The following is a 575,421-nucleotide window of genomic DNA, read 5'->3' as shown; positions in this document are numbered from 1 at the left end:
ACATTTAAAAAAAAAATTTAATTACAAGTGCTATAAATATGGGTATACGTACAGTTTTAAGTTTTATGAGGACAGTGATCCTAAACACAAGGCCAGAATTGTACAGGAACATTTATTAAACAATTGTCCAAAAGTACTGCATCCTTCTCCTCGATCGCCTGATTTAAATCCAATTGAAAATTTATGGGATCGATTGGACCGCAAAATTCGTACAACACCTACAAAGACAACGACAAAGATAAAACAACGTTTGTTAGACGAATGGAAACGGTTTTCGCCCGATTATTTAAATAAAGTCATCTGTAACATGCCCAAGCGATTACATGAAGTAATAAAACAAAAGGGTCAACCGATAAAATATTAATATTATGATAACATGTTTGAAAAGATTTTCATTTTATATATAAAATTAATGTAATGCATTCGCTGTCCGAATATTTTTGCGACGTAGAATTTTGTCACAATCTTGTTTATCGCTTATTATACAAAAAAACCATGTGAAATAAATAAACAAAATTTATGTTTCTACTTTAAGAAGTGCTTTGTTATATGAGAAAACAATTGATTCAATGATACTATCTTAAACAATAAAAAGGAGCAATAATTCTTGTAACAATATCGTGTCCGAATATTAATGCGAGTCACTGTATGTATTCGTTGTCGCAGACAATCGAGAAATCAGTAACTGATCGGTTTGTGGATTAAATCGATCGAACAATACCAGCGTGAGAAAAATGTGGGGCGGTCGTTTCAACAAAAGCATCGATCTAGAATTTCGTGATCTGAATGCATCGATCGATATGGACAAGCGTTTGTACGCCGAGGATATACAGGTTCGTGCGAGATAAATCTTTATACCAAATTATTCGCGACAATCGTTCCAGGAAATATTTCATCGATTCGATCAAAATGTTGTAACATTTCGGTACGTAAAAGCTCAGGTATTTTCATCGCGGTGAAATCGCGTGTTTTGTTACATTATCGCGTTCGATAGACGCTCCCCGTGACGTCGAATTTGCTCGTCGATCGGCATCATTGTCACGATAATATGTGTCATCGATAATGTATTATTTACCCCTGCCGTATTAATTATCATTATCTGCAGGGAAGCGTTGCTTACGCGAGAGCGATACACAAAGGTAATCTTCTCACGGACGAAGAACTGCGAGCCATAATCGAAGGCCTGAAGAAGGTATTTAAGAACGTTCTCATCGATGAATGTACACGTCGAAATAATAGAAAACAATGGAATGCGTCTTAAAGAATAGGTGTCATGAAGTATATCGTGGATGAATGTTCGATTGTATTTAATTCAGAGAAAGGGTGGTTTTTTTTATTATTAAAATCCAATTATACGCTTGATAATTCTGGCGTTTGTAAAAAAAGAATGACAGATAACAGAAACGATGTGTCGCGCAGGTGAAAGCTGAATGGGAAAAAGGTGATTTCGTCGTACACGCTCAGGACGAGGACATCCACAGTGCAAATGAGCGTCGCCTTTCGGTATATTAGTAACAGAATCCAGATTTTATGTTTTCAGTATTCTTTTCCTCCTTTCTACAGGGTGTCCCGAAAATGTCTCGCAATCCGAAAATAGGAGGTTCCCGAGGTCATTTGAAGCAACTTTTTCCGTTGCGAAAATTTTCTCCGAGGCTTCGTTTACGAGTTATTAACGAAAAACGCTGACCAATAAGAGGCGAGCTCGGCTGACGCGCGGCGGCCCAGCCAACGAACGCACGGAGCCCAGCTCCGCTCATTGGCTCGGCCGTCTCGCGCCAAATGATCTCGCCTCTGATTGGTCACTGTTTTTCGTTAATAACTCGTAAACGAAGCCGCGGATTGCATTTTCGCTAAGGAAGATGTTGCTTCAAACGACCCCAGGAATCCCCTATTTTCGGATTGCGAGACATTTTTGGGACACCCTGTATAATGTCTCGCGTCGCCGAAATTTTTCCGTCATGTGGAAATCCAGTAAATTCTCCCTAATTCGCGCTCAGATTGTGCACAAAAATGGACAATTTGGGAAGGGAAGATACGATTATTTATAGTTTATGTATTCATATTATTTATAGTTTATTATTATTTATAGTTACCGATTGTCAATTATAAAAACGAGTCACAAGGCTCGAATAATCATCGTATCTCCTTTTCCCGAATTGTCCATGTTTGTGCACAATCTGAGCGTCAATTAGGAAGAATTTACTATACTTATCGAATGCCAATGATTTCTCGTACATTAACTGTTGAAACTGCTTGTCTCATAATACCACATTCATTTGCGAAACAATCTCTTTCCCGTTTGCCTCAACAACTGATTAAACAGCGTAAGACTAAGCCGTGAGAAATCAAACGATATCTCTCGAAATATCTTATTATATTATATCGCATATATATTATATATATAAATATCTTATATATAGGGTAAAAAAAAAATTTTTTTTAAAAATTATCTTATATATAGGGTAAAAAAAAATATTTCCTATCGCAGTTAATTAGTACTTAACCGACAGGAAATTGGAATTCTTTAAATTTAAATATAATAAAAAAAACAGGGTCACCGTTACACGAACGCGACTCACCCTGTATAGTATTTAATGAACGGTTCAGACCATTTTTTACCATCCGATGCAAGTTTTAACGACGCGGGTATTTATGATCAGACTGCGGATTATTTATGCAGAATAAAAATTGTCCGAGTAAATTGTTATTCACCTAGTCATTTTCGTGAAAAATGCATAAAATCCACAGTCTATTTATGATTCATTGCTACTTCATTACCATCAAGGAGCTGATCGGCAGCGTGGCCAAAAAGTTGCATACAGGAAGAAGCCGGAACGACCAAACGATAACTGACACCAAGTTGTGGCTTCGGAAATCCATAGACGATCTTTCCAACAAAATGACGGCATTCGTTGGGGTATGTTCTGTTAAGGATAAACGACAGTTAAGAACGGAAATGAGATGATTCATATTAAAGTCTTCGAATCATCGTGTAAATTACCAACTCAAATTACCAACTTCGTTCAGCTAAATGATAAAATTCGAATACAATCGGGGAAATTAATGCATTAAAACAAAAGTACGTAGCAGTAAGCAATAAAGATTTAGGCAAGTGTTTCACCAATAAGATCCTAGTCGATCGGGCCAAGGAAGAAATGGGAATCCTGATGCCAGGTTACACGCACATGCAACGCGCGCAGCCGGTTAGATGGAGTCAATGGTTGCTCAGGTAAATTTGCAAAGCTTTCTGGATTAATTTCTACTACCAAAATCACAGTAATTATTGGACTGCAGTTGATGAAATGCAAAATAACAAAAAACATTAAAAATATTATTATTTAAAATATACAATTTGAAAATATATTATCGCACTACTGCCAACTATAAACACGACTAAGAAAAGAAATTCGACCGATCCTTGAGACCCGGCCGCGTATGGCACGCACATGGGAAGGATAGAATTTCCCCGTCCGAAGATTCCTTCCCTCCCACGTTGCGGGTCCGCTAGAAATGTCTATGTAGGTCCAGCATCTCGTAACTAAAAAGGTATATATACAGGGTGTCCCAAAAATGTCTCGAATCCGAAAGTAGGGGATTCCTGAGGTCATTTGAAGCAACTTTTTCCTTAGCGAAAATGCAATCCGCGGCTTTGTTTACGAGTTATTAACGAAAAACAGTGACCAATCAGAGGCGGGAGCTCGGTTGGCGCGTGGTGACCGAGCCAACGAGCACTCGAAGGTCCAATTCCGCTCATTGGCTCGGCTTCCACTCGAAATTGAAACGAGGGAAACCGAGGGGTTCCCAAGGTTCCTCGGGTGATTCGAAGCAACTTTTTCCTTAGCGCAAATGCAATCCGCGGCTTCGTTCACGAGTTATCAACAAAAAACGCTTGACCAATGAGACGCGAGCTCGGCTGGCGTGAGGGCCAGTTCTGCTGGCGCAAGGCGGTCGAGCCAATGAGCGGAGACGAGCTCCGACCGCTCGCTGGCTCGGCCGCCGCGCGCCAGCTGATCTCGCCTCTCATTGGTCACTGCTTTTTCGTTAATAACTCGTGAACGAAGCCTTGGAGAAAATTTTTGCAAAGGAAAAAGTTGCTTCAAATGACCTCAGGAACCTCCCATTTCCGGATTGCGATACATTTTCGGGACATCCTGTACATATATAGAGAGAAAGAGATTCGCGGTCCAGCAATCACTGTTGCAATTATGGCGGCATCACAGACGACGCTACCGAATAACGAAAGAAACCACTTTCTGCGAACTTACAGCTACGCTTGGTACGCGAAAGCAGACGTGAAAAGATTGCAGGAAATCCGCGAACGATCGAACGTGTTGCCCCTGGGCAGCGGTGCGATAGCTGGCAACCCTTTCCAAATTGATCGACGTTCCCTGGCCAGGGAGCTAAACTTTCACGGGGTAACTGAAAACAGCATGAACGCGGTGGGGGACCGTGACTTTGTCGGTAAACCTAATCACAAAATTTTTACCGATCCATGTTTCGTCGCGTTTCTCGAGCACTTGGCTCTCAAGCTATTTTCCAAAACGATTCTTTCAAGCGGAATTCTTGTTCTGGTCGTCCTTGACCGCGGTCCATCTGAGTCGGCTCGCGGAGGATCTGATCATTTTCAGCAGCGAGGAGTTCGGTTTCGTGAAGCTGGCCGACGAACTGTCAACCGGAAGCAGTCTGATGCCGCAGAAACGCAATCCGGACTGCATGGAGCTGATCCGTGGCAAGTCCGGCACTCTGCTCGGAAAGGTTTGCACAGTGACGCGTTCTAAACAAATTCGAAACGCGTGTTTGTACGACGATAATGCCGGCGATATCTTGTCGAGACGATTCGATGGTTTAATATTTGACGTTCTAGTGCACGGGCTTCATGGCCACGCTGAAAGGAACCCCATCGACGTACAACAAGGATCTTCAAGAAGATAAAGAGGCTGTTTTCTCCGCATTCGACATTGTAAACAGCATGATCGTTGTCGCCAGCAAAGCGTTGGCCACTCTCGAGGTCAACGACCGAAAGTGCCGGCATGCTTTAGTGCCTAACATGCTGGCAACCGACTTGGCATATTATCTTGTACGGAAGGGAGTACGTGGCCTTGACAATGTTTCTTTTTCTTTCATAACTGTAACAATTTCTCTAATTATCTTCGATCCACCGATTTAAACTTGTTCTCTGTCGCAAACCTGTGAAATCGGCGGTGATTGAGCAAATAATTAGACTTAGTCATCATAAATGATCTCCGTTTTAATACGACGATTTGATTTCACAATTAAGCGAACAATTGTATCTCGAGCGATTATACGTTTGCAATGATTTGTTGTCACTTATCGGGTAGCTCGACTATGAGTCGTTAGGATGCCATGCGATCTTCGATTAGTTCTCAGAAACGGAGGTCATGATTAATGTGACTCGATCGCTTACAAAGAGTTATTCAAACATTTGAGAATCACAGTTTCGCTGCAATTGCAGGTTCCGTTCAGAGAAGCGCATCATTTGGCTGGAAACGTTGTGGTCCTTTCGGAGACTATTGGCGCACCGATATCTGGATTAACACTGGACCAATTACGATCCGTGAGGTAATTCGTCTTTTCTTCGCGTTATCGCGAGTTTATCGGTGAATTTCTGATCTTATTTTTACCATAGCAATATATTTGAAAACGACGTAATGGAGATATGGAATTTCGTGAACAGCGTCGAACAATATAAAGCGGAAGGTGGGACCAGCTTAGAAGCCGTAGAAAGACAAATTGGTATTCTCGAATCATGGTTGCGGCAGTCTAATTATGTTTAGAGTAAGTGTGGGTATTACCGCGGACGCCCCGAATACTGCGGTATTTTATAAAAGCAATAAAATCTAACATGTATAGTGTGTAATCGTCGAAAAATGAATCTCATAATTTTTTATATGTTTAACCCTTTGCGGACGAAGCCGCTCGACGGGTATTGCGTCGCTGTGGACGACAGGTATTGGATATAAACAAATTTTAACTTTTTCTCGGATTATTTTTGCTTGCCGAGCAAGCGTTTCCAGTAGATTTACGCGAGCTGAATGCGAATCTGTAAATTTGTCGAGGAAACCTTTTTTTCTTTTTCTTTTTTTTTTTTTAAAGACATCTTGTGCTTCAGCTATCCGTAGATTGAATGTTCGTCTTATTACGTGGAGCGAATCGTCTCTCTGACGTAAATTAGTTTCAGGAACAATTGAAAGATATTCGCAAAAATTAGCACAGTTTTTTAGGTGCCTTTTTCCATTTTAATCGCTAATTTGGAACAGCGTTTTTACGCGTTCGTAACGTAATATTAACCCTTTGCAGTCGAAGCTATTTGAATTCGAAATCCAAAATATGATTTCTGATCTACATAGTATTTCTATTTTATATAATTTATTACGATTCATGCATATGAAATTGAGCCTATTAACAAGTACAATGCAATTTTAACCCTTTGCGGACGAAGTCGCTCGACGGGTATTGTGTCGCTGTGGACGACAGGTATTGGATATAAAATAAAAATGTTATAAGATATAACTATATTATTATAAGATTATAAATATGTGGAAAACTTTGCTGGTTTCTCTGGTAGTGACACAGAAAGACTGACTTGTCAAACTGAAATTCATTCTGAACCTACGGTTAAATTAATAAATTTATATTAATAATTAACGCTATGCCGTCCGCAGATCTTAGATACGATTCTTTTGTTTGATGCCGGCATAATAGCTTGGAAATTTTAGATTTAAAAAAAAATTTCGAAGATGGCGGTAATATAAATTCCTAAAATTAAGATAAGTCGTCGAAGAATTTTCGTACTTAATTCTTAGTCAAATAAGCACAATGCTATAGTTAGTTTGCCGCCTTTTAACACCCAAGAAATATAGTTCAAATGTTATTTCAGTTTTTTAAAATGGCACCAAAGTGGTACCACCGGCATACAACAGATAGTTTTTACATGGCACCAGCGTGGTGCCAACGGACGGCATAGTGTTAATAAATTAATAATAAAAAAGAAAGGTAAAAAGACTTGGGCGGCTATCTGCCGACACTCGTCCGCAAAGGGTTAATATTGATAATTCATGGTATACAAGTAACAGGAATCTTAGTGTTAATTCATTTATTGACTTTCGATATCCGGAAGCTTATGATAACGTTGATATGCCTCACAATGGTACAGAAGATATCGAAAGCTGAATTTATGAATTACTGTGTTCGTTCCGCATAAAAGTATGAATTTGCCACGGAACATTCGCAGTTCTTGCACGTCATTCCCCGTTCGACTGTTTCTGCGTACCCCCACGAAAACATGTCGTTTCATACGATCCCCGAATCGTAGTACGTAAATAATTTCATTCGCGCAAATCCACAAGAACGAACGTTCGTTGATCCCACATATATGAAATGACAAGGAAGGTCGATCGGCTTTAACGTTGAGAGCAACGTTCTTTAACATGTGTTGACACGAACCGGCACCGCGCTGTCGCAAACTATGCTGATCGAGAAGATAGGTTATGCGGCGATCATATATTGGGGATACAAGCTGGCGCGCAATGTGATCTACAAGATTTATAGGAATTACACGGCGTCGACCGTCGATTTGTACACGATGGGCAAATGGGCGGTGATAACCGGATGCTCCCACGGTATCGGACGAGCGTACGCGGAAGCGTTGGCCAAGATAGGGATGAACGTGATCCTCGTCAGTCCCGACAACGAGGCTCTGAAAACGATCGCGGCCGGTATCGAGGAGATGTACAACGTGAAAACGAAAGTGATCAAACTGGATCTGTCGGAGGGCCTGGACACGTACAACGTGATCGAGAAAGAGATGTTCGGCTTGGAGATCGGCGTGCTGATCAACAACTTGGGCATGTCTTATCCGCATCCGGAATACTTTCTCGATCTTCCGCACAAAGAGAAGATCTACATGAGCATCGTTCACTGCAACGTCGTCGTCGTCACGAACATGTGCCGCATCCTGCTTCCGCAAATGGTCGTTAGAGGGAGGGGCGTGATAGTGAACGTATCATCCATGGTCGCTGTGCTGCCAAGCCCGCTTTTAACGGTCTTCGCAGCCACCAAGGCGTACATCGTTAAATTCAGCAGGGACCTACAAATCGAGTACGCGAAACACGGTATAATCGTGCAGTGTTTGCTACCCGGAACGGTGACGAATCATACATTGTATTCGCCGAAACCGGGATGGATGGTACCGACGCCGGAAAAATATGTGCAAAGTGCAATGAAGTCCATAGGGAAGGACACCGTGACCACCGGTTTTCTCCAACATTCGATTCTGATCGCGATGATCAAGCTGTTGTACCGGGTGTCGCCCACTTCCATTATCATTTGGATGATCAATATCATGGAGGGAAATCGGAATAATGTGCTGCGTCGTTACATTGGATAATTTTGTAAAAATATTTAAATATATAATTCGTAAGTTGAAGAAGAAGAATTTGCTAATGTATTGTAATATATATATTTTTTTTAATAAAATGCGAAAATCGCTTCGATCGTCGAATATATTTGGTCGTCGCAAAAGGGTACAGATTTTCCACCGGTATAGATATGTATTTAAATTCAAATTCAAATGTGTCGTCCCTTTCTGGAATCGTGGAATGGCACATGTTCTTACGCATGCGCATCGCAGGTGGTAATGACTAACAGTGCGACAGTATATGAACCTTAGACCATATACACCCGACAGAATAGATTTTCCTGAACGATTCTGTATCCTCGGTTTAGTTTTTTATGGCCTCGTTTTGCCATGATTAATGTTTTTCGGCGACCCTGCATTCTGCGCATGCGTGCGACGTTGGCGCTTTTTGCGGAGAAAAACTGAAGCTCCGTCCGATGTCCGTACAGCGCCAATTGGTGCAGTGGCGAAACACTCAAACTATTAGCCAAAATCGACTGTTGGTGATTCTGTAACGAAATCTGTACTGTCAGATACCGACCTGCTGAATCCGTAAAATCACGTGACTATTATAACCCCATGGACCTAAAGGACGGAGCCTAAAGTGTATTGTACATAGATGCGGAATATAAATATGCACGCAAAACGCTCTTTAGGTGTGAACAAACCATAACTGTTATTACATTGTCAAGTGTTTATATTTGGCATCTCTTGCATATGTGTTGGTTGCATTTACATATATTACGATACCTATGTATTTATTGCTAAAATAGTCGCGTAAGTTCCAAGCATTCAATTAACTTTATATTACGCTTATTTATGTTACGACGGTTTTTCTCCATACTGTCGAAAAGACAGGTTTGTTATTAAAGCATTTTTGAGATTAGATCGGTATAGTTATATGTATGTATGTATGTAAGCCAAAGGCTTATTAAGTTATTAAATTGATTTTTCTTTGCTATCATTATAGGTTTTTGTATTTAATAGAAATTTTTACGGCATATTGATAGCAATATATAATATCGAGTTTTTAAAGAGCAGAAAACGCTGTCACCTGACAGGAGCAAATATTGTCCGATTACTTTGCCGGGTAGACCGGCAATTTTGTTAGGGTTCAATTCCTAACAGTGACAATAGTATTCGAGTACAAGTTAAAAATCGTTTACATGCAATATAATCGCTAATACTACTAATTTAGCTACTATTTACACTACTATTTACATAAATGTAAATTATATAAAGGACAAAATTGGATCCCACAGACTGTAAACAGTGTTCAAGAAAATATCATGGAGAGCACCAGGTACTATGACAATCCTTTTGAGGACTATCCTAATCCAAAAGCTGAACAACTTGTGAATGCTGCAACAAAGGAGGTAGTTTACATATACCGATTACAAAATCAATGTTTTAAAATTTTATGATCAAAATATTTTGTGTCTGTCAGATCAATGAAGAATATAAAGAAATAATATATAAGGGTACAAAGAAATTACTGGATCGATTAGAAGAGAACCAGAAGCATTGGTTATCCCATGACGATTATTCCGTGTATACAGGATCAGCTGGGATTGCATATCTCTTTTACCATTGTGGCAAATGTTTGGATGAACCTGCTTACATTGATGTAATTATAAGTTTATGTATATTATATATTTCTTTTCATTCAAGTAATTAACTTTAATGCAACTTTTTATATAGAAAGCAGAAGAACTATTGAGAACATGTGTGAGCAAATTCAGAAGTAGGCGTGAAGTTACATTTCTAACTGGCATTACTGGTCCATTGGCTCTGTATGCAGTCGTTCTTCATTCGCAAGGGAATAAAGAAGAATTAAAAAATATAATAACTAAGTACGTATGTACATGGTACTCGTGTTCCATGCATAAATATGTAACAATTTTTATGTTTCCTTTTAGATTGAAGTCATTATCACCTCATGTTTTGAATGAAGATAATGATTTACCCGATGAACTGCTTTATGGACGAGTTGGATATTTATTTGCCCTTCTGTTCTTGAATAAACATATATCTCCTCCACCCATAGAGGATAAGCTTATCAAACAGGTATTAACTTCAAATTAAAATGACGATAACGTTGATTAAGCCATTACAGAATCAGTTAGAGTCATTAAAAATATTATATCAGGTCATTGCAATCACAATCAAATCAGGAAATATATATGCCTCATCGAGGAAATACAAAACACCCATAATGTATGCTTGGCATAATTCAGAATATCTCGGCGGTGCACATGGATTAGGTGGAATACTTTATCTGTTATTGCAAGTATGGAAATTTTATTGTTGTGCCTCCGATTTAAACGTACACTGGGTGTAGATCACTGCTCAGAATAAATGTGTTCTAGGCACGACCATACTTAACACAATCTCAGTTGGAAAACGATATAAACCCAGCATTACAATTTCTTCAAAACTTACGTTATCCTTCTGGAAATTTTCCATCATCCATTGGAAGCAATACAGACAAATTGGTACATTGGTGTCATGGTGCACCTGGAATGCCCATGTTATTCTGTTTAGCGTATGAGGTTGCCACTATTTTTACTGAAACAATGAATTAATGAAGTCTAAGTAACTATAAGTAACTAAGTAATTATACGTTTAAATAGATATATGAAGACAAGAAGTACCTGGACACCGCTCTACAATGCGGCGAAGTGATTTGGAAGAGAGGTCTACTTAAAAAGGGGTATGGAATATGTCACGGGGTTGCTGGAAATGCTTATGCATTCCTATGTCTTTTCCAACAAACAAAAGTTAGAATTTTACAGCAAATTATATTTTTATTAAATTTATACTTGAACTGTCTAAATATTAATGAACTTCTGCTTCTGTTTCAGGATATAAAACATTTGTACAGAGCTTGCAAGTTTGCAGAATGGTGCATCGATTATGGAACACATCAAACGAGATCTCCTGATAGACCATTTTCATTATTTGAAGGTACTGTGTTGTAATTTTCAGTTTAGTCGAATTATTTTCACTTAATGGTGCATATACTATTTCAGGTCTTGCCGGTACGATTTACTTCTTACTTGATATGCAAAATCCATCTTCGGCTAAATTTCCAGCTTACTCGGTGTAAAATGAAACTACCTTAACATTTATTATTTGTTCAACATAAATATGCGATCAATAGAATATTGAATTAGATCATTTACAGACTACTATGAAACTTATATTTCCAATTCATAAGCAAAATTGCATGTGAGAGCATGTAACTCAATGTATCCTTTATTAATGAATAAATCACTCTACAGATTCTATCATAGAATATTATTAACGTGTTAAGATCATAGTGCAACACTAATTCTTACGTCGCATTTGAAAGAGACAATAGTAAAAGTGAAACCTCGGTCACGCCGCACCAATAAATCCGAAGTCCACAGCTCTATATTGGTCAATGGGTCACTAATATTCATGACGGGTCGTACGATGGTATTTGTAAAAGCGTAAAGAGAAATGCTCCAAATACTACCATCATTCAAAACTTTCGTTGTTGTCGGAGCATTGACCTCATCATGACATCAGGCATTTTTTTAAATATTTAGAATAAGAATACGGCATCTCATATTCAACTTTTATTTAGTTTCCAAGTTCAAGATCAATGTTTCTGTTGCATTCGTTGAATTAATTTACCGCGACACGAAAAACCGTATCTTTTTTATCAAATTAAATTACTCTGTACTTAAATTTTTATTAATTTACTTTGTTTCTTGGTTGGATAATTTAATTTTGGAATATTTATTATTTTCTGAAGTGTAAATCATAAACGAATTGGCTACTTGTTAGTCACTCGTCGCTAACATTAATACTATAATAATTATATCTGATTGGAAAGACTGATAGTTCACATGGCGATTGAAAGTGTAAGTGGTCAACGAGCGATTCTTCCTGGAACTTTTAACTAGTTGGAAGGTGGATCCTCGCTGGCTGGGCAGGAGTGGTGAACATCTCGAGTATAAAAGCCGCTTCTGCCGGCGGCGCGCTTTAGTTTTGCTCCATAGCGACTGATTCTGAAACTACGCTCTCGACGTGAGTACCATTCCCCACCGTAGTAGGGTCTTGCTTTTCGCGATCATTTAATTGGTTTCCAAGAATTACTCCCAAAACTGCGCCAAGTGTCGTGCACCGACATCAATGTAATTCCTTAAGTGCCTAGAAAATCAAAAAACCGTATACGTTTTGTTTCAGTGATTAGACCGAGGATGTTTAAGCAATTCACAACACATTTGTCCACGGAAAGAACAATATGTGTTGCAATAGAAAAATCTACATTCAAAGATTCATAATCATTAAATATATCTAAATTCCCATGTAAAATAAAATATAATTTTCTGCATATATAGACATTTTTTTATAGAAGTTACTGCTCAACTTGGCTAATAATTCATTGATCACAATCATTATCTCACCTGTGATTTACCATAAAGAAAGTAGAGTATCAAATTTATGTTCAACTTTACTAAGAGTTTTCGAATTGATTGGGCTAATTGCCTTACAATTTCTTGCAAATTCACGAAGATTACAATCTACATATCTCATTGTCCTATTTTCTTTTATCATACATCATCGGTTCTTGTGTAACTTTGAAGCCTCATTTCTTTTTGTATCGTTTAATCGTTTCTGTTGAGAACAGAACCAGTGGGAAGCAACGATCTATGACCGATCTCTTGATCTTACAACGGTTTATTACTCTCGAGAGGCTGCGGTGAAAGTGAGAGTGTGTCTTAAGAACGAAATTAACATACTCCATTATCGGTATACTGCAGTAATTAACGGATTTATAGCTCGTGTAATTAAAGTCTAACAGTCAATATAAGATAGAGTTTAATAATGTTGAATGAAAGTTTAGTTTATCCGACGTTTAAGAATATTTTTATCGACGAATACCTATTATTCAAGCATAATTAGTTTTATTCTTATTCTTAATACACGCATGTTGCAAGGGTTGCATACAATCGTGCGCAGCTTTTCCCGCCCCCGAGTTCACCGAAAAATCAAAATAAATTTGCAATTTGCGATAAAAATTCACGATAGAAATTTATACTATGCTCCAGAGTTTCGCATAATATTTCTCCTTTTTTTTATTATTTTACTTTCGTTGTTGAAACGATATTCGAACACGGTAAGCATGGTTGTTGCATTAGAACGCTGCTTCGCCAAAAATGGTGTCTTGCATCGGACTCCAATCTTTCACCAATCAACAGTGCTACACTTATGTGTGCACCTAATTGCGTCAGATATACTCTTGTAAAAACCGGATCGAGCATCCCTCTCACATCACGACAAAATACAGGATAAATGTCGCTCTAGATTCGAACCTGTTTCTCGGCGTAGAAAAAACGCGGGAACGCTCTCAACCTACACGAGGAAACCTAGTCGTTGACGAAAATCAATGCTCTTACCTACAGCGATTTCAAAATCAACGTATTATGAAACTGTTCGCTTCTGTTTTACAGATGGCTGTTCGCTTAACGATGCTGGCGGTACTGCTTCTGGTTGGTGCATGCTTGGCGTACCCGCAAAAGGACGGTCAAATTTTCAGCAATGAGGCTATAAAACAGGCGCAAAATACTTATCTTATTCCAAAGGACGCGACGATACAGAAAGTACAAGAAGGCATCGAGTTGGCGGCGTACGAATCGATCCCCGGCGATCAGAAGATCAATCTTTTCGAAATCCTGGGTGACCATGTGCCACCGGAAGTGGTGAACAATCTTCAAGCTCAGATCGATCAGATAGGACGACCTTAGACCGGACTCTTCGATCCGAAACATCCTTGTAAAGAATTCTTTAGTCCTAAGTTTTGTACCGAATATTTATGACATGTGATAATGTGCTCCTTTTTTTAAACGATGTACTTAGACTTTTCACCTTTCGTGAATAAACGATTGAAAACGTGTATTTGTTCTTATCATTTAGATGCTAAACAGTACCTCGTTAATAAGAAAAAATCGGGAATCGATCCTCTGAATCTGGAGAAATATGTGAATGTTCGAATATCATTTGTTTATAAAGTCAAATTATTGTCAAATTGATTTATCGTAAAGAAAGATACATTATTCAATGTATTGTGAAACGTTGAATGAAATCGACTGCCAGAATTAAGTATGTGGCCAGCGATGTCGTGGAGAAAGCTGTAGAACCACAAACCAGCGGTACACTTTCACTTCTCCTACATTCACGTTGTTATCGAGATGGCTCTTCTTTCGTGCATGTTGAACAACACTGTATGATAATTCGAATGTAACATCAAATCATCAATTAACTGTATTTCGGATCAGGTTGGTTACCGAAGACGTTGAAAAAAATAAGACAAGAATAAGCCAAGGGTATGTGAAATGTTTCGCAAAACTTACACTTTCATCACACTTTCACCGCCACGGGTTCCCATCATGTTTGTTTCTTTCCTCTTCTCTCGAATTCAACAGGAAAGTCGTTACGTAACGTTTCACAGATGTATGAATTTTTAATTACATCTTATGTTACGGTTATTTAGAAACAGTATTTCGATTTTTCATTTTACATCATCACAAAAACATTTTTGCTTAGCAGGTGGTTGGAGCAGGTTTTTGTAATATTTATGATCTTAAAAATGTATTATATTCAGTTGTTAAACAAGGATTTTTATTATAATGTAGTTTCCTTCATATAAAAATAAAAAGATTTGTATTTGAAAGATCTTACCAATGAAACTGCACAAATACATCGAAGCCACTTGTTCGACGCCCGATGAATGACAATTATTCGTACATTAATGATAAATAACTTAAAAAGTATTTATTTCGTTTACCAAGGTACAAATCTCAGAACAATGCGAACGTAATTATCAAAGGGTTTTTTGATCCGGTTCAGCTTTCTTCGCTTAGCGACTTAATGTCTAAGTTCTGGATATCTTATGTACGAAGGTTATCACTAGTGCATTGTCTTGCATTGAGGCCGTGTTATGATTGTACCTATAACAGGTTACTCTTTGCCACAATAGTCATGAATAAACATATATGCCCATTTTCATTAGTGAACGTTATTACAACAGACGAAACAATTTTTCCTTTCAGTCACTATCTATACAATGAATATTGTTTGATTTTTTTTAATACAGTTTCACCAACGTAATTAGTTCATTATTATTAAACTGCCGATATTTTTGCAGGTTTATTTTCAATTTTAGAACAGAACCTTCTGCACAAATACTTGACGATTGGATTTTTGTATTTGTGATTCAAAGTACAAAGAATATCAAGATTTGATAAACATTTGCAGTCTAGTTATCGTATAATGGAATGAAATAATTCTGTGTTAGTATCTATATTATTAAAGTATACTTTCCTAAGTATACCTTCTGTGTTAAATAAAACAATTATGTATAAATTACAAAGACTGAAAGTACACATTAATACATAAATTTGTAAGAAACTAACAAAAAGTATGCCTGGCACGTATTAACAGTGCCGTAAAAAATAATAAATGTGTTGGAAATTCAAATTCGAATATCCCAAGTAATATCAATGAATCGTTCACCAACCATTTAATAAAGTCAATGCAAGAAAATGTACTGTTCTTCTAATTTAATCGACGTACCACGAGTGAGAAAGCTTTTAGGTAGAATCAACTTGGTGTTCTTTTTTTGCATGTGCTTTTTTTCAGCGAGTGAGGCAATCCTTTTCACTTCCTATAAGATAATCATATATATATAACAATGACATTAATAATGATAAACTTACAATGAATATGAAGTAATAATTATTATTATACGTACTTAGACCTCTTCGACCCCCTGTCGTTTCTTTCGGCACTGTCATCGCGAGATCGTTTCTTACTGCTAGATGAAGAATGGCTCGATTTGTGTTTGTCGTGTCTGTCGCTCTTCTTGGGACTGCGCAGAAAGAAAATCAGGCGTAACAAAATATTGTCTATAAGACAAACTTTTATATTAATCACCTGTATTTGGACGATTTGGAAGGAGACGCTTTCTTGTGCGATCCCCCACTCCGTGATCGATCCGATCTTTAATTTTAGAAGCATAGACTTAATACGTTTTAACAACAAGTCTTAGCGTTCCAAGTTAAAGCTATAAACACGTGCGAAATAAAAGCAATATCTTACCTGTGTTTGTCCGACGATGAGGATTTTTTGTCTTTACTGCTGGACGATGATTTACTTTTGTCTTTACTACTGGAAGAGCTCTTATGTTTCGAGTTGTGTCTGCAATAAATTAACAAAACATAAGTTTCATTCGTACAAGAGTATAATGCTTACAAAGGAGAATTAATAATTACCTGTCTTTTGATAGCGAAGGTGAATGTTTGCGGTTGGACTTCTTCTTTTTGCTAGAATTATAATCATCACGGAATTGGTCGTCTCCTCTTTCTTTATCTTCCTCGGCCGCTTCTCGTTCCAAGTCTGACCAATCTTTACCAGATTCTTCAGAACTGCCCAGTTCTTCTTCTACAAAACAAAAGAACTTTTGCAATGAAAAACATCGACCTTTCCTTTGCCTGTTGCAAAATAATTAAAACAAATGAAATACCTTCACTGTCTGAGTCTTCAGAAGCTTCAGAGTACTCAGAATCATCATCTGATTCCTCTTCACTGTCTAAATCAGTTGGCTAAAGGAACAGAATATATATATACAATGAATATTAATCGAATAAGATTTCTACAAATAATCGCAGACATAATATATTCCAAACCTCGTAAGCATCGTCCTCCTCTTCCTCTTCGTCCTCCACCTCATCATTTTCTGCGTCGCTCTCTGGGTCCAAAAAGGTCCAACCGCCATTATCAAAGAAGCCAACAGGGTCGTCCGTAATTGTTTTCATAATTTTGGTCCAATTCAGAGACTGTACACCCTCCGTGTATCTAATGTCGCAGGAGTTCAACCATTCCTTTACATGATCCAGCAAGTTCATAGGAATGGCATTCAGCATCGCAACTTTTCTATGATAGTCTTTGAAGACGAAGATCATATCGAAGTTTTTCAGATGGAATTGTACTCTCTCGAAATGGACCAGCTCAACGTCCTCTAATGTGATAACAAACGGAGGCCATTCTGTAAGGTTGACTAAGCAACCACTAGTAGGTTGCAAAAGAACAGTGCTCCTGAACGGTGCTCCAGGGAATCCTAGTTCCCGGAACGGCGTATCGAATTCAATTTCTTGTTTAGTCATGCTCTCAACCTTCTCGCAGAAACTTTTAAAAGCGGTTTTCAACTTGTGCCTGAGCTCTCGCTCGGATTGCTCAGCAGCCAGATCGTCGCGATCATGCATATGCTGATGCTTCCCTAAATCCGTCGTGATCTCGCCTACTTCTGTATAAAACTGCACATCCACGTGCTTTTTCTTTCCAAACATTATAGCATGCTTCAAGTGAAAGTGAAGCAATATAATCATTTCTCCATCACATGGTTGGAAGAAGGCGTTCTTAATATTATTGTAAAGAATATCGACTTTGTCCCCTCTGACCGAAGTATATCGGAATCCATTAACATGTGCCTCCAAACCTCCGGTCATCCTTTTCGAGACTATGTTTGGTCGAATGTATAAATCTTTCAGTTTAGGGTTGCCCTTGTTTTGCGACAATATCAATGTATCCTGCTTCACCAGATCTTCTTTCTCTCTTTCCTCTGCTTCTCTGTTCTTGAATTTCTTTTGGACTTCTTTAATCAATCTGAAGGCTGTGTTTAAATTGGACGACGGTGCCGAAATTTCACCAGGTTCTTTGGTGTTTGTACTTCGATATGTTCTGAAATAAAGGTAAAATCGTTAGTATGCAACGTTTACAAACAAATGAAAACATGATACTAACACTTCCTTGACGAATGTAGCATCTGGTTGTGGATAAGTTCCACCTTCGTTACGTCCCATTGTAGCACCAGGATGGAAAAAGTTGATTCTCAGATACGTATAATCTCCTTCGACGGATTGAGAAATATTTTTAATGGTGGATATGTGAAAGGGTACTGGGATACCAAAAATCGGTAGAATTACCGTTTCATATTTTTTATCTGAAAAATAATAATAATAGTAGAAATTAAGTGAACACGAAAATATGTGAATTACACACTGCTGATACCTACCAACATATAACTTCAATTCTTTGACTTCCGGTTCACGAGGCATGTGACTCAAACTTTTGTACGATACAGTCGATTTTCGTATTTTTTCCTGTTCTTTTCCACCAGATTGCTGAGCTAACCGAGCTTTCGCTACTTCGTTCAATTGTTGCGCCAGTTCCTTCTGATGTTGTTTTCTTTTCTCTTCCGAGCTATGCTCCGTTCTCAACTTGGATTCTATGACCGCAGTTCTCTTACCACGGCCAAGAGGCATCTCGGGCTTAGGTTCGTTCTCCTTCCCACTTCCTTCTTCTTCTTCTTCCTCTTCATCCTTCACGAATATACCAACATTTTTAACTTTTTTCTTTGACGGTGTCAAGTTCGTAGCTGGTTGACCTTCATTAACCATGACAGTGTCACCGATAAAAAGAGCATACATTTTTCCTTCTTTCTCATTGGCTTCCGAATTCGAGAGATTCGACAACCCGACGTTAACATTAAATACCATGCCTTTCTTCACTACCGCATGGGTCTTTGGACCAATAAGCAGGGAGCTTTCTCTAAATTCAATACCCATAGCAAATCCAAAGTTTTTGGTTAAATGGTCTAACATATTTGGTTTCTCGTCCTTTACATATTTCACACCAGCTTCGTATACTTCACTTATCTTTGTTCCGGATGTCAATTTCTTTAAAATCTCTTCTTCCAATTGTAAAAGAAAATTGTAATTATCCTAAGGGTAAATATATGTATACGTTAGTATCTTCTATGTACAGTTCGTAAATCACGGTCATACAAGATTTACCTCGATCGTTTTCGTGGGATTTACCAGCAGTGTTCTGACTATGTTAGAACAATAAGACTTGTACCGTGCTCCAAGTGAACAAACAATGACACCAAAATGCAAAGTGTTCTTATCACTAACAACGCTGAATTTTAGGGAATAGTTTCCACCGCTTTGTATTATCGCTGGATAACACATGTCTACTTGGGTAACATCGACGCCAGTTACATACTTCTTATTTGTTATAGCTGCGTCTACACCTTCTGCAAGCTTTGAGTGTTTAACTTTCTGAAATTAAAATTAATACAAATTATAAACTGTAACACCTCTGTTGCTGGACTTGTTCATAGTTTTAACAAACGTAAGATCATTTACTTTGTCAGAATCTATAATTTCCATAATCTGATCTTTAAGGTACTTTGTGAAAACATCTACAGACACCAGACATGCTTTCTTTATGGTGAGAATTTCAGCATCCTCTTTTGGACACATTACATATGCAGCTGCAGCACTTACATCAACCTAAATAATAAAGTATATAATATGAAATAAGTAGACTAATGCTTAATACCACTATTTTACACATAATTATATCATACCGTATCAAAAGACTCAGACTTCAATGCAGCTCTCCATGCATCCATAAAGGCACCTGGATAATTTTCTTTTGAAAACACGCCTAATGTTTTACCCTTCTTGCTTTGTTTTATAATTTCAATGAGTTTGGCAAAGTTGGCTTTATCTTCGTCATTCTTTTAAAAAAATCATATACACAGTTAAGAAATATATCGGACAATAAATTACAAGTTTACACTTGTCTGGAGAAGGTACATGTTGCATAGAATACGTACTCTGTCTCTCACAAGCAGTTTTACAGGAGGCACCCCAGTTTCTTCTGACTTTTGGTTCTCTAACTTTCTTAAAAATTCAATTTTCTTCTTACTAGCCAGAAAATTGACAGAATCTTCCGCCAAAATCATTATAGTATCGGTAAGTTCATAACTGAGTAGCCATGTCTGAAATGATCGATTATGTTTAATGAAACAAGAATAACATTAAAGCATTATTGAATACTTGAGTCGCACAACAGAGGAAGAAATTACCATTTTACATCTAACGAGTCTTTGTTAGTTATATAATTAATACCTAATTTATAATGCACAGCTGCAAGAGCTGTTTCGTATTGCACATATGACTATTACAGAAATATATATAAAGTTTTTGCACAAAATACTAAACTCAGGAAATTCTAATTTATGAAATTATAAAAATTAGGTTATACAATAATTTTAAACTAGAACAGAACAATGGAAACATAGAAACAGTAAAGAAATATTGAAGTATATCGAGGTATAAAAATAAATCAAGCTTACTTGCAACGCTGTTGATTTACTATAAACAATATCCTCGTCTGTACCCACGGCAGAGACGAGACAATCCATTTTACTAAAACTGTCATCTGTACCAACTTCTCCATCCTGTCGAATCAAAAAATATTACGATTATTGAGTTTATCGTGGAGCAATAACCGTTGAGAACAAGGAAACAGTGCAAACAATTGGTTACCTTCCACGCGGCGTAAAGACGCTTCATACGCCGAAAGAATGTGTCTTTGTCAACAGATACGTTTGCCATCGCTTCTTGTTTTCGACACGTTCGGTACAGCACAACACGCTTCCTTCCCCAAAATCAACTCGACATAAAACTATAATAAATAGTCCCAGCGTAAAAGATAATGAACTAAACATTCAGACGACACGATATCCTTAAATATTATCACATTTTCCTCTGTGTTCCATACAAAATGCGTAATACTATCAAAATTCACCGTTTGATGCGGAGATGGGGGGATTTATAACCAAACCACAACTGTAGTCCACAAACTACGGACCACGCGGCGGGAACGGATTTATGCAAGGCGTAGATAATTCACGAATTAAAATCAACTGGCAATGCCCCAAACAGTCGCCAGACGAACTAACGTCTCCCTTGAGGAGCGTTTACATTGCCACGAGCAAGCATAGAGCATACGCTTCACATAGAATAGAGGACCTTGCAGTCGAGTCGTGACATCGATAACGGTGTCTTAAAAACGATTATTCTATGGCTAACATCACACGCACGCGACGTGTAATCCAATGCATACATATATGCACGTATGCATAGGGACAGGGGGTTCCTATCGGGGCGTCAATTTTATTGCAAATAAGATTCTAATCTCTACGATATATGTATCATCAGGAAAAAAATGATATTTATTACGGAACTGTGATACGATTGCCGGCCCACCTGTATTAGTCTACCCGTAACGATCGTCGCAAATGTGTGAGAGAACTTCGATTGTAATTCATTCACATCGTCGCCTAGCTCGTGCCGATTTATTAGAGTGTTACCTTATATGTTGCTACGGTGCGAGTGAAAGAAGCGCAGTTCTATGCGATTAAACGTGTTTCATTGGGAACTGTAGCGAGGAGGTCGAACGGTCGACGTCGAACAATCTCAATGCATCCTGTTTTAAGGGGTACGACGATATCTCGACACCGTTGAAGCGTTAATATGCCGATATAAAAAAATAATGAGAAGGGCTTTAAAGAGGAAAAAATTCTCGTCGATACTGTGATACGTTCGAGCAGACAATACATTCTCCGATGCTCCGATAAACTCGACTCCGTGACAGTGCTAACGAATGTTGGCCGTTGGCTGCTGCTCTGTCAATTGTATAAGGACACCTGTGAAAACGGCACTGGAAGCACTGCAACGGATCATGAATGTAAGCGCAGATTTTACAATGCAATCCTAATGTGACCGCGAGACCGCTGCTGCTATGCATACGAATAACTAATAAGCCGGAAACACTTGCGTTCGAAGATCCGATGTCCGTTCGAGACAAATTTTTCTTTTATTCACCTTTGCCTTAGAATATCACGTTTATTGAATAATTTCGATTTCCGTCGTAACAGTTGGAAAAACTGCATTGGCAAATGCGTTTTCGCTGCTAAACGACCCCGCATATGATTTTTGCGGTCGAATCTGTTCAACAATATTTCAATGCGTTCACGGTGGAAATGTATAAAAAAATAAAAATAAACCTGAACGAATGAACATTTCAGGTTGATTTATGTAACTTTGTCTGTAAATAATTGTAGTTTAAGGTCTCTCTTAACTGAGACTAGCTCAAGGTACTCGAGAATATTGGCATTTAATGCATTCCTTTTGCTTCTTCTATGTAAACTATTTTCAGAATATCCCGTTCTACATTATTCTGGCACGCAGTAGACATGAACTTGCTTATGTAACTGACATTAGATTACTGACCCAATGAATTTGTTTTCAATGACATCGACTGAATGTAATTACACTTTTAATAGTGATGTAGAATTAATCAGTCTGTGTGCTTCCACCGGATATATTCATTCGTTTCAATCATTTCTTCAAAATTAATAACATGGATTTTAACATAACCTTCCATCTATCATAAGCAAAGCAGTGTCTTTCAAATACTATATTTTAAAAGATCCAGTTTTTGTGCTTATAACGAGTGATCAAAGTCTCTGCACAAATAAAATTACATACATTATCGCTCTTGAAATTAAATTCCTAGAAGACATTAAGTCATGAAAATGAATGTGTTTATTTATAAATATTTTATTCCTAATTACAAACATATTCTGAGTATTGATTTTAACTGTTGCATACGAAATTCTTGATTCAGGTGGTCAGCATAGCAGAGAGGTGGTGTCGGGAAGGTGGTTGACACGCCTTCATATCTTTGAGATGATCGAAAGCGTGTCACGCAGAGCGTTGAGTGGCTCCAGTGGGAGCTACCACGTTCGTGGTGCTGAATTAGCAAGGAATCGTAGATTGAAATCTCTGTCTGCCACTGTTGTTTTTCTCGATGATACACAACACACGTTTCAGCTAGATGTAAGTCCTTGAAATAGTTAATTAAGAAAAGAATAAAATAGTATCTAATGTCAAATATAATATATTTCTTTACGATCACTTTAGAAGAGGGCAAAAGGTCAAGCATTATTGGATTTGGTATTTCAACATTTAGAACTTGTTGAGAAAGACTATTTTGGTTTACAATATGCAGAAAATGGAGCGACAGCTTGTACATATTCTCCAGATGTAATGGTAAAACTCTCCCAGAAGTCAAATGATTTAATTAAAAATCATTCAGTAGGTGAATCGAATGATAATCAAATTCCATTGGCGTTTCAGAGGTGGTTAGATCCTACCAAACCAGTTAAAAAGCAGATAAGAAGTAAGGGTAAAGATCATATTTAAATACATGTTTGTATATAGTGCAAGAAAATAAAGTTAACAAAATGTTTAATCAAAATCGATTGTTTCAGGTGGGCAGTTTTATTTCAGGGTAAAATTTTATGTATCAGATCCTAGCAAATTGCAAGAGGAGTATACCAGGTATCAATTTTACTTGCAAATACGAAGAGACATTCTTCAAGGAAAACTTCAGTTACCACCAAGTACAGCATGTCTTATTGCCAGCTACACCGTTCAATGTGAGGATATTACTGCGTTTAGAATTACACAATTTTATAGTGAATTCATGTGCTTCGTTCGATGTAATTGTAGCTGAGTTAGGTGACTATCATCCTGAAGAACATGGTGCAGGATATCTGTCTAGGCTGCAGCTTATACCAGGTCAGACCGAGGAAATGGAGAAAAAGATAGCTGAATTACATAAACTTCATAAGTATGTCGAAACTGTATATCGAATATTATCAATATATAATTTGTTAAAATTATAAAACCTTTTTAGGGGTCAGTTACCGGCCGATGCAGAATTCAATTTTCTAGATCATGCAAAGAGGTTAGATATGTATGGAGTAGAATTACACAAAGCAAGAGTATGTACCTACATTGTACGACTTTAATGATATCGCATAAGTCTATTTTATTGAAATTATTTGCTTTCCTAGGATTCAACAAATAAAGAAATACAATTGGGCGTAACGTCTATAGGTTTAGTCGTATTTCAGAATGGAATCAAAATCAATGTGTTCTCATGGTCGAAAATAGTTAAAATATCATTTAAGCGAAAACAATTTTTCATTCAACTTAGGAGAGAACAGGTATCTATAGCATCGAATAGTGAAAATAAAAGACAAAGTGAATAGAGCTTGATTGTAAATTATACAAAATCATATTACAGTCAGAAAACTACGATACATTACTGGGATTCAACATGCAGACATATCGTAGTTCTAAAAATTTATGGAAAGCATGCGTGGAGCATCACACGTTCTTCAGGCTGCATAGTCCCAAAATGAGGCCGAGACGCTTTCCTCTTACCTTAAGCAGTAGGTTCACTTATTCAGGACGTACAGAATTCCAGACAGTCGAAGACGGAAAACACAGAGCGAGAGTAGAAAGAACATTTATACGGTAACATTAATACTTCTCCATTTCCGTTTCAGTGTTACAGTTTGAACGATTCTCATGTACTGACTTCAATAACAGATCTCCTAGTAAAAGATTGGTACACGGAGTCACATCGGCTCCGCTTATAGACGACAAAGGAAAATTATCTGTACTTCCTGGAAGACCTCCAAGACCATACGATAACAAAGTTCAATCTCTTGGTGCTCGCGAACCTCGCCAAGCATGGGGCGAGGGCAATCCTAGCGATGAGTTAGTTGAAAAATAATTTAACATCTTAGAATTTTCAATATTTTCAACGTGATCTGCATCGCTTTTTGTTTTGTTCCATAGCGAGGGTGGTTTCTTATCCCTTCGAGATGAAATATCAGGTTCACATACACAAGGCAACGCATTTTCTCCCGTATTAGGGTCTAGAGTCTTAAGTTATGCAGACGATGATACAACTGCTGAAAGAAATATTTATGATTTACCAGATTATAGTGAACCTACCAGTTCACCTGCCCCTCAGGTACTCCTGTTTCAATATTTTCTCAATTTATTCTCACTCTCAGTTTTAGAAATGAATGTACGCTGTATTATTTCTTTAGACCGTACAACGAAACTTTTACTTATAAATAGATTATATAATGGTCGATTATTATCACAGATTGTAGAAGATGGATTGGTGTCGATAACTCTAACACCAGATGAACAGGGTCGGTTTGGATTCAATGTGAAAGGTGGTTTGGACCTTGACATGCCTATTTTAGTGTCTAGGGTGGCTCCGAACACACCCGCTGATCGTTGCTATCCAAAGCTAAACGAAGGAGATCAGGTACATATTTTACTATTATATAGTTGTTATCATGCTTATCATAAGGTAATCATCATGAATATATTAATCAAATAGGTAGTCTACATCAATGGAATTGACGTGAGTGGATTATTGCACGAGCATGTAGTACATCTGATTCGTAAATCCCGCGATTCTGGTTCCGGTGAGCTGACATTAACTGTTAGGCCAAATGCTCTGTACAATGCACTAGCTGGTACCGATGAAACGTCTGAAGAGGAACCACCGTATAGGTATAGGAATTATTTGCAAACGTTATTAATTTTTCACATTTGAAATATTATTGCGGCACCTCGGTTACACTGTTCAACAAATTTAAACTTTTTTTCTGTCTTCTAATACCCACTAGGCGATTCTTGTAGAGCGTCACTGACATATTTAGGAACATTTTCTCTACTCTTTAGGCCAATGTGACCTTCCTAACGTTTTTAGTTTTCGCGCAAACCCGCATTTTTTTTTTATTGATATAGTGATGTAGCAATTCGGTTTTCGGATTCGTGTTTGGGAAGTGACACTCTGCAAGAATCACTCAGTAGGTATTAAAAGGCAAATGTGTGTTGTTACCTTAATATTTTAAGATATGTACCGGATGCGCCTCATGCGGCGATTGGATCAGATGCATTAGCACAGTCGATGTTGCTTCTCGCCGATGGTCTTGCGAGTGGTGCTCTAATCGCTCAGTACGAGCAGCTGTACCGAAAGAATCCCGAGCTTACTTCTCTGGAATCCAAGAAGCCTGAAAATCAAAATAAAAATCGTTATCGAGATATCTCGCCGTGTAAGTGAGAAGAAAAAAACAGGGAGAGATTGTATGTTTTAATTTAAGAAACAAGTTCCAGAAACTTATACTTTGTATGTTGTTTAGATGATGTTACTCGAGTAATACTTATGGGTTCCTCGAACGGTGATTACATTAACGCTAACTACGTGAACATGGAGATCCCTGGATCGGGAATTATCAATAGATACATTGCTACACAAGGACCATTATCAACTACCGTCGCTGATTTTTGGCAGATGGTTTTAGAGGCAGGCAGCACTCTTGTTGTCATGCTAACAACCCTTGTTGAGCGCGGTAGAGCAAAATGCCATCAGTATTGGCCCGCTCTTAACGAGACTCTCACGTTACGAAATCTCACGCTCACTTCTACGGTTGAAAACGTCGAAGAAACTTTCATATTTAGGGAATTTATACTCCGTGATATAAACGTAAGGATAATGCCGTTACTTATATAGGGTGTCCCAAAAATGTCTCGCAATCCGAAAGTAGGGGATTTCTGAGATCATTTGAAGTAACTTTTTCCTTAGCGAAAATGCAATCCGCGGCTTTGTTTACGAGTTATTAACGAAAAACAGTGACCAATCAGAGGCGAGATCATTCAGCGTGAGACGGCCGAGCCAATGAGTCGAACTGGGCTCCGTGCACTCGTTGGCTGGGCCGCCGCGCGCCAGCCGAGCTCGCCTCTTATTGGTCAGTGTTTTTCGTTAATAACTTGTAAACGAAGCCTCGGAGAAAATTTTTGCAAAGAAAAAGGTTGCTTCAAATGACCTCAGGAACCTCCCATTTCCGAATTGCGAGACATTTTCGGGACACCCTGTAGATAAACGATCATGGCATACGTGTTAATTATGCGTGTACGTTTCAGACTGGAGAAGAAAGAGATATTACACATATGCAATACTGTAGTTGGCCCGATCATGGAGTACCCAGTGATTGGAGACAGTTCACAACTTTTACCGAGAGAGTGAGGGCAGCTCGAACAGGAATAGTAGAACCTGCTGTAGTTCATTGTTCTGCCGGGATTGGTAGAACAGGTGTTTTAGTATTAATGGAAACGGCACTGTGTCTTATTGAAGCGAATCAACCGGTGTATCCGTTAGACATTGTGCGTTCTATGAGAGATCAAAGGGCGATGATGATACAAAATGCTGTGAGTTGACGTTTTCAAGTACACGTTGACAAGGTAAGATCGTCCTATTATAGTTAATAATACGAGTATTTACTTTTTTATAGAGTCAGTATAGATTCGTGTGCGAAGCAGTGCATAAGGCTTACAGCGAAGGAATAGCTAAACCACTTCCCGAGTTCAGCAGGTGAAAAGAAGAGGAGTAGAAACGCATTGTAATTTACCATGTTTCTTACATTTTCGTAAGAGAAAGGCATCACATCATTAGATGACAATTTTATACTCAGACAATAATATGCACATATATTATTGATTAGTAGAGAAGATATATTGATATTTATGGTAGGTGGTTTCTATCTTCTCGCGAATCAATTTTCATATAGAACATCATTTAATAGATACGAAGGAACATATAATTTTGGCATCCTTAGTTCGACGAAAGATCTTGAAGTTGATCAAAGTTCTCGTTTGGACGAACGTTTGTAAATAATGCGATCTTGACGAAGTAAGTTTACTAATTTATATTTAAGCTGGAAAACGTATTATTTAAAATGATTTTCTATTGTAGTTTAATAATTGAATATCATTACTAATTTCGGCTACCATGTGAGGAATGGGATGCGGAAATACGAAAAAGTTCGATTCTAGGAAGTTTATTGTGCTCTAATTGCGAAGATCAAATTCATTTCATCAAAAAGAATCATCGTTTCATTCGACTCCGTAGGGTACTATTTTTCAGATTGTTATCGGGAGATAATAATAGTGCAAATGCGACCACACTCATGAAATTAAGCATAACGCCTTAAGATCTATAAATGTTAATTGGAATGTTGAGAACAAATTGTTAGAATTACTGGAGGTGTCAATATAGAAATATTGCCTTGAAGACAACCGCGAGATGAGATGTTACAAAGTAATTAAGCGCAGAATTAAAAGAAATGGTAAAGTCTATAGTTAATCTATTTCAATAAGCTACAGAATGTAATTTTATAAAATGAAACCGTAAGACACGATTTTTGAATCTTTAAACGTTTTCATATAATTTCGAGATAAGCGTATTAGTCGTAAATACTGCTTGGCCATAAAATAATTGAAAGTATTGCCATCTTCGATCAAATTACCAATATTTCATTATATCTAATAGCTGAAAGTAGCACGTATGCTCGTGTAATGGATAACAAAAAATTTTTTTTAACTCGTAGCGACCCGTTTCTACTATTAACTTATGGCTAAGTATCATATTCTACTTATAACGAACGTAACAATTTCTAATATCGTATAAACAGTGTACAGTTTAGATTTTATTGAACAAAAAAAAAAGGAACGGACTAATCTAAATGGCAGATATACTATTGAAGTATTAAAGTTTACGCTCGTTTCGCGAGCAAAGTGCAAATATAATTGTAAAGAGAACTGTTTGAAACCGAAAATGGTAGTGTTCGAATTTTGGACGTAGTTCAAATTAGTTTGCGAGTAAGGTCGATAGTAAGAACGTAGAATGAAATCAAAAACAGTGATGTAAAATGTGCTACGAAGTAATCTATCTTGAGAAGATGCCTCTTCAAGAATCATTGACGTCCTTTAAACGTTCTATGAATGTTAAGAAAACGTACTATTTTTTTATAAGTGTATAATGTGTTCTACTTTCCGCCCATTTTTCGCAATGCCCAAATATCTTTGTGTCTTGCATACGTAAAACCTTTACGAAAATTGAACAGTCTGGTTAACTGAGTTTTTGGTACTTCAAATTTATCGCAAAAGTATCTTTCACGCACAAAACATATGAATCCGGAAAGACTTTGAATTAGAGATGAAGACTTTTCTTTTTATTAATTAAAAAAAAACCGTACATTCATATTGTTTGATGCAATACAATTCCTCTTCAAATCACAAATAATAATTATATGCACAAAGAAAAATAGAACAACGGAAATTAAATTGAAACAAAATTGTATTTACTTCTTTGTGTCTGTCATCAAATATTTATATAAACGTGGATATCATTTAACAAAGAATGCAACACATAAATTATTTGCGTGTAGGATATATAATATCGTATTACAAACACGTTGCCATTTTTGTATGTACATATACATGTATATTGTAATCCTTTGCGGTTCTTTAAAGTATTAATTATGTGTAAGTGTCCATTTTCATCGTCCTAACTTACTTTTAAAATATTGATAAATACCAGTGATTAGATTACCAGTGTCGCAAATACAAAATATACGCATCTCGTACAATTTTGTTCGAATCTTTAGAAATACGAATTGAAGAGATTGGAAATGTAGACATATTGGTGCAAAATGATTTTTTATTATGAATAAGACTGGACTGCAAAGGGGGGGAGGGGGGTCGTCATTTCGTTGTTAAATATTTTCGATGATAAATACATAAGGATTGGGTGAATCTGTTAGGCATATCATAACAGTAAGTAGTAAAAGCACAATGCCGTTTTGATATCTTTTGTGTCTTTAATAATGATATTTATCTAAATTATTGACAATAGTGCCTTCTACGTGCAACCAGACCACAGTTACAAGGCGAGAATTCACAGTCTCGACGACTGTTACATTTTAGCAGCTTCACTCGATGCAGTTATATTAACAATTTCATTTTAAATTAACATTGAGTTTCTGTATATTATTTGTATAATTGTTCATAATTTTTTTTTATAATTTATCTGTCAACAATTATGTAAATATATTTACGTTTCATTGTAATTCCTATTTCATAAACCATGATTTCATACAGGTCACGCAACTATTTATTTACAATTATTATTGTATTATTAACGATACAATAACATTATAAATAGCAGTAATTATAAGTGTAATCAATCGCTTACATTTCAAGCTGTAACCGGTAACTCACGAACGATTACATCAATAGATATAAACCGATGAAAATATCACAACCATACAAATGTTTTATCCGAGATACAGATATAAATTAAATTGTTTAAGTAGCACCTTAGATCTTACGTTCTAACGCATATATGATATTAAACACTGGACTCTGTTTGAACAAATACAAAGATAATGTAATACAGTGATGTAATCAAAAGAAATGATTCTGATCAATTCAGAATTAATGTTTAAGAACATTGTTTCTACACAATAGGTGCAAAATACAGCGAAGTACGTGAAATATATATATCAAGAAAAACGCGAGAAACATTCTTTTGTAAATCTCATAGAAAACATTAACAATACATTTATGAAAATAGATATTGTATTCACACTGCATTTTTAAAGAACATGTATTCCGCGTAGTATTCATTTGACATAATTCATTAAAGCAAAACATTCGAATTCACTCTCATTCTTCGTGTGTACATAAAAACAGTACAAAGAATATTGAATAGTTTATTGAAATATTGAGAAGCTATATTCAATGATATTCAGCTGCATACGTGCCAAACGATACCACACAAAATAAATGCTAATTATAAATAAAGTGCCACAAAAATATTCATAATACAGTCAGTAGTTGTCTAGTCTCAATACTAATTTGTACTTCAAAAATATAAAATAAAAACATTTTATAGTATTTCGTCATTTAATCACTTCACCATTAATGACATTATCTTGTATACTTTGGTATATTCAAGATATTGTAATAATAAATATAAATATTTAATAACATCCTTTTTTTAAATATATAATTGGTGTATAAATTGTGCTTTGCACAGCTCTATAATATACCATCAAAACTTCGTTAAATACAAAAACAATAATTTATGCTAGAATTCATTTCGGTTATTGTAACCGTTGAAGTTGCAGTTTGCAAGATGATTTACATGTTAAGAAAAATGGGCCTTCCTGGCCGGGACTGTACGTTGATGGAATAATATTATATGTTCCGGCTGGTACATTGTCCAATTCGAGATAGATGAACCCTGACCTACATTAAATCGAGTCATTAGTACACTTTCTATAAAAAGCTCTTATAGTGCATAATTTACATATACGTTACCTAAATGGACCAGAGTCTTTCATTTTAAACGCTCCAGGCGCTTCGGGATCATTTAATACTACCGACAGAACGTCAAATCCTATTTGATATTGTTTTGGACCCTTTAATATAATTAACAGATAGTTCTCATTAGTTGAACTTTCTAACAATAATTGGTAACGTGGATTATTTTGGTACGTCGGATGGTTGACGCATCCGCCAGCTGTAACGCTGTTCCATTGACCATCAGTAATCTAAAAAAAAAATTATTATTGACTATAAAGAAAAACTATACTGTATTTACATTTATATAAAAAATCATACCTCTTTCTCATATTTGTAAAAGGTAGACATCTTGCGTAACGTGAACGGACATGTGCCATACGCGCGTAAAGTGTAATATATTGTATTTGTTTTTTCATATTGCGAAACGACTAGAGTGTACCGTGTGTCGCTTTGAGTGTCTAGTTTTATTTTGCAAAGATAGTGTGGACTATTTATTTTTACACCTTTAACGTACGGTGGCGGATCATCTATGAAATAGATTGTTTACAATTAGTAGAGTTTGCGTCATTTACATAACAAATTACAATATTACCACGAGTTAGAACTCTATCACTTTCAGTAATTGATTTACGTGTAGTTCTTAAAGTTACCGCCAATAATCGTAGATGGCGTAACATGACTACGTATTATTTTAAGACTAATACTCCAAGATATGCAAATAAAGCTTTTATAAAATATTAAATCTATTTTTCAATATATTTAAAATTGTTACACTCACGTGGATAATATACTCTTCTTCCTTCATTTTTATAGACTAATACTGTTATGTATTCTTGATTTTCCCGAAAGTCTGCGATGTCTGTGATATGTCTTGTAAGAAGAATCCATATTGCACCTGTAACATTGCTTTGCACCTCTAATAAAAACTGCGGGTTATCGCCTATATTATACGCATCTTTCGCTGGACCAACACCCGCATTCCACATTCTATTAAACAAACGATTTTAATCAAATTCTGCACATGCAGAGCAATCTTCAATTAAAACATATGAGCCGTTTATTTTGAAAGTGGCATAAGTCACTTTGTTTTTAAGTCGATATATTTAAGGGTTTGCGTTTCAACACATTTAAAAATATGGATGCTAGCTTTCGAGAAGATTTACTTGTATTTGTTATCTCAGGATACTGATATTTTTCTCAGTATAAATAATTTCGTATAAACATTAAAAAATCACCACTTTTCATTACGGTAAAGTGACTTATGCCACTTTCAAAATAAACGGCTCATATAGTAATCGCAACTTACTGGTGCATGCAGTAAGTGTAATGGAATAGACCTGGATTCCAGTTCATATGAAACACGTCGAAAAAGCGACAGATACTATCGTAATCGATCCAGAATATACCATTATCAAATTGAGAGGCAGAATCTGGATCATAATTCAATGTTTCCTTCAATTCATTAGTCCAATGTACGGTATCGAGTTCAGAATAATTTCCCTTCCATCGTAAATGTGACCAAGGGTTTTTAAGTAGCAGTAATCTTTCATCCTACGAAATAAATACAAGTTTGAATAAAATATCAATTTTGTATAGATCCTTTGTTAGGAACTAACGACTTACATTTATTTTCCTGACATCAAGAACTGCATATGCATGAGAGGGTACAAGCCCAGTCCTGTCAGCATCTAAATCAGATAACTTTCCAGTGGCTACTGTCACTAGTACATCTCCTTTACGTAATCGTGTTAATAAAACGTTAAATAAGTTATCCTTATTAAAATCTGGTTCCTCCGGTCTTATGGCCCATCTTTCTGGTATCCAACTGGTCAGAGCATGTAAATCTATATTCTACAGGAAGGAACAGTTGGTATTAATCGTATTTTAATAAATGAATAGCGACGTGTAAGATGAAAAGTAACTTACGCTGTTGGAGCCAGGAAAATCATAACCACCCATTACTTTCATATAAGCCTTCTCGAGTAACGAGATCCACAGCTCACCATGATTGCTAGAGTAGGAACAAAGTAATTGGTTGTATCGGCTTACAGGCAATAAGTCATCTATTATAACTTTGCGTGGAACACCATTAATGTGAAGTTTCACCATGTACTTTCCTAACATAAAATACTCGCGATTTAATTCTTATTGAAATAAATTTCTGATGAGATAACAAATGACCAGAAATCCATACGATTTCAAAAACACAAGAAGTAGTTTGTAAGTTAGAGAAACTACTACTTACCGAACGGATTATAAATTGGTTCTTTATTTCTATTTTGTGGATAAATGATAGATGTAATTAGTCTGCGTCCGAATCTTCTTTCGTATTGAGCGCTAACGGCAAGAGACGCAACGAAAGAGCAATCAGAAACAACCTGAAATTTTAGATGAGATTGAAATCCGAAATGAGATTGATTATTGGTAAATAAATGACCAAAACTTTTTACGAACAGTTTGTTTTATGCTGTAATAATCAACATGATGAGTCATAAGCATAGTTGGCTCAGAAAACAATTCTTCTGGACGTGCCCATCTTGCAAAGTCTGGTTTCTGCTTTGGTGCTAGTTCTAGTAAACCGTCTTTATCAGTGAATGGAAGGGGAAAATGAAAGTTCTCTGTAAGATCGATACTCATAAAAGGAAGAAACTTATGATCATTAATATGAGAACTATGATGCAAAACCCATTTCTCCTCATCAGAGTAACTGCTACTACCACCGCTTACTTTCAAATGAACACTGCTGCCATGTTGCAAAGGGGGCCGAGGTTGTTTTCCTGAATAATATCAAATAATTTTTATAATAAAAATTATTAAACAGGAACTACTTCGATATTCAACATCAAGATATCCATTACCAGTGTTAAAGGAATTTGTAGAAGTTGCAGCATCTGGTGATGTTATGTTTACATCTAAGTCTAGACTTGTTTCCGGTACCGGAGGCAATTTTGACAGCGATTTAAGAATGTCATTGCTGTCAACTATTTTTACACCTTTCAAAGATTCTGCTCTATCCAAGGCCAGTCGAACAAGTGCTGTTAATTTTCCCTTCACTTCAGGATCAGTAGTTTTCTGTAACCATAATTAAAGACAATTTTTAATACCCCATGGAGGATAAATCTGTGTACATAATTGTTTCAAATATTTAATATTTAATTATCCGTATTATTACATACGAATTTTAGTCCAAGCTCAGCAGCATCTGTATACAACTTTATAGCTACATCTTTCGAGCCTGATTCATCTGCATCTTGAGCTTGATTTACAAGGAACATGCACCTTTGTATTTCTGATTGATGTACAGGTTGTGCACTATGATGTTTTCTGTCTTCTTCATTGACTGCAATGTTCCATTGTCTTATTATTCTATATATTTTCATAATACATAGATGACTTGAAAATAATGAACTTACTCAAAGTTTGTATTGCTATTACTCTGTCTCGATACTCTGTAACTTTCTGATCATATACAGGATCCTTTAACTCGGCAAGAGATTTAATAGCAATGTTATAGTAGTACATGGCTTGCTTATGTTGACTGTTACTGTCAAACTGCACAGCTTTTCGGGCTGCATTTTGTGCAGCTTCTAAAGTCATCTTCTAAACTTGTGTTATTATATTAGTAATTTTAAATACATAAATGCTTCACCTTTCCTGGAATACATATGTAGCCGATGTATTTCATACTCATCTAATTTCACTTAAATGTTGCCTAAAACTTCAATGACACATTCATTTAAAATTGCATTTCATACGTTTGTATTTACTTTTTATAAATATTTACGATATATTGAAAATAATACAATGTTACAATATATTATTATATTTGTAGTATACTTACGATTTTTTAACAGTTTGAGATAACTGATAATTGTCTTTAACTTGTCATAATAAACTGTATAGGTTAGGTATTATACAGTTACATTTCATTCATATAGCTAATGCTCATTCAATTAACTATAAATTTTTAATTCGATTCAATTAATGATCTCACTGTATCAATCACCATTAAACTTGAAATTAGAATGTTCTCCAATATTCCCGCCCTAGTAACATTCTAACTCAGGAAACCGGATCATTTTTGTTTAGTCAAACTCTAGCTATACGTACGATAGTGCCTTTTCATAGCAAGCGATTTCTACCTCTTCATCCTGAGCGCTTTTATCCCCACCATTTTAATGCACATCCAGCTCCGCGCAGTTGTTTTAGAAAGAGAACGGGAGATGACCGAGAGAGAGTTAGAACGAAACCAGCGGGCTCTATGTGTGAGTGTTCGCACAGATGACAACCGTGCTTGCGCCAGGCAAACGAATGCGCGAATAGAGTGAGATCGCAAACATGGTAAAGTAAAACAAGCTACATTGGTCGTCGGTGTGACTTGTTTCGCTTGTGTTATGCCGATGTCATGCTCTCTTGCTCACTCGCTATTTTCCCTCTTTGTCTAAAACTGTGAGGACAGCACTGCTTACCTGTGAAGCGTCAACCAATCAGAGAAAAGCAGTGTCTGTACCTACCCTCATATTTTTAGGCGCTTTGTCTCCGACATCGCTCATTATAGTTCAGTATGCCGAGGTGCTATTGTATGTTGAAAACTTTGATTAGCGTACTTTTAGAATTTTGGTTATTTTAAGGGAAAATTCTCATCGTTTAATTATAACGGTAAAAAATTTACTTATGTCTTAGATAAACAATATTAGTGTAAGATGTCTACACTTTCCGAATGTAACCTTAAATATTTCGTTTTTGACAGTTGCATAAATTAGCAACAAATAGTGTCTATTGATTCTTATTTATCGATAGTTAATTATTGTCATTAAAAATGAGTGATTCCGAAGACGAGAATTATGTGGCCTTTGGTGTTCCTCTCGATCCTATAGACGAAGGTATTGTGAAGTGTTTCAAAACGGGACAGTACATGTGTAAAAAGATTTTTTTTACTATAGCTTATTTTCATTTGGAACTTGTACAGAGAATTTACCAAGAAAGAAACCTGTGACAATCGAGGAACAGTATGCATACGATGCACATGGTAGACGCAGATTTCATGGAGCATTTACAGGCGGTTTCTCTGCTGGATATTTTAACACTGTTGGTACCAGAGATGGATGGAGACCGCAACAATTCAAGTCTTCCAGAGCCAGTAAAGCAGAAAGTGTTACTCAACGACCTGAAGATTTTATGGATGAGGAGGATACAAGCCAATTTGGAATTGCTCCAAAAGGTATTCGTGCTACTAGTGATTATGTCGATCATGGACAAAGAGGAATAAAACGGGAGAGAACTACTCGCGATAGTAGTGGTCCCATTCCTGGTACTCCTGTATTAAAGGAACTTTTAAAACCTGCAAAGTAAGTAACTATTTAATTTAGGAGAAAACATATAAGCGTTAGTTTGAATAAATATTTCATTTAATCTTCAGAGATACAGTTGGTATTATGTTACTGAAGCAAATGGGCTGGAGACCAGGCCAGGGTATAGGATCCAGGCTCACTAAGAAAGAGAAAGCTAAAATTAGGAAAATAAATAACAAAATAAGAGCATTGAAGCAACAGTATGGTAAAGCTGGTTCTGGAACTAGTTCAGATGAATCAGAGGATGATTATGGGGATGTTACATTTGCTCCTGATGATTATGAACCATTTAGGTAATTTAAGATTCAGTATAAGGCTGCTTTGATAGATAATAATATTACCAATAGTGATATGGATATATTTTTTACAGATGTAACCCAAAAGATAATTATTTTGGTATAGGATACAGTGGATTAGACAGAAGAACAATACTTTCGGGGCACATCGATTTATTTGATACTCCTGCATTTAGTGTTCAAGAAAAGAATAAAAAATTATCAATACATGGCCAAGCGTTTGGCGTCGGCGCTTTTGAAGCCGATGATGAAGATATTTATGAAAGAGAGGACATGTCTCGCTATGATTTTTCGCTAGGACCAGAACGGAAAACTAAGTCAAGGTGGTCAGATGATAGCAGTTCAAAGAACTCTAACAATTGTCTAGAAGGTTTTGTGCCAGCAAAAAACAGATTGGAGCAGAAGAAGATTTATCCACCCCCAGAGTTGCCTAAAGATTATGTACCGATGCACGTGGTTAGAAAAAGTCGATTTTACCCACCGATTGAGAACATTCCTCGCACAGTAGAAAACGGGAAGCGTACAGATCTTACAGCTGCTGATAGGGCTAGGATATTGGAAGATACGCATACTGTTAAGAAAGTATCAGATACGCATCCGAACGCAGTGCCGTCGGTTGCTGCTAACATTATTTCTAAAACGTTAAATTTACACGGGAGACAAGCAGAAGAAAGACAAAAGTTAGAGAGTCAACAAGCTAAGGCAGCCACCTCATGGATGGACAAACTTAATGCTCAGAGTTTCGTTAAAGGAGGTATCGTTGGGCTTAGCAAAGAAGGAAGTTTAAAAAAGCTAGAAGAATTTAAAGATTCATCTAAAAACGATGAAGATCAAAATACAAACAGGCTGGAAGGAGATAGTTCCATGGAGAAAAGCACAGTAAAACCGTCTTTCGCAGATCCGGATAAGCAGAAACGCTTTGAACAATATTTAAACCTTTTGAAGAAAGGTGAAAAAAATAAGCTGGATAGTATACAACCATTATCAATGACCGAGTGGGACAGAGAACACGAACGAGAAGAATTTGAACAAGCAGTTAGATTGTTCGAGCAACCAACCAATGAATATGCCTTGAACAAGTTTACCCATGCCGCTGAGTCTACATGTATAGATACCGTTTCTGAAAAATGCAGTCAAGAAAACGATATGAAGCAAGCCGTAAAAATGAAATTGTTTGGGAAACTGACTAGAGAGCGGATAGAATGGAAACCTACGAGTATAGTCTGCAAGAGGTTCAATATTCCAGAACCGAAAGTCGGATGTGCTCAGCCTGAGCTGAAGAATAAAGCAGCAAAGTTTTCGATTTTCGATTCGCTCGATTTCAGCAATTCTTCGAAATTCTTGAAAGCAACCAATACTGTTCCAAAGCCGTTAGAGAATACTGATTTTGGATTGAAAGACAGAAATGTAACCAGCGGTGCAATTCCAGAGATAAAATTGCATAATGATGTATCTACCAACGAGATTCAAGAAGTAGAACTTGTATCAGAGAAAGTAAGAAATTTCGAGGCTTCTTATGAAAAAATCTTTGGCAAAGAAGTTCAAGAAACATCCCCTGCGATTTCTGAAGTGAAACAAAATTTAGACACTCAAATAGACTTGAATACTGTCCCCAAAGACTTGGAGATAGCAGCCACGAGTCTGGATGATAATAATACATTAAACCAGGTACCAAAGAATAAATCTGAAGAAAAGAAAGATCTTTTCAAAGCAATTTTCTTAAGCAGCAGCGAAGAATCAGATTCAGAGCCGGAAGAGAGCATAGACAGTGAGGCTGTAAAGTCAGTTCTAATTGGTAAACCTGCAGCTGAAGTGAATACAAAAAGAAATACTTCTCCACCGAGAGGAATTTTCGCCAAGCTAGATTTGGATAATCTTCTCTCCGGTTCAAAGGACAGCGAGCAAGCAAATAAAAATGGGAAGAACGAAATAGATGAAAATACAGAGTCTCATTCTGAAATAGGAATTGTACCGAATCAAAGCAATGACAGTAGTACGAATATCGAGGAGCCAATAATATTGTCAGACATGTATGGACCAGCCCTTCCCTCGAAACTCGTCAAAGTCGAAGATTCTATATCCGAAGCAACCAGTTCTCAAACCTTGAAACCTGTGTTCAGAAGTGTTGTAACAAAACCTAAGACGGACACAAAGATTTACGGAGTGTGGGTCGAGAAAAGAAAAGCGAAGAAAGTCAAGAAAGAGAAGAAGAAGCACAAGCATAAAGAACATAAAAGTTCGAAGCATAAGCGGAAATCGAAGAAGGAAAGACGTAGCAGTTCGTGAACCAGAAAATGAAACTGTAATATAGAAATAAAACGAGCAAAGATATTGTAATAATAACAGGCGCATTGTTTCTTTATTGTATGATTTTTCCTTGTCTGCAGCACTGTGTTTACATTTAATTAACAGTTTGAAAATGCTCCTGCAATTACAAGTACAAGTTTGTAATTACAATCAGTAAAGGCACATCCGATATGTACAAAAATATATATATATACAATGTGTGTGTGTGTGTGTATGTATCTATATATATATTTTTGTATATGCTCTAATACGCGAAATTGAGCAATCTTTATTTTCTCTTTAATCGTAGCGTCATTTGTTGTCAGACATTTGTACAATAACGTTGTACAATTACTTGCTCGATGTCATAGAGTTCCTTGAAGGTGGTCTGCTGTGATTTGTGGAGTTCAGCTTCTTTTCGACACTAAAAATACATATTAGATAAATTTTTTTTCACTTTCCCATTATCATGAAGTATTCTGTATCCATGCACATATATTAATGAACGTAATAATCGAGTAAAAGTTACTATTACTACAACTGTACGACAAAACTCGAGGAATATGATTTCTTCAGATACTCCAGCATGATTTGTACAATTTGTCCAGTTGTTATAAATAATTGTTATATATATATAAACTTTTTTTTATTTATGTCACAACGACTTCTCTCCACTTGTTAGATGGAAGTTGGTACGCACCTGCTACTTCTAGAACCTCTTTTGAACATGTCCGTTAATTTTTTCTTTAGATTTTTCTTCTCAGTCTTCTCGTTGATACTGGTCTCGGAACCGGACGTCTACAGAACGGAAAATTAATTTAATATATCGTTGAGCCGATCGTATAATTAATTTTTCTTGTTTACCTGAAGATCTATGGAAACATTTGGATCGTCCACGCTGGCCGATTTAGTCAACTTACTCGTGAGTTTCTTCATTAAACCTTTGCTATGTTTCTTATCTCGTTCTAACATTTCACTTTTTGTAGAACCAGTTGAGAGGCGACTGATTACGAACAAATAAAAAAGATTAATTATGTAAATACATTGAAAACTATTCTCGTTCATCATTATTACCTATCCACACTGGAATCTCTCTGCAAGCTCATAGTTCCGCCTTCAATATCCGAACTTTCTAGCGACTGCAAACTGGATAAGTTGCTATCGGTGCCCCATATACGTTGCGACTGACACATTAAATAAATGAATTAGGAATTCATACTTTCGATAACTAAAAGTAACATCATACAGGGTGTCCCGAAAATGTCTCGCAATCCGGAAATGGGAGGTTTCTGAGGTCATTTGAAGCAACTTTTTCCTTTGCGAAAATTTTCTCCGAGGCTTCGTTTACGAGTTATGAACGAAAAACACTGACCAATAAGAGGCGAGCTCAGCTGGCGTGCGGCGGCCCAGCCAACGAGTGCACGGAGCCCAGTTTCGCTCATTGGTTCGGCCGTCTCGCGCCAAATGATCTCGCCTCTGATTGGTCATTGTTTTTCGTTTAATAACTCGTAAACGAAGCCGCGGATCGCATTTTTACTAAGGAAAATGTTGCTTCAATGACCTCAGGAATCCCCTACTTTCGGATTGCGAGACATTTTTGGGATACCCTGTATGTACCTCTTCGTTCCGAGCTGTCTGTTCTAAAGATAAACTTTTCCTTTGCAATCGCGGCTTGGAACGGTTCGTTGTCACGCCTTTTCCCGGATCACTCTCTACGGACGTTGATCTGCGAGGTAAAGCATTCATTTATACAGTATAAGTACATGTTGCTCAGAACTCAGAACACAGCAATTATTTACAGTGACAGGTACCTTTTACCAAGTTTTTTCATCCGCATCACGTTCGTTTCATCTGCAGTTTTCTTTGAATCCTTCAACTCTCTGGCCACGTCCATTAATTTTTTAATAGTGTATTCCAACTTATCTGTCCTTTCACCCAGTTGTGAATTCGATCCTTATAAAAATAAAATATGTTCATATAACACAGATTAAACGTACTTTCAAGTTTATTTCGTAAAGGTTTAGTGTCTGTACCTCTTAGATCGCTCTTTGAGTCCAACAGTGGCGACGATTCTCTTGATTTTGGTCCCTACGTGACATTAATTATCTGTTACACATATTTCATTACTATATTTATATATCTATTTAGTTGACGTACCTTTAATCGCCTAGGCGGAGTGGGTGTGTATGTACTCGAAGTTCCGTTTTCAGCTATGCCGTTCAATTCAGGGAACAGTTTTGTTAAATCATTGACTTGTTGCAATAATACATTGATATTTCGTAATTCAGTTTGCTCTTGTCTAGATTTTTTCGTAATTGCATCTCTGAGCTCTTCTCGCTCCTTCTCATGTCGTTCCTTCTCGCGTCTCATTTTTTCATTACTGGTCCTCAATTTCGCGTGAGCATCCCTCAGTTCAAGTAAATCACATTGTAACTGCAAAACGAAATTTCTTTTAATATTCGTGACCGCTCAAAGACGAGAAGTTATACAAATGTATTAACTTCTAATAATTTCTTCCTGCTTTCTTCTTTCTCTTCATCGTATACTTTCTTCAACTGATCTTGTCGTCTCTTATTCTCCAAACGTTCCTTGGAACGTTCCCTCTCAATCTATTACAACAGTTTAAATTTAATTAATCGCTCGGTAATTCTATGAATCAGTATAACGATTATGCATACCTCGAACAATGTTTGTCGTAAATCTCTTGCTAAAGTAGCTGTTTCCTGCAGAAGCCTTTGGTGCTCTTCCCTCTCTTTTTGCCACGCTAATTCCATACGAACTTTCAAACCTGGAATTTTCGTTCTGCCACTTGTGAGTACTCGTTCTTCTTCCAGCTACAGGTGTAAATATAATAAAACGACCTGATCGAGAGAGTTTGATAAAATCAATCGTCCACGGTACCTCGTTAATTCGTGACTGAAGTTCAGATACTTTAACGTGACTGGCTGACTTCTCAGATACCAATTCAGCCTTCAGCCTAGAAGTTTCTAATCTTGCTTCAGAAAGTTCATCCTCCAGGCTGTTGATCTGTCTTTCTAGAATCAATTTGTTGGTACCGGATATTTCTTCCTCCTACATTCGTAATATACATTTCTATTAAATTTATATAGCTTGCATACAGTTAGCATACATGTTTGTCAATATGTAATTAATTTCGTGGGGTCATTGAAATCGATTACAGGAAGAACCAACCTCGTCAGACTTTCCGGAGGATACGTTCGAGTGTCTACTCCTTGCAGATTTCAGATCTGCGATAGTTTTTTGGGCGCCTTCAAGCATATGTTTATAAGTATCGCGTTCGCGTTTGTACCGAGACAGTTGGTTTTGGATAGTTTGGATCTCATCATTGATGGCGGTGATCCTATGTTCGTACCGCATTTTGCATTGAGCAAGGTCCGCCTTCTTCGATTTCTCCATGTTCTCCAAGGCGATTTTCAACTTTCGTATTTCGGATTCAAGCGCCATGGTGTCCGGAGTTATAGCTTGATGGATCTTCGAAACGGCTTCGTAATCTTTTAGCTTGTCCGAAAGATCATCATTCTGCGAAATACAAATTAACAAAACAATGATCGAGAACTACAATTGTAAATTTCAATTATAACCATAAGGTCTTAGCTTACTGCTTTTCTTATGTCTTCTAATCGCGTGACTAACGTATTGTTCTCTTTCTTCAAATTGCTAATATTATTGTTCAGGTCTGTTATTAAAGCTTTGTTCGGCAATTCGCTTTCCTTCAGTCGGCTCTGAAAGATGAACGTAAACGAAAGAGATTTTACAAATCTTAAAATGTTTAATATGTTCATTCATATAAAACATTGCTGCGTTTACCTCGAAGGTAGCTCTCTCAGACTTCCATTCACTCTCTTTCAATTTCAAAGATTGCCGTAAGGTCTCCAATTCCTTGCGAATGCCGCTCAATTCTATGTTTTGCTCTCTCAGCTTGCTACAAGCGAACGATTATACGTGTACTGTTAGTTACAACAGGTTTAAAAAATGTTGCGACGACATTCTATAACTTACTTATTAAGAGCCTCGTTATCTCCTTCAGACTCTTTCTTCAAATTCTGAAGCACGTTGTGCTTTTCACTGAGACTGTTGTACTCCTGTTGACCCTTCTTCAGCTCGTTCTCCAGATCTGTAATATAAGACACTGTTGTCTCATCCAGAGTGTTCAATCGAAATGATTTCAAGGGGTACACAGAATGACGTGAAGTCGGTTTTTGTAGGTGGATGCGTAGAGAATAAACACGGAGTACGACAGTATTATTTCGTGGGACGTTCACCATTATCACAGTAAAGAGACTTACTCAAAATCTTCTCGTTATACGTCTGTCTCATCTCGTTTATTTTCTTTGTATTCATTCCAGTCTTCTCCAACGAACTGATCTTCTTCTTCAGCTCGGCCACTTCGGACTCCTTCGACTTTTTCTCTTGATCGAATTCACGTTGCACGTTCTCCTTTTCTTTCTTCAGTTGTGACATTTCGGCCGTCATGTCATTTATCTTCGTAGCGTTCGAGGACTTTGCGTTCTCGAGTTCTTTCTTCAGCCGTTTCACTTCAGCGTCCAGCTTGGTCTTCGTTTGTTCAACCTTCGTTAAAAGAAAACTCGATATGAATACGAAACTCTATTTTTTTTATCTTACTGTTGAACTACTGATATAGAGTTTTGTCGACCAGCAGTGGTACTTGCTAATAAGACACTCACGGAAGACATCGACTGCGTCATTTTCGACTCCCTTTCCGTGTACGCTGACAAATCATCCTGTAATTTTTTACATCTGTCACGTTCCTGCGTCAGTTCCTTCTTCAGTTCAGTTATCGATTTCTCTAATTTCACTCCATCCTTCTCCGAAGACTTGGCCGTTTCTACAAAAGACCAACGGAGCTTTATAAAATCTTTACGATCGTTCGCTTTTATGCTATAAAAGAATACCTAAATCCTTCTTCAATTGAACAACTTCATTGTACACTTTCAATTTCTCTGCAGAAAGTGACAGAAGCTTTGACTTTAGTTTCTCTTTCTCTTCAGATAAGGATGACTTTTCGTCGTCCCATGCTTTTCTTTCCACATCCCTCAATGATGCAGCTTCGTCCAATTTCTTCTTCACTGAAACGTTCCAATATAATGTAAGAATCCAACGTAAGAAACAAAGGCTGATTAGGTCACTCACTGTTCTGTAGTTCTGCATTTTTATCATCTCCTTTCAGAGATGGCTGCGGCTTTTTCTTTTCTTTTTCATGGGACAGCTCTTTCGTCACAGATTCGAGCTTCTCTTTCAGTAATTCGTGCTCCTTTAGAAGTTCATCATACTTGCTGTGATCCTTGAATTTTAGTTCCTGAATGTCTACTTCTTTGCCCTCGGAAATATTTGTAAAAACAGTCATCATGTCTCCTAAAATATAAATAATATTTTTCTCAATCCATGTTCGTGCATAAAGCATAAAGTATCTTTCATGTAGAAAATTAGCATGTTCTTTGAATTAATATTAAAAGAATTAAACATTAATACGGGCACGCTATAAAATACGCCCCCGTTAAAAATTGAAAGAAACAAGTTTCAATTCGTCGAGCAGCGCAATCCGCTGAACGAGTCGCGTATTAATTAAGAAATTAATTATGTTCAAACGATTCAAGTACTCGTTGTTAGCCAATGGCGAACCTATTTCTTTCTCCATTTCGTCCACCAGTTTCTTCAATTGTACTTTGGTCGTGAAATCGGTTGCCTTTTTCTGCGGCCGATTTTGGAAATCGTTTTTAATCTTCTGCAAGGTCTCGTCGACCTTTTTCACCTGAAATTCGTTCACGGTTAACGTCGGCAATTTTTCAATCACGTCAATCCGTTCATCTATTCAGAAGCCGTTCTACCTGTTCATACTTCGTCTCCAGGGTTGTTTTTTCGGTCTCCAACTCCTCGACCTTACGCTCCACTTTTCTCAGCTTGAACGATAAAATTCGACAATTTTTATTCGACTGTTCCAAACTTTTTCGCAGACGGACGTACTCGTCCGCTTGCTCATCCCTTAAGAATACGAAATATTGGTGTATTATGCATTTCATTTAGTCGTCATAATGGTACAGCGTTACAGAACCGGATATCCATAAAAACGATCAACTAAGTATGTATACGGATGTTTACGCGAACTCGGTTTTTTTATTGCCGAGTTCACGGAACCGAAATTTATTCGGAAATTTATTTCCTTCGTTAAACGTTTTATAACACGCTCGAAAATCCACCGGACTCTTCGTTATATCGTACACTCGAGATTGTGCTAAAATTTTGTCGGCAATTTTGAATGTAGCTTGCTCAAAAATGCATAACGTACAGGGTGTCCCAAAAATGTCTTGCAATCCGGAAATGGCGGGTTTCTCGGATCGTTTGAAGCAGTTTCTTCCTTTACAAAAATTTTCTCCGAGGCACCGTTAACGAGTTATTAATGAAAAACAGTGACCAATAAGAATCGAGTACGACTGACGCGAGGCGGCCCGGCCAACCAGCGCACGAAGCCCAGTTCTGCTTATTATTGACTCGGTCGCCTCGCGTCAGTTGAGCTCGCCTCTCATTGGTCACTGTGTTTCGTTAATAACTCGTTAACGGTGCCTCGGAGAAAATTTTTGTAAAGGAAGAAGTTGCTTCAAATGACCTGAGGAAGCCGCCACTTTCGGATTGCGAGACATTTTTGGGACACTCTATATAATGTAATACGACTATGAAGTTGAAAAAATATAGTCCAAAGTGTTCGAGAGTTAATTGTGCAATTAATTCTCGACAATTTCGCTAATATCGTCAGATCATTGCAGACTTGTTTTACACGAGAAAGAATTCTTGAAAATCTTCTTTCAAAGGGAGTTACATAGTTGTATCCGGTTCCGTGGGACGAAGCGTGATCGAAGAGACGCGACAGACATATAATTACCTCTTTGTTAATTTCTCACGTACACAATCAATTAAATGGAAGCCGAAACGCTCGGAACGGTGCTCCGTTCGTGACGGAAACACGTTGGAAGCGCGCGAACATGTTCAGAAACATCGAAAGGGTTCGACGACAGTATAACGTTCCACATACTGCTCTCCTTCTCTCTCTCTTTCTCTCTTTTTATTTTTTTCATATCGAAAGTAACGCTATCTCGTCGCGTCGGTCTTGCTCGAATCAGGACTCCGATGTTCTATTTTTCGTTTCTCCCGTTTTTGGAAGATCCTTCCATTTTCCTCGATTCCGACCGCGAAAAATTCGATCCGAACGAACCGGAAAAATTAGCTCGGTTCTGTCTAAAACAGCCGGGAAACTCGTTATCTCGAGGCAACGAAACACCGGCATTCGGTCCAGTTTTGACGAAATGCAGCGACCATAGCTGTGTTGGAACCGTCTCCCGTCCAAACTCGTCGTCCTGCAACAATTCAGATGGCTCATTTCGCTAAACGTATCTCTGCATTCGGTTTTCATTGGTTTCCGTTCGCGCTGGTGTCCCGCCTGAGACTACAATCGACTCAGGTTTCGGTTTCTTTTTTATTCTTCTTTCTCTCCGTCTCTCTCTCTCTCTCTCTCTCTCTCTCTCTCTCTCTATTTTCTCTTTTCGTTATCTTTTCGTCTCTTTTCGGTTCGTTGCCCGATTTCGGAAACTGCAGTAAGTGGAAATCCACTGTTTTCGAGCCCCTTCAAAGTGTTCGTGTGCGTTTGTTCCTGTGCCAGGTACAATGCTGATCAGCCAAACACGTTAATGTTATTCATTTCGAGTGTTTTCAATAGTTTTTCTTTGGTCATTGGATCTCTTCGTTATGCATGACATTTCAACCAAGAACGAACACTTGAATGTCTCGCTCTTAATGGCACGAGAAAGGTTACAAACATCGTGCGAATTAGAATGACAAGGAGGATGCTGCCTGAATCAGGGCATCGACATTTCTTTTGCTACCAATTTATAACGAAACGGCGGAAAAGAATTTATTTGTTTAGGAAATGCATTCGTAACGTACCCCATATACCGTTAAAAATAAAAGAGATATTTAAGTGTTCGGCGTCAGGTGAAACGTCCTGCATGCAGGTGTCCCAAAAATGTCTCGCAATCCGGAAATGGCGGATCATTTGAAGCAGTTTCTTCCTTTACAAAAATTTTCTTCGAGGCACCGTTAACGAGTTATTAACGAAAAATAGTGACCAATAAGAATCGAGTACGGCGACGCGAGGCGACCCAGCCAACCAGCGCACGAAGCCCAGTTCCGCTCATTGGCTCGGTTGTCACGCGCCAGCTGAGCTCGCCTCTCATTGGTCACTGTTTTTCGTTAATAACTCGTTAACGGTTCCTCGGAGAAAATTGTTGTAAAGGAAGAAGTTGCTTCAAATGATCTGAGGAACCCGCCACTTTCGAATTGCGAGACATTTTTTTTAGACACTCTGTAGATGCGTAACACACGTGATGTTGGGTCATCAAACAGTTTCGGTTCTAGCAAGCTGACTCGGCCAGATCGGTCCGGACCTTTCTCAAGCAAACTGGCAAGTCAGAGACCTAGCATCGGAGAAGAATCTAAACACAAGATAGATCACACGTATGAATATAAACATTTACAGTTCCGTGTTTGTTGGTACAGCACGTAGCTCCTCGATCTTTTCTGGCTCTCGGCCTTCTTTTAGAAATTTTTCGTGATCGATGCACTCTTTCGGTGAACCAACGCTTCTATTTTAAGTTTCGATGTTGTAGGAAGTTCGATTCAACATGACTAGAACATGGGAAATAACATTTTAACGTCTTCAAGATCTCCTCGGCACCTTTTTATGGAAAGCAGTGCCACCCACGTTGGAAGATCGTAGTGTAGCATAATAGGCACAATAAAGTTTGGATAACTGACGCAGACTTTGAAGCTCGTTGCAACAGAATAGAACAATTCACTGTTTCCAATAAGTTCCTGAGGTCATTTGAAGCAACTTTTTCCTTAGCGAAAATGCAATCCGCGGCTTTGTTTACGAGTTATTAACGAAAAACGGCGGCCAATGAGAGGCCGCCTCGCGCCAGCCGTGCTCGCCTCTTATTGGTCAGTGTTTCTTCGTTAATAACTCGTAAACAAAGTCGCGGATTGCATTTTCGCTAAGGAAAAAGTTACTTCAAATGGTCTCAATATAACCCATTTCCGGATTACGAGACGTTTATTGAGATTTCCTGTATGTACAGTTGCGGATACAATATTTACGACCGGATTAGCACTCGAACCCCTGTTACTCGTCAATTTTTTCAGGTGTAAGATTTCTTTGAACGGTTCTGACCACGGTCTCGAGTCCTAATCCGATCGTAAATCAAAGTCATTGTCCGAAAAACCGATTTTACGACCTCAAAATACTGTGCCCACGCGTTATTCATCTAGCTAGGTGGTAGAAATGATAAATGACAGTTCATCGAGGCACTAGCTATTCAAAGTAGCTATTCAAAGTCAATTAGTAACATTGGCTTAACAAAAAGTAACAGCTTTCTATCGATGGTTATTGATAGAATCATAATTTTCATTTGCGTGTGATTCATCTTGTATTTACATTTCCGTCTAACCTCTTATTGAGACTGTGGGGAGGATGGGAGGATCAAGGGCTTAATTACCCGGCGCTAATTACGCAGTGACGAGATCAGTTGCATCCGCAAACACATGTATGTTATTCAGCAAAGAAAGAAACTGTACGCAACAGGCGAGTCAAGGTTCGCCGCTATGGATATAAGTTATTTATTAACTGGTTAATGAATACGAATTCAGGCAAACCTGTTAGTGATACACGGTTGTTGTAACTTTTGCCGACGACAAGAATGTCTGACGCGAATGCAGAAGCATGAATATTTTTTTACCGATTAATCGAATCTTTCTCTGGACTCGTAATTACAGATTATAGTCGATTAGATTCGAGAAGAAACATTTGTTTAAATGCGAACAATTTGACAGTTTATACGTCGCTCTAATTTGTATCGATTTATAAAAATAGTGAGAGGAGGACTATTGTGTATACAATTTGTTTAATTCACGAAACGATACTATCGGACTGCGGATTTTGACGTAGATTGTAAACATTTATACAACAGTTCGAATAAATTGAAATCAAAGAGTAAGAAATATACTTTATTATTCGATTGTTTTGTATTTAAATGTATGTAAAAATCCACAGTCTAGATATTATAAACGGACAAAACGAAGCCAAAGTGTACATGCGGAAAAAGGAAATGAAACTTTTATATTTACAGTTATGTATGCACGAACGAGGAGAAAGAGAATTACCTGAAAGTGTCCTGCAGCTCGTAAATTTCTTCTTCCAGTTGCCGTATCTCTTTCTTCATGTCCTCGTTCTCGTCCATTAAAGACTCGCATAGATTTTCCGCCGCTTTTAGCTTCGAGCGAAGTTCATCTTTCTCCCTGTCCCTTTCGCCTCTAAATGCCTTCGTATTCGCTTCTTTCTCCAGCTCTCTGATCTTCGTCATCAGACTGGTCTTTTCTTGTATCAAACCTGAACATCATTAACAGATATTAACAATCATCGGCTCTTGCATTTGAACAACTTATTAATTTTACGATTTCTCCTTCGGGTTCTATTATTTTCAATTTCTGTGAACAGCAAAGGAAATTGGTATTTCTTCCGTAGCGTCGCGCTCCGACGGTATCCCCATAACTGTTCGTATTTATCCCCGCTATCGTCGCACAGGCAGTGCTCTCAAGGCTTTTGGGAAAAGAAAAGACGACGAGCAAGGGAGACAGAGCCAAAAGAGGGGGAGAGTGTGCGACTACTCGCGTAAATGCAACGCTATCTTTATTTGTCTGCGACCGTGACGCAGCACCAATGAGGACAGCTCATTGTCGGCCAATGAGGCCAAAAGGCGTAGCAGTTTCCGTGGTTTCCAAGATTCTGTCGTATCTCCCGCGTCGCGTGACGTTACAGAGGAAATACTGTACTCCCGTTTTCCCTTCAGCCCTGCCGCTCGTACCTTCGTTTTTCTTTTGCAACTTTTGTACTTCGTTCGGCGAAGATTTGCTCGATATTGTTTCCATGGTGGACAACCGTCTCATCAGTATCTCACTTTTCTCTTTCTCCGCTTTCTCGCATCGCGTTTGCAATTCGCTTACTTGGAACTTCAACCTCGCCAACTCGCTCTGTTCGCAATAAAATTCTGTGTTAGTCAAAATAGCCGATAATGTGATCCGTGAAACTAAAATAAACGATACGATTAAATATATTCGTCGGAAAGAACGAATCGAAGCGGAACGGTGTATCTTAACAGTGTTATCTGTTTTCTGTCATCACCTCTTCCGTCTGGCAATCATCGTTCTGTACAGGATTCTTCGGCGTCCGAGATTTCTTCACCTGGATACGAATAAATATATATTTTCATAATTCATCATTAACGTCTTCTAGACTTAAAAATCAGGGGCAGATCGTCGAAAGATACGTAATCTCTTTCGCGCTTTAATCAGCAATCTATTCTAGAAGATATAAGCCAAGAGACGAATTCGATAATCGATATCGGTCATACCTGAATTATAAATTCGACGTCGTTTGCAGAGGCGCTTTGGTTGCTGTTATCAATGACCTCTTTGATTTGCAATTTCGACGGTCTTCTGGCTGTAAACACGTTACACAAGTAGCACGTTAGAGGTAAATCGTGTAAAAAAATTACCGATGCAAATGCCGCGGGCGATTAGCAAACTATGCTGAGCGACATTTCTTACGTAAACTGCAAAAAGATGTTTACACGAACGCAATTATGTACCTTCCTTCCTTTCCTCTTCCTTATCGATCGCAGACAGATCCATGAGCGACGTCCATCCGGCTGCTGCAGCCGACGTTTCGTTGCTATTCTTGAAATCGGCTTTCGCCAAATTCGTCGCGGACGACCAAACTCTTTTGCCATTTTCCGCGGATCTAGGCATGCAAAATTGCAACGATGTAAACAAACCGCCGTTTACACGAGGCATATATTATACAGGGTGTTCCAAACATATCTCGCAATCCACTGTTTTTCGTTAATAACTCGTTAACGGTGCCTCGGAGAAAATTTTTGTAAAGGAAAAAGTTGCTTCAAATGACCTGAGGAATCCGTGACTTTCGGATTGCGAGACATTTTTGGGACACCCTGTATATTGTAATTTATAAAATCCAAAGAATATGCGTCTATTAAACTTTTTGCCGTGTTTCCGTGGTCCTCTTCAACTCACCGGCCCGACGATTGCTCGTACGAAAGACTCGGTGTGGAGGACGTGATGTCCCTCAGACTATCCCTTTTACCACCATGTTCCTTGTAATCCCTGGAAAAATGTCTGTTGATTATCCTTCGCATGCGTTACCAATTTTACCGGTGATTTATACCGATCGATATCGTTTATTTTTCTTTGGTAATTTAAACGAAGATCTTGTAATACCTGAAGCATCTCTTGCAGCGAGTCGGCCATCGCACTTGAGGATGAAAGCCAAGGGGGCAGAGGGGATCGCCTTTCTTCGAGGAATACATGTGGTGCATTCTGCGTGGGAACATTGAAATATCAATTGACGGAAATGATTCGTGTTGCCGCTTGCAGTTTACACAGAGACGACAAGTACTGTATGATAATAATTCATGATACATATGTAGTTAGAAGTCACAGAAGAAGGCTTATACTTCGTCGAAGAATGAAGTGCACAGGCGAGGATAGCTTGTAAATATGTATGTTATTTACGAAGAGCCCATCGATCATTAGACATTGAACATATGAATATCCGTGTGCATAGAAACGCTTTCACATTTACATATTCATTTCGGCATTTCCTGAAGTTAATGTTCGTACCCGGACATTTCAAGGTGGTAGAACATGCTTAGGAAGACAAATGGTGTTTTTAAAGAAGAAGAAACAGAACGTCGATGTAATTATTAGTTTGCCGTGACATTCGTTATTGTTCGATTATTTTTGGCTCTCCGCCGATGCCGGGTCTCCTCGATCGGTGAACTATAATTTGAACAGTTCGTATCAATACTGGAAAATATTGCACGAAGATAAGTGCAATATTGTAACGTCGGTCACGAATGACCCGGCGTCGGTGTTCTGCGTCGTTCTTGCAGGCTGCTCGAGGGTTAACCCTTTTCGGACGAAGCCGCTCGACGGGTATTGCGTCGCTGTGGACGACAGGTATTAGATATAAAATAAAAATGTTATAAGATATAATTACATTATTATAAGATTATAAATATGTAGAAAACTTTGCTGGTTTCTCTGGTAGTGACACAGAAAGACTGACTCGTCAAACTGAAATTCGTTTTGAACCTACGGTTAAATTAATAAATTTATATTAATAATTAACGCTATGCCGTCCGCAGATCTTAGATATGATTCTTTTGTTTGACGTCGGCATAATAGCTTGGAAATTTTAGATTTAAAAAAAAATTTCGAAGATGGCGGTAATATAAATTCCTAAAATTAAGATAAGTCGTCGAAGAATTTTCGTACTTAATTCTTAGTTAAATAAGCACAATGCTATAGTTGGTTTGCTGCCTTTTAACACCCAAGAAATATAATTCAAATGTTATTTCAGTTTTTTAAAATGGCACCAAAATGGTACCACCGGCATACAACAGATAGTTTCTGCATGGCATCAGCGTGGTGCCACCGGACGGCATAGTGTTAATAAATTAATAAAAAAAAAACGGTAAGAAGACTTGGGCGGCTATTTGCCGACACTCGTCCGCAAAGGGTTAATACGTGACGGAGCACGGAGGGAGCGAAAGGGGGGGGGGGCAGACATCACGGATCACGACGAGAATGCACGAAGAATGTTCCTGGAAAGCTGCGTACCACCGTATACGAGACGCGGGAGATTTGTATTGCTGCGAATCGAAAATCTGGGCGAAAGATTTCCGGCGCAGGGCATATCTCGTTGCGAGTGTCACACGCGGCGATCTAACAATCGAGCCCTTCCCGACTCTAAAAGCTAGAAAGCCGGCACGGGTGGACCTAGAAACGAAACCTTGAATTAATAGGAGAGACGCGTGTTTCGCAACGCGTCAGCCAACTTGGCTTTCTGCGGAACGCGAAATAGTCGACGACGCGCAAATGAATTCTCGAATCGCGCGCTCTTGATTTCAAGTACATAATTTTAAATACTAATATTTTGAGACCTCGGATTTTGAAATAGCCTGTAACAATCGCTGCGCTAATTTATCTACGCGAATTATCCTCGTCGACATCGAAAGCCAACGACTCCTATTTATAGTAAAAACGAACAATTAGTTTTTCTGTAAAAAGACGCTTATTTCCGTTAATTGTGTGTACACGCGACAGCGTTATCTGCCACCGACGTATCGAATTCGTTGTCGATAATACAACGTTCGGTGAACGCTGAACGGAACGAATAAATTTCACGTCGTACAGCTCAACACATTATCATATCATCGACATCGATTAAATCTGTCCGGACTTTACGACGTTCGAAAGCCAACCCCGAATTACGTATTCGCGTGTTGAAAAGAAAAAAGAAGAAAAGAAAAAAACGCGCGAATTTCAAGCAGATCCACGTCGCTTCTCCGCCGCTTATAACAGAATCAGATCGAATTAAATTAAATCGCGCGATAGAGTCCAATTGTCTCTCTAGACTCGTTCGACCCACGCGAGCCTCGTTGCAGTCTTCCAAAAATACAAGAGCGCAATACACATCGAGTCCCGAATTCCGTATCAAAACTAGCATCCTCCTCTGTGCGCACAAAACGATTTCGACTTTATCCTCGTGCCCGGGAACGACGGTGAGAACCGAATCCCGTTCGCGTCGATGTTGCTCGCTTCGACGAATTCCGGGGGGAGAGATCCGTCGAAATTCGTTGCGCGAGACAAAGCGCTTGAGTAACCGTGAAATCGATTGCCGGATCCCGGTCAGAATCTTACGCAATTAGGTATTGACTGGTATGTACTTACTTCGATCGATGTTAACCCAAATGCAGCAGCAAGCGGTCACGATTAAATTTATCCGGCACGTCGTTAAGAACGGTCGCGCACGGCGTATGGGATCGCACCTTCCATACCGGGCGAAGAGGACGGGCCCGGCAATCGCATATCAAACGAACGAACGTTAGGGAACGAACGATCGATCGATCGTGAACGGCACACGGCCGACTATCACGCGGCGATCTCACAAAAATTCCGGATACAGTTTCCACGATCGGTAAGACTCGGCTGGGCCCGAGGAACGTTTACATCTTTCGACGGTGTCTCCGCGCGCACCCCCGGGGTAATAGTTCTTCTTTTCGCCTATTTCCTTCTTTTCTCCCTTTCTTTTCGCCTCTCGTTACCCGCGACAGCCGCAACGTCGATAGACGTCACTAATAGCACTGACACGATGCTGCTATTACAGGGGTTAGGCCGTTACTCGAACTCAGGGCCCGTACGTGCGTGTGGTAATTTGGAGGCTGGCCAGGGTGTATATTTATCTCTAGCTATAAATATAGTACATACGCTTTTCCTGCGAGTGTACCGCGTTTGCACGTGTGCGTGCGCGGGCCTCAGGATATCCTAGAAAATCGGCGCGTCGGTAGACAGACCAGTGCCAGAAACTGGCGTCCGTTCGGATGAATTATCACCGAGTCCAGTTTCAGACGGTGCTTTACTGCGCACCGACTATGTACATACCGTTTTCTTTTTTTCTACGAATCATTCTGGGAATCGCTCGCACGTCATCTCTGATATATTGGATTTTGTCCTTCCGAAGGATGCTGCGACTCGGACCGCTTACGAGATTACAATCGAACATCGATACACGTCGATACAACGATATTTAGAGCTACACGCGTTTAACGAATTAAGTGCGGCGACTATGCGAAAGTCTGGCGCATTCTGACACAAAGTTATGGGATACATCGATGATCTTATGATATATAAGCTTGCTTCGTCTTATTGGGAATGAACTTTTTTCGATCGAAACTTTCGGACGAACTATACGAAATTTTTTAAATTCTTTTCGACTACCGTAGTTGCTAGCTTGTTCATGCTGTAGTCGTGATAAGAACTATTATCCAAGAAAAAGATTGTTGGAGATCACGGGATGGAGAGGAACAAGTGGAAAACAAAATGAGTGGGTTGAATTGGTATTGAGAAAAAAGAAGTACGGAGACGAAATTAAAATGAAGACGGAACAGTCGAAGTACAAGGGTTTATACAAAACGATACTGGCGAGACAGAGACCATAATGTTTAGTAAAAATGAAAAGAAAAATGAAATATCATATACAAAAAAACAACAAAAAGAGTACTACTACTACTACTACTAATAATATTAAGACAACAGAAAAGCAAGGATCATAATGAAATCGACTTTACTAAATTAAATTAACAACTTAAAGTGTATCGTTTTTCCATGTTATGCATAATTAATGAGTTCAAAATGTTTTATGCAGGAATGACCATTTTAATGACTTTAGACGTACGACACAATTGACTTTCATGATTACTTTCCGTATTAATCTTTATTTCAAGTACAGTTTAAAGTTTAAATTATCACATTAGCGATAAAAGAGCGATACCGAAGTGAGAAATTTCAATTCAGGCCGTAAACGTTATTTTTAGCTTAATGCTTCTTTTTTGTTTAAAAATTGTTTCGTTTAACTTGAACTTGTCAGGGGAATGTTTTGAATTGTAAACAACGTGCGGTTATTTTCGGACGATAACAATATGACGACAGCAGCAGTTATCGTTATGGACATTGGGATAAACAGGTGATAAAAATGTTACTTAGAAGTAAAAAGACATATTTGTTTAAAATATTAAACAACATTTATTTTTTTTCATAAAAATATTTCGGTAATAAGTATACAAACCTACACCTGCTTAACAAAAATTCTGTATAATATTGTAATTGCACCCTGTTTCTTCTACCTATCATTCAATAATTCAATAGTAATAACTTTAATCTTATATCGTTAAAAAACATCAAGAAAAAGTTAAAAAAACGTTTTGTTGCTTAATTCCTAAATGTATCTCTGAAATACAAATGATAAAAAATATAAAAAGTGATGTATATCCATAACATTTGAGGCCATAAGTGCAAAAGAGTACCAAAATCACTTTACATAATGCACTTTGTAATATTCTTCGAATATTATTTACTTATAATAAATTTTTAGCACTCGCGTCTTTATGACACTTACAGCCTCGTTTAATTATGAGTGGAGTATAACAATGTATTTATACTATGCACAATTCAACAAAAAATATAACGCTAATGGACTCACAATATTCAAATACACAAAACATAAATTTTGCTTAAATTATAAATACAATTTGACCAAGAATTTAGTACGAATTGATTTTGATTATAGATGTCCATTTACTATTGAACAATTGTCTTAGGCAATAGTAACGTTACTATTTAGAAAAATAGAATACAGTACGTCAACTATGTAATTGTATATAAAAAATTGTAGAACCTTCAACATTTTCTACTAAAGATATGTATATTATGCAACAGGAATGAGTGTAACGTAGTTTTATGCAAGCTTCCAACTTTGATATTTTATCGAGACTATATTTATGTCATTCTCGATGTCAGATCGTGGAACCTCTAGAAGAATTTCAACATTTCTTTACCTTACAATTTCGAACGGAGAAGTTCAATCTTTTTAGCGGCGCGTTTTTGTAAATCAATTAATTTCATTGCTAATCCCATATTGCCTTGGATCTTAACTTTTCCTTGGAAAAAGGCTTTTTGCGGGTTCAACTTTCCAGATATAAAATCGGTGATGTCGTTATCGTTAATCATAATCATAACATCTGGTTTAGTCTCCCCGTAATACTCAACCTTTCCTTTTCCGTTTTTGGCGTCCACAATCCAAATACCTTCTTCGCCGCCCGTTCCTTTTGTTACTTTAAACCCGTATATTCCACGAACTCGATCAATCAAACCATCTTCATCTTCTTGCATTGCGATTTCTAATATCTTGAATAACGAGTGTGCTTGGAAACCTTCTGGATTGGCCCGTCCGCTTACATTATTTTTCTTTACACCTTGTTGATTTCCAGGGAAACCTAATTTGTACAGAGCAACCACAACTGCTCCACCTAAGCCTATATTGTGCTGCAGCGCAAGCTTTGCATTTGGCACTTGTCTTTTACCAGCTAGACCTCGCAATTGCCAGCACAATTCAGTGCACTGTGCTAGCCCTGTGGCTCCCAAGGGATGTCCCTTCGAGATTAATCCACCGCTAGGATTTACTACATATTTTCCTCCATATGTGTTATCACCAGCATCAACCATTTTACCACCTTGGCCAGGTGCACAGAGGCCTAATGCTTCATAGGTGATAAGCTCATTGGTCGAGAAGCAATCATGCAATTCCACAACATTTACGTCAGTTGGTTTATAAGGACATTGAGTGAAAACCTTGTCAGCTGCATTCTTTGTCATATCATAGCTATAAAAAAATAAAGTTATTATTTGTATTTGTTCTTATAAGTCTCACACTTTAAATTTTGCAAAAATATTCGTATTTCTATACCCAATAAGTTTTATGGCACTCTTTTCCGTGAATGTAGATGATAAGTCAGTAGACATTTCCATAGCTACTATCTCTACTGCTTGAGATTCAAGCTTATTTTTATGGACAAAGTCCTCATTGGCAAGAACTACGGCTGCTGAGCCATCCGATGTTGGACAACACTGAAGCTTGGTCAGTGGTCCAAATACTTTTGGAGCATTCATTATTTGTTCCAAAGTATATTTATCTTGGAATTGAGAGTATGGATTATTCACAGAATGTAAATGATTTTTATAGGCAATCTTTGCAAAATGCTCGAATTTGGTGCCATACTTCTTCATGTGCTCAAGTCCTGCATTTCCAAACAGCTGTGCAGTAATTGGACTCTCGTTTATACCTGCAATTACATAACGGCAAAAACAAATGGAAGAAAATAAAAATGAATAGACCCATTCAAACTCGTAAATAAAAAAAAAGAAACAATTTTGTACCAGCAATGTCAGCCATGACTTCTACATGCTTATCCATAGGATTGGTACGATCTGTGAATTTTGACATTAAAGAGCCCCGTTCCATTTTTTCAAAGCCAAGAGCTAATGCACAATCGACGGAACCGCTGTCAATTAGCTGTTTAGCCATAAGTAAAGCTGTGGAACCAGTCGAACAATTGTTATTTACGTTATATATGGGACAGCCAGTAATTCCAACTTCATAGAGTGCCCTTTGACCACAGGTGGAGTCTCCATAAACGTAACCAACACACGCAGCTTTTATCGTGTTGTAGGAAATTCGTGCGTCTTGCAGTGCCTTTGTCACAGCCTCCTTTGCCATTTCTGGATAATCGACGTCATCTCTCCTACCTGGTTTTTCGAATTTTGTCATGCCGACACCAACAACGTAAACTTTCTTCGGTGACATCTTGAAAGAACTTGATCCGAAACAGAGAAAGTGAAATCAGTATGGAAAATAACACGCGAAGTTAATGCTTGCGCCAGTGTACTCTTAACTAAACTGATTATACGAGCCTCGTATTAATAAATATTGAAGATAAAAACTGACCTTTAATCCTATCCGCAGTATCTAATCACAAAAAAGGTGCAAATCAAATTGAGGAATGACACAGCTAATTCTCAACTAGTACTGCTACGCTCGGCTTACGGAGCGCGAATAATCACGGAGAACAGCGGAGAAATCACAATCGCAAATTCGGTAGGATAACATTGTTGCGTCGATTTAGTTCCTAATTCTCCCGTAGATGTCGCCATGCGCTTCACTTTGTAGCTTCGATGTACTGTAGATATTGCGTGTAGATATGGACCACGTCCTCAGTGCGCAGGCTCTATTACCAACTGCTAGACTCAACGCGGCAAACAGGACCATTTGAACTTTAAATAAATAATGTAAACCATTATCGAGTGAAGCTTATAAACGTGTAAACGTACAAACGTTATCGACGTAATGAGAACGGAAATTTTATCGAACTTTGAAGCAACTAGTTTAACCTACAAATACGATCGATTTGTAAACAATAACAAGCCCGAAAGAGTAACAAAAATTTTCTTTTAAAACACATAGATACGCGTGCCGATAAAATATCAGATATTTCTATAACCTTATTTACTATTATTTCTAATCGTTGCTTCAATCTTTGTTTAATCGACAACGAAACGTCAAATATTCAATAACTACGCCTGGGATATACGTTCACTTTTACACGCGAAATGGCTAGAATATGAAATTTTACTTGACGTACATTCTGTTTGTCGAAATATTTAACAACAGAGTTTGCAAAGGGGGTATGTGACATTACATGGGGAGCTATTTTTTTTCTGAATTTCGTGCTGTGCTATATATATATGTATGCACTAGAAAATCGCGCCGGCCATTGCGCGCTCGTGTTTTGGTTCTGAAAAGATGGCGGACTCTTGTTTTCAAGATCGGTCACACTGGATTACGATAGTTTTGAAATGTACTGGAAAAGTTGACATGTTCTACATGTGATATTGTCGAGTGCATAAGAGCATTGTTACGACGGATTTGCTTGCCGAATTGAGGAAGTTTCTTTGTGCGTTGTGAGTGACGCGGAAGCGGTGTCTTCAGCGTGCGGATCATACGAACAACGATTCGAGTGGTTTTCAAAGATTTCTGTTGTTTTCTGTGCGAAACACTGTTCGAGAAGCTAGAGAACAATATTATTGCCGACAACGAAAATGGTTTGACTTCGATGGATGTTTACGATGTTCGAGATCCCGATGACTAGTGCATCAGCAACAGTTACTTGGTTAGGTTGATTTGCCTAGATAGACGTTGTACCTATGATACCTGAACAACGCTATGCGTGTTCCTCTCGGTGGTTCACGTTAAAACGTGACATTGCAACGAGTTCATAAACAGTCTGTTAAATGTATTACTGTAACTTATAATGGCGAACAGTGACTTTGACGTGGAGCTCTTTGAGCGAAGGCTCCACACGCTGAAAGATTCTCAGGAGTCGATTCAGGGTCTCTCTTCCTGGTGCCTGGAAAGGCGACAACACCATAAAAAGATTGTTGCTACGTGGTTGCAAGTACTAAAGAAAGGTAAATTCTATAATGTTTCTTAACCAATGTTATTTGATAACAACATTTACGTGGAAATCAAATACTCCGAAACCACAATTTTGACAATTTTAATCCTTAGTCTAATAAATATCATAATTCTTAAATTATTTGTTTGTAGTAACTTACAATAAGTTTTAGTGTCTGTCAAAACAACGTGTTTACAGTTGATTATTTGTTTATGATTTCATTAATACATATTCTATTCCATCGTTATAATATGATGGATGATAATCAGATGTGTTTTAAATGACAGTGAAAGTTGAGCATCGTTTGACACTTTTTTATCTGGCAAACGATGTTATCCAATACTCGAAGAGAAAAAATTTTGAGTTTGTGGAGTCTTGGGGGACGACTCTGCAACGCGCGACAACTATGGTCAGAGATGAAAAAGTGAAGCATCGTATATTGAGGATATTTAAGATCTGGGATCAGCGACAAGTATACGATGAAGAGTTTCTGGCTGACTTGTCCGGATTAATTTCAGTAGCTCCAAAAAAGAAACTGGACCCACAACCAACAGCACCTCCAGAAGAATTTCAGGCTGCTTTACTTATTTCTACTATGAGATCTTGTTCTACATTGGAGCAAGCAACAGATGCAAGATTACGAGACTTAAGGGAAAGTAACATAGATGTAGAAAATGCAGAAGAGTTATGCGCTTCTTTGAAAGATAGAAGAAGAGTAGAGGATGCTGAGAAAGAAGTCGATTTGGCAGTGAGGAATGTTGAAAATTATGTTCGTGCATTAGAAGCAGAGATCAGGGAAAGGACACAAGTGCTCGAGTTATTAGAACAAGCCGATCAATTTTATGAAACTCAAAGAGGTGAAGTTAAAATAGTTACTAACGTAAGTACAAAACAATACAAATACTTTTAATTTTGTCAGTGTCGTTCAGTGTATCATCTTTTTTTTTTGTGTATAGGCATACAGGAATTTTGGAAGTCGTGTAAAAAATTTAAAGAAAAAGTTAGATGAACTTTTACCGACACTGGTATCTCCAATTCCCTCACCAGACATCAATGCCCCATCTCCAAGCCCGGACAGTGATATAGATTTACCAGGAGATGAGAACCAAACTCAAAACCAGTTGGGAATGATAGATGTGGCTCCACCATCTATGTATGGAACATACTCGCACGAGTATGATCCTGTGCCTGTACCAGCTCCCGAATTGGGGCAAGGCAATGACTCTGGTGATTTTACCAATAACTTTTCGTCCTTTATAGGAGGAAATATGGATTTTGGTAATATGGTAAGACCTCTGTCACAGATAATCTCATTACCAGATGACTGTCTGAGTTATTGTGTATGCTATTTTTTTTCTAGAGAAATATATTTAACGAAAGATCGTCGACGCCTACTGGAATATCACAGCAGTATACCGACTCTTTAGAGGTACATTTAATTAAGAATAAAATATATATTGCATTAAAGCATTGTTAAAACGTCGTATGCTCTTTTCAGGCTAAACCAATAGAAGTAATTAATATGAGGCCCTCCAAAAACGAAAGTACTAACGCGGACTTTAATATCTCTAGTTTCTTAAAGACTGTTCTTCCCTCTTCTGACGGAACACAAGATCCTGGTGGAATTCCAGGTCTTGGTCTAGATATTCCCGAGTCCCAAGTAGGTTCCCCTCAACGTACCAACTACAGACATTCACCTGTGTTAGGACAACATCCTGTAACTCCTGTGATCTCAAGAATGATGGGTAGTCAAAACACGTCCATGGGCGTGAATAATTGCCAAATGACCCACAGTACCCCACTGCCAGTCCGGAACTTGTCCGGCGAGTCGCATACACCCTCCCCGTACTCCAGTCAAAACAGTCAGAGTAACATCACAGTACCCTTCGACGGCCCTACTAACAATAACACAGTGAACCCGTTACCACCCCCTCCGTTACCTCCGCCGATATTTCTCGACGACGAGAATTGTTACAATAAGTTGCCTCCGAAATTTCCCACGTGGACACCACCGAACGAATCTATCAAAGAGGCGGCCAAATGGGAGGAAAAGGGTATGGGATTTTAGCAAGTAGAATACATAACGCCAGAGAAGTATGATGTTAAAATAACGAATGCTTTGTAACGCAGCGGGTTTCGCTATATCTTCAGGAAAGAATAGCATGAATCCTAGTTGGCCCGGTGAGTGCGACGAAAAAACGAAAGTCTGGATGGACGGTGAATCGGATAGATGGGATCCGAGCAACGAGACCACGTGGGTTAACCCGGTCAGAGGAAAAAACGAGATCCTATCGGAGACGCCGGAATCGCCGCCAATGTATGAGAAAGCAGGATTTACAGACCCGGTAGAGTACGATGACCCTCAACCGCAAGAATCTCTTCTGAGTACCACCGGGGACGTAGATCATAGGTGAAACATTTAGTAGTTTGAAAAGGCTCGATCGATCTCGAGGCATCGCGTGACACGTTTTATACATTACTAAAACGCGCTTCTCTAGGGTGATACCGATACCGATGACGGTGGAGAACCAGCTGCCGTATCGACTGATGAAAGCAGCGGACGTCGACCATCGTAATTTGATCAGTTTAACAGGCAGTCCGGCCAATCACAACGTGAACGACAGCTCGATGAGTACGATACCGAACAGTACCTTATGGTCGTCGGGCGACCAGGATTACCGGTAAGTGAACCGGTATATTTGCGAGCTTATCGTTAGAGCAGTGCGTTAATCAGTCATCCTCTTAAATTGAAATCTTCACAATGCAAATATCAGGCAACATATGCAACCCGGTGATATCGTGGAAAGTGTAGACATGGAGATGTCCGACGACGAGACCGACAGCAAGCCAAAGGGAAGGGTGTTGGTGGACGTGAGGTCGCAGGACAGAGACATGAGAGTCGGTAATCCGCCACCGTCCCAGCACATGGACATGGATATGCGTATGATCCCGCTTCCCTCCGGGCAAATGCCGGGTCCGCACGGGCCGATGATGCAGGACGTGCACATGCACTCGGGACCACCGCCGCCGCCGCCACCGCCGCCCCAATTTCATCCGAACCAAGCACCGTTCCACCAGGACCAAGGAGACTTCCGTCACAATCCTCCGTCGGACTTTCACCCGTCCCAGTCGAATTTCCATCAGAACAGACCGCCGCCGGGTTTCCTGCAGAACCAGCAGGATTTCGGCCAGCAAGAGTTCCACCAGATGCACCAATCCCAGTCAGACTTTCCCCAACAAGACTTCGAGTACCGGGAGAATCACGGCCTGAGACCGAATCCGGAGTTCCACGGCGAGTCGCAGATGCGCGGCAGGTACTCGCAGCCTGCCGACCATCCTCACAGGGACATGTCGTTCCACCGGAACGACAGAGGACGGGGAGGTCGAGGTTTCCCGCGGAACCGCCGGGACCGATACTCCGACGACCACAACAAACAGAGGAATCTGCTGAACAATCGTAAACCACGATCCCTGGACCAGCACCAAAGGTCGTCGCCGGAGATCCTGCCGAACAGTCGGCCTCTGTTGCTTCAGCCGCCGGACACGGTTGTGATCCTGGACGAAGAGGGCATGCCGATAGGTCTGCCGGACGACAAGGATGCCCTGGTGAGCGCGGAGCACGCGCCGGACCAGGACCAAGAGGACAATCCGCAGGACCGTAGATCCTCCCACGGCACCCCGAACTCCCGCGACCTCGACCAGCCGCCTTACCCAGGCGGCTCGAGTCTCGTGCACGAGCACGAGTCCGAGCCGGTGACCTCCGAGCCGGAGGACCAGCCGCCGCTGAACCAAGTGACGGTGGTGCCGGTGGCGGCGGACTCGAAGGACTCCCAGTTGAGCCAGTACGTGCCGATCTCCGAGTACGAGGAGCACGTGGAGTCCGAGCCGGTGATAACCGGCGAGAAAGCCTGCGACAACATCGACTCGCCTGAACTCGGTGGCCAGGAGATCAGCTTCAACGAGCACCAGCCGGCACACATGGACCAACAGATGGAGGACTTGGTGAACGCGTCTAACAACGATCTCAAGCGACCGTCGACGAACGGCGGCTTCGAAGACCAGCTCGAGGATAACATCAACAAGAAGCGGATGCTGACGAACGGGCCTCAGACACCGACTGGATCCGATTCCGGCCTGAACGGACCGATCCCTCAGGTGTCGGCGGAGTCTCATCCGGGTATATACGACTTCGACGGTCCATTAGGCTCTAACTTCCGGCCGCGTCTCGCCGGTCCCGTCCCGTTCCCCCCGTGGAGAGGCGGCCCGCCCCGTGGCCGAGGGTTCCGGGGCGGGCCCAGGGCCCCCTGGATGGACCGGGGGCCCCGCGGCCCCGCGATCGGCAGCTTCATGCCGAGGGGGATGAAACGCGGCGGTCAGTTCAGGGGCAACGGGTTTCGGGGCCGGGGACGGGGTAACAATTGGTAGAGACACCGCGCGTGTAGTCGTCGCACCCCTGTCCGAATAGCGAACAGTTTGTAAGCCCGCGTGTGTGAGAGAGACACTTGTTGTCGTTTTTTCTATTTCTGTAAATAAGTTGTTGCGAACTCGGCCCCGGACCGGTCTCGCGCCGTGTCGCTGGATCTTCGGAGGGAATCGCAGCAACCGGTCCCCCGGTAGAACGCGGCGAGATCTTCCGCGGGAGATCGTCGCCCGTCTTCACCGGAAGGTGCTCGCCGCGCTTCTGTGCGATTGATTCGCCTATATACATATATAAATAAACTATATTAGCTATATAAAAAAGAGGATGTATCCACACTGGAACACGGAGTGGAGCTCGAACTCACATATACACACACGTACTCCGTTTTAAGATCTTAAGATACGACCGCGTCGCCGCGGCGGCTTCCCCCATTGGATCGACCAGCGACGATCGATCCGGACGGATCCAAACGCGGTAGCCGCCGCGACGACGGTCGCGTTTACATTCTAGGATCCGTATGTATAAGTCGAATGAAAACAACCTCTCTGTTTCACGTGTAATCCGCGTTCACACGAGTACGATCGAATATTTATCGGCCGGTCGGCTGGACCCGCGGACGGATTCCGTCGCGCGAACACGAAATACGAATCCTCTGCGTCGCGCGAAACGTGTTAAAGGACGAGGAAGCAAGGACACGCGGGGATCGTCGTTGAAGGACCCACACGCGGCCCGCCTCGTTTCTTCGTTCTCTCTCTCTCTCTCTCTCTCTCTCTTTCTCTTTCTCTTTCTCTTTCTCTTTCTCTTTCTCTTTCTCTTTCTCTTTCTCTTTCTCTGTCGCCTCCGCACACGAACACGGATCTGCTGCCTGTTTACTACCCCTCCCCACCCCCACCACCCCGGAGAAAGATCGCGTCCCCGTCGCGTGGATTATAAGCAGGCGTGTCAATGAACCTTCTTCATGCTGTATTAATAAAAATGCAATGTTTATGTTCTGGTCCAGTTCGTACATTTCCCCTGTTTTTATTTTTTTTTTTTACTCTCTCTATCTCTCTGTATCTCTCTCTCTCGCTCTTGACCGGAATAGAGAAGAGCGGACCGTAGCATCGAACGCCGGACGCCCATTGGCGGCGGTTCGCCAGGACCGCGAAACACTGTGTTGTACTAATTTTGTATTTTTCTTTCTGGCTGTCCGCAGAAAAGCGAGCCAACGTGGCGGCGTGTTTGTACGCGGCTCTCCGCATCGCACGGCCTAAACGTTGTTTTCAGTTCCGTTTTCTCTTACATTCTGTTGCTTGTGCGCCGCTGATTCTCGCGTTCTCCTCGTGTCACGTAATGTCTCCCTAACTGACGCTCGGATTGCAGTAATGTCTCTCTAATTGATGCTCAGATTGTCCACTAAAATGGACAATTTGGAAAGGGGAGATACGATTGTTCGAGCCTTGCGGTTTATTTTTATAGTTATAAATTGTCCACAATTATGAAAGCGAGCCGCAAGACTCGGATAAAATTGTTCACAAAAACGGACAATCTTTGGAAGAGGTGATACGATTATCCGAGTCTCGCGGTTCATTTTTATAGTTAAGAACTGTCAAGGTTATGTGAAGATTATGTCAAGACTCGAACAATCGTATCTCCTCTCCCCAAATTGTCCATTTTCGTGCAGATTGTCCACAAAAATGGACAATTTTTGGAAGAGCAGATTCGATTATTCGATTCTTGCAATTTGTTTTTATAATTACGAATTTGCAACATCTATACAAAAAACGTGCTACAAGGCTTGACTAATCGTATCTCCCCTTCCCATATTGTCCACTTTCGTGCACAATCCGAGCGTCAATTAGGGAGACATTACTGTACAGCGATGTCTTTCGAATTTTTATACTTTAATTTTTATATCTCTCATTTTTATAGTTAGGAATTGTCAAGGTTATGACGCAAGGCTCGAACAATCGTATCTTCTCTCCCCGAATTGCCCAAAATCTCAGCCTCAATTAGGGAAACATTATTGTACAGCGATGACTCTCTAATTGACGCTCCTATTGTCCACAAAAATGGACAATTTTTGGAAGAGGAGATTTCATTATTCGAGCCTTGCAACTCGTTTTTATAGTTGTTAACAATTCCTCAACTATAAAAATGGACCGCGAGGATTGAACAATTGTATCTCCTCTTCTTAAATTTTCTGTTATCGTGGACAATCCGAGCGTCAATTAGAGAGACATTACTGTATGCACAAAAATGGACAATTTGGAAAGAGGAGATACGATTATTCGAGCCTTGCAGCTCGTTTTTATAGTTGCTGACAATTCCGCAACTATAAAAATGGATCGCGAGGCTCGAACAATCGTGTCTCCTCTTCCTAAATTTTCTATTATCGTGGACAATCTGAGCGTCAATTAGAGAGACATTAGAGGGAACCGCGCACCGTCCAGGACCAGTCGGGACCAGTCTCAGGTCCACGTGCGCTCTGTAAAAAGCCCGTCAATTCTTTCCTTGAGCCAGATACCAACATCGCTTCTCGTCGATGCACGACGGATTCGTCAACGCGACACGCCCCACGACGGCGTGTTTCTCTCGCCGTAAACTGTTTGTAAATCGACGAAGAAAGGAATCGCGCGCAGAAACAAATGTGCTCTCGATAAATAAAAAAGACGCGCTTCTCGATAAATAAACTGTCGCGGCGAGAGTCGGTGACACGCGTCCTACAGGCAGCCACGTTTACAGGGTCGTTTACAGGGCGCACGAAGGGGTGGATTTCTTTTATCGCCACGAACGTCCCAGAATATATTGCGTATTTTTCAGTCACCCTTTTCTCCACGGCCCCACGTTTATTATTTGTTCTTTACTTTTTTACGCGTCCAAGGAAGAGCGAGGCAACGTATCGAGAGATTATTACACGCGTTTCGAGGGTTCGAGCTCTTGCTTCTTTCGTTTCTTTTTTTTTATATTTTATTCGCCCGCGACTCGAAGGGGCGCGATCCTTGCGCGAATACGCAATACCTTCTGGAATATGTTTGATCGGTCGGACCAGCGGATTTTATGCGATTGCGAGCGCCGCGTGTGCGGAAACGGGATCAAAATGAAGAAGACTAGGGCTAAGATCTTCGGTCTTCGTTTTGCTCCCGGTTCGATGGAAACGGACGGAACATCCGGTAGCCGTGAAATTGATTTCACCTGGAAATGATTTTTGTAATTCTCGATCCACGGCGCCCTGGAAATGGAAGGAAAATTCTTTGCCTGCCAGAGAATTGTCGTGGCAGTTTTCTCGAAGCGTTCCGCTCGTTCCGTTGCCTTGAAACTCGACTTATCGACGACCGTGCGAACGACGAATCACTATTGTCACGCGCAATCAGATTGGCCGCGCGTAGACGACACGTGTTGTACATAATTTGTCAGCGGCGAGAAAAGTAGCGTAGCAAGCTCGATCCTTGGAAACCAAATGATTGTTTAATAAAACATTGCAATCTACCGAGGACCCCTGAAAACACATTCGATCGACCGATCCGACGGATCTCAGCGCGACGCGCGACGCGAACTTCGCGCGGAATCGCGCTATTATGGCGGGGATCGCCGGTTCAGCACCCGCGCAAATTGTAGTTGTCGACGTCCCGCACGAATGTTTATGATTTTATAATTTCTCGCGGTTCATTGGTGCAGATTATTCGACGTCGTAAGAGTGATCGCGAATTTTGCAGTGAATTCTCTCTGATCGATGCGCGGATCGCGGGCGAAACTGGACGATTTGGGAAGAGGAGACGCGATTGTTCGAGTCTCGAGGATTGATTTTATAATTTGTTGATGATCGGTACAGCGATTTCTCTCTAATTCGCGTGCAAAAGTGAACAATTTGGGGAGAGGAGACGCGATTGTTCGAGTCTGGCGACTCGTTTTTATAATTGCGCCGTTTATTTTGGAAGTGGCATAAGTCACCTTGTTTTTAAGTCGATATATTTAAGGGTTTGCGTTTTAACACGTTTAAAAATATGGATGCTAACTTTCGAGAAGATTTACTTGTATTTGTTATCTTAGGATACTGAGATATTTTTCTCAGTATAAATAATTTCGTATAAACATTAAAAAATCGCCACTTTTCATTACGGTAAAGTGACGTATCTCCTCTTCCGAAATTGTTCATTTCTGTGCGGAATCTGAGCGCGAATTAGGGAGAAATTACCGTAATTGTAAAAACGTAGTCGCGAGGCTCGAACAATCGTGTTTTCTCTTCTGAAATTATCCATTTTTTGTGCGCAATCTGCGCGCGAATTACGGAAAAATGACTGTATTTATGCTTTTATAATTTCTCGCGATCTGTCGATACGGATTCGAATGTCTCGACGCTCGGATCGCGCACAAAAGTGGACAATTTGGGAAGAGGAGACGCGATTGTTCGAGCCTCGAGGCTCGTTTTTACAGTTGACGATCGGTACAATGATTTCTCCCTAATTCTCGCGCAAAAACGGACAATTTGGGGAGGGGAGACACGATTGTTCGCGCCTCGCAGCTCGTTTTTACAGTTTGTTGACGATATGTACAGCGATTTCTCCCTAATTCGCGCGCAAAAATTGACAATTTGGGGAGACGAGACGCGATTTTTCGAGCCTGGCGACTCGTTTTTATAATTGTTGACCGTTGGTGATTACAAAACCGAGCTTCGAAGTCGGATAATCGTATCTCCTCTTCCGAAATTGTTCATTTCTGTGCGGAATCTAGGCGCGAATTAGGGAGAAATTAGTATAATTATAAAAACGTACTCGCGAGGCTCGAACAATTTGATCTTCTCTTCTGAAATTCTTCATTTCTGTTTACAATCCGCGTGACAATTTGCGAAAATTCTCCCGTATTCTGTTTACTTTCCGTTAACGCTTCGATCGCGGCGAGAAGAAACGCGGAGAGAAATTCTTTCTTTCATAATTCTCCGCGAGCACGCGTCGAAAAATGCTGGAGCAGCAAATTGTTCGATCGAGCAGCCTCGTTTTATCGCGTTCCAATACCGACGATATTCGCGGCAACCAAAGCGTTAACGATTTTCTTCGGATCGAAACAGAAACAGAAAGAGTCACGCAGAGATTTATTTTACGTTTTATATCGGGGATATTGATATTTTTACGTTTTACCGTTTTATGCCGTGAAATCCGCTTGTCGGCAACAAACGTCTCGTTCGTTTCGTTTCGTCCTGTTTCTTTTTCTCAAATTCGCCGATAATTTAGTCGATTTTCACCGGGTTCCTCTCGGCGCTTGCACGGTCTTTGAACGCTTTTTTCCCCCTAATTCGCGCTCGGATTGCCCGCTAAAAATGGACAATTTGGGAAGAGTAGACACGATTACTTTTTTTGATCACCGATCGTCAACAACTATAAAAACGAGAAGCGAGGCTCGAATAATCGTGTCTTCATTTCGTGCGCGAATTAGAGAGAAATTAGTGTACATTTTTATTGCAATGTATTTCGAGCAAATTGAATTTGTCTAGGATGTCTCGAATACGAAAAAGTTCTAATGACAAGGTTATTATATTGAATTTCTAATTGATTGTGTGTGACTACAATTTTTTAATTTAAATTTTTAAAATTGACTACAAATTTTTATTGTATGAAATGTCCACAAAGTTAGTGCAATTCAATTTAATTACACCGAAATTAGAAAGATAAAATTAAATAAAATATTTTTAATTAAATAATACCAATTAAATATATATGTATATAAATTTAATTCAATATATAAATTCTCACAAAGTCAAAGCAATTTAATATATCAATTTTCATTTAATATATAAATTCCCACAAAGTTAAAGCAATTTAATATACAATTTAATATATGTTTAATATATATTAAGTTGATATATTAAATTGCTTTGACTCTGTGAGAATTTATATATTAAATCGCTTTGACTTTGTAGGAATTTTAGTGGTCGATCGTCGGCGTCGAACGCGTGAAACCGCGGCGCAGAAAAATTGCTACTTTAAACCTCGAACGGCATCGAATATCCTTTCTCGCGTGCTCGCCGCTCGAATACCTGTAATCACGGCTGTAAAAACAGAGCCCGTCCAATCGGATCGATTGTGTAACAGTCGTTTTAATATGAAGCGGCGGCCGCGCCGTTTTCACGCGGAACAACACCTCGCGTAATCGGTTTTTTTTCGCCGCGCTCGCCCGGTCGTCGCAACTTCCTTTTTTATTCGGCGCAACGGAACGCCGCGTTAATTTATGTTATTCATTAAGTCGGCGGCATTTATCATGGTTTTCCTACGCGCCATCAACTTTGAAAGCTACCGGTGGACTCCCAATTAAGCCGATCACAGGCGATTTAATGGACAGTGACAAATGCAACTCAATTGTTGAACGAAATTGTCTAAAATAACACATTTTAAAGAGCAACGACTGTTTCAAAACTGAACTGAATGACTTGGATTTATTTTTAGATGATAGAGGGCCTAATCTATTAGATGATGACCGAAATGCTTCGCCTTTTAATTTTGCTATTACTTGGAATGACAAAAAAATAAAGATCACATTTTTAGAATTTTTTTTTTTAGAAAATCTCGAGCATATTATAATCGGCCATGAGAGAGAGAGAGGGAGTCCACGGCGTAGTACCGATCGGAACATCTCGAAATTCCGAGCCGACCTAATATATAAGGTATCCCAAAATTATTATTCGAACGAGAAACGAGGGATTCCTGAGATGATTTGGAGTAACTTTTTCCTTAGCGAAAATGCGATGCGCGGCTTCGTTTAAGAGTTATTAAGGAAAAACGTGGACCAATGCGCGATCGCGTACGGCAGACGCCTCGCCCGCGCGACCACTGCTGCTGCGCCAGACGGACGGCGCGATGCGACATTGGCCACTGGGGCGGAGCGCCGGCCGCGCTCGCTCTCCGATTGGTCCGCGTTTTCCCTCAATAACTCGTAAACGAAGCCGCGGATTGAATTTTCGCAAAGGAAAAAGTTACTGCAAATTACCTCGGGAACCCGTCATTTCTCGCTCGTACAATAATTTCGGGACCCCGTTCTTCGAGGCGTCGGCGTTCGTGGATCGTCCTGTACAAGGCCGGCCAATGCACACGGTGCCTGTGTCGCGCAGACGATCGAGATCGACGATGTCTCGGCGAATTCGTTGGCACGCGAGATCCGCGTGCATTCTTATCGATCTCGCCGGTGACGCGCTGCCTGCGTGATCCTAGCAACCGTTCGCGTGCGAAATCTCGACGGCGCGGAAGGACTTCTCGCGGAACGTCGCAGACACGGCAGCATTTGCGTTCGCGTGAACACGCGGAGAAACCCGAACCCCGACAAGTATTCGATCGAACGAGTGAACGCGACCGTTAGAAGAATTATTGGCACGTGTGTCGGAGGTGCAGGCCGTGATTACCTCGCCTTGAACGAACGCTTCTACGGAAAAACGGTAGCAAAATTTTTTAATACTTCGCCTCAGCGTTTTCGGCGAAATAATCCGCCTGTTCGAAATAATCTCAAGTGCGCGTGTGCGTGTATGTGTGTAAGTGTGTGTATGTGTGCGTATGTGCGTGCACACAGCCGCTCAAAAACGCTCGAACGACGAGCGTTTTCTTCGGTGTCGTAGAGAAACATTGGTTTCGGAGTTTTTATTTGTCGACGCGCGTCGACCGTCGCGCGATTTTCAGCATTTTATTTCCGAGCCAGAGGAGCGATCGTTTGTTAATAGTAAATTCTCATCGCTGTCCGTCGAACGCCTTGTTTCCGATTCTTTTTTGTTTTTTTCTTTTTTTTTAGCCGACGATTGTATTATACACCCTTTATCGTAGAGAATCTAGTCCCTTAGCGCTCGATAGAATTATCGTTGATAACGATATTCACCGGCTACATTCAACACTTATTCGACGGGCGCGCGTCCACGAGGTGCGGAACGATGATCGTGAAATGACAGGCGATATCTCTTGTACACGCGACCTTGATTTTGTTGAGATGCCTGTTTGTTCAGCTGACGATCTTGCTTCTCGTCGCGATGAGGTGAACGCGTGCGGACGCCGGTGGTTTGATCGTTGACGATGTTGACGCGCGCAGCTGGCTCGACGTCGTGAGACGACGGTCATTAAACGATAGACTGCGATATATATGCAGGGTTTCTCAACAATTTCTCGAAATATGGAAACGGTGGGTTCCTGAGGTGATTTGAAGCAACTTTTTCCTTTGCGAAAATGTTTTACCAGGCTTCGTTTACGAGTTATTCACGAAAAACGCAGGCCAATAGGCGGTCGCACGGCTGGCGCCCCGCCCCGGGGCAGTGGACGGCTGGCGCGATGCGGCGCCGGCCACGAGGGCGGAGCGCCGGCCGCGAGGGCAGAGCGTTGTCCGCGCTCGCTCTCTCATTGGCCGCCGTTTTTCGTTAATAACTCGCAAACGAAGCCTCGTAGAACATACCTCAGGAACCCGCCGTTTCCGGATTTCGGAACATTTTTGTGACATCCTGTATATACACATACATATGTATCTTTTATTTGAATTCAGTTCGCCCGCTGAACGACGAAGATTGTACACGACTATTGTAACCGCTTTCGAGCGGTGGTTTGTATATGTTAGAGAAATAGAATAGAAGAGTTGTCAATTCGCTGGAAGAAACTGATCGCGGTGATTAATAAAATATATTCTCGTCCGTTTCTTTAGATAGAGTATCATCGTCCGGTCGAATGTGTGAACGAGCCTCATTCGACGCTGAGGGCAAAAATCAGTTTCTCGAGTACGGCCCGGACACGATCGCCAGACTTCGAACGATCGTTATATCGCCCACGTTCTCTCTCTCTCTCTCTCTCTCTCTCTCTCTCTCTCTCTCTCTCTCATTCTGTACAATGCAAATAAAAAGCCGAAGATACTTCCTCTTGTCTCGACACGTTACTCAAACACAGATGACTCTTGCATTCTACTTCTTTTACTGTCGTGGCGACACACGCATGTTTTATGTTCACCGCCCGCGACCCGTTCTCGCCAGAAATGTTCGATCAGCGAGAACGAAGAAGCACAGAACATCCGATCGAATCCGATTGAATACTTTCCGGCGGAGCTTGCGTGCGTTTCTAGCATCCTCTATCGACGCGGATCATTTCGAATGGGAATCGCGTGCGCCGCTTTGGGAAGCCTTCTGTCCTGCTCATTTCGCTTTCGTTTCGTCCGGAAGATCTCGAACGATCTCGGGACGCGAATAGTTTCGTGTCCGCCTCGAGTCGAATCGATTCTCGCTCGCGGAATAGTGCGAATTCGTCGACCGCACGGGACGAGCCCCGACGGACACGTCCATTGATCTCGTTAATTTTCAAGCGCAAGGTTTCCCGGAAACGTTCGCGAGGGAAAAAGATCGACGGAGGAGTCGAGGTAATCGCGCGAAACGCGTGGCCGGTTCAGCGTCGGCGATAGAAGGAAATATTTTTGCGAGAACGAACCTGTAAAATAATCGTAGAGCTCTCCGATCTGGCCGGGAACATGGCGTGCTATTTGTCACCTGCGATCGCGATGAAATCGCTCGGAGCTCGAAAGATCCTCGCTCGATAAATCGCTCGAGTATTCAAGTGGAATAAGGGCGCCTTATTATGCGAGACTCGCGGCACGCGGTGGTCGATTCCTTCGGAAAATTGGAGATAAATCGTAGCGACTCGAGAACTTGCTTTGACGAACGGATCACAGAACGAAACGCACAGGGAGTCCCATAATTATATTAACATTTAGAAGTGAGCGATGCCTGAGGTGATTTGAAGCAACTTTTTCCTTTGCGGAAATGCGATCCGCGGCTTTGTTTACGAGTTATTAACGAAAAACGCTTGACCAATGAGAGATCGCGCGCGGCTGGCGTCCCGCCCAGCATTGGCCGCGAGGGCGGAGCACTGGCGGAGCGCCGGCCGCGCTCCCCTCCCCTCACCGCTGGTGCTTGACGGCGACGGTAGCCGCCGTTTTTCGGAAGAATTTAATACTCGCGTTCGGCGAAGCGATTTTACCGCGCGAATCGCGCAGTCCGGTGATCAACGTCGCGCGCACAATTCCGTCGGTGATTTCGCGGGCGAGAATCGACGGTCGTTCGTTTTCGCGCGAATCAGCGGATCATCCAGCGAGATTGCGACTCGATTACCGAGTGTAGCAGCTTCGACGATTATTTCCGACCGGACTGAGAATTTGCTTTCCGTTTCTTTTCTCAAGTTGAAGCCGCGAGAACGCCGGAACGACCGGACCACCGAGTCTATTTCGAATGGAACATATTAGGTTGTCGCGTTTCATTCGTACCGCGTGCAACTGTGGAATCAGAAACGAGCTTTCCTGTTAAATCGCGTTAAATTCAATCCCTGCACTGTGTACCGTCTCTATAAGATGCGATCCGTAGCGACAATAAAAATCGATTCGGAGTTGTACTCGACTAATAAAAGATGGCGGATTGCCGCCGGAGGCTATAGACACGATCGGCGGAACTTCCAATCTCCGGGATACTTTATTCGAACGTCTGACGAAGTACTGGAAAGTTCGGCGCGGCGATCGTATCGGTGAAACGAGCCAGTCCGCATACTTCGAGGAAACTCTGTCGTTCTGCATTTTCTATTTACTTTCTCGCGAGTCGCCCTGTCGTTTCGCTGTTCGGAGAATTGGAAATCGGATTGGAAAGTTGCTCGTCTTCGCGCGTCCTTTAAAAGCGACACACATGGTTGTTTTTTAATTTAAAAAATTAATATGCCGAAAATTGTGGTGCCTCCGGGAAACGAGGGATTCCTTAGGTGATTTCAAGTAACTTTTTCCTTTGCGAAAATGCGATTCGCGGCTTCGTTTATGAGTTATTAAAGGAAAACGTGGACCAATCGGAGGGCGAGGGCGGCCGGCGCTCCGCTCTCGCGGCCAATACCGCGTCGCGCCGGCCGTCTGACGCCGCGGCAGTGGACGCGAGGGCGGGGCGTCTGCCGTACGCGATCACGATTTGGTCAGTGTTTTACGTTAATAACTCGTAAACGAAGCCTCCTAGAAAATTTTTGTAAAGGAAAAAGTTACTTCAAATGATCTCAGGAATCAACCTGTATATCGATTATAACGATAACTCATTTGCATTTAATTCTCTGCATTATTTTCAATTTTTGTTCCGTGTTGCTCGATCAATCTCTTTTTCCTCTGACAAGGGACACGGTCGACCCGCATATTTCCGCATCTGTAACGAAAATAGCTTAGTAAGGGAGAACGCCTCGTCTCACAATTTGGACAAAAGCCTATCGACTTGTGGAATATAGGATTCACGTATTTACCAAAAAACGATCCTGGAAATAAATTCGACAGGTTCGAAACAAGATTTATTATAATTTGAGATATTAATAATACAAAGCATTGGTCAGCAGAACTTTAAAGCGACAATATCTCGAAAGTGAAAGCGTGCGACATATGGCTTTCTTCCTTACTACCACCAAGATTCGTCTAACACGTTCGCCGGTCTATGTTCGAGGACTATTTTCAGCCCTCCAGCACAAAAAGTGTCCTACATCTTTTTTAGCATCATGCTGAAGGTGCATTTAAGTCGACACCGTGTCAGCCAGTCAGAGTCGGGCACATTTTATTCGAATAACGAATACAATTTTATTCGAAGAATTTATTCGAAATATTATTCGAGTACAACTTTATTCGAAATATTATTCGAGTGCAATTTTATTTGAAATATTATTCGAGTGCAATTTTATTTGAAATATTATTCGAGTGCAATTTTATTCGTAGAATTTATTCAAAATATCATTCGAGTACAATTTTATTGGAAATATTATTCGAGTGTAATTTTATTCGAAATATTATTCGAGTGCAATTTTATTCGAAATATTATTCGAGTGTAATTTTATTGGAAATATTATTCGAGTGCAATTTTATTCGTAGAATTTATTCAAAATATTATTCGAAATATTATTCGAGTGCAATTTTATTCGAAATATTATTCGAGTACAATTTTATTCGAAGAATATACTCGAAATATTATCCTAATAAGATCGTATTCAAAAAATAAATTGAAAGCGTTGCCGAGTAAAATGTTGTTCGAGCAATGCCCAATTGTGCAGTCAGCGTCCCCTAACCGCAAGATTGGGCGTAATGCAAAAGCGTCTCCGACGATAGAGAGAGAGAGTGAGAGAGAGGGAGAGAGAGGGAGAGAGAGAGAGAGAGAGAGAGAGAGAGAGAGAGAGAGAGAGACGGATAGTGGTCACCGAATGCGCAACAACCTAATATTTTCTGTCCGCTCCCTTTTTGCCGTTGGTTCGTTGCCAAGGAGGATGAGGGATCGGTCGTTACGAGCCCTGTGTACCGGCAGCATAAGAAACCCGGGTCGGGAAAAGTGCAACGCGGACAGGAGAGCGTTAACGCGTGCGGTGCACGCTACACGGCCGCCCGGGTCGTTCGAGTTCCGTTCGAATGATTTTATCGCGGCTCGAGGGTAGATTATGGTCGTCGTTCAATGGAATATGTACACGCGTCGACGTTCATGGGGCCGGGGAGGATCGATCGTAATGATCCCGCGAAGTGCCTTCACACGAGGAAATGTATCTTATTCGTTGCGACCTCGACCTCCGGTGTCTCATTTACACGATCTCCCGAATAATTGATGCTCAGATTGTACACAAAAATAGACAATTTCGGAAAAGGAGATGCGATAGCCTTACGGTTCGTTTTTATACTCGTTGACAGTCGGTAATCACAGGGTGCCGTATAATTATGTTAACACGCGAAAAGGAATGATTCCCCAGGTTATTTCAAGTAACTTTTTCCTTTGCGAAAATGCGATCCGTGACTTCGTTTACGAGTTATTAGCGAAAAACGCGGACCAATCGGAGGTCAAGGGCGGCCGGCGCTCCGCCCCAGCGGCCAATGCTGCGTCGCACCGGCCGTCTGACGCGGCGCAGTGGTCGCGAGGGCGGGGCGTCGGCTGCACGCGATCGCGCATTGGTCTGTGTTTTTCATTGATAACTCGTAAACGAAGCCTCCTAGAAAATTTTTGTAAAGGAAAAAGTTACTTCGAATCACCTCAGGAATCACCTCGTATAAAAACGAGCCGCAAGACTCGAATAATTGTATCCCCTCTTCCCAAATTATCCTTTTTTATGCGCAATCCGAGCGTCAATTAGAGAGAACTTACTGTATTTCTTTTCTTGACGATTTTAACGAGCTGCAAACAATACAATAATGTTTCTAAATGCTCTAAATGCTTTTACCGTTTCGCGACGGATCTACTAACTTTTGTCATAAACGCGTAAAATTTTGCTCGCGCAGCAGCGTAATTCCGATTGTACGTATCCCCTCCGGAACAAAAGGCTCGAACTCGTTCCGAAGGTCGCGACAGCACAAAGATCTCGTTGACACCGGAAGTCGACGGACGTCCACGCGAGCTCAGCGATTTAGCGAATCAACCGCGTCCGATTGTTTCGTCGCGCCGCGTCGACGCGTTAATTTTTCCACGAAATGTTGCATTTTGTTCGAACGAGAACGACCTAATTTTATTCGTTGCTATCCATTTGCTCGCGTCGTTTCGACGAGGGGGGGGGGGGGGGGAGAAAAAAATGGAAAAGAGAATCAAAGAATCGACGAAGGTAGCCGCCGTACGAGAACGGAAGAACGTTTTCCACGTTCGGCGCGTTGCCGTTTTCTTTTCTTTTCTTTTGTCTTATTACCTTTTTTTTTCTTCTCTCCTCAACACACAGTATTCGAGAACTTCCGATGCGGTGCACGAAGGCAATCGATCTGAAGTTCTATTAATAAAGTCAGACTCGATTATCCCGGACGATAATCTCTCGCGCAAAGCAGGCCATATTATTTAGTTATTTAATAATAGATCGACCACGAGTTTTATATTCCCGCGCGAAACCGAACGCTGCATACTGTGTATGCTGATTATATATGTATATGCATCTGTGTATGTATCTGTATATGTATCTGTACGTGCATATATGCGTCTGTATACGAATATATGCGTCTGTACATGTATATACGCGTCTGTATATGAATATATGCATTTATATATGTGTATATGCATTTGTATATTAATATATGCATCTTATATATGTATAAATCTATGCATGTGTATATGAATATATGCATCTATACAAGGTATCCCAAAAATGTCTCGCAATCCGAAATTAGGGGATTCCTGGGGTCATTTGAAGCAACTTTTTCCTTAACGAAAATGCAATCCGTGGCTTCGTTTACGAGTTATTAACGAAAAACTGTGACCAATCAGAGACGAGATCATTTGGCGCGAGACGGCCGAGCCAATGAGCGGAACTGGACTCCGTGCACTCGTTGGCTGGGCCGTCGCGCACCATCCGAGCTCGCCTCTTATTGGTCAGCGTTTTTCGTTAATAACTCGTAAACGAAACCTCGGAGAAAATTTTCGCAAAGGAAAAAGTTGCTTCAAATGACCCCAGGAACCTCCGATTTCCGGATTGCGAGACATTTTCGGGACACCCTGTATATTTATATTTGCATATGTGTATGTATATATGCACCTGTGTACATATAAATGCATATGTGTACGTACACGTGCATACGTGTATATATGTATAAACATATATGCGTATGTATACCTATAGGCATATCTCTGTGTATATATAATATATGTACATATATATTTTGTACGTGATACAACGAACGCCGCGAACGATCGCCGTTTACCGCGGGATCATCGCCTCGATTCGTTGCGTTCCCGCGTTGGGAACGTATTTATAAGTGTGCGAGAATATATGAATATAATGTATATATTATATATTATATTTGTACACGCGTGTATATATGTATGTTTTGAAACGAGGATACTTAAAAAAAGAGATCGAGATTCGATGAAAATATATGATGAATATATGTATATACGTACCAATGCTTCTATTGTGATCGTTCAATCAAGAAGAAAAAAAATCGTTTTCGTCTTTTCATCCACAGGTGCTAAACTAGCTTTTAAGTTTCAAGTTTCAAGTTTTAAGTTTCAAGTTTCAAGTTGCACGTTTCAGGTTTCAAGTTTCAAGTTTCAAATTTGAAATTTCAAGTTTCAAGTTTCAAGTTTCAAGTTGCACGTTTCAGGTTTCAAGTTACAAGTTTCAGGTTTCAAGTTTCAAGTATTAAGTTTCAAATTTGAAATTTCAAGTTTCAGATTTCAAGTTTCAAGTTTCCAATTTCAAGTTTCAAATTTCAAGTTTCAAGTTTCAAATTCTAAATTCCAAATTTCGAATTTCAAACTTCAAATTTCAAATCTTTTCCAATGTAAACACTTTAATTAACTGTTACACAATTTTCCAGTTTTTTCATTCTCTGTATGGGACTGTAACGGTCCCGACGAAAGCCGCTGCTATTTTCATTAAGCAGTTAGTACACCTTGCATCTTTAATGGCTTCGATTGTTCGCAAGGTTTCTCGTAACAGATTCGAATCGCAAACGAGTTGCGAGAATTTACAAGCGAGTGAATACATAATCGGAAAAAAGAACGGAACGAACAGCATGCGAACAGATAGGGTTGATAACGACGTTCGTGATCCTTCGCACGAAGCATTTATTTTCCGCGTAATTTCCTCGCGTTCGGTTCCCGTTCGACTTTCCTTTTTCCTTTATTTTCGATTCTTCGGATTACCGTTGAAATTATCATCCTTACGGAATCAATGCGATTCGGTATTTTCCGTACGAATTGAGTGAAGCCGGAAAATTTTCCAGTAAATTCTCTGCGATTGTCCGTCAGCTTGTCGACAAAAATGGACAATTTGGAAAGAGAAGATACGATTATTGAAACCTCGCGGCTCGTTTTAATAGTTGTTGGCAATCGGCGACTATAAAAACAAGTCGTTTCTCCTCTTCCAAAATTATCCATTTTCGTGCACGATTTGAGCGTCAATTAGGGAGAAATTACTATAATCGTATCTCCTCTTCCCAAATTTCCCATTTTTGTTTACAAGCCGAGAGACAATTAGGGGGAAATTGCTATAGTCGTATCTCCTCTTCCCAAATTGCCCATTTTTGTTTACAAGCCGAGGAACAATTAGGTAGAAATTACTATAATCGCATCTCCTCTCCCCAAATTGGACATTTTTGTTTACAAGCTGAGGGACAATTAGGGAGAATTTACCGTACATTTCGCAGCTTTGGAAGTTCCTTATCATGTTCAATATCTAATTAAAAATCTAGTAGACGTAAAAGGAGTGCTTTCCGTCCTAATTAGTAAATGTCATCGCTCGTTGACGCCCCTTTGTAATTAACGCGATCGATCCGATCACTCCCGGATTCCGCGATCTTCCGCGAACTTTGTAAAAACGGCGACAACAGACTCGATCGTTGTAATCGTGCGATGGCGAATCGAACGGAGACGATATATGTACGTCTCGTTTCGTTATCGAACCAAAAATGGCACATCCTAGCGACGCCATCTTTGGGAGGAACACGCGAAAAGTTTCGAAAGCCGCGGCTCCGAGATTCCGGATTTCCCGACGCGTTTCGTCGCGCAGAGCACGCGGCGGCATTCCGCGTCGCACGGTGCGATTAAATGCAACGGATGTGCACGGGGTTCCGTTAATCAAGGCGCGCCACGGCGCCGTCGGATGTTGCGACAATCGGCTATTATTATGTCATAATTGGCCTACGTCCGCGTGGCCGGGTTCCAACGGTGTTGTCGTTCGCCAATATTTAGAAACGTCGCGCGGAGACCCTCGCCCGATCCCCGTCAAAGGTACACGACCGCGACGAAGGGCCGGGCTAACGATTTTTCACGGAGCTTTCCAGTCACGGCGCGGCTTTATAGTACGGAATCGTAAGTCGCAGAGTGCGCTGACTCACGGTTGGTCCTTGTCGGTAATTCAGGTCGGACTTTAGGATACGCCAGGATTTTTGACGTTTACGAAATATTTTCGAGGGAATGCGGTAATTTCTCCTAGAAATGCTCGGAGGTCGGAATTGAAACCGGCAGATCCGAGAATACTAAGCCGCGATTCTTCGGGCCTCGCGGCTCGTTTTTATAGAAACTCGGGGCGGTCGGTGAAAAAAGGCAGCAGCCAGCATGCCGGTGCACATTAACGCTTTAGCGGCCGCCGAAGCAACGGTTGTGCCATGGCGCAAACTGACGTTAACGGCCGCTGATGCGACACGCGTATCACGCGCAGTGTATTCGGGAAAAGTCGCTACGCGAGGAGTGGGGGCAGGCGACGCACGCGCGAGAGTCCCGCGCAGCAGCGCGGCGCGTCTACAGGGTGGCATCTATCGTATCGTATTGTACCCGCAGTTCCGTGTTGCGTCGCGTCGCCGTCGTAGTTCAGAATTACAATGCTCGCCCGGTAGACGCGCCGCGCCGCTGCGCGCAACCACCTCCGCACGCATCGCTCCCCACTCCTCGCGTAGCAATTTTTCCCGAATACACTGATCGCGCGCCGTTCGGCACCGGTACCGATGGCACAAACTACTAGTTATTTCCGATTCGACTGTGAACGAGTGCGAAATCGCAATTTACCTCGACGATATAATAATAAAGCTAAAATTTCAATATTTGCGAAGTTTACCGGACAATTGATCGCCGATTTGCAAACTATAATTTAATTACAATTTTGCTTATTTGTTAAATAGCAGTTCGATCCGGGATTAAACGCTGGCTACCCATGAAGGTTTTTCATAAAACCGTGCGGCCTGTAAAGCATTAATATGAATTCATAGTAATGCTGGAATAAAAACTGTGGCTTAACTTTTTTATTTCTAATTTTTTGAATCGATTCGAAGGCAATTCGGAGGCCACGTGCCACTATTCGACGGTCACGTATTGTTTTGTAGTGTTTTCCAGGAATTCGCGTCGCGACTCTTGTCATCAGCGTAGCAATAAATTGCATAGGCGTAGGACTAGCACAGGGAAATTCGTAGCGACCCGAAATTTTGCTTTTCCGGGAGTAATTAGTTTATTAGTATTAGTATTGTATTAGTTTTGTATTTGATTTAATTCTAGGATTATTTAAATTTGCAAGGCATTAGGAAATCTTGCAGATTGTAAATTTATATTTATACTTTTTATAACGAAAAAAATGCAACGATTCGCTTCAAATTTCATTCAGTTTTCTTAAGGAATAAAAACGATGGCTTATCTTTTTTATTTCTAATTGTTCGCCACGAAAATTCTATTTGATATAAAATATGATTTGTAAAATGTGATGATGTGTAAAATTTGCTATAAATTTGGTACAGCGAGAGGCCATTTTTCTCAGAGTTTATTCTGCTTTATGTGCAGATAACAGTAGAATGTTCCCAGTTATGGTCAGACGAGCGATACAAATTGTACATCGTTCAGACAGTAGTGAAACGCTTCCGTTCATGGTCGGACAATAGATACAAGTTCGATTACGATCAGGCGCCGGGAGAATAGGTCTGAGTAGTATCAGACAAGGGATAGAAGTCGTGCATCGGTCAGACAGCGGTAGAACTTCTCGGCTCTCGACCAGCCAGGCGGAACAGGTTCGTCCGTGGTCAGGCAGTAGAGACTCCCATTCCTGATCGGACAAGTGGTATAGGTCCGTGCGCGGCCGTACACCTGGCGAACAGTAGATTTAGTCACGCAATCGGGTCTAATAATAGCTGACGGTTAATCGTTTCTGAATCATAGTCAATTTATAGTTTGCAAACATTGTCGAGAAATATTGAAACATTAATATTGAAACAACTAAAATTTAAAAACGAAAGGGAAACCGTCAACGCAACTTTAAATGCAAGGAAATATTATAAAAATAAAGAATTACGATTTCGATTTATTATCGAAATCCGTTAAATGAACTGAACTTTGTACTGAAAATATATTATATTACTATATATTTTAATAATATCAAAAATAAAAGATCGGATATTTTCCTAAGAAGTACGATTTCAATTTATTATTGAAATCCGTAATGGTTACTGAAAATATATTATAATACTATTAATAATAATAATAAATAAGATATATAATAATATATTATATTATTATACATTAATAATATTAAAAATAAAGGATCGCATATTTTCTTAAGAAATACGATTTCAATTTATTATCAAAATCCGCGAAGGTTACTAAAAATATATTATTATATTGTTAATAATAATAATAAATAAGATATAATAATATATTATATTATTATATATTAATAATATTAAAAATAAGGGATCGGATATTTTCCTAAGAAGTACGATTTCAATTTATTATCGAAATCCGTAAAAGTTACTGAAAATATATTATGATATTATTAATAATAATAATAAATAAAATATAGCAATATATTATATTATTATATATTAATAATATTAAAAATAAAGAATCGCATATTTTCCCACTAAATACGATTTCAATTTATTATCGAAATCCGCAAAGGTTACTGAAAATATATTCTAAAATAATAATATAATATATTATTTATTTGTGTATCATAAATATTATATATACTATATATATTACTATAAATTTTATTATTTATATATTATAAAGTAATAATATATTACAATATTATTAATAATAATAACAAGTTAAATATAATAATATATTATTATATATTAATAATATTCTGCTCGATTTAGCTTTCCTCGAAAATAAAGGATCGCAAGACATTCCAATAATAATAATAATTATTATTATTATATATATAAATAAATAAATATATATAAAATAAAAATTTATAATAAAAACAATATTATATATAATTATTATATATTATATAATAATAATAATTATTATTATTATTATTATGCGAACAACCGGATTATATTTCGCGAATCGGCTCGCCGACGAACAACGACGCGCGTCGACGAAGGTGTACCGTTAAGTAATAATTGTATCGCTTTCTTTTTCTTGCAGGCGGCCAACAGGGAGATCGGAGACGACGTTGATCACTCGGCGCAGGTGTGTCCTTCCTTGACGCGCCCGAAGGACGAGCCGCCTTTGACGGCGGCCCAGGGGAAATCGGGACTGCTGTGCAGATGTGGCGGTGAACAGGTAAGCCCCGCAAATGTTTCCAGTGTAAACACAGGGGCACGCCCCAGGAAAAAAACAAATCGAGCCGCGGCGCGGGGCGGCGGTCTAGCGACCCGAAGCTCTCGCTCGTATCACGGGGGCGCAATAACAAGGTCCGTTTCTTTCGAATATCGCCGCGATAGCGGACGGGGCAAATATTGTTCCAACCGTTCGGGACGTATTTTCTCGCGCCGGGAATCACCGTGTGACAGATTCTGTCGCGAATTCACGGGCCTGTAAATTCGTGTACACACGCGACGCGCGATTCTTGAAACGCTTTTGCGTTCCGCGTCAATTATCACCACTCTCGTCGCGGCTCCGTTACCGGATCGTCTCCGAGAGCATTTTACTACCCGTATAAAGGGTTGCACTTCAACGCTCAATGGCGTCGTAAGCTTAATTTATTCGCTCGCGTGTTCGTATTCCTGCGATCTTTTTGCGCGACTTATTTGTTACATTTAGGATATTTATTTATTATATTTATTACATTGCTTTGCTACATTTGTTTATTATATATGTTTATTGCATTTCTTTACTACAGATACTTTATTATATTTATTTATTATATTTTTTAAATTACATTCCTTTACTACATTTCTTTATTATATTTCTTTATTACATTTCTTTATTTTATTTGTTTATTATATATCTATCTGAAATTTTCTTGTTCATCTATTAATTAATAATTACAGTGACAATTTTCACATAGGTGTTGCAATACACACAATTTTTCGTGTACCCAATACTTTCTGTGTTATTTAAAATATTTATATTGTTATTATTATTATATTATTATTATATATATAATAATATAATAATATATTATGTATATATAGCGGTTAAATACGATATATATAATATAATAAATAATAAATAATGTATATATTATTTATTTATTATAATATATCATAATATATATCATAATATATATATTATATATTATGATATATATTATTATATATTATTTTATTAGAGAGAATTGTAAAAAATTGCGCAATGATGGACAATGGAGGCAGTGTTATAGAAGAAATTACGTGGCAAGGGATTAAGTTTCGATCTTCGAAGGTGGAGGAACGGTGTCTCGCGAGTCTAAAGATGGTGGGGGGAGGTAGCGGGAGCTTTCGAAGTGCAGACATGGTTGATAAAGAAGCTTTTCAGACAGGAGGTTACGCGAAATATAAAAACCGCGGCTCTGTGTATTATTTTAGCCCGAGCCGCCCTCTTCAGCCGAGTGTTTGAAGTAGGGGATCCGAACGGAGTAAAGGAGAATAAGACGATCTTAAGCGCGCGGGTAGATATATCGTATATCGTCGGGGGCACCAAGGAAGCCCCCGGCCTAAGAAATTAATGGATCTTTTTATGGTCGATCGTTGAACCGGCGAATTAAAACGTCGTCTCTCTTTGTTGCCCGATCGAAAATTAGGACACCGTAGATAGCGCGAGAATTTTGCGTGCGAGCGTCGAGGTGCGGCTCGGACGTTCATTAAGTTAATGGTCTTTTTTTTCTTATTGTTATTAATTAACGCGAATCCTTTTCGGTAATCTGCCACGATCTGACACGACGCGTCGCGCGAAACAATTTTCTTTTTCGGAACGACGAGTGCCGTTTAACGGCTGCCGAATAATATTTGTTATTTGAAAATAAGAACAATTAATTTTGATTGTATAAATTTTATATTGTAAATTATATTGTATATATTTTAATTATATTGTATGATATATGTTTTATATTATAATTCATATCGTGAAAATTTAATTATATAAATTAGTAAATTGAAAGAAAATAAGAAAATATAAATGTTGGTGCATTAAATGCAACTTATTAATTGTTTGCACTCGAGTGGTGACTTCGAGGCGTCAAAAATTATTTTAGAAACGATAATACAATTATTTGATAATATAAATTATAATATATAAATTATAATATAATTAATTTGATATTATAAATTACAATGTATAAATTAGAATATAATTATTTTGATACTATAAATTATAATATCTAAATTATAATATAATTAATTTGATAATACTAAATTATAATATATAAATTGTAGTATAATTAATTTGATAATATAAATTATAATATAATTAATTTGGTAATATAAATTATAACATCTAAATTATAATATAATTAATTTGATAATATAAAAAAATATTACCAAATCTCCGTTACGTTTAAAAAACTGTGTAATTTTTGTGTAGTGAGTTACAAGACTGGATCCAATGTGCATAAAATGCACTATTTTGCATGCAAAATTGCAGGCAATTTTTATTTTGCAGAAAGAAGCGCGGTCTATTTATCATTGAAACGCCGACGCGGTCGCGGAATCGTGTAGCGTAATTTGTTTTTAGAAATCGTGGAGCGCAGATTTTCACCGAATTGTTATTCCCGGCGCAGAATTTTGTGTTTCACGGGGATAGGTACACCGTTCGTCGCGAGTCACCCATTCTCGACGAGAGGCTTTTATAATCAAGGGGCGCTTGTAAACACCTCGCGTGCCGGAAGTCCGCGGGAAAACCGTGTATATTTCAGCTCGGCGTGCGCCGCGTCGCGGCGTATCGGGGAGCTTATTCAGACCAAAAAGCGGCTGAAACGTGTCGTTGAACAGACAGCGTGTCTCGCGACCCGTCGGCGTGGGGAGAGCCGGAACGACGATTCCGCGGGACACGAACCTGCCGAGAATGCGAATTAAGCGTTCGCCGCGCGACGAGGAAACCGAATGAGCGAAAGCATAAGTGAATTACGGCCGCGTGGCCGCATGCCGTTGAGTCAAACTCGACCGCGGCTGTCGTCGTTATTCAAAATTCATCGGACGCAAAAGGTCGAACTCTTTCAACCCTTTCAACCCTTTCAACGCGCTAGATAAATTACCACGATTTTTAGGGGATTTATAGCAACAATATAATGTATATAATATGTATTATATATAATGTATAATAATAATAATAATAATAATAATAATATTATAATTAAATATTATTATAATTGTAACAATATATAATATATAATTATAATATAAAATTAATATAATAGGATATAGCAACATTATATATAACATACATTATGTATAATGTATAATAATAATATTATTATAATTAAATATTATTACAATATAATATGTTATAATATATGTAATATATTATATTATATTAATATATTTTATTATATATTATTATATTATAATATATATTATACATTATAATATAAAATTAATATAATACAATATAAAATCACCGAAAGGGTTGAAGCAAAAAAAAAAATACGGAAATAATATGGATATCAGAATAGAATCGATAATTCATTTATTTATTATATAATCGAATTCTCAGAAATTTAATTACCGGCTCGAGAATTTAATTAACCGTGTCAGAGTTAATAATAAACGAACATTCAACTTGTAACTCTTAATAACACCATCGCCGTCCCAGGTAAATCTAAATCCGTCTTGGACGAAATTAGAACTTGAATAATTCGCCGGTTAATTCGCTAAAATTGCCCGCACGCGCGCGTATTCCGATTGCAACGATCAAAGAAGCTCCTGAGGGGGATTAACTCGATACAAATTAGCGGGCCCGGTATATTACGAGCAAGTTCTCCGCCGCGCCGCGGCGAGTGAGTCTGTGCAAACGAATGAATTTCATGCGCTCGATCCGCCGCCGGGAAATTGACCTTAAGGTACACGGGGATTAGGTGGATATAGCGGCGAAGCTTTCGAGGAGCGGCCTCCCCTCTGCGATGCTTATCAGCGATTCTTTGACCGCTCCCCTCCCTCCCTCGCGGCTGCCGCCACCGCCGCTGTCGCCGTCTTCTCATGGGCCACCTGGCTCTGTCAACCGCCTCGACCCCCGAGGCGGGAAAATTTTGAAAGATATTGTAGCTACCCCGTTCCAAGGCCAACGTCGGCGCCGTTTCGCCGACCGTCGACGTCGTCGCTCGCGGATACGTGCATGTGCATAACGATAGCATCGATCCTTCCTCTTCTCTCTCTCTCTCTCTCTCTCTCTTTCTCTCTCTACCTCCGTTTATGCCTCTCGCTCTTCCTTTGGCATTCAACGATCCTGTGCGTGCTCGAATTACCATCGACTTGTTGATAGCAGACTATAGTTCGAAATACGATCAACCGATTAATCCATTTCGTTTTACGAATTCTACGCTCCTCGCGGATTATTTTTAATGTAAATCGGCTTCTAAACGCCTTCTTAAATAATTACAGATTGTGGATTTTTCTGCCAATTAATTGATATTATATGAGATATAATATATTATATATAATATATAAATATATATTATGTAATTTTTTATATAATATAATATTTAATATTTAATATAAAATATATAATATAATATTTAATATTTAATATAAAATATAATAATACAATATAAAATACAAAATATAAAATTTAATAATATTCTGCGTCTGGATGTCAATAATTTTTCAACGCTAAATTCACGGATCGACAAGAGCAGCTGTTCCACATCAGCTTGTAATAATAACAATAATTTATTCTGATCTCGAGCGCGAGCGATGCGCACATTGAATAAGTAACTCGCGAATGTATCTTCGAAATCCGAATAAACGTAAATTAAACAGTTTAGGTAATTTGTACATTCCGCGAATCAAGCGTTAATACAACGATATAATGATGTACCTTTTTATTTTTTTTAAGAATTTTCTGGTTTATATTTTAGCTACACGTTTTGTTTTACAAATTAACATCGAATCCCTAGTCAGTATACAACGAAAATGCGAACAAGCCTCTTATAACTATTTAAAACGACTTTTTATTATCCAATTCGCTGAAATAAAACCGTGAAGTATCGCAGTTGGCATTTCGTGCTTTTCATTTAATTCACTGTTTAATAAAACGTGTCCTCCGATAACAAAGATTAACTGCCGCATATATTCGGTCACAGAGAACGTTTATTTGTTAATGGAATTAATGAAATCGTGCATGTGTGCCGGTCCATTCGAACCACATTGGAACGCGAGCACCAGCAAGGACCGCCTAAATTAAAACCAGTATTTTCGGGTCGAACGGAGTTCCCTTGGAGGACCGGCGTCCCCGGTCGGCCGATTTCCAAGCGATTTTTCGTACGCGCGACAACCGCGATTCTCCTGGTTCCAGTCCCCCCCCCCCCTACCGTTACCGATCGCTATCGCGCCTCATATGCTTGTCACGCGACGGTATAATCGCCGGAGCGGGGCCAACGGCAACGAGTATGTAGTCCCCGTCCAGTGGTTTAATGCTAAACCCAGCGAGCCATAAAAGTGACTAATCGCGCTCCGCTTCGTAACAATTACAAGATCGAATTTATTTGTAATTCTCGCGAATTTTATTTGTGATTTTCTTCGCAACGCGCGCTGTTCGGATATCGAGAAATTCACTCGATCGTTTCCTGCGAAGCAGTCGCATGATCAGCCGCGGCAGTAGAATGGTCCTGACTCTGATCGGACAAGCCGTGCGACAGCTACATCGCTCTCCTAAAACGAAATGTTCTGTCTGAAAAATTTCTGTCTCGAGATATTACAGCTTTCACGGGTATATTTATTCGCGTAGGATAATAACAATGCGACTAATTTATATAGTCTCGCGACGATAACAAAATTTCAATTACAACGTCGTACGTACTTCTGTTACAAAATCTGCTTCGACAAAGAACCGAACTCGAACAGTTTCCCGTAAAAAATATCGCTATAACTCCAGCGGCCATAAAAGAAGAGGTTAGATACCAGTGAGTTTGTTAGTTCAAGCGTTGAAGCTGTTTCGAAAATCACCACAGAAACTCGAACTCGTCTTCTTAATTCGACTCGGTTGCGCCTCCGGAGTCGAGCAACGTTCGCGGCACGAGCCCTGAGAGCGCGTCTAACCTCAAACCGTTTTTATTTGGTAGCCCGTCGGCCGCCGGGAGCCGCGACAATGGCGTGCAGTTGAGTAATTAAACTAATGGAGGGACGGGTAACAGCGACGCGTGAACGGGCCCGGCAGCTATTATTCCAGCACGGCTATCATGCACGAGGGCGCAGAACGGGCCGTTTTCCTCGGACCCGTCGCTGGCAGCGCGTGTATCTCCATCTTTCGCAGAGAACCGCGCGCTGCTCTCGGGTCGATAGAGCCTCTCTCTTTCTCTCTCGCGCAGGCGCCGCGCGCACGCCGCTCTCACTCTTCTACTCCCTCTCGTCATCGCCTCCCACTCCTCCCGCCGTAGGATCCGACGGCTCGCGGCGGGGGTAGGAGTAGCCGAGCAAGATGGGGGCATCGCGTCGCGAACGTCGCGATCTCTGTCAGTGGCCTCTCGGACACGGAAGCGTCGAGCGCGTGACCGGCGATCGCTGGTCCCCTCCCCCTGAGCCCACCTTTTTTCTGTCAAAACCCCTCGGTTCGCCACGGTTTCACGCGGTCGGTGGAACTCGTTCACGGAGGCTCGTCTACATCGAGCGAGCCGCCGCCGCCGACGTCGCGTCGTCGATCCCGAGGTAAAGTGTCATCTCTTGTTGTTACCCCTTTCGATGCATGCGACACACGCTCGTAGCACGGTGAAGTTTTTGTGTGTGACAAGAGGGAACAGAGGAGAGAGCCTGTGACACGATTTGTTGGTTAGGATTGTTCGGACAGGGTTGACAGGTCGGAAACGAAATGTGCCTCTCGAACGGTGTGTCTCTCGATCAGAGAAGGGACATGCGATGATCGTGTTTGGTTAGTATCGAATAGCGAGCGACGGGAGACAACCGAATTCAGATGCAATAGGTTTCGAGTTTTTGTTTTCTTTTTTAAGAGCAGTGCGGATATCTGTCGTGTAGGCGCGACTTACGGCGCGCTCGTTACGGGCCGATGTTCCTTTAACGCGTTGAAAATGCGGAGCCAATTTTCCTCGAATTTCCCGTTCGAGCGAAATCGGTCCCCGGGGACCGACGGTGGACTTCTCGTCGGTCGGAAATCGGTCCGCGGAACTGGGAATATCGAGGTTATGAAACGAGCGCCGCTCGAATGGTTAGTTCACCGTCGGTCCCCGTGGACCGACGTCGTTAATAGAGTTGCGTCGACGATCTGGCGATCGGATCGGAAAGCAGCGTTCACGGTGAACCAGAAGAGAATATCGTTGGTTGGACTGTTCCGTGTACGCGCGCTGGACGGAACTCTATTTCGAACGTGCCTGCGACAACCGGAAATGGATTTAAGTCGCTCGGAACGACGCGGTCCATTTTCCAGGGACGTCGGTCGCGACGGCAGTCGGCCACGTTCCGTTCCATTGACACGCATCCGCGGCGTTCGGTTTTGAATGGGAAACGAACAGGAGAAGTTGCGCGGACCGCGTCCGAAAGAACTCGCCGGTGATATTCGAACGGGTAATTTGATTCGAAGTTGGGAGCACGGTAAACGGGTGGCGGTAGTCGGTGTTTTGCCAGCCCATTGACAGTCTGATTTGTGCACTTGACACGGTGTGCTCTCTCAGCGTCGTTATCGGCCGTCGTACGCATCCGTTTCGCAATCGTGTTTTCCCGTCGGAGGTGCGACTTCCGTCGCCGGAAACGTTTCTCTAGTGCCTCTTGTATCGAATAAACAGGCCCGAATAATAAGATTCGCCCGCGCGACGCGCTCGCCGGTCGCCTTCATGCCCGACCGAATTTTCTCGAGTCACTCGATCGATTCGGCTACTTTGTCAACCGTCGCATAAATTTGCATCTCCTGTTGATTATTCAATTTTTCTTTCACTGCCGCCGACACGTTGGATCCGTTCGACGGCAAAGTAACAAGCGTATATAGCTCCCGTCGTCGTGTCAGTCGGTTAATCGGTTGTAATTGTTTTAGTCGATTGTTGAGGTTAGAGGTCACTGTAATACGATCTATCATTGATTTAACCTAATTGCGACCCTTGGTTGACGAGCGAGTCGAGTCCCATTTCTCGATGTTGTAGGAATTGGAATTTCGAGCGATGTCGCGCAAGAAATTAAACGATTAAATCATTAAATAATAACCTCGATAAATCGTACGTAACACTAAAAATATTCTTAAATTCTTCTGACACGTTGAGTAAGTCCGAGAAATTAGACTTACGCTGGTATTTAAGATATTTTTACAATCACTTAATTTATTAAAATTGTTCGCTTAACATTGAACAAGGCATACGCAAGCTAATTAATAAAACAAGCGTTCCGGATGCTTACTATTTTTGTAAAAAATAATCGGTTTCTCGTAATTCTGGTACTTGTGTCATTTGTCAATTTAGGTGAACGAGTAATCATATTTAGGCGAACGAGGTTCGAGGTATTCTCAATGATTAACCCAAACAATTCATTGTTTGGGCAGGGAAAAATTTGCCAAGGTTACATTGTCAAAGTCATGCACGTTCTTCTTCTAGTACGATTTCGTTAATGTTAACGCGTCGAGCAATCAAGCATAATTTTCGAGAATTATAAAAACGGAACTGCAAGTGTAAAGTGCTAACGTGATGGAAACGCGTGTCGTTCGTACGATAGTCGACTGTAATTTACGAGGTCACTATTTTTATCCGGGGGAATTTAAATAATGAAGGGCGGCTCTGATCCCCTAATTAATGCCGCAATCTCTCTCTCTCTCTCTCTCTCTCTCTCTCTCTCTTTCTGATGAACTTGTGCGAATTCGTTGGCGAGTGTGGCAGCCTGTTGGCCGTGGCGAGCAGCACAACACCATTCAAAAGTGCAAAGGGAATTTAATACGGGAAACGGTTAGGTAACCGGAACGGTTTAATTAGTTCGGAGGGCTTCGGCAGCGAATTTGATCTGTGCTAGGATCGCGCGCGGACGAATGAATAACGATGCTCCCGTTACCAACAACCGTAGATACAGGTGAAATGACAATACGCGTTATATATTGTTATTCGACGGAGACTGGAAATAATCGATGGAATAAATATGAAATCGAACATCTCTTGTTGCGTTACAACTTCTCAACGCGACGCATGACAGTGTATACAGGGTGTCCCAATCCGGAAATGGGAGGTTCCTGAGGTCATTCGAAGCAACTTTTTCCTTTGCGAGAATTTTCTCTGAGGCTTCGTTTACGAGTTATTAACGAAAAACGCTGACCAATAACAGGCGAGCTCGGTTGCCGCGGCGGCCCAGCCAACGAGTGCACGGAGCCCGGTTCCGCTCATTGGCTCGGCCGTCTCGTGCCAAATGATCTTACCTCTGATTGGTCACTGTTTTTCGTTAATAACTCGTAAATGAAGCCGCGGATCGCATTTTCGCTAAGGAAAAAGTTGCTTCAAATCACCTCAGGAATCCCCTACTTTCGGATTGCGAGATATTTTTGCGACACCCTGTATACGTGTTGGACATTTTTCGTTCTGTTTCCCCTTTGCTTTTAATTCCATTTTGTTTCAGCGAAAATGTGAACCGGACCGTTCGACACCGCGCTCGTTTCATTAAACGTAACCGTCAATTTTACGTCGGTAGTTTTTTTTTCAACAATTTTCAATCGCTTCGCTCTGAATTGTAAAAACTCGTCGATTCAGTGTGTTATTCGAAATTTTACCACAGGAAAGCAAAAGTTTGACGGAAATTTTTTACACTTGATAACTTTCAACTAATTCGAAAAGCGAAGCCACGGTGACCTGTAAATTTTTTTTACGTCTCTCTCTCTCTCTCTCTCTCTCTCTCTCTCTCTCTCTCTTAATTTTCTGAACTTTCGTAACGCTTTTAATATTTTGTAAAATTTATCGAAAATCACACTGAATTTAAGATACCATAATTTTGAAAACCGAGAGCATTTCGTTTTGGACTAGCTTATAGGTTAAGTTACAGTAAATGCGATAGTATAATACGGTAAATAATTATAGTAAATCCGCGGTTTGATTCCGAGGACAAGATGGCGGTGGAACGAGGACTAAACGAACCGGAACACCGCGATTATTAATCGAATCGTTAGCTTTGATAATGAGACCTCATTTCTGCGAGCGCCGTTGCTCGATTATGCCGATGCTCTCGTGCGCCGATCTATTCGGTATCCGCGGTCCCACAAATGGTAATAATAATATCTCGCCCCTTTGCCTGATTAGGTTGTTTGCATAAGAGGGACGGCGCGCAGTGGGCTGGATCGAGAAATTCAGTGACATTCTGTTATAACTTTTGAACCATCAAAGATATTGCAATGAAACTTTCACCAAAAATATTTAAAAAATAGTTATTTTCAACTATAGACAATTAAATTTTGTTTGCATTTGTTGAACAATAATTTTTAATTAATTTTCATTGACATTTTTTGTGAAAAAAAATTATTCGAATATAATGTTACAAACTATTTGTAACATTACAATACTACGTACCTGGAATTACTAATTGTCCTCGTAACCAGTGTGGGTGTAATACCGACTGGAACACAGACAGATTATCTTCGATATCTTTAACCTCAAAGTAACGTAACGTTGATATCTTTGAAACATAATAATTTACAATCTGGTTCGTCTTGGTATGTAACTTTTACAGAATTACGTAGAGGAAAGTAACCTGAAAATATACCGTTTGTCCGAAACCGTGAGTCCTTGGGTGTCAAAAGATATTCCTTGTCGAATGTAAAGAATTTGTACACTTTTTGTATTTTATTAAACATTCTGTTTTTCATATATAGGATACGATAATCTTAATTCAAGCTACTGTTTCCTAACGAGGAATATTGCCTCCTAATGTTAAGAAAAGAAAGCGAAGGAAAAAATTAATTAGGTTCGTCGGGACATTGCGAGAAAAAGAAGCATATTTTTCGGCGTCGAATGTAGTGCTAAAAAATGTTCAACTTTAAATTGTCATGTCTATTACAATTTATGATCATTTTTATTAATATTCCCACTTTCGTGGGTAATGGACATTTAACAAGCAATAAAAATCGACTGGACGTCGATATGAGAAAATTAGGTTTTTGTCAAAAGTCACTAGAATCTTCGACCCGGCCCACTGTGCGGCGCGCGGTCGGTTAAACGAATTGCTGATCGGCGGTGGAGGAAAGCGACGGGCCAGGACGGGCCGGGCCGGGTCGGGACGGGAGAGAAGACGCGCGGCCGTTAAGGTAAATACGAGACGCGGGCGTGGAAGGAAAGAGCGGTTGTTTTCTTTGTGTTATCGTTACGCGTCGGTGGCGCCGGGATTCTTCGGTAAACACGGAGGGCGCTGCCACCGCGGCGTCCGTGTGGACCTTCGTAATTTCGCGTAACGCCATAATTGCACGCCGGATTAAGTCATAGTTCGCGTTCGAATCCGAGGATTAAGACGCATCAGACATCGCCGGCAATTTTACACGGTTCATAAAGCGCAATTTATTGCCATATGCGCGTAGAATCCGCAAGCTGTTCCCTATTGTTACATCCGAGGAACGCGTTGTTCATCGTTGCGACGGCGGATCTTTGCGCGCAATAGAAATTGTTCACGATAATTGCACTATTATTTCAAGGTTATATTTGTACGTACGGTTGTATACACAGTGTGCGTCAAATGAATCTGACGGGTTTTTTAAAAATATAAAATTAGAAATTTACGCGTCAAGATATTTCCTTTCGATATAATGCAAACATTTCATGCAATATTATAGTATACATATATTACAGTGAATTTAACGTCACAATTGTTGTCCAACAAGTGGTCGCTGATTGCTATTAAGCAGACGCGACATTAAATAAATTAAATTAAACGAAATACCTTTCAAGTACGAGTAGTTTCCTTTCAATTACTATTTTATTCACGCAGAGTAATTTCGCTTAAACGCTGTTCCAAGCGATTTCCGATATCCATCGGAATTGCGCCAAATAAATGATTAATTAATTAGCATTGTCTTCCACGAATAAAATGTCATATAATGTGCTTTCGATTGCTTGCGTTTAAAGAGAAATATCTGCACGCATAAATTTGTAAATTCATATAAAAAATCGTCAGGTTTTTTTGCATTAATTAGACGAAAATACAGTAAATTCTCCCTAATTGACGCTCAGATTAAACAAAAAAAAAATAGACAATTTGGGAAGAGGAGATACGATTAACTTAACGGTAACTTAATTTATAGTAAATATCTTTACCTCTTGATTTATTGTAAATATCTTTAACTTAATTTAATTAATATCTTTACCTTAATTTATAGTAAATATTTTTACCTTAATTTAATTAATATCTTTAACTTAATTTAATAAAAATCGTATCTCCTTCTCCCAAATTTTTTGCATACAATCCGAGCGTCAATTAGGGAGAATCTACTGTTACTTTCTCTCTTAACGATCGCAACAAGTTGAAATTAACGAACCTCGTCGATTTCCTTGCGGATTACGAGCGGTCCGTTATTTTATCCATCGCGTACCGTGTATAGTCGAATAAAATAGAATTGAAAAAAAGGAGAATATAGGATAGAATAAAATAACGAAAAACGTCGTTGGAGGAAAGCATGTCCAGCAGGCTTCGTTGTTAGGGGCACCGTAGATTCGGACGATGTGTTACGCAATTTCTGGTCTCTGAGACTTTCGAACCGGGGAGAGTGTCTGCACAAAGCGGTTCTCTAGCCGGCCAGAATGCTTTTCACGCAGACGTAGGATGTGTACACAGTGGCTGTCGCCAGAACGGGGTCAAAGACACGTCGTTGAACGGCAGTCGGGGGACAAAAGATTCCGGTGGCGTTTCAAACCCCCTTCCCCCTCCTCCCTCGTGCCAAATGAATAGCAGAGTTATCTCAATCTAACCGGAACCTTTATTGGCCATTTATTTATTTTGTTTCGGTCCGCAGGACCGTTTAAATGGCTGTAATATAATGGATGGGAGTTTCAACTTTGTTCAAGTGGGAAACGGGTAAAAGCTTCCGCTCGTGGTTCGACCCTCGGCGGCAACGGAGGAGACCCCCCTCTCCCCGTCTATCTTGATGTCGACGGTATCTTTGTCAGGCTGTTATTTATTTCGTTCCGTTTTGTAACGTTGTCTTAACGAGTCCCTCACGCGCTCGACGAATATAACCCAGGTTCCTTGTTATTCTATGAAAAAAAGGAGAAGGGTGAAAGTTACCGGCAGCTTTCCGACCCCTGCGTCGAAGTTATCTCGATTGTACCGAAACTTTTGCCGAGGGTTCGCTAAGTTCTTCTCGTTATGCAGAATTATCTGAACAACGTGCTCGGCGAAATATAAATTTAATCCGATGCCCAAGGAAAGGATTAAAAGATTGTGGCGATATTTCGACCGCCGCGGGGAAGCTTATCGCGATTTCTTTTTACACGTGTCTACTGGTTCATCGAAACGACTTCTTTTATCATTTTTTCCAATCACGGTTTTCGACGTTATAAAAATGTTTCTACGACAAATTTTTGGATCAGTAGATTAGTATCCCAAAATTATGACACCTCCGGGAAACGAAGGATTCCTGAGGTCATTTGGAGCAACTTTTTCCTCAGCGAAAACGCGATCCGCCGCTTCGTTTACAAGTTATTACCGAAAAACACTGACCAATGAGAGGTCGCGCACGACTGGCACCCGCCCCGAGGCAGCGGACGACCGGCGCGACACGGCGTCGGCCACGAGGGCGGGGCGCTTGCCACGAGAGCGGAGCGCCGGCCGCGAAGGCGGGACGCCGACCACGAAGGTGGGGCGCCGACCACGAGGGCGGAGTGCCGACCGCGAGGGCGGGACACTGACCACGAAGACACGGGGTCACGAGGGCGGAGCGCTGGCCGTGCGCGCTCTCCGATTGGTTCGTGTTTTTCGTTAATAACTCGTAAAGGAAGTCACGGATTAAATTTTTGCTGAGGAAAAAGTTGCTTCGAATGATCTCAAGAACCTCTCATTTCGCGGAAATGCCACAATTTTGTGACACCCAGTATATTGTCACACGATTCCACGCGGCACGATGTTAGCACGTTTCCGCCTCGAAGCTGCCTAATAGAAAACTAATCTTCTTTAACGTCACGAAGGCGATTCTTTCCCTACTCGCGTCTCTTACATCGACGGAACTTCACGGAGCGAAATTGCCCTAATTAAAACGTGGCCCGCGCTCGGTAGAAACGCCGCGAGAGCTTCAACGACGTCGCCGTCGTTTTCTCACTGGACAATTGCCCGGGGAGACATAGGGAGGAATTCGAGAAGCAGCTCGGTGCTTCTTTCGGGCTTTAACGACCCTTAAGAGAATTAGTTGAAATTGAGAAATATGCCGAAGTAAGAGGGAATGAGTGAAAGAGTGGAAGAAGGAGAGGGAAAGGGAGGGGGAGATATTCTAGATGTTCCAGATACGTCCCTCGTTCGAACGTCTTTCGATTATTCAAGCTTCGTTATTTATTCCTTTGTGTCGCGACGCTCGATTTCTTCTGAACAGTCGCTCTGTGGATGAGCGAGACGAGCTCGACTCTCTAGTTTCGAAGGGATTTGTTGGAGTCATGCGATTCCGACGATCGAATGATCACTGGTCCGTGAATTTTATGCATTTGTAGCGGAAATGAGTGGCCGAAATATAAAACTGCAAAGGATAAATTGCATAAGGCTTTAGCAATATTGTGACACTGAACATATGAAAATATGGAAATACGAATACATGAAAATGTAGAAATATTGAAATATGGAAATATGAAAATATGGAAATATGAAAATATGAAAATATGAAAATATGAAAATATGAAAATATAGAAATATGAAAATATGAAAATATGGAAATATGGAAATATGAAAATCTGAAAATATGAAAATATAGAAATATAGAAATATAGAAATATGGAAATATGGAAATATAGAAATATAGAAATATAGAAATATAGAAATATAGAAATATAGAAATATAAAAATATAGAAATATAGAAATATAGAAATATAGAAATATAGAAATATAGAAATATAGAAATATAGAAATATAGAAATATAGAAATATAGAAATATGAAAATACAGAAATATAGAAATATGAAAATACAGAAATGTGGAAATTTGAAAATACAGAAATATGGAAATATGAAAATACAGAAATATGGAAATATGAAAATAAGGAAATATGGAAGTATGAAAATATGGAAAAAATATCGGTCGAGACGGTTCTACCCCCTTAATCGAGCATCATCCGTGCATCTTGAATTTATTTATGGCCGCGCGTATTTGGCGCACGAGAGGTCGCCAAGGTCTGGGTTAGGTCTCGTCATCCGGAGAATGAGCTTTTAATGGCAATCATTCTTGGGGGAGAGAGAGAGGCGGAACAGGTCAATTCGTCGGAAAGGTCACTACTCATAGATCGAGTAGGTCCGCGGAAATTTACGCTTTTCCGAATCGAGTCTTTAAAACTGCAGTCACCCTGGAATTTTTGCGTCAACCATTACCATATAGTTCTGTCAATTATTACTGAATCGGCAGAAGTTCGGGCGAACAGTTTTACACAGTCGGAACGATAAAACTTCTCGAAACGATCGTTTATTAATGGACTGCAGACATTACGCGTTTATGGCAAAAATTAGCGAAATTTACATTGTAAGCGTTTAAGAGACGGACACTAAAATAATTTTCAACTTATAAATTGATATTTGCAATGAATATAGAAAGCCTTTATTTTGCACAAATATTCTCGGTACAACAATGGAGCATTTCCTTCGGGAAAATATATGAGAAACATTTCGAAACGAAGGAAAGAATATTATAAAATTGTACTGCGGCTTGTACGCATTTACAGTAAAATTTCACAGAACAGTTTATTAGTTTAGAATTTAAAACAGCAGAAAGATTGAAAGAATTTCAAGATGCCGTATTATTTGTAATCCGATAAAATCGTTGATGAAAGAAAAGTGTAGCCAGCCAAGTGGGATTGAGCAGATATAAAAATGTTCTACGTCGAGAATTCTAACGAAGATACCGGCGTAAAGAAGTATAGATAATACCGTTTATCGCGAAGCACTGTAATTAGTCGTCGATTTGCGATTATAAAAATTGTTGCGTTGCCGTTTTTATCTTCCGCCGTGAACCAACCCGAAGCTTTTTGTTCCAGAACGGTGTCGACGGAATAGTCCGGGATCTCGGCAGGAAAATATTTATTCCAGCTTCTTTCGAGCTGTTCCACGATTCATCGCGCGAGCATAGCTTATTATGAAAAAAGCATTTAGCACGCGGCTGCTATTTAAAAGCTGTATTAAAAGAGTTCCCTCCCCTCACCCCGAACCACGGACGTTTGATCAATGTTTACAATCGTGGAAAGACAAGAATCAAGCGGTGATTCGTTTTGTCTCGCGGAATTTTTTGCTTCCGATCAGCCGAACGAATGGAATCGCTTCGGGCGGAAACGCGCGTTTTTCTTTCTTCTTTCAAACTCAACGCCGTTATAAAAAATATAACTCCGATTTTAAATAGATATTTAACTGATTTTTGATGTATATATTTAACTATTAACTTAATTACTTATTTACTTACTTAATTACTGAATTATTTACTTCATTACATACTTAATTACTTAATTGTTTACTTAATTATTTAAATATTTACTTAATAACACACTTAATTACTTAATTATTTACTTAATGCCTTGGTTACTTACTTAATTACTCAGTTATTTACTGAATTACTTCGTTGCGTACTTAATTACTTAATTATTGGATCACTTACTCAATTAATTAATTATTTTCTTATTTATTTGATGACTCACTTATTTATTTTATTACTTATTTAATTACTCAATTATTTACTTAATTGTTTACTTAATTACTTACTTAATTAGTTAATTATTTACCTAACTACTTACTTAATCACTCAATTACTTAATTACTTACTTAATTACTTATTTCATTACTCAATTACTTTAATTATGATTTAACTATTAACTATTACAAATATATTCTACTAATATTTTACTATTTAACTACTATTAAACAGTTCTGCTCGAAAAAAATATGTGTTCGTTGTCTCGCGAAAAGAAAGCCCAAAAGGGACCTGAAAAAAATGCACTTCCAGATCAGATTACTCCCGGAATCTCGCGGAACTGTGTTCCCGTTAATTGGAACGTCCGGAGCGTGTTCGGCCGAGTGATACATTAATTCCGGGAAGTTTCTGTCGCGAGTATTGGTGGCGGCGCTATCGCGTGCGCGCGCTCGCGCACACACAACGAAAGAAAGTGAATCGGGTCGTTGCGTCTGATCGGCCTCTCCGCATTTAGAATTTCGATTTCATTAGCAGATTGAACGTTTCGATCGTTCCGGCCGGGCTCGACTCGTCCGCCCGTTGTGTTTAATTAGCTGCCGCGGTGGAACGGGCTCCTGCAGATTTCACGGATTTTTGACTTATCGTTGCGTTTTTAGTGTCGGCGTGTCTCGTCGAGCTGTTGCAAAAGCTTACCATTCGAATGTTTACACGCGACCGCTGTTCGTTGCGAAATAATTGTTATCGCGTTGGATTCGAATATTTATTTTTCCCGCGATCCGCGTGACGCAAAGTGCATCGAAAAATGCAATCGATGTCGCACATACTTAACTCGCCGATTTTTAAATCGACTTCTTCGACGATACTGATTCGAAAGATCGAATATTTTCGTTTTTACTCGTATTTTATACGAGATATTTATATAATACATAATACATAATGTATAATACATAATATATAATATATAATATATAGTATATAATATATAATATATAATATATATATCATATATTTTATGAAATATTTTTCTTCCACTCTATAAAAACACTCCGAGGTTGAGAACCTCGGAAGAATATCGGATACGCGTTATTGATGTTATTGTGACAAGAGATAAATGTGTGTCGACGCGTTCGCTGGCAACGTCGCAAACGCGCGTCGATCGAAATTTCGTATTTCAATTTAGAATTTTTATTGATTCCACTTCGACGGCATTGTTATCGGAAATATTACCTTGTTATTTAACCCTTTGACATACCATTTTCTTCGCGGTGACTGCGATCAGAAATTTTTCGTTTGTAATAATTTCTTAGGAGGGAAAGAAAATTGTTTAAATATTGATGACAAGGGATTAGAATTTTATTTCAATTTATATTATTATATTTATATATTATTTATATTTTATTTATATTATTTTTTATAATATTATATATTGTAATGTATACTATTTTTGATATTATTTATATTTTACTTATATTATTTTGTATATTATTTGTATTCTATTTGTATTATTTTATTATATATCTTTTATTTATATTTTTATATTATTTATATTATATTAATATTATTATAAATTATTTAATAATATTATTCGAAGTAGGGCATGGAATTAATACAAATAAAATGAAATAAAAGTAACTACGTAATCCAGCGACGTTGCTAGCGAGTACATTAATTGCAGTAACAAACGCAATGTCCGGTGGAAAATTTTGACATAAATTCGACGTAGAGAGAATTGAATGTTTATTCTTTTGCAACAACTTGATGTCCCTTTTACGTAGTTGTTCCCTCGGTGTTCACGATGTTTCTTACGAACAACGCTCCATAGATGGTTTTCTGCTACATGCACCCTAGTTCTAAACTACTGTTTCTCACGATCTGACATTACGCAACTCAAAACTCTGCTAGCGATGATAGACTGTACTGTCAACACACAGTAGAACCGGCAATAGTCTACGATTATACTCCGTCAAGCGTACCCGTAGTTCACGTAATCGATCGATGACATTGCAAGTCTCACAAATCCTCTTCCACTTGTGAACACTTCCTCGACTTTTCACCGACCCTATCAATCACCCGGAAGCTAAAAATACACACACACGTTGCACTTTAACCTCTCTACAGGGTGTCCAATAATGTATCCAATAATGTCCAATAATGTCTCGGAATCTAGAAATAGGGGGATTCCTGAAGTCATTTGAAGCAACTTTTTCCTTTGCGAAAATCCGATCCGCGGCTTCGTTTACGAGTTATTAACGAAAAGCCGCGGGCCAATCGGAGAGCGAGCGTGGCTGGCGCTCCGCCCTCGTGGCCGGCGCTCCGCCCTCGTGGCCGGCGCTCCGCCCTCGTGGCCGGCGCTCCGCCCTCGTGGCCGGCGCTCCGCCCTCATGGCCGACGCCGCGTCGCACCGGTCGTCCGCTGCCCCGGGGCGGGGCGCCAGTCGTGCGCAACCGCTCATTGGCCAGTGTTTTTCGTTAATAACTCGTAAACGAAGCCTCGTAGAATATTTTCGCAAAGGAAAAAGTTGCTTCAAATCACCTCAGGAACCCCCCATTTCCGGATTATGAGGCATCTTTGGGACACCCTGTATATTCGTCGCGCATTCACGGCCGAGTTATGGCGTACGTATATCCCATAGATCCTCGATCAACGCGAACCGTATCACACTTGATTACACAAAGAAATTTCGTTTACAGAGCGACGCATTCTCTCACCCTCCTAATTACACGAACAGAATTCGTTACAGAGTGATTCGCACCCTTACTCGATCGTTCGCAATTGAATCTGTCATGCTGTTCATTTCACTTTGCGTACAGTTTGCATAGAAACCTTGCTAGGTGTACTTTTGTTATTTCGCTTGTCACTGATTGTTGATCCTACGCCAAAAAAGTATCTGTTTGCTTGTGTAACTACCAGAGTTCGGCATTGTTCGAATTTTTTCGAATAAAAATTTCTCGAAAATAATTATGCGAATGCATTCTTCTTCAGTCGAATGTTTAATTCGAATCGCGATTATTCATTGTTTGTCGTAAATTATTCTATTTGTTCGATTAAATTATATTGTATTAAATTATATTAATCATATTAGTTATATTAAATTATATTAATTATATTATGTTATATCACAAATTATATTAATTATTCGAATGGGTCATATTGTATTAAATTATGTTGATACAAAATTATTCGAATTAATCATATTATATTAAATTATGTTGATAAAAAATTATTCGAATTAATCATATTGTATTAAATTATATTAACAAAGACATATTGTATTAAATTATATTAATAAAGACTTATTCGAATAATTTACGTTACATTAAATTATACTGATAAAAAAATTATTCGAATAAATTACATTACATTAAATTATGCTGATAAAAAATTATTCGAACAAATTACATTACATCAAATTATATCAACAAAGTAGTATCAAATAAATTATTCGACTAATTCCTTGTTCGATTAAATTTTTATTCGATTCAATATTTGTTTAGATGGCGTCGAATAAAATTGCTTATAAAATTCGTTAGTTAAAAATTGCTCCAAACTCTGGTAGTTACAACAAATATATCACTGCTGTTATCCTCTGTTCTCGTTCAGAAGTTTGTCTAACCAAATCTCTATATGTTTTCTCAACGTTTCCACGTTTTGTGTTTTGCATAGATGGCATCTGTTTCGCCGCAGCGGAAACGGACAGCTACAATTTGCAAATCGTTTGCTGATTTTCACACGATTCTCGTTTCTTGTCTAAAGAGAGAAGGTGCTTTCACACCGAACACTCGTAGCCTTATCATTTCAATTTTACGTATTTCCTTCGATCGAAAAATACGATCTTACGAACTCGAGGTCTCCAATGCCGTTCATTATTTGTTTATGCAAAATTTATTTCCGGATACCTCGAGTTCGCTCGACAAATTTGCACAATTGGTTGCCGTCTCGCCGAGCTTCTTTTCGTCCACTTTTGAATCACTCTGTATACATACGACGTCCTGTAATCGGTGGCTCGAACCGACGCATAGAACATGTTCGAAGCTCGTGTTTTCGAAGCATTGAATTTCTAAAGAGATTTCTTCTTCACTTGTTGAATCTGAGAGCAGCGGGAAGATCGACGGGATACGAACGGTATAAAATCGAGTTTACAATTTAAGAAGTCGAGCAAATCTTTCTCGGAGAACTACACTGTCTTCGCATTGCCGATGCGATCAGCAGACTGCGGATTTTATGCACTTGTGATAAAAATAAGTTGTTGAAAGATTAAATTGTGGAGATAGGAAAAGAATTTAATAATATTTTTATGCTGTTTTTAACTTATCGAAATTATTTCAAGGAACATTTTATTTATATTTAATTTCTGGCTTAGTTATTGCTTATGGAAATTATCCGAAGGAACAATTTATTTATAATATTAATTCATTTACTTATTACAATTTACTTATTACATGTCGAAATTATTCGAAGGAACATTTTATTTACATTTAATTTCTGTCTTATTATTTATGGAAATTATCCGACAGAACAATTTATTTATATTTAATTTCTGTCTTACTTGTTATTTATAGAAATTATTCAGAGGAACATTTTATTTATAATTAATTTCTGTCTTAGTTATTGCTTATGGCAATTATCCGACGGAACAATTTATTTATATTTAATTTCTGACTATTCTTCGATCGTTCTAGCAAATTTTTATTTTGCCTAAAGATCCGCAGTCCAATGATCGCTATACGGTCACTATACGACAGCTTAACCCTCGAATAGCCGACGGCCGGGTCACTTTTGACCCACGGACTAAAATTCAAACTCGTTCGTTTACAAAACGGAGTGCACAAAAAAGAAAAGATGTAAAATTGTCCGAACGTATTTTTTAGTTCCGGGTCATCGTTGACCCGGCGTCAGGCAGCGCGAGGAATCGGTCGCAGGACGATCGTCGCGTGCGCGCAAAAAAAGATGTAAAGTTGTCCGTACGTGTTTTTTTAGTTCCGGGTCATCGTTGACCCGGCCTTAGGTAGCGCGAGTAATCGGTCGCAGGACGATCGTCGCGCGCAAAAAAAAAGAACGAGCAATCGATGAATGATCACGCGTTAAAATATAAAAAAAGCCGGCAAAGTGGAAAAAACCAATGCGAAGAACGAGCATAAAATTCATTGTCTCATCTATATGTGTGTGTATCATGGCAGCTCTGTCCTCGCGGTCTCGTCGTCCCGTTGCTCGGCCGGACAATCGCGAAACCCGGCCGTACGATCCAGCCGGCTGCGGTGTGAGAGAACGGCGGTCGATCGAGGATCCGAGGGAGGGGAGGATCGGACGCCGCAGGATCCCCGCGGACGTCCACGCGTGTACCTCGGACGGCACGCGCAACCCGATGGGAATCACGAGCATGCGGCATCCGCCGATCGGTGCTCCTTAGGGTTCATTAATCCCTCCCCCGACACCCCCTAATCATCACGACGAAATCATGCTGCCGGCATGCGGCAGACTGGCGCACTTCAAGAAGAGATTAAAGGCCCGCGAGCTGCAGCATCGAAAAACGATCTGCATCGTGCAAGGCGGATAAGATGAGCAAGAGCGTCGAGCTACTCGCTGGGTCGGAGGACAGTGAACAGATAGCAGCCGGTGAGTCTCCGTGCAAATTAACGCTGGGCCTGCCGACTCGTTGAGGCGACCGATGATTTTTTCGCTGGTTCTTTCTTTTTTGGGAACGCGTGCTCGCGAAATTTGTTGAATCGTTTCCAATGAAAGTCTTTGTGACTTCAACGAACTGGAAATAAAATAGTCTTTGTGGTTTTGACAATTTGCGAATAAAAGAGTCTTTTTGATTTCGAAAATTTGGAAATGAAGTCTTTGTGGTTTTAACAGTTTGCAAATAAAAGAGTCTTTATTATTTCAATAACTTGCAAATTAAAGAGTCTTTATTATTTCAACAACTTGCAAATTAAAGAGTCTTTATAATTTCAACAATTTGCAAATAAAAAGTCTTTATAATTTCTACAACTTGAAAATTAAAAAGTCTTTATAATTTCAACAACTTAAAAAAGAGTTTTTATAATTTAGACAATGGTCAAATAAAAGAGTTTTTATCATTTAGACAATGGTCAAATAAAAGAGTCTTTGTAATTTCAACACAATTCCCCATTAAAAGAGTCTCTGTAATTTCGACAAAAATCAAATGAAAGAGATTTCGTAATTTCCACAATTTCCCAATAAAAGAGTCTCTGTAATTTCGACAATGGCCAAATAAAAGAGTCTTCGTAATTTCGACAAGTTTCAAATAAAAGTTGTGAAACCGGCCAATTTGACCGTCTTGGTAGGCGCAGCGTTAATGGACTGCGGATTTTATGCATTTATCACGAATACGACGAGTAGACAAAACACACTACACTGACACCGATGCAACAATTTTTAAGAACTCGATTATAAAGTCTGTCGATTTTTGAGTTATTACTCATAAATATTAGCGACATTTGAATTTTTAATACTTAGAGTGCCGTACATTTTTTGACATTTGACAAGTAGAAATATATTGCGGTGCACGAAAATGAAGAGATACTCGATTGAACAATGCTTATTTATTATTAAAAATTATTCAAGTTAGGGAACGACGTTATTCGACGACGTTCGGTCTGAAGAAAACATATATTTATATGTTTATTTATTTATATGTTTAATTGCTTATTCGTTTATTTACTTGTTTACTTATTTACTCATTTACTTATTTATTTATTTATTTATTCATCTACTCATTTACTCATTTACTCATTTACTTATCGACTCTTATTTACTCATTTGTTCATTTACTCATTTACTCATTTACTTATTTACTCTTATCGACTTATTTACTTATTTACTCATTTACTCATTTACTCTCTTATCGACTTATTTACTTATTTACTCATTTACTCATTTACTCATTTACTCATTTACTTATCGACTTATTTACTTATTTACTCATTTATTTATTTACTCATTTACTCATTTACTTATCGATTTATTTATTCATTTACTCATTTACTCATTTACTTATTTACTTATCGACTCTCTTATTTACTTATTTACTCATTTACTCATTTACTTATTTACTCATTTACTTATTTACTCATTTACTCATTTACTTATCGACTCTTATTTACTTATTTACTTATTTACTTATTTACTCTCATTTACTTATTTATTTATTTACTCATTTACTCATTTGCTCATTTGCTCATTTACTTATTTACTTATTTTGCCGACGTTTTTCATAAATTGATCGCAACGCGTCGTTTCTCATGATTCCCATACGTATCCCATCGTTCGTATTGCTCGAGGAGCTAGTCATCGGCTAATGGACCACGTGTCCTCTCGTGTAAACTCGCTTTATCGAGCAGAAAACACGGTTAACTATGCTCTTACTTATTCTTCCATTTCCCTTTTCTCCACTCCTTTTCTTTTCATTGTTACGTCTCCTTCCACTTCCAACATCCGCATCCCCCACCAGCATACCATTTCCTATTATTATTATTATTATGAATTAGTGCACAGTTTTTTTGCAAAGTTTTAATTTCCCATGGGAGAGTTTGAGCGCGAAGATTTAAGTGGCACAGCGGAAGTTCCGAAAGTTATGGAACTTCGAAGCTTCTGAAGAAAAGTTCCGAAGTTAAACATTCAGAGGAACGGATAGCTTCGGAAGTCTTGGAAGGAAGCTTCGGGAGCCCAAACAATTTTGGAAATCTTTGATATTTGGGGTTATGGGACCTGCGAAAATCTTACGAATTCGAAAAAATTTGAAAAATCTTTGAAGGTTTTCAGATTGTTGAGAACTTTGCAAGCTGCTTATCTGTTTCCATGTTTGTGCAAATTTGGAAATTTTTGAAGCTTCTCATGTATTTCCATGTCTATGGAGATTTTGAAAGGTTTGGGAACGTTGTGGTTATGGAAATTCTGAAAATATTTAAAGCTTTGTCGATATGGAAATTCTGATATTTAATATTGAATATTTAAAGCTTTTCAGATATGTTAATTCTGAAAATATTTAAATCTTTGTAGATATGGAAATTCTGAAGATATTGAAAGCTTTGTAGATATGGAAATTCTGAAAATATTTAAAGTTTCGTAGATGAGGAAATTCTGAAAATATTTAAAGCTTTGTAGATATGGAAATTCTGATATTTAATATTGAATATTTAAAGCTTTTCAGATATGTTAATTCTGAAAATATTTAAATCTTTGTAGATATGGAAATTCTGAAAATATTGAAAGCTTTGTAGATATGGAAATTCTGAAAATATTGAAAACTTTGTAGATATGGAAATTCTGAAAATATTTAAAGCTTCGTAGATGTGGAAATTCTGGTATTTCATATTTAATATATAAAGCTTTGTCGATATGGAAATTCTGATATTTAATATTTAAAGTTTTTCAGATATGTTAATTCTGAAAATATTTAAAGCTTTGTAGATATGGAAATTCTGAAAATATTGAAAACTTTGTAGATATGGAAATTCTGAAAATATTTAAAGCTTCGTCGATATGGAAATTCTGATATTTAATATCGAATATTTAAAACTTATTGAATATTTAAAGCTTTGTAGATATAGAAATTCTGAAAATATTGAAAACTTTGTAGATATGGAAATTCTGAAAATATTTAAAGCTTCGTCGATATGGAAATTCTGATATTTAATATCGAATATTTAAAACTTATTGAATATTTAAAGCTTCGTAGACATGGAAATTCTGAAAACATTCAACGCTTCATAAATACGAAAATCCACAAAGTATTTAGCGACTCATAGACCCCGAAAATACTTACAAAAGCTCCAAAAATTCCAAAAACCCGAAGCATTCTAAATTCTCGCAAATATCGCAAGCTCCAAGGAGCCCCGTAAAATTCCCAAAATCCTCGAGAATTTCGCGCATACGCAATGAATCCCGAATATTAAAAAGATTTTCATAAATTCGCGGAAACTTCCGAGATTCTCGTTGATCCGAAACTTCAGAGAACCTAAGCTATTACGAAACTTCCGACACTCTTTACAAGCCTGGAAGTTCCGAAAGTCTCGAAAGCGTCGAGACGACGTCGACGGACGTCGTTACGATACGATGCCGCTCTCTAAACGGCAAGCCGAATCGATCATCCGCGTCGTGATCGTCGAATAAACGGCTCGGGGCGAACTCCCAAGGCGTTCGCAGAAGACCGGCGAACAACAATCGATCGAATTAATTTCCCCGCGGACCCCAAAACCGCAAGGTTCAACCTCCGAATATTAGCCATGGAATTCGGTCGGCGCGGCTGATAACGATTATTAATTCATCTTGCTATCCGCTCTGTCCGCGCGGTCGAAGGGCGCTCGTTCGCGACCATCATCCCTCAATGCCGTGCCACGTGTTCCGTAAAGTGTCAGATAATATTCAGAAGCCGACGACGCGGTCAATGAAGCTTAACGAGCCTGTATTGACTGTGATTGGTGTTAAATCTGGCTTCGCGCGACGATTACGTAAACGTCGAAACGGGTTTACTATCGTGCGCACGTTGTCTCGAATCCGGGGAGCGCATGTTCCCGAATTGCTGAATTAACGTAGCCGCGTAATCGCGGCCCACGTTTCTTCCGTAACAATCTCGATTCGTCGCGTCGACATGTCTCGTGATTGGACGATTTATTCGCTTCGCGGCTCAGCGACGGGGAATAATCGATTTTTAAAAAAATAGTAATAATAATAGTGATACAGTAATTTCTCTCTAATTGACGCTCTGATTGTAAATAAAAATGGACCACAAGGGACCTGTAAAAATAATAATAATAATATAATAAAATATATAATAAATTAATAATAAAATAATAATGAAATAAAATAACAATAATAGCATAACAATAAAAATAAAATAATTATAAAAATGAAATAGTAACAATAATAATGTAATAATAAAAATAAAATAATAACAATAATAAAATAATAATAATAAAGATAAGATAGTAATAATAATAAAATAATGATAATAATAAAGATAAGATAATAATAATAATGAAATAATAATAATAATAATAAATGGCAGCTAGATGACACCACTTAACCTATTGCCGAAAAATAATCTAAATATCAATTAGAAAACGAATAGCTGGGGCGTCGAAAACACCCCACGCGACCGTTCCGTTAAAATCGCATGCCTCGAACAGTTAATCCCGATCTTTCGATTCGATCGTCGGAACGGTTTTAATCTCGATCCTCGCCGACCGCGCTCGTCTCTCCGCTCCGATCTTCAAACTCAGCATGAATTCAACCTGATTGAGCGTGTTCCGTCTCCCTCCAATTTACACGTGCCGTGTGTCGGCGGCTACGGATCCGTCGCAGTTACCGCGGCCACGGAAAATGTTCCCGTCTCATTACGGGGAATCGTCGGAACGAGCAATTCAATCGCGATCGAATTGAAAGCGGCGCGGCGCGGACACTGGCGTCGGATCGTACGTAATTCGTGTTCGTAGCACCGTCGCCGAGATTAACCCCATTGCCGCGACATTTTTATCGCGGATACCCGATGAATTTAACGATCTCTTCAGTTGGAACAATTTCTTGGACCGAAAAGAAATTTTGCGTTTGCCGCGCGTCCGTGTAAATAATGTGTCGCGATAGGCAGTTTTAATTGTATGCGACGTACACGTCTCTCCAATCGACGGTCAAATTGTGCGCTAAAATGGACAATTTGAGAAGAGCAGGATGCTCTTCTTATTCGAGCCTTGCGGCGCGTTTTTATACGAGGCGATTCCCGAGGTCATTTGAAGCAACTTTTTCGTTAGCGAAAATGTTCTACGAGGCTTCGTTTACGAGTTATTAACGAAAAACGCGGACCAATCGGAGGGCGAGTGCGGTCGGCACTCGGCCCTGCGGCTAATGCCGCGTCCCGCCGGCCGTCTGGCGCGGCGGCAGTGGTCGCGAGGGCGAGGCGTCGGCCGCACTCGCTCCCTCATTGGTCACTGTGTTTCGTTAATAACTCGTAAACGAAGCCTCGTAGAACATTTTCGACAAGGAAAAAGTTGCTTCAAATGACCTCGGGAATCGCCTCGTATAAAAACAAGCCGCAAGACTCGAATAATCGTATCTCCTCTTCCCAGATTGTCCATTTTTGTGCACAATCAGACCGGGAATTAGGGTGAAATTACTGCATTTAATTGACCGCAGCGATGAATTCTTGAACGACCTTGATAAATAAATGAAATCAAAAAGAACAAGGCAGTATTTCCGTCAACTGTTTTCGATACTTTTTCCAACATTTTCACCCGGGTCTCGCGGCAACAATAATCGCAGATGTCGTCGGCCGTTGCGACGCCCTTAACTCGAAGGGAAAAAGCTGTTGTTACGGCAGAGACGAAGGGCGACCATCGAACTAGAATCCCGGCTATATATTTCCGTGTCCCCATGGAGAAATATGGAGGTTGTTTAGTTTGTTCCAGCCGTAAAACCCGTTGGGAACGAGCGAACTTTTATTACGGCGACGCTGTGGAAGAAGGGATGGGGGGGGGGGCACTGGCTTCGGTCCAATCGTTTTTTTCTTTTTTCGAAAATATCACGTCGAACCCGGCGTTCCATTCTTACGTCATTTCTGCAGTCGAATGAGATATTCGTCGTGCGTCCTCCTCTTCCGCGTCTAATCGTTTGTTCAATAGATCCGTGCGTTTTTCTGCAAAATCAATGTTTCTTGAATGGACCGTCGAAAACAGAAATTCGATAAAAAAATGGATTGCTTCGTTTAATAACTTTTCTAATTAATGAACCGCTTTAATCAACCCGTTAAAGATTCGTTAATAATAAAAAGAAAGAGAATTTATTTATTACCTTTCGCTTGTTATTATTTACTACTTGTTATTATTTACTTTTGTTAGTATTTTATGCGAATTTATATCAATTAATTGTTCGAAATTCTTTTTGTCATGATAAAATTAATAAACAATTAATTGTCATATTCTCTATGGCGTATGGAAGGATACAAATATTTATAGTCTGTTTATTATTATTAATATAATATAATAATAATATAATAATATAATAATATAATATGATATAATGTAATACAATACAATATAGTATAATATAATAATAATGATATGAATATAATACAATGTAATAATAATGATATAAATATAATATAATAATAATGATATAAATACAATATAATATAAAAATAATAATATAAATATAATATAATATAACATAAATATAAATAATACAATATAATTGATTATTATAACCGATTTTTCCCCAAAAAACCCGAACAAAAGTGAAATTCTTCGGAACAGCGGGATCGACTTCGCGTCGCGTAAATCATTTTCGCAAGGCGGCCAGGTTCAACGGATAACATCATCCGATTACGGGATTGCTATTCCATCGCAGACCGACGACACTTATCGCACAGCCTATGGGAATTCGATTAAAGCAATATCCTCTAATGGTGGAATCGCATGACGCGTTCGTTTCCCTGGCGGATCGATGCATTAAGTACGTTTCCGGGGAATCCGGCCGAGATCTAATAACGTTCGACGCACCAGGGTAGCTTCCGCCCTTTTTGGACGCCCCCCCCCCCCTGCCCGGATCATCTCGATCAGCCCTCGTCAGCTGGCTGCGAACTTCGCGTATGTGTTCAGCTTTCTCGTCAGGCGACGTTACCATCTCTCCTGTTCCCGTTCCGTCGAACGATCCGCAAGAATTGTTGAACACAACTTTTTCAATCATGCGCGAGCTCGTCGACGCGGACGTGACAGCAACTTTCGCGACTCGATGCGAGAATTATTCTCCATTCTACAGAGTGTCCCAAAAATGTCTCGCAATCCGAAAGTGGTGAGTTCCTCGAGTTATTAACGAAAAGCAGTGACCAATGAGAGGCGAGCTCAGCTGGCGCGAGGTGACCGAGCCAATGAGCGGAACTGTGCTTCGCGCGCTGGTTGGCTGGGTCACCTCGCGTCAGCCGTACTCGATTTTTATTGGTCACTGTTTTTCGTTGATAACTCGTTAACGGTGCCTCGGAGAAAATTTTTGTAAAGGAAAAAGTTGCTTCAAACGATCCGAGGAACCCGCCTTTTCTGGATTGCGAGACATTTTTGGGACACCCTGTATATGGTCCTCGTTGTGAATAATTTGTACAATTTTTTAATCGAAAACAATTTTTGTTATTAAAAACAATATTTGAATTAAAAACAATCTTTGTAGTTGTAATTTTATGTAATTTCTGGGTAATTGAATGTAATTGAATTGTAATTGAATTACAATTGAATTGTAACAGATGCGTTGCTCGCGAAAAATATTACAATGACACTATTTCATAAAATTTCATAAAGTTTATAAAATCTAATAATTTTCTTAATAATATTTTTTAATAACTCTTTTAATAATCTTATAAAATTATATAATAACTGGACCGCGGATTTAATGCATATATGGAAGAAAAACGGATACGAGAAGTACAAAAAAGGGCGTGTAATAAAAAAGAGACTAAGAACGTCGTGTCGCGTCGACCCCAGCTTTGCAAAATTATTTAAGGGAGCACGAAATTAGCGCTTGACTCCTGCGCCCCACGATCGATGTGGACGACTTTTATTTCGCGCAAAGATCCGCAGACTAGCGATAACCATGCAAAATATGTAAAACAACTGCTTTCAGTATTCCGTGAATTTCCAGCGTTAACGCATCTCTCGACGATTTTATTTGCATATCGCACCGCCGCGGCGACCCCGGCGTACACGTTGCTTTCGTAAAAAATTATAGCGCCGGCCGGAGGGGTCGCAAGGGGTTGCAAGGTCGAACGAAGTACGATCAGGTCGAAGTTCCCAGTGAAACTTGCTCGAAGATTACACGGATCCGCTTCCTCGTTCGTAAGACGGATAAAGTCGTCGGAGTTGTCGAGGCTTTTCGCGGAGTTATGGTAAATTAGGGGGAACACGGGAATTAGGTGCAACCGATACTCCCGTTAAAAGGATATCGATGTACGGCGGGGGTGGACGCGGGAGTTAGGGGAGCTTCGTAGGGAAAATAGGAAGCGAACGAGATGGAACGCGGAGAGCATCTACAAGGGAAACGCCTTTACACGTCGTTTTTGAAGGATTGCAGAAGGATGAGGTGGCATACATGGCACCGTTGTCGCGTTATGGAAATCTAAATGGCCTCCGGCGCGCATACAGGGTGTCCCAAAACAGTTATTTCATTTTTATTCCCTATTACGGTATTCCGGGAAACGGGAGATTCCTGAGGTCATTTGAAGCAACTTTTTCCTTTGCAAAAATCTTCTACGAGGCCTCGTTTATGAGTTATTAACGAAAAACGCTAGCCAATGGGAGATCGCGAATGGCTGACGCCCCGCCCCGGGGCTACCGCCGCTGCATCGGACGGCCGGCGCAACGACCGCACTCGTTCTCCGATTGGTCCGTGTTTTTCGTTAATAACTCGTAAACGAAGCCTCGTAGAAGATTTTCGCAAAGGAAAAAGTTGCTTCAAATCATCTCAGGAATCTCCCGTTTCACGGAAATACTATAATTTTGGGACACCCTGTACACGCACCGCTATGGTCTCCGATGCGGCGTGGATAGGGGAGAATGGACGGTCGGCGCTCGATAACGCTTACAAAAGAACGCTGCTCAAGTTTTCTCGATTCACCGTCGGATTCCTCTGACAGCGACGAGGACGCGCGTTGCTCGAAGATTCGTGTTCGTAAGGATCTTTTCGGATTCCGCGTTTCGCTGTGACATTGGCAAATTTTCAAGGTCCCGGGTTTAACGAGCTTGGACTTGATTCAATTCTTTCGGCCAATCCTTGACGAGGCATCCTGTGAATGCAATAATATTTCTTGCTGATCAGATTCTTCCAATTTTAATATCTGGCGAGATATAAGATTACATATAAAGTGAAGAAATGTGAAATAAAAGAAAAATAATTCTGAAACTATGAAGAAAATTATTTAAAATTTTGTCGGGTTTGTTAGGTTAAGGATGGGAAATCCTTGTATGGTTCTATTCCTGGCAATAAGTATTATTATATAATACTTATATTATATATATATATACTTATATATATATTATACTTATAAACCTATATATAAATATATAAGTATTAATATAATATATAATATATTATATATAATTATATGTTATAAATTATTATTATCAATTATATTTTATATGTTATTAATATATATTATTATATATTATATGTCCTGTTTTCTTTTTTTTCCTTTTTTAAATTAATTGTAGGGAAAATGGTTTCTGGTATCGTGTCATCGTTGTGGAATTCGGTGAGGTTATTTAGGCTTAATTTGTTCGCGTCATGCTTCGGGAATTTTTCGAAATTTTCGGTGACAGTGATCGACAAGTCATCAATATGCGATCTTTCCTGGCCGTGACGTGATTAATGTTGTTGAGTCCGTTACTTAGTTATTCATCCATCATTCTGTGTGATAAATGTTGTTTACACTGGGCCTGCTAAGAAATGATTGACCATCCTGTTTATCAATCGCTGGTGCTGTTGACTTTCAGATAGATATCTTCGTGCCTTTCTCTTCTCTCGCTCTCTCTCTCTCTCTCTCTCTCTCTCTTGCTCTCTGTCCCTCTCTCTCTCTTTCTTTCCTTCTTTCTCAATCTCTTTTTCTCTTCTCTCTCTTTCTCTCACTCTTTTCCGCTTTTCTCTCTTTCTCTCTCTCTTTCTCTCTCTCTCTCTCTCTCTCTCTCTCTCTCTTATTATTCCACTAAAAATATCTCAATACTAAAAATATTTTATGTTAGTTTTAACATTAATAAATCAAAAAAAATTTATAGTGGTACCTTCAGTGCTATAAAAGTTCGTATACAGGGTGTCCCAAAAATGTCTCGCAATCCGGAAATGGCGGGTTCCTCGGATCATTAGAAGCAACTTCTTCCTTTACAAAAATTTTCTCCGAGGCACCGTTAACGAGTTATCAACGAAAAACAGTGACCACTAAGAATCGAGTACTGCTGATGCGAGGCGGCCCAACCGACCGGCGCACGAAGCCCAGTTCCGCTCATTGGCTCGGTCGCCTCGCGCCAGCCGAGCTCGCCTCTCATTGGTCACTATTTTTCGTTAATAACTCGTTAACGGTGCCTCGGAGAAAATTTTTGTAAAGGAAAAAGTTGCTTCCAATAACCCGAGGAACCCGCCACTTTCGGATAGCGAGACATTTTTCGGACATCCTGTATATTGTCCTTACTTGCATAAAAATGTGTATTATTGTCTTCAGTAGTACAAAAGTTCACATTATCGTCTCAACAATTAATTCATATTATAATACGAATATAAAATTTTATATTATTTTCACTCGTACAAAAGTTTTCTATCATTGTTATACAATTATTAGTTATTATATTATTTTATTATTATTATTATTATTATTTCCAGTCGTAAAATGATTTGCACCGCCATTATGTTATTTATTTCCGTCTTAATTACCATCGGGCCGCCGAAGTACGCGGCATTCTCAGATCGTTTCAAACAGCGTTAAACGAAAGTCCGGACTTCCATCGGAGCATTATTACTTGATCGCTTGAACATTTCCGAACTGATGCGCGCGCGAAGGGACCGCAGTTCCGCGGAAGTATTTTTAAAATTATGCACGCAAGAAGTGTCTCGGTTATCGGCTGAACGAACACGGAACAGCGGAGCGTGGGTGTAACGCGATTATTAAAATGAAGTAAAAATCACGCGGAGCGGCTGGAAGAACGGTGAAACGACAAGGTGACGGGGCGACGGATGGCGCGAGGGGCGGGGCAGGAGGAGGAGGAAAAAAAGAAGAAAAGAAGCGCGCAGCCTCTATCGCTCTAATCATTCCGCAGGACGTCGTAAATGTGCCGGCTCGATGCCGGAAGTAAGACCTACATCCACGTAGCAATTTCCTAAATACATAGGGGAACGCTGTTCCGAGCCGTGTCATGCGCGCGCGTGTGCATGCCGAAGCTTTGTTAAAACGTCCTACTTCCATGAAAAGTTTCCTTTATTTTTCTCCTAGCTCGCCCTCACGGCGTAGCATAACCAGGATCGTTGCAATGATTTCGTTGGCCAGGTTATGAAAGAATAGGGTCGGTCCATCGGCGGTTTTTATTTCGATTGATATCCGATCGCTTCGGCTTTCTTCTCTGTTGTGTGGAATAATAAGAATTATATTTATATTGTATAAGTAACAATTATATATATATATATATATATATATATAACAGTTATATAACATAATATATTTAATATAATTTATAACAGTTATAATAGTATACAATATATTTAATATACTTTATAATCGTTATAACAATATTTAATATATTTAATATAATTTATAACAGTTATAATAATATATAATATATTTAATATAATTTATAACCTTTATAGTAATATTTAATATATTTAATATAATTAATAACAGTTATAATAACATATAATATATTTAATATAATTTATAACAGTTATAATAGTATATAATATATTTAATATACTTTATAATCGTTATAATTATACTTAACATATTTAATATAACGGTTAATTATAACGATTATAGCAATATTTATTATAATTAATATATATATGACAGTTATAATAATATATATTATATATAATATAATTTATAACAGTTATAATAATATATAATATATTTAATACATTTGATACAATTAATAACAGTTATATTTATATTATATGTATATATTAATAGTTATATTTATTTTATACAGGGTGTCCTAAAAGTATATCATCTCTGGGAAATGAGGGGTTCCTGAGATCATTTGAAGCAACTTTTTCCTTTACAAAAATTGTCTCCGAGGCATCGTTAACGAGTTATTAACGAAAAACCGTGTGACCAATGAGAGGCGAGCTCGGCTGTCGCGCGGCGGCCGAGCGGTCAAAGCCCAGTTCCGCTCATTGGCTCGGGCGCCACGTGCCAGCTAATCTCGCCTTCCAATTGGATGAGGGTTTTTCGTTAATAACTCGCGCGTAAACGATGCCTCGTAGAAAATTTTTGCAAAGGAAAAAGTTACTCCAAATCACCTCAGGAACCCGTCCTTTCCCGGAAGTAACATAATTTTGAGACTCTCTGTTTATATTAATAATAATTATATATATAATAATATAATAATATAATATAATATAATAATATAATATATATAATAATATAATAATAATATATATAATTATTTATATATATATATATATATATATATATATTTATATATATATAATTATTATTAATATAAACAGAGAGTCTCAAAATTATGTTACTTCCGGGAAAGGACGGGTTCCTGAGGTGATTTGGAGTAACTTATTATATATGTTTAAAATAAAATATATATTATAATATATATATTACATTGTGTGTAAAATAAAATATGTATAATATTATATATATATTATATATATAATATAAAATAAATATTAGAAAACTTGCTAGGCAATTATTACGGAAAAATTTAAATCAAAATTTAGATCAGGATTTAACTCGGAATTAAAATCGCCGAACTCACGGAACGAACTAATATTCGCGTCGAAACCGTTTCCCCGGCGAACCATCGGAACGACATAAATCTTGAATATAATTCGTTCGCCATAGAAGCGGATTAAACGCCGGAACGGGATTTACAATTGTTGGGTACGCAGGGAAGAAAAGCTCTGCCGGCGCTAAGAATAAATCTGTCCGAGGGACACTGATTGCTTCTGTTCTAAAACTTGATCGAAGTGGCTTGATCACCAGGCCGGTAATTACGTCCCTTCGACGAAGAGATTGTAATGGCCTCATTGGAGGGATTATAGGCTGAAGCAGCTTTCCCGCGTTCGTAGAAATCGATCACCTCCCTAACGTTATTATACATATACCGTACACGCTCGCACACACAAAACACATACACACGTATATACATACATGTTTACATACATGTAACGCGTACAGGGACAGCCGTCGTTCCCGGTCAATTTCCTCGTTGTAAGGTTAAAGACCTTAAAACGACCCAGAAGAACGTCTTGGTCGCTCTTTCGCCAGGCCTCGATAAAGTTAATGCCACTTTTTACGTGTGCCACCGCGGAATTTATCGGATGCAATAATTTTCCGAAAAAATCCCTCCGATATCGCAGATTCCAATCAATAAGCATTGAAGAAAAAAAACTTCCTTTCATGATGGATTAGAGAGGACGAACGTTGATTTTTAATCGGATCATACTATGGCCGACAGATAGCTTTCGCGAGCATTATTGGTAAATATGATAGGCTTCTAGAAAATTGTTTGGTATCACGAGTACTTTAGAACTTCTACAATAGTTCGCACATTTCATACATTTAGAAATCACGTGATAAACAAATTAGTATGTTATTAGTTTTATAATTTGTTTACTTTTCTCCTTAGCTTCTTGGGCAATGTTAATATAAATTAACGTATACAAAAGAGTTCCTGAAATTACGAGTATCGGCGCGACTGGAACTAAAATTATAAAATTTGCTATTACAAATTATATTATATTAAACTATATGTCGGTATTAAATATTATATATAAATATAATATAATATATATAATATTACGTGGCCTCCGAATTAATTGCCTTCGAATCGTGTCACGTGGCCTCTGAATTAATTGCCTTCGAATCGTGTCACGTGGCCTCTGAATTAATTGCCTTCGAATCGTGTCACGTGGCCCCCGAATTAATTGCCTTCGAATCGTGCCACGTGGCCTCCGAATTGCCTTCGAATAGTGTCACGTTGCCTCGGAATTTCCTTCGAATAGTGTCACGTGGCCCCTGAATCGCCCTCGAATCGTGACAAAAAATTAGAAATAAAAAAGGTTAAGCCATCGTTTTCATTATTCACGGACTTTTCGATAATAAATTTTTCTACCGAACAATTATAGAAACAATCAAGCTCATTAATATAGAAATAACGAGGTTTCCGGCTGAAACAATGACAACGTTATCACATAAAATTATTTCGACAACGATACGGACTCGTCTGCCAATCGTATTATTCGCTTTAATCGGAAGCGAAAAAAAAGTTCATGGCAAGTGAACGGGATTAATCGTTTCCAATCGAGTTTTTGCGACGCTTCTTTCACGGTTGCAAGAAGAGATTGATGGTTCCGGCAGGATCTCGGTCGTCCCGCAGGTGTCGAAGCGCGTTCATCGAGTTGCCAAACTTCGGTTTCGAGATTTACTTGAGCTAACGAGTTCGAGGAGAAGCTCGCCGCCGTTGACGTTGCCCCCAAGGATCGTCAATTTATAGGACGCGATCAATTTATGCTCCTGTTTATCGAACTTTCGGCGGCCAGGCTCTCCTCTCCCGGTTCATCGATCCACGCGTCGCTCTTCTCGACGAGCTCGCGGACCAAAGGATTTCGGTTTCCTGGTCGCTGAGTGCATCGACGTCGTGTTTGCTCGAACAGCGTCGTAATTAGACTGCGAAACCGTGTGCGCGAATTAATAAAACGCGACCGGCTCGACGACGTTGGACAACGTTTCCTTTTTATCTTTCTCAGCCGGTGAGGAGGATATATATATATTCGAAGGCAATTCGGGGCCACGTGACGCAATTCGAAGACAATTAATTCGGAGGCCACGCGACACTATTTGGAGGCAATTCAGGGACCACGTGACGCGATTCGAAGGCAATTAATTCGGAGGTCATGTGACATGATTCGAAGACAATTAATTCGGAGGCTATGTGACACGATTCGAGGACAATTCGGAGGCCACATGACACGATTCGGAGGCAATTCAGTGGTCATTTGACACGATTCGAAGACAATTTGGAGATCACGTGACTCGATTCGAAGACAATTTAGAGACCACGTGACACTATTCGAAGGCAATTCCGAGGCCATGTGAGACAATTTATAGGTAATTCTGAGGTTACGTGACACTATTCGAAAGCAATTAATTCGGTGGCTACGTGATACGATTCAAAGACAATTCGAAGGCCACGTGACACGATTCAAAGGCAATTCGAAGGCCACGTGACACGATTCAAAGGCAATTCGAAGGCCACGTGACAAGATTCAAAGGTAATTCGGAGGCCACGTGACACGATTTGAAGGCAATTCGGAGACAAGACCCAAGCATTTCATTTTGTATCGTCTTCCTATTGAATTCGCGTCGCGATCCTTATCATCGACGTGACAATAAATTACATAGGCGTGGGACTATCAGGGACAAAGACAGAGAAATCTACAGCAACCTGAAATTTGGCATTTCCGGGAGAAATTACTGTATTTCGCAAAATTTAGCCATCAAAAGAGAAATCAAATGTAAAACATTTCAAATATCAAACTTACTAAATCAAATTTACTAAATTCTCCCAAATGGTCCCACAGCTTCTAAACAAAAATAGACAATTTTTTAAAGAGGTAACACGATTATTTGAGCCTGGCACCACCTCGCTTTTTTAATTGTTCGCAATCATCGACCATAAAAGCGACCAGCGTGGCTCGAATAATCGTACCTCCGCTTCCCAAATTGTCCATTTTCGTTTCCAGTTTCGTTTCCAATCAATCAGAAAGAATTCGCTTGTATCGTGCAAAGGCGGACCAAAGAATTAGAGTCGCATAAAGGAGCCTCTCCTGTTAGACCCGCATTTGCCAAGCCTTATCTGTCGATACTCTATTTGTACTTTCACGACTACGGCTTCTTTGCGGAGGTCCTTTATCACCGAGATCCCGTCGATAGGACCCTTCTTTATCTTCGCGACTGCACTCTGCTTGGAGTCCTTTATCTCCCGAGATCCCGTCGATAGGACTTTTCTGGAACAAGGTCACGGTTTCGCGATTCATGCGGTCCGTGGTGGCGTCCGTTTAGCAGACTCCTTCGGTTCGCCGCGCTGATTTATCGCGTCCTCCGAGTCGAGGCACTTCGCCGCTTCTCGCCCCCTTTTAGATAGTAGATGCTCTCTAATTGGCGCTCAGATTGTACACAAAAATGGTCTGTCTATTTGGGAAGAGCAGATACGTTGTTGACAATCGGTAATTATAATAAAAAGGAGCCGCAAGAATAATCGGACGATCGTATCGCTTCGTCGCAAATTGTCCATTTTTATGCGCAATCTGAGTGCGAATTAGGGAAACTAAGCTACTAAAATGGTTGACGACGTGATCAGAGTGAACCGTGATCGGTCCACGCTTTTTCAATACAATTGAAAGCATGACGGGATTCTTTTTTATTTGAAATATATTACCGTCGGAACGATTTACCCCCGGAACTTCTAGTTCCGGTCTCCCCTATGGTAGAAATGTTTGCACGATCGTTTCGTTTTGCTTTTCCATCCTTACAAATCTTCCCCTTTGTTTTATTTCTTTCTCTTCCCTATATTATCTTAGCACTATCTTGATCTCTTTTACTGTATTTTCATCGCTGTCTCGCTCTTACTCTCTCTCTCTCTCTCTCTCTCTCTCTCTCTCTCTCTCTTACTCTCTCTATTTCTCTTTCTTTCTCTTTTTCTCTCTCTCTCTCTCTCTCTTACTCTCTCTATTTCTCTTTCTTTCTCTTTTTCTCTCTCTCTCTCTCTCTCTTACTCTCTCTTTCTCTCTCTTTCTCTCTCTCCCTCTCTCTCTCTCTCTTTTCTCTTTCTATTCTCCCTTCTCTCTCTTACTGTATTTTTTGTCGCGATGTCTCTCTCTCTCTCTCTCTCTCTAACTCTTTCTCTCTCTTGTTCTCTCTTTCCCTTACTCTCCCTCTTTTTCTCTCTCTTACTCTCTCTTTCTCTTTCTTCCTCTATCTTACTGTATTTTCTTCGCTATCTTTCCCTCTCTCTTTCTCTCTCTTACTCTATTTTTGCCTCGCTGTCTCCCGCTCTCTCTCTTTCTCTCTTTTTCTCCCTGTCTTTTTTACGCTATTTTGCTCGTTGTCTCCCTCTTACTCTTTCGCTCTCTCTCTTTCTCTCTCTTACTCTATTTTTTCTCGATTTCTGTCTCTCTTTCTCTTTTTCTCTATTTTTTCTCAATGTTTGTCTCTCTCTCTCTCTTACTCTATTTTTTCTTGCTGTCTCTCTTACTCTATCGATACTCCCGTCGATAGGACTTTTCTGGAACAAGGTCACGGTTTCGCGATTCATGCGGTTCGTGGTGGCATCCGTTTAGCAGACTCCTTCGGCTCGCGGCGCTGATTTATCGCGTCCTCCGCATCGCGGCACTCGCTTCTCTCCCCCTTTTCACGCCCAGCTTCCCAGCTTAGCCGAACCCTCGCCTTAAGGGCGAAGCTCGTCAATTATCGCTCGTCCTGGCCAGGACGCGGTCCCTCGATTCGACGTCAATGGAACGAGATTGTACGTACACTACGCGAACGGAGGATCGTTCTGTTCTCGATCTTCTGCTGGAATTGTCTTTGACCGTAGGTGGAATCGAAGGCAACAAGTTCGTTGATTTTATTGGCATAACGGTGGATGGCTACGTTGAAGTCGAAGAAGTATAGTGAAGGGGAAATTAGAATTTAACATTGAAATTGTCAAGTACGTTGGACTTTGAACTTGTAGTAGCAGAGAGATAAATTGCAAAGTTATTAATTTAACATTGAAATTATGAAGTATGTTGAACTTTGAGAGTACAGAGTAGAGAGAGAGAGAGAGAGAGAGAGAGAGAGAGAGAGAGAGAGAGAGTGAGTAGAGAGAGTAGAGAGACAAATTGCAAAGTTATTAATTTAACATTGAAATTATAAAGTATGTTGAACTTTGAACTTGTAGTAGTAGAGAGACAAATTGCAAAGTACAGTAAATTGTTAATTTACAGTAATAATTAGTAATTTAAACAAAAAGTGGATTATTCGAGCCTTGCAACTCGTTTTTATAGTTGTTGACAATCGGTGACTGTAAAAATGAGCGCGGCGAGGTTCGAATAATCGTATTTGCTTTTCCCAAATCGCCCATTTGCGTTTCAAAGCTGTGTGCGCGAATTAGAGAGAATTTACTGTATGTTGAATTTTGGATTTATAGTAGAGAGACGAATTGCAGGGTATGTTGAACTTCGTATTTACAGCAGGGATTTCCAAGGTACGTTGTGCTTGAAGTTGAAACTGGGTCTGTTTTAATTGGGATTGGGATCGAAACAAACGTATGCCCACGTCAAAGTTGAAATTGAGATTGGAATTGAAATAGAAACGGACGTCCACGTTAAAGGTCACATTTAAATTGAAATTGAAACAGAAAAGTATGTCCACGTTAAAGGTCACATTTAAATTGAAATTGAAACAGAAAAGTATGTCCACGTTAAAGGTCACATTTAAATTGAAATTGAAACAGAAAAGTATGTCCACGTTAAAGGTCACATTTAGATTGAAATTGAAACAGATAAGTATGTCCACGTTAAAGGTCACATTTAAATTGAAATTGAAACAGAAAAGTATGTTCCACGTTAAAGGTCACATTTAAATCGAAATTGAAACAGAAAAGTATGTCCACATTAAAGGTCACATTTAAATTGAAATTGAAACAGAAAAATATATCCACGTCAAAGGTCAAATTGCGATTCGAATTGGAATAGAAACAGATGTCTGCGTCAAAGTTTCAATCGAAATTGGAATTGAAACAGAAACGGACGTCCGCGTCAAAGTTCAAACTGAAATTGAAATTGGCACAGAAAAGTGTGTTAATGTCGTCAAGGTTCAAATTCAGATTAAAATCGAAACAGAAACGGATGTCCGCGTCAAAGTTCTCATTGAGATTGAAATTGGAACAGAAAAGTGTGTCAGTGTCGTCAAAGTTCAAATTCATATTGGAATTGCAACAGAAAAGTTCGTCGAAGTCGAACTTTAAGTTAGGATTGAAATGGCGAAGTTACTGGAATTCGAATGAAAGATGTAACTGACATTTAAATAGCTATGTACTGAAATGTATCTATTGAAATTAAAATTAAAGCTACGCTCGCGTTACATTGAAAAGTGGGACGAGATTAAAGTTGAAATTCCAAATCGGTATCTCGCGAAAAGTTTGTCGAAATTAATATTAAAGTTTCAATTGGCATCTCGCGAAAAGCTCGTCGAAATAAATATTAAAATTACAATTGGTATCTCGTGAAAAGATCGTCGAAATTAACATTAAAATTACAATTGGTATTTCGTGAAAAGCTCGTCGAAATTAATATTAAAATCACGATTGTTCTTTCGCGAAAAGCTCGCCGAAATTAATATTAGAATAACAATTGGTATCTCGTAAAAAGATCGTCGAAATTAATATTAAAATTACAATTATTATCTTGTGAAAAGTTCGTCGAAATTAATATTAAAATTACAATTGTTATCTCGTGGAAGGTTTCTTGAAATTAAATTTAGAATAACAATTGGCACCTCTTAAAAAGATCGTCGAAATTAATATTAAAATTACAATTGGTATTTCGTGAAAAGCTCGTCGAAATTAATATTAAAATCACGATTGTTCTTTCGCGAAAAGCTCGTCGAAATTAATATTAGAATAACAATTGGTATCTCGTAAAAAGATCGTCGAAATTAATATTAAAATTACAATTGGTATTTGATAAAAAGATCGTCGAAATTAATATTAAAATTACAATTATTATCTGGTGAAAAAATCGTCGAAAATAATATCAAATTTACAATTTATATTTCGTGAAAAGCTCGTCGAAACTAATATTAAAATTATAATTATTATCTCGCAAAAAGTTCGTCATAATTAATATTAAAATAACAATCGAGAAGACTAGAATTATAATTAATGTTGCAACTGGTATTTTCCTCATTGCAAAAAAGAACGAGTATTATCGTTTACCAACACCTGTGCTGTTTACTAATAAACTTCATCCTCAAGGTCAATTATTAAAATAACATTATCATTTATTTCACTAACATCGTTCCAACATTTCGCAACGCACAGATTACATTTTAAGTCGCAACTCTGACATCGATTACCCTTGAAACCGCGATTGATCCCTGGAAAATTAAAGTCCGCCGAAATTAATCTTAAACCTACAATCAGCACCACAAAAAGCCGTGCCGAAATTAAAATACAAAAATTCCGATAAATGCCTGTGGAAAAATGCGGCGAAATTGAAGCGCAACCTAGAATTACGAGATCGGAAAACCTGGCGAAACGAGAGCGCAAGATTATTCGCGACAGAAATTGGTAGGCGTGTCGATGTCGACCATGAAATTATAATTAAACGAGCGGACGGTTGTCGAAACAAAAATTCCAGAGAACAGCCGGGTGGAGGAGAGATCCAGACTGAACCTGAACGGGAGCCGTCAGCTCTCGAAAAGCGCCACGGAGCTCCGGAACAACGACAACGGTTCGCCGTCACGACGCGGTGAACAGGCCGACTCCGGGGGCGCCCATCAGCACCGTCATCATCGTCACGCCACCTCGGTGGCGCAGCGAACGCACACCTTCTTCGCCACTTTGAAGAGCCGGTGGGCCCGCAGCCGCAGCAAAGAGAGGAAGAAATCGAAGGATGCCGGCAGCTCGCACCAGGACGCCGCCTACAAGGGCGTCGAGTCCGATTACGCCGCGGATTACTCCTCCGAGCACAGCAAGAGCTCCTCGGCCACGCAGAGCCCTGCCAGGCACTGTCTCAATCATCCAGGTAGGTCATATTTCGCCTTATCTGCTCGCGGGACTTTTTTCGAAGCTCGTAGAACGAGTTTGTCGACCGCTGTGCCCGTTAAAGCGACGCACAGTAGTCGATTTCCATATCAAAAGTGGAATGAAATATATGACAACTAAAATTGTATAGGATGTTCCAGAGTTATAGTATTTTAGGGAAGTGAGAGATTCCTGCGATCATTTGAAGCAACTTTTTCCTTTGCGAAAATCTTCTACGACGCTTCGTTTACGAGTTATTAATGTAAAACGCTGGCCAATGAGAGGCGAGAGCTCGGCTGACGCCCCGCCCTTGCGTCACACGGCCGGCGCGACGCGGCGGCGGCCGCGAGGACGGAGCGCCGCGAGGGACGGAACACCGCGAGGGCGGAGCGCCGCGAGGATGGAGCACCGCGAGGACGAAGCGTCGCGAGGACGGAGCGCCGCGATTTTTCGTTGATAACTCGCAAACGAAGCCTCGCAGAATATTTTGGCAAAGGAAAAAGTTGCTTCAAATGACCTCAGGAACACTTCATTTCTTGGAGAAACCATAATTTTGGTACACCGTGTATATATTTGAGCTCTATATTTTGTTATTTTATATTACTGGTAACATATATTTCGGTTTTTATTGGGATAGAACAATGAAAAGAAAATGCAGGCGTGCTCGCCTAACGACTGCCACTTTCTCCGCTTCTGATAGCCTTTTAATTTTCCTCCTCGGGAAATTAAACTCGAATTAGCGCGATCGATCGCGGCGCGTCGGGAATCGATCAAACGTTGGAAGAAAGTGTTCCAAACTCGGCTCAGGTCGACGGGGGAACGGCGCGAAGTTTCACGGACGGCAACTTTGAAATTTGTCGGGGTCAGGTGTTTTCCCTGTAGGACGGACCGCTCCGATGCGATATTTTTACGCGGTGGCTGCGCCGCGTTCCTGCAAAGTTACGCGAAACTCTCCGCTCCAACGCGAATGCACGCGAAGAGAAGTTCGCGGCGAGTTCCGCGCCGTTTTGCGGTTTCAATCTGTTCGAACGCGCTTCCCGGCCGACCGTCGGACTACGGATTCGTCGGATTTGTGAATCGCGTCGAGAAAGCGAAGGCGGACGACATGCGATTGTATTTAAAACGCGCACGGAATTTCGGGCCGGTGTTCGGTTACTGAACGCCGGATTTTTATGCGGAAGAAAAATCGTCGAAATTGATCGCGAGACGCGTAAGACGGATTTGAGATTATTTATCTTCGCGGTAAAAATGTATTTAATCGACGTTGATCGATCGAATGAAAAAAATTTTCATTACAAATAATTCCGATCAAAATTTATTACTGTTTAAGCGCTTAGTCTGTAATGTAAAAAATTATGCTAAACATTCGTTTGAATTTAACTGTATAGTAAAAATTTAACGATAAAGAATAGTTCGTTAAAAAATAGATGTATTAAAAAAATGTAATTAATGATAGCTCTATCTGAAATTAATTAAATTCATATTCTATCAATTTATTTCAACTTATACCAATTTATTTATAAATAAGGAATATCATAAATAAATAACGAAATTTATTATAAATTTGTTATAAATAATTTGTTATATAAAATTTTATTATATTTGTTATTATATTTACTAATTAATTAAATTAATGTTCTATAAATTTATATCAATTTATGCCAATATATACCGATTGATATCAATTTATTTATAAATAATGAATATTATAAATAAATAACGAAGTTTTTATTATAAATAATTGATTATATAAAATTTTATTATATTTATTATTATATTAACTAATTAATTAAATTACTATTCTACAAATTTATATCAATTTATTTATAAATAATGAATATTATAAATAAATAATGAAATTTAATTATAAATTTATTATATAAAAGTTTGTTCTATTCATTATTATAATATTTATTATTATATATTATATAATAATATATTACAAAATTTATTATAAATAAATAATGAATGTTACAAATAAATAACGAAGATCCATGGACGATTTTCGTTTTTTTCACGAAACGAATCCAAGTTCTACGATGATCCGTCCGCAGCGGAATTTTTGTTCGATAAAAAACGATGTTATTTGATACGGCGCGCCGACCTTCTCTATCTTGTCGAGGACGCTTCCGCCGTTACGGGGATAAAGGAGAAGAAGAGCAGTTTCACAGATCATTGGGATTTTCTGTTGTCAGAGTCGCCGTTGGTGCGCGGGAGGCAGAATGTCGTGACGAAGCCGGAGGATAGCCCTGGAAAAAGCAGCGAGGCTCACTCGAAAGGGTCCTTGAGCTTCCAGACGCAGAACGAGGAGGCTCCTGGATCGATCGGCCAGGATGAGAACGTGTTCCTTCAGGAGGAAGCCACGCGGAGGAGGGAATTGGCGTTGAGGCAGCACGCGTTTTTCCAGCTTCGTTTGCACATCAGACGGGGAGCGAACCTCGTTGCTATGGATAGATGCGGTGAGCGAATATTTTCGTCGCTTTTTTTCTCTCTCTCCCTCTCTCTCTCAATCCTTTGCTTTCCGATGAATTTACACCGTTATCGGCTTTTCTCTTCTTCTCATTCTCCCTCTCGCTCTCTCTCTTTTACTCTATTTTGCTCGCTGTCTCGCTTTTACTCTCTCTCTCTCTTTCTCTCTTTTACTCTCTCTCTCTTATTGTCTTATTCTCTTTTACTCTCTCTCTCTCTTTCTCTCTTTTACTCTCTTTCTCTTCTCTCACTTCTCTCTTTTACTGTATTTCTTCTCGCAGTCTCTCTCTCTTTCTAACTCTTTCTCTCTCTGACTCTCTCTCTCTCTCTCTCTCTCTCTCTTTCTAATTCTTTCTCTCTCTTGCTCTCTCTTTCCCTTACTCTCTCTCACACTCTCCTTCCCTTACTCTCTCTTTCTTTCTCTTACTCTATTTTTCTCGCTGTCTCTCTCTCTCTCTCTCTCTCTCTCTCTTTCTTTCTCTCTTTTACTCTATTTTGTTTGCTGTCTCGCTTTTACTCTCTCTTTCTCTCTTTTACTCTCTCTCTCTCTCTCTCTCTCTCTCTTCCTCTCTCTTACTGTATTTTTTCGCTGTCTCTCCCTCTCTCTCTTTCCCTCTCTTACTCTATTTTTCTCGCTGTCTCTCTCCCTCTCTCTCTCTTTGTCTGTCTCACCCCCGTTTCTTTTTCGTTCCTCTCGCCTTCGGAATTTGCGGAATCGTTTGAAACGGAATGCTCGTTTCGCTTCATGAAGTATATAGTAGATTCTCCCTAATTGGCACTCAGATTGTACACAGAAATGGCCTGTCTATTTGGGAAGAGCAGATACGTTGTTGACAATCGGTAATTATAATAAAAAGGAGCCGCAAGAATAATCGGACGATCGTTTCGCTTCGTCGCAAATTGTCCATTTTTATGCGCAATCGGAGTGCGAATTAGGGAAACTAAGCTACTAAAATGGTTGACGACGTGATCAGAGTGAACCGTGATCGGTCCACGCTTTTTCAATACAATTGAAAGCATGACGGGATTCTTTTTTATTTGAAATATATTACCGTCGGAACGATTTACCCCCGGAACTTCTAGTTCCGGTCTCCCCTATGGTAGAAATGTTTGCTCGATCGTTTCGTTTTGCTTTTCCACCCTTACAAATCTTTCCCTATGTTTTATGTCTTTCCCTTCCCCTTATGTTATCTTAGCACTATCTTGATCTCTTTTACTGTACTTTGATCGCTCTCTCTCTCTCTCTCTCTCTCTCTTTTTCTCTCCTTTTTTCCTCTCTATTTTATGCTATTTTGCTGGTTATCTCGCTCTTACTCTTTCACTCTCGTTCTTTCTCTCTCTGACTCTATTTTTTCTCGATGTCTGTCTCTCCCCCCCCCCTCTCTCTCTCTCTCTCTCTCCCTATTTCTCTCTCTTTAACTCCATTTTTTCTTGCTGTCTATCTCTCTCTTATTCTATTTTTGTATCGCTGTCTCGTTCTTATTCTCTCTCTCTCTCTTTTTCTCTCTATCACTCTACTTTGCTCGTTGTCTTGCTCTTACTCTCTCCCTCTCCCCCCTCTCTCTCTCCACAGCTCTCTCTCTCTCTCAGTTTCTCGCGCTCTATCTTTCGGCTCCACAAGATTTCAAGAAATCCAAGCAATAAGCTCAGATCGCACGCAGCTGAAAAAACACTCGGCAGGCATCCGCCCCATTCGTTCATTATTTTACGGCACATCGCAGTGCCGAGATGAACCTATCATTACATAATACATACATACATACATACATACGTACATACATACATACATACATACATACATACTTCGACCGCCGAACGAACGAGAGAGGATCAGTCGGATGAAGCATCGTACCGCGAATCAAATAGAGAGAACGTCCCTCGAGAACGTTTTAATTTCGCTCGAGGCCTGCGAGAGCCTCCTCGGATCACACAGCGACTGCTACTCTCGCGCTTAAATAATCTCCGTTCGAATTACAGTGATGTCTCTCTAACTGACGCTCCGATTGTTCACAAAAATGAACAATTTTTTGAAAGTGGAGATACGATTATTCGAGCCTTACGCTTCGTTTTTATAGTTACGAATTGTTAACAATTATAAAAAAATGAGCTACAATGCTCGAATAATCGTATCTCCTATTCCAAGAATTGTCCATTTTTGTGGACAATTTGATGGCATAACCTTGAATAATATAACTTTGAATGACATAATCTTGACAATTCGTAACTGTAAAAACGAACCGCAAGGCTCGAATAATCGTATCTCATCTTCCAAAATTATCTACAAAAATGGACAATTCTTGGAAGAGGAGATACGATTATTCGAGCCTTGCGGTTCGTTTTCACAGTTACGAATTGTCAAGGTTATGTCAAGGCTCGAACAATCGTATTTCCTCTTCCCAAATTGTTCACATTTGTGCACAATTCGAACGTCAATTAGGGAGACATTACTGTACAGTGATGTCTCTCGAATTGACGCTTAGATTGTCCACAAACATTGACAATTTTTTGGAAGAGGAGATTCGATTATTCAAGCCTTGCGCTTAGTTTTTATAGTTAGTATTTGTCAACAATTATAGAAAAATGAGCTACAATGCTCGAATAATCGTATCTCCTATTCCAAGAATTGTCCATTTTTATGGACAATTTGATGACATAACCTTGAATGACATAACTTTCAATGACATAACCTTGACAATTCGTAACTATAAAAACGAACTGCAAGACTCGAACAATCGTATCACCTCTACCCAAATTGTCCACTTTTGTGTACAATCCGAACGTCAATTAGGGAGACATTACTGTACAGTGATGTCTCTCGAATTGACGCTCAGATTGTCCACAAACATTGACAATTTTTTGGAAGAGGAGTATCGATTATTCAAAGCCTTGGGATTTGTTTTTATAGTCAGGAATTGTTAAGGTTATGATACAAGGCTTGAACAATCTAATCTTCTATCCCCAAATTGTCCATCTTCGTGCAGAATCTGAGCGCCAGTTAGGGAGACATTACTGTACGCGGAACAACGTACAGTCGTCGCGCGACAAGAAGGTCCCTTTGCGCTAATATTCCCCCCACCCCCACATTTATTTAGCTGCCCAACTGCCGCGGCACTCGATCGCTATTGGCCGAGAACGGCGGCGAAGATCGTCGTCGGTCAATTCATATTATTCGGGAAGCGCGAAGAGATTCGATTGTTTCATAATTTTTACACTAATGTCTCTCTAATTGACGCCCAGATTGCGCACAAAAATGGACAATTTGGGGAGAGGAGATACGATTGTTCGAGCCTTGACATAACCTTGGCAATTTGTAACTGTAAAAACGAATCGCAAGGCTCGAACAATCGTATCTCGTCTTCTAAAAATTGTCCATTTTTGTGGACAATCTGAGCGTCAATTAGAGAGACATCACTGTACAGTAATATCTCCCTAACTGACGCTAAGACTGTGCACAAAAATGGATAATATGGGAGGAGTAGGTATGATTGTTCGAGCCCTGCATCATAACGTTGACATAACCTTGACAATTCGTAACTATAAAAGCGATAGACATACAAATTAAAGTATAAAAATTCGAGAGACATCAAAGTTATCTCCTCTGCTTAAATTGTCCATTTTTCTGCGCAATCTTAGCGTCAGTTAGGGAGATATTACTCTACAGTGATGGAAGAGGAGATACGATTGTTCCCGCCTTGACGTCTCTCGAATTTTTACGAATTGTCAAGGTTATGTCAAGGTTATGATGCAAGGCTCGAACAATCGTATCTCCCCCCCCCCCCAAGTTGTCCATTTTTGTCCAAAATCTCAGTCTCAATTAGGGAGACATTTTTGTACAGTGATGTCTCTCTAATTGTCACTCAGATTGTCCACAAAAATGGACAATTTTTGGAAGGGGAGATACGTTTATTTGAGTCTTGTAGCTCGCTTTTATAGTTACGAATTGTCAAGGTTATGTTAAGGCTCGAACAATCGTATCTCCTCTTCCCAAAATTGTCCATTTTCGTGCCCAATCTGAGCGTCAGTTAGGGAGACATTACTGTACAGTGATGTCTCTCTAATTGTCGCTCAGATTGTCCACAAAAATGGACAACTTTTGGAAGAGATGATACGATTATTCGAGTCTTGCGGTTCAGTTTTACAGTTACGAATTGACAAGGTTATGTCAAGGCTCTCTCCAAATTGTCCATTGTTGTGGACAATTTGAGCGTCAATTAGGGAGACATAACTGTACAGTGATGTCTCTCGAATTTTTATAGTTGAATTTTTATGTCTCTCGTTTTTATAGTTACGAATTGCCAAGGTTATGTCAACGTTATGATGCACGGCTCGAACAATCGTATCTCCTCTTCCCAACACTGTCCATTTTAGTGGACAATCTTTGCGTCAGTTAGGGAGACATTACTCTATGCGCGCTATCCCGGAACTGTTCTTCGGATTCACGCGAACCTTTCTGTTCCAGGCGCCAGCGATCCGTACGTGAAAGTGAAATGCTCCGGTCGATTGCTGCACAAGTCCCGGACCGTTCACCGCGACCTCAATCCAGTTTGGGACGAGAGCGTGACCTTGCCTATCGAAGACCCTTTCCAAGCTCTGACAATCAAGGTAAAATCCCGGCAATCGCATGCGCTCGTGTCGCGTGCCGCCGACGCCGCCGCCGCCGACAGAAGCCGGACGGACGCTCGTTCGGCGTTTCGTAATCATTTATTTAACAAGCCTCGGTTCTCTCCGCGTCGCTCCGCCCCTCGAGATTCCAGCCGGTCTCCGAGAGAGCAGCCCCCTTTTTCGAGCCCTCGGCGCTCGCGTTAATGAATCATTAGCCCCGGAGTGTCTTAACGCATAAACGGCCGACTAATATACATATTTCCTGCAGCATCGTTCTACAACGAGGCCGGCAATTTTCTCGGCACGGAGACAACGATCAATTCTTTAGAGGCTCTCGTCGCTCGAGCGACGCAATTAGAGAAACGCGGTTGCGCTTTGACCGGTCTTCCTCCCGTGCTCGACGAGCATACTCGTCGCGGAAGAGCAAAGCGGCATTTTCTGTCGCGACGAGTATACTCGTCGCGCGTGAAAAGCGCCGGCCATCGGCTATTTAAATCGTAATTTTTAACGGGAAGAAAAACGTGTTCGCAATTTTCAAGGTGTTTTCGAATGAACGATAAATTATAAACGTCGCGTGAAACGGTGTTTTTGAAAATTAATACATGATGTGTTAAACGTTCTTTTAATTAATATGATGTAATACGTTGACGCGCGCGCGCGCGTTTTAATATTCTTTGGATCATTTGAAAATAATTCTCTGACATTTTATGATGATTCTTTGAATCTTTTAATTTTTTTATATCCAGCGTTTAAAGTCACAGCAAATAGTGTTTTCGAAAATTGATACATTAACGTTCGAAAATTCTTTTAAGTAAAATAAAATAATACGTCGACGTTTTAATATTCTTTGGATTATTTGAAAATAATACTCTTACATTTTATAATTCTTTTAATCTTTTAATTGTTTTATATCCAGCGTTTGAAGTCGCGTCAACCGTTGTTTCGAAAATAATACATTGACGTTTTATAATTTTTTGAATCTTTTGAAAATAATACATTTCGTCATTTCGGCAGGTCTTCGACTATGACTGGGGTCTTCAGGACGACTTCATGGGCGCCGCGCAGCTAGAGCTGACGCAGCTAGAGCTCGGCCAGCCGCAGGACATCGTGCTGGAGCTGAAAGACCCGGCCAGGCCGAAACAGCATCTCGGCGACATCTACTTAACAGCGACACTCTGGCCGAGAAATCAGCAGGAGAAGGAGCAAGTAAGTTACCAACCCTTGCCTGATAACTTTGTCACTCCGCAGAACTCTATGGAAACGCAAGAATTCGAAGAAAATTATAAACGTGAACGGTATCGTCGATTTTATACGATTCGCTCGTATTCTCGATTCGATGAAGTCATTGGCGTAGGAATAGAGACGCCTTTTTTTATCATTGCTTCGATAAAATTTCTTCGATGCCTATTTCTGTTTTAAAGAGCAGGAACAGTAATTTCTCCCAGAGATGTTCGGAGGTCGGAATTGAAATAGACAGATCCGAGAATACTAAGACGCGATACTTCGGACATCGCGGCTCGTTTTTATAGAAACTCCGGGCGGTCGGCGAAAAAAGACAGCGGCCAGCATGCCGGTGCACGTTAACGCTTTAGCGGACGCCGACGCAACGGTTGTGCCATGGCGCAAACTGACGTTAACGGCCGCTGGTGCGACACGCGTATCACGCGCAGTGTATTCGGGAAAAGTCGCTACGCGAGGAGTGGGGGCAGGCGACGCACGCGCGAGAGTCCCGCGCAGCAGCGCGACGCATCTACAGGGTGGCACCTATCGTATCGTATTGTACCCGCAACTCCGCGTCGCGTCGCGTCGCCGTCGTAGTTCAGAATTACAATGCTCGCCCGGTAGACGCGCCGTACCGCTGCGCGGGACTCCCTCCGCACGCGTCGCCGCCCCACTCCTCGCGTAACAATTTTTCCCGAATACACTGATCGCGCGCCGCTCGGCACCGGTATCGGTGGCACAAACTACTAGTTATTTCCGATTCGACTGTGAACGACTGCGAAATCGCAATTTACCTCGACGATGTAATAATAAACCTAAAATTTCAATATTTGCGAAGTTTACTGGACAATTGATCGCCGATTTGCAAACTATAATTTAATAATAATTTTGTTTATTTGTAAAATAATAGTTCGATCCGGGATTAAATTAATTTAGTAGTAATTAATATAGTAACATAGTAATGCTAAAGTAAAAACGATGGCCTAACTGGTCTTGCAAGAATTCGCGTCGCGACCCTTAGCATTGGCGTAGCAATAAACTGCATAGGCGTAGGACTAGCACAGGGAAATTCGTAGCAAGCCGAAATTTTGCATTTCCGGGAGAAATTAGTTTATTAGTATTAGCATTGTATTTGATTTAATTCTAGAATTATTTAGATTGTAAATTAATATTTATACCTTTTATGACGAAAGAAATTCAACGATTCGCTTCAAATTTCATTCAGATTTTTTACATTTCCGGGAGAAATTGCTGTATTTTTACTAATCCACGAGCCGTGCACTTTGCAAGCCCGTGACCTACGAACCTTTCCGCCTTCCGATCCGTCGAATCGCGGCCCACCGTGACCCGTGACCTTCGAAATTCAGGCTGAAACTATTGATATTTAACCATGTACTCGCTGAGACGAAACTATGACCCGGTGTGCTCCTGAGACCCGTGGAATCTCTCGATATTTTTCCCATTAAGGTCACTTTCGACGCGTTACCGTGCCCAGAAGCTTGGACGTAAAACTATGAGCAAAGAAATAGAGGGCCGCGGCGCCGCGCCGTCGACGTTGCAGAGACAACGTATTGTTCCATGCTCGTGGATGTGGGCAACCTCGACGCACATTTGCATATCGCCGAGGCGGCGCGGCGATAGGGGCGCGCGCGCGCGCGCGGGGCTGGTTGAGCAACCGTTATCTCTGTGTGTAGTTGGCATAAGCGGCGAGTAGCATTTTAATGAAGGATTTTCAGGCCGCGGGTGACACGTGAGCACGTCGTCGTCCGTTAAGGGGTCTATATTAGGCTACGCTTTCGCCGAATGCATTGCGGAACGCGAGCAACCCCATAAATACACCCCATAATAACCCCATAAATGAACGTTCTAACGAGCGCTGAAGCATGACGTCCACGAACGGATTTCGGAAAGTGATGGGATAATATTATAATATGGGCATTATAATATTATAATTATATATAATAATATATAATAATAATATAAAAATAATATAAAAAATATATACAATAATATATTATATATTATATATATTATTGTATATATTTTTATATTATTATAATATTATTTTATATTATATATATTATACATTATATTTTTATATTATTATTATATTATTTTATATTATATATATTATACATTATATTTATATTATTATTATATATATCATATGTATAATATACAATTATAATTTAACGACACATTTTTTATTATTATATATGCGTTATTATTATATAATAACGCAATAAAATTAATTTAATTCTCAAACGTTAAAGTTTTTTTTGATAAAAATCGAACCAAGTATACTTAAGCTAATTTATCATTTTATTTATATCTTTCTATTCCAACGTATTTCTCGATGTTCCTTTCCCCGACACTTTCCTGCTTCCTATAAAACAAAAAGTACGTTAAAATGTATGTTGAAAACGGAATAATAATAAATAAAATAATAAACGATCTTAAATACTTTTTATCGTACATTTATTTTTCGTATTTTTGTCAGGCAGTTAAAAATACTTGAAAAACATTGATAAACGTTCGAAAATATTTTACAAAGCTTAATAATCGCGAGAGATACGTTTAATACGTCCTCGGATGATTGTCGAAATTCGGTCTCTCGCATAGTTATTCGGAGTCCGACAATCCTGTTTCTGGCTTATCGGGGGGGGGGGGGGGGATGAAAGATGAAACCTTCGGGGATGAAGCTTGTCGACCCCGAAAACTTCCGTACCGGTTTGATTACCCGTTACATCGGCCTCGTCCGGCTTCCCCGGACTATATTCTGTTTCCCAGATTGAAGACAAAGATGAAAGGAAGGAAGTTCGATACACTTCTCGCCTCTCGAAAGCTTTCGAGCGCCGTGCCGTCCGCCATCTTAGCCGACGGGAGTACCAAACTCGCTTCTGGAATTCGTGTACTCTTTACGCTTGCTCCTTAAATAAGTAAAACTATCGTCTGAAAAGCCCGGAAAAATATCAGACTTTTTTCAATTTAAACTGCGCGATAATTTATCATTATTTATTTAACTGAAACATGTGTCCGAAAATCACAGAAGATCATTAAACTTTCGAATTAGATTATACAATAATGTATTATTATTATTTATTATTATTTATTTATCAGAGTCACAGAAAATCATTGACCCTCGAATTTTCGAACTGAACTGCACAATAATTTATTATTATTTATTTATCGAGATCACTGTAAATCATCGATCCTCGAACTTTCGAAATAAACAACGCAATGCTTTATTATTATTATTTATTCGATTAAAGTACGCGTCTCAAGTTGAATCTATTCTCTGAAACTACTTAAAAAAATCACCGTAATTTCATAATTTAGTAATTTAATGGCATCGCGGTTATAAAATTAGAATTTATCCTAGCCTTATAGCCAATAAAGATTAAATTCGGAAAATTTAAAAAAGAACATTATTATAAAAAGAATATTATATTTAAGAATTTATAGTATAAGAATATTATAAAGAATACTATAAAAAAGAAATTGAAATAATTTCTGCGGTACTTTAAGAACTCCGGTCTTATACGAGTTGAATTTTAACCAATCAATAATTAATCAAATTTAAATATAAAAAAAATGAATACATCCTATTCGATAAATACGAGAATTAATTATGCTATACATTATGCTAACAAACTAAAGGCAGAGTTATTGACTACGCCACAGCAACTGGCTCTCCACTACCCTAAATCGACGGTTAGAAATTGGCGAGGTAAACCAGCCGGATAAGATCTCCGGCCGGTTGTTTGATCACGGATCAAAGACCGGGCACACGACGGATGGTCGCACAGATTCTATCTCGAGCACGATAAGCCGCATAATCCGAATACCGCAATTTCTCCCGGAAATTCCAAATTCCGGGTTGCTGCGAATTTCCCTGCGCTAGTCCTACGCCTATGCAATTTATTGCCACGTCGATGCTAAGGGTCGCGACGTGAAATTCCGGAGTTCGAATAATACTATCGTCTCTTCCCAAATTGTCCTTTCTTTTGTTTAAAAGTTGAAGAAAAATTAGGGAGAATTTACTGTACTATGTACGTGCCCGTCGAATAGTGTCACGTGGCCTCCGAATTGCCTCCGAAATATAACTTTACAGTCTGCAAGACTTCTTAATGCCTTGCAAATCTAAATAATTCTAGGATTAAATCAAATACAAAACTAATACTAATAAACTAATTTCTCCCAGAAATGCATTATTGTATCGTCGAGGTAAATTGCGATTTCGCACTCGTTCGCAGTCGAATCGGAAATAACTAGTAGTTTGTGCCACCGATACCGGTGCCGAACGGCGCGCGATCAGTGTAGTCAGGAAAAATTGCTACGTGAGGAGTGGGGCGGCGACGCGTGCGCAGGGAGTCCCGCGCAGCGGCGCGGCGCGTCTACCGGGCGAGCATTGTAATTCTGAACTACGACGGCGACGCGACGCGACGCGGAGCTGCGAGTACAATACGATACGATATAGGTGCCACCCTGTAGACGCGACGCACCGCTACGCGGGACTCTCGCGCGTGCGTCGCCTGCCCCCACTCCTCGCGTAGCGACTTTTCCCGAATACACTGCGCGTGATACGCGTGTTGCACCAGCGGCCGTTAACGTCAGTTTGCGCCATGGCACAACCGTTGCGTCGGCGTCCGCTAAAGCGTTAACGTGCACCGGCATGCTGACCGCTGTCTTTTTTCGCCGACCGCCCCGAGTTTCTATAAAAACGAGCCGCGAGGCCCGAAGAATCGCGGCTTAGTATTCTCGGATCTGCCGGTCTCGATTCCGACCCACCGAACATCTCTGGGAGAAATTACCGTGTTTCGTTCACAGGCGGCTCCTCGAAAATTAGCCCGGCATAGAGTAAATTTGGGGTCGAGTGGCCGACTGGGATCTTCTCAACCTGCACTCGAGGATGATGCGATGGCGCAAATAGCCTGCAGGGCAAACATTAAATACCGTTCGCCGATCCGTCGCCGATGCCGCGGCCGCGGCCGCTTCCGCGTAATGAAATATCGAAAAACGATAAATCCTGTTCTCCATATGCCTCGAGTGTCAACAATTGACACATATTCGAGGCTACAGAACCGGCCGTGTGCACAAGACCGATCGGATTGATCTCGGACCGAGATCAATCAAGAAATTCGTACGTAACCCCATCGCCCTCGAATCGAGAATTCTACCGTCGCGTCGCGTTGTTTTCTCTGTTTCGTTCAATATTATCATTATACTCGAGGCGCATCCACCGTCCACTTTCGCCTTCTTAACCCCTCGCCATGCCATTTCCTTCGTAATTAAAAAATCAAGCGAAAGCTTTTTGGGAAGAGGAGATACTTTATTGTTTATTCGAGTCTTGCGTCTCGTTTTTATAATTGTTGACAATCGGTAACTATGAAAACGAGCCGCGAGGTTCGAACAATCGCATCTTCTCTTCCCAAATTATCCATTTTTGTGCGCAGTCTGAGCGCGAAATTACTGCGATACACTAATTATTCCCGGAATTGCCAAATTTCGGGTCGCTATGAATTTCCCTGTGCGAGGCAAATCGTCCATTTTTGTTTGCAAGCTGAAGGAAAATTGGTGAGAATTTATTGTGTTCGCGTCTTAATCGAAACAAAATGGTCGTTGCTTCGGTTACGAAGCTACGGGGATGTAAAGAATGATAACGATATCCAATGCGAAAAACATCGGCGTTCGTTTCGATTCGCCGACGGCGAATTTGATATCGGCCCGATACTGTTTCAACGATCCATGTCTACACGACCTTTCGCCTGCCGATTATTCCAATCACTGCAGCCGATAACAAATTCGATATGCGAACGCCGCTCGGCTGTCGGCGTGCAGTGAACCTTCTGATCGAGAAATTCGAAAACTGAGGGACGCGTTGGAGAAACTGAATCACCGAAGACGCGAAAACGTCGATAAAATTTGTATCATAATTTTATCGAAGTAAATCTAAAATAAATAATAAAATTTGGTGATATATATAAACGTAGAACATATGAAATTTGTGTCATGATTTGATTTCATTAAAATGTACAAATAATAAATAAAATGTTGTCGTATGTAGAACTCATAAAATTTGTATTATAATTTTGTTAAATTAAATCAAGAATGTATAATAATACTTTCTTCCATATATAAATTTATAACTCATAAAATTTGTATTACAATTTTATTGAATTAGATCAAAAATTTATAATAATATGTTTCCATATATAAATCGTAAAATTTATATTATAATATCGTTTAATTAAAGCTAAAATATATAACAAAATATTGTCATATGTAGAGCTTATAAAATTTGTATTATAATTTTATTGAATTAAATCTGAAATTTATAACAATACTTTCTTCCATATATAAATGTAGAGCTCGTAAAGTGTGTATTATAATTTTATTTAATTAAATCTAACATTTATAATAATACTTTTCCATATATAAATTTAGAGCTCATCAAATTTGTATTACAATTTTATTGAATTAAATCTAAAATATATAATAAAATATTGTCATATGTAGAGTTCCTAAAATTTGTATTACAATTTTATTGAATTAAATCTAAAATATATAATAAAATTTTGTCATATATAAATTTAGAACTCATAAACTTCGTATTACAATTTGATTTAATTAAATCCAAAATGTATAATAATATATTTCCATATATATAAATTTGGAGCTCATAAAATTTATATTACAATTTTATTGAATTAAATCTAAAATATATAACAATACTTTTCCATATATAAATTTACAGCTCAAAAAAATCGTATTACAATTCTATTTAATGAACTCTAAAATTTTTAATAAAATTTCTTCCAATGTAAACGTATAACAAAAAAAACGTATAACAGAATGAACGCCTAAATTGAACAAAAGAAAAAGAAAACAGTAAAACGTTGTTTATACATAGTCAGCAATTTAAGAAGTGTGCGTCAGTCCATTCCCGTCAGCCCGAAGTCAGTTTCGGGCGTGTAGAACCGGTTAAATGTGCACGGAGTATATTTCTGACGGATAGACGAACGAGGAAACTAGGTTAGGAGCCAGGAGCAAACTCGTCGCCGTTACGATATTGACTTTGTTGTATCATTGTCGGGAAGATGCTTTGGAAGTTCGAAGGCCGGTAACTTTTCTCATTGTTACGGTGTCCCCCGCGGCTGATGTTTGATAACTCTTAACGAAATTCGTAAAGATACCCGTTAAATATTTTTCGCCGAGGTTCCCCGCGCCTCCGAGAAATACATAAATATAATAAAAGTATAATAAAATGCTCGGCATCGGCGCCTCGGGGTGAAACTTCTCCGAACTTCCATTTCAGTTTTCAGTCGCGGGTCGCACGAAAAAAAGAGAAAAAAAAAGACGAAAAAAAAGCATTATTACGATTCGTACCGAAAAGATCCGCAAGCATGCTCTAACATCGTTCGCGACTTTATATCGTGATCTACGAGCTTGTTGCGAAGAACTGATCTCGAATAGATCACTTTGCGTGAAGAATTAATTAAAATCAATTTTATGGGAAAACTTCGCTCAAACGAATTTTTGCGTGGAAGCTTAATTAAAAGCAATTTCGTGCGGAAGTTTAATTAAAATCAATTTAGTATAAAAGTTTAATTAAAATCAGTTTTTTCTTTGTATGAAAAGTTTAGTTCGAATAAATTTTGTATAAACATTTAATTAAAATTTGTTCTGTGTAAAAAGTTTACTTGGAACCAGTTTTGTATAAATGTTTAATTAAAATCAGGTTTGTGTAAAAAGTTTACTTGAAATCAGTTTTGTATAAAAATTTAAGTAAAATTAGTTCTGTATAAAAGTTTAATTCAAATAAATTTGTTGTACAAAAGTTTAACTAAAATCAGTTCTGTATAAAACTTTAATTCAAATCAATTTTTTGTATAAAAGTTTAATTCAAATCAATTCTCTATGTTTAATTTTTAATTTATATTTAATTTCAAACAAGTTCTACGCAGTAGTTCAAAGATTTGCATAGAATTAAATTTGCATAAAAATCTATAAGACTGAATTTGTATAAAAATGTATAAAATGAAATTTGTATAAAAATCAAGGAAACTGAAACCATTCAAACATCTTAATTTGTAGTAATAAATCTTGATTTGTACAAAATATAACTTAATTCGTACAATTAAATCTCTCAACGACTAAGGGGCGTAATAAATCTCTATTATTATTATTATCTCTATTGTTATAATAAATTTAATTGTATTTTAATTATTATATTTAATATTTCTTATTATACTATTTAATATTCATTTAATATTCATCGTATATTCCTTTTTTATTCAATATTTAATATTTATTATTATAATATTTAATATTCATCATTTATTCCTTTCTTATTCAATATTTAATATTTATATTTAATTATTATATTACATTTTATTTTATCATTACGCCAGTTTTCGTGGCCGCAATAGCAAAAGCCAGTCGCGAAACGATCACAAAATTGACTTCGCATCTTCTTGTAGACGCACATGCAACACGCCGCAATGTAAACGTACCTCTAATCCGCGCTGATACTTCGTCATCGCCCTCTATGTAGCTTGCAAACACAATGAATGAACCTCGCCGTTGATCGTGGAGGTGCCGCTCGCCAGAGGTTTCCCGGTATGTCACGTTAATGTCATGATCAATATTAGATGAAATGTGTTGGAACTGGCACTCCCCATTGTCGCCGGAAGCATCGCCGGCCTCGCGCGGATAAGATTTTATTTTCGTTCCTCTGCTTGCAGCACGAGCAACGATACGGGGTTCAAGAATAATGCAATGTATACAGGGTGTCCCGTAGTTACGTGAACGCGCGGAAGGAGGTGATTCCCGAGGTCATTTGGAGCAACTTTTTCCTTTACAAAAATTTTCTCCGAGGCTTCGTTCACGAGTTATCGACGAAAGACGCTTGACCAATGAGAGGCGAGCTCGACTGGCGCGAGACGGCCGAGCCAACGAGCGCGCCAAGCCCAGTTCCGTCGATTGGCCCGGCCGCCTAGCGTCAGCCGAGCTCGCCTCTCATTGGTCGCCGTTTTTCGCTAATAACTCGTAAATGAAGCCTCGAAGAAAATTTTTGTAAAGGAGAAAGTTGCTTCAAATGACCTTAGGAATCATTCCTTTCCGGGTGTTGACATAGTTATGTAACACAAAAATAGACCGAAATATATTGTAATATTATAGTATAATAATATTAAATAATATTATAATATATTGTTATATATATCAAGATTATGTCATTGCGTTTTTTTTCTAATAGATGGCGATGCAGCTTTTGCAACCTAACGCAATGACTTATGGGTCAACCGAATACAATGGTTCAACGAGAACATTAATATTGAACGATATGAATTCACCGAGCAAAGAATTCCGACTTAAATGTTACATCGTTGTCCACGCGTAAAAGTAGAAGATAAAAATCGGTGTAAGTGGTTTCTTATCAAACTGCCGGTTAAATGTCTTTATCCTTCAACGGCAACGTGCTATTTTCGCAGCATGAAAAAGTTAACGAAGCACAGTAATTATTTCACAAGTCCGAATAGGTTTCCAGGTCGTTGCAACAATTTTCAGAGCTGGGAAAAAATAGTAAATAGAACGTAACAAAACTATTTTGCAAGAAGAACGTTGTTAGCTGTGTTCGCGTGAACACCGTGTATAAAAGACATACTGTCTAATCAGGGAATTTAATATTACAAGAACAGAAAAGACAGAATTTATTATTAAAATTATTTCAACAATTATTGCAATTACATTTGCAATATAACTATAAGAATTACTTTTGAAAAAGAATTATTGCAATCTTGTTACACCTCGTGTATCTTGCCGAAGCTATTTACGTTAAAAGAAAATATTCGTTTAGGAGATGCGTTAATGTTATTAAGAAATCGTGTTGTATAATAGAATAGAATATAACACAAATATTAATAATACAGTATCATAAATTCAGTGTGATAACTATTTACATTGTACGACACTTTCTGCATCGTTAAGACTTGTAATAATAATAATATTATAATAATAACGTACAACAATAGCAACATTAACATTAAGATATTTCTTAAACTAACGATTTTCGAGATAAACAGGTTCATACGTTTAAAAACGATAGTTTCTTACCTTTTTTTTTTGGCACTCCAAGTAACAGCAAAATGTAAAAAAGCATTGTAGTCAACCTTCAGTAGACTAGTCCCGCTATAACCTAAAAAAAGTTCAACTCACTCGGTCCACTTTTAAAAAAGTTATCGTGTTTTAAACGGTGTACGCCCAATTTCGTAACCGCGTGTTTCCCAAAACGATAGTTTCTTATCCTTTTTTTGTCATCCCAAATAACAGTAAAATGTAAAAAAAAGCATTGTAGTCATCTTTCAGTAGATTAGTCCCGCTATAACCTAAAAAAAGTTCAACTCACTCGGTCCACTTTTAAAAAAGTTATCACGTTCTCAATTTCGTAACCGCGTGTTTCCCCAAGCCAGTCGACGAGGCGCTGCAAGTTCGAAAAGAACACAGAAACGATGTCCGTCACGCGAAAATGTCAGATTATCCAAATCCGGACCACTGTATGCGGAGGTTATGCGGGCAGCAATAACAAACCCGTGAACGTGAGCCGCGATATCCCAATGTTTACCTCTCGCAGTGAACGGAGAGGAGGGGACCAAGGCTCGCGAGCATGATGGTCCCACCGTGTCTCGTTCCGTGTATCCACATCGTTAACCAGTCACCGGCGATCGCCGAGCAGGAACGGTCTGTTCGCTCTTGTCGGTTCGCCTCGGTTCGCCTCGGTCCTCTACGCTGTTTTTGTCCGTGACGCGCGTCAATTGCCGCGGAAACGTTCTCGTCGCGCGTTCCGCCGCGTGATCCACCGAAAGCGGGGGCCTGTACGCGGTGCTCGCGCCGCTTCGCCATTGCAGACCGGTACAAAAAAGTGAACAGTGCGGCCAAATATCGGTATACAGTGACGTAGAATTTATCGTGGGATTTTAGAGATTTTCGGTGCGCGTTCCGTTGCGCATGTTCCGTTGCTCCACGGGAAAAGTGTTCGCGTTGCTTCAGTGAACAGTGGCGTAGAATCTATCACGGAGTTTTATATGTATATATTATTTTAATAATATTTCTTATCTTTTTACGGATCATTCTCGCTGCTACTCGCTGAAGAGAAAGTGTCCGTTTCGTCTGAACTTCGGTGAACAGTGGCGTAGAATCTATCACGAAGTTTTATGTATATATATTATTTTAATAACATTTCTTATCTTTCTGCGGACCATTCTCGCTGCTACTCGCTGAAGAAAAAGTGTTCGTTTCGTCTGAACTTCGGCGAACAGTGGCGTAGAATCTATCACGGAGTTTTATGTATATATATATTATTTTAGTAATATTTCTTATCTTTTTACGGATCATTCTCGCTGCTACTCGCTGAAGAAAAAGTATTCGTTTCATCTGAACTTCAGTGATATCTAATACATTATTTAATATTAATTATATAAAAGTAATAATATTAGTATAAAATATTAAAAATCAGTATATAGCGTAGAATTAGTCATATATAGAATTTTAGAGAATATTTTTGTAGCAGTTTCGTTTTCCTGTTCCGTGGAAGAAGATACGCGTCAGCTGAACTTCGGCGAATAGTGGCGTCTCGTATTTATGTATCTCTGAATTTCGGGGAACCTTTTTTTTCGGACGGTCCGTCGAAGTCGAGCGAGCGTGCGCGGATATTTTATGACCTTGTCCTTCGATTCGGTTGATTTTTAGCGCGGTTTCCGACCGTGCGATATTGATTTGGATCTACTGGTGGCACCGTTTGCGAATATTACGTAGAACGTTGGCGTGCGTAACGGAGGAATTTCTATTGAGTTCGCGACCCGTAAATTGATTCAATTAACTCGGCTTTGGTTGTGTCCAACGCGAAATTACCGCCACCGGAAATATGCTAGGTACAATATTAATTATGGTCGTTCGCGCGACAACGGTTAATTTCGGACATTATGGGACGGTTAATGGAACATATGGGATTTCTTTCGCAGTTACGGCGGCAGTAATTTCGACGATAACGGCGATTCGGTTGAATCGCGTTTGTGAATCGGAGATCGGCTAATTCAGACGATACGGAGACGCGTGATATCGTTTCATTGTTGCTTATAAATTATCGTGTTTGAACACAGTGGATCCCGATAGCTCGGATAAGTTCGTGTTTGATGACTCATGCCATTCTATTAGCATTCAGACTAGAACTGTCAGGTCCTATAGCGTTTTCTTGTCACTCGTCGACGCGAACGGACTTGTTGGACAATTTCAGCCTAATCTACCCTGTATTTAAAGTAGACACTTCTGGCTTTCATTTAAGTTAAATTGCATAGAAATAACTCTACGGAAACGTGTCTTAAAATTCATCCGAACTTCTTCTTTTAGGTCTTGTCAATTCCATGATGTCAGGGGTCGATTCATTTTAATTTCTCGAAATGATCTCGTCATTCCGTTGCAATTTAATCTACTCTGTATTAAAGTAGACACTTCCAGCTGTTATTTAAGCTAAATTGCATAGAAATAACTCTACGAGAACGTATTTTTAAATCTATCTGATCTTTTCCTTCAAATCTTGTAAACTCCATGATGTCATAGAGCGATTCATTTTAATTTCTCGAGATGATCTCGTCATTCCGTTGAAATCTAATCTAATCTGTCTTAAAGTAGACACTTCCAGCTGTCATTCAAGCTAAATTGCATAGAAATAACTCTACGGGAACGTATTTTAAAATTCATTCGAACTTCTCCTTTCAAATCTTATATAAATCCCACGATGTCAGGGATCGATTCATTTTAATTTCCCATAATGATCTCGTCATTCCATTGCAATATAATCTACTCTGTCTTAAAGTAGACACTTCTGGATTTAATTTAAGCTAAATTACACCAAAATTTCTCTACGGAAACGTATCTTAAAATCCATCTGAACTTCTGCTTTTAAGTCTTATATATCTCACGATGTCAGGGGTCGATTCATTTTAATTTCTCAAAGTGATCGCGTCATTCCGCTGCAATCGGATCCACCCTGTATTAAAGTAGACACTTCCAGCTTTCGTTTAAGCTAAGTCGCATGGAAATAGCCCCTCGAGAACGTATCTCAAAATTCATGCGAGTTATCACTTTGAATTCGTGTAATTTTTCTTGTCTTTACCCAGGTGTCAGAGATCCGCGAACAGACTTATTACACAACCTGATGCATTGTTTTATAACAACAACAAGGTTGGATTTATTCGAGCTTTGTACGATTTATTATATAATAATATAATTATTATATTATAGTATATTATTATATAATAATATAATTATTATATTATAGTATATTATTATATAATAATATAATTATTATATTATAGTATATTATTATATAATAATATAATTATTATATTATAGTATATTATTATATAATAATATAATTATTATATTATAGTATATTATTATATAATAATATAATTATTATATTATATTATTATATAATATTATGCTTCGATGAAAAAGTTTGTAAACACATTTCTCGCAAAAAGATTTTTATGACCTCAGTGAATGTGAAAAAAAAACTCGGAAACCAGTCATATCGACTGGTTTGACAGTTCTAAATAAAAAAAAATAGCAATCGTTTTGCAATTACCGCGTTGCAATTTTATTTCCATATAAAATTAAGGTGACCGATTAAACCTGTCTCGCCGACAAGCGGCGAGCATGTAATTTATTCAGATCTCGGTAAGCCCAGCAATTATAGAGCAAAAAATCTGGAGCGAGTTACGCGATAGATGCGGATATGATACGTTCGGTCGTGGCCGCAAGGCGATGTTCAAAATTCATGGTTGGTCGAACAAGCGAGCAAAACGTATCGAGAAATACCTCGTGATATTTCTAAACGCGAAACTGTTGATCTCGTCGAATTGCTCGGCGGTTCCGTTCCCGGAACAAGAGCCGCGTTGTCGACGAACGTTATTCTTCGACCGATAACGGCAATCATCGTGCCGTAATAAAGTACAATTCGCGTGGCTCTATACGCTCACGTAACTCCAATTGTCTCGAGTGAACACACTCGTCAACTATGTCAACGATTGCCGTACACCGACCGCTTGAACGAGCCAATTTGCGATAAACGACCGCGGTGGGTTCAGTTAAAAGACAAGTAAATACTAACATTACGCGGAGGCGGCACCAGATCGGAGAGAAGAATAACGTACGCGCGATGCTGAATATTCAGCCGAATATTCAGGAAATAATAATGCCAGTTTGATTCCCACGGCTTATCCATGACGAGCCGAATCGCATAAAATCCGATTTCCCTCGTTGAATTTTTTCTTGAATCGAGCTTGACGCATTGTACGCGGAGTATTTCTGATAATTTCACTGGAACACAGTTTTACGAAGTTATTCCAATTATTAATATCCGAAAAACGCTTGCAATAGGGAATTGAAGGATTCCTTGGGTCATTTGAAGCAAATTTTCCCTTTACAAAAATTTTCTCCGACGCATCGTTTACGAGTTATCAACGAAAAACCGTGTGGCCAAGGAGAGGCGAGCTCGGCTGGCGCGCGACAGCCCGGCCAACGAGCGCACGGAGCTCGGTTCCGCTCATTGGCTCGACCGTCACGCGCCAACTGATCTCGCGTTTCATTGGTCACCGTTTTTCGTTGATAACTCGTAAACGAAGCCGCGGATTGCATTTTCGCTAAGGAAGAAGTTGCTTCAAATAACCCCAGGAACCTCCCATTTCCGGATTACGAGACATTTTTGGGACACCCTGTATGTATAAAGAGATGGACCACTCGCAATCAGTCAATAAAATTCATTGTTATGCGCGTCTCCAACTTCGGTACAAAATGGATCCTGCCACACGAGAATTAATCTGCCCGATCTTGCCCGATTCTTATTTTGAACACGATCCAACCTTTCATTTTGATATTTCATCAGACCACGGCACACTTTCTCATTTCGTCAGAGGCATCGCCTCCTTTCAAATATCCCACGACATTTCGTAATTTCCACGAATGTCATCATCGTAACGCGTTCACGACATTTACGAATTTTTCGTGAAACAGATCTAACCAGCCCAACGCACTTTCGCAAAGGAAAAAGTTGCTTCAAATCACCCCAGGAATCATCCTCTCCCAGATTGCGAGACATTTTCGGGACACCCTGTATACCTATCACATAGCATGCAGTGAAATGAAGTAGATAAAATAAAACAGGAAATTAAAATAGCATAGAATAGAATACAGTAAATTAAACTCGGGGGAAATGCAATAAATTAAACGTAAATAAAACAGGATAAATTAAACTCGGATAAAATACGATAAATTGATCTCGAATAAAATACAATAAGTTAAACATAAATAAGATACAATAAATAATAAATTGCGGGTAAATAATAAATTAAACGCAAATAAAGTACTATAAATTAAACTCGAATGAAATACAAAAAGCTTAAACTCTAACAAAAAATACAATAAATTGAACTCGAATGAAATGAAAAATTGCTGTCACGATTGCAAGGCAGGGAAAACCAAATTTTTAAGAAGTTAAAAATTATTTGTAAATGCTCCTGAAATTTTTTTAACCATTCTGCTGTTTTAGGTATCGCTTCTTAATTTTTTTCCATGAATGCATAAAGTCCAACCATAATTCATAAAGTGCAGATACGCACACACGCTTGCGGACAAACGTCGCGAAACTTTTCATATTCGTTAACATTTGAGTAATAAATAACCGCGTTATCAAATTAAAAGAACATATTATAATGAAGCGCATACATGAATATTACAGTGGAGCATTGTTTACGTCGCAATACCGTGTTATCTGGTGCGTACGACGAATAAAGAAAACGATAGAGATAAAAAAGTAAAGAGAAAAATTAATGGAAAAGAGACAAACAAAAATACAGAAATAAAATAAGACTAAAAAACTAGAAAAATTATAAAAACGAGAAAATAATTATCTTCGTAGACAGAGTAGAAATTTTGATCTGTCAAAATAATATGTTAAGAAGCTTGACTTCACCCGGTGAATACAGGGTGTCCCAAAAATGTCTCGCAATCCGAAAGTGGCGGGTTCCTCGGATCATTCGAAGCAACTTTTTCCTTCACAAAAATTTTCTCCGAGGCACCGTTAACGAGTTATTAACGAAAAACAATGACCAACGAGAGGCGAGCTCGGCTGGCGCGAGGCGACCGAGCCAATGAGCAGAACTGGGCTTCGCGCGCCGGTTGGCTGGGTCGCCTCGCGTCAGCCGTACTCGAGTCTTATTGGTCACTGTTTTTCGTTGATAACTCGTTAACGGTGCCTCGGAGAAAATTTTTGTAAAGGAAGAAGTTGCTTCAAATGATCCGAGGAACCCGCAATTTCCGGATTGCGAGACATTTTTGGGACATCCTGTATATGCGTCCGTGTCGCGCGTTTCTTATCTGGTGTCGGCAAGCGTGCACTTCGAGTCCGTTGTTAATAAACGAACACGGAATTTTTCGCGTGTCCGTTAATGCTAGAAGTGTCCACGTACCTAAGAAAAATATCGCCGGCGCGTCGCATAAAGCCGCGTTCGGAACGTTGATAAGCGTATTTTTAGTTTCTCGACTCGCGACGGGAGCGTTTCGTTTCGGCCGCGTATCGGCATCGAAACGGGGGAAAAAAACACTGAAGGACAAGGAAAACAGGAAAACCGAGCGAAGTCCGGCAACGTGCGCGGCGCGACGCGACGCCTCGATGACTCACGGCCGGCCGCCAAGTGGCCGCTTAATTTGTGCATAACCGCGAACCACGTGTCCATCGACGCGCTCTAGGTAATTTCTTTCATGGCCTGGACCAGTGCCAAGATCACGGTTAATCCCGTGATTTTAACGCGTCCGCGAATTAACTGCGGGAACTGAAAACCGATGTGATACCAAAGAGAACGTTCTTCGGAAGCTTAGATTGCGAGATCGCGTGCAATAGTGGCTCTCATAGACTCGAGAATAATTCTTTCGGTGCTAAACTGTCGTACAGACGAGTGGAAATAATTTCTTGACGATTTTTCCTTCTGCAATCGCGCTATTTGTGCAGACTTTTCCGTAGGAAATCAATCACTAATGAGTTAATTTACATGAGTTAATTTTTTTTCTTCGGTCTCATTCTTCTATATTTTCTTCCTAGGTTTAACATATTCAGTGGCCACAATCGACCACTAAAATTCCTACAAAATCAAAGCAATTTAATTAGTCAAATCGTAACTAGAAAGTTAAAATTTATCATAGTGGATGATATTAGAACTCCTTCGCATCCGAAACATTCTAGTCAAATTCAGTTTGTTCGAATATATTACAATGAAAATGAATTTTCAGTTGGACAAAAATTAGTGTCACCCATATTTGACCGACGTGGCGCTGAACGTGTTAATAGGTTTTGTAATTTCGGTAGGAAATTAGAAACACGTTAGTTTCTATTATTTAATAATTCTAGGGATAGTGCAGTGTCCAAAATGACTGTAAATTGCGAAGAAAGTGGTTCGAATGAAATTCTAGAGAGTGAATGAAGCGGTCAGAATTTTTGTTGCTCCAGCAGCGTTTTATTTCGACTTAAAGATAGTCGAAATGTTAACACTTAGCCAACCGAATAGGGAGATCTCCCCGTTTTAACCCTTTTAGTGCCGGGCGAAAAAGAGGTGCTTATGCGAAGATAACCGGCCGAATTTTACGATTTCACTAGGATTTGGAAAAAGGCTCATAAAAACCAAATGAAAAGCAATATTTTACATAATTCAAACAGCAGTGTATTAAGGACAAAATAGAGAATAAAACAGTGATGCTAATTTTTCTCTCGTAATGAAATTAGACTATTTATAACGTATTTATTTATTTATTTATAACCCTACAAGGTGCGGGCTGATATATCATGATTAATGAAAAATTAAAATCGATTGCTTAATTTTATTAAGATCTGCATGAGGTACGAAATGCTAAAGAGAGAAGTAATTGATGCCATATAAGTTTGCTTAGTAATTTTTGTTCGATAGAATGAAATATTTTAATTTTATGAAAATTTTTGAGGTCTCTAGCGCGGTCGTGGAAGTGTCAAAATAAATAATAGTCGTCTGAGAAGATTAATTGACGTAATATGTGGAGAGAGAATAATCAAGAGGCCGTCGTAATTAATTTATTTGTTATTTCGTACTTTTTGAACTTTTTGAACACGTGAGCTAACATTATTGGTAAAATGCGGTCGCTCACGCATGAAACAAACGTGCAGAAATTTGACATAACTAAATCATATACATATATGTATATGTATAATGTACATGTATAGATATAAATCATTCTGAAGTGTTGCGGCAGCAACTATTGCCACAGCCAACACAGTAAATTCTGTAAACGATATTGATTGACTCGTTGATAGGTCAAATATTGCGCTACATCGGACTCGATTGTTGTTTCATTTGTCTTCTGATTCGCACCATGGCCGGCAAACGCGCTAAATTGGATTGGTTATCTCTCCCAAGGATCTTTTGGAGATGTGATTCGATAATCGTCTTCCTAACAAGATAATGTGTTTTGAAACAAGATTCCAATAATAGATTTTTTTAATGAGATATTTTTGGAAGAAGATTTCAATACTAAATTTTTGTAATGAGATATTTTTGCAACAAGATTTCAATAATAATTTTTGTAATGAGATATTTTTGAAATATGATTTTTATTCGAAGAATTTATTCGATATTGTTATTCGAATAAAATTTTATTCGACGAATTTATCCGATATTATTATTCGAATAAAATTTTACTCGAGGATCTACTCGATATTATTATTCGAATAAAATTTTATTCGAGGATATTTATTCGATATTATTATTTCGAATACAATTTTATTCGAGGATTTATTCGATATTAATATTCGACTAAAATTTTATACGAGGATTTTATTCGATATTATTATTCGAATAAAATTTTATTCGAGGATTTTATTCAATATATTATTCGAACACAACTTCATTCAAGGATTTTACTCAACATATTATTCGAATACAATTTTATTCGGGGATTTTATTCAATATATTATTAGAATACAATTTTATTCGAGGATTTCATTCAATATATTATTCGAATACAATTTTATTCGAGGATTTTATTGAATATATTACTTGAATAAAATTTTATTCGAGAATTTTATTTGATATTATTATTCGAACACAACTTCATTCGAGGATTTTACTCAACATATTATTCGAATAAAATTTCATTCGAGCAAATTATTCAATATAACCCAAACAAAATTTTATTCACAAATTTTATTCGAAACACTATTCAACTAAAATTCAATATTCTATCATATTGCTAAAAATCCGTCTGCAACGAACACGACATTAAATATCTCACCCAAATCAAAAGCATTCCGAGCATCTCCGATCTTTCCGCAGCATCAGACAAATATCCCGAAGACGTTCAAAGAAAAATTCAAGGATCCACGAAACAGGACTCCATTGTCTCTCGACAAGAACGAAAGCCGCCAAAGAGACACAGTCCCATTGTCTCGGTCTAGACAAAACCACGCAGTCATGGAGCCGCGCGTCATCCTAATCGAGCCAGCGTCTGGTCTCTCCAGGAAGAAGCCACTTATTACTTGCGCAACATAGCGATCAGGTGGGGACCAGGTGTCGGCGTAGTGTATCTACGATGAGAACAACGTCACAGTGCCTTGATTTCGACTTTGGTATTGTATCGTAACGATGAACGAGCCCCGAGAACACCGCGATCGACCAGCGCCGGAAGGAGCCGACGTCGAATCCGCGAACGGCGCTTCAAAAATGGACGATGCAGGAACAAAAGGACCATCTGAGCTCGGATCCAGCGATCCATCGATCGAGCCGAAGGCTCTCCCGGACCAGCAAGACGTCCCGAAGCCGCCGATCCGGCTGTTCCAAAAGCGCAAGGTCGGCGAGATGGTAGCCGCCGAGGTTTCCGTCGACCTTGAGAGTGAATCCTACCGATCCTGTCGCTCGTACAAGGTGGTCACGGTCGAGGAGAGTACGGAGAATCGTCGGAAGAAGTTCTGGGAGTCCCGGGGCGAGCTGTTCAAGCAAAAAGCCGACGAGAGCGCGCCGATGAAGCAATCGGAAGAGGCGAACGCCGAGGCGGACGCCATTTTCCGCAAGGCGATCAGCGACCTGCGCTTCGATCTAGACGATCCGCAGCCTTCTAACAAGGATCTGGGCTGCTTGGAAGCGATCGGCGCGGAGGGCGTCGCCTCCGAGGAGACGAGATCGAAGGAGATAGCGATAGATGAGCGCGATTCGGTCGACGGCGGAGCGGCCGCTCGAGATAGCGCGAGGAACGCGACGGTGGAGGGTGTTACGCGGCGTCGGGAGGAAAGGAGTGGGGGAGAGAAGAATCGCGAAAGCTCGGCGGCCGATTGCGAGAGCGCTTTGGGCTGTTCGCCGAGGGACGGGGAGGGGAAGACTCGGAGCGAGAGGGCGGGGGTCGATCGTTCGAAGGGCTTAGACTTTTCCTCGAGGCGCTGGAGCTCCTTGGAGGATCTGCCGACGAAGGACCCCGAGAGGGCCGCCAGCCCGAAACCGGGGACGCCGGAGAGGCAGAAGCTGAAGGAAAAGATCGGGACGCTGAGGTCCTCTCTGGAGCGGAAGATGGGCTCCGTGGAGAGGATGCTGGAGGACCACGTGGAGAGGATCCTCGAGGAGAACGTGGAGAAGCACCCGTGGCTGCTGCCGATCGAGTCCTGGATCGCCGAGCATTGCAAGCATTCGGACAACAATGCTCCGAGGCTCCCCGATCGGCGCAACGGCGCCGAGAAGCCCGACAGATCGAGGATCGAGCCGAGCTACGAGGTGAAGTACACGGCCCAAGGGAGCGAGGAGCCGAGGATCGACAGCAGGATCGAGAATCTGAGGAAGGGGAGAACGACCAGCTCGATAAAGTCGGGATTCGATGCTGTGCACCTGATCTCGAAGCTGAAGAGGTCCGAGAACTCGTCGCCGGCCGCTACGCAGAAGGAGGAGAACGCGGCGGCGAAGGAGAACGGCGCCATCGAGGCCAAGGACGTCAGGCATCAGGATCTGTTCGACAAGTTCAAGGACAACGTCAAGGAGAAAATGGAGGACATTCACAGGGTAGAGTTTCGGCGTGAACGATTCTGGGAATGATGGATAATATGGCGACGAAATTTACGGGGTGAAACCCGAAAGGCGATCGCGATAAGGGAACAAGGGGAGGGGGCGAGGTTGTTTGGAGTAACGTATATTAAACTCGGTGTAGGAAGCTACTTCGAATCTGTTCGCAACAGTTTTATTCTCGTTGAAACGTGAAGATAGATTGAGAATGTATTTTACTTTAGCGATTCAGTTTTTTCTTTTTTTTAATTAGCTAATAGAAGTATATTATTCGTAGAATGGTGTCAAGGTTATGTTAAGCTTATTTCCAGATCAACGGATTACCATACTTGATACTTTACTCGAGCTTGTTTGTTTTGTTATAAGTGAAATATTTACTATAATTTCTCCCAAAAATGTTCGGAGATTGGAATTGAAACCGGCAGATCCGAGAATACTAAGCCGCGATTCTTCGGGCCTCGCGGCTCGTTTTTATAGAAACTCGGGGCGGTCGGCGAAAAAAGGCAGCCACCAGCATGCAGGTGCACATTAACGCTTTAGCGGCCGCCGACGCAACGGTTGCGCCGTGGCGCAAACTGACGTTAAAGACCGCTGGTGCGACACGCGTATCACGCGCAGTGTATTCGGGAAAAGTCGCTACGCGAGGAGTGGGGGCAGGCGACGCACGCACGAGAGTCCGGCGCAGCGGCGCGACGAGTCTACTGGGTGGCACCTATTGTATCGTATTGTACCCGCAGCTCCGCGTCGTGTCGCCGTCGTAGTTCAGAATTACAATGTTCGCCCGGTAGACGCGCCGCGCCGCTGCGCGGGATCCCCTCCACACGCGTCGCCGCCCCACTCCTCGCGTAGCAATTTTTCCTGAATACACTGATCGCACGTTGTTCGGCACCGGTATCGGTGGCACAAACTACTAGTTATTTCCGATTCGACTGTGAACGAGTGCGAAATCGCAATTTACCTTGACGATATAATAATAAACTTAAAATTTCAATATTTGCGAAGTTTACCTGGCAATTGATCTCCGATTCGCAAACTGTAATTTAATTATAATTTTGCTTATTTATAAAATAGCAGTTCGATCCGGGATAAAACGCTGGCTCCCCATGAAGGTTTTTCATAAAACCACGCGGCCTATAAAGGGTTAATATAAATACATAGTAATGCTGGAATAAAAACGATGGTTTAACTTTTTTATTTCTAATTTCTTGCCACGATTCGAAGTCAATTCGTAGGCCATATGTCACTATTAGTAGAGTAAATTCTCCCTAATTTTCCTTTAGCTTTTAAACAAAAATGAACAATTTGGGAAGAGGAGATAGTATTATCAGAGCTTCGCGGCTCATTTTTATAGTTGCCGATCGTCAACAATGTTCGTCACCTTGCACAAGGTGCAAAGCTCGAATAATCATATCTCCTCTTCTCAAATTTTTGGGAACCATTTTAGAACCATTTTTGTTCACAAGCTGAAGGAAAATTAGAGAGAATTTACTATACTATAGAATTACTATATAGTCAATTTACTATAATATACTATTGTATTTCCGCGTTTTTTTTTTTACCTAATTCACACGCAAACAGTCCATTTCGTATTGTCTTGCTATTGAATATGCGTTGCGACCCTCAGCATCGACAATAAATAACACAGGCGTAGGACCAGCACATGGAAATTCACAGCAATCCGAAATTTGGCATTTCCGGGAGAAATTACTGTATATGTATTTAACGAAAAATTCGCAGCTGGAAGATAACATTCCGAGACCCGAAGAAAACGCGATTTCTCAAGGCTTTAAACGCACAATAATTCGACGAGAATCAATTTCGTGATTCGTGCACAGTGACGCGTGCTCGCGAGGTTATGTAATTATTTAGCCTCCTCGAACGGATTCCATTGCCGCGTAGACGTTCCGAGTTCCCGATTTAACCGAGCTTTCGTTTTTTCTGTTAACAGTACTTCCAGAGAACAAATCGATTGGCGGACGTGAATAGACGGCTGAAGTCGCAAATATGGAGCTCCGTGGTGACGATTGTACTCGTGGAAGCGAAGAATCTGTTGCCGATGGATATAGACGGTCTGTCGGACCCGTACGTCAAGTTTCGGTACGGAATTATTCACACCGGCATCGACCCGTGTCTCTCCGCCGCTTATTTTCGCCGTCGACAGTTTTTCATCAAGTTCAATCGCATTTCTTACTAATTTCCCTGTCCGCGTGCAACACCGCGCGGCAGCACCGTTCCACCACGCCGTGTACAGTTGACACGGCAAAGAGAACTCTAGCCGTGTCAGCCGCGAGGACATACGATCCAATAAACACTTTGACGTGTTGTGAATGCGCGGCGTTCAATCATTTATGCGTGTCCGTAATGTCCCGACCGACAATAGGTTATCTGAAAGCCTCTGACGCACAGGTTGCCTCCTCGAAGATTGATCCATCGTTTGACAGGAATTTGATCGAACAACCGGCGAAATGTTAGTGGAAAATATACGCGAAAACGTAAATTATTTTTATTCGGAAGTACAATTTTGTTGGGGACGTTTTAGAATGACTTTTTCGTGTAGAAATATTTTTTCTTTTCGCATGTTTGTACTATCAGCGAAACGGTTGGTACGTTCAGGTCTCTGAGAGACGATCCACCTCTTGACATCTATGAAACAATTGAGAGACTTGTCCGAGTATCCGATCTATGATCTTTCATTGTTCTATACTGTAATTTCTTTTTTATATGTCATTTGCTTATTCGACCTACATTCATCTTTTGTTACAAAATTGAGACAAGAAATAGAATATTAGTTGAATAAGAAGTTGTCGTTTCTAAGTTGAATAAAATATTAATGTAACATTTGCAGAAGCTCGTACAATTCTTTCTGTTGCTACAAAGTATTGTTATCTTTTCTAATAAAATTCAGACAAAAATAGAACATTAGTGGAACAGAGTTGTAATTTCTAAGTTGAATAGAATATTAATGTAACATTTGCAGAAGCTCGTACAATTCTTTCTGTTGCTACCAAGTATTGCTATCTTTTGCTACAAAACTCAGACAAAAAATAAAACATTAGTTAAACAGAATTGTAATTTCTAGGTTGAATAGAATATTAATGTAACATTTGCAGAAGCTCGTACAATTCTTTCTGTTGCTACCAAGTATTGCTATCTTTTGCTACAAAACTCAGACAAAAAATAAAACATTAGTTAAACAGAATTGTAATTTCTAGGTTGAATAGAATATTAATGTAACATTTGCAGAAGCTCGTACAATTCTTTCTGTTGCTACCAAGTATTGCTATCTTTTGTTACAAAACTCAGACAAAAAATAAAACATTAGTTAAACAGAATTGTAATTTCTAGGTTGAATAGAATATTAATGTAACATTTGCAGAAGCTCGTACAATTCTTTCTGTTGCTACCAAGTATTGCTATCTTTTGTTACAAAACTCAGACAAAAAATAGAACATTAGTTAAACAGAGTTGTAATTTCTAAGTTGAATAGAATATTAATGTATCATTTGCAGAAGCTCATACAATTCTTTTTGTTGCTACCAAGTATTGCTATCTTTTGTTACAAAACTCAGACAAAAAATAGGACATTAGTTGAACAGAGTTATAATTTCTAAGTTAAATAGAATATTAAGTATTGCTATCTTTTGTTATAAAACTCAGACAAAAAATAGAACATTAGTTAAACAGAGTTGTAATTTCTAAGTTGAATAGAATATTAATGTATCATTTGTAGAAAAAATAGAACATTAGTTGATTTTAAAATTGAAAAACTTGAACACTATTTCTAAATCGAATAGAACCTCAACTATAATTTGTAAAAGCCTCGTACAGTTCGTAACTACGCAATACTGAAGCACTTCGATCCAAGCCTAAACGATTATTTCAGTAAAATGATCGATCACCTTTGATTAAATGTAGCACGACCTGTTCGTTAACAACGCGTAATCCTCTTTCGACAGTTTGGGAACCGAGAAGTACAAGTCGAAGGTAATTCACAAGACCTTGAATCCGGTTTGGCTGGAGCAATTCGATCTTCATCTGTACGAGGACCCGTACCTGGGCCAAGAATTGGAGGTGACTGTCTGGGATCGGGACAAGAGCCACCAGGACGACATCATGGGGCGAACGGTGATCGATTTGACGACGCTCGAGCGTGAGACCACTCATCGTTTATGGCGCGACCTCGAGGACGGCTCCGGAAATGTTTTTCTTTTGTTGACGATCAGTGGAACCACCGCTAGCGAGACTATCAGCGACCTGGCCGCGCACGAGGACACTCCTCGCGAACGAGAGCAATTGTACCAAAGATATTCGGTATTGAATACCCTGCAGAGGGTACGGGACGTTGGTCATCTGACTGTGAAGGTGCTTATCTCTTTCGTCGTGTGCTCTGTTTGCTGGTTTATTTTTGATAGAAGCATTCGTTTGCTTGAATTAAAAATAACTCATTATCAGGCTGCAGATCAAATAAACATTTATACTCGTTATCTCTCTTATCAAACAGAAATTAGATAATAACGTATTTCTTCTCTCAGTGATGTTTGCACAGTGAAAGTAATGCTGCAGTATTTTTAAATTATCCTAAATTCGCTGTTCTACGCTCCGTTTATACATTTTTGCTACAAATGTCAGTCTATTCGTCTATTCGTTGTGTGTGTGTGTGTGTGTGTGTGTGTGTGTGTGTGTGTGTGTGTGTGTGTGTGTGTGTGTGTGTGTGTGTGTGTGTGTGTAAATGCAGAGAGATATTTGATTGTTAATTTTAACGAGATCGTGTTTAATACGTTGTTGTTGTTTTCTGAATTGATAAATCTAATCAGTCTGTTTCGAATAAATACATAGATTGAATTTTATGACACTCGCTAGGGTCAAAGAAAATAAATGGTCAATCTTATTCGAGCAACGATATTTTAAAGAACTATTTAGAATGATTTCTGTACTCGGCACTGGTTGATATAAAAATTGTTTTTACAAGGGTCGACTGTATTTTTATTGTTGCAGGTGTTCAGAGCTCAGGGTCTCGCGGCGGCCGATTTAGGGGGAAAGAGCGATCCCTTCTGCGTCCTCGAATTGGTGAACGCCAGACTGCAGACTCAAACCGAGTACAAAACTCTCGCGCCAAACTGGCAGAAGATCTTCACCTTGTAAGCGACCGTGTTTAGTCCTTTTAACAGGCCCAGAAACTTTCAGCAAATTCCTCGTTTCTGTCACTATCTGCATTTGTCTAAAAATGTCCTAGAAGAAGAATGTCCTAGTAGAATAAAAATGTAGTCTTCGCTAATTTTTCAAGAGTATATTAATTCTTTAAATACTAGTTCTAGCTGACGGTTGTCTAAGAAAGTTCGATCATGGCTCACCTTGTATAAAGTAGAAGAAAACATTTAGCTAGCTTCACCATATCACACGTTTGCACGCATTTACACGCAGATGTTTACACGATTGCTTGAAAGTACCGACGCGTTTTCAGCAACGTGAAGGACATTAATTCGGTGCTCGAGGTGACGGTGTACGACGAGGACAGGGACCACAAAGTAGAGTTTCTCGGGAGGGTCGCCATACCATTGCTGAGGATTAGAAACGGCGAGAAGAGGTGGTACGCGTTGAAGGACAAGAAGCTTAGGGGCCGAGCGAAGGGAAACGCGCCGCAGATCCTGTTGGAGATGAACGTCGTCTGGAACGTGTTCAGGGCCTGCGCGAGAACCTTGAATCCCAAGGAGAAGAAGTACATGGAGCCGGAGATCAAGTTCAAGAGACAGGTCTTCTTGCGGAATGTACTCAGGCTGAAGGCTATCATCATTATCTTCATCGACATTGGGAAATACGTTCAGTACGTAATTACCTTCTTCTCTGAAAATTCGTGCAGAATTTTTGCTGTAGCCATGCCAAGGTGCTTCGTCATTTATTACACTATGCAGAATGTTTACGCGTACAATAATGTCTCCCTTACTGACGCTCAGATTGTCCACTAAAATGGACAATTTGCGAAGAAGCGAAGTCGCTTAATATTTATTCTAGAAATGTTCTTACATATGTACACAAAAGTATAGACATTGTAGTGTGCACATTTCAATGTCACAGATCCTCTTGGAAGCACTTTTTATTTTTTGAGGTTAATGTATTCCCTTTCTAATTTGAATCTACACTTTTTAACACGAATTGAATGAATTAATTTGAATAACATTTAATTGAACATCATTTTCATGTTGTTCAAATTCATTCGTTCAATTCATGTTAAAAAGTGTAGTTCCAAATTAGAAAGGGAATACATTAACTTGAAAAAATAAGAAGTGCTTCCAAGAGGATCTGTGACATTTAAATGTGCAATACCACAATGTCTATATTTTTGCGTACATATGTAAGAACATTTCTAGAATATATATTAAGGGACTTCGCTTACAATTCCATTTTTTTTTGCAAGGTAAAAACGATTCACGAACATGTACGTGTAAAAATTGAACATCATTTGCGATGGTAGAGAAGTACAGTAATGTCTCCCTTACTGACGCTCAGATTGCCCACTAAAATGGATACTTTGGGAATAGAAGATACGATTATTCGAGCCTTGCGACTCGTTTTTATAATTGTAGACGATTTATAACTATAAAAATAAACCGCAAGGCTCGAATAAGCGTATCTCCTCTTCCCAAATTGTCCATTTTTGTGGTCAATCTGGGCGTCAATTAGAGAGACATTACTGTACAGTGAAACAAAGTATGCCCAACCGATTCTATGCCACCACTGTGCATCGACAGCGTGTATCAATAATAAATTGTGCACTTTGACGGGTCGTGAAGAGCGATGCTTATTTTGTATTCGATGAATGCGTTCAGGAGCTGCTGGGAGTGGGAAAGTAAAATGAGAAGCATCATCGCGTTGGTCATCTTCATTTTCGGCTGTTACTACTTCGAGCCTTACATGATACCGGGTGCGGCGTTACTTATACTTCTGAAGTATTATTTGGTGAGTAGAGTAGACGATATCTCACAGCATATCTCTGAATTAATCTTTACGCACATCGTTTCTATATTACTTCCAAACACTATATCATAATTTTGCTGACTTTACGCAGGGTGTTTCACTGATTCGTTTCGAAGCCATTTTATTGACCTCAATGTTCTTGCAATTTTACTCGTACAGAAGACCGTTTTGTCGTGCGTGAGTACAAAAAAAAATTTAGAAAAAAGTATAGCGTATTAGTCGCCTCCCAGTTGCCGATAACTCTGGAAACAGTTCCTCGCCGTCGTTCTCAGAAACTTTCCTTACCCTCTCGGTAAATAATGGCCATTGTTCTTGCGTACAGCGGAAGAGCATCCCGTCCAATTAAACTTGCAAGAAAGTTGAGCTCAAAGGACTCTCGAAGGTTTTTTTAGAAAATGGCTGACGTCAGAGTTAATGAAACACTGTACTCCTCTCTCTTGTCTTAACGATTCAGTGACTTTCACGTCCCCGTTGCCGGTATTTGCTCGACCCTGTACCGAATTCTCTCTCTCTCTCTCTCTCACTCTCTCTCTCCAGTAATACATACCTGCCGTGTTTAATTAATCAATTAATTAATAAACTAGAACACACGATTACGTACACGTAGTGGCCAGCTCCCAGAAAGGAAACTTTTGTGCATTTGTTGACCAGGTAGAAACATCAGTTTGTTATAGAACCAGTCGCTATTAATTAGCCGATAGAGAAAATTAGTCTTTCCTGTCGGAGAAACGAAGTTCGTGTAGCAGAGTCGTCCTGTAAATAGCATGAATCTGTTCTATCAAGTTCGAACACCAAAATACATTCTACCACACTGAATTGCTTGATGCTCAATAACGCTTAATTACCACCGTCGAGAAGTTTGCGAACACCGTCGTCACACTCTCTTTTGTAAGTTTTTCGAACAAGCTCGTGTCTATCGCTTTTCGAATTTACTGTACATACATCGTATGATCGAGTGTGCTCAAACTTTTAATAGCGTGCGAGGGCACCTAATCATTCATGTAAAGGACACCTAATCGTTCGCATCATTCCAGATGAAATATACGTAGCCAGTAAAATTACAGTATAAATTCAGTAGAATTTCGTTCTTCATTAATTTCTTCAATTTACAATTAAATCTGATGTTTGAAAAATATTCGTTTCTAGTTTACAAATACATAAAATAATTTGGAGAAAATAAGATGCATGAAATAACTTACAGAAAATAATTTGTATAAAATAAAAAGCTGAAAATTTGAAATGTCGTCAAGATTGACGTCGTTCCGTTATGTTCCGTTCACACTTCCAAGGAAGAACTTTGGTCTTCTGGGTCTTCTTCGAAGGCGCAGACAATCCTCGAGATTAATCGTTCTTTCTTCGTTCTCCCGCGTGAATGTCAACTTTGACCTCGGCAGACATTTCAATACAAAACAGCGCAGAAATGATTAGGTGTTCCCCGGTTGCAATGGTCTCGTCCTTTGTAAACGAAATGCTCGACGACCTTTACCTGCATCATCGCATGTCCACCTTTTCTCCGCTACTCTGCCAGCTTTGCGGAGATGGGAGTGGGCTGAATCAATGGATTTCCGGACAGGTTGCAGTGATCACCGGCACGCCCTTAACTCATCACTCCAGCTCCCATTTACACGACGAGGGTGATGAAGGCCCGACCACCCCTGGGGACGACGACGACGACGACGACGACAAGGACAAAGTGAGTCCGCTAGTTCCATTCGAGTCGGAGAGTTTAATCGATTCGATGCGAATCGATAGTTTCAACGTGATTGCCATTGGATTAACGCCTGAAAATTTGTTCATATAATCAGAATAATTGTACCGGTGAAATTCAAGCGAGAAAATTAGATTTTAGGAGCGATTCGAGGGATTATTTAAACACTGTAAATATTCCAAATCAATTGTCAATTGTAATATCTTCACGCTTTTGTATTCTAGTTATACATTTTTATTGTAAATGCATCAAATCAGGCTGCTTGAAAAGATGTTAATTAGTTTCTTGTGAGAGTAATGTATTACAAGCGAAGAAACAGTGAAAGTAAAATGCTACAAAATTTCATTTGATATTTATATATATAATATAATATATATAATATACAATATAATATAATATATATATATATATAATATAAATAATAATACCTAGCCAATTGCTGGCAGTTAATTCACTTTAAAAATAAGATAAAAATAAACTTTAAAGATAAATTTTAACAGTTGATAAAAAATTGTTCAAATGTATTCAAAAATATTGAAGACTGCTAGAAAAAAAAAAGAATGTGTGTCTTCATAAGCGTGTGGGTGTTTCAGGAAGAGAAGAAAAGTCTGAAGGAGCGACTGCAGGCGATCCAGGAGGTGACCCAAACGGTTCAGAACTCGATCGGTTACATAGCGAGCCTGTGCGAGAGGGTGAAGAATCTCTTCAATTTCACAGTCCCCTATCTGAGTTACTTGGCGATAATGCTGGTGATCGTCGGCGCCGCTGTTCTTTATTTCATCCCAGTCAGATACCTTATCTTGGCGTGGGGCATCAATAAATTCTTCAGAAAGGTCATCCGGCCTCACTCGGTCCCGAACAACGAGGTTCTCGATCTGATATCCCGAGTGCCCGACGACGAGGAGTTACTCAATTACAGGTAGCCAATCGTCCTGCAAATTTTAATCCGATGCCCCTGGGACTCGTACACTCTGTATCTCTCTTTCTCTCTCTCTCTATCTATTTCTCTTTGTCCCACGAAACGTTCTTTTAACCCTCGCGAGGCGATGGCCTGGTCAATTTTGACCCAGGGTATTTAAATCGTTCACTTTAATTACGTAATTGTCGATGATTAAATCATGTTAAATTGGGATAAATACATTGGGAACAATAGAGGGACTAAATGGATGCTGCAAGTAATGTCTTGAAACATACGTTTGGAAAAATTGCCGAGCAAAGCTTGAAATTGTTAGGTTATGGTACACCATCGGAGGGTCGATTGTTCGCGATGCCTCAAGTAATTAAAATGAACAATGGAACAATAGTTACTGTTCTTTTAACCCTCACGAGGCGATGGCTTGGTCAATTTTGACCCGGGGTATTTAAATCGTTCACTTTAATTACATAATTGTCGACGATTAAATCATGTTAAATTGGAATATATACATTGGGAACAATAGAGAGGCTAAATGGAGTCTGCAAGAAATGTCTTGAAACATTTGTTTGGAAAAATTGCCAAACAAAGCTCGAAATTGTTAGGTTATGATACGCCATCGGAGGGTCGATTGTTCGCGATGCCTCCAGTAATTAAAATGAACAATGGAACAATAGTTACTGTTTTGTACGACGCCAGAGTGTTCTGTCCCAAGTGTACTGAATCCCGAAATTTTATTTTATCCAGCGATTTCGAGGTCACTAAAACGAAATTTTGAGAAGACCGTTTCCAAACGTCCGCTAGAATCCGGGTAAGGCTGAACCACGAGAGAACTGTCACACGACTCTTTCCGATTATGTACTTTCAAAAAATACAAGTATTCACGGTTCCTGGATGTCTTCTTACCGTCGACACACGACGAACACGTTTTAATCGTTTAGACACACACACACACACACACATTTACACTATGCAGGGTGTCCCAAAAATGTCTCGCAATCCAGAAATAGCGGATTCCTCAAATCATTTGAAGCAACTTCTTCCTTTACAAAAATGTTCTCCGAGGCACCGTTAACGAGTTATTAACGAAAAACAGTGACCAATAAGAATCGAGTACGGCTGACGCGAGGCGGTCCAGCCAACCAGCGCACGAAGCCCAGTTCCGCTCATTGGCTCGGTCGCCTCGCACCAGCTGAGCTCACCTCTCATTGGTCACTGTTTTTCGTTGATAACCCGTTAACGGTGCCTCGGAGAACATTATGGTAAAGGAAGAAGTTGCTTCAAATGACCCGAGGAACCCGCCACTTTCGGATTGCGAGACATTTTTGGGACATCCTGTATACAGCACATCGTCACCAATTTAATTACTTTACAACATTGTTTTCTTCCGTTGGGAACGAGAATCTGTTTTACCGTGTATGAATGTTTTTCTTTCTCTTTTCTATCGATATGTCAACACTGTTTATTCTAGCATTTAAGAACACGTCTTTGTCTCTGGTAAATCTGTTGGCAAGTCAAAGCATGGACTTAGTGCGATCATCCGGTGATTCAACGTAATTCACAGAGTTGTTCTTACAAGAGGCACTAATCTGAACTTCCACTGCATACTACTTTCTAAGTGTCTAACGAAATCTGGATGTTCATACCAAACAATTCATTGTTCCAACGAAACCGACACTATCTGCTTATCCTATGTTCTTTGATGTTAACCATTCACTCAGCGTGGAGGATAAATGTAACGTTATTCAGTTCATTCACAAGAGCTGTGAGACAGCTTAAATTATAAACACAACGTGTAATAAGTAGACTGCGGATTCTTTTTGCAAAGTAAAAATTGTTTGCATTAGTTGCAAGAAATGGAAATCAAATAGTAAGTTCTTCAATCTTACTTGAATTACTTTAACAGATTAAAAATAAGACACATTGACATTTTATGATTCTCTTGATCTTTCTTCTGTCTTAAATTGAACCAATTTTGTTATAGATGCATGAAATCCGCAGTCTAATAAGATTCCTCAGACTCCGCAAGCCAGCCAGGCACTTGTTTATCCAGGCTTCTACTTGTAGCAAGTTTCAGAGAAGCTCTCCGACTCGAATCCCAGAGACTGCAGTGTTCCTGGCCTGGTTCTGTAAGCGTAAGAAGTCCACTGCTTAGGATTATGAGTCTGAACAGTTCCTGGGTTGAGTATCTGAGTCTTAAGAGTCTCCGCTTGGATCTGCGAAGCTGAAGAATCTCTAGCTTGGATCTCCAGGCCTCAAGAGAAGATTTTGCTTGGAACTACGGAGTCTGAATAGCCTTTGGTTTGAGTCTGAGTAGCCTTTGGTTTGACATAACCTTGACATAACCTTTGGTTTGAGTCTGAGTAGCCTTTGGTTTGAGTCATTGTATTCGAGGACCCCCTCGCTTCTTCCAAAAGTTACATCTGTCCTGCAACTGGTGTTTTCGTGAATCTCGATGTAAATCAACGAAGTTACTCTACCGGGGACGAGAGCTCAAGGTGCGTTTGCTTTGCAGGGAGTTGAAACCTTCACCGACAGCGGACTGCGAGAAAGCCGGCACCTCGGGCAGCCTGGGTACCTCGAGCATGTCGCGGCGAGAGCAAAGGAAGAGACACAAGGCCGCGTAGCAGCATGCCCCGCGGCCAGAAGTCGCGGGTCTACGATCGCCGAGCATCCTGAGGACGGTCCTGCTACGCCGGAAGATGCGCAGCCGGAAGGAATCGACCGAGAATCCGGATGTGATCGACATAGACTGAGAAACACTACGTTTTCACTAGTAGAATCCTAGGCTAGGGAGGATGTCTGAGACCATAGTTACCACTCTCGTCGATCGAGCACGTACGCCGCGCGTGGTATGCCCTCGAGACGAGACCGGTTCTTGGTTCTTTTCGCGAGAACGTTGCAACGAGTTCGCTATCTGCCTCTTATGTTACATACTTAACGTAATCTAGTAACGACCTCCGTGTTCTCTTCCGCGCAAAAAGGTCTCCTTTTAATAAATATTTTTAGATCCATTTTAATAGATTGGACAATGTTCTCAAATTATTCACAGTCACATTTTTGGTCACTTATCGTCAGTTCTGTCATAAATCCATAAAATCCGCAGTCTAATTAATATATCACTATTTCTTAGTATAAAGAATGTTCGTTTCTCTTCGCTGGTCGATATTTAGTATATAAATGTAACAGGAAGTCAATAGAAGATTGTTCATTTACATTTTTTAACCCTTTACACTCGAAACTACTTTAATTCCAAAATGAAGGTATTTGTTTCAACCTACAGTATTTCCACTTGATACGATTGTTTTTTATTTGATATATATGAAATTGAACGCGTATGCTTACAGAAAACTTCTCTATTGTTTAACAATTTATCGGATACAGACAAATTTATTAATGTGAAAATTATTGTAAAATAGTGTAGCAATTTTTGGGCGTCGCCTCTGAGTCGCCACTCGAGTGCAAAGGGTTAATATTTTATATGCCGAGCGAAAACGTTGAATTGAATATATTGTAACTGTGAAGACTGTTTTTTCCGAGGTAGACGATGGTAGCAAACTCGTTAATATCGTTGCGCCTGTGGTCGAGAAATCGCCGAACGACGTTTAAGTAAAGAAATTTCGTTCGCGTTCAACTGCAAATCATTGAAAGTAACTTCGTCGACGGTGTCGCCGAGGCATACCGCGCGCATCGTTGCTAGGTTTTCCGTTCAATAGCTCGGAGAATGTACATCGAGACTTAAAGACAGTATTTTTCGTCTAGATAGTTTCTTCCTGTGGTAACAATCGTCGAACGTAGTTGCGTGGAATAGCGTGGACGATGAGTCTCGCGTGTAATAGACGGTCAAGAGGGAAGTCGAACATTATTATCGCGAGTCGCGCGCAGATTTTTATACAGGGTGTCTCGAAAATATCTCGCAATCCGGAAATGGAGGGTTTCTGAGATCGTTTGAAGCAACTTTCTCCCTAGCGAAAATGCGAACCGCGGCTTTGTTTACGAGTTATCAACGAAAAAGCAGTGACCAATGAGAGGCAAGATCTGCTGGCGCGAGACGGCCGAGCCAATGAGCGAAGCTGAGCTTCGCGCGCTCGCTGGCTCATCAGCAGAGCTCGCTTCTTATTGGTTGACGTCTTTCATTAATAACTCGTAAACGAAGCCGCGGTTTGCATTTTCGCTAAGGAAAAAGTTGCTTCAAATAACCTGAAGAATCCACCATTTTCGGATTGCGAGACATTTTTAAGACACCCTGTATTCCAAGTGTTCGTTAAAGCATCGTGTTTTATAATATATTTTTAACGCGACCGGATTATTTTCTCGAGTCGTTCTTCCGCAAACTAGCAATGTCACGAAAATAGAAGATCTTGTTGTCGGGAATTCTATGAAACCTCGCCGGTTCCCGTGAAACCGGCTTAAAGGAAAACATACACGCCCCCGCGCTCCGAGATAGACAAATAAACGAGTAAAACGCTTTGTTTGTGCAAGGAACATGTGTTTGACATTCCTCTTGACCAGCCAGCAATAGAAGTGGTCTTTGCAATTATCGATATCTTGCTGACAGAGTTGTTCAGAGAAAAAAGAAGATAACACACATTTGTCGGTGTATCATCAGAAAATACTGAGAAAACGTTGAACGATGGGTATTTAAATATTTTTATATGGATTTACTTTAGCAATTAGAAGAACTCAATGTTCGGTCTTCCAAGCTGACCTCGTTCTTCTAATCTGTCATTTTTCTCAACGTTATCGAAGTCGTTGGAATCATGACGGTCGTTTACGAGTTCAAACCCGATTGTTTATTCGATTAAAAAATTGACGCTCCACTGTTCATCGCTCGCAATTATTCATTCCCTGTCGGAAATCGAGCGTTTACATTTTTACAATTATATTAAACGAGAGAAAACAAAACATACAATTAATAGCAACGGTCTGCTGTTACCGCGAATCGAATTGTACAGTGCACGAGGGGTGAAAGTGCAAATAAACCCTTTGCGGACGAAACCGCACGACGGGTATTGCGTCGCTGTGGACGACAGGTATTGGATATAAAATAAAAATGTTATAAGATACAATTATATTATTATAAGATTATAAATATGTGGAAAACTTTGCTGGTCTCACTGGTAGTGACACAGAAAGACTGATTCGTCAAACTGAAATTCGTTCTGAACCTACGGTTAAATTAATAAATTCATATTAATAATTAACGCTATGCCGTCCGCAGATCTTAGATACGATTCTTTTGTTTGACGCTGGCATAATAGCTTGGAAATTTTAGATTTTAAACAAAATTTCGAAGATGGCGGTAATATAAATTCCTAAAATTAAGATAAGTCATCCAAGAATTTTCGTGCTTAATTCTTAGTTAAATAACCACAATGCTATAGTTCGTTTGCTGCCTTTTAATACCCAAGAAATATAGTGGTACCACCGGCATACAACAGATAGTTTTTGCATGGCACCAGCGTGGTGCCACCGGACGGTATAGTGTTAATAAATTAATTTAAAAAAAACGGTAAAAAGACTTGGGCGGCTATTTGCCGACACTCGTCCGCAAAGGGTTAAAACTAACGATTTAGTTATTCTGTTAATAGACCGACGATGTACGGTTCCCGCTGACGTCAGAAAGCTGTCGATAACTGTACAGTCAAGCCCATCGCTAGTCGAAGGATAGACAAAAAAGCTCTTGAAAGTAATCCCGCGTAAGCGGGAGGGGACCGCGTTTCGAGCATATCAGACTGCAAAAATAAAAAGTGAGAGGAAAACGGTAATTGAGCGAGTAACGTGCGTTTCTTTTTCTGTTTCGATAGCAAGCGCGACGCGGGGTTACAGCGTTTTCACAGAAACTGCTAGAAAACGCTGTATCCGCAAGAAACGCGAGCATGATTCCCGGCCAGGGTTATCCTCGCCGATTCGTTTCGTCCATCGGTGTCGTAGATACACGTAGCTGCTGTGAGCAAGTCGTTACCGAGAGAAAGCGAGCGAGCGAGCGAGCGAGAGAAAGAGAGAGAGAGAGAGAGAGAGAGAGAGAGAGAGTGAGAAAGAGAGCCACAAAGGGGAGAGAGAATTAACAAAATAATGTATAAAGGACAGCGTTGTTTTGTGGCAGCGTCGCGGATTCGATTAGCCCGCTGCCATCCTTTTGGGAGCGACGAACGAACGTCCGTTCGCTTAGCTGTTAAGCCCCGCGGAAGTTGCCTCGATAACGTTGACTGCCAGATGAATTACTATCTTTTTCGTTTCTATCCCGAAACTCGGGCATGCTCGTTTCATTCCGTGTCGGTACCTGCGAGCGATATCAATTAAGCTTGAGAAATTCGATGTATGCATCTCGAGATTCGTCGATGATGATAGGGTACAGGTATAGTTTTCTAAAATGTTTAGCATGAAAGTGTCTTTTTACTCGATCCGGGCGACGTTTGCTTGAACGATTAACGAAAACCCGGTCGTAGAAACCATTCGTACTGTACAAAATTTCACTGTTAGCCCGGATACGGAAAAGAACGTCTGCAGTTTCATTTCGTGAGATCTGTTCTATTCGGTTCGTTCGTGTTAGAAATATCGTAGGAAACGCTCCAACGTATCCGGGTTCGGAAGATGTAACCAAAATATATATATAGATATATATAAACGTTTCGACCATCCAAGCCGTTCCGATTCTGTCGTCCCGGGATGGACGACAATGGCAGTCAATCCATTAAACGCATGTTCTTTTGAACAATCTAAACAAAAAAAAAAGAAAATCGTTTCTATCACTGTTTCGACGCTAATTACTGTACAGTATTTTCCCTCGTTACTTGTTGCCCCCTGTAATCACCTTCTCCGATTACAGGGAATAAATAAATCGAAGATTATCGATCGCGTAGCCGAGAGAGAGAGAGAGAGAGAGAGAGAGAGAGAGAGAGAGAAATGCCGTTGATCCCTCGATATATGAGACTCGCAGAATTCAACCGCGACTAGCGTATAACGAGGGAATTACTTCTGAACGCGTGTTCGATCGCGCGATCTTCCGATCTAGAGGAAAACGAAGACACAAGGAGTTTTAGATCGCAGCGCAGAAAATTCTTCGTCGTTCCTGAAACGAAATATGTAGTCTTACCTTACTTCGGGCTTCGTCCCGTCGTTATTCTCTTTAATAGCGTTTAATATTATCGAATTATTCGTTCCAACGCACACTTTCGTGGCGTCAGACGATCTCCTCGAGCATGAATCGGTGTCGGGCGTCCTGTTCTCGCGAGGAGAGTGAGTTGTGTCGTTAGCGTACCACAGTAAATTCTTCCTAATTTAACCCTCTCAGTTAGTACACAAAAATGGACGATTTGGGAAGAGGAGATATAATCACGATTAGTCGAGTCTTGCGACACGTTTTCATAGTTACCGATGGTCAACAACTATACAAGCGAGCCGCAAGCCTCTTCCCAAATTGTTCATTTTTGTCTCCAAGCTGAGGATCAATTAAGAACAATTTGCTGTATATTGGATCACTGATTACAGTTTCAACGAATTGAAAGCTATAATTTGGAAGCAACGAATTGTTTCGCGCATTGTCAAAGATTTTTCAAAGCTTAGAAACTCTTGTACTTAATTCCATTGTAATCTGTACAATTGAGGAACTACGTTAAATCCTCTGCAATTGTCCCCTCGGCTTGCAAACAAATATGGACAATTGGAGAGGATTTTCTGTATCTCAGAATATTGACTCGAATCGAGTATAGGTCGTCTCGTGGTGACGACGTAGTACCTTCTGTCCATAAACTGTTACTGCATAGCGACTATAGTTGATAATGGACCTCAACGTACAGACTATCGAAAGTAGGCCGTGCAGCTACGACTATTATCGATAATGGGGCACAGTTAATTGTCTGGTGCCTCGTTCCGATATTCAGATAGCGATCGCGATCGTTTTCATTCGCAGACTATATTAAACAGAGGCCCTATCGCGACGATCGTTGATAACAGAACACTGTAGACTGGCTCTGTTGATAATGACAGTGGCTATATTCAGAATATGAATCGAGTCGGTGCTGTTTCGTAGGTTGTTCAAACTATTTAGGTTGAGTAATAAGTCCGTTTGCGTTTTCTTATTATACAATTTCAGGCTAATCTACCATGTCTTGAAGCAGACACTGTCGTTTACGCTAAATTGCATAGAAATAACTCTACGGGAACGTATCTTAAAATTCATCCGAACTTCTCCTTTTAAGTCTTGTAAATTCCACGATGCCAGGGGTCGATTCATTTTAATTTCGCAAAATGATCACGTTATTCCATTGCAATATAATCTAACCTGTATTAAAATAGATACTTTCAGCTTTCGTTTAAGCTAAGTCGCGTAGAAATAACCCCACGAGAACGTATTTTAAAATCCATCCGAACTTCTCCTTTCAAATCTTATAAACCCCATGATGTCCGAGGTTGAATCAATTTAATTTCTCAAAACGATCTCGTTATTCCATTGCAATATGATCTACCCTGTATTAAAATAGACACCTTCAGCTTTCGTTTAAGCTAAGTCGCATAGAAATAGACCCACGAGAACGCATCTCAAAGTTCATCTGAACTGTCGCTTTGAGTTCGTGTAATTTTCCTTGCCTTTTCCTATGCAACGTTCAACGAGAACTGGCGTAAAATGTAAACAGAACTGTCACGTGATGCGTGCTGTGTGATCACGTGATCCGTGCCCGAATATTGTGATTCGGTCCTGGCCCGATCGCGCGTCGCTCGCGTGCACCTAGCTGTTTACATTTTGTGCCAGTTCTCGTTGAAGTATAGGTGTCAGAGGTCCGCGAACGGACTTAATACAACATAACCTAATATAATACAATATTTAACGTTTCTCCTTTCTTCGGTTCGCGTTTCTTAAACGGAAAATTTCGGATATCTTGCCGGAGGAAGTTGCAGACGAGTTGAAGCTGTAATCAATGACACCAATGTAGCCAATGTCTGTTATAATAACATATACATATGTAGATCTGCTGGATCCACAGAAGTATTTTCAGAGCAACAAAGGAACATATCAGATTCCCCGATCAATACCGAGACCCGATCGATGAAAGTATCGTGGCGTCTGCAAAGGCGATTCCGAGTCAGCTTCGCAGAAATGACTGTACAGTCCGCTCCACGAATCCAGGATAACGAAATTCTGCGACGCTGAATATGTGGTCGGAATCGTGCCGCGAGACGTGCTCGCTCGTCGACGAACGACACAACAGTCGTCGAAAACGAACGGAAGAGACCTAACCGGGTGAAATTATCGTCGGCAAAAGGTAAAAGTTTCTCCGGCCGGTGGCATTACTATTTTTATAAGAATAACAGTCGTCGTTGTTCCCAGGACGCGACGGTGTTCTGGCTCGGTCGCCGATTGAATAACGCGCCGGGCCGACTCCGTAACTTTCCTCGTCCCGAACATTACACGCTGCCGCCATTTTCTCTCTCTCGCTTCCGAGGTTTTTCCTCCTACGCGATTGTGCAATTCGTCGTTCTCATGGAAACAACGGCCGCTGCTTCCGCGTGGATTTCATTGTCGTTTCCGGTTCGTTACGGTCGCCGCGGAAACGACGTTCCTCTTCGGTTTGCTGAAAAATTGGTGGTATGCCGCGGAGGAATCCCTTCTTTCTTTCTTTTCGCGAATCGCGAAATTTAATTTTAATTAACCGGTTCTACTTTTTTTTTCTCATTCGTTCGTTCCACTTCGTTTCGTCTTGGCCTCGAAATGTTCGCGACAGAATTTACGAATATATTTTTAGCTTTCATTGAAGTCGTAGTTCAACCAGCAAATTTTTTTTCAATCTCAGCGACTGAATATTTTGTGTATAAAAATTTGTTGCTTCGTTGATGACTGCTTTTTTGTTCCATCGTTTGTTATTTTCGTGCAAATAATATGCTCGTCATTACTGAAAAATAATTTTCGTAAGAACAAGATATATTAACGACTGTAAACAAAGTATTTTATTAAGGACAAGATACATTAAGGACTGCAAGAAAAATGGATAAAAAGAATTGTCTACGTTCAAGCGCCATTTTTCAATGCCATAACGCGTAAATTAATTTTTTTGTTCGGAGGATCGGAATCGCTTCGACGACGTTGGAGATGACTGGGAAATGACGCGAAGCATGGAGTGGGGGAACGAAATCGAAAAGCAAAATGGCGGCAGTCGGAGGAAGCGCGGGTTCCAACGAGCAAGTTTTGGGGGAGTCTCGCGGTTTGCGTTCGGTTTTTAATCGATCGCGCGACCCGTTACATGGAATATTACGAGAAATACTGGCACGCATGCTCGAGGAGGGAGGTAACGCGCGGAATTAATTAATCCTAACCGCGATTTTACGGTTCGTGCCGGCCGATGAGAAAGCTGAACACGAGGAGAGGAGAGAGAGAGAGAGAGAGAGAGAGAGAGAGAGACATCGTCGATCCATTTATCCGTTTTTTCGAGAACACGAAAACTTCGCCTTTTTTTCTACAGGCTCTCGCTGTCGATCTTGCCGTTACTGCACACATATATGGCAGAATCGCGCGTTATGCCATCGAGGACGCGGAGGAAACCGTACAATTTTACAGGCTGTTCCATTTTCGTTCGCGAGAAAATTCATCGCTAAAATACATCGACTTCGAGGAAATTAATTCCTCGATCTAAACAAAAAAAAAACAGAAAAGAATACAAGGCTCGTTCAAAGAGCCCTTTCGCTTGTTTTAAACGGTCTATATCTTTTTGTACAAAATCGTGCGAAGATACGTGCACACGTATGCACGTGTTCGTGAATGTAAAATGGAGCATCCGGCGCAGATCGTTCTAAAAATCGCAATAACCCAGATACATGCTCCCTTTCCCCACGAAGGTACGCGTCTTCAATTTTTTACTCTCACTTGTCTACATATTTATCGATTTCTCTTCGAAGTAACTCGATCCCTCGGGTCCTCGGATAATCCAATATGGCGGCTGGAAGACGCTGGCTGTCGCGCCGGCATATCCCCCCCCCCCCCCCCGCACCGTCGTCCGCCAGACTTTTAACAGCGGCGCACAAACACCGCTCGAAGCAATATTCGAACCCTTCGAAGTGTCGAACGGCGAATCTAATTAATCATCGTTTGCCAAGCCGCTTTTCGACCCGCGTACATCGCTCCGGTCGCACGCGAACCCACCGTTTTTCCCCGTGTTTCCCCATCGATTTATTATTTACAGGCAGAGAGCGCAGTTGAAAGCCGGGCTTCTCGCGTTGGGAATGCAGCAGAGCGCGATTTATTTCTCGATAGACCGTAAAACTTCGTTCGTTCATCGATTTTCAATGATTCCGGCGCGTTAAACGCTCGCAAATATCCGCGATCCGATCGATCGTCGGTTATACAGGGTATCCCGAAAATGTCTCGCGATTCGGAAATGGAAGGTTCCTGCGGTCATTTGAAGCAACTTTTTCCTTTGCGAAAATTTTCTCCGAGGCTTCATTTACGAGTTATTAACGAAAAATGCTGACCAATAAGAGGCGAGCTCAGCTGGCGCGCGGTGGCACAGCCAACGAGCACACGGAGCCCAGTTCCGCTCATTGGCTCGGCCATCTCGTGTCAAATGATCTCGCCTCTGATTGGTCACTGTTTTTCGTTAATAACTCGTAAACGAAGCCGCGTATCGCATTTTCGCTAAGGAAAAAGTTGCTTCAAATCACCTCGGGAATCCCCTACTTTCGGATTGCGAGACATTTTTGGGACACCCTGTACATATTCCCCGTAACTTTGTTACATACTTACCTGATACCCTATTTACGTGTACGTCGTTGGATAACGGAGCCGGTCGTCCGTGAAGTCTTTCGACGAATCGTAAAACCCGACACCAGGCGGCCGAGCGAGCAAGCGAGCGCGCGCGCACGCCGGAATCGTAAGAGCTTACATAAAAGTGGTCGCGTTGTAATTTCGCCGATAGTCGTCGGCGGACAGTGGACACCGGAAGTCGTCCGCGCTTCGAGGGTCGAATACGGTCGAAGCTAGAGCTCGAATCACGGTCGCGTGAAGAAAGAGGGGGGGGGGGCGATTCTTTCTGTCATCTTATAGTCAACGATCTTCCTCGGTGAAAAACTTGTGATACTTCGAATCAGTTTCTTCTCGTTTTAGGCATCGGTCGCGCGGTTCGAGGCGGCCGATCGCGACCACAGGCGTCGAGGATCGATTCGATTCGATTCGATTCGATTCGCATGCCGTTCTCGGTCACTCGTGGCGCTATCGTCGATTACCGATCCCCGGTCGCGGTCATTCGTCGCGGGAAATCTCGCGATCGCACGACCGATTAGTCGATTAGTTTTCTACGATCATTCCTGGGTGCATTCCTATCGTCGGGTATATCGTGTGGGTACACCGTTCCGTTGGCTCTTCGCTAATTCTTGGTTGACAGGGTTGGGCAAAGTTTGATTTTCAGTAACAATCGACGAAAATTGCAGATCGAGTTAATATCTCATTTGCAAACAACCGTCGAATTTTTTATTCAATTGACAAATTCGTTTTCAGTTTCATTTAAACGAGACCACAAATAATTTGTGTTTATTATTTCTTGTAATAAAAATGTTATTTTTTTATATGGATTCTGTTGTGTATGATACAATAAATATTTTGTACATTGGTATTGCAAATAAAATGTTATTTTTTGGTTCGAATCCAGGTGAAAAGCTGATAACAAATAAATCTTTATCTTTGTTTTCGTTGATTGTGTAATAAATATTAATTTTCATTTGTTGTTATAGAAGAACTTGCGTCTCTCTTCGTGAACTCAATGTTACAACAAATAATAAATCATAAGCAATTAAATGATAATTGATAAGTAACAATTGCAATTGTATTTATAAATAGGAAATAAATTTTATTATTTTAAATAATTTCATTTGGATCTATACGAATATACTAAGTAATTCATTATTGTCTTTTATTCAAGGTTCCAAATAACAAAGAATCTATCATTTAAACAATCACTTAAACGAACATTTGCTTATACAACGTCCAACTCTGTATAATCAGTAAATAACAATTGTAACTGCATTTGTGTAAATAAGAAATATATTTTATTATTTCAAATTATTTCATTTCCATCTGTACAAACACTAAGTAATTCTTTTTGTCTTTTATCTAAATGAAAAATTATTTTAAATCAAGGTTCTCCAAATGACAAAGAGTCTTCTACTCGAGCAATCATTTCAATAAACACTTGCTTAAACAAATGCCCAACCCTGTTGGTGGATACAGTCTTACGCCTATGCTCCATATTTGTACCGAATAATTTTCCTTGACCGACTGTAAAACCCCGTTCGGATTTCGCACGGTGATCGAAAGAGTTTCGAGCGTTTTATCCGACGGCGTCGCGGTCGAGCATTCCGTCGCGCGGCACGACGAGAGCCTCTCGTTTTTCATTATCCTCGTTTGGCCGATCGCAGAGCAGTTGCGTGGTGTGGACGTACCCGTGTACGGCTCGTCCTTTCGCGCATTTCGCCGAGTGTAGCCGTGGAGGGAGAGGGGGGAGGCGGCCGGGTGTCGGTTGCGGGAGTTTATGAAACAGATCAGGACTTTCACGGTCCGAGTGGGGATTAGAACGACTAGATGCTTATTGGCGTGAAGTTCGACCTTGCGAGGAATAGTCGCGGCGTTCGTTGACGTTGTACACCCCTCTCTAAAAGCATTAGGACACTCGCGGTAAATTCAATGAACGTGAAAAGCCGATAGGAGATTGCTGTAATTGTTGAAACTAATTTCAAAGTGAACTACGTTAGACTGTAACAAGTGCGTCCATATAATTTACGTTGTGATAAAAATAACCTCAATTCCATGAGAAAAAATTAAACGTTCCTTTCGTCGATACATCCACCGCGTTTTTTAAAAATTATAAATTAATTTCGGCATTTGTTTTATTAGTAAACTGATTATACAAGTGACAAACGCTGCAACTCGATATGTATTTTCGGCAATACGATGTCGCATCGAAGACTCGCAGACGTTAACCTAACCTAAACGAAATATTACAATTTGTATTAAACAAGCAGGTAACCTAATACTTTTGGCGGGGCGGCGTACACGTCTTCCGACGGTACAATAAACGCGTACAATCATTCGTAAATTTTAGTATACGACCGTCGGCCAAGATCAGCGGCCATCGTCACGACTATTATCGATAATTAAACGTCGCGCGGAGCATCGATAATACGGCGCCGAACGGCGAGCATAATCGGCGACGGGTGTCAATATAGATCGAACCATTACCAAAATTAGGTCGTACCAATGACCATAATTGACTATTGGCCACCGGCGAGCGCGTCGCGTCGATAACAGGTTACCGGGCAGCGACTAGAAACGTTGTCCAACCGCAATTCGCAGTCTATAATGCCGGTATCATTTTCAATCGGCGCCCGTACCACAAGAATGTCACCGATCTCTCCCCGACAATAACAGATCGTCGTAATAGTCCCGGCTGAAATCGGTTACAACGTCACCGAAAAACGTGACTATTCCGCGATCGGATGGCGAAGCGTGCGGTTTGCCTACTTTTACAGGCACGTCAGATTGAAAATATCAAATTTAGCTTTCGGATCGCTAATTGGAATTTCTTCCATTCGGTTTAGTCGTTCCCGTCGTTTCTGCTAATAATTCCGAGCCGCGCGCTCGTGAGAAAGACATGACAACAAATCGCGAACTGATCGCCAGGCTTTTCCCAACGGATTCCCGTCGGGAGAACCGCCATTGGCGTCGCGCGTGCCACGCATACTATACAGGCTGTCCCAAAATTATGTTACTTCTGGGAAATGGGTTCATGAGGTCATTCGAAGCAACTTTTTCCTTAGCGAAAATGCGATCCGTGGCTTTGTTTATGAGTTATTAATGAAAGACGCTTGACCAATGAGAGGAGCGAGCTCTCCTGGCGCGACGCGGTCGAGCTAATGAGCCGCACAGGGCTCCGACCGCTCGTTGGCTGGGCCGTGTCGCGACGGCCGCGCTCGCACTCTCATTGGTCCGCGTTTTTCGTCGATAACTCGTAAACGATGCCGCGGATCGCATTTTCGCTAAGGAAAAAGTTGTTTCAAATCACCTCAGCAACCCTTCATTTGCCGGAAATACCATAATTTTGGGATAACCTAATATATGTGCTCTCCGCGAGTCGTGTCAGTATTACAGCAGAGAGCGGAGAGGATCCGAGCAACCGGCGAACGTCCCGCGCGACCGTTACGGACGTTTTCCCACGTCGTTTTTCTACTCTTCCAAGTTTTGTACTTCCGACCGTGTCAACGTTGTCACATTGCACCCACGTGCAGCCATGAAATTTCGAACGAGATTGCTTTCCTTTTGGTCACGAACTCAGTGTTTGAGGGGAAATGAGTTACGCGAGGAATGGGGGCCGGGCGACGCATGCGCCGGGCGTCCCGCACAGTGGCGTCGCGCACGGTGGTCCGGAGGAATTTTGAGGAATTCAGTGGCACTTGTTATAACTTTTGAACCGTTATAAATATCTCGATGAAATTTTCACTAAAAATCTTTTCACGGCGCGTCTATCGTCGCCAACTCTTATTAACTTCTTATTAACTTCTAGCAGCCGAATCAGTCTCTAATCATTCGAAGCTAGAAATTTTAAAGACGCATGCGCCGGGCGTCCCGCACAGTGGCGTTGCGCACGGTGGCCCGGATTGAGGAATTCAGTGGCACTTGCTATATAACATTTGAACCGTTATAAATATCGCGATGAAATTTTCACTAAAAATCTTTTCACGGCGCGTCTATCGTCGCCAACTCTAATTAACTTCTTATTAACTTCTTATTAACTTCTAGCAGCCGAATCAGTCTCTAATCATTCGAAGCTAGAAATTTTAAAGACGCATGCGCCGGGCGTCCCGCACAGTGGCGTTGCGCACGGTGGCCCGGATTGAGGAATTCAGTGGCACTTGCTATATAACATTTGAACCGTTATAAATATCGCGATGAAATTTTCACTAAAAATCTTTTCACGGCGCGTCTATCGTCGCCAACTCTAATTAACTTCTTATTAACTTCTTATTAACTTCTAGCAGTCTAATCAGTCTCTAATCATTCGAAGCTAAAAATTTTAAAGACGCATGCGCCGCCTGTCCCCACTCCTTGCGTAACTTATTTAACTGAGAACACCGACCCCAATGTCTTCTGCTGATCGCACGGACTATAACCGTCGTCTTTTATTTTCGGATACGCACGCGCAGCTTCGGGCGCGACAGCGGCAACGCTGGACACGTGCACACCCACGCGAGTCTCCTACGTTTATTAATCTCGTAGGCGCGCACTTTCGAGCCTGCATGCTCCAGTTTTCTTCGTGTTATATGAATCTTCTTCATTCAGCTACTTTTAGTCGTTAAGAGGAAAGCGAGAGCGGGAAACGACGAAGGGGGACGAATTCGTAAATTCCTCCCTAATTGACGCTCGGCTTGGAAACGAAAATGGACAATTTGGGAGAAGGAGGTGCTCGTTTTTATAGTCGTTGACAATCGGTAACTATAAAAACGTGCTTGAATAAAAATAATTAAGAAAAATATCCTCTTACCAAATTGTTCATTTTTGTTTATAAGCTGAATTATAAGCTGTTAATTAGGAAGAATTTACTGCAGTTCTATGGATGAATTTGACTTTTTATGGGATCAGGGCGCGGATGTTTGTTCACCGGGATTTCGCGTCGGTACTCTGGACGAGTATTCTTCGGTACGCGTGACGCGCATTTTTATAGTTAACGCTGGAACTACCGAGCTTTAATTTGAGCTTGAATTTGATTAATGTCGAATTAGTGACGAGAACTGTACGTTTTATTCGAGAAGTTGCGAATGTATGTGTAATTTAATTTCACATTAATATTAATATTACATTATAACGTACACAATATGACATTGATATTAATTTAATTTAAATTTAATGAAATTTAATTTAATTTCACAAACAAAATCATGTACATAACGAAACCGTGTACATAATTATGTACATAAGTATTTTTTTTAGTAGCATTTTTTCTTTTGAAAATCCTTGTCTGTATATTGTTTTATAACAGCGATAAGATTGGATTTATTTAACGAAGAAGTACGTGTAAAAATTTCTGACAAAAACATTCTTCTAGTATCAGAAATTGTAAACGAAAAAAAGAAAAATCAGAAACCAAGTCATTTCGACATTTTGGTTTGGTAGTTGTAGTGTTAAACGCGAGAGACAATACACGGAACTCGAGGACGCAAGCGGCGGCTTGTTACACAAACTTGTTTGTTAATTCTAGGAAATCGAAAACGATGGAAATTGGTACAGTAGTAGAACCTCGATTATCTGGACCAAAACTGATTTCCGCCGAAGGAATGAGACGTTGCAAGAAAGGCGGTATAGAGAACGAAGCAAATAAGTTTGTTAAATGGAATATCATTAATAATTTAGACTGCGAATGTTTATGCGAAATAAAAATTGTCGCGAACATAAATCCGCAAGGTATTAGGTCGTCCCGTAGGTTCGTGCCGCGAATATGTGTTTATATCTTTTGTGACATATTTAACGCTAAACCTACCGAGCATCTATTTATTATTTATATTCATAATAATTACAAGACTGAATTTATTTAAACATCTTACCATTTCTATTATAATCTGTGCTTGGATTATGAAATTTATTCGATCGTTTCTTGCAAAAGTGGCTCTACACGGTGTCGCGGAATTATGTTACTTCCGGGAAATGTGTTCGCGAGGTCATTTGAAGCAACTTTTTCCTTAGCGAAAATGCAATCCGAGGCTTTGTTTGCGAGTTATTAACGAAAGACACTTGACCAATGAGCGGCGCGAGATCAGCTGGCGCGAAGCGGCCGAGCCAACGAGCGGTCGAAGCCCGGTTCCGCTGATAGGTTCGGCCGCCTAGCGTCAGGCGCGCTTGCCTCTCATTGGTCGAGCGTCTTTCGTTAATAACTCGTTAAATGACCTCGGGAACCCGGAAGTAACATAATTTCAGGACTCCCTGTATAATAACGAAAACGTTTAAACAAAAAATATAGAACCGGTCATTTCGACCGTCACGATAGGTTCAGCGTTAATTGATTTCGCGAAGGAAATTTCACCATAAAACAAAATATTAAATGTCCACAGATATTTAATTAAAAAAAGAAATAGGCGAATGACGCGAACTTACGAGACGACGTAATACAACAGAAATTTGTAACGGAGCGTCTGAAGAGGCCTGTATCTCGCGCTTCGAAGTTCGAAGGAAGAAAGAATTTTCTCTCCGCCGGAAGATTGATCTTCGCGATCGAAGAATAGTGATCCAGAGAGCCGAGGCGGGATCGCGTAGGCAACGCTCCGCGCACGTCTGTTTGCTTCCTGACGATCGTTTACGGGAAACGAACGTTTTAACCCTTTGCGGACGAAGCCGCTCAACGGGTTTTGCGTCGCTATAGACGACAAGTATTGGATATAAAATAAAAATGTTATAAGATATAATTATATTATTATAAGATTATAAATATGTGGAAAACTTTGCTGGTTTCTCTGATAGTGACACAGAAAGACCGACTCGTCAAACTGAAATTTGTTCCGAACCTACGGTTAAATTAATAAATTTATATTAACAATTAACACTATGCCGTCCGCAGATCTTAGATACGATTCTTTTGTTTGACGCTGGCATAATAGCTTGGAAATTTTAGATTTAAAAAAAAATTTCGAAGACAGCGGTAATATAAATTCCTAAAATTAAGATAAGTCATCCAAGAATTTTCGTATTTAATTCTTAGTTAAATAAGCACAATGCTATAGTTAGTTTGCCGCCTTTTAACACCCAAGAAATATAGTTCAAATGTTATTTCAGTTTTTTAAAATGGCACCAAAGTGGTACCACCGGCATACAACAGATAGTTTTTGCATGGCACCAGCGTGGTGCCACCGGACGGCGTAGTGTTAATAAATTATTAAAAAAAAAGAAACGGTAAAAAGACTTGGGCGGCTATTTGCCGACACTCGTCCGCAAAGGGTTAAACATTAAAATTTAGATAGAAACGAAGAAGAAAGAAGAAGAAGAAGAAGAAGAAGAAAAACGCGATCGCGATCCGATCGGCGGATCTCCGAAGTCGGCTGCGGTTCTCGAACGAGAAACGAGGGGATCGCGTGCCGCAGCGAAAGAAAGTCCGCGCGCGCGCGCCAAGTTCGTCGAGCAATCTCGATCCTCCGCGAGTTCGAAGGAGCAAAAAAAAAGAAAAGAAAAGAAAAGAAAGAGAGAAGAGAAGAGGGAGTGTAGATGGAGGGAAGACGAGTAAAACAGACGCGAAGCCGAATGATTACGATTATTAATGTTGTTTAGATCGAGTCCCGAGACTTGGTCGGCGTTCTCGGTGTTCCCGACAAAAATTGTACTTACGACAATGGGTGATAAGAATCGTTATTATATTCATAATATGAAAAAAGAGGAGGGGATGAAATTAAAAATAAACAAAGCTTTTAATATCCAGCACGCGCCACACGCCGTCGATTACACACCACATCCGTCCCTAACCTAACCGGAAATCCTTGACTCGATCCTTTTTTTGCCGGCGGTTTGCGGTAGCTGTTTCGTTCTTCGATTTCCGATCGCTCGTATCGGCGTTTATAAAGCGATCACACTTTTCCCGACAATTCACTTCACGTAACGTCTTTCGATTTCTTTCGATTTCTTTCCTTGCGCATTTCTTTTTTGCAGGATGCCGGAAGTCCACGGATATCCTCCGGTCGATAGAAATTAACGCTAGGTTCACGGAGCGGATCGAAGCGATGCAACGACACGTTCGCGAGTTATTTATTCGACGCCGTTGCAGTTTATTTATTATTGTAATAAAACTGTTTGGTCGAACCGAGCAATTATAGCACAGTGTTTACTCGCGAATTCAGCGAATCAGTAATATAATATGAAGTAACTAAGGTTATTAAATTAAGCGGTTAAATTAAGTTGCTCTGCGGCTCGGACATAACCTCAACAATAACGAATGCGGTGGTCGGTTCGACGCAACGGTGCTTCACGCAATGGCTACAAATAAATCGTTCGAATTTCTGCGTGCCATTGCGTGGTCCCTTCGACCGTTCGACCGCGGCACTGCCGAGGTCATAACAAAAACTAAACAAGTATATTTATTAAAATATCAAATTTTACTCAAACATTAACGGTACGTAAAGTTTAACGTTTCTGCGGCTCGGACATAACCACAACAATAACGAATGCGGTGGTCGGTTCAACGCAGCGGTCCTTCACGCACTGACTACAAATAAATCGTTCGAACTTCTGAGTGCCATTGCGTGGTCCCTTCGACCGTTCGACCGCGGCACTGCCGAGGTCATAACAAAAACTAAAAAAATATATTTATTAAAATATCAAATTTTACTCACAAATGTTAACGGTACGTAAAGTTGTTTAACGTTACTGCGGCTCGGACATAACCTCAACAATAACGAACGATTATACACGCGTTAATCGTGCCAATAATTAATAAGAAATAACACTCGTTCGATATCCGTGTAAATGTCTTATTGTTACTTTTATGAACCAACAGAAAACGTGTAGCTGCTTTTATTAGCGCTTCGTAAATCTAGCGTTAAGCAATGAAATGAAATCTTCAAAATCACGTTGAACCAATTTCATATTTGAACTCTCGCAACTTTCTTGCATATTTCAAAATCAGCGATGCTTGCTTAGCTCTACGTTCCTGAATTTCGATGACGAGGAAAGCAGACGCGTGTATAGGTAAGTACTCTACTTTCAGTTCAATTTTAACCTGTTTCTCTTACAGATTAACCCTTCGTCGCACCATTTATACGTAATTGCAGTGTTCTCGCTTAAACGTCACACCCTGTGTATAAATTGTTATTTTCAGATCGTGCGATTATTGTAGTTGTGCGACGGTTATACGAAGTTTTCCTTTTTTTATCTATTTTTCTGTGGCAATGGTGTAAATGAATAAAATTATTATTATTATATATTATTATACTATTCTTACATTATTATTATATTATTATTACCATTATTATTATTATTATAAAATTAAATCTACTTATATATAAGTAGATTTAATTATATTATTCATACTTATATATTATTATACTATTATTACATTATTATTATATTATTATTATATTATTATCATTATGAAATCAAATCTACTTATATATAAGTAGATTTAATTATATTATTCATACTTATATATTATTATACTATTATTACATTATTATTATATTATTATTACCATTATTATTATTATTATGAAATTAAATCTACTTAGACCTTTCGCCACGAAATCATATCATCTTGAATTGTTTCCAACGAGAAAGACTATAATTTCAACAATTTTGAAATAGAAAATAATAAAAGAAATTCAAAAAAATAAACTACAAAACTCACCCTTAATTCTTAAGAAATTAAAATTGCCAAAGCACCGTTCAGTAGCGAAAACTCCTGAAAGCTGCTAACAGGGCACACAGTAATTGACTCCGCTACGTCGAGACACGCGTTTCGAGGATCGGATCCATTCGATTTTTCGCGGCGATAAGGACAGCTCGATGCCTATAAATTATTTGGAACGCGGCGGACTTCGTTTCACATCCTCTCCGCGACCCCGATACCTAAAACCTGGCTCGACTTTCATGGATCGCCGTAAAAAAAGGAGGCCCGGCGAGAGAACAGCTACGGCGGGAACACGCCGCGCCGCGCCGCGCCGCCGCATACCGCGGACGGTGAAAGTGAAACCACGAGGCTCGGTTCAGGACCCACGGGATGCTGACTCACATCTATTTGCTTCTTTTCTGTTTCTTCGTCGCATGGCGCGCCGCCCCGCGCCGCCCCGCGCCGACGGTGTCCGCCACAGCGATTTTTCTGGCATACGGTATGACGCACGTACGGTCATGCAATATCCTTTGTTGCGATCGTCTTACTGGCTGACAGGATCCGACCTAATTCATCGGTAGGTCGCGGTAGAAACAAAGGACGAGGAAGTGGTTCGCCGTGGTTATTTAGACGCGCACCGATTTCCCTCGAAAGTTCGCCGAAATTCTCGCGCTCGTGCAGCGTGACCCGTTCACATCGATACAGCCGAATATCTTCGAAACCGTCGATGACACTGAAAAATGTTCCGAACGAAATTCGAACGGTTTTAGCAGGTGCGTAATCTGGTATTAATAGAATTTTTCTAAGCGAACGCGTCGACGACCTACGCAGCTCGATTTTATCTTTTTTAACGGAACCATACGTTTTTCGACGCGCCAATCGATTCGGCTAGTAATTACTCGACGCGCTGTATTTTTATTTCGCAGGAAAATCCACGCGGTCTAGTTGTTATTAGTACTGTTAATTTTTGCAAGATTTTCTGGAAAACTGCTACGAAATTTCGTGAAACAGAAGATGGCAGAGAGACGGATCAAAATATTTACAGTTTCCAGTCGACCGAGCGAAGCGGACGCGTCAAAGTCGCTGGAGCAGAGAAAATATCGAACGAACTCTCGACACCAGGGCTCGCTTCCGGTGTCGGAGGATTCCTCCTCGTTCACCTGCGTGTCCTAGACCTTGCGCGACGGTGAAAGTCGAGGTCGAGATCGATTCTCTCGGATTTGGGTCCCATCGAGAAAACATTGAACCGGAGGCCTTCGAGAAAAAATGTACCGAATTTCTGGATTTAATTAATCGCGTCCGGAGCAATCGTTGCTCCCTTGAATTTCAATTTGAATTTAACCCTTTGCATTCGAGTGGTGACTCTGAGGCACCACTAAAATTGTCATATCACGTTCTAAGATCGTTTTTATATCATCGAAGCTTACATTTTAAACATTATTAAAAGTGTAACCGTTGTATGAATCGCTAGACTCAATTTCGTATGCATCAAATGTACTTTGTCCTTCAGAATGGAAATACTGTAAGTCGGAGAAATTATTTTCGATTTACAGTTAAAATGGCTTCGAGTGCAAAGGCTTAACATCGAAAACGAAGCGAAGAATATAACCTCGAAACGAAATATAACCTCGCAATCTCGTTAACCTTGATTTTCCTCTTGTTTTCAACCGTAGAATCTGCCCAATCGAATTTCTACCAGGAATTATGAAACATCCTGTACAGTGTAAGCGATAGTACGCAAATTATAAACGTGCCGTAACTTCGTTGTGTGCAACGGGTATCGCAACGATATAATATCTGCACCGGTCTTCCGATACTTTCGACGATTAATTTTAGAAAATTTCACCGTAATTTGTAAAAGCCTCGAACAATGTAACCGATCGTCTTTTTCTTTTTTTTTACCGTTTCGTGTCCGATCCGTGCACTTATTGTCCATTAAAATTCGCGATCAAATCGTCGACATCCTGAATAAAGCGTACGTAATAACGGTTCGCACGATAATTAACGATTTCAGGCCAGAGCAATTATTTCGCAACAAACTGTAAAATTATGGCGAACTATTAGACACGCTCGCCGACAAAACTACTTCTTAACGCGGGATAAAAATTCGTAGCGTGTCAATGGAAATGTTAATTTCACATTTTTTACGGTATCTTGATTTTTAAGTTTTACTTCGTTTTATTTCTGTTATGTTCTTTTATTTTTACGAGCTTTTAACATTCTTCCTAGTTACCGTGTGCACTGAATAAGATAATATTGCGATGTAAACAATGTGTTATATGCTTTACTATAGTATGCACTCTTAATTTAATATTTGCACTGAATAAGATAATATTGCGATGTAAACAATGTGTTATATGCTTTACTATAGTATGCACTCTTAATTTAATATTTGCACTGAATAAGATAATATTGCGATGTAAACAATGTGTTATATGCTTTACTATAGTATGCACTCTTAATTTAATATTTATTAATTTGGTACATTTAGTATATTTAATATTTTTAGAATGTTTAGTGTATTTAATATATTTAATATCTTTAGTATTTTCAATATATTTAATGTCTTTAGTATATTTAGTATATTTTGCATCGTTAGTATATTTAGTATATCTTGAATATTTTGTACATTTATTTAGTAAATCTGGAATATTTTGTATATTTATCTAGTATACCTTGAATATTTTGTATATTTATTTAGTATATCTGGAATATTTTGTACATTTATTTAGTATATCTTGAATATTTTATATATTTATTTAGTATATCTTGAATATTTTCTATATTTATTTAGTATATCTTGAATATTTTGTACATTTATTTAGCATATTTATCTAGCATATTTATTCAATATATTTATTGAAATATCAAATCTTACTTAAATCTTAACGGCACATAAAGTTGTTCGACGTTTATCAATAAGTGTGCCCGTCGAATGATAAATAAGAAAGTGAAATTCGAAGGCTGGTTTCTACTAGATGTCGATAAATTAGTCAATGAATCTGTCATTTTCACCAAGTACCCGAATGCATCTTCCAACTCCGCGTAATTTATCAAGAGACCTAATTAAGTCACCAGGCTCGCTCTCGCAGCAGGAAACATTCCGGCAAGTCGCGCGCGTCGGGGACACGAGGACCTGGACAAGTGATTTTTTTTTTCTTAAATTTCCGGACGCAGCATGCGTGCCGCGTTGAACCGGCTACCAGAAATTTTCATACAGCCACGCCACGATGGAAAGTAAGAACCGGCCGCGCGGCGTCGGGCTCTCGCAGCCGGTCGGTCCAGTTTTCACGATTCTACATCGTTGGATCCGGATCCAGCGAACATGTGCTCGGCTAATCGGGCCCCGTTCCTTTCTACGATGTCATCCGACCTCGTAATCACGATTTTCTAAATTGTTTCGCTCCTCCCACTGCGACGCGCGGTCGGATTTCTTTTCCTTATAATCGCCGCCGGCTTGTTGCGCGTCCGCGACCGATAACTCGGCTTTGACGCTCAGTTTACGCAGCGATAATATAATTATAAACTAATTATATCGGCTTAGAAAATTGGCAACGATTTATTCGAATTTTGAACCGGTGTATCTTTACGATCTGAATAATTAAAGGATTAAAGAATTGGTGACCCGTCATTTTGAATAATTGAAAAATAAAAAAATTAGTGACGTATCATTTTGAACAATTAAAAAATTAAAAAATTAGTGACCCGTTATCTTGAATAATTAAAAGGTTAAAGAACCAGTGACCCATTATTTGGAGCAATTAAAAAGTTAAAAAATCAGAACCTCGACATTTTGAGTAATTAAAAAATAAAAAAATTAGTGCCGCGTCATTTTGAATAATTAAGAAATTAAAAGATTGGTGACCCGTCATCTTGAATGATTAAAAAGTTAAAGAATCAGTGACCCATTATTTGGAACAATTACAAAATTAAAAAATCTGAAACCCGTCATTTTGAGTAATTAAAAAATAAGAAAATTAGTGACGCATCATTTCGACTAATTAAAAAATTAAAAAATTGGTAATTTGTCATCTTGAATGATTAAAAAGTTAAATAATCAGTGACCCATTATTTGGAACAATTAAAAAGTTAAAAAATCAGGGTTCCATCATTTTAAGTAATTAAAAAATACAAAAATTAGTGCCGCGTCATCTTGTACAATTAAAAAATTAAAAAAATTGGTAACCCGTAATCTTGAATGATTAAAAGGTTAAAGAACCAGTGACCCATTATTTGGAGCAATTAAAAAGTTAAAAAATCATAAACCCGTCATTTTGAGTAATTAAAAAATAAAAAAATTAATAACTCGTCTTTTTGACTAATTAAAAAATTAAAAAATTGGTAATTCGTCATCTTGAATGATTAAAAAGTTAAAGAATCAGTGACCCATTATTTGGAACAATTAAAAAATCAAAGACCCGTCATTTTGAGTAAATAAAATATCAAAAAGCTTGTAACCCGTCATTATGAATAATTAAACAATTAAAAACGGGTCCTGTAAACTTAGTGACAATGGTCGCGAATATGATCTTACGGGGATTGCGTGCAATAATGTTAGAGAAGACACTAGCAACTCTATTATGCGAAACACTTGAAAGATTCTCTCGTCAAAAATAATTCCAAAGAAGCCCTACTACTTTTTGTTAATGATTTCTCAGTTATTCAACAGGCGAGCCAACATTCCGTGAGATAACCGACTGCGGAAAATGTCGCTTTTCCGAAAGGTCAGAGGGTAACCGGATCGTTCTGGTATGATTACATTCGTTATTGAATAGCCTATTATATAATTAATGAAACTGCCAATTCCAGTCAATGTTGCCGGAATTATGAGATTATGCTGTAACGAAACTGCTATTACCGCGGGTCAAACGCGATGGGGGAAAATCTTGATTAAACGCGCTTTCTCGTTATCGTCGCTTAAAATCGTCTCGAACGTAAATCAAAAGGTACAAAAAAAATTGAGAAGATATTTTTCTGTTTCCCTTTTTACATCCTTTTCACCCCCCTCCGCCCCCTCCTTGCGAAATAACAACGCGTCAGACTCGCGACGAGAAGATTTCATGCACGACCAATCGCACAAATATGAATTTCATTATTTTACAGATTTCTTCTAAATCGAAAATAAAACTCGATTTCCCCCGTGATTAAAATCTAGGAATAAACGCGGACGAAGAGATACAAGAGACAATAATTGCATCGTTCTATCAGGGAAATTATTAAGAATGAAGCGGAGTGCCAATCAACGTGGACGTGAAAGAAATCATAGTGTAAGGGGTTAGGCCGGAACTTTCTACTTGGTTTCTACTTCTTGCAACCAGCGTGGACAACATTTATTTCGCAGAAAAATCCACGGTCTATGAATTTATCTCCAATTGCATTTTTCTGTAATATTGTAAATACAAATGGGAAAATATTCGATGAATTTAGTTCGCAGAAAATTTATATCTTATTCAGATAATTCATATTTATAGAAATTATGTTATTTAAGTAAATAAATATGTTTCACGTTGTTCATATATCGTTGATTTAAAAAAAACACATTGTTATATAATACAGAAATATTCGATGAATTTATTTTGCAGAAAATTTATAATTTATTCAGTTAATTCATATTAATAAATATTATGTTATTTAAATAAATATATATGTTTCAGTAAATGCATTGCTACGGATCAATTACCAATAGCAAAAAACAAGATATTTTATACGAAACACATTGTTATACAATAAAAAATGGGACGAACTTTTCGTAACTTCGGCGCGCGCGTGTGTCGCGTCCGCTTGAAATTCGCGACGCGCGCTCCCGGGTTTTTCCATCTGCTTCGGAAAACCGATGCTCGGCCCCCAAGGAAAATTGAAAGAGCTCCTCGAATTAATATTCCATTACGCCGGGGGTCCTATCGCGTTGTTTACAGACGAGAACTTCCTCCGCGAGCGTAGATTTCGCCCGAGATCGCCAAGTAGAACGAGGGATCACCGGCGCGCTCCCGCGTCGCGCTTGATATATGGGTTCCATTACACGTTTTTCGATCAGCTTCTTCTTCCTCTTGCCGCGCACGTCACAGACCGCGATTTTCCCGAAGATTTTCCCGTCCGTCCGTCCGTTCGTCCGACGCGACATGGCAGCGCGCTGCGCGGCGCGGCTCACCGGTAACACAGTCGTCTTGTACAATTAAAAAATTAAAAAATTAGTGACCCGTCATCTTGAATGATTAAAATGTTAAATAATCAGTGACCCATTATTTGGAACAATTACAAAATTAAAATATCAGAAACCCGTCGTTTTGAATAATAAAAAAATAAAGAAATTAGTAACTCGTCTTTTTGACTAATTAAAAAATTAAAAAATTGGTAATTCATCATCTTCAATAATTAAAAAGTTAAAAAATCAGGGACCCATTGTTTGGAACAATTAAAAAGTTAAAAAATCAGAGATCCATCATTTTGAGTAATTAAAAAATTAAAAAATTAGTGAAGCATCATTTCGACTAATTAAAAAATTAAAAGATTGGTAATTTGTCATCTTGAATAATTAGAAAGTTAAATAATCAATGACCCATTATTTGGTACAATTAGAAAATTAAAAAATCTGAAACCCGTCATTTTGAGTAATTAAAAAATAAGAAAATTAGTAACTCGTCTTTTTGACTAATTAAAAAATCAAAAAATTGGTAATTCGTCATCTTGAATACTTAAAAAGTTAAAGAATCGGTAGTCCATTATTTGGAACAATTAAAAAGTTAAAAAATCAGGAACCCGTTATTTTGAGTAATTGAAAAATAAAAAAAATTAGTGCCGCGTCTTTTTGACTAATTAAAAAATTAAAAAATTGGTAATTCGTCATCTTGAATGATTAAAAAGTTACAGAATCAGTGACCCATTATTTGGAAAAATTAAAAAATCAAAGACCCGTCGTTTTGACGGGTGATTTTTGCGCTGCGCGGCGCGCCGGCAACAGGAAGTGTATCGATTTTGCAATAACCGGACGCGCAAGCCAGTCCATGACCGATCGGAGCTCGTGCCCGACCTCGAAGAACAGAGCTTTCGAAATTGTTTGAAATTTTCCGCAACGAGTTTATTGCCGGGCATTCCTCAACTTCCACCGTTTCCCGGTTTCGCCGATAAAATACGATTCGTTTTTTCCGATCCTTCATGGCGGACGAACGATGGGTGTCGCAACTCTTTTTTCTTTTTTTTTGTTGAACAATTAGACCGTGGAGCTTCGCGCGACGTTTTTATTTTCATGAAAATTATATCCGTCGATCGAGTATCATAGTGTAATAGTAAATCAGATTTTCGAAAATTTCGACTGGGCGTTGGAAAATATAATTTACATGCACGTGAAAAAATATCGAGAAGACGAGTGAACATAAATTATGCGGTTATCGTGAGTTAACTGAATTCTAAATTATTTTGACAATAAATATTAACGATTAGACCGCGGAATTTTACTCGACATTTTTATTTTACTTAAAAATCCTCTTCGTCGATCGAGTATCATAGTGTCATAGTAAGTCAGATTTTCGATCATTTTGACCTGTATGTCCTTCAAAAATGTTGCAAAGACCAGTGAAATAAATTATGAAATTACTACAAATGAATTTTATGTCTATACATGTATAATCTCAACAATACATTTGGTAATACGATACGATAAATTGATAAACGATACACGTGTTAGTAAACAATAAAAAGGAAGTTTTTCTTTCAAGCTTTCACATTTAAGTTTGTGTTTTTTTTTTCATTTTTATCGCTACCGTATTATTGCTCACCGTAACAAATGGTTTATCCCGTCGATAAATGAAGTTATTATTTTGTTTTGTATTATTATATTACTTGTACATTATTATTATTATTTGTACATTTTTAGTATTTATATATTAAGTATTTGTATATTATTATTATTCGTATATTATTAATATTTGTATATCAGTATTTGTATATATTATTATTATTCGTATATTATTAATATTTGTATATTATTAGTATTTGTATATTAGTATTTGTATATTAGTATTTGTATATTATTAGTATTTGTATATTATTATTATTTGTATATTACTAGTACTTGTATATTATTAGTATTTGTATATTAATATTTGTATATTATTAGTATTTGTATGTTATTATTATTTGTATATTATTAGTATTTGTATATTACTAGTATTTGTATATTAATATTTGTATATTAATATTTGTATATTATTATTATTTGTATATTGTTGGTATTTGTATATATTATTAGTATTTCTATATTATTATTATTATTTGTGTACTATAATATTATGTTATTCTATTTCGCGCCGCACTGATTTTAACCCGCTCAATGGCAAGAAACGAAAGCCACGCTGCTTCCAGAAACGATGGACGCCGAAAGATTCGCACCCGTCGTCCCCTAAACGGTCGAAGGACGCTGATTAACAGGAACATCAACGGCCGCGCCGCGAGAATTACAGAACTCCCTCGAGCAATTACGTTTGTAGTCCCTGTGATTACGCTCGTCGTCGAGCACACGCCAGCCACTCCTCGGCGGTGCTCTGATTGCTCTGTCGCGGGACGCGAGGCACCGACAAATCCGGATCCCGGCGCGATACTTTCTTCAAATGAAGCGCGCGCGGCCCGCGCTTCAAAACACGCCGGCATAATTAACGGTGTAATCGGCCTCATTAATTACGTAATTGCACGACGACGACGACGTTGACATACCGGACACCCTCTCGTAACGCGTTTGCTCGCGACGCATAGTAAGCGGTGAAATGTATCATCGGAGCAGCGAATCATTTTTACCAGCGAATTGAAAATATTTAACAATTTTCTGGCGAATTTTTGTACGTTTTTATCGGATTCGATTTGCTCCCTTTTTTGGTCTTTCTTTCCTTTTTTGTTGTTGTTGAAAGTAATGACGGTGATAAATAGACCGTGAATTTGATGGATTTATGTGGAAATTTATTATGTTAAATATTAAAAAATTAAGACGTTTATAAAAATGTTTTTATGTCGTTCTTAATTGATTAAAATTGGTACATCAAGGAATATATTATCTTTCGTTTTCTGTTGAATCGAGAAACTTTTATTTTTGTATAAAGATTCAACTGTAAATTAACTTAACTGTAACTTATCTTAATTGTAAATTAACTTAACTGTAAATTGTCTTAACTGTAACTTATCTTAATTGTAAACTAACTTAACTGTAAATTGTCTTAACTGTAACTTATCTTAATTGTAAATTAACTTAACTGTAAATTGTCTTAACTGTAACTTATCTTAATTGTAAATTAACTTAACTGTAAATTGTCTTAACTGTAACTTATCTCAATTGTAAATTAAGTTAACTGTAATTTAACATAACTACAAATTATCTTAACTGTAAATCATCTTAACTATAAATTACCCTAACTGTAAGTAAACGTAACTGTAAACTATCAGAACTGTAAATAATTTTAATTACACATTTCGTCAATAAACAATATGTACGTTAGTAAACAATAATACTCCTTGCTTCTCACAGTGAGAAAAATGTGGACCACCATATTTATACTATAAATAAACGATTTCTCGCGAAAACAATTGTCGGCACGTGTCCGCCCACGAAAATTCGCCGGCGTCTAAAGCCCCCGTAAATTCTACAGAGTCGAAGGTTGATTTGCTCCGACGAGATCGACTTTCACCCCCGACACGGTGCATGCGTAATTTAAAAAGCCGCGCCTGCGCCCGCCCCGAACGTTGCTCTCTTCGTTTACATTTTTTAAACGGCCCGAATCGAGCCCCTGAAATTATTCATAACGCAACGCCGCGTTCAATTGGAACTTGGATTTGAACAAAAAAATTGCCGAACCTCGCGACAATTCCCACGACTCGAATCACTGGCTCGACGTGAAAGTCAGTACAGTAATTTCCCCCAGAAATATTCGGAGATCGGAATCGAAACCGGCAGATCCGAGAATACTAAGCCGTGATTCTTCGGGCCTCGCGGCTCGTTTTTACAGAAAACTCGGGGCGATCGGCGAAAAAAAGGCAGCGGCCAGCATGCCGGTGCACATTAACGCTTTAGCGGCCGCCGACGCAACGGTTGTGCCATGGCGCAAACTGACGTTAACGGCCGCTGGTGCGACACGCGTATCACGCGCAGTGTATTCGGGAAAAGTCGCTACGCGAGGAGTGGGGGCAGGCGACGCACGCGCGAGAGTCCCGCGCAGCGGCGCGGCGCGTCTACAGGGTGGCACCTATCGTATCGTATTATACCCGCAGCTCCGCGTCGCGTCGCGTCGCCGTCGTAGTTCAGAATTACAATGCTCGCCCGGTAGACGCGCTGCGCCGCTGCGCGGGACCCCCTCCACACGTGTCGCCGCCCCACTCCTCGCGTAGCAATTTTTCTCGAATACACAGATTGCGCGCCGTTCGGCACCGATATCGATAGCACAAACTACTAGTTATTTCCGATTCGACTGTGAACGAGTGCGAAATCGCAATTTACCTCGACGATATAATAATAAACCTAAAATTTCAATATTTACTCGGTGGTATAAACTACTAGTTATTTTCGACGTGACACGATTCAGAGGCAATTCGGAAGCCACGTGACACGATTCGGAGGCAATTCTGAGGCCACGTGACATTATTCGACGGCCACGTATCGTTTTGTATTGTCTTCCTATTGAATTCGCGTGGCGACCCTCAGCATCGACGTGACAATAAATTACATAGTCATAAGACAAGCACAGGGAAATTCACAGCAACCCGAAATTTGGCATTTCCCGGGAGAAATTACCGTACATACGTATACCATCTCCGGTCGTAGATAAGTCGAACAGGATGCGCGCGAATAAATACGTCCACGGCGAAAACAGAACTCGCCGATAGAAGTCGAGTCTTCTGACGTGCGAAAATTCGACGCGAAACGCGATGCAAATTCGCCGCCGGGGAATTTCAAGGTACTTCATCTGACTTTTAAAACGAGGTATTGTACCTTGAGGCGGGATTATGCAAGCGAGAAAGGGTATACATTATCGGTAATAGCCGGTCGCGCGGTTGCCGTCTGCAAACAATCGGACTGGAAAGTGTGTTGCGCGTTGTCTGATAGCGCGACGCTTAAGAACTGTATTATACCCGCATACATACAGGGTGTCCCAAAAATGTCTCGCAATCCGAAAGTAGGGGATTCCTGAGGTCATTTGAAGCAACTTTTTCCTTAGCGAAAATGCAATCCGCGGCTTCGTTTACGAGTTATTAACGAAAAACAGTGACCAATCAGAGGCGAGATCATTTGACGCGAGACGGCCGAGCCAATGAGCGGAACTGGGCTTCGCGCGCTCGTTGGCTGGGCCGCCGTGCGCCAACCGAGCTCGTCTCTTATTGGTCAGCGTTTTTCGTTAATAACTCGTAAACGAAGCCTTGGAGAAAATTTTCGCGAAGGAAAAAGTTGCTTCAAATGACCTCGGGAACCTCTCATTTCCGGATTGCGAGACATTTTCGGGACACCCTGTATGTTTTCATACGTTTATGTGTACTTCACTGTTGCACTGTCTGCACTGTTGCGCCAGCTGCAATTTTTGCGCCACACGTTTCTCTGCAGTCCGATACGAAATTCCATTGAAACGCGAATCCGTAGATCGCGTTGGTGACACGAAGAGTAGGCGAGGGGGGGGGGGGGGGGGGGGGAGACCAGCGAGTGATCGATGTTACAGGTGTCGCGAACGATTGCGACAAAGATCGTGGGCGTCGAGATTCCGCGGCGTCGCGCTGGGACAGGTGAACACGGCCAGGAGAAAGAATAGGGGGGCGAAGGGGGACGGCAGGCGTGCGAGGAAAGGCCAACGTGCCGTGGATGAGCAATGAACTTGACCGGATGTGGGTCAGGGTAAATCTTCCTCGGGCTCTACCAGCCTCCTTCGCGACACGACGCACAGTGGCACGGATCCACGGAAACATGAGCTGATGTCAAGCTTTCAACCTTTTTGGAAATGTACGAAACTTTATACATATGTATATAGGTTATTATAACTAAGATTTTGCGCATTGCGAGTTGTAACGAATACTCGGTGTGTACTACGTAAATCAGAGAACCTTATGCAGCGGCTCTGTCAAGACGTAGGTTTCGGTGGAAAAAGGAGGGGAGAGTGTTTCGGCCGGGACACGCTAGATGACTCATCGGTGAGGCTGTTCCAGCGGAGCATTGCTTAGACGTTGGGACGTCGGGAGGACGAAGTTTGTATATAAACAAATTGTGGCGGATCGGTTACTTGGGGAAAAGGAGAATTCATCTGCCGGCGGGTCTGAAGGTAACCGCCCACGCTTTATAAAAATTGGAACTTTTGGAAGTGTATGAAACTTTAGATACAGGTTCTTATATCCATGAACTAACATTTTGCTTGTTGCGAGTTGCCAAAAGTCGCCTCGAATTGTGTTTCAAGCGATTTGATAACGCGGTGAAACGTCTGTTCCAGAACGACTATATAGTAAGTTGTACTTTATCTAATTAAATTTTCGTTTAGGTTTCATCCGATTACATGCACTTTCCGCACGATTAAAAAGCATACTTTTAGCTACAAATCCCAGGAGCGACAAAGGGATAAACATAATTTAACTGCTCGAAATTGTGTTCTCTTTAAACCCTTATTTCTTCGATCTCGTTCTTGCTTCGATTAGAGCTACGAGGCGGAATTCGCGCCGCGTCACGACGAATCTTGCAGAAACGTGCTCGATAGACCCTGCGGAAGGTGTCCGAAGAAGAATTTTTTGCATCGGTTCGCATCCGCGGAAGCGTTCGACCTGCGTCGAGCCGAATATGTACCTTCGCGTCGGATCGCTCCCCGCATCGATTTATTTGGCCCGATATTTCGCGAGGGCTTAAAGTTATCAAAAATATGTTCCTACAAAAGTTGTTTGGTATAGAGTGGAACGTTAGACGATATAAACAATATTCTCACAGATGTAGCGGTGGGGGAAATATCGAAGTCGAATTGATATTTTTAAATGGGCCCCTGTATTTTTTTATCCACGATGTAACAGCGTTTGTCGAGATGAATACAATGACCTACGACACGATATTATTCCCTGCGGTAAAATGACATAAATGAAATGCATGCGTTTTAGTCTATTCTAAAAATTCATTATAACTGTAACCTGAATATCTATTTTTATATAGATGCTATATAGAATATGCGGAAAATAAGGGTAAAAATTTGAATTATTAATTAATTAGACAGATTTTAATAATCGATACTATAATCGGATTCTACAATTAAAAAAACATTAAAACTGTTTTACTTGTAATAAAAGGTATAAACATAACAATATAATATTCATTTAGTTCGTGTTCTCGGGAATTCGTCCCACTGTGGACCATGACGCTACTTTTTGACCGTCCGTTGTGTTGAGGTTATGTCCGAGCCTCAAAGCATGATAATGAAAGATGTTAGCAGAACAATTTTTTTTACAAATATTAATTCAGCAAATTAATTCAGAAAATTCTGACCCTTCGTGCAAAATAGAGACAATAATTTAATCATAGTTTTTATTTTAAAAAATTGAAATAAAACAGATTTTCTCGCGATATCGAATCTCCAATATTTTCGTCAAGTCAATTCTTTTCCTTTTTCAAGAAGTAGACATTTTAAACTACTTAAACGTACAGTAGTCCATTGAACTAATTAAACTGCTATAATATATTTAGACTACTTTCTAGACAATTTTTAACCAGACCGACGGACAAAATGATGAGACACTCGTTATTCGATCGAGGCAAACTCCGATTCCTTAACTCCGTGCACGTGGGCAGCGAAGTAGATAATTTCATTGAACTTGATTTCGTTCGGATGACATCGAACTCGAGAAAACCAGATTGCCTCGGCCGCTTCGTATCGCAGCGGAGCTGCTAATCGGACATTTGTAACTCGAGTGAAATCTTCGGCTACATCCGAACACGAACTAGCCGGGATTTCTTTAATCAGCTAGTTCGGAACGATGAGTAGACACGGCGCGAGGAAACGGAGATTTTACATCTCGCGAGAAACCTGCACGATTTTAAAAAATTCTACGAAAATCGTTGCGTAAAACTTGTTCATAAATTTCGCACATTTTTTGAACAATTCTGGAAGAACTCGCCGCGAACGAATCGCACCACCCGGTGCGATCGACGAAACGCGTGGAAAATTGATCGACGTGGCTGAGTGGTTAAGTAAGCGCGAGGTGCAGAAATTGCGAGCGCGAGAAACCTAGAATGAACGAAGAACATGCGGGGCAAGTGGCAGGTGTCTCGAGCGTAATAATTGGTGAATAATAATAATTATTATTATACATGATATATATTATGTAATATTATATTATATTGTATTGTAATTGTATAGTAATTGTATTGTAATTATACTGTAATTTTATTGTAATTGTATTGTATTGTAATTGCATTGTATTGTAATTTTATTGTAATTGTATTGTAATTATATTGTAATTGTATTGTAATTGTATTGTAATTGTATTGTAATTGTATTGTAATTGTATTGTAATTGTATTGTAATTGTATTGTAATTGTATTGTAATTGTATTGTATTGTAATTGTATTGTAATTGTATTGTAATTGTATTGTAATTGTAATTGTACTTGTAATTGTATTATATTGTAATTGTACTTGTAATTGTATTATATCGTAATTGTACTTGTAATTGTATTATATTGTAATTGTAATTCTAATTGTAATTGTAATTGTAATTGTATTATAGTGTAATTCTAATTCTAATTGTAATTGTATTATAGTGTAATTATAATTGTAATTGTAATTGTATTATATTGTAATTGTAATTATAATTGTATTATATTGTAATTATATTATGTTGTAATTGTAATGATAATTGTATTATATTGTAATTATAATTGTAGTTGTAATTGTAATTTTAATTGTAATTGCAATTGTAATCGTAATCGTAATTGTAATTGTAATTGTATTATATACAATTATATTATACAATTACACTGTCCGACACGATTTTTGGGTTTCTATAGCCACTATGAAATTCTTGTAGAGCTTCACTCCCTGAACAAGAATCCGAAAACCGAATTGCTCCATCACCCTCAGTTTTTTAAATAAACGAACTTTTCTAAGAACCCAAAATTTTCGACAAAAATGAGGTATTGCATGAAAAGTACAAACGTTAGAAAGTTCTAATTGGTGTTAAAAGATAGAGGAGAGTTTCCCGAATATAGTGGCATGCAATTTATTAATTGTTTCTGGTCCTAAATAGCAACAAATTGATGTCAAAGTTTAAAAAAGTGTCGACGTGAGCAGTTTCTGCGCAATATTTTTGTATTTTTACGAAAAGTTTTTTGTTCAGCACGAAAACTCTACGCAGGATCGGATTCTGTAGACATTTCTGAAGAAGAAACGGCCCGATAGAAGTGTCGAAACGATGTACATTTCGAGTAGGTCGAGAAAATGTTCGTCGGCAACATGTACATGACGTTTTGCCGCCATGTGCTTCGCTGCTCGCTTCTCTCTGTCCGACAGGGCCGAAGCTATGGGTAATCAACACCGATGGAGGGATCCAATGGGGCACCCACTTAGCGTGTGGGGCGTGCCATTTTTTTTTAGTACTTCAATGTGCTGTCTTCTTTTACATATTTTTATGGATAATAATCGCCAAACTGTGAATCATAAATTAAAAATGGAGAAATAATAAAAGAAAAATAATGATCAAAAAATATTCATTTTATTCTGAATTTGTTCGAATTACAAGTATATCATGTATACATTTATCATTAAAATTATAACGATAATTTATATTTAAATTATAAAAATAAAAAAATATGTAAATAAAAAAAAATAATAAATAATCATTTTCAAAACGTCAAACTTCTTGAAACATATCGTTAAATATATATTTAAATATTTATTTACTTATATGGCGTAGAAGTCAAAATTATGCTAGTGTTAGAATACTTTCGTTACCAACTCCAAATACTCTGGTGTGATTTTTTGTGTGAAATATATCACAGTTTGGTGATTATTATTCACAGAAATATGTAAAAAAATACAAAACGCTGAAATACTAAAAAAAATTCAAATATTATTTACGAAAAGTGGGTGCCCCATTGGATCCCTCCATCGGTGTTGATTACGCATAGCTTCGACCCTGCCGGACAGAGAGAAGCGAGCAGCGAAGGACATGGCGGCAAAACATCGTGCACATGTTGCCGACGAACATTTTCTCCATCCACTCGAAATGTACATCGTTCCGACACTTTTACCGGGCCGTTCCTTCTTCAACAATGTCTACAGAATCCGATCCTGGGTAGAGTTTTCGTGCTGAACAAAGAACTTTTCGTAAAAATACAAAAATATTGCGGAAAAACTGCGCACTTCGACACTTTTTTAAACTTTGACATCAATTTGTTGCTATTTAGGACCAAAAACAATTAATAAATCGCATGCCACTATATTCGGGAAACTCTCCTCTATCTTTTAACACCAATTAGAACCTTCTAACGTTTATACTTTTCATGCAATACCTCATTTTTGTCGACAATTTTGGGTTTGTACAAAAGATCGTTTATTTAAAAAACTGAGGGTGATGGAGCAATTCGGTTTTCGGATTCTTGTTCAGGAAGTGAAGCTCTACAAGAATTTCATAGTGGCTATAGAAACCCAGAAAAAAAGTTTGATTTTGTCGGACAGTGTTATATACATTATGTTATATATAATAATTATTGACAATAATGATCCAAAATGACAGCTTAATGAATTCGCTGCTTCGCCGAGGCCCGCGGCGTCTCGGCATCAATTAATTTTGAACGTAGATCGGGCGAACTATTGATCCACTTTCAGCAGATTTTTCCATCGGCTGTGTAACGCACGAAAGTAGTAAGTTTCGAAATACGAACTTTCTTCCACTTTTTCAAGCGTCTTATACAATTATCGCGGAGCGTGCGCGCGGCACGCACGCGTCTATCGCGTGCAGTAACGGGCCGACACGTGATAGAAAGTAAGACAGAATTTTCACGGGAATCCTGGAAAAGTAGAGTCGCATACGCTTACCGGGTCGAATCGCGCCGCGCCGTTTCGAGCGACGCGAAATCAATCGGCGCGGGCTCGCGTGTCGCACGGCATCATCGATCGCAGAAAACACTTCCGATGTATCTATTTCTCCTTCCTTTTTTCTTTTCTTGCAACGACCGCCTGCATCGTTGACAAACGAGCATCAACCTTTTCGCTGCGCGTTTAACTTTTACGAACGCCAGCGGTGTTAAAATATTCCATCGAAAAGACGGTTTTATTTTATAAAATTAACAATTTTTAGGTTATATTTTTATAATCATGTTATATATGATTTTATATAATTGTTAATTTTAATAATTAACAAGTTTGCCCCGAAAGATCGCGTTAGGTTTTATTTTATAAAATTAACAATTTTTAGGTTATATTTTTATAATTATGTTATATATAATTTTATATAATTGTTAATTTTAATAATTAACAAGTTTGCCCCGAAAGATCGCATTAAGGCGATTCGAAGGTAGCGATTCGAGCTAGCTCGACCCGATTGTTTTTTTATTATTATTATTTTTTTTAATAGAATCGACCGTTTCTTCGAACAGCTAGGATTTATAACCTTTCTATTTCAGTATCGTTCGGAATGTATGCTCGTTTTCAACCTTTCTAATGCCTGCGACCTCCGCTGACCTTGAACGAGCGTTTGATACATGACGGTAATATATTTCCCTTTTACTTCGGCGTGATCAAATCCGCGGTTTAACCACTTGCTGTGCGGCATCGAGCCGAGTCCGCGAATTCAACTCTAATCGATCAAATGTTTTCTATGTTCGATCGTTATTTTCGAGGGAGAGAGAGAGAGAGAGAGAGAGAGAGAGAGAGAGCGCAAGAAAGAGAGAGCACGAGAGAGAGAGAGAGAGAGAGAGCGCGCGAGAGAGAGAGCGCAAGAGAGAGAGAGTGAGAGAGAGCGCGAGAGAGCGCGAGAGAGATAGCGTGAGAGAGAGCGCGAGAGAGAGAGCGCAAGAGAGACAGCGAGAGAGAGAGCGAGAGAGAGAGAGCAAGAGAGAGAGCGAGAGAGAGAGCGAGAGAGAAAGCGAGAGAGAGATAGCGTGAGAGAGAGAGAGCGAGAATGAGCGCGAGAGAGAGAGCGAAAGAGCGTGAGAGAGAGAGAGCGCGAGAGAACGTGAGAGAGAGAGAGAGAGAGAGCGCAAGAGAGACAGCGAGAGTGAGCGGGAGAGAGAGCGAGAGAGAGAGAGCGCGAGAGAGAGATAGCGTGAGAGAGAGCGCGAGAGAGAGAGCGCGAGAGAGTAAGCGAGAGAGAGAGAGTGCGAGAGAGAGATAGCGCGAGAGAGAGAAGCGAGAGAGAAAGAGCGCGAGAGAGAGCGAGATGGAGAGAGAGAGAGAGATAGCGCGAGAGAAAGAGCGAGAGAGAGAGAAAGAGCGAGAGAGAGAGATAACGCAAGAGAGAGCGAGATGAGGAGAGAGAGAGAGAGAGAGAGAGAGAGATAACGCAAGAGAGAGCGAGATGAGGAGAGAGAGAGAGAGAGAGAGAGAGAGAGAGAGAGAGAAACGTGTGCTGGCGAGAAAAGCGAGCGCCGTCCCGTGGGAACTACCGGCGAGGCAGGAAGGCGGAACACCGTGTGCTACGATAAAGGTCAGCCCGCGTAACAATGCGAAACTTCAGCATCCGCGTGGAATCGATCCCCGACCGTTGCGCCCTTTTTCAGGAGCTGCCTCTGGTCGCACGGCCATTTAGCTAACGCCCGTCACCTTGCCACCGACTCACAAAAGAATTCCGAATTAACACTCGCCAGCCACTAGACGCACTCTAGTTGCATTCGGAATTGCAATCCGAACTCCGGATTCTAGAGCGTAGCTTCCCTCAACCATTTTGGCTCGCAGCCTCGACTCTCGCAGTTTTTTGTTCGACGCACCCTCTGGGAGTACCACGCTCCATTGTCAAAGTTTCTAAGTGTGCGGGTGACGTTTGAATTTTGAAAAGTCGGATTTAAGAACAGATTTTACGTTTCCAAATACGTAGGTAGTAGAATCAGATAGCTTTCATTTTAGATTGTATAAAGGTGTTTGTTGATATTTTTTTTGTGTGTCAGTGGGTGAAAATAGATTTTTAAAGAGGGTAGAACGTGCCGTGAGCAAATGGCGTTCCAAGAAGTACGGTCTTTTATATTATTTGTGCTCAAAATTAATTTACCAGTAACGAAAATGGCTCAGAAGTGCGCTCGTTTATGCTCTCGGTGCTCAAAAGTACGAACTTTCATTACCTCAGGTGCGACATTGGCTTGGAACACTCTCTTTTACCCTCTCAGTGCTCAAAAGTACGAAATTTCAATTCTTCGGAGTCAAAAATGGCTCAAAAGTACGCATTTCCTGCTTTCGGTGCTCAAAAGTGTGAAATTTAATTCTTTTTCACGTACGAAATTGGTTCAAAAGTACGAAATTTCAATTATTCGGGGTCAAAATGGCTCAAAAGTACGTGTTTTCTCATTTCAGTGCTCAAAAGTGTGAAATTTAATTCTTTTTCACATACGAAATTGGCTCAAAAGTACGAAATTTCAATTCTCCGGCGTCAAAAATGACTCAAAAGTACACGTTTTCTAATTTCGGTGCTCAAAAGTACGAAATTTCATTTCTTCAGGTATAAAATTGGCTTGATACATTCTCTTTTACCCTCTCAGAGCTCAAAAGTACGAAATTTTAATTTTTCGGAGTCGAAAATGGCTCAAAAGTACGTGTTTTTTAGTTTCAGTGCTCAAAAGTATGAAATTTAATTCTTTTTCACGTACGAAATTGGCTCAAAAGTACGAAATTTCAATTCTTCGGGGTCAAAAATGGCTCATAAGTACGCGTTTTCTAGATTCAGTGCTCAAAATTGTGAAATTTCATTTTTTCACAAACATCAAATTGGCTCAAAAGTACTTTGAGCAGCGAGAACAGAAAAAAGCGTACTTTTGAGCCACATTGGCAAAGAGAATAACTGCACAATAAGGAGGTATTTCTACAAGAGGATAACCAACAAAAGAAAGTAGGAACAAAGAAACTAAGATAAATATGAAAAGTAAGTACAGTGAGAGTCCCAAGAAGGCGTGGCTTGGTCGCTCTCGACATCAAAACTCAGACAAGATAGTGCTCGAAAGAGCAACGTGTTCCGCGGTCGCTTCGTTGGAAATGTTTGCGCAGTGCCGTCGAACGTCAAAGGTGACGGTACTACGCGGCTGGCCGGCCTAACCACGGGAACGGGCACTCAGGACATTGGAAACCCAGTGATACGATTATTAATGTAATTACACAGAAACAGCACGAGGAACGGGCTGGCCTGCGCGCAGGAATGCATTCCGGTACGCGGCGTCGGTCCCCGTCGCGTCGCGTCCCGTCGCTTTCACCCGTGCCGATTCTTAGCAGCGCGCGGACGATGTTGTCACTCGGATAAAAAAACCATTGTCCTCGCGATCAATTAGCCTCGTGACGGCAATCTCCCGTTTCTGGGACTCGATGGATCTTCGGGGAGCCTCCAGCCGTCGAACACCGAGGATTTACCGGATGAGATAAGTCTCTCGAACGTCGACGCGTTCTTTATGATCTGCGCTCTGTCTCGAAGATTTTTAACGGATCCCAGTTTCTTCTCCTGGTACATCATCCGAGTTTTGTTTAAACACGCCTTATATAGTGTGTCCCAAAAATGTCTCGTAATCCGGAAATGGCGGGTTCCTCGAATCATTTGAAGCAACTTTTTCCTTTGCGAAAATTTTCTCCGAGGCTTCGTTCACGAGTTATTAACGAAAAAACAGTGACCAATGAGACAAGAGATCAGCTGGCGCGCGGCGGCCGAACCAGCGAGCGGTCCGAGCTCGGCTCCGCTCATTGGCTTGGCCGTCTCGCGCCAGCGGAACTGGCCCACACGCCAGCCGAGCTCGCGTCTCATTGGTCAAGTGTTTTTCGTTGATAACTCGTGAACGAAGCCGCGGATTGCATTTGCGCTCAGGAAAAAGTTGCTTCGAATCACCCGAGGAACGTTAGGAACCCCTCGGTTTCCTTCGTTTCAATTTCGAGTGGAAGCTGAGCCAATGAACGGAATTGGGCCTTCGAGTGCTCGTGGGCTCGGTCGCCACGCGCCAACCGAGCTCCCGCCTTTGATTGGTCATTGTTTTTCGTTAATAACTCATTAACGGTGCCTCGGAGAAAATTTTTGTAAAGGAAAAAGTTGCTTCGAATCACCTCAGGAATCACCCCTTTCAAGCTATTAACATAATCATGGAACCCTGTATATTTGGTTTCCATACAAAGAGCGAGAAAACAATATTATAACTAAAATTATATTATACTAAAAATATAAAATATAACAACTAAAAATTTCCCGCTTTTTCTCCGGCAAACGTATGACCGATTTACTCGATTGTCACGCTCTCGATTATTTCCACGCTTCCATATCGTAGAGGTTATGTTCCATACAGATCGGTTGTTTTCAACAAGAAAAACGCAGGATGCGTCGAGGTTCCCGGTGCTCCGTCCATTACCGATCGGCAAGAACATGGAAAGCCGCGTATGATTTACGAGCGACGATTACAAAGGCATCGTAGAACGCCATCGCGTCGGCGAAGTTACGCGTTTCGTAGAAAGTTAATTACGAGCATTTCGTTTTGTCGTTTCGATGCGATTCATTCGCGAACGATAAAAGGAACCGTGAATTTCTCCGCGCTTTCACCTTCGATCGGCCGGGGACGGTTCGCATTGTTGCCGAACAACAGCGACGAACGAAAATTCCCGATCGATCGAAGAAGTTCAACCGATTAGAACGGATCGGTGCTCTCGGCGTCCTTGTGGAACTGGACCAGGCGGCACGCAGTGATCTGGATCGAGAAATTCCGTGACATTCTGTTATAACTTTTGAACCATCAAAGATATTGCAATGAAATTTTCAACAAAAATATTTTAAAAAATAGTTATTTTCAATTATAGATAATTAAATTTTGTTTACATTTGTTGAACAATAATTTTTAATTAATTTTCATTGACATTTTTTGTGAAAAAAAAATTGTTCGAATATAATGTTACAAACTATTTGTAACATTACAATACTAACGTACCTGGAATTACTAGTTGGTCCTCGTAACCAGTGTGAGTGTAATACCGACTGGAACACATAAAGATTATCTTCAATATCTATAACCTCAAAGTAACGTAACGTTGATATCTTTGAAACGTAATAATTCACAATTTGGTTCGTCTTGGTATATAACTTTTACAGAATTACGTAGATGAAAGTATCCTGAAAATATACCGTTCGTCCGAAACTGTGAGTCCTTGGGTGTCAAAAGATATTCCTTGTCGAATGTAAAGAATTTTTACCCATTTGGATTTTATCAAACATTATATTTTTCATATATAGGATACGATAATCTTAATTCAAGCTACTGTTTCCTAACGAGAAATATTGCCTCCTAATGTTAAGAAAAGAAAGCAAAGGAAAAAATTAATTAGGTTCGTCGGGACATTGCGAGGAAAAGAAGCATATTTTTTGGCGTCGAATGTAGTGCTCGAAAATGTTCAACTTTAAATTGTCGTATCTATTACAATTTATAATCATTTTTATTAATATTCCCACTTTCGAGGGTGATGGACATTTAACAAGCAATAAAAATTGACTGGACATCGATATGAGAAAATTAGGGTTTTGTCAAAAAGTCACTTAAATCTTCGATCCGGCCCACTGTGCAGCAGTTCGTTCGTCCATTTTCTTCTCTCTCTTTCTCTCGTTTACACACGTTGATCTGCTGTAACGACTGTCGTCGCTGCTGCCTCTACCGACAGCAAATGAATCCCCTCCCCCCCTTTTCCTGCCGCGCGGCGCGCTCGCCGCCGATCCACGATACGGCGAACGGCGAGTCCTAATTTCCCGTAAATCGTTAAACTTCTGATCAAGGAAGAGCCACATTTGCGGCACTCGGCTTTAATCATGCTTGCGGATCGCTTCGCCGTGCACGCACGCTCACCCAGAAACTTTTTGTCCATTCGTCGCGGCAAAAGTGGGTAGCCTGATCTGTGCAACGGATGAACGTCATCAGGTAAACGAACATTTTCTGTGTTATTGTAGTTTCATTCGTGTTTGTTAATACAGCAGATTGATATAATCCTGGTTCTGGAATTAAAACTCTTCGGAATCGTCTATTTATTTACTTATTTATTTATTTATTGACTTTTTGGCAGATAAGATCAGTTATAACGTTATAGGTTATATAGAGAACTGGGCTTCGCGCGCTCGTCTCGCGAATATCGCACCGGCTGAAACAATCGTATACAGTCAGTCGCAAAAACATCGCGGCACTTTTTCGAAGGGAAATACATTTTTTAAACGGTCGGATCAAAAAACTGGAATTTTTTTCACAGGATACCAGGACCAGTTTGGCGGACAATGGCTAAAAAATAGTTTTATAAAATTGATTCGGATAAAAGAAGTTAAAAAATAAAAGATTCTTTCGATTTCTTTATCTAAATTTTTATAATGAAAATTTCAGAAATGCGTTTCGTAGATATATATACACAGGGTGTCCCAAAAATGTCTCGCAATCCAGAAATGGGAGATTTCTGAGGTCATTCGAAGCAACTTTTTCCTTTGCAAAAATTTTCTGCGAGGCACCGTTCATGAGTTATTCACGAAAAACGCTGACCAATGAGAGATCGCTGATGCCCCGCCCTCGCGACCACTGCCGCCGCGTCAGCTGGCCGGCGCGACGCGGCATTGGCCGCAAAAGCGAGGCGCTGGCCGCAGTCGCTCTCCGATTGGTCAGCGTTTTTCTCTGATAACTCGTAAACAAAGCCGCGGATTGCATTTTCGCTAAGGAAAAAGTTACTTGAAATTGCCTCAGGAACCCCCATATATACACCCCGTATACAACAACAGATCGATAGGTATTATTTATAACCTAAATTCGTCGAACAAATTTTTCGTTTTCAAACGACCAACGTCCCATGTTGCGACATTTTATATATCGATCTGTTGTTTACCGTTTCGCAATGTTTACCGTCGGCGACCTTTAAAATTCTGCTCTCGCAAAATTAGGAGAGTCGCTTGTATCGCGCTTTTCTTTCGTCCTACCGTAGAAATATCGCGATACGTAGTGTGTCCCGTTATGTACACCTTGTAGTAACCGATGATTCACGGCACCGTGTACAGTACGTGTCTCTCGCGTTAGCATAAACATTCATGTAATCAGCCTTTGTTATTAATGAATGAGAACGAGACGAACTTTGCCGTCGTCCGCGTTGTGCAACGTTGTTTCACCGTAGCCTCTACCGAAGGAGACACGCGTAAATATGTACACACTGCCGGTGAGCTGTTCGGGTCCGTTCGATCGTGTAGTACGATCGATATCGACCAAGGACACGAAAAAACAATGCACAGATGTCGAAATACTTATATACAGGCTGTCCCGAAAATGTCTCGCGATCTGGAAATAGGAGGTTCCTGAGGTGATTTGAAGTAACTTTTTCCTTAGCGAGAGTGTAATCCGCGGCTTCGTTTACGAGTTATTAACGAAAAACGGCGACCAATCAGAGGCGACTTCGGCCGGCGCGAGGCGGCCGAGCCAATGAACGGAGCTAGGCTTCGCGCGCTCGTTAGCCGAGTCAGCCGCGCGTCAGCCGAGCTCGCTTCTGATTGGTCACCGTTTTTCGCTGATAACTCGTAAACGAAGCCGCGGATCGCATTTTCGCTAAGGAAAAAGTTGCTTCGAATCACCTCGGGAATCCCGCCGTTTCCTTGAAATACTTATTATCGAAATCTTATTGTCGGTTTTGTAAATATTATATGTTTCTCAAGAAGCGACTTTTGAAAAAATTCGCTGATTTCCTCCTGGTCAGAAGCGCGTAAAGCTCGATCCGTGACCCGCGCGAAACGCTCTCCCGTCCATTTTCCACTGAAACCTACGTCTTGACAGTGCCGCCAAATAAGGTTTTCCGAATTACGTAGTACACGCTGAGAATTGATTTCGCGCATCCACTCTTTTTCTCTCTGACTTTCCGTCGCCGATTCGGTCTGCGAACGAGAGAGAGAGAGAGAGCGAAAGAGAGAGAGAGCGAGAGGGAGATAGCGCGAGAGAGATAGCGCGAGAGATAGCGCGAGAGAGAGATAGCGCGAGAGAGAAAGAGAGCGAAAGAGAGAGCGAGAGAGAAAACGAGAGAGCGAGAGAGGAGAGAGAGAGCGAGAGAGGGAGCGCGAGAGAAAGCGAGAGAGCGAGAGAGAGCGAGATGAAGAGAGATAGCGCGAAAGAGATAGCGCAAGAGAAAGAGAGAGCGCGAGAGAGAGATAGCGCGCGCGAGAGAGAGAGATAGCGCGAGAGAAAGAGCGCGAGAGAGAACGAGAGAGCGAGAGAGAGAGAGCGAGAGAGAGATAGCACGAGAGAGAGAAAGAGAGCGCACGAGAGAGAGAGAGAGAGAGAGAAAGAGAGAGCGGAAGATCGCGGTACGCTCGCGAAGGGAACGCCGGAGCTTAAGTAACTATGACTGATTGCATTCATTTGTAGAAGACAAACAAACACCGGCAGCGGGCGCCGTTCGGATCACTGTTAAGCATTGAGTCATCAAATCGCTAACGATCTCCAGTCGTCGAGCCGTGCAAACACAGCGGCGAACGAGCGAAATATAAACAAGAGGAGGATAACTTGTAAATTAACGAGAACTATACGCGCGTCTTCTCGTGTCGGCCATTGAAAAAAAAACGCGTTCGCAAATATTTAACTTGCCATCGGGAAACGATAAAAATCGCGCGGAACAGTTTGTCCGGCGTGTTGAAGAGGGACGAGAGAAGTGAACGGAGGACGCGAGTCGAGGAATCGAATTCAAGCGAGAATTTTTCGGATTTCTCCCGCGAACACTGCGGAAGAGTCCTTTCAATTAAAACGGGCGCGCACGTCCGGCGCAGCGATCCAAATGAACGGCGATATCGATCACGGACTTTTCTCAATGGGAATGGTCATTACGGATTTACAAGGAAACCGTCGAAGCAGCCCAGCGCAGCGTTGCGCGAACCTTTAACGATCTACGTGAGTTCTAATACATTAATTCGGAGTGTGTACGTATACAGGCTGTCCCAAAAATGTCTCGCAATCCGAAAGTGGAGGGTTCCTCGGGTCATCCGAAGCAACTTTTTCCTTTACAAAAATTTTCTCCGAGGCACCGTTAACGAGTTATTAACGAAAAACAGTGACCAATGAGAGGCGAGCTCGGCTGGCGCGAGGCGATCGAGCCAATGAGCGAAACTGGGCTTCGCGCGCCAGTTGGCTGGGCCGCCTCGCGTCAGCCGTACTCGATTCTTATTGGTCACTGCTTTTTCGTTAATAACTCGTTAACGGTGCCTCGGAGAACATTTTTGTAAAGGAAGAAGCTGCTTCAAATGATCCGAGGAACCCGCCATTTCCGGATTGCGAGACATTTTTGGGACACCCTGTACATAGTTTTCGCCCGATAATCGCGCGCGGTCGATAGGCGCGCAGGAGACGGAAATCTCGGACATTGGCTCGAGTTCGCGGCGAAGAGAAGTCGGCTGAATGCAAACGAGCCAGGTAGACGATAGACAGATCTCGGGTATCTAGGCCTGCCGGACCGGTGGTATCTTTCCCTTTCACTGGCGCAACGCAGAAAAATCCGCCGTCGGTTGCACGTGTGCGCGGCACACAGAGCGAACGGCCGTGTACGTGCGCCCCCTCCCCCCATCCCTCCACCGATGTATCGAGCGCATTTCCGCGCGTTGATACGGCCACGTGTGGCCCCCGACGGCGCGTCGCCGTGAAAAAATATATCATCCCGTGGCCCGTAAAAAGCGAACATGGTTTATCAGGCGGGAAGGACGCGAGCTTACCGCCGCGCAGTTTCTTGGCGCGAGCAGCATCCTTCGGGGAGAGATATATGCCAAGTTTTCCGGCCATTAGGTCCGCCAATAAGAAATTTTATGCCTCCCCCCCCCCCTACCTAGTACTCGCCATTCCCTCGACTTTTATAATCAATTTAGAGTCTCTTAGTGCCTCGTTCTTATCGGAGATAATGTTGCGAGCCGGCTGCGGATCTATGCGCGAAATAAAAATTGCATAACTTAATTTTAAGAGCGAGAAATTAGATGAAAAAACGTATCGCTACTTTTAATCCTTTTTGCGACTCGACCGGTGACTACGACTCGCCGCTAAAAATTGTTACGTGATATTTCGGAATAATTTTAACGTTAGCAAATTTGTTTGTCAAATTGTCAATTTCATATATATGTGTGTGTATATACAGGGTGTCTCAAAAATGTCTCCCAGTACGGAAATGTGGGGTAGCTGAGCTAATTACAAGTAAAACTTTTTCCTTAGCGAAAATACAATCCGCCGCTCCGTTTAATAGTTATCAACGAAAAACACTGACCAATCGGAGAGCGACTGCGGCCGGCGCCTCGCCCTTGTGGCCAATGCCGCGTCGCGCCGGCCAGCTGACGCAGCAGCAGTGGTCGCGAGGGCGGGGCGTCGCGATCTCTCATTGGTCAGCGTTTATCGTGAATAACTCATGAACGGTTCCTCGCAGAAAATTTTTGCAAAGGAAAAAGTTGCTTCGAATGACCTCAGGAATCCCCCATTTCTGGATCGCGAGACATTTTTGGGACACCCTGTGTATATACATATATACGAAACGCATTTCTGAAATTTTCATTACAAAAATTTAGATAAAGAAATCGAAAGGATCTTTTATTTTTTAACTTCTTTTATCCGAATCAATTTTATAAAACTATCTTTTAGCCATTGTCCGCCAGACTAGTGCTCGTATCTTCTAAAAAAAATTTCAGTTTTTTGATCCGAACGTTTGAAAAATGTTACTCCCTTCGAAAAGGTGCTGCGATGTTTTTGCGACCGACTGTATACGATTGTTACAGCCGGTGCATATTCGCGGGACGAACGGGAACAGAAATTGGTGCACCGTAATCTGTGCTCGAAGCGGCTGTACATCGTTTTCTTTCGTTTGCTTGGAACGATGATAGGTGCTTTCTACGTGCGACGGGCGAAGAAAGTTTATAACAGACGCTTAGTTTGTCGGATCAGATACGATTTATCGAAAGACAGTGCGGCGAGTGATCGGAACGGAAAACAGCGTTTTCGCGGCGGCGTATCTCGGCCCCGATTATATCACATCGATCGACCGGGATCGACGGATCCAACCAGCGAGAAAGGAAAGTGGCTCGTTTCGTTCGTTCGTTCGTTCGTCCGTCCGTCCATTTCGCGGTTGTTGTTTTACGTGCCGCAACAGAGCCGCGAGCGATGCAAACGATACGAAAATTATATCGACGCCGCGTGTCGATCCTTTACGGCCAACGAAAATAAAACCGACCGGCACACGTCGGCTGGCTTTCTTGCGATCCGTCCGACGATCAGCCGTGAAATGGAGATTGATAACGTTACGTGGGAAGTTGCTTCCAAGATAACGTTACTTTGGAAGTACGCGCTCCATTGTCTCGTAGTTTTTTACCGTCGCACAGTGGTATAAAAGCTCGATATCATGGTCGAAATAAGAAACAATGACGGATTTATTTGAAAATTTGTATGCAAAGGTTTTCGTGGTCGCTGATCATGAATCTGAATTTCGAATTTTCGAAAAACAAAATGGCGGATCCAATATGGCAGATGGGTTGTTGAAGAATTGATTTGATTTTCACGAAAATTGGTGTACATGTATTCAAAATTCAAAATTCAAAAAACAAAATGGCGAATCAAGTATGGCGGATGGGTTGTTGAAGAAATAATTCGATTTTAACAAAAATTGTTGTACATATATTTTCGGGAATCCTGATTACGAATCTCAATTTAAAAATTCCAAAAACAAAATGGCGGGTCAAATATGGCGGATGGGTTGTTGAAGAAATGATTTGATTTTAACAAAAATTGTTGAACATATATTTTCGGGAATCCTGATTACGAATCTCAATTTAAAAATTCCAAAAACAAAATGGCGGATCAAATATGGCGGATGGGTTGTTGAAGAAATGATTTGATTTTAACAAAAATTATTGAACATATATTTTCGGGAATCCTGATTACGAATCTCAATTTAAAAATTCCAAAAACAAAATGGCGGATCCAGTATGACAGATGGGTTGTTGAAAAAATGATACGCGGAGCAGTATTTTATTGGCATACAGCAGGTGAAATAGAACTTGATTATAGAACGCTTCTATTATTCATCAATTTATCGAATACAGACAAATTACATAACGTGAAAATTCTTTTAAAAATAGTGCAGCAATTTTTAGCGTCGCCTCAGAATCCCCACTCGAGTGGAAAGGGTTGATAAATATTTGTCAGAAGAATTTGTTTAGAAGGGCTAAATAAAAATATACTTCGTCTTCCTCGGCAATTAAATAAAACAGATTGTTGCTACATTAAGAACAACAGAAAGGCCAACAAGTCTGCAAAAGAATCTCTCTCCAAAAAAATCTGAAAAATTGAAAAAATCGCCGAACGCGAATCCCGGAATTATCCTAAACATCGTTGATGGAACAGTTGCGAGACCGGACCGCCGGTCCGAGGGTTGAAAACGAGGAGGACTTGACGCCTGACCGGGCGCCGATCGTTCAAAGGAGCCGACGGTCGTCGTTCATTCAATTAGGGCCGCGGCGCGGCGCGGCGCAACGTGTGTTATAGATTACAAAACGGCGAAAACAATGGGGAGAACGGCAGTTTATCTTTCCCAGCGTCGTTGTTCAGCGGCCGGGGGTATTTTCAGTGTGCTTAATAGCCGGTCGACTCAAGTACGTGGGAGCAGAGGAGCCCTGGAGCCGTGTAATCATCAGCATGCCGTGTATCCGGGCATTGAATTTGAGGATTGCCTCCGCCGCCGCCCCGCTCGTTGGATCCTCTTCATTGTACATCTCGCGACCGCTTATCTTTCGCAAGACGAGCCGCCGAGCCGCGCTGCGCCGCGCCGAGCAGCACCGAGGAGCGTCGAGCCTCGCCGAGCAGCGCCGAGCAGCGCCGAGGAGCGACGAGCCGAACAGCGCCGGATCGGGACCGTGCAATTCCAATCGCCGAAGAGGGAAATGCGCATCCGATGAAAGGATCGAACGTGTGCCAATCGGTTCTCGTTCGAAAACGAGGAGAATCCGCGAACGTAGAGCTCCGTGTTGCGTCACCGAAACAGATTCCCGGCGAGCCGAGCGACCCACCGCAAAAAAATTCATTCAACTTCGAGCGGATAGCATCGCAGGGCCACTGTATGTATGTATGTATGCGACGTACGCGCGTACGTCGTTATTGGACTGCGGATTTTATGCGTTCATGAATGAACCGAAACATGAACCGCGGTGGCGCAATCAAAGGGTTTCGATAGTTCGAGCTTTTTCGAACGGGACTTGTTTATGGTCTGAATGAAAACGGTTTTTCGTTGACCAACGGACGGACAATCGTCGCAGAATTACAAGTTCTTTCAACGGCGATAACTGGAGTAAGGGTTTGATGCGTTTGCGGGGAAAATTGTTCAGTTTTCAGATGGAAAACTGAAAAAAAAACTTAAAATGACGTTCGAAGAATTTTCGGATAGCGATTGTGAAACCTAAAAGCGACTAACAAGGGTCACCCCCCCCCCACCTTTTATATTTCGTAAGAAATATAAGATAGAATATATTTAAGCTTTGATAAGCTTTATATTTAAGCTTTAATAAGCTTTATATTTAAACTTTAATAAGCTTTATATTTAAACTTTAATAAGCTTTACATTTAAGCTTTAATAAGCTTCATATTTAAGCTTTAATAAGTTTTATATTTAAGCTTTAATAAGTTTTATATTTAAGCTTTAATACGCTTTATATTTAAGTTTTAATAAGATTTATATTTAAGCTTTAATAAGCTTTATACATAAGCTTTAATAAACTTTATATTTAAGCTTTAATAAGCTTTATATTTAAGCTTTAATAAGCTTTATATTTAAGACTTAATAAGCTTTATATTTAAGCTTTAATAAGTTTTATATTTAAGCTTTAATAAGCTTTATATTTAAGCTTTAGTAAGTTTTATATTTAAGCTTTAATAAGTTTTATATTTAAGTTTTAATAAGATTTATATTTAAGCTTTAATAAGCTTTATACATAAGCTTTAATAAACGTTATATTTAAGCTTTAATAAGCTTTATATTTAAGCTTTAATAAGCTTTATATTTAAGACTTAATAAGCTTTATATTTAAGCTTTAATAAGTTTTATATTTAAGCTTTAATAAGCTTTATATTTAAGCTTTAGTAAGTTTTATATTTAAGCTTTAATAAGTTTTATATTTAAGCTTTAATAAGTTTTATATTTAAGCTTTAATACGCTTTATATTTAAGTTTTAATAAGATTTATATTTAAGCTTTAATAAGCTTTATATTTAAGCTTTAATAAGCTTTATATTTAAGACTTAATAAGCTTTATATTTAAGCTTTAATAAGTTTTATATTTAAGCTTTAATAAGCTTTATATTTAAGCTTTAGTAAGTTTTATATTTAAGCTTTAATAATATAAAATATATAATACAAGAAAATAAATCTTCATCTAAGCGTGACATAACCCTGACATAACCCAGCCAACCTGATCTAAACCTGCGCTACACTTTAGATAAGGTTATAAAATAAAACGGTTCAATATATTCTGAGATTGTTAATCCCACATATTTGTTAAATAGCATATTTTGATACTATAAAAATATTTTTTGCGAAATTATTATATTATCTGTCTTAGTTCTGATCTAATCCTGACCTAACTCTGACCTAACTTTGACATAATCGTGACACAACACCGCCGACCTGATCTAATTCTGGTCAACTTTTTAGATAAGGTTCATAAAAAACCTATTTTTTCAAAATTATTATATCATCTGACCTAACTCTGATCTAACCTGCCAACCTGATTTAATCATGCTCAGCTCATTAGATAAGATTTTAATAATCGGCTCAAACTATCCTGGGATTCTTATTTCGACATATGCGTCAAACAGCACATTTTGATATTGTAGAAACCTTTTTCGCAAAATTATTATATTATCTGACCTAGCTCTGACCTAACTTCGACCTAACCCTGACCTAACCAGCTAACTTGATCTAATCATGCTCAACTCTTTAGATTAGACTTCAAAAATCGGCTTAAACTATCCTGGGATTCTTATTCCGACAAATGCATCAAACAGCACATTTTGATACTATAAAAGCTTTTTGTGCGCAAGATTGCAGTCTTCGGAGTTATTTAACAAAATATGTAACCACACCCGGTCAACAGCTTCGTATGCGAACATTCACTTATGGGAACATAGGATTTGATTATTCAATAAAAAAATTACAAGAATTCTCGTTGCGAAATCGCGTAATTTTCCTTCTTATGCGAATCGATGTATCTTTGTATTATCATTGACAAATAATCAAGACATTTCGGTAAAAAATTGATTGGCTCACAAGTTATGATCTTTTTTATCCCGGGATGCTCTTTAAAGCGCCGCAAAGTGGCGGTGTATCCTCGCGTCACGTCGTTTTCCGACCGACTTCAATAAAGGTGTCGCGGAATAGTTTTTCCTTGCCGTCGAAGTCGGGGAATCGCAGTGCGCAAAAGCCGCGAGAGTCCACGAAGTTACTGACCCCACGTTTCCTATCAGAAGTTGCATAAGACCATGATCGCGCGCGCCGCGAGACCGCCTCTCACTTCGCCCGTTCGAACCGCGCGCGGCCCGTGTGCCTCCTTCGTGCTCTGAATATCATTGAAATTCGTTCGCGGATCCCGGCGACGTCCGAACAATCCAGCCGTGACACCGAATGCTATTTTTCGTTGCCGCGATCCGATATCGCGGCCTACGCGAAATTCATCTATCGACGCTGGATCACCGGGTATATGAATGTTAAAACGCGACGGTGTTCCGAACAGCTGTCGCGTTGCAGGAATTTTAGGAATTCTCGTTTGCCGTGTTTGGAACGGTATGAGCGAGACAAATTGATCTGTTAATTCTAGACCACCCGGTATATGGATATTGAGTGCGATAATGTTCGAGGGTAGCTGTCGCGTTGCAGAAATTTTAGAAATTTTCCTTTGTCGTGGTTGGAGCAGTATGAGCGAGATAAATTGATCTATTAATTCTTGACCACCCGGTATATAGAGTGCGATAGTGTTCGAGAACAGCTGTCGTGTTGCAGGAATTTTAGGAATTCTCGTTTGCCGTGTTTGGAATGATGTGAGCAAGACAAATTGATCTCTTAATTCTAGGCCACCCGGTATATGAATATAGAGTGCGATAGTGTTCGAGAACAGCTGTCTTGTTGCAGGAATTTTAGAAATTTTCCTTTGCTATATTTAAAACGATATGAGCGAGATAAATTGATGTCTTAATTCTAGACCACCCGGTATATGAATATAGAGTACGATAGTGTTCGAGAACAGCTGTCTTGTTGCAGGAATTTTAGAAATTTTCCTTTGCTATATTTGGAACGATATGAGCGAGATAAATTGATCTCTTAATTTTAGGCCCTCCGGTATATGAATATTGAGTACGATAGCGTTCTAGAACAGCTGTCGTGTTGCACGAGCTGCAGGAATTTTCTTTGCCACGATTCGGCATTCCGACTAGGCTAAATTGTTATATGAATTTACCGATCGTTTGTGTCGCAAAGAAAAATATACAAATTAATAATTAAACTGCAAATTTCAAGTATTAATGACGAAAATTGTGCTGGTGCAATTTGAAGAGATGAAAAGATTACAATAATTGGAGAATATCGATATGCAGTAAATTCTCTCCAATTGACGCTCAGATTACAGTAAGTACTCCATAATTGACGCCCAAATTACAGTAAATACTCCCTAATTGATACACAGATTGTGCACAAAAATGGACAATTTGGGAATAGCAGATACGATTATTCAAGCCTCGCCGCTCGTTTTTATAGTTACCGATCGCCAAGGTTATTTATTTAATTTTAAAATTTATTATTTATTTATTATATTATAAAATATAAACCTCCTCTCCCCAAACTGTCCATTTGTCTGTACAATTAGAGCGTCGATTAGGGAGAATTCACTGCATTATTTTCGTTCTAATAAAATTATTTAACAAAATAAAAATGTCTCTGTACAATTAGAGCATCAATTAGGGAGAATTAACTGCATTATTTTCGTTCCAATAAAATTATTTAACAAAATAAAAATGTCCCCAATTGACTCCGCGAACGTTTTGCAACCGCGACACACACACACACACACACACACACACACACACACACACACACACATTACGCCAGAAAAGAAAACAGAATACAGAATCGCGATTTACACAGTTACAAAATCGACAGTCGCCGCGGTAATTCTAATTCGATGAACGACTTCTACAGATGACATAACGCACGCAAGACCGAGCTTTTAAACGCGCCGTGAATTGGGTCGCGTTTGAAACCGGAATCTCCGAGAAAAACGCAAAGACGGCGAGAAGAAAAGCAAGTCGCCGCGGCGCGGCGCGGCGCGTTCGCTGGAAAATCTCTAAAAATAATTGAAGCGAGTTTCCCTCGCGCGTCGCCCTCGTAACACGGCAAGAGCGATCCGATGTACATAGTTCGACGCTAGAACCGGGCTAATTAAGCGCGAGCGTCGTTGCGATCGCGAGAAAAGTGACGCGTCGCCGCCACGCGGAAATAGACTCGCGATCGGCTGTCGTCGTTTCGACAAGTCACGTCCGTCGAAACGAGAGTCGCGCGGCCAATTAATCGATACGTCCGATCGGCAAAAAATCGACGCGGCACGACCGCGCCGCGGCGTTTCAGGAAGCGAGCTGCCGCGCTGCGTCGCGATCCGATCGTGTTATCGCTTCTTTTCGCGCCGCGTAGCCAACTTTCGGAGCGGAATTGTTCCGGAGCACCGTGTCGCCGCCGCCTGCTTTATTGGCCCCCGCGAGGAGAATCCCTCGGCTTTCATGGATCGGTAAAAAAGTTCCGAAACTTTGCGGCTCCGACGACACGGATGCGACCGCCTCGCCGAGGCGTTTCGCGATATTTACTACCGCGAGCGGCACGAAATGTTCCCGGAACCCCGTTCCGGCCCGGGAAAACCGTTCCACGAATTTATTAGGTGTTGCACTTTTTAACCCTCGGACTACGGTTATTGCGAATATCGACCGAACATATTTAAATCGTCGTGTAATTTGTTTATTGTTCGGCGATTAAGTGAAACGAATTGCTGTTGCACTGGCAACAACAGAAAGGCAGTTATGTTTAATAGTAATTAAATGGCTGCAGATGGTTATAAATGTTGTTGATTATGTAAATAATAAATATTCAATGGAATAAGAATTTGTTCGGGGAGAAGTTCGTCGAAATAAAATTTTATTTATATTTAGGATTTGCAAATAATATAAGATTTTATTCGAGTAAGAATTCAGAAAAAAGTGCAGATAATCATTCGAGAAATAATTGAGATTCGAATAGAAATAATAGAATATTCTCGAATTATTCGAATAAAAAATTATTCGAAGGACGACTTAGTCAAATTATTCGAATAAGCAATTATTCAAGTAAAGAATTATTCGAATGATTCGAATAAGCAATTATTCAAGTAAAGAATTATTCGAATAATTCGAATGAACAATTATTCAAGTAAAGAATTATTCGAATGATTCGAATAAGCAATTATTCAAGTAAAGTATTATTCGAACGATTCGAATAAGCAATTATTCAAGTAAAGAATTATTCGAATAATTCGAATGAACAATTATTCAAGTAAAGAATTATTCGAACGATTCGAATAAGCAATTATTCAAGTAAAGAATTATTCGAACGATTCGAATAAAAAATTAATTAAATAAAAAATTATTCGAACAGAGGATCGAATCAAGAATCATTCGAATACAATTGATAGAATAATCGATGACGAATGAATCCTTATTCGAATGAAATATGCTGTTAATCCGAGCTCTGCTAAACACTACAGCAAATCGTGGGAGTCGTGGAAATATTCCGTCTGCGCACGTTCACAAGTAAAACGTTCACTTTTGCGCTGGCAGAAAAAAAAATGTACACGCGCGCGCGCGGGCGCGCGGTCGCTCGCGGTACAGCCGATGTATTTCGCGTGGCCGACCGCTAATAAGAGAAACTTAAAAGTGATTGTTCCACTGACGTTTAACCGTTTGAACATCCGTGAAGCTTTTACATCGTAAAGAAAAAACGAGTATCAACGAGCGAAATTCGCCGGGCTAAATATTCCGCGCAGGAAATATTCAACGATTAATCGGGGTTTATTGGACTCGAAACGTAGAAACGTTCCTCGAGCTTCTAGAGCAGAAAAGAAAACAATTAAGAACGCATGCCGTTCACGCGCGCCCCGCTAATGGATACCGTGATACGATCGCGATTAAACAGCCGCTCGTTACACGCGATTCGGACTACAAATCACCCCTAAAGTCCGTCGTGTGTGAACACTCCTTGATCCTTCCGTGGTACATTATGTACCGCTTTTAAACTTCCGTGCTGGGATTTGTTTCGTCTAATCGGCACCACCTCGGTAACGGTGCCTGGAGATATTGTAGAAAAAGATTCTCTAGAGGAAATATTAATAATTAATATGACTTACAACAAAATTGCAAAGCGGACGAACAGGCAGTGGAGTCTGTGAAGAACTGACCGGGCTAGAAAAAAGTTAAAAATTGTCGCATTAAAAGATTGTGAAGTTTACGAATAAATTGTTGGAAATGCGGAGAAAAATTGTCAAGGCTCTAAATAAATTGCAGCATCTGCGCAAAAATTACAGGACCTATACAAAAATTGCAGGACCCATAAAAAAAATTGTAGGACCTACAAAGAAATTGCAGGATCCATAAAAAAAATTGTAGGACCCATACAAATATTGTAAGATCCACAAAAAAATTGCAGGATCTACACAAAAAATTGCAGGGCCTATAAAAAAATTGCAGGACCTATAAAAAAAATTGCAGTACCCATACAAAAATTGCAAGACCCATACAAAAAGTGCGGGACCCATACAAATATTGTAAGATCCATAGAAATATTGTAAGATCCACAAAAAAATTGCAGGACCCATAAAAAAATTTCTGGGGACCATGAACAAAGTGTGAGGCTCAGAAGAAAAGATTATAGAAAAAATAATGATGCTGCTGAAAACATTGTAGAGCATTCTACAAAAATTGTAAAATCCACCAGTGACTTCATTATTCGATTCTCACAACAGTATCGATCGTTTCATTCTATCTCCGTTCAACAGTATCTCAATATCATTGCTTTTGCTTCTAGCTTCGTTTCGCGTGCTCGCTATTATAACATTCTCTCTGATAAGGCTTGTCCACTAAGTTGACACAATACAAACATTATTATTATCATTGTCATTATTAAAAGAAATTGCAAGAATCTTCCGGAAAAATGTGACATCGACAAAAAGATAGTGTATGTACCTCGACAGTTCTCTCGAGACTTCCGAAGTTCTCTTGGCCACGAGTTCCGTAAACACTGTAGAAAGTGTTTGGTCAGCCTGCTTTCTTCGCACGAAAACCGAACACTTTTTTATTCGTAGCGACGTGAACCGCGCGACGAAGTGATAACGTCTCAGCGCGCGATTTTCTATTTAATTAACATAATTCGTCGACGCGACGACGACGACACTTTCACCGTGTCGCACACCCACGAGTCGCGTTTCCTTTCCAGGGCCGAGGAGGAATAATCGGCGCGTCGGACGCTGAGACGCGTCTTCCGGAATCGGCGGACGATCTCGCGAACGGTGAATCGTCCTGGCGCGTCACGGCAATGGGACACTGACGACCATCTCTGTTTCGATCGATGCGTCGCGACGGTGTCGGAGGTCGGAATTGAAACCGGCAAATCCGAGAATACTAAGCCGCGATTCTTCGCCGACGCAACGGTTGTGCCATGGCACAAACTGACGTCAACGGCCGCTGGTGCGACACGCGTATCACGCGCAGTGTATTCGGGAAAAGTCGCTACGCGAGGAGAGGGGGCAGGCGACGCTCGCGCGAGAGTCCCGCGCAGCGGCGCGGCGCGTCTACAGGGTGGCACCTATCGTATCGTATTGTACCCGCAACTCCGCATCGCGTCGCGTCGCCGTCGTAGTTCAGAATTACAATGCTCGCCCGGTAGACGCGCCGCGCCATCGCGCGGGACCCCCTCCGCACGCGTCGTCGCCCCACTCCTCGCGTAGCAATTTTTCTCGAATACACTAATCGCGCGCCGTTCGGCACCCGTATCGGTGACACAAACTACTAGTTATTTCCAATTCCACTGTGAACGAGTGCGAAATCGCACAATTTACCTCGACGATATCATAATAAACCTAAAATTTCAATATTTGCGAAGTTTAGTATCGGTGGTATAAACTACTAGTTATTTTCGACGTAACACGATTAAGAGGCAATTCGGAGGCCACGTGACACGATTCGGAGGCAATTCGAAGGCCACGTGATACTATTCGACGGCCACGTATCGTTTTGTATTGTCTTCCTATTGAATTCGCGTCGCGACTCCTAGCATCGACGTGGCAATAAATTACATAGGCGTAGGACTAGCACGGGGAAATTTACAGCAATTCGAGATTTGGCATTTCTGGGAGAAATTACTGTAACTGAAATCACTGTAGCAGTCAAAGATGATCGTCATGACAACCGAAGCAGCAATGATTTCTGCTCGCCGCCAAGGACGAATAATAATCGAGTTCGCTGGTCTAATTGAAAACTATTGGACCGACGTCACCGGACACTTTGCATTCCTTCCTTTCAAGCGAACCTGTTCTTGGTAAGGACAATCGCGCAGTTCGTTTACCGGAGTTTCGTAACGCAGGATCGCCGTACGTTTTTATAGCGTCTTAACACTTCGCGTTCTGCCGGCAGTTTCCTAATACAGTAAATTCTCCCTAATCGACGCTCGGATTGTGCGCAATAATTGACAATTACGGAAGAGGTGATACGATTATTCGAGCCTCGCGACTCGTTTTTATTGTTGCCGATTGACAAATCAATGGACAACCAAATTTTTTTGTTTACAAGCTGAGGAACAATTGGAGAGAATTTACTGCAATTAGACCGCGGGTTTGATATATTTATGGCAAGCATAAATAGGTATAATTTAAAGCAGTAGATCGTGTGAAAGAAACAACGAACGTTGACGCATTTATTTTAGAAAATATTTAGATGATTAAAGAACAGAAATTATGGTTGGCTTCTATGAACTATAATCGATGCAGATTATAATTGTTTATCGTTCTATAATCGTTTATTTTGCATAAAGATCCGCCGTCTGCTAATAATCTATTCGAAATCTGCGACGCGAAGAGTTCTTTAAAAAATTCTTTAAAAATTACAATAACTTCGTGCATAATCGAGCAAATTATTTAACTTAATAATCCGAGAAGTTTTTGTGCAACAACGGTTATCGGTTCTAGCGATTCCACAACAAGCTTGCCGATTTGAACGAGAGACGAAAGAAAGGCATGAATTTCAGGCATGATTTAATTATGAATCGAACGCGCTATAGGCGCACGAGTTTCCGTGGTTTTTAATATAATCGCCCCGGTAATGTATCAGCTAATAGAGCGATTGCCTTTAACCTCGCGTTAATCTCGCGAATTTTTCTCTCATTAGCAGCCCGCCGAAGAGACTTTGGATCAACTAGGAAGCTATTACAGCGAAACGAAAGTCCTGTTTTCACAGACAATTAAGTTCATCTATTAAGAAGCATGTTAACAATTCCGAGTTGGCGGACACATTGCTCGGATGACGGATGAAACACGATAAAGAATTTGAATGAAGAATTTTTCGAATTATTCGAATAAAGGATTATTTGAAGTATCTACGTAAAAAATTATTTGAATTATTCGAATTAAGAATTATTTGAATTATTCGAATTATTCAAATTATTCGAACTAAGAATTATTTCAATTATTCGAATTAAGAATTATTTCAATTATTCGAGTTATTTGAATTATTCAAATTAAAAATTATTTCAATTATTTAAATTTCTGACGAATAATGAATTATTCGACTAAAAGGAATTCGCTCGAATAACGATCTTAATCAAATTCGAAGCGATCCGACTAAATGTCCGACTACGATTAAACCAAAACCAATTACGAAAATCGGAAGGTACTTCCGCAACTTGTCGGGCGGTTATCAGCTAGAACCGCGAGGCGGAGAGGCTGCTCTCACCGGTAATCGTCCGTCAAGATTTTCTCTGACAACTGGACGGAAAAACACGTCGCGGCTTCGCGCGAAGGAAATACAGTGGCCCGCAAAAGTGTTCGTACGCGCCTTTTCAATCTGGATCAAATCGCTTGAATTTTTGCTTGCTTTTTGGACGATGGACGGACTTTAGACAATCAATGAAATGCTTTTTTTCTTTAATTTTACTATTACATACCAGGAATGACAACGACAACAAAATAAAGAACTCTCGTTCTTTAATTTTTTCATCTGAGCCTAAAATTGAAAAAATGCCTTTCGTAGATCTCGATGACTAAATTATGTACTATAAAATTATTGTTTTATTACATTTATTTTTAATGATAGTATATAATGTAATAATTAATAATATTACATTGTATAATATATATAATGATGTATATAATATATACAATAATAATCATACAATTATACAATGATATAATTTATTATACAATAATATATACATATTAATTATTATAATATAATAATTATATTAATATATAATGTAATGTATATTATTTTTATACATATACTATATTGTATATAAAACTAGTACTATATGTATAAAGATACATATAAGTTACCAGAGGATCTACGAAAAGTATATTTAAAATTTTCATTATAAGCTCCGCTAAAAAAACTGAAAACAACAAGAGATTTCTTACTTTCCCTCGTCACTCTGCAAGTCACAGAAAAATTACAAGAAAAACAATTCTATTCATTCTCCAATAAACCAGTCGCTCTATCATTTAAAAAAACATATCCAAGTCACTCATTCCAGCCTTGAAACAATAATTGCGCTTTAAACGGTGCGCGTACGCTTTTGTGGGCCACTGTATGCGGTGGATATCGGCGTACGGAAAAAGACACCTGGGATTGTCCGAGGGTACAGCACGGTCGGCCAGGTGGGGGCCAATCGAAGGAGAGGCTTTCTCCTGGATCACGGTTCGCCGGTGCTCCTTCACGCTGCAGCCTCGTCATTTTGGAGGGGAGATCTATATAGGCTGTCCATTCCGGGTGAGCCCCTTCAAACTGTTCGCGAACCTAAGCCCGCGTGCGCGCATTACGAGAGGCTCGAGGATCTATCGGGATCTGAATTTGCTCCGGACGAACCCCCGTGCTCCTTATTCGTCGAACGGAGAGCGCGAGAGAGAACTATAGAGAGAAAGAGAGAGAGAGAGAGAGAGAGGCCGCGAGGGAGAGAGCGCGCGAGAGAGAAAGGGGGTGGTTTCTACCGGGCGAGAACGTCCCTTCTACAGTCGCGCTCAAAAGTCGAGCGCCGAACGTCATGGCTAGTTCGTGGTGCGATGTGATAGAGTGCAATCCAGGACATTAACGAACAGACACGCGAAGATTGAATCCGATCGATCGCGGATCGAGCAACCGCCGGAGGATCCGTTTGTACCGCGAAGAGGAACTCGGGCCGCCACTCTGCACCATGGTGAGTGCACCCCCCTTAGGACTCTTTTTTGGTCCCGGTGTGCCTGCAGAGTTTCTTTTTAATTCACGCGACCGCTTTTTTAATCCTTGAAACGTGAGTTTTTATTCTTGATGGATGCTGCTTTTGCATTTTTCAGGGGGATGATGCTTTTTCATTCTTGAGGGGTGATGATTTTTGATCAGGGGATGATGGTTTTTGAGCGTCTTTGGTCGAAGGGGATGGTTATTTTGAAATCAATTTTTCAGTGACGAAAATAGATTGTATTTTTGTGGTGGATACAGGCAGCATTTTTTTATTGTCTTCAGTTTGGATGATTTATTTTCGAATTAATTTTGAGATGGGAAATAGAAATTGGAAATAGAAGAAATTGAATGTAATGTGTCTGATATTAATAGATGATTGATAAAGTTTTACCAAAGTATTTTAAATGGATATACTCGATTGGGTTTTTAAGGAAATATTCATTTTACTTAACTCGAGTTTGAAAGAATAAAATATCCTTGACGAGATTCAAGGTTAAAATAATAAAATATTCTTAACACGATTTAATTTGAAATATCTTGAAAATATCTTTAAAAATCTTGACTCAACTCAAGTTCAAAATAGTGAAATATTCTTGACTCGACTTAAGTTCAAGATAATAAAGTGTACTCTTGACTTAATTTAAGTTCGAAATAATAAAATTTTCTTGATTTAACTTAAGTTCAAAATAATAAAGTGTATTCTTGACTCAACTTAAGTTCGAAATAATAAAATATTCTTGACTCAATTTGAGTTCAAAATAATAAAGCGTATTCTTGACTCAACTTATGTACAAGATTATAAAATATCCTTGACTCAATTTGAGTTCAAAAAAATAAAGTGTATTCTTGACTCAACTCACAAGTTCAAAATAATAAAGTATATTCTTGACTCAACTTAAGTTCAAGATAATAAAGTGTATTTCTGACCCAACTTAAGTTCGAAATAATAAAATATTCTTGACTCAATTTGAGTTCAAAATAATAAAGCGTATTCTTGACTCAACTTATGTACAAGATTATAAAATATCCTTGACTCAATTTGAGTTCAAAAAAATAAAGTGTATTCTTGACTCAACTCACAAGTTCAAAATAATAAAGTATATTCTTGACTCAACTTAAGTTCAAGATAATAAAGTGTATTTCTGACCCAACTTAAGTTCGAAATAATAAAATATTCTTGACTCAATTTGAGTTCAAAATAATAAAGCGTATTCTTGACTCAACTTATGTACAAGATTATAAAATATCCTTGACTCAATTTGAGTTCAAAAAAATAAAGTGTATTCTTGACTCAACTCACAAGTTCAAAATAATAAAGTATATTCTTGACTCAACTTAAGTTCAAGATAATAAAGTGTATTTCTGACCCAACTTAAGTTCGAAATAATAAAATATTCTTGACTCAATTTGAGTTCAAAATAATAAAGCGTATTCTTGACTTAACTTAGGTCCGAAATAATAAAATATTCTTGTCTCAACTTAAGTTCAAGATAATAAAGTATATTCTTGACTCAACTTAAATTCTAAATAATAAAATATTCTTGACTCACAACTTATTTTCTTGACTTAATAATAAAATATTCTTGACTCACAACTTATTTTCTTGACTTAATAATAAAATATTCTTGACTCAACCTATCTTCTTGACTTAATAATAAAATATTCTTGACTTAACCTATCTTCTTGACTTAATAATGAAATATTTGCGACCCAACTTCAGCCACAAAATAATCACATATTCTTGTCCGAGCTAAATAGTCGACTATATTTAATTCAGTGTAAGAAAAGCTTTTTGTATACCAATGAGAACGTGCCAATTAAAAGACAACGTTGTCTGGACGTTTAAGAATTTCCCGGATATCGCCGTTCGATTCTAACCGCACACTTTCTATTACTTTATTAGTAGATCGTACAGTCGGATTGCGCCTACGCGCGCACGGAATAAAGGAACCATTTGGTTGAAAGCAGCATTTCTTTTTTCTTTATTGCCAGTCCGCCCATGCTAATGATATGGGGACTGTCATTCCACATTATTCATTAGAGAAATGTAAAGTAAACGACTTTAAGAATCCATCCGCTACTTTAACAGATTGTAGAAACGCCTTTGGAAACAATCGTTCGTTAAATTGGGTCAGAATTGACGTTTAACCGTGAGATGGTAGATTCATTTGTTAACTGGAATGAAGTTCATAGTATAAAATTGATAGTATAAAATTTATTGACTTATGAAGTTCATGGACAGAACGTTTAATTAAAAATTTTATATGTGTAGAATAATTATTGCTTGTTTAATATTTTCTTTGTAATATATGCAATATAATATTAAGAGAATATATTAATAATTAATATCTATATTACATATTAAAAATATATATATATATAATATATTAAGGCAATATTAATAATTAATAATATACATATATATACAAATATATATTACAAAGAACATATTAGACAAACAATAATTGTCCTCGAGTCTTCGAGTTTTCATTAAAGATAAAATAAAGCGCAGCATTGTACAGTTCAATATTTCAATGAAAGTGACAATAATAAATATTTATGCAAAGTAAATTGTTATTAGATAATCCGCAGTCTAATCATAACAGATGCTACTCTCTTAGTCTCCACCTGTTTAACATAGATCATCAAGTTTCTTAATCAGACCAGATAATAGGATCACAAGTGCATAGATATCAAATCAACGACAATCAATGCATTCGATGATTCTTCGAAGAAATAAATACTTTCTTAAAGTCAACTCATTTAAAAAAGAAAAAAATATCATAACGCAGTGTTCGAAGGAAAACTGTAAAAGAATGTAATACATATATCACATTGTAAAAATAATACTTAACGATATTTTATACAATTTAGAATGATAAAAAGAAAAATTAGTAAATTCAATCAACACATTAACCCTTTGCACTCGAATGGTGACTCTGAGGCGCCACTAAAAAAAAAAAAAAAAAAATTGTTACATCACGTTCCAAGATAATTTTTATACTATCAAAGTTTAGATATAAAAAAATTGTTAAAAATCTAACTGTTGTACGAGTCACAAGATTAAATTTCATACGTATAAAACGCACTTTGTCATGTAAAATGGAAATACCATAAGTCAACAAAATTCATTTAGATTTACAGTTAAAATGGCTTTGAATGCAAACGGTTAATATGACAAATTGATTCGTAAACAATACGTATAAAGGAATTCGGCAAATTAATCATGATCCGGCTGGTTTGTCAAGAACGCGTCTTTTAGTGCGACGGCCGGAATGCATCGTGTGCACCGGCCAAGCAAAAAGTTCGAACTGCTTTTCAAGTTAGCGCAGGAAAGAAGTGCAGTCGTGATCGGGTAATGGGAAAATCGAAGCCGGCGCAGCGCCGCGCCGCGCCGGCGGCAGTAAGAAAATGGGGGTCAGTGTGTGAACAGCCTCGCTCCTTATGTCGCAATTCGAGAGGTCGCCGACCGTCTTCCTCTTTCGATCGCGTTGCCCCGTTTCTCTCTCTCTCTCTCTTTCCTTCTTTCCCCCATTTCTTTCCCCCTCCCTACGCCGCCTAGATCAAAGATTGAATTCCATCCGAATTTCTGCTTCGCCTCGCGCTGTACACGTTTTCCCCCACCATCCGGGGGAGACAACGGTGCCTCAAGAGAACCTTCTCGTTCTCTGCTCCAGTTTCTTTGTTTCTCCTTTTCTTTTCTTTTTTTTAAATATTGAAACGTGACGCGAGATCGATTAACCCTTTCCACTCGAACGGCGAGTCCAAGGCGTCATTAAAAATTGTTATGTCAAGGTTATATTGCCTACGCGTTTAAAAATGCAGTCATTGATGCAAAAAGATACGCAACAAAACATCGAAATTACATTTAAGTTCGTTATTTTTGTACAATATAATATACGCTTAATGTACGCACAATTTTCTGATGACGAAATAAGAGTATTTTTACATTTAGTATTAAACATAGATAAAAACAGTTCATTTAACTAAATTTTCTTTTAAAGAATTACCCGTTGAAATGTCCAAATATTTGGTTGAAATATCCAAATTCCGTGTCCAATTATTCTCCGGCTAATCATTATTGCCAAGTAAAGCGTGCATTCGATCTCGCGAATAACAGTACGTTGTTCATTATAATTATTATTTCGCTGAATCCACGCAGAGAAACATTTTAAAAGCTAGGATTAAGCTGCGACAAGATCGTCGATCGGCTTCGTTCGCAGAATTCGCCGCGATCAAACTTTCTTTCTCGTTACGATTTCCAGCCGATGTGAATCGAAAGTAGAAAAATCTCGCGTTATCGCGTTTCCATCGCGCGATCGCCGCGACAGGGTCTGTCCGTCGTGTGCGTGTACTGCACACATACGTATAAAGCACGCAAAGTGGAAGATTCCGGCGGGACTTTCGCGATGATCGATGACAGCCTCGTAGTTCTAGGCAACCTTCGGCCGGTGTCGTTCGCACAGGGAGCCGATTGTCAGACGGGACACAATCCGAACGATCGAGGAGCTTCCTTTCTCACGTGGCACTCGGGAGCTGGACCCGATTCCCGTGTCCTCCTCGGGAGTCGACGCGACGCGAGGCGAAGCGAGGCGACACGACGCGACGCGACACGACGCGAGGCGAGACGAGGCGAGACGAGGCGAGACGAGGCGAGACGAGGCGAGGCGAGGCGACACGACGCGACACGTCACGACATGACGCGAGGGGACGCGATGCGATGCGATGCGATGCAACGGGACGCGAAGGGACGGGACGCGTAGGGACGGGACGCGATGCGACGGGACACGAGGGGACGCGATACGACGCTACGCGATACGACGCTACGCGATACGACGCTACGCGACTCGACGCTACGTATCGTATCGTCCGTTCCACTTATCGCGTTCCAGCCGCCGGACTTTCTTCTCGCGGCCCTCATCCGAGCGGTAACTTTCGCCTTCGAATATTTCGACCGCCACCGATCCGACGGCCGGCTCGCTAGCCTTGTCCGACTCGGATAACACCGTTCGTTTCCGGTGGAAGTCTCTCCGGGTCCGTTGGAAAACTCGCAGCGATTTCAATCATCGAAACCCGGTCGCACGGGAAACGCGGTTTATCGCTGGTCCGTGGATTTTATCCGCTTTTTTTAAGGGAGAGAGGGGGGAGGGCAAGCCGGTGGAAACGTGTCCAGCGATTTTCGAACGTCGCGACGTTCTGCCGAATTTCAATTCACCAGAATCACCGAGCCAAAATACGATTTAATTCTCGTTTCCTGCGGTTCGATGCGGCTCGTTCGAATTTAGAATCACTTTGTCGATTTTCGTATGATTGTTTAATAATAATTTCATTGTTTGTTTGCTCGTGAGCACGGATCGGATATCCTTTGTCGCGGAAGAAGAAGTGAAAAGAGGTTTCACATGGTCGTCGTACGAGTATAATAAAGGCATATGTAAGAATATAATGTATGCACGATGTACAGGGTGTCTCGAAATTATGGTATTTCTAGCATAACATTGTGTTAAGAAAGAGTGTTAGGGCCGTACGAATGTATCGTACGGTGCGCAGATTGAAGGTTGCTCCTCCAAATGCTGCGCCTCCAACGTCAACTTAATGGCGGTGAAGTTGATTTGTAAAAAAGGTTTAAACTAGGTTGAAAACGCAAGGCAACACAGTTTATTTGAAGAAGGTCCAGAGGTTTACAGTTGTGCGTGAGAGTGATTGACCATCTCTCGTGAGAGTTACCGACAAGACTGACTGTCTCGACAAATTTTGGGTTGCAGGTTGACTTACTCGGGGTGGAGTCAATTTTGTGCGGCCAATTTTTGGAGCCTGATTGGCTTCACCCCCAACCTGTCCCCACTTCCGAAGACATTGCTCTAGGGCCTTGAAAAAAGGGCAAGTCGACGGAAGGCAGTTGGAGACCACCTTGGGTCTCCGGCTAAAGTACAGCAATAAAACTATTTCCCTTTTTTTTACTTTACCGGTTCTAACCGGTAAAGCAAACGGTAAAAAAATGTCGTTACAGCGGGTCGTCGTTGTAAATCCGAAATATTTGAACCTTGTCCCGTAGGGTTCGGTTTATTTTATTGGTCTGTCAGGCACCTTTTCTCGGGGTCGTAGTTTAGACCCCGTAGGCCCTCAAGTGACCTGACAGATTATTCGGTGTTGATCCGTCCAGGACGGAACAAAGAGAGTGAGAAAAAGCACAGCGTACATAATAAATACAGGGTGTCCCAAAAATGTCTCGCAATCTGAAAGTGGCGGCTTCCTCAGATCATTCGAAGCAACTTTTTCCTTTATAAAAATTTTCTCCGAGGCACCGTTAACGAGTTATTAACGAAAAACGGTGACCAATGAGAGGCGAGCTCAGCTGGCGCGAGGCGGCCGAGCCAATGAGCGGAACTGGGCTTCGTGCGCTGGTTGGCTTGGCCGCCTCGCATCAGCCGTACTCGATTCTTATTGATCACTGTTTTTCGTTAACAACTCGTTAACGGCGCCTCGGAGAAATTTTTTGTAAATATAAATAATTGCTTCAAATGATCTGAGGAACCCGCCATTTCCGGATTGCAAGATATTTTTGGGACACCCTGTATATGTATACATACATAGTAGATAGATAAGTGTACAGCAGATTTTTTTTCTCGTTCTTCCCTCGCGTTTTTTTTGTTTAAATTTTGTTTTTTCTATTTTAAGTTTCTGTATTTTATCCGTTCTTGACTGCCACATTATTATTAATATTTTTCACTGTAACAAAGGGTTTATTCCGTCTATAAATAAAATTATTATTATTATTATTATTATTATTATTATTGTTATTATATAGTACAAGTGTATGGTACAATAAAATACAATAGATGAGAGTTCTTATCACAGACATACAAAGGAAAAAAAAATGAAAGAGAAGGAATACAAAAGAAAAATTCGTAGGAAAAGATATCCACAGAAGAATAGAACTGAATAGAAAACCTTATCGCAACGCAAGAGCATCATCGATTTTCAGAGAAAATTTATGCGTATTAATTTATGGAATTCTCTTATATTTTCTTTTCTTCAATTTAACTCTGCTATTTCTTTACGCGATTCGATAATTAATGGGTAACCTTCTATATTCGACGAATAAATAAATAATTAAATTAATTAATTAATTAATTAATTGTGACTATTCATAATTGCTAATGGATTACTTGCCGCGCATATTTAACGAACGGATGAATAAATAAAAAGACGATAGGCCAAAGCAGCCGTTCCGAGGCGATTTCGATTGAGCAACCAATTGAAATTGGCAGTTCTCGGGCGGAACCGAAGAGGGTCCGAGGAGGCGAAACGGGCGAGCTGGCGCGGCGGCACGGGCCAACGGATGATAGATCGGATCTATCGTTTTCTAGCCGCGCATACAGTCGACTTAATAGACAATGAAGATTTGCGGCCGCGATAAGTCGCCGAACCGCAGGAATTCTCCCTTTTTTTCCAACCGTTTCCTCGCGGCGCTACGCCGCGGCTCCTTGTTAAATGTTCGCCGACGAATTCCGCCGTAAATTGCACCGCCGCGTCGCGCCGCACCGCACCGCGCGGACCGTGTACGCGATTCGCGTAACCGCGCGCCGGATTCTTCGGATGATATCCTCTATCGCCGCCGATAGAAAGTGCTCGACGGACTACGAACGCATAAATACCGGTTGACGCAATATCGCCACGCAGGGCGGATATTCTTGCCGTTCATTCAGGCTACCTAAATTGTCCAACGACGCCACCGGCTTTTCTGATTTCTTGTACGGAGAGAAAACTGTCTACGCCTATGTGGTTCGCGAGCTTCCTTCCATTAAATTCATTTCGATTCGTGACTACGAAACGACCGACTGATCGTTTTGCTCGAATGAATTATTTTGATTTTTATTATAATTATAATAATAATAATTATTATTATTATATAGTAATTATATAATAATTATATAATAATTATAATTATCATTATCGTTCCATTAAATTCATTTCGATCGTGACTACGAAACGACTGACTGGTCATTTTGCTCGAATGAATTTTATTATAATAATAATAATTATTATTATTACTGTCAGTTTTCTTGTTAGTTTTACTATTATTCATTGACGAACGGGCTGGAAGCCCTTTCTATACACAATGCGGATCCGACGCATTTATCGCAAAGATGATCGAATACAGAACAATGGTACCATTTAACTAATTTCACCAACACCATTGTATTATTTTCAACTCTACAAAATAATTAAAGAATGGATACGTACGTCTATACAGTTTCTGAATCTCTCCAGTCGACGCAGGTAGTTTTTATTTCGCATAAAAGTCCTAGTGACGAAATCGCAAAAGCAGATGACATTTGAGGGTTATATCTAGGTTATTCGAAGTTGTTGACAATCGGTGTCCATAAAGACGAGCCGCGAGACTTCGGATAATCGTGTCTGCTCTTCCCAAACTGTTCATTCTTGTGCGCAATCTGAGCGCGAATTAGGGAGAAATTTATTAACGAGTGCGGAAACAGGGCGAGTACCAGCGTTGTCGCGAGTGAACTGAACTCTTGGACGAAAAGATGGTGTCCGGAAGGGACTGAGAATGGAGGGGGTAAAATTCGGAGCTCCGAGCCGCGTGGTAGATGGCGCAATGCAGTCCACGTGTTGTGCTTCAACAAAATTACCGTGATGCGACTGGACGGGACATCGGCGTCAAGGAAATCCTTTCCATCCGCGTTGCAACGGCCGGCTTGTATTTCCTGCTCTCTTTTCGGCGTTTCCGGGCGAAACACGACTTTTAATTACCGCGATCTTCATCGCCCGAATCATCAAACCGAGAAGAAATCTCCGTCCTCCGAGGATACGTCGCACGGGGCGCACACTTCTCGCAATTAGCCGGGAATAAAGAGAGCTCTCTTCCTGCTCGTTTCCTCCCTCCCCCGCTTCCCCCCTTCCGCGGTGTCCACGCGAAAGGGAATATTAATAAGGCGACCAGCTCGAAAAGTTCCGAGCGTCCAGGAAATTCCGTTTCGCCGTCGGGTCCGAAGGAAACATCCTTGGAATACCAACCCTTCTTTCACAAGGGAAGCGTCCCTTGTCGGATTTTTTTGTCCGTCGATGTGAATATCCATTTAATAAAGTCCCAAGCCGTCGAGATGTTTTGTTAATCTTTGGGAATATACAGGGTGTCCCGAAAGTGTCTCGCAATCCGAAAGTGGCGGGTTCCTCCTTCAAAGTAACTTTTTCCTTTACAAACATTTTCTCCGAGGCACCGTTAACGAGTTATTAACGAAAAACAGTGACCAATGAGAGGCGAGCTCGGCTGGCGCGAGAAGACCGAGCCAATGAGCGGAACTGGGCTTCGTGCGCTGGTTGGCTGGGACGCCTCGTGTCAGCCGAACTCGATTCTTATTGGTCACTGCTTTTTCGTTAATAACTCGTTAACGGTGCCTCGGAGAACATTTTTGCAAAGGAAGAAGTTGTTTCAAATTATCCGAGGAACCCGTCATTTCCGGATTGCGAGATATTTTTGGGACACCCTGTATCAGCGTATTCATTACCGCACGCAATTTCTAACCGTTCCTTTAGCACAAATATTTCGTTTAAGATGACGCACGTGCAAACTGTGCGGTAAAGATTTTTCTATTTTTCCAGCAATGGCCGGTAAAATGGCGCGCGTCGACAGAGTGAGTCGACAGCCCCTGAAATTTCGCCGGTGTCGGAACTTTGTCTCGCTCCGCAGCCCTCGGATACGGCCCGGCATCGTTAGCGAAGCTTTCTGCTTACGGAAGCGGCTGTTTCTCCCTATTCTTCGATCGCCTTTCTTTTCTCGCACTCCTCCTTTTCATTCTCTCCTCGTCTCCCCCCTCCCCTCCCACCTCTCTCACTCGACTCGGTTCGTTCAGATGTAAACAGAGGTGTGCCTTTCGGCGGTATTCGAATACTGAGCGCGGCTCGAGCCGCGTCGTGTGAAAGGTTCCTCAGAGAGCAGCTCGGAGAGGAACTCGGAGAGGCTACACTTCGGCCGAGAATGGCCAAAGGCGATCACGGCGAAACCCGACGCCTTTGCTTTGCTGTCGAATCTCCCACGCTTCTTCTCCGCGGCTTCTTCGTCCCTACTTCGCAGGTCACCTTGTATCGGGCCGTGTCCGAGGGTGCACAGTGGCGAATTTACCCGAAAATTTGCCGTTTTAAAATATGAGCTTATTTAACACTGATTCGTAATATCTTTTCGACTATATATATCCCGATTTCTTATGTTAATGTGTAATAAATAATGTTAATTGGCAGCTTAATTTTGTGAATGAATGAATTAATAATAATATAATATATGTAAATTGATTGTACTACCAATGTATAATAATATAATGTATAATTATTCGACAGGATTTGACACAATTAATTCGACAAAATCAATTCAACACAATTAATTCGACAGAATCAATTCAACACAATTAATTCGACAAAATCAATTCAAACACAATTAATTCGACAGAATCAATTCAACACAATTAATTCGACAGAATCAATTCAACACAATTAATTCGACAAAATCAATTCAAACACAATTCGTCAGAATTCGACGCAATTAAACGCGCGTCGACCCAGTTCGACATAAGCGAGAAAATAATTGAAGAAAAGCGAGTGGATCACCGAAAGGAGCGTGCAGCGACGTGCGAAGCGGTGCTCGCGGAGCGAACGTGCAAGTGTCGCGGGTAAAAATGCATTTAATGAAGAGGATGATCAGGACAATTTCTCGTAACGAGGCACCTCGTCGCCGGCGCCGGCAGAATTAGCAGGGAACTTGCTCCGGTAATTAGAGTTCCAGAGAAAGTCGATTCCGCGCTGAAAATCCCGTGTTCGAACTGTTGCTGCGTTTCTTTCGCTGGCCGTTCCTCGTTACCGTCGCGTCGTGTCGCTGCGCTGCGTCGTAAACTCGTCCGAGTGTGCATAATTCCAATGAAATAATAATAATAATAATAATAATGACAATAATAATTGTAGTTATCCGGAATAATATAATGGAATAATCTCATTGTTACAATGAGAGGGGAAGGGAGAGGGAAAGAAAGAGCGAGCGAGCGCGCGCGAGAGAGAGAGCAAGAGAGAGAGAGAGAGAGAGAGTGAGGACGAAATACAGAAACTTGGAACGAAAAAGAAAGGAACAAAACGCAAACATAGGCATAAAAACTTGCGAGAAAAAGAAAAAAAAAGTTCACGCGAGCAGAGATTGGAAAAAGAGTTACAAAATAAATCGAGTATCGGCTCGAGACGAAAAATAAACGATTTCGGCCATCGAAAAATCCACAATGAGTTTTATGCGATTCTGGTAAAAAGGGAGAGACGTTTTCTAAGACGCCCTAAATCGCGGTCTTCGAGCTCGGCCTCGACGATCGCGTTTTGTTCCTACGTTTTCTAGGTCGTCGGAGTCGCCCGGAGACCCGAAAAAAAGGAAAACCGTTCGAAAGCCTTTGGAAAGTGGTCGCATCGAGTCGGTCGCCGCGATCAAATATCCTTTCGTCGTCCGAAAGGAGAAGCGTTTTCCCTCGATTCTGCTCGAGGATTTTTTCGATGATCGTTGTTCAGCTGCGGTTGCGCAATTTTACGCAAGCTTCCGAAACCTCGAGCAATTCAATTGTCTCGACGACGACGACGATGACGGTGGCCGCGCGCGCGGCGAGTTTCTAATACAATCGTGTGATGCTTCGCACATCGGGGCCGTGGAGGGGAGCGATGGCGCTGCGTTTCCGGAAAGGCGGACGCACGTACAAGGTGTCTTAAAAATGTCTCGCAATCCGGAAATGGAGGGTTCCTGAGATCGTTTGAAGCAACTTTCTCCTTAGCGAAAATGCAAACCGCGGCTTCGTTTACGAGTTATCGACGAAAATCAGTGACCAATGAGAGGCGAGATCCACTGGCGCGAAACGGCCGAGCCAATGAGCGGAGCTGGGCATCGCGCGCTCGTTGGCTCGACCGCCTCGCGTCAACAGAGCTCGCTTCTTATCGGTTGGCGTTTTTCATTAATAACTCGTAAACGAAACCGCGGTTTGCATTTTCGATAAGGAAAAAGTTACTTCGAATAACCTAAAGAATCCACCATTTCCGGATTGCGAGACATTTTGGAGACAGCCTGTACTTTCTGTTGCGCCGATCGACGGGAATTAGTATGTTGTACCTGGGCAAACGTTTCCGTGTGAAAAGAAAAAGCGAGAACGTTCGCGAATTTATTCAATTCGCACTGTCTATCGTGCGAGATGTTCAAAGTCGAACGGACTTTTACTATTTCAACCGTACTGCGTTTCCTTTTAATCGTGTTTAATTTGACTGTCGAATTCCGTCGAATAATTATACATTATATTATTATACATTGGTAATACAATTGATATACAGGGTGTCCCAAAAATGCCTCGCAATCCGGAAATGGTGGGTTCCTCGGATCATGTGAAGCAACTTCTTCCTTCACAAAAATTTTCTCCGAGGCACCGTTAACGAGTTATTAACGAAAAACCAGTGATCAATAAGAATCGAGTACGGCTGACGCGAGGCGGCCCAGCCAACCGGTGCGCGAAGCCCAGTTCCGCTCATTGGCTCGGTCGCTTCACGCCAGCCGAGCTCGCCTCTCATTGGTCACTGTTTTTCGTTAATAACTCGTTAACGGTGCCTCGGAGAACATTTTTGTAAAGGAAAAAGTTGCTTCAAATGACCTGAGGTACCCGCCACTCTCGGATCGCGAGACATTTCTGGGACACCCTGTAGTGTTCGGCGACTCCGCAACGTTAAGGGTTGATTATCCTCCGCCGGGGTTTGACCGAACGGCGCGCCGTTCGAACGGGACCAAACTGCGATAACCTGGTCGCAGTATATTGCATAAGTCTTATCGGCGTTTCCCATTACGTGCGAAGCAGTGTGCGGCAAAAGTGTTTATCTCTTAACAGGTTCTGCCGGGTCGGCCGCGGCTCCGTAGCCGGGAAATATTTTCGAATAAAATAACTGTGTGTGACACTCACTCATAAACCGAGCGAGCCTTTCTAAATACATACTGGAACAGTTGTGTCGAACGAAGTGTTACAGTTCCCGGAAAAAAGATTCGTCGGAGCTCCATTCGGTTACGGGTAACTTACCCCTGTTGTGACGCGTGGCTGTAATTTGCTCGCTTCAACCCTCCGGTGCCACTTTGCTGTTTAGAGTCGCGTAATTGGCTCCGTCAAAGTAGATTTCCAGCCGACTCGGAAGCCACAAACATCTGTGCAGGCTTTAATATTTAGATACAATTCTGTTTTGGGGGATGACAAAAGTCTTCGAGAGTGGGGTAAAATATAATACAATATTTATATATAATAATATTTATATTTATATAATATTTATATAATATTACAATATTTATATTTACATAATATTTATATAACATTACAATATTTATTACATATCTGATTGCAGATTTTGCAATTCTGCTGTAATCTAAATTCCTGTAAAAAGCTGTTATAATGAAAATTTAGAATAAAATTTAATTACAATTTAAATTTTATATAAAACTTTATTGTGACCGACCGCACCCCCATTTACAATAAAATCCATTAATTTAAATTTAAATTTTAAATAAAATTAATTTGATTTAAATTGCTTAATATAAATTTCAAATTACAATGAAATCTTACTATAAATTTGAATTCATACAGGAATTTAGATTATGGTAGAATTATAAAATATATAATCCGATGTATAATAAATATCGTATCTATTATTTAAATTTCATTTATATTTTATTCCGTTCGAAGACATATCAGTCTTTCGTCGCCCCTACGATTAAAAATGAAAGTTCATTCGACGAATACCGAATCGCGTGAGAAGACAACAATATTTATAGCCTGTTCGCTATTTGAAAAATCTATTTTTCCCGAAACCCGATCACGCGCTGGGTAGAAATCTACGCCGCGATACTGCTCGACGGTTAAAAATTCTCGGAACGGCACGGGAGTTTCAATTGTTCTACCATGTTGTGTATTTTTCTAGCCGAAGACACCGCGGCGATATCGAGAAACGTTTTGGGATCGCGTGTTTATCGGCATGTATCTACGGATCTCGATACAACTTCGATTCTATCGAATCGGTCACGGATCCGTGGAACGTTAAGATTGGACCAGCTCGCGGAGATCGAACGAATTGGACGGGCTGAAGGAAAATGGCGACAACCGCCCACGGCTTCGGCCAGTTTATGGCGAATAGCGCCGTGATAGCACACACACGGTCGGTCGGTCAGCCGATCCCGGAGTCTCCTCCCCTCCCCTCGGTCGCACAGACACGAAACTACACGACGCGACGCGACGCGGCACGACACGTGACGCACACGAATCGCAGCGTCGTGCCGTAACAAGATCGAGGAAACGACACGCGAAAATGCCACACTGGCCAGCCTTCGGTGTTTCACGCTCTACTTGCATGTCTCTCGCCGAGAGAAACCGATCTCGGAGTCTCTCTCCCGTGGACTTTCGTTTCCCGTTCGGGACGGGGGTGGTTTCCGAATGAAAGTCGATGTTGATTGCCTTTCGATTAACACGTCCGTCCGATACCGTCGATCAATTTCCTCGGGCTCGAAATTTGCGAGAGAATTACGTACCTCGTGACAGTCTCAGAAATGTTGCGCGAAAGATACCGGCATTGTGCGGTTGCTATTTCAGGGAGAGGGGAAATAGGATATCATTTTATCGACACTGTTGACCGTCGAATTAGTATCGCAGAGTTTTATTAATGCGTGACTGTACTACAACGTTTTATTGACACCGTCGAAAGTCAAATTAGTATCACAAAGTGTTATTAATACTTTGACTGTGAAATTAGTACTACAAAGTTTTATTGACACCGTCAACTGTCAAATTAGTATCACAAAGTCTTATTAACACATTGACTATGGAATTAGAAGTCAGAAAGGTCATGTAAAATTAAAATAATCTGTACTCAATGATACCAAACCAGCAGAGTTAAAGTTTATCATGGCAGTTATTCTCTGGAACATTTCATAATATTCCAATCACAGTAAATTCTCACGAATTGTCCCGGAGCTTGTAAACAACTATAAAATCGAGGCTCGAATGATCGTATCTCCTCTCCCCAAATTATCCATTTACGTTTGCAAACTGAAGGACAATCGGAGAGAATTTACCGTATTCGCATAATCGTTCGAATAATTTTCAAATCCAAGCAAATACGGTCTATCGAATTTACGATGCAACGTGAAACAGTCGCCGCTACAATCGGTGCTCCGTGAGCCTAGTGTTAACCCTTTGCGGACGAGTGTCGGCAAATAGCCGCCCAAGTCTTTTTACCGTTTTTTTTTTATTAATTTATTAATATTATGCCGTCCGGTGGCACCACGCTGATGCCATGTAAAAACCATCTGTTGTATGTCGGTGGTACCACTTTGGTGGCATTTTAGAAAACTGAAATAACATTTGAACTATATTTCTTGGATGTTAAAAGACAGCAAACTAACTATAGCATTGTGCTTATTTAACTAAGAATTAAGCACGAAAATTCTTGGACGACTTATCTTGATTTTAGGAATTTATATTACCGCCATCTTCGAAATTTTTTTAAAAATCTAAAATTTCCAAGCTATCATGCCGGCGTCAAACAAAAGAATCGTATCTAAGATCTACGGACGGCATAGTGTTAATTATTAATATAAATTCATTAATTTAACCGTAAGTTCAGAACGAATTTCAGTTTGACGAGTCAGTCTTTCTGTGTCACTACCAGAGAAACCAGCAAAGTTTTCCACATATTTATAATCTTATAATAATATAATTATATCTTATAACATTTTCATTTTATATCCAATACCTGTCGTCCACAGCGACGCAATACCCGTCTCGAGGGGCTTCGTCCGCAAAGGGTTAATAACGGGCCACGCGGCACGTAAATACAAGAGCGACTCGGTGTCCGGCGTGTCCACGAAGGAACGCTGGGCGTGCGAATGTTTACGAACGAGGAGGCAACGAGTCCGGGAAAATCGGCGCGGCGCGGCTGCGCAGTCGGCCACGTCTCCCGGAGAAAGTCTCAACGTGCCGTCGTCTCGCGTGCGATCGGGAGAGGATCGAGCGTGAATCGAGTGCGGATCGTTTGACCGCGCGGGAACACACGCCCGATCTGTCCGGGAAAGGTGTATCGCGCCGCGGAATTGTAACGCGCTGCTTTCTTCGGGCCAGTGAAAGGGAGAGTTATTTTTTTCACGGGTCGTCTCGACTCGATTCGTCGCGAGGGCTTCGGGATTTCTCGGTCCCTTTCGGTTCGAAAGCGTTCCACGAAGCCCGCGCGAAGAAGTAGGCGGCTCCAGCGCGGGTTATGTAGATCGTGAAGCTCATTGGAAACTCGTTAGAAATTAATACCTGACGCTCGGTATAGAGGATCGACGCTCGCCGGGCCGCGCGTGTTTCTCGCAGAGCGGTTCTTTTCCCTATCTCGAAACCGCGACCGGTCGACCCCATTCGCCGATCGCCGATCGCGGCCGTTCTCAGCAGCCTATTGTCAGCTAGACGGCACCCTATCGCGTCGTTTCTGATCAACCGACTCCCGTTCCCACGGATTATTTCTTTGATTCGATTAACTCCCGATCATTCGCGGCCTCAGACTCCGCCTCTCGACGCGCCCGTCCAAATTGTAAGAGTTCGAATCTCGTTGCTAGAACCTGCGTTCTAGTTATTGTTTATTTTTATTTATTCGTTTATTGATTGTATTTATTTATTTATTCGTTTATTAATTGTGTTTATTTATTCGTTCGTTTATTATAATTGTATTTATTTATTTATTTATTCTTTTATTTTTGCTTATTTATTTTAGTTATTTGATTTATTTTATTCGTTACATTTATTTAATTATTTATTCACGTGTACGTGTAGAAAAAGCCTTTGTTACAGAAGAAGAAGAAATAAAAAGAAATAGAAAGATAGAAATGAAATATCTTTCCTATTTATTTCTTTTTCTTTGAGAAACACCATTTTTTAGCCATGTGCATGAATAAATAATTAAATAAATAAATGAATGAAATAAGTAGTAATTGGAACGCAGGGGTTGCAGTAATGAGACTTTTAATTTAAATATGTATTATATATAATATTGTATTATATTATATTTTAAAATAATATATATTGTATAATAAATATATAATAAATATTATATAATATATTATTATAATATAATATATATTATATTATATATAATATTATATATTATGTCATATATGTATAAATATTATATATTATATCATATATAAATATAAGACAAAGTAAAAAACACTGTGGCGAACATAATAACTATTAAAATAATAATTCTAGATCGGCGATAAAATAAAAAAATAATCCGGATAACACAATGAAAGCACTGTCAACCGAATAAAAATTGAAACACGAATGAGAACGAATAATTTGAACTGTGAGGTCGAAGAGATGCAGAGCAGGCAGCGTCGAGCATAATCGAAGATTCGCTGGGACAGAAGAGGGACCCCGTGCGGGACAATGATCGCGGTCCCGCCGCGTGGACCGTGGATGAAAAAGATGGAGGGCAATCGGAAAAGGAGGTCGAGGCACCTTTCTCTCCTTGAGAGAAGAAGCCGCTTCTGCGAGAAGGCGCGGTCGGCCGACACACGACTGTTTGCCTAGAATAGAGCATAGTTCACGCCGGTAGCTCTGGCTGCTACCGGTTGTTCTCGGTACTGGCGAAAACGAGGATCTGTTCGAACCGGGGCGACTCGCGCAACGCGAACCGGACGATCGGCTCGAGTATGGTTGGCTCGCTGCTCCCAACTAGTTTGAAACCGAGACTTTCGAAATGGGAGCTGCGAGAGAGAGAGAGAGAGAGAGAGAGAGAGGGGGGGAGAGACGCGGAGAAACTGTCGTTTTTAACACTTTGGGGACATTCGATGACAGGATAGAAGCGTCTTTATGGCATTTATTTATGGCTGCCAGGAAGACTTACAATCTACTTTGTTGCTCTTTGCGACTTTCTTTATTGATTTTAAGTCTGTTGAAATTTAGTGAAGAATTGTTTGTCTCTCTTTAATCTTGTTTATAAAAGAGATTTCTAATCTACTTTGTTGCTCTTTGTTGCTCTCTTTGTTAATATTAAATCTGTTGCAATTTAATCAATATTTCTTTATTGGTCTCCTTTTAATCTTTTTTATATAAAAAATATCTAATTTATATTGTTGCTCTTTATCTTTTTGTCGGAATTTAATGTAAATTTCTTTATTAGTCTCTCTTTAATCTCTTTTATCGAAAATATTACTTTATTAATCTTAAATTTGTCGAGATTCAATGAAAAATCATCTGCACCTCTTCAATCTTGTTTATCGAAGAGATTTCCAATCTACTCTGTTGCTCTTCGCCGTCCTCTTTATCGTCGCCCATATTTGTCAGAATTTAATGGAAACTAGTTTGAAACCGAGACTCTCGAAATGGGATTTGTGTGGACAGTCTTCGCGGTGTTTATGGTAGCCGTGAGACGAGTGTTTGCCGCGAGTTCGAAAAAGAGCACTGTCATTCGGGAAATGGCACTTGTCGCGAGGAGAAAAGGATCGATGTTCGCAACGCTCTCGGGATAGCTTGAAAAATGATTGAAAAATTAGGTCGACGGAGACGAGTGAATTCGATACTGTTGCGGCTGTTTGCAAAAGTAATGTTTGCGTTTACTATTTAAACATGTACTAAGTAAATATGTACTATATAAACATGCGCTATTTAAACATGTCCGATTTCTCTTCAAATGAATAGCAGTTTGATGCGCATACTTAAAACACAACGTTATGAATAAAAATGTTCGATTTCTCTTCGAACGAATACCTAGTTCAACGCGTATTTATTTAAAAGTAGGGTAGTGGAGACGCCTTTAATTTGTTTCCAGACGTAATTAACGTTATGGCTAATGAACAAGGCCTGCTAGATTTTTTAATTCTTTGATTTTGTTCAATTTTTAATAACAAAAGACATTAACCCTTTGCACTTGTACAAAGAGAAAAAATCTTATATCTTTTATTTATTTAATTATATATATAATTATAATTATATAATACTAATAATTAATATTTGATAATTTAATAATACTAAAATCTTATACCTTCTATTTATTTAATTATATGTATATATACTATATATATTATTATAATTATATAATACTAATAATTAATATTTGATAATATATCAATTTGATATGACCAATAATTTAATAATACTAATTTGGTAATACTAAAATCTTATACCTTTTATTTATTTATTTTATATATTTAAAAGAAAAGGAAACATTGTAACAAAGTTCCCTAGAATCAAATACTAATATAATACTACAATAATAAAATGTAGGATTTCGGCTATGTATATGGCGACATACAAGCACAACGATAAAACGTATAACGTCATCTATACGGCGATATACGAGTGGAAAGGGTTAATACGTCTCATTCGGCAAATGTAAGGTTAACTAGGATAAATACAAGATACGATTAAGATAACTATAAAATTAAACGAACATCGAGAGCTCTCGCAGTTTCGTCGGAAAGAAACTCGGCGGGCAATCCGGAACGCACGACGCTCGAAGAAAAAGCGATGCGATTTGCGTAACCGATTTTACGATTCGTACTCGTCTGGAGATCGAAATTTCGTGTCGTGTAACCGACACGGTGGTCCGATGGAGACTCCACCGCCGCGCAACGTCATGGCGCGTGACGTAATCGGTGCGTTGCGGGGGTCCCCAAGTGTATCGAACGTGAACCGCATGGGAACGCAGGGAGCGCCGTTGCTCGACGACGAATCGACGCCGAGCGATCGTCGCAGATCGCGCGGATCCCGAGCACGTGCCGACCGGCGCGAATCAATCGAGGATCATTGTGATTTCACAGTCGTTGGTCCGGTTTCTAAAACGATGCGGCGCGGCGCAGCGCAACGCGGCTGCCCGGGAACGACGAAGAAAGCAGAAAAATCGTGGCCCGTGTCCGGCACGCGATTTTCATTGCGGAAGATCGCGTGACGCCGCGATCCGACGCGCCTCGTAATCGGAATGATGTCAGTGGTACGGCGTTGGCTCGGCTCGGACTTGGGACTTCGGGCCGCGATGAGGAAAGCCGGTGGTTCCGACGGCTGCAATTGAATCCGGGGGAATCGGTGCGTTTAGATCGTTTAGATCGTTTGATCGACGCAAGGATCCTCGGCCGTAATTACGACGACATCGGCTGAAACGTTCCCGGCCCATGTACAGGGTGTCTCGAAAGTCACCCGCAAAAGTATAAGTCGATTATATTGCAATTCGATCACGTTGCAGCTTGATTATATTGTAATTCAGCTATATTGCAACTCAATTACATTGTCAATTCAGTTACATTACAACTCGATTACATTGTAACTCAATTACATTGCAACCCAATTACATTGTAACTCAATTATGTTGTAACTCAATTACATTATAATTCAGTTACTTTGTAACACAATTACATTAAAACTTGCATTGTAATTCAGTTACATTAAAATTCAATTACATTCTAATTCAGTTACACATTATAACTTAATTACATAGCAACTCGATTACATCGTAACTCAATTACATTGCTACTCGATTACATCGTAACTGAATTACATTGTAACTCAATTACACTGCAACTCGATTACATCGTAACTCAATTACATTGTAACTCAATTACATTGCAACTCGATTACATTGTGACTCAATTACATTGCAACTCGATTACATTGTAACTCAATTACATTGCAACTCGATTACATTGTAACTCAATTACATTGCAACTCGATTACACTGCAACTCATTTACATAATTGAAATCTTTCAGTTAATACAGTTAATAATTATTTTAATCGCTTAATGTAATTAATAATAATAATAAATACTATGTAATTGAAATATAATAACAGCCGTTGAAAGTTATTTAGAGCGATAGTTCTTTCGCGGCGCTGCACCATCAGAAGTAGAATTGTAGTTAATTACTGTGAAACGAAGAGAGTCACGGCTCTCAGCGATTGGATTATGTACTCTCTGGTCCGACTATTATTTTCGATGGGATTGCCACTGTTCCGCCAAGTGGTTTTCATTTGCTTTCTTCGGCAATTATACCGCAATTCCGCAAATGATTACACGATACCGATCCCGTAGAACTCGATTGCTTCTCCCATTACACGAACAGGATCGTAAAGCGGCAATCGCGAAGAAAAGACGATCGAAGGTTCTTATCCTATGGCGAAACATACTTTTCTTCGGAATTGTGCTAATTCAATTATATTGCAATATTGTAGCTCAATTATATTGGTACTTAATTATACTGCAACTCAATTACATTACGACTCAATTACATTGAAAATAAATTGCATTGCCACTCAATTACATTGCAACTCAATAACATTGCAATTTATTTATATAATCGAAATCTTTCAGTTAATTCAGTTAGTAATTATTTTAATCACTAATGTAATTGAAACACTGTGTAATTGAACTTTTTTATTATTATTTAATTGTTTCTTGCTTATTGTTCAATCGGCACAATCCGTCGAATGAATAATAATTACATTGCAATTCATAGTTAACGTAACTCAATTCCACCGTAATCCGTAATTGAATGTAATTCAATTCCATCGCAATCCGTAATTTAATGTAATTGAATTACATTTTAATCCGTAATGGAATGTAATTCAATTACATTGTAAACCGTAATGGAATGTAATTCAATTACATTGTAATCCGTAATTGAATGTAATTCAATTCCATCGTAATCTGTAATGGAATGTAATTCAATTCCATCGTAATCTGTAATGGAATATAATTCAATTACATTGTAATCCGTAATGGAATGTAATTCAGTTACATCATAATCCGTAATTGAATGTAATTCAATTCCATCGTAATCTGTAATGAAATGTAATTCAATTACATTGTAATCCGTAATTGAATGTAATGGAATTTCTTAGTATTATGTAATTGTACTCCTAGTGAATTACGAATTATTTTGTAATTTAATTGAACGACAATCAGAATTTCGAATTGCAATCTAATTAAATTAAATCTAAAAAAATCTAATTAAATTTGATTGACCAATTACAATGTAATTGAATTATAATTCGTCAATAATTCAATCGCGATTCCACACAACTCTGCTCTCTCCTGCCGAATATTATCAGAAAATTTCTCTTCGTCGAACAATCACCGGCCCGCCTTCGATCGACTAACGCGCGATTAAAAGAAAAACAAAGACAATCGAATAACTTGGGCAACGAAGCGGCACACTGGGATATTTGCATCTTTCACGGTAGAGCGACGCCGCGATCGCTTTTGATCTGGATCCTTCGGCAGGTAAACCGCGATTACGGTGGACGCGCCGATTGCGTAGAATGAACATTATTTCTACGCATTCGGGGTGCCGTTCTGCCAATTGAACTTCAATTGCGGCTTAACCTAGAAAAACCGGGCCGCGAATAACCGCGAAAAAATGTTCGAACGAATCTCGTTGATCCTCCGCGAATTAAATCGTGTTAATCAATCTTTTGTTTTCGTTTTTTTTTTTGCGTGGATAATCGAGAACACCGAAAAACCGTTGTCGTTTCATTTCGCTAAATATTTCGGACGATCGAACGCGTATAGTTAAATCAATGCTTTATTATTTATTATATGCTTTGTTATTTATTATTTACAGTTTATTGCGCTTTATTCGACGGGCGCATCGCGAACAATTTTTTCCGACATTTTTTCTGCGCGAGAAATTATGGTGGTCCACGGTGTTTTCTTCGCTTGTTCCCTTCGCCATGAAAATAATAAAAAATAAATAATAATAAAAATATCATTCTTAATGCAATAATAACAAAATAAAAACTGTCTGCTTCGATTATAAGAATGTGGAACTACTCAGAAATATATTTATTTATTACAGATGCGTTTCTTAAAATTATTAATTAACTTTATATTGTTATATTAATTAAAATAATGTCGCAATGTTTTTAAACTTCTGAAACGATTTTTTCGGTTTTGTATTCAATCTCCAAATTCATAGAATCCGTAGTCTAATTGCAATCGTCGACATTGCTATTTTTCAAGCACTATTTGCTCCGCGGAGACGTTATCGAAAATTTCTCTCGAAGACGAGAAAATTTAATCGTTCGACCGAACGATACGGTAATTGATTTTTCGCTCGTTTCTATTCTGAATCGTTAGCGAGAATGCCAACGTTAAAACCTTGCTCGCGGACAAGTACCACTAAATCCAATTGTTCCATTAATTTTATGGATCGAATGAATTGTCCGCTGATTGGAGGATACTGTAGCTGGAAATTAGCTCGAATTACACGCGATTTTCGTTGACTCGGCACGAGGGGGAACGATTTTCGAGTCGAGCGATCCCAAACACGCCCGGCATTTATTAGAAATCATTCGCACGTCGCCGCGAATTGCAGCTCGTTAGCTGCGGTTGCACTCCAGATACGCCGCGGCACTTGCACCGAAACGCAACACTTGTAACGACGATGCGGACTCTTTCGTCGTCGACGGATCGCCTGCGAAACCGTTCCCGCGTTTACCGGCGCCGTTCGTTTCTACTTCGACGGTGCACCGTTTAATTGTTTTTATCGAAACACGTCGCTTCCATTTAAAAAGCGGAAAAAGACAGTTCTAAAAAATATCTCCATAATCCATAATTATTCGCTAGTAGTCACTTAAATACAGGGTGTCCCAAAAACGTCTCGCAATAAGCATATTCCTCCGATCATTTGAAGCAGCTTCTTCCTTTACAAAAATTTTCTCCGAGGCATCGTTAACGAGTTATTAACGAAAAACAGTGACCAATGAGAATCGAGTACGGCTGACGCGAGGCGGCTCAGCCAACCAGCGTACGAAGCCCAGTTCCGCTCATTGGCTCAGTCGCCTCGCGCTAGCCGAGCTCGCCTCTCATTGGTCACTGTTTTTCGTTAATAACTCGTTAACGGTGCCTCGGAGAAAATTTTTGTAAAGGTAAAAGTTGCTTCAAATGACTCGAGGAACCTGCCACTTTCGGATTGCGAGACATTTTTGGGACACCCTGTATATGGCTTATTATTCACTACGATCTTTTTTACCGTTTGTTCATTTTGAACACGGCAACATAGCTTCGAAGTAGCCCATCGCCAAATCGTCCTAAATTTATATCATCATTTGTAATTATTTTGTTGTTCGAAAATAAAAATTTTTTACAGAATTTAACGTACCTAGTATGTACTGAAATTATGTCACACTTTTTCATCTCTCGCATTTTTTGAGTTATGTTCAATTGAATATGTTGAATTTTTATAAATTTTTAAATATATAATTTTAGTTGTCATATGTTTTTTCCCGCCTTTTGTACGGAAACCGACAACCATGCGTCGCCTCTAAACGAGCAGTTTTCAGATGCATTTGCTCGACCGTTGCATCTCCGATAAATTATGCTTCTCATTTTTCATCGGTTAATAGCGAGACAATGAAAGCGACAGCTAATGTTTCTTGTATAAACTCTCGCAATTGTGGATGAAAACGAATCTTTCAGCCGTGAAACGATCTAGTCGATTAAAATGCATTTATACGCGGAATTCATGTAGTAGTTCATTGAATTTGTATTAGCTTGGTTCATTAAAGATTCTGCCATTTATACAATACATCCGATTTACACAATAGACGTTGATTGAAACAGAAGTTAATATTGAAAGAGAGAAAGAGAGAGAGAGTGAGAGAGAGAGAGAATCTACTATTTATGTACCGCGTACAGAATTATTTAGAACGTGAGACTATTGATAAGAGAGATTATTGATAATGTAAATAAAAAGAAAGAGATTTTATCAAAGAGTTTTGTAATTTATTTTGTTGCTCTTTGTTACTCTCTTTATTAATATTAAATTCGTTGGAATTTAATGGATATTTTTTTATTAGTCTCTCTCGAATCTTCATCATCTAAAAGATTTCTAATTTATATTGTTGCTCTCTTTACTAACCTTACATCTGTTGGAATTTAATGAAAAATTCTTTGCCAGTCCCTCTTTAATTCTTTTCATCGGAAAAGTTTCTAATTTATTTTGTTGCTACTTGTTACTCTCTCTATTAATATTAAATTTGTTCGAATTCAATGAATATTTTTGTTATTACTCTCTCTTTAATCTTTAACATCTAAAGATTTCTAATTCATATTGTTGATCCCTTTATCGATCTTACATTTGTTGGAATTTTCCATCGATGAGATTTCTAACCTACTTTGTTGCTCTCCGCCGCTCTCTTTATCGATCTTAAAATTTGTAGGCATTCAATGAGAACTCCTTTATTAACCTTCAAATACTTACGCTTATCTGGCCAGGTCCAACGATGCAGATGTGCTGCGACGAGGAAGTCCTAATCCTGCAACCATAAGGGATCGCTGTTATTGCGAATATCAACGAACGAGCGTTCGCGTTCGAAGTTTCTAGTTGTTGTCTGGCCGTTCGTAATACGCGTGTCCCGCGTTAGCACCGAATCGGATTTCTAACTGGACCGACAGCGAGGCAAAACAGTGAATGTAGTCGTCCTTCTGGCGAACACGAAAACGCAGTGCGTCACGCGCATTTAACGTTTCCAATACCGTTCCCTCGGCGCCGCGTGAACTCGGCCGACACAGGACAATTACCTTTCTTTCCCCTCGACTACATCGAAGCTTTAAGAACTCGAGAACACTCTGGACCAGGGTTACCAGAAAAAAGTCCGTGTTTCCTCGAGCTGGAGGAGTGGGGGAAGGTGGCAGCGCGGCGCACCGCGGCGGGAGCACGCATATGCGGCTGCACTCCCGCCGTACTGCCTCCCCCCACTCCTCCCAGTCGAGGAAACAAGGGACTTTTTCTGACAACGCTGCTCCCTTGACTCATACGCGATTGCGCTATCGTTAATTAATTTTCACCTTGACGGAAGTTCCTTTTTCTGTGACCACGATAGAACCGTGAATTCAACCGTGCGAGTCGAAAGCGATTAAATCGCGATCGAGTGACGATGGTAACGAAAATAGTTAACGGCAGATTTACGGGGCGATAAAAGCTGCCGTTTTCTATTAGTTCGTAACGGTAACAATGTAACGTTTATTCCGATTTTGAACGAGTGTTGCTTATAATATTTGCGATTGCGATATTTGTTGCGAGTAATAAATATAATTAATAAATACGCGAACGAATAAACGTGTGTATTTACGATAACATGAACGTCGGAAATTAACGAATTGGTCACTCGGTATTTTCACGGGTTCCGTGAACCTAGTGTTAAATCTCGTGATGGCGAGTGCTCGATCAATTTCAAAAATTTAATTCCGAAAATTCCCAGCAATAAACGGAAACGAATGAAATCTGAGTAATTCGATTAAACGATTTGATTAAGCAATTTGCACGGGTAATTCGATTAAGTGATTTTATTGTGTAATTCGATTAAGTAATTGGATTAAATAATTCGATCAAGTAATCTGATTAAGTAATTTAATTAAATAATTTTATTAACGAAACTGAAAGTGTAAAGTACAAATTTATCGCATTTCAACCCATATTGCGATAAAAATGTAATAGTAAAAAATAATAAAAAAAAGTAGCAAAAAATTAGTGCCAAAATTGATGCGCGCGAATTAAAATTAACGTAACCTTGCTTTCATTGAAGAGTTCGGTTAATAGTTACAATAATTAAGACTACGAATTTGATGTATTTACAGTAAATAATAAACGAAATGCAAGTCAGCGAAGTTATGATTTGAAAGTACCGTTTCGCGTACACGATACGAAGACTTCCGTTTTCTCTGGTCAACGAGGAAAAAGCGATTATGTTGCACAAATATCCGCAGCCTATTAAAATAATCATTGATCGATCTATAATGACTCCACTGAGTCGCTTAATCAGTTACCTGTGTTTGATGAGTATACTCGTCATCGCTCAATTCTCGCGACACACACAGTGTGTCCCAAAAATGTCTCGCAATCTGAAAATATTGGATTCCTGAGATCATTTGAAGTGACTTCTTCCTTGGCGAAAATCCAAACGGCGGCTTTGTTTACGAGATATTAACGGAAAACGCTCGACCAATGAGAGGCGAGCTCGGCTGGCGCGAGTCCCAGTTGCGCTGTTTGGCTCGGCTGACGCGAGGCGGCCGAGCCAATCAGCGGAGTCGGGCTTCGACCGCTCATTGGCTCGGCCGTCTCGCGCGAGCCGAGCTCGTCGCTTCGTGGTCAGTGTTTCTTGTTGATAACTCGTAAACAAAGCCGTGGATTACGTTTTCGCTAAGGAAAAAAGCGGCGCCGCAGCTGACTGGTTAAGAGAAGTATTGCAGTTTCGCGACGACGAACGGGCAATTAGAATTTCAGTGGTCTAAACGAGCGAAGATTAATATACACGCGTGCGAGCTTGGCTGCAGCCGGGAAAGGAAATTGGATATCGTGAGTCTAATTATTGGCTGCTTCTCCAGCAACAACGAACGACGCCATCTACGTAGCCCGAAATTAACGGGAGCCTCGCGTAAATCACACGAAGAGGCTCGGCAATTACGAGTTAAACGATGCCTCGGCGAGCCGAGCCACGCGGCCCCGCGCGCGATTTTCTTTTATTAAAGAACAGCATCGATGTTTACCGCCTGGGACAAATGGGATGAAAGTTGTTACAAGTGAAAATAGTTTATTAATGGTTTTGTCGGGCATGAAGCGCCTTCGGCCGCGAAACATTAATCTCGAATTACCGGCACAGCCGGTGGCTCGGTTCTTCTCGTTTCAATTAGAAAATTCCTGCCGATCCGCGCACCGGAAAATTATGAAAGCTGCTGGTGCCACGGACAGTCTCCGGATCCGCGTCCACCGACACGTTTCTTTCCCTTCCTCTTTCTTCTTCTTCGACGACGACGATCGTCGTCGCTTCGCGCCGGTTTTGCTCGGCCAGAAAACAGTTGGGCCTCGCTTAAATAGCCCGTGCTAACTGAATCGTGGCTAACCGCTTGCCGCGAGTATCTCGGTTTCTTGTGTTGCCTAGTGATCGGCCGGCACCTGGTCCACGGCCCCGTCTCTTTCCGCCTCCTTTCTCGTAAAACCGAACGTCCCGTCGTCGCCCCAAATTCAACGTTCGATCCTCTCATCGATGAATACGCTGCTCGAACGAATTACAGTGAATTTTCTGTAATTGATTGTACACAAAAATGGACAATTTGGGAAGAGGAGGTACGATTGTTTTTATAGTTACCGATTGTCAGTATGGTCATATTATATTGACAATATACATGACATATATATTATTATATTGACAATATATATGACATATATATTATTATATGTATTGACAATATATATGACATATATAATATTATATTGACAATATATATGACATATATAATATTATATTGACAATATATATGACATATATATTATAATATTGACAATATATATGGCATATATATTATTATATTGACAATATAATGATTTTATATATTATACAATCTAAGCGTCAATTAGTTTACTGTGCATCGTAGGAAAATTTTGGAAGAAAAGTAAGCCAACTTCGACCGACGACAACTCCGCGAAAAATCATCGCATCGCGACGATCTCTCTTTCAAATTAAAGCTTGGAACCTCTACTTTGAGGTAAAGTTTCTCGATTTCAAGTTCGACGCACTCTCGCCACACCGTGACTCTTTAAATGCGCGACCATGTTCGAAAACGATATAGCAATTTTCGTATCGAAAATTGCGAAGTTTGACGAAATGCACGGACTGCCTACAATTTTTCTCCGGGATGCCGTTCGCGTCGGAACGAACCTCGATCCTTCCCCTTCAATCTGAGAGAAAAGAAACCGGGCTGCGATTTTTTTTCGCGAAGTTACAGCACTTCGAATTAACCCTCCGTCCGAGGTCCTTCGGTCCGCATGTTTCGCACCGATCATAACGTACTGAAATTAATTCGTCTGAAATCGATCGCGTTAATTCGGACCATCGTTTGTCCGAATCGGCCGTTCCGCCCAAGAAATATCAATGGAACAAACGCCGATGCAAATCCGCGCACTTTCCTGGCCCGATTTATGGGAGCGGAAACGAAATATCGCGATGAATGATTTCTGGCTAAATAGGGGAAGAAAAGTGGAATACGCCGTAAACACGTAATTAAAAGTTTCTGTTTTATCGTGTTTCGCTCGGAGGCGTCCGGAGGAGGAGGATGAGGTTGTACGAAAAATTGTTAATTGGCCGCGATAATGATAAGGAGAAGGATCTCGGAAGTGGAACGGGCCGGAGGAGCGATTCTCGCGGAGATTTTTCGTTTCGCTTATTTTTATTAAAATCACGGAAATAATAATCACGGCGAGATTCTCGACGACAGGCAACACGATCGGAATGATATCTCGGATTAATCGGTTTCGTTGAAATGTATCTTCCTCCCGGAATATTCATAGAGCGCAATTACTAGACTGTGAAACTTCCTACGTAAATTCTAATTTTCACGAATTCATGTATAGAAATTTGAAGGAGAAGATTTCTTTCACCGGTCGGAGAATTCGTTGCTGCGAACGCAGAAGTTATTATAATTGCATCACGTATTCGCCGTAAATGCATAAAATCTGCAATTAATATGTCTGAATAAATAAATAAATAATCGGTATAAAAATACCGAATAAATAATAAATTGGTATATAAATTCGAATAAACGATAAAGTAATAAATTGGTGTAAAAGTAAATATTGGAATAAATAGTGAATTGGTGCAAAAATAAATATTAGAATAAATAATAAATTGGTGTAAAAATAAATATTGAAATAAACAATACATTATCGTAAAAACAAATAAATAATAAATTTGTATAAAAATTCGAATAAATAAGAAACTGGTGTAAAAATAAATATTAGAATAAATAATATATTGATGTAAAAATAAACATTGGAATAAATAATAAACTGGTATAAAAATAAATACTAGAATAAATAATAAATTGGTATAAAAATTCGAATAAATAATAAATTGCTATAAATATCGGAATAAGTAACAAATTTGTATAAAAATGGTAATAAATAATAAATTGCTATTCAACTCCCCCGTGCGTTGCAATTTATATAAAAAAAAATATGCATTTCCCACAAAGATCCGCGACCTAGTTCTCACTTTAATCGTCTAACAATATTCCCCGGTTCTTTCCAGATCGTGCGGAAGTGTTTGTCTCCGACGACACCGATCTACTGTTTGATCCTGTGGGTCGTGCTCGGCACGGTCCAAGCCGAACGATGGTCGCGACAGGTCTCGAACAGCGAATGGATCCCGTTGCCGGATCCAAGGACGACCCAGACTCAGGTAGAGCATAGCAATCCAGATTCGGGGCTGGTGGCGAGCGGCACATCGCAATTGCCGCAAGTCCCGCAATTATCCTTGCCACCGGCGCTCCAGCAACAGTACCAGGACCAGCTTCTGCAGCTACAAAAGACACAGGAGAATATACAGAAGCTGCTGCTACTGCAACAGCAGCTGAGAGCTCAGCAGCAACTTCTTCAGGTATTTTATCGCAGCGATCGACGCGGCAAGAGCAACTTGGATTGGTTAAAAAAAATTTCGCTTTGGCGAAATTCTAGTTTACAGAAATTTATAATAATAATTATATAATAATATAATAAATTAAATAATAATTATATAATATAATATAATATAATATATTATATAATGTAAATATTTTCGTAATGTACGGAATTATCACCGATCAGACGATTACGACGATTGATAATTAATATCGTTGAAACGATTGATTAAGACGAGTATTTATTGTGTAGTTACATATACCAAAATTATTTTATATTCCAAAATTACGTTACTTCCGGGAAATTAGGGATTCCCGAGGTCATTTGAAGCAACTTTTTCCTTTACAAAATTTTTCTCCGAGGCATCGTTAACGAGTTATCAACGAAAAACAGTGTGACCAATGAAAGCCAAGCTCGACTGGCGCGAGGCGGTCCAGTCAATCAGCGCACAGAGCTCAGCTCCACCGATTGGCTCGGCGGGCTCGCGCCGGCCGAGCTCGCCTCTCATTGGTCACTGTTTTTCGCTAATAACTCGTAAACGAAGCCTCGGATCGCATTCGCGGAAAGAAAAAAGTTGCTTGAAATGACCTCGGGAAACCCCTCATTTCTCGGAAGTATCATAATTCTGAGACATCTCGTATATACATTTTTCCTTTTTCTAAATAATACATTTCTAATCCGGAGACCCAGCAATTGGTACGGGCACAGAAATTAGGACATCTAGCGTGTCAAATTCAATTCTATTCGATAGCACTATCATCGCAATTGTCCGGTGAAACCCTAATCCTTCGTTAAGCGTTGCAAACGTTACAGAGAAGTTTTTGTTCCAGCAGTCCCAAACGTTCTTGCCGAGCGGATTCGGGAACGCGGAGGAGGAGAAACGGTTGCAGCAAAGTGGATTAGGGCATCAGCAAACGGACTTAGCCCCGGAGGATCTCGTGCCTCCGTTACCGGCTACGGAAGCGTTGCCCCCGGTATTTCCGGCACAGAGCTTCCTTCCGGCTCAGCGAACCCGGGCTCATCCGCCGGCGAAACATGACAACACGAACGTTCCGCAAGAATTCACGGACTTGCCCGGTCAGAGTTTCAAGCTGCAACAGGGCCACAATATCGGGGACGCCGATGAGGTTCGCGAGAGCCAGCGGCCCGGCGGCAAACACTTGAAGGAGCAGGCAGCTCTGATGGGACAGGCGCCGACCGGCCAGGACGAGGAGGAAGAGGTTCGTTCGCGATGAACAATTCGCATAGATTATAATCTATTAATTCTATAATTTATTCTATTCTATAATTTATTATAAGTCGACGATAATAATAACCCTTGCACTGTTCGTTATAATCTATTAATTCTATAATTTATTCTATTCTATAATTTATTAAAAGTCCACGATAATAATAATATGCACTGCGATTTACAGTAATTTCTCTTACAGAAATGTTCGGAGGTCGGAATTGAAACCGGCAGATCCGAAAATACCAAGTCCCAATTCTTCGGGCCCCGCGGCTCGTTTTTATAGAAGTTCCTTTATGCATGTTCAACGAGGTAGTCGCATTCTATTGAACGTCCTCATTATCAAGTCTGTAAAGAATTGAAGTTAACGCGCCTATTGAACTATATATCTACCATATTTACCCCTTTATCGGAGAAAATATTATGAAAATAAACTCTCTAGATTCCAAAGAAAAGTATCACGCAATTCGAAATTCTACACTAATACAAATACATCGGCGATCGGAGCTCGAAGCAACAACGTCTCCGAGGAGACAAACATAACCTAAAGAGCATGTTTCACAATAGTCCCTGCTGTTCCAGGTGCAGCTGATCTACGTGCCGGCGGAGACGTTGACGCAGCGTGGTCAGAAGCGCGGTCGCGGCCGGAAGTACCCAATGCGTCAGCAGCAGTCGCACCACCAGCACCACCACCACCACCAACAGCAACAACAGCAACAGCACCGTGAAAATCCTGGCGTCGAGTCGAGCAACCAGGACGCGCTGACGCGTCAGATCCTGCAGCAGATCCAGCAGGAACGAGAGGAGAAGACGCAGTTCCTGAACGAGGAGAGGATGAAGGAGATCGCGCGGCTGAACGAGGAGCAGAGGGCGTTGGAGCGGAAGGCCCGACTGCAGCAGGAGGCGGTGCAGCGGGAGCAGGAGCTGCAGCGGCAGCGGGACGCGGAGAAGAAGAAGAAGGAGCTGGAGAAACTGGAGGAGATGGCGAAGCAGCGGGAGCTGGAACGGATCCGGGAGGCGAGAGAGAAGCAGCGGCTGGAAGAGCTGGAGCGGCGGCGGCTGGCGGAGATGAGAGCGAAGGAGGAGAAGCGGAGGGCCGAGGAGGCCGCCCGGCAGCGGGAGACGGAGAGGCTGGCCGCGTTGGAGAGGCAGAAGGAGCTGGAGATCCAGGAGGCGCTGAAGCAGCAACGGATCCTGGAGAAGCAGCGCGAGGAGGAGGCGGTCAGGGCCGCGAGCCAGGCGCTGGCCGAGCACGCTCAGGCGCTGCCGCTGACCAGGGACCACCAGGACTTCCAGCGGCAGCAGCACCCGGACTCGGGCAAGCCGGTCAGGAGCAAGGTCCGAGGCAGGCACCGTCAGCGGAACCAGTTCCAGGAGCAGCCAAGCTACAGCAGAGAGGCCACGACCACGCCGTCCCCTAATCAGCCGCCGCTCTCCGTCTACATGGGCAGCAGCCGCGCGAAGCCCAACAACGCCAGAGTGTCCGACGTGCTGAAGCTGCTGAAGGACGCGAAGACGATTGCGGTGCTGGACACGGTCGGCCCCGACACCCCCCAGGTGTTCGTCGGACCTACCAACCTGGACCCTCCGAGCGGCTACGCGAAGTTCGATCTTCCCTATCTGTCGACGATCGACCACAACAGGGTCGAGAGGAAAGTGGACAAGTTGCCGTTCTTCGTGGCTCCTCTGAGCTTCGATCCGCCGCCTGGATACTCCAAGATCCCGTTCCCGGCGCCCCACATTGGCTCCGTGGTCGTCAACACCTTGGACAACACGGACCCGAAAGACGGCGACGATCAGAACCCAAGTCCCACACCGCTGATCGAGCCGAACTCATACAGCGACGGGCTGGACGCCGGCCTCGACTCCACCACGCCCCTCTACGAACCGCAGACCACCGCCGGCTACTCCCAGGAACCGTCCAGCACCCCCAAATACGAGCAGAGCTACTCGACCACCCCGCAGCCCGGCTACTCCGGCTCCAGGTTCAGGTTCAGGCAGTACTACGGCGACAACAAGCCGGCCTCCGTGATCAGCACCGGCTACTACGAGGATCAGAGACCCGCCACCAGGAAGCACAAGTACTATGACGACGGTGCGAGGTCCACCGAGAGGCCTAGAGGCGAGACCTCCGGCGGTCAAATCGAGCAGGTTTCCTACGCGACCACGCCTAGTTTCAAGGACGTTCCGGTCGGTCCCCAGGATCCTTCCACCAAGGAGCAGGACCTGGCCGCGCAGCTGGCCCTGATCAACCAGGAGCTGGCCCAGCAGAGGGAAGCCCAGAGGTACAATGCCGCGGGACAGTATGGCCCGGACAACTCGCCGACCGGTTTGAGCAACGCCTTCGAGGGCGACGTCTCCGCCGGAGAGGTCAACGAGGTCAGGGGACCCGTGGGGCCCACTCAGTATAGCCTGCCGGCTGAGCTACCGGCGATCTCACCGCACCTACCCGGACTGGTCAACTCGTTGCTGGATAAGAACGAAGGCAGGCTACAGGCCAGCACCACTACTACTACCCCGAGCACCACCACTGCGACCAGCACCACTGAACGCACCCCTACCACCACGTACAGGCCGCGGGGGAGACCGCGGTGAGTGGTACTGTAGCTTCCGGGTACAACGGTGGGGTGGTTGCTGTTGCAATCTGTGGTTGCTTTGCTGTTTTTTGGTTTTTGGATGATGTGATTGGAGCGCCCGGATTTACTTTATTTGATTTGACACGATTTTTGTTTCCTTTTACGCGATTTTTGTTTAATTTTACACGATTTTTATTTACTTTTAACCCGATTTTTATTTACTTTTACACTGATTTTCTTTATTTTTAATACGATTTTTATTTACTTTTACACTGATTTTATTTAATTTTACACGATTTTTACTTATTTTTAACAGGATTTTTATTTATTTTTAACACGATTTTTATTTGTTTTTATACAATTTTTTATTTACTTTGACACGATTTTTATTTACTTTTGCACAATTTTTATTTACCTTTACGCGATTTTTATTTACTTTTACACAATTTTCATTTGCTTCCACAAAATATCTTTATTCACTTTTACTCGATTCATATTTATTTTTACACGATTGTTTATTCACTTATGTACGACTTTCTAACATCGACCATTAATTTCGAAACATTCTAAAACCATTTTCACATTATCAATAACAAAAATCACGACTTGTAAAACATTCACCGCCGATCCCCGATTATTTATATTATTTTGTAATTTCTTCATTTTTCAAATCGAAGCCAGCATTCCTGTTTTCGCCCGATGAATAATTTCTCGAGAAACACCCTCCGCCGCTGTTACCTCGAGTTTCGAGAGTCGTCGAACTTTCCGCTTTACGTTCCCGCGAGAATCCCGTCGCAGAATCGATCGCTTTCGAGGAGCGGGGGCGGGCAGGCGGGAGTTTGAAGAAACGACGTTATTCGGAAGAAAATGTTTCGCTTGCTTTAGGAGCCGAGTTTCCACGGTGAAACCGAGGACGACGACCCAAGCGCCGACCACGAGGATAAACGTCGACAGGAATCGGAGACCGTACAACAGGTCCAGGTCTAGATTCAGCACGACCACCGAAGCGTACCAAGAATCGTACGAGCCGACCAAATCAAGGATTCCGGAAACAACCGTGAGATATAGCACCGAGCACAGGCGGCCGACCAGCAGGACACAGAAGTTTAGGACTCGTGACAAAGCCAGCCAGCAGTCCGAGGTATTATAATTTTCCCCGACGACTTTTCACCTTTCCGCCTACGACTTTTCACCGTTTTCACTAGCGACTCGGTCCGCGACTTTTCAAACAACGGATACTGACAAGTTTTAATTAGATTTCCAATAGAAATTCTAGATTGTAATTAATTTTATATTAGGGTGAAATTGATTCTAACAGATTTTCATATGAAATTTATATTTTGTATTTTATAATATATAAAATTAAGGAGGCGATGTTAATTGTAATGAATTTTTATTATAAATTTCAATTATAACAGATTTCTAATGGAAATCTAGATTGTAATTAATTTTAAATTAGGGTGAAATTGATTCTAGTAGATTTTCATATAAAACTTATATTTTATATTTTATAATATATAAAATTAAGGAGGTGATGTTAATTGTAATGAATTTTTATTATAAATTTCAATTGTAACAGATTTCTAATGGAGATCTAGATTGTAATTAATTTTAAATTGGGGTGATATTGATTATAATAGATTTTTATGTGAAATTTATTTGTTATAAATTTTTCTTGTAGATTCCAATGATAATATAATAGATTTTTAACAGAGGTTTAAATTAATTGGTCTTGGAAAAGGGGGTGCTGTCAATTGAAATGAATTTTCATTATAAATTTCAATTATAACAGATTTCTAATAGAAATCTAGATTGTAATTAATTTTAAATACGGAGGCACAATTAATTTTAAACGTGGATATAATCGATAACAATAAATGTTCGTATAAAATTTATTTCTAATAATTTAGTATTATAAATTCAAGCGATAATATAACAGTTTTTTGAATAGAAATTTAAATCTATTAAAGGAGGAGTCTTCTCTTAAATGGGGTTGATGTCAATTAGAATGAATTTTTATTCTAAATTTGAACTGATCAATAGATCTTTAATAAAAATTTAAGTTCTGCTAGACTTTTAACATGAGTAAAAATTATAATATATTATTTACAACTCTTTTTCATCGGGGCCGGGAGAGGGTGGTTAAGAAAAACATGATGCCTCTACCATGGCAAAGACCATTTCAACCTACTAAAATTAATCTTTTGGCGTCGCTTTAACCCGCAGACCCACGTGCAGAGTCCTCAAACGCAGCAGACCTACGAAGAACCCAGTGACGCAGGCTCCCCGCCGACGGGATCCGGTTTCCTGCAGTCACCGGTTCCGGAAACGGTTGCTCACCAATTGGACGCAACATCCAGCCTGGGCGACTTCACCCCGGAGAATTATCCGCCGAGCACCGTCGGCACTACCGAGAACTATCCGACGGTGAACCATGGATCCTCGTCCTCGCTGCTCTCCGAGGACTACGCGAGGACTCAGAACTATCCGCAAACGGTCCCCGATCAGTCCCAGTATCGCGGCGGTTACGAGGAGGTCGTCGAGCCGACCGGTCTCGAGAAAACGCCGGTGAACGGGTTCAATTATCAGGCTCAGAACGGGGAGGTGCTGGATCAGGCGATCCTTCAGAGACCGAAGGACTACCAGCTGGACGGAAAAGCGGAGAACAGCGACTTCGAGCTAGCCACCACGCCGGACCCGCGGTTCAAGACCACGGAGGAGCAACGTTACTCCCCGATTTACGACGCGAACGTGCCGCAGACCCAGCCGGAGTACAGTCTGACCGGGCAGGACAACCTTCATCGATTGGAGAGCGAGAAGATCCAGACCAGCGTACTCGGCGACGACCAGAACCAAGAACCTATCTTCGTCCCGCTGCCCGAGAACAAGCAGGAGGACTATGTGCTGCCTGTTTCCTCGACAGAGCTCCCTCTGACCGAGGTGCGCTATCTTCCGTCGTATTCTTTCGAAAATTATTCATAAAAGTAAAATTGTTTACAAATTATTTGTTTTGAATTGTTAAAATTGTTTGCCATAATTTGCGAGATGGGCGGATAGGATGGCTGACACGATTTCTGTGCCAGTCGCAATTTCGATGCCCCGATTTCTGTGCCCCGCGATTCCTGAGGTTATTTGAAGCAATTTTTTCCTTTACAAAAATTTTCTACGAGGCACCGTTTACGAGTTATTAAAGAAAAACCGTGTGGCCAATGAGAGGCATGGTTGCCTGGCGCCAGGTCGAAGCCCAGCTCGCTTCCCATTGGTCAAGCGTGTTTCGTTAATAACTCGCGAACGATACCTCGGAGAAAATTTTCGTAAAGGAAAAAGTTGCTTCAAATAATCTCAGGAATTACGCGACACAGAAATCGGGACACAGAAATTGCGACTAATTTTTTTCAAATAAAGAATCGCTCCTTACCGAGTATTAACATAATTATGGGGCACCCTGTGTAATTAGATGAGATATTAAGATACCTATCATATTAAACGTTTTTACAGTTTCGTATTTGATTTATTTATTTATTTATTCAATTCATTCATTCTTGTCATAAATGCACAAAATACCGATGAACAGACCGCGGATCTTTCTGTGAAATAAAAATTCTTTGCAACAACTGCAAGATACACGATTTATTTATAGTTAACAATAATAATAATAAATTATTAATTGCAATTTATTATTAATAGTATTATTGATTATTAGTTATTATTATTTATTATATAATTAATTATATTATATTATATAATTTAATAATAAATAATAATAACTAATAATACTATTAATAATAAATTATAATCAATAATACTATTAAGAATAAATTGCAATTAATAATTTATTATTTATTATATAATTAATTAATTATATTATATAATTTAATAATAAATAATAATACCATTAATAATAAATTATAATCAATAATACTGTTATTAATAAATTATAATCAATAATACTATTAATAATAAATTATAATCAATAATACTATTAATAATAAATTGCAATTAATAACACTGTTAATAATAAGTTATAATTAATAATATTTTTTTAAAATAGATTATAATAAATAATTTTTTTCTCAATAATTTGAACGAGTTCGTTGTAGATTACAACAGAGACCACTACGACAAGCACGACGCCGGTGGTGATCCGTCAACGGGTCCGTGGACGAGTCGGCAGCCGTTCGAATCAGGAGCCGTCGGTTCAGACGCGTAACAGAGGCACGCAGGACGAATACGTGCGTTTCAACGTCGTCAATCAAGACTCCGGTCGAACGTCCCCGGGTCGACAGCGGGCCAGATCCAGAACACGTAATCAGAGCCACGGATCTCAGGTGCAGACCGACGGGAACGAGTACATCAAGATCCACGCGGTGCAGCAGCAAAGGCAAGTCGCCACGGCGACCACCACGCCGCCGACAACCACCACCGTCGAGAGCCAGCCGGAGGAGGACATCGACTACGGATTTATAAGGCCGCCGAATTTCCGGCCGGTGCATCCGGTTGATAACAGGTTCCAAGCACCTGTTACCTACCGGCCGCAGATCTCGGAGGTCAGTTCGCCGGAGTTACCGAAACAAGCGTTAACACCCCCGGCCGTTGTTCGAGCGTGACTTGCCCCTCGGTGCGACGCCAATGCGCCGATTCAGTGGTCGGCGCAGCGGAAGCACGTAAATCGGCTAGCGCAAACTTATCGGCAGAAGTTTAGAAAATTTGTATACTGCTTTAAAAAATCGTAGCCGAATTCAATTTTTTTTAAATTAAAGGGGTAGAATCGAATTTTATTTCAGTGCAAACGGCGTCCCGGAAAAAAATTTAACAAAGTCCGTGCGATTTGTTAAACTTTGTAATTTTCAGTGTGACAAACACTGCAATTTTTAATACGATAAACGTGGCTTTGTATTTAAAGGGTTACAGTGGCGACGGTGCGTCGAACTTAAAATCGAGAAAGAGTGTCTTTAAGTAAAAGTTTCGAGCATTAATTTAAAAGAAAGGTCATCATTCTACGATGATTATTCGCGAAGTTATCGTCGGTCAAAGTTGGACTACTTTTCGTCCAAAATTTGTCTACGATAAATAATCGTTTCTTTGTTTCTTTGATTATTTTGCTGCGTTGAAACTGATGCAATAGTATTAGCAAAGTATTTTTACTGTTTTGTATTCGATCTACTAATTTTTGTCGGAAATATCGTAAAATCCGCGGTCTATCTTTCAACGATAACGTTGAAAAAATATTATAACGTGCTGGAATCGATTATAGCATAGACTTTTGCACGAAAAGTAGGTCAAGTGTGACCGACGATAACTCCGCGAAAAATCATCGTAGGATGATGATTTTTCTTTTAAATTAAACCTTGAAACCTCTACTTTAAGACACTGTTTCCCGATTTTAAGATTGACACGCCCTCGTCACTGTAACCATTTAAATGTGAGGCCATATTTATGGTATGGAAAATTGCCATGCTTGTCACATTGAAAATTGCGAAGTTCGACGAAACGCGCGGACCTCGTAAAATTTTCTTCCTGGACGCCGTTTATACTGAAATAAAATTCGATTCTTCCCCTTTAATTTAAAAAAAAGCGAACCCGGCTATGATTTTTTTTCGTAAAGTTACAGCACTTTGAAGCGACCCATTTCCACAGCATTTTATATACATGAAATATGCAGAATATGCATCTTCTGTACAGCACTATTGCAAAGAATATGACTATGCAAAGACATGCAAACTATGCAACAAAAAAGAAATATAATCTTTCGTCTCCCTTATAAATAATCGTTTATCTCCTCCAATGACGAAACACGTTTTGGTCAGTTTTATTTGTTTTTGGTTCATTTCTCGAAAACGTGAAATAATAGTTACAAAATATTCAATAAAACACAGTTTTGCCCTTTCATGGGCACGATATGAATGTTCAAAAAGTTGGAATATTCGCTTACCATAATTTTATCATCTAATAATATGCTGTTATTCGCATTCCTGTTACTTTTAATTTTTCACCCCCCAAAATTAGGAGTGGTAGGACCTATATACAGGATGTCCCAAAAATGTCTCGCAATCCGGAAATGGGATATTCCTGAGATGATTTGAAGCATCTTTTTCCTTAGCGAAAATGCGATCCGCGGCTTCGTTTATGAGTTATTAACGAAAAATGTTGACCAATCGGAGAGCGAGAATGCGGTTGACACTCCGCCCTTGCGGCCAATACCGCGTCGTGCCGGCCGTCCGACGCAGCGACAGTGGTCGCGAGCGTGGGGCGTCAGCCGCACTCGCCCTCTCATTGGTCACTGCATTTTCATTAATAACTCGTAAACGAAGCCTCCGAGAAAATTTTCGTAAAGGAAAAAGTTGCTTCAAATGACTTTAGGAATCTCCCATACTCGGAATATTTGAGCCTGGCGTTCATATGCGCACTAAAAGTTCCCAAAGTAAGTAATAAAAAAGTAACTTAGTTCGCAGTGCCTATGAAAGGGTTAAAAAAACAGGAAAATATCGTAGCATCGTGTTTGAGATCGTCTGTTCGATAAAATTGCCAGGTGCCGCAGCAGTCCCTGCTGGCGAACGACGAGACCGCGGTGGAATCGAGCCCGCCGCAGGCGCAATTGCTGAAAACCCGTCAGAAATACCAGTCGGCGCCGAATCGTCGGCTGCCGGGCAGGCCGACGACTTTGCCGCCGCCGACGACGACGACGACGACGACGCCGATCCACGAGGTCGCCACCACCACGGAAAGGATACCTGTTGCGACGGTGTTGCCGGAGGAATCCGTGTACGCGGCGAAGCCGAAAACGCGGCCCGACGACACGAGACAGACGAGGGTCAGAGGTCGGGCACGCCGGCCCGGAAAGAAACGAGTGTCGACAACCAGTACGACCGAGTCGCTCCTGGAGTCCCACAACGAGCTGCCGCTGGACGAGAATTATCCACGCGTGAGGACCCAGTCGACTACCACCGAGCACCAAGCCACCCTCTACGAGGACAATTACGACGGCGCCCCGCAGTTCCCGCAGAATCGCGAGCCCGGCCAACAGTTCTACGAGACGTCGAGCGAGAACGTGAGAATTATTTGAAATTTAATTTATTATTTTATTAATTTTATTATTGACTTTATTGTTAATTTGATTATTAATTTTATTACTAATTTTATTATTAATTTTATTACTAATTTTATTACTAAATTTATTATTAATTTTATTAATTCTATTGTTAATCGTATTATTAATTTTAATTTAATTATTATTTGAAATTTAAAAGTAATCGCGAATTTTTAACGATTTATTATATAGAAGCAATAATATAATAATAATTTGAAATTTCAAACGTATTCGCGAATTTTTGACGATTTATTAAATAGGAACAATAATATAATTATTATTTGAAATTTAAAACGTAGTCGCGAATTTTTAACAATTTATTAAATTGAAATAATAATATAAAAATTATTTGAAATTTAGAACTTATTCGTGAATTTTTAACGATTTGTTAAATATAAATTATAATATAAAAATTATTTGAAACTTAGAACCCCATTCGCAAATTTTTAACGTTTTATTAAATATAATAGAACACGATGGCATAAAAATTACGGTAGTCTCAACGAATTAAAATGATACAAGGAATAAATGAAACGTCTATCCGGCACTAATTTCTAGCGATTATTAACGCGAGAGATTTTTAATTCGCATAAAGATCCGCAGTCTACTTACCAGCCTTAGTCCGATTGCGCCAGCAATTCAATTTGATTTAATAGCCGAAGATCGAACGGTTCAAGCGAATGGTTTAAATACACCGGGTCAATAATAGAAACTGGAACACTGAAAAACCGCATAGATTAGAAAAGAGTGTTTGGATCTCGGAGAAGGAGCTGGTTAGAAATTCGAGAGCGAACGGCGTGGCGGCACCGCCGACCTGGTTTCTGTTTTGTTTTATCGATTTCGGCATGCGAACTTCGTTACGTGGTCGCGGGGCGTGAATAATGCCGGAGATAATGAGTTTCGCGTAAGCCGCGATATGGGAACGTAAAGAGATCTCGGTAACCATGCTTTGCTTCTTTTCTCGTTGATCTACAAATGGAATCGACAATCTCGCGTCGCGCAACGGATTACGTAGCTATTTGCCACTAATTCGCTGATATGTTAATATAATGAGGATATTTCTAAATATTAAAAAACAGGTATTGTTGTTATTATTATTATTATTTGCGTTATGTGTATAAGTATTAAAAATACATGTAAAAGAATCTGAGAACGATCGAAAACAACTTAAGGATCATGGAAAACTATGCGAAACTATTAAAAAGTATTAAAAAGTATTAAAAGTATTAGAAAGTATTAAGAAGAATTAAAAAGTATTAAAGAGTATTAAGAAGTATTAAGAGGTATTAGAAAGTATAAAAAAGTATTAGAAAGTATTAATAAGTATTAAAAAGTATTAAATAGTATTTAAAAAGTATAAGAGGGTATTAAATAGTATTTAAAAAAATATTAAAGAGTATTAAAAAGTATCAAGTGGTATTAGGAAGTATTAAATAATATTGAAAAGTATTAGAAAGTTTTAGAAAGTGTTAAAGACTATTAAAAAGTATTACAAGCTATTAAAAAGTATTAAGAAGTATCAACAAGTATTACAAGCTATTAAAAAGTATTAAGAAGTATCAAAAAGTATTAAACAGTATATAAAAAAGTATTAAGAAGTATCAAAAAGTATTAAACAGTACTTAAAAATGTATAAAAAAGTATATTAAGCGTCCCTCCACCGCGAGCACAACCGTGCAAATCTTCGTACGTCCACGGTCGTCTTAAACTACAGGATCGTTACGTTCGTTTCAGTACCCGTCGGAGTTCATCCTGAACTTCGGCAATTACCAGGAGCAGCGGTCTCAGAGGGACGAGTACGATCAAACGCAGCTGGCCAGCAGCTCGCCGGAAAAGTACGGGGTGCAAAGCGAGCAGAGCGAGCCGGCTAGCAAGGATGGATCGGACGATTCGAGCCCGACGACGGTCGACATTTACGGAGCGGAGAGCCAGTGGTCCACGAAATTGACGAGGACCTCCTTCCAGCCTAGCTTCGCGGTGAACCAGGTGAACCAGGGAGCAGGGGGGAGGCCGAGGGAGCAGTGGCGGCTGCGCGGCGGCGGCGGCGCCTCGAAGGAAGCGAACGCTCCCGAGATAATTACCGCCGGGCCGGAACTCTCCTCCGTGACGTTGCTCGTTTCCTCGGACGACAAAAGGAGCCCAGAAGACGGCATCGGGATCGACGAGGAGGAGTCGATGCTGATCGGCACCACGGTGTTCGGCAGGAAGACCGGCGCGCCGGATCACACCGAGAAGATGAACGACAGTCAGGCCGTCACCGGCTCGCCGATCTCGCCGAGCAGAAAGAGGATCGTCGGCGAGCCGGATTCTTGGCTGATGGACAGGCTCGAGCATTCTGCGGACCAACGGGCCGCCATCGATATCGAGAAGACCCGGAAGAAGAGCTCCGACGCGCCCGCCATTAAGAAGGTGAGACCGTCCGATCGATCGTAGGATTGAAACTGGCATTCCTGAGGCGATTTGAAGCAACTTTTTCCTTTACAAACATTTTCTCCGAGGCTTCGTTTACGAGTTATTAACGAAAAAGCAGTGACCAGTGAGAGAGCGAGTGCGGCCGACGCTCCGCCCTCGCGACCTCGGCCGGCTGGCGCGACGCGGTACTGGCCGCAAGGGCGGAGCGCCGGCCGCACTCGCTCACCGATTGGTCACTGCTTTTTCGTTGATAACTCGTAAACGATGCGTCGGGGAACATTTTTGTAAAAGAGAAAGTTGCTTTAAATGATCCCAGGAATCACCCCCTTCCGGGTGTTAACGTAATTATGGAATACTTATGTATCTCTCTCTATATATACATAGAGTGTTCCATAATTATTATTATATATCAGTATTATTAGTGTATCAGTATTATAATATATTAATATATTATTACAACAAAGCTGTAAAATTATAAACGAGTCAAATCATCCCAGTCGGTAAATCCAGCGTTACAAAGCCACGATAAAATAAACTGTCTCGCCATCTCGCTCTCGCCTTTAACCGTTCCACCGTTTGTTCCAGGGTACCCGAAGGAGGCGTGTCCGGGTGCGAGTGCGTCCAGCAATGGAGGACTTCGTGACCGCAGAATCGCAGCACTATAATTCGGCGTTAAACGGCTTGATCCGCGAGCAGTACAAGTACAACCCTATGCGGGAGACGAGGCTGCCGACGCCGCAGCCGATCTTGTCGGAGAAGTCCGCGTTGCAGGACTTCCTGAAGGAGATCCTGAAGACCGAGGAGCCGACGATCAAGCCGCCGACAACGACGACGACGACGACGACGAGCACCGAGGTGCCGGAGCCCGCCTGGACGATGTCCCCGGCGGCGACGACGATCGCCGTCGCGCCAGCCGATTCCGAAGGCAGCACCGAGAGCCAAATGACGACGATGCCGCCGACGACCGTGCAGCCGGAGGACGCGACGACCGTGGGCCCGCTCGGCAAGGGACCCGCGCAATCGGTGCGGGCGAAGGGAGCGGCCGAGTCGAAGGCTTACGATGGTGACATGGACGATGACCGAAAGAAGAAGGCGGTTCCTTGGGACGGGAATTGGAGCGAGCGGGCAGCCTTGGACCTGAACTTCCTGGCAGATAAATACAAGTCGAAGGAGAACGACGTGAAGCTGGCCGACGACTGGGAGACGAGCCGCAGCGACGAGCAGCCCGACAGGACCCGTTTGGACGACGCCGGGTCGGTCGAGGAGGCCGAACGGTCGAAGCAGCTGGAGGAATACGGCCACCCGAAGAACCATAGAGCCAAGTGGAGCGAGGTGAGGCTGCCGGCGGCGTTCGAACCGTCGCAGACCTGGAATCAGGACCCTAAAACGAGCGCCGGGACCGGCGCGGCTATCCCGGGCCTGGTGAGCAAGAAAGAGGGCGACGCCAGCGTGAAGACTCTCTCGGATTACGTGAAGGCTATCTTCGACACCATGAAGAGCGTCGAGGAGGAAACTGCGGCTCCCAGCACGGAGAGGCCCGAGGAGATAGCGACGACCTTGCAGACGCCGCCGGAAGCGGACGGCGAGTCCCCGACGACCACCGTCGACCCCGAGGTCGCGACCACCGTGCAGACCGTCCTCGACGCGGAGGACGCGAAGACCGAGGCCGGCCAGGAGGTCATGGAGACCACGACGTACGCGGACGCGACGACCTTGGAGCGAGGCGCCGCGAGCCAGGAGACCACGCCCTCGCCGACCGAGCCGCAGACGACGGACCCGCCCACGACTACGACCACCATCACGACCACCGCGAACGCGACCGACTCGATCCTCGGCAAGATCCTGCGGACCTCCACGACCACCAGGGTCTCGCACATGACGGAGATCTGTTACAGGGGCCGGTGCGTGATGACCAGGCCCAGCCAGGACGACCGGCTCAGATGAGCCGACCGGGCGCCGAGCTACCGCGGGATCGTCGTTCTCGCTCTTCCAGGTCCGGAGACAGGCCTGTTCAACCTCGGGTCTCGCGCAGCCAGCTACCAGAAGCGACGGAATTGATGCAGGCGCGGGCGGACGCCGCACGCGGCACCGGGAGCGCCGGAGGCCGGCCTACGGAGCAAAGTGGGCGGGGGCTTGGACGCTAAACTAACATCGGTTTAGTCTCGTAGTCGCGACAGCTCGAAGTTCCGTCGCTTTCTTGAGTCGTTAACCGGACCGCGGATATTTGTGCAAGATTAAAATTGTTGATCATCGTTATTAGAAACGCAAGTCGGGTGAACAAGTATTTTCTGTTTTAATCGTTTTAGTGAGCTGTACATAATGTCAAAAATATTCCCGAGTTCTTCTCGTGTTTTTACAGTTTCGTTCCTGATGTAATTATTTTTGTCAAAAGTACATAAAATCCGCATTCTTGCTCCTTTTTAGGTACCTATCGGTAACATAGGATATTAGAGTCGGTTATTGTGCGGTGAGCAATTGTTACACGTCTTTGCCATGTTTTTTGGTAGAATAAACTTCATATTTGTCCAATAAGATACATCAAATTTGTTCAAACAAGCTAAAACAGTGAAATAATTTAATATGTCGTATTTGATCGATATTAAGTTAATTACGCCTGAAAATAAGCTAAAGACGTAGCAATTGATAACGGATTTTCAAGGAGCCAATCACATTTCAACACAGGATTATAGAATTCCTGTAAAAGTGGCGAGCGTTCATCGTCTTGACAAAATAAAAGCGACGAACTTCGAGCCTGTTTAAAACGAACGTTTTAGTCGGTACCTTTAAACAACTATTATACAACAGTTTCAAATAATTAATTTCGTTTCAAGCCCTTGCTCCGATCGCTTCGTAGACAATCTTACTGTTGCTCGAAGCAACAGCGACAGCGGATCAGGCAGCGGCTCCTTTGCGGCACTGATTGGTAGGCGTCGCCTAGTGGGTGTAGCCGCGTGGGCGTATCTGAGTGGGCGTAGCCGAGTGGCATAGCCACGTGGGCGCGGCCGAGTGGGCGTGGTCGCGTTGCCCTCGCTGGAGTCGGCGCTCCAAACGGGGATCTATGCCCGCGCCTGCATAAATTGATGCGTTGCAAAGTACACGATCAGTTCGGTAGCACGCAAGGCCTTTCGGCCGCGGCATTAACTTTATCTTCGGGGCGTGTCCCGAGTAAGAAGCAAGCTGGGAGAACGTCCAAGGCGGGCCGCCACCTAAATCTGCAACGCGCTGTCTGCCACTTTTGGTTAAGGCTCCGAATTCTGTACATACGACAGTGAACGCAGCGAGAGAGCCCACGGTTGAACATACTTGTTCGAAAGGGAACGGACCTGTCCAACGGGCCACGTTCGTCGCGGTCCTTCTCTCTTATTTATTCAAGCGGAAACGAACGTTCCCCTCTCGTTCAGCCCTGGAACTGCCGAAGAATCGAGGCGACCGGTCTGCAACATCCCGGCCGCGGGCACCGCGGACGCGCGTCCATTTTTAATTTATTCGATGGTTCCATCGCTTCCCGCTCCGGATGCGGCTTGGTGAATCGACATCAACGCCAGAACCGCCGAGCTTTCGACTAGCCTAATTCTTATGGTTTTATAACAATGATAAGATTGGATCTACTTAACCCTTTGCCCTACAACCATGTCTGAGAGACGAAGAAATCGGGACAGAAATGATTACCACGTTTGAGAGGCGTGGTAAAAAATCGGGCTAGAAATGATTATCACGTCTGAGAAACGTGGTCAAAAATCGAGCTAGAAATGATTGTCACGTTTGAGAGACGTGGTCAAAAATCGGACTAGAAATGATTGTCACGTTTGAGAGGCGTGGTAAAAAATCGGGCTAGAAATGATTATCACGTCTGAGAGACGGGCCAGAAATGAGCGCCGTGGTGCGTCAGTCGGGCCAAATATAAACATAACTAGTTAGGCTCGTATTAGACGTGTTTTGTGTATTTTTATTTTTAATTTTCTTATTAGTAGCCGAAGGAGGTGGTGCAGGAACCAGCTTGAGACGAAATAATGGAATTGTAAGAATGCAAAATATACAAAAATATTTAAGTATACAAAAATACTGTCAGATTTAAAAGAGTGGAATAAGACAGAAGATCAGAGGGACCAGTCCGCGGTAGTTCTGGCGTTGATCAGCGGTTTAAAATACGGGAGCTCGTTGCACGCAGTTAGGGTACACGCCAGGGAATTTCGCGAGGCTGAGCAGTGAACCTGTACATTTCGATCGACGGAGAGTGGAGTCCCATCGAGTTCGCCGAACGTGAAAACGTTGAGCATAGTCTAGAAACGTGTTGCCCTGGGGGCCAGTCAAGGTAGGACTGGCACGACGAGAAAAGTGAACGAAGAAGAAGAAGAAGACGAAGAAGAAGAAATCGAAGAAATCGATCGCTTTGTTTGTCAAGCAACCGAGGCGTCGAAGGCGACGGTTTTTGGCAGCCGGTTGGTTCGAAGCGTGATCGGGAAAACTGAGGCAACAACGTCCGACTATAACAGCCTTATACGACGTACAGAGTGTCCCAAAAGTCACTCGAAATTGAAACGAGGGAAACCGAGGGGTTCCTAAGGTTCCTCGGGTGATTTGAAGTTACCTTTTCCTTAGCGCAAATGCAATCCGCAGCTTCGTTTACGAGTTATCGACGAAAGACGCTCGACCAATGAGAGGCGAGCTCGGTTGGCGCGCCGCGGCCGAGCCAATGAGCAGAGCGGAACTGCGACCGCACGCTGGCTCGGCCGCCTCGCGCCAACCGAGCTCGTCTCTCATTGGTCGAGCGTCTTTCGTCGATAACTCGTAAACGAAGCCTCGGAGAAAGCTTTTGTAAAGGAAAAAGCTGCTTCAAACAATTTGAGGAATCCATCGTTTCCCTTCGTTTCGATTTCTGAGTGATTTTTTGGACGCTCCGCACATGGTCCAAGATAACAGCGTTGCAACTTCGCCTGTCCGACGAACGTTGCGTCGTTTGGCACGATTACGGGCCAAGTCTTATTTAACTGAATTACATGCCGGCCGTAGCCGGGTCGGCGTACGTGTAAGTTAAGCGTTTAAGGTTATTTTAATAAAAATTTTAAGAGAAAAAAACACTGCCAGTCCAGCCTCGATCTCGCGCCCGATCCGACGCCCGACTCCTTTGGCTCCCTCGCCGATGACCCACTTTACCCACGCTCTGTATTCACCAATAATCCGACAGGTAATTCTACATCGACAAACAAGTCGCGAACGCCAGATAATGGTTTTCTCTCCCGGGCCTCGTTTCCGATCCGATCGATCCTCTTATATCAATATTCTATGCCGCCGCCACTGCCGACGCCGCTGGACTGCCTCTGCTCGTCCCAGTAATCGTAATAATCTGCTAATTCGATTGGAACACTTCAACCGTAACAACGGCCGCGCCTCGGCATCCTAACTAGACTAAATGGAACTTAAAAGCGTGGAAAGATTCAGGGATGAGTTTAGAATATCGACGTGTGATTTATCGTTTTATTTTGAAATCGCTGATGGGAGAACGGTGTTCCGCGCGGCGACCGCCAGATGCAAAACAGTAAATTTCTACCTTATCGACGCTCGGATTGGCCAGGAAAAATTGACAATTTGGGAACAGGGGACACGATTGACACCGTTCAGCGCCTTATCAGTCGACCACCGAAATTTCCTCGCGGTCAAATTTACAGCCGTTTAACGCTAGATTTACGGTCACTAATTTTTTAATTTACGATTACATTAATGTCTCTCTAATTGGCGCTCAGATTGTCCACAAAAATGGACAATTCGGGAAGAAGAGATACGATTATTCGAGCTTTGCGGTTCGTTTTCACAGTTACGAATTGTCAAGAACTATACAAAACGAGCTGCAAGACTCAAATAATCGTATCTCCTCTTCCCGAATTGTCCATTTTTGGGCGCAATCTGAGCGTCAATTAGGGAGACATTACTGTATTCGTATCGTGAAGATGCATTTACGAGTTATTTATTCGATTTATATGTTAACATAAATTTCAGAATAGATGTCTTATTGTTACTTTTATAAACTAATATGAAACAGCTGTTCTTCGTGCTCCATAAATCTAGTGTTAATTAATGAAGCCGAGAGAAACTAAACTTTAGAAACTGAAAATTTATCACGATGGATGATATTAGAACTCTTTCGCATCCGAAAGATCCTAATCAAATTCAGTTTGTTTGAATATATTACAATGAAAATGAATGTTCAAAATTAGTGAAAAATTAGTGTCGTCCATATGTGACCGACGCGGCGCTCAAACCGCTGAAAATTAATTTTTACCCGTTTACAGTAGAGACGTAAGAGCACCTAAAAAAATAACGTCAGTTGAAAAAATTCGTCTTTATCGCCAATATTATTTATTGATCTTTATAAAGAAAAAATTGATATTTTCGCCATTTATTCTGCAACTGTCTCAAACGAATGCGGTGCTTTTATAGCACGAAAATGTCTAGAAATTTGAAAAAAAATGGACCACATAGCCCCGAGTTTCCTCTTTACAATGGATTTTTCGAAAATAAGGATACTTTGAAATTGACCGAATTAAAATTATTTAAAGCGCACGCTGCACCGGCCTGCGGCGCGTTGCTGCCTTCCGGCGCAGCAAATTCTCCCCAATTGACGCTCAGAATATGCAAAAATGGACAATTTAGGAACATTATCCGTTTCTATAGTTACCATAGCTTCTATATTTACCGATTATCGACAACCATAAAAATCTCCACTCCTCAAACTATCGATTTTCGTGCGCAATCTGAGCGCGAATTCAGCAAAAATCACCGTACTCGGAACAACAGTTGCCACTTCGACGTAAATTTTCGAGGTTAAAAAATGCTAGCGCCACGTTCCCTCTATTTTTCCCTTATTCTACAAGGTTTCAGCTTCGACGTGAAAAAATCCGCGTCGCTCCACTCCGTTTCCGTCGAAAGTTCTCGGACTTTTCGTTCGACCCCGCTACGCGGCGTTCCTTTTCGCAGCCGCGGGGTTGTAAAAAAAATTTTTTAAAAAGCGCCGAGTGTTTCCAAATGTTTCAAAGAGACGGTCGAACATCGTGCGTGTATCAGACGAGGAGACGAGTCCGACAGAATCCGGCAGAATTCGCCGGATTTCGCCAACATCCCCTAATTCTCTCTGTAAATTTCAATCAGCGTGGAATCGCCGGAAGATTAGCCGGAAGATTTTTGATCGACGATGACAGTGCTCCGATGCTGTTAATGCCCCGACGTACCGGGATCTCGCGGCGATTCCTTCGAATTAAGGTCAAATTGTCTGAGAACATCCGCCGAGAGCCGAGATTCCGGAGCCATTCGAGCGTCGCCCGAGAAAAGAATGGCGGCGAGCCGGTCGTTCAAGCTGAAGGGATTAAATGACTCGGCGGGAAACAGCGCCAAGAGTAACGTTTCCCTTATTGTACCCTTGATGTTCTTTGTGGACGCGATTCCGGGAGGGGGGAGGGGGAGAGGGAGCGCACCCTCTCCGGATCCCTTTCAAGAGGAAAAATGGACGAGTCGGCCCTTTCGCGTTCAATCGAGCCGACAAAACTTCGCCGTTCAAGTTCGATGGAGTTCACAGACCCAGTTGCCTTCGCCGCTAATTAACCCCCCATTGTTTTTGTCGAGCGTTTCGCGGATACTCTGCCCTCGCTACGGGTTAACTTTGGTTACGCAATCCGACGATCTCGGTTGCGCTGCTCGGAAACGCTCGATTCGGACGACGGATTAAGACTAATGAATCAAATTTTATACGGAGCTATCGAATAAATGTTGATGAAAATTTATGTAAAAATAATAAACATTTATACAACGCTGTTGAATAAATATTTAAATTAATAGAAATATTTATTTAGATAAACGTTTATAGGACATTATCGAATAAATGTTCAGTCGAATAAAAACTTATGTAGATAATAATTTATCCGATATTATTGAATAAATAATGTAATCGATATTCGATATAATGTTTATTATAATATTTATTATATTCGATATAATAATATCGAATAAAAATTGATGTAGATAAACATTTATACGAGCGAATAAATGTTAATAAAAATTTATCTAAAAATAATGAACATTTATCCGACGCTGTTGAATAAATATTCAAATGAATAGAAATTTATTTAGATAAACATTTATTCGACCCTATCGAATAAATATTCAGTCGAATACAAATTCATATAGATAAATATTTATTCGACACTATCGAATAAAAATTTATATAGATAAATATTTATTCGACACTATCGAATAAAAATTTATATAGATAAATATTTATTCGACACTATCGAATAAAAATTTATATAGATAATAATTTATCCGATATTATTGAATAAATATTCTATCGAATAAAAATTTATGCAGATAAACATTTATACGAATAAAAATTTATATAGATAAACATTGATACAACACTAGCAAATAAATATTCAGACGAATACAAATTTATATAGATAATAATTTATTCGACTCCATCGAATAAATATTCAGTCGAATAAAAATTTATATACACAACAATTTATTCGACTCTATTGAATAAATATTCAGTCGAATAAAAATTGATCTGGATAACAATTTATCCGACGCTATCGCATAAATATTCAGTCGAATAAAAATTGATCCAGATAACAATTTTTCCGACACTATCGAATAAACATTCAATTGAATAAATATCCAATCCAATAAAAATTTTTCCAGATAACAATTTATCCAACACTATTGAATAAACATTGAATCGACTAAATATCCAATCGAATAAAAATTTACCTACATAACAATTTATCCGACACTATTAAATAAAAATTCAATCGAATAAAAACTTATCCGGATAAACATTTAACCAACAAATAAAATAAAAGAAGAAGAATTTACGAAGGGTTTGCTTCGAACGTGTAAATATCGTCTGTAGTTCGGGGAAACGCGAGCCACTAATCGCAAGGCTCGTTGGACTCGTGTTATCAAAGCGGTCCGGAAGTGCCGACGCGATCATTTTTCGGATAGCAATAGTTTTCCGGGCTGTTATGGCGGACAATGCGGAGAGTTCAGGGTGCAGGGAGCAGCGCGTCGGTCATCCCCCATCGATATCTGTGTCGCGAGACCGATGCCGCCCCGTCTTCGCTCCTGATGGCCACTTCGATACCGGAAATAGGGAATAATCTGCGCGGCGGTGTCTCAGTCTCCGAATAAAGTGGCAGCGCGCGAATTTAGAACGCGCCCTTGACCCCGCGTCGAACCAAGAGTCAATTTCCCTCGTCAGGGACGGCCGCGACGCTTTCAACGACCGTCCAATATTTAAGGATCCGACGAGGAAGTCGAACGCGAGAGATCCGCTTACGATCGCGGCTCAGGACGTCAGCTGTCTTAAATGAGTTACATTGAAATCACCGGTACATCTATTCGTCGGTCGCGATTTTTCTTAGAACAGCATTCGGGGGGCACGGAATTAACCCCCGAGCGCGGATTAACAGGAATCTAAGGCACAGAGTTCGATATATTTTGCTCGGATAACGGATAGAATTTTATTCGGAGAATTTACTCGAAATATTGTGCTAATAAAATTTTATTCGAATAATTTTTACGAAATGTTGTATAAATCAAATTTGATTCGAATAATTTATCCGAAATATTGTATAAATAAAATTTGATTCGAATAATTTATCCGAAATATTGTACAAATAAAATTTGATTCGTACAATTTACTCAGTATATTGTATAAATAAAATTTGATTCGAAATATTATACAAATCAAAATTTATTAGAAGAATTTATTCTATATACATATTATTCGTCGTATTATCCGGATAACATGGTATTCGAACAATTTATTTTTCAATTAAATATAGAATTTAAATCCTATTTCACTTAAAACGTCTTTATAATTTTAACAATAATTGTACAATTTAGCGTGAATAAAACCATAAAGTCTTTTACCTTTTCGGTTCAAAAACCACAATAATCTCGTCCACGATCCATAAAATCATTCGAACTGATACTAACGCAACACATAACCTCTCAAAATTATTATTTGACCAAAAATTACCAGACTTCTTTCAACAAAACCGCGGCGTTTCTTCCGGCTAAAACGTCACGATCGCGCAAGAAAATGTCACGGAACTGCCTCCATCTAACGCGGACCGATCTGCAATATTAGAAGAAAATTAGTGACCGATTGCTACGACAAAGCAACGATTGCTATGACGAAGCAACGATTGCTATGACGACGGTACACGCGCGAGCAGTATTTCGCGGTGATTTTTCACGAGATCTAGAGAATCATGGGAACGAGAATGCAAAACGCGAGCTCACGGGGCAGCGGCGGGTAAGGCAGTCCTGTTAACGGAGGCGTTAACCTAATTTCACGGCGGCACGTGTGCGTGGTAAACGGCGCGACACGGCGTGGAAAAGCACGAAGGCGAGAAGATCGAAGGGAGAAGGTGTCGCGTATCGCGGCGTAGTCGAGCGAAAAATGGCGTTCGCGAGCGATCGATCGCCAGTCGCGGCCGTAGTTCGCCACAGATGGCGGGACCACGCGGAAATGTTACGCTGTTTCGCCGAAAAGAAGCGACGCCGCGTTCGTGGAGGCAATGACATCGGAGCCGGCGGCGACTTTTGCGCGGGCTGAAACGGCGTTTCGTGCCGGAAAACGCGAAACTTTCGCTCCGGCAGAAACTTTCGGCGACCGTCTACGTCTGCGTTGTCCTCTACTCGTTCCACTTGTTCTCGAGGGATTCGCCGAGTTCGATCGCGGGACGCAAGATTTTTTGGCCGTCGCTCGAAATCGACGGATGCGATCGATGATCCGCGAAAGTACAGTAAGTTCTCTCCGATTGCCTCTCGATTTGTAAACAGAAATGGTGAATTTTGGGAGAGGAGATGCGATTATTATATGTTTTATACGTATATTATTGTACGTATATTATTGCACGTGTATTATTATACGTATATTATTATGTATTTTATACGTATATTATTATGTTTTTTATACGTATTTTATGCATATAGTATTCTACGTTTTTATACTTATTTTTTTAAATCAAAGAGGAAGAATCGGGCTTTGTTCTGTCGCAAACGGCGTCCCAGAGAAAATATCGACGCGCATTTCGAAAGTTGCTATGACATTTTCGAACATAACCTCGCATTTAGAGGGGTACAGTGGCGAGAGTGCGTCGAACTTAAAATCGAAAAAATTTGAAAGAGAGATTTCATTACGATTCGATGATTTTTCGCGGAGTTGTCGTCGGTCGAAGTTGATCAAACATTTTCCTACGATGTACTGTAACCTCTCCCTAATTGGCGCTCGGATAGCGCACAAAAATGGACAATTTGGGTAGAGGAGATAACCTATAACCTATAACTATAATATAAAGCTAATAATAACTATAATATTATAAAATAAAATATAATATAAAACTATAATAGAAACGAATAATCGCATCCGCTCTTTCCAAATTTTCCATATTTCTTTGCAAGCCGAGGGACAATTGGAGAGAATTTATTGTACAGAAATTTTTGTTTGACGCGAAGCGAGATGTTTCGCTGTTTCCAAGATAATTAACGGATGAAACTTGTTCGCGAAATTCTAATTCGAAAGTTTGCGAGGCTGCTTGGAATATTTAGCTGTGCCAACCGCGGGAACAAATAGTTACAACAATTTCATATAATTATAAGTTGAGTTGTTTATGTATATTGTTATATGTTCAGTTCGTTCAGTAGCACTAGAATAATAACGTCCATAATTAAGTTTTAATTGTATTATTATTATTATCATGATTATTATTATTATTATTATTATTATTATTATTATTATTATTATTATTATTATTATTATTATTATAACGACGCTGCAGTTGCGACCAAATGAAATAGTACATTAATATTCACACTGTAATTACATTATACTCCCGTTAGTCAATTAAGGGACGCCTAGATCGAAACGCCTACTCCGACCGCGACAATATTAATAACAAATTAACGCCTGAATAAATCCGGTAACCGCCACGTCCCCGTTCGCGTCTCGTTCTAATTTCGAGTCGAACACTTTCGACGGTCGAAAATTCGGACAAACGTTTCATTTGCATACGTGGAATCCGCGTGTAAATAACAAATACGAAATCATGCGTGTACGTAGACGCTGAACGGGACAATATTTACGAGCAATATTTACTATCAGCAAATTTTACCATTTCGTACGGCATTAACAATAGAACCCGTGGATTATCTCGTCATTCGTGTTCGTTCATTTAGTATTAAAACGCGAGTCGATTGTTTCTTCTACCGTTCGCGATAAATACAGGGTGTCCCAGAAATGTCTCGCAAACCGAAACTGGAGAGTTCCCAAGGTCATTTGAAGTAACTTCTTCCTTGGCGAAAATGTTCTACGACGCTTCGTTTATGAGTTATTAACGAAAAACAGTAGCCAATCGGAGAGCGAGTGCGCTCGACGCCCTGCCCTCGTGGCCACTGCCGCCGCGTCAGACGGCCGGCGTGACGCGGTGTTGGCCGCAAGGGCAGAGCGCCGGCCGCACTCGCGCTCCGATTGGTCGCGGTTTTTCGTTAATAACTCGTAAACGACGCGTCGGAGAAAATTTTTGTAAAGGAGAAAGTTACTTCAAATGACCTCAGGAACCCTCCATTTCCGGATTACGAAACAATTTTGGGACATCAAGTATAATAATCCTGACAGAAACGGTGTACAACAATTTCCAAAACAAAAAGATAACCAACGATTTCACCGATCGCCGTGAGGAGACGCCTACAATTGTGCAATAAATTACAATTAATACAATCGAATATACAACAATGTACACTTAAACAAATGCAATCGTACAATAAACAATTGCGCGGGGAAGTAAAATTCCTGGACGAAGAAAAATCATGTAGCAAACGTTTTTTCCCTCGAATGGCCTCGATCCGGCCACGGTTAAAAATAAAAAATGCCGTCTGCGATCCGCCTCCGAAGATCGTGACGGCAAACGTAACTTCTATCTCCCGCCTGGATCTCGCATATCAATTATACGAAACACGTTTCGCGAACGAATGATCAACAAGACGATTGGTCGTCGCTTAGAACCGCCTAAAAATTGATTGCGCGTCGGTGTGCGTCGCGCCGGTGGCGCCGCCGCCGCCGCCGCCGCCGCCGCGTTCGTCGTCGTCTTCGACGAACGCGAGTGCACCGCTCCGGCGTGGTGGTGGTGGGGGGAGAACGGGAGACGGAGCGCGCGACGGTTCGCGTCGGTGCGAGCGAGACGAGGCTGGCCGGCATGGTGGGAGTAGCCGGAGGTTGCATAGAGGGAGCGAGTTCAGTTCAGGCGCAAGGGTCCTCGGTAAAGGACGCGACGGTCCTGCTAATCGGGACACCATGCCAGGCGGCGAGGGGTCCCCGATCAATCTCCTCGGCCACCGTGCATCGACCACTTCCGGCGAGTGCGCGAACAGTGACGAGGATGAGAGGACGACGGGCACCGCACCGAGCACGATGACGACCGTCCTCGCGGACGACGGACTCAGACGGAGGAAGGTCATCCACGCGGCCAAAGAAACCCTCGACAAGGGTGAGTCTCTGCAGCCCCTACTCCCTCTCTCTCCCTCTTTTTCTCTCGCGTTCGCTCTCTTTCCCCGTCGCAATTCCGTCAGCGTCCACTGTCGGCGGAGCGAACGCTGCCTCCGCCAGCAGAGACGACGTCCCGAGGTCCACCGCGGTGGTCGATCCTGTTCCAAGCTGACCCCATAGGCGCGGACACCCTCCGGAAAGACAAGCCGTCTTCGCGGGCCACAGGCATTAAGACCGTTGGGTCCCAAGAATCTCTCGGGGTCCTAAGGATCTTTCATGTCCCGAGAATCTCTCGGCTTCTGAGAGTCTCTCAGGTCCTAAGGATCACCCCCCAGGTCCTTGTGAACCTCTCAGGTCCTAAAAAGCTCCCTGAGAACCTCTCGCGTCCTAAGGATCCGCGAAAGAACCCGTCATGTCCTAAGGACCCTTCGGGTCCTAAGGTCCTCTCATCAGAAGTAATGTGACATCTCCCAGCGATCGGTGTCGCCAAAATGGGACAGTGCGAGTGCAGGAAGGGTTTCGCGAACGGTGGTCGATCGGAATTGGTTGGCCGCAGGTCGTCTGTAGATAGCAAGACGAGGGAAACGGTGTCAGCGGGTCCGACGAGCACACGGCCCTGCGACGGCCAGGTTTCGCGATAAGCTGCTCTCGCCTTCGCGGAAAGGGTTGTCCCTTATCGAGCCACTCGAAAGCAGTCTTTGAGACTCTCTCTCTCTCTCTCTCTCTCTCTCTCTCTCCCTCTCTCTCTCTCTCTCTCTCTCTCTCTTTCTCTTTGTGTTCTCTGTGCTCTCTGTGCTCGTTTCGACGACGATTCTTCTTCGATGGTGCTGTTTAGTTTCGCAGATATTTTAGTCGGTTTCGCTACCCCGAACGACGCTACCCCGCGGCGCGGCGCGTCGCGGCGGGGTTGCTCTGTTATTATGTAAGCTAGGTAAGACAGCGTACTATAGCCAGCGACCCTCTTGTGCAATCTCGGCCGTCGTCGGTGATAAACATTGAATCGGGCCATCGCCTGCGAGCACCGTCGGCTCGCAGGGGATGATCGCGCGCTGTCAATCCACCCCCTCTTCTTGCCGGAATTTTTGGTGGACCTCGCGTTAACGGGATTGTTTGGCCTGATCCGAAAATGCTTTTTTGAAAAAATGTAAGCGTTCAGAAATTATATGCGAAGCCGAAACGACATATACCGGATGTCCAGAAAGATTTGGGCCGAACTATGGGTTGCCAACGAGGTCAAATAGATGAAAAACGTTCAAATAAACTTATATATTCGAGAAATACTTTATTGAAAAGGTATAAGCGTTCAAAAATAAATTATATAAGCATTGGTATATAAAAATAAAATAGAATTAGAAAATCAACTTTTTGGGAATGTACTCAAAATGCATTTACTATTATTTCCAATACAAATGGAATATTTCGAAGAGTTTGATAATCGTTCATTTTTGCGAACACTTCCTACAACTAATCAGCAGATTTTTATGCAAAATAAAGACAGTCCGTACTAATTAGGAGATACCGGTGCTACAAAGATCCTATTTCATCCAGAAAGGACCAATCTTATATTATGGGCTACCAGATGAAAAAATGTTCAAATCCTAAAATGCTTTTTTGAGAAGATGTAAGCGTTCGTGATAAACATTGAATCGGGCCATCGCTTGCGAGCACCGTCGGCTCGCAGGGGATGATCGCGCGCTGCCAATCCTCCCCTTCTTCTTGCCGGAATTTTTGGTGGACCTCGGCGTTAACGGGATTGTTTGGTCCGTCGACGAGCATCGTCTGGTTTGTGGAACCGTCGCTTCGCGACGGCGGTGTGATTTGTTTTAGGGGAGGAATGTTCCGGTGGATGTGGATCGTGTTGCAACGATGTTTGTTGCGCGGACCCTGTACAGCGGGCTGCATAATTATAGGCTAACTTTTGCATTGTTGTTCTATTGTTAGAGGTACTTTTTTTGCTCGTGTCGTAAACGTTCCGACGTTGTTCCTGCATGTAAAAGAAATGTGTAACGATGGAATATGCGGAAATTGGATTTAGGAATATTATATTCTAATTTGTGTGATCAGATTGTTGACAGAAGGTTAAGTTCTAGTAGATTTTTAATAGAAATTGAAATTCATTTATATTATAAAACGATGTCAATTGCGAATAAACTTTTATTCCAAATTTAAATTTATGTAGCTTTCTATGAGAAATTTCGACGTTGGTATATTGCTAAGAAAAAGTTTAATTTCAGTAGATTTCTGACGCGGAAACCTAAATAGAAATTTTAAATTATAATAGACGTTTAATGAAAAGATTGAATTAATTGATTTTATAACCTTGGCATGTAATGGATTTTTAGTAAAAGGTTAAGTTCTAGCAGATTTTTAATAAAAATCGAAATTCATTTGTTTTAAATAGGAACAATGCCAATTGTGAATGAACTTTTATTCCAAATTTAAATTTATGTAACTTTCTAAGAGAAATTTCAACGTTAATATATTTCTAATAAAAACTTTAATTCTAGTAAATTTCTGACAGAAACCAAAATAGAAATTTTAAATTATAATAGACGTTTAATAAAAAGATTAAATTAATTGATTTTATATAAGGATGACAGAAATACTAACAAATTTCTAAAATAGAATTTATCTATAACGAAATTCTACTATATATTTGAATTATAACGGATCTCTTTTTATAGAAAAGGATTAAATATATTTATAAACTTTGAACCACGACATCGTTATAAAAACTTTGATTTCCTCGGGATCTCTAAAATTGTTTTTAAGACGTTAAACTTGGTTTAAACGGAGATTCTATAATATTTATATAAAAACCGAAGAATTGATCAGCGACGAGCAGTTCTAGTCCAAGCTCGAGTCGACTTTCGGTTTCCGGGGGACAAAGAAATCGCCGACGGTGCCGGAGAAAACGTCCTGAACCGGGGTTCCAGCCTAAAGCAATAAGACCGTAAGGCTGCCGCGGTTACGAAAGCTCGCGTAACGGGTTCGCTAGGTTCGGATCATCGCCGATGATTTTCGGGGGTTACGGCCGCCTATTTTCGGCCGGGGATCGATCCCGCTCGCCGAAAATCGTCCGCGCGACCGACCTATCCTTCGCGGCCTCATCCAGTTTTGTTCGCAGCTTATCTCCGTTTCACCTGCACGCGCCGTCTTTTCGCCACGAAGCCGAAACGATATACACATACCGGGTGTCCAGAAAGGACCAATCTTATACCGTGGGCTACCGGATGAAAAAATGTTCAAATCCTAAAATGCTTTTTTAAAAAGATGTAAGCTTTCAGGAATGACATGCGAAGCCGAAACGATTATACATATACCGGGTGTCCAGAAAAGACCAATCTTATACTGTGGGCTACCAGATGAAAAATGTTCAAATCCGAAAATGCTTTATTGAAAAGATGTAAGCGTTCAGAAATTATATGCGAAGCCGAAGCGATATACATGTACCGGATGTCCAGAAAGATTTGGACCAAACTATGGGTTGCCAACGAGGTCAATTAGATGAAAAGGTAGTTTATTGAAAAGATAGTTTATTGAAAAGGTATAAGTGTTCAAAAATAAATTATATAAGCGTCAGTATATAAGAATAAAATAGAATTAGAAAATCAACTTTTTGGGAATGTACTCAAAATGCATTTACTATTATTTCCAATACAAATAGAATATTTCGAAGAGTTTGATAATCGCTATTTTTCGCGAACACTTCCTACAACTAATCAGCCGATTTTTATGCAAAATAAAAACAGTCTGCACTAAGTAGGAGATACCGGTGCTACAAAGATCCTATTTCGTTCTATAATTATTTGAGTAACTTGAGACTATTCCAACAGTATTTTTCAATTCTTTAGATGTTGTCGTTGCTTTGTATTCGATGAATTAATTTCTGTTAGAAATTAAGGATATTAAGATATATTATAATTAAGGATATCCTTCGGCAGGATGTTTATAAATCATACATCATCATTTTTAAATCATAAAATATCTGAAAAACTTTGCTAAAAAAAAACTGTACTTGGCTGAAAACGTATCTTTTCTCTGAATAGTTTTAGCAATAGTTTTAACAACTTGCCCTTTTTTTATGATGATCCTATTTTGTATTTCCTGTCATAATCTTGCTCATAAAATCCGCAGCCAAATTATTATCATTATTTTGTTTACCGAGTCATTTTTCTCGCAATGCATGCAGAACGTTTTTATCCGTCTTCGCGAACGTCCACGACTTCTTCCGACATAACGGTGCCATTTTTTGGCAACCGAGGCGAGGGTTGACAAAGAGTTGACAAACATCTCTATTAAACAAGAAATAAACCAACTCCATGTCCGGTATCGATGGAACTTTGAAAATTATGGGGACCTCGGCCAGACTAATAACTCAGATAAACGGTACTAGACTCCCGGCGGAGCAAAGAAGTGTTTGGCCCGCGTCCATAGGGGCGCCATTTTACGAACTGCTCGAGAGTTTCTCGAGGATGCGGCGGCCGCTCGAGTATTTTCCGAACGCGGCGGCCGATCGCGACGTTCACGAAATAAGGATTCGAGGAATGTTTGCCTTGGAATGGCTAAGTGGCCGCTACGAGGGCGTGTGTTTGGATTTCGGCGCTGGAGTGGAGTGGAGGGGAGGGGGGAAGGGCGAGCATGCTCGAGGGCGGACCGCCTGCCAGCGGTGACTCCGGCACGGAGAGATGGCTCGGGAGAAAGGTGACGGGTCTAGTGCGAGAGTCGAGAGACGGTAACGACCCGGCCGCCGTCGCGTTTCGAGCACGTATGTAGATTTTAGAGGCATTCCAGCCGCTGCGCCCGGTTAAACAAATGCGACAATTACGATGCCGAAGAATTTAATTAAATGTCCCGGGCACCGGCAAACACTCCGGATTTTTCAATTAAGGATCTTCTGTTTGCCGGCCGACGCGAAATCGTGCTCGCGCTACGAACAAACCAAGATTCGATCATTTGTAAACAATTTAAGAATTACTTAGTAACAATTTCGTAATTACTTGTCAATAATCTAAAATCGTAACTGTTTTCTTTGTTGTACTCGAGCGACGTCCCTTTCTTTTGCAGCAAAGGATTTCTTTTTATTTGTATGAACGGATAAATAGTTAATAATAATTTATTTATTTATTCGCTTTCGAAGAATAATAACACTGAGTTTATTTAGATATATTTGAAATGCTATTTTTCCACGTGTAGCTACTATTTCAAGAGAAAAAGAGTATTTGCTAAATTCTGTATCACGTGAGAAGATAAAAATGTTTATATTACTTAGATAAATATTTGATATAAATATTTATATTATTTGGATAAATATTTGATATAAATATCTGTATTACTTCGATAAATATTTGACATAAATATCTATATTATTTAGGTAAATATTTGATACAAATATCTATATTATTTAGATAAATATTTGATATAAATATTTATATTATTTAGATAAATATTTGATATAAATATCTGTATTATTTAGATAAATATTTGATATAAATATTTATATTATTTAGATAAATATTTGATATAAATATTTATATTATTTAGATAAATATTTGATATAAATATCTATGTTATTTCGATAAATATTTAATATAAATATATATATTATTTAGATAAATATTTGATATAAATATCTATATTATTTCGATAAATATTTAATACAAGTATTTATATTATTCTGATAAACATTTAATGTAACTATTTATATTATTTAGATAAACGTTTAATATAAATACTTATATAAACTTGTACTACCAACTACTAACTATTTATACAAATATTTACATCATCGTGCATTTACCATCTCAAAAATCGATTTTTCCCCCACCCCAGCCGATGACCCCGAAACGTCAGATAAGCGTTAAAAAAAACATTGAACACCGAATAGCGAGTTCGCGCGACCAACGAAAATGACCAATGAAATTATTGTAACTTTCCCTGGCCTCGATCGGGTTTGGAAAGTTTTCTATCGGGAAATCGAGAGATTTTCGGCGTCGAGGTCCCGCAGGGGGGTGGCACGGTACGTCGCGTCGCGGAGCTGCGGCGCCCGGGGGGCGGGAGGGGTCGGGGTGAAAATCGCGTGCCACGCTGGGAAACGCGTTGTCGCTCACGGGTATCGCGTTTCAGGGTAAATTGTTCTGTTATCGGGACAGCGGCGCCGAGGATCGGCCGTTTATCATTTCTAACGGGCTGTTAGTCCTGCGGATTGAAGGGTTTCCGGTTCGAGCACGGCGCCCTGTGCGTTCTGGTGACATACAGTAATATCTCTCTAATTGTCCACGAGAGTGGACAATTTGGGAAGAGGAGATACGATTATTCGAGCCTTGCGGTTTATTTTTATAGTTATAAATTTTCCACAATTATAAAAACGATCATCAAGGCTCGAATAATCGTACCTCCTCTTCCCAAATTGTCCGATTTAGTGGACAATCGGAGCATCAACAAGGGAGACATTACTGTACGCGGAACAACGTATAGTCCTCGCGCGACAAGAAGGCGCCTTTGCGCTTATATTCCCCCCACCCCCACATTTATTTAGCTGCCCCAGTGCCGCGGCACTCGATCGCTATTGGCCGAGAACAGCGACGAAGATCGTCGTCGGTGAATTCATATTATTCGGGAAGCGCGAAGAGATTGGATTATTTTATAATTTTTACAGTAATGTCTCTTTAAAATGACGCCTAGATTGACCACAAAAATGGACAATTTTTGGAAGAGAAGATACGATTATTGAAGCCTTGCGGTTCGCTTTTATAGTTACGAATTGTCAACAACTATAAAAGAACGAGCTTCAAGGCTCGAATAATCGTATCTCCTCTTCCAAAAATTGTTCATTTTTCTGCAGAATCTGAGCGTCAATTAGAGAGACATTACTGTAATCGGTACCGACTTGACCTTTTGCCGCGCGGCGACCCACGGGTCCAGGGACCAATAACCGGCTCGCACTAATTTCGATCAGGGGATCGGAACCAGGATCGAAATACCTGACACGGAAACTGCTACGGGATGGACCCGCGCGCGATCGATTATCGGGCTTTTCCGGCGAGAATACACGCGAATCGGCACGGAGAAAGTTCCCCGCTGCTTCCGTTGATTTTGCTAATTGAACTGCTCGGAACGCCGACGAACGCTGAAGATGAAACGAGGATTTCGCGAGGGTTCTGCTATTTTATCCGGAGAGGATCCGTTTGCACGATGGTTCGTGTTAGCAAGTCGTGGATTCTCGAACAGGCAGTTTTATACTGACACCGGGCATTATTCGGTAGCCTAAACGTGACCAACTTGTGTTAAGACTTCGTAACGATGGCAATATTTAGACTTTTATTTGAAGGTTTATTTAGAGTTTTATTTTGAGTTTTATTTTGAGTTTTATTTAGAGTTCTATTCAGAGAGAGAGAGAGAGAGAGAGAGAGAGAGAGAGAGAGAGAGAGAGAGACTTTATATTTAGACATTTATTTAGATTTATATTTATTTAGATATTTATATTTAGACTTATATTTAAACTTATATTTAAATTTATATTTAGACATTTATTTAGACTTATATTTGGACTTATATTTAGACTTAGACTTAGACTTATATTTAGTCTTATATTTAAACTTCTATTTAGACATTTATTTAGATTTTTATTTAGATGTTTATTTATCCTTATATTTAGACTTTTATTTATATTTTTTATTTATTTAGATACTTTATTCATTTAGACTTATATTTAGACTTTTATTTAGACTTATATTTAGACTTTTATTTAGACTTTTATTTAGACTTTTATGTAGAAATTTATTTAGACTTTTATTTCAAGTTCGAGTCAGACTGTATCGATTTAGACTGCAGAATTTTTATTAGAACGTATCCTTGGATCGTTTCTTCAATCGTTTGCTATGAGCAAGCACTTAAAATGTCAACAACATTTAACTCTTTCGGTATCGACCAAAAGAGTCGTGCATACCCGAGCAAAACACACCAAATCGGTTCGACAGAGTTTGGTTATGTCAAGGTTAAGGTTATTTTAAAAGACATATATAATAAAATAATAAATATGCATATAATAAAAGTATAAATAAAACTGTAAAAAGAAGTTGTAAAATCTGATAATTTACAAAATAAAAAATAAAACTGCTATTTATTAAAAACAGTAGAAAGAACTAAGCGCGAGACACGTCCAAGAAAAAAAAAAGTGCAATCCTTCGACCTTGAAGGAACCAGTCGAGGTTGATTTAACGTCACCTTGCTTGCATTGTCTCCGACTGAATCGTGGGCGTAGAATCATCGATCTAGCATAGTGTGTAGTGACGTTTTATTCTTTCTTACACGGTGTACGGAAAAATGTGAAGAAACATGCCGAAGCAGCCCTCGGCTTTTAATTTGATTGTTGACAAAAGAGAGAGAAAGAGAGAGCCGGCTTTAAATACAGCACACAGAGAAAACAAAGGGATAGACGTAAAAATAGAGATGTAATTGGACAAAGTTAACGAAGAGAGGAAGAAAAGGAGAGAACGGAGGAATGCGGGAGAAAACGACGGGGCCGGGGGGGATGATGAAGTGCAAGGTTGAATTTTCTAGTAGAAACTGCACGGCGGCAACGAAATTGCCTGGGGCGGCGAGACCGCCGCGGGCGGTTGATGAATACGGTGGGATCCAGGGGGTGGCAGATGGACGGAGTCATTAGAAAAGTGCCTAGGGCTCGCCAGCGTCGTAACGCGCCCTCCTCGCCCTCCGGATACTTTTTCGATAGAAGCGGATCTTGCGAGCTCTATTTCATAGCGGGCCGGATCAAGCCCGAACCGAACACGTTGACCCGTTTCGATGCTCGACCGTCTTGCACGCGGGGCTCGAGGAAAATCAATTTTCCAAACGACAGATGGACTATAAATATTCTTGCCTTCTTATGTGACACGGAATTAATCAATTTTTTGTTTAAAATAGTAGTTACACATGGAAATGGCATTTCAAATATACAGGGTTCCGTAATTACGTTAATAGCTTGAAAGGGGCGATTCCTGAGGTGATTCGAAGCAACTTTTTCCTTTACAAAAATTTTCTCCGAGGCTTCGTTTACGAGTTATTAACGAAAAAGCAGTGGCCAATGAGCGGCGAGCTCGACTGGCGCGAGGCGGCCGAGCCAACAAGCACGCGTAGCCCAGTTCCGCTACTTGGCGCGATCGCCGCGCGCCAACCGAGCTGGCCGCTCATTGGTCACTATCTTTCGCTAATAACTCGTAAATGGAGCCTCGGAGAACATTTTCGCTAAGGAAAAAGTTGCTTCAAATGATCTCAGGAACCCCCATTTCCGGATTGCAAGACACTTCTGCGACACTCTGTATTTAACTACGAAATACCCATATATATACTACTATTTGAAAAAAAAGTTAATTTGTAAAATTATATGAGAAGATAAATATATTTACAGTCTTCACTATTTCAAAAATTTACTATTATTTATTAAAATTAACTATTAGATTAACTATATTAAATTAACTTTATTAGATCAACTTTATTAAATTAACTATATTAAATTAACTTTATTAGATCAACTTTATTAAATTAACTATATTAAATTAACTTTATTAGATATATAAATTAATATTATTATTATAGCAATAAATTATTAATAGCAATTATTATATAATATAATAATATATATTGCAAAATAATAATATTATATTATAGCATAAATATATATTATAATTTTTATAACATAATTTTTTTAACTATTTGCTATTTCAAAAATTTAACCTTCCCGGAACCCTGCTTACACGTATATCGCGGGGGTGGCATTACGATTATGATAATATCGAGTCTGACGCGGCAGACGGTGCTCCGTCGAGCGAAAGGAAGATTCCGACGCTCGAGGATTACAAGAGAAATAGGATTCGAAGGATTTATCCTGGCGGTTGCGAAATCCGACGTTTCCTTTCTCCGGTATGGTCGCGCGAATCGTCGAACTGTTCGATAGAGAGTCTGATATGTTTCGCTTGGGTTAAGCAATCTTGTCGTCGATCGAACGAAACCGACATTCTACACGTTAAGCTACACGTTCGACGTACGAAGTTTGAATTAATCCGATCTAGTCATCGTTGATAAAATAATGTGGAAAATAGATAAAATACTGTGCAGTCCGATAAGAATCTTTTCGATGAAAAATCCGTCATCCTGTCGCTCGTTAAAGGGTGAATTTCGTAGCAATTACGAAAGCGCGACAATGTACAAAACGTACAATGTGATGTACAAAACAACGTGAAGCACGACGAAGTACATTTTCTTCGACACAGAAGAACGGCACGGAGAAAATTGTGGAAAAAGAAGACGACGAAGCAAAACGAGAGCAACTCGAACAATTCGAGGAATGAGGTCTGAGGACGAACGACGTCTGTAGAGGGAACAAAACGGACAGAGAAGCGACCGAATAGCTTGTAAATTTCACCGTGAAAATTCATTATGACGCTCGATAGACTAGGGAGGCTGCGAGAAAAAGGCTGTAAACAAAGGGAAACTGATTTTAGTACAGCGACCCCTTGCAGAAAGTAGCGAACCGTGTCAGTCGCTGGCTATCGGCTGCGAAAAGGTTGCGTCCAGCTAGGCGACAATATCCGCCGATCAAAAAAAAAAAAAAAATACTTCACCAAATCATTTCAAATATTGCATTTGTGTGTGCAGCGTCCGATCGAAGAAACAACGAATTCCATAGTGATCGAAATTATAGCAAACTCCTTGCACTCGCTACGAAATAGTATTTAAAAATAAATATGAATGTTATTCCCTTCTTTTTTTTTATTGTAGCATATATTATAATAATTTTAATAGCGTGGTGTTAAATTTGTCGCACGAATTATTGCGTTTTATTTAAGTTTAAGTTGTTGTATTTTATTCTATTCTGTTTTATTTTACTGTACTTTATTTTATTTTATTCTATTTTATTTTACTTTATTTTATTTTACTTTATTTTACTTTACTTTATTTTATTTTATTTTAATTCATTTTATTTACTTTATTTTACTTTACTTTATTTCACTTTACTTTATTTCACTTTACTTTATTTTACTTTATTTTATTTTATTTTAATTCATTTTATTTACTTGTTTTATTTCATCTATTTTATTTTACCGTACGGCGATACATTACAAAAAGATGGATCATTTGCAGTCCGTAAGGAAACCAACGCAGTTCATTATTATAACAATAATTTTATACTATAACAATATGAATATAATTGAACTGCAATGATAACAATACAATTATACCGTAATAATAACGATATAACTATACTATAATAACAAGAACATAATTATACTGTAATAATAACAATACAATTATACTGCAATAATAACATCATAATTATACCGTAATAATATAGCAACACAATCATTCTATAATAATAACAACGTAACTTTTTGTACACTATAATTATAATACAATAATTTTATACTCTGAACGTATATTCGAGGGAGACGTAGCAATTTTCCGCAGCCATTGCAGGGAGCTGATACGGGCGAGCGGTTGGCGCGACCTTGAATTTGAATTGGCTACAACGGGTTGATGCGAAATTGCCGGGTCACGGAATTGCCAGACCTCAATCGACGTTTATCCGTCGAAGGTATGAGAGTCCGGGGTTGAGACCCGGAGAGTTTCTCGGCGAGGCTGCTCCGAATACTTCGCAGTGACGTAAGAGGCCTCCACCACATCCCCGTGACCGCTACCAAAACGAGGCGTTGCTAAGCTAACGGTTCTCAGGACTCGGAAACGGACCGTGCGCGCCGTCGATACGCCGAACGAAAGCTGGAAACGGCCTCCGAGCGTCGCCGCGCCGCGAGCGCTTTCCCGTCTTCCTATCGTTAATTAATTATCAGCAGGCCGAGCCGAGCCCGGTCGTAAACAAACCCCGTCGATTTTATCACCACGATTAATGATTGCGCACCGTGCGTTCGAACCGTTCCGTTTTTGTTTTCCATGTCCAACGGGTGATCCTTTGTAAACCGAGATCAAAATATTTACAGCTTGCGTACTGTTTCGAGGTTATTTCTAACCTCGCACCGATGCGATCGCTCCGCGATCTAAATAAAAGGTTCTTCTCACTGAGATACAGAATCTAGTAAATTTACTTTTTGCAAACAGCTTAGAAAAACGCCGGAATTACTTTCGCGACGTCCCTATAGACAATAGTATGAAATTAACTCTTCGACCATTTTCGCAAATGTACTATCATCGTAAATGTTTATAACAATTCTCAGCTTCGTTCGACAATTTTTCAATCTTCCTTAGATTTTTAATAATATTTCCAGCAGACTTGTTAGCCGCTTTGTTATTCCCAATTTAACGGCGATCTTTTCGATTTAATCGTCGAAGATCGAGCAATTAAATGAATAATTTTAATACCCGGTCACCGGATCGATCTTGGCAAGATAAAAAAGAAATAGAAATAGAAAGAAAGATCAAAATGTGTAAGGTTAAATTTGTAACCTCGCACCGTTGCGATCGCTTCGCGATCTAAATAAAAGGAAAACAGATTTCAGAAGTAGTAAACAGACTGCAAATATTTTGTTCTTCTCACTGAGATACAGAATCTGGTAAATTTACTTTTTGCAAATAGCTTAGAAAAACACCGGAATTACTTTCGCGACTTTCCAATAGACAATAGTATAGAATTAACCCTCCGACCATTTTCGCAAATGTACTATCATCGTAAATGTTTATAACAGTTCTCAGCTTCGTTCGACAATTTTTCAATCTTTCTTAGATTTTTAATAATATTTCTAGCAGACTTGTTAGCCGCTTTGCTGTTCCCGATTTAACCGGCGATCTATTCGATTGAATCGCCGAAGATCGAGTAATGAAACGAACGATTTAAATGTAAACCCGGGTCAACATTGACCCGGCCACCGAATTGATCTTGGCAAGATAAAAAAGAAATAGAAAGAAAGATCAAAATGTGTAAGGTTAAATTTCTAACCTCGCACCGTTGCGATTGCTCCGCGATCTAAATAAAAGGGAAACAGATTTCTGAAGTAGTAAACAAATGTATTATTATCGTAAATGTTTATAACAATTCTCAGCTTCGTTCGACAATCTTTCAATCTTTCTTAGATTTCTAATAATATTTCTAGCAGACTTATTAGCCGTTTTGCTGTCCCCAATTTAACCGGCGATCCATTTGATTGAATCGCCGAAGATCGAATAATGAAAGGAACGATTTAAATGTAAATCCGGGTCAACATTGACCCGGCCACCGGATCGATTTTGGCAAAAAAGAAAAAGACATAGAAATACAAAGAAAGATAAAAATATGTAAGAAATAATTCAACCGTTTATGCTTGTCGCTGTGAATTAGGCGTTGATTCGGTGAAACGATCATCGGCGAAGCGACGGTCGGAGAAAGATCCGACGAGCAGCGTCGCTGAGTAAACAAACATTGCCGTGGAAAGCGATGCCGCGTCGGCGAAATCGTCTCGTCGCTGAAATGATTATCGATGAGATAATTGTCGGCGGAGCGACAGGAATAAACGGATACGCACCCGGTCGATTAATCTGCGAACGGAAAGGTCACCGGTTATAACACGGGCGCAAAGGTTCACGCGTAGCAGGCAGGGAACGAGTAGAAGCGTGTCGCCTCGCCGTGCCCTATAATTCCGGCACTCGAGTTCGCCCAATCAACTCGACGGCGAGCTGTGCGCACAGCGCGTCACCTTGCCGCCGATGTCCCTAAAGCTATAATTATGCGGAAACTTGAAACGAAGAAAGTTCGGATTGTCGAAGCTGCGGCCGCGCGCGGACCGTTATCTGTCGCGCAACAGAAGCAGTAGCAGTGTCGGGAACAGACTGGCTGCCGCACCGTTGTTGGTACACTCCGCGGCAAAACTGTAAGACGCGCCTGAATTTCTAGTGCTTCTTAAAATCAGGGAAGCGCGGAAACTTTTCCTGTATGAATGCACGTATGTATCGACGCGTCAAATATCGACCAGCGTTCGCGCTGTTTTATAAAGGGTGTCGATATTTTTAAGTGTTTTCAAACTTTGCGCTGTTTAAATTTTGCATACTAGTGATAATAGTGATTCCTTAGGTCATTCGAAGCAACTTTTTCCTTTACAAAAATCTTCTCCGAGGCATCGTTTACGAGTAATTGACGAAAGACGCTCGACCAATGAGAAGCGAGCTCGGCTGGCGCGAGGCGGCCGAGCCAGCTAGCGGTCGGAGCTTAGCTCCGCTCATTGGTCACTGGTTTTTCGTTAATAACTCGGAAACGAAGCCGCGGATTGCATTTTCGCAGTTGCTTCAAATGACTTCGGGAATCACCCCTATGTAAGTATTAACATAATTATGGAACACCCTGTATTATTTGACGTTCGACAAGTAGAAACATTGAGGTGAACAAAAATGGAGAGATATTCGATTCAACAACGCCTGTTTATTATTAAGAATTGTTAGAAATTTCGTGAAAGTTAATGCACAAGTTAAAAAGAATCGAACTAAAAATGATTACAACGTCTCTCAGACGTGGTAATCATTTCTGGTTAAATTTTTTGACCACGTCTCTCAGACGTCATAATCATTTCTAGTTCGATTCTTTGACCACATCCCTCGGACGTGATAATCACTTCTAGTTCGATTTTTTGACCACGTCTCTCAGACGTGATAATTATTCCTAGCTCGATTTTTTAACCACGTCTCTTAGACGTGATAATTATTCCTAGCTCGATTTTTTAACCACGTCTCTCAGACGTGATAATCATTCCTAACTCCATTTTTTGACCACGTCTCTCAGACGTGATAATCATTTCTAGTTCGATTCTTTGACCACATCCCTCGGACGTGATAATCACTTCTAGTTCGATTTTTTGACCACGTCTCTCAGACGTGATAATTATTCCTAGCTCGACTTTTAAACCACGTCTCTTAGACGTGATAATTATTCCTAGCTCGATTTTTTAACCACGTCTCTCAGACGTGATAATCATTCCTAACTCCATTTTTTGACCACGTCTCTCAGACGTGATAATCATTTCTAGTTCGATCCTTTGACCACATCCCTCGGACGTGATAATCATTTCTAGTTCGATTTTTTGACCACGCCCCTCGGACGTGATAATAATTTCTAGTTCGATTTTTTAACAACGCCCCTCGGACGTAATGATCATTCCTAACTCGATGTTTTGACCACGTCTCTCAGACATTATAATCACTTTTAGTTCGATTTTTTGACCACGTCTCTCAGACGTGATATCATTTCTGACCCGATTATCTGACCACGTCTCTCAAACGTGGTTGTAGGGCAAAGGGTTAAATTGCGCGAAATTTGAAGGTAAAACTTGAAAAATGGGCACGCTTTAATTACACACAGCGTAGGTTTTGCTAGCTCGGGGGGTTGCTCCGTCTTTTCACCGTCAACGAGCAAGTCTCGCGCTTATTAAAATCCGGCCACGTTTCACTGAACACCGGCGCAGAGCGCTGCGACATGTTGCGTGACGTTGCGTGCGCGCGCGACCAAAGGGAATTAACCGAGGATTTAAACCTTTGAGTTGTCAGACCACCGGGAGGGAGCCCCCGAGAGTTCACACTCCGCGGAAGTTAGCGTTTTAGCGACCGCGGGCTCTGGCGGCCAGCCACGTTCGCGGTCTACTTTGAGTAGTTCTTAAATCTGCACCCCGTTCCGTTCTTATCTCCTCGACCGCCTGTTGTTGTCTTTTAAGTTTGTTTCTCTAATTAGCCTTGCCCATTCTCCGTTCCAGTGTCCCGCCCTTACACGGGAACGCTTCCAAGTGTAACTAGCCGATTTTAATGAGATTTTCCGTACGATGTTGTTGGTCGAAAAATTTGTTTCTCTCGTATCTTTTTATTACCGTTCCTCTGTTATAACTCTTTTATGTGTTTCGATATCTGTTATATCTTCTCGCCCTAAAAATCGAGGGATAAAAACCATATTTTTTAACACTTAGCCAACCGAATGGGGTTGATCTCCCCGTTTTAAATTCAGTCGATCGATGACCGATTGGGGAGATCTTCCGCGTCTAATTAAAACTGACCGTGCAATTTTATTCAGATTTGCAAGAGATACGAATGTTGAAGGAGTAATTGATGCTATATAAGCTTGCTTCGTAATTTTTGTTTAATCGAATGAAATACTCTAATTTTGGGAAATTTTTAAGGTTTCTGGTGCGGTCGTGGAAGCGTTAAGAGAACTAATTTTCTTCGAGAACCAAAGAAAATACGCATCTTTCATCGGCAAATTTAATCGCAACTCCGGCACATTTTTGGAGCGGAGCGCCTCAGATAATGGTAGTCTTATTATTTCGAGCGAAAAAGATTACACGTCTTTGCGAATGCATTCGATATTTTATTTATTTTATAAATATACATTTTCCTATTGTAAATAAAAGATAAATTTTAAATTCTGTAATTCACCATGGTGCGATATCTTTGGTAACAATCTCCCATGTGCATTCTGGGTTTACTTGGACAAGTGTCACAGTATTCACTTTGCCAAATAGAGTTATCAGATATTTCTTTTAAGTTTAGAACATTTTCTGCGTAATCGTTGGTTTCCTTTATAATTTCATTTACCGATTCGTCCGTGAAAAATAATTTAAAATATTGTATCGGCTGTTCAATGTTAGTAAGAACTTGTGGTCAAACGACCTGTGGCAATACGCTAAAAGGTATTCTATCTGGAATATGTAATTCTTCCGTAACATCGCGCCATTCGTCTAAGTCTTGTAACGAATCTTCGCTTTCACTTTCAATAATTCTCATTCTTCGTCTCTTTGGTAGTATAATTTCGCTGCTACTACTCGAAGCGTCAGAATCATGACCAACATTGTCTTCCACAATGTCTTTTAACTCTTCAAAATCAAATTCGTCTTCGGTATCGCTCGGCTCTAAAAAAAAGCACGTTTTAACTACAGATAACAATTGCTAACGCCGACGATAACGTATGCTAAAAACATTCGGCTCCGCAGCGGAGCCTTCGGAGTTACGGAACAAATGACAAATGTCTCCGTAACAGAGCCTTCGGAGCGCTAAGGGTTAAACAATATTTAAAAAAATAATGTTCTTTCTTCTTTTCAATTATTATTAATTGTTTATCCGTTTCTATGCAAAATCGTGCAATCTACCGGCCAAAATAGGGAACGCGTGTCTCCGAAATTCTTCAGTTTATGCAGCGCGACAGTTACCCTCGTTAAGGGTTGCGGTCACCCCTCCGTCATCATTTGACGAAAGCGGTCGTCGCGAGTTCATCCAACGGTCGCCGATGACGCGAACGAATCTCCCGGAGCCGCCGCCTCCGCCGGAAAACTATTAATATCATTAAGCCGTTTTCACAAGGGTAATTGAATTTATGGATTAAAGCGAGAATCCCCGCCGCCGAGAGTTTGCTATGAGACTGTTTCTCGGGCTGATTAAATTCTGACAAACACTTAATCTGGCTCAGACAAAGGGAAAGAGAGCCCGAGCGAATTTCGTTGCATCCTAACGAACTTTCACTCGAAGTGTTACGAAGTTTCGCAGGTAATCAGTCGGATTTGAAACGCGGAGGGGGGGGGCAGAAATCACAGAGAGCTTTGTAACTCGGCGCGTTCGCCGAACGCGACGGTTCCCTTTGAAATCGAGCGCAAAAATATTTCGCAATACGCGAATTGCTTCGACGAAGGGAAATTTCTATTTATTATCGCCCCAGAAAATTTTGATCTTGGACAGAGATCTGCCAAAACTTAGTCATGGTCGAAGAAGCTTTTAATTATATGTTTTAAATTATAGCTATTAAATTGTAGCTCTTAAATTATAGTTATTAAATTGTAGCTATTAAATTGTAGCTTCTATATTGTAGCTATAAAATTGTAGCTATTAAATTAAAGCTTTTAAATTATAGCTTTTAAATCGTAGCTATTAAATTATTGCTATTAAATTATAGCTTTTAAATTGTAGCTATTAAATTATAGGTATTAAATTATAGCTTTTTAATTATAGCTATTAAATCATACCTTCTAAATTATAACTTTTCCTCTTTTAAGTTAGCTAAAATCTAGCTAAAACATAGCTACAACTTTTCTGTCAAAACGTAGAAATTGAAATCCGCTACAATGTCAACCGTTAACCCTTAATAAAAAATTAGAAATTCTTTAAATTTAGTTCTATTCTGCTAGATTTTAAAGTATTGTTCGCAAGGCTTGAATAATCTCCTCTTCCCAAAATTGTCGATTTTTCTGCGCAATCTGAACGCGAATTGGGGAGAAATTGCTGTATCGCGGCTGCCACTTGCGGCTGCCAATGAGATCGTCGAAGCATCGAAGAGTCGAAGAGCGTGAAATGGGAGGAGCCACAGCGAAATGTCCGGGTGACAGAATTTTCGTAGAGCCGTCGGACCGCGTCGCGCCGCCGTCGGCAGCAGAAAAGCCGCGAGGTCGATTTTCAAGGCGCAGGTCGGCCACCCAGATTGCTTATAGGTCATATTTGCAATCGTTATCTGCGAGTGGAAACCTTTCTCGCGGGCCTCGCGTGTGCACCCTTCCGCGACAACATTGGCGACTTGAGATCGATATATCCGTTCCGCCGATAGAAAACGGCGTTTCCTTCGCTCACCCCCTAGGCGAACCAGATTTCGCGCGAATACCGGACGCGCGCGCTGTAATTACGAGAGTGGTTGCTACGTATGTGGTGGCTACGACAAGAAAACACACGTCGAAGCGCGGTGCCGTGTACGCAGATTTTAATGGAACCCTGGTGGCTAAGTAGTTCTCCTGCAGAAATACAGGGTGTCCCAAAAATGTCTCGTAATCCGAAAATGGCGGGTTCCTCGGATCGTTTGAAGCAACTTTTTCCTTTACAAAAATTTTCTCCGAGACACCGTTAACGAGTTATTAACGAAAAACAGTGAACAATAAGAATCGAGTACGGCTGACGCGAGGCGGCCCGGACAACCAGCGCGCGAAGCCCAGTTCCGCTCATTGGCTCGGTCGCCTCGCGCCGGCCGAGCTCGCCTCTCATTGGTCACTGTTTCTCGTTAATAACTCGTTAACGAAGCCTCAGAGAAAATTTTTGTAAAGGAAGAAGTTGCTTCGAATGACCCGAGCAACTCGCCACTTTCGGATTGCGAGACATTTTTGGGACACCCTGTATATTTTTCGCGCGCGGTATTTCCTTTCTCGTTGTCGCGCAACGCAACGCAAAAAGAAAGGAAGGAAAACAGTGCGCTTTGAAATTAACGTGCTTTTTATTTGCTCAGCGGCAGCCACGATATTGTATATTAAACCCTTGCCGTAATATTTTCCTCGCAGTGACAGTGACGAGCACTTTTTCGATCGTGACAGTTTCGTAGAAGAAAAAGAAAATTTATATTCATTTTATTTGCCATGATTTAGTTACTTAAATGCTTAATTAATGACGACAGGGGTTAAAATTGACGTAGCAATAAATTCCATGGGCGTAGGACTAGCACAGAAAATTCGGCAGTAACTAGTAGGAAATTCATAGTAACCCGAAATTTGGCATTTTCGGGAGAAATTACTGTAGCTCGCAGTAACACATTCGTTGCTCCTGTGTATACTTAGCAATGTTTACCTTCCACTTCGCCCGCGATCCTATTTTATCTCTCTCGTTAGCTTCCTTCGGTTGCTTCATCTTCTCTCGGAACATTGTTGTCTCTATCTCGCTGCCTTTTTATTGTACCCTCTATTCCCGGTTTATTACTCGCGCGGCCTCTCATTCCGCGCGGCCATTATCTCTCCGCCCCGTAACGCGCGTTAAAGACTGTACTATTATCGTCATAGCTTCCTCGGATCTTGCCGGTTTCGAGAACCGAAAGGTCAAGTCTGTTGTTAGCAGCGCGTGTGCCCGTCGCCGTTCCGCTGTTTCCATTGCGTCGAGTGCGAGCTTTGTTTACACGCGTCGCGAAGTGGGCTGGGACGCCTTGGACAATGCGACGCGTGCCGAGAGCGAGCGAGTGAGTGAGAGAGAGAGAGAGAGAGAGAGAGAGAGAGAGAGAGAGAAAGAGAGAAAGGGAGTGAGAGAGCGAGCAAGCGAGAGAGAGAGAGAGAGAGAGAAAGAAAGAAACAGAATAGAAACCACAAATCTTGGTTCGCCGTGGCACCTTATCAGCCCCGAACACATTTTTCAGCCCCTCGGCGCGACGAGATTCTCCCGGTAATTCAATTTGTAACTCGAGGCGGACAAATTGTCGTCGTAATTGACGGCTGGCCGCGAAGGAGCCCGAAATTAGGCTCGTGGATTATCCGGTGATGATTGAAGCTGCTCCTCTAAACAACGCTAACGAAATCAATTTGCGAATCCATCGTACAGAAATAAACGAATCTTGTTTTGTTTATACGTTGTATAATATTTACAATTGTTGCACATAAATAACATAAATAAATAGCATACATAAATTGTATATCAATAAATAGCATACATAAATAGTATATCAATAAATAGCATAAACAAATAGCATACATAAATTGTATATCAATAAATATAGCATACATAAATGGCATAAATAAATAGCATCAATAAATAGTATAAATAAAAAGAATAAATAAATAGCACCAATAAATAGAATAAATAAATAAATTTGGGTAATCCGAATTAGCCTAACATTTCGGATCACCGAGGAACGGTGGGGTACCTATCACTGTATCGTTAATTACAGGGAATTCGATGTTCTTTCTCGCGTAAGTTATGAAAACAAGAACCCTGTGGCGAGGATCATCGGGGAACAGCGACAACGTCGGTACATATAAAGTCGATTGATTACCGGACAAAGGAAGTTCATTAGAGGGACACTCGTACACTCGGGGCTCTTTTTTTCTTAGCTTCAAGCCGAGCAATTTGAAACGTCCTTCACGGTAATGACGCGCTGCTCTATCTCTCTTTCTTTCTCTCTCTCCGTCTGCTCCTCTCCCCCTCTCTAACCTCCCCTCTTTCTTTCCCTCCCTCTTTCTTTGTTCTCTCTTTCTTTCTCTTCCTTTTTCTCTCTTTCCCCCTATCTCTTTCTCGCTCTCTCGCGCTTTCTTTCTCTCGCTCTCTCTTTCTCACTCTCTCTCGCGCTCTCTCTCTCTCTCTCTCTCGCTCTCTCTCTCTCACTCTCTCTCTCTCGCGCGCTCTCTCTCTCTCTCTCTCTCTCTCTCTCTCTCTCTCACTCCTCCCTTTTATGAACCTACGTACGTACGTGCCACGTATATAACGATCCGTGCAAAGACACGGGTCGCCAAGGAATTAAACTAAGAATTATCGTTGTTCGAGGACCGCTCGAGTACCTCCTAATGATCCCCGGGTCACGTGGCTCGGCCCAAAGTCGTTAAAACGACGGGAGAATCCGACGATGCCTCGCCTTTGATCTTCGACGACGACGACGACGACGACGACTACGACGACGACCCCCTATTATATTTTATTTCGAATTCATTTCACTGTATCGCGACCAGAGAATGCCAGCTTCTTTTTCGTTACACAGCCCGTTGCAACCCTGGCAGAGATGCGAAACGATTATCATTATTATTATTATTATCATCGTTGTTATTATTACAAAGACTTGTAATATTCTGTGGTGTTTAGAATTGTGCGAGATTTTATGGAAAATGGAAATGTTGCAAGACGCTTGTCAGAAGCAGAATTTGAACGAAAATAAATTGTCTCTTGTTTTCGTTTCGATGGACAGAACATTGCGTGACTACAGGGTGTCCCGAAAATGTCTCGTAATCCGGAAATGGAAGGTTCCTGAGGTCATTTGAAGCAACTTCTTCCTTTGCGAAAATTTTCTCCGAGGCTTCGTTCACGAGTTATTAACGAAAAACACTGACCAATAAGAGGCGAGCTCGGCTGGCCCAGCCAGAGCGCACGGTGCCCAGTTCCGCTCATTGGCTCGGCCTTCTCGCGCCAAATGATCTTGCCTCTGATTGGTCACCGTTTTTCGTCAAATAACTCGTAAACGAAGCCGCGGATTGCATTTTCGCTAAGGAAAAAGTTGCTTCGAATGACCTCAGGAATGCCCTACTTTCGGATTGCGAGACATTTTTGGGACACCCTGTATATTGATAAATTCTTCTTGCGTCCTCGCAATTTTATGTTACGGCTGCACGCGTTTATGGCAGTTACATAAAATTCGCAGTCTCGTAATGTTCTTCCGTCGCATTCTTCTTCCGCCACTTTGCCCAGCGAACGGTTCAACGGCAATGCAACTGGCATCTCTGATATTTTTTTCAAGATAAAAAGGAAATGGAATTCGCTTTGAAGAAAATGCAATTGGCCAGAGCAAAGACGAGGGCAGGAATAATTGTATTAATTTTAATATAAATTCCGGAAATGCTTTCGCGGTGCAACAAATAGAAATGAATCGTAAATATTTCTGCGAAATTGAGTTTCTCGAGAGCGAGAACCGTTTTAGATGAAAGCTTATAATTTAGGGAAAATATTAATTGTTTTAGATAATAATTATTCTTCGAGACAGTAACGAATTTTGTTATCTTTTTGTCCTTTAAGGCGAAAAGTTTGTGCAAAATGGACAGAAGTTTTGTCCACAATCCAGCGAATTAGATCAATGCAAAGTACCTAATACTTCTTCTCGAATTATCGTTTCGATTGTCGAGCTCTTTTGCTATAATTCGACAAATGTTTTATTCAAGCAATTCAACAAAGTAACGTAGAAAAAATAAGTCGATAAAAGATGACAAACAGACAGATTATATTCTGTCATTTTTATCGAAATTAATTATTTATTATTATTGAAACAAATTCTTACGCGAAATTCGAATTCTTAAGCGAATAAAATCTTATTCGAACAACGTCTCGTTTCGTATCGAGACAACAATGAGAATCGTTCAACTAACGAATGCGAAACTTTCTTTTTGCAGCATCCCGGCTACTCAGACGAAAGATACCATGTACGGGCCACCTGATGACCCCCCGCCGCCTTTGGATACAAAAGGTTCCAACTCAGGTGCGTAGAAACAATCGTGCGTCAGCACAATTCACCTACGACAAGCCTACTAATAAATTGATTAACGCTGAGAACGTGGTATAGTCCCCGCGCGGCAAGAAGTCACCTTTGTGTTTACGTTCCCCCACTTACTGGCTGCTAGAGTAGATAATGGCGTCGCAAGAACCCGGCAAAGTGAACTGAAGGAGAAACAATGAGTCACCGTCTGATACGTTTCGAAAGCGTGTTTCGAGACGGTCAGGTCGCGACTAATCGAAGAGACAGGTCGCAGACAGTTCCGGCGGCGACTTCTCGACAATAGCTTTCTTTGTATGGTCGCGCGTGACCGTTCGCTGTCAAGCCGGTCGATTAATTTTTAACGTGTCCGACCGACCGCGCGAGCCGTCTCCGCGAGAATTGCCGGTTCGCGCGGGAAGGCCTGCGCGGCGAGGCGGGGCGAGGCGAAGCGACGCGACGCGAGGCGAGGCGACGCGAGGCGATGCGTGCCGACGCGGGGAGACGCGGGGCGAGCCGATGCGAGCCGAAGCGATGCGTGGCGACGTGAGGCGAGGCGACGCGAGGCGACGCGGCGCCGCGAAACGCTGATTTCTCGTCCATTGTCCGGCATGAATTACTCGTGACGAGCCAAAGCTTCGAAAATATCCACCGTGGAAATTCATCTCGCCCCCCCCTTTTCTCGCCCCTCCCTCCCCCAGCCGTCCCCAGTCGTTCTATGCATTTGAATAGTTCGTCCGTCGCGGAATTTCTAGGCAACCCGTAATCGATACGACGCTGACCGAACGGACCGAACCGGACCGGTCCGGCCGACCCATTGTTAAGCGGAACGCCGCGCAATCGAATTCTCGTTATTTGTTCTTCTGGCCGCGTCCCTGATAATAATCGGAACTAAGTGGTTTGTTTACCAAAAGCGCCGATCAAATCGCTCGTCCCTCCGGCATCCCAGAACGGATTTCACGCGGCACGGATAGAACTCCGTTTCTCGGAACTTCGATTATCCGAGCGACATTTTCGGCGATGCCAGATCTATTGAACTCCAAAATTGTGCTAATTCGATTGCATTGTAACTCAGTTACGGAATTTAATTACATTGTATCTCAGTTACGTGATTTAATCGCATTGTATTTCTGTTATGACATTTAATTGCATTGTATTTCAGTTACGTGATTTAATCGCATTGTATTTCAATTACGTGATTGAATTACATTGGAATTGAAAAGCATTGTAATTGTATTTCATTGTAATTGAATTGCATTATAATTGAATTGCATTGTAATTTAATTGAATTGTAATTAATTTGAATTGTAATTGATTTGAATTGTAATGGAATTGCATTGTATTGTAAATGAATTGTATCGTATTGTAATAGAAATGCATTCTAATTGAATTGCATTGTAATTGAATTGCATTCTAATTGAACTGGATTCTAATTGAATTGCATTCTAAGTGAACTGCATTCTAATTGAAGTGCATTCTAATTGAACTGCATTCTAATTGAATTGCATTCTAATTGAATTGCATTCTAATTGAACTGCATTCTAATTGAATTGCATTCTAATTGAATTGCATTCTAACTAAATTGCATTCTAACTGAATTGCATTCTAACTGAATTGCATTCTAATTGAATTGCATTGTAAAAAAGATTAGGATCAACGATAAATGTCCTTCATCGACTCGTCTTCTCAAATTTACTCATTGTAAACAGAAAGCAACAATGCTGTTAAACCTTGACATAATCTTGTTAAACCTTGCTATTAAACTATTGTGTCAGCGGCCGCTAAAATGATTAATGTACACCGGCATGCTGGCCGCTGCCTTTTCTCGCCGTCCGCCCCGATTTTCCATGAAGACGAGCCCGGCGAGGCTCGAAGAATCGCGACTCGGTATTCTCGGATCTGCCGGTTTCATTTCCGTGCTCCGAGAATTTCTGGGAGAAATTACTGTGTATGAACGCGGCGTCAACACGAACGCCGTTAAACAAGCACCGATATACAATAAAAGCAGCTCGCAATCACGTTTCCCCATTATCACCGTGCGCGCTGATTCGACGCGGCCCGATGCTCGGCAGGACTAATTAAGGATAGATCGATGCTTCGGATTAATTAATTGGCTGATGTATTATTCCGGTGTTCCGGGGCGTGTTCTGTGGGTCGACATCATCATCGTACCACCCGAACGGGTTAGCATTAATCATGCATTCGCCTCGCTAATACAATCGTGTCGGTCGTATCGTACAATCAGAGTTCAACGACGTTCGTGGTTCGTCGCTTTTCCATCATCTTTTCGAAGGCGCGCTTTTCGCTCGTAACTCGTTTCGTTGGACGAAGCGAAACGTTTCGAATTTTCGCTGAAAATTCTTCGGCCGTTTTCTTAACCCCATGCACCGGTACTATTTTCTTCGTAGTTGCAACGATTAGGACAGTTTTGCAGATTGTAATCGAAGATTACATTGCTATTAGGATTAATTACGATTAATTGCTAAGAGGATAAAAGACAATTCATATTTATTCTGTGTCTAATATTTAGTTGAATGTTTAAACGTCGGTGACAAGAAATATGAGAATTTTATTTGGAATAAAAAATTATTATTATTATTTATTATTATTATTATTATTATTATTATTATTATTATTATTATTACAAGATTTCTATTAATAAAAGTATAAACTTGATTCCGTTAATAATAATAATTATAATTATTATTATTTATTATTATTATTATAATTAATATAATTATTATAATTCATGTATACGCGATGAAGATTTCTATTAATAAAAGTATAAACGCTATTCCGTTTTTTTTAATAACAGTGGGAAGGAGATTTATTATAGAAATTACTTGTGTAACGCTATTGAATCATGTGAATGCATATCAAATGTAATTTATTTAATAGACTAGAGACTGAATAGTTAAAAAATCAAGTTCCAGGTCTGTTAAAAAAAGATTGTGTTATTGTTACTATTGTTCAGTACACTAAAGATATAATTTTAGTTATACACAATTTTTTAGTTGTGCATAATTTTAGTTGTGCATAATTTTAGTTGTGCATAATTTCAGTTATATATGATTTCAATTGTGTATAATTTTAATTATGTATAAACTTAGTTACGTTTAATTGTGTATACTTCAAGTTACGTTTAATTACGTACACTTCAAGCTACGCTTAATTATATCTACTTCAAATTACGTTTAATTACAGTTCTGTTTAATTTTTAATTACGCATGCTGTCGCTGATAAGCGATTCGATTCCTAAGTAAATATCGTAGAATCTTGAGGGCAAACAGCGTTTTAACACCTGAAAACTGCGAGCCCCCTCCCCTCGCCGGCGCGCAATTAATTTAGACCGTATCGCTCGTCGAGAGGCTCGCAGCAATAAATCGCCGATCGCGTCGCGGGCAACGGGTCCCTTAACCGCCGTTTATTTTCTAATATTGTTACGTCGTACAGCGGCGACAAGCGTTGCGAACAGGCCGCGCTTGGACTCTTAGTCTTTCCCGAGTTGTTGCTCTCGACATTAAATGCAAAAGTGAAACGGGGTGCTGCTGCAACAGGTGCCTATGCACACCGTGTCATTCGACACGTCTCTCTGCAACCTACGAATGTATGTATTTCCTTTTCTCTCTCTCTCGCGCGCGCTCTCGCTCTCTCTCTCGCGCTCTTTCTTTCTCGCTCGCTCTCTTGCGCTCTCTCTCTCTCTGTCACGCTCTCTCTCTTGAGCACTCTCTCTCGCGCGCTCTCTCTCTCGCTCTCACTCCCTATCGCTTTCTCTCGCTCTCTCTCTTCCTATCGCTCTCACTCCCTATCGCTCTTTCTCTCTCTCTCTCTCTCTCTCTCTCTCTTTCTCTCTCTCTCTCTCTCTCTCTCTCTCTTTCTCTCTCTCCTCTTTTATCAACGCTCGCATCGCCGTCGACCATTGACGGTTGCTTTAGTTCCGCTCCGTTGCTGCGAGAGGAATATAATTTCATTATGAGCTGACCTTTTCGATTATTGCTGACCTGTTATGTATACCTGAGAGTATTACGAGCCAAGACAATTTCCATGCCAACCACACGCGCCGCGGATTACCTCCCCTGTTGGGAAACATTTTGTTGTCGTTTCTTTCTTTTTTTTCTTTAAATTTCTCGAGACTTTTTTCCCGGTCGAGTTCTACTCGTCGGCGATCGTCCGTTCGTTCGTGCGAGTGATTCAGAAAAACGGAAAACGGAAATTGTCATTTTCCGCGGTTAAACTAATTTTTTCGTTACAAAGGCATCGATTTTCGATTGAGAACCTCGGGGAAAATATTGGACCTCGTTCTCGCTTCGGTTATACACGTGAAATTTAATATAATGTTGTACCGTGAGTGTAGTATGATATTAATAATAATTGAACAGTTTACAAAGTTAATGTAAGCTGTAAAATAATTATATTTTACATTAATTTCACATTTAATTTCACATTAAAGTTTTATGGTTTAATCATTTAAAAGTTAATGGAGTTAAATAGATTAAATAAGTTAGTAGATTTTAATACAGTTGCCGATAAAAAAAACGTGGAACAGGTTTGGCATAATTCCAGCGCGAACCTAATGACATTGCTGCTACGTCACCGGCTCCACAAGATTAAACGTGCAGGCGTTGTTCACAGGACGTCCCAATAATATCCCGCAACCCGGAAAGGCGGGTTCCCGAGGTCATTTGAAGCAACTTTTTCCTTTACAAAAATGCAATCCGTGGCTTCGTTTACGAGTTATTAACGAAAAAACAGTGACCAATCGGAGAGCGAGCGCGGCCGGTGCTCCGCCCTTGCGGCCAATGGCGCGTCGCGCCGGACGTCTGACGCAGCGGCGGTGATCGCGAGGGCGGAGCGCCGGCCGCACTCGCACTCTCATTGGTCCGCGTTTTTCGCTAATAACTCGCAAACGAAGCCGCGGATTGCATTTTCGCTAAGGAAAAAGTTGCTTCAAATGGCCTCAGGAACCCCACAGTTTTGGGACAGCCTGTACAATCCAGATCGGTGAACGGTCGGCAGGACGATCGTCGAAGCGAATTTCGGCGGCGCTATTAGGTCAGGCACGCCGTCAGGATATCGTTGCACATGGATTGGCAATACCGAGGCAGGCTGCCGCCGTTTGGAATAGGGCCAGGCCAAACGACGTCGCCTCGTTGCGCCAGAATTCGCCGGTTCCGGCGTTCGATCTACGGTCTCTCTGAGAAATAACTTCGCTTTGTCAACCGACGTCTCTCTACAATAGCGCCCCGATCAACAATTTGCTTTTCCGCGCGGACATCCTGGACAAGAATGTCGAACAATAAACGATACTGTAAACGAAACTGCTTCAACCATTAGCGCTCCGAAGGCTCCGCTACGGAGACATTTGTCATTTGTTCCGTAACTCCGAAGGCTCCGCTGCGGAGCCAAATGTTTTTAGCATACGTTATCGTCGGCTAATTACGATTCATCGTACCATTACGATTCAACCATTTCTTGACCTTTTCTATGGTTAGCAACACGGAGAAACATAAATATTACGACGAGAATTTAGAGCCGAGCGATACCGAAGACATATTTGATTTTGAAGAGTTGAAAGACTGTGGGAGACAATGTTGGTTATGATTCTGACGCTTCGAGTAGTAGCAGCGAAATTATACTAACAAAGAGACGAAGAATGAGAATTATTGAAAGCGAAAGCGAAGATTCGTTACAAGACTTAAACGAATGGCGTGATGTTACGGAAGAATTACATATTCCAGATAGAATACCTTTTAGCGTATTGCCACAGGTCGTTTGACCACAAGTTCTTACTAACATTGAACAGCCGATACAATATTTTAAATTATTTTTCACGGACGAATCGGTAAATGAAATTATAAAGGAAACCAACGATTACGCAGAAAATGTTCTAAACTTAAAAGAAATATCTGATAACTCTATTTGGCAAAGTGAATACTGTGACACTTGTCCAAGTAAACCCAGAATGCACATGAGAGATTGTTACCAAAGATATCGCACCATGGTGAATTACAGAATTTAAAATTTATCTTTTATTTACAATAGGAAAATGTATATTTATAAAATAAATAAAAACAAATTAATTATTAGTTTCATTTGTATCGTAACAGTTTTCCCTAATTCTTTTTCTAGAAAATGCAAGGGTTGCTTCAAAGCGCTGTAACTCTGCGAGAAAAAATCGCAGCCTCGTTTCCTTTTTTTTAAATTAAAGGGGAAGGATGAAACTTTATGCTGCTGCAAGCGATATCCCCGAAAAAAATTGTACCAAGTCCGTGCATTTCGTCAAACTTCGCAATTTTCAATGTGGCAAGCACTGCAATTTTCGATAAACATAGCCTCACATTTAAATAGTCACGATGGCGAGGGCGCGTCGAGCTTAAAATCGAAGAACAGTATCTTAAAGCAGAGGTTTCGAGCTTCAATTTAGAAAAAAGTGATCATCCTACGATGATTTTTCGCGGAGTTATCGTCGATAGAAGTTGGGCCAATTTCTATCCAAGATTTGACCATGGAATAATTGTTTCGAGCAGTGTATAAACAATAATAATAATAATAATTTTATTTATCGGCACGATAACTTAGAACTAGAAACAAATAGCTTTTATATGTTGTTATTGTTATAAATTGTATCACTGTATACGTTGGTGCATTAGTATATTAATATAAACTTTATTATATTAATATATTATTTTAACATAAGTGTGTAAAAAATCGAGAGAAAACAGATACATACATAATCTCATATAACCTTATGTACCTCTACTAAAATTATTCGATAATCATTTGGACAGATGCGAACGCGTCGAACGCTGATATCATTGTTTGTTACAGGAATGCGACGTCATAGTGATGTTCCCGAGTGGAGCGAGCGACGAGACTTTGATGTGGCTTCTAGGCCGACTTCGGGCTGGGACCCCGGGCCTAGTTGTTCACGTTCGACACCACGCCTCGTCGGATAGTTACGGATTTTACTTAACAGCCCCTTTTAGCGTGTAAGTATACCGTGCGCTGTTTCCGCCGCGCCCACGCCCCTACTGTCTCACGTGATTCTTCGATAAGAATGCCGGTAACCGAGACAACAGTCGCATAATAGACGGCAACAAGAATAGAAATGAGATGAGGATCGACCTCGACATTGATTTTACACTGGTTTCGCACCGATTTTGCACCGAGATCGAAAGAACGCCGTTTTCGAAGGTCATCCCTTATGAGGTTTTTATCGAATATAACATTTTTCGAAATTTTTATTACTGCTCTTTGTTCTCCTCGGAGTATTAGTTAACTTTTATTCCAAACATTTTTTCGCGTCAGATTAGCGCAAATGCCTCAAAAATCGATGCGACCATAAGGGTGAACACCCCCTACACCGCTAAGCTATTTTCCCCACGAAGAGAAATTACGTACCGACGATTTTTATATCAAATATAGAAATAAAAAGGATATATTTTCCAAGAAATCCATCGATATACGTTCATCGCTCAATAAATAAAATAAAATATCTTATAATCTAATTCTAAATAAATAAATATTCTAAAAAAATAATTCCAAATAAAAGATAATTAGCAAATTAAAGATAATTAGCAAATTAAAGATAATTATCTAAAAAGATAATTCTAAATAAATAAATATTCTACGATTTATAATCTATTCTTCCATTCTTCTTAAGCGTGAAATAAGTCAGAATTTTTGAAGAGGTTGCTCTGTCGGTGTAAAAACGTAACCCGACTCGAGCGCAGCTGGAAATTAGGCTTGTCGCGTGAAGTTGACGTGTTCGACAGATTGTTGAAAGCCGCCGAGGAGGTGCATTTGCCAAAGACACTGCGCCAGGAGTTCGGCGGAGGTCTGAAAGAGTTCGTGGGCTCCGAGGCGAGTTGCTTCGAGGGTAGCGACGACGAAGCTCAATTCTTCACTACTCAGGAAAGGCAGTCCCTGGTCCTGCACCTGCTGCACACGCTCAGAGCAGGATCGCAGGACCTCCACAGTCTGCCCGGTCTTAAGATGGTAGAAGGACAAGCAATTATTCCAAAGTGCATTTCTTCTGGGATCATTTCTCAGGTAACGTGGTTGCGACGGCGCACAGTGGTCTATTTCTGTTCAAAAAGCGCGAAAATGTCGGTTTTTTAAACTATCCCTATTAATGCATTATTTATTCACTGGTAGTCAATTGAACTCGAGTAAGAATTTATTGCAACAAGAATTCACTCTAATAAGAATTTATTCGAATAAGAGTTCACTCGCGCGAATAAGAGTTCACTCGAATAAGAATTTATTCAAATAGAGAGTTCACTCGCGCGCGAATAAGAATTTATTCAAATAGAGAGTTCACTCGAATAAGAATTTATTCAAATAGAGAGTTCACTCGAATAAGAATTTATTCGGATATGAATTTACTCGCGCGCGAATAAGAATTTATTTAAATAGAGAGTTCACTCGAATAAGAATTTATTCGGATAAGAATTTATTCAAATAGGGAGTTCACTCGAATAAGAATTTATTCAAATAAGGAATTCACTCGAATAAGAATTTATTGGAATAAATATTCGCTCCAATAAGTATTAATTTATTCGAATAAGGATTTACTCGAATAAGAATTTATTCAAATAGAGAATTCACTCGAATAAAAATTCATTCGAATAAAAATTCATTCGAATAAGAATTCATTCGAATAAAAATTCGCTCGGATAAGAATTTCTTAATACGCGCGTGAATAAAAAGAGAACAAAGTAGCTGCTGCACCTTGGAATTGATGCAATCGTTGATAATTAAAATACCGACGTTCTGTTCGACCGTAACAGGTCTTCCCTCTTCACGAATTGCCTGCGTTGGAGAAGCTGCAGCGGACATGGGTCCGCGCGTTTCTCAGTCCTCAGCCCTTGGACGACATTTGTAAATACTTCGGAGTAAAGATTACTATGTATTTCGCGTGGCTCGGACATTACACCACCGCTTTAATCGTTCCGGCTGCTGTGGGTGCCATATATTGGGTAAATAAAATTGTAAATAGAATATATATATATACAGGGTGTCCCAAAAATGTCTCGCAATCCGGAAATGGCGGGTTCCTCGGATTATTTGAAGCAACTTCTTCCTTTACAAAAATTTTCTCCGAAGCACCGATAACGAATTATTAACGAAAAACAGTGACCAATAAGATCGAGTACGGCTGACGCGAGGCGGTCCAGCCAACCAGCGCACGAAGCCCAGTTCCGCTCATTGGCTCGGTCGCCTCGCGCCAGCCGAGCTCGCCTCTCATTGGTCACTGTTTTTCGTTAATAACTCGTTAACGGTGCCTCGGAGGAAATTTTTGTAAAGGAAAAAGTTGCTTCAAATGACCTGAGGAACCCGCCACTTTCAGATTGCGAGACATTTTTGGGACACCCAGTATATTATTATAAAATATATAATACATAAAAAAAAGAAAAAGTTCCCAAGCGACACCCAATTTTTGCAACGAACGTGGACCAATTTTTGTTTCGTATAAAAAATCCGCAGTCCGCTAATAGACTAATCGAATCGGATCGACCGTCGGTCGTCGACCGAACTTCTGGAAACTTGTCGAACTCTGATACTGGAACTCTGTCGACGCAGGTCGGCATCATCGGTAGGAATCAAGCGGTGGAGGACGTAGCGTACGTTCTGTTCTCCGTCTTCAACGTGATCTGGGCCACCGTTTATCTGGAAACCTGGAAAAGAAGAGGCGCCGAACTGGCCTACAGGTGGGGCACCTTGGATCAAAGAGACGACCTACTTGTCGAGCCTAGGCCTTTATTCACGGTGAGCTTTTTCCAATCGATCATAGAGAGTCACGACGGGTTCCCTTCCGATTCGCTTTTCCCTGCCACTTAAGATTTCTCTCTGCTTGTTCTTCTTCTTCTTCTCCTTCTTCTTCTTCTTCTGGTTTTTCTTTCTTTTTTTCTCGGTACAGGGCACCTTGGAGATCTCGTCTGTGACGGGAAGACTGGAGCCGACTTATCCTAGATGGAAAAGGAACATGTTCCGGTACTTCGTCAGCGTTCCCGTCATCGCCGCGTGCCTCTTCTTCGTTTTCATCGTGATGATCCTGAGCTTCCAGATACAGGTAAACGAATCGCTACCGCTAATTATATTAATAATAATGTAATAATATAACAATATAACAATATAACAGCATAACAGTATAACAGTATAACAGTACAACTATATAACAGTATAACAATATAACAGTATAACAATATAACAATGCAACAATATAACAGTATAACAATATAACAGTATAACAGTATAACAATATAACATTAAAACGTTTCAAAAACTGTTTAATTAAATTACATTAAAATTTAATCGAATTAAATTTTAACCAAAATCAGATTCAACCAAATCTGTATAAAAATCCACTGAACTGCAAAATCGTATCGAATCGTTATCGAATCGCGGAACAGAATCGTCGAAGAGAAATGTTTGCACTGATTTCTGTATCTGGCAACGTGCCTGGTACATCGGGGCGCGCGAAGTTTTCAGGCTAAAGCCCTGCGGCGCGGCGCCGCGAAAAACCGGTAGGAAGTTCGGCAACGTGTCGGTAACGTAAAAACACGTTTTTGCGTTTTGTGTCCGCGGGTACCAGGCGACGCCGAACAAAAGTCTCGCGGAAAAAAGGTGTCGCGCATTCTGGCAAACAGAGTCTGGTTGAACACGGTCCAAAGATGGCCCCGCATCGATTTATCATTACCGTCCTCGAAACGATGCATCGAGCTTTTTTCGCTTTCGGCGAAACTTGCACCGATGCGGTTCCACGGTACGAGATATTAAAAGATTTTCCTATATTTATGTCAGGTTTTATGGCAAATCTTAAGATCAGTTTTTTAAAATAATTATTGCTTCCTCAGCATTCAGTCAATTAAGATTATGTAACTATTAAGATGTATAACTATTATTATATAACTGTTATATAACTATTAAAATATGTAACTATCATATAACTGTTAAAATATATAATTGTTATATAAATGTTAAATATGTATAACTGTTACATAACTGTTAACTATATAACTGTTATATAACTGTTAAAATATATAATTGTTATGTAACTGTTAAATATGTATAACTGTTACATAACTATTAAATATGTAACTATATTAGCTTATACAACTATTATTAACTATATTAGATTAGACGCAAAGATGCGTTCTTGTTATTATAACATATTTAAATCATATTTTATATTTTCGTCACGAGTTCTTAAACAAAGCATTTATGGACTTTTTAATACATTACATTTTAGTCTTATTTTTACTCGGAACTAAAACTCGAAACTTTTTACTCGAAAAATGCGAAACTAAATGAATTAATAACTATTAACTAATTAACTATTTAACTAATTAATTCGAAGCACTCGGTGTGTAAAAGTGCGCAACGAAAAATTTGGTTACCCCGATTAGCCTGTAAGAACGAATCACCTGGTCTATTTATTGCAGCCAATTAAAAGTTCGACTGTACGCGAACGTCGTGTTAAAGGAAGAAAGACGAGAAAAGAATAGGACAAATTGCGTCGATCGATAGAGCCGAACGAACAGCCGCGAGAACGAAGCGACGCGAGAGCATCCTGGACGGAGGAGCCGAGAGCTGCGCGTCCGTAGAGCGAGCCGACGCGGCTAATTAACATTGTCGGCATACTTTCAGGATTGGTGGGACGCTCGTCTGGAGGCGGGAGGATACGGGTTCTGGCTGAGCTACGTGCCAAAAGTTCTGCTCGCCGTGGTAATAGCGTTAATGGACGAGGCTTACTTTAAGGTCGCCGTTTGGCTGAACGACATGGGTACGTACGAGAATCCGTAGGAAAAAGAAAACGAACGAACGGAACGTAAACCGTAATCGCCGGTCTCTCCCATAGTCTTGATCACTCCCGCGACACCGATTCGACCCCCGCGCGAACCGCGAATAAGATCGACATACATTCTTTCTCCCTCGCATCGACTTCGTTCTACAATCACCGAGACACTATGCACGTATAGTTTTCCAAGAGCCTAGCATATATACGTACAGGTTGTACCAAAAGTCACTCGTAATCGGGAAACGAGGGATTCCCGAGGTCGTTCGAAGCAACTTTTTCCTCAGCGCAAAGGCAAACCGCGGCTTCGTTTACGAGTTATTATCGTTATTCCGAATTTCTGTGCTGCAGATTAAATACTAAAGGATGTCCCATAATTATGTTAACAGACTGATTCCTAAGGTCATTTGAAGTAACTTTCTCCTTTACGAAAATTTTCTCCGAGGCGTCGTTTACGAGTTATTAACGAAAACACAGTGACCAATGAGAGACGAGCTCAGCTGACGCTCCGCCTTCGCCTAGCGCTGCCGCTGCGCCAGACGGACGGCGCAACGCGGACGGCGCGACGCGACATTGGGCGCAGCGCCGGCCGCACTCGCTCTCCGATTGGTCACTGTTAAGAACCCCTCCTTTCGCGATTTCGAGTGACTTTTGAGACATCTTGTATAATTTATATATTTATATATATATATATATAATATTATATACAAATATACTTTTTCCGATTCTCTTTCACAGCTTAGCTTCTTCTAGACAGACCGAACTATACACGTACCCGATCAATCGATACAACCGATCGAACGGTTCCTGCCGATCATACACACCAATGTTCTTCTCTGCTCCACTTTACGAACCCTTTCAAGCTAGACTTCCTCTTCGACACCTCGCTTTATCGAGCATCTTCGTTCATAGAAATTATCGGGTCCGGTCGGAAGTCCGTACGGTTCTTATCACGGTTTGAATTTCCCGCGCGATAACTGCTCCGTGCGAGCAATCAATTTTTTCTTTGAACGAGCATCGTTCGACACGTTTTGCTGTACAATTAAATTTGTGATAAAGTGATGCTTTTTTCGGAAACTACGGGGCGCGGAAAGTTAACGAGAAACATGTTTTTTTGTACGATTAAATTCGCGATAAAGTGATCAATTTTTTCGAAATATATAATATACAGGCTGTCCCAAAAATATCTCGCAATCCGAAAGTGGCGGGTCCCTCGGGTTATTCGAAGCAACTTTTTCTTTTACAAAAATTTCCTCCGAGACACTGTTAACGAGTTATTAACGAAAAATAGTGACCAATGAGAGGCGAGCTCGGCTGGCGCGAGGCGACCGAGCCAATGAGCGGAACTGAGCTTCGCGCGCTGGTTGGCCGGGCCGCCTCGTGTCAGCCGTACTCGATTCTTATTGGTCACTGTTTTTCGTTAATAACTCGTTAACGGTGCCTCGGAGAACATTTTTATAAAGGCAGAAGTTGCTTCAAATGATCCGAGGATCGCGCCATTTCCGGATTGCGACACATTTTTGGGACACCCTGTATTACAGGAGTATAAATTATAATATATTTCCGATCCGATTTGTCCAACGGTCTTCAAAGAGAAATCGTCGCTTTATTAGACGCGCGAAACGGATAATTACGCGGCAATTACGCAATTATTACGCGGGAAGCTTCGATGGAAATTAAAACCGCGCGCAAACTCGACCGACCCGTTATTCCCCGTGAGAACGTTCAACGACTACCATAGTCACGTTGCGCCGAAAGCGGCGAACTTCGCATCGCGAAGCGAACGATACGGCGAGGTATGAAGGAATCGCGTTAAGGAATTGTTTGACTGTATCTCGTTCTGTTGATTTTGTATTTAGACGCACTAGGATGCACGGAAACTTTGCGATGTGGAGTACGCTGTTTTATGAATCCCATTGCGGAGTTTAAGCAAGCATCCAGGTAGTTAATTCGTAACAGTTAACTTGCTACGTACGTACTTATATTATCCGGTCTTGAAAGGGTTTGCACATTCCGGACGGCATGATCCAATTAGCTCGTCGTGCCAGGCTCGGTGTGATCAACGGTCTTGAATCTTGTGCTGTAAGCGTCGAAATAATTGCCGACTGTAACGTGACGCGAAACGAATAGACGTCCCCGACGGTCAGTGGACGGTAAATGTTCCCGATAGATGCGTTGCCGTTCCGAATGTGTTCCAAACGGGCTGGGGAAAAGTTGAAAATGATTCCGTATGAAACAGTAAAAAAAATATTTGCATCAGTAGATACTATTTGGAAGTACTGTTTCATTTAATGGAAATATTGTTTCGTTGAATGTTCAAATTATTGGAAAATATTGTTTCGTTGAATGTTCAAATTATTGAAAAATATTGCTCCGTTGAATGTTCAAATTATTGGAAAATATTGCTCCGTTAAATGTTCAAATTATTGGAAAATATTATTTCATTAAATGTACTACACTGTGAACTGTTGATAATTCGGTGAAATATTATTTTCTTCTATATTTTAATGTAATATTATTTTCATTGTATTTCAATGAAACGTTAATCGCTTATATTTCAACGAAATATTACTTTCTTCTATTTCAACGAAATACGTCTTTCCTAATAGTATTTCTACGATCCACCATTAAAATACACATTTGAAGTATTATTTAAGCAAAAAAAAGTTTATTCGCCAAATTCTTTATCGCATGAGAAGTCCATCTGTCATTTTGAGAATCGATTTTTCCCCAAGCCTGCCTCCAAGTAAATAATACACCAACGAAACGAGAGTCATTCTAGAAACCATTTTATGTGTCTATTCTTATATCGAACTACTCTTTCTACTGTTTCTTCTTCTCTTCTATTCTCTCCCTTCTCTTCACAACGGTTTCAGTTTCTCTTACATTGTCCTTCTTTTCTTTTTTTTTTTAAATCTCCGTTGCCGTTATTACATACCGGAGAGTGGTCATGTTACAGTAGATAGTATTTGTGATTTTTGTGTGTTGGACGCAGAAAACTATCGGCTAGACACCGAGTACGAGAATCATCTGATCTACAAAGTGGCACTGGTAATAAGATGAACACTCCATTTACCACGAATATAGTTTGTCTGTATGTTCGTCGTGCGTGGCCGGCCGTGTGGCGCGAGTGTCCGCTGTGTCGTTATGTTTTGAGAAATTTGAGAATCTCTCGTGTCCTTCTCTAATCGACATTTGTTCCGCGTCCTTTCTCTCTCTCTCGTCGACTCGTGTCCTGTTCCGACGAAACGTTCGGTTCTTCTCTTTTTTTTTGTCGAGGTCTATTTACACCGCATGCGTTTGTCGAACGTTTCTAACGTTGTGAATTATTCGCGTAATTCTTTATTCGAATAACCGTTATTGGTATGATTATTTATTCGAATAATTATTGCTCTTATAATTATTTATTCGAATAACTATTATTAGTATAATTCTTTATTCGAATAACCATTATTCGTATAATTATTTATTCGAATAATTATTATTCGTATAATTCTTTATTCGAGTAATTATTGCTCGTTTAATTATTTAGTCGAATAACGATCATTCATATAATTATTTAGTCGAATAACGATCATTCATATAATTATTTATTCGAATAAATTATTCGTATAATTATTTATTCGAATAAGTTACTTGCATAATTACTTATTCGAATAAGTCATTCGACTAGAGACCGTAAAATTATTCGAAAATAATAATGCGAACAAGCGTGGACTGTTTCGGTTTTTCCGTAATTATATCGGAATATATTTACAGTTCAATTACAAAATAAATCGACGACCAATGAAAAAGACACTTTACATTCTACCGTTTCGAGTCGAATAAAATCATTTTGTAAAATCGTATAAAATCGTATTTAAATAAATTCTGATTCGAATGAGATCTTTCTCGGCTAAATTTCGATCCGGGCACATTTTTATTCGGCCGAATATTTATTCGATAGAGCGTCAAGGTTAAAATGTTGTTCGTCGTTCTTCACCACTTATCGGCGATCGGTATAGAAACACGTTGCAGAATTCTGGTATTTAGAGGTGGACCTACCATCGGCGTTACTTGAAATTAGAGCCTCCGTAACCGCGCGTCACATGTCGTTTCGACGATCGTCAAAGTGAAACGAAAGCGAACCGCTCGCTCTGGCTGTCTCTGTCGCCGCATGGAAAAATCTCAACTTTGTTTTTTTTTCTCCGTCCCGTCCCGTCACGGCGGGGAGGGGATCGTAGACCTTTTTTTCTGCTTGCGCCTCTCCTGTCGATCTCGATGTGTCGTAGAACGTTCGTTACATATATTTATTACATATTTATTGGGTCGGGGAATAAGTTTGTAGCGTTTTTATCAAGCAATTCGAAGGCGATTTTCTTTATTGTTTTCGTTAAGCTCGCGAGGCACCCAGGCTCCCAATTTTTCACCAAATCCCATTGTACGAAGATGATTGAGAATCGTTTTATGATCGCAGTTCATTTTTTCGGCCAATCCACGACTTGTTCGGTGACCGTCCTCCTTCAAAGGTGTTTCGAGACGCACCTTGTCGAATTCAGAAGGGCTTCCGCCGCGGGGCGTTTCGTCGACGTCAAAATCGCCATCTTCGGACTTCGCAAACCATTTGCGTGCTGTAGACTCGCCTACGACACCTTCTCCGTATACGTTGCAAATGTCCCGGGCTGCTTCGGCAGCTTTTTGGCCTCGATGAAACGCGAAGAAGAGAAAGTATCGAAAATGTTGCTTTTTTATTTCCTGGATATTCCATTTCTAAGCCTCGAAAGTAAAAAAAAATTAAATTACTCAAAAAGACGATTAGCACAGTTTTGTAGAGCAGAAAGAGCTCTGTCGAATGAATATTATACATTTTGTCAAACAGCAACAAAATCTCGTTGTGAAATAAAAGAAAATATAAAAACGCTACGAACTTATTCCCCAACCTAATATTTTTACCCGTGTTTATTGTTCCCGCTTTGCACATTTGCCGAGCAGCGCCGCGGCCTCCCGCGGCGGCCGTTACTAGCGTGTATGTGTGTTGAACCGACCGCGACGAATAGAGGTTATACAGAAGAGAACTATGTATTTCAGTTTCAGTTTGTAAACTCCTTCCTATCGCTATTTTACATCGCCTTCTACCTACAAGATCAAGAGAGACTAAAGGAGGTAAGGGTCCCCTTTAATTTCCCCTTTCTTCTCCCGTTCTATCATCGTACTTGAAACCGTTCTTCTCCCGGGGTCGATGCAGTAGCAACGATTCTTCGCGTTGCAAACCGAAAGTAGGGGATTCCTGAGGTGATTTGAAGCAACTTTTTCCTTAGCGAAAATGCAATCCGCGGCTTCGTTTACGAGTTATTAACGAAAAATAGTGGCCAATCAGAGGCGAGATCATTTGGCGCGGAACTGGGCTCCTTATGCTCGTTGGTTGGGCCGCCGCGCGCCAGCCGAGCTCCCCTCTTATTGGTCAGTGTTTTTCGTTATTAACTCGTAAACGAAGCCTCGCAGAAAATTTTCGCAAAGGAGAAAGTTGCTTTAAATGACCTCGGGAACCTTCCATTTCCCGATTGCGAGACATTTTCGGGAAACCCTGTATACGGCGCCCGTGCCCACAGGTTGTCGAGTGAATGCCGCATATATGCGGCGCTCGGCGCGAAAGGGTTAAGGGTTAATCGGAAATTGTTACCGGCATTTCGGAACGCTTGATACATATTTCGGAATTGTCCGTGGTATCGCGTCGAATTAATTCGAAATCGCATCGACCCCCGGCGAACGACCAGTAGACACTCGTTTGTCGGTATTAGATTTTATCTCGCTAACCAATAGATCGATTGTATGTCAATTTTTGTACATTTGAGAACTATACTCGTATGTCTGTCTCTATTTCTTTTCGTAGCTAGTTCTAGTAGTGTTCTACGATATGAAAAACCGACGTATATACAGTTCTCCCCACATTCATAAACAACTGCCGCGGTGATATAGCGACCAGCGTAATCAAGATGAATACGAAAGAAAAAAAAGCAAAGAAAAAAAGAAAGAAAGAAATACACGAAGTTTTTGCCGTACAACTACACCTAAATAAACTGTTCACCTACGCGCGATCTAGGTTAGGCGATACAGGAATCGAACTAGCACGTACGTTCGCGATGCTTCCGACGAATTAATCGTTCGAGTGCCACGAATTGCAACGAATCGCCTGTTAATAACAAAAAAAGAAAGAAACGTTTCAGGAAATATCAGGCTGTTTTATTAGAAAGATGTAGGACCGTTGATGGCACTCGATCGATTAATTAGTAATTAACCAATTAACTGTGGCGATCTCTTTGCAAAGCTCCCACCAGTGCGTGTCGCGATAATCAAACGATCAAGCGATGAATCCAACTCAAATTATTTATAATTTTCATTTGTTTGTTTCATTTCGCCTTGACCTCTAAACATTTTGAACATATTAAAATTTACGAATATAATTCAATTTTCGCTAGAATTACAATTTAAATATCAAATTGTAACAAAAATTTTACGAATGACGGATATAATCGTCACGACACCAAATTCTGCCACATCTCCCATGACGAATATAGTCGTCAAATACACTTAACTGGTTAAGGAAATCGCGAGAAACAGCTGAAAAGGGGACGAGCGGAAGTGTGTGTCCGAGGCGTTTCGAGGCCGCATTTATCGTTGACACGGTTGCCTATCGTTTCAGCAACTGGCAGCTCTGTTGATAGCCCGCCAGGTGATCGGTAACCTGAAGGAATCGGCGGTCCCGTATCTGATCGAGCAGCTGCGACTGGCCCGTCTGAGCTTCGAGCTTTTCGGCGCGCTGAGCCCGAGTGAGGCGAGGCCGCCGCCCGGCGAGGAGAACGACGAGAACGGGAAAGAGCCGGACGACAAGAGCGAACGGTCCGACAGCGGGAAGAGCACGCAACCGAGAAACGTCAGCCAGGCTGAGCTGGAAAGTTCCCTCTACAGAGTAGGGCATCCCACTAATTCTCTACTTAGTGACGTTACGTTCAAGGTTTGGTCTAGATTTAGCTAATTTCTTTGATTTCTGACGCACGTTGCGATCCACGCGCGCAGAACGTTGCAGTGTTCGCGAGTTTTTCGGTGAAACGATGCTCTCCTACCATTTCTCGTGCCACTGTGCTGTCCGGTTGACAGGAGGACGAACGGACACCGTGTCGCTATCCGCTGTCGACTGCAACGTCCGTGTTCGTAAACGTGGAAACATACTAATGTCACGCCACGTGAAATCGCGTATTTTGGTTGCTTCGAATCCGTTAGAAACGCACCGATGTCACGCGGTAGTGTCGGACAACTGGACCGTGACGTCACCGCTCGGGTTGCGCGACGCGGGTAAGGAGCGGTAAGTGGGGGAAGGCCGACCACCAGCGCCGACCGCTAGCGCCGACCAATGACACTAGTACGTTTCTACTGTAATAGTTGCAAGTCGGAACACCCGGTCTCATAATATCGCATCAGTCTGTGACAAACTTTCGACGCCTCCGGCCCACCGTCGGCGAACAAACCCAAGCTATCGTTTACATTGACTTTCGGTAATTATTGTTTGTCTCGAACAAATGAGACTCGCACCACAGTCGTGCAAGAGACAACTGTAATTCGAACGACCGCTCATCTTCCGTCAACCCGACAGAGATTTCTGAGCCCCGTAAACGTTGATAAAATGAGCACAAATTCGACAGTCGAACTCTAACCCTCGCAAGGCGGTCGATCTTGACTCGGAGTATTTAATTTGCTTAATTGCTTCGGCAATTGAATCGAATAAATTGCCGTCGGAAAGAATGGAACGAATCTGCGAGAAATATCTTCGAAAATATATTTTGAAAAATTGCTGAATATAATTGAGGATTGTTCTGAACATGCCGCCCGAGGGTTAATATCCGTCGAATGTCTCCCCGAGATTGCAAACGCTGTGATGTTCGAACATCGTCACTCTGTTAATCGTCACCCGTTAACCATACGTCTCTAACGATCCCTGGCTTGCCGAGTTTCGTATTTTTTTCGTTATCGTTCCGTTCGGTTTGAAAACCTTGCAAAGACTCCCCCTTGCGAGCAACCCGTTTCCCAATGTTATTACGCACGCGCGCGCGCGCGCGTCGAGAGGAACGACGGGCGACGCAGAGCTAAACAAACACCCAGGAATGTTCTCCCGTGCTGTCTGATCGGTTCTTTTTGCAGAGTTTTAATCATTTCTTTTCCCGTTTTCTCCACCGATTCCGTCGACGACCCGCAGGTATTCACCAAGAAGGTAATATCACCGCTCATTTCACTAATTAACCCTTTCAATTTACCGTGTCGTTGATCGAACGAAGCACGTCTTGTCGACGACGTTAATGATCAGCACACGGTGGATCCCCGATACCGAAGCCTATTAGGTTGGGTAATAAGTTCATAGCGTTTTTATACTTTCTTTTATTTTACAACGATTTTGTTGCTGTTTGACAGTGTATAATATTCATTCGACAGAGCTCTTTCTGCTCTACAAAACTGTGCTAATCGTCTTTTTGAGTAATTTAATTTTTTTTTACTTTCGAGGCTTAGAAATGGAATATCCAGGAAATAAAAAAGCAACATTTTCGATACTTTCTCTTCTTCGCGTTTCATCGAGGCCAAAAAGCTGCCGAAGCAACGTATACGTATACGGAGAAGGTGTCGTAGGCGAGTCTACAGCACGCAAATGGTTTGCGAAGTCCGAAGATGGCGATTTTGACGTCGACGAAACGCCCCGCAGCGGAAGAACTTCTGAATTCGACGAAGAGCATCTCGAAGCACTTTTGAAGGAGGACGGTCACCGAACAAGTCGTGAATTGGCCGAAAAAATGAACTGCGATCATAAAACGATTCTCAATCATCTTCGTTCAATGGGATTTGCCGAAAAATTGGAAGCCTGGGTGCCTCGCGAACTTAACGAAAACAACAAAGAAAATCGCCTTCAAATTGCTTGATAAAAACGCTACGAACTTATTTCCCAACCCAATAGTACCCAGGGTAGAGGTACCTATTACTGTGGTGCACAGTAAATTCTCTCTAGAAGGCCCGGAGCTCGGTATTGAAAACGGTAATCGCCGGACGCCCGGACACGATTCTTCTCGCGACTCGTTTTTATAATCGCCGATCGTCAACAACAATGTAAATCGAGCCGTGTATCTCCTCTTCCTAAAATTTCCATTTTTGTGTACAGGCTGAGGGACAATTGCAGAGAATTTACTGTACCTTGCTTGCACTTTTTCCATCGGTTCCCTTGATTTCTTATGGAAAAACGATTCTTCGAAAATTGAGCGAACTCCGGGGATGCAATCTGAGATAAGAAAAATATCTGAATTCATTCATTCCGCATTTCTGCAACCTTCTTTTTCTTCTTTAAGTCTTCTTCCTTTTTTCTTTTTTAGAGTCTGTATTTTCTTCACGCTCTTCGTTGCGTTCTTATCTTAGGTATTACATCAGGCTGGATGAAGCCTGCCTCATAGGTTATGTTCAGTAGATGGCACTACCGCAGCATTACATCCTCACTGAATTTTATGGCGCAGTAATAATCTCATTCGCCTAATTTCACACTCACATCATTGTTTCGTTAACAATGCCAGTAAAGTTGCTTTTCACATTTTTTTTCTATAATTAAGCAAGCATGTAAACAATAGAAAAAACCTTTTTCCTGATCAGTTTAGAGCAGTATACAGGATGTACAATTATTCAAACGCAATTATTCACAGTTCTTCGGTAGCCAGAATAGGAACAAAATTGTTGTTTCAAACATTAATGTACGACAAATATGAGAATGATTGAACAATAGATCTGTTTCCTCGGCTAGAATGTATTCTTATTGAATTGTAGAAATTTTTTAAGGGAAGAGATTAATTGCTACGCATTTTAATCTTAATAGAAAAAAAACTCCGCAGTAATAGGTGCACCTTTACCCTACTTGTTCTTGAGCTTGTTTCTCGAGAAGTCTCCCCTTTTGAAGTATGGTCTGCGGTAGTGAATCCTCCGGGTTGCACGAGTTCTCGATGCACTTCTGGTTGATCAGGCAAATTAGTTGTCGCATAAAACTCGTGGTAACTTGATCCTGCTCTTCTAGCTCGCGCTTCAAGCTCCTGTACCAAAACAAACGATGCTAACTTGACGCTAGAACTATCAAAACAAGCCAAATCGACTGGTCTACGATATTCGTCTCCCACAAATAGGTTATTGACAAAATTTGGCCATCCTTTATCTATATTATTATTAATGGCTCGCTGAAATTATTAAACAAAGGATGAAATTTCGTAAATCCAATTTTTAAATTACTGTAAACTAATGTAGGTATACATTGGATCAGATTTAGGACTCGGTGGTTCTAGAGTTGAAACGCTTATTGTTGAAAACAAGTGCTGAACGAAACAATTATTTAAATAAATAATTATTTAACCATGCTTCGAGTATTGATCTGCTAGTCGAGACAAATTCAGTGAAAAATGGGGTAATGTAGTTGCGCAACAAACTTGCTATTGATATCGCTATGCTTTTGCGATGAACCAGATTGAACAGAGAAGAAGAATTCAAAAGAAGAAGCAAAAAAATCTTCTCAGTTCTTTGAACCACGAAGGCCTCTTCTATATAGGGTGTCCCAAAAATGTCTCGCAATCCGAAAGTGAGAGGTTCCTTGGGTCATTTGAAAGAACTTTTTCCTTAGCGAAAATGCAATCCGATGCATCGTTTACGAGTTATTAACGAAAAACGGTGACCAATCAGAGGCGAGATCATTTGGCGCGAGACGGCCGAGCCAATGAGCGGAACTGGACTCCGCACGCTCGTTGGCTGGGTCGCCGCACGTCAGCCGAGCTCGCCTCTTATTGGTCAGAGTTTTTCGTTAATAACTCATAAACGAAGCCTCGGAGGAAATTTTCGCAAAGGAAAAAGTTGCTTCAAATGACCTCGGGAACCGTCCATTTCCGGATTGCGAGACATTTTCGGGACACTCTGTAGATATACAGCTTCAATGATTTGCGTATCCCGATCGAACCTGATCAAATCCGTAGGATTCATTACCGCAGGATCGTCGTTCACGTTCACAATTCACATTCGTTTCCCCTACAGTAAATACCTATGACTGAAAGGGTTGGACACAAGATTCACAGCTTTTCACGCTGACTCCATGTTCAACGCTGGCTTCTTTTGTTTAGTTCGAACGAGCATAGTGACCCTTGCACCACCTACGCTAGATACACTGACTATACACACGTGATAGAGGATGTTTCGCTGAGCTAACCTCGATATTCCCATTGTCCCGATCTCGTTGCCGTTTTATCGTCGGATCATCGCGATTTTTAATCCTGAAACCGCACGCGTGGAGCGTTCGCGATACAGCCCAGCCATTTGTTCAATAATCGACGATGTTACTTTATCTTTTTTTTTTACCGAAATGTTAATTAACGCTATGCCGCCCGCAGATCTTAGATATGATTCTTTCGTTTGACGCCGGCATAATAGCTTGGTAATATAAATTCCTAAATTAAGATAAGTCAACCAAGAATTTTCGTACTTAATTCTTAGTTAAATAAGCACAATGCTATAGTTAGTTTGCTGCCTTTTAACACCCAAGAAATATAGTTCAAATGTTATTTCAGTTTTTTAAAATGGCACCAAAGTGGTGCCACCGGCATACAACAGATAGTTTTTGCATGGCACCCAGCGTGGTGCCACCGGACGGCATAGTGTTAATTAATTAAGTTTCAATTAAGAGTCACAGCATCGCAATTTTTTTACGCGGTATTGTTTTTACAGGTCCCTCGATTACTACTCGATTTGAGTGGGCCGTCGAGGGCCCCACGCGCCGCTTTATGTAACTTTAATTGATGCGCTCAGACCAAGGTTAAGTACGTTTGTACGACGTAGTGCGACACGCGTCCGTCTCTCGTTCTCGACGACGATAAAACGGCTGCGAGCTCGGCAACTGTGTTCGACTCGATGAATAACAACAACAACTAACCGTGCTGTTTCGTTTCAAGGATCGATTTCGAACGATGCCCCGGACTCGTGATCGTTCACACGCGATCGTTTCCGTTTTATCTTTTGCAGTACGATGGAGCGTTCTCGGAGCATTTGGAGATGCTGTCGCAACTCGGCTACGTATGCCTGTTCTCCTCGGCGTTCCCGCTGGCAGCCATGGCGGCCCTGCTCGGAAATCTGCTCGAGCTTCGCGGGGACGCTTTCAAGCTCTGCTTCGTTCTGCAGCGGCCGTTCGGTCGGAGGGTCTCCAACATCGGGACTTGGCAGGTGAGCGACTCGAGAACGCATGCGCGACAGCCATGATTTTGTATCTCGCGTAGAAGCGTCTAATTAATATTGCGAATACAATAAATTCTCCGCAATTGTCCTGCAACTTGGAAACAAAAATGGACAATTTGAGTCACACGATTATTCGAGCTTTGCGCCTCGTTTTTACAGCGTTTTCCTTAGCGAGAATGCTTACGAGTTATTAACGAAAAACACTAACCAATGAGAGGTGAGCTCGCCTAGCGCTAGGCGGGCGGCCGAGCGGTCGAAGCAGTGACCACTCGGAGAGCAAGCGCGGCCGGCGCTCTGCCCAATGCCGCGTCGCGCCGTTCGTTTGACGCAGCGGCAGTGGTCGCGGGGGCGGAGCGTCAGCCGTGCCCGCTTCTCATTGGCCACTGTTTTTCTTGAATAACTCGTAAACGAAGCCGCGGATCGCATTTTTGCTATGGAGAAAGTTGCTTCGAATGACCTCAGGAATCCCGTCGTTTCCTTGAAATACCATAATTCTGGGGAAACGTGTATGCTTGTTATCAAAACCTTACTGTCGGTTTTGCAAATATTAAATGTCTTTCAAGAAGCAAATTTTGAAACAATTCGCTGATTTCCCCTCTGGCAGACGCGCGTAAAGCTCGATGCGTGACCCGCGTGAAAAAATGTGTTAATAATCGATCCATCTTGAATCGTTGAATTGTTCAGAACGCGATGGAGGCGATGGGACTGGTCGCGATACTGGTGAATTGCGCGTTGATCGGACTGAGCGGGCAAGTGCAGCGAATGTTCCCAGAGATGTCGGCCACCCAGACGATCCTGCTGATCGTCGCCCTGGAACATATCATGCTGGCGATACGGTTCATCATAATCTGCGCGATACCCGACATACCGCACTGGGTGGCCACCGAAATGGCCAAGGTAGAATTCTTGAGAAGGGAGGCGGTCAGACGACTGTCCTCTACACCGTCGCCGGAACAACAGCCCGCAACAGTAATAGGTAAGCAGATTACAACACGATACGTTGCCCGCGTTCTAATTAATTGCGATGTTTCTCTATTCTCTGACACCGTCCCCCTTATCGATTTGCCCGCCCGAGAACAGGAGAGAACAATCTCGATGAACCACAAAAACTATATCCAGTACCTACCCGATCGATATTGAACTGAGCACACACTTCACCTCCCTCTAGACGTTAACACCGATCTATCACATATTTGGAAGCATAGCGTAAATATTGCACATCCCAAATCTGACCTGTCAACTCTCAGAATCTCTTGTAATCGTTCGACGAAAACTACCACGAAATATATAGGGTATACTCAAAAATGTCTCGCAATCCGGAAGTGAGAGGTTCCCGAGGTCATTTGAAGCAGCTTTTTCCTTTATAAAAATTTTCGCCGAGGCATCGTTAACGAGTTATTAACGAAAAAGCAGTGACCAATGAGAGAGCGAGTGCAGCCGACGCCCCGCCCTCGCGACCTCGGGCGGCCGGCGCGACGCGGTATTGGCCGGAAGGGCGGATCGCCGGTCGCACTCGCTCACCGATTGGTTACTTTTTTTCGTTAATAACTCGTAAACGACGCCTCGGAGGAAATTTTTCTAAAGGAAAAAGTTGCTTCAAGTGACCTCAGGAATCTCCTATTTCTGGATTGCGAGACATTTTTAGGATAACGTGAATAAATAGCCACGCGCGACCGACACGTGATCAGGCCAGGGCCGAATCACAATTTTGGGGCCCTTCTGTACGAGGTGACTTTGCATGCAAGGGCCCTCGACGAGGATCCCCTAAAATTCGTCCCTGAGCATTGTCGTCTGACAGACGCTCGGCTGCAACTGCAACACCTATCACGTGATCGTTCTGTTTATATTTCGTGTCAGTCCTCGTTGAAGGTGGTACAGTTCCTGCGACACCGTCTTCTTATTACATCTATGTATAACATGTACGATCTTCGACCCTTCATTTTCGTAGATATCCTAAAATACTTTGAAATTCTACCGAATGCAACCTATCCTGTTCACAAACGTGTTGAATAGCTTAGGCCAGGCATGGGCAAGAAGCGAATTTCGCTAAACATTCACCTAAAAAACAACATAGTCTAGCACAGGAAGCAACATAATTGATCTTACTTTATCGATGTAAATATTGAAGTTGTAAATGCAAGTGAAACAATTTTGTTCTTTATTTTTTATTTGTTTTTTTTTATATGTAGAATCAATCTCTTCTCGGTTGTAACACTGATACTGGGACACCCTATATACTATAATATTTATTCTAAAACTGTACAAGAAATCTTAATGATTATATTTCCTTTTCCTTTTTTTCATAAAATCTTAATGATTTTTATACTATAGAAATAGTGTTTTAGTAAATTAAAAATGTCAACTATTTCAAATTGCAACCATTTATACCTTTTAATAGCTTATCTCAGAACTAATTCCATTCTATTAATATAATATCTAATGTTGTATTAAAATTTTGTTGTTTACAATTCTTTGTCATGCACTGCTAAAAAGAATTTCAACATAGAAAACTTTTGCATAAAAGTTGGTCCACTTTGACCGATGATAACTCCATGAAAAATCATTATTGGACGATGATTTTTTTTTTAAATTAAAGCTTGAAATTTCTACTTCAAGATCACGTTTCGCGGTTTCAAGTTAAGTAAAGCACGAGCGGCAACCTCCTCGTGATACACATCGGGTAACGCAAATGCTGCGGCGATACATGACAAGAATGCAAGGGTTACTTTAAAGTGCTGCAACTTCGCGAAAAAAAATCACAGCGACGTTCCGTTTCTTTTAAATTAAAGGGAAAGGATCGAACTTTATTCCACTGTAAACGTCATCTCTGTAAAAAATTTGACGAAGTTCGTGCATTTCATCGAATTTGGCAATATTCGATACGACAAACACGGCTTCACATTTAAATATTTACAGTGGTAAGAGTGCGTTAAACCTAAAATCCAAGAACATAATGTGAAAGTAGAGGTTTCAAGCTTCAATTTAAAAAAAATTCATCATCCTACGATGATTTTTCGCGGAATTGCCGACAGTCAAAGTTGACCAATTTCGATTCAAAATTCGTCTGTTATAATTTATTTTTTAGCAGAGTACCATTCTGATTATCGCTGAAATAAACGAAAGTCGCGATATTAGTATTATAGTATATACAGAGTGCCCCAAGAGTGTCTCACATCCGGAAATGGAATACGTGAGGATTCCTGAGGTCATTCGAAGCAACTTTCTCCTTTACAAAAATTTTCTCCGAAGCATCGTTAACGAGTTATTGACGAAAGACGTTCGGCCAATGAGAGGCGAGCACGGCTGGCGCGAGGCGGCCGAGCTAATCAGCGGCGGCTAGACTGCCACGCGCTAGCAGATCTCGCGCCTCTCATTGGTCATTGTTTTTCGTCAATAACTCGTAAACGATGCATCGGATTGCATTTTCACTAAGGAAAAAGTTCTTTCAAATGACCCGAGGAACCTCTCACTTTCGGATTGCGCGACATCTTTGGGACACCCTGTATACATATATAGTGTTATGTGTTCGATCGGCGCGCATGCCTGGGCTAAGCGTTTCTACTGCTCCCCGTCGAGCGGCCAAGATTTCTTTCTGACTACCCTCTGCTTCCAGAGCCCCCGATCAAATTCTTTTCCAAAGCCAACGGCCGCGCCGAGCTCTAGATCGCCTTCTAGAGAGAGAGCGAGAGAGCGAGAGAGAGAGAAACTAGAAGCGAATATCGCCGCGCGTGAGAAGGGTCCGAGGTTCAGTATCGTCGGCGAACCCATCCCGATCCTCCGGCCGGGTAAAAAATCGCCCCCGACCGTGTAACGTTCCCCTCTCTCTCTCTCACTCCTACCGTCTATTAATTTCGCTCGAACTCAGGGAGATTCGTGGTGAGTCCAGCAGACGGTGAGAGCGAAGAACACCTGCTTACCGATCGCACCGGAGACGCGACCTCGCCGAGTCTCCCGGACACGCCTACCCTGGCCTCGACCGCCCAGACGCCGAGCAGCCCGCCGACACCGAGCGCAGCCTCCGTGCCCAGAATCTCGGAAACGCCGTCTGCTGCCCAGACACCGGGCAGCGCGGGCAGCAGCGATATAGGTACAACTTTCCTGACTGAAATTAACATGGGCAGCATTCGCGACCTTCACAATACACCTAGGTGCTCCATTCCTGGCGGAGAACGAGGTTCGATCTATATGTCCCTTTCTTCCTTTTCGCCTTTTAGACACACGAGCTTTCTGCCGATATATTTAGGCGCGAGCGAAAACGTTCGCGGCGACATCGCGCGGCTTATGCTACTACTACTACTACTACTACTTCTACTACTGGCGGGAGCCTCGGGCCTCGGGCTGGACGATCCGAGCGGATCTGGCTCGATCGCTGCGAGCGAGCCGGTATTCGTCGCTCGCTTTTTTGGCGGCTGATTTCGTCCGAAATGCAGACGCGAAGCATTGTCGTCATCACTCGCCGAAACGAAGCCAAGTTTTCTGGGATAATCGGCCGGAACTAGTAGGAACTCGAAGTACAGTAATTTCTCTGACATTGTCCATTTTTAACATTGTTTACAAGTCGAGGGACAGTGTGGGAGATATTATTGTACTGGGTGAGCCGTTTGGGCACCGCCGGCAAATTCCAAAATGGACGAAACGCGGTGTATCGTGTCAAGAGAGTTGCTATTGACCTACGAGTACCTTCGCTGTTTAGACTGTTCTAGATTTAGATTTAGAAGTGCAGTAATTTCTACCGAAAATGAGAAATTTCGGGTTGCTGTGAATTTCCCTGCGTGGAGCTACAAGGTGCGGTAAATTCTTCCTAATTTTCCATCGGTTTGTAAACAAAAATGGACGATTTGGAAAGAGGAAATACGATTGTTTTTGTTTAAAAGCTGAAGGAAAATTAGGGAGAATTAACTACGTGGTATGTACTAGGTACGTGCCTTCGAATCGCGACAAAAAATTAGAAATAAAAAATTTTTCTAATCTAGCATTACTGTGCATACATGTTAATGTACACCGGCATGCTGGCCGCAGCCTTTTTTCGCCGATCGTCACAAGTTTCTATAAAAAAGAGCCGCGAGGCCCGAAGAATCGCGAAGACTTAATTTTCTTAGATCCGCCAGTTTCAATTCCGACCTCCGAACATTTCCTGGAAAAATTACTGTAGTCCTTGCGCGATGAGGCATCTCCGTGTTTACGTTCCCCCTCTTACTTGCCCCACCGCCGCTAGGTGCCCCACCGCCGGCTATCGGCCGCCGTCGGCGATCTTCGTCACCGTTCTCAGCCAATAGCAGTCGCGTGCTGCGGCAGTGGAGCAGCTAGTAAGAGGAGCAACGTAAACGCAAGGGTGCTGCCTTCTTGCCGCGCGAGGATCATACTACGTTCTCAGCGTTAATTAATTTGTTAATAGGCTCGTCATAGGTGAATTGTGCTGACGCGTAGGATAAAAGTTAAAACCCAGCGAAAGTACTCGAGGGTTAATATCTCGGAAACTTGTTGTCCTAAAGATCCTGAACCGAAATGTTCACTTTGGCGCTCGCATTTATCGTGCTTATTTAGGCGAGATACAATGTCGAAACAGCGGTTTGCAACATTTCGCAGCGTTTCTCGCAGTTTCGCAGCTATATTTCCCGTTCTACTGCTTGGTCATGAGGATTCAAACACTTTCGCTCGCATTTTCGTGCTTACGTAGGCGAAATACGATGCAAAAACATCGATTTGCTGCTACGTTTTATCCAGCGTTTCTCGCAGTTTCACAGCTACACGTCCGATTTTCTGCTCGATCACACGGGGACTCCGGAACTTTGGCTCGCATTTTTGTGCTTATTTAGGCGAAACACAATGTCAAAACAGCGATTTGCTACGTTTCCGACCGTTTCCCGCCGATTTACGGCCACACGTGTTGCGTTTCTCTGCTCGGTTATGAGGATTCCGACACTTTGGCTCGCATTTTTGTGCTCGTTTAACCCTCGTACGTCGCATCATATTCACAATTGCATTATCGACGATATTTAGAACAATTCTGAACTTTATCCGGCGATTTTTCCAAAACATATTTTGCAAGATATTTCCTGCAGACTTATCAACCTTTTCGATGTTCTTAATGTAACAACAATTTATTTTATTTAATCGCCGAAAATTGAATAATCAAGTGAACGATTCAAGTACTCCGGGTGATAATTGACCCAGCCACCGCCTCGCGAGGGTTAAACCAAGCGCAATGCGAAAACGACGATTTGCAACGTTTCTCGGCGTATTTTACCAAATCGACCACCCATTCACCCTCATCGCTCGTGTCCCCACATAATTTCAGTTCGTTACGACGAATGTGGTCTCGCGCACCGTACCAGCAGCACAAATTTGAATTTGCATAAAAACTCGGTCGTCGGAAATTCAGTTCGTAGCGTTTCTCGTGTCCACTTCACGTAAGTAGAAGTTCGCGGCTTTTATGCGGGCACAGAGCATGGGGGTCGCTCACGTTGGTACGGCCTCGAACGTTATTTTCTCAGAAATAGCATACAGGGTGTCCCAAAAATGTCTTGCAATCCGAAAGTAGGGGATTCCTGAGGTGATTTGAAGCAACTTTTTCCTTAGCGAAAATGCAATCCGTGGCTTCGTTTACGAGTTATTAACGAAAAACAGACCAATCAGAGGCGAGATCATTTGGCGCGAGACGGCCGAGCCAATGAGCGGAACTGGGCTCCGCGCGCTCGTTGGCTGGGTCGCCGCGCGTCAGCCGAGCTCGCCTCTTATTGGTCAGCGTTTTTCGTTAATAACTCGTAAACGAAGCCTCGGAGGAAATTTTCGCAAAGGAAAAAGTTGCTTCAAATGACCTCGGGAACCTCCCATTTCCGGATTGCGAGACATTTTCGTGACACCCTGTATACAGTCGCCTCGGAAAGTACGTTAACGCCTTTTCAAACGATATAACTTCTTTCAAATTAGTCCAAAGGACTTGAATATTTCTGAGACGTTAGATCGACTAGTTTTCTTTGAAACGAATATACAAAAAGTGTTTAAATTGCAATCGATTGGGATGATAAAAAAATTAAAAAGTGGTTTTTCCAACTTTTTTATCTGAACGAAAATGTAAAAAATGCATTTTCTAGATCACGGTAACTTACAAATGTGTTGAAAATTTCATCGAAATCGTTCCATGCATAATCAACCTGCAGCCACTGAAATACATACCAAAAAGTTGAAAAAAAACATCATTTTTAAAATATTTTTATCATTCCATTCAATCGCGATCTAACAGATCATACCAGAGAAAAATAGTCGGTCTAACGTCTCAAAAAGATTCAAGACCTTTGGACCAATTTTAAAAAAGTTATTTCGTTTGATAAAGGCGTTAACGTACTTTCCGAGGCGACTGTACGTAGAAGAAACAACACGTAATTTAGACGTGTATCGATGAGAGAATGACAACGCCGTCGTTCACACTGATTTAATCGCAGGAAGGAGATCGAGAGAGTGGTTAACTACTAGCGAGCCGGAGGCATCCGGCGGGGATCAGTACAGCCACCACCTGACGATCGGGCCTCACGGGGGCGTAGACTGGGTCCGAAGATTGGGCCTCGAACCCGGCGGCAGGAAATCCAGCGACTCCGAAATCAGCGGAGCCGGGAGCGTCAACGGAAGGACGGACAAGCTTCCGCATCTTCATCGATCAACCGACTGCATCGTCTCGAAAGAGCTCGCTTCATCGTCGGATAGCGACCTCCTCAGGTGTGCATTTTACGCACATCTTTGGTAAAACCATCGTCATCTTTTCCAGACAATTACAGATTAAACCTAAACGGCAGCTGTACAGGGTATTCCGTAATTACGTTAACACGCGGAAAGGGTTGATTCTTGAGGTCATTTGAAGCAACTTTTTCCTTTATAAGAATTTTCTCCGACGCACCGTTAACGAGTTATTAACGAAAAAGCGGTGACCAATGAGAGGCGAGGCGGCTCAGCCAACGAGCGCACCTCTCATTGGTCAGTGTTTTTCGTTAATAACTCGTAAACGAAGCCGCGGATTGCATTTTCGCTAAGGAAAAAGTTTCTTCGAATGACCTTAGGAATCAGTCCTTCCCAGGTGTTAACATAATTACGGGACATCTTGCATATTTAATAGCACTGAAGAACGGTATAACTTTCTTTCAAACCGAACTAAACAACTGAAATTTTTGTTTAGAATCGACCACGAGCAATGGATCATTATTTTAGCAGGCTAAATTTTCAGACATCTTATCGAACTTCTTATTCGACCTAGTACGAGTAGCTAGTATCTGAACCAGGCTCCTAGAAAGCTAGAATTTAGATAGAACCGTAGAGGTCTAATGGAAATTTCCTTAGCCGAGATCGTGCATCGAAGACCCCTAGACAGATAGAAAGATATATTAGGCCGAGTCATAAACAATAACCTTAATCATTACCTTAATTAATAACCATAAATAATAACCTAAACCATAACCTCCGATGCAGTCAGATAGAATCTATTATATAATATAATATCTTTCTATAATATATATATCTATAGAATCTATTATATAATATATAAATATTGTTCGCGTCTACCAACTACGAGTCACCTGGCCAAACGAGTTGTTGCTTTCACTATATAGATAAGAGTTTCAAATAAATAAAATAAAAAAAAACAAAAAGAAACAAAGATATATATCTGATAAAAAAACGGAGGTTATTTATATGACTCCGTCTAATAGATCCTCACGGTTCACCGGCAAAGGTATCCCAAAACGAATGAACTCTTTGGTTTAAAGGTCGGCCCCGCCGTGGACGATGGCGCACAGGAACCAGAAGTTCCGCTTCTCCCCGGACAGGGAAAGGGAACGAGAGAAAGCAGAGAAACAGCAGTACCATCATCACCATCAGCAACAACAGCAACAGCAGCTGCAACAACAGCAGCAACAGCAGCAGCAACAACAACAACAGCAGCAGCAGCACCACCAGCAACAGCAGCAGCAGCATCATCATCAACGGGAGAGCCACGACAGCCATAGACAGCACACGTCCCACTATTCCGAGAGGGACAAGGACTCGAGCGGCCGGTCGGACTCGAGCAAAACCAGCCAAGAGGAGGAGAAGCCGAACAAGGAGGATCAGGAGGCGAAGAAGACCCGGGTGAAGCAGAGCCTGATGAAGAGGGCGAGATCCGTCGCGATTTTCTCGTTGAAGCTGAAGGAACGGCGAGCGAGAGAGGCCGAGCTGAAGGCGAAGGAGGCCGAGAAGGAGGCCAGATGGCAGCAGCCGCAGTCATGCGTCGGTGGCGAACTCTCCTGCATCCCCATAGACAAGCTTATATCCGTGGATGACATCGCAGCCATGGAACTACGCAGACTTAACCATTAGCCGCTTTCTCTCACCTTCCCCTTTCCCCTTTTCCGTTCCGTTTCGTTTCCACAGGCTACGTAGAAACATTCGTCTGCGCCAGTGATACTCTCGCTATACGATACGAATGTTGCTCTATCGCGACACCGAACCTTCGATCTTCGCTAAAACCGCTCGAAAAAGATAACCACCAACCGACGCAATTCGCGAAACACGCGCGCGACGGATTCGTAACGAGTTACAGTAATGTCTCCCTTACTGACGCTCAGATTACAGTAATGTCTCCCTTACTGACGCTCAGATTGTCCACTAAAATGGACAATTTCGGAAGAGGAGATACGATTATTCGAGCCTTGCAGCTCATTTTTATAGTTGTTGACAATTCGTAACTATAACAAATGAACCGCAAGGATCGAATAATCCGTATCTTCTCTTCCCAAATTGTCCATTTTTGTGGACAATCTGAGCGTCAATTAGAGAGACATTACTGTACATATTTGGCTCGCGCGACGCGCCTGAGGACGCAACGTTTACGGGCGGCTTTTAACACGTTCAACGTTCGATCAGATTCTCTGCGATTCGTCGAATACCGTTGATAGACTGCGAATCATTCTGCGAAATGAAACCTGTTGTCCGGCGTCCATTGTGAAAGACGGAAGAAAAATGTATGTGTCTTCTTTTAATAATTTTTATAATCTAACGAGAAGATAACAACGTTACGAAAATTTTCTAACGCGTTTACATTTCGTTATTTGTTTCTGGTAATTTTTATCATAAATGCGCATAAAATCCGCGGTCCATTCGTTGACCTTGATCGATTTTAATCACCGCTGGCATTGCACGTTCTTCAGCGCGTGTTACGCTTCGTTGAATTTCATCGAACCGTCGTTTAAGCATTGAAATTTTCACGCTGAACGTAAACGCGACCCTCAAAATCGCTCGTTTCACATTTTTCTCTTTGAAAATTGCTGAAATTACGGAGACGCTATCGTAGGAATCGCTGCTACGTAACTTCGATGGTTCCCGTTCTTACGAAGCGTTGTACATTGAATGTTTCGTTCAAAACTAATCAGGAGTGTCCGATGAGTATTGCAGAATTTTTTCTAGATTTTTTTAACAGCCTGAAACAATGAAACGCAAGGTCGGGGAATAAAATGGCCGACAGCGAAAAACCATAATGCCGACGGTGGGTCGATCCATTCACATGGATTGTCACGCACTTCTGTTCAATGATTCGTTCTTAGCGGAATGGAGATGCGATTAAGAAATTGGTTGTACTCGAGAATTTCAGAAGTACTCTCTAATTGACGCCTTATGGTTCATTTTTATAGTCGCGAATTGTCAACAACTATAAAAACGAGCTGCGAGGCTTGAATAATGGTATCTCGTCTTCTCAAATTGTCCATTTTTGTGCACAATCTAAGCGTCAGTTAGGGAGACATTACTGTATAGAATCTGCAGCATTGATATACAGTAATGTCTCCCTTACTGACGCTCAAATTGTGTACAAAAATGGGAAGAGAAGATACGATTATTCGAGCCTTGCAGCTCGTTTTTATAGCTGTTGACAATTCGTAGCTATAAAAAATGAACCGCAAGGATCGAATAATCGTATCCTCTCTACCTAAATTGTCCATTTTCGTAGACAATCTGAGCGTCAATTAGGGAGACATTACTGTAACATCGACGTGTTAACGGAAGCCCGTAACTTCGGATTGCTTGCGAATCTACCTCCGAACGAACGCGAACATTTCGATTAATTGGAACTCGTATTAATAACAAATTGGCCGGTGATCGATACGAAATTCTATGCTTGCTATGTGTCTATCGATCCCCTCGAAATTCTTCTCTGTGTAAGAAAAGCGCAAAACGTAAAAAAAAAAAGAAAAAAGAAACGTGAAACGATCTCCGACGTATCGATAAACAAAATGTTTTCTATGAATTTTTATTGATGTTTTAAACGAGTATCATTTGCGTACGCGAATCGCGCGCACCGGAACGCACGTGATTGTGAAACCATGAAAAACCGTTTGAAACGAAAAACAGGCGACGTGATACGCAAGAGAGAAAGAGGGAGAGGGGGGGGGGGAAGAAAGAAAAAAATGAAAGAAAGAAGAGAGCACATCAATGAGGAAGAACAAAGAAACGGCGCACAAACGTAAATTGAGACGTTGCAGACTTTTAGACGTCGTTCTATAGAAAAACCAGTTTAGCGTATCCATCCTAAAGAGTCACAATTTTGGTAGATTAGTCGGTACCACGGTATCGTAGTCTATAAACTGCGAGAAGGTTCGTGCCGTCGGCGCTACGTGACCGATTATTTTCGCGATCGATTTCGTTTGGAATTTAATGAGACGTGAACGGAATTATTACGGAACAACAAACGTGCCGATATTCGATCAGTTGCGCCCAAACCGACAGCCGACAACGGCGTTTTCTATTTTACCACCGATCCTCGAGCGAATCAATTTCTGTACTCGAAGGCAATTATTTTCTTCCCGCGTATTTCTCACGTTCCGTTCCGTTCCGTTGCCATCCAGTTGGCTATGTACTTCTCACCCGCGCATTTGTGTTTTCGCAAAGATCGAACTTAACAATGACACGCGGTAGAGACAACCGCCTGTACTATCGAAGCAATGATAATTAAAACTTCCGAATGAAACTTGCCGCGAAGCAGGCACCCGTCTTGCCGATTACCACGCCTATCGGCAGTGCGAGAGTCGACAAGACGAGATGAACAACAGGTCGAAAACGATGCAAAACGATCAAGCGATGCAGGAGAGAGGTTATGTCAAGGTGCAAAGAGGAAGCAGCGCGCGCGTCACACGCGTCAGGTCGGAGACCGGCCGCGACGAACGCGTGAGACACACTGTTACGACATTTGTAAAGTATAATAAACAACCGATGCTAAATAGAGGCAGTCGACCGGAATATTGATCCGTTACGGGACAGGAACGGTATCAGAGATCCCGTTGTTGTTGCTGAAGTATAAGTTGTTACTTAATGTTACCTAGATGTTTATGGGTTAACGAACTTTTGCTAAATAGATCTCTTCGGAAGTCTCTACTACAAGTATAAACACGGTGCACCGCAGTTCATACATAAATACTTACGTACACGTAACACTGTTCACACACGAGACACGCGCGCGCGCGCGCGCAAACACACCACAAAAGCGCGCCAAACACCGACACGCGCGCACGACGAACGAGTCGATCGTAGCACTGTACACACGTAAACGAGAAAATTACGATTACATATACACCGTTTCGGTTTGACCTATTTGTTTTCTTTTCTTTTTGGGAAAGAAGAGAACGGCGAGGCGAAAATTATCGGGAAGAAGGAGAAACATAATACGGTTCTGTTGACAAAGCGACACATTGTAGGAACCGTTTTTGTATATAGCGAATTGTTTAACGAGCCACGCGTATAGATTTGGTTCCATGGCCTAGCTGACGTCCCCGTCCGCAGCTGAAGTAGCGTGTTAGTCGTTTACTGAGGCACTTTCTTACGTTCGAACTTTTTAACGACCATCACCATGACTAGCTAGCGATTAGACGCCGCGACGACGTTTGAGCACTGTTCAAGCAAAAACCAGTATTTTGCATCGTACTGTAGCGTGCCCTTTGGGAACCGCGAGACTAGAATCCGCGAAGTCGATAGTTTAGTCGCTTTTCGTAAGGCGAGGTTTTAAAAATGTCAGCGGAACGCATCTATGTTTGTTAGATGTTTTGTATAAAACAGGAACTGAGCCAATAAAAACATTCTACGAACGAACGACATTTTCTTTTCACGCCCTGTGTCCGCAATTAATTTGATCTGTTTAAAAAGAGAGGCGCGAAAATGGTGACCTCTGATTGGTCGGAAATTCAAACGGTTACTCCAGGAGGCTCTGGTACACCGCTACCAGTGCAACGGAAAAACGACATTCCCCGTAGCTAAATCCAATCTGGGCAAAATCGCATAGAATACCCGATAGTAACCCATTTTCACATTAAAATGATTTATTAACTTCGAAGTATTAATTGTACGAGACGATTTGTACATATCTCGGTGCAAAAGAACAGCGTGTCCCAAAGATGTCTCGCAATCCGAGAATGGGAGGTTCTTGAGGTAATTTGAAGTAAGTTTGTCCTTGGCGAAAATGCAACCCACGGCTTTGTTTACGAGTTATTAACGAAAAAGAGTGACCAAGTCATTCGGCCGCCAAGCGCTAGGCGAGCTCGCTTCTCATTGGTCAGTGTTTTTCGTTAATAACTCGTAAACAAAGCGGCAGATTGCATTTTCGTGAAGGAAAAAGACATTTTTGGGACACCCCGTATATCGAATTCTGTCAAAGGACATTAAAGCAAAACTTTAACCTTACCTATGAAAATGCCGGGATTCTGCGAAAAATAACAACATCAGACTTCTGATCATGTTATCACTGACAATTTGTTACTGTAACTTACAACATTTAAATCAATTTTGTCTAAAAGCAAATTATTCTCCACTCACTAATAACACGTGCAATCTTTACGAACTTCCAAGGGATACTGATGGACAATGGACAGCCCCCCCTCCTCTCCAACACACGATTAATCGGTGATTTTTTTGTGCGACGGCGACACCGCGAATTAGTTTTGTTTTACGGATGGGTGGATCTGAGAGGTTAGAAACAGTTATAAACATTCAAATATTATTCAAAAATAAAAACTGTTAAAAATGTTACAGCACGATTGATCTAACAAGCCGTGATGATAATTATTTGTCGCAAATATCTAGCATTAGTTTAAAGATTGAGATAAATTTCAAACTTTCGTAAAACGTTCGCATTATTTTAGATAAAACTAGTTTCTACTAACTAGAAAGTTCTTTCACTTATAAAGCTAAATAAATGGCACTTGATCGCCTAACGACTTTAGTGAAATTGATAGCAAGGCATGTGCAATCCTTGTCTGTAATGTAACACGATATCTCGATTTAATGTTTTGTTGCTTCGTGGACGCTTTCATCACAGCGTTTTGGACAGACTCTGGGACAGAAAAATGAGTTAACTGTAGCAAGAAACGCATCAATTAGTATCGACCGTTATTATCCCCCCAAGTTTAAAAATCAAATGCGGCGCCAAAATCGGCAGATAACAATAGTCGTTTCAAAAGTTAACATCAAAACGAAAATAGATTTAGTGAAATGAAATAGGTTATTTATTCATAGAATTCCTTAACTACGTTGGTTTAATTCACGTCACGACGGTAATTATTCTTAAACAGTGTACTCGATATAGGATATAATTCATAGATAACGGTACATGTTGTAAACACAATTCAATTCCAATGCACTGATGCGCAGAATCGTAGTGTAGCAGACACCTCCGGACGTGAGTGTGTCTCGTTGAGGTGAAAATGCTGCGTTCTATTATGTTTTCGCGTAAGTTTTCCTACAATAGATTTGAACCATTTACAATATCATCCATCGAGTGAAATTACGAATTGATAAATTAGCGTAATAATTCCATATTCGTTGTGGTCGATTCTTCATGAATGTGTGTATGTGTTCCATAGATACTTCATCGTGATACTACTTTGTGCCGAATCCTATATAACAGTTTGTATTGCATAAGATGTGCTTGTTCAAACAAGTCAATCTAACATTATGGTTCTTGTCGGTTGACATGAACTGTTGCATCAAGTTGCATTGCAACATGTTTCATAACCTCCAGAATTAGAATGAACTGATCACGGAAATAAAAAGAAAAAACAATGCTTCTATGTAATTGATCCTTCTAAGTGCTACAATAATTTGTACTTGATATATGACATAAGAAAAAACATTTTTTTGTTAATTCTACCGACATTTTAAATCTACAACAATATCCTTTGAATTTTCAGCCATTGTGAATCAGGGCTTATTGTCCCTGATTCCCAAAAATGCAGCTCTTTCAGGATGTCCTGCAGCTTTAACGTCTCAAACTAGGAATATGGCCGATATTAAGCTACCAGAAAAACAGAAAAGGAAACCTTACAGCCCTTTCCAAGATACCAAAGGCATAGGAGAATATGCAGTGGCCAGAATAGATGATCTTTTGAACTGGGGGCGTAAGGGTTCATTATGGCCGATGACATTTGGTTTGGCTTGCTGCGCAGTCGAAATGATGCACATTGCTGCACCCAGATACGATATGGACAGATATGGGGTGGTATTCAGAGCATCTCCAAGACAGTCTGATGTTATCATTGTTGCTGGTACTTTGACAAATAAAATGGCTCCAGCTTTGAGGAGAATATATGATCAAATGCCCGAACCACGATGGGTCATTTCAATGGGAAGCTGTGCCAATGGTGGAGGCTATTATCATTACAGTTATTCTGTTGTCAGAGGATGCGATAGAATTATACCTGTGGACATATACGTGCCAGGTAATACATTTAATATATATATATGTATATCCAAGTGTGTATTTGTCTATTGATAGATTGTAACCATATTTGTACATGTAATGACACTTTAGGATGTCCCCCAACTGCAGAAGCTTTGATGTATGGTGTATTGCAGCTACAGAAGAAAGTTAAGAATATGAAGACAATGCAATTGTGGTATAGAAAATAATGTGTAGGTACCTGAACTCTGTAGCAATCTATGTATAAAGATTTGTGTTATTAAAGTATGAAATGTAATTAAGGTAAACCACTGTAATTATAAATTGGTTTCTCTAGTAACTGAAAGTGATAATTAACATATTTTTACGCATTTATAGGTCATACAAATTCCTGAAAAATAAAGGTATTCATCTCTTATGCAAACTGTTATCATTTTTAACCACAGTTGAGTTTTGAATAAAAAACTTGGAAACTAACTTTCATCACAAGAATGCGTATAAAAAATAATAAAACATTCTTACAGACATGTAATTAATTATATTCTCATTATTTTATTCTTTATTATTTTCACTATTTAAAATATGTACAATTTCTTAATTTAAACAAAGCAAAGAGTTAGGCAGAACATCTTTGCCATTCAGCTTACCACATATTAAGGCCCCTTTATTTTTTCTTCTTTATATATTGCTCTATCTAATACTAATTACGATTCTGTTTATTTTAATTGTACATTACATACATACGTTGCTTAATAAAAACACATCAACTGATACGCACCACGCATACGATAGGTACGGTACTTCTGTAAAAAAGAAAAGCCAACCTGCAACCTATTGTATCTATTACTCCATTATATCCATGTACAAGAGTACACTTTTTATGAACGTATATGTCTATAATGTCCACAGCCCGAACTTAAACGCCTACTTTGGTCATTTAAGAGCATAGTATGCTGAAAATATAATCGTTATTCTATTTACCATTTTTCTTTTTCCAATGATGCATAAAAGTTTTCAATTCAATACAAATTTGACTTTTGATGATTATTTTCTTGCTTAGATATAAATCGATCACAATTTAATACTACAACAGATTAGATTTAAATTGTTGCAACGGCCAACTAAGCAGACATTATGTAAATATAAAAATGTATAGGAATTCTAAATTTAAAAAAGTATGCGAATGAAGTCAAGGAGTAATCATAAAATACTAATGTTACGTTTCGTTTTATTATGTCCTATGCCTGCAGCATCACATATGGACGAATTTGTTTTCTAGAGAGCAAATGATATGTAAAAGAATGAAATTCAGCCAAACGTATTGTGTCCTTTCTCGTGGAACGTCATTAACACTTCTTGGCGTACTTTTAATACGCCTCTCGATACAAACATAAGTGATAATGCATACTCATAACCCTTGTTACTATCTTTACAGCATAAATTAAACTTAAGCTTGGTTTCGAAAAGTCTTTGTGCGGTGGTATAACCATTACATCAAAGAAACGTCTAATTCCCATTCAACGTGTGCTGATTCGACAATCTCGGCATCAATGTTGTCGTCTTTTTTTTCATTTTTTTTTGCTTCTCTTGGTTCGCAGGTATACAATTACAAAAGAAGAAAACAAAGTTCAAGATAATTTACAATATACAAAATAATAAAATATATCAAAGTTCTATACATATGTTCATCTCTTGCATATCCTCTGTGACGTAGAAAACAACTACAGTAAATTGTTTGTACAAATCTATGTATAATATAGAATCTTTATGAAACTTCGCAAATAAAACTCTGTGATTCATAGTGTCCTTGAAAAGGTTCGAATAATAATTAGCGAGTCTGGATATTTATCGATATCCATAGCAAATTAAATTAATTATCTCCCATTCTAATCGCAATTCCACTTACTACTCTTTTGCGGTACGATAAACAATTTCATTAATTTCCACGTAACAGAGCTCCGGCTCTTGACGTTGTTCAATTTATCGGTACCTCCAGCCTTTTTTTATTATTATTCCTTTTGTAATTTAACAATAAAATTGTACAAACCTAGCACATGTCTGTGCTCCGCCAAAATATGTTACACGTTTCAAATTACACTCATTAAATGTAGAAATTTTGAATAATATTAAAGAATGGCTTGTGATGTGGAAGGTGGTGGATTGCTTGGTAAGGCTGGCACTGTCCCGTCAGTCCACTGTATGAGAGAGTGCTCACCCATTTGTGTGCTTTGAAAATGATCTTTCAACAACGTTTGCGAAAAATTACAATGCATTTGATACGCCTCACTTTCACGATTCGGATCTCCGCAAATTCTATAAAGATCTGCAATCAGAAAAATCGTGGTCAATATTTTCATGCTCTAATTTATAAAAATATGATACACGTATATTTTCCAATTAAATCCGCTAAAACAAGCGCTCACCTTTCAGGATAGCAGTAGCCCATAATTGTACATGAACATCAGGTATTTTAGAAGCTAACTGCATCGCTGGTGTCACCATATTCATAGATTCTCTGCTATTTCCTAAAGAAAGAAATATATGTCCTAAAAGTACAAGACTACACGACGTAAGTCTGTTCAAATCTTCAGAATTCGCCATTTTCAATGTTTCACGGAGATATCTCCTGAAAATAAATTAACAAATTTCGACGATTAAGATAATTGGTATAACAACAAATTACTAGTTGCAGCATTATGTTTAAATTCTTACTTTGCTTCGTTGTATCTAGCTCCAAAAAACGCTTGAAGTCCTTGTACGTAGTACGCTGCTGCTCTTAAAGAATGCGAATGAGATGGCAAAGATTCGGGATTTATTCGTTCTAGCAAAGCACCTAGTTCATTATCTCTTTTAGTTCTGAGGTATACTATTGCCAGATTTAAATTCGCGAACGTCCAAAGCTCTCTTTCTTGTGACGTCTAAAGAAAATAATCAGCTATAAATTATTCCATAAACAACAAATAAAATGGTTTTACTTATATTTATAATTTTACCCTGAGAGCTGCTGTAAACTGTGCTTCTGCAGCCTCCATACAATTCATCGACATTGCATACAATCCTAATAAAGCATGTAATTGCGGCCTATGACCTTGAAGTAACCTTGGCTGGGTTCTACAAAGTTGACACGCTTGAGAAATTTCTGCTAGAGCTACACTTTTATTTCCCATTACAAGTCGACACATCACTATATGTTCCAATAGCATTAATTGAAAAACGGAGAGTATAGGTTTGTTATCAGCACCTGTAAAAAAAGCACGATTATTGCATTCAATTTGAAATTACAGTGGAACATTAAGACACATTTACGCTGTATTTACTTTTGAGTTTCTCAATTTGAGTTAACGCTTTATCCGTATATTTTTGAGCTTTGTCCATGTAACCGGCTTGCATCGAATGCATAACTGTTACTAAATATACCAAAACGTATAAATGGTCCTTTGGCATCCATATAAACATATCTCCAATGTTTGAACCTGTAACTATTTCGTCGGCTGGCCAACTAGGAGACATTATAGTCTGTATACTCTGTTGTAATTGTTTCAGACAAGGCTTAACACTTTTCACCTGTCGAAAATGATAATAGGATTTACAAAAATCAAATGTTTCTGTTAAGAAAGACAACGTAACAATGCTTCTTACTCACCTGGCCTGCCATTAAGTAATGACAAACTTGAAGTACCAAAAAATATACTTTTAAATATTCTTTCTGATGTGGGCTACCCTGCCAATTTTCTACATGATGGCCTGCCGAATTTAAGAGAGGATGAACTTCAGTAAATTTTTTGTCTATTAATAATAGCATACATCTGCTCAATAAGAACAGAACTCTTGTATAACTTGCATTGCTAATATGAGAGTAATCAACACCTACAGCAAGCAAACTACTTGCTGCAACAAAATCTTTTTCCGATGCGTGTATTTGCTAAAACAAACGATATAAGGTCAATTTTAATTCGAGTTACCTTGTAAATTTGCTCAAAATTATGTATTACTTACTGCAAGTTGGAAAATAAGTCTGCAATGCCAATATACATTGTGCTGAGAAAGTTCTATAGCTTTCCTTAATATTGGCTTACTGAGATTTGGTTGTTGTTGTTGTTCATACAGTTCCGCGACTACACTTGCTGCTTCGAACTTAACATCATCGAAGGTGTTTATGTTTTGACTTAAACGCCACTGAAATTCAATGTAAACTGTTAAACGATCCGGACTATTTGTATCGTGGTATAATTATCTGCTATTTCAGTAATGTCACTGACACATCAATGTGATTCTAATCGTTCTGCGTTACATTACCGACAGTACCAAAATAAAAAGAAAGGTTAGAATCGCCGCAAACAGAACTACGGTTATTCGCAAAGAGATACACGGTAATAATTACAGACAACACCGAAGAATGCTAAATATACGTAGTTATAATACAATTAATATTGAGACTGACCGCTTGTTCTAAATGAGACCGCGCCAAATCGATGTTTTTGGTATGCGTAAGGAGGATGTTACCAAGCTGAAGATGAGTACGCGCTTCGACCCTTGGGGGTGGTTTAAAATTGAAAACCGCTTGCAAGCACTGTATACACGACTTGATATTCGGCGGATTTGACGTTCGAAAGTTTTCTGCTAGTCCTAATAACGACAGATACCAAGCGTCCTGCGAAGACGCCATTTTGACATTTCACAAGCAAAATCTCCAACCGTGATAACACACGGTCACTGGTTTCTAACCAACAACTAAAGAACTCCCGCCACCAAACACAATAAAAACTGTATCACTGCTCCAAACGTAGTAGCCGTGGTCACGACACGATTTACAATTTCGCGGTGTCCTGTCGAATACGTTTCCCCTGGAAACCGCTATGTTGCGTAATGTTTACATATATATGTACATGCAACACGACATTTTCTACATTATTGGTTCGCATTTTTTACGCATGTACATTAAGCTTTCTCGTTAGTAGTAAACGCGAACCGTAAACATCACACGAATAAACCAATTTTCATGATCCACGACGTTGTCCATTTTAATACGAATTTTTATTAATAACGAGAAAAACTGCATTCGATGGAATCGTTATGTATCATCGTATCGGATATAGGTAACTGAACCATTTGGTAGATGTTTCTCTGACCTGGGAGAGGGTAGATTTGAAATGAAATCTAACGAAATATGAACACTGCATCGAGTAAACAAATAAAATGTGATCAAATAATTGCACTTCATTAAATCGTCTTAATTGTGCCGCGGAAATTATGTACACATAGGAATATGTACAAATACACAATTCTACTACGACGAATTGAATCGTGCTAAATTCGTTCAATGGCGCCGCTACTATGAGCGCCACGTTTGAAATTCAAAGATAAGTTCTTTGCTATACAATTAATAAAATAACAATTTTAAGGGGCTCTGCTATGTATGTAATCCTATTCATGATTTTTCTTGGCGATTTGGAAGACACCGCTCGGCGATATCTAGCCTGGGAAGGGGAACTGGCAGCTTGGTTGTTTTTAAATTTCATGAAATGTGGAAAAAGAGCAAATAAAACTAATTGCAGGACAGTAATGGGCGCGTTATTTAAGATATTGTTCAATGAAATAGGGGGCAATCGTTGAGTCGGTATAACATATAATTGTTTGGAAGCAATTCAAACTAAAATAGGAACGATAAGGAACAATTAAAAAACAATTGTTTACGATATTCTACTATATCATCGACTAATTTCGCGTGTATCGTCGGCCGACTTCAGGGAGTCGAGACCGTGCGATGATTTTTAGAAAAGTAGAAGCAATTAAAAATAATTATGTAGAACAATAATCGTAAAAAAGAGTAACTCTTTGATAGGTCATATGTCATATTATTAAAAGTCTCCAGCCTCTCGCGAAAGTCCCTAGTCGCCTCGAAGAAGTTTTATGGATATTTCTCGAAAAGAATAAGTGAGCAATTAAAACTAATTGATGATCGATTATGGATAATTGAAGAGCAATTTTTTTGACGTTTCATCGATATCGGTTGATATGGTGGAGCTAGCTTCACACGGGTTTGAACTTCTACTTCTGACACACACATATGTATTCCGTGCTTTGGTTAAATCTGTCAATGTGCCCGCGAAAAACAGCTGGTATTCGTAGCCACCTAGCGTCGAAACCGTAAAGCATGTTCACAGTTAGGAAATATGGCGTAAAGTGAATGTTGCGCATTTTGTGATTTCGGTAAGGAATCGGATCTTGCTGTTGACTTTGTTTCCAACGTTGTACGTGAAGGAATGTTAGTTAGGTGTCACAGAATAAAGAAAACGTGCGGGAATCTTGTGTTTCCGAGCGAATTATTTAAATACAAATGATTCCGAGGCATATAAACTGTGACGCAGCATGTACTCGACCAGCCATTTCATAAGACCTTCGGATATGTTCGTTCTTGTTAGTGTCGGGATAACAAACTGGTATTGTATCAATTCGATGTTTGGGTTTCTATTAATCCGCTAAACATCACCGATGAATTCTGTATCCCGTACCGGACGATGTTTTGCTGATCAATACGGAAACAAAAAGGAACGTTCGTCCTCTAACTCGCTTCCATTGGCACGAGAGTGCATTTCGATCTTCTCTATGTTATATCCGCAATTTTTGTTCGTCTACGTCTTGTTGCTTTTTCATCGCATAAATATTTTGAATCGCGAGTTACACGTTCTCCGTTGTCGGCTCCTACAACAACCGGCAAGAATCGAGTGAGAAGAATCTAAGCTGTGCTCATGTTTTTTGTGGACTCCTTGTTCTGTGATTTTTGTTTTTAGTATATGTTGTTTTTATCTTTAGAACCTCCGCTAAACACGATATTTAAGGTGTTTCGTTCGCGTGTATCGCCCACGTTTCTGTTTTTAACCGTCCGCCACCGGAACGGGTCAGGCCTGGAGATACATAGATCACCCAGTGTACAATAATATAAAGTCAATTTCGGAACCTAAATTAGTGCTCCAGTTTTAATACCGCGCTAAGGCATTGTGAATGGGTCAGGAAGACCCGGCACTGTCGGACTTCTTTTAGCGCACTACGGCAGCCGATGGTTAAAAGTTCCTGACTCATTTGTTTATTAATTGTTCCTTTCGTTCGGACGAAAGAAAATTTAAAAAAAAAAATGAAAGATTATTCTTTGTTTCGCACTTGCAACGAGTATCCATAGAAATTAAAGACATGATACTAATCGTTCATCTGAAAGATCGTTTGATTAAAGACATAGGTGGTGAAATATAATTCTGTTACCATGCAATAACGTCGTTAGTTGAAAAAAAAATGTTAGTCTTATAACTAGAGATTCTTTCAGTTTTGTGGACCTGACATAATAACCTTGCAATCACTTTCAATCTTTTAGACTGAAAAATATCAGTTGGCACACACACAGACTGGATTCTATAACTTATTCTGACAAAAAGCATATTTTCTATAAAACAGGACTGTTAGGTAAGTTTCGTATGTATAAGATAATAACTATAGCAATAACAGTTTGAGAGAAATAGATTGTTTATGCTTGATTCGAGTTAAATGTTTCAATCTTCTAATTAATTGTTCTGAAGTTCTTAATATAATTTTGTTAATAAATAATTCAAACGTAAACGTATTTTATTTTCGATTTAGTAACACAGGAACATGTTCAATTACATTACGGATTAATGCAACCGCATTCTATTTCTTGCCTATTATTAGATGATAAATAGATAAAAAAATAAGTCACATTTTTGTAAGGTGATCGTAGACTTTCAATTATTTGGCAATCTCTTTCTCAGAGAGTGAGAAAGAAAAGAGAAAAGGAGGGGAGAATTCTGATCTCGGAGAAGAGAGCCATTTTCCAAGTCTTCGTTTAGACATTCTAAATATAACTGGAGGCTCTATAGGCTTTACTTACTGTGTCATACTGTGCAGAGTATTATCTCACTGTGTTGCATAGATTTCACTCGTTTTCCACCTTTAGCATGGCTTGATGCCAATTTTATTTGTCTGAAAATTACTAATAAATTTCTGTTACTTATTTCTAAATAATAAATAACATATTTCAAAGTGATTTCGCCTTTATTCTCTAATAATACATAGGGTAATATTTATTGGTGTTACAGCTCAATGAAATATTTATATATAATACTAAACTAACGCTTCAGATATAATGTTCATGCAGCATATATGTACATATATAATTGGTAACCACGAAAAAGAATCCATTGTACCAAATTGTGCGTCTTTGTTACCAGCAAACTATAAATTGCAAAGGAATATGGTGATCAGTTTTAAGCTTCTTGCAGACTAAACATAGTAGAAAGAATAAAATTTAAGACATAAAATTTCTTTGTAAATTATAGTAATAATGTCACTTCGCATTGACTTAGAACAATATGTCTATTGATTGAGAAGAGGATTATAGCAAGAGAAAATAAATAATTGATTTGTTTTTATTTACCTTGTACTAATACTTAAATATTCGACTCAGGCTAGAAGGCAGAAGCTGTCAGTGATGTACATTAGACTATGTTACAAATAATAAACTTCTTTATCATTGATGCATATAAAGCATTACTTTAATTTAAGTATTCATTGAATTATATCATAATTATCGACTTACTTTATTTACAGATCATGGATTCTATAATTAATTCTTGTCCAATTTATATATCTAATGTGATGGACAAGTCTCATCTAGTGGATCAGAAATTGTCATATCCCCTAAATTCAACAACCAGTGTTAAAAATCTGTACGATTACATCGAAAAGAACTATCAAATACAGGCTGATAACTTTAAGCTTGTCCTGGATGCAAGTGGGAAACTGGTTAATATTTATACTTATTTTATTATCCTGTTTGAATGTACACTCATCCGAATTAATTTAATATTATCTTACTATCATTAGATCGACTTATCTGAAATGAAAAATAAAATTATGTCTGAAATTGATGTAAGTTTCTCAGAAAATGAAGACAATAAATATAGACTCTTCGTTGTGAGGCCAACAGACACTTTGACGATGGATATCTTTCATCCAAGATACGATATACCTTCTGTTATATATACTACACGTCCTGCTCTGTCAGAACGTATTGAGCAGGAACCTCTTCATCAGGAATCTCTTCATCATTCATTAGTATTGGAAGAAGATAATAATGTTGATTTTATAAGTTCTATTAAACCTGAAACAGGTATGGAATCAAAACTCATTACAGCACTGCTATTTTCTTAGAACATATTTTCTATTAATATTTTTGTTTGACTCCTACTTTAACATTTTATTATTTCAGGTTATGTCGGTTTGGTAAACCAAGCAATGACATGTTATTTAAATAGTTTACTCCAAGCATTGTACATGACCCCAGAATTTCGAAATGCACTGTACAATTGGGAATACACGGGTGGATCAGAAAAAGATGAAACTACCAGTATTCCATATCAGTTGCAAAAATTATTCTTAAACTTACAGGTATTGATATTATAAGTAGTTAATCATAATTTTTGGTATGATTCGATTTCGACAAGTCCCATAATGAGGACATATATATATATATTTGCAGACATCATCAAGATCGGCTGTGGAAACTACGGCGTTAACAAAAAGCTTTGGTTGGGATTCCACAGAAGCCTGGCAGCAACATGACATTCAAGAACTTTGTAGGGTAATGTTTGATGCGTTAGAACAGAAATTTATAAACACGGAACAAGCCGATTTAATCAACAGGTTTTACGAAGGTACAAATCAGAGTTATTATAACCATTAAAAAAATATTTGTCATCTGATTTTTATGTTAATAGGAACGATGATCGATTATGTTAAGTGTCTAGAATGTGGAACTGAAAAGTCTAGGGAAGATACTTTTCTTGATATACCGTTGCCAGTAAGACCATTTGGTAGGAATGTAGCATACAATAGCGTGGTATGTTTATAACCCTACATTTCAAGAAACACAAACTACGTGTTGAGTGTAATAAAAAGCGGATATATGCATTAAATGTATAAAAAAAATTATTTTTAATAGGAAGAAGCCTTAAGAGCATTTGTACAGCATGAGACATTAGAAGGAAGCAACCAGTATCATTGTGAAAAGTGTAATAAAAAATGTGATGCACACAAAGGTTTAAAATTCATAAAATTTCCATATCTTTTGACGTTGCATCTTAAACGATTTGATTTCGATTTCAACACTTTTCGCAGAGTTAAACTCAATGACAAGTAAGCGTGCATGAACTAACATTCCGTATATACATTTCTTATAAGCTTCGTATTTTCATATTTAATTTTATAATATCAGAGTCACTTTCCCAAATATATTGAACTTAAATCGATTCATATCGTCTACGACAAATGAAGAATCTTCGATTAATGAGAAGAACACGAATTTAGTGAAATGTGATGACAGCTCAACAACAGATAGTGGAACTCTAGATGATGATTACACTCCATGTGAAAATAGTCTTTCCAATAGCAGTCATTCAAAAAATAATGATCCAGACGACGACGACGAAGGTATGATGATTTCGTAAGGTAACGAAGATGCAAGGAAATTAATTAAAATAGTTCATTTAATTCAGGAGTAGACGTCCTAAGTAATGGTCCATCAACGTCAAATTGTATTGAACATAATTATGAAAACGACAAAAATCGTGATAATAACACTTCGGAAGGCCGTTATAATTATGAATTGTTTTCAATTATGATACACAGCGGCAGTGCTTGCGGTGGTCATTATTATGCTTACATAAAAGACTTCAGAACACAAGAATGGCTGTGCTTTAACGATCAAAGTGTTACTCAGGTATGAACATACGTGTTTATATCAATGATAATAATATATAACGAGTAGTAAATCTTGATTTACTTTTACATCGTATAGTAGCGCTAAAATTATGAGTTCAATTGTAGATAACAAATGATGATATTCAAAAAACGTATGGCGGTGGCCCAATTCAGTATAGGTCATACCATACTGCATCGTGTAGTAGTACTAACGCATACATGCTTATGTATAGACAAATTGATCCTGCTCGTAACGTTTTGCCTATGCAAGTGCAAGATTTTCCATGCCATATACAGGTAATATATGAAATCGTAACAATTTTATTACATTTCTATCTGCACTCCTTCCCTTGAATTGAAATTTTATTTTACCAAATTCTTTTAGAAATTATTGAAGAAAATGAAGGAAAACGAGGGCTACGATAGAAGAGAAAGGTGGTGTCTTCCTTATGACAAGAAGGACATCAATACGATGACTCGGAGGGTTTACAGGGAAATGATAGAGACGCATCTAAAAAAGAAGTTATCTTCAGAGGATAGTCAAATTCGTACTCAACCAAATGACGACGTCTCATTCCTAAAACGAAGATCTTCGATTCAAGTACTAGTTGGTTGTTCATATCCTTCCAAAATGCAGTGGTTCATGATAGATCTTTTCCGCGACATTACTTGGGACGGAGCTACAAAACTCTGTTGGCAGATGTTTAACTTGGAATGGAAAGTAAATCTCGAACAGTGTCGTTTGGTTCGTTACGATCCCCTCAAGCATCGGGTTTTGTGTCGCTACGAGGGGATGGAGCGAAGAACTTTCGAAAGTGTTTGGCGAAGAGAAGCGTACACTTTGCTTTTAGAAATACGAGACGAGAATGAAGAGTCTTCGGAGAATGAACAGGACGGTATGTAGATTATTATTGCTATCGCGCACTCTCTCTTGATTCTACGTTAAATCCATTTTTTTGTTCTGTTCTCAATATACAGTGATCACGTCAAAAGTATATGTCCTTGATGTCGCTGAAAAGAAGGTCACGGAAGGTCCATTGAAACTGCGAGCCTTGCGTTCTCAACCAATTAAAGAATATAAAAAAATGCTAGCAATTTTATTCGGTATGAAACCTAGTAAAATGGCAGTGATGCTGGGCGAACCGGGAAAGCAGTTAACATTGATGGATGATGATGAATGTAGTTTATTGAGTAGCACCAGCCTTTCCGACGACACTGATGTGTTTGTGACGACCATGTATAACGACGAATGGATGTCATTGATTGAGGCAGCAACTGCGGCAGACATTATATCGAGTTACACGAATCACAAAAATATCCTCACGTTCCGGTTGAAACTTCCTGATCCGAGTAAAAGTAGTGAAATAAATGAACGTAAGTGTTGCATTATTTTGGAACTTTACGATGTATTATATGATACAATTGAATCGCAGGTTATTGGAAAGAATGGAATAATTCGACGTTAGGCGAAAGATGTAAAGATACAGAGAAATCCAGCGCTGATAGTCCATCCAAAGGAAGTAGTAGCGACTCGAATCATATCGGTACTCCTAAGAGTAATGAGATTCTAAAAATAGGAAAGAGTAACGAGGATGTATCGGTAAAGAACGCGAGTCCACAGTTAGGGGAAAACGAGAAATGGAACACGCCGGAACAGAGTAATAGCGAGGACAGCAGCCTCAGCGATAGTGATAAAACATTGGTCGGAGATGCTCTCGAATTTGACGATTTTAATGATCCGTACATGCAGTTGAAAGATTTAATTCACCGTCCATCCAATACGATTGCCGAGACTGATGATAAAGAATATTACTTTAAAACTACATCCTACGAGGAGGATGGCAATCAATGTATGAAGTAACATTTCTTAGAAGTAATTTATCTGTAACTAGCATATTTAGGCAAATAGCATTTCTATATACGTAGATCACGAAAACGATATCATGCTTGATTCGACACTTTTTATTGCAGTTCTCAAAGTAGAAGTATCCAGAATGATGAATTACGGTATGCTTAAGAAAAAATTGGCGCCATATATCGGTGTACCAATAGATTGTTTTAGAATTTCCTACAAGTTTGAAGATATCGAGGATTATGCGTACTACAAACTTCAAGAGAACATCTTGGAGTATAAAGAAGATGATTATTTCACAGTGAAAGTTGGGCGTTTCTTTGATTTTAGAATAAAAATATATCAGTTGCATCCTGAAACGGATAACGTAAGTTCCTGGATCGATGCAGTATTTATAAACAGTTCCTTCGGTATTCTTGATATTATTGACGCATCCGTTTTCTCATATTTTACGCAGTTTTTCAAGTTTCTGGGTGCTTGGATCTTATCTAGAGACATAACTGTCGGCGAGGCGAAGAAAGCCATCTTAGAGAATATTAAGGATGCACATGATATAGAGATACCATTGAAGAGATGTCGACTAAGGGAGAAACACCTAACGCGAGCGACTAAAGTATATTTGGATGATCAGAAACTTGATGATATGCAATTGCATTCGAAATCCGAATTTGTCATACAAAAGTTACCTGATGAGGATCCTGTTACCAACAGCAATCAAATTATAGTGCGTGTTGGGAACGTGGACCGCTTACACGAAGTTTGTCAGGAGATTGTTATGGATGAGAAGTCTATAGCAGAAATGAGGAAAAAGGTGAGCGAACTGCATAATTCAAATATTCCCTTCATGACTGTGTACGCTGTGGACACATACAATTTTGTAACTATTTTATGTTTTCACTTAGCTGTCTGTGGTGGCGTTTATACCTGAAGAATATATAGAGATAGCAAAAGCAGATGATGAAATGTCACTAATGTTCATACCCCTCGATTTGGAGAGGAAGTTAACATGGCATGGGCAAGATTCAGATGTTGAGTTCGATATTAATAATGGTTCTCTATTTTTATATAGGTACGTAGAACGTATAAAGGGAAGTTACAGCTGACGAAATAAATTCAATGTCGTTTCCTCTTTTGTTTCGTCAGGGATAGCAGGTACAAAAAGGAACTATCCAAAATAAAGAGTCAGTTCGACAAAGAAGAAGAGAGATCGTTTACGCGATCAAGACGCCGACAAGAGAGATCGCTTAAGATACACTTGACCAGCACCGAATGATCGTCCATTGAACATACATCTTCTGATAAATGACTGTTAAATATTAGGTTGTAACATAAATTCGTTCCGTTTTTTCCGCCCTAAGAACACTAAAGAAGGCAGGACGAATACTTGTTATAACCCAATAATAGACACGTGTGGGAACATGAAGTCAAGTATTCAAAAATCACCAAATATTCTGTGCTTCGGTAAATCTTCGGCATTTCAAAGCTTTTGCGCTCTTAAAGAAGTCGGCCGTTCCTCAAATTGATAGAAATCTTGAAATTTCTCGGGTTTTTGAAACACCAGAGATTTGAAATTTCAATTAGCACGACTGGTCATGAAGTTTCTTAAAAATCTGTATAGACGTTAAAACTGTCGATTATCTACGGATTATCGAGTTATTTTACCATCTATGAAATCCTACTAAAGAGCACAAATATTAACGAAGATCATGAGAGCGTAGGATAGTAGCAAATAAGGAAAAACTTGGAAAAGAAATCAAGTTGCTTGGTGATAATCCGAATTTAAACTATGGATTTCTTACAATTTACAGTAGTGGTTCCATAATAGCAAGGTTTTCTTTTCTGGCTCTATATATATTGTAACCCGTTTCTGTTGAGTTCATTACAGTTATGGAGCGATTACTGTACATGCGTATGTAGCTGATAAACATTTGGAGTTTCTGCATCAACATTTTCATAAAATCCCGGACGCAAATCTCCCCTTAATCATAGATAATAATTTCAAAACTTTCGTACACGTGCATGAAACTATGTCAAACGAATTCTCCCAAAGCTGAAAGATTTTTAATATCCGAACACAGCACAGAGTATATCTATTTGTTGAAAGACATTTATCTGACACAATACATAATCGTTTTAATGCCAGTGTAGGTTAAATAGCATTCATACGACATATTTCTCAGTTATAAGTCTTTTTGCCCGCTCTACAATTTAATCTGGTAGTAGTAACGGTTAGATAAGTTGTAAACTAATTCATTGATTCTTATGTACTATGCGACGTGTCACGCGTTTTCTTTTTTTGTTTGTAAAAATGTAACAGTATCAACCCGATATGATTAATAATTTTTTTAAGGATTTTTAACTTGTTACTACTATTGAATTAAATAGAAATTCTTCCATGTGATTATTAAAATCCATTCTGGCTAGGCATGTATCCTGCAGTACGTTTTAATTTATTTAATTATGTATGTTTATTCATTCATCACGTGTTATCGGGTACAAAGAAATCTGTACCACTTGGAAAACCAAAAAATACGTTTAGCCACGGCATTGTTGTTGTTTCCTACAAATTAAATTTTCAATACAATGAGAAAGATTCTTCAAGAAAGTCCACCAAATTTACATTTGTATGATAGATCAGTTGCTTGTAAATAATAAAACTTGTGAATCGAACGTCAATATCTTTCTTCGTATCAACATCACCATACATCGTGAGCAGAGAGTATGATGCTAGGTTCTGTATCTTCTATTGTGATACAATGCACTGCATGCATGTAGGGCACCACTATCCTTTCGCGCATTTATCAACATTTTCGTTCGATATTTTTGTTTTCTTTGCTAATTCCATCGTTAGAAACTTTGGTGCAGAAAGGTGTTGCCGATCCTTGTCATTAATAATTGGTTGTCCGTTAGTTCTGTGCAATTAATTTGCGTTTGAATTGAGATCGAATAATAATAATGGATGGGGACACAAAAGTGTCCATTTAAATCAAAAGTGAAATTTTTGAAATGTCTATTATCCACAATATAATATCAGTTTGTACGGTGATTTACAATGTTCTTTGATTTTTTAATATAGCTGTAATTTATATTGTATATTTTTCTTTCACTCAGAAGAATTAATAATTTTTCTCATCGACGATTTAATTGCACATTATAAAACTCAATTGATGACTGACGAAAGTCGTAATTTCACCTGTTTTATATTATGTAAAAATTTTCTACGAAATTACAAAACACGGTAATCTATATATGATTACAGTTTATAATACGTGTACACCTGAATTGTTTGCTTGTGATTATGAACATTGTTAATGTAAATTTGAAAATGTAGCAGAAAAGTGGAGAATATAGTGTTTAATGCTTTTCTTCATTTTTTTCTTTGTTTGCAACCAATATTATTTCTAATATTTGAAGCTGAACCCTAAGTATTGTTTAACAATTGTTCTCATAATTACTAAGCAGAGTAACATTTGGAATTGTGTTCATTAAGTAAAATAGTAGGTATGCGCAAATAGTAAGTAAAATATAGTGGAATAGTATTGTTTATTCATTTTGTATGATTGTTACAGAATATCTTAAATTATTTTTTATTCGAATGTTCAATTTTATTAACTTCTGCTATGGGTGCTGATATACCCGGAATAGTTGTCCATCGTTTTACTAGATTATAATGTACTCTTCAATTCATTGTAAATATTCATTGCACATTATATTATCGTATTTAAACATTAAAATATTTGTGCATACCTACATAAGTAATAAACTTAAATAGTTACTACAGCTCATAATTTTGGTCCCTTTTGCGAATGCCTTAAGATCGAGATTGTAACACAAATATAGCTCGTTATAAGAACAAATGTATATCTATTTGAAATTATGTTTACTACAAAAAATGGTCATGAATTATATCGTACAATCTACTTTGAATTAAATTATGTTTATTATCATTATTATTTGGATACTATTTTTTTTCTAACTTTTCTTTAACGAGATTGTTATACCAGCGTGATCAACGTAAAATGGTTTAAGTAAAAGTTACATTAAGCTAGAGGTTTTTCGAATAGAAGATTTTTATTCATATATTAAATGATTTAACGAACTGTAGTCATTTTAGAGATAATAAAACACAAATTTATATTTTCGTACCTATTGGGAAAGATGAAAAATATAAATTTAATAATCAGTCTGTGGTGTTTCTTTTATTGACTTGTGATATTATTACAAATTTAGTGAACGAAATATACAATTATTGCCCGTCTTTTCGTATTCGTTCTCAATCAATTATTTCGTATGATTTAAAAATAAGTATTTTAAATGCAAGTTACATTGATTTGAAAATTTGAATATAACAAACTTAGCGCCGTTCTATTCTATAGATTATAGATAGATGACTCACTCTGCCGGTAAAGAAATTGATATCTATGCGATAGATTTATATTCGCGAACTTAATCTGTAATAGCACAGAACACTGCTAAATGTATCTTCGTACGATCTATAATGTTTTCGACAATGTTAAATCGTTCTTGTGTTCATCATTGATCACATGATTTCTAACGTACATATGATGATGACAGATGTGTGCGTGTGTGTGTGTTTATCAGTTTATCGTCGTTTCGAACATGGCCGCGGTGGAGTACGAATCAAAAGACGACGGTTCGGCGGACTTGTCGAAAACGCCGGTGTTTTCGGACGAAACTGTGAAAACGATCGAGGAACATGAATCGTTGGGAACACCGTTGCAAACTTCGTGGACTTTCTGGTTGGATAAGTAAGAACGTGTATCCACATCTCGCTGCGTAATATTTCGAAGTTGGAGCGCTGTTTCTTTCATATCTATCGGTTTTTATTTCTTTGTATTACTTTTTGCAAAACGTCACTGATATCTGTCTTCGGATATCGTTGTGTTATCGTAAATAACGAAAAAATCGCATAAAATGTACAACATTCTTTGTTCATAGTGTGTATGTACAGATGAAAAAATTTGTAAAATTAACAGAGCTGTGTCTGGCACAACTGTCGAAGAATATAAACAAAATTTAACGAAGATTTATACTGTGAATACAGTGCAGAGTTTTTGGGCAGTCTTCAATAATATACCAAATGTTAACTCCATGCAGGTTTGTAGATTATTTCTTTCATATTGCTCATAAGTTGACAAATTATGTACTAGTCCAATATTTCATAATTAATAGTTAATTTTTATGGTATCTTTAGTATTCATTGTTATGATCTAACACATAATTTTATAGAAAAAAAAATCAGTATATGAATTTATTTTATACTTTGGTATTTGTAAGTTAAGGAATAATAGATTAATTGTTCAAACGTTTGATATTTCGGTTTACATGTTGCTTTAATTCCAGGTAAAATATAGTTACCATTTGATGAGAGACGAAAGATATCCGTTATGGGAGGAACCGGTTAATCAGCACGGTGGAACATGGAGAATAAAGTGCCATAAATCTGATACTGTATGTATTAGAACTTTCGTTTATAGTTGTTACAAACATTGTAGCGAACATCATTTTAGGAAAAGATTTGGAAGGAAATGGTTCTCGCAGCTATCGGAGAACAGTTTGCGGACTGTATGGCTGAAGATGATGAAGTCTGCGGAGTAACTGTGTCCATCAGAGACAAAGATGATACGGTTCAAGTAATTTTTTAATCATCTAATAATGTAATATAGTTAATTTAAGTTTGTACACATCAATATTTACTAAATTAATCATACCCTTGTTTAGATATGGAATATGAACGCAGCTTCAGCATCAAGAGCAACTATATTAAAAAAAGTGTATTCTTTGTTACCTAATGTGAACTTCTCAGACTTTTATAAACGTAAGCTTCAGTCTACCATTTTATGTTACCGACATGTCGAAGGAGATTATAAAAGCCTTTAAATTAATTCACAGCTCATCAGTCGCATCACGCTTATGGCCGTCGTTAAAAATACGTTGCTACTGCTGTACCATCGGTCAGGAACAAGCAACAAATATCATTCACACGGCGATTTTTACAAGAAGTATAAATTGTATCCATACTGCTCTATGAAGTTATACCAAATGGAATCGAACTACGAAAGATTTTAATTTGTTGATAATAATTTGTTTACTATAGAAGCCTAAAGATCGTTGATATTGTACCAATTTTAAAAACCGTCAAATATATTTTTATATTTACAATGTACGGACTATTCGTTTGTCTGCGTAATTTTAATTGTCGTCCATTCAAATTACAATGGAATTGTAAATTACTTCAGAATATTATTTAATAATTACTTTCCTACGGGACCATTTTGTATTGGCGAACACGGCGATTCGACTCGAAAAAAGATTCAAAATCATTATTCAATGCGGTTCATTACAAAGCTAAGTTTAACGGAAGGTTGTCGTATAAATTATTGAACGTCCTCCTAGAATGTTCTCAGTCTACCAAAGTAGTCTCGCATTATGGTCCATAAGAAATTCCGACAGATGTACAACATACGCGGCGTCTGGCGCCAGTCATTGCTCACCGTTTATTCGATTCGTCTTCGAATATCGTCTGTAAGATGTCTTTTACAACTACAACAGTCTTCAAATAAAAATAATGTGAAACCGGTCATATTGACCGGTATGACACGGCTTAGTGTCAATACTAATTGATAATTGTTTTAGAGATCCAGTTTACAACTGCGAGGACAACATTTTCTTTCGCATGCTTTGCATATTTTTCCTCTGGATACACATATACATATACATATATTCCAACACATATATACAGGGTGCCCCAAAAATGTCTCGCAATCCGGAAATGGCGGGTTCCTCGGATCATTTGAAGCAGCTTATTCCTTTACAAAAATTTTCTCCGAGGCACTGCTAACGAGTTATTAACGAAAAACAGTGACCAATAAGAATCGAGTACGGCTGACGCGAGGCGGCCCAGGCAACCAGCGCACGAAAACCAGTTCCGCTCATTGGCTCGGTCGCCTCGCGCCAGCCGAGCTCGCCTCTCATTGGCCACTATTTTTCGTTAATAACTCGTTAACGGTGCCTCGGAGAAAATTTTTGTAAAGGAAAAAGTTGCTTCAAATGGCCCGAGGAACACGCCACTTTCGGATTGCGAGACATTTTTGGGACACCCTGTATATATTCTAATACACAATGTACAATGTACATTCCAAGAAGGAACAGACGAGTAAAAGCGAACGGTAGTTGCTCTCAGTCTGCTTGGCCGTTGAACAAGGAGAACAGGACGAGGAGAACGATCATGAAGCATCATCATCTTTCACGCGCTTTCGAAAGCGGCGATTTGAATCCCTAATCTTATATGTATATCCATAAAACCGATTCGTGTGCCCGACTAAACGGCGCCGCCTTAACATTTTACGGCTTTTCGATATTCGTCAGATTGACGTCAACCGGCTGGTATACCGGACGATTACGGATGCATACTTGTAGCGGGCCACCATTAAACTAGTTTTAAATTGCATGTAAATTATTTCTCGCGGGTAGATACTTCATCGTTTGCGTCAACTTATATTCGCCGTTCGTTCCGGAGAAGGACAGAGAAAAAGGAACACGCGTGAACCGTGATCGCACGCCCCCGTGCTTTCTGTACGGAATTTCGGCCGTATAATACGATGTGTCTTCTTTACACGGAATTGTGTAACAGGCTTTCCCCACCATCGATTATATCGCGGACGTTGCCGGAATTTGCGCAACCGAATCCTGCCAATAATATATATTAATTATTACGCGCCTGCGAACTCGTTCAGGATTTCCATTGAAAATATTGCTGTGAAAACGTGCTTCGTGTTTCGCGTGCGTGGTTGCCGAGACACGTGCCTTCTCAAAATTCAGGTGTAATTTAACCAGCTATCGCTGATAAACAAAGAAATATTACAGGTTACTTTGAATTGTTAATGAAAAAAGATTAGACATACTAGACTGTATTTGCAGGTAATATTGCAAAATTCAAAACGAGCTTACATACTGTTCATATAAATTGAATTAAAGTGAATCAAATTAAATTAAATTAAATTAAATTAAACTAAATTGAATTTATTTGAATAAAATAAATTGAATTGAATTGAATTGAATTAAACTAAATTAAATCGAATTGAATTAAACTAAACTAAATTAAATTAAACTAAATTAAACTAAATTGAATTGAATTAAACTAAATTAAACTAAATTGAATTGAATTGATTTAAATAAAACTAAATTAAATTAAACTAAATTGAATTGAATTGGATTAAATTGGATTAAATTGAATTAAATTGAATTACATGGAATTACATGGAATTGAATTGAATTAAATGGAATTACATGAAATTAAATTGAATTAAATGGAATTAAATTGAATTAAATGTAATTAAATTGAATAAATTTGAATGGAATTGAATGGAATTGAATAAAATTGAGTAAAATCGAATAAAATTGAATGAAACTGAATGAAATCGAATTGATTCGAATAAGATAAATTAAATTGAATAGAACTGGTTTAAATCAAATAAATTAAATCAAACAGAATAAAATAAAACAAATAAAATATTTTTCGGAATCGTCTGAAGTTTCTCGAGTCGACGCCGAGCAGCGTGGCCAATTTCATTAGAAGTAGAATATCACCGTGTTTCAAGAATTTATTCAAGATTCGCAGATGTATTTACGGATCAAGCTCGCGCACGACGTCCTTGCGAGCAGCCTTGCGGGTGCGCATGCACATGGGTACCTATACGGTCAGGATTAATAAGGTTACGCTAATGGTGTCAGCAATCTCGAGAGACAACAGGATTAGAAATGCCTACAGTTTCGCATGCAGTTTCTCCCTGGCGTGACTCACCGTCCGTAATTACCTACGAATCGGTTCCAGCAAATCTAGAAAAAGGTACGAGGACGATCGGTTTGCCTGCGTACCGAGTCGGCACCGCAGACGATCGCTGGCTTTTCGAGCCTTCCACGGTTTCAGATTCCTCTATCTGGAATATCTTTGATCGATCATCGACAGAAAAATCGAATTTCGCCGCGATCGATACCGCGATCGCCGCCGATCGAAGGCACACAAGATACAGCGGTCACGATTAACCCTTTCCCTACGGCAGCTCCATCCGCCGAAGTACAACCGTCACTGAACGGAAACTAGCTCCAGAAATATGCACAGTGCGCGTGGTTTCTGTATATATGTTGTTCCAAGTCTTAAATAATAACAATGCCGAATGAAACAATCGTTGCTCCAATGTAACAAATGTATTTGCATTTTTAATTTAAAAAGACTTACAAAATTATAGGTAACATAGGTATTCATATAATTACAAAGCCTAACGATTAAATGTTTAATATAATTAATAACGAGGCGAAAATTATTAAAAGATAATAATATGTAAAAACTAACAATATAATTCTATGCGATATAGTTGAAAGCAAGGATCTATACAAAGGCCAAAATCGCAATCTTTGCACTTGCACCGCGAATCCGTTCTTTTATTATTTTTCCTACAAATTATACATCCGCGTCTTCTGTATACACTTAATTTCGATGCCGCATATACAGACTGTCCCAAAAATGTCTCGTAATCCGAAAGTAGTGGATTCCTGAGGTGATTTGAAGCAACTTTTTCCTTAGCGAAAATGCGATCCGCGGCTTCGTTTACGAGTTATTAACGAAAAACAGTGACCAATCAGAGGCGAGATCATTTGGCGCATGACAGCCGAGCCAATGAGCGGAACTGGGCTCCGTGCGCTCGTTGGCTGGGCCGCCACGCGCCGGTCGAGCTCGCCTCTTATTGGCCAGTGTTTTTCGTTAATAACTCGTAAACGAAGCCTCGGAGAACATTTTCGCAAAGGAAAAAGTTGCTTCAAATGATCTCAGGAACCTCCCATTTCCGGATTGCGAGACATTTTCGAGACACCCTGTATGCGGCGCCCGTACCCACAGGTCGTCGAGTGGATGCGACGATATATACGACGCTCGGCGCGAAAGGGTTAAACCGGAGACACCGCGAAGACGTTGAACAGACGTTCAACCGGTTGTCAGAAGATCCAATCCGGTGGATCGGGACTAATTCGCGAAGGCGCCGGCCGAAATTATGCGCGCCGAGGTTCATCAAGGAAACGATTACAGGCCGGCCGAGACTCGAATTAAAATTTCATCCACGCGACGTCGCTCAATTTTACGACCGTCCCACGACAAGAGCAGCAGAGCCGTGGAATTTCCTGAATTCGGCGTACAGCGCCGTGAAGATGATTCGCGTAGGTTTTTACGCGGGACGTTCCGGGCCAGCTCTCCCGTACTTTCGGATTCCGAATACGGTCGCGGCAATTTATCGCAACCGCGTGTACAAGACCGTTCGGTAGAACCGTTGGAGAGAACGGTGACGCCTTCATAATCGGGCCCTACGGCCCCGCGACACGTGTCCGTGGAAACGCCGCGTCGCGCCGGGCCGGGTCGGGCCGGGCCGCGCTGTGACGCCAAGGAAATGAAACTTGGAAACAGAGAGTCGGACGCCCGTCCGATCGGAAACTTCCATCGACGATTAGAATACTTAAAATGCCGGGTTGCGTATTTCTTTTCCTTTTTTTCTCTATCTTTTTTATTTCTTTTTTTCAAATCGTTCCAGCAACGAACGAGACGAATTCTTTCGCTAATCTCTTCGACCGGCGTATGAAGCTAAAAGCAGTATTTAGAATATGCAAAAATTTCTGCCCGGCTGTAATGGGAATCGGCCGGATATCGATCATCCTCTTCCAGCGACCGGCGAACCGTTAATAACACGTTGGTAGGCGTACAATCGAGAATGATCGCGGAGATCTAACGTTATCCGAACGATCGCCAGGAAATCGATTATTTATTGCCCCGTGAGGGGCCGGCAACAATTCCGATGGAATTCCGTGGGCTTATTTCGTATCTACCGAAACGGTTGAATTCGCTAACGGCCTTCGCGTTTTACCTTGAGGCGAGACTGTGCCGAATGCAATCAGCGACAGCGATGGAAACCGGCAGCTTATTCTACTGGCCGTCCGCGTCCGACAGCTAATTCTACTTCCTCGTGCGCCGAGCGTTTGTTTCCTGTGTGCGAGCGTAGACCGTTTCCCTGTTGTACATTATTGTTTTTCTTTTCAGACGGTCCGCCGGTATTTGGACCACGTAGAACGGCCAGATTATACTCGCCCAGGTATCTCGCGTTTTTTGCTTATTAAACACGAGCGAATCAGCTTCCCCGTGTTTTCACTAGAGAATTGCGAAACGAGACATCGAAAATCTGACGGCTTGTCCGGTGCTTGTGATGGTCGTTTAGCGACTGGTTCGTCGATTAACCAGTTGGCCGCTGTATTCTGTTTGGAAAGTGTTACTGTAATTATGCCGTACATGTTTGATTTTCTTCGTATTTTGTTTAGATACAACATTTTCATAAATGCGGATTGAAGAAGGAATGTCGAAGTTCTTTTTAATCAGTTTGTGGTTTTTGGCGAGTATACTCGTCATACGGAAATGACAATATTTCCTATTACGACGAGTATACTCGTCACAAAGAAATGCGGACATTTTGTGTTTGACGAGTATGCTCGTCACGAGGAAATGGTAACATTTTTTGTTACGACGAGTATACTCGTCATGAGGAAATGGCAACATTTTCTGTTACGAGTATACTCGTCACGAAGAAATGACAACATTTTGTGTTGCGACGAGTATTCTCGTCGTGAAGACATGGCAACATTTTCTGTTACGACGAGTATACTCATCAAGACATGGCAACATTTTCTGTTACGACGAGTATACTCGTCATAAGGAAATAGTAATATTTCCTGTTACGACGAGTATACTCGTCATGAGGAAATGCGGACATTTCGTGTTTGACGAGTATACTCGTCACGAAGAAATGACAACATTTTGTGTTGCGACGAGTATTCTCGTCGTGAAGACATGGCAACATTTTCTGTTACGACGAGTATACTCGTGACGATGAACCGCGAACATATCGTGCCACGACGAGTACACTCGTCGAAAGAGGCGACATTGATTAAATAATATTGTTACCTTCCGAAAACAAGTCGTCGGTAGATGATGTCCGAGGTATCAAAGTACAAATACGGCTGAATACATTAGTGCCTAACGTCGAACAAAATTAATCATGTGTCCGGGATAACGCAGCTCCGTTCGCCCTCTGGATTCGTGAAACGTTGAACCGATCTTTACACACAGCAACAAACAGGAACGGTGGATGCCGGTGCTACGACATCGAGGCGTCAGGTTGCGATCGAATCGACGATAAATCACGGTTCGCCTTATCAGAAGGAAGCAACGTTGCAGCCAATTTCAGGATCGTTAAATTAAATTGATTTAATGGTTTTTTACGTTCGCTTTTGCATTTACATAGAGCCGGGAGACACGGGCCCGCGGATTCAGGCGCGCACGTGCGCCGCGGTAAAAGGTTATGGCGGCGGTTCGTAGGTGAAGAATTGTATATTTAATGGCAATCGAATCGGCAACAGGCCGCACGGTTTCGTCGCGGGCGCGATGAACGGGCCGATAAATAAATTGTTTGCGCGACGCTACGTGGTTTCGTTTCATGATAATTTATCGGCTGTTATTCGCCGACAACCTTCGGAGGCCGACCGAGGAATTTTTTGGTTATAAAAAGAAGAAAAAAAAGTGAAAAAGAAAGAAACGAAGATACAGAAACGATATAATCACAAGCAAAGAGAGATATAATTGCATCCCGGCGTGGAACGAGTGGGCGCATTATTGATGAATTCGGCTCGCATAGCGCCGCATAGCGATGCGATCTCATTGGCGTTCGGGATAACAATCATAACCTCTAAACTAATTCATTTTCGACCCAGGTACGTTAATAATTTTTTGAAGGCAATACAAGGACGTATCGATTTGTACATAAATTATAAACAGTTATGTTAAAAAGAATTGCAACGATTTTGTTTTCTTGTTGAATAAAATAAATCTTTTATCAATATTTAGTATTGTAATCTTTTTGGAAACTGTGAACTGACTAAGTTTTATTCGAAACATATTTTATTAAGAATTATTATGTGTCGGGTAACACGCATTCTACCGTAATACATACATAACTGGCACATATGTGAACATAATACATAAACAAGCAACAAATATTTCAATGTAAGCGGATAATTAATAACAAGAAATTATGTCAAGGCATATAAAAATCTGTTATGCAATATTAATGCATTATGTACAATTATATCAAGGTTATGTCAAGGTCAATGATCAATGATCAATGGTGAAAAAATGATTAACGTATTTAGGTAAAAAATTAATTAGTTTAGAAATTATGATTATTGTCCCGATATGCCTAATAAGATCGCGTCGCTGTGCGCCGGGCCGATACGACGCGACGTTCCCGGCGTAATCCTGAACTTTGACATTCGTTAATCAACCGAGGAGATATCGTTCTATGGGCGGGAGAACCTTGCGTTCCAGAGAGGCGCCGCATTCTTGCGGCTAGCCGAATATTCTGACACAGTTCGCGGCGCCGGCTGACACCGTTGCTAATAAACGCGTGTCGTTAATCACACTTGGCCCGACAATGCTCAACTTTATTTCTATAGACTCTCACGGGTTTCCTCGAAGCCGTCCCATACCGATTTCTCTGTCTGAGAATAAAACAGTGCCTTCGACTGCAACTCGTAGCCATTAACGTTTCGCAACGCTCGTGGCTGCGCGAGAGACTGTCTAAAATAATTCATAATTAAATCGTAGCGCCAGCGAAAGTATGAATCGCATTGTTGAAAACAACAGTGCACGGAGACAGATAAGATTAATATATTTTACTAGGTTTCGAACGAGCCTTTATAATTACCGTGTGCCTGGTTCACTGATTCTCCGTTATTCAATGAAAATTGTGCTTTGTTTTTGTTATTGTCAACATGGGTGTTTAGCTGTGTACATAAATAAATTAAATTAAATTGAATTAATTGAATTAAATTGAACTGAATTCAATTGAGTAAAATTAATTACATTAAATTGCATATATTGAATTGAATTATCATAAATTAAATTAAATTGAATATATTGAATTGAATTATCATAAATTAAATTAATTGAATTGAATTATCACGAATTAAATTACATTAAATTGAACTGAATTATCATGAATTAAATTAAATTGAACTAAATTGAATTGAATTGAATCGGAATTGAATTGGAATTGAATCGGAATTGAATTGGGATTGAATCGGAATTGAATTGAATTGAATTGAACTGAATCGGATCAAATTGAATAAATTAAATCGAATAAATTAAATTAAAATAAGTTAAGTTTAAATAAACAAGCAGTCGAATTTCCTTGACACATTTCGCAGTCGGAGGATAAAGAATTGTTCACGATCTCGGTTCTGTGATCAACCCGAGTCCATCGACGAAATTCTCCGCGATGGTCCAGAGAAATTTACAGCCTAGGAATGACAATGCTATTATAACGATGATATTCCGGATATTCCGATGATTCGCTTTCAAAACTATTTCGACGATCACATGGCCTCCTTTCGATACGGACGCGTTTCAAGGAAATCGTGAAATCTCCCGCGAACGTCAACGGCGCGGTATTCCGATGGTATCCTTCCGATTTCGTTGTCCTGTAATCGAATGCGTCATCGCGATCGAGCCCCCCGCGAGATTAGGTTCTCGAAAGTAGGTTCGGCGCGATCGCGTACAACGACCTCCAGGCGTCGTCGGAGATCCTCGGATTCTTTCACCGGCAGCCAGGATTTCGAGGTGCCTGGGGAAACGTGATAGACAACGTCCGAGCGCACGATACATGCCTGCCTTTTCCTTATTCGACCGCGAACAATTCAGATCGATCGTCAATTCGAACAATCGATATACAGGTTGTCCCAAAAATGTCTCGCATTACGGAAATGTGGGGTAGCTGAGATCATTCTAAGTAACTTTTTCCTTTGCGGAAATCCAATCTGCGGCTTTGTTTACGAGTTATTAATGAAAAACACCGACCAATGAGACGTAATGGCGCGAAACACAACGTGGTCGGTCGATCGAGTGCCATGTGCTCCTACCACTGAGTTTGACAGCTGAAGGGGGACTCTGTGCCGCGTTCAAATCAATGAACAAGTCTCGGAGCATGAACTTTTGATATTTTTTTTACCACGTGGCAGTGATAATTTTATGAAAAATACTGTTCATCCTTATTTTAGAATGTCTGAAGAATATTTACTAATTTTTCGGACCCGAAATAATAAGTATGATAGTCGTTTTAATTTTCTGGTGTGCATGACACCTCACGTGTACGATATGTAATTTGTATGCAAGGTGTACAGTGAAGATTAACAAAGTTCGTAAATGTTAATTTATTAAATTTTAATTTAAATAATTTTGTGTCCGAACACAATTTAACGAACGATTCGCAAAGCTAATTTAATAAATAATAATCGCGTTAAACGTCGTAAGGGATATGTTTGTTAGAGAAATATGAAGAATATCAATGAGAAACTCACCCATTTAGTTGTAAATCGACCTCGTACAATGTATGATGAACTGCATAGCTGATCTGTATCCGACGGCGACGAACAGAAGGATGTTTCCAGGCAGGCTATTCCAACGATCACCTTTACTACATTATCACTACACACTGATCACTTATTATGAACTTTCCTGGATTAATATGTATGGCCCCGAAAAGAGCCGATTTTTAACAACACGCACCGCGTTGACACATTTCGTAATGTTCTCCTGAACCCTTTGCAGCATCCTTGGAGTAAACAAATTGATCGCACCGTATAAGAATAATTAAGAAAATTCTCTCGCGACGTCCTTTTCATATTAATACTCAGGACGAACTGCAGAATGGCCGACAATGTTCCCGTTCGATGGAAAATAGTTGAAACTCGCTCGTAGGAGAACGAAACATTGTCAACCATCGTGCCAATCTTCTGCAGTTCGTACGCAGTACGTGTTGTTAACAATACGAACTTTGAACGCGCAGCATTAAAAAATTGGCTCTTTTCAGGGCCATACATATTAACCCAGGAAAGTTAGTCCGCAGATATTATTGATATGCGATCAATGTTTACTGATAATGCAGTGAAAGTGAACGTTGCAATAGCCTGCCTGGAGACAGGCTGATACAGACCAGAGATGATACAGGATACAGATCAGCTGTGCAGTTCACATATTTATATGTATTATTCGTTATTTATTTTATTATTATATTATACTATATTTATATTTATTATTCATTATTTATTTTACTATTATTATTATATTTATATTTATATCTATTATTCGTTATTTATTTTATTATTATATTATACTATATTTATATTTATTATACATTATTTATTTAATTATTATTGTTATATTATATTTATATTTATTATTCATCATTTATTTTATTATTATTATTATATTATATTGTTATATTATTATTTACTAATAATGTTGTATTTATTTTTTACTTATACAATTTATTTGTTATTCTTCGTGACCAATGACAGTTATAAACGCAGCGGCGCTGCGAAATTCCGGCGCGAATAGCTTCACCCGTGACAGCTAATTTCAGATTAATCATATCCGATTTCGCGTGTGCACACCTGCCAAACCGTCGGCTACCGTTTTTTCTCGCGAACACGACCAGCCGCGCGGCGCAGCTCGCGGCTCGCGGCCCTGGCACGTAACAATAAAAGCAGCCCAATCGGCGAAGCGGAAAGGAGCGAACAAAATTGTGGTCTTCCGAAGGTTCTCGCGATACGGCTGGATCTCGTTTCGCACGGCTGGAAACGTGCTTGCACGGCAAGGGGTTCGAATAACAATTGAAACAGCTTTCGTATAAAACAAGCCTCGTTCGAACAACTTTGAACAGTTTATAAATACAATGAAAAACAACGAACTTATATATTATTGCTCTATGCAATAATTAATTTAAAACACTAGTAGCTTCGAATTTTTATTATTTTATCTTCGTAAAGTTACAATGATGCGCATAATTACAGACTGAATGTAACTTTTACATTGTCAGAAGATCTTGAAACTTTAAAAGCACGTGTCACTTCTGTCAGAGTTGTCTAAAAACGGAAAAAAGGTTGCTAGATTGTTCTCCGTATATTTTACTATCTAGGGAAATAACGAGTTTTTGGAACGTGCGAACTTTTCGAAATTCGAATTTGGCCGCCTTTCCGGGTCAAATGGCGATGATTGGTGCGCCGCATAGTGGGCTGGATCGAGAAATTCAGTGACATTCTGTTATAACTTTTGAACCATCAAAGATATTGCAATGGAATTTTCACCAAAAATATTTAAAAAATAGTTATTTTCAACTATAGATATAATGTTATATATATAATATTACAAACTATTTGTAACATTACAATACTAACGTACCTGGAATTACTAGTTGGTCCTCGTAACCAGTGTGGGTGTAATATATACCGACTGGAACACAGAGAGATTATCTCCAATATCTCTAACCTCAAAGTAACGTAACCTTGATATCTTTAAAACGTAATAATTTACAATCTGGTTCGTCTTGGTATGTAACTTTTAAAGAATTACGTAGAAGAAAGTATCCTGAAAATATACCGTTTGTCCGAAACTGTGAGTTCTTGGGTGTCAAAAGATATTCCTTGTCGAATGTAAAGAATTTTTACACTCTTTGTATTTTATTAAACATTATATTTTTCATATATAGGATACGATAATCTTAATTCAAGCTACTGTTTCCTAACGAGAAATATTGCCTCCTAATGTTAAAAAAGAAAGCAAAGGAAAAAATTAATTAGGTTCATCGGGACATTGCGCGGAAAAGAGGCACATTTTTTGGCGTCAAATGTAGCGCTCAAAATGTTCAACTTTAAATTGTCGTATCTACTACAATTTATGATCATTTTTATTAATATTTCCACGTTCGAGGGTAATGGACATTTAACAAGCAATAAAAATTGACTGGACATCGATATGAAAAAATTAGGTTTTTGTCAAAAAGTCACTAAAATCTTCGATCCGGCCCTCTGGTGCGCCGCGCCGTCGCCGGACCACCGATGCGACGCGCGGCAAAAAAATGACGACCTCCATGGAAATTGCGTGCACGCGCGCCGTATCGGAAAATCGTGTCGGCATGAATGGGAGTGCTCGAGCCGGAAGCGAGCATCGTGGCGCGTCCGAAAAAGGAAGTGGAAAAATCGCTGTGATCCCCCTCGTCGTCGTAACGACCGGCCGGCGATCCGAGATCGAGAGGTGTGGAATCCGTTCCGGTTGACGTAATCGTTGCCGGATGCTTAGGCGCTTCCCCGAAAGAGTTACGATGATCTTTGTCGGTTGCAAATGTACGGATGTTTTCGCGATCGGCCGGACCGATACCAACCTGCTCAACACACCTGTACACGGAAGCGGCTGGCCGTGCCCCTCGTGTCCGAACTCTGACACAACTATAAATGCACGGACAGCTTCAGGGTAAGTGCAAGTATTACTTTGATAGAGAAAATAAGACCTTTTACGGCAATAGATTGACAACTCGAGCAATACTTATTATTATTTAACTTGAATATTTATTTTTGTCAAAATATTCGATCTCCGAAAGCACAAATTTTATTGAAAAAGCGCAGTATAAAGAAACCATAAGTGTGCATATATTACTGCGATTATGTATCTGTTACCGCGAGTCAAATATGTACCGCGAACGTTTCGATTACTGTGTGTCAAGGTTGACATAACCTATTTTCTCTTAAATGTACGCACACAGCTACAATTCCTAGGATCAAGATATTCTCACTGCAGCATTTTGCAAATTAGGCATAGGTGCTCTACGATCGAGCGTGCTCGCCCCGGTTCATCGAGAACTGCACTGTATAGGTTATGGTTCGGTAAAGCAGTAAAAATAAATAAAGCATCGCAGTAATGTACATGCATGGTAAACAACTATGCGACAAATATTGTTAGTAAATAATATTTGAGGATAGATGATAGCGACAGCGTACGTCGATCTTTAACCAAAGTAATGATAACTTTATCTAACAATAACGCTTATTATCAATTATCAAAATATAAATGCCTTACGAATCAGCGTTCGCAGCTGTCTATTACGAGTACTTCGTAAGACTCGACGGTTTCATAAGTTTCCGAATATCAGAAGTCGATAAATGAATTAAAACCTGCGATTGCTGTTACTCGTACGTCAAAAAATTATCAATATTAAACTTATAAAAAATAATGAGATTCATTTTTAGAAGATTACGCGCTATAAAATATTAGATTTTATTACTTTTACAAAATAGAGGCGAGATTAGCTGGCGCGAAGCGACCGAGCCAATGAGCGGTCGGGGCTCAGTTTCGCTCATTGGCTCGGCCGCCTCGCGCTAGCATATCTCACCTCTCATTGGTCACTGCTTTTTCGTTAATAACTCTTAAACAAAGCCTCGTAGGACATTTTCGCAAAGGAAAAGGTTGCTCCAAATGATCTCAGGAATCACCTCGTCGAGACATAAAGTCTTTCGTTAATAACTCGTAAACGAAGCCGCGGATTGTATTTTCGCTAAGGAAAAAGTTACTTCAAATTACTTCAGGAACCCCTCATCTCTCGCTTGTACAATAATTTTGGGACACCCTGTGTAGATGCATGCTCAGAAAGGAGGGCGCCACAGCTAACTTATTAATCCCGTGTACCAATGAATTGTTGAGTATACAACAGAAAAACGTGGCGCGTACGTGTTTCTACCTTACGATTTCAAGGTTAAATCCCGATATTCTCGAATAAAGAATCAATAAAAGAATTCGAATAACACGGAAGAGACGGGCTCCACAGCTCTCTATTGCGCAAAACGTCTAATAATAAATTGATTTACCGATCGCGTGGAATCGGTCGACGGAGATCCTTGTTGAATTCGAGACCATTTATCTGCGTGACAGGCGTTCCTGGCGTAACTAGGAAAAGGATGAAAGAGAACATAGCTGAGATTAAAAATCAATCACGATTTATCGGGGCCACCTTGACCCGTTTACGCAATTTCTGCAGAGTTGTTGCTCTTTGAAACGTAGACCACTGAAATCGCTTGGATTCCAGCGATCATTTCATGGATCAGAGTCGCAGTAAATCCGTGGATACGCGGAGAACACGACGGGCCGCGCCGGATCGATCGATCGATTTGGAAAGTGAAACGCTGCCGTATACGATATTTTTAAGGACATTCGATTTCGGCAAATTATCCGTACGTTGGCTCGTCGATCGAACCATCGCGACGATAAATTACAATTGCGTTCGCGAATTCAGTTGATGCTTGACTCTTAAACAAGGCCGGAAAATACAGGGTGTCCCGAAAATGTCTCGCAATCCGGAAATGGAAGGTTCCTGAGGTCATTTGAAGCAACTTTTTCCTTTGCGAAAATGTTCTCCGAGGCTTCGTTTACGAGTTATTAACGAAAAACGCTGACCAATAAGAGGCGAGCTCGGTTGGAGCGCGCGGCGGCCCAGCCAACGAGCGCACGGAGTCCAGTTCCGCTTATTGGCTCGGGCGTCTCGCGCCAAATGATCACACCTCTGATTGGTCACTGTTTTTCGTTAATAACTCGTAAACGAAGCCGCGGATTGCATTTTCGCTAAGGAAAAAGTTGCTTCGAATCACCTCAGGAATCCCATACTTTCGGATTGCGAGATATTTTTGGGACCCTCTGTATAAAGGAAACCGTCGTTAGATCGCGCAAGCGCGGCTCTCGGCCGATTTCAAAAATGAAAACGAGCGATTAGATTTCGGTCTTCGACTAATATCGAGCGATCGAAGCAGTCGCATCAACTCGGCGGACCTTTCGCATTTACTAAAATACGCGACGACGCGCGGCGATGCGATCCCATTGGCATGCGAGACAATAATCGTAACTTCTAAACTAATCAATTTTCGGCCCAGGTACGTTAATAATTTTTTAAAGGGAACACATAGACGAATTGATTTGTACATAAATAATATACAGTTATGTTAACGCTAGATTTACGGAACCCGTCAAAATGACGGGACACTGATTTTTTAAATTTATATGTTACTTACGACAAATGTTACAATATATACAATTGTTGTTGCATATATTGTTGTTAATATACAATTGCTGTTGTATATATTGTTGTTAATATACAATTGCTATTTTTATAAACTAATATAAAACAGCTGCTTTTTATAGTCCGCAAATCTAGCGTTAAAAATAATTGCAACGATTTTGTTTCTTTGCTGAATAAAAAAATCTTTTATCAACATTTAGTATTGTAATCTTTTAGAGACTGTGTATCGACTAATTTTTGTTCGGAACATTTTCGTTTTGTTCCTTAATTGTTTACGTATGAACTCCAGATTACGATTGCGTTACAAGAAAATGAAAATATTGGCTTTTGATTCTGTTTCCATTGCTCGCATCGCTGTGCGTCGGTCGAAAAGTTTGAGAACCTCTAGCCTAGGTTTATTCTCGTAGGATTCGAGTGACATAATGGTCGGATGACTACACGATGACTGTTAAATGTGCAGCGAACTTGCGGGATGGCAGAGATTACCTCGAACGACGACGCCGGTTGCGGTAACAGCGCGGTACCTGCTCGTCATTGTTGCCGCTTATTGTCGGATGCACGCATAATGCGAACCCTAATTTCGCAGCGTGCACCTGCAGGCCGCGCCGCGGCCGCGTCCGCTGCGATCTCGCCGCGTCTCTTTCCCGTAAGGAAAGATCGTCTCGGGGAGCTTTGTTTAGAAAATTAGCAATTTGCTTGAGAGAATCTGTAATCTCGCTGTTCGATGAATTATTTATTACCGAGGAAAATGACTTCACTGGTGAAACTGTTGGTTCGTCGCTTCGTATCTCGCGACCGAAGCGTTATCACGGGAAAGTTTCTTTCGCGGTTGCCAATTTACAGTCAATTCTCCCTAATTGACGCTACGAGTGTGCACAAAAGTGGACGATTCACCGATTGTCAACGTCTGTAAAAATTAAAATTTATCTATCTGAAATTGTGAACTGCGCTGTGAGCAATTATTTATAATAATAAAATAATAATATATATAATAAAATAATAAAATATATAATATATATAATAAAATAATAAAATATATAATATATATAATAAAATAATAATATATATACTATATATATAATAAAATAATAATAATTTTCACCGATGTTTGAACGATCGTCAGAAGAAAAAACTATATTCGCATATTTCTATTTTCTATTATTTCTAAGGTAGAAATATTTAGATAAAATGTTCCATTAAGTTTTTGTTTAAATATCGAGAAAAGTGTGAAAATTGCTTCGACTCTGTACAATAAATTGCCCCTAATAGACGCTCAGATTGTACACAAGAATGGACAATTTGGGATGAGAAAATACGATTCTTATAGTTACCCATTGTCAATAACTATAAAAACGAGCCGCGAGGCTCGATTAATCGCGACTCAGTACTCTCAGATTTGCCGTTTAAATTACCTCTGCTTCCCGAATTGTCCATTTTCGTTTTTAAGCCGAGAGCGTCGATCAGGGAGAATTTACCGCGTACGCATACTGTTCCTAATCGACCGGCATTTTTACGTCGTCGCGTTCTAACGATTTACAATCTATTTGACATTGCGAAACGCTTCGGGGTCCGCCATGTTTGTTTATACGCTCCGTTGGCAATGTTTTCCCCGACGGAGACCGAACTCCGTCCCTGAATAACCGTTGTGAATGCTCGCATACGCAACACGGGGACGTTTATGGTTACGTTATAATTATGTGGCCGCGCGACGACGCGAAAGGGAACGATGAAAACGGTGAAAGTGGAATCGGAGAACAATGTATAAATCTGATTCCATTATTCCGGCGACGTGAAAATGGGTGACGGAGAAGCGGCCGCGTGTATCTTTCGGCGATTGTGTCTCGGCGGAATGCGACGGTTGGACCGCGGGATATTTATGCGAGATAAAAATCGTCTGCGTCGATTGAAAGAAATAGAAATTAAGCAAGCAAGCTCGCTCTCTGTTCGGTTGTTCAACGGATTAAAAATGATGCGCGTCGACAGTCTCGAATTCATCTAATCTGTCTGCTATTTTAACTCCTTGACGTATCATTTCCTTCGCAGTTGCTGCCATTAGAGATTCTTCGATTGCAATAATTTCTTAGGAGGGAAAGAAAATTGATGCTTATCGTGTGCCTAAATTTATTTGAATGCTTGAACATTGATGACAAGAGGTTAGAATTTTATTCAAATTTTAGAAGATGGAATAACATTTATACTGAATAAGTTATTACTAGAAAGGGTTTCATATCGTAATCGCATTCAACCGATTTTGCCATAAACGCATTAAATCCGCGGTCTAACAATGGGCAACGCTTTTCATCGTTATGCATTCCCTTCGCGTACGATCGGCAATGCGCGGTGCGCGTGCACATGTTCGACAACGATGCACGGTAGAGCTCTAACAGAGGCAATCATTCCATCCGTTTCATGACTGAACGGTGCACGGTGGGCCGTGTATCCGCTTATCGCGTCCAAAATTCAAATTATTCAGATATTACAATTTAAAAACAATTTTGTATATACTTATTAACCAGTTAGCCACGGCGCCCCCTTCTCAGAGCGTGCACCTATACAAGATTTCCCAAAAATGTCTCGCAATTCGGAAATGGCAGGTTCCTGAGATCATTTGAAGTAACTTTTTCCTTTGCGAAAATGCGATCCGCGATTTCGTTTACGAGTTATTAACGAAAAACGCTGATCAATGAGAGACGAGATTAGCTGCCTCGCGAGGCAGCCGAGCCGATCAGTGGAATTGGGCCGCGCGCCAGCCGAGCTCGCCTCTCATTGGTTAAGTGTTTCTCGTTAATAACTCGTGAACGAAGGAAGAAGTCACTTCAAATGATCTCAGGAACTCCCCATTTCCAGATCGTGATACATTGTTGTTTGTGTCGCGAGAATCAAGCGATGACAAATATACTCGTCGAACACAGAGCAGGTGTCACTGTTAAAATATTGGATCGAAAAGACGATTTTATTTTATACAATTAATAATTGTACGACTAGTATTACCCGTATCATTATAACCTCAACAACGTAACAACGCTGAAATAATTTTGGAGACAATAAATGGGTTTGCAGGCTGCTGCGCGGTGGCTTATGGACACGCAATCGATTTCCATGTAGCGCCCGGATTCCTGCGCCATTGTTCGTACGCGTGTGCAAAACTTTATTAAATCGTAATCGCACGACACAACAACGAGGATACGCTTCGATTTAACGGCGATAATAATAATAACGATCGGATATAACGGCGATAATAATAGCAACGATCGAATATAATGGCGTACGAGAGTACATACATACACGGTGGCTTAATGAATGAAAAGAAGATCGGCCGAAGGAAAGACGGAAGTCGGCTGAATCTCGACGCAGCAGAAATTTTAGATGAATTGTAACGCGCTGCGGCGACGCTGGCGACGGCGCAGCGGGCGGGGTGGGGCGGGGCGGGGCGGCAGCAGTCGAAGCGGCAGCGCTTTCTTCGACGTCGAACCTATGCGGTATTGCGTCGTTGGCTCCCGTCCGATGTTCCACTTCGGCTATTAATTTATTGTTCGACCAATGACCTACGTCACCGGGATCCTTGAACCATCCCGCGCTTTCGCCGCGAGGACGAGGAGGATTGTAAATAATAGGCGGCATCGACGAAACAGGATCTAGTTAACATATTTATGAGCGGCCCGTGGAATCGGATATAGTCGATCATGGATCATAGGACCCCACGGATCCGTCGGCTAAACGATGATACATTTGTCCGCGAAACCTACGCAAATCCTCGGCGACTGTCGGACAATCGCTCGTCGGCCGTCGGTAAAACATTCGTTACACTCGGAGAGCATCTCGAAGGGCATGGAACCCTGGAGAATGCGGTCCTAAGGACCTAACTCGAACCAGCTGGAAGAACCGGATGAACAAGATCGAGCCGTTTCCAGCCGGCTTTGCCGGGTTCTCTCTCTCTCTCTCTCTCTTTTTCTCGCCCCTTTCTTCCTCTCTCTTTCTCTCGCCTCTTTCTTTCTCTCTCTCTCTCTTCCTCTCGCCCCTTTCTTTCTCTCTCTCTCTCTCTCCCTCTCGCCCTTTCGCTCTCTTCCTCTCTCTCGCGCGCGCTCTCTCTCATACGTTCTCTCTCGCGCGCTCTCTCTCTCTCTCTCGCGTTCTCTCTCGCGCTCTCTCTCACGCTTTCTCTTGCGCGCGCTATCTCTCTCTTCTTTTCTCTCTCTCTCTCGCGCTATCTCTCTTGCGCTCTCTCGCACTATCTCTCTTTCACTCCCTCCTTCCCTCCCTCCCTCTCCCTCCCACTCCTCTCTCAATTTTCCCTTGTGTACCGTTCCGAACTCGTTTCGAATTAAAATCCCCTAATGCACAGCTCTCTTTTGCATCCGCCGGTCTTGCGTGTCACTTGTAATTATTATCGGGACACATCTGTTCCTGCTTTGGAAATCGATGTTTGCCGTGCGTCGGGTTTCTGCAAAAACAACCCTCGCATTTCTTCGCTTTATGTTTTACGATCTTTCTAATGCACTTTATTGCTTCTGTTCCTAGTTATGTATCATTTCAAACCCAACTTACCACTCGATCGTCTATCATGTTTTAAGGAGTCGTTGGAAGCATTTAATATCAACAATCATTTAATATTAAAAAAATGTAAGAATACTGTTAGCTTATTTTCAATCAATAAATCTACTTTTTTGCTTGGATTTTCATTAATACTTCATTAATATTTTATTAATACTAGACATATAAATAAACAATTTTGTTAAATCTTATCAAAAATAGCGTTGATTTAATAAAACTGCAACGCTTTGAAATCGCACATACGTTTATTTAATTCTCTTAAAAAATGCACGGAAGCCGAGAAAGTCGGAGAAAAAACGGCGCATCCGTTAAGTGTTAAGATAGTTGTCTCCTCTTCGAGTCAAATCGACCACTATGCCGCGGGGGTGTTCAATTCATTGACACGGATAAACAAAATTTTTTTGAACTTACTCAAAACTTACTCAACTGAGAAGTCATTCTTCATCTACGACGAATTCTATAAAATAATCGTCTTCGATCAGCCGGATCGACGTAACGCCGGGTCGCGATTAAATCGCGCGGCAGTTTTTCGCGTCCAGCGCGCGCGCGCCCGCGAAAATCGGCGCGCACGTGGTCGGGATGTTTTGAAATTTCGAGCGTAGAGAACGGTGTCAGGAAAGCAGTTCTCTTTTTTCGGCGCGATAGTAGTTCCTGTTGAGAGGTGACGTCTCGCGCGCAAAGAGACGTAAACACTGGAAGAATCCATGGTGGACTATGCTCCTGAAAGCGGCCGTGGTGGGGGGGCGCGACGGCGGCGCAGACGTCACCGCCGGGCGAACATATAATCGAGCGATCGAACGGGAGCAGGCCAGTTTGCACAGACCGTTCGAGTGGAATGCGCTGTTGCGTCGTTCACCGTCGTCGACCCCACGTGAACGTCTCTCGGCGCCGTTGTTGAAACGAATTGAAACGTTGTTCACGCGAACGAACGTCCGACCGAAGATCCTTACGTAACTCAGTGTTGCGACCCCCGACGTCGGTGTTCCATTGAGAAGTTCGAGTTGTTTGAACGAACCCTCTATCTACACGTGTAATAAACATACATACACACACAGAGAGAGAAAGAAAGAAATAGAGACAGACGGCTGTGTGCGGTACGTCGAAGGGATCAACGCGCGACAGAGAAGTGTGCCGTTCCGTCGGGCCCATAAAAAAGTGAAAAACGCCAATAATGACCGATCGCAGAACATTTGTGGTTTTCGCCGCTGCCCTGGCGCTCGGGTGTCACGTCCTGTGCGTCACTGGTTCCGCGATACCCATGTGGGAGTTTCTCTCACGGGACGAGAAAGTAAGTACGCATTGTCTCAAGGTTCCGTCGTTCGCTGTTCGCGCGCGCTTCTCTCCGGCGTGCTTTCCTCCGGCGGCGCGAACGCTTCGGCGGCCGCGCGGCAGCGACGGGCTATTCGATACCATCTATGGCGAACGTTTAACAGTCGCGCATTTCCGTCTCCGTCGATTCCTACCGTTTTCGTCCGCGCGCATTTTCCACGGGACTCCTGCGCCGCCCGGCCGCGCAGTCCTCCGCGAGAGAAAAATAACAAGCGACGTGTCATCGCGTCGCGCGGCGAGTCGCACGCGCACGATATTGGGAAAATCGGACTTTCACCGAACAGCAGCATCGGCCACGCTGGAAAAATCCTTTCCTCGCGCACTTCGGTCGCGCGCTGCAGTCCGGCCGGGTGCAATTGCGCGAGCGCGTCTCGGACATTGACTTTTCTCACGACATTGCGCCGTTCTTCTCGCGCCAGTTCTCTCTCTCTCTCTTCTTCGTTTTTCTTCTTTTTTTTATCGTTCTGGTACACTCCGAGCGAACAATCGGCACGGCTACGATCGAGCAGAAAATGTTCTTCGAACTTTATCGGGAGCAATCGAAATTGCGTGACGCACAGTGGACTGGATCGAGAAATTCAGTGACATTCTGTTATAACTTTTGAACCATCAAAGATATTGCAATGAAATCTTCACCAAAAATATTGAAAAAATAGTTATTTTCAACTATAGATAATTAAATCTTGTTTGCATTTGTTAAACAATAATTTTTAATTAGTTTAACCTTGACATTTTTTGTAAAAATAAAAATTGTTCAAATATAATGTTACAAACTATTTGTAACATTACAATGCTAACGTACCTGGAATTACTAGTGGGTCCTCGTAACCAGTGTGGGTGTAATACCGACTGGAACACAGAGAGATTATCTCCGATATCATTAACCCCAAAGTAACGTAACGTTGATATCTTTAAAACGTAATAATTTACAATCTGGTTCGTCTTGGTATGTAAGTTTTACAGTATTACGTAGAGGAAAGTATCCTGAAAATATATCGTTTGTCCGAAACTGTGAGTCCTTGGCTGTCAAAAGATATTCCTTGTCGAATGTAAAGAATTTTTACGCTTTTTGTATTTTATTAAACATTATATTTTTCATATATAGGATACGATAATCTTAATTCAAGCTACTGTTTCCTAACGAGAAATATTGCCTCCTAACGTTAAAAAAGAAAGCAAAGGAAAAAATTAATTAGGTTCGTCGGGACATTGCGAGGAAAAGAAGCATATTTTTTGGCGTCAAATGTAGTGCTCAAAAGTGTTCAACTTTAAATTGTCGTATCTATTACAATTTATGATCATTTTTATTAATATTCCCACGTTCGAGGGTAATGGACATTTAACAAGCAATAAAAATTGACTGGACATCGATATGAAAAAATTAGGTTTTTGTCAAAAAGTAACTAAAATCTTCGATCCGGCCCACTGTGCGACGGTCCGAATCGGTCGCAAATTATTTTATCGTATTCACGGCACGAAGAAAAAAGTGCGTATTCGAGATAAATAATTTTTGACTCGGCGTTAATAAACTGCGATTACCAGGTCGCGGATCTTCGTGGAAAATAGAAATTTTTGAAGACGATGTGTGAGAAACAGAAATCGAATGAATGAAAATTGTTTTTTTTCGGTCGCTTTAATTCACTGAGAACAGCGGCAACGATGTTGTTAAAAATTCTTTTCACGTCTTCGCAATTTTATATTTCAGCTGCGCACTTTTTGTCGCGAATGATCGAATTTCAGCGATTACACGTGATTAGAGGAGCCGATAGAACGGCGCGATAATCGCGGTTTTCCCACGTTAACGAACGGCGGAATGTAGACTGTATATTATTATACATATATACAGAGTGTCCCAAAAATGTCTCGCAATCCGAAAGTGACGGGTTCCTCAAATCATTTGAAGCAACTTCTTGCTTTACAAAAATTTTCTCCGAGCCACCGTTAACGAGTTATTAACGAAAAACAGTGACCAATGAGAGGCGAGCTCGGCTGGCGCGAGGCGGCCGAGCCAATGAGCGAAACTGGGCTTCGTGCGCTGGTTGGCTGGGCCGCCTCGCGTCAGCCGTACTCGATTCTTATTGGTCACTGTTTTTCGTTAATAACTCGTTAACGGAAAGAAGTTGCTTCAAATGACCTGAGGAACTCGCCACTTCCGGATTGCGAGACATTTTTGGGACACCCTGTATATTATATATTTTCAGCTGTATCGCTGAAAATTCGTTCGAGTTGAATGTACCGCAGAGACGTCTCGGCGACGTTCGAATAAGTCGCGCTGAATTTCTTGCGTCGTATCTCCGCGCGACGCGCCGACGTACGTTACACGCCGAAGGTATTTCACGGTTGGGCAAGTAAAAGAAACGTGAAATTGGTTTCGTCGCGTTGCATGCAACGCGCCGGCTCGTTCAGGGCTGCGCGCGGCTCTCTAAAACCGTGCGTTTGCACGTTCGCTTGAAGTTCAAGAACGCTCTCATTATTCACGCTTCGATCGAACTTGTTGTATCGCAGCTACCGATCGACACGTAAATGGGTTAACGCAGAGGCGGGTTTAGATTTTTGCCGCCCTAGGCTAACATATCTTTGCCGCCACGCAACGTAAAGAGAAGGCGAGGCGAAGGGTGATCGCAGGCGTTTCGAATACCAGATTTAGCGTTCTTACAAAAACGTATATCATCTGTTGTTTTATTCTTCCGCGTCACTTTTCCTTGGGGGTTTCTATTTTGTTGACTTTCCAGTGTATATTCGAATGGATTTGGTCGAGAAGTCTAAAAATCGGAACCCCGAATCTAGGAATGTGATTGAAATGTAAGTCCTGAATTAATTCGTCAAAAAGTTATGCGCATCCAAAGTTGAATTTCCAGCGTTTCTTGAGAGGTTAGAGTGCCATATTGATGCGTACTCGGTCCACAGGCGTAGTTTAACGAGCGGCGCCATTGACAAATAAATTCAGGACTTATGTTAATTACGTTCGTAGATTCAGGACTTATTTTAATTACGTTCGTAGATTCAGGAATTATTTTAATTGCATTCCTAGATGCACTGGAAAGTCAAAAAACTAGATACCCACAAGAAAAAGTTTAACTTTGATCTCCATCAAATAATTAGTCCAGTCGAAATGTAATATAATATATAAGAAAAGTTAATATTTTTTGGTCGATTTGTAATGATCGGTTGTAAAACCGTTTAAGATCGTACGATATTTTATCGCGTGAAGAAAACCTAAACGCGTGCTAGGTTATGTCAAGGTTTTGTGTACAATAAGGTTATGTATAAAATAACCTTAACGGTCCGACGCCGTCATATGCGCGGCAAAGATCAATCAAATCGTAAAATCTGATAGGATACTGTGGAAAAATAAATCCGACGATTTTTATGAAAATATATAAGATGAATTTTTACGAAGTAAATTTTGTTTCTTTCGTATATATTTGATGTCAAGATCTCTAATACAGAATATCTCTTAGTATGAAAAATAGCATATACTCGGTACGATATGTAAACTTGAAATACCACTGGACTGCATTATAGGTTAACATATCCGGTATTATGTTTGCCAATGTTGCGAACAATTTTCCAGGAACCTACATTCGCCGGGTCGACGCCGTTTACTCGTTTCGCGCTAATTGTTTATACAAGACCCAAAGACTTTCTCCCGTTTCCGGAATCCTTTAAGAGACAACACAATGATCTACCATCGATCACACGTCGCCGGTCTATCTAGGTCAGTACTGGAAACCGTGCATCCTCGCCCATGTAGTCCGTCGTGATTCGAACGTGTATTACGTAGCACGCTGCACCTAAATGTGACCATTGCTTTTTACCCGACCAAACAATAATTACAAAGGAGGACTGCGACAAACAACTGTCACCAGATACAGTAATGTCTCTCTAATTGACGCCCAGATTGCGCACAAAAATGGACAAATTTGGGAAGAGAAGATACGATTATTCGAGCCTTGCGGTTTATTTTTATAGTTATAAATTGTCCACAATTATAAAAATGAACCGCAAGGCTCGAATAATCGTATCTCCTCTTCTCAAATTGTCCATTTTAGTGGACAATCTGAGCGTCAGTAAGGGAGACATTACTGTACGCGGAACAACGTATATAGTCCTCGCGCGAGAAGAAGGCTCCTTTGCGCTTATTTTCTCCCCACCCCCATATTTATTTAGCTGCCCCACTGCCGCGGCACTCGATCACTATTGGCCGAGAACGGCGGCGAAGATCGTCGTCGGTCAATTCATATTATTCGGGAAGCGCGAAGAGATTCGATTATTTGATAATTTTTACAGTAATGTCTCTCTAATTGACGCCCAGATCGCGCACAAAAATGGACAATTTGGGAAGAGGAGATACGATTATTCGAGCCTTGCGGTTTATTTTTATAGTTATAAATTGTCCACAATTATAAAAACGAGCCGCGGGGCTCGAATAATCGTATCTCGTCTTCCCAAATTGTCCAATTTAGTGGACACTCTAAGTGTCAGTAAGGGAGACATTACTGTACGTTGCGCATTCGAGAAATACAAAGGCACTTTAGAGGACCATAGCGTGTCGTCGAGCCAGTTACTGTGGGGTGACCAATTGCTGTGGCCAATTTGTTTGTTTTCAGGCATAATCGACTTTATATTTATCGAATAAAAGATATGAAATTATTGCATTCGAACGCAAACGAAATAACAGAATGAAAAGATTTAATACGTCTTATTCGATGCATATAAAGCTAATTGTATTTATATTATATGTTAATGATGTACTGACAATAGATATTAAATTTTTTTATTCAAAAGTAAACGATACAAAAGAATGAAAAGATTTAATGTATCTTATTCGGTGCATATAAAGTTATTTATGTTTACATTACATGTCAATATGATGCATTAATAAAAGATATTAAATTGTTTTATTCGAAAATGAACGAAACCAAAGAACAGAAAAATTTAACGTGTCTTAATCGATGCATACAAAATTAATTTTATTTATATCACATGTTAACGATGTACCGATAAGAGACGTTAAATTGTTTTATTCGAAAGTAAACGAAATAAGAGAATAAAAGATTGAATATCTCCCTTTTTCGATAAATATAAAATTAATCGTGACCGAGAACGTACCAAAGGCACACAGCAATTGGTCACCCCACTGTCCCATAGACTACTATCGGGCATCGAGAAACGAATTTAGCCCATTTGTTGTTGTTTCGCATAACATTCGCAGTGATTGGTAACGACGTGAAACGAGACGATCGGTCAAACGAAATCGATTTAATATGAAAAAGAGGCGGCATTGAGAAACTTCTGAAAAAGATTCCACCCGTTATGCAAGCGAGTCTGTCATCACCGGTCGCATGTCGCGTTCCTCCCCTCCCCCCTACCCCCCGCGTGCCGTAAGTTTTTCGAGAGGGCCCGAGGAAGCTGTTACAAAAAACTGTCATTAGAAATTCTAAGGTCGGCCCGTAAGCGTAATCGGTACGGCCATAGAAGGGGCGCGCGTGTGTGTGTGTGGACATCGATTATTGCGCTTTATGTAGGAACGCGAACGGGGGCATGTTTCGTCGCGTCGACGCGACGCGACGCGACACGACGGTTAGAATTTATCGTGACGAAAACGACAAAAAAAGGCGGCTATCGCAATCAGGTCCGATACGTGACGGACGGGACGGGCCGGGCCGGGCCGGGCCGCGACACGCATATATATTTGTTTGTTATAACTGTCGTGTAACCGATATCCCGTGCGTTACACATTGCCGAGTTTCACCGGACGCGCGCGGAATGCATTGGCGTACGGAATGGAAAACAGCTTTCGCGATGTATGTATCGGTACTTCGCCGCGGACACATAAAGGAACCAACGGCAATTTCTACGGACTTTTGCAACTACGGTAGAACCTCGATTATCCGATGCAATGAATCACGCAGGTCATTCTGTTCGAACAATGGAACAGCTATATTATGAAAACGTCGGATTAAATATTCTTCCGTACAGATCGTTTTATATTGATCTGTTCGCGTATACAATGGTGTTTAAAAATAAAGAATTTAGGTATCATTAGTTCGGATATTCGAGGTTCTACCGTAGTTGCAAAAGTCCGTAGAAATTGCCGTTGCGGTTGTACAATAGACTTTGAAATAATTCTTTGCTTGAACTAGACACTCAGGTCCCATTTATTATATTTATTTGAAAGGTCCATTCTTTAGTAGACGCTTTTACATGCATTCGTGGTTTAAAAATAAATATCTACCAACAATATCGTTGCCTAGTTGATATCACACGTGTTGTACACGTTTAGGAAACTATACACTGTGGATAGAATGAAATGGAGGTATTCAGCTGATTTCTGACAATTTATTTATTTATTTATTTATTCATTTATTTATTTATTCATTTATTTATTTATTTATTCATTTATTTATTTATTCATTTATTTATTTATTCATTTATTTATTTATTCATTCATTTATTTATTTATTTATTCATTTATTTATTGAATATACATGGTAGTCCAAAAAGGTCTCGTAATCCAGTAATAGGGGATTCCTGAGGTGATTTGAAGTAACTTTTTCCTTAGCGAAAATGCGATCCGCGGCTTCGTTTACGAGTTATTAGTGAAAAACAGTGACCAATGAGAGGCGAGCTCGGTTAGCGTGAGGCGGCCGAGCCAATGAGCGGAACTGGGCATCGCGCGCTCGTTGGCTCGGCCGCTTCGCGTCAGTCGAGCTTACCTCTCATTGGCCACTGCTTTTTCGTTAATAACTCGTAAACGATGCCTCGGAGAAAATTTTTGTAAAGGAGAAAGTTGCTTCGAATGATCTCGGGAATCCCTCATTTCCCGCTTGAACAATAATTTTGGGACACCCTGCATACGAAAAGATACCCATTAGTTATAGAATTACAAGAAAAAAAAGATGAAAAATATACAGAGGTTTAGAATAACTTTTGATACAGAGTGGTAAAAAAAAAAAAATAAGATAACCGCAATACCTTAGAATTAATATTATATATTATAATATATAATAATTATAATATAATATTATATATTATAATATATAATAATTATAATATAATATTATATATTATAATATATAATAATTATAATATAATATTATATATTATAATATATAATAATTATAATATAATATTATATATTATATTATTACGTAATGCGTCTTAAATTCTGTTTGAAAAAGCCCAGTGGAAGATTGAAAAGTAAATACAATAAAATGAAGCGAAATTAGTACGAGATTAATAATGCGAAAACGCGTTCGCCGGAGAAACGAGTGAAAATGCGATTGAAAAGATTACCGGAACGATCGCGATTGCTATAAAATTACGGGTCTACTCGGTGCTCCTTTTATTTTAGCCTGTTCATCTAACCGGAACGTTTTGTTCCAGATGAGCCACCTGTTCCGGATGTTCAGCCAGCAGGTGGCCAAGTTCTGCGCCGATTCCTCGATGCCGGACTGCAACAAAAATCTGTTGGTCTCCTGCCTAAGGAATTTGGCGAACATGGACGACGCTGTTCTCGATAAACTGGACCCGTATCAGCACGGCGCGAAGGAAATGAGTAAGCGATATTAACTCGTCTAGAAAATTTCGGTCATCTTTGCAGTCCGGTCGAAGAGTGTGCTGCGTACGATTGTAATAACAGCACGAGCCTTCGGCCCGGTGGATGCGACGGATTCCTGAGGTAATTTCAAGTAACTTTTTCCTTAGCGAAAATGCAATCCGCCGCTCCCTTTACGAGTTATCAACTAAAAACACTGACCAATCGGAGAACGACTGCGGCCGGCGACTTGCCCTTGCGGCCAATGCTGCATCGCGCCGGCTAGCTGCCACAGCGGCAGTGATCGCGAGGGCAGGGCGTCAGCGGTCTCTCATTGGTCAGCGTTTTTCGCGAATAACTCATGAACGGAGCCTCGCAGAAAATTTTTGCAAAGGAAAAAGTTGCTTCAAATGACCTCAGGAATCCTCCATTTCTAGATTGAGAGATATTTTTGGGTCACCCTGTATGTATAGTCGTGGGCGTAGAAAATCGAGTTGAAAAATTCGTGGAGCTCGCGTGCCTCGCGTACAGACGAAGTAGAAGTGGCGAATCATGGCCAGACTCGCCAGTCATTGTGTATCCAATAGCGCGGATTCGTTGGGGATATTGAAACTGGTTTTTCTCGGAAACGGTGCTTGATAGGGAAAAAAGAAATTGCAGTCTAGATTTCCTTTTCGTAATTACATGGTAATTACATTCGTTAGCCAGTTAGCTGTTTTTGCCGAGTATGCTCGTAATAGCAGATAATATCTCTATTTGTTCGTGACGAATTTCTTGGTGAAAAATGAGCCAAACAAAATTCTTTACTAAATTATATATTTCATGAACGAAGTGTTGTATTTGAACGAAATGTGAAAAAAAGATCAAACAGTATAATTAATACAGTATAATTAATAAATGTTACGGATTTTATGCATTTATTGCAAACATAAAATAAACATAGAATAATGAAGATATTGGAAGAATTTTGTTATGAAAGTATCTGTTACATTATTTTTTACCGATTAAAATTATTGAACGAAGAAACGCATTGTTATTCAATTCTTGTTTTATACGATAAAACGTCAACATTTTTATTTTGCATAAAGATTCGCAGTCTAATCATGAAAGTGACTTGGACATTTTTCAAAGACAATACAACAGCTAACTGGTTAAAATGTGGCAGTACATGCAAATGCGCAAAACACTGTAATCATTGTATAAAGAAAAAACAGCCGAGTGATATTGGATAATCGTTCGAACATTAGTACGAATAGTGATTGACTATTCATGATCCATTAACACGCTTGTTTTTTTGTTTGTCTTTCATTATAGTCTGGAGCGCTATGGTGAAGAACGGATTTTCTACTAGGATCGGCCACGAGCATGATGATTCCTACTTCACAACCGGATCCGATCCATTAGGTGCGTGTGTAACTTGAATTTTGAGAAATCATTTCTTCCTGTAGATCATATTACAGATATCGAACAATTTCTTTCGATTATCTTGCAAGATTTGGGATATATTGACCTAGAAAATATTTGGACGGAATATATTGACTGAATATACTGACACAGGAAATATATTGACGGTATATATTGACTGAATATATTGAGTCAGGAAATGTATTGTCTTAAAAAATATATTGACGGAATATGTCGACTCAGAAAATATATTGACGGAATATATCGACTTAGAAAATATATATTGGTGGAATATATTGACTCGGAAAATACATTTACTCAGAGAAGTAGCTCGTTCGTTAAACCGGCATTGCAATCTCGCATCTTGAAAGGTTAATGGCGCAAAAGTCGAGCAAAACGATAAATTAGAAAATCGCTGGATGTTGTTCGCTTGAAATTAGTGGTGCAGCAGAGGAAATACCCAACATCGATCGGACAGTTCGAAAATGTTCTTGAACTAGCATGCAAGTCCCCTGTCTATCACAGCCGTAGTTCGCGTAAAAGATAACTGGCCGGGCTGTTTGAAAAGTAATTAACGAGTGAAAGTTCTAATCGATGGAAAATCGAAACCCGTTTGAGAATGAGATTAGACCGTTTCGTCGGGGCACGTTAGGCGCGCGCGCACGATCACCGGCGGTTCACGCTAATTAACCTTTACATTAACCGTGAAAATTGAAATCGCACGGCAGCCGCCGGGAAAAATCACTGATCGTTGGGATCAGAGAGAGAGAGAGAGAGAGAGAGAGAGAGAGAGAGAGAGAGGCCGTTCGATGTCCGTGACCCGAGACGGACGAAAACAAATGGCGGCGACGCGCCGGTCGCGAGAAAGTTCCAGCCACCGTCTCAATCGCTTTCGTTACACTAGAAAGTTTTTTTTTCATCTTTTTTTCCTCCCTCCCCCCGAACGAGATCGCGTTTTGATAGCGGCGACGCTCGTTTCTCGGATCGACCGCTTTTCTTCGGTGCACTTTCACCCGATCCGTTGCGGCGATCATCGGAGATTTTGGTGTTCCCGGTCTAGGGTGAAGGGACCAATTACTGTGCCCTGTTGGTAGCCTTCACGAGCTTTCGCTGCTGAACACAACTTTAACAATTTAAAATTGTAATAATTATGAAGACACTTTCGTGAGAAATTATTGAATAAAATACTTTGTTGCAGCAATTGCAATCAGAAAAACTTTACACAAGTTGATTTTTACTAAAAATTGCTACACCATTTCCAAAAGAATTTCCACGTTATTAAAATTTTCATACTTTTGTCAAATAATAGAAGTAATAACGTACAGTATAAATAAATTATATAACTTATAGTATAACTTATATAATTAAATATAAATCTATTATTAAAATAATAACAGAATTTAAATAAAAATATAATATTAACTTATAGTATAACTTAATACTATTTTTTATTTAAGTTCTATTTCATACGTGTCAAATAAAAACAATCATACCAAATGGAAATACTGTAGAAACAAATGGCTTCATTCTCGCGTTAAAATAGCCTCCAGTGCAAAGGGTTAATTTCAAAGTTTCTTTTATCGGTAGAAATTTTTTCACGGCACAAGTGTCGCGTCTCCTTCGAATGTTAGGCTTTACTGAAAATTTCGAGAATTCGAAATTCAAAAAATTGAAATAATTTTCTGGTATTTTCGGAATTTCCAAATTAATAATATAATTTAATATTATATAATCTATATAATATTAAATATATAATATATATTATATAATTTAATAAAATAATTTTAACAAATAAATAATTGATCGTATTTAAATGAAAAAATTTGACGTCTCTCTAATTGGTTGTTCCGCAGCAACTGGTTCCACTACCCTAGTTGCATAAAAAAACGGATGCCGCGAACGGAACACCGGAGATGCTGCGGACGTCGAGAAAGAGGTCAATTTCTTCAAAAGCACTTTCACGTTTTCTCCGACGGAAACCAGCGCGCGCGCGCTCGCGCTTTCCTGCACGAAACAAGATCGAAAAGAAACCAATTCGTTGAACGTACCGATTAGAAACGCACTTTAAAAAAGAGAATAAAAAGAACAGCTCCATTTCCGCGGCACGAAATTGCGGAGAAGTTTCACTCGTGCTGGAACCCGCGCGCGCGTACGCATTCCCGAGCATGCATATGGATCTTCATACATATTCCGCCGCGATCCATCGAATTTCACTTCCTTTCACGATCAGCACGGCCGATAAGTTTTTCCGACAACGGTGTATGTATTTAAGTGATTGAAATTAGCGTCGGATTACGCGGGATTAAAAACTATCGTAAGATATATCTTCGGGTGTATCTTCAGGTCTATCTTCAGGTATAAATCATCGGATATATCCTCTTGAAGAACGTAGGTAATAGTCGATCGTTCGTTCGCGGTTCTTATACAGTCTGTGTAAAAAGTACTCGTACATCTTTTAAAACGGACTAACAATTTTATAAATGGGCCAAGCGATCTAAACTTTTTTTGGAGGGGGGGATGTTATAGAGAGGGATTAGTTCACTATACAGGGTGTCCTGAAAATGTCTCGCAATCCGAAAATGGGAGGTTCCTGCGGTCATTTGAAGCAACTTTTTCCTTTGCGAAAATTTTCTCCGAGGCTTCGTTTACGAGTTATTAACGAAAAACACTGCCCAATACGAGGCAAGCTCGGCTGGAGCGCGACGGCCCAGCCAACGAGTGCACGGAGCCCAGTTCTGCTCATTGGCTCGGCCGTCTCGCGCCAAATGAACTCGCTTCTGATTGGTCACTGTTTTTCGTTAATAACTCGTAAACGAAGCCGCGGATTACATTTTCGCTAAGGATAAAATTGCTTCAAACCACCTCAGGAATCCCCTACTTTCGGATTGCGAGACATTTTTGGGACACCCTGTATAATAATGGCTAAAAAGTTGTTTTCAAAAATTGCAATTAGTTCGAGCGCCAGAGAAAAGTAGAAAACTCGCATCTTTTAATTATTCAATCCGAGATTTCAACGAAATTTCCAGCATGTAGATAAGTCACCAAGAGCTACCAAAAAACGCCTTATTCAAATTTTAATTCTAGGATCAGATAAATAAATTTTCCTTCTTTTGTCACTCCAACTAATTTCTGAAAACAATTTTTTAGCCACTGTTTAGTAAACCGATCCCTCTAACACGTCAACAAAAAGATCGCCTGGCCGTATTATAAAAAAGTAATTCCATTTTTGAAAGGTCCGCGAACACTTTTTACGCCGACTGTAACTCAGCGAAATTTCGTCGTTGTCGGCGACACCGTCGGAACATTCGAGCGACTTCTCTCGCCCGACGCAGGCTCTTGCGGTGTCTAGAGCGTTCGGATAGCAGAGCGCTAAAATATGTTAACGAGAACGGAGCGACAGCTGCGCCGAGGACCGTTACGAAATTCATTTGAAATCGTCCCGAATGAATGAGATTCCCGCGGTGACTCCATCGAGGTGTCCTCACGCGAATGATAATCGCGATCCGACGATCGAACTGCCGGAAGTAGGAACTACCGATGCGGCCCGGCGTGAAAATATTGCCCATTCGATTATCATAACGCGGAGGTCGCGTCTCGGTTTAAAAAGTGGCTATCGCGCCCGGCGTACACGCAACGGCGAGCGCGATTTAACTAGTTAGCTGTGACGCCTCCATTTCAGAGCGATGACGAGTATACTCGTCAAACACAATGTAAGTGTCGTTGTTAAAATATTGGATCAAAAAGACGGTTTTATTTGATAAAATTAACAATTTCATTACTAATATTTACTTATTCGCTTGACGTTAACAAATATACCATATACATAATAAACGAAAAACCCAGGGATAATCGAATACTTATAAAAGTTAAAAATTCAAATTGCTGCTGTAGAGAGAGAGAGAGTGGTATTTAGCAAAGCAAGGAACAGTATACAGTATGTTCCAAAAATGTCTCGCAATCCGAAAGTGGGGGATTCCTGAAATGATTTGAAGCAACTTTATCCTTAGCGAAAATGCAATCCGCGGCTTCGTTTACGAGTTATTAACGAAAAACAGTGACCAATCAGAGGCGAGATCATTTGGCGCGAGACGGCCGAGCCAATGAGCAGAACTGGGCTCCGTGCACTTGTTGGCTGGACCGTCGCGCTCCAGCCGAGCTCGCCTCGTATTGGGCAGTGTTTTTCGTTAATAACTCGTAAACGAAGCCTCGGAGAAAATTTTCGCAAAGGAAAAAGTTGCTTCAAATGACCGCAGGAACCTCCCATTTCCGGATTGCGAGACATTTTTGGGACATTCTGTATAATGGCGCTTTGCACGTCCAACACCAATAACGTGATTTTTTCTAATTTTATTTTTATAACAATGCAACTTCTTGCAGGATTGGCCTGAAAATATTTTGAACATCTTGAAATTTCAGAAAATGTTTTTGTTTTCCATAAAATTACAATTTAAATAGCCAATGATCGCTACTTCTTATGCGCGACGAGTATACTCGTCGTGTCACAAAATATTGCCATTTCTCCATGACGACTATACTCGTCGAACACAGCTAACTGATTAAACGTGGCCGATCGTGCCAAAAATATTTACGACGGAAAGAGTTGAAAAGTTCGCGCACCGTAACGACTCCGTGTCCCCTTTACCGGCTAAAACCGTGTCTCGTTAATTTTCGAATCATCTTCGCTCGATGGATCGCGCATCGATCCGATCGATTCACTATGCGCATAATTGATTCCAGCCATGTTTATTCCACCTGCTACACCGCACCTTCATTTGCAATTCGCGTTATGTCACGCGAGGACTCGAGGACTAGAAATTCGTCTCGGTAATCGCGTTCAGCTTCTCTCGCTATTTTTCAAATCGCTGGAAACGCATTCTTTCACTCGTCGCGATCGATTCTTTTTGCAGGATATTTCAACGTGTCAGACGTCGGATTTTTCTGCGGAATATAAATTTTACGCTCTCCTAAGAAATAGAAATTGAATAAAAATAAATGTTGTTCCTCTTAATAATCTTAATAAGCAGCGAGACAATAGACGATGCTGTAAGATCCGAAACGAGACATTGCATAAATTGTTTACCTGACTGCTGGCTCTCTGATTCTCTGTCGGTGTATTAATACTATGTTTTGTTCTTTATTGTAAAAAATGGGCGCCATAATTCTTCCGCCATTCTTCCATAACCTAAACGTGAAAACGGTGTCGGCTCGAACGCCGAGAATTCCGCGAGCTGTAACGCGACTAACGTGAAACGTCTTTTCAGCTACCAGCGACAGCGAGACGAACGGCCTGAGCGAAGAGACGGAGCCGTCGCACGATTACGTTCGGCCGCCCGCGGAGCACACAGGCCCGTACTTGGTCGGGCCGATGGTGATCCGTGTTTACCCGGATGGACGGCCGGTGCCTGAGGACTCGACGCGCCCGTTGCCGCGGGACGAGGACGTCGACGAGTACAGATCGTCTCGCGTGCCGTCGATCGAGGAACTCGAGGCGGACGGCCGGAGCTCGTTCTACGGAAAACGATCCAAGGGTAACACGTTTCCCGAGGCTAAGAATCATCGGCGTCACACGCCGTTCGACAGGCGGCTGCTGCAAGAGGTCGTCGCTAAACGCAAGATCCGTTACTACTGAGGGAGCGAGACTCATCGCTGAGGAATGTACCTTCGGACGCCGGAAATGACGGACGCGAACGAGGAACCGCGTGTCGCGCAACGAACGCCGTGTTCCCGCTTGGTTCGACCGTTTCGCCGGGTCGGCTTGTACGACTCGCACGCGTGCAGATCGTTCGGAACGATGTGATTGGTGATCCGAACGCCGGAGACCGAACTTTCGATGTGCTCGCACGAGCGAAGATGCCGCGGACTTGATCAAGGGTCGTCAAAACGCCTGTAAACGGTGTTCGCACAGAGTGCACCGTCCGACTGGAACTGTAGGCTCTTTCACGGCGCAAGTTGGAGACAGAATTATCCGTTACGTAGTTGTAGGGGGATTCGTTGTGTACACGATAGAATTCGTTTCCGATAGATGTCGCTGATTATACAGGGTATCCCAAAAATGTCTCTCAATCCGAAAGTGGCGGGTTCCTTAGGTCATTCGAAGCAACTTTTTCCTTTATAAAAATTTTCTCCGAGGCATCGTTTACGAGTTATTAACGAAAAAGCAGTGACCAATGAGAGGCGAGCTCGGCTGGCGCGAGGCGACTGGCGCGTCAACCGTACTCGATTCTTATTGGTCACTGTTTTTCGTTAACGGTGCCTCGGAGAAAATTTTTGTAAAGGAAGAAGTTGCTTCAAATGATCCGAGGAACCCGCCATTTCCGGATTACGAGACACTTTTGGGACACCCTGTAGAATTTAGTCTTATATGGATTGCTTGTTCGTCGATAATAGTATAGGAGGAAATTTGTCTGCAAGAAAAATTTTGGTCGGTAGTGTACGTAACTAACGAGCGAATCGGTGATATTCTTGAAACAGCTAGGCATTGTTAAACATCCATTGATACACTCGTGAACATAGAGTTAGCGACGGTGAGTTTAAAAAGACTGCTCCTACGAACGACATTCTCACGTTTCACTTAATTAGTAATTAATTAATGATAGACCTCGTCGATCTTCAAAATAATTTCGACGTACGCAATGAGGCACGAGCTGTTAGATGACGATTGGTCGGCCATTAAGGCTCTATAATTTCATCGTTGTTGATTTTTCGTTCGCGTAAATTTCTCATAATTCGCTGTACATAGTTCGCTTACGTGTACAATTGAACCGCTTTCACGCACGAATAATTGCCGACCATGAATACCTTCGATCATGCACACCTTCTCATTCATTTACCTATTTATTTCATCGTCCCTGTAATTGTTATTTATTGTCGCATCGTTACCCGTCTAGAATTCTGATCGATAATCGATTATAATTTCATGAATTAAATGTGCTCGTTATCTGATCCCGCGAGAGATTTTTTTATGACAATCGCATCATCGAGTTCTTCTTTTTCTAAGATGTTATACGCCGAACGTGGCGTATAAAGGAACTTACCTCGCTGAAAAATTTTGTTTCATGTTTAGCGCGAAATGTATGTATTTATAATATTAAACGAAACATATTTTTTATGCGTACGACGTGTTATTGTAATTTATAGAAGTCATACACGATTCAGTTTCCATGGTTAAAACGAGATTGTTTGTTATCGATAAATCGCATTACTCTTTATTCGCAGAATTGAGAGAAGAAATATCTATCGTATAGATAAATTTATCGGATAACTGTTAGATTTGTATGCGCATAATGCACGTGATATTTTATGACAACACATCGCATAGTTCTTTTTTCATTTTTATCTACTAAAGAGTTTTTTTTTATACGTGTATGTGTATAATAGTAATCTAGATTTTATATAACAAGTTTCGTACTTATATACATACGTAAAACTATATTAGATTGCTATTAACGAGAACATTTGAAAGCGCAATACGCCGGACAGCGAACAAATTATATTCATAAATTTGTATAGATGACTTTAAATAAAATGTGATACTTCAATTCGATAATATTGTGTGCTCCCTTTAATTCTCTATAATTTATAAAAATAATTTCTCAGAAATATTTAATCGACTTGCTGGGTAATTAGAAATGCTTGATAATTGTATGACACTTCTATTTTAGTAAGCAATAAAAATTTTTATATGTGAAAAAGAGACTAAAAGAATGAGAGAGGGACCTCAAAGTTACAAAAATGTGTAACGGAATTTTCTGCATCTATATTATGCGTGAAAAGATTATTTGTTATTGCAAATACAAAGAACAGATAATTCTTACCCTCTTTGCTATAAAAAAAAACAATATTAAATCCGGTACGAATCATCTACCGCTAAAAATATAAAATTACCGCCGTCACACGTAGCGGTAAACCGCTCAAACTGTTTGCCAAAATCAACTGTAGATAATTTGCCTACCACTTGCCTACTCTACATTATCGTCTGTGGTTAAATTCGCAGAACAGTTTGAGCATTTTGTCGCTGCATGTTCTGGCGCTGTACGGATCCCGTAACTCTGTTTCGAAATTTCACCACAAGCGGCGCCACCGATCACAAATGGCGCTATTTGTCAATTTTCTTGAGCAGATAATAATTTGTGCCGGACTTTACATTGTATCTTACGACAAAAGCGACAAGATCTCTATGCCTCCAACAATAAATTACCTTTTCTTGAATCAGGTATAGGTGCAGAATATTCTGTAGCCGTTAAATGTCTCAGAAAAGGGGGTTTCAAATACGATAGAAGTACGATTATGTGTTTTTAATAATTATGTGTCTTACGATGAAAATAATCTTTCTAACCATTGTTAGTCCATGGAATGATTCGTCCTTGTTAAACATCGTGTTTTACCGTATCGTGTTTCAAATACTGTCGCGCTTTCCAATGTTGAAACCGAAGGGAGTGGCAACGCTGTCTATATGTGGTGCGTCAAGGTATTCCAGTGGATTGAAAATGTACCTGTGATCGGGTTCACATGAGCGTTGATTTCACGCACCCGACGTTGCATAAAATTTAACGTTACGTACCACGTTACGGCGGAATCGCAACGTTTATGCAGGCTGCAACGCGCATCAAACAATAGCATGTGATTGAACAAGACTGGTATGGCCCAGGCCTTAAATGTCATTGACCGACGACCCTTGAACCATAAATGTACAGTAATGGGACCTACTTTCGCACACCTCCAGGCTACAGCCTGATCCATTAGCAAGGGCGATACAGAAATTTTCTTTGCTCTGATTGGCTGACGATTCACTATCGAGACAGGATTCACTGCGGATTGGGCGCGCCAGCATAGGGAGTAAGAAAAGCATGCAGGTTAGGTCTCACTATTGTACATATACAGGGTGTCCCAAAAATGTCTTGCAATCCGGAAATGGCGGGTTCCTCAGATCATTTGAAGCAACTTTTTCCTTTACAAAAATTTTCTCCGAGGCTTCGTTTACGAGTTATTAACGAAAAACAGTGACCAATAAGAATCGAGTATGGCTGACGCGAGGCAGCCCAGCCAACCAGCGCACGAAGCCCAGTTCCGCTCATTGGCTCGGTCGCCTCGCGCCAGCCGAGCTCGCCTCTCATTGGTCACTGTTTTTCGTTAATAACTCGTTAACGCTGCCTCGGAGAAAATTTTTGTAAAGGAAGAAGTTGCTTCAAATGACCTGAGGAACCCGCCACTTTCGGATTGCGAGACATTTTTGGGACACCCAAAAAATTCAACCATTAGTCAGTGATTTTGAATGATCATATTTTATTCCGCGCGACGTCAGAGTGAACAGTCATGTATCTTTGTTTCGCAGGATTCTGGGAATTTCTATACACGCGTTATACACACATCGCGTCTAGTAGTATGTATGGTCTAAGGCCGGACCGATTGTTGTTTACCGATCTTGGTTCTCCGTTTTCCATGGTTCAGCTAAATAAGGCAAGGGCGGAACAAGTATTTCGGTGGAAAGTGTATGGGGGGGCGGCAGAGTGAGATACGAAGGAGGCATTGAACTGATTCTCATTGTTGAGTTTTTTCAAGTATTATTTAAATAAATAAAAGGAATAAAAATGTCCTATGAAACAAGTAAGTGACGCTCAACGTTTTTGACAGCTTTTAACATCGGCGAGTCAATTTATTACTGTTTTTTTAACATGAACATCGTGTCTTTCAACTTTCCGGTTGCTTATCTCAAGCCAAATCATAACACTTCAAATGCATCGATGATTTATGTGCAATGTGTCAAGATGGATTAAATGTATTACATTTGTTAACCCAGGTCGTATTTGGCCACGTATGCAAGTTCATCGTACCGATCATTCCGTTGCATTTATTTTTTTATTTTGTAATGCGGTATTATTTGCGCCTCGCTACCTGGCGATTCATTCGGTTCGGCTTTATACTTATCGCTTATCTCCTTTTTTTTCTCTGTCTGAATGACGATTCGTTGAACAGTTAAGATAATTGACACTTGTCCGATCCAAGTCTATGAAATATTTCCGTTCAGTGAAAATAAATGCGAGATAAATGAATTTAATTTAAAATTGCGAACAATGCCTAGATTTGAATTTTTACATTTAAATTATAGATACCACTACAACGTTAGCGGTACAATAAAAATATGTTTATTATGCAATGTATTACAATTATAGCGGTTTGCAATATGTATAACATTATTAAATAAAATTTATTAGTAAAATTTTCAATAAACCATTAAGATAGTATCATCATCATCATAATTTTAGATCAAGATATAGTTTGCATGCTTGAAATAATTTCCAATATTGCATGTTGGACCTATGCCAATGTATCACGGAAGTGCATAATTTTAGTTCCAGTTGGAAGATATAGTAATCTACTGTAGAATTTACTTTTACAATTTTACATATAATGAAGAATTAAACGGTATAGAGAAGTTATTTTTCCACATGTTATTATGTCAATAATAATACATAATAATACACAATAATATTATTTGCGAAAGCTAGTTTAATTTGTTATCAATGATTTCAATACATGTATACATTTATATTTACAGAATACATTTTTGCTACATTGCCCAGGACTCAAAGAGGACAACCCCTTGTCTTAGGTGCTGATCCTAAAGGGAAGAACTTTTTGTACACTAATGGTAATAGTGTTATCATTCGAAATATTGATGTAAGTATATTAATTCTTCATTCGAGTCTATGGAAAAATATTGAAGTAAATAATAATTTTAATATCTTGTTATTTTATAGAATCCAGCCATTGCAGATATTTATACTGAACATTCTTGTCCAGTTAATGTTGCAAAGTATTCTCCCAGCGGATTCTACATAGCATCAGGAGGTATATCAAATTTTAAAGATACAATTTTACCTATCGCAATGTATATATGGAATTCAATTAATAAATATATTTACTTTGTTACTACAGACCAGTCTGGCAAAGTACGTATTTGGGATACCGTTAACAAAGAACATATTTTAAAAAACGAGTTCCATCCCATTGGAGGACCCATTAAAGATATAGCATGGTCACCTGATAATCAACGTATGGTGGTAGTCGGAGAAGGAAGGGAGAGGTAAATAACAGGATATTTATCCAATGTAGTTCCGAATTTAGTAATAAATTATTCTTTCTACGTAACTTTAGATTTGGTCACGTATTTATGGCGGAAACCGGTACATCTGTAGGTGAAATTTCGGGCCAGAGCAAGCCCATTAACTCTTGCGACTTCAGACCTGCAAGACCATTTAGACTGATCACTGGAAGCGAGGACAATACTATTGCCGTTTTCGAAGGACCCCCATTTAAGTTTAAGTACGTACATTTGAAAGAGAAACGTCTATGTTTACGCCTTTTATTTAATAAGACAAACCAAGTTTATCTGTTGTTTGTTGTAGAATGACCAAGCAGGAACACACTAGGTTTGTTCAAGCTGTCCGTTACTCGCCTAACGGCAATCTGTTCGCGTCTGCAGGATTTGACGGGAAAGTATTTATTTATGATGGCACAACTTCAGATTTAGTTGGAGAAGTCGGATCCCCGGCTCATCAAGGCGGTGTATATGGAGTAAGCATGTCAAATGTTCTTCATTATGTTTATTGCTAATAAAATTAGTGAATCAACGATGCCTAGTAAAAGTAATATTTAGCCTATTATTTATCGGTTTACTATAATTCCGTAGGTAGCTTGGAAACCTGATGGCACGCAATTACTGACTGCTTCCGGAGATAAGACATGCAAACTGTGGGATGTGGAAACTCGTTCACTGATTAGCGAATTCAATATGGGACCAGCAGTTGATGATCAACAGGTATAATAGCGCAATAAATTTAATTGTTATCTCAAGTCGAATGTTAAAGCTTTTTCCTTAAATCTGCATCCTGCTTATTTTAGGTGAGCTGTTTATGGCAAGGAAATAATTTGCTGACTGTATCGTTAAGCGGATTTATCAATTATCTTGATGTCGACAATCCTGAAAAGCCAATTAGAATAATCAAGGTAACACGGTATGATCTATTTAGTGGTAATACTTTATCAAGAATAAGTTTGACGTTGTTACAATTTTTAGGGTCATAATAAACCAATAACAGTATTAACGTTGAGTCCTGATAGAAGTACAATTTACACTGGATCTCATGACGGATACATTACCAATTGGAACGCAAATACAGGAGAGAATGATCGCATTCAGGGCCACGGCCATGGGAATCAGATCAATGGAATGAAAGCCGCGAAGAATTTGCTTTACACTGCTGGTATCGATGATACCTTGAGGACGGTGGAAATCGATGCGAACACTTATACAGACACATCTGTTGTTAAGCTGGACAGCCAACCGCGAGGTCTAGATATTTATAACGATATTGTTGTAATTGCTACAATTAGGCAGGTAAAGATTATTTTATAATTTCATTAGAATTGAAATATTTTGCACTTGTGCATCTTTAGAGATAACGATGATTCTATTTTTAGATCACTGTTACTCAAGATGGCCGGAAGGTATCAAGTGTACCTATTGATTACGAACCTTCCTGCGTGTCAATTAATCAAGAGAATGGTGACATAGCTATAGGAGCTACATCAGACAATACAGTACGCCGATTAGTTCTTATACTATATTTCAATTACGTTTATTATTTTCAATTGAATGCCTTGGCTCTATTACGTAATTTTCAGGTTCATATTTATACATTATCAGGCACGAGTCTAACTCCTAAAACTGAATTGGAACATTTGGGTCCAGTCACAGATGCGTCATACAGTCCGGATAGCAAATATTTGGTAGCTTGCGACGCAAACAGAAAAGTGATTCTTTATGTTGTCCCGGAGTACAAGGTAAAAACATTTCCAGTATTTAAAGAAATTGCAGAAACTAAAATTTACGCTATTCATGTACAGCTTCAAAGTAAAATATTAACCGCTTCTCAAATATGTCATTACATATTCAGTGCTTACATTCTTAGTGGTGTAAATTCATATTCCACGCTTCTAATGTACGTAGTGCGATTAATATCTATTATGGGCGAAACATATATGTAAAACGCTAGTACGTCTATGTCTTACATACAAATTTGTTTGTAATAATTGCTCTTCCTAAACGCTTGTGGGAATCTTAGAGGGTGAGTAGATCTTTAGCTTCGATCTTACTGCTGCACTGGCAACGTTGCTGTCACAAATATTATTTGACAAATTATATTTTTCTAGCTCGCGCACAATAGGGAATGGGGTTTCCACAACGCAAGAGTGAATTCTGTAGCGTGGTCTCCTGACTCGGATATGGTCGCCAGTGGTAGCCTGGATACAACGATCATTATTTGGAGCGTTGCAAATCCGGCAAAGCATACCATTATTAAAAGTAAGTGTATTTGGTATTTCGTTTTCTATGTTCTGATGTTATATGCAATAGAAAAATGAATTTCTAACGGAATTATATTTATTTCAGATGCTCACCCACAAAGCCAAATAACGCGTTTAGTGTGGCTTGATGAAGAAACATTGATCTCAGTAGGGCAGGATTGCAATACTAAGATATGGCGTATAGAAAAGATTTAATTAATTTCACGTAATATTTATCTTATTTTTCGTTTCCTTTTTTCTTTGAAGAGCTTATCTTTGGATGCATTTTATTTATTTTGTAGTCAATGGATATTGTGTATTATTTTTTAATACGATCCTTAAATAAGATTAATCAGATTCTACTGTGATCTTTTTATATTCGATACATTTGAAAAGAATGATCAAAACGAGTGACACGTTACAAACAAAAGCCGCCGCCGCGATACTTTTTTACATTTTCATGCAGCGTCAATTATAAATAACATTTTTACACACTGTAATTATTTTTTAAATGTTTACAGCGTAACGATAAACACACGGTGTTGTTTGATTCTTCAATTTTTACTGGGTGATTGTAAAAAGAATTGATTGTGGAAGAAAAAAAAAGAAATCAAAAAACGGATATATTTATTGTCTACTCTGTCTTTATTAAAACAGCGTAACGATAACAAGAAAAACAGTAACAATTCGAACACTAAGGGTCTCGGAGGAACGCGATCACACTTTTAAATTATTTGTACACTTAAAAACAAAATAATTTAGGCATTATATAATTATATATAATTAATATATTAATATATACGTGTATATAATTATATATAATTAATATATTAACTTGCCCTATTCTTAATCAGTCTAGTACTGAATATCTCTTACAAAGATGAGGTACATAAGTTTTTATATTGAACCTTTCTTCTAAGTTCTCGCGATTAATAAAATATTCAACTTTTATATTCAACAACAATATTTACCTTGTCCATGGTTAACACAGTTAAGGTATTATATAAATCTGAAGAGTCTTTATATTGCTTTGTATGTTTTTTTTTTTAAATTCGTATAACTTAACGCTATATTGGATTTTTTCAACTAAATTGCGACAATGCGACTGTAATTAAGGGGAGTATACAACATATTTAAGGAAGTATTTTAAGAACTTTATAATAAAAATCAAAATACTTTCACAGCAATACCACCTTGATTGACAAATTTGGTATTCAAGAGAAAGAAATATCCTAATAAATAAATAACAAGAACCAGAATATTTGTATCATAATTTTCAATTTCAAAATTCAATTCTGTTTTTTTTTAGTTAATAAAATACTTAGACCTAAGTTGAGTAACACATCGTTAACTTATTTTTTTTTCCGTTTTTTTTTGAGAAAGATGTAACCTAAAATATAGGCATAATACAAATCAAGATATCTATAATAGTAATAGCTTCTATGGTTTCGGTGTACTATATCGTGAACGCTTTTGCGGTGATGCTACCGGATGTCTGTAAGAAACATGTTTCCTAAGCGCGTCACGTGATCTCGACACATGCGAACAGGCTGTACAACTATATGAACTATTACTATGAGTCTCCATGTGTACCCGCAAATTGTATTGATTACTTAATTGTTTTCCACAGATAAGGCAAGTAACACTAGATTTATTATAATTTTGAGACGTTCTACCACTGACGGAGCTTGTAAGAAATTTGAAATTTGCATCCCAAACAGGTGGTGGTTTCGTGTCTTCCACTGGTGTAATCTGATCGTCTAAAACCGGTGTACTTTCATCCATCCCGATGTCTGAATATCCTTGCTCTGTATACTTATTGGACGAAGCATTAGCAGAAGGAATACTGACTTTCTCTCTCTGATTTAACTTTGCATTAATAGAATAATAAGGCTTTGTTTTCACACAGTATGGTATACTTTCTTGGTCATTGAATGCCTCATCCGCGTGTTCTGTCGTTTCTGTTGCTAAAACTGTTTCTAAGGACTCGCTGCTCGTAGCACTGTCTTTGCTTTCTTTCTTTATCGGTGGTTCAGATAATGTTTTTTCTTGTAGTTGCATTGGTGGAGGCTGTACATATAAACCATTGTCGTGTCGTGAGTTTTTCTGTAAAGAAAAGAAAGACAAAATAATAGTAGTTACGGGAGCTAACAAATGATATTCATTTTTAATCAGAAATACTGATTATTTTCATTCATACGATTCTGCTCTTGTTTGTCAAATTTTCTGTTCTACCTAGCCTCTGAGATTCCTAAACATCTTTTGGCATTGGAAAATGTTCGCTTGTTCTTGATTTTAAGTATTCTGGAAAGTATTCTACACTTCACATGTACAATATACATTTCTGGATATAATCAAGTATAAATAATTGACTTCTTTAGCATGTTATTAAGTGTAAAAGATTCCATGCAGTCTTTTCCTCCCTTCTGATGAATGTAAGACTGTTAAATATGTATACATCGATTCTAAATTTTTGTTATAGCCACTCTTGACTAAAAAAAAAAAAAACAATAAGCATTATTGTATGTAATGCAATGTAGATATCGTGTAAAAAAGAATAAAAAAGAAAAGACTTAATTATTCTAAAGTATCTACCAAATGTTTAGTCATGTAGAGATTTTTGGAGAAAGCTATTTTAGATATACCTGTAAACTCATTCTATGGGGAAAGGTTCCATGGGATGCATCCACTTGCATTTAGTTGCAACACACACAACGACCTTGATCTCGTGGATATCGTTTATATTCATTATCGTTCCTTCGATGCACGTATGAACATAACATGTGTAGTAGGTAATTCCATCGTGAGGTACTTCTTGAGGAACGACAGTGAATGTATTTAAGTGACCTGAACAAAACAACACGATCATAGGGTAATATAAAGATTAAGAAAGGAAAAAGCGAATATGCAATTTGTTTTAGATAGTATTTTCTTATAATACTGTATAAAGGATGTGATTTTAATTTTTAAATGTCTGAGTATGTAATTAATGCACTTAATTAATATATTTCATGCAAATTATTCGATGTAGGAAACGTAGAAAGTGACGAAGTAGAGAAAATAAAAATATAAAGTGAAAATTTGTCTTTAAAAAAAAAATGTATATATTTAACAGCAATTTCAATTTTATATTACATTCAGAGATAATAAATAGCAAACAATTCTTGAATGATTTTATCTATTGATCGATAGAACCGCGTATAGAAATATTTTATAGAAATTTGAAAACATTGTTAAATATAGATGATACAGTATCTTAATACTATTGTTTATGTGTATTTTTAAAAATGTCTTTCTCTACTTTTGTGTACCAGATAACACAAGGAAATAACAGTTGTCAATCAGGAACTGCCAATATTTTTATAAGGCACTCAAAAAGATACATGCGTTGTTACTAATTTTGTACAAAACACACTGAGGCAAGCTTTATTGGACAATTAATAGTAGTTTATCAGATAATACTAAGTATCTATTGCTATCATAACTTAACACGTTTGAATGCAGTGAAAATACTGCTTATGAATTAACACAAAAATATATTCTTAATACTGTAATTGCTAAAAGGAGCAATAAAAATTATTTAATATTTATATTACGCTAGTTTGTACTTTACAAGAAATTAATTGCATAATATGTATACTTAAAATGCAATCATGCATTCCATGTGCAAAGCAGTAAAATGAGAGGTTTGGTAGAACAGTCATAGAAATAAAAAGAAACAGAGAAAAGGTATACCAGAGATATGCATTCAAATAAAACAATAGGGTATTAAGGAAATCTATAATATTAACTATAATACGAACTTACCAGTCTAAAATCTTTTGTGTAACCGTCGCTTTGTCTATTTATTATATTAATTAGTACACATATGAGATTTCTTACCCCAGCAATGTCTGCCAATCCACGAATATGTAATGTGTCTGCCATAGCCAAAAGTGCAGGCAATTGTTCTTGGTAAATATTCACCTCGCCGTTATACATAAACGTGACAAGTGCGCACAAATTTGCATATTCCATGCCTGGCAATACAATGACAGGATGTTGCAAAGAACTTAAATCCTAAAAGTTGATTTACATTGATATAATTTAATCTATAACATTCATTTCTACTGATACTTCTTTTCGCATTTAATATAATTCAAACATTCGTACTATGAATACCTTAAATAATTCTTTAAAATAGTAACTACAAGCTGAAAGTATAATTTTGTGTGCATGTATGTGCCTGCCACCTGCACTTAGCGTGACATCTGTTAAATAACCACCATCGAGCAATTTAGGAAGGGAGCTCAAGAGAGTATTTTGAAAATTATGCCACCGTAAACAAAATTGTTGACCCTCCATATTTCTGTGCTGTGAATCAAAATTTTACGGACCTTAAAATTTTGCTGACACCAAAATTAGCCATTACAATTAACAGAACTCTGCGTTATTCATTGTATAAAAATGTCTTCTGGTTGTAATTCATTCAATAATCTATTACCGCTCTACAAGTTCGAACAAAAATGTAGAGTAACAAATTGATAACGAATAAACTACTACCAATAAAATAAATATCTCTCGAGCATTAATAGATATCAAATAAAATGGATATAGAAATGTTGCTTCTCCGTATGATTTTTCGATCATAAATATACGTCGATGAAAATAACATCACAATGAAATTAGATTCTACGGTAACACTGCTACGAACAAGGTTATGTGCCTGGTGACTCTTGATAAAACGGCAAAAAAATTCGCCCTGTCCGAATCAGTCTATACGTGCCGGACGAAGGGATAGTTGCGTTACTGCTGGTGGAGCAGTTCAAGAGATAGACAATACTATTTATTTAATCAGGCTGCAGGTTCCAGCCAAGTCTATTATTGTACACTCGAGTATGGCTGGAGGAAAGGACAGGTATTAGCTCGCTATTTCATAGGGAATAGATTTCCATTTCTCCGTTCGTTGATCACTGCCCAGAAGTTCATCGAAACCGTAAAAACGAAATTGAATCTTCTGTGTCGCTTACCCTCACTTCAACAAATTCCGTTTGATAAATTCGACAAACGTATTCTTTATACGACACTTCACTTCCATCTGGCAAACCTCGCCATAATCATCCGTAACATAGAAAAAAAATACTGTTCAAGACTGCTCGACGTGCGATTGTATCTCCTGCTCTGGCCATTAGAGGGCTACGCGAACAACTTGTTTATTCTCGAATGTTCACCGCGTAATACGATCGTAAGTACACTTGCTCTTTTATTCAAACACTTGCGCTTTCGCGTTCTGACGTTAGCAGTCGACGCTACGAAAAATGATATTCTCATCTATCTGCAACAAAAATTTTATGGCCCGAATCACTTAAACCCGAAGACGTTCTATCTAATCGTTGGAATTATGTAGTCCTAAGTCCGTGTAATTGACATTGTTTAGATAGTTTTACCTGTGTCGTATTTCTAATCGTATTGTATTCCAAAAATTATAAAATTTATCAAGCCGGACGAGTAAAATATGAATTGTACATATTGTCGTCTTCTATTCGAATTTAAACAAACTAGTTATATATATGTATACATATGAAATATATATATATATATATATAACGAACACAAGCAAACAGTATTCATATTCTGTACATGTATATATCTATGTATGTACATTGAATTGCTGACGGTGTACAATCTCCGTACATACATATGTACATGTGCATTTCAAGATCTTCCCGAGATGGCGTTGGGGTATCTGTTTGTTGCGATTGTTGTGAACATTATCAGAGCTTACCATGGTTTATCGGTGCGCGCCGTTTAACCAGTATCTATTGTATTTTAATCAAACATCGCGATAAAACATCGCTCACGTTGCTCTACGTAAACATCTAAACAAAATGTAGTATTTAAGTACACAACTTTTTTCGAATGTAGAAAATGTCTGACACTCGTTCACGGGGACAAATATGGTTTCGTATACTGTTCGCAATCGTATTCATCTTCCCGCTGATTAACAGTGATGATAGAAAACAGTTGACATTTTGCAACCAGAAATCGTTTCGAAGGTAAATAATCATCAATTACTTTGCGTATCTATGATAATTGCGCATCATTTAACGGTACTTTATTCCGACATACATACATCTTTCATTGGACCTCACGTATCTACAATTTTATTAGTATTATTTAATTTTGAATGACTCTTATCATTAGATTACGAATGTTCATATAAATATATGTTTATGTAGGTTAATAAAATAAATTGAATGAACACCGATCGTTCCAGTGAATGTTTTTATCGAATCAAAAACAAAATGAAATTTCAATTATATTTTCTCAAAGTTTCTGTATCATTTTTTGTAAGCTAGTTATCACAATTTAATTGCACGAACATACAAATATAAAGGTAAATGCAATAATTAGAGCAGAAGAACATACGTGTACTACAGAAGTTATGTAACTTTAAAATTATATTGTTTCAAGATTATTATCTTATTCGCCATTCGAGCCATTCAAACGAATTATATATTTTTCATATCAAGTGAATCTAGAAGTGATGCAAGCATCAATTATGTTATATTAATTGTGATCAAATATATATATGTTTTTCAGTTTACTTTTTGTAAGTACATTAGATGGAAAAATATCTGCTTTGGATGCAAGCAATTCAGGAAAGAAGCAATGGACTATAGATTTTAATGAAGGACCTATGTTATCATCTAACATTCATTGTAGAGAAGTATATACATATATATAATATATATGTTAAATATTTTTATAAATACATTTGAAATTTGTATCTATTTCTTATCATTCTATTATTGTTTCTAGTTCAATGATAATGGAAAAACAGTTTATTTCATACCATCTTTAAGTGGAGGATTATATAAATTAGATGAGGAATATTTAGAAGCAGTACCTGTGTCTGCAGCACAGTTAATACAATCATCTTACCGTTACTCTGATGATTTAGTACTTTCTGGTGGCAGAGAAGTAAAATCCTATGGTAAATGTTTAAATTATATGTCCGTTAAATAAATGACAGAATTAAGTTTTGTATGGTATTTCAAAGTAATTTCACAATCCTAAATTAGAATTTGTTTGCAACAGGAGTTTCGAGTACAACTGGAAATATATTATACGAGTGTGGAATTAATGGTTGCACTAATAACACCGGAGAGGGATCATACATTGAACAAGATGTGCTTGTTGTTCAACGGTTTCAGCAGACAGTAAGAGCAGTTGAACCACGTACTGGTTATGAAAGGTAAAATTGTAATTTCGATAAATTTCGATTATTGTTGATCACATAAATTCTGTATAAAAACGTGTATATTGAAATAGATGGAACTTCAGTGTTGGCCAACATGAGTTAGTGCTGGTTCCTAATTCCGACACATATTGCCAAAATGAAGTTGAAGCTCATATTAGGGATATTGAAATTAAAGTTGTTGTACCTGACGGTTTGATCTGGGCCATTAATAGAAATAATCCTAAGGTTATACTGTGGCAATACAAGGTGAGTTTTATATCGAACATAGATAATTCTGGTATAATAGGAAAATAAAGTCCAATTTAAAAATGTCGTACTAATTATTTGTATTTATATTTTGCTAGTTTGAATCTCCAATTGTTACTATATGGCGTGAACATTCAAATGCAGACAATGGGCATAAATATTTAAAAGAAATTAATTTATTTGATAGTATGCAGTGGCCTTGGGGCACAGAATTCTCAGTTAGTCCAGGAATTTATTTGGGTAAACATGGTAGACAATTATACGTACAAGAAAACGCAGAATTGCATAAATCATTGGAACAATCCTTATCGTACATACAATCTTCAAAATATCCATTACAGCTGTATCCTGCTATTGGTATGAAACTGTGTTTTCAGATTGCTCTAAAGAATATGATTACTTTATCATTTCTCGGTATGGATGTGCAGTAAAATGTTATTTATTTTAGGTGATGTCATTGTAAAAACCGTTCCAGTTGATGAAGACAATAATGAGGATAACAAAGCTTTGGTCGAGATAAATGGTGCCAAAAGTACCACTGCGTTGTCGGAATACGTAAAGGGTATAATAATTTCGAAAAATTTCTTACCAATAAATTGATAAGTTTCTTCCAGAATATTTTTTTCATGAACATTTGTTAACAGACGATGGATTTTACTTGTATTCAAAAGATCAGCTACAACTGGAAAATGACAAACAGTGTAATCGTACCACTTCGAACTCAACAATTATCGAAGAAGATGAAAAGCCGTTTATATTTAATAACACCAACAGAGATGACGATGACACTCCTGTGCAAGTTATAATTGTTTCATTGTGGTATTGGTGGTATGTATAATTAAGATAAGAAGCCTAAAATACCAACTTATAATAGAAACTTTATTTCTCTTTTAACAGGAAAGAAGTTTTGATCATTTCGATCACCACCGCAATTCTCCTGAATTTTATGTTGACACAACGACTGTTGAATGCTACCACTGTCGCCAAGGATGCAGTACTTCCGGTAGTAGAAATGTATTTAATTTTATGTAACATGTAAATTTCTTGATCGAAGTATCGATTTTATATATTTTTGCAGCCCTTAATAGTCGAAAGACACATCGAGACAAACATAATAAGTAATCCTCAAATGATCAACGATAAGGAAAACAACGATAGTTTTACATCACGTTATTTAACAGATTTTGAGCCTGTGAATTGTTTGGGAAAAGGAGGATACGGTGTTGTCTTTGAAGCAAAGAATAAAATAGATGATTGCAATTATGCTATAAAGAGAATCGCTCTACCGAATAGGTTGGCTGCTGTGTTTCACAAATTATCGCTTTTTTATGATACTCCTTTATTACTTAATTTTATTTACAGTCAGTCCTCGAGAGAACGAGTAATGCGAGAAGTGAAAGCTTTGGCCAAATTGGATCATCAGAATATTGTGAGATATTTTAATGCATGGTTAGAATGTCCGCCTATAGGTTGGCAAGAGAAACACGATCCCGAGTGGATGAACAGAATCGTGTTACCGAGTTTTGAATTTATTTCCGATGAAACTTCTACCAGAGCGAAAGTCAATAATTCTGTGTGCATTAATGTTACTCAAACCGATCAGTCTTCGGTAGAAAGTGTGTCCGAAGCGTACGATGCTCTAAATCGCTTTGATTCGGACGAAGATTCTTTTATTGTTTTCGAAAAATCTCATTCACGCGAGCCAAACGACAGTATAATTGATATTACCAAATGCAGTACCGAAAGTTCGAACGTGTCACTTTCAACCGACGTGGACGAAGAAATATTGCCGAAGATTAACGATTGTACATGTTCGCAGAGCATTGTGTTCGAAAATATTGAAAGTAACGATCGCTCGGAGAAAGAAGAGAAAAAAAAGCGGCAAAGATCGTTCTCTCTAGATTTGAATAACAAGACGAATACTCGTAAGTCTCCGAAAATGTTTCTTTATATACAAATGCAATTGTGCCAAAGGCTAAGCCTCAGGGAATGGTTGAAAAATCAATCGATGCGGGATTGTCGTAGGATATTAAATATATTTCAGCAAATTGTTGAAGCTGTAGAATATGTTCATCTACAAGGACTCATTCATCGCGACTTGAAGGTAATATTTAAAATTATTTATTGTTCGATCAAATGGTATTTTTTTAGTTTATAATACAAAGATTTGATGTATTTTACTACACACATTTCAGCCGTCAAATATATTCTTCTCTTTTGATAATAAAATAAAAGTGGGCGATTTTGGTCTCGTCACGGCGATGACAGAAGGATATGGTGAAGTTCATACACCCACTACAGAGAATGAGAGTGTATCGTTGAAAAACAATTTACATACCGCGAATGTTGGTACCCACCTCTACATGTCTCCAGAACAAATAAATGGACTAGGATATAATTATAAAGTTGATATCTATTCCTTGGGAATAATTTTGTTTGAACTCTTCATTCCTTTTGCCACCGAAATGGAAAGAGTAACGGCTCTGATGAATTTAAGAAAATCGATATTTCCAAAAGACTTCGATATTGATCATCCAGCTGAGGCAAGGAAATAAACTACATATTTATTTATCGCGTGCTTTAATCGAGTTGAACTGATTGGAAACCCTTTCTTTTCAGTACGAGTTACTTAAAATTATGCTGGATGAAAATCCTAACAATAGACCGACAACGTTAGGCATTAAGGCAAAGCCACCATTACTGAATTACGAGATAGCCAACGGGCTGGCAGTAAATGCAGATATGAGATGGCATTTTGAATTACCCCAGATTTCAAGACATTCCTCTGTGACCAATAGTAGTAGTGGCGAACCTTGGGAAAATATCACTTGAGTAATTATGGATCAGTTTGAAAGACGTATCATGAAAGACACACACAGGAATGCATTTTATTTATTTCAGTCATTTATATTACATTGCATGGAGCCACTGCAACAGTTACAAATTGTAACATACTACCGCATAATAAGAGAGTACTTGCTTAAAACGTTGTATCGTGAAACAGCATTTACTCATAATTATTAAACGAAGCAATATGTACAGGGTGTCTCGGTAACTCTGTTAAATTTTTAGTAACTCTCTAAATTTTTTGACATGGACACGCGTAATGAAATAACTACAACAGGGAGATCAACAATGAAAGATTTATTGTAATAAATGTTCAAAATTATTCAATTATGTTCAAATTTAAAAGTTACATTGTCTTTCAGTAGAGTTATCTTGAACATAAGTATCGAAGAAATTGTTAACTACAGTTCATTTTATTGCTAAATGATTAATTCTTATAATATAAAATTTTGTTTTGCACCACCTAATTGTAAATATAAGCTGCCATCGTTGTCAAGCGATATTTATATAAATATATTTTTTAAAATTTTAATTCGTGTTACCTTAAATATTTTTGTACTAGAACCATCTTATTTTATATTATTGTAACCTTAGAAATTTGACTCTTTTGAGTATGCTGTTAAAAACGATTATACATTTACTGTTAAAGTCAAAATTAACATAAATCTATTTTATAGAAGGAAACATTAAATATAAGTATTTTATTGAGCCACTTAAAGAGTACGATTATTTTTTAATATATACATGTTTTTAATCATAGTTATTTTAATCGTTTAATTGTCATCTATAATTCCTGACGCTACGTCATTAGCGGCTTCTTGGCTACCTAGTAAAGTTATTCCATCCTTAGAGTGAACAAAATTTAGAATAGTAGTTGGATCATCGTTAAATATTTTCGGAAGTCTATAAAAGCCGTGCCTAAAAATTACATTCCTATTAAATTTAAAGAATACAAGTATCATCTTTATTTTCATAGATTAAGAAATATTACCCATTTTTAATCTCTTGTATTATTTCTAATATCGTCCATAGTACGATAAACATGAAACATACGAATATAATTCCACAGATAAAACACCATTCTTTCCAAAATAAATTTTTCGACTCTGTGAATAAAAATTTGTATAAATATTTTTTAAAATCAATGTTTCCACTAAATTCAGTAGAACAAGTAATATCACATTTACCTGTATTTTTATCTATTACAGTAATTCCAAATGTGAAAGAAGCTCGATCTAAGGTTGTATAAGATTTGTTTTTGTAGCGGTGAATATGACAAGAGTAAAAGTTTTCAACATCTTCTCTGGAAATATAACTTGCAATAGTGATGGTACTGACACGACCATTATCTTTCAAGTGAAAAAAGTCACTGGACAACGAAGAATAAATTGTTACAGAAAGATCTACGAAATAGGTATCGAATTGCTTTACCTATTTCCATAGGACTGCAATAATTTGTCCATTAATAACCATACAACGTATGTTCTTTTAGAAGGTGCAAGATATCCTTTCTCACGGGGTATTTTATCATAGAAACATGATAACTCAAGTTCTTGACCTATTAAGAGGGGAATTTCTTCATAGTAATCTATAAATTATAACAAAATTTAAAATATATATTACATACAACGTAGATATAATCGATTAATAATTATTACCGGATAAACTAATAGTGCGGCTTATGTAACTTTTACTGGTCGTTTCTAAAACTGGTAACGATAACAGATCTATTTGATTTCCATCTATATTAAGATGTCCAAGCGTAAAGCTCATTTGTGGTATATCTGCACATTTAGGACATATCTTCTCCTATTGTGAAATCTATCGTGATGATCCTATAAGAATCTGATCTCTTAATCTCTGTAAAACATTTACCCGTATTTCGTCGCGTATAGCTCCTATGAATATACTAGTTGCAACTGTAATCATCCTTTCCGAAATTAAAGGTACATATCTTTTCTCATTTCCATTAATTTGCATGTATAATTTTTTACCATCTTGTACCAGCATTACTTCGAACCATTCTCCTATTGAAATGTGTTCTGTACTTTCAGTTGCAACATGAGTCGCTCCCTGATGAAATCTAAGTTTAACTCTTCCCTCTTCTAGCAATAGTAGGATGTACTTATTGGATAAATCGTCTGGTATGATTGTCACAACGCCATTTATATTTTCTACTTTTATCGCCATTGTGATCTGCATTACAGTATTTAAGCATTATTACTTAAGCTAAACTTTACGAAATTGTCCTTACTTGCCAAGATTCCATATCCTTTGGGCATGGAACTGTAACCGATTCTGTTAAACCAACAGATATGAAAGCTTCCTCGTCATCTCCCAATGAATATTGTACGTTAATAATATTCGAAGGAACAATTTTATGCTTTCGATCGTGTTTATCCTAAATTACATTGTATATTTTAAAAATATTAAATTATTCAAGATATAATCCGCCAACGATAATTACTACACCTTTGGTATAGAAAGTAGGATAGATTCGAAGTTAATAATTATTTCTTGAATTTGACCTTGAAATACTTCTCCAACTTTCATAATATGATCCAAATTATACGATGTCGGAATACATGAAAAAGTAGTAGCTTTGTGTAAACCATTGTTAACACGTAAAATACCGCGTGATCCACATATTACTGCAAACACTACATGCCATTCTCCAATCTATACAAAATCTTATATAAATTATAAAATATTAAATAATAGAAAAACATCTCTGACGTACTTCTATTTTATCTTCGTGAACTAAGCCCATTGTACAACCAGATATTTGAGACACGAGTACTACTTTTCCGTTATGCAACGATAATTTAACATAATTGCAGGATAATTCTCGGCAATTATTTTCATATCGATGAATGAGCACACCAAACGGTGTCAATGGTAAAAATCTTAAATACATATGAAGCAAACGTGAAGGTCTTCCATTTGTTGAATACAGAAGACTACTTTTCTCCATAAAATGCGCTACTTCGTGCGATTTAACTGTAAATTAAAATTGTTTTATTGCATCTAACAATATCATTTTGATTAACAGTATGCATACCAATGCATGGTTTACTGAAACATTGGCGAACTTCAGAAGCAGAACCAGAACATGGATCACCATTACCACTTGGAGATGGATTGTTACACATGCGATTTCTGAACTGTGTACCTATACCACAATTTGATGAACATGGTGTCCAATGTGTCCATGCTGACCATCGTCCATTTACTAATAAAAAAAGAATCCACAATTTTATAGAAAAAAATTTTTTTTTTTAATCTCATTTTTATACATTATGCTTTGTAGTTTTTACTTGAACAGTTGCTGATCGCACAAGCATTTATCTCCTTAATTGGACCTTTACATGATGTTTCCTGTGCATTTTGCATTTTTAAGCATGATCGTTTTCTTATTTTAATACCATTGCCACATTGTACACTGCATGTGTTCCAGTTGCTCCAATTAGTCCAAGTTCCCACTATTAAGATATCAGTTAATAGCAAAATGTTTATGTTATCCCTAAAGTCCATTCAATGTACTTGAGTGCTTTTTGCAATTAAATCCCACGCAGCTGTCCATTTCCAAGGCTGAATTGTTGCACATTAATTCAAGATGCGAAGGAACTGGACTGTTACAAATTCTTGTTCGATATTTTTTACCTCTTCCACATGCTGCAGTGCATGGTGACCATACCCCCCAAGTACTCCAGCCTCCAGGGTCTACATAGAAATTACATATAATATCGTTCATGTATAATACAATGATAGTTCATCCCTATTTAACATATGTTCATTTACTTGGACATCCAACATCGTATTTAACACAGTTCATTGCATTCCAATATTGCATCTTCATGAAAACATTTAATAATATTGTTAAATATTCTTTTAAAATATTTATATTGTCGTGATAATATAAAGAATGTAGTTTCATTTCTTACTGCATTGCTCCCAAGAATTTTCTTGACAATGAAATACATACAATCAACAGAAAAACATAATTCAATTAGAGCAGGCAACTTTTTATGTATTCGCTGAACAACTTTCATTTCTTCTATGCGTATCGGATGATTATATACAACATCTTCGTAATCCTTCATCGTACATCCTAAAAACACCTTTAAATAAACTATGCCAAAGAACTGAAAAGATTTGTAGTGTTTTTTTGTACATAATTACCAATAATTTGACAAGTTTCAATTTGATAATTAGGACCAACACAGGGACTACCATTATTCGAAGGTGATGGATTATTACATGTACGATGTCTACTTCTCTTGCCTTTGTAGCCACATTTTCTGGAACAAGAACTCCATAAACTCCAACGAGTCCAACTACCATCGATGGGACATAAATTGTCATTTTTTAATCCAAGCTCGCAATAAAGATTTTGTACAGTGTTCGATATGTCTCCTACGATAAAATTATTTCAATATTGTTGAAGCATTACAATAATACAGCAACATTAAAGAACTATTAGTAATACCGGCAACAGTAAAAGAACTTAATGAAAGGAAAAATATTGAAATATCCATTATTGGTACATATCATTAAATAAATGAACGTGCATAACTCGAAATACGAATGAACCTATCGATATCGAATAATAGTAACAATAAATTAATTTCGTTGTTGTAATTTATAATGCTTTAACGGTATACCTGTCACATTTAAAGATAAGCATCCAAACCACCACTTTTTGAATTCAAATCATAAGTACACCATTATCTATAAGATAAATTAAGACCAATGAAATTAATGAATACTACGCATGCCTAATATATTGTACAATGTGTACATACATGTACATATTGGCGCGAGAAGCGCGAACCTCGTGAGTGAAACTTTTTGTCGCGCCGATAGCATTAAAACAGTTGTAATACATTTTTGTAAGTGTTTTATATTACGATCATATACATTTTAATTTGTTTACTGTTATTATATTTAAAAAATTGTTCATGCTATTGCGTGGTTTTCAGTATTGTTCGAGTTTTACTGACATAAATAAAACTAACCTTCAACTACGGTATTACAGTGAAAAATTTAAAAAGTTAGTGTCATTAATAATTCGTTATAAATAGAAATGAAACAGCTAGTTACTAAATTAAGAATAATTGTGTAAGAAACTTATTTAGTTTCTTCATTTCCTGGTTGTTGTATATTATCAACAGAAGATATTTATTTTGTACTTATATTGTAAGTTTGTTTTGAGACCAGTATACATTAGAAATTAAATAGAATTCAGGTATGTGTATACATATTATATCGAATGTAAGTTATTTCATCATTATAAGACAAAAATACAAATTTCTCAAATATATTTCTCTTTTTATTTAGTGTAAACATGACTCTCACAGAAATGGAACCACTTAAAATACATTTAGATGCTCTGGAAATGGCAGGAAAAGTTGTAGATGCTCATATTACAGCAGATAGCAATTTTCCTTCTTTAATTAATCTCATGAGATATAATGTACAAGGTAATTTATATTATTAATAGTTTTATCACATATTTTTGTTTCCAAATAAAATATATATATATTTTATTTCATAGGTGGACCGACTGTTAGTGGACTTGATGACAACGATTATCCCAACTTACATGGAATGTCAATGTGTTTTTCTAACATAAATCAAATGAAATTGCACAGCAAAATTTCATTACCATCTGAAGTAATGGAACACTTCGATCGTATCCTTCAAAATGTTTAAACATTTTTATTTTTTTTTGTATAATGTTATATTCCTCAATATTTATTTAGATGTTCAATGTCATTGTATGATGGGCTTGTTTACAGAAATTTCAAAAGCTTGGCTTACAATTGATAGCGACATATATGTTTGGTCATATGAAAATGAGTAAGTCTTATTTTTATATATATACACATTTGTGTATATTCTACACAAATATGAAATAACAAATTGTTAGCATAATGTTTTTTTAGGACCGATGTTGCATATTTTGATGGGTTAAACGAGACTATAGTAAGTGTGGGTTTGGTTAAACCTAAACCAGGCGTGTTTCGGCCTCATGTAAAATATTTATTGGTCCTTACAACTATGGTGGAGATAACTATTCTGGGAGTAATATTAACAGAACATTCTGAAGGTATTACAGATTCTTCATTATTTTAAAACTCTTTCTGTTTTATTATTTATTGTCTCTGACTCTTCTACAGGAACATCGCCTGAAATGCAGTTGGTTCCTGAACCAATCTTCACAGTGACAACAGATGGTATAGGAATTACAGTAATTGCAAACAGCAACAGTGGCAGAATTTTCCTTGGTGGTAGAAATGGTTCTTTGTATGAAATATATTATCAGGTATAAATATTTAAATGAATGTAAAGGTTACAATGAATAAGAGTAGTGCAACAATTAATTACATATTGATCAAATTATTCATTGTACAGGCACAAATAAGTTGGTTTGGAAAACGTTGTAAGAAAATTAATCATTCAGAGGGTCCACTATCATTCTTAGTGCCATCCTTTATCACTATAGCTTTATCAGAAGAAGAAACAATAATACAAATCTCTGTGGACGATTCACGTAATATTTTATACACTCTTGGTGACAAAGGAACAATTACAGTTTGGGATATTGATAACGATGGCGCATCCAAAGTTGCGTCTTTGTCACAGGCTTCTTTAGTACAAAATGCCGTTCACGTTGTTAAGTATGTACATAATGATAAGTTGTGCAACATACATATTAGAAGTAAACTAAACAGTTTTATTTGTATATTTTAGAACTCTTGATAGCAATAACTTCCGACCATTGGTGAGCATATCTGCTATAACAGAATCCGAATCAGTGCACTTAAATTTAGTTGTAGTTGCAGCTACGGGAACACGATTTTACTTTAGTTGTACTTCCGTGACTAATCCGACAAGTAGACCCCAAGGCCTGCAATTAATACACGTTAGATTACCACCAGGATATGCTGCTAATGCTACTGTAATGAGACCCAGGAAAGTTCAAATGGCACATTACAGAAAAGGTACTGTGATAAAACTGTCCGTATAAACGTCTAAATGAACATAATAAATAAAATACAACATTTTTATTGCAGGAACACTGATTCTCGTATGCGATGGGGATACAGAAACAGCTTTGTGCTTAAGTAATGATGCTTATCCATTTACAAATTATTTAGCCGAAACTCAAAGTCCTCTGTCTCTTGATAGTCCAGTGTGGGCGATGTCAGAAATCCTTGTTGAACCAGCTATTCGGATCGAGAAGCAAAGTAGCTCCCAAGGGGAGCCGCCCCTTCTCGTGAGGCAGCACATGGAAGCTCCGAGAAAGTTTATCTTCTTAACATCTCAGGTATAAAGTGGATAAATGTTTTTGAATTAATCCGATAATTCAATCTGTTTGCTATTTATATTTTTTAACATGTACAGGGCGCAATTATTTTCGTGCAAGTTCGTCCTGTAGATATTTTGAAGCAACTTCTTTTGGAACAACGTGGACCGGATACAGAAGCGGTTCGAGCATACTTTCAATCGCAATCGTTGGATCAGGCGTGCGCCACCTGCCTCATTTTAGCCACGCTTGAAAGTTCTCAGAATGCTGAGGTAATTCGATTTAAAGATTCGAATATATGATTGAATTTGATATCATTTTACATTAAATAAAAACACTCGATGCTATTTTATAATGTATAGTTAGCGGAATGGGCAACGAGAGCATTCTTCTTGTATGGTAGTCACAGGGTGGTAACCGGAGTTGGACCTGGAATTGATGTACATGGCAGTTTCGCTAATATGAATACAGGTACGTTTATAATATAAATATATAATAATAAATATATATAATATATATAATAATAATATATAAATCTTACATTTTCTCTTCGTTACTATAAAATGTATAAACTTCGTAGTGGACATACGCACATCGACACCCAGAGTTCCTAATTATGATATGAGATATCAAGGTTTTCGGCCACATGTGCCTGCAGGACTTAATACAGACATTCCATTGCAACATTTCTCCGCGAAGCACAATGGCTTATATTTGTACGTGGGGAGAATACTTCGCCCTGTGTGGAGCATGCGTTGTATTAAACAAGAAACTATAAATAACAAGATTGAGGTAAAGTGACAACAACTGCAACAACGAATATAATTGCTCGTAATGTTAATATTAAATAAATTCAAAAACGAATGATTAGCTTATGTCCTTACGGCGTTACGTATCATTTAATCATTATTTAATCATTTCAGATCTCTAGTACTATTCCAGCAAGACAAATCAGTTGGATTTTAGGACTTTTGCAAGCATTAAGGTCATTCCTCAACAAAAACACTCATATTACTAAACAGTATGTATCGTGCATGTTAGTTTGAATTCTATCGTTAATAATTTTTAAGTTAACGTTCCTGGATTAGAGCATATTTCTTCCAGACCTAATACCAGCAGAAATATAACCGATGGATTTGAAGCGACTGTATCTAGTCATTTCCAAGAACCGATAGTTGAGGAAAGAAATTCTTTAGCAGCATTAAAAATTTTCATTATTCATGCTTGCGAAGTCCTAGAACTTTGGAAGATCTTATGTGAAAACCATTTAAATAACATTGTCAATTGTTTATCAAAGGTTAAATTGCCAACTTAATCCATTATTATATACTTTTTAATGTATAGTTAATGAATAGTATTTATGTTTTGGAATTTTATTTGTAGGACCAAATTAATCAGTTTTCTACGGCCACCTTCAGAGATCTGATCCTTATTGGACACGAAATTTCTTCGTTATTAATTATTCACCTTATCGACAGGTAAGTAGATTAAATGTAACGTAAAAATATATTTTTCTTGCTAACTTTTATTAATATCTCTAACAGTTATCTCGGAGACAATGCGTCCGTTGATATTGTTAGTCAAAGGTTGCGAGAAGTTTGTCCCAATTTATACCGAAGCGAAGATGCAGTTTGTTCTAAGGTATAGAAGAACGAAGTTCTCAAGTTACAATTAATAAGAATGTGATCGTAATTTTATGAACTCGATAAATTACAGGCTAACGAAATCATTTTGAAAGCGAAAAGTTGTACAAACCCCGAAGAGAAAGAGTGTTATTTGCAATCTGCTTTGAAGGTAAACAACAATTTATATCTGTGTATATTGTATGCATTGTGTATGTTATTTTCTTTTTCTTTTTGTGTCCGGTAGCTGTGCAAGGAAGTGGCGCCTAGATTAAATTTAAGCGCCGTTTGCCAACAATTCATCGCGTGTCAATTTTATACGGGTGTGCTTGAGCTATGTCTCTGCTGTGCAGACAGAGTGGACCCTAATAACGCCGCGTTACACTATTACAAAAACAACGAACCAAACGAAGACCAAGAAGGTCGATTCGCTTACATGAAGAGGTATTTACTATTAAACAAAAATAATTTTATTGTCGCCGTAACAACACGCACATAATCAACGTGATTTTTATTCAATACACAGGATGGAGATTTATAAAGAATTTATTACGTTATTGGATCATCTCCATAATCAAAGTATTTCAAATCCATTAACGCCCACCATACCGAAGAAACCAGGACCTCTTTCTCCAAATGCTTCAGCAGTGGCCGTTGCTCCAGCGAAAAAAATAGTAAGCCGTGATTCTTTAACATTTGAGGGAAACGACTGCTGAATTTTCCTTTTATTAATATCTTCATATGTTTCAGTTGCACGACATCATAAATGACGCGTTGCATTCTCCATGCGAAACCCTCCACGTTTCAGTGTACGCTTGGATGATACAACAGAGGCTCCATGGGGAATTGGTGGCGCTTGCAGCTCCATCGTTGGAAGCTTATCTGACGCGTGTCAATGCACCCGACTTGCTCTGGCAGTTTTACGAGAGAAATAAAAATCATGCCGCCGCGGCCAAGATCCTGGACTCTCTGGCATCTAAAGAGTATGTACTACTCTGTAGCTCGTGTATAGAACAGTAGAAACCTAAGCGTTATTATTAACGTATAGTATGCGATTCTTTGTGCAGATCTAATATACCATTGGCACAAAGGGTCGAATACTTAGCTCGTGCAGTTGTTTGCATGAGAAGTGATCAGGCTGGATATGCTCCATATCTTGGAGTTTTCTTGCGCGAATTAGAAGACAAGGTGGAAGTGGCGCGAATACAACAGCAGGTAAAAATTGTTAGATATAAAGTTGCTATTAAGACAGACTTATTCGGAAGAATACATTTCTATTATGTTACAGATATTAGATACGGTTTATAATCAGCACTTGACGGATCGACTGAACGAAGAGACATTTAGAGCATTAAATTATTCATTACTCGATATCACGAAGGTACATTGCAATTTTTTCTGTGTAATCTTATCCTTAAAATCTTTACTTCGCATTTATTACTGATTTCTGACAATCATAGCTGTATGAAAAGTATGCGGATTCTCTACAATTATGGGAATGCAAATTGGCCATAATTAATTGCTCCGGTCATCAAGATGCAATGCTGATTCAAGAAATTTGGACCAATATCATCAACAATGGTATTCATTGCATATTGCGTGTCTATATCATTTTAGTACATTAAACGAAACAAAAAAGTTATTGCAATTATCTATTTTGTAGAATTAAAAGATGCATCTAATGCAGAAGACAAAATGGCAATTTTAATGAGCAAAATTATATCTCTTGGAGAGGAGTATTCCGGATCTCCGCATTGTTTCCCAGTTGGTAATTATGAATTTTTGTATTTAATTTTTTTTAAAAAGACACAATTATTAACGTTGGTTTAACAATTTATTAGATTTCCTAATAAAGCAGTTAGAAATAAAAGCATGTAAATTGAACGTATCAAATGCCAGGATCATATCTGGATTCCTACAACTAGGAATTTCAATGGAAGATCTTCTGGATATTTACAAGTAAGTCCTGTTTATATTAGAAAGTAAATATATTATTGACTCACATTTTAAACAATTTTCGTTTCATTTTCGTTTATCTGTTAGAATGATTGGAAAGGACACTCGAACCTGGTTAAATGAAGGAAACGAGTTCCATCTAATACAGTCAACTGCAAATTTGGTTAACTATTTCATTCAACATTCTAATATAACAAACAACTTGATCAGGTAAACTAACTCTTTGTTACATTTTGATAGTTACTCCTATTTATATTACGTTACACGATCATTAAGTAATTGCCATTATTATAGGCGAAAAATCATCACAAAGTGTCAAGATGTAATCTCGAAATGCTTGACCACCCTATACAATCAACCTCATGGACAAAAATTGATAACGGAACTCAGATCGATTCAGAGCGTTTTAAATCGTATGTAAAAATTATCGGCAATTCGTCGAGCAAACGATGTTTTATAAAATTGTATAAATCGATGAAACAGAACGGATCAAGTTATTCTATGGAGAGATCTTTGACATTAAGTAAAGCAAAATGTAAATAAGCGAAATTGCATTTGTTCTAGTATTTTTTACATTGTACACAGGAGTTCGTTCGTTTCATAATAAAATCGTCGTATACGTGAATTGCAACATGGTTCAACCTTTTTAATTCAGTGAAATATTTTATAAGACAAAGAATTTTTACGCATATTACAGAAAGTCACTTCGTATAGAATCTTCGTTTTATATTAAATTTATAGAATAGATATAATACTATTCAATGTCAATACTTCTATCATTAAGTCTTATTAACCGTTTGACTGCTGAGGAGCGCTATTGCGCTGTTCTTATGTTGTGCCAAAAATGCGAGGAGCGCAATAGCGCTCCTGTTTTTTTTTATGCCAAGACTGCGAAGAGCGTAATAACGCTGCTCTAAATCACTAGAATTTGTGCTTATTACCAATTCTATTCGCAAAATTAATTAAAACAAATTTATGTAAATAAGTGGTATTTTTCAATTTTTGTTGCAAAGCGATACAAATGAGTTTATTGTATGAAAAGTGTTTTACATATTTTCCCATACACGCGCAATCAGTGCCGCAGTTTTGGCATATGTCCGAAAAAATACGTCAGCAGCCAAACGGTTAAAAAGGATAAATTACTTTCTGCACAATTTTCACACAATTGTTGTTAAAACGAGTCGTATCAGTTAGTTGTTAGAGGATGTAGTTAATGTCAATACTTCTATCATTAAGTCTTATTAAAAACGATAAATTACTTTCTGCATAATTTGTACACAATTGTTAAAACGAGTCGTATCAGTTAGTTGTTAGAGGATGTAGTTCCAACGTATGAATATTTGTTGGTCCTGAAAAGGACCGATTGTTGTTGCAGCAAAATAATTTTGCTTATTTCGAGCTGGTGTATTTAGTGACTGCCTTGGTACCCTCGCTGACGGCGTGCTTAGCCAACTCACCAGGGAGTAAAAGCCTGACCGCGGTCTGAATTTCCCGGGAGGTGATGGTCGAGCGTTTGTTATAATGAGCCAGTCTGGATGCTTCGGCGGCGATGCGTTCAAACACATCGTTAACAAAACTGTTCATGATGCTCATCGCCTTACTGGAGACACCGGTGTCAGGGTGTACTTGTTTCAATACTTTATAGATGTAAATAGCGTAGCTTTCCTTCCTCTTCCTTTTCTTCTTTTTGTCAGCCTTGTTGATATTCTTCTGAGCCTTGCCGGCTTTCTTCACAGCTTTCCCACTTACTTTTGGCGGCATAATGACGTCACGGTGTACTTATGAATCAGAAATTCAAACGAGAGAGTTCACTACAATCGACGACTGCAGAACAGAGAATGAGCGTTCCCCGCCAAACGCGGTCTTTATATAACGAAAACGGGGCCCTTCCAGCGCACCAATCAGAACGCAGCTGGCGTTCCTGGCACCTCATTGGTGCGGCGGAGCGGTGCTACCGTTACCTTCGGACAATGGGATTGATTTCGTAGAACACGTCCAGACACGTATACAGGCTAATGTGCATTCAATTTCTAAATTTCAGCTTTACGATATCCAATCATATCCTGTTCAAATTGCAATGAAATAATACATTATCAAAATGTAATTCCCTTCCTTTAAATAGATACAGAGAGAGAGAGTTAGTAATATTAACGTTTTATTTATTTATATACATACATATATGAAAGACGATAAACAGTATCACTATAAAATAATAGGATACAAAATTTATTTATTTTTTTAAATATTGGAATACGTCAAAACTCTCTCTGGTACATACTGATAATATAAATTGCATTAAAATATACAAACTTTTACAAGTCGGATTCAGGTTTAGGCTATATCGTTCAATATTTTACGATATTTGTAATGTAAGCAATTTGACGTTCTCTAACACTTACCCTCTTCGGGATGCCCGCCGAGGTTATGTTATAATATGTTATATTTTTTCGCTTAGGCGGAACGAAATGCGAGGATGCGCTTTGGACAGGTCCACTTGAGACTTTCCTACTTTTTCCAAAAACATTTTTCCACGTCGAAAAGACCGGAGACAGAATCTGTCTGTATCTGCGCTTTGGCGCGAAACAATCTTTTAGAATATATTCTCTATCGTAGAACATTTTTTATTTAATCACTGAACCCTGTTTCCCGGTTCGATCACCTATTCACTGGTCCTTCCATCCTATGTACTATTGTGAATCTATTGTTAGTTATATTATTCTCAGTTTCATAATATTTAATATTTTAATTATCGTTAGCGTATTTTATTCATAATCATAATTTGTCAAGAATACATTTCAATTTTCCCTATAATCTGAAAGTTTGAGAAGAAATAAATCATTTAAGTACGTTGTCATTAAATTAATACAATAAAATATAATTGATTAATACAAAAGAATGTGCATATAATATGCAATGCACAGCTCGTGTGCAAAAGAATGATCCTGCATCTGGCAGCAGACCATCTGTACGGTTCGCGCCAATCAGAATCAAGCGCGTCGCCCATTGGTCGGAGCACGGGTCCGAGAAAGAGTATAAATAGGAAGCACGTTGCCATCAAAAAATTAAAATTGTTCCGATCGTCGAGGCGAACGGGTTAAGAGTGCTGTTACTTTGTTTCTTCGAGATTCAACGACACCGCTGAAAAATGTCTGGCCGTGGCAAAGGTGGAAAAGCTAAAGCGAAGGCGAAATCCCGCTCCAATAGGGCTGGACTGCAATTCCCTGTGGGCCGTATCCACAGGCTTCTGAGAAAAGGAAACTACGCAGAAAGAGTTGGCGCCGGGGCTCCCGTTTACTTGGCTGCCGTTATGGAGTATTTGGCCGCTGAGGTTCTGGAATTGGCGGGAAACGCGGCGCGTGACAACAAGAAGACCAGAATTATTCCGCGACATTTACAACTTGCAATCAGAAACGACGAAGAGCTGAACAAACTTTTGTCCGGCGTTACCATCGCTCAAGGAGGTGTCCTTCCGAACATCCAAGCAGTACTTTTGCCGAAAAAGACCGAGAAGAAGGCATAAACGTATTGGAGCTCAACCGAAAAACAAAATTGGCCCTTTTCAGGGCCACAAGATGTCTTAAAACGCTGGCAACTTATTCAATCCTATCTTTTTATTAGGAATCTATTAAGTCTCTTTACAAATATTCTAATATTTTATAGTCGATTCTCTCTGAAAAATGTTTATGGCAAAACAGAATGTAGAACTTGGTATCGGTGTATTTGCTTTTCTCAGATAATACGGTAGAGTTTGGTTTGTTCAGCGTACTTGAATACTTTTGCTGTAAGATACAATTTAAATTTTTATACGAATTATTTGTCGATTAAAGTATAAAAATAGCGTCACTACACATCGGGAAAAATGCTCAAAATGTTAGCATAGGCGAGGTATCACGCTTAGGATACGAATTGTTTTTACGTAAAATATGAAGCTCTTATCGGTTTAAAAATCTTCACGGGATTATAGTTATTGAAATATTGCTTCGAAGAATTTGTCATAATTAAATTATTTCTCTTCGAATTGTATTGGTCGGGATTTCTCGAAGTGACTTCACATTTCTCTACAAAGCAAAATATGTCTATTACTAAAGTACGATTCTCCAGGCTTAATTCACGCTCACGATGATTCGAAAATTTGTTCTTCATTATTAGGACTATGACGTTGGCAAATGGAAACACTGACTCAAGCCTTCATACAGCGCTATTTCACGAAGTAGCAAACTGCTCAAATTATGTATTAGTGAAAATCAGATTCCTAGTAGTTTCAGTGTTTCGCTACTAAGTGGAATGGCGCTATTTTGAAATTTTGAACAGCAACATGTACGTGTTGTCATCAGTAGAGGGTTAATAAGATCGAACAGTTTCGCAGAAGTAATTTAGAGGTGATGTAATACGGAATTCAAAACTCTTCTGTGATTTCCAATCTGAAATTCCTTTTTTTAACATTTTCTGTACATTGATTACACGTGCTTACTAACAATAGTATTGATATACACATTACAACAATAGCAAACACTGCAGTAGAAGACAAAGAATTGTTTTTACTGAAAAATGTATAAGAAAATTTTAGCACATTATAACAAAAGAAGAGGAATAAAGAGGAACTTACCCGAAATTGACCCAGAACGAGGTAAAGAATTTCATTCTTTTTTTTAAATTTCTTAATAAAATGTATCTACATGTAGAATATATGAAGCATTTATATTACTTCATTGATCTAGATATGCTAGATTATTGTTATCCTGATCCAGAATTCTTAGAAGTGATCAGAAGTTTGCAGAAACTAAATTTGTATGCGACAAATATATACCAAGACTAACGCTGGAAACAATATTGAACGAAAGGATGGAGTTTATGGAAAGATCTATAATAAAGCAACTAGCAACAATGGTCAAGGAACTTGATTTAAATAAGCAGAAATTATTTCAATTAAAAATCAGAGAAAAAACAATAATTCATCGAATTAAGAATTCACAGAATTACGTAGAGTTACAAATCTTGAATATAAAAAATACTATTAGTAAGTAACGTTGATAAACATTTATGTAAATAAAATATTTTGGAGCTGTATGAGACAATTTAATTACAGAATATGAAAATTTTAAGTAAGTGGAAAATGCTCTATCTCAACTAAACATTCTTTTACATCAATATGATATATTATGCTGTGAGAATATAGCTCTTGCCAGGACACCCGAAGAATGGGAACAATCTTCTGATATCATAAAATCCTGCTGTGGCATTTTAAAGTCTATTGTAGATATAATTGAATCTCATAACAAATCTTATCAAATTATTAATGATAATATTAAAGGTTTCATGAATACCTTTGGTATTGTTAAAGATTGTCACAAAAGGTATAATGTTCAGTACTAGCTATTAATTCTTAAACTGTATTACAATCAATAATATACCATCCTTTTTCTAGGTTCGAAAAAGATATTAATGAGCTACAAGCTCTTGTACTGAAAACTGGAGCTTCGTCTTCAATGTGAAGATGTAAACAAAATATGACCAATAAATTGAATTCAGTATCATAGCATTACATTTTTTTTAGTGTGATATTACAACTTTGTGTATGTAATAAATATTACGACATCGTATTTACATGTTATGTGTTCAAGTATCATTAGCAATGAACTTTGAAGACAAATCAACTTTGTCTAATGTTCAATTTTACAACCTTTTCTACTTGCTATCTAAGACTTAAAAAAAGTAAAATAACATATATGTATATATTCACGAGTGTTTCCCTAACCCTGTTGCATTGTACAATAAATATTCTTAGGGTTAATTATCAACTTACGTGAACAAAAATAACATCGTTTTCGCAGGGAAGTACGATAATGTCAATAAACAGGTGGCAAAAGTATGTATAGAACAATGGAAACTTACAAACATTTCACTTAATCATTGTGATGAAGGAACAAATTTTACATTGTTATTTCATATCGTTTACGTAGTTATGTATGTATTTGTATTTGAAGGAACACTCCTGCGGTTGTAACATAAGTACAGTAATGAGACCTAGTAATGAGACCACGTTTTTCTTATTCTTTAAAGTGGCGCGCACATCCCCACCATTTCACTGAGCATTTAATCCACAGTGGATCCTGTCTCAGCAGAGAATCGCGAACTAATCAGAGCAAAGAAAATTTCTATACCGAACCGAGCTTACGGATCAAGTTGTGGCCTGGAGTTGCGCAAGAGTAGGACCGGTTACTGTACAGAAGGGTGTACATTCCTGCCGAGATACAAAATCCACCAATAAAGAGTTGATTACATACGTGTGTATTGTGTACAATTGTACATATATACCTGGCTTTATCGGAAGGATAGGTTGTTGGGTACGCCTCTTGAACGAGTGATAAGATTAGCCATTGTCTATATTTCTGCGTTTGCAGAATACATTTCCATATTGCTAAATACATCGCTGGTAGAACAATCTTTTATACAAATTGACCACACCCGGTCAAAGAAAAGAGAAATGGCTTCAGAACTTCCATCAACTTTGAACAATTTGTTCAGGTATGTATTTATTTAATCGTTCGAGTCACAGGGGTCATTGGAGAAACACGGTCGAAATATGCCGAACAGCGCGATAGCGCTTGTCTTAATATGCGTACTTATATTTCAAGTTTTGTTCAATTTAAATTATTGAGAAGATAACAATGAAACACAAAATGTGTTAGTTGTATTATTTACATTAAAAAAAAAAAACAGCTATTCGGTGTACGTGCATCAATAAAGTTGAGCGCGTTACTTCGACAGACTCTGTGATTGCACCGTCACACAGTTATTTTCATAGCGTTCAAATGTTCTGGGACTTCTCGACACAAAATCTAAACAGCGCGAACGCGCTGCTTGGGTCTCGAACGGTTAAGCAATATGTATTATTTTTATGTAACGTAAACGTTTTCTTCAAATTTAATCCACTACCGATGAAACAACGACTCAACAATGAAATTCTGTTTTGTCTTATGTTTAAATTTGAATTCTTTATTTTTAATTTCTAGTTACATCGACAGTCATAAAACGGAATATATAAATAATCTGCGTGAAGCAGTGGCCATAAAATCGGTTTCTGCATGGCCAGATCATAGAGATGAGACAATTAGAATGATGAAATGGGCGGAAGTTAGACTAAAAGATCTTGGAGCTACGACGGAATTAGCAGATGTAGGGAAACAAACTCTTCCAAATGGAGATCAAATACCACTGCCACCAGTATTGTTAGGAACTCTTGGATCAGATCCAAAGAAAAAGACTGTGCTTTTATATGGACATTTAGACGTTCAACCGGCAATGAAGAAAGATGGTTGGGATACTGAACCATTTGTTCTTGTGGAGAAAGATCAAAAATTATATGGCCGTGGAAGTACGGATGACAAAGGTCCTGTGCTTTGTTGGATACATGCATTGCAAGCTTATAAAGCTATTGGAGCAAATATCCCTGTAAATCTGAAGGTATTTTCATTATTGTAAACTGTTACCAATAACTCTGTCATTTTTCATTACTAATCCCATTTTGATTACAGTTTGTCTTTGAAGGTATGGAAGAAGTTGGAAGCGAAGGTTTGGATGACCTATTGTGGGCACGTAAAGATACATTTTTAGAAGGTGTAGATTATGTCTGCATATCTGATAATTATTGGTTGGGCACTAAAAAACCTTGTATTACGTACGGCTTAAGAGGTATCTGTTACATCAACATTGAAGTAACATGTGCCAGTCAAGATTTACACAGTGGTACATTTGGTGGAACTGTGCACGAAGCAATGGCTGACTTAATTTATTTAATGAATACATTGGTTGATGTTAACGGTAAAATCTTAATAGATGGTATTTATGATGAAGTGGCTAAGGTCACAGCAAAAGAATTGGATGATTATAAAACAATAGAATTTGATGTATCTGAATTCAAAAAAAATGTTGGTACGAATAAACTAGCTCATAACGAAGATAAGGCACGTTTTTATAATTTAATAATTTGATATTAAATGTTGGTGCAAATGTTATAATATATATAGCATTAATGTGTCTTGTTGCATTAATAGATCCAGCTTTTGATTCATCGTTGGAGGCAACCCAGTTTATCCCTTCATGGAATAGAAGGTGCATTTAGTGAACCAGGTGCAAAAACTGTCATTCCAAGAAAAGTTATTGGCAAATTCTCAATAAGATTGGTGCCAGATATGACTGCTGACGGAATTATTGAAAAAGTAACAACATATTTGAATAAAATGTGGGCTCTTAGAGGTAGTCCAAATAAAATGAACGTTATTTTGGGTCATGTTGGAAAACCGTGGTCTGAAAATCCTGATCATCCACATTACGTGGCTGGGCGCAAGGCTACCAAACATGTTTATAAAGTAGAGCCAGACTTATCGCGAGAAGGTGGTTCGATCCCAGTTACTCTGACATTCCAGGAAGTAACGGGTAAAAATGTACTACTTTTGCCAGTTGGTGCTGGTGATGACGGAGCTCATTCTCAAAATGAAAAATTGAATGTCCGCAATTACATCGAGGGAGTAAGCATCCTTTTCATGAACGATAGCTTTCTTAAAAATGTTTCGTATAATAATTGTTTATTTTTGTTCCAGACAAAGTTACTTGGCGCTTATTTGTACGAAGTAGCTCAAATTAAGTAATTGAAGAAGCTCGTAAAATCAATAACTTTAAGGGGAACGGATAATGGCAAAATCGTTTTTATATAATGTATATAAACCATACAAAATATTGTTCATAATAAAACAGAAGAACTTCTAAAACTATGATTGATATAATTTACTTTTGTTTTATTTTTAACACCCAGGCTGGTTGTCCTCTATGAAATTCTGATGATATAGATATAATTAATTTTCCACCATTCTGCTTCCACTAAAATTTAATATGTATACAATATTAATTAAAAATTATGCTTTTTATAAAAGACATGTACTAGTGAGACTTTTCGTCAGACTACTAAAATTACTTACTTTAAGTGGCTCATCAGATCCAAGTAAGAAAATTTGCGTGTTTACATTCGTTATAACTGATCCCAAGGACAATAGGTCATCCTTTGGCCAATCTAGTATTAGTGCATAAATATATTTCTCATTTTTACTTTGGGTGTACCAAACATTGCCCGTCAAAGTGTCATTTTGTTTACTCCATGGTTTAGTATTATAAATAGCCTCTCCATTTATTGCTAACCAATCACCTATTTTGGATAAGGTGTAATATTTATATGAAAATATTTTAGTATCATTGAAATAAAAAAGAAGTATTCATAAAGCAGTTGTCATACCCATTCCACGTAATCTCTCTTCAAAAATTGGAGAAATAGTACCATCTTTTGTTGGACCCACATTCATTAATAAATTTCCTCCACAACTTACAGTAACCACCAGTTCTTTTACCAATTCGGGTAATGTTAAATATTCTGCTAAACGAGCGTTTCTACGAAAACCCCAAGATTTTTTATCAATAGTCATGCAGTTTTCCCATTTATGAGATTGAAGTATACCTAATGATTTGAAATATATATAAGGATTTACGATAAAATAACATATTAAAAATACTTTAAATAACAAATTATAATACTTGCCTGGATTATATCTATCAGTACATGTATAAAAATCACCATGATGGCATGGTATGTTTGCACCCCATCTATCATTAACAACAACTGTATCTTTTACAGGACTTTCATTGTATAACCAGGATAAAAATTCTTTTGATGTCCAGTAAGTATCAGATGCTTCCCAATCTCCATCAGACCATAAAACTTCTGGTCTGTAATTTTCTATTAACTCTTCTAATTCAGGTATTATTTTTTGTTTAACAAAAATTTGTGTTGTAAAACGGTTTCCTTTATCATGCAAATAAAGGGGATTGTACCATTCGTATAAAGAATGATAAAGACCAAACTTCAAATTAGTTGAATTTCGCAATGCCATTGACAATTCGCCTAATATAAATAAGCGTTGTTGATTAAAAAGTATATAGTACTATAATACTAGTATAACAAACAGATCATAATACCTATAAGGTTTCTTCGTGGTCCTACATCCATAGAATTCCAACTAAAGGAATATTTTGATGGCCACAATGTATATCCTTCATGATGTTTACTCGTTAATACCACGTATTTTGCACCTGAAGCTTGAAATAATTCACTCCATTCTGTAGCATTAAAAAATTCTGCAGTAAAATCACGAGCAAAGTCCTGATATGTAAAGTTTGGTGGATATCTTTGTTTCATAAAATCGCGGTACTTGGTACCATTCTGTTCATCTGAAAATAGCAAATTGGATCACTTGTTAAGCAATAAAGAAAAGATGTTTAAATGTTTTAATTACTGAAATGTAATGTTACCTTGCCAATTATTCCAAAACCATTCAGAACCAAAACTGGGAACACTGAAGACTCCCCAATGAATAAAAATGCCAAACTTTGCATCATCATACCAATTTGGAAGTGGTCGGCTATCTAAACTATCCCATGTAGGAATATATTTATTTGCTTTCAATTTTTGATGCTGAAATACTTCATCATTTTCTATACTTGACGATATTATGACATATTCTTCTTCTGATGATCCACATGATATGCAAAGAGCATAGAGCAATGGGATGTAAATCCATGAAACCATTTTTTCATTTACTATATGTATACTGAAAATATACAGAATGCATAAATATTTATAAAGATATTGAAATTGGTATTGCATTCAGGACAAATATACTATATATTAAAAAATTTTAAGTATTATGAAATATATTGTAAATGAAATATTATAAATAAAATTCTTATAACAGTAACAAATTCCTATATATGTACATACATATATTGTAGAAGTTTAATATCGCTCTGTTTTTAATTGTTCTGAGTAAAATAAAAGCAACGTTTTAACGTATGTTTTTCACGTATCGAAGAGATAAGACTTCGGTAAACTTGCCGAGTTGTCATGATTGTCAGGCGATAGGACTGATTATTGAATTCTGTTTATACGTATATTTTGATACCATAAGGGTATTTTTATGAAACGACAGAATCCATTTCAATTAACGTATTCATCGAAAATATGAAATGAAAATTTTAAACATATAATACATACGCAAACTCCGGTCCCGGTATCACATGCGTGTGCATATGTATTGTACCGGTATGTACATGTACATTGTAGTCAGTTGAACTTAGAATTTATAACGCCACTCCCTATCGGTTTATTGTCAGTTTTACAAGAAATATAGAAATTTTATCATGTCTTTTTGGATACCGTTGGAGTCTAACCCTGAGGTAAAAATTTCCTTACAAAATCTTACAAATACATAAATCGTGTGACAGAATTTAAATATTTTTTTACTTTGTTCTAGGTTATGACGAAGGTAAATCATCTAGATTTTCAATTATTAATAGAAACTTCCGACAGTAACTGTTACGTACAGTAAATATTATTTAAGATACCCGTTAACGAGTTATTAATGTTCACGTCACATTTTAAAATTAGGATACGTGTTTACATACATGAAATGACTTTGTCATTGCTTATATCTTTTCAAAATTTAATAATGGTATATATATATTTGTAGTTCTTGCATCAACTAGGTGTACCAAAAGAATGGAGCATTGTTGACGTCTATGGTCTAGAGCAAGATTTATTGGCACTCGTGCCAAAGCCGGTTGTTGCCATTATCTTACTTTATCCTTTGAGAAAAAAGGTTTGGAATTATGTGGTTATACATGTGTAGAATTTGCTGTAGTATTTACACACTAATACCTTTACAGGGTGATAATACATTAGTGGATACTGAAGAAGTCGATAAAGAAGAAGGCACCACTGCTTCAGATCCAGTAGATCCATTGCTTTATTACATGAAACAATATATTCACAATGCATGCGGTACAATTGCATTAATTCACAGTGTCGCAAATAATCTAGATACGTAAGTTTATGATCTGTAGCATAAAAAATCTAAGTTTAACATTGGACACTATATGTTATTATTTTCACAGTATAAACCTTAAGGAAGGTTTCCTGAAAAATTTCTTAGATAAATCTAAAGGTCTCTCTGCTGAAGAGTGTGGAAAACTTTTAATGTCGTCGAACGAAATCAGTGAGACACATGAAGAAATGGCATACGAAGGACAAACAGAAGTATGACATTTATTTTTACCAAATGATTATAAAAATGTGATAATGAATATTTTATAGGCACCGAGCGAGGATGCACCGGTGTTTCATCATTTTGTAGCATTTGTACAAAAAAATGGCGTTTTATATGAATTAGGTGAATATTTTATAATCATAATGAAAATTAATTGAATAACGTTGTTCAAACGTCCTAATTATATAATTGAATATCGCAATCTTTAGATGGACGTAAGCCTGGGCCTATTATTCATGGTCCAACTACTTCAGAGACGTTACTGGAAGATGCTGCTCGCGTTTGTAAAGACTATATGGCACGTGATCCAGATGAAGTGTGTTTTACGGTTGTTGCCCTATCTAACAATGATTCGGAGTCATTTTAATTTTGTATATAATATGCATTATACTCATTTTTTAAAAATTCGGGTAAATATTCCTTAAAAAGTTATTAATTATTAAAAATAAGTCTCGAATAAACATTCATTTCGTACTATTTGGATATTATTAATTACAAAATTTCTTTAAAACTTCAACATATAGAATGTTAGAACTTTTGGAGATCACTCAGGAGAGCAGCTTTGGCAACGCATGTCAAGGTCAAGGCCATATATATACATATACAATATCGAGGCAGATTACAATGTAGTAGCATTAATATATTTTTGTTAATAAGTTTTTAACTAACAACGAGCGACGACTTTTAAAGGACTCTCAGGAAGGAGGCCTTCAGTTATCACGTATTGTACGCAGGGATGGAAAAAGTTCTCGAACTTTTTAATAGGTTCTATTTATAACGGTCCTTGTAGAACTTTTTTCAAAAAGCTTCTGCCTTTAAGTTTCAATGAGAATACATAAAAAGAAATTCTACAATATATCTTCCGTAAGAACACTTTTATAGCGACAGGAATAGATATATTCTTTTAAGTAAAACATATAAATACTAATAGAATTTTTTCAGAAACGAGAGGTACCTGTATACATATTTTGATTCCTGATTGTATGTCGATACGTGAAGATCAAGATCATTGGAAGTGGTTTCCCTAAACCCATATTTATCAAGAAATGTTCAAATTTATTTTCTACATTATATATACACACACAGTCATTGGGTATTGCATTTATTAATATTTGCTTGTTATCACATCATAAGAAATATATTGGTAAATAGGAATACACGCAGGTATTTGCAGGTATTTGTATTGCATCCTTGTTTGAAGATAATTTATGTATAAGGTTAAAGAAACGTAGAAAGTAACATGTTCCAAAAATTGCAGATCAACGTTTTTTAATGCGTATTTTTTTAAAAATTTATACAATCTAGCGGATGTTTAAATAATCGAATAATACTTAAGACGACAAAACAATGTAAAGAAGGCGAACGGATAATTAAATGTAAGATTTGTATATGTATATCCTGAATGATTGATACAACGACGTATAAGAATTTTTACATTAGTTTCAACTAAGAGTTTTTGATATCTGTACTGTGTTGTTCGAGGATCAATACCTGTAAAGTATTTGAATACCTGAGTGAGGTTTTCACAATTAAAATCAATAGTGCTATATTCTGTTTCTAAAACAATTGATTCCATAGTTAAGCGAAACAACCAGTCGATAGTACGTGTAACATTTGTGTTAGTCAATTAAATCGATGTTATGAATGTGAATTAAAAAATGTTATGAACGTTATGGCTCATAATGCGCTTCTTTCGTTTAAATATTACAATATAAATTGTATCAGATTATGTATTTGTTAGATTTAGATTAACGTTTTTATAATTGTAACCATCGCTTTAAAAAATTCGATTCTCTTCACATGTCGCGTCCGTTGTTTTTCACAAATGTTCTTTGAAGGCAAACGAGCGGTGAAAATGCAATTCTAATTACTTTTATAAATATTTCTCGATGTATTCTAGACTGATTTGTTTCGTATTTTTAACGTTGTTATTTCTTTCTAAGATTGTGTATTAATTGTGCATTTAAAATATTTTCAATCAGCATTTGCATCAACCGTGTTTTTCGTGTACCATGATCGGCCTTTAATTTTTAGAAATTACAAATTCTCATCACAATTTCTTTGTAAAACAATTCAGTTCCGGATACATACTTTTCTATGCTTCTGAATTGCATTTATTTCACAATCGAGCAACATGCGATGGTACATTTATTCAGTAAGCGTCGATGAGATCTGAGAGACATATCCACATTATAATTAAAATATTACACGCACAGCTAAGTTTAGACGTTTTTATAACAGCTTCGGCGCTAAACGAGAGAAGAAAATACGAACATTGAAACGATATGAGCTACGTGTCAAAAAAAAAGAAAAAACAGCTTGGGGAAACAATAAATTAGAGTATAGAACATGTGTACAATGATTCTCCCTTTTGTTTGCTTCACATCACAGTGGAAACCGCGTCTATTCTGTGCGACCAAGCGAAAGTACCGCGTATGACAGTTAACAATATTGCGTTCACCGCTGTTTTACTATTTCGTCCGATTCAAATGGAATCTTGGAAATGTAGCTTACACGCTTCTGCAAATAACACGGTTATTTTGTACGCGTTCCTCCAACATCTTAGGCTTCGTCTCGTGGAGTAGTGTTCGGCCGCGGAAAGTCGATCTCGCGTCTGAAACAATTGCTTCCTCGTTCGCTGGCGTCCTTACGGCAGTTTACACGATCACGGAGACTGCTTGGAAAAGTGAAATTATAGTAGCTCGATTTGTCGGAGGTCGCAAAACTTGTCGGTCAGTGACCAGAAGGTAGCAAAAGGCCCAGTTATTTTCGATCCTCTTCTGAGAGCGTGTATCTTGGCACCACTCTCTAAATAGTAGCTTCAAAACACGCAAAATAAAACCGAAATCTAGGCTTGCGACCCGTTGTTGACTACGTACATATATTTCGCGATTTCTTGCATAACGCTGACGCTCGGTAATGACGGGAAGAAAGGGGACGTGGAAATAAACTCTATAATTATCCTTGCAGCTATGTTCTTCTAGTTTGTAATTAACTATAAGTACAGTGTGAAACGATACCGATCGTTGGTAGGATTTGTCAGTTATGTACCAATTATCTTAGAAAGGATATAATATCTTAAAAATCTTGTGTTCTGCATTATTAAAGATAATATTTGGAATGTGGTCTCGTACGTTTTTGTTTTGTCTAGATTCAGCTGAATTCGTCGTTCTACTGCGATTTCCGATGAAATTTTTGTTCGTTTCGAACCGTTGATTCGATCATTTTTTCTTTCTTTTAATTTTCTTTTAATTAATTAAGTGATTTTTATTTAATGTCGCATCTGCTTTAATAGCAATTAGCGTCCTTTTATGGGACAACAGTTGTGGGGTTACATGTAGTGCAATATATACAAATAGTTTTGCATTAAATTTTTACATTGTTTTCTTAATCATTTCGCAGAACAATTTGGCTTCTGATTTGACAATGTTATTGTTCGACAACCGACGGATATTTTTAATTGTTTAACAATAGCTGTGGATATAATAATTATTATATATATTATATATATATACATTATATTATATTATATTGATAATATATGTACATATGCGGATATAATAATTAACATTAATAACAGCTTGTGTACATACAACTCTATTCCCAGTGATTTGCAAAACGAGTTCTACAGACACCAAAATATAACCCTGTGCGAAAGTAAACACAATATTGAAGTTCCAGGAAATAATAAACATAGACCTAAGACACATTGAAATCCCATTTGAGGATGGAAATGGGAAATTTTTAACAAAAACTATTTGGCATAAGTGGAACCAAGGATGGATACATTCAAACCCATCTCTTCTACATGAGCTCAGAGAAAGTATATTCTCTACCAACCCAGCAGTATATTTAACAAGAAGGAAGCAAATTGTGCTATCTCGACTAAGAACTTGCATACTAAAATAACACGTGAGTGTATGCTCTCTGAAACAGATAAACTACTTTGTAACAACTGTAACACTGAGCTTACAGTTAAGCATATCCTAATAGAATGTCCAGTGTACAACAATATCAGAAAAAAAGTAAAAATGCCCAATATCATTAAAGAATATTTGGATAATTACAAGCAAATAGCAAAAGTTATGTCATACTTAGAAGAAACCAAATTGTTTAGTGAAATTGTACAGAAACTTAAAAAGCCTGGATTAAGAAAATAATGTAAAAATGTAATGCGAAACTATTGTATATATTATATATAATATTGTATATATTACAATATCATATTTCAATATTATATTACAATTATATTACAATTATATATACAATGTAATATATAATATACATATATTGTATATATATATATATTGTATATATGTAACCCTACAAATATTACCCGACAAATGATCGCTAATTGCTATTAAGCAGATGAGCATTAAATAAGTTAAATAAAAAAGAAAGAAAACTCTATTCTGTCTTGTTTACTTCCCTCTACGAGCAGCAATTAAGGCTTCGCGATTAATTAGTCCGACGCTTCCCTTCGAACCAATTTGTTACAGTATCTGAACGAAAGGAAAGTCATTATTTGTCTAGGCGTTAGTCATTATTTGTCTCCCGGCCTGGGCTAGGGAAAGTTTCTACGAAAAATACGGCCCTGTGTTCGTACGGATCGCTGTTCAAAATTTTTCCATACGGTGGGAATCTTCCTACCGCGATCGTAAAATGACCGTCGGATTCCCATATACATAATGGGTGCGATAATTTCTTGCCCTGTCAACTATTTCTTCAGCAAATCGGTTACGTAAGTTCGTGTCAATTTAACGCGAGATACGCACGCTCGGATAAAGGAAGAATTTAACGGAATGTTGATCATCCTTGTTCGTTGGAAAAGCTGTAAACGATGGAAATAAATTAGAAATAAATAAATAAATAAATACATAATCGACAAATCGAAAGGAAACTTTCGAGATTTCTTGTTTGAACTTGAATTTACGATGCATCCGTAAATATTTATCGTCGAATGCGAGCCTGCCTGATTGAACAATTGTATAAATTATTGTATAATTTCTCACCGGATTTCTCAATACTTCCTAGAAATTCCTGGAAAAATAAAATAAACAATACCAATTACGGTAGATTCTCCCAAATTGTCCATTTTTATGTGCAATCCGAGCGCGAATTAGGGTGAAAATTACTGTACACAAAATAATAATAATATATACTGTACACGAAATAAATATTTATATAAACATTTGCAGTATCGCGATATTTTTTATTATTTTCAAGCACGCGGATTGTTCGAACGCTATTTAAAAAAAAGGACTTTTTCCAGAAATTTCTAGGAAGAATTGAGAAATTCGGTGGAAGTTATACAATAATTTGTACAATTGTTCAATCAGGTAGGCTCGCATTCGACGATAAATATTTACGGATGCATCGTAAATTTAAGTTCCAGCAAGAAGCCTCGATTTATCGACCATTTGTCGATCATTTACAAAATCAATTTTTATTCTTGTTCTTTTGCTCTATTATGAACACTAGCGATAAAATGGAGCGATCACATGATAAGTGATTTAGACGATTCATTGGTTTTGTAAACGGAAAATCACAATATCACAATTTCTCTCATTTAATAAACGATAATAAAACGACACGAGATCCTTATCGAATCTCTGCCGAATTAAATGTCTCTCGCGACGCTCGGCGTTCCTTATTATACACATATTATACATTTATATATAATATAATATAATATTATTACATTATTATTATTATTATATATATATATTATTATATTATTATTATTATTATTATATATATACATTATATTGCTATTATCTATTGTTCAAGAGATACAGTAATTCTCTATCTATTATTGATCACCGTTGGCAATGTCTGCAACATCGTAGTGGAAAATTTCGGGATCCGTTCGTGCTCAGATAGGACGATAATATAATCGTGCCGAAGAAGAAACTCCCTCGTGACGGGGCATACGGGTACTTTCGTGATTCATGGCAGCGGAAAATTTACACGGAAACTGGTCCTCTCACCGTGGACGAAGGTACTCGTCCGTTGAAAACAATCCGAAGGATGGAAATAGAAGAAGGATCGACAAAGTATTTCCGAGGCCGTGCGACAGCCAAAGACGAACGAATTTAATGTAAATATATAATTATTAAATGTAAATTTATATGTAAATATATATACATATATAAATATAAATGTAAACATATATATACATATATAAGTATAAATGTAAATATATATATTATATATAAAAATATATATAATATTGTTTAGTCCTAGTTTAATTAAAAAAGAAAGCTTGTGATCATTTGTCGCATTATTACCTGGAATCCCAATCGTCGAGTTGATTCTTCGAACGATTGTTGCATTAGGAGCCCCTTCACAGCTCGTTACCGACGCTGTAGAAACGCGCCTTTTTACGTTTCGCGAAGATTTCATTCGACATCGCATATTTTCACCGAGTTCGATGCACGTAATTGATAACGGGTATTATAAGTCTAAAGTAAATCTCCTAGGTTCTCCGAAGGTACGCATATCGCTGATAAAACGTATTGCGATGGCAATTCGTTAAATCCGCGTGATCGAGCAGAACGCAGATAATAAACGGAAACACTGATCTACGCTAAAATCAAGGGAAACGCTAAAAAAGAAAAATATGTATATATACAGGGTGTCCTAAAATTATGGTATTTCCGAGAAATGAGGGGTTCCTGAGGCGATTTGAAGTAACTTTTTCCTAAGCGAGATTGCGATCCGCGGCTTTGTTTACGAGTTATTAACGAAAAACAGTGACCAATAGGAGGTGAGACAGCCGAGCCAATGAGCGGAACTGGGTTTCGACCGCACGTTGGCTCGCCCGCGTCGCGCCGGCAGAGCTCGCCTCAGTGTTTTTCATGAATAACTCGCGAACGATGCCTTCGTCCGCTGGTTGGCTCGCCCGCGTCGTGCCGGCCGAGCTCGCCTCTCATTGGTCAGCGTTTTTCGTGAATAACTCGCGAACGATGCCTCGGAGAAGATTTTTGTAAAGAAGAAAGTTGCTTCGAATCACCTCAGGAATCCCTCATTTCCCGGAAGTACCATAATTGTGGGACACTCTGTATGTAAATGTTTGTGCCTGTATCACGATACGCGGATTAGTATACATAATCTTTGCGATAGGGAACGAAGGTTAAGATCGGCAATAGTCAACTCGCATTACACGAAACGGAGGAGCGGATATTTGTAACATCTGAAAATCGTTTTTTTTTTGTTACGCTTCGAAGTGCAAAGAATTTTTCGGACGCCGAAGGCCGCCGTTTATAATTCAAGTATGTATAGGTTAACATATTGAATCAAACGGATGGTTTTATTCGATTAAAAAAAATCAACAATTTAACCGCTCTTATTGTTTTATAGATCGATTTCTACAAACAGTTTAAAGTTTCTTCCTCTCCCGAGAAAGCCGATAAGGCTGCTGCAGCAGCGTATCGATTATGTTTGTCGAGCCGAAGACCCGAAGACGAGTCAATCGCGTCTGCGAAGAAGAGGAATTTTGTAACAAACGTTTACGTGAACGGATTACGAGGGTGAAACCACGCCGCGTGGATCGTTAACAACAATCGATCATCGGTCACAAAACAACTGGCTCCAACACTAAAACTGGCTGGTCGGTGAAAATGATTGATTTGCGCGTTCGTCTCTCGAAGCCTCTTCGATGTGTAGCAATTTATTTTTGAAGCTGTTTGGCATCGGTCTTAGACGATCCATTGTCCTGCCATGGAATTTATTTACATGGCGTTTCAATCGTACGATAATAATATAAATTAACGTCGAAATCCGTGTTCGTCGTTTTCTCTCGTTAAAATCACTATGAACACGGTACGAGATCGGCACGAGATATATGATCCAGTAGATCTTAAATTTCGACAAAATGGATTAATTATTATTATATAATTATTATATGTATATATTATTAGTTATACAATATAATATTAATTATATATTGTAATAGTAATAATATTATATATAATACAGTATTACTATAATTATTATATTATAATACAATAATATTATAACATTATTAATATTATATTATATATATCATAATATATTATATTACAATATTGTATTATTAATACAATATCAATTATACAATAATTACTATGTAATAATATTAATTTCTGTCTAAAGCGCTTGTATTTCGCTACAACTTTCACGAGCCTATATTCTGCTATTAGTTTACAACTGGAAAAAGTGCAGAAAGAAAAATCGCAGTCGCAAATGATACCATTGGTAAAATGATGTTAACGCGTGTGTCGTTCCGTGTGCCCGGTGGTCGTTGGTAGCAAAGAATCGTTTCCGGTGTAGCGGCCGGGTTAAGGACGTTCAGTGAAACTCGATGCAAAGAATAAGAATTAACGACGCATCGACCTCCGCCGCGGCGGGATCTTTTTCGTTGGTTCGGTGCTCGCGCGTTGAATGATCCCACGAAATCGCGAACTCGCGTGCGAGCAACGGCGTCGTATCCAAATCCCCATTCTCGTTTTATCAATTATTATGACACGCGAGCGTTATCCAGGATCGCGTACCGAAGATAAATGCAACCGTTGCAACGTTTTTAGTGTCGTAGTTTTCAATTATACGAGGCATAGATAATAATAGATAGAATAGATATAATAAATTATTATATTATTTTATAATTATTATTATATTAAATTTTTTTTTCTTTTTTGTCCGGCGTTTAAAGTCGCATCAACCACCAGATATATTTTTTTTAGATTACTTTAGATTATGTTTTATATAATATAAATTGTAAATAAATTTCCTCGGATAAAAAAGTTGAAGGACAAAAGTTTTTTTAATCTCTTTTCCGTCTTGCCAAGTATGTACATAATAGCAAAATTTAAGAAAAGCAATTTTTGGACATCGTCCGGTAAACTAACCCCCAATATCGACTAAAAAAAAATTCCAGTCACTTGGACCAGTTTTAACCCTTTGTACTCGAAGCCACTGTAACTGTAAATCTAAAATAATTTTTCTGACCTACGCTGTTCTCTATTTTATATGACAGAGCGCATTTTACAGGTGTGAATTGAGTCTTGTGACTTATACAACAGTTATACTTTTAACAATTTTTCAAATCTAAATTTTGTTGATGTAAGAATTATTTTGGAATGTGACATAAACATTTTTTAGTGGTGCCTCGGAGTCACCGATCGAGCGAAAAGGGTTAAAAAAGTGACCGCGTTTTGAAAGGCGCACGCTCAATTTTACGAGGACAGAGTTAACATGAACAAGTTTATCGATTATCCACTGCAGCGAATTCGATTTCCGACGAAAGACTGGTTAAATCGTACCTTCGCGGATAACGCAAACCATAAATGGAAACGAGGTCGTACGCGTATGTAATATTTTTATGGGCGCGGGACGACCTTAAACTCAACCAGCCACGGACGAATGCAAATATACCTGTTTGTGACATGTTTTGTTAATTCGGGATCCTCGGATTCCATGGTATCACAAAGCTTCATCGTTCGGCCAGGAAAATCAGAGAGACAGAGAAAGAGAGAAAGAGAGAGAGAGAGAGAGAGAGAGAGAGAGAGAGAGAGAACCGGACGAATTTACGCGCCGATTTGTAAGCAATTTTATCAGTGTTTTCTTTACCTAAGAAACTCGGCTCAGCGATGGCGGACGTTGTTCTTCGACTTCGGGAAACCTAAAGTCGGAAACTGTTCTCGCCGTGGCTAATAATTAATGAATTTTATTTGAGATTTTCGGTGGACGATAAAGCGCGGGAACTTATCGTACGAATAGTTTTTAAATGATTTATCGTCTTCGATAATTTAATTCAGCTGTGTTCGACGAGTATACTCGTCATGGAGAAGTGACAGTATTTTGCGTTACGACGAGTATACTCGTCATAAAGAAATAGTAATATTCCCTGTTACGACGAGTATACTCGTCACGGAGAAGTGGCAATATTTTGGGACATGACGAGTATACTCGTCACGGAGAAATTACAGTATTTTGAGTCACGACGAATATACTCGTCACGGAGAAGTGGCAATATTTTGGGGCATGACGAGTATACTCGTCATGGAAAAGTGGCGGTATTTTGTGTCACGAGTATACTCGTCACGGAGAAATTACAATATCTTGTGTCATGACGAGTATACTCGTCACGGAGAAATTGCAGTATTTCGTGTCACGACGAGTATACTCGTCACGGTTAAATTACAGTATCTTGTGTCACGACGAGTATACTCGTCATCATTTGATTCTCGCGACACATATACAAGGTGTCCCAAAATTATGGCACTTCCGGGAAATTAGAGATTCCTGAGGTCATTCGAAGCAATTTTTTCTTTAAAATAATTTTTTCCGAAGCATGGTTAACGAATTATTAACGAAAAAGCAGTGACCAATGAGAGACGAGCTCTGCCTCGCGCCAGCCGAGCCCCCCTCTCATTGGTCACTGTTTTTCGTTAATAACTTGTAAACAAAGCCGCGGATTGCATTTTCGCCAAGAAAAAAATTACTTCAAATGATCTCATGAACCCCCCATTTCCGGATTGCGAGATATTTTTGGGACACCCTGTATAGGTGCGCGCTCTACAAAGAAGACGCCACAGAGCTCAATAGACGAAACTCGCTTATCTAGGATCGACCGAGCCGTTATAGAAGACACCGCGGTAAAATATGGTTGACAAATCGACGAGAAAAAAAAACGATGATAATGAAACGACGTAGACTCAAAGTTCGACGTTTCAAAGATAGCATTTTTCACTAGAAAAAAAAGGAACTGTTTGTCGTCTTCCCGATATATGTACTCCGATAACCCTTGTCGTAATTTTTTTCTGTTTTATTTTTTTTTATAAAACGAAAAGAAAAAACGACTTTCTGAACTTTCATGTTCAGAATTATAAATAACATCGTCGGTTGAACACGATCGACCGGGCAGCGCGTTAGAAAAAGAAAAGAAACACTCGACGAAACAATGGAAGTCGTTAAACTTTCTCACGATGAACGAGAAACGTCCTTGGAGTTCCAAGGAATCAGCACATTTATCGATTCAAATCTTTTGCAGTACATTCTCTCTTATATAACTACGCAAACGTTCGTTTCCGTGACGTCAGAGGCTGCAATAGCGTGTCCGACATTTCCTTATTAATCGAGAAGTCATTGCGGAAAGTACAAAATAAGCGGTTCCAATATTATTTAAAGATCGTGTTCAGACAACGATGACGACATACATACATACGTACGTACATGCTTTTTGCTTCGGTAAGCCAAAAAAAGTCTACGCGAGCATCGGACGTAAAAGAAACAAAGAGAGGAAGCAATTTATTTATATTTAGTTGTGGCAGTAGCTTTAATACTTTTCGCTATTGTATATTTATTATTATATGTTTTAATATTATGATTATATAATGTATATATAATATAATATGATTAATATATAATTATATAATGTATATACATATAATATAATATGATTAATATAAATAATTAATAATATGTTAACCCTTATCGGACGTCAGATATTCAGGCCTAATGTATAATGTGACGTGGAATGTGACATACGTCCGATAAGGGTTAACAATATATTAGTAATATAATTAATTATATATAATAGAATATAATTTATATTTTAACATTAACTGAATGTCCTATAGAAATTGTTCACTAACACCGCGCTTTCGACATATCGTTATAAACAAATATTTACAACTCCCTCGTTAATGCCACGTAAATTCGATTCGCCAGATCATAAAATTATATATTGTCGCGCATGACTTCGATCTCAACGTCGTTTCTTTTTTTTATTACACTCGATCCGCTTTCTGAAACTGTCCGCTTGAGAAAACCAATTCGATTTGGTCTTTTTTAAACGTTAACGAGAGCAGATCATCTATCCGTCGGCTCTATTTCACACGATCGCGGCCCGTAAAATTGTTATCAATTGTTGTCCACCGTGCGGTTAGCTATTTCAACACGCTGTGCGCGAAAGAGATATTAATATTTTTTTAATTATTATATAAAATAATATTATATTATATATAATTAATGTAATAATTATGTAACATAACTCTTGTTTCATACAATTGCTGAAGAAAGTTCTCATTTCGTATAAAGAATCGCTGCCTAATTTATCACCGTTGCAATCAAACATTTAATATTAATATTTTAATATTATAGTTATATGATGTATGTATAATTAATATATAATCTATAAATTTAATATATTAAATTATAATTTATAAATTTAAGATATAATTATTTATATAATTAGAGTGTAATTATATATAATCAATATATATATATATATATATACATAATTAATATCAAAATAATTTCGTCTAATAATTTTTGTCTAGTTTATCACCGTTGCAATCAAATATTTAATATTAATAATTTAATATTATAATTATATGATGTATATATGATTAATATACAATCTATAAATTTAATGTATTAAATTATAATTTATAAATTTAATAATATACTTATTTATATAATTAATATAATTATATATAATAAATATATGTATATAATTAATATCAAAATAATTTTGTTATATATTTGAAAAAATCCCTCCGTAAAATTCTCGTTATTATACCCGTTATCAAGATCTTATTGTCGATTCTATAAATATTAAATATTTGTTAGAAAGCCGATCTTTTCAAAATTCGCTTCTTTCAAATTTGTTAGACGCGAGTAAAGTATTATAAATCGCATAAAGATTACAAATTAAACAATATCGCTCTTCCCCCCTTCTCTCCCCTCTGTTCCTCTCTCTGAGTACCGCATACATAGTTAGAAGCGTTGGCAAAGAAATTAGAAAGAAAAAGTGAAGAAGAATTTTTCGAAACGAAAGTAAAAGGAACACGGTTTTTCGTTCGCGCGGTTCCCGTTCGCCGAGGCCTCGCGCGGGCCGACTCGGTTCTGGTCGCCGAGCATCGGAGGAAAGCCAAGAAATCCACGGCACGGAACTGGCAGCAAGGAGCAAAGCAGTCTTCGGTGGTTGAGGCCCGTGTGTTCTCGAGTGGCGCGGCTCCGTTTCAGTCGCGCGGAAGCAGCCGACCGTTGCACGTGCTTACGAATCGGCCGACAATCGCCGTCATCCATGGGTTACCAGTATCTGCGCTCCTATCTGGATACAATCTGAATTGACAACGAAAAAGTAAGTCGCACCGTTAACAACGTTTCCCAGGCTTCGACGATTTAATCGACGTGTTTCTAGCGAAAATCTGTCGTCGTCGTCGTTGTTTTCCTGTGCTCCGAAAAAATTCAACGTTAACGCATCGCTTGCCGGACAACTATTTAGACGATTATTTATTTCGACGCCGAATCTATCGATATAAAAATAACGCGCGATTGTAAATTCACGCGTTCTCGTCGCTTTTATAAAACAACACAGAGCAACAGATTTATGTTTTTATGGATATTGTATAGTCACGCGAACTTTTCGGCGCAAACAAACGTCGTATTGTCGTTAATGTTTTATTAATTAGCTCGCGTTTCATTTGTTTAATATGTTCAGTGCCGCGCGAGTCACGAATTTTTAACTAGCTTTTTGAAATTCATTTTTAACGCGATGCATTGAAGAAATTTAATGTTACTAGGATTTGTAGAATGCGAAATAGATGAACTAATATTTTCTATGATAAATTTTCACTTTCTAGATTCGGTATCATTAATTAAATGATTTTAACATGATGTTAATATTCGCTATTTGATGCGTTAACGCTAGAACTGCCAAACCAGTGCAAATGACTGGTTTCTAATTTTTTTCTCCTATGATTTTTGCTGCTGTAGAAATGTTTTTGTTGCATATTTTTATATTAACTTCTTCATTGAAGCGTATATTGTAATAATAATCGTGGGAAGTATAAATGAAAGTCATTGTTATAGTTATGAATATTATTATATATTATTATCAATTATATTAATAATATATTATGACATAATATGCTACATATTATTAATAATATATTATTTTTTATTAATATTACTATTGAAGTAATTGTTCTGAAACAATATCCTGCATTGGTCGCGTTAGGGGTTGGCAGTTCTAGCATTAAACGAAACTACTTTATACAAGCTAACATATTTGACGTTTTATCGCATCAACATCGTTGCATTCGAACACCGGTCTGCCGTGACCGGCGCTAATTTTGGAGCAACTTGCGACAGATTACGGATTCGTGGTGTCTTCTGAAAGCAAGATCGATTTGCCGTCAAGTTCGCCGTCGGATCTCGAATGGAACGAGCGTTTTTTTATTAGCTAGATCTCTGTTTAGAACAGAAAATCGATTACTAAAAATTTACTTTTGTACATTTCGTTATATACAAGTAAATGTGTCACGAGAAATTAATTAGAAATAAAAGTATTATAATGTGTTAAAATTACTGAAAGTAGAAATACATTTCTCAATCATTTTAACGCATTACAACACTTTCAACATATTTATAAAAATTTACTTTTATACATTTTGTTATATAATATATAAGTAAACGTGTTACGAGAAATTAATTAGAAATGTGTCAAAAGTATTATAATGTGTTAAAATTATTGAAAGTAGGAATACATTTTTCTTCAATTGCGCTTCCTTGCAATCGAGTTAGACAATTTCTATTATATATAACAAATATATGTATATACAATATATATAATATATAACAGATATATATATATATATATATATATATATAACAAAATTTATAAATCTATAAATCAGAATCCTAAAAATCCTCGTCGCATGCTCGTTGCCTTATCTCATCTGTCAGTCTTGTAAATATTGAACACATTTTAAGAAGTGAATTTTTTCAAACTTTGTTGCGCTCGCACGCTCGATCCGCGACCCCGCGAATTATATATATTTATATATATTATATTATTACATAATTATATATAATATATAATTTAAATGTAAATATAATAATTTATATATTATATATAAAAGTTTGTTAACTTTGCGTTAACAAAACCGAAGGGAAAGAAAGATGCTCCGAAATTGTTCGAGCGTGTTTACACGCCGGTATTTCTTCGCGCGGCGCTCGACGGGAGCGGTCGAGCGGGCAGATCCGCGAAAGCTTTTAAATATAAACTGTCTTCTATTTGGGACGAGCGCAGGGACAGCCGGCTACTAGTTTTTCCTAGCGCCGTTTACACGCGTTCGCGTTCCGCGGGAAAAAGCGATCGACGGTGTTGCGCTCGCGGGACGAAATTGCCTCCAAGAAGGTGTCTCGCGGGCGCATCGACAGGCGCCCGTGTGACACACGTGTAACGACGCGTTGACGTGATGCTCCCCGTATTATCTCGTTGTCAGTGCAGATCCATCGCTCGGATCTACTTATGTATTTCGACAGTTTTATCGGGCACCGGCTTTTGATTAGAGTGACAATTCCGATAGCCAGGCTCGAATGACACTGATTAATTGGACCGTTCGCTGAAGATATTCTTCCTGGAGACCTTTCTTCGGCCACTCGAACCATTATCTCTGCGTCACGCGAGATTTATTTCATCCCTTAGCGCTGCTGACGACTTGCTCGCGTTTCCCACGGTTCGCGTTCGTTATTCTTCTTCTTCTATTATTATTATTGTTATTATTATTACTATTAGTATTTATTTTCTTCTTATTTATTTATTTTCCTCCGCTATAAAAACCATAAAGAGAAATTATTATTAATAATAGTAACATAGTATATGATAGTAAATATAAAATAATAAAATAATAGTAAATCTATTATTGTTGATACTAATATCCCTACATACCTCGGGTGTGTGGCCGCTTTGGAGGATCTTGTTGAAGATTTTCCTTTGCTGTAAAAACCAAAAAATTATTATTAATAATAGTAATATGATATATAATAGTAAATATAAAAGAATAAAATAATAGTAAATCTATTATTAGTGATAATAATATCCCTACATACCTCGGGCCGCTTTGGAAGATCTTGTTGAAGATTTTCCCTCTCTATAAAAACCAGAAAGAAATTATTATTAACAATAGTAACATAATATATGATAGTAAATATAAAAGAATGAAATAATAGTAAATCTATTATTATTAATAATAATATCCCTACATACCTCGGGAGTCTGGCCGCATTCGGGGATCTTGTTGAAGATTATCCTCCGCTATAAAAACTAAAAAAGATTATTATTATTATTATTATTAATATGCGTCCGTATATATATATATCTTCCCTATAATTTCATTTACTTCGAAATGCAACATCAACGCATGCGCCGGAAATTTATCGATAGATATCTGTGACCTCTAACACAATTATTTATAAAATTGACAGTCGGTCGAAGATCTTTGTTAATAATCTTGTGCTATACTATATGAACTTCGACGCGACGCAAAATATATCTATGATCCAAGGAGACGTCATTTTGTATCTGTCTAGCTAGTTCCATTATTTATTTACTTATTAATATTATTCATTATTATATTATATTATTTATTATTATATTATATTCAGCGCGAGAAGTTAAGATCTATCTTATTGTCTATTATATTATTATCTATTATTATTAACTATTATAATCTCTAGGTGCCTAAATTACGCGGAAACAATGATGTCGAGCTAGAAAAAGACTCGCATGATAAAATGTCGAAAAAACTGGAGATATTCAACGGGAAAATCTAAAAACGTTGGCGGAAAGGTGCGCCGCTAAGACCGCGCGAATAAACAAACGAGACGCAACAATGTCTACGCTTATTTATAATTTCTAGAGGAAGCGAACAAACGCGAACGCGCGCGAACCATTTGTATATACATACATATATGTATATACATATATCTGTTCCGTTCTCTACGCTCTTTTATCTGCTTCCTACGCCGTTTTTATCGCCGCCGTTCGTTTTGCCAGAATTGTTTCGCATTGCGCAAGGAAACTAACGTGTTTCACTAATCACGATGTTGCGAGAGAACGTTCGACAGCAACAAGCCGCGAGATCCGGGCGATTCGATTCGATTCGTCGATCTTTCGAAGGAACAAGAAGTTTCGATCGCTTCCAACGAGTCGCTGGATCGCAGTGAAATTGATCGAACGACGTCGAAGAAAAGTACACTTCCGTTCGTTAATTTGCATCCCGTTCGATCTTCCAATGCGTCTAATTCGGAAGCGGATCGCTTATTAAACTACAACTACGATCGCCGAGGCAATAAATACGAAAATATTATACAGGCGAAATATTATACCCGAAATTATTGTACAGGCGCGAAATGGGAGGTTCCTGAGATAATTTGGAAAAACTTTTTCCTTTGCGAAAATGCAATCCGCGGCTTCGTTTGCGAGTTATCAGCGAAAAACGGTGACCAATGAGAGTCGCGTACGGCTGATGCTCCGCCCTCGCGATCACTGCCGCTGCGTCACACAGCCGGCGCGACGCGGCATTGGGCGCGAGGGCGTAGCGCCGGCCGCGCTCGCTCTGCGATTGGTCCATGTTTTTCATTGATAACTCACAAATGAAGCCGCGGATCGCATTTTAGCTAAGGAAAAAGTTGCTTCAAACGATCCCAGGATTCCCATTTCCAAATTTCGAGACATTTTTGCGACATTCCTATAGTACGTTCTATAACATTCCTATTGAGCGACATCCTTATTCGGGAATCAACAGCGGTGACAATCGATCAAGAATAAAACGCGACGTAAATTATTATTAAATACCGTGGCTCGCTGTTACGCGTCTCTCTAATGTACACAGTTAATGTACACGTTCATTAACGGCGTTACAGACACTTTAATATTGTCTCTTCGTCTTCTTCGCCGCCGCCACCGTCGTCGTCGTCATTCATGGCTGTCCTATGTTTACATTCGATCTGTACACATTGCTGTAGTAATTACTGCCGTTCGCAGTTCAGTTGCTCACGGCTGGAGCGGAAGGAATCATCATCGGCGAGTGGTGGCGCGCGTGCGCGCGGTGCAAATTATCATACTTTTTCCATCGTCTCTTCGAAGCAGGTGAACGTACTATTGCATCGTGATCGTTTAGCGTCCGTTCGAGTGTCGGGAAAGTTTGAAACACCTTTCGATTCGTCAACAAATGTCTGCTGAAAAATTTCGCGAACACCGGGATAATGGCACTGTTCAGAAAATGGCTGATCCTGTTCGGTTCGCTCGTATCGATGGAGTGGTTCTAAATGGCTGATTTTTTTCGTTCAATGGGCGTTCATAAATAATCGTAAAAATGAACACTCGTCGTGGTTTTCCTGCTGAGCGTTCGCGGCTAATTGCGGGCTTTAATTTTTCCTGGTTACAAATATATTGAATATTTATATTTATATTATTATATTAATATTATTTTTATATATATTATATACATTATTGATATTACTGTATATATTGTAGATATTATTATTATTATATATATAAAATACTAATAAAAATATATAAATACATATATAAATATTTATATCGAATACATATTTACTATTCAATATATGTATATTTACTCCTGTCATTTGAAACGACGGAATCGCGATTAAAGCAAAATTGACGAGTAGCAACTCGAAAAACATTGAAAACTCTTCCGACAGCTCGACAAACTCTGTTCTTCTGGAAAGTGTTAGAATCGATTAACATCGATATTCCGCGGATTCGAATTGCATCAGAGTCGACGGACAAATATTTGGACTCGAGCAATTGTGATGCGCGCGAATCGTTGGACGTGATTCATTTTCACGGACTTTAATCCGTGCAGAAATATTTCGACTCGATTGCGATGCGTAGAGAGATTGTCGGAAGTTCATTAATTTTCATGGACTTTAATCGGCAAATTGGCATCGATTTTTCAATGTCGCATACCGACGTGGAATCTCCGATCACCGGTGCAGAAATCGTCTGCAACGCGCGTGTGTAGCGTAGAACATTGTGCATAGGTGACGTGGTTCGGCAAAAAAGTTGCTGAGAAACGTAATACATACTATTTTTAAAGAACCGTGAAGAAAAAAGGAGAGGTCTTATCAGCGATAAGAAACGAACGTGTATTTAGTGTAATGTTGCAAACGTACGAAACTGTCTGAACAATGGCACTGCATATATATAATATATATTTTTTTTATCTTATATTATTGCAGACACAGTAAGTAGTGCACCCTTTGTTCGAACGTCTATAAAAAGCAAAAATTTTATACCACGTTTTATAATTTTTTGCAAAAGAGATAGCTTAAATGATTAAATCTGTGATAGTTCTAACCTTAAACCTGCCGAGCAGTAAAATTGACTAAGAGTGAAATGAGATCCAATTTATTTCGATTTGTTTTCAATTTATTAATTTATTTTCGACGATGTAATTTACGCACTCATTTCCCATGAAAATATTTTCCTAAGGTGATTTGAAGCAAGTTTCTCCTTTTCAAAAAATTTCTCCGACGCACCGTTAATGAGTTATCAACAAAAAATCACTGACCAATGAGGGGCGAGCTCGCTTGGCGCTAGGCGGCCGAGCCAATCAGCGGAACTGGGCTCCGTGCGCTCGTTGGCTTGGCCGCCGCGCGCCGGCCGAGCTCGCCTCTCCATTGGTCACTGCATTTTCGTTGATAACTCGTTAACGACGCCTCGGAGACAATTTTTGTAAAGGAAAAAGTTGCTCCAAATGACCTCGGGAACCCCTCGTTTCCCGGAAATACCATAATTTTGGAACGATGACGAGTATACTCGTCGAACACAGATAACTGATCAAGTTGGCTGTAATTCGAGGCTCCGGATAATTTTTTCATTAGACGGTGCATCACGTTTATCAACGCCGTCCGACGTCTCATTTGACATCGTCGCAACGATCGCAGAAATTAAGATAACAATAATCCATTATCGGCGTTGTAAATTTTGAAACGTAGTTATCCTTCGCGTTCTTGTGAACGTAACGCACCCGCGGACGCGCCGCGTCTCTTTCGCCAGCAGATAACAGCCTCGCGGAGACAAAGCAATTAGTTCCGTCCGCGAAAACGCTAATAGCATGACGTTCCGCACTTTGTGTTTCGTCGAGCGAAGTTCCGATCGAGCTCGGTTCGGTGTGTCCCGCGTTGAAAACGCGCTCGATGAAATTCTACTCGTTCGGTATTTTTTTCGGCCACGTTCGGACGCGCGATTTAAAAACTTTTTCTTTTTTTTTTAAACGCTACGCTGACGATTAGTACGAATTTCTGTACGGTAAGGTTAAATTTGGCATTTTAGACAACACTTGGACGTAGATATAATATACATTGAATAATATATAATATATATATATAATATATTTTATATAATTATTGTATAATAATAATATATAATAATATAATAATAACGAAATATTGTGTTCGTATTATATTGTTACTGATATATGTATATATAAAAATTTAACAAAATATCATATTCGTATATTTCTATTATATACGATATTTCGTTAAGCTTTCTCTTTTTAAATATACAGGGTGACTCGGCTAAAAGAGACCAACTTACGTAATTGTAAGCTCGAAGTAACGCTTACATTTTTTACAGATATTTAAACGAAGGCCAAGAAGAAAGCTATATTTGTATATTTCTATATCAAAAATAATAGAAAAAATAGTAATATACGAAAATAATAAATAATAAATAATAAATAATAAAATAATAGAAATAATAATAAATAATAGAAAATAGTAATATATCAAAATAGGAGTATATCAAGTCAATGTTTTTATTCAAATATCGCTAGAAGTGTAAAAGTTGAACTCGAGTCTATAATTAGTCGCACTTGACTATAATTAATCGTCTTAAACGCTCTGCATACTACACATATACGCATGAGAGTTTCTTCCATGTGTGTATGTATGTGTGTGCAGCAACAATGTGTCAAATGTTGCCGAGGCGACTCCCGATCGCAAACGTCGCCTGCGATTGGTCCGGCTTCTCGCTGATCACATAGAAGCGCGCACGCGATCATGTGACCGGGGCCCACGAACGATCAGTGTGGCGCAAGATTTTCGTCGATTGTTCGACATTGATATTTGGCGATCGTCCACGACGAATGCAGACGGATTAGATCATACGTTCGGCTCGAAAATAAAATTGACAGGACAGCTGACTGCCTTCTTTTTTTCGTGAAGCCCCCTCGGAGCACCCATCGTTGGGCTACGATTAGCAAATTATCCGAACGGAATTACGTACATCTTATCGAATAGATACGGTTCGGGAACGCACGTGACGCAGACTTTATCGAATCTCGTATTTTCTTCTTTTCATATTTCTATATGGACGATCGAGTCGGATTAATTAGCGAAACCTTGTGAAAATCTTTTTCTCTCTCTTTTTTTTATCTCGGTACTATTCCGTTCGTTTTAGCGAGCCACGTGTACAGTGGCGCGAATAATTATAGACCCGAACTGCATATACATGGCATTCGTTTCGACGAGTATTATGTACAGCGGGATAAGAATAATTATGGACTCGAAGTAACATTTATAGTTTTAGTGATATTTCGGATTTTTAGTATTTATTTTTTTCTTTTTTATCAAGGTTGCTTCGAGTCTGTAATTATTCACAGCGGTGTAGGTGGCCTTCCTTTAGTTGAGACACCCTGTATATTCAGTGAAGAAAACTTGGTGAAATAATCGTATTTGACGATTATTATAAAAAAAATGTATTGTATATAAAATCTATATTATAAACAATTATATTCGCGAGGACAATTATTATTTTTATATAAAATATGAATTTAGTTAATTCGAGGGGATTGATTAAATTTATACGAATTTAAATGTTAGATCTAATTCTATTATAATATTATAAAAATCAAGATAATTTCTATAAATGATAGGATTATAAAAAAATATGTATTGTACATAAAATCTATATTATAAATAATCATATTCGCGAGGACAATTATTATTCAGCAGATTTTTATATAAAATATGATTTTAGTTAATTCGAGGGGATTGATTAAATTTATACGAATTTAAATATTATATCTAATTTTATTATAATATTATAAAGATCAAGATAATTTCTATAAATGATAGGATTATAAAAAAATATGTATTGAACATAAAAAATCTATATTATAAATAATTATATTCGCGAGAACAATTATTATTGAGCAGATTTTTATATAAAATATGAATTTAGTTAATTCGGGGAGATCGATTAAATTTATACGAATTTAAATATATTAGATTTAATTTTATTATATTTATTTATTTATTTTTAATCATTTGCAACCACGATTCGATATATACATTGATCTTAAGATTTAAAATTGATCGAATTAGTCAACATGGTCCCAGGGATTATTATAACGTTCGAACATGATTTGTCGTTAATTACAGCTCCGCGTGATTCGATGCAGCGTCCCTTTCACAACGATATTCTGCGACAGATTCCATCGAGATTCCGGCGCCGCGTACGCGGTTCACCATGGTTGAATTTCGTTCCGTCGGCCTCGCCGACTCGCATCGGAAGCGGAAAAAGGAGGGGGGGGGGGAAGTGAGGACAACGATGTGTCTGAGCAAATATTGACAGACGATTCGGCGCTGAAGCGTTTGACATTTGAACAATCTTGGCCGGTGCATCGCGACACGCGGCAGAAACGTGCCGTTACTGCGCGCCGCCTCGTGCAATACCGGCAACTTTGTTCGCGTTGATAAACGAGCCTAGAAAAGTTTCCCCATGGTCTCCGCCTGTCAAGGCTACACAGATGTGAGAGGTAGGAAAGCGCCGCGAAAGAGCGGCTGCGAGCCAAACGAAGCTTCCCGCGGCCGGTACACGTTTTCATTGACACGCGCGTGGCTTCGACCTTATTATTTATAACAGAGTTAGGGCAGAAACTAAGCTAAACAGTCGTAACGAAACCTCGCTTAACATACCGAGGCCCAACAGCGAATGACAAGCGTTGCCTTTTTTATGAGAATTACGAGATATAATTTATTGAAATTTGTTCGCGATTTTTATAATAACGTGCGCGCAGGTAAATAAATATTTTCGACAATTTCGAATGGGACCAGCTTTTCGACTTTAATAATCATAAAATAGAAAATGTGAAGCCGGTCATTTGATCGACGTTGCTAGGTTATGTTATTTGCAAAGAATGACATTCTTAATTATTAATGCCATAAAAAGAAAGCAATGCTCTTATAGTCAGAAACAATTACACCGACACCGACAGCGAACGATATCTGCCATGTGCAATGTACAATAACAACGTATCGGGCAATCGATTTTATCTTGTCCGATTTGAAACTACAGTGAAGTTCGATACCGACGAGATAACGGCACTACGCGCGACGATAGAATCCCGAATAACCGTATTAAATCGTATTCGATCTGTTACCTGTATTATCGGAAATATTTCAACCTTTGGCTCGACACTCGAAACTTTAAAAGATTTTAAAGCGTTTCAATGGATCCGAGCGAACGAAGACGATCGTCGTCTATCGATTCACGGTCGCAATCGATTGCAAAAGTACGTTTCTCGAGCGCGGTGCTTCTTCGTACGGGAACAGTTTCGCGCGGTGTTCCTTTCGAACGTGTCAAGTATTTTGCGCAGCAGTTCGACTCGATAACGGTTTCGCCGCGCACGGAACAGATTTTAATGTCAACTTTGCAATAACACCTGTGCAATTAATTACTGTGCGGAAATCGTACAGTTCGTCGGTACAGGTTGTGACACGCCACCCGAGCAACGCACCCGTCCCGATGTTCGCTATTCGAGTTGTACAATGCTCCGCGACAATTAACTTCGGACGGTGTAGGGTAAGTCTAGGTATTACCGCGGTTTCTCAACGAAGGCGAACTTTGACAGTGGAAACAAGACATTTTACGCTGATAAATTGACGACTCGAGCTATAAAATATAAATATTCTTTAACTCGAGTATTTACTTTTTGCAAAATATTGCATCTCCGAAAGCGCGAATTTCGTTGAAAAGCGCAATGTAAACAAACCATACGCGTGCATATATTAACACTAGATCTACCGAACCAGTCAAAATGACTGGTTTCCGGCCTTTTATTTTGCAATTCCTGATAATACAAGAATGTTTTTGTCAGAAATTTTTACACGAACATCTTCATTCAAGAAAATATTATAATAAAAATCGTAAGAAGTTTAAGTAAATCCAATCTTGTCGTTGTTATAAAACAATATACATTGGTCACGTTTAGGGCTCGGTAATTCTAGTGTTAATGGGATTATGTATTTACTACTGCGAACGTTACGATTGTTGCGTGTCAAATACCGTGGACGTCCCGATTACCGTATGTAAAAGTGTCTTCTAGACACCGAAAACCACGAAGTCCAGATTTAAGATCATAATTGCAAGCTTCAGCACACGGTCTGTCACCTCGGAAATTCATTTTGAAGTCTGCACAAATATTTCCGTCATCCAAGTGCGAATAACGCGGCGGTTAACGCGATTTGTAACGACCGCGAGACACCGTATTTATGCGTAAAATGTTATAACATTTTACGCAAATCCGTGCTATACGACACTGATCTATTGGCAGACAATTTTGGGATACTTAACACGTCGACTGCCATGCTAAAAGTCTCGAACATTTCGTAAAATCAAAGTAATGTGTTTAGTGAAATTGAGATTGAAGAATTGAGTTGTGCGACAAGAATTATTTTTAAAAAATTAGAAATGTTATATATATATTATAATTATTACTACTATTGTAAATATTATAATCTACTATATCTTTTCAAAAATAATTATATATATTATTATTTATTATATTGTACATATTATATATTTATTATATTATATTATATTATATTATATTATACTATATTATATTATATTTATTACGCATATATTGTGTTTTATAAATATATATATATATTATAATCTACTATATCTCTCCAATTTTTCACAAACAATTCTTGTCACACAACTTAATTTTTCAGTCTCAATTTCATTAAGTACATTACATTTAATTTTGCAAAATGTTTGAGGATTTTTACATATTATAAATATATGTCTGCTGCAGTGAAAAAGGTTAAGACGTTGCTACTAATCCGTAGACTCGTACACCACGAACATTAAATGTTAGTTCTACGTTCGGCATTTTCCGAATGGGACTCATTATGGTTTCAATTTACATCTCACCGCGATTCACTGCTTGCGACGTTTTTTCGCGTAAGGCGAACGGAATCGTTTGTTCCGGACGAAATTATGATTAATTATCACACTTTAGAAATCGTTAAAAATAAGTAACCCTGACATTCCTGTCTCGCTGCTGCACCGTTACAATTAATTCTTAACTAGGCGCAGTGGCGGTACTGCAGAATTAGACGCACGTGTCCCCCGGTGCCTCCTATATTTATTTAGGGCCAGAGTTGCGCTAATTCAATTACATTGTAATTCGATCACTTATTATGTATTTATATAGATCTAAAAGAAATTCAATTAATTATTGCTCATTCGGCGCAACGCGTCTGATAAATATAATTATAAATGGTAAACTGTGAATAAATAACAGTTGCATTGTAATTGTCAATACAATATAATTACAATATAATTGGAATAATATAATACAAATATAATACAATATAATTGAACAACTTTGTAATTGTAATTCCTTGAGTTATTCATCTGTAATTCTGCACAACTCTGCTTCACGGGTCAATAATTTTAACACCTGTTTTAAATTATATTGTGCACTATAAATTTTACACTTTATATTTTTATACTTTTTATTTCTTTTTATATCTTTACTTATACTTTTCACTTTATATTTTCACTTGTACTTTTTACTGTATATTTTTATTTACACTTTTTATTTTATATTTTTACTTTATATCTTTGCTTATACTTTTTATTTTATATTTTTGCTTTATATTTTATATTTTTACTTTATATTTTTACTTATACCTTTTACTTCATATTTGTGCTTTATATTTTTACTTATATTCTCTATTTTCTACTTTTCTTTTTATTTCATATTTTTACTTTATATCTTTGCTTATACTTTTTACTTTATATTTTTACTTACACTTTTTCACTTTATATTTATACTTTACATTTTTACTTACACTTTTTTACTTTATATTTATACTTTACATTTTTACTTACACTTTTTTACTTTATATTTACACTTCATATTTTCACTTACACTTTTTACTCTTTATTTCTTATACTTTTTATGCTTTGATCAGCAGTTTCAAATTCTGACAAATAACAAAACGTGTTCTCGTGCTTAAAATTTCGTTTTTATATGATTTTATTATTTCGTGCACAAACTCCCGCCTTATACGAGGCTAGATTAAATATATTAACCACCGATAATTGTTCAGTAGCTTACCAAAATCCGATCTCGTTGATTTCTCGTCACCCCTAAAAATTTCCGTGTCGAACAGCGGCGCGGCGTCTCGATAACGCAATACATTCGCACGCACGAAGCCGAGAGGCGGCCGGACTCGCCAATAACGAACGTAAACATTCGAACAACGATATACATACATATAGGGTGTGCTTCTTAAACGGCGTATATCGCCGGCATGGCACAGTTCCTGCTCCCGAAATAACGCGGGTTTTCTAAAACCGTCACAGTTCATACATTACTTTCTAAACTCTCCGCGAGCCGTTCAATTTAGACCGATCATCGATTTGTCTTCGAAGATGCTTGTTTCGCGTGGATATACATAGATACCAATCTTAACAACCGACTGCCGCATACCATAGCTCGATTGCCCAATGATTAAAACGTTCGTCGAGCACGTCATGGAATATGTCGTACGTTAGAATAGTGGATTTTATGGATTCGTGAGGAAAAATGTATAGAATTATTGGGTTGGCAACTAAGTAATTGCCGATTTGTTCAATGAAATAAAAAATTTCTTTTGACTTGGAATGAAGTTTAATCTGTAATGTGTATTTTCCATTTCGTTCGATGACCTTTTGCCATCTCTCTGACATCTTGAAAATTCCACGCTCGTAGAAAGTCTGATCCTTTTCGGCCAAAAACTGAGTTAAGTGAGATTTTACAGCGTCATCATCATTAAAAGTTTTATTACGAAGGGAGTTGTCCAGGGATCGATATAAGTGGTAATCCGATGGCGCGAGATCAGGGCTATATGGTGGGTGTAACATCAATTCCCAACCAATATCCATCAATTTTTGCCGAGTGGACAAAGACGTGTGCGGCCTAGCATTGTCCTGGTGGAAAATGACACCTTTACGATTGACCAATTCTGGTCACTTTTCCTTGACCGCTGCATTCAATTTGTCCAGTTGGTAACATTCACGGATAATAAAAAATAACAATAATAATAATAATAATTTTATAATATAACATTTACGGATATCATAAAAATGGGAGTGAGAGACATCTATAACTGATATCGGCAATTACTTAGTTGTCAACCCAATAGATAGAGAACTGTGGAGATGTTGGAAAGTTCGAGGATATTGTTACATTATTTTCAAGTTATTGCGATTATTAGAAAAGGAGAGACATTTTTATTTTACCGTTTTAAATCTTGTCCATTTTTCCTATCAATTTGATGCTGACGTCTTTTTTTGTAATAAATCGTTGTGGGTAATTTAAAAGTTTAAATTGTTGCGGATAATTTAAAAGTTTAAATTGTTACGGATAATTTACATGTTTAAATTGTTGCGGATAATTTAAATGTTTAAATTGATATAGGTAATTTAAATATTTAAACTGCTATGGATAATTCAAATGTTAATCGTTACGGATAATTTGAATGTTTAAATTGTTACTACACTTCGGATACATAAAAAAATCTATTTTGCTATTTATTCGCAGAAAAATCATAAATCTTTGTTCCCCGAAATGATCGTTTTGGGCTATCAACGATTTGCTCCGTGTCTCAGATGATGAATCACATCGCTGTTTTGATATTCGCGTCAGTTGAATAATGCTGAATTTGCGGCAGCGTGCAACAATCTGCTCGGACAAGGTCTAATGAATAAGCGAGATGAATCAGTGGAAATTTGCCTAGCTCGCACACACACACGTACACACACATACACACACACAGTGTGCGATTTTCTCAATTCAGCAAATTTCGTTCCTTGTACGAAAGTTGATCGCAAAGTTCACGGGAATTGTGATTGTAACGTGTAGGCAACTCCTAAAACGGGGTAGAATCGTCCGAACTTCAGGTTTGATGCATTTGCAATAGAATTGAACGAGCAAATTGAATTGAAAATAGCAAGATTTTTGGGAGGAATCTAGAGACGCTACGCCGTTCGAGTGTTAAAATAAGAGCTTATCCTAATCAAATTGTATAAATTTCAGTTGTTACGTTTTATATTAAAATTTGATTCGATCGATAATTTACCATGTGTAATTAATTAAATTAAATTTTATTCGTTCGACGCGTATATTTTGAAAAATTGTAGGGCAGAGTAAAAGTCACGCGAAATTAGAACAATATACTTATTAATGTACATGTGAATAGAAAGGACGAAATATGTATTATTATTATTATTATTATTATTATTATTATAGTATATTGTACTATAATAATAATAATAATAATAATAATAATAATAATAATAATAATAATAATAATAATAATAATAATAATAATAATAATAATAATAATAATAATAATAATAATAATAATAATAATAATAATAATAATAATAATAATAATAATAATAATAATAATAATAATAATAATAATAATAATAATAATAATAATAATAATAATAATAATAATTATTATTATTATTATTATTATTATTATTATATATTCTTTCTATTGACAAGTGTATTGACAAATAAGTCGCGCAATTTTCTATACAATATTAACATTAATTCACACAGCAAATGCTCATCAAATTCTCGTGCACGGCCGCGCAATTTTTCCTCGCCTCTTTTAACTACCATCGAAACACGCATCGACAAAAAAACAATCGCAAAAGTCTCGCGATTAAAACGCATAAAAACGTCGCTGGTTCAAAGGCCAAAGAATCGCTTTGCTTTCGACCGAAACCCAAAAAACACGGGGAATTCCAGCTTGCCAATTTATTTCAACCAAAAAACCATCGATAACGAGCCGAGCTGATCGAGTTGGAGGAACAAGGGACAGCCGCGAATCTCGGCGAGCCGAAACATCGGTAACCGTGGAAAATTTCAGTTAATTAGAAACACTTGTCGGGCGGGCGTCGAGGCGGTGCGCGACTGCGAAATCGCGCGAGCCAATAGGCGCAGACTAAATCTAGCCGTGTCGGTGCCTTCTGGCTTCTTCCTGGTGCACGTGGTCGCGAACCGCGAATTCCTGAGGTCCGAGCAGGGCGCCGCGTTATCGGGGAGGTCTCGAAGCCGCGAGGCGTCGCGGCAGCGACAACGGCGGCGCGGCGGCACCGCCGTCGAAACTTTCGACGCAAGAAATATCTGGCATTGGCTATTTTCGAGTGGGCGCCCGTTTATACGCGTGTATGGGCATAGGTCGTGACCAATCGGGCCGGTCCGCGTGTCGCACGACACACGAATTATTTATAATCCTGTGTCGCTGTTTTTGTTGGACGGCTACCCGAACGAGACACAGCCGCCGAACCACGTGCGCGCTCTAGGAGGATTCTTGCTCGGACGACTGATCGATCGCGATCGGCGCGACGCGTCGCGTCCCGCGCGCAGGCGAAAGGAGAATAATGAACTTGGCCACCGGAAATCGCGGATTATGCAACCGTTTTGCTATTGCGAAAACGTGTGCGTAGGCTGAGGGTCCTGATTACCGGCTCGTTAGGTAAAAATTCGCTTCTTCTTGCATTTCGTGTTTTCTTAGTTTTCTGATTATACGAGTCAGTGTTTTCAGAACGTCGAAGACTTCAATTTTCTATGAAATTCGTGATAAGTCTTGAATATTTCTAAGTTGTTTTTCGTGCATTTGAGAAATGTATTTATGCCGAATGAACTTTCCGATTATGGGATGTGACACGGTGCATGGACATAGTCAGTATTTCTGTAAATTTGTAGGTTATGCATGACAAGAGTTTAAGAACGTGTGCCAGTTATATTTGTACTGCAGTGTTTATACTAAAATTGTACAAGGAATGTTACAATCTATACTTTCTTTTTTATAGAATAAAATTTTTATAAAATCAAATGATTTTTGCAATACGAAAGCACTGTTCTAGTCGACTGAATGCTAACTATTTAAAATTACGACCATTCGCATAAATTCGATTATTTAACCATATCCTTACAATATACCTTTTAATAATTATTTTTAATTTACGAATTTACGAACACATGTTACGAACAAATGTTTTGTGTGGAAAACGCTTGCTGGCAAATGCTTCCATTAGAGGATATTTACCAGCGAAGGTTATAGGAGTTAATAATGTGTGTTTGCACGCTATCGAAATAATTGAGGTTTATCGCATATGTTACCAAAGAAAATTGCAATACTTATTGCTAAAGATAACCGCAATTATTATTAGACCGCGGATCTTTATGCAAGGTAATTGTTTACAACGATTGTAAGAAACGGTAATTCGATGAAATAGAAAGTATAATAATATATAATATACAATAATAATTATATATAGTATATAATAATAATAATAATAAATCCTAAATAATAATCCCAAAATTATGGTATTTCCGGAAAATAATGGGTTCTTGAGGTCATTTGAAGTAACTTTTTCCTTAGCGAAAATATTCTACGAGACTTTGTTTACGAGTTATTAACAAGAAACGCTGACCAATGAGAGGCGAGCTCGCCTAGCGCTAGTCGATCTCGCCTCTCTCATTGGTCACTATTTCTCGTTAATAACTCGTAAACGAAGCCGCGGATTGCAATTTCGCTAAGGAAAAAGTTGTTTCGAATAATCTCAGGAACCCCTCATTTCCCAAAAGTACCATAATTTTGGAACAGTCTGTATATAATATATAATAATATAGAATAATAATAATTATTATATTATTGTATTATAAACTCGTCCTTACGCCAACAAGATTTTAGATATCCTAATCGAGCAACGCGATTTATCGGTTGAGAGAAAAATCACGCGAACGTCGACAGATCGATATTAATATATTGATAATATATTAATTATTATTCTCCCATAGAGAACCGAAGCATACTCCGGATCCCGTTTCATTGCGCGATTTTGCTGTTCATTGAATTGAAATGGTAATTTATTCGTTGAAATGATCCACGCTGGCGTAACAGAGACCATGAACGGTTCACAATAACGGTTGTCGCAAGCGTACCGAGAAACATCATTCGTGCTAAGAAGCACATTAAAGGGGTAATTGAGTTAAAAGCATAATTCGTGCCCTTTGACATTGTAATCAGCCAAATAAATCGCTGTGAATCGAAGAATGGCCCACTAATTTATAATTGCAACCCTATTCTTCTCTCTGCTACTTGTTAGCGGCACGATCTTTTTATTTCCCTTTCCTGTTATTTTGAATTGATGCTAAATATCCCCCCCCCCCTCAAGCGTTCGCTTCTCATGGTACTCTATTTCAAACAGATGCGCTTAACCCTTTGCACTCGAGTGGTGACTCTGAGACACCGCTAGAATTTGTTACATCACGTTCTAAGATAATTTTTACATTAACAAAGTTTAGATTTAAGGAAATTGTTAAAAGTGTAACCATTGTGTAAGTCGCAAGACTCAATTTCGCATACATAAAATGCACTTTGTTATATGAACTGAAACTACTGGAAGTCAGAAAAATTATTTTAGATTGTAAAGGGTTAATACTTTTGACGTCGTCGTATCTTCCGCCATCTAGATTGCAAGATATTTTGAAATTTTAAGAAACCAAAGTTTATTTGTAATAAACTGTGATAAATTAAATTTGTCTGAATTGTTCACTGTGACACACTGATAAATTAAATTTTCTTAAACTCTTCGTCGCAACGCTATGATAAATGAAACGCGTCAGAATTGTTCGTTCGAGCACTGTAATAAATTAACCCTTTCCACTCGAATGGCGACTCCAAGGCGCCATTGAAAATTGTCACGTCACGTTTCGAAATAATTTTATCAATCAAATTTGTTCATATCTGAAAAACTGTTGTCGCATCTGTTACAAAATTCAATTTCTAACGTATAAAATGCATTAAGTTAAATAAAATGGAAATGCAGTGGGCCAGAAAAGCCGTATCAAATTTTGCGTTAATTTGGCTTCGAGTGCAAAGGGTTAAATGTGTCATAATCTGCAGAAGAACGTTCGCAAAAATTTGCACCAAATTTGTGCGACGTCGGATAAAGGGATGAATATTGGAAGAAATCGAGAGTTCGAAAAATGACGAGCGAGGTTAAATTTAGAACCGCTGTCTGTTCATGGGGCACGAGAGATCACGACACGTGGAAAAAATTGTTTTACTTTGTAGGTTATATAACGTTTATCCGGATAAGCGCGTCGCGCGTGGGCCGTAATCACGAATTAGTGTTGTAACACCTAAACCGGTTGCCGGTCCTTTTCGATTCGCACGAATGACACCTGGTACAATTGAGCGCTTCCTCGTTACGAAATTCACGACCTTGCGCGACGAAACGATTAGCAGACGTCGAACGCGTCTCGTTGTGTTACTTGTAACATGACGGAATGGCAACTAAATATACCGAATGTTACAACGTTCCCGTGGCGCTCGCTAATGGAACGCCGGCGGACTACATTTCCGATATTTATGCAACAGTTTGGCGGGAACCCGTTCGTCGAGATCGAATCGATAGGTTATGTCAATCCCTTTTTCTTTTAGTCAGAGTTTCATCCGAAACCCTCTATCGGCTCATTTGCAGGCTTTATGCACATTTTATTAGCCAAGGCAAGGCTAACGCCACGTTTAGCTAACGCCACGTGCTCCTTAGGGTAGCATAACCTTACATTTTCCCTTTCTTTATAACGTTTGATATATTTTTTGTTCTCTTTCCTTTGACTTCTTTCTTTGCACTTTTTCCATTTTATTTTGAAGGTACGCACACAGCTAAGCGATCGTCGTTTATCGATTCACGGTCGCAATCGATTGCAAAAGTACGTTTCTCGAGCGCGATACTTCTTCGTACGGGAACAGTTTCGCGCGGTGTTCCTTTCGAACGTGTCAAGTATTTTGCGCGGCAGTTCGACTCGACAACGGTCTCGCCGCGCACGGAACAGATTTTACTGTGAACTTTGCAATAATACCTGTGCAATTAGCAGCGGAAATCGTACAGTTCGTCGGTACAGGTTGCGACATGCCGCCCGAGCAACGCGCTCGTCCCGATGTTCGCTATTCGAGTTCCACAATGCTCCGCGACAATTAACTTTGGACGGTGTAGGGTAAGTCTAGGTATTACCGCGGTTTCTCAACGAAGGCGAACTTTGACAGTGGAAACAAGACATTTTACGCTGATAAATTGACGACTCGAGCTATAAAGTATAAATACTCTTTAACTCAAGTATTTACTTTTCGCAAAATATTGCATCTCCGAAAGCGCGAATTTCGTTGAAAAGCGTAATGTAAACAAACCATATGCGTGCATATATTAACACTAGATCTACCGAACCAGTCGAAATGACTGGTTTCCGGCCTTTTATTTTACAATTCCCAATAATACAAGAATGTTTTTGTCTGAAGTTTTTACATGAACATCCTCATTCAAGAAAGTATTATAATTAAAATCGTAAGAAGTTTAAGTAAATTCAATCTTGTCGTTGTTATAAAACAATATACATTGGTCACGTTTAGGGCTCGGTAATTCTAGTGTTAACGGGGTTATCTATTTACTACTGCGAACGTTACGATTATTGTGTATCAAATACTGTGGACGTTCCGATTATCGCATGTAAAATACTGTGAACGTTCTGATTACTGCATTATTCTGGAATGTTATATTTCCGAGATATTTGCGCAATAGAGTTTCCTCCACGAATTTCTTGCAAGGCTCCACGTTTTCCTTAGGGTAGCATAACCTTACATTTTTCCTTTTCTTTACTTCGTTTGATATATTTTTTGTTCTCTTTCCTTTAACTTCTTCCTTTGCACTTTTCCCATTTTCTTTCGAATGTACACACACAACTGCAATTCCTAGGATCAAGATATTCTCACTGTAGCACTTTATAAATTAGGTGTAGGTGCTCTACGATCAAGCGTGATCGCACCGGCTCATCGAGAACTGGAGCGCCGCAGTAATATATACACATAGTAAAAAAACTATGAGCCAAATACTGTGTTAGTAAATAATATTCGAGGATAGATCTTCTTATTATGCACATAATCATCTTTATATAAATTAGATTGATTTTTAGAAGATTACACGCTATAAAATGTTAGATTTTATTACTTTCATAAAATACTACAGTATTTGTGGCGTCCGCAGTAATACCCACACTTAACCTAACTCGACTTCTCCATTTTATCCGATTGTTTACTTCGTTTAAAGGAAAAAAGGTGACGATCAGAAATTTGTTTGCAGACTTTATAACATTTTCGTGGCCTTCGCATTTTTTATAGACTGTAGACGCCTAGATTAGATAATTAGATGGTAGATATCAACGGTTCGCATAGCGAACGATAACATCTGCGATCGATTTGTTCAATGCTGTTTTCTGTGTCATTTCTAAAAATGCAAATGTTAACACCATGCCGTCGGTGTCACCACGCTGAGTGCCATGCAAAAACTATCTGTTGTATGCCGGTGGTACCATTTTGGTGCCATTTCTAAAAAACTGAAATAACATTTGAACTATATTTCTTGGGTGTTAAAAGGCAGCAAACTAACTATAGCATTGTACTTATTTAACTAAGAACTAAGCACGAAAATTCTTGGATGACGTATCTTAATTTTAGGAATTTATATTACCGCCATCTTCGAAATTTTTTTCATATCTAAGATCTGCGGCCGGCATATGGTGTTAACCGTAGAACAGCAAAGCGGATTTTCTTCAGTTGTGAAATAACAGTTCAGTTACCGGTTCACTTGATTACGTTAATTGCTCATCTCGCGGGGAAAGTAACGAGACGATTGGGTAACGTGTTGCGTGACGCAGCAACCCTGGCGGATGTCTATCGCAATAACGTCGAACGCGGAGATAGAAGAACGTGGTGTAACATTGTCCTGCTTTACGGATTCGCGAGAGGACATTCTCTGCACAGTATGTGCGCGTATGCGAGCGCACACCGTTCGAGAAAAATCGCGCAACTAATTTGTCCTCGTCCTATCCTCGTCTCGTCCTCGTCTCTCGAACGAAATGCTCGCGCGCTAGAAAAACGTATTCCTCCGAGAGACTTTTTTCGATTCGAATAACTTAACCGCACCATGAACTTCATTCGTCGCGCATCGAATTACATGGCAACACGTTGAAATACGAGCCATCGTTGTGGTAAATTCTGTATCGACGCAACGTCGCGAAACGGTAGTCGTTAATTTATAATTATGTGCAAAATGTTGCAACAGAATTTGCACGCGCGATTCGAATTCGGAGAAAAACATGACATGGAGTGATTTGTCTCATCTAATGGCGGTTTCAATTATAGTGGGGATTATTATATTGTATTATTATATTATAATATAATATAATATATACAGGGTGTCCCGAAAATGTCTCGTAATCCGAAAGTAGGGGATTCCCGAAGTAATTTGAAGCAACTTTTTCCTTAGCGAAAATGCAATCAGTGGCTTCGTTTACGAGTTATTAACGAAAAACAGTGACCAATCAGAGGCGAGATCATTTGGCGCGAGACGGCCGAGCCAATGAGCGGAACTGGGCTCCGCGCACTCATTGGCTGAACCGCCGCGCGCCAGCCGAGCTCGCCTCTTATTGGTCAGTGTTTTTCGTTAATAACTCGTAAACGAAGCCTCGGAGAACATTTTCACAAAGAAAAAAGTTGCTTCAAATGATCTCGGGAATCTCCCATTTCCGGATTGCGAGACATTTTCGGGACACCCTGTATATTATATTATAATATAATATAATATAATATAATATATTATTATTATTATTATTATGTGCACTGAGAGTATCGATGCTTTTTCTACCTATTGTTCGTACGCGGACTACCGACTTTATGCGTTCATAGCAAAATCGAGTGTCCGCGGTTGTTTCGTGATATTTATTCATTTATTTCTGTAACATATAAATATAAACTTCTAATATAAATATAAATAAAAAACTTCTAATATAAATATAAATATAAACTTAAAATATAGTTATAAATATCAAATGATACAAATACAAATATAAACTTGAATACAAAAAATCTTGACAGAAATAAAGAGAACAAATTTGTTGTTAACGAACTATGTACTATTCCGTTCAAGAACGTTGTTCCACTGAAACAATCGAAACAGTCGTTTTCTGAAATAGGCTCAGAATTTCGCGCAGGTATGTAGATGCGCGGCAAGGTGTATCACGGCCGCTTTCTATCTAGAAAATCGAACGTCGACCCGTGACGTTCCCGAATCGGTGGCCGTTTGATCGCGTCGCGAGCTAGGTGAGGAAAATCGTTGGCCGAATGAGTCACGTCTAACGCGGTCCGCGGTGGAATTCAGTTTAATCGCAGCTGCCGCACGGGAAGGGGGGCGGGGAGCAATAGGGGTCGCGGCGTGCGGCAGCGGTGGGCAGCGGGCGGCGAAGGGGATGACGATTAGATTCGGATGCATGCTCCGCGCGATTCGATACGAAACGAATCGGCGGCGGGCGCTTATCGTTTGTCTCCTGGTTACGCCGGGAACGAAGATTACGTATCTTAATGCCTTAATAAACGCGCTATCTGCTCGGAAGGCCTTTTTTTTAAGCTTGGAACCGGTGCGGGAAACTGGTTAAAAGAGAATCGCGTGCGCCAGACGCGATAGCACGTGCCAATCGGCTGATTAATTTGCCGCGGAACAGCCGGCCGACGGAAATACGTACGCGAGTCGCTCGTCTTCTCTCTCTCTCTCTCTCTCTCTCTCTCTCTCTCTCTCTCTCTCTCTCTCTCTCTCTCTCTCTCTCTCTCTCTCTGTGTGTGTGTGTGTGTGTGTGTGTGTGTGTGTGTGTGTGTGTCGTCCGCGAACAATGGGCAGTTTCATGGCTTGTTTAATGCCGCCGAAACGACCCTTTTCATTGTAACATCGCCGCATATTTTAGTAATCGAAGAAGAATTTTTCGAATAACGGTAATGGAAAATTAAGCGCGAAAAGACAAATCCCCGGGTGTAAGTTTCTGTTAGTTTAATTCCATTGCTTTAATTATTTAATTTATCGTGGTAAATTTTTATATATATAATTATTATATTATATTATATTATTATATTATATATATTATATAATATAATTTAGCGTCGTAAAGAAGACCGTTTCACTATAAATTCATATATATAATTATTATATTATATAATATTATATAATATAATTTAGCATAGTAAAGAAGACCGTTTCACCGTAAATTCATATATATAATTGTTATATTATATAATATTACTAAATTATATATATTATATATGTAATTTAGCGTGGCAAAGAAGACAATTAGACTTCTATTAGTTTACTTTATTATGTCATACCGTGTTGTATCGTACAACTAAAAGATCGTGCCTTCAATTTTTTTGTTGAACACGAGTCGAACGAATCGTTACTATTGTTGCTATGAATACGCTTTGCGTCTATTTTCCACAATATTTTACGGAGGCCAACCGTGAACTACGTAGATTGTATCTTTATATAACGCATCTCGTCTCATCTCTTTCGACGCGCGAAAGCGCGACATTCCAAAATGTTGAAACTTGTTCAGAGATTACGCGTCATAATTGTCATCGATTATTCGAAGGTGCCGATCGATCATTATCGATCGTTCGAGAGGCTGAAATTCTACTGATATGGGTGATGGTCTTTTGTCGCGATTGCGATTGTGTATGTGTGTCAATTGTTCAATTTTTTCGATCGTATAATCTATTTAATCTTATAATCTGTCTAACGAGTAATCAATTTTCCTCGGTCTCTGAATATTGGTGTCGATTCGTAAACATTTCTCGTTGTTTTCATCGTTAAGTATTTTGTTATTTTAATTTGTATTATTATTTAATTGTACTATTATTAATTGTACTATTATTTAATAGAGAAACTCATTACGATTTATGCGGATTTTTATGGAAAATAAAAATTGTCTGCATTGTTTGCAAGAAATTATAAATTATATAGACATAACATAGACATAACATAGACAAATTTCGGATGAAAATTAAAGTAAAAAATAAACGAAGTAAATAATAACGAAGTATTATTTTCACTTTTGATAATAGAGAAAATAAAATAAATACAATGAGAAAGAAATCTATACAAATATATACAGATATAAATATAGATATACAGAGTGTTCTATAATAAATTGTGTTAACACCCGGAATGGGGCGATTCCACAGGTCATTCGAAGCAAATTTTTTCCTTAACGAAAATGCAATCCGCAGCTTCGTTTACGAGTTATTGACGAAAAACAGTGACCAATGAGAGGCGAGCACGGCTGACGTCCCGTCCTTGCGACCACTGCCGCAGCATCAGACGGTCGGCGCGACGTGGCATTGGTCGCAAGGGCGGAGCGCCGGGTACAATCGCTCTCCAATTGGTCAAGCGTTTTTCGTTAATAACTCGTAAACAAAGTCGCGGATTGCATTTTAGCTAAGGAAAAAGTTGCCCCAAATAATCCTTTTATTATTATTAACACAATTATGGGACACTCTGCATAGATATAGGCATATGTAAATATAGATATTTAGATAGATTTTTGTAAACATATATATTCTATACATACATATACATATATCTTTATATACATTTCCCCAGATACACACATGGAACCTAGAAATGTAACAGTGATGGACACGGTGATTAACGGTTTTCCATTATCCAGATAATAGCATTTCCCATAAAACAATGGAACATCGTCAAATCGCGTCCCTTTTTTTTCGAAATGTCTCAGCATTGAATTAGAACAGCGATATAAATACAACAAGGCTCGCGAGGTCATCGGAATCAAACGATAGATAGATGGTTCTCGCAATTGTAGCAGCTTGTGCACGCGTGGCACGTGGTTTTCTCGCGGGTATAATCCGCGGCTGCCCGCGAAGAACCGCGTCGGACGCACCGTTTGCGAGGCACGTCCCGATTACTTAAGAGAAGTCAATCAATGTATATAGTAGACGCGGCGCGTTCGTCTGGTTGGCCTTATCGGCTCATTTCGCGTTGCCGCAAACGCTTTCATGCATCGCCGAATGCTAACGACGGAATATTACTCGTACGTCAACGTGGACGAACCGATCGACGAATAGATTTCGCGTGGACGCGGTTTGCTCGGCTTTGCTTGGCTTCGCTTATGCAATTATTTTGACGTCCGCCGGATCGTTTCGCTGCCACTGTCTGCCATTTGAGCGCCGTGCGACGAGATCGAACGATTTTTACTTTTTACATGTCGATTTCTAGACCACGAATATACTATACATAGACATATACATTATACACTTTATTACTATATATATTATAGTATTATTAGTATTACAATTATATATAATATAATATTAATATTATAATATATATAATATAATACTATAAATATATATTATTAATATTATAATAGTATATAATTGTATAATATAATATATAATATATAATATAATACTAACAATTATAATACTATTTTTATATACTATTAATTAATATATATTATAGTATATATAATTGTAACACTAATAATTATAATATACTATAATATATATTAATTAATTATAATATATAATATACATAATATAATATAATACAATGCATATATAAATATATTGGAATAACGTAAAAATCTCGTCACACAATTTTCAACGTGCTGAAAATATTAAAAGCCGATTATAATAATTGAAAGCTGACTTAATATTGACACTAAATTATTTATTAATTTATCAATTACCATTGACCCTGAAACCTGAATTAAAAGTTCTGTGAAATGCAATAGCAATTGTTACAGCCCTTTTCTGTAACAAGCCGCTTTCAAGCTGCTAGCTCGAATTAATAAAAAGAATTGAATAAAACATCAAATTAAAAACATGATTAATAATAATACTAAACCAGCCTGGCAAACAATTGACTTACACCACTTTAACACCGAAAATATGCAAGGGTTGCTACAAAATGCTGTAACTTCGTGAAAAAAAATCGCAGCCGAGTTTCTTTCGTTTTAAATTAAAGAGAAAAGTTGGAAGTTAATTTCAGTATAAACCGCGTCACTGAAAAAAATTTTACGAAGTCCGTGCATTTCGTCGAACTTGGCGTGACAATTCAACGTGACAATTTTCGGTGCAACAAACATGGCCTCGCGTTTAAAGGAATACAATGATGTTGGCAGATCGGACGTAAAATCGAGAAACAGTGTCTTAAAGTAGAGGTTTCAAGTTTTAATTTAAGAAAGAGATCATTGTCCTGCGATGATTTTTCGCGAAGTTATCGCCGGGTCGAATTTGACCGATTTCCGTCGTAACTTTTTTCGGTATATTCTTATAATATCAGGAATTCTAAGAAAAAAAAACGATCGGAAACCGGTCATTGTTATCGATGCGCTGGTTCCAGTGTTAGCAGTGACTAGCGAATACTCTTCTATCGGCCGTTCCAGTTTCTCCGAGTCGCGGCGGCTAGAAAAATCCGTTTGTTTGCTCGTGATATCGCGGTCCGCGAAGATTCGACGGTTCGAACGCGGTTCGCTAATAGCGGAATAATACAGTGCGCGGAAAATCTAAGGGGAAAAAAACTGGCCAGATGGCCGGTCGCGTTTCCGTGGGAGACTGGATTGCCAGTCGCGAATTGAACTTCGCGCGGCCTTAATTCGATCGACTGTCGTCGGGCCGATAGGAACACCGAAACACAACAAACGCCATTGAAACGGTCAATCAGATTAAAATAGTCAAAATTGTCCTTAGAGGTTTTTTAACGACTATTAATACCGTTCGATACAATATATATTGACCAAGAAAAACACATCTGTGCAGAATTTCAACCCTGTAACCAAATTTCAACCCCGTGAGGGTAGTTACACGGTTATATTAGATCGCGCGCTTTCCCGTCAATTTCTACCCTCCGGTGGCTTTTGAAAATTTTGAAAAAAATGTGCGCCTATCTTGGGCATCGAGCCGTGTGTTATAGAATTTTCTTAGATTTTTCGGTTGCAAGCTACGGTTGTCAAAAATCGGATGAGCCAAGGGTTGCTCTACCAGCGAGAAATCGGAATTGAATAAAAACGTGTATTTCTGCTTCCAATAATTTTAACGCATTATAATGCTTTCAGCAGATTTCTAAAGATTTTTTGTGTTAATATTCGGCACTTAAAAGCGATGTTATTACTGGTTCGTTTTTCCGAATTGATAAAAATGTCAACGATGAATGTGACTCTCGATTTAATTCCTGTTTGTTGCAATCGAGGTAGAGAATTCTTATTTTGCGCGAAGATCCGGGGTCCGGTCGCGGATGGTCAGTAGATAATACACGTTAGTATACAGGGTGTCCCAAAAATGTCTCGCAATCCGGAAATGGCAGGTTCCTCGGATCATTTGAAGCAGCTTCTTCCTTTACAAAAATTTTCTCCGAGGAGCCGTTAACGAGTTATTAACGAAAAACAGTGACCAATAAGAATCGAGTACGGCTGACGCGAGGCGGCCCAGCCAACCAGCACACGAAGCCCAGTTCCGCTCATTGGCTCGGTCGCCTCGCGCCAGCTGAGCTCGCCTCTCATTGGTCACTGTTTTTCGTTAATAACTCGTTAACGGTACCTCGGAGAAATTTTTGTAAAGGAAAAAGTTACTTCAAGTGACCTGAGGAACCCGCCACTTTCGGATTGCGAGACATTTTTGGGACACCCTGCATAATAATAATATTAGTATATATAATAATAATATAGTATATATAATGATACGGTTAGTATATAATACACGTCCCAGTAAACAATACACGCGTGACTAAACAATACAAATTTCAGTAAAAAATACACACGTCAGTGAATAACAACGCTAATTGTTTCCCAGAGTGAGGAAAATGGCGTCTTACGCCACCAACCGATTCGATCGTAGAAACTGGAATCCGAGTTTCCTGTTACCAATTAATTAATTAATTTCTCGGCGCAGCGGCGTGATCTGCTCGCAGGAAAACTGTTTCGCACGAATTGCTATTCTAGGAAATGTCAATTATCCCGATACGATTAACATAATAAAAACAGTTTCCTATCAGCCGGAACGAAAATAGAATCTGCTTGCGACCGCGGTCACCGATTAAGTTCAACAATTATGTCACAGTCCGTATTGAAAACATATGTGTAATTATTGTTGCAGATGGAAATGTACAACAGCCCCAGCATGAAGAAGAGTTCCATTCACGGTGACGAACTCACGCTCAAAGAGCCTCATAGGTAAATACATACACGTATTTCATTCATGGTTTAGACGACGTGAAAGACGCTTAGCTTGTGCAGAAAAATCTTTATTTGTATTTACATATTTTGTTCTTTTTCTATTCTTTTAATATTCGGACACTTTCTAAAACGCGATAACATTTTTTTTGACAATCGAGCGACTAGTCTGCTAGACTGTAACAATTTTTTAGATCGATTTCGATTGATTTCGATTGCTAGGTTAGATTCAACAAGATTTTAGATCTTTCTAGATAGACCGTAATAATTTTTAAAAATTTTGCTATTACTTGGAACGACAAAATAAAATAGAAGACTCGTTTTTCAATTTCGTTAAAAAGAATCTCCGTCGATGCGACGGAGAGCAACGATCGTCGTTGTACTTCAGCGATCGGTGAATTTAATTTGTTTAATTTAAGTTGAAAATATATCCAAGAGAATTCTAAAAGTAATGTCTCTCGTGGATTATCATCCAGCGACGTTTCTCCATCGGGCCAGGAAGTTAGGCTCGCGAGCGCGAGCCAAAGCCGGCGATGCTCGAGCGATCGGTAAACTGCGAATCTTTATGTGAAATCCGATTTCACCGAAACTATTCAAAGAAACGTGAAGCCGCGCGTAGACATTTTCCTCTTTTCAAGATTGCGACCAGTTCGGTGCGTAAAGGACAGCATTCCTAACGCGTTTACCGTCGCGCGGCCGCGAGCAGAATATGTAATGTCTCCCTTACTGACGCTCAGATTCCGCGCAAGAATGAACAATTTTGGAAGAGGAGATACGATTATTTGAGCCTTGTGGTTCATTTTTATAGATATAAATTGTCCACAATTATAAAAACGAACCGCAAGGCTCGAATAATCGTATCTCCTCTTCCCAGATTGTCCAATTTAGTGGACAATCTGAGCGTCAGTAAGGGAGACATTACTGTACGCGGAACAACGTATAGTCCTCGCGCGACAAGAAGGCGCCTTTGCGCTTATATTCCCCCCACCCCCACATTTGTTTAGTTTCTCCACTGCCGCGGCACTCGATCGCTATTGTTCGAGAACGGCGGCGAAGATCGTCGTCGGTCAATTCATATTATTCGGGAAGCGCGAAGAGATTCGATTATTTAATTTTTCAAGTAATGTCTCTCTAATTGACGCCCAGATTGCGCACAAAAATGGACAATATTGGAAGAGGAGATACGATTGTTCGAGCCTTGCGGTTTATTTTTATAGTTATAAATTGTCCACAATTATAAAAACGAGCCGCGAGGCTCGGATAATCTTATCTGCTCCTCCCAAATTGTCCACTTTTTGTGAACAAGCCGAGCGTCAATTAGGGAGAATTTGCTGCAGTTAACTTTTAACTAGAAACGATGTCAGAGTCGCGGAATTACAATAGCTCGTTCGCGTTCGACGGTCACCTTATATCTATTTACGAGCTGATAATTTAACCAATACGTACGCTGGAAGATTGGTTGCGCGTTCAGAAATCGTTTGTATATATTATGGTCGGAACTGTCGACGGTAACAACAAGTAATAAAAATTGTAGTTGCCATAAATGCATCGATATACTTAATAATTATGTTCTAATTGTGCACACGCTTCGGGACAAAATTTAAGAAATTTAAGAACATTCGCGTATCGTTAATATTCGAGAAAAAATTTGTTATTTTAACAAGTATACAGGGTGTCCCGAAATTATGGTATTTTCGAAAAATGTGGGATTCCTGAGATGATTTGGAGCAACTTTTTCCGTTACAAAAATTTTCTCCGAGGCTCCGTTAAAGAATTATTCATGAAAAATACTGACCAATGAGGGGCGAGTTCGCTCGGCGCTAGGCGACCGAGCCAATGGAGCTGATCCGAGCACCGTGCGCTCATTGGCTCGGCCGCCGCGCGACAGTCGATCTCGCCTCTCATTGGTCAGAGTTTTTCTTTAATAACTTGTAAACGAAGCCGCGGATTGCATTTTCACTAAGGAAAAAGTTGCTTCGAATGACCTCAGGAATCGCCTCATTCCGGTTGTTAACATAATTGCGAGACAACCTGCATTCGGGGCATTTTTTAAAGCGCAATCACTTTTATCGAACTGAACCAAATCGATTCAGGGAAAAACATGAATTCATTTCTAGATTTTAGACTGAAACGACTGAAACACTTTCTTCCAATTTTGCTAGTACTTGGAGTGGCAAAACAAAATGAAAAAGCTCTCGCTTCTTAACTTTCACCTACGAAAGACACTTTTTAAATTTTCGTTATAGGCTCGGATAAAAGAATTAAGAAACGAGAGTTTTCTACTTTCTTTTGTCATTCCAGGTAATAGCATAATTTAAAAAAAAAGAGTGATCCAGTCGTCGTTCAGTAAATCCAGTCGCCCTCTATCATTTAAACAAAAAAAGTTCAAGGCATTTAGTCCAGTTCGAAAAGAAGTTATTCCGTCTTAAAAGGTGTCCTGGGGTCGCTTAAAAAGTCGCCGTGCACCTCTCGCCGAGCGTCAAAGATGTAGGCACAATCGCCGAGTGCCAAGGAGGTAGTCGCGTCACATTTGGCTCGGCTCTTAGCGCGATATCGAAGCGGGGAAACGTATTCGAGCTTAGGCGTTTTGCAATTCTGTCTGTTCGATACCACCGGTCTATTCCACTCTCTATTTTCGGCGCCGACGATGGGGCTGGACGGAACACGGCTTTTTGATCGCCAAGTTCTCGCGGTTTGCAGAACCGATCGCTGGATTGAGAATTTTCGCGAATTTCATACGGGCACGCTGCAATTAACGCGAGCTGCATGACTCCTGGAACAGGTTGACACGATGGTGCGGACAATTCTAGCAAGGGGCGCTTGGTGTCATTCATTAGGCGCTCGCTTCTGATCACTGTTTACAGGATATCCCAAAATTATTAGACAGTGGGAAATGAGGGGTTCCTGAGGTCATTTGAAGTAACTTTTTCCTTAGCGGAAATATTCTACGAGGTTTTGTTTACGAGTTATTAACGAGAAATGCTGACCAATGAGAGGCGAGCTCGCCTAGCGCTAGGCTGCCCAGCCAATCAGCGGAACTCCGAGCGCTCGTTGGCTCGGCCGCCTTGCGCCAGTCGTGCTGTTCATTTATCTTTCGTAAGCTTAGGACGACGAGCGAATGGAGAAACGCGAATCTCATCGAGGCGATCGGCTTTTCTCGCGTGTGGTCGCGATACTACTAAGCAGTCATCCGTTGCGTAATCAAGATTATCTACGAAGATTTATTAAACGCTGTCGAACGGCCGGAAATTAGGTTCGCAATCATCATTTCACGATTATTTACGGTTTCTCCGTGACTCGGGGATCTACCTAGCAACAATGTGCGTTGCGAATTCACAAAGACCGGATTGTACGGAATATTTCTTCGCGCGCGCGCGGCCGCGTACGCTGGTCACGGTTCGACTCAGAAAGTTGGTTGACACGTGCACCGCCCTGGGCAACACGTGTGACTCACGTTTACGGTTTAGATGGGAACTGGCATAATCGCGTTGCGGATTTTACGGAGAAGCAATTCACCTAACCGGCGCTTCGTCGAGACAATTGATACGCGTTGCAAAATGATTTTAGTAGTGACATAATTCAGGATTAATTAATTAATAGTGACAGCGCGAATGCAATAAACGTTACCGAGACAAAGAAATCGTTTTATCGTTCTTTTGTGATTACTTGTTATTACTTACGTATTATTTATTTTTTAATTATTTATGTCACGAAGTATATTAATATCTGTAGCATAAATATTTAATAATAATATGTTCACGTCGACGAAAAAGCGTTCAGCATTGATTTTATTGTTTATCCTATTTTCAATGCAATAAGTAACCACGAAGGAACGATAAAACGAGTTCTGGTCGCTGAAATTTATTATTGAAGATTATTATAATTCTTATCGTTGATGATTATCGTTAATGATAGTTCTTGTCAGTCGTCGCAAATCGACCGTTCAAGTATATTTTTTGGACAAATTGAATCTGACAATTTGATTTTTTTATAAATATCGATTATCACGTTTTTGTATTTTGAAGATCGTACGAATACAGGTTCTAAATTCAGTTTAGAACGAGAAAATGGTATTTCGTGCGTTTAATCTATATTTGCAGAGAGAATCAGCTTCATTCATTTCGTATCATCGTTACGGCCACACCCTGTATAGCGGCGGTTTCATGGATCACGTTCGAATCACGTACGTTCTCTGTACAGACACAACAAGAAAATATTTAACAACGAGAAAAATCTATACACGCGTCATTTTATATAAATAGCTTACATTTTAAACAAATATTTTTTACGAATTTTTTTTATTAACGAATCAATGTTCGCTGTTTTATATTATCCTGAGTGTAAATCAGCGGACTTTATTATCCGTTCGCAGCAATATATGTATGTTTATACATATATAATGTTAATACATATATAAATAGACGTAAATAATTTCGCAGCGATTTTGCAACCACGTAGAATTTAACGCATTTGACGAATATCTCGATGCTTTTGAATGAAACGATCCAGTGAAAAAGTTACAACTGCGAGGTGTGCATTATTATATGCAAGCATTATGCGTGTAAAATATGTAGTAGCTACAAATACACTGTTCACGTGACGCTAATTGGCCATGAATCATGGAAATGAGCAAATACTCACTGATCAGCTTCTCTAAGTATGCAAGACGTGTTTCAACAGATTTGCCGGAATGCTGAAAAGATATTGGTCGTTATGGTTTTATTGGTATTTTATTTAAAGCTAGTGAAAGTAAAGAAGTGCAATAAGTGATTAAATTAGATGAAAACTAATTGAATAAATTATTTATTAAAAATATTGGCTTTTCTAATATCTTATTAAAACAAATCTTTCTTTAATTTGAATTAATTCGATTATATATAGATACATGTATAAAATTAAACGAAATTAAATAAAAATAAATAAAATTGTGTAAAATTAAATAAAATTCAGTAAAATTAAGTAAAATTGAATAAAATTGAATAAAATTGACTAAAATCGAATAAAATTAAATAAAATTGAATAAAATTGAATAAAATTAAATGAAATTAAATAAAATGAAATAAAATTGTATAAAATTGTATAAAATTGTATAAAATTGAATAAAATTAAATAAAATTGAATAAAATTGAATAAAATGAAATAAAATGAAATAAAATTGTATAAAATTAAATAAAATTAAGTAAAATTGAATAAAATTGAATAAAATTAAATGAAATTAAACAAAATTAAATAAAATTTGTAAGCAAATTTTCAGGGAAATGAAATGATAAAATGTACTAATTAAAATATCAGTACGCGTGATTTCAGTGATTGCTCAGGTTCAGTACATGGAAATGACGAAATCCGGATTAATTATAGTGACGGTTTCGTCGAACATGACCAGTTTGCGAGGCGGCGTGGGTTTTAAAAGGAAAATGGGCTGCGATGGTTAAAGAATTCTCGTGAATAACGCGTGATAAAAGTTAAACGTCTCTGCGCGTTCGACCGGGGAAGTGTTTCAAGTTATTTGTTTGGTTCGTGAAGAGGTTCGTGACTAGTCCAATGACGAGTCCAATGACGGGAGATCACCTTGAAATTTGAACGCTACGCGACGTTGCACAGGATGCGGAATTGTGTATCTTGGAAATTGTAGACTAGATTATACACGATCGAGTTATTGGTCAAGAAGTTAACTTTCACCTCGTTGCAACTCATTCTTGCAACTTGAGCGCTGGCTGGCTGGCTGCGTTGCATTCCGTTGAGAAATTATCGTCGAACCACCGACACCGATTTAATTGTTCCAACATCACGGACCCCCATTAACGCATTCAGAATCCCATGACCTGGGAGGATTTTCCAGATAGACTTAATTAGGTTCACATGGTTAAGGATAACGTGCATCCGAACCGTAATTAACGTGACAGCCATTTCGAACTAGAGCATTATTTATTGTTGTTCTTGAAAAAGTTGTTGTTAAAAAGTTCACAATATAGACTGGTATTTGCACGGTGTTTTTAAATGTAAATAAATAAATGATTAATAAATAAATTATAATAAATACATTATCAATAAATGTAATAAACAAACTATAATAAATATATTCTAATAAATATATTATCAATAAATGTAATGAAGAAACTATAATAAATATATTATCAATGAATATAATAAACAAACTATAATAAATATATTATAATAAATGTAATAAACAAACTATAATAAATATATTATAATAAATATATTATCAATAAATATAATAAACAAACTATAATAAATATATTATCAATAAATAAATTATAATAAATATACTATTTAATAACCATTACTTAAATTAATGAAAGTATTTAGGAAAATAGAAATCGTGAGTGGTTTCGATAGCGCTTATTGCTATACCGTGGATTTCCATGTAAAATAAGAACGTTCCCCATTAATTTAGAAATGGAAATTAATTTCGTTCGGAGCACGATCGAAATGAATTACCTCGTTGCATGCAAGAAAGAGGAGCCAATTAAAAATTTCTTTTTTTAATAATTCTCGTTAAGTGGAAAATAACGCAATGATGTTTCTTTTTGATCTTGCTACCGTTCTTAAGTTGCCCTACCATAAACGCGCTAGTACAGTTAATAGCAAATTTATAATCAGCGAGTTACGTTCCAGTTACACGCGCAACTGAATCTCCATCTTTATGCACTGTAGCTACGTTTTCGTTTTCCTCGGGGTGAACGCAACAGAAGTGTCGTGAATTTTTAGAAAGTATTTAAAAATATTTAATTTTCAAAATGTTGTAAAGTTTAAAATTCGTAAAATTTTAAATATAGTAAAACTTAAAATATTGTGAAACTTAAAAGATTCTAAAATTTAAAATATTGCGAAGTTTAAAATACTTTAAAGTTTAAAATATTGCAAAATTTAAAATATCGTAAGGCTTAAAACATTGTAAAATAAAAAATGAAAAATTTGTAAATAACTAGAATCATATTTTCCTGTCAAAAATCACGGCCCGTTCGATGTTAATTCTCGCATGACGTAATTTTCGTTAGCGACGCTCGCATCGTCGCGGCCAAAAATAATTTCGGCATTGGCCGCCGTTCAGTTTTTACGATGGGTCCGGTGAAAGTGTGTACATAAATCTGTAGGGTGGAAAGAGATCGCGAAACCGCGATCAGCGCCAAGGAGTCTACGGTAGAACGTACAAGCCGAGGCGCGGTATATACAGGGTGTCCCAAAAATGTCTTGCAATCCGGAAATGGCGGGTTCCTCGGATCATTTGAAGCAGCTTCTTCCTTTGCAAAAATTTTCTCCGAGGCACCGTTAATGAGTTATTAACGAAAAACAATGACCAATAAGAATCGAGTACGGCTGGCGCGAGGCGGCCCAGCCAACCAGCGCACGAAGCCCAGTTCCGCTCATTGGCTCGGTCGCTTCGCGCCAGCTGAGCTCGCCTCTCATTGGTCACTGTTTTTCGTTAATAATTCGTTAATGGTGCCTCGGAGAAAATTTTTCTAAAGGAAAAAGTTGCTTCAAATGACCCGAGGAATCCGCCACTTTAGGATTGCGAAACATTTCTGGGACACCCTGTATACATACATAATCGCGAATGTAAATTCTCCGAGCGACTGGTTCGACGTTCATGGGAAAATTTATGCGTAACTTTATACAGAAAGAGAGCCGGCAGCTCCGTACAGTCTAGTTGCAGTTGTTGCAACCGGTCTTCGGTTCCCGTAACGGAGATCCCATACGATTATTTGAAATGTCGTTAGTGTCTTTACGTCACGTGCACGCGATCGCGAGAAGGACTTTCGTTCGTTCTATTTTTATCGCGGACTTGCGGATGCGGTTTGGTTATCAGAACGCGGAACTATTCTTTTTTCCATAACAATCTACACACTCGAGCGAATTTTCGATGAATAAATCGATCGATCCTTTTCATCGCGTACATAACCTACAATTTCGAAAAGTACGTATGTTTACGACGCGCGTTGTTCGTCGAATCGTTTGATCGTTTATCGAACATCGATTCAACGAATCGGCGCAGAACTTTTCTTCTCTTGTTTTTTTTCAATCGAGCTTCCGAAGTTTTTATCGTACTTTTTTTTTGGTTCTTCGAAGCATCTTAAGCCGTCGGAGAACGAAAATGCGTTTATTTTCGCAGCAATTTTCGGTTAAACAACGGATCGCAATTACGTTTTACAGTTAAACAGCGGATCACAATTAAGTTTTATCAGTAATTAGTCAAAATAGCGGATCGTAATTATGTTTTATCGCGTCTCCTTCGGCGACGAGTACGCGAGTGAAAAAACACAGTTAACAAAAGTGACTTGTTAAAGCAATTATTTTGTTCGATGCGCCTAAGAGTAAATATTAGTTTCTCTTTGTTTCGTGCCTTGTTTTTAGAATTTTCGTAACAGCAAACTATTACCGAATGTCATTTCGCGCGTCTAATTGTCACATTGCAATACATATAAATGTTATAATCTTTTTAATAGTAATCAATAATAATAGTAGTATAATTAGTAGTAATAACAGTAATAGTAGTATAATTAATAGTAATAATAGTAATAGTAATTAATAGTAATTAATAGCAGTTAATAGTAATCTCTATTTGGAATAATCGAATATGTGTTCTTGGAGGGGAATTTCGGCTACGAAAATTTGTCGAAGAAAAGTACGTTTCGACGATGTTTAACCAGTTTATACGACCCTTTTTTTCTAGTTTTACATTTTGGCGTTTTCATTTTTATTTTTACGGACAAAGATTTCTGTTTTCAAAGAAGGATCGATTAATCGTTGCGTCGCATCTAACGGAACACAAAATCGTTTTGCAGAAATGGGAGCACTTATGGGGCCTTCCAGTCGAAAGATCCCATTTTGGAGATCGAGAAGTCCGGCGACAAGGAAGGCGGAAACAACGAGCACGGGATTTCCGTGAATCATCCGACCTCGTAAGTTGAATAACCTTAATACATACACTCCCATCCGTTGGTTTCTTTGTCCTTCACCATCGGTTCGATTCGACGCCTGTGTTCTTCCAATGGTCCCGTCGAGGTTAAACGTTAAAACATTATTTTCGTTAACATACAATTACGTCACAAAATTGTGGATACACCTTTTAAAACGCGATAACCTTTTTCAAGCTGGACTAAGTGACTTCAACGTTTTATAGATGATAGCGAAACTAGTTTACCGGACGATGACCGAAATCCTTTTTCTAAATTTTGCTATTACTTGGAATGACAAAAAAATAAGTAAAATACTCTCGTTCTTTAACTTTTTCATCCGAGCCTTCGAATAATCAAAAATCTGAATAACAAAGATCGAGAAAAATCCTGTTCGGTTAATCGAGGTTCTACTGTACGAATAATCTGTCCCTTTTTTATCTCATACATAACCTACAATTTCAAAAAGTACGTCTGTTTACGACGCGCGTTGTTTGTCGAATCGTTTAATTGTTCATCCAATATTAATTTAACAGATCCGCAGAACTTCAACGAATAGAGCTTTTATTCCTATTTTATTTAAACAGATAATATATGGCAAATAAAATAACAAATAAAATAGCAAATAAAATAGCAAATAAAGTAGCAAATAAAATAAGAAATAAAATAAGAAATAAAATAGCAAATAAAATAGCAAATTCACCACGAATTCAATGTACGCGGACGATCGAATTAATCTATAGGGAACGAGAACAGTCCGCACGATATCTTTGTTACACAGACTGCATAGAAGGCCGTGTTTTACGATCTTTGCTCATACGCGATCATGCGTGTGTACGTTTGTGCGGGACTACGTCGTCAGGCGACTGCAGAGGATAGGTTCCGTTTTGCGGTTAAAACTCGCACGACACCGCCTACGGTCACTTTCTGTTGCTCATGAATACATATACATACATATGTATACTCGGCGTTATCCCTGCGAGCGTCTTGATTTGCTTACAGGACGTACGAAGAAATACAGGGTGTCCCAAAAATGTCTCGCAATCCGAAAGTAGGGGATTCCTGAGGTGATTCGAAGCAACTTTTTCCTTAGCAAAAATGCAATCCGTGGCTTCGTTTACGAGTTATTAATGAAAAACAGTGACCAATCAGAGGCGAGATCATTTGGCGCGAGACGGCCGAGCCAATGAGTGGAATTGGGCTCCGTGCACTCGTTGGCTGGGCCGCCGCGCGCCAGCCGAGCTCGCCTCTTATTGGTCAGTGTTTTTTTTTAACTCGTAAACGAAGCCTCGGAAAAAATTTTCACAAAGGAAAAAGTACTTCAAATGACCTCAGGAACCTCCCATTTCCGGATTGCGAGACATTTTCGGGACACCCTGTATAGGCGAGAACCGTGCTTACAGAGGAATCGAATTCAGTAAAGAGATATCGATAAAATCGGATCCAATGATATCATATATATATATATATATATAACGTTATATTGATACCAATCAACTGTGTTATTTTTCTTTTGTTTTTATTATCGTGACCTTTCGAGTATCGGACCAGATTTATTCGTTATACATATAGAGTGCTCAAGCGTAAGCATTAAATAGTAATTAAATTGCGATAGCATTAAATATTAATTTTTGATATTTATAGTAATATTTTATATTTATATATTTCAACTTATTTTGATATTTTTCTCCTTTTCTTTTTGTTTCTCTTTTTTTCCTTTTTTCTCTTTGTTTGCACTTATTGCTATATAAAGTCTTCTTCTGTAGCAATAACAGAAAGGGGCTTTCTATTCGCATACATGAATAAATTATTATTATTGTTATGATTATTATTATTATTGTTATTATTATTAGTCAACCGTTTGCACATCTGAAAAATCATTGTAGAAGTATTCGAGTGACTCATCCTTTTCTCCTAGTATTCTATAAATTATTTCAGTAAAAATAGATTTACGTGAAAGAGGAATTTCATTCGAAGAACGAACTTGCAACAATCTCGCGCCAGCTATGAATAAATACATTATTTATAACGCCAAGATAAGAATATCATTTTCCTTGCAAAGAAAGAAGTCATTTTTTAAAAATAGTATTTCGTATAACATTTTGTACAATGTAGTGGAAATACTGAAACAATTGTTATAATTTCTCTGATCGTTTAATTATCCTCGAAGACTGTTTGGGAAATTCCTTCGAATAGATTCCTTCGTGATTGGCTGATCTTCGTTACTGCAACGCGATTATGCAACGGCTTCATAGTCGAAGATATCGTGAAATATTTTGATGGATTATTGTACGCTGTTTTTTATTTTCCTTATTATCGAATTTGATTTTTTTTTAAGCTTTCGCTGCGACTGCACGTTCCTTCTACGTTCACTGAATAATATTATTTTTAATACGAAATGTTATAAAAGTTCAACGTTAAAAATGTTATAAACATTAGCGTTAAACGTGTTATTAAAATTAGTGTTATAAAAATTAGTGTAAAAATGTTAGAAAAATTATTGTAAAAATATTATAAAAATCACTGTAAAAATGTTATAAAAAAAGATTCTTTATTTTTTGATAATTTATTTTCTGCTCGACTTTCAGCACTTCGTGTGTGCGAAAAAATGTCAATTTTTATGCAAAAGAAAAAAAGAATAAGAACGGGACACGTTCGTGGATCTTTTTCCGCGTTACGCACGAAGTCAGAGAGTGCAGAAAGGAAGGAAGCAATTTGGCGAATCGCGACGTTGCTATTCATCAGGATCATCGTAATTTTCCGTGCGCGGTGGTGTTTATTTTCCGAGAATAGCGTTTCCTTCTTCTCCGTCCGTCCTCTTTGTCCCGCTTAAAAGCATCCGGATAATTCGTAGATTTATCTTTCCTCCGAAGCTGCTTGCTTGCGAACGGATCGTACAGGTATCGGCGATTTTTCTTACGGCGCGCCGTAATTGTCGCGAGAGTAATTAAAGCACAGTGCTTGTCGGGACCTTGAGGTATCGCGCGGCACGGAACAATTCAGCCTCGAATTCCGTTCGCTGGAACATAATTTAACACCTCGATTAACATGCCGGCCGTGAATGAACGGCGGTACAAGTTTCCCTATTGCGATTGGAAAAACGATTTTATTGGTATTTACGCAATTTTATGTAGGTTATTTTATTGGTAGAAGCTGTAAGAAACGAGGTCGAGTCGTGCGAGATTGAATATTAATTAAAGACAAAAAAATAGATCATTATTCCTTATAGAGGGTTCGATAAAAAGTGTAATTGGTTTCAGATTGGAATTTGATTGAAGATATTGAATTTGACATTGAGTTGTGATTACACTTAGATTTTATTGTTCGATGATTAATCGCGATTTTAAGACTACTTTATCTTACTAAAGATATTATTGAACTGAATTTTATTAAAGATATTATTGAATTCGAAATAGAACAAATATTGAGAGTCGTAGTTCCACTTTTACTATAAGACTACAATTTTACTATCAGATAATTTATAGCGATTTTTAACTCTACGTTTGTTTATTTCATTTATAACATTTTATTTCGTTGCATAATCAAATGTAAAATGTCCTATCTTTCGCAGTAATTTTACGAACAATTTTTATCATTACCACTCATGAATTTTTCATGATTTCGATCATTGTCGAGGAAGAAATCCGACAGAAAATCTATCGCTGAAAGCCGGACATTTCAGCGGTTACTATGTACAGTAGGAAAAGTAATGCGCGCGCATATATAACCCTCCCCTCTCCTCCCGTTGTTCTTCTTGTCGGGAACTGTGAATTATGGGACAGACGAAACAGCCCGATTTTTGAATAACACACCGTCGGCCATCGTCGACCATCGTTGGCACACTCGTACGGCGACTTAACGCCGGTTTATGCATGACGGTCACGTGGCGAAGTAATTTCCTTCATTTGCGTGCACGCGCAACATTAATGGAAATCACAATATGAAACAATTCGCAGGAATGTAAATGCCACGCACATTAAATACGAAACGTCGCGTCGCTGGTGGAGCGTTCTTCAACCACTCAGACGTATGCATTTTCACCAATTCGTGGATCGACGGCAGTAAAGTGGCGAATCTGCATAGCCTGCGTCATTTGGGATGCCAATCTTAAACTTGTTTAATGCCCCGAAATTAGTTTACACTGCAACTGTTTAATCCAACGACTTAAATTTTGATGGGCCGAAAATGATTCGTTGAAACTGGAAACTGCGTTGGTTGTTATTACTTATTGTAATTGTTGCAGCAAATTTCTATTTTGTATAATAATTCATACTCTTCTCAGAAATTTTATGCAGTTCGTTATAACAGCGTTATTATTATTTATAAATATAATTATAAATTCCTAGCATGGAAAAATTTTTGTTAAAAATTGGCCATCTTTGATCGACGATAACTCCGCGAAAAATCATCGTACGATAATGATCTTCCTTTCAAATTAAAGCTTGAAACCTCTACTTCAAGATCCCGTCGCTCAATTTTTAGTTCAACTCATATTCGCCACTGTAATCCTTTAAATGTGACGCCACGTCATATCGAAAATGGTCATGTTTGTCGTATCGTAAATTGTCGAGTTTGACGAAATGCACGGTCTCGGTAAAATTTTTCTCAGGAATGTCGTAGGATAAAGGTCGATTCTTCCCCTTTAATTTAGAAAAAACGGAACGTGACTGCGATCTTTTTTCGCAAAGTTACAGCACTTTAAAAGTAACCCTTGCACGTTTGTCACGTACCGTCGGCATTTGAGAGATTTACAGCGGCGAGGGCATGTTAAACATAAAATCGAGAAACAATGTCTTAAAGTAGAAGTTTCAAGCTTTAATTTAAAAAAAGAGTCATCATTCTACGACGATTTTTCACGGAATTATCGTCGGCGAAAGTTGGCCAATGTTTATCCATTTGCCTACGCTATCATTCGTTTGGGCAAGTTTGTCTTCGCAGTTTACATCGAACCGTACTGAAAAAAATGCTATAGATTTCGATAAATTGTACAAACATATATTTTCAGCGACGGTGCTCGTCGGAATGATTGTTTGTGCCGAGCATGATTAACGAGTAACATTGAAACGCAGCCCCTTCTCGCAGCCTCGAAAACCGAAGACGATTCTCGAAATAAATATTTTGGCATTAGTTCTCATCGGTTCGCGTAATTTCCACATTTAACTCATTTAGTGAATCGCCCGTGACGCAGGGATATTAGTAGTATTTTAATCGATTACACAATTACGAGTTTCATTGAAACGTCAATTTGCAAAAATAACAGACAACGGATTGCCCGGAACAGACGCACCGGCGTCCATTTTTGCTCTCTCAATCGCAGACATTTTAACGAACTTAGAATCCCATGTAAATATATCTGCACGTTTCGATGAGACTCTAGCCAATATCTAGACAGAAATCTATTCGGTGCTTAAATGTAGAAGTTAGCAGAATCGTTAATGCGACACTGTAACTTTTCAATAAAATTTTCAGCATGCAGTGAAAATAACAATAAAACAAACACGAATTTTTTAATTTCTTTTGTCATTCCAAGTATGTACAGCGAAATTGAAATAAATAAGACTTTCTGTCTTTGAAAGAATATTTCAATAATTTAGTCCAATTTGAAAAAAAGGTTATACCGTTCCTCAAGTGTCCTTGAGTATATTCCACTTACTTGCCAGATAAAAGACCTTTTAGTTTCTAATGATCAACAATTTGCATGATGCAATGATCAATTTGTGACCATTTATACCACTCAAAAGTATCTGCACTAACATCATTGTCTAAACGTATTTCAAGCAGTTTAAGATAAAAAATAAATATTTAGCATACAGCATGTGTAGCACAGCATGTATGAATTGAAAAATAAAGGTGTAAAAAATAGAGAGAGAGAGAGAGAGAGAGAGAGAAAGACTGAAGTAATTCACAATATAAATTATTACAAATTATTGACTATAATGACTAAATAAAAATAAATAAAATAAAAATTGTACTTGCGAATTGCAGCAATCTGTTGCCAGGCAGAAACTTCTTTCTTCCTCTAACAATTTTAATAACTTGAAAATAGTACAACGACGCTCTTAAATTCTTCTAATCTGTCTACTGTTTTAAATTCTATCTATTTTCGTCTTAAACGCATAAAATCCGCAGTCTATTAATCATAAAGAAAACGAAGCTTTAAATTAATAAAATCATTTTTAAATAAGCGGAAATAAATAAATAAATAAAATTACATTTGTCCTTCTCTCAAATTGTCCATTTTAGTTTCCAAGCCGAGCTTTCGTCTCCTTTCTCAATTAGGAAGAATTTACTGTATTCAAAATGACCGGCACCTAATTTCTCCTTTTACGATTGCTGATATTACGAAAATGCATCTATAAGAATTATTTCGATAAATCTTTTCCTTCGAACGTATACTGCAATAGAGATTGTGCAAAGTTTTTAAATAAATCCAATCCTGGCATTGCTATAAAACAATGCGCATAAGTCGCGTTTAGGGTTCGATAGTTCTAGTGTTAACTAAGGTTATGTCACGTGTATCGCGTACATCTCTGGTGAAATCTTCAATCTATTCTTCGAGTGACATATCTCGGACTTATTTGTAACGAAATCCCGTCCGCTATTATTTCCGTCGTGCACTTCTATTTCCGATCGGTCCTCTCGCACGAAGAACGATCGTGCTCGCGGACGGTTTAACGGTGGCCTACGGATTAGCCAGTGACTACACCGCGGACACGTGTTTATTCGAGACACGAACTCGCGGTGAACGGGTGAACGGGGCGCGGCAGCGGCGACGGCGGCGGCGGCACCGCCGAGAGTTTTCAAACTCGGTCGGGCAGGTTCATTCGCCGGTGATTTTAAATTAGCTCGCGCGATGGGACAGGGGAATGCTTGGAAAATTCGTTGTTAGCTATGCGCCGCGGGCCTTTGTGCTGTCGAATTGTTACGCGGACTCTGTCTCTCCCATGCTTCGAATAACATTCGATTTAAAAATGAACCGCGCGAAAAACCGTTCGATTCCTTGACCCCGATTTTTACGTTCCGAGAAATCGAGTTTCTTATGGTTTGTCTTGGAAAATTACGATTTTCCGTACATCTAAGCTACCTAATAATTTCGGGATAATTTGAATGATAATTTCGTAATAATTTGAGTAATAATTTCGTATTAATTTAAGTAATAATTTCGTAATAATTTGAGTATTAATTTCTTAATAGTTTAAGTAATAATTTAAGTAATAATTTTGTATTAATTTCGTAATAATTTAAGTAATAATTTCATAATAATTTGAGTAATAATTTCGTAATAAGCAATAATTTAAGTAATAATTTCGTAATAATTTAAATAATAATTTCGTAATAATTTGAGTAAGAAATTCATAATAATTTGAGTAATAATTTTGTAATAAGCAATAATTTAAGTACTAATTTCGTAATAATTTAAATAATAATTTCGTAATAATTTGAATAAGAATTTCGTAATAATTTAAATAATAATTTCGTAATAATTTGAGTAAGAATTTCGTAATAATTTCAGTATTAATTTCGTAATAATTTCAGTATTAATTTCGTAATAATTTCAGTATTAATTTCGTAATAATTTCAGTAATAATTTCGAGCAAATTAATGCGAAATTCAAGGTACAGCTGCTGCTCCTTTAAGCAGTAATGTCCAACAAGTAGAACTTTGTATTGTTGCGTTGTTTTTCGTGTCACATCTACTTGAACACGCTGTAGTTGTAATGTATCAGTGTAGCAATCTACTCATGGTCGATGGAATTATTACAGGTATTTAGAAACAATGATGCACCTGTTCAAAGGTAACGTCGGCTCGGGTATATTTGCGTTGGGGGATGGATTCAAGCATGCCGGATTACTGCTGGCTCCGCCGCTTACGATCTTCCTAGGGGTGATTTGTGTTCACGCGCAACACGTTCTCGTAAGTAGCCCGAACGTCGAAATAACTTCGCTAATAATTATACACCGGCCAAAATAGAACCTCGATTCCCGCCGTGCAATTTATTAGGTCCTTGACGCATGAAATGCGTCTGACTTTTATGATAGCAATATAATATAAGCAATATAATTTATTTCATTCTACTTAATTGTTGCGCGATATCATTCCCGTTTCAAATCATTTCATCTGCATTTCTATGTATCAAAGATCTATCGTGATTTTAAATGTCCAGTTAAATCTCTACGAGAAATATATTAAAATTTTAATTTCTAGTCAAATTTCTATTCAAAATATTCTACAATTTTTATTTCTCGTCAAATCTCTGTTCTAAATACAGGGTGACCCAAAAATGTCTCGCAATCTGAAAGTGGCGGGTTCCTCGGGTCATTTGAAGCAACTTTTTCCTTTACAAAAATTTTCTCCGAGGCACCGTTAACGAGTTATTAACGAAAAACAGTGACCAATGAGAGGCGAGCATGACTGACGCCCCGCCCTCGCGACCGCTGCGCCGACGGACGGCGTGACGCGGCATTGGCCGCGAGAGCGAAGCGCCGGCCGCGCTCGTTCTCCGAATGATCGCCGCTTTGTGCGCTCGTTGGCTCGGCCGCCTCGCGCTGGTCGAGCTCGCTTCTCATTGGTCACTGTCTTTCGCTAATAACTCGTTAACGGTGCCTCGGAGAAAATTTTTGTAAAGGAAGAAGTTACTTGAAATGATCCGAAGAACCAGCCATTTCTGGATTGCGGGACATTTTTCGGACACCCTGTATATTAAAATATAAATTCCTATGAAAAACGCCGGTGCACAGCGTTCGACGCAGAGTCGTGCTTGAATTACAATTGAATTACTTCAATTACATCATAATTCAAACGCGTTGTATTCGAGTGATTAAAATAATCAGCAATTGAATTAATTGTAAGGGTTGAAAACACGCAATTAGAATCGCAACGTAGCGTTGAATCGCTCTGTAATTCAAATACGATGATAGTGAAATCGCGAAATTGAATGCGCAATGTACTCGACGTCGCATAACTCTGGGCTGGTACGACGAAATAAAACTATTCGATAATTGTCGCAGCTGAAATGCAACGCGGAGGTGACGCGGCGAGTGAACGATCCGACGGCCACGTCTGGATTCGCCGGTACTGTGGAAATGTGCTTCGCCACCGGCCCTCTGTCACTCCGAAAATACTCCGTGTTTATGAGGTTTGTATGTGTGTCAGAGAAAGATGAAATAGGAATCCCATCGACTGTTTGTTTAGCATCATACCGAAATCCGCTTGACGCGTCGCGCCGCGTCGCGACCAGGGACTAATTTCAAACGGGAAACAAATAGAGGAGCCGTTGAACCAAGTTGTTGTTTCGGCAACACTTTAAACAGTTCTTCGGAACAGCCGTTTCGGCTGTTTCCTTATCTGTCTCAAGCGACGTATGAATCAATTATTTTTAAGCGATTATCGTTACGATATTATTATTATTATTATGACCTTTCAATATTTCAAGGTTATTTCAGACATCTCGGACCGGTTTTAGTATTGTTTTCGAAGATGAAAAGTTTAGTATTGTTAAATAGATTTCTACTTCTTTGTTAATTTATCAGATCGAGCAAGCTTAAATGTTATTTCGTTTCCGTTGTTGCACAAATTTGTTTTCTTTGCTCGTCAAAAGTTTAATATTATTTTAAATTCATTTCCAATTTATTTTGTTAATTTATTAGATCGTGCAAGCTAATTTTATTTCGTTTCCGTTATTGTTTCCGAAGATGAAAAGTTTAGTATTGTTAAATTGATTCCTAATTCTTTGTTAATTTATCAGATCAAGCAAACTAAAATTTTATTTCGTTACCGTCGTTGCACAAATTTGTTTTCTTCGCTCGTCAAAAATTTAATATTATTTTAAATTCATTTCCAATTTGTTTTGTTAATTTATTAGATCGTGCTAGCTAATTTTATTTTGTTTCCATTGTTGTATTTTGATCCCCTCCTTCGTCAAAAGATTGATATTATTAAATTCATTTCCAATTTATTTTGTTAATTTATTAGATCGTGCAAGCTAATTTTATTTTGTTTCTGTTGTTGTACTTTGATCCCCTTCTTCGTAAAAAGATTGATATTATTACATTCATTTCCAATTCTTCGTTGATTTATTCGAATTTCGTTTCGTTTCATTGTCGCGCAAATTCGATTACTCAAATTTTCATTTACATCGCGATCACAATTTACATTATCGTTCGTCCGTTTGTTCCAGAAAAATGGTTAATATATTTTTATGTGTCACGCAACTCGGATTTTGCTGCGTTTATTTCGTTTTCATTGGCACGAATATGAAGCAGGTGAGTTTACAATCATTGTTGTCATTTTATTATTAGATTCATTCAAGAATTTAGGGAGAATATATCTAATCTTAGACACGGACTAAATATTAACGTGAAATTTATATATATATTAATAATATATATTTATATTATATTAAAGCTATAAAGCTTTATTATATTGTATTAAATTATATTAAATATATATAATTAAAGCTATATAAAGCTTTAATTAAATATATTTAATATAATATAATCGATATAATCTTCGAAGTCCCGCTAGAATAACATAATCTGCGTGTCTCTGTACAACTGCTAATTCCGGCGCGTACTTTTCTGCTTGGTCGTCAAATAAACTGTAACAACTAGAACGATGTAACAACTCAAAATCGACTACATATAACAAATTGCAAAATTAACGAGCACTACTAATCGACGTGCACTACTAATTTTAAAATTTTCGTCGCAGGTGTTGGACGTGTACGGGATCCAGTTGGACGTCCATCAACACATGGCTGTGGTCCTGATCCCCATAATGCTGAGCACGTGGATCAGGAATCTGAAATACCTCGTGCCGGTCTCGTCGCTGGCGAATTTTCTAGTGATCGCTGGCTACGTCGCCACCATGTACATAATGTGCCACGATCTGCCGCCGATCCGCGAGAGGGATTACGTGGCCCAGTGGCACGATCTCCCCCTGTTCTTCGGCACTGTGATATATTCTTTCGAGGGTATCACGCTGGTAAGGCGCCTACACACACCGTTTTCCCTCGCATTTATGTAACGCTTATTTTGGCAACCGGCCGTTTTCGTCGCGAGTCTGTCCTACAGTCATCCGACTTGTCCGAGCTTTCCGACGCGTTCGTTCCCGGTGACGTCGACGCGCAGCGCCCCTCGTTAAGGTTAGGACACTTTTCGAAACGCGATAGCATTTTTAGAACCAGACCGAACGACTTGAGAAACGAGAGTCTTTTATTTGGTTTTGTTGTTCAAGTATTAGTAGTTAACAAAATGGTTTAGTAATTGTTTAGTATACTAGTCACAATATTATCTAAAAGAAAATTTTAATCGTTTATTCTAATTTTAAAAAGTGTAAATATTAATAGGAGTCATCGTATGTACGGTGCTCGCTTTGTACAATTTTTTAAAAAATAAGCTATTGATGCAGAGCGAAATATTATCCGGATGACTGATAAGAGAGAGAAATGCTGATCGGATAAAAATTTAACTAGATTAACAGTTGCTCGAGTAAGATTTTAATCGAATAAGATTGTATTCTTATTAAGTAATATTATTTAAAATAGTAGGTATTAATAATAGGTATAATATAGGTATAATATACAGGGTGTCTGAAAAATGTCTCGCAATCCGAAAGTGGCGGGTACCTCAGGTCATATAAAGCAACTTTTTCCTTTACAAAAATTTTCTCCGAGGCACCGTTAACGAGTTATTAACGAAAAACAGTGACTAATGAGAGGCGAGCATGACTGACGCCCCGCCCTCGCGACCGCTGCGCCGACGGACGGACTTCTTCCTTTTTGTAAAGGAAGTCAAATGATCCGAGGAAACCGTCATTTCCGGATTGCGAGACATTTTTGAGACACCCTGTATATAATATAGGTATAATATAGGTATAATATAGGTATAATATAGGTATAATATAGAGGTTTAATATAATATAATAGGTATTAAAGTTTTACTATTATTTTTTAATAATGATAAATTGATATTAATTAAAATATTATTATTATAATTTAAAGTTTATTTAAAATTGAAAGTAATTATTGAACCCGAACGAATGATCGTTGTCGTTTGGTTTCAGGTGTTGCCCCTGAAGGATGAGATGAAGAAACCGAGTAATTTCAGTAAGCCGTTTGGAGTCTTAAATGTCGGTATGGTCATTGTGGGCGCCATGTTCGTCGCGATGGGTTTCATATCGTATTTAAAATATGGCGACACGGTTGCTGGATCGGTCACGTTAAATCTCGAGTCGAAAGAAGTGTGAGTATGCAAATCCATTTACCAAATTTCTCTCTCTATCTTTTTATCTTTTTTTCTCTCAACATATATACTTTACTTTTACTCAATCTAGATCAATCTTTTTCATATCGATATTTTAATTACAAATGTTAATCATTCGCTAAATATACATGTACATATATATGTATGTACAGGGTGTATATGTATACAGGGTCGAGAGCATTTAATACAGGTCACCTGAATAACTCGTTTGTCTTCAACGATAGAGAAAAAAGTTCCAGACGAAAGTGGCTCGATGTCGATGGGCAGATAATATGATGACAATGATTTTGTGATGGCTGGAGGCGTAGAGGACACACGAAGGACAAATGTATTTTTTGAAACACAGAACGGTATAATTTCATTCCAGAATCTTATTCTACCTAGAAAAAGAAGTAACTTCTGTCTGAAGCATTTCTTTCTTGTAGGAGCTTTAGTTTTTATGGTATCCAGGCGTATCATTAAAGAGATAGGTTTGACCTTGGTATGTCCTCTACGCCTGCAGCCGCCACAAAAATTATTGTCAACGTATCAAGTGCTCCTTGGAAGCCGAGCAACTTTTTTCCTGCAATTTTTTCCCTATTGTTGAAGAGAAATGAGTTATTCCAGTGACCTGTTTTAAATTGCCCATCTTGTATATTTAATATTGTACAAGCAAACTCGCGTTCAACGATACGAGGAGAAATTTCGTCGCCGTATTTCTTTCTGTGAATTCCTGAACGCTGTAAACATTTGGCAAGTGATTAAGCAAAACTCAAGGATTAGAAGCACAATGGTTTTTTATGTATTGATGTTAAATGGACATCGCTTTTGCCGACTCTACAGTAGATTATTGTTGTGCGTCCAGGTGATAAATCGTTCTGCGTCACGAATTGTCAAAATTCTGTCAAACAAATCAAAACTGATACTGAAAAATAACGAGACGCAAACGTAGTTAAGAGAATACTCTTTGTAACATAATTTTCTGTTGCATACGAAGGGTGGATGGAAAAATCGTCGTCGTGCATTCAAGGTTTCTATTCATATAATATCTTTTTTTTTGCCGAAGTGCTGCACCAATCAGATGCGCTCCTACTTGTACGCCGAAACAGAGTCTCGGCGGATCATCCTTCTCCCCCCCCCCTCTCGAAACGAATGCTATATTAACAAAAAAAAAACAAACGAGAATACGCTATCCGTAATAATAATTATAATTATTATTATATTAATAATAAATGTCCAAAGTCCTGCCTTGCGTGTTTTTCTTGCCTAAACGTAACGATTTTGATCGTGCATGACGCGGTGTGTGAACCGCGCGAAGTGTTTCCGATTTTTCAAGAAATAACAACGACGAATAACACAACATCCTCTTTTGTCGTTTGTTTATATGCGGGAAGAATTGCGCGCGCAAACACCGGCGTGTAACGTTCGTTCGTTCGATAAATATGATTCCGTTTCTTTTGCAGTTTACCACAGTGCATTAAAGTTGCCATCTCGTTAAGTATATTGTTCACGTATGCACTGCAATTTTACGTTCCTGTCGCGATCATGTGGCCAGGATTCGTGAACCAATTCGGCCCGTTCAGGTGGCCAGTTCTAGCGGAGACTATTTTCCGGTCTTCGTTATGTTTGCTCACGTGTGAGTATTAAATCAGTCTATTTCCACGATGTTCAAGTACCGTAAGCTAATAAATAGCCTATTGAATGACACAAATAATCTTTTGAATACTTTATCAATAATTTTGATCTGTTCAGAATTATCTTTATTTGTTTAGAATTATTTTCATTTGTTCAGAATTAATTTTATTTAGGTAGAATCATTTTTATTTATTCAGAAATATTTTTATCCGTTCAAAATTATTTTACAATAGGTTATGTCAAGGTTAGGTTGTTTTTTGCTCGATAACTGACGGGAACAATTCTGTTACAGTTGTGCTAGCAGAAGCGATACCTCAACTGGGCCTGTTCATATCGTTGGTGGGCGCAGTGAGCAGCACCGCGTTAGCTCTGATCTTTCCGCCGATCATCGAGATGGTGGTCTGCTGGCAGAACGCGTCGCTCGGTTTGTTCACGATGACGAAGGACGTCGTGATAGTACTGATAGGACTGCTTGGTTTCGCCACAGGCACATACGAGAGCATCACCTCTATCATCGTGGCGTTCAGCAAGAGTAATTAAGCTAGCGTTTGTAGAAATATCGAATCGTTAATTTTACTTGTACACACACGCGCACACGACATACAAACACACACACACACGCGCGCGCGCGCGCACATGCGCGCACCCGCGCGCACCCACGGAATCAACTTGTTCATGACATTTACGCGAACATAGGCTGCGATTGTTGGTAAAGCAGAGATCTCCTTCCCGGAAGGAGCTTTCGCATAATTGTGTTATTTATTAGTAGACTGCGGATATTTATGCGAAATATAACAAATTGTCTGCCTAAATTGCAAGACATGAGTGTCGAGCACAAGTGTCCTGCTTTCTTTTTTTAATAACTTCAATGAGTTCGAACTGACAGATTTTTTAGTTTCTTTCAATGTATTCACTGTTTTAAATTATTATAATCCTTATAACTGATTTATTATAAAGTATTGCGTTTCAAATTATTACTAATTTTCCTCATAATCGCGTAAAATCCGCCGTCTATTTATTAGTCGCGTATACGCAATTTCTTTCTTCCTGCGACTCGGCACGAATCCGACATGCTTCTCGAACACGTTCTCCCCTTATTCCTCGTCTACGAAATTATCCGAGAAATTCGTTTGTATTTTTATAGAAGTCTTTGCGTATACAGGGTGTCCCAAAAGTCACGCGCGATGGGGAAACGAGGGGTTCCTGAGGTTATTTGGAGTAACTTTTTCCTTGGCGAAAATGCAATCCGCGGCTTCGTTTACGAGTTATCGACGAAAAACAGTGACCAATCGCAGAGCGAGCGCGGTCGACGCTCCGCCCTTTCGGCCAATGTCGCCTCGCGCCGGCCGTCTGCCGCCGCGGCGGCAGTGGTCGCGAGGGCGGGGCGTCAGCCGTGCTCGCCTCTCATTGGCCATCGTTTTTCGCTGATAATTCGCAAACGAAGCCTCGTAGAACATTTTCGCTGAGGAAAAAGTTGCTTCGAATGATCTCAGGAACCTCTCGCTTCAAGATTGCGAGCGTCTTTCGGGACACCCGGTAGATCCGCGAACAGGGTAACAACAAATTTCTGAAGTACTCCGTTGCCGAGGCTCTCGATCGCCGTGTAACGAAAGTCGTAGTCACTAAAAAAAAGGCAACTATTACGCTATAGAAAGAAAAAAATAACAGATAAAATAGCGACGGAGAGATTCTTCGGAAATTCGTTCACCGCGATCATCGTCAGTCGGTCGCCTGTTCAAGTAAGTTCACGATGTTAGTTGTTTTGTGTCCCCGAAAGCGACATACTAGCCATAAGATTATGCCGTAGATGTACACCTAGAATTGTTTATAGGTCTGAACATGGTCCTATGTGAAAACAAAAGTCGACTGTAATTTAACCGTGATATGTAGCTCTAATGAACCGAAGGAAAAACGTAAAACAAAGAAACAAAAAAGAGAGAGAGAGAGAAAAAAGGAGAAATAAAACGAAGAGAGTAGGACAAGAAAACAATGGAATGGAATCGGGCAATGGATTTTGCAGTCGTTATGAATTTTTTTTTATTATAATGGACGATCGTGTGATATAAAAGACAAAAAGGATAGACTCTTTGTTTTTTACTGAAAACGCGGAATGTAATTTTCTCGATTATCGATTCACGTTGCTGCTGTTGCTGCTGCAGCGAGCACATGATTTCGTCGTGGTCGCCTCAGGGTGTCTGTCGCATCGTTCCCATAAAAATTCTTTCGAATTATGAACGCGAATTATGTCACCAAAATTATTGTCACCGAATTTGTATATTTCTAATTTCGTCGGACGATCCGACCGCGCCCTGACCGACGATTATTTATTGATTAGTATTGATACGCCTTACACGCACACGTTGTTATCGTTACATCGTTTATTATAAGGACTTCCGATTTTATGATACTCTTTGAGAATAATGCTTGCGGCGCGCGCGAGGCGTTCCTTCGCGGCAGATGAACCGTTCCTCCCTTCGACCCTCGGCAAATCAGCGGCGGTCCATGCGGGTCCATTCGGACCCGCTGTAGTCATCCCGTAATTATTTAACTGTAATATTATTCCCGGTCAAATTGTTATCGCGTTCAACGCCCGTGCATTGTTCCCGGTACCTGTTACGTTTATGTATGTTTTTCTTTTAAAAATTAACTCGCATCGTCCTTCGCATTCGACGAACGGCGTATCCTCCGTTTTGGACAGAAAAGGTCGGATTGCTGTATACAGGGTGTCCCAAAAATGTCTCGTAATCCGGAAATGGCGGGTTCCTCGGATCATTTGAAGCAGCTTCTTCCTTTACAAAAATTTTCTCCGAGGCACCGTTAACGAGTTATTAACGAATAACACTGACCAATGAGAAGCGAGCTCGGCCAGCGCGAGCTCGGCCGAGCCAACGAGCGCACGGAGCGGCGACCATTCGGAGAGCGAGCGCGGCCGGCGCTCCGCTCTCGTGGCCAATGCCGCGTCGCGCCGTCCGTCTGGCGCAGCGCAAGCGGTCGCGAGGGCAGGGCGTCAGCCATGCTCTCGCCTCTCATTGATCACTGTTTTTCGTTAATAACTCGTTAACGGTGCCTCGGAGAAAATTTTTCTAAAGGAAAAAGTTGCTTCAAATGAGGAACCCGCCACTTTCAGATCGCGAGACATTTTTGGGACACCCTGTAGATCAAAGAAACTGATCTCGGATGCACGTTCGATCAAGATTGCAGAGTTTCTCTGCGGTCGTCCGAGGCTTCTCGCTCGTATTGTTCCATTCTTCTCGCAGGTTTCCACGATCGTGTGTCGCGTTTTTGTAAAGAAAATGCGATTTTGATTTGCGCGTGAACATGATTTTCTTTTTTCTACCGTAACGAAGCGAAAGAAGATCATTTTCATCGTAGATAGTCGAATCATCTGCAAACGAGAAAAATATTACCGCAAGTATTTAGGCGATTCCGATACCCGAAACGACTCGATTCTGTTTCGTATGTGCGTGAAATTTGCGATCACAGTAAATTCTCTCGAATTGTCCTTCAGCTTGTAAACAAGAATTGACAGTTTGGGAAGAGGAGATGCGATTAACCCCTTGACGTACCATTTTCTTCGCGGTCACTGCGATTATAAATGTTTCGATTGCGATGATTTCTTAAAGGGGAAAGAAAATTGTTGCTCATTCGTGCCTAAATTTACTTGAATTTATTTATAATATCGATGACAAAAGATTAGAATTTTATTCCAACTTTTAGGAAGGATAGAATAACATTTATATTGAATAAGTTGTTACTATAAATTATCAGAACGAGTTGGACTCGTCGAAGGGATGATAAAGGGTTAATCGAACCTTCCGCCTCGTTTTTATAATTGTTGGCAGCTATGAAAACGAACCGTGTGGCTCGAATAATCGTGTCTCCTCTTGCAAAATTGTCTATTTTTGTTTACAAGCTTAAAGAAAATTAGGGAGAATTTATTATACTTGACCCGGTATCGAGAATCCGTGGCAGCCAATTACTAAATAATTATATTACTAAATAATAATACTAAGTAATAATTCACGACCGGATATCGCGTCGCTGGAATCACTGTAATTCTCTCATTTCTGCTATTTTCTGTCATTTTCGTCGTTTTTTGTCGATTGCAGCTTGCAATTTTCGTCGCGTCACAACCAGATCCGATAATAAAATATTAACTTTCTTTCTAATTCCTTTTTTGGACAACGAAAATTATATTATTAATAATTATAAATTATCAAAAATCTTATTCGACAGTATCTGCGGCAAATCGAGAGACCCGAACGGTGCAGAAGAATCGTTTCTGTTCGCAGACTCTGTAACTTATTCCGCACCGACGACCATTGTAATTTAAATGTAATGTTTAATAAAACGAGAAATCTTTTTATTACAATGCAGAACGAAGATAACGGCAACAGCGCGCCGCGACACGGTGTCGCTCGATGGATGATGATCTTCTCGCGCGATCGTTTTTCTAAGAAGCGTTTATTTAATTAGTAGTTATGTAAACACGCGAGACGAATGGTTCGATCGAAAGTTATTCCTTCGTTACGGCGATAAAGAGATACAGTATTCAATTGTAAACGCGAAAGCGGAGGCTGTAATTACGATGTATTTATTTTATCAGAAACACGGTACGAATTTAAGAACAGTTCAGCGATTAATGGAGGATGCTTCGAATGCGTATGCGAAGGATGTACAGAGTGTTCCATAATTATGTCAACACCTGGAATGGAACGATTCCTGAGGTAATTTCAAGTAATTTTTTCCTCAGCGAAAATGCGATCCGCCGCTCCGTTTACGAGTTATCGAGGAAAAACGGCGGCCAATGAGAGGCGAGCTCGGCTGGCGCAAGGCGGCGCCGGCCGTTTAACGTATCGGCAGTGGCCGCGAGGGCGGAGTGTCAGCCGTACGCGATCGCTCTTTGGTCACCGTTTTTCGTTAATAACTCGCAAAAGAAGACATTTTTGCTAAGGAAAAAGTTACTTCAAATGATCTCGGGAACCCATTATTTCTCTGAGTCATAATTTTGGGCTACCCTGTACAGTGTACATGTTTCGTCGCGTCTGTGGTAATATTTAAAGCAATTATCGATAAAACGATCGCCGACGGACTGCGGATTTTTTTGTACAAAATTACTCGTTCTCGCCGATCTTTTCCAAGAAAAGAAAAGAAAAGGAAGAGGAAAAGAAACATTGAACCGACGACAAAAATCGATTCCTGAATACCGTTACCGTGACAGTAGAATAAAAGATCAATATTTTCTCATTTCCGCTGTTCTCCCCGTATTCATGATTTATTTTACAAATGTCACGAACGATCGAAGTTATGTGCGGTTTAATCGCGAATCATCACCGACGCCGAAATTCAGCGCGTCCCGATCGAATGGAATTATTTAACGAGCACACCCGGTACATTGCGAGGAGCACACGGGGCAACAAAAACGACAAAATAATCGCAGCTAGACGACGCGCTCGTTCGCCGCGCGAGGGTTGAAAGGGTGTGGCTCGTCACCGCGAACGGTCGAATTTTATCGCTCGATTTTATCCGATTACAGTAATGTCTCCCTTACTGACGCTCAGATTGCGCACAAAAATGGACAATTTGGGAAGAGGAGGTACGATTATTCGAGCCTTGCCGCTCGTTTTTATAATTGTGGACAATTTATAACTATAAAAATAAACCGCAAGGCTCGAATAATCGTATTTCCTCTTCCCAAATTGTCCATTTTTGTGGTCAATCTGGGCGTCAATTAGAGAGACACTACTGTAAAAATTATGAAATAATTGAATCTCTTCGCGCTTCCCGAATAATATGAATTGACCGACGACGATCTTCTCCGCCGGTCTCGGCCAATAGCGATCGAGTGCCGCGACAGTGGGGCAGCTAAATAAATGTGGGGGTGGGGGGAATGTAAGCGCAAAGGCGCCTTGTTGTCGCGGGAGGACTATACGTTGTTCCGCGTACAGTAATGTCTCCCTTACTGACGCTCAGATTGTCCACTAAATTGGATAATTTGGGAAGAGGAGATACGATTATTCGAGCCTTGCGGCTCGTTTTTATAATTGTGGACAATGTATAACTATAAAAATAAATCGCAAGGCTCGAATAATCGTATCTCTTCTTCCCAAATTGTCCATTTTTGTGGACGATCTGAGCGTCGATTAGGGAGACACTACTGTATCCGTTGTTTCGGGGAATTGTTTGCCTCGGTGATTACGCAGCTCTCGAAACGACGATGGACTCCTAGGACTCTCTCGTGAGTGTATACATATTGTACCGATATAGTATTAATCGTTCAAGCGACGCGTCGATGTAAAAGAAAGGAAAACGACAAGAAAAAGGAAAAAAAAGAAAAAAAAGAATAGAAAAGAAAGGAAACGGCGGCGCACAGATTATTGTGGTGCCGTCCTCGGAGTACAAATTCTCTCAGGGATACTTTTTATTTGTACGCACCCCGCTAGACGCTCGAAAACGTTTTCTTCCTTTTTTTTTAGCAGCCCTGTAGTGTGACAGATTTTTTTTCCCCGTTTCTCCTTGATCGATGCGTGAATATATATATAAAGACAATAAATATATGAGAGAGAGAGAGAGAGAGAGAGAGAGAGAGAGAGAGAGACGAAACGCGTTGTCGGTTGATGTAAAAAAATTTCTGTTCAGTTCTCTGATTCTGATCGGCTTACGACGAATAAACTGTTTCAAACATTCGATATTTCTTTGAACTGTTCGAGAATATTAATTGTAAATATATTATATTAATATATTAATGTGGAAACGTAAAATCGCGATCTTGTCAATTTATTTGTCGATTTATATGTTAAAGATTCATAGTATTGCTATATATACTGTATAGTACTATATATATATTATTATGCATGCTATATATTACTATAAATATTACCATATTAATATATATACTATATAGTATACATATATAGTATATAGTACACATAGTATATATAGTATGTATGATAATATTTGTAGTAATATATATAGTATATATGGTAATATTTATAGTACTGTATACACAATTACTATATGTATATTGATTCTAAATGTGAACGGTTCGTTAAACGTGAACCGCTGTTTTGTTCAACAAGAATATTGAACAAGAAGTTCGATGGAGCTTCAGGATTTGTGCGATTTTATACGCTGAAAATTGATCGCGTACAATTCGTGTAAAATCCTTAACGTTAGAAAAACAACTTTAGCGATCGCTTCATTTTATTGATTAAAGATAGCAGGAATTTTTCAACAAATTCATCTTCACTAAATTTCATATGTATAATACTTTCTTATTATATTATACATATAATATAAGGATACGTTTTTGTTCATTTTTATGCGATACGTTTCAATTAATTTATATGGGATACATTTTTATTCATTTTTATGCGACATAATTCGATTAATTTTTATGGGATACATTTTTATTCATTTTTGTGCGATACATTTTTGTTAATTTTTTTATGTGACACATTTTTATTCATTTTTATGCGATACATTTGAATTGATTTTTATGTGATAAATTTGTGATAATTTTCGTGTAACCAGTACGTTTTTATTCATTTTTTCGTTGAAATTCGAGCACAACGTCGAGCGCAAAATCGAAATACTTCAAATAAACGTTTCTCCATTTAATTGGGATTTGAAAAAAAACAGGTTAAAAATAATATCGTTTGCAATCGAACAGTTTAAATATTGTCGAAGCCGTGGCAAACATTCTGAAGTCATCGGCCAAGCGGCCAACGTGCCGATCGATGTCTCCGCAAGATCGACGCGGTTCAAACGCGTCGCAACAAAGTGGCGAATTATTTCTACCAAAAAATTGCGATCATAATCGCTCGATTTCACGCGAGAAATGGATTGCGCGAGGGCGACGGTGAGAACCGCCGTTTGAAAATGTCGGAACATCGCGCTGATCGCGAAATTATTTTCAGCTCGAAAAGACGAACGTCTTCCAGGTGAACATTATAGTTCCGCTGATAAAGATGGTAGACGCGTACGAACGAACCAAGCACGAATTTAGCCCGGATGAGTTTTGCATCGTGTTGTTCGCTGCGGAGAAGCCGGCCGAAAAGTGTTCGACGAATTTCAATTTAGTTCGAGATTGTTGCAGCCATCCGGAACAGTTTAAGGTTAACGATGCTGTTTAACAGAGAAGCCGTCAAATCGAACAATAATAATTTATGAATACAGTAATTTCTCGCGGAAATGCCAAATTTTTGGTTAACTGTGAATTTTCCTGCGCTAGTGCTACGCCTATGCAATTTATTGCTACGTCTATGATAAGGGTCCGCGCTAATTCCTGGAAGGCGATACGAAATTGCTTCGAATTGCCTTCGAATTGTGGCATGTAACCTCCGAATTGCCTTGGAATTGTGTCACGTGACCTCGAATTGCATTCGAATTGTGTCACGTGGCCTTTAAATCGTGTCACGTGGCTCCGAATTGCCTTCGAATCGCCTCACGTGGCCACGAATTGCCTTCGAATCGCCTCATGTGGCCTCCGAATTGCCTCCGAATCGTGGCAAAAGATTAGAAATAAAAATGTCCCGTCTTCGCAGAGTTTGCCGGTTCCGATTCAGGACGTCACCATTGAATTGTTCATGAACATCGCACGTTACGAACACTTTCTGGAAGGTGTGAGCAGACACTTTTTGAAGAAACGTCGTCGGCATTCCGACACGTTGGCCGAAACCATGGGTACGCGATTTTACATGATTTCGAAACATTTTGAATGTACCCATAAACATTAGTTCAATGAGAATATTCATTCTTTTTTTGTACAATTTTTTAATTAATTTTGATTTCATGTTTTTCGTCTTGTATGATTCATTCGAAGTCTTTATTTTGATTTTATCTCTTTACTTTCGCATAATTTTTTGACTTTTTCATTTTGATTTTATCGTATTACTTTTGCACACCTTTTTAACTCTTTTATTTCGATTTTATTGCTTCGCTTTTTTGCATAATTTTTTTAAACTCTTTTATTTTGATTTTATCGCATTATTCGTACACAATTTCTTAACTCTCTTATTTTTATTTTATCGCATTACTTTTGCCAGTGTTCCTGTACATCCTAGCGTACCAAGTGTGCAATCTGTACTTCGAGGACTCCGTCGAGTGTTTCGATTACTTCAAATTCAGAAAGGTGTTCTTCATGGTCTCGTATCTCCTTCACTCGGAAACGCCGAGTGTCTTTCACAGAATCGGTTGTTTCGATTTCGACGAAGATTTCGTGGAGCAGAGGCTGATCTTGCCGTTGTTGGAAGCGACGCCGTGCTTGGAGGTTGTGCTTTCCGAATTTTTCGCTTGGTTTCTTATTTCTTTAATTTTGTAATTCTTCAATTTTGTAATTCTTCAATTTCTTAACCTTCTACTTTTTTAATTTTTTAATTTTGTAATTTCTTAATTCTTTAACTTCTCAATTCTTTAATTTCTTAATTTGTTAATTTCTTAATTCTTTAACTTCTTAATTCTTTAATTTCTTAATTTGTTAATTTCTTAATTCTTTAACTTCTTAATTCTTTAATTTCTTAAATCTTTAACTTTCTTAATTCTTTAATTTCTTAATTCTATAATTTCTTAATTCTTTAATTTCTTAATTCTTTAACTTCTTAATTCTTTAACTTTTTAATTCTTTAATTTCTTAACACGTTAAGCGCCACGCCGAATTTTTGCGCCTTTCCGTTGAAGCCACAGTTAGCCGTCAGGCGGGCCCTACCGGGCAGCGCGCCGATAGGCGAGCCAGAGTATAAACAGATAACGGGTAACGTAACCCGGGTTGAGGACCGGAGCTTGTCTTCGTATGTTTATCTTTCCACTTGCAGATAAACTGTACTCGAGAGCCTGTCATTTTCTGATCGTAATAAATACTATGTATATACTTTGTTTATATCCTTATAGTCCCTTCTCCTTGGTAGAAGATAAAAAAGCAATCAATGAATGCTTCGAGGCGTATAAATAAGTATTCTATTCTATTCCTTGAAGCATTGACCAAACAAAAACCGATATCGCATAATTTAAATGTTCAGTCTCACAAATACGCAAGGACCGACACACGCGCCGCGATAGAAGAACGAAAAATCTGTCGCTGGTCCGCAGGAACCGGCGTGGCCTGAATGGAAAGTCTAGCGCCGGTCCCTAGGGACCGGCGTGGCGCGTAACGTGTTAATTCTTTAATTTCTTTATTCTTTAATTTACTGTTTAATGTTGACATAATTTTTCGAAACGTTGTATTATCGCCATCAAAAGACATCTGCTAAGTTATCTTAAATTTTTCGGCGAACCCTCTGACTAATTATCAATCGTCCTTGGAATTGATCGTTCACAGAAGCTTCATAAGAATCTGAAAGGGGCGATCGAAACCGGAAAACATCGGAAGAAAAGGGTTACGATTCCTGTTTTCATGAATGTCTTGAATCATCCGAAACGAGCCGCGGGGCCGCCTCCTGGCACGCCGGAAGTAAGCCGTTTTCCGATCTTGCGATCCGAGAAATCAAACACAGAAAAATAAACGCATAAATAAATTAACACATAAACTGATGACGGTCTACATTAACCCTTTGCACCCGAAGCTGTTTTAACTGAAAATATAAAATCATTTTTCTAACTTATAATATTTCTACTTTATATGACAAAATGTATATTTTATGCGTATGAAATTGACTCTTGGGACTCGCACAACAGTTACGCTCTTAACAATTTTTTAAATTTAAACTTTGTTGATATCAAAATTATCTTAAACGGTGATATAACAAATTTTAGTGGTGCCTCAGAGCCACCACTCGAGTGCAAAGGGTTAAACTGCAGAATTTAATTTGTAAAACAGAAATTAAGTTATATATGTATATATCGAAATAATTAATAATAATAATAAATAATTATATAATAAATATAATAATATATATTATATTAAATTATTATTTATAAATTAAATAATTCTATATATAAATAATTCTTCGACTAACGTACTTCGAATTGTACATCAATGAACATTTACAATGAAAATAAGAGATTGTAGATCATTGTAGTCCGCTGATAATTCTGTTTGTATACATCTCGATTAAAAGTTAATGATCCCTCTGATCCCTATGGATCTGATGACCGAACATATGTACATACATAAATCGTTCGAACGAACTAACGTCGATCGAATATGTTCACTATGCATCGTTTAATTCGGCGGCGAAGGAATGCGTGTTCTTAAATTGACGAAAATTTAAGGTCTCTCTTTTTGAAGATTCCTTGTGTGCCGGATAGGATTTGGCGGTGCAGAGATTCGCGCGGGATGTTCCCAGAACGAATTACGCGAAGCCGTCGACGGAAAAGAGATTGGCGACGTTGCGAGCGGCGAACAAATCGCACGCGATTCGATTGCTGAACGACGCGAACATGAACGCCCCGAAATTATTGCTGCGCGAGAAACGATCGACGGAGACGAAGCTGCAAGAGAAAATGAGACCGGTATCCCTCAGGAAACCAGTTCCGACGTTCAAGGTATGTTCCGAAGTAATTTTCATTTCATTGTTGCGACTGTACTTCGGTGTTTCAATTATTTCGACGATAATTCAATGTTTCAATTATTTCGTCAATAATTCAATCTTTCAATTATTTCGATGATAATTCAGTGTTTTAATTAGTTCAACAATTATTCAGCGTTTCAATTATTTCGACAATAATTCGGCGTTTCACTTAGTTCAACAATAATTCAGTATTTCAATTATTTCGACAATAATTAAGCGTTCAATTCTTTCGACGATAATTCGCTGTTTTATTTATTTCGACGATAATTCAGTGTTTCAATCATTTCGTCAATAATTCAACGTTCAATTATTCCGACAATAATTCAGTGTTTCAATTATTTCGTCAATAATTCAGTGTTTCAATTATTTCGTCAATAATTCAATCGTTCAATTATTTCGACAATAATTTACTGTTCCAATTATTTCATCAATAATTCAGTGTTTCAATTATTTCGTCAATAATTCAGCGTTTCAATTATTTCGTCAATAATTCAGTGTCTTAATTAATTCAACAATAATTCGGCGTTTCAATTATTTCACCAATAATTTATTTTCTCAATTATTTCCACGATAATTCGGCGTTTATGTTATTTCGACAATACTTTACTGTCCAAACAAATGTTTACTTAACCGTAATGAACGCGACAAATATCTTTTCATCCGAATTATTAATTATTAATATGTATTAATATTACCATATATTAATATTACCAATTTGACCATATTTGTTTAACAGTCGGTCGAGGTTAAACAAACGACAGCTTCCATACTGAGGGAATGTGCTCGCGTGATCACCGACGAGGAAAAGGAAATAAAAAAGTAATTAATTCAAAAAACCTGTTACGTTTTATAATTTTCCAGTGTGCAAAATCGTGTAAGAATCGTGTAAGCATAGATCTCAGCTTTTATTCCGTACCGATTTCTATTATACCTTTTTATCGTTGCAAGAATTACGAACATTATATAATTTATGTATGTATATATACTATATAATATTATATAATTTATATATACTATATAATATTATATTATATATAATAATATAATAATATAATATTAATGAATATTATAAAATTATAACTCTTGAATATTTATCACCGAATATCGTTTAATTTTGTCCATGTATTCCCACTGAATCGCGCAGATTAAAAATGTTGGCGGAAGGAGGATTCGATCCATCTTCGATCGTCCGGCTGGAAGAAGAAGAACGCGAACGAAAGAAACTGATCGAATTGTCGAAAGTGGAAGAGAAACATCTGTTGGCCCTGATAAGCCGCGAGGGCGCATTTATCGCGAAACAATCTTTGTTGAACGGCTGTAAACAGCAAGCGGAATGTGTGCGGAAAGAGGTTGTATGCCTATTTTGCTTGGCCTTTACGTGTAAACGTTGCTAACAAACCGTTGCCGTCACGTTGCTCGCAATGGTCGCATTGTCGAATGGAATTCTCCGTCCGTTGCTTCCGATTTTATAAATATTATAGTATTATAGTATATAATTTGAGTATATATTATAGTATTTTTTTTGTTGTATTTATGTATTATTTAGTGGTGAAAATATATGAAATTTAAAATAATGAAAATATTATGAGAATTTAGGGACGTCTACTTATTGTTTTCAATTTGCTGAGATTGTTGGAAGAAAGAAAGAAATTTTTATTGGATCCATATTTATTGAAATTGATTGAGATCAGTTCTATTTTGCATGAAGAACCGCAATTCTGAAGAATTGAAATATCATATTATAAAGAATTGAGATATCATATTCTAAAGAATTGAAGTATCATATTCTAAAGAATTGTAATATCATATTCTAAAGAATTGAAATATCATATTGTAAAGAATTCAGATATCATATTCTAAAGAATTGATGTATCATATTGTAAAGAATTGTGATATCATATTCTAAAGAATTGAAATATCATATTATAAAGAATTGAGATATTATATTCTAAAGAATTGAAATATCGTATTGTAAAGAATTGAGTTATCATATTCTAAGGAATTGAAATAACATATCCTATAGAAATGAATGATCATATTCTAAAAAATTGAAATATCATATTCTAAAGAATTGAAATATCATATTCTAAAGAATTGAGATTTAAATTGGGATTTTCACGAATCGCTCGCAGAAACAAGAATTGTCGGAGAAGCTGGAGAAATGGAAAGAGAAACATAACAAGGAAATGGCTGAAGTTGTCGAACGTTGTCGCATAGTCGAACAAAATTCCCGGGACGCTTTCAACGCTATGATCGACGAGAAACGACAGAAAGGTGTGTTATTATTTATTATAATAATTTTAAAAAAACTTTCGCAAGCGTTGAAACGTTTATTCACATGTAAACTATAAAATTGTGGGAATTATTCTATATTCTTCTTCTTATAATATACATATATATTATATGTATTACATATATTATATATGTATTATATATAATATATATTATTTTTCTATATTCTCCGTAATTGGGGAATTATTATATACAATATATGAATTCTCGGTTCATTCGAATTTGATGCATTTACGATAAATGCAGGAGAAACGAGAAACTTCTCCTTTTTTGCGAAATTTTCGACGATATTTTCTGCGACATTTTCTGCGTTAAAATACGCAGTTCGACAACAACGTTAAGATATACGTCACGGTAATACGAGAAATTGTAGTTCAGTTTCATCAAAGTCCCTGTTCAAAACGGATTGTATCCGGTTGTTCAGTTTTTGAGAAATCAAATGTGAACGGATTGTGTATTTATTAATTAGCCGCCGAGGTTTCCGAAGAATCCCGGCAATTGAAGGCTCAGCTGGCGAAACAGAGGGAAGAGGAGATACAGAAAAAGATCAGACTCATTCAGGAAATAAAAACTATACAGTCATTGCGAACCTTGCCCTACAAGGACTTCGACCCGACGGAATCCAGTGGCTTGGGTCTGCTCTGCGAAATGTCCCTGGCAGAGGTCTAACCGATTTTTCTTAATCCGCGAAGAAACATTTTCTTCTCAATCTGTTACTTATCATTATTATTATTATTATTATTATTATTATTTTCTTCTTCTCCTTCTTATCATTATTATTATTATTACTATTATTATTATAATTTTTTTTATTATTTGTGTTATTTTCTTTTTCTCCTTCTTCTTTTTCTTCTTCTTCTTATTTTTATTATTATTATTACTATTATTTGTATTATTTTCATTATTTTCTTCTTCTTTTTACTATTATTGATGTAATGGATAAAACAGTTCTGGGGTGGAATAATGCTGTTTAAAGCGGTAGGGGGTGGGGGATTTTTAATGGATAAGATCCAAAAAATAAAGAAAAATTATTATTATTGTTATTATTGTACAGTTGAAGGAGAGATTGTTTTGGATGAAAATGAAACTGAACGAGGAAATCGAGAATCGGAAATGCATCGTGAGTCGGGAACGCGAGAGGCAGAAGACTATGATTAAGGATACTCGAAAGGCGCTGGAGGATTACAAAGTCAGCAAGTTAGTCTTCTGCTAATAATTGTTCCTAATCGGTGAGAAATGCGAAAATTATCGAGATTACCGAGATGTATGCAAATAAATCTGACAGCTTAAATTACATTCTATTCTCAGCGCAAGTTGTAATTTTTGAAATGTTCGCAATGAAAACAAAGACGAAGTATAAAAATGTATCGTTTAAATATTTTTGTAACTATTTCAATTGTTAACGATTCTACTTAGGCCTTGTCTCGGTATTTAGTTATTTAGATCGTCAACGATTACAAAAACGAGCCGCAAGACTTCGAATAATCGTGCCTCCTCTTCCCGAATCGTCCATTTTCGTGGACAATTCGAGCGTCAATTAGACAGAATTTACTGCAATTTACGGCAGCGACGGTGTCGAAAATAAAAAAGCTACTAGGACTAATTCTCTGCGTCGAATTCAAATGCAATATTCTAGAGAATTAAAATATCATATTGTAAAGAACTTAGATATCATATTTTAAAGAATTGAAATATCATATTCTAAAGAATTTAATTTCTATTCGTTTTCCAGGCGAAACAACCTCGCCCCGTCCAAACCACTGCAACAGGCAGCAGTCGCTTCGCCGGAAGTCGATGCCCTGCGGAAGCAGTTGGAGGAACGGAGAGCCGTCAGGCTGCGAAAAGAAACTGATGATCGCGCGAAGTGATCCAGAAATAGTCTTGATTGTTGTAACAATCCGGTCGGATTCGTTTCTCTAATAAATAAATTAGTATTATATTTCTAAATATTTATTAGAAATAATAGTGACAATCGGAGAAAATTTGCTGTATTTCTCGCTGTGTTCGGACGTTCGGCAGTCTCCGTTAATTATAACGCATTTAGATCGATATACAGGGTGTCCGAAAAGTGTCTCGCGATCCGAAAATGGCGGGTTTCTGAGGCGATTCACGGTTTTGTTTACGAATTATTACTGCAAGAGAGTGACGAACGAGCGGACAAAGTCCGGTTCCGTTCTAGAAATCAAATAAAAAATCCATGTTTCTAGAAACCGAACGATCGATTCTCCAACTTTAAACAGTGTTATCGATCTTTAAATTGTTTACGTAGGATTTGCGCAGATAGAAAGTCGCTAGGCCGTCGGGCGACGAGCGAACGTGTCAATAGAGGAGCCGTTCGTTCGATAAAGCGGGCGCAGAGATTACGTGTATCACCCCAGTGTTTTCATTGCCGCGAGTCATGCGGGCTTATCGAAACAATTGGATTCCGTTTCGAAAGTGAACCGATCATGAACTAGTTTACGTATCGCAATGGAATTTGAATCATCGCAAGCGTCGTCGCTGATCCTTGTCCCGATTGGTTCCTCCCTTCAAAAAATCCATCGAAACGTTAGACAATTGCGTGTGCGCGTGCAGTTATTAATCATCAATTAATTAAGTCGATTGATCTTGTTATTTTTGAAATACGAATTTAACGTGGGCGATCGATATTGTTGCCACTCGTTGTCCGAAAATTCTTTTTTTTTGTCATATTTTTCGCGAATTGATGACATAAAAATCGAGGAATAAGCACTGAACTGGGTTAAATAGTATTTTATATAATAGTATGTTATTTAAATATAATACAATATATATAATACAAATATAATTTAAAGTACTATTGTGTGTAATAGTATTTTCTAATTATTTATATGTATGTAATATTATTGTATATATATATAATTATTATATGTGATATATTAATAATATAATAGATATAGTAATATTACATATAATATACTAATATAATATAATACATATACATAATGTATTAATAATATAATATATATATAATATTACATATATATAAATAATTAGAAAATACTATTGTATATATGTAATAGTACTTTAAATTGATACTTTATGTATATAAAATATTATTTTATATATAATTATATGTATATAAAATAATAAAATATTTTATTCGTCGCAACGAAATTTTTCATATCATGCAAATGGCAGGCAATTTCAAAACATAGCCGAATGCAAAAAAAAGAAATCTATTCAAGAAAAGTGGTAGCAATTAGAGCAAAAAAAGTATTTAAAAAGAAACCCATAAATCTTTGCCAAAGTTAACGATGTCTGTTAATAAATGCAAAGAGATTAGATCCACAAAATATTAAGCATTAAACATCATTCCTCGATTGAGGAATGATATTTATTATTGATAATTATTGCTCGCCTTTATTGCTATACGTAATCTATAATTAAATGTGCTACCATTTTGTCGCAATTTCGCATTCCTATAAAAATTTGTTTCTTCCGAATAAAATTATTTAGGTCGGCGAAATGCGATTCTATTTCGCTTGCACTTTCGCTTGTGCACTGATATTAATAACGATATTTATCAATGATAAATATAAATGAATAATAACATTAATAATACTGTTAAACGACTAAAAATTACGTTAACTCGAAAGCATGCCGTCTCTTCGTCCGACAGCATTGGCGCAGTTCCTCTTCCGTCTAATGCAACATTTTGCCGCGTGCATCGGCAGAATGTCGGCGATCGCAGCTCGCGTGCACTCTTGTGCACTCGCCGCGCTTCTGTCAAACAATCCGATGCGCGGCATTGTCTCAGTAGGGAGCATTGCCGGCTCGCAAAAAGACCAAGACGCGTCCGGCTAACAGTTCTCGCCGCGGAACCGAGAGGTCGAGCAACGTCGCGTGAATGTCAGTCGAGTGGTTGTTCCCCGTTTGAAGATCAGCATGACAGCGAACACGACGAGCGACGTAAGTCATCGTTGTTCCATCTATGATCGCGTTGTGTTCTCCGTCGAAGTAAGTCTGTTGTTGTTTTTTGTTTTTTTTTTAATTAACGTTTGACGACGTTGTTGCACGCAGACGAGTCTGCAGAATTCGTCTACGACGACGACTTTCACCGTCGCGGGGAATGTGCTCCGAGGGGAAAAGAAGACGTACGAGATGAAACATAGATCCTGTGCACAGATGCTGTACGGCGTGATGAAGAAGAATAGGAGCCGCGTTGTACAGGTACGAAATCGATCGATGATCGCATTATTGCTGCCTCCCACGATTCGTTGACGTACTATGCTATGCTATGCTATGCTATTTTAGAACTTCCTCTTGGCAGATAAATTAGAGCTGCACTTGTCTCTATGCTAATAGCAAGGAACGTTGCAACTTGCATTTCCGAAATGAGAATTTTTGCGGGATTGTTGTGGGATTTTTGCGGGATTATTGTAGGATTTTTGTGGGATTTTTGCGGGACCTTGCATGATTTTTATGGGTTTTTATAGGATTTTTTGCGGGATTTTTACAGGACCTCTGTACGATTTTTACAGGATTTTTACAGGACCTTTGCACGATTTTTATACGATTTTTACACGATTTTTGTACGATCTTAACGGGATTTTCGCATTATTTTTACGAGATCTTTACACTATTTTTACGGAATTTTTATACGATTTTTACTCGATTTATGTATTGCTTTTGCACGATTTTTACAGGACTTTTGCAATATTTCTAAACGATATGAGCACTATTTTTGCACGACTTTTATGGAATTTTTGCACTATTCTTACGGGATCTTTATCCTATTTTTACAGGATTTGTACACGATTTTTACGGAATTCTTATTTTCACGGGGCTTGTACACAATTTTTACGCGACTTTTTAAACGGTAAAGCAAATCGAATGTTTGCATTCTAGAATCTTTCTGCTTCGTTTGCTCTATGTTCCATTTCAGAAAGCCTTGGACTCGTTATTTCTACAACGCCGACATCAGTAATTTACTGAAACATTGTTCAATTAATTGAAGAACCTCGACGTCTCCGTAAAATTTTCCAAAGGAAGCTCCATGGTCGCTTCTTGCCGTCGTCTTTAATGGGAAGTTACATAACAGCCGATTAATCGACGCTTGTTGCGGTATAAGAGAAGAGAATCCGCGAAGAGAAATAAATCGTTCGTAGAACGAGAGTTATGGCTATCATAGATTTATAAAATCCAAGCCGCGAAGTTTACAGCGCACAATAAAAATTATGAAATAATCGAATCTCTTCGCGCTTCCCGAATAATATGAATTGACCGGCGACGATCTTCGCCGCCGTTCTCAGCCAATAGCGATCGAGTGCCGCGGCAGTGGGGCAGCTAAATAAATGCGGGGATGGGGGGAATATAAGCGCAAAGGCGCCTTGTTGTCGCGCGAGGACTATACGTTGTTCCGCGTACAGTAATGTCTCTCTTACTGACGCTCAGATTGTTCACTAAATTGGACAATTTGGGACGAGGAGATACGATTATTCGAGCCTTGCTGCTCGTTTTTATAATTGTGGACAATTTGTAACTATAAAGATAAAAAAATAAACATTACTGTATCTCGTTAGACCCTAATTTCGTTAGTCGAATTAACATTGCGATTTCTAGGTGGACGCCGGCACAGGAGAAGAGGACACTTACGGAGAGATGCTGGATCGAGCAGTGAGATGCGCGCTTTGGCTGAGAAAACAGGGCGTGAAGAGGGGAGACATCGTCGCGGTCGCGACGCACAATCATCTCGATAGCTTCGTTCCCTGCGTCGCCGCGGTTTTTATCGGGGCTATTGTGAATCCTTGGGATGCCGGAATGAATGCAGGCAAGGCTACGATTAAAAAATTGCGCTGGAAAAACTTGCGCCTCGAAACTTGTTGCGAGTTATTAGCGAAGAAAAAAGATGAGAAATAATAGAGATCGTAAATTTATATATAAAGTATTTAATATAACATATTAATATTCATTATAATATATAATACATTTTATATCTATAATATATAATGTATACAATGTGTGTGCATTATATTATAATATTAATATTCATTATAATATATAATGTATTGTATAATATTTTATAGATGTACAATATATCATATATTATTTTATATATTTAATATAACATATTAATATTGATTATAATATATAATATATTATATACCTGTAATACACAATACATTTAATATAATATATACAATATATTATATTATAACATATAATAATGTATAATATACATATATAGTGTATTACATTATAAAACATACTAGCACATATCATTATATCATCATCCCTTTATCACAAATATTATTATATCATTACAACACATTAACACAACACACAATATATATTTAATATAATATCTATAATATATTTATTGCTCTCCGGCAGGTCACGCACGGCATTTCATGAGCCTAACAGAGCCAAAAGTGATCTTCGCGAACGAGCAGGCAGCGAGGGTCGCGCTGGAAGCCGCGAAAGCTGAAGGCGTCGAGACGAAGACGGTCGTGTTCGGCGATTGTCCCGGCACTGTGGCTTTCACGGACGTCCTCCAAGGTCACAGCGACTTCGAGGTGGCGAGCTTCCGGTACGAGGAGGTCACCGACCTCCGCGACACATCGCTGATCATGTTCTCGTCCGGTACCACCGGCTTACCGAAGGGCGTGCAGATGTCCCACGACATGCTGCTCAGGCTGCTGGAGAACAAGGACCTCGAGTTCGGTAACATGACGCCGTTATGGTTCAGCCCTATATTCTGGATCACCGGCTGCTTCCTGAATTTCATGAGCCTCGCGTCCGGCGCCAAGAAAATCGTCGCGACCGAATTCGATCCGCAGAAATTGTGCGAGATCCTGGTCAGATACAAGGTACGCGCGGTTCGTAAACAATCGCCTTTTTTTAGTTAGTTAGTTAGTTAGTTTATTATTAGGCTGGTGCATACGAAATGTCCGATTTTTCTTTACGCGCGAACATTCGACTTCCTGTTTTCGTTGGGCTTTCGCATAAGCTTTTTGGCATAAGCTCGTTTATAGTTGGCAGGTTTGTCATCATAGTGTCGCGTTTTAACGAAGAAATACAAGATGCGTGAGAAAGTGAAAATTATGCGCTCATCGCTTGTTTTAATCGGCCTGATATTGTAATGTCTCCCTTATTGACGCTCAGTAATGTCTCTCTAATTCTCGCTCGAATAATCGTATCTGCTCTTCCAAAAATTGTCCATTTTTTTGGACAATCGGAACGTCAATTAGAGAGACATTACTGTACTTACACAACGCTCGGCGGCATACATCGTGCAAAACGATTGCGACAATTGAATTAGTTAAAATATGAAATTTTGCAGCAGTCAGCTTATTTGCCGGATCTTTCGCTGACCGACTTTCATTTTTTTAAAACATTTAGAACAGTTTTCCCGGGCTAAACGGTACGAAAATGAAGACAGTCCGAAAAATTCCATATCAGAGTTTATCGTCTCGAAAGATCGGAATTTGTTTAAGACGGCCATCTGTGCGTTAAAATCTCGTTGGGAAAAGTGTATTGAAGCGGACGGAGCATATTTTGTTTAAATAAACAGCTTTTGAACAAAGATATTCAGTCTTATATGTTCGCTTAAATATCCGACATTTATTATGTTAATTTAAGTTAACTTAAAGTTAATTATATCAAGTTAAGTTAACTTAAAGTTAATTATTTCAAGTTAAGTTAAGTTAATGTTAATTATTTCAAGTTAAGTTAACTTAATGATAATTATTTCAAGTTAAGTTAACTTAAAGTTAATTATTTCAAGTTAAGTTAACTTAAAGTTAGTTATTTCAAGTTAAGTCAACTTAAAGTTAGTTATTTTATGTTAAGTTAACTTAAGGTTAGTTATTTTAAGTTAATATTTAAAGTTAATATTTAAAGCTGATTTCTGAATGGATCGATCGTCGTCCCGCAGATCACCTGGCTGATGCTGAGCACCAGCATGAGCAATCGATTTGTCAGGTACAAGGATCTGCCGAGCTACGACCTCTCGAGCCTCGATCAGATCATGATCGGCGGTGCCACATTGAAACAAGAATCGCAGGACGCGCTGAAGAAGCATTTGCCGCACACGAGCGTGATACAATGTTACGGCAAGTATTGCAAATGGCGTACAGAGCGAGTCGTATAATTAGACCTCACGTAAAACGTAAAAAACAGAAGAAAAATTTATACAAAAACAAATATTTGTGGCAGTCGACTGGTGGCAAATTTTCCTTCAATATTATTTGTTAAGGAAAGAATCGTCTAATGAAAGAATTAGTTAGAGAACGAATTAATTTACGAAAGTATTGAATAACGAAAGAGTTAGTTAATGAACGAATTAATTAACGAAAGAATTAGATAACGAACGAATTAATTAACGAAAGAATTAGATAACGGACGAATTAATTAACGAAAGAATTAGGTAACGGACGAATTAATTAACGAAAGAATTAGATAACGAACGAATTAATTGAAAGAATTAGATAACGAACGAATTAATTAACGACAGAATTAGATAACGAACGAATTAGTTAACGACTGAATGAATTAACGATAAAGTTAGGTAACGAAAGAATTACTTAACGGTCGAATTAATTAACGAAAGAATTAGAAATGAAATTACAGATCTCCAAATCGGAAACCACGTGACATGATATTTGGATTTTCGTTAAAAAAAAACGCAATCAATGCGAAATCGTTTGATTAAAAATATATAAAATCGTTTTAAAATACAGCGTTAAATACAGCAATTATTTAGTCGCAGCAACATCACTTGATTATAGTAATTACAATTTAAATTAAATACAGTAATTAAACATATATTTCAGGTATGACGGAGCTGGGTGGACTGGCCATGATTCAGAACTCGAATGGTGCCAGCGGTTCTTGTGGAACTGTGGTTCCTAACTGCGAGCTGAAAATCGTGGATGTGCAAACAGGAGAAAGCCTGGGCCCGAATCTGCAGGGCGAGCTCTGCGTAAAGACGCCCAACGTGATGATCGGATATTATAAAAATCCGACGGCTACGATGGAGATCTTGGATGAAGACGGTGGGTAGAAAAATGCGATATTCGATCGTTCCTAAAAAATATTTGTTTAAGTACCGCGTGTGCAAATCGCCGGCATGTTACAAAAATTGACGAAGAACGGCTTCGAATTGTTTCAAGCTTTTCGGTTGTTTTTATGTTGTTAGTATATAATTTTATTAGTATAAAGTAATTTTGTAATTTCTAATTAAAAATTATGATATGCAATGACTTATATAATTATATATAATTGTTAAATATTTAATATATGTAAGCGTTGTGTGTGAGTGAGTGCGCAGACGCAGGAGTAATGGAGGAAGGCAAAGAGAGTCGCGACGAGTCGAAGAATGAGAAGAGAAAGAGAAGCACGGACATTTAACTCTTGATTCTCTTATTTTAGAATCATATTGTGTTCGACTTCCATAATTATCCACACATTACATATATATAATTATATATGATTATTAAATATATAATATATATATAACCATTATATATTATTATATGTATAATATAGTTATTACATATTATTATATAATATAACTATTATATATTATTATATAGTATAATTATTACATATTATTATATTATATAATTGTTATATATTATTATATAATATAATTATTACATATCATTATACAATACAATTATTATATATTATCATAATTTTTATTTTTATTGATTTTATTCTATCTAAACTGAATTTAATTATTATAATAAGTATTATATATAATATAACATATAATAAATTATAATGGAGTTATAATTTCCCAGGTTGGATACACACGGGCGACCTGGCATACTACAACGAGGATGGAGAGGTCTTCATCGTCGATAGACTGAAGGAGATAATTAAATACAGGGGACACCAAATAGCGCCGACCGAGATCGAGGATCTCTTGCAAGCGCATCCAGCCGTTATGGAAGCTGCAGTCGTCGGTATACCTCATCCTACCGACGACGATCATCCCGTTGCTTTCGTCAGCAAAATGCCCAACAAAGAAGTGCGTTTTTGCGACTTACTATCCCCGGCGAAATCTATACATATTGACATAACATCATTGAAAACGCTAATTATAACTTTTTTTACAACTGAATTAAATGGCTTGAATGTTCTTCTTTTTAAATGTTAAAGACTAATTTGTTGTCTGTATGTATAATTTGAAAGTTCATTCGATATCTTCTTTTATTTTCCGTAGTAAGTCGCGGAGAAAATGATCTGACGATTATTAACCTAATTTTCAGGTGACCGAGGAGGAATTAGTGACGATTGTGGAGAAGAATTTCATCGATGCTTATAAATTACGCGGCGGCGTGAAGTTCTTGCCGAGCCTTCCTCATACTTCCTCGGGCAAAGTATTGAGGATAGCGTTGAAAAACATGGCGAAGTCGATGGCGCTTCAGTAAATACTCACGTGCTATTGTTTCACGTTTTTTTATTCACGCGAAAAAATGTTCGTTGCTAAATGATCTTGCGTACCTGTCACTTCCCGTAGAAATCGCATTATTTTTGTGTGAACGCGATCTATATGCAAGGTGTCCAAAAATTGTGGTAGTTCCGGGAAATCGGAGGTTCCTGAGGGCATTCGAAGCAACTTTTTCCTTTGCGAAAATGCGATCCACGGCTTCGTTTACGAGTTATTAACGAAAAACAGCGACCAATCGGAGAGCGAGCGCGGCCGGCGCCCCGCCCTCGCGGCCAATGCCGCGTCGCGCCGGCCGTCTGCCGCGGCGATAGTGGTCGCGAGGGCGGGGAGTCTGACGCGGTAGCAGTGGTCGCGAGGACAGGGCGTCAGCCGTGCACGATCTCTCATTGGTCACTGTTTTTCGTTAATAACTCGTTAACGATGCCTCGGAGCAAATTTTTGTAAAGGAGAAAGTTGCTTCGAATGATCTCAGGAACCTCTCATTTCCCGGAAGTAGCATAATTTTTGGACAACTTGCAGATTTTGTTCACACAAAAATAATGCGACGTGATCTCAAACTAAGGCCGAATCGTATCGTCCAGATCATCAATTAAATATTACTAATATTATTAATATTTATTTTATTATTTGTATTATTAATATTATTAATATTATAAATATTATCAATACTACTAAAAAAAAAAAATCAATATTATCGATATTATCAATATTGTAAATAGTATCAATATTGTTAATATAACCTTGTCAATATTATCAATATTGTTAATATTACCTTGTCAATATTATCAATATTGTTGATATTACCTTGTCAATATTATTGATATTGTTGTGTGTGATATTACCTTGTCGATATTATCAATATTGTTAATATTATCTTGTCAATATTATTAATATTGCTAATATTACCTCGTCAATATTATCAATAATGTCACTATTGTCAATATTATCAATATTATCAATATTATCAATATTATCAATATTATCAATATTATCAATATGATTATATAATAATATGTGAGCAAGAAGGCAAACGAAAGTATATTCGAATAAATCGTGTATATACATGGACGTGAAAAAAATTGATAAATAAAATCTAGAGATCTTAATTTGAGCAACAATTGAATCACGTTTGACATTGAATCATCGTTCGGCCCTGGTTTGATCGTGTCGCTCGCGTGCAGCTGTTTTCTATTTCCGGGCAATTCTCGACGAACCGAGTTCTGGACTGCAATTATTACGCATTTACGGCGGAGAAAAAGCTGTGTCGGTGAATATATATATATATATAGATATTATATTAATAATATAGTTATTTATAATAACACATACACATTATATTAATAATATAGTTACTTATAATAACAGAGATATTATATTAATAATATAGTTACATACAATAACACACATATTATTTATATTAATAGCTATAATATATACATGATATAATTATATAATATCTCTAAAGCAGAGAAATAAACTACAAACTATTTTCTAGATTGCAAATAAAACAGATATTATACTAACACGTACGATGAAATATTTCAAATGCTCGTCGAAAAATGAATGTTACAGTTACGAACAATAGTAGAGGAGGGGGAGGGGGCGGCGGAGGGACTGAAGTAAATTGATACACACGAGGCGGATTGATACAGCGAAATTAACGAAACACTGGTTGTTTGTAAACACTCGATGAGCAACAGGTGCTCGAAGGCTGTCAATCAACTATTTCCTGCGACCGGCAGCATTCGTATGATGGAATCAGTTCAGTTGTTTCCGTTCTTGCGGCGCGAAACTAAATATTCGAGCCGCGTTCTGAACGAATCTCGAGCCCCGGATTCGCTTAGAGGAAGGCGCCCGGATTCACTTAGAGAGAGAGAGAGAGAGAGCGAGGAGTCTGAATTCACTTAGAGAGAGGAGTCTGAATTCACTTAGAGGAAGGCGTCTGGATTCACTTAGAGAGAGCAGTCTGAATTCGCTTGGAGGAAGGCGTGCGGATTCACTTAGGGAGAGAGAGGGGTCTGAATTCACTTAGAGGGATTTTCCTTCTCCAGCGGACCTAAGGCTTGCACTAAAGTCAGTGCGTGTAGTACAATTTTGTGTAATTAATTTCGTACGATAGAATTTTGTGCAGCAACCTTGTACGTCAATTATGTGCATCGATTTTGTGCAATGCAATTTTGAGCAATCAATTTTGTGCAATCAATTTTGTGCAATTAGTTTTGTGCTTCAATTTTGTACAATACAATTTTGTGCAGTTAGTTTTGTGCTTCAATTTTGTACAATACAATTTTGTGCAATCAATTTTGTGCAATACAGTTTAGATTTACGTGGCGATGTTCCGAATAACCATTGACTATACTGTCGGTCGCAGGTGCAATCGTCGGAACGGATATTCACCATCGTGGATAATGTGCTGATAGGGAAGAACGGGGCCGTTTGATCTGAAGTACAAAAGCGGCGGAGAATACTTGTACGAACGGATGAAGAATAATCCGAGTATAGTTGCGCAGGTATAATCATGGTATCATTAATTCAAGAGCTTCGCATTGTTCGCATCGATTCGAGTGTATAAAGTGACCGAGGACAGCGTCAACGCGACCAATACCAAACGTATCATGCTATCGTCACGAAATGGTTTAATTAATCCCACGGAAACTCAGCAAATAATGCTTTATTAATGATTCATTAATGATCTAGTAGTGACTAATTAATGATTTATTAATGATCTATTAATAATTAATTAATGATTTATTTATTATCTATTAATGATCCATGAATGGTTTATTAACGATTTATTAATGATTTATCAATAATGTATTAATGGTGTATTGATGATCTATTAATAACTTACTAGTGATCTATTAACGATTCATTAATGATTTATTAATGACCTATTAACGATACATTAATGATTTATTAATGACATATTAATGGTTCGTTATTTATTTATTAATGATTTATTATTGATTTATTAACGATTTATTATGCTGATTAATTCCGTCGACACTTCTACGATTTTCGTAACGCAATCTCCATTCATAATAAATTAATACGTTCTTACGTAGCAATGCCAGGGTCAACGGAAATTATAAGTTGCATCAGAGTCCCGGTGATACAGGGAAAAAACTATTCGTCATAGCTATCTTGTCGATCACAAACATTTTGCACGTAATGCTGACGGACACTAATTACCGGACCGCAGATCTTATGCATTCACGATGGAAATGGTGATGGTGGGCGATTCAAAGAAACGGAGAACGTTGACGTATTTTAATTTCAAATTATTTAGAATTATTTTCGAAAGATCGTTATTTTGCACAGATATCAGCAGTTCACTGATTACACTTCAGTTCAATTGAGAAGATATCTTTTTTATTTCACAGACAGATCAAAATAAATTGTATATTATACATATATTCAAGCGCAATCAGATGTTAAAGGTTGACGAAAAGAAAAATATTTTATAATGTGCCGAGCGAAGTAGCATTACTTAACAAAATTTGAATATAGGAAGTGCAATTTGCTCCAGTTTTTTTGATAGTGATTTCGCTGACGAAAATCTGTGTGTTCTATTGTAGTATTAATATCTTTATTAATTATTATATATTGTATATTATTATTATTATTATTATTATACATTATTATTATATATTATTATTACTAGTATTATTGTTATATTATTATTATTATTATTATTATTATTATTATATATTATTAAATCTTTATTAATCTTTATGGACAATTTGGGAAGAGGAGATATGATTATTCAAGACTCGATTAGGGAAATGATTATGCCATTTCGACGCGACCGACGTGGCAGATGGAAACAGCGAGTCACGAACAGAACGGGTTAGGTAATGCTAATTTAGCTCGACGAATTTTTTACACCGGCGGTTTTCTTTGGAAACGTTACTCTGCAATCATCGCGACACACGTATGCGTTTCGGTCGTTCGAAATCTTTTTTTTACGGTGTTATGTCAGCGTTGTCGGATGTTACAGGAACGATCGGATGTTACAGGTGGACGTTACCACGGACGAAGAAAATACATCCGAGCAGCTGCTGGATAGAGCAGTGAGATGCGCCCTTTGGTTGAGGAAAGAAGGCGTCAAGAAGGGAGGCGTCATCGCAATTTCCATGCACAACCATCCCGACTGCTTAGTTCCGTGCATCGCCGCGCTTTTCATCGGTGTGATATTCAACCCCTGGGATCCGGGGATGAATACCAGTAAGAACAACCCTTCATTCGTTATCAGAAAATTATTATCGGACCGCTGAATCTCCGCGTAAATTTTCATCTCGTTCTTGAAACATTTGAACTAAAAAAATGCTGAATTTCTTCTCTATTTCTTACGCGAGATTAAATTAATTTTATTAAATTTCCCTTCGAAATTGATTGTTCATTCGAACAGAAAGCTGATCGATCGAAATATCTGTAGGGTTATCTTCTTTCATCTCATAATTGTGTTAACACCCTGAGAGACATGATTCCTGAGGTCATTTGGAACAACTTTTTCCTCAGCGAAAATGTCCTACGAGGCTTCGTTTACGAGTTATTAACGAAAAATGAGAGGCCAATGAGAGGCGAGCGCGGCAGGCGCCCCGCCCACGCGACCACTGCCGCCGCGTCAGACGGCCGGCGCGACGCGGCATTGGCCGCGAGTGCGGATCGCTGGCCGCGCTCGCTCGCCGATTGAAAATATCTTTACAAATATTTTTGTAAAAGAAAAAGTTAGTTGAAATTACTTTAGGAATCATTCTTCATTGGATGATTACATTATTATGGGACACCATGTATATATTTATTGAAATTATCTCATATTTAGGAGAATTCAAGGTTTTCGTTGAAATTAACCGCTTGCCGTAGCATTTTCTGTATAATTACGATAATTAGAACCATCTCGATCGCAATAATTTCTTAGAAGAGGAGTAAACTTTATACTATTTATTGTCTATGTAATATTTAATATTATACTACTACTATTTTATTGTGTCTTTATAAATATATTTTTATGTATTTATGTATTATATATTTTATGTAGTTATATTTATATATCATATATTTTATATAGTTATATTTATATATCATATATTTTATATAGTTATATTTATATATCATATATTTTATATATAGTTATATTTATATATCATATATTTTATATACTTATATTTATATATCATATATTTTATATTTTATATTTTATATCTTATATCTTATATCTTATATCTTATATCTTATATCTTATATTTTATATTTTATATTTTATATTTTATATTTTATATTTTATATTTTATATTTTATATTTTATATTTTATATTTTATATTTTATATTTTATATTTTATATTTTATATTTTATATTTTATATTTTATATTTTATATTTTATATTTTATATTTTATATTTTATATTTTATATTTTATATTTTATATTTTATATTTTATATTTTATATTTTATATTTTATATTTTATATTTTATATTTTATATTTTATATTTTATATTTTATATTTTATATTTTATATTTTATATTTTATATTTTATATTTTATATTTTATATTTTATATTTTATATTTTATATTTTATATTTTATATTTTATATTTTATATTTTATATTTTATATTTTATATTTTATATTTTATATTTTATATTTTATATTTTATATTTTATATTTTATATTTTATATTTATATTATATATTTTTATAGAATATTTATGTATATAATATTTTATATAGTATTTTATATTTATATGCAGGTTAATAGAATTTGATATCGACCTAAAGGAACGTTATAACCTAAACAGCAAACAAAGATGCAACTCCGTGCAACAGCAATTTTCATTTTGCACAAAGATCCTGTTTGTTGCAAATATATTCGTAAAATTGTTTCCGTTCCCGTGTTCGCAGATCTGGCGCGCCACTTCATGAGATTGACGGAGCCGAGGGTGGTTTTCGCGAACGAAAGATCGACGGGGGTTATGCTGGACGCGGCGAGGATCGAAGGCTTCGAGCTGAAGGTGGTCACGTTCGGCGATTATGTCGGCACCCTGTCTTTCGCGGACGTTCTGGAGGGTCACCCGCGATCCGCTGTGACGAGTTTCCGTTGCGAGAACGTCGAACTCGGCGATACGGCGCAGATACTCGTCTCTTCCGGCACCACCGGTTTGTCAAAGGGCGTCGAGCTGTCCCATAGAATGATCCTCTTGAACTTGGTAGACAATGCAGCGGTGCATCTAACTGTGATGGCGACGCCGTTGTGGTTCAGCACCCTGTGCTGGATCAGCGGCATTCTGTGCAACCTTAAGATCTTCTCTACCTCCGCGAGGAAGATAATCGGGCCGGATTTCGAGCCGCAGAAGGTGTGCGAACTCGTGGAGAAGTATAAGGTATTATTATTTATTTTTATTTATTTATTTGTTCTCCATTAATTCTTGTTTTTCGGTTTTGGATGGCTTGCGGTTTACGTACTTTTCTGACATAATTGATGAAAGGGGAACAAAGAATTATAAATTATAATATTCTTGTAATAATTTATGATAATGTATACTGTTTTTCCGCGTATTTGATATTCGCGGTTCCCTACGACTTTTCAAGATGCTAGGGATACTAAGCTGAGTTTCTTTTCTTTAACTTGGAATATATTTGAACATTCAACTTCACATCGATATAGAGTATAATTTTTAGCGAGTAGACTATTCCGTGTTCGGGTTGGTGGAAGAATGAATGTTGCGTGTTGTGTCTTCTCGGAGGTAAGTTCGGTGTGGGTGTGTTCTAAGTTTGGGACAGTCGGATTTGTGGATTATTCATTTTTTGCGAGGAGTGAGGGAAACGGTCGCCCTGACTGATTGGAGTACAAAATTAGAAAGGTGACCGCCCCAAACTAAGGGTCACCCGCAGGTAGTGTTCGTGCCCTCGGGTGACGCCCGCGAAGTAATCCGAGTGTCCCAAGGATAAGCCATAGCAAACAATGATCCGGAAAATGCCTCTTCTCGGTGGAACATGCATATCGTAAAAAACGGCTAGAATTGACATTTGGTGACCAACTGTGGGTCATAAAAGAAATACTTGAATAGAAGACGGAAATGGCTTTCAACGAAATTGTTTACTACGGGTGTTCTGGCATTTCGATTGCTTCGTCCAAAATACGTTATTTCCTAGGGCCTTCGGTCCCTGGGTTATCCACATCTGGCGATTTTCCTCTACCCAGGGATGGACGTAGATGGTCAATAATGTTTGACTCGAGGACAACATTTTTCCTTGCTTGATTTATAAGGGTTCCGTCATACAACGGAACATATACTAATTTAGGAGGGGGAATATGTGAACTCATAGGTGCCTTCTTCTCGCGTGAGGTCTATAGGCGGCTCTGCGTTTAGATTCCCCCTCTTCTAGCTGCGGCGGTAGAGCAGTTAGGAGGGGGAATATGTGAACGCGAAGGTTCCTTCTTCTCGTGCGAGGACTATAGGCACTTTGGTTTTGCATTTCTCCTTCCACTAGCTGCCGCATTGCTGCAGCTAGGAGAGAGAATATGTAAACTCATTGGTGCTTCCTTCTCACACGAGGACTATAGGCACCTCTGCACTTACATTCCCCCTTCCACTAGCTGTCCCACTGCTACAGTTAGGAGGGGGAATATGTGAACGCGAAGGCACCTTTTTCTCGCGCGCGGACTATAGGAATGTTTTTACATTCTCATGTCGCGGAATGTTTTTACATTCTCCCTCCCACTAGCTTCCCCCCTTCTCTAGCAAGGAAGGGCAATACGTCAACGCAGAGCTTCCTTCTTCTCGCCAGGGAACGATAATAAACACGCGAATTTTACTGTTTCAAAAAATAGAATCCAATCAAACGAATTAAAATCAAACTTTTATTTCAGGCATGACGGAATTGGGGGGCGCCGTTGCATCTCAAAATCCAAAGAGTACCAGCGATTCCTGCGGAACGGTGTCCATCAATTGTGAAATGAAAATCGTGGACGTTCAAACGGGGAAAAGTTTGGGCCCGAATCAGCAGGGTGAACTATGCGTGAAATCGTCCACCATAATGAACGGATATCACAAAAATCCGACGGCGACGAAGGAGATCTTGAACAAAAACGGTAAGTAGAAAGGTCAAATTATTATAATAGTTGAACTAACCCCTTGATGCACGTGCTGCCCCTCCGAATCGAAATTTCTTTCGTCCTCTAATTTGAGGGTGTATTCAACATCGGAATTTCGAACACGAATGCGTTCAGAATAGAGTAATGTCTCCCTAATTGACGCTCAGATTGCGCACAAAAATGGACAATCTAGGAAGAGGAAATTCGAGAGCCTTGAATAATTGTATCTCCTCTTCCCAAATAGTACATTTTTGTGCGCAATCTGGGTGTCAATTAGAGAGATATTACTGTAAAAATTATGAAATAATCGAATCTCTTCGCGCTTCCCGAATAATATGAATTGACCGACGACGATCTTCTCCGCCGGTCTCGGCCAATAGCGATCGAGTGCCGCGGCAGTGGGGCAGCTAAATAAATATGGGGGTTGGGGGAATATAAGTGCAAAGGCGCTTTGTTGTCGCGCGAGGACTATACGTTGTTCCGCGTACAGTAATGTCTCCCTTACTGACGCTCAGATTGTCCACTAAATTGGATAATTTGGGAAGAGGAGATACGATTATTCGAGCCTTGCGGCTCGTTTTTATAATTGTGGACAATGTATAACTATAAAAATAAATCGCAAGGCTCGAATAATCGTATCTCTTCTTCCCAAATTGTCCATTTTTGTGGACGATCTGAGCGTCAATTAGGGAGACATTACTGTATCCGTTGTTTCGGGGAATTGTTTCCCTCGGTGATTACGCAGCTCTCGAACCGACGATGGACTCCTAGGACTATCCCGTGAGTGTATACATATTGTACCGATATAGTATTAATCGTTTAAGCGACGCGCCGATGTAAAAGAAAAAAACAAGACAAGAAAAAGGAAAAAAAAGAAAAAAAAAAGAATAGAAAGGAAAAGAAAAGAAACGGCGGCGCACAGATTATTGTGGGGCCGTCCTCGGAGTACAAATTCTCTCTGGGATACTTTTTATTTGTACGCACCCCGCTAGACACTCGGAAACGTTTTCTTCTTTTTTTTAGTAGCCCCGTAGTGTGACAGATTTTTTTTCCCCGTTTCTCCTTGATCGATCGTGAATATATATATGGACAATAAATATATGAGAGAGAGAGAGAGAGGGGGGGAGAGAGAAAGAGAGAGAGAGAGAGAGAGAGAGAGAGACGAAACGCGTTGTTCGTTGATGTAAAAAAATCTCTGTTCAGTTCTCTGGTTCTAATCGACTTACGACGAATAAACTGTTTCAAACATTCGACTTTTCTTTGAACTGTTCGAGAATATTAATTGTAAATATATTATATTAATATATTAATGTGGAAACGTAAAATCGCGAACTTGTCAATTTATTTGTCAATTTATATGTTAAAGATTCATAGTATTGCTATATATACTATGTAGTACTATGTATATATTATTATGCATGCTATATATTACTATAAATATTACCATATTATTATATATACTATATAGTATACATAGTATATATAGTATATATAGTAATATTTGTAGTAATATATGTATAGTATATATGGTAATATTTATAGTACTGTATATATTACTATATGTATATTAATTCTAAATGTGAACGGTTCGTTAAACGTGAACCGCTGTGATTTTGTACACGATCGTCGAAGAATCGTTTTGTTCAACCAGAATATTGAACAAGAAGTTCGATGGAGCTTCAGGATTTATGCGATTTTATACGCTGAAAATTGATCGCGTACAATCCGCGTAAAATCCTTAACGATAGAAAAACAACTTTAGCGATCGTTTCATTTTATTGATTAAAGATAGCAGGAATTTTTCAACAAATTCATCTTCATTAAATTTCATATGTATAATACTTCCTTATTATATTATACATATAATATAAGGATACGTTTTTGTTCATTTTTATGCGATACGTTTCAATTAATTTTTATGGGATACATTTTTATTCATTTTTGTGCGATACATTTTTTTTTTGTTAATTTTTTTATGCGACACGTTTTTACTCATTTTATAATGCGGCACATTTTTATTCATTTTTATGCGATACATTTGAATTGATTTTTATGCGATAAATTTTTGATAATTTTCGTGTAATCGGTACGTTTTTATTCATTTTTTCGTTGAAATTCGAGCGCAACGTCGAGGGCAAAATCGAAATATTTCAAATAAACGTTTCTCCATTTAATTGGTTTGAAAAAAAACAGGTTAAAATTAATATCGTTTGCAATCGAACAGTTTAAATATTGTCGAAGCCGTGGCAAACATTCTGAAGTCATCGGCCAAGCGGCCGACGTGTCGATCGATGTCTCCGCAAGATCGACGCAGTTCAAACGCGTCGCAACAAAGTGGCGAATTATTTCTACCAAAAAATTGCGATCATAATCGCTCGATTTCACGCGAGAAATGGATTGCGCGAGGGCAACGGTGAGAACCACCGTTTGAAAATGTCGGAACGTCGCGCTGATCGCGAAATTATTTTCAGCTCGAAAAGACGAACGTCTTCCAAGTGAACATTATAGTTCTGCTAATAAAGATGGTGGACGCGTACGAACGAACCAAGCACGAATTTAGCCCGGACGAGTTTTGTATCGCGTTGTTCGCCGCGGAGAAGCCGGCCGAAAAGTGTTCGACGAATTTCAATTTAGTTCGAGATTGTTGCAGCCATCCGGAACAAATTTTTGGTTAACTGTGAATTTTCCTGCGCTAGTGCTACGCCTATGCAATTTATTGCTACGTCTATGATAAGGATCCGCGCTAATTCCTGGAAGGCGATACGAAATGGCTTCGAATTGCCTTCGAATTGTGGCATGTGACCTCCGAATTGCCTTGGAATTGTGTCATGTGGCTCCAAATTGCATTCGAATTGTGTCACGTGGCCTTTAAATCGTGTCACGTGGGTTCAAATTGTCTTCGAATCATGTCACGTGGTTCCGAATTACCTTCGAATTGCCTTTGAATCGCGTCACGTGGTCTCTGAATTTCCTTCGAATCGCATCATGTGGCCTCCGAATTTCCCTCGGACCGTTTCATGTGGCCTCTGAATTGCCTTAGAATCGCGTCACGTGGCTCCGAATTGCCTTAGAATCGTGTCACGTGGCCCCGAATTGCCTACAAATTGCCTTCAAATTGTGTAACGTAGCCTTCGAATTGCCTTCGAATCGTGGCAAAAAATTAGAAATAAAAATGTCCTGTCTTCACAGAGTTTGCCGTTTCCGATTCAGGACGTCACCATCGAATTGTTCATGAACATCGCACGTTACTAACATTTTCTGGAAGGTGTGAGCAGACACTTTTTGAAGAAACGTCGTCGGCATTCCGACACGTTGGCCGAAACCATGGGTACGCGATTTTACATGATTTCCAAACATTTTTTTTGAATGTACCCATAAACATTAGTTCAATGAGAATATTCATTCTTTTTTTGTACAACTTTTTAATTAATTTTGATTTCATGTTTTTCGTCTTGTATGATTCTTTCGAAGTCTTTATTTTGATTTTATCTCTTTACTTTCGCATAATTTTTCGACTCTTTCATTTTGATTTTATCGTATTACTTTTGCACACTTTTTTAACTCTTTTATTTCGATTTTATTGCTTCGCTTTTCTGCATAATTTTTTTAAACTCTTTTATTTTGATTTTATCGCATTATTCGTACACAATTTCTTAACTCTCTTATTTTTATTTTATCGCATTACTTTTGCCAGTGTTCCTGTACATCCTAGCGTACCAAGTGTGCAATCTGTACTTCGAGGACTCCGTCGAGTGTTTCGATTACTTCAAATTCAGAAAGGTGTTCTTCATGGTCTCGTATCTCCTTCACTCGGAAACGCCGAGTGTCTTTCACAGAATCGGTTGTTTCGATTTCGACGAAGATTTCGTGGAGCAGAGGCTGATCTTGCCGTTGTTGGAAGCGACGCCGTGCTTGGAGGTTGTGCTTTCCGAATTTTTCGCTTGGTTTCTTATTTCTTTAATTTTTTAATTCTTCAATTTTGTAATTCTTCAATTTCTTAACCTTCTACTTTTTTAATTTTTTAATTTTGTAATTTCTTAATTCTTTAACTTCTCAATTCTTTAATTTCTTAATTTGTTAATTTCTTAATTCTTTAACTTCTTAATTCTTTAATTTCTTAATTTGTTAATTTCTTAATTCTTTAACTTCTTAATTCTTTAATTTCTTAAATCTTTAACTTCTTAATTCTTTATCTTCTTAATTTTTTAACTTTTTAATTCTTTAATTTCTTAATTCTTTAATTTCTTTATTCTTTAATTTACTGTTTAATGTTGACATAATTTTTCGAAACGTTGTATTATCGCCATCAAAAGACATCTGCTAAGTTATCTTAAATTTTTCGGCGAACCCTCTGACTAATTATCAATCGTCCTTGGAATTGATCGTTCACAGAAGCTTCATAAGAATCTGAAAGGGGCGATGGAAACCGGAAAACATCGGACGAAAAAGGTTACGGTTTCTGTTTTCATGAATGTCTTGAATCATCCGAAACGAGCAGCGGGGCCGCCTCCTGGCACGTCGGAAGTAAGCCGTTTTTTCGACCTTGCGATCTGGGAAATCGAAGACAGAAAAATTAACGCATAAATAAATTAACGCATGAACACATAAACTGATGACGGTCTACATTAAACTGCAGAATTTAATTTGTAAAACAGAAATTAAATTATATATGTATATATCGAAATAATTAATAATAATAATAAATAATTATATAATAAATATATATAATTTAATGTATAAATATAATAATATATATTATATTAAATTATTATTTATAAATTATGTTATATATAATATATATTATTATATTTATATATTAAATTATATTTCGACGAATCGGAAGAATCTTCTTCTTCGACTAACGTACTTCGAATTGTACATCAATGAACTGATACGCTATCACAATTTTACAATGAAAATAAGAGATTGTAGATCATTGTAGTCCGCTGATAATTCTGTTTGTATACATCTCGATTAAAAGTTAATGATCCCTCTGATCCCTATGGATCTGATGACCGAACATATGTACATACATAAATCGTTCGAACGAACTAACGTCGATCGAATATGTTCACTATGCATCGTTTAATTCGGCGGCGAAGGAATGCGTGTTCTTAAATTGACGAAAATTTAAGGTCTCTTTTTTTGAAGATTCCTCGTGTGCCGGATAGGATTTGGCGGTGCAGAGATTCGCGCGGAATGTTCCCAGAACGGCGACGTTGCAAGCGGCAAACAAATCGCACGGGATTAGATTGCTGAACGACGCGAACATGAACGTCCCGAAATTATTGCTGCGCGAGGAACGATCGACGGAGGCGAAGCTGCAAGAGAAAATGAGACCGGAATCCCTCAGGAAACCAATTCCGACGTTCAAGGTATGTTCCGAAGTAGTTTTCGTTTCATTGTTTTGGCTGTACTTCGGTGTTTCAATTATTTCGACGATAATTCAATGTTTCAATTATTTCGTCAATAATTAAATCTTTCAATTATTTCGTCAATAATTCAGTGTTTCAATTATTTCGTCAATAATTCAGTGTTTCAATTATTTCGTCAATAATTCAATCGTTCAATTATTTCGTCAATAATTCAGTGTTTCAATTATTTCGTCAATAATTCAATCGTTCAATTATTTCGACACTAATTTACTGTTCCAATTATTTCGTCAATAATTCAGTGTTTCAATTATTTCGTCAATAATTCAATCGTTCAATTATTTCCACGATAATTCGGCGTTTCTGTTATTTCGACAATAATTTACTGTCCAAACAGATGTTTACTTAACCGTATTTAACGCGATAAATATCTTTCCATCCGAATTATTAATTATTAATATGTATTAATATTACCATATATTAATATTGCCAATTTGACCATATTTGTTTAATAGTCGATTGAGGTTAAACATACGACAGCTTCCATACTGAGGGAATGCGCTCGCGTGATCACCGACGAGGAAAAGGAAATAAAAAAGTAATTAATTCAAAAAACCTGTTACATTTTATAATTTTCCTGTGTGCAAAATCGTGTAAAAAAAGCATAGATCTCAGCTTTTAACCTCACTATTCCGTACCGATTTCTATTATACCTTTTTATCGTTGCAAGAATTACGAACATTATATAATTTATGTATATATATATACTATATAATATTATATAATTTATATATATATACTATATAATTTTATATAATTTATATATACTATATAATATTATTTATTATAAAATTGTAACTCTTGAACATTTATCACCGAATATCGTTTAATTTTGTCCATGTATTTCCACTGAATCGCGCAGATTAAAAATGTTGGCAGAAGGAGGATTCGATCCATCTTCGATCGTCCGGCTGGAAGATGAAGAACGCGAACGAAAGAAACTGATCGAATTGTCGAAAATAGAAGAGAAACATCTGTTGGCCCTGATAAGCCGCGAGGGCGCATTTATCGCGAAACAATCTTTGTTGAACGGCTGTAAACAGCAAGCGGAATGTGTGCGGAAAGAGGTTGTATGCCTATTTTGCTTGGCCTTTACGTGTAAACGTTGCTAACAAGCTGTTGCCGTCACGTTACTCGCAATGGTCGCATTGTTGAATGGAATTCTCCGTCCGTTGCTTCCGATTTTATAAATATTATAGTATTATAGTATATAATTTGAGTATATATTATAGTATTTTTGTGTTGTTGTATTTATGTATTATTTAGTGGTGAATGAAATTTAAAATAATTAAAATATTATGAGAATTTAGGGACGTCTACTTATTGTTTTCAATTTGCTGAGATTGTTGGAAGAATCAGTTTTATTTTGCATGAAGAATCGCAGTTTAAATATCATATTTTGAAGGAATGTAATATTGCGTTCTGAAGAATTGAAATATCATATTCAAAAGAATTGAAATATCATATTGAAAAGAATTGAGATATCATATTGTAAAGAATTCAGATATCATATTCTAAAGAATTGAAGTAGCATATTGTAAAGAATTGTGATATCATATTCTAAAGAATTGAAATATCATATTGTAAAGAATTGAGATATTATATTCTAAAGAATTGAAGTAGCATATTCTAAAGAATTGTAATATCATATTCTAAAGGATTGAGATATTATATTCTAAAGAATTGAAATATCGTATTGTAAAGAATTGAGTTATCATATTCTAAAGAAATGAAATATCATATTCTAAGGAATTGAAATAACATATCCTATAGAAATGAATGATCATATTCTAAAAAATTGAAATATCATATTCTAAAGAATTGAAATATCATATTGTAAAGAATTGAGATATTATATTCTAAAGAATGGAAGTATCATATTATAAAGAATTGAGATATTATATTCTAAAGAATGGAAGTATCATATTCTAATGAATTATGATATCATTTTCTAGAGAATTGAAATATCATATTGTAAAGAATTGAGATATTATATTCTAAAGAATTGAAGTATCATATGCTAAAGAATTGTGATATCATGTTCTAAAGAATTGAAATATCATGTTATAAAGAATTGAGATATTATATTCTAAAGAATTGAAGTAGCATATTCTAAAGAATTGTAATATATTTTAAAGAATTGAGTTATCATCTTCTAAAGAATTGAAATATCTTATTGTAAAGAATTGAGTTATCATATTCGAAAGAATTGAAATATCATATTCTAAAGAATTGAGATTTAAATTGGGATTTTCACGAATCGTTCGCAGAAACAAGAATTGTCGGAGAAGCTGGAAAAATGGAAGGAGAAACATAACAAGGAAATGGCCGAAGTTGTCGAACGATGTCGCATAATCGAACAAAATTTCCGGGACGCTTTCGACGCTATGATCGACGAGAAACGACAGAAAGGTGTGTTATTATTTATTATAACAATTTAAAAAAACTTTCGCAAGCGTTGAAACGTTTATTCACATGTAAACTATAAAATTGTGAGAATTATTCTATATTCTTCTTCTTATAATATACATATATATTATATGTATTACATATATTATATATGTATTATATATAATATATATTATTTTTCTATATTCTCCGTAATTGGGGAATTATTATATACAATATATGAATTCTCGGTTCATTCGAATTTGATGCATTTACGATAAATGCAGGCGAAACGAGAAACTTCTCCTTTTTTGCGAAATTTTCGACGATATTTTCTGCGACATTTTCTGCGACATTTTCTGCGTTAAAATACGCAGTTCGACAACAACGTTAAGATATACGTCACGGTAATACGAGAAATTGTAGTTCAGTTTCATCAAAGTCCCTGTTCAAAACGGATTGTATCCGGTTGTTCAGTTTTTGAAAAATCAAATGTGAACGGATTGTGTATTTATTAATTAGCCGCCGAGGTTTCCGAAGAATCCCGGCAATTGAAGGCTCAGCTGGCGAAACAGAGGGAAGAGGAGATACAGAAAAAGATCAGACTCATTCAGGAAATAAAAACTATACAGTCATTGCGAACCTTGCCCTACAAGGACTTCGACCCGACGGAATCCAGTGGCTTGGGTCTGCTCTGCGAAATGTCGCTGGCGGAGGTCTAACCGATTTTTCTTAATCCGCGACGAATCATTTTCTTCTTAATCTGTTACTTATCATTATTATTATTATTATTATTATTATTATTTTCTTCTTCTCCTTCTTATCATTATTACTATTATTATTATTATTATTTTTATTGTTTGTATTATTTTCTTCTTCTTTTTACTATTATTAATGTAATGGATAAAACAGTTCTGGGGTGGGGTAGTGCCGTTTAAAGGGGCAGGGGGGGGGGGATTTTTAATGGGTAAGATTAAAAAGAAAAAGAAAAATTATTATTATTGTTATTATTGTACAGTTGAAGGAGAGATTGTTTTGGATGAAAATGAAACTGAACGAGGAAATCGAGAATCGGAAATGCATCGTGAGTCGGGAACGCGAGAGGCAGAAGACTATGATTAAGGACACTTGAAAGGCGCTGGAAGATAATAATTGTTCCTAATTGGTGAGAAATGCGAAAATTATCGAGATTACCAACATGTATGCAAATAAATCTGACAGCTTAAATTACATTCTATTCTCAGCGCAAGTTGTAATTTTTGAAATGTTCGCAATGAAAACAAAGACGAAGTATAAAAATGTATCTTTTAAATATTTTTTTAACTATTTCAATTGTTAACGATTCTGCCTAGACCTTGTCTCGGTATTTAGTTATTTAGATCGTCAACGATTATAAAAACAATCCTCAAGACTTCGAATAATCGTGCCTCCTCTTCCCGAATCGTTCATTTTTGTGGACAATTCGAGCGTCAATTAGATAGAATTTACTTTAATTTACTGCAGCGACGGTTTCAAAAATAAAAAAGCTACTAGGACTAATTCTCTGCGTCGAATTCAAATGCAATATTCTAAAGAATTGACGTATCATATTGTAAAGAACTTAGATATCATATTCTAAAGAATTGAGATATTATCAAAGGAAATGAAATATCATATTCTAAAGAACTGAGATATCATATTGTAAAGAATTTAGAAATCATATTCTAAAGATTTGAAATATCATAGTTTAAAGAACTTAGATAACATATTCTAAAGAAATGAATTTCTATTCGTTTTCCAGGCGAAACAACTTCGCCCCGTCCAAACCGCTGTAATAGGCAGCAGTCGCTTCGCCGGAAGTGGATGCCCTGCGGAAGCAGTTGGAGGAACGGAGAGCCGTTAGGCTGCGAAAAGAAGCTGATGATCGCGCGAAGTGATCTAGAAATAGTCTTGTTTGTTGTAACAATCCGGTCGGATTCGTTTCTTTAATAAACAAATTAGTATTATATTTCTAAATATTTATTAGAAATAATAGTGACAATCGGAGAAAATGTACTGTATTTCTCGCTGTGTTCGGACGTTCGGCAGTCTCCGTTAATTATAACGCATTTAGATCGATATACAGGGTGTCCGAAAAGTGTCTCGCGATCCGAAAATGGCGGGTTTCTGAGGCGATTCACGGTTTTGTTTACGAATTATTACTGCAAGAGAGTGACGAACGAGCGGACAAGGTCCGGTTCCGTTCTAGAAATCAAATAAAAAATCCATGTTTCTAGAAACCGAACGATCGATTCTCCAACTTTAAACAGTGTTATCGATCTTTAAATTGTTTACGTAGGATTTGCGCAGATAGAAAGTCGCTAGGCCGTCGGGCGACGAGCGAACGTGTCAATAGAGGAGCCGTTCGTTCGATAAAGCGGGCGCAGAGATTACGTGTATCACCCCAGTGTTTTCATTGCCGCGAGTCATGCGGGCTTATCGAAACAATTGGATTCCGTTTCGAAAGTGAACCGATCATGAACTAGTTTACGTATCGCGATGGAATTTGAATCATCGCGAGCGTCGTCGCTGATCCTTGCCCCGATCGGTTCCTTCCTTCAAAAAATCCATCGAAACGATAAATAATTGATCTTGTTACTTTTGAAATACGAATTTAACGTGGGCGATCGGCATAGTTCTTGCGAATTGATGACATAAAAATCGAGGAATAAGCACTGAACTGGGTTAAATAGTATATATATATATATATAGTATTTTATATAATATAGTATATTATTTAAATATAATAGAATATAATACAAATACAATTTAAAGTACTATTGTGTGTAATAGTATTTTCAAATTATTTATATTGTTGTGAATTACACCATTTCTCTCGCGTCGCGGCATTTTATATTTACAATAAAGAATATTAACTATAACACAATTCGATACAATAACAATTCAGATCTTTCAGAAGTAGGATGTTGATCGTTCGACGGTCCGATCTCGACTCTTCGATTGTCCGTTGATAACACACCTCCGTGGCAACCCCTCTCTTCTATTATTCTTTAAGGAGTTGTTCACAACAGGGCAGTTTCACATTACAGCGACTTGATTTGGACAAGTCGTCGTAACAATATGTATGTAATATTATTGTATACAGGGTGTTCCACGATTATTTTAACAGCCCAAAATGAGGGGTAGCTGAGGTCATTTGAAGTAACTTTTTCCTTTGCGAAAATGTAATCCGCGGCTTTGTTTACGAGTTATTAACGAAAAACACTGGCCAATGAGAGGTGACGGTGCGAGAGAGAGAGAGAGAGAGAGAGAGAGAGAGAGAGAGAGAGAGAGAGAGAGAGTTAGCGAGAGAGTCCGCAGCACGAGGCTTTGACAGAAGGTCGAAACGGACTCGAGCCGAGTTTCGGACTCAAAATAATATGTAGTTTAACCGTGACAGCCGTTTCAATTTTCTGGTGTGCATGACACCTTGTGTGTAACATATGAAATTTTTAAGCAAGGTGTACAGTGAAGATTAACATAGTACGTAAATGATATTTTAATTTAAATAATTCGGTGTCCGAACACAGTTCAACGAATGATTCGCAAAGCTAATTTAATAAATAATAATCGTGTTAAAGGACGTAAGGGATATGTTTGTTAGAGAAATATGAAGAATATTATCAATAAGAAACTCACTCATTTAGTTGTAAATCCACTTCATGCGCGGAAATGTGTGCAGGATATTGCATTGACCTCGTACAATGTCAAGGTTATGTCAAGGTTATGTCAAGGTTATCTCAAAGTTTGAAGGGGCTGAAGGGCAACTTGGCTCGCGCCCTGAGGTTGGCTGCCTTAAACGGCAGGGTGGGGGTGTCGGAGCTGGTAGTGAGGTCAGCTACCGACGCCACGCGTGTCCTGGAGGTCGAAAATGCCATCCTCAGGGGGCAAATGACGGAGCTGCGGGCGGAGGTGGCCCGACTCCGTCAGGTGGTGGAGGCTAGAACGGCTGCTGCCGCAATGCCTCCGCCGCCGGGCCCGGGAGTGGGCTCAGTATCGCCGCCGATCGTCGGCGCCCGGGATCGCCACCGCTCCGGGCGAGAAAAGTTCTCGCCCCCACCTGCGGCTGCGCCCGCAGATTTGCTGGCGCAAATAGGCGCCCTGATAGATGACAAATTGGCGTCATTCAGGAGGGAGCTTGCGCCGCGGGTGGATTCTGTCCTGCGATCGGTGGCACCTGGGCCGTCGGTTCCCCCCTCAGTCTTCGGACAGGGAGGGGCGGACAAGGAAGAAAGGCAGGAAGAAGGGGAAAGCTGCGGACGCTAAAGCGGCTCAGACGGAGCCCGCACGCACGCGTGCTGAACTGGCACCACCCTCCGCCGCGCCTGCAAACCAGGAGGCGTGGTCTCAGGTGGTTGGCCGGAAGGCCAAAAAGACGGCTGCCAAGGCCACTGCGGCCGTGAATAAAAAAGGACGGGTGGTCCTGGGGGCCCCCAAGAACACACCCCTGCCTCGACGTCCACCACGCACAGCCGCGGTTACCATAACGGATCCGTCTGGCGTGGACATGACTTACCTGGCAGAAATTAGCATCGCCTCGCTGAGGCCGCGAAGGGCGGTGACTGGGGGGATAATTTTGGAGGTCCCTGGCACCGATGGGACCGCCAAGGCCACCGTCCTCGCCACAAAAGTGGCGGAAGCGCTGGCGGGAACCGGCGTAAAGGTCGCGCGTCCGGTCAAAAAAGTCGACCTTAGGGTGAGCGGCCTGGTCGATTCGACCACGCCGGCGGAGGTCGCTGCGGCTGTTGCCCGCGTGGGCGGGTGTAGCGAGGGGGACATTCATACCGGCGAAATCCGGTCTTCCCCCTCGGGATTGGGCACCCTCTGGGTCCGATGTCCTGACGCGGCCGCTCGCAGGGTTGCGGTCGCGGGCCGGATAACTGTCGGCTGGACCCAGGCAGCCGTGGAGGCCCTGAGTGCCCGGCCTCTGCAGTGTTATCGCTGCCTTGGTGTTGGCCACACCAGGCAGCGGTGCACTGCTGCCGAGGATAGGTCCGACTGCTGTTATAGATGCGGCAGTCGGGACCATAAGGTGGCAGCCTGTGCGGCCACGCCCAATTGCCCGCGTTGTGCGGGCGCGGGCAAGTCGTCTGGTCACCGCCTCGGCAGCCGGGCGTGTCCTGCCAATGCGAGGCGAGGCAAGGGAGGCTGCCAAAGGCCGTCTGCCAGGTTGAATAATAAAGGGAGGGAAACCACGATGGCCAAGGCAGCGACCACCGTGGCCAGCAACGAAAAGGCGGCATCGCCTGATGCTACTGCCGCACCCGCGGGGGCGGATGGGGTTAGCAAGACCCCAGACGCCACCGCATCCGCGGCCGTGACGGCGATGGACACGGCTGAGTAATGGGGCCCCAGGGCCCGATAATACAAGCCAACCTGAACTGCTCGGTCAGAGCGCAGGATCTCCTGTTTCAATGCCTGGCCGAGCGGGGTGCCGGGTTGGCAGTCGTGGCGGAGCCACACAGGGTCCCCAAACATCCACACTGGATGGGGGACTCGATTGGCTCCGCCGCGATTATTTGGGCTGGGAGGCCGGGGTCCCCGTGGGCGGCACCGCGGTTGTGGCGATATACGCACCTCCAAGGTGGTCCCTCGACGAATTTGAGCAGTACCTGGACGGGGTAGGGAGATGCGTCTCCCGCTGCCATCCCCGTCCGGTGCTGGTCCTGGGGGACTTCAATGCCAAGGCCATGGCTTGGAGTTCCCCCGGGACTGACTCGAGGGGCCGGGAGGTGCTGGATTGGGTGGCGGGACTGGAGCTCCGTCTCCTGAACACGGGCTCGGTCCATACGTGCGTGCGGCATAAAGGGGGTTCCATCGTTGACCTTTCGTGGGCAACGCCCCCGGCCGCGCGCCGTATTACGGGGTGAAGGGTGACGGAAGAGGTCGAGACGTTGTCTGACCACAGATACATAGTTCTCGGCCTCTCCGCCGCCCCACCATCGACACTCCGACGTCGCCCCGCCGATGAGGGTTCGCCTCAACCGCGGTGGGCGCTGAAGCGCCTCGACCAGGACGCTCTGATGGCGGCAGCCCACGTCGTGGCCTGGCCAGCAACACCGGCCGGGTCAGTCGACGGGAATGGGGAGGCTCATTGGTTCCGGGGTGCATTGACGTCGATTTGCGACGTCGCCATGCCCCGGGCCAGGGTCTTTCCAAGGAAGGCGGTGTACTGGTGGTCGCGCGCGATAGCGGAGTTATGCACCAAGTGCGCCCGCGCGCAACGCCAGTACGCTCGCGCCCGTCGACGACGACGAACGGACGACGTGCTGGCTGCCCAGCTGTACGGGCGATATCGGGAGAAGGTGGTCGCCCTGCAGCTGGCCATCAGGCGGGCAAAGGACCAGGCCGTCGAGGATCCGCGATCTGAGGCTGAAAATAGACCCGGAGAAGTCCGAGGCTGTCTGGTTTCACGGACGGCCTTGGTCTCGGCCACCAGCCAGATCATGGATCCGGGTTGGAGAAGCCTGCATCGAGGTGAAGTCCGAGTTGAAATATCTCGGACTGATCCTCGACAGCCGCTGGAGCTTCGATGCGCATCTCGACCGTCTCGTCACCAGAGTGGACAGGGCGGCGGTCTCTTTGGGCCGTCTGTTGCCCGACCTCGGGGGACCGGGAGATCTGATGCGCCGCCTATACCTGGGCGTGGTGCAGTCTATGGCCTTATACGGCGCCCCGATATGGGCACCGCACGTGATGGCCAGCCGGCGCAACACGCGGTCGTTGCGTCGGCTGCAGAGGCGGATGGCCATCTGCCTCATAAGAGGTTACCCCACTACATCTACAGTGGCGGCGCTTGCTTTGGCGGGAAACTTCCCTTCGAGCTTCAGACGGCGGTGCGCGCCTATGTTTATAGGCGCACAAGCATCGCCAGCCGTGCTCGAGGGGCCACGCCGGAGCGAGAAACGATCGAGGGCTTCGAGCTCCGGGCCCGGCGACTAGCCCTCGCCAGATGGCGTGCCGAGCTTTGCTCCCATGCCGGCGAGCGCGTCCCCGGGGCTCTCCTGCCACACTTCACCACGTGGCGGGAGAGACGGCATGGCAGGCTCACCTACCGAGCGACGCAGGTGTTCACCGGGCATGGCTGCTTCGGTGCCTATCTGTGTCGCATCGGGCGGGAAGCGACGACGTTGTGCCACCACTGTGGCGCGGAGGAAGACTCGGCGCAGCACAGGCTGGAGGAATGTCCCGCCTTTTCAGCGCTGCGCCGAGTCCTAAAACGGGAAGTCGGCCACGACCTCGCACTCTCCAGCCTAGTTAAGGCCATGCTGGAGAGCCCGGGGAAGTGGGCGGCAGCAATCTCTTTCTGTGAAGAGGTTATGTCGCGGAAGGAGGCTGCCGAGCGGGATCGGGAACAAACCGATCCCGCCCGACGTGCCCGGGGACGGCGTGAGCGCCGACGCCGAGAAACCCCGGGCAGCTGAGAGTAGGCGGGCGGCGGGTGTACCAGAACATGCTGGTTTATTTGTTTGATTGGTTTGTATATTTGTTCGTTTGTTTGTTTGTTTGTTAGTTTGTTTGTTTGTTTGTTAGTTTGTTAGTTTGTTTGTTTGTTAGTTAGTTAGTTTGTTAGTTTGTTAGTTTGTTAGTTTGTTAGTTTGTTAGTTTGTTAGTTTGTTAGTTTGTTAGTTTGTTAGTTTGTTAGTTTGTTAGTTTGTTAGTTTGTTAGTTTGTTAGTTTGTTAGTTTGTTAGTTTGTTAGTTTGTTAGTTTGTTAGTTTGTTAGTTTGTTAGTTTGTTAGTTTGTTAGTTTGTTAGTTTGTTAGTTTGTTAGTTTGTTAGTTTGTTAGTTTGTTAGTTCGTTAGTTCGTTAGTTCGTTAGTTTGTTAGTTTGTTAGTTTGTTAGTTTGTTAGTTTGTTAGTTTGTTAGTTTGTTAGTTTGTTAGTTTGTTAGTTTGTTAGTTTGTTAGTTTGTTAGTTTGTTAGTTTGTTAGTTTGTTAGTTTGTTAGTTTGTTAGTTTGTTAGTTTGTTAGTTTGTTAGTTTGTTAGTTTGTTAGTTTGTTAGTTTGTTAGTTTGTCAGTTTGTTTGATTGGTTTGATTCTTTGTTAGTTAGTTTGTTTGAATGGTTTGTTTGTTTGTTCGTTTGTTTGTTCGTTTGTTTGTTCGTTTGTTTGTTTCTTTGTTTGCTCGTTTGTTTGTTTGTTCGTGCGTTTGATTGTTTGTTTGTTTGTTCGTTTGTTTGTTTGTTTGATTGGTTTGTTTGTTTGATTGGTTTGTTTGTTTGTTTGTTAGTATGTTAGTTTCTTAGTTTGTTAGTTAGTTAGTTTGTTTGTTAGTTTGTTTGTTTGCTCGATTGGTTTGTTTGTTTGATTGGTTTGATTCGTTTGTTTGTTAGTTTGTTAGTTTGTTAGTTTGTTAGTTTGTTAGTATGTTAGTTCGTTAGTTCGTTAGTTTGTTACTTTGTTAGTTTGTTAGTTTGTTAGTTTGTTAGTTTGTTAGTTTGTTAGTTTGTTAGTTTGTTAGTTAGTTTGTTAGTTTGTTAGTTTGTTAGTTTGTTAGTTTGTTAGTTTGTTAGTTTGTCAGTTTGTTTGATTGGTTTGATTGTTTGTTAGTTAGTTTGTTTGAATGGTTTGTTTGTTTGTTTGTTCGTTTGTTTGTTTCTTTGTTTGCTCGTTTGTTTATTTGTTCGTGCGTTTGTTTGTTTGTTTGTTTGTTCGTTTGTTTGTTTGTTTGATTGGTTTGTTTGTGTGATTGGTTTGTTTGTTTGTTTGTTAGTATGTTAGTTTCTTAGTTTGTTAGTTAGTTTGTTTGTTCGTTTGTTTGTTTGTTTGATTGGTTTGTTTGTTTGATTGGTTTGTTTGTTTGATTGGTTTGTTTGTTTGTTTGTTAGTATGTTAGTTTCTTAGTTTGTTAGTTAGTTTGTTTGTTTGTTAGTTTGTTTGTTTGCTCGATTGGTTTGTTTGTTTGATTGGTTTGATTCGTTTGTTTGTTAGTTTGTTAGCTTGTTAGTTTGTTAGCTTGTTAGTTCGTTAGTTTGTTAGTTTGTTAGTTTGTTAGTTTGTTAGTTTGTTAGTTTGTTAGTTTGTTAGTTTGTTAGTTTGTTAGTTTGTTAGTTTGTTAGTTCGTTAGTTCGTTAGTTTGTTAGTTTGTTAGTTTGTTAGTTTGTTAGTTTGTTAGTTTGTTAGTTTGTTAGTTTGTTAGTTTGTTAGTTTGTTAGTTTGTTAGTTTGTTAGTTTGTTAGTTTGTTAGTTTGTTAGTTTGTCGGTTTGTCGGTTTGTCGGTTTGTCGGTTTGTTAGTTTGTCGGTTTGTCGGTTTGTCGGTATGTCGGTTTGTCGGTTTGTCGGTTTGTCGGTTTGTCGGTTTGTCGGTTTGTCGGTTTGTCGGTTTGTCGGCTTGTCGGTTTGTCGGTTTGTTGGTTTGTCGGTTTGTCGGTTTGTCGGTTTGTCGGTTTGTCGGTTTGTCGGCTTGTCGGCTTGTCGGCTTGTCTGCTTGTCGGCTTGTCGGTTTGTCGGTTTGTCGGTTTGTCGGCTTGTCGGTTTGTCGGTTTGTCGGTTTGTCGGTTTGTCGGTTTGTCGGTTTGTCGGTTTGTTGGTTTGTTGGTTTGTTGGTTTGTTGGTTTGTTAGTTTGTTAGTTTGTTAGTTTGTTAGTTTGTTAGTTTGGTTGGTTAGTTGGTTTGTTTGTTGAATCATGTGTTACGCATGGATTTGAAAACAACTCGTTTGTTTCACATTCAGTTGAAGCTAAATCATTTATACCGCAGGGATGTGAAGCTAAATCATTTGTTTCGCATGGAATTGAAGCTAAACCTTCTACATCGCATTGATGTGAAGCTAAGTCGTGTGTTTCGCATGGATTTGAAGCTAACTCGTTTGTTTCGCATGCACGTAAAGCTAAATCATTTATATTGCAAGTATTTGAAGCTAAATAATTTGTTTCGCATGGATTTGAAGCTCAACCTTCTACTCCGCATTGATTTCAAGCTAAATCACGTGTTTCGCATGCATTTGAAGCTAAACCTTCTACTCCGCATTGATTTGAAGCTAAATCTTGCGTTTCGCATGCATTTGACGCTAAACCTTCTATTCTGCATTAATTTGAAGCTAAATCATGTGTTTCGGATGCATTTGAAGGTAAACCTTCAACTCTGCATTGATTTGAAGCTAAATCATGTATTTCGCATGCATTTGTAGCTAAACCTTCTATTCCGCATTCATTTGAAGCTAAATCATGTGTCTCGCATGCATTTGAAGCTAAATCATTTATGTCGCAAGTATTTGAAGCTAAATCGTTTGTTTCGCATGGATTTGAGGCTAAGTCTTCTACTTCACATTGATTTGAAGCTAAATCATGTGTCTCCCATGCATTTGAAGCTGAACCTTCAACTCCGCACTGATTTGAATCTAAATCATGCGTTTCGCATGCATTTGAAGCTAAATCATTTATGTCGCAAGTATTTGAAGCTATATCGTTTGTTTCGCATGGATTTGAAGCTAAGCCTTCTACTTCACATTGATATGAAGCTAAATCATGTGTATTACATGGTTGTGAAGGTAACACCTATGTTTTGCATGCATTTGAAGCTATACAATTATTATCGCAGGTATTTGGAGCAAAATCATTTGTTTCGCATGGATTTGTAGCTTAGCCTTCTACTCCGCATTGATTTGAAGATAAATCATCTGATTCGCGTGGATTTGAAGCTAACTCGTATGTTTCGCATGCAGTTGAATCTCATTCATTTATATTGCAAGTATTTGAACCTAAATCATTTGTTACGGATGGATTTGAAGCTAAGCCTTTTACTTCGCTTGGATTTGAAGTTAAATCATGTATATCGCTTCGATTTGAAGCTAACTCGTTTGTTTCGCATGCAGTTGAAGCTAAATCATGTATATCACAAGTATTTGAAGCCAAATCAATCGTTTCGCATGGATATGAAGCTAAGCCGTCTACTACGCATTGACTTGTAGCTGACTCATGTGTTCCGCATGGATTTCAAGATAACTCGTTTGTTTCGCATGCAGTTGAAGCTAAATCATGTATATCACATGTATCTGATTCTAAACCATTTGTTTCGCATTGATTTGAAGCTAAGGCTTCTACTTCGCATTGATTTGAAGCTAAACCATGTGTTTCGCATGGATTTGACGCTAACTCGTTTGTTTCGCATGCAGTTGAAGCTAAATCATGTATAAAACAAGCATTTGAAGCTAAACAATTCGTATCGCATGGATTTGAAGCTAAGCCATCTATTTCGCATTGATTTGAATCTAAATCATCTGTTTCGCTTGGATTTGAAGTTAACTCGTTTGTTTCGCATGCAGTTGAATCTAAATCATGTATATCACAAGTTTGTGATTCTAAACCATTTGTTTCGAATTGATTTGAAGCTAAGGCTGCTACTTCGCATTGATTTGAAGTTAAATCATGTGAATCCCTTGGATGTGAAGCATAATCGATTGTTTCGCATGCAGTTGAAGATTAATCATATATATCACAAGTATTTGAAGCTAAACCATTTGATTCGCATGGTTTTGAAGCTAAACCTTCTACTTCGCATTAATTTGAAGCTAAATCATGTGTTTCGCTTGGATTTGAAGCAAACTCGTTTGTTTCGCTTGCAGACGAAGCTAAATCATGTATATCACAAGTATTTGAAGCTTTGCCATTTGTTTCGCATGGATTTGTAGATAAACCTTCCACTTCGCATCGATTTGAAGCTAACTCGTTTGTTTTGCCTGCATTAGAAGCTATATCACTTATATGCGCAAGTAATTGAAGCTAAACCATTTGTTTCGCATGGATTTGAAGCTAATCCTTCCAATTCGCATTGATGTGAAGCTTAATCATGCGGTTCGCATGGATGTGAAGCTGATTCGATTGTATCGCCTGCAATTTGAAGCTATGTCAATTATATCGCAATTATCTGAAGCTAAACCATTTGTTTCGCATGGATTTGAAGCTAAACCTTCTACATCGCATTGATTTGAAGCTAAATCATGTGTTTCGTATGCATTTGAAGCTACACCTACTATTCCACATTGATTTGAAGCTAAATCATGTGTTTCGCATGCATTTGAAGCTAATCCTTCTACTCCGCATTGATTTGAAGCTAAATCATGCGTTTCGCATGGATTTGAAGCTAACTCGTGTGTTTCGCATGCAGTTGAAGTTAAATCATGTATATCACAAGTATCTGAATCTAAACCATTTATTTCGCATGGATTTGAAGATAAGCCTTCTTCATCGCATTGCTTTGAAGCTACCTCGATTGTTTCGCCTGCATTTGAAGCTATATCACTTATATCGCAATTGTCTGAAGATAAATCATTTGTTTCTCATGTATTTGAAACTAAGACTTCTATATCGCATTGATTTGAAACTAAATCATGTGTTACGCTTAGGATTTGAAGCTAACTCGATTGTTTCGCATGCAGATGAAGCTAAATCATGTATATCACAAGTATTTGATGCTAAACCATTTGTTTCGCATGTATATTAAGCTAAACCATATGTTTCGCATGAAGTGGTAGCTAGATCATGTTTCTCGCACGGATTAGACGCTGACTCGTTTATTTCGCATACATTTGAAGCTATATCATGTTTATCACAAGTATCTGAAGCTAAACCAGTCGTTTCGCTTGGATTTGAAGCAAAGTCTTCAACTTCGCATTGATTTGAAGCTACATCTTGTGTTTCGCTTGAATTTGAAGATAACTCGTTTGTTTCGCATGCATTTGAATCTAAATCATGTATATCACAAGTATTTGAAGCTAAACCATTTGTTTCGCATGGATTTGAAGCTAATCCTTCTACTTCGCATTGATTTGAAGCAAAATCATGTGTGTCGCATGGATTTCAAGATAACTCGTTTGTTTCGCACTCAGTTGAAGCTATAACACTTACATTCGCAAATATTTGAAGCCAAATCATTCGTTTCGCATGGATTTGAAGCTAAGCCTTCTACTTCGCATTGATTTGTAGCTAACTTATGTCTTCCGCATGGATTTCAAGATATCTCGTTTGTTTCGCATGCAGTTGAAGCTAAATCATGTATATTACAAGTATTTGATTCTAAACCATTTGTTTCGCATTGATTTGAAGCTAAGGCTTCTACTTCGCATTGATTTGAAGCTAAACCATGTGTTTCGCATGGATTTGACGTTAACTCGTTTGTTTCGCATGCAGTTGAAGCTAAATCAAGTATAAAACAAGCATTTGAAGCTAAACCATTCGTATCGCATGGATTTGAAGCTAAGCCATCTACTGCGCACTGATTTGAATCTAAATCATCTGTTTCGTTTGGATTTGAAGCTAACTCGTTTGTTTCGCATGCAGTTGAATCTAAATCATGTATATCACAAGTATTTGATTCTAAACTATTTGTTTCGAATTGATTTGAAGCTAAGGCTGCTACTTCGCATTGACTTGAAGTTAAATCATGTGAATTCCTTGGATGTGAAGCTTAATCGATTGTTTCGCATGCAGTTGAAGATTAATCATGTGTATCACAAGTATTTGAAGCTAAACCATTTGATTCGCATGTTTTTGAAGCTAAGCCTTCTACTTCGCATTAATTTGAATCTAAACAATGTGTTTCGCTTGCATTTGAAACTAACTCGTTTCTTTCGCTTGCAGACGAAGCTAAATCATGTATATCACAAGTATTTCAAGCTTCGCCATTTGTTTCGCATGGATTTGAAGATAAACTTTCTACTTCGCATTGATTTGAAGCTAACACGATTGTTTCGCCTGCATTTGAAGCTATATAACTTATATCGCAATTATCTGATAAGAAATAATTTGTTTCTTATGTATTTGAAGCTAAGCCTTCTACCTCGCATTGATTTGAACCTAAATCATGTGATTCGCATGGATTTGATGCTAACTCGATTGTTTCGTGTTCATTTGAAGCTATATCACCTATATGACAGTAATCTGAATATAAATCATTTGTTTCTCATGTATTTGAAGCTAAGCCTTCTACTTTGCATTGAATTGAATTTAAATCATGTGTTTCCCTTGGGTGTGAAGCTAACTCGTTTGTTTCGCATGCAGTTGAAGCTAAATCATGTATATCACAAGTATTTGAAGCTAAACCATTTGTTTCGCATGGATTTGAAGCTAATCCTTCTACTTCGCTTTGATTTGATGCTAATTCATGTGTTTCGCATGGATTTCAAGATAACTCGTTTGTTTCGTATGCAGTTGAAGCTAAATCATGTATAAAACAAGCATTTGAAGCTAAACCATCTGTTTCGCATGGATTTGAAGATAAACCTCCTACTTCGCATTGATTTGAAGCTAAATCACGTGTTTCGCTTGGATTTGAAGCTAAGCCTTCTACTTCGCATTGATTTGAAGCTAAATCATGCGTTTCGCATGCATTTGAAGATAACTCGTTTGTTTCGCATGCAGTTGAAGCTAAATCATGTTTGTCACAAGTATCTGAATCTAAACCATCTGTTTCGCATGAATTTGAAGATAAACCTTCTACTTCGCATGAATTTGAAGCTAACTCGAATGTTTCGCCTGCATTTGAAGCTATATCACTAATATCGCAATTATCTGAAGATAAATCATTTGTTTCTCATGTATTTGAAGCTAAGCCTCCTACTTCGCATTGATTTGAATCTAAATCATGTTATTCGCATGGATTTGAAACTAACTCGATCGTTTCGCCTGCGTTTGAAGCTGTATCACTTATATTCACAAGTATTTGAAGCTAATACATTTGTTTCGCTTGGATTTGAAGCTATGTCTTCTATTAAGCATGAATTTGATGCTAAATCATGTGTTTTGCTTGGATTTGAAGCTATCACGTTTGTTTCACATGCAGTTGAAGCTGTATCATGTATATCACAGGTATTTGAAGCTAAACCATTTGTTTCGCATGGATTTGAAGCTAAGCCCTCTACTTCACATTGATCTGAATCTAAATCATGTGTTTCGCATGGATTTGAAGCTAACTAGTTTGTTTCGCCTGCTTTTGAAGCTAAATCATGTATATCACAAGTATTTGAAGCTAAACCATTCGTTTCGCATGGATTTGAAGATAAACCTTCTACTTCGCATGAATTTGAAGCTAACTCGATTGTTTCGCCTGCATGAGTTGATACTAAATCATGTGTTTCGCTTGTATTTGAAGCTAATGCGTTTGTTTCGCACGCACTTGAAGATAAATCATGTATATCACAAGTATTGGAAGCTGAACCATTTGTTTCGCAAGGATTTGAAGCTAAGACTTCCACTTCCTATTGATTTGAAGCTGAATCATCTGTTTCGCTTGGATTTGAAGCTAACTCGTTTGATTCGCCTTTTTGTTGAAGCTAACTCATGTATATCACAATTATTTGAAGCTAAACTTGTTTTTAGCATTTGTTGTTTTTAGCATTTGTTTCGCTTGGATTTGAAGATAAGCCTTTTACTTCGCATTGACTTGAAGCTAAACCATCTGTTTCGCATGGATTTGAAGCTAAACCTCCTACTTCGCATTGATTTGAAACTAAATCATGTATTTCGCATGGATTTCAAGCTAAGCCTTCTACTTCGCATTTATTTGAAGCTAAGTCATGTGTTTCTCTTGCATTTGAAACTAACTCGTTTCTTTCGCATGCATTTGAAGCTAAATCACTTATATCGCAAGTATTTGAAGATAAATCATTAGTTTCGCATTTATTTGGAGCCAAACCTTCTAATTCGCGTTGATTTGAAATTAAATGATGTGTTTCCTTTGGATTTGAAGCTAACTCGTTTGTTTCGCTAGCTGTTGAAGCTAAATCACGTATATCACAAGTATTTGAAGCTGAACCATTTGTTTCGCATGAATATTAAGCTAAACCATGTGTTTCGCATGAATATTAATCTAAAACATTTGTTTCGCATGAATTTGAAGCTAAATCATGTGTGTCGCATTGATTTGAAGCTAAATCATGTGTGTCGCATTGATTTGAAGCTAAATCATGTGTTTCGCTTCGATTTGAAGCTGACTTGTTTGTTTCGCATGCATTTGAAGCTAAACCTACTACTGCTAATTGATTGGAAGCTAAATCTTGCGTTTCGCAAGCATTTGAAGCTAACCCTTCTATTCCGAATTGATTTGAAGCTAAATCATGTATTTCGCATGCATTTGAAGCTAAACCTGATATTCCGCATTGTATTGGAGCGAAATCATGTGTTTCGCATGCATTTGATGCTAAACCTTCTATTCCGCATTGATTTGAAACTAAATCGTGTGTTTCGCATGGATTAGAAGCTAAACCTCCCATCTCGCATTGATTTGTAGTTGAATTATGTGTTTCGCATGGATTTGGAGCTAACTCGTTTGTTTGCATGCAGTTGAAGCTAAATCATTTATATCGCCAGTATTTGAAGCTAAATCATTTGTTACTTAAAGATTTGTTGCTAAACTTTCTACTTCCTATTCATTTGATACTAAGTCATGTGTTTCGCATAGATTTGAAGCTACCTCTTATGTTTAGCATGCAGTTGAAGCTAAATTATCAATATCGCAATTCTTCGAAGCTAAATCATTTGTTTCGCATGGATTTGAAGCTGAACCTTCTACTCCGCATTGAATTGAAGCTAAATCATGTGTTTCGTATGTATTTTAAGCTGGTTAAGATGGTTTAGATTCAGATACTTGTGATAAACATGATTTAGCTTCAACTGCATGCGAAACAAACGAGTTAGCTTCAAATCCAAGCGAAACACACGATTTAGCTTCAAATCAGTGCGAAGTAGAAGGCTTAGCTTCAAATCCATTCGAATCAAATGGTTTAGCTTCAAATACTTGTGGTATACATGATTTAGCTTCAAATCTAGGCGTAACAAACGAGTTAGCTTCAAATCCAAGCGAAGCGAATGGTTTAGCTTCAAATACTTGTTTTATACATGATTTAGCTTCAAATGCATGCCAAAAAAAGGTGATAGCTTCAAATCCATGCGAATCACATGATTTAGCTTTAAATCAATGCGAAGTAGAAGGTTTTGCTTCAAATACATGAGAAACAAATGATTTATCTTCAGATAATTGCGATATAAGTGATCCAACTTCAAATGCACGCGTAACAATCGAGTTAACTTCAAATCCAAGCGAATCACATGATTTTTATCTTCAAATCTATGCGAAGTAGAAGGCTTAGTTTCAAATACATGAGGTATACAAATGAGTTATCATCAGATAATTGCGATATAAGTGATATAGCTTCAAATGCAGGCGGAACAATCGAGTTAGATTCAAATCAATGCGAAACACATGATTTAGCTTCACATTCATGCGAAACACATGATTTAGCTTAATATTGATGCGAAAAAAGTAGTTCAGCTACAAATACTTGTGATATACATGGTTTAGCTTCAACTGCATGTGAAACAATCGTCTTAGTTTCAAATTCAAGCGAAACACATGAATCATCTTCAAATCGATGCGAAATAGAAGGCATAGCATCAAATCCATGCGAAACAAATGGTTTAGCTTCAAATACTTGTGTTACACATGATTTAGATTCAACTGCATTCGAAACAAACGATTTAGCTTCAAATCAATACGGAGTAGAATGTTTGGCTTCAAATCCATGCGAAACAAATGATTTAGATTCAAATACTTGCGATATAAATGAATTAGCTTCAACCGCATTCGAAACAATCGAGTTAGCTGCAAATCTATGCGAAACACATGACAAAGCTTCAAATCAATGCGAGATAGAAGGATTAGCTTCAAATCAATGCGAAACAAGTGATTTAGCTTCAAATACTTGCGATATAAATGATTTAGCTTCAACTGGAAACGAAACAAGCAAGTTATCTTCTAATCCATCCGAAACACATGATTTAGCTTCAAATCAATGCGAAGAGGAAGGTTTAGCTTCAATTCCATGCGAAACAAATTATTTAGCTTCAAATACTTGTGATATATATGATTTAGCTGCAACCGGAAGCGAAACAATCGAGTTAGCTTCAAATCCAAGCGAAACACATAATTTAGCTTCAAATCAATGTGTAGTAGAAGGTTTAGCTTCAAATCCATGCGAAACAAACGAGTTAGCTTCAAATCCATGCGAATCACATTATTTAACTATAAATCAATGCGAAGTAGAAGGCTTATCTTCGAAACCATGCGAAACAAATGGTTTGGCTTCAAATACTTGTTATATACATGATTTAGCTTCAACTGCGTGCGCGAAACAAACGAGTTAGCTTCAAATTCAAGCGATACGCATGATTTAGTTTCAAATCAATGCGAAGTAGAAGGCTTAACTTCAAATCCAAGCGAAACGAATGGATTAGATTCAAATACTTGCGAATATAAGTTATATAGCTTCAAATGCTGGCGAAACAAACAAGTTAGCTTCAAATTCATGCGAATCACATTATTTAACTATACATCAATGCGAAGTAGAAGGCTTATCTTCGAAACCATGCGAAACAAATGGTTTGGCTTCAAATACTTGTTATATACATGATTTAGCTTCAACTGCGTGCGCGAAACAAACGAGTTAGCTTCAAATTCAAGCGATACGCATGATTTAGTTTCAAATCAATGCGAAGTAGAAGGCTTAACTTCAAATCCAAGCGAAACGAATGGATTAGATTCAAATACTTGCGAATATAAGTTATATAGCTTCAAATGCTGGCGAAACAAACAAGTTAGCTTCAAATTCATGCGAATCACATTATTTAACTGTACATCAATGCGAAGTAGAAGGCTTATCTTCGAAACCATGCGAAACAAATGATTTGGCTTCAAATACTTGTGATATACATGATTTAGCTTCAGCTGCATGCGAAACAATCGAGTTAGTTTCAAATCCAAGCGAAACGCATGACTCAGCATCAAATCAATGCGAAGTGGAGGGCTTATCTTCGGATCCAAGCGAAACGAATGGATTAGATTCAAATACTTGCGAATATAAGTTATATAGCTTCAAATGCTGGCGAAACAAACAAGTTAGCTTCAAATTCATGCGAATCACATTATTTAACTATACATCAATGCGAAGTAGAAGGCTTATCTTCGAAACCATGCGAAACAAATGGTTTGGCTTCAAATACTTGTGATATACATGATTTAGCTTCAGCTGCATGCGAAACAATCGAGTTAGTTTCAAATCCAAGCGAAACGCATGACTCAGCATCAAATCAATGCGAAGTGGAGGGCTTATCTTCGGATCCAAGCGAAACGAATGGATTAGATTCAAATACTTGCGAATATAAGTTATATAGCTTCAAATGCTGGCGAAACAAACAAGTTAGCTTCAAATTCATGCGAATCACATTATTTAACTATACATCAATGCGAAGTAGAAGGATTATCTTCGAAACCATGCGAAACAAATGGTTTGGCTTCAAATACTTGTGATATACATGATTTAGCTTCAGCTGCATGCGAAACAATCGAGTTAGTTTCAAATCCAAGCGAAACGCATGACTCAGCATCAAATCAATGCGAAGTGGAGGGCTTATCTTCGGATCCAAGCGAAACGAATGGATTAGATTCAAATACTTGCGAATATAAGTTATATAGCTTCAAATGCTGGCGAAACAAACAAGTTAGCTTCAAATTCATGCGAATCACATTGTTTAACTATAAATCAATGCGAAGTAGAAGGCTTATCTTCGAAACCATGCGAAACAAATGGTTTGGCTTTAAATACTTGTGATATACATGATTTAGCTTCAACTGCATGCGAAACAAACGAGTTAGCTTCAAATTCAAGCGAAACACTTGATTTAGCTTCAAATCAATGCGAAGTAGAAGGCTTAGCTTCAAATCCATGCGAATCAATTGATTTAGCTCCAAATACATGTGATATACATGATTTTGCTTCAACTGCATGCGAAACAAACGAGTTAGCTTCAAATCCATGCGAAACAAACGAGTTAGCTTCAAATCCATGCGAAACTCATGATTTAGCCTCAAATCATTGCGAAATAGAAGGCTGATTTTCGAATCCATGCGAAACAAATGGTTTAGCTTCAAAGTCTTGTTTTATACATGATTTAGCTTCAACTGCATGCGAATCAAACGAGTTAAACTCAAATCCAAGCGAAACACTTGATTTTGCTTCAAATCAATGCGAAGTAGAATGATTATCTTCAAATCCATGCGAATCAAATGGTTTAGCTTCAAATACTTGTGATATACATGATATAGCTTCAACTGCGTGCGCGAAACAAACGAGTTAGCTTCAAATTCAAGCGATACGCATGATTTAGTTTCAAATCAATGCGAAGTAGAAGGCTTATCATCAAATCCATGCGAAACGAATGATTTAGCTTCAAATACTTGCGAACATAAGTGATATAGCTTCAACTGCATGCGAAACAAACGAATTTGCTTCAAATCCAAACGAAACACTTGATTTAGCTTCAAATCAATGCGAAGTAGAAGGCTTAGCTTCAAATCCATGCGAATCAAATGATTTAGCTCCAAATACATGTGATATACATGATTTTGCTTCAACTGCATGCGAAACAAACGAGTTAGCTTCAAATCCATGCGAAACAAACGAGTTAGCTTCAAATTCATGCGAAACTCATGATTTAGCCTCAAATCATTGCGAAATAGAAGGCTGATTTTCGAATCCATGCGAAACAAATGGTTTAGCTTCAAATACTTGTGATATACATGATATAGCTTCAACTGCGTGCGCGAAACAAACGAGTTAGCTTCAAATTCAAGCGATACGCATGATTTAGTTTCAAATCAATGCGAAGTAGAAGGCTTATCATCAAATCCATGCGAAACGAATGATTTAGCTTCAAATACTTGCGAACATAAGTGATATAGCTTCAACTGCATGCGAAACAAACGAATTTGCTTCAAATCCAAACGAAACACTTGATTTAGCTTCAAATCAATGCGAAGTAGAAGGCTTAGCTTCAAATCCATGCGAATCAAATGATTTAGCTCCAAATACATGTGATATACATGATTTTGCTTCAACTGCATGCGAAACAATCGAGTTTGCTTCAAATCCAATCGAAACACTTGATTTAGCTTCAAATCAATGTGAAGTAGAAGGCTTAGCTTCAAATCCATGCGAAACGAATGATTTAGATTCAAATACTTCCGAACATAAGTGATATAGCTTCAACTGCATGCGAATCAAACGAGTTAGATTCAAATCCAAGCGAAACAGTTGATTTTGCTTCAAATCAATGCGAAGTAGAAGGCTTAGCTTCAAATCCATGCGACTCAAATGATTTAGCTCCAAATACTTGTGATATACATGACTTTGCTTCAACTGCATGCGAAACAAACGAGTTAGCTTCAAATCCATGCGAAACAAACGAGTTAGCTTCAAATCCATGCGAAACTCATGATTTAGCTTCAAATCATTGCGAAATAGAAGGCTGATTTTCGAATGCATGCGAAACAAATGGTTTAGCTTCAAATATTTGTGATATACATGATTTAGCTTCAAATACAGGCGAAACAAACGAGTTAGCTTCAAATCCAAGCGAAACACGTGATTTAGCTTCAAATTCATTCGAAGCACATGGTTCAGCTTAATATTCATGCGAAACAAATGGTTCAGCTTCAAATACTTGCCATATAAGTAATATAGTTTCAAATGCTGGAAAAACAAACGAGTGAGCTTCATATCCAAGCGTAACACATGATTTAGCTTCAAATCGATGCGAAGTAGAAGGCTTAGCTTCAAATCCATGCGAAACGAATGGTTCAGCTTCATAAACTTGCGAATATTATCGATATAGCTTCAAATTGCATGCGAAACAAACGATTTAGCTTTAAATCCACGCGAAACCCATGATTTAGCTTAAAATCTATACGAGGTAGAAGGCTTACCTTCGAATCCATGCGAAACACATGGTTTAGCTTCAAATATGTGTGATATACATGATTTAGATTCAAATGCATGCGAAACAAACGAGTTAGCTTCAAATTCAAGCGAAACACAAGATTTAGCTTCAAATCAATGTGAAGTGGAAGGCTTAGATTCAAATCCATGCGAAACGAATGAATTAGCTTCAAATACTTGCGAACGTAAGTGATATAGCTTCAACTGCATGCGAATCAAACGAGTTAGATTCAAATCCAAGTGAAGCAGTTGATTTTACTTCAAATCAATGCGAAGTAGAAGGCTTAGCTTCAAATCCATACGACTCAAATGATTTAGCTCCAAATACTTGTGATATACATGACTTTGCTGCAACTGCAGGCGAAACAAACGTGTTAGCGTTAAATCCATGCGAAACAAACGAGTTAGCGTCACATCCATGCGAAACTCATGATTTAGCTTCAAATCAATGCGAAATAGAATGCTGATTTTCGAATCCATGCGAAACAAATGGTTTAGCTTCAAATACTTGTGATATACTAGATTTAGCTTCAACAGCAAGCGAAACAAACGAGTTAGCTTTAAATCCATGCGATAGAAACGAGTTAGCTTCAAATCCATGAGAAACACATGATTTAGCTTCAAATCATTGCGAAATAGAAGGCTGATTTTCGAATCCATGCGAATCAAATGGTTTAGCTTCATATACTTGTGATATACATGATATAGCTTCAACTGCATGCGAAACAAACGAGTTTGCTACAAATCCAAACGAAACACTTGATTTAGCTTCAAATCAATGCGAAGTAGAAGGCTTAGCATCAAATCCATGCGAAACGAAAGATTTAGCTTCAAATACTTGCGAACATAAGTGATATAGCTTCAACTGCATGCGAAACAAACGAGTTTGCTTCAAATCCAAACGAAACACTTGATTTAGCTTCAAATCAATGCGAAGTAGAAGGCTTAGCTTCAAATCCATGCGAATCAAATGATTTAGCTCCAAATACATGTGATATACATGATTTTGCTTCAACTGCATGCGAAACAAACGAGTTAGCTTCAAATCCATGCGAAACAAACGAGTTAGCTTCAAATCCATGCGAAACTCATGATTTAGCTTCAAATCATTGCGAAATAGAAGGCTGATTTTCGAATCCATGCGAAACAAATGGTTTAGGTTCAAATACTTGTGATATACTAGATTTAGCTTCAACAGCAGGCGAAACAAACGAGTTAGCTTTAAATCCATGCGATAGAAACGAGTTAGCTTCAAATCCATGAGAAACACATGATTTAGCTTCAAATCATTGCGAAATAGAAGGCTGATTTTCGAATCCATGCGAAACACATGATTTAGCTTCAAATACTTGTGATATACATGATATAGCTTCAACTGCATGCGAAACAAACGAGTTTGCTTCAAATCCAAACGAAACACTTGATTTAGCTTCAAATCAATGCGAAGTAGAAGGCTTATCATCAAATCCATGCGAAACGAATGATTTAGCTTCAAATACTTGCGAACATAAGTGATATAGCTTCAACTGCATGCGAAACAAACGAATTTGCTTCAAATTCAAACGAAACACTTGATTTATCTTCAAATCAATGCGAAGTAGAAGGCTTAGCTTCAAATCCATGCGAATCAAATGATTTAGCTCCAAATACATGTGATATACATGATTTTGCTTCAACTGCATGCGAAACAAACGAGTTAGCTTCAAATCCATGCGAAACAAACGAGTTAGCTTCAAATCCATGCGAAACTCATGATTTAGCCTCAAATCATTGCGAAATAGAAGGCTGATTTTCGAATCCATGCGAAACAAATGGTTTAGCTTCAAAGTCTTGTTTTATACATGATTTAGCTTCAACTGCATGCGAATCAAACGTGTTAAATTCAAATCCAAGCGAAACACTTGATTTTGCTTCAAATCAATGCGAAGTAGAAAGATTATCTTCAAATCCATGCGAATCAAATGGTTTAGCTTCATATACTTGTGATATACATGATATAGCTTCAACTGCATGCGAAACAATCGAGTTTGCTTCAAATCCAATCGAAACACTTGATTTAGCTTCAAATCAATGTGAAGTAGAAGGCTTAGCTTCAAATCCATGCGAAACGAATGATTTAGCTTCAAATACTTGCGAACATAAGTGATATAGCTTCAACTGCATGCGAATCAAACGAGTTAGATTCAAATCCAAGCGAAACAGTTGATTTTGCTTCAAATCAATGCGAAGTAGAAGGCTTAGCTTCAAATCCATGCGACTCAAATGATTTAGCTCCAAATACTTGTGATATACATGACTTTGCTTCAACTGCATGCGAAACAAACGAGTTAGCTTCAAATCCATGCGAAACAAACGAGTTAGCTTCAAATCCATGCGAAACTCAAGATTTAGCTTCAAATCAATGCGAAATAGAAGGCTGATTTTCGAATGCATGCGAAACAAATGGTTTAGCTTCAAATATTTGTGATATACATGATTTAGCTTCAAATACAGGCGAAACAAACGAGTTAGCTTCAAATCCAAGCGAAACACGTGATTTAGCTTCAAATTCATTCGAAGCACATGGTTTAGCTTAATATTCATGCGAAACAAATGGTTCAGCTTCAAATACTTGCCATATAAGTAATATAGTTTCAAATGCTGGAAAAACAAACGAGTGAGCTTCATATCCAAGCGTAACACATGATTTAGCTTCAAATCGATGCGAAGTAGAAGGCTTAGCTTCAAATCCATGCGAAACGAATGGTTTAGCTTCATAAACTTGCGAATATTATCGATATAGCTTCAAATTGCATGCGAAACAAACGATTTAGCTTTAAATCCACGCGAAACCCATGATTTAGCTTAAAATCTATACGAGGTAGAAGGCTTACCTTCGAATCCATGCGAAACACATGGTTTAGCTTCAAATATTTGTGATATACATGATTTAGATTCAAATGCATGCGAAACAAACGAGTTAGCTTCAAATTCAAGCGAAACACAAGATTTAGCTTCAAATCAATGCGATGTAGAAGGTTTAGCTACAAATCCATGCGAAACACATGATTTACCTTCAAATGCCTGCGGTTTAAATGAAATATCTTCAAATGAAGTCGAAACAAACGAGTTAGCTTCAAGTCCATGCGAAACACATGATGCCGCTTCAAATCATTGCGAAGTAGTAGGTTTAGCCTCAATTCAATGCGAAACAAATGGTTTAGCTTCAAATACTTGTGATAAACATGATTTAGCTTCAACTGCATGCGAAACAAACGAGTTAACTTCTAATCCATGCGAAACGAACGAGTTAGCTACAAATCCATGCGAACCTCATGATTTAGCTTCAAAGCAATGCGAAACAGGAGGCTGATTTTCGCATCCATGCGAAACAAATGGTTTAGCTTCAAATTCTTGTGATATACATGATTTAGTTTCAAATGCAGGCGAAACAAACAGGCTGGCTTCCAATCCATGCGAGACAAACGAGATAGCTACATTTCCATGCGAAACGCTTGATTTAGCTTCAAATCAATGCGAAGTAGAAGGCTGATCTTCGAATCCATGCGAAACAAATGGTTTAGCTCCA

General features: G+C 39.1%; 34 protein-coding genes, 12 long non-coding RNA genes and 1 pseudogene across 118 annotated transcripts in view; 29 read left to right on the top strand and 18 right to left on the bottom strand.

The window, feature by feature from the left end:
* The window catches only part of Argl (Argininosuccinate lyase), an 8,338-nt gene extending 639 nt beyond the window's left edge, over positions 1-7,699 (top strand). For 2 of the 3 annotated variants that reach the window (XM_033475960.2, XM_033475961.2), the window contains exons 2-11: positions 667-833; positions 1,106-1,192; positions 1,420-1,503; positions 2,786-2,917; positions 3,129-3,229; positions 4,268-4,461; positions 4,556-4,755; positions 4,865-5,089; positions 5,474-5,580; positions 5,648-5,878. In XM_033475960.2, coding sequence (XP_033331851.1) covers positions 735-833; positions 1,106-1,192; positions 1,420-1,503; positions 2,786-2,917; positions 3,129-3,229; positions 4,268-4,461; positions 4,556-4,755; positions 4,865-5,089; positions 5,474-5,580; positions 5,648-5,795 — 1,377 coding nt within the window. In that variant the 5' untranslated portion in view covers positions 667-734 and the 3' untranslated portion in view covers positions 5,796-5,878. Of the gene's footprint in view, positions 1-666; positions 834-1,105; positions 1,193-1,419; positions 1,504-2,785; positions 2,918-3,128; positions 3,230-4,267; positions 4,462-4,555; positions 4,756-4,864; positions 5,090-5,473; positions 5,581-5,647; positions 5,879-7,569 lie in introns of those variants that run through there. The other variant, XM_076518863.1, reaches the window with a different exon arrangement.
* On the top strand, positions 6,024-8,513 carry LOC117223596 (very-long-chain 3-oxoacyl-CoA reductase-like). The gene has a single exon (XM_076518888.1). The coding sequence runs from the start codon at positions 7,487-7,489 to the stop codon at positions 8,405-8,407; it is 921 nt and encodes a 306-aa protein (XP_076375003.1). The 5' UTR covers positions 6,024-7,486; the 3' UTR covers positions 8,408-8,513.
* A 469-nt stretch (positions 8,514-8,982) lies between these two features.
* On the top strand, positions 8,983-11,706 carry LOC117223595 (glutathione S-transferase LANCL1). Of its 3 annotated transcripts, none has more exons than XM_033475962.2 (10): positions 8,983-9,274; positions 9,679-9,792; positions 9,864-10,043; positions 10,118-10,269; positions 10,336-10,483; positions 10,566-10,706; positions 10,786-10,968; positions 11,050-11,196; positions 11,281-11,383; positions 11,449-11,706. In XM_033475962.2, the coding sequence occupies exons 1-10, from the start codon at positions 9,236-9,238 to the stop codon at positions 11,523-11,525; spliced, it is 1,284 nt and encodes a 427-aa protein (XP_033331853.1). In that variant the 5' UTR covers positions 8,983-9,235; the 3' UTR covers positions 11,526-11,706. The 3 variants fall into 3 exon arrangements, with proteins under 3 accessions (XP_033331853.1, XP_033331856.1, XP_033331855.1); XM_033475965.2 differs by having other exon boundaries at positions 8,984-9,193; positions 9,659-9,792; XM_033475964.2 differs by having other exon boundaries at positions 8,985-9,193.
* Positions 11,707-12,361: 655 nt separating this feature from the next.
* On the top strand, positions 12,362-14,345 carry LOC143258827 (uncharacterized). The gene is made up of 2 exons (XM_076518897.1): positions 12,362-12,475; positions 13,903-14,345. Exon 2 carries the CDS (start codon positions 13,903-13,905, stop codon positions 14,194-14,196), a length of 294 nt encoding a protein of 97 aa, XP_076375012.1. The 5' UTR covers positions 12,362-12,475; the 3' UTR covers positions 14,197-14,345.
* An 863-nt stretch (positions 14,346-15,208) lies between these two features.
* Positions 15,209-21,191, bottom strand: dre4 (SPT16 homolog, facilitates chromatin remodeling subunit dre4). Of its 2 annotated transcripts, XM_033475949.2 has the most exons (15): positions 20,848-21,190; positions 20,655-20,759; positions 20,133-20,297; positions 19,881-20,033; positions 19,657-19,803; positions 19,303-19,569; positions 18,522-19,230; positions 18,251-18,449; positions 17,137-18,187; positions 16,974-17,052; positions 16,723-16,891; positions 16,550-16,648; positions 16,385-16,450; positions 16,203-16,319; positions 15,209-16,115 (listed from the first exon to the last, which is right to left on the bottom strand). In XM_033475949.2, exons 1-15 carry the CDS (start codon positions 20,914-20,916, stop codon positions 16,109-16,111), a joined length of 3,402 nt encoding a protein of 1,133 aa, XP_033331840.1. In that variant the 5' UTR covers positions 20,917-21,190; the 3' UTR covers positions 15,209-16,108. The 2 variants fall into 2 exon arrangements, with proteins under 2 accessions (XP_033331840.1, XP_033331841.1); XM_033475950.2 differs by lacking the exon at positions 16,385-16,450 and having other exon boundaries at positions 20,848-21,191.
* Positions 21,192-21,419: 228 nt separating this feature from the next.
* On the top strand, positions 21,420-30,981 carry Ptpmeg (protein tyrosine phosphatase Meg). 7 transcript variants are annotated; one of them, XR_013032705.1, is made up of 19 exons: positions 22,537-22,630; positions 22,994-23,205; positions 23,290-23,418; positions 23,506-23,554; positions 23,640-23,807; positions 23,881-24,001; positions 24,068-24,155; positions 24,228-24,380; positions 24,461-24,693; positions 24,769-24,939; positions 25,021-25,198; positions 25,337-25,504; positions 25,580-25,755; positions 26,101-26,300; positions 26,388-26,731; positions 27,169-27,453; positions 27,537-27,771; positions 27,828-27,934; positions 27,998-30,981. XR_013032705.1 is itself a non-coding variant. In XM_076518767.1 (17 exons), exons 2-17 carry the CDS (start codon positions 23,056-23,058, stop codon positions 27,618-27,620), a joined length of 2,697 nt encoding a protein of 898 aa, XP_076374882.1. In that variant the 5' UTR covers positions 21,420-22,051; positions 22,994-23,055; the 3' UTR covers positions 27,621-30,981. The 7 variants fall into 7 exon arrangements, 4 of the variants coding, with proteins under 4 accessions (XP_076374882.1, XP_033331847.2, XP_033331846.2 ...); XR_013032704.1 differs by having other exon boundaries at positions 27,828-30,981; XR_004490967.2 differs by having other exon boundaries at positions 27,537-27,934.
* Positions 29,884-35,543, bottom strand: LOC117223592 (calpain-7). 2 transcript variants are annotated; one of them, XM_033475957.2, is made up of 13 exons: positions 35,234-35,543; positions 34,806-35,110; positions 34,569-34,732; positions 34,251-34,464; positions 33,847-34,169; positions 33,638-33,770; positions 33,319-33,509; positions 33,016-33,243; positions 32,699-32,943; positions 32,171-32,379; positions 31,711-31,919; positions 31,408-31,640; positions 29,884-31,335 (listed from the first exon to the last, which is right to left on the bottom strand). In XM_033475957.2, exons 2-13 carry the CDS (start codon positions 34,987-34,989, stop codon positions 31,191-31,193), a joined length of 2,478 nt encoding a protein of 825 aa, XP_033331848.2. In that variant the 5' UTR covers positions 34,990-35,110; positions 35,234-35,543; the 3' UTR covers positions 29,884-31,190. The 2 variants fall into 2 exon arrangements, with proteins under 2 accessions (XP_033331848.2, XP_033331849.2); XM_033475958.2 differs by having other exon boundaries at positions 34,806-35,046.
* Positions 35,544-35,913: 370 nt separating this feature from the next.
* On the top strand, positions 35,914-39,382 carry LOC117223590 (G patch domain-containing protein 1 homolog). The gene is made up of 5 exons (XM_033475951.2): positions 35,914-36,051; positions 36,143-36,275; positions 36,362-36,740; positions 36,812-37,036; positions 37,114-39,382. The coding sequence occupies exons 2-5, from the start codon at positions 36,212-36,214 to the stop codon at positions 39,323-39,325; spliced, it is 2,880 nt and encodes a 959-aa protein (XP_033331842.2). The 5' UTR covers positions 35,914-36,051; positions 36,143-36,211; the 3' UTR covers positions 39,326-39,382.
* Positions 39,369-54,676, bottom strand: LOC117223587 (uncharacterized). Of its 3 annotated transcripts, none has more exons than XM_033475945.2 (30): positions 54,221-54,676; positions 53,108-53,266; positions 51,704-51,802; positions 51,500-51,589; positions 51,055-51,206; positions 50,818-50,906; positions 50,589-50,648; positions 50,272-50,437; positions 49,571-49,796; positions 45,193-45,346; positions 44,987-45,116; positions 44,498-44,719; positions 44,260-44,433; positions 44,032-44,192; positions 43,633-43,915; positions 43,346-43,475; positions 43,154-43,268; positions 42,946-43,068; positions 42,518-42,865; positions 42,227-42,397; positions 42,004-42,159; positions 41,827-41,934; positions 41,483-41,758; positions 41,359-41,413; positions 41,137-41,278; positions 40,943-41,051; positions 40,400-40,509; positions 40,190-40,328; positions 40,026-40,123; positions 39,369-39,749 (listed from the first exon to the last, which is right to left on the bottom strand). In XM_033475945.2, exons 3-30 carry the CDS (start codon positions 51,799-51,801, stop codon positions 39,677-39,679), a joined length of 4,158 nt encoding a protein of 1,385 aa, XP_033331836.2. In that variant the 5' UTR covers position 51,802; positions 53,108-53,266; positions 54,221-54,676; the 3' UTR covers positions 39,369-39,676. The 3 variants fall into 3 exon arrangements, with proteins under 3 accessions (XP_033331836.2, XP_033331834.2, XP_033331837.2); XM_033475943.2 differs by having other exon boundaries at positions 43,346-43,460; positions 54,221-54,675; XM_033475946.2 differs by lacking the exon at positions 53,108-53,266.
* A 1,371-nt stretch (positions 54,677-56,047) lies between these two features.
* ScpX (Sterol carrier protein X-related thiolase) lies at positions 56,048-58,986 on the bottom strand. Of its 2 annotated transcripts, XM_033475959.2 has the most exons (4): positions 58,830-58,986; positions 58,262-58,698; positions 57,792-58,167; positions 56,048-57,707 (listed from the first exon to the last, which is right to left on the bottom strand). In XM_033475959.2, the coding sequence occupies exons 2-4, from the start codon at positions 58,686-58,688 to the stop codon at positions 56,885-56,887; spliced, it is 1,626 nt and encodes a 541-aa protein (XP_033331850.2). In that variant the 5' UTR covers positions 58,689-58,698; positions 58,830-58,986; the 3' UTR covers positions 56,048-56,884. The 2 variants fall into 2 exon arrangements, with proteins under 2 accessions (XP_033331850.2, XP_076374922.1); XM_076518807.1 differs by lacking the exon at positions 58,830-58,986 and having other exon boundaries at positions 58,262-58,786.
* Positions 58,987-59,661: 675 nt separating this feature from the next.
* LOC117223588 (uncharacterized) lies at positions 59,662-79,577 on the top strand. 2 transcript variants are annotated; one of them, XM_033475948.2, is made up of 8 exons: positions 59,662-60,349; positions 60,624-61,216; positions 61,293-61,622; positions 61,697-61,765; positions 61,835-62,390; positions 62,488-62,746; positions 62,835-63,017; positions 63,111-79,577. In XM_033475948.2, exons 1-8 carry the CDS (start codon positions 60,193-60,195, stop codon positions 64,759-64,761), a joined length of 3,798 nt encoding a protein of 1,265 aa, XP_033331839.1. In that variant the 5' UTR covers positions 59,662-60,192; the 3' UTR covers positions 64,762-79,577. The 2 variants fall into 2 exon arrangements, with proteins under 2 accessions (XP_033331839.1, XP_033331838.1); XM_033475947.2 differs by having other exon boundaries at positions 62,467-62,746.
* A 9,763-nt stretch (positions 79,578-89,340) lies between these two features.
* Positions 89,341-90,777, bottom strand: LOC143258811 (uncharacterized). The gene is made up of 2 exons (XR_013032695.1): positions 90,333-90,777; positions 89,341-90,184 (listed from the first exon to the last, which is right to left on the bottom strand). It is a non-coding gene; the product is annotated as an uncharacterized LOC143258811 (long non-coding RNA).
* Positions 90,778-90,984: 207 nt separating this feature from the next.
* On the top strand, positions 90,985-186,225 carry Mctp (multiple C2 domain and transmembrane region protein). Of its 12 annotated transcripts, none has more exons than XM_076518658.1 (14): positions 90,985-91,177; positions 106,466-106,901; positions 127,401-127,787; positions 129,982-130,245; positions 134,715-134,857; positions 135,872-136,063; positions 159,146-159,294; positions 161,154-161,559; positions 162,193-162,335; positions 162,659-163,018; positions 164,022-164,151; positions 165,698-165,862; positions 166,471-166,796; positions 169,306-186,225. In XM_076518658.1, exons 2-14 carry the CDS (start codon positions 106,844-106,846, stop codon positions 169,415-169,417), a joined length of 2,835 nt encoding a protein of 944 aa, XP_076374773.1. In that variant the 5' UTR covers positions 90,985-91,177; positions 106,466-106,843; the 3' UTR covers positions 169,418-186,225. The 12 variants fall into 12 exon arrangements, 11 of the variants coding, with proteins under 11 accessions (XP_076374773.1, XP_076374783.1, XP_076374768.1 ...); XM_076518668.1 differs by having other exon boundaries at positions 90,986-91,177; positions 165,743-165,862; XM_076518653.1 differs by lacking the exons at positions 90,985-91,177; positions 106,466-106,901; positions 127,401-127,787; ... (1 more) ...; positions 134,715-134,857; positions 135,872-136,063 and adding exons at positions 146,813-147,164; positions 155,491-157,197; positions 167,538-167,601.
* LOC117223611 (uncharacterized) lies at positions 135,729-137,833 on the bottom strand. The gene is made up of 2 exons (XR_004490972.2): positions 137,385-137,833; positions 135,729-136,109 (listed from the first exon to the last, which is right to left on the bottom strand). It is a non-coding gene; the product is annotated as an uncharacterized LOC117223611 (long non-coding RNA).
* On the bottom strand, positions 144,046-146,647 carry LOC143258810 (uncharacterized). The gene is made up of 3 exons (XR_013032693.1): positions 146,487-146,647; positions 146,195-146,276; positions 144,046-145,650 (listed from the first exon to the last, which is right to left on the bottom strand). It is a non-coding gene; the product is annotated as an uncharacterized LOC143258810 (long non-coding RNA).
* LOC117221546 (uncharacterized) lies at positions 165,742-347,888 on the bottom strand. 12 transcript variants are annotated; one of them, XR_013032682.1, is made up of 5 exons: positions 328,365-328,504; positions 324,869-326,547; positions 323,772-323,995; positions 318,726-320,085; positions 316,524-318,079 (listed from the first exon to the last, which is right to left on the bottom strand). XR_013032682.1 is itself a non-coding variant. In XM_076518703.1 (4 exons), the coding sequence occupies exons 1-4, from the start codon at positions 328,994-328,996 to the stop codon at positions 165,944-165,946; spliced, it is 213 nt and encodes a 70-aa protein (XP_076374818.1). In that variant the 5' UTR covers positions 328,997-330,397; the 3' UTR covers positions 165,742-165,943. The 12 variants fall into 12 exon arrangements, 5 of the variants coding, with proteins under 5 accessions (XP_076374818.1, XP_076374825.1, XP_076374807.1 ...); XM_076518703.1 differs by lacking the exons at positions 316,524-318,079; positions 318,726-320,085; positions 323,772-323,995; positions 324,869-326,547; positions 328,365-328,504 and adding exons at positions 165,742-165,950; positions 210,205-210,251; positions 255,051-255,105; positions 328,893-330,397; XR_013032687.1 differs by lacking the exons at positions 316,524-318,079; positions 318,726-320,085; positions 323,772-323,995; positions 324,869-326,547; positions 328,365-328,504 and adding exons at positions 209,361-209,967; positions 210,205-210,251; positions 255,051-255,105; positions 255,371-255,440.
* LOC143258792 (uncharacterized) lies at positions 190,760-193,640 on the top strand. The gene is made up of 2 exons (XR_013032659.1): positions 190,760-193,070; positions 193,228-193,640. It is a non-coding gene; the product is annotated as an uncharacterized LOC143258792 (long non-coding RNA).
* Positions 229,313-278,619, top strand: LOC117221544 (uncharacterized). 2 transcript variants are annotated; one of them, XM_033472582.2, is made up of 10 exons: positions 229,313-229,746; positions 259,873-260,220; positions 261,074-261,460; positions 262,051-264,059; positions 264,930-265,185; positions 266,271-266,984; positions 268,145-268,591; positions 270,574-271,092; positions 272,866-273,540; positions 274,129-278,619. In XM_033472582.2, exons 1-10 carry the CDS (start codon positions 229,744-229,746, stop codon positions 275,485-275,487), a joined length of 6,717 nt encoding a protein of 2,238 aa, XP_033328473.2. In that variant the 5' UTR covers positions 229,313-229,743; the 3' UTR covers positions 275,488-278,619. The 2 variants fall into 2 exon arrangements, with proteins under 2 accessions (XP_033328473.2, XP_076374709.1); XM_076518594.1 differs by having other exon boundaries at positions 261,071-261,460.
* wwk (anoctamin 8 white walker) lies at positions 286,819-347,144 on the top strand. 6 transcript variants are annotated; one of them, XM_076518612.1, is made up of 17 exons: positions 286,819-287,084; positions 309,913-309,998; positions 316,821-316,981; positions 317,768-318,044; positions 318,785-318,973; positions 319,578-319,763; positions 319,915-320,067; positions 321,645-321,780; positions 324,788-324,843; positions 326,860-326,934; positions 328,472-328,783; positions 330,020-330,034; positions 333,841-334,038; positions 334,735-335,026; positions 337,940-338,224; positions 341,493-341,763; positions 342,804-347,144. In XM_076518612.1, the coding sequence occupies exons 1-17, from the start codon at positions 286,892-286,894 to the stop codon at positions 343,390-343,392; spliced, it is 3,474 nt and encodes a 1,157-aa protein (XP_076374727.1). In that variant the 5' UTR covers positions 286,819-286,891; the 3' UTR covers positions 343,393-347,144. The 6 variants fall into 6 exon arrangements, with proteins under 6 accessions (XP_076374727.1, XP_033328459.2, XP_076374728.1 ...); XM_033472568.2 differs by having other exon boundaries at positions 337,916-338,224; XM_076518607.1 differs by having other exon boundaries at positions 286,820-287,084; positions 337,937-338,224.
* LOC143258791 (uncharacterized) lies at positions 298,251-301,067 on the bottom strand. The gene is made up of 2 exons (XR_013032658.1): positions 300,592-301,067; positions 298,251-300,531 (listed from the first exon to the last, which is right to left on the bottom strand). It is a non-coding gene; the product is annotated as an uncharacterized LOC143258791 (long non-coding RNA).
* A 733-nt stretch (positions 347,889-348,621) lies between the features above and the next one.
* Positions 348,622-350,147, top strand: LOC117221542 (NADH-quinone oxidoreductase subunit B 2). 3 transcript variants are annotated; one of them, XM_033472580.2, is made up of 4 exons: positions 348,622-348,780; positions 349,242-349,769; positions 349,862-349,962; positions 350,108-350,147. In XM_033472580.2, exons 1-3 carry the CDS (start codon positions 348,756-348,758, stop codon positions 349,957-349,959), a joined length of 651 nt encoding a protein of 216 aa, XP_033328471.2. In that variant the 5' UTR covers positions 348,622-348,755; the 3' UTR covers positions 349,960-349,962; positions 350,108-350,147. The 3 variants fall into 3 exon arrangements, with proteins under 3 accessions (XP_033328471.2, XP_033328470.2, XP_033328472.2); XM_033472579.2 differs by lacking the exon at positions 350,108-350,147 and having other exon boundaries at positions 349,862-350,037; XM_033472581.2 differs by lacking the exons at positions 348,622-348,780; positions 350,108-350,147 and adding an exon at positions 348,948-349,122 and having other exon boundaries at positions 349,862-350,037.
* Positions 350,148-350,261: 114 nt separating this feature from the next.
* Positions 350,262-355,029, bottom strand: Mau2 (Mau2 sister chromatid cohesion factor). The gene is made up of 8 exons (XM_033472578.2): positions 354,171-355,029; positions 353,726-353,905; positions 353,373-353,651; positions 353,047-353,293; positions 352,723-352,970; positions 352,442-352,647; positions 352,153-352,355; positions 350,262-352,052 (listed from the first exon to the last, which is right to left on the bottom strand). The coding sequence occupies exons 1-8, from the start codon at positions 354,393-354,395 to the stop codon at positions 351,856-351,858; spliced, it is 1,785 nt and encodes a 594-aa protein (XP_033328469.1). The 5' UTR covers positions 354,396-355,029; the 3' UTR covers positions 350,262-351,855.
* Positions 355,030-355,822: 793 nt separating this feature from the next.
* Usp47 (ubiquitin specific protease 47) lies at positions 355,823-366,298 on the top strand. 4 transcript variants are annotated; one of them, XM_033472593.2, is made up of 18 exons: positions 355,823-355,939; positions 357,096-357,184; positions 358,346-358,540; positions 358,622-358,907; positions 359,007-359,185; positions 359,277-359,451; positions 359,515-359,636; positions 359,739-359,932; positions 360,012-360,226; positions 360,292-360,515; positions 360,623-360,793; positions 360,882-361,392; positions 361,475-361,870; positions 361,930-362,346; positions 362,468-362,715; positions 362,806-363,159; positions 363,251-363,417; positions 363,492-366,298. In XM_033472593.2, the coding sequence occupies exons 3-18, from the start codon at positions 358,349-358,351 to the stop codon at positions 363,619-363,621; spliced, it is 3,981 nt and encodes a 1,326-aa protein (XP_033328484.1). In that variant the 5' UTR covers positions 355,823-355,939; positions 357,096-357,184; positions 358,346-358,348; the 3' UTR covers positions 363,622-366,298. The 4 variants fall into 4 exon arrangements, with proteins under 4 accessions (XP_033328484.1, XP_033328486.1, XP_033328485.1 ...); XM_033472595.2 differs by lacking the exon at positions 355,823-355,939 and adding an exon at positions 355,946-356,146; XM_033472594.2 differs by lacking the exon at positions 355,823-355,939 and adding an exon at positions 355,946-356,169.
* LOC143258790 (uncharacterized) lies at positions 357,772-358,455 on the bottom strand. The gene is made up of 2 exons (XR_013032657.1): positions 358,173-358,455; positions 357,772-357,970 (listed from the first exon to the last, which is right to left on the bottom strand). It is a non-coding gene; the product is annotated as an uncharacterized LOC143258790 (long non-coding RNA).
* Positions 366,299-366,946: 648 nt separating the features above from the next.
* Positions 366,947-368,535, top strand: LOC117221547 (eukaryotic translation initiation factor 4E type 3). The gene is made up of 6 exons (XM_033472584.2): positions 366,947-367,117; positions 367,346-367,466; positions 367,713-367,820; positions 367,880-368,002; positions 368,091-368,187; positions 368,262-368,535. Exons 1-6 carry the CDS (start codon positions 366,969-366,971, stop codon positions 368,294-368,296), a joined length of 633 nt encoding a protein of 210 aa, XP_033328475.2. The 5' UTR covers positions 366,947-366,968; the 3' UTR covers positions 368,297-368,535.
* Positions 368,536-371,561: 3,026 nt separating this feature from the next.
* LOC143258789 (uncharacterized) lies at positions 371,562-379,124 on the bottom strand. The gene is made up of 3 exons (XR_013032654.1): positions 377,814-379,124; positions 374,365-374,611; positions 371,562-373,661 (listed from the first exon to the last, which is right to left on the bottom strand). It is a non-coding gene; the product is annotated as an uncharacterized LOC143258789 (long non-coding RNA).
* A 960-nt stretch (positions 379,125-380,084) lies between these two features.
* LOC117221561 (uncharacterized) lies at positions 380,085-384,394 on the top strand. Its single transcript, XR_004490530.2, has 2 exons — positions 380,085-380,763; positions 383,761-384,394. It is a non-coding gene; the product is annotated as an uncharacterized LOC117221561 (long non-coding RNA).
* A 4,309-nt stretch (positions 384,395-388,703) lies between these two features.
* Positions 388,704-405,723, top strand: Reg-5 (Rhythmically expressed gene 5). 3 transcript variants are annotated; one of them, XM_033472608.2, is made up of 5 exons: positions 391,748-391,895; positions 392,808-392,951; positions 396,623-396,794; positions 398,088-398,177; positions 403,439-405,723. In XM_033472608.2, exons 3-5 carry the CDS (start codon positions 396,623-396,625, stop codon positions 403,804-403,806), a joined length of 630 nt encoding a protein of 209 aa, XP_033328499.1. In that variant the 5' UTR covers positions 391,748-391,895; positions 392,808-392,951; the 3' UTR covers positions 403,807-405,723. The 3 variants fall into 3 exon arrangements, with proteins under 3 accessions (XP_033328497.1, XP_033328499.1, XP_033328500.1); XM_033472606.2 differs by lacking the exons at positions 391,748-391,895; positions 392,808-392,951 and adding an exon at positions 388,704-389,192; XM_033472609.2 differs by lacking the exon at positions 391,748-391,895 and having other exon boundaries at positions 392,625-392,951.
* Positions 401,909-403,443, bottom strand: LOC117221563 (uncharacterized). The gene is made up of 2 exons (XR_004490531.2): positions 403,258-403,443; positions 401,909-403,141 (listed from the first exon to the last, which is right to left on the bottom strand). It is a non-coding gene; the product is annotated as an uncharacterized LOC117221563 (long non-coding RNA).
* A 1,897-nt stretch (positions 405,724-407,620) lies between the features above and the next one.
* Positions 407,621-412,143, top strand: flr (actin-interacting protein 1 flr). Its single transcript, XM_033472563.2, has 13 exons — positions 407,621-407,780; positions 408,733-408,854; positions 408,935-409,025; positions 409,113-409,260; positions 409,332-409,499; positions 409,583-409,751; positions 409,867-409,995; positions 410,079-410,183; positions 410,254-410,574; positions 410,658-410,777; positions 410,862-411,020; positions 411,390-411,540; positions 411,628-412,143. The coding sequence occupies exons 1-13, from the start codon at positions 407,765-407,767 to the stop codon at positions 411,735-411,737; spliced, it is 1,809 nt and encodes a 602-aa protein (XP_033328454.1). The 5' UTR covers positions 407,621-407,764; the 3' UTR covers positions 411,738-412,143.
* Positions 412,144-412,147: 4 nt separating this feature from the next.
* Positions 412,148-416,666, bottom strand: LOC117221536 (uncharacterized). 2 transcript variants are annotated; one of them, XM_033472564.2, is made up of 4 exons: positions 416,531-416,666; positions 415,683-415,874; positions 415,404-415,580; positions 412,148-413,627 (listed from the first exon to the last, which is right to left on the bottom strand). In XM_033472564.2, the coding sequence occupies exons 2-4, from the start codon at positions 415,863-415,865 to the stop codon at positions 412,962-412,964; spliced, it is 1,026 nt and encodes a 341-aa protein (XP_033328455.1). In that variant the 5' UTR covers positions 415,866-415,874; positions 416,531-416,666; the 3' UTR covers positions 412,148-412,961. The 2 variants fall into 2 exon arrangements, with proteins under 2 accessions (XP_033328455.1, XP_033328456.1); XM_033472565.2 differs by lacking the exon at positions 416,531-416,666 and adding an exon at positions 416,215-416,343.
* Positions 416,629-424,306, top strand: LOC117221534 (pancreatic eIF-2alpha kinase). Of its 4 annotated transcripts, XR_013032646.1 has the most exons (16): positions 417,217-417,556; positions 418,104-418,230; positions 418,323-418,497; positions 418,602-418,758; positions 418,836-419,010; positions 419,109-419,367; positions 419,459-419,572; positions 419,655-419,838; positions 419,908-420,013; positions 420,089-420,303; positions 420,373-421,114; positions 421,206-421,553; positions 421,630-421,842; positions 423,066-423,271; positions 423,350-423,803; positions 423,912-424,306. XR_013032646.1 is itself a non-coding variant. In XM_076518548.1 (14 exons), the coding sequence occupies exons 2-14, from the start codon at positions 417,429-417,431 to the stop codon at positions 421,840-421,842; spliced, it is 2,943 nt and encodes a 980-aa protein (XP_076374663.1). In that variant the 5' UTR covers positions 416,629-416,745; positions 417,426-417,428; the 3' UTR covers positions 421,843-422,389. The 4 variants fall into 4 exon arrangements, 3 of the variants coding, with proteins under 3 accessions (XP_076374663.1, XP_076374656.1, XP_076374643.1); XM_076518548.1 differs by lacking the exons at positions 423,066-423,271; positions 423,350-423,803; positions 423,912-424,306 and adding an exon at positions 416,629-416,745 and having other exon boundaries at positions 417,426-417,556; positions 421,630-422,389; XM_076518541.1 differs by having other exon boundaries at positions 423,066-424,306.
* Positions 422,527-425,151, bottom strand: LOC143258787 (uncharacterized). Of its 3 annotated transcripts, none has more exons than XM_076518553.1 (10): positions 424,919-425,151; positions 424,598-424,857; positions 424,330-424,536; positions 424,112-424,258; positions 423,733-424,053; positions 423,516-423,666; positions 423,289-423,445; positions 423,045-423,226; positions 422,849-422,963; positions 422,527-422,775 (listed from the first exon to the last, which is right to left on the bottom strand). In XM_076518553.1, the coding sequence occupies exons 1-10, from the start codon at positions 425,007-425,009 to the stop codon at positions 422,631-422,633; spliced, it is 1,776 nt and encodes a 591-aa protein (XP_076374668.1). In that variant the 5' UTR covers positions 425,010-425,151; the 3' UTR covers positions 422,527-422,630. The 3 variants fall into 3 exon arrangements, with proteins under 3 accessions (XP_076374668.1, XP_076374676.1, XP_076374677.1); XM_076518561.1 differs by having other exon boundaries at positions 423,045-423,160; positions 424,919-425,149; XM_076518562.1 differs by lacking the exon at positions 424,919-425,151 and having other exon boundaries at positions 424,330-424,547; positions 424,598-424,710.
* A 1,519-nt stretch (positions 425,152-426,670) lies between these two features.
* Nup154 (nuclear pore complex protein Nup154) lies at positions 426,671-433,372 on the top strand. Its single transcript, XM_033472605.2, has 28 exons — positions 426,671-426,749; positions 426,840-427,105; positions 427,198-427,340; positions 427,415-427,552; positions 427,623-427,719; positions 427,806-427,969; positions 428,040-428,185; positions 428,275-428,540; positions 428,614-428,864; positions 428,937-429,190; positions 429,268-429,441; positions 429,532-429,640; positions 429,750-429,961; positions 430,093-430,190; positions 430,274-430,466; positions 430,553-430,647; positions 430,714-430,810; positions 430,886-430,963; positions 431,039-431,235; positions 431,318-431,465; positions 431,542-431,774; positions 431,859-432,006; positions 432,080-432,172; positions 432,252-432,372; positions 432,455-432,559; positions 432,633-432,750; positions 432,835-432,957; positions 433,042-433,372. The coding sequence occupies exons 3-28, from the start codon at positions 427,205-427,207 to the stop codon at positions 433,166-433,168; spliced, it is 3,921 nt and encodes a 1,306-aa protein (XP_033328496.1). The 5' UTR covers positions 426,671-426,749; positions 426,840-427,105; positions 427,198-427,204; the 3' UTR covers positions 433,169-433,372.
* A 722-nt stretch (positions 433,373-434,094) lies between these two features.
* Positions 434,095-434,822, bottom strand: LOC117221558 (histone H2B). The gene has a single exon (XM_033472602.2). The coding sequence runs from the start codon at positions 434,506-434,508 to the stop codon at positions 434,137-434,139; it is 372 nt and encodes a 123-aa protein (XP_033328493.1). The 5' UTR covers positions 434,509-434,822; the 3' UTR covers positions 434,095-434,136.
* Positions 434,823-435,825: 1,003 nt separating this feature from the next.
* On the top strand, positions 435,826-438,351 carry LOC117221551 (histone H2A). 3 transcript variants are annotated; one of them, XM_076518521.1, is made up of 2 exons: positions 435,826-437,374; positions 437,466-438,351. In XM_076518521.1, exon 1 carries the CDS (start codon positions 435,893-435,895, stop codon positions 436,265-436,267), a length of 375 nt encoding a protein of 124 aa, XP_076374636.1. In that variant the 5' UTR covers positions 435,826-435,892; the 3' UTR covers positions 436,268-437,374; positions 437,466-438,351. The 3 variants fall into 3 exon arrangements, with proteins under 3 accessions (XP_076374636.1, XP_076374614.1, XP_076374625.1); XM_076518499.1 differs by having other exon boundaries at positions 435,826-437,764; positions 437,834-438,351; XM_076518510.1 differs by having other exon boundaries at positions 435,826-438,101; positions 438,173-438,351.
* A 615-nt stretch (positions 438,352-438,966) lies between these two features.
* Positions 438,967-441,518, top strand: LOC143258784 (cytosolic non-specific dipeptidase-like). Its single transcript, XM_076518489.1, has 5 exons — positions 438,967-439,272; positions 439,761-440,211; positions 440,283-440,711; positions 440,802-441,275; positions 441,348-441,518. Exons 1-5 carry the CDS (start codon positions 439,232-439,234, stop codon positions 441,393-441,395), a joined length of 1,443 nt encoding a protein of 480 aa, XP_076374604.1. The 5' UTR covers positions 438,967-439,231; the 3' UTR covers positions 441,396-441,518.
* Fuca (alpha-L-fucosidase) lies at positions 441,437-443,968 on the bottom strand. Of its 2 annotated transcripts, none has more exons than XM_033472585.2 (7): positions 443,846-443,968; positions 443,104-443,402; positions 442,771-443,022; positions 442,334-442,696; positions 442,034-442,252; positions 441,723-441,946; positions 441,437-441,624 (listed from the first exon to the last, which is right to left on the bottom strand). In XM_033472585.2, the coding sequence occupies exons 1-7, from the start codon at positions 443,878-443,880 to the stop codon at positions 441,532-441,534; spliced, it is 1,485 nt and encodes a 494-aa protein (XP_033328476.1). In that variant the 5' UTR covers positions 443,881-443,968; the 3' UTR covers positions 441,437-441,531. The 2 variants fall into 2 exon arrangements, with proteins under 2 accessions (XP_033328476.1, XP_033328477.1); XM_033472586.2 differs by lacking the exon at positions 443,846-443,968 and adding an exon at positions 443,573-443,711.
* Uch (Ubiquitin carboxyl-terminal hydrolase) lies at positions 443,903-447,244 on the top strand. The gene is made up of 7 exons (XM_033472588.2): positions 443,903-444,027; positions 444,105-444,116; positions 444,321-444,449; positions 444,517-444,674; positions 444,745-444,886; positions 444,944-445,019; positions 445,106-447,244. Exons 1-7 carry the CDS (start codon positions 443,992-443,994, stop codon positions 445,261-445,263), a joined length of 711 nt encoding a protein of 236 aa, XP_033328479.2. The 5' UTR covers positions 443,903-443,991; the 3' UTR covers positions 445,264-447,244.
* Positions 447,245-451,763: 4,519 nt separating this feature from the next.
* On the top strand, positions 451,764-453,685 carry LOC143258780 (uncharacterized). The gene is made up of 3 exons (XR_013032626.1): positions 451,764-451,959; positions 452,022-452,170; positions 452,259-453,685. It is a non-coding gene; the product is annotated as an uncharacterized LOC143258780 (long non-coding RNA).
* Positions 453,686-457,845: 4,160 nt separating this feature from the next.
* On the top strand, positions 457,846-515,177 carry LOC117221555 (proton-coupled amino acid transporter-like protein acs). Of its 5 annotated transcripts, none has more exons than XM_033472600.2 (11): positions 457,846-458,025; positions 487,062-487,138; positions 495,943-496,059; positions 503,817-503,967; positions 505,062-505,189; positions 506,231-506,315; positions 506,764-507,036; positions 508,117-508,295; positions 509,293-509,325; positions 509,759-509,931; positions 510,223-515,177. In XM_033472600.2, the coding sequence occupies exons 2-11, from the start codon at positions 487,062-487,064 to the stop codon at positions 510,468-510,470; spliced, it is 1,464 nt and encodes a 487-aa protein (XP_033328491.1). In that variant the 5' UTR covers positions 457,846-458,025; the 3' UTR covers positions 510,471-515,177. The 5 variants fall into 5 exon arrangements, with proteins under 5 accessions (XP_033328491.1, XP_033328492.2, XP_076374560.1 ...); XM_033472601.2 differs by lacking the exon at positions 457,846-458,025 and adding an exon at positions 462,640-462,822; XM_033472598.2 differs by lacking the exon at positions 457,846-458,025 and adding an exon at positions 468,496-468,567.
* On the bottom strand, positions 459,627-461,095 carry LOC143260656 (uncharacterized). The gene is made up of 4 exons (XR_013034946.1): positions 460,939-461,095; positions 460,782-460,822; positions 460,621-460,668; positions 459,627-460,502 (listed from the first exon to the last, which is right to left on the bottom strand). It is a non-coding gene; the product is annotated as an uncharacterized LOC143260656 (long non-coding RNA).
* On the top strand, positions 508,302-509,080 carry LOC117221557 (uncharacterized). The gene is made up of 2 exons (XR_004490529.2): positions 508,302-508,666; positions 508,742-509,080. It is a non-coding gene; the product is annotated as an uncharacterized LOC117221557 (long non-coding RNA).
* Positions 515,178-516,820: 1,643 nt separating the features above from the next.
* LOC117221566 (cilia- and flagella-associated protein 99-like) lies at positions 516,821-552,052 on the top strand. 5 transcript variants are annotated; one of them, XM_076518456.1, is made up of 10 exons: positions 516,821-518,615; positions 518,978-519,201; positions 520,246-520,377; positions 521,175-521,411; positions 522,174-522,256; positions 522,582-522,786; positions 523,570-523,711; positions 524,199-524,392; positions 524,784-524,926; positions 551,846-552,052. In XM_076518456.1, exons 1-10 carry the CDS (start codon positions 518,519-518,521, stop codon positions 551,877-551,879), a joined length of 1,491 nt encoding a protein of 496 aa, XP_076374571.1. In that variant the 5' UTR covers positions 516,821-518,518; the 3' UTR covers positions 551,880-552,052. The 5 variants fall into 5 exon arrangements, with proteins under 5 accessions (XP_076374571.1, XP_076374575.1, XP_076374568.1 ...); XM_076518460.1 differs by having other exon boundaries at positions 524,784-524,958; XM_076518453.1 differs by lacking the exon at positions 551,846-552,052 and adding an exon at positions 525,462-525,668.
* Positions 527,472-535,672, top strand: LOC143258774 (luciferin 4-monooxygenase-like). 3 transcript variants are annotated; one of them, XM_076518420.1, is made up of 8 exons: positions 527,472-527,707; positions 527,771-527,920; positions 529,313-529,520; positions 530,084-530,559; positions 531,627-531,804; positions 532,525-532,746; positions 533,497-533,726; positions 533,968-535,672. In XM_076518420.1, exons 1-8 carry the CDS (start codon positions 527,636-527,638, stop codon positions 534,127-534,129), a joined length of 1,698 nt encoding a protein of 565 aa, XP_076374535.1. In that variant the 5' UTR covers positions 527,472-527,635; the 3' UTR covers positions 534,130-535,672. The 3 variants fall into 3 exon arrangements, with proteins under 3 accessions (XP_076374535.1, XP_076374538.1, XP_076374539.1); XM_076518423.1 differs by having other exon boundaries at positions 527,473-527,659; XM_076518424.1 differs by lacking the exons at positions 527,472-527,707; positions 527,771-527,920 and adding an exon at positions 529,071-529,228.
* On the top strand, positions 536,209-541,427 carry LOC143258779 (uncharacterized). Of its 2 annotated transcripts, XM_076518468.1 has the most exons (5): positions 536,209-536,226; positions 536,521-536,659; positions 538,169-538,376; positions 540,052-540,530; positions 541,303-541,389. In XM_076518468.1, the coding sequence occupies exons 2-5, from the start codon at positions 536,630-536,632 to the stop codon at positions 541,372-541,374; spliced, it is 789 nt and encodes a 262-aa protein (XP_076374583.1). In that variant the 5' UTR covers positions 536,209-536,226; positions 536,521-536,629; the 3' UTR covers positions 541,375-541,389. The 2 variants fall into 2 exon arrangements, with proteins under 2 accessions (XP_076374583.1, XP_076374586.1); XM_076518471.1 differs by lacking the exons at positions 536,209-536,226; positions 536,521-536,659 and adding an exon at positions 537,813-538,003 and having other exon boundaries at positions 541,303-541,427.
* On the top strand, positions 542,103-551,227 carry LOC117221567 (cilia- and flagella-associated protein 99-like; annotated as a pseudogene). Its single transcript, XR_013036697.1, has 10 exons — positions 542,103-542,242; positions 545,435-545,573; positions 545,940-546,163; positions 546,638-546,769; positions 547,417-547,620; positions 548,133-548,215; positions 548,540-548,744; positions 549,948-550,089; positions 550,588-550,781; positions 551,084-551,227. The product of XR_013036697.1 is annotated as a cilia- and flagella-associated protein 99-like (transcript).
* Positions 552,053-575,421: the final 23,369 nt, after the last annotated feature.

The sequence above is a fragment of the Megalopta genalis genome, chromosome 1, assembly GCF_051020955.1.
Source record: "Megalopta genalis isolate 19385.01 chromosome 1, iyMegGena1_principal, whole genome shotgun sequence".
Classification (NCBI taxonomy): Eukaryota; Metazoa; Arthropoda; class Insecta; order Hymenoptera; family Halictidae; genus Megalopta; species Megalopta genalis.
The sequence above is the reverse complement of the archived record's forward strand: the minus strand, read 5'-3'. Positions and strand labels throughout refer to the sequence as shown.

What these genes read in the sequence shown, in the direction of transcription:
- LOC143258779 (XM_076518468.1), top strand. Translation starts at nt 536,630, where the DNA reads ATGAAGAATAATCCGAGTATAGTTGCGCAG. An exon ending in GGATCCGGGGATGAATACCA is followed by an intron (nt 538,377 to 540,051) that starts GTAAGAACAACC and finishes CCGTGTTCGCAG; the next exon opens with ATCTGGCGCGCCACTTCATG. An exon ending in AACTCGTGGAGAAGTATAAG is followed by an intron (nt 540,531 to 541,302) that starts GTATTATTATTT and finishes GTTATTTCCTAG; the next exon opens with GGCCTTCGGTCCCTGGGTTA.
- LOC117223596 (XM_076518888.1), top strand. Translation starts at nt 7,487, where the DNA reads ATGCTGATCGAGAAGATAGGTTATGCGGCGATCATATATTGGGGATAC.
- Fuca (XM_033472585.2), bottom strand. Translation starts at nt 443,880, where the DNA reads ATGCACACGCATGTGATACCGGGACCGGAGTTTGC. An exon ending in GTTTTGGAATAATTGGCAAG is followed by an intron (nt 443,023 to 443,103) that starts GTAACATTACAT and finishes TGCTATTTTCAG; the next exon opens with ATGAACAGAATGGTACCAAG. An exon ending in TACTGATAGATATAATCCAG is followed by an intron (nt 442,253 to 442,333) that starts GCAAGTATTATA and finishes TCAAATCATTAG; the next exon opens with GTATACTTCAATCTCATAAA.
- flr (XM_033472563.2), top strand. An exon ending in GAGCTACATCAGACAATACA is followed by an intron (nt 410,778 to 410,861) that starts GTACGCCGATTA and finishes CGTAATTTTCAG; the next exon opens with GTTCATATTTATACATTATC. An exon ending in AAAGCATACCATTATTAAAA is followed by an intron (nt 411,541 to 411,627) that starts GTAAGTGTATTT and finishes TATTTATTTCAG; the next exon opens with ATGCTCACCCACAAAGCCAA.
- Nup154 (XM_033472605.2), top strand. Translation starts at nt 427,205, where the DNA reads ATGACTCTCACAGAAATGGAACCACTTAAAATACATTTAGATGCTCTG. An exon ending in CATGAGATATAATGTACAAG is followed by an intron (nt 427,341 to 427,414) that starts GTAATTTATATT and finishes TTTATTTCATAG; the next exon opens with GTGGACCGACTGTTAGTGGA. An exon ending in TTATCTTCTTAACATCTCAG is followed by an intron (nt 429,191 to 429,267) that starts GTATAAAGTGGA and finishes TAACATGTACAG; the next exon opens with GGCGCAATTATTTTCGTGCA.
- LOC117221546 (XM_076518689.1), bottom strand. Translation starts at nt 328,996, where the DNA reads ATGTTTCCACGTTTACGAACACGGACGTTGCAGTCGACAGCGGATAGC. An exon ending in TTGGACCTGGCCAGATAAGC is followed by an intron (nt 210,252 to 255,050) that starts GTAAGTATTTGA and finishes TATGTGTTCCAG; the next exon opens with TCGGTATTACACTCACACTG. An exon ending in GGACCAACTAGTAATTCCAG is followed by an intron (nt 209,968 to 210,204) that starts GTACGTTAGTAT and finishes TTCTCGATCCAG; the next exon opens with ATCACTGCGTGCCGCCTGGT.
- Reg-5 (XM_033472606.2), top strand. Translation starts at nt 389,076, where the DNA reads ATGACCGATCGCAGAACATTTGTGGTTTTCGCCGCTGCCCTGGCGCTC. An exon ending in TTCTCTCACGGGACGAGAAA is followed by an intron (nt 389,193 to 396,622) that starts GTAAGTACGCAT and finishes GTTTTGTTCCAG; the next exon opens with ATGAGCCACCTGTTCCGGAT. An exon ending in AACCGGATCCGATCCATTAG is followed by an intron (nt 398,178 to 403,438) that starts GTGCGTGTGTAA and finishes ACGTCTTTTCAG; the next exon opens with CTACCAGCGACAGCGAGACG.
- Ptpmeg (XM_033475952.2), top strand. Translation starts at nt 22,600, where the DNA reads ATGAATTTGTTTTCAATGACATCGACTGAAT. An exon ending in TTCAATGACATCGACTGAAT is followed by an intron (nt 22,631 to 22,993) that starts GTAATTACACTT and finishes TTCTTGATTCAG; the next exon opens with GTGGTCAGCATAGCAGAGAG. An exon ending in TTCAACTTAGGAGAGAACAG is followed by an intron (nt 24,381 to 24,460) that starts GTATCTATAGCA and finishes ATCATATTACAG; the next exon opens with TCAGAAAACTACGATACATT.
- LOC117221555 (XM_033472601.2), top strand. Translation starts at nt 462,655, where the DNA reads ATGGCTGTCCTATGTTTACATTCGATCTGTACACATTGCTGTAGTAAT. An exon ending in ACGCTCAAAGAGCCTCATAG is followed by an intron (nt 487,139 to 495,942) that starts GTAAATACATAC and finishes ATCGTTTTGCAG; the next exon opens with AAATGGGAGCACTTATGGGG. An exon ending in TCCGTGAATCATCCGACCTC is followed by an intron (nt 496,060 to 503,816) that starts GTAAGTTGAATA and finishes GAATTATTACAG; the next exon opens with GTATTTAGAAACAATGATGC.
- LOC117223590 (XM_033475951.2), top strand. Translation starts at nt 36,212, where the DNA reads ATGAGTGATTCCGAAGACGAGAATTATGTGGCCTTTGGTGTTCCTCTC. An exon ending in TCTCGATCCTATAGACGAAG is followed by an intron (nt 36,276 to 36,361) that starts GTATTGTGAAGT and finishes GAACTTGTACAG; the next exon opens with AGAATTTACCAAGAAAGAAA. An exon ending in GATGATTATGAACCATTTAG is followed by an intron (nt 37,037 to 37,113) that starts GTAATTTAAGAT and finishes TATTTTTTACAG; the next exon opens with ATGTAACCCAAAAGATAATT.
- LOC143258774 (XM_076518420.1), top strand. Translation starts at nt 527,636, where the DNA reads ATGACAGCGAACACGACGAGCGACGTAAGTCATCGTTGTTCCATCTAT. An exon ending in GGATGCCGGAATGAATGCAG is followed by an intron (nt 529,521 to 530,083) that starts GCAAGGCTACGA and finishes GCTCTCCGGCAG; the next exon opens with GTCACGCACGGCATTTCATG. An exon ending in GGAGATCTTGGATGAAGACG is followed by an intron (nt 532,747 to 533,496) that starts GTGGGTAGAAAA and finishes ATAATTTCCCAG; the next exon opens with GTTGGATACACACGGGCGAC.
- LOC117223592 (XM_033475957.2), bottom strand. Translation starts at nt 34,989, where the DNA reads ATGACTTTAGAAGCTGCACAAAATGCAGCCCGAAAAGCTGTGCAGTTT. An exon ending in CTGAGCTTGGACTAAAATTC is followed by an intron (nt 34,465 to 34,568) that starts GTATGTAATAAT and finishes TTATGGTTACAG; the next exon opens with AAAACTACTGATCCTGAAGT. An exon ending in AAGAAGAGTATATTATCCAC is followed by an intron (nt 31,920 to 32,170) that starts GTGAGTGTAACA and finishes TCTATTTCATAG; the next exon opens with ATGATCCGCCACCGTACGTT.
- wwk (XM_033472568.2), top strand. Translation starts at nt 286,892, where the DNA reads ATGCCAGGCGGCGAGGGGTCCCCGATCAATCTCCTCGGCCACCGTGCA. An exon ending in CCAACATCGGGACTTGGCAG is followed by an intron (nt 334,039 to 334,734) that starts GTGAGCGACTCG and finishes TGAATTGTTCAG; the next exon opens with AACGCGATGGAGGCGATGGG. An exon ending in CATTCCTGGCGGAGAACGAG is followed by an intron (nt 338,225 to 341,492) that starts GTTCGATCTATA and finishes ATTTAATCGCAG; the next exon opens with GAAGGAGATCGAGAGAGTGG.
- Uch (XM_033472588.2), top strand. Translation starts at nt 443,992, where the DNA reads ATGTCTTTTTGGATACCGTTGGAGTCTAACCCTGAG. An exon ending in CATACGAAGGACAAACAGAA is followed by an intron (nt 444,887 to 444,943) that starts GTATGACATTTA and finishes AATATTTTATAG; the next exon opens with GCACCGAGCGAGGATGCACC. An exon ending in TGGCGTTTTATATGAATTAG is followed by an intron (nt 445,020 to 445,105) that starts GTGAATATTTTA and finishes CGCAATCTTTAG; the next exon opens with ATGGACGTAAGCCTGGGCCT.
- LOC117221542 (XM_033472580.2), top strand. Translation starts at nt 348,756, where the DNA reads ATGCTGCGTTCTATTATGTTTTCGC. An exon ending in GCGTTCTATTATGTTTTCGC is followed by an intron (nt 348,781 to 349,241) that starts GTAAGTTTTCCT and finishes TTGAATTTTCAG; the next exon opens with CCATTGTGAATCAGGGCTTA. An exon ending in TGTGGACATATACGTGCCAG is followed by an intron (nt 349,770 to 349,861) that starts GTAATACATTTA and finishes ATGACACTTTAG; the next exon opens with GATGTCCCCCAACTGCAGAA.
- LOC117221534 (XM_076518541.1), top strand. Translation starts at nt 417,429, where the DNA reads ATGTCTGACACTCGTTCACGGGGACAAATATGGTTTCGTATACTGTTC. An exon ending in TTATACTGTGGCAATACAAG is followed by an intron (nt 419,011 to 419,108) that starts GTGAGTTTTATA and finishes ATATTTTGCTAG; the next exon opens with TTTGAATCTCCAATTGTTAC. An exon ending in GTTTCATTGTGGTATTGGTG is followed by an intron (nt 419,839 to 419,907) that starts GTATGTATAATT and finishes CTCTTTTAACAG; the next exon opens with GAAAGAAGTTTTGATCATTT.
- LOC117223587 (XM_033475945.2), bottom strand. Translation starts at nt 51,801, where the DNA reads ATGCACCACATGTATTCCTCGAAGAAAGGCGATCCCCTCTGCCCCCTT. An exon ending in CGCTGCAAGAGATGCTTCAG is followed by an intron (nt 51,590 to 51,703) that starts GTATTACAAGAT and finishes ACATTTTTCCAG; the next exon opens with GGATTACAAGGAACATGGTG. An exon ending in GTTGCAAAAGAAAAACGAAG is followed by an intron (nt 49,797 to 50,271) that starts GTACGAGCGGCA and finishes AATGATGTTCAG; the next exon opens with GTTTGATACAAGAAAAGACC.
- LOC117221544 (XM_076518594.1), top strand. An exon ending in CAGAGCTCCCTCTGACCGAG is followed by an intron (nt 266,985 to 268,144) that starts GTGCGCTATCTT and finishes AGTTCGTTGTAG; the next exon opens with ATTACAACAGAGACCACTAC. An exon ending in ACCGGCCGCAGATCTCGGAG is followed by an intron (nt 268,592 to 270,573) that starts GTCAGTTCGCCG and finishes TAAAATTGCCAG; the next exon opens with GTGCCGCAGCAGTCCCTGCT.
- LOC117221566 (XM_076518453.1), top strand. Translation starts at nt 518,519, where the DNA reads ATGAACATCGCACGTTACGAACACTTTCTGGAAGGTGTGAGCAGACAC. An exon ending in CACGTTGGCCGAAACCATGG is followed by an intron (nt 518,616 to 518,977) that starts GTACGCGATTTT and finishes TACTTTTGCCAG; the next exon opens with TGTTCCTGTACATCCTAGCG. An exon ending in CGGAATGTGTGCGGAAAGAG is followed by an intron (nt 522,787 to 523,569) that starts GTTGTATGCCTA and finishes AATCGCTCGCAG; the next exon opens with AAACAAGAATTGTCGGAGAA.
- LOC117223588 (XM_033475947.2), top strand. Translation starts at nt 60,193, where the DNA reads ATGGCGAACAGTGACTTTGACGTGGAGCTCTTTGAGCGAAGGCTCCAC. An exon ending in AAGTTAAAATAGTTACTAAC is followed by an intron (nt 61,217 to 61,292) that starts GTAAGTACAAAA and finishes TTTTGTGTATAG; the next exon opens with GCATACAGGAATTTTGGAAG. An exon ending in AGTATACCGACTCTTTAGAG is followed by an intron (nt 61,766 to 61,834) that starts GTACATTTAATT and finishes TGCTCTTTTCAG; the next exon opens with GCTAAACCAATAGAAGTAAT.
- LOC143258827 (XM_076518897.1), top strand. Translation starts at nt 13,903, where the DNA reads ATGGCTGTTCGCTTAACGATGCTGGCGGTACTGCTTCTGGTTGGTGCA.
- dre4 (XM_033475949.2), bottom strand. Translation starts at nt 20,916, where the DNA reads ATGGCAAACGTATCTGTTGACAAAGACACATTCTTTCGGCGTATGAAG. An exon ending in GTCTTTACGCCGCGTGGAAG is followed by an intron (nt 20,760 to 20,847) that starts GTAACCAATTGT and finishes TTGATTCGACAG; the next exon opens with GATGGAGAAGTTGGTACAGA. An exon ending in AGGAGGACGATGCTTACGAG is followed by an intron (nt 17,053 to 17,136) that starts GTTTGGAATATA and finishes CTGTTCCTTTAG; the next exon opens with CCAACTGATTTAGACAGTGA.
- Mau2 (XM_033472578.2), bottom strand. Translation starts at nt 354,395, where the DNA reads ATGGCGTCTTCGCAGGACGCTTGGTATCTGTCGTTATTAGGACTAGCA. An exon ending in ATTACTTAATGGCAGGCCAG is followed by an intron (nt 353,294 to 353,372) that starts GTGAGTAAGAAG and finishes CATTTTCGACAG; the next exon opens with GTGAAAAGTGTTAAGCCTTG. An exon ending in AGTTTACAGCAGCTCTCAGG is followed by an intron (nt 352,648 to 352,722) that starts GTAAAATTATAA and finishes TATTTTCTTTAG; the next exon opens with ACGTCACAAGAAAGAGAGCT.
- LOC117221551 (XM_076518521.1), top strand. Translation starts at nt 435,893, where the DNA reads ATGTCTGGCCGTGGCAAAGGTGGAAAAGCTAAAGCGAAGGCGAAATCC.
- LOC117221558 (XM_033472602.2), bottom strand. Translation starts at nt 434,508, where the DNA reads ATGCCGCCAAAAGTAAGTGGGAAAGCTGTGAAGAAAGCCGGCAAGGCT.
- LOC117221547 (XM_033472584.2), top strand. Translation starts at nt 366,969, where the DNA reads ATGGCCGCGGTGGAGTACGAATCAAAAGACGACGGTTCGGCGGACTTG. An exon ending in ACAAAGATGATACGGTTCAA is followed by an intron (nt 368,003 to 368,090) that starts GTAATTTTTTAA and finishes ACCCTTGTTTAG; the next exon opens with ATATGGAATATGAACGCAGC. An exon ending in CTTCTCAGACTTTTATAAAC is followed by an intron (nt 368,188 to 368,261) that starts GTAAGCTTCAGT and finishes ATTAATTCACAG; the next exon opens with CTCATCAGTCGCATCACGCT.
- LOC117223595 (XM_033475962.2), top strand. Translation starts at nt 9,236, where the DNA reads ATGTTACGACGGTTTTTCTCCATACTGTCGAAAAGACAG. An exon ending in ATGAACCTGCTTACATTGAT is followed by an intron (nt 10,044 to 10,117) that starts GTAATTATAAGT and finishes CTTTTTATATAG; the next exon opens with AAAGCAGAAGAACTATTGAG. An exon ending in TTAAAAAATATAATAACTAA is followed by an intron (nt 10,270 to 10,335) that starts GTACGTATGTAC and finishes GTTTCCTTTTAG; the next exon opens with ATTGAAGTCATTATCACCTC.
- LOC143258787 (XM_076518553.1), bottom strand. Translation starts at nt 425,009, where the DNA reads ATGTGTAACAATCCATCTCCAAGTGGTAATGGTGATCCATGTTCTGGT. An exon ending in TCCTACTTTCTATACCAAAG is followed by an intron (nt 424,259 to 424,329) that starts GTGTAGTAATTA and finishes AATGTAATTTAG; the next exon opens with GATAAACACGATCGAAAGCA. An exon ending in CCGCACTATTAGTTTATCCG is followed by an intron (nt 423,446 to 423,515) that starts GTAATAATTATT and finishes TATAATTTATAG; the next exon opens with ATTACTATGAAGAAATTCCC.
- Usp47 (XM_033472593.2), top strand. Translation starts at nt 358,349, where the DNA reads ATGGATTCTATAATTAATTCTTGTCCAATTTATATATCTAATGTGATG. An exon ending in TGGATGCAAGTGGGAAACTG is followed by an intron (nt 358,541 to 358,621) that starts GTTAATATTTAT and finishes TACTATCATTAG; the next exon opens with ATCGACTTATCTGAAATGAA. An exon ending in TAGCAGAAATGAGGAAAAAG is followed by an intron (nt 363,160 to 363,250) that starts GTGAGCGAACTG and finishes GTTTTCACTTAG; the next exon opens with CTGTCTGTGGTGGCGTTTAT.
- Mctp (XM_076518641.1), top strand. Translation starts at nt 155,800, where the DNA reads ATGAACGAGCCCCGAGAACACCGCGATCGACCAGCGCCGGAAGGAGCC. An exon ending in GACCCGTACGTCAAGTTTCG is followed by an intron (nt 159,295 to 161,153) that starts GTACGGAATTAT and finishes CTCTTTCGACAG; the next exon opens with TTTGGGAACCGAGAAGTACA. An exon ending in ACGACGACGACAAGGACAAA is followed by an intron (nt 165,863 to 166,470) that starts GTGAGTCCGCTA and finishes TGGGTGTTTCAG; the next exon opens with GAAGAGAAGAAAAGTCTGAA.
- LOC143258784 (XM_076518489.1), top strand. Translation starts at nt 439,232, where the DNA reads ATGGCTTCAGAACTTCCATCAACTTTGAACAATTTGTTCAG. An exon ending in TAGCTCATAACGAAGATAAG is followed by an intron (nt 440,712 to 440,801) that starts GCACGTTTTTAT and finishes TTGCATTAATAG; the next exon opens with ATCCAGCTTTTGATTCATCG. An exon ending in TCCGCAATTACATCGAGGGA is followed by an intron (nt 441,276 to 441,347) that starts GTAAGCATCCTT and finishes TTTTTGTTCCAG; the next exon opens with ACAAAGTTACTTGGCGCTTA.
- ScpX (XM_033475959.2), bottom strand. Translation starts at nt 58,688, where the DNA reads ATGTCACCGAAGAAAGTTTACGTTGTTGGTGTCGGCATGACAAAATTC. An exon ending in AGTCATGGCTGACATTGCTG is followed by an intron (nt 58,168 to 58,261) that starts GTACAAAATTGT and finishes ATGTAATTGCAG; the next exon opens with GTATAAACGAGAGTCCAATT. An exon ending in AGTGCCATAAAACTTATTGG is followed by an intron (nt 57,708 to 57,791) that starts GTATAGAAATAC and finishes ATTTTTTTATAG; the next exon opens with CTATGATATGACAAAGAATG.
- LOC117221536 (XM_033472564.2), bottom strand. Translation starts at nt 415,865, where the DNA reads ATGGAGGGTCAACAATTTTGTTTACGGTGGCATAATTTTCAAAATACT. An exon ending in ATTTTAAAGAATTATTTAAG is followed by an intron (nt 415,581 to 415,682) that starts GTATTCATAGTA and finishes ATCAACTTTTAG; the next exon opens with GATTTAAGTTCTTTGCAACA. An exon ending in GATTGGCAGACATTGCTGGG is followed by an intron (nt 413,628 to 415,403) that starts GTAAGAAATCTC and finishes TTTTCTTTACAG; the next exon opens with AAAAACTCACGACACGACAA.